Here is a 487,587-nt window from a genome sequence, read left to right on the forward strand (position 1 = left end):
TTTATCAAAGTGAGCTAGACGAGGAATTAAAAATATTTCTAGATGCTAGTTCTGGGGGAATAAGATGTATTTTTATCCACATGTTATTTCTTAAGTTAGAACCTGAAATTTTTGCCAGTGGTGGCAAGAATTTCTTTGGTTGGCAAGCAACAGTACAAAAGATAATTTTACCTATCTTCCCACATTTTTGCCCTGCTTGGCATATTACATAAATTGGAGTTGGTGCAGCTGTGAAGACAGAGAATGGGTTTTGAGCGGAGCCTTCTATTTTTTTTCCCTTTTTAAAGGGGAAGTGCTTTGTCTCCCCCTGGTGGACAACCTTATCTTTGCAACATCAGCCAAAGTTCTCAGACCAGGCTGCACTTGAGGTTACCTCCAGCGGTGCTTGTTCAGCAGGCCCAACACCCGGGCCCCTCCCCAGGCTAATTCAGTCAGAAGGTATGGAATAGGACCCAGGATCTGTGTTGTTCTTTTTTAAGATCTGTAGCTAATTTTAATGTGCAATTGGGGTTAAGAACCACTGAGTTAGAAGCAGCTCTGAATCAGTATGAACACTGGACATTTGTTCCTCCTGTAAGCTTGTTACAAGGAAAAAGAGCAATCTGCGTAGGTGAATTCTGTAGTCTTCCAGAGGCCCTTTTCCACCTGCCAGAGGGGAAACCATCAAGGAGTTGTTAAGAATATCAGAAATCTAAATCTACTTCCTGAGTGACTCTTCCTACGATGAGACAATGAGCAAACACACACACACACACACTATCAGACTGCTCCCTGGAAAAAGCTGTCAAGTACTTTCAACCCGATATTGATACCTTATGTATTTACTAAAACTTTCTCGTGTATTTTCTCATTTAATTCCCTCCAGAACTTGTTAAAATGAGTATTCTCTCTTCCCATGAGTGTAAATACTCACCTAAGAACACAGAGCCCTACAGTATCTTAGGTGCACACTCAGACTCTACTTTCCCCTGCATCTTTTTGCTCATTAAATCTTACATTGCCAGAATCAGCTTCCTCCTCAGCCTGCTATCTTTTCAAAAGCCTTCACAAATGAATTCCCACTGACCATGGCTCAGCCTTCATCGTGATGCATGTGTTATTGATATTAAATTTAGTTACTAAAAAGGTTCTGCTTCTGGCAACGGTTGACCAGATGGTTCTGCACCCTCTCACTGAAGACAACAATTAAAGTTGTACAAAGTGCATACCACTGAAAGAGTGAAAAGGCAAGCCAGAGAGTGAGAAATAATATTTGCAATGCATAAAACTGACAAAAGAGCTCACATCCAGAAGATACACAACTCCTATAAATCCCTAAGAAAAAGACTGGCAACCTCCCCCCCACAAAATGGACAAGAGACTTCACAAAAGGGAATACTGAAATAGGCAATAAACATATGGAAAGGCTCTCATCTTCACTAGTATACAAAGAAATACAAATTAAAACTACAAAGTATTCACCCACCACACCCATTAGAGTGGTCAAAATTGAAGAGACTAACAATTCCTATGATGGTAAGCAACTACTACTTTCATACTCCGCTGGTAAGAGTGGAAATTGGTAGAACCACTTCGGAAAATTGTTTGATGGCATCCCCTAAAGTTGAACATACATGGGTATCTATGACAGCAATTTCACTCCTAGATACCCCCACAGAAATGCATGTGAGTGTATACCCAAAGACAGGCTTAAGAATGTTTATAGCAAACATCAACCAAAAACTGGAAACCTAAATGTCCTTCCATAGTAGAATGGATACATTGTGATATATTCATACAATGAAATTCCATATCACAATAAAAGTGCAAAAAACTAGAGTTACACACATAATAAATGGGTAATCTGACAAATGCAATTTTTCACAAATAGGACAAACAATGTGTATTTAAAATTTTTCATTTATATAAAGTTCAAAGAAGGCAAAACTAAGCTGTTAGATGTCAAGACAGTGGTTACGTTTAGGTAACAGGGAAAGGTAATAACTGTAGGGGGAAGGGATAATGACTTATTTCTTCTTCTGGGTTGTCATTACATGGAAGTGTTCACTTTGTGGTAATTCATTGAGCTGTAAACCATTTTGTGCACTTGAGGGCAAAAAAGTTAAAAAAGCAAGACAGGATATTCAAAAATAGTTTTGTAACACTCAAGCCTTCCTTGTATTTTTAACCTTAAGTGGGAGAGTTTTAATTGATGGGATGTAATCGCCAGTGTTCCTCAAACTTTACGGTACCTATAACTCTTCTGAGAATCTTGTGAAAAGGCAGATTTGATCCAGTATTCTGGTGTGGAGCTCACAATTCTTGCATTTCCAGGGCTAACCTAAAGAAAAATGCACAACATGAGAGTTGTGAGTTCAAGTTTGGTAACTCCTGAGAATTATAGCTCAGGAGATAGCCACACTAGCTCTGTGTAGGGGAGGAGCCAGTACACATATGAATTTTTTGGTTGGGAAATACATGTAGTCAAGCATACATCCTCTCTTTAAAAAAAAAAACAACTTTAAAAAATTTTAATGGAGGTCCTGGGGATTGAACCAGGACCTCATGCATGCTAAGCAGGCACTCTACCACTGAGCTATCTCCCTTGCCCCAAGCATAAATCCTGATAAAAGATGACTGCTAATCACAAAGAACAGATATCCCAAGTTAATGATTTTAGACTTTTCCATGTGTGAGAAGATGCAAGAACCTGGGATCATTGAAATTCTTCCCAAGAGATGCATCAAATTATCTACAATGCCTCATCCGGTTTTATCATCTGAATCCCCTCAGGGTGCACTGTCCGTGGTTGACCGCAGTGGGCTGGGATTTAACCCTTGTAAAACTGGATGATGAGCAACACTCTTCTTTTTTGTTCAGAGTCTCTCCCCTTTTGGCCATAAATTCAATCAAGGTTTGGGAGACATTTCATGACCAATTTGTCCCACAGCACTAGGAAAGCTCATTCTAGGTCAAGTGAGGATTTCATTGATAGGCCATTCATGTGCTATAACCGGACTAGGTCCTGTTAATAACCTAAAAATTCTCTGGATCATCTGTCTTAGTCATCTGTTATGATCCAGGAAATGTTTCTCCCTTGTTGCTTCTTCCCGTATCTATTGCAATTAATGTTATATAGAGCTATAGATGAGATCAGTTGCCTCAAGATGCTTAGCCATCATTAATTGTGTCAGAGAGCTGGTTATACATGAGATAATGCAAGAAACAACAATCATAAAACAGGATATAAGTAATATCACCAGCAACATTAATAAGGATACGGTACAGCAGCAAGAGACACAAAGCATACATAGTTTAAAAACAACAAAGAGAGAACAAGTTAGAACAGCAGTTAGTATAGACAGTTGCAACCTGAATCACAATAAACTACCAAGTCCAGAGGGGAGCCCCCTGAAGAAGACAAATTCTGGATGGATCAGGTAGAGAGAAAAAGATAAATGTTTCATCTTTGTTTACGTAGGTATGCTTCATCAAATTTCTGTAAGTCATAATTAGCGTAAAAAGAAAGGTTTCCTCATAACTGGAAAACAAAGACTAAAAGCCAGTCATATTTAAGACCAAAAGTCATAAAAAGTATAAATCATATACATCAGTTCACTCAGTCCCATGTAATTAATTCTTGCTAATCTTGATCTTTTGTTTCAGTAGATGAAGCCATCAGGTTTCCCATTAGAGTTCTGTAATTTCTTACCCAGTTCAGTGGTATGATTTAAGTTATCAGAAATCCGTATTTGTCAAAAAGGTCATTTCTATGAATCTTCTTGAAGAGCTTCATTTTTGTAAAAGCATCAGAGCAGAACAATAACTGTCTACAAATGACAAAAGACTTAAAACGTCATGGTTAAAGACCTGATTACAATGCAATTGACAAGGAAATTTTGTTATTTCTGTGACATACAATATTTTAAGGTAATAACTAAAATTATGACTGATAACACTATATCAAGACATATCTAATTTTAGGAATTTCATATAATTTCTAGAACATTTATATTAATAACATTTACCCATATAATCTAAGAAGGCTTATCATCATTCATTTGACAATGCTGCCCATGTAATTTAACATACCAAATTAAGCCTAACTCGTTTGATATCTCTCTTTGAGATGTTTCAGGGGCCTTGTGAAGCATCCCGAAAGTTTGCTAGAGGTCCAAAGGACTCAATTAAGAATTTGATTTGAGGAAGTTTATCAAAGATATCAAAAGTTAAAAAAAAAACCAGTTGATCAGTTAGGATCATAGGTCACTGAGAAACAATACTTATTAATTTAGCCAAAGTGACAATAAAAAATTTCAAAGGCATATTACAGAAAGTTACAAGATTATTTAAGTGGTAAAGAAACTTTACAACTGTTATCAAAAGCAGATTAATATTCCAAGAAAGCTTTGTCCTCTTAACAGAGAGAACCAAGTTCTCATTTTCTACCCTCTTATTTTTAATATTGATTCATTTACCTTATTCTAATTTTAGCCAGTCCTAAACATACACAAAACTCTTTTCTCAGGGTTCTTTTTCCATAAATCTTGTATAGCATCCTTTTTTATCTTCAGATTTTATCTTGTAAATTCCTTCCCTCTTTTTCTCTCTTAACCTCTCTTTAGGACAAAATTATTTTCTTTTCTCTTAATAAGATGCATTTCTATTTCTTAAATTTCTTTTTCTTACACACAAAACATTTTTCTTATTAATTTTAGTAATTTCAATTATATATATTAATTAGAATTCTAAATTTTACAAAAAAGCTTTATTTCCTAGTGAAAGCTAAAAAGTAAGCAATTATAAACTGTCTTTTACATTAGCATTCTGTAGATTGGCAAACTTAGAAATGTTATTTATAATTTCTAAAAACGTGCTTTCTTATAGAAAATTTCTCAGTACGGCACCAGACATATTTATGAATAGTCCTAAATATCTGTAAGTATCTCTATAAAAGGAAGCCTATGTCCAGTAACTGATGTTTCAGTATCATATTTTATCTGGGAGTGATCTAGATAATAAATTTTCATCATTTAGCTTAGATGATGAAACTCTACAGTTTCAAGTTACCAAAAAGGCTTGGAGAAACTATTTTTAAGCAGACATACCATAAAACATAATTATTCTTACATAGTTTACTTAAAAACTCTGATTTGCATTCAATTTACTTATGGAAATATTATCATACCAAGTTATTTTTCTTGCTGACAAATTTTGTAACGGATAACATGAACTTCTTTGACCAGTAAACCCAGGTAGAATAAAAGTTTTATATTTAATGTTGATAATTCTAAAGACATGTCTATTTAAATCAACTTTAAATTTTCTTTTATTTACTAGAGATTAATCTTAGATCTTGTGAACATGAAAAACAACTGGGTTAGTTTGTACTGTATCTAGAAATATTTAACCCATAAGTGCTTACATTTAAGCCAATTAAACAGAGCTCTTTGTAAATTAGATTTTGGGTGAGGGATACTTGCCAGCAGCTTGTACTTTTTAAAAGGCCTCTTTTCTTCTTTTTCCTTTGGTTTTAGGTTCTACTTGATTGAGTTAACCAGACTCAGTCTCAGGTCATGGTGGGCTGCATTTGCATTTCTGATTCGTAGAGGCAAGACAAAAACAGTTACTTTTAATTCCCCAAAGAACTGAGCTTTGAAAAGACGGATCTGCTCAACTACATTTAAAGTTTTGTTTCTGTATATCAGTGAGAAACTTTCCAATTAAAATAGAAGTCAAAAGATTTCTACATTCCAGAACTTCAGGGTTCAATGTATTCAAAGGCATTGAACAAAGGCCCTCTTTCCAAACACATAAGTCAACCCTACAGCAATTGACCCTAGGGGTAAGAGTCTCCATTATTGTTTCTAGTGGCCCCTGAATATTAGCCCCAAGTTTTTAACTCACACTTTAAGGGCTCAGGTAACCTTACTGGTTTTCTTTAGCATGTTCAATGAACATTGCCTGAAGGGCAGATTTATATGCCCTGTTTTATAACACCAGGCACAGGGGAAGCATTCCCCAGTGGGACATAATGTCTATCCCCACAATGTAATCATGCAAAAGAGATGCAACCATCTTACACAAAGCCTGCTCAATAGACCAATTTTCTTACAAATTTTGTTTCAACTCCATCAACTCGTCTATCCTTAACCTTAGCCTTCATTAGGACCCCATCAACAAGTCTTGATCTTAAAAGGATTCCCAGAAACTTTTCCTTTTTATCCCACAGCCATTTAATCCATTCCTGTATAAAAGGCGTTGGGGTCCCCAGTGAGGGGTGGAGCCGAGGGATCCAGGCCCCTTTATCAATCTTAAACTTGATTAACTGGCTTAACTGTTGTTCCAAGCAATTGCTAGTGAGGTCTCTCAGTGTAATTTTTTCCTTCTAGCCCCTTAAATGTTTCCAAACTGGGGTACATAGAGTGAACTTGTTTAGGGCCCTTTAATGCTGAGTGGACCCACAGAAGGTTCCTTTGGCACATCCAACCTTAGGTAGTGCTTTATCAAAGCCTTTGTTTTAATCCCATCAATGTCAGTTTTATTTATCCCATTTCTTAATAACAATCTAAAGATTCCCATCCTGCTGGGACAAGTCCCATGACTTTCCCCTTAATAACCCTTTCTATTCCCTAGTGAACCTAATTAACATTCATTAACTTAATGTGTTTTTATTAGCATTTGAAGGACCCAGTGAGGGAAGCAAAAATTCAAACAGACTTCCTGAACAGGTGTGCTTTTTTTTTTTTTTTTAACTAAAGGAGTTCTTAAGGTTAGTTAGTCGTTATATTTCTTTGTACCCACATTTTAATTTGGTCTTTCCATAGGGACAAATAAAACAGCTGTTTACAATGAGAACACTCTAAAAATTTACCAATTTAGAAATATTTCCAATTTAAAAGATCGATCAGTCAGCCACTGAGGAATAAGATCTTAATAGGGACTCAAAGCATGAAAGGGATGTCCCCATAAGATTGTGCAAAGGATTGCAGCACTCACAAGCTTTGAGACAGATTCAGATACTGGTAAAAAGGTTAGCTAGTCACCTATAATAAATGAAGGCCTTTGAAGAATCTAGCCATTAAAATTGAAGTCTAGTGCCCAGGCTGGTCACTCTTTGGGAGTTAGCGAAAGCAGATACATCAATAGCCTCTGTGCTTTACCGAGTATGTGGAAGGGAAGGAAAATGCCCATATTGATCCAACTGTAATCATAGCAATTACATCTGCAGTGATGGTTGTAGGCAGAGATTACATAGCTGAAGTGCTTTTATCTTGCTCCAAAGCAGTGATGGGAGGAAGACCAAGATGAGGGAAATGGGGCAGCTGGGAGGGGAAGCACAATTTGACATGGTGGATTAGGATAACCAGAACATCAGGTTCCTCCTTCTGGTGGAATTTAATCTGGAGATTAAAGGAGACTCAAGTCAGAACATTCAGTGTACTGGACTGTGACTTGCAAAAACTGGTACAATTGGACCAAGTGATGAACAAACCTCCTGAAAGCTATAGAGACCAAGCATAATAAGGCTCACTTAACGTGCCCACCAATAATAATAATAGTCTCCTGAATTTCTCTGAAGTTATTCTCTTGGTCTTAACAGTCTTAATTTTTCTTAAATGCTACTGAAGATCCAGAACATTATAACCAAAAGAGCACTCAGTAGCATATCATTTCCCCACTTTTAGATGCTATACTTGGCTTTCTTCTCTTGTGCTTTGAAATAGTATTTACCTACAAGTTTTCATTAGTACTTGCTAAGTGACTTCTATCACATAATAGGTGTAGCCTTCTATAATAAAAAAAATTAAATTTAAAAACAGATGAGAAAGTGATGATTCTAAGTATTAAAACATAACGTTCCCTTTGCAAAAGTCTTCACAACTGGGTTCCTTTGGCTGATAATTTCCCCTAGGGCCTTTAGAATTAATTCAGCTACACTTACCTTACAAACTACTTTGAGCCCTATTCACAGAATTTCAAACTGTCCCCCAAAGCTGTCCATCAACTTCATCAAGTGGAATTATCAACACTTGTTTTCTAAGGTGAACTTTAATAAAATACTTCCCTTATTAACTCCATAATTCTAACTCGGCATACTTTATAGTTGTGAAAAGCTGCCTCCAAAATATGATCTTTTGCTACAAGAAAGAAGTGCATCTACTCTACAGGAGGAAAAGAAACCTTTAAAAAAAAAAGCTAGAAGCTAGAAGCTTTCACTTGGCATTGTCAGTATTTCTAACTATTCTAGTCTGCATGGAATGGTATCTCATTTTGGTTAACAATTTTATTGACATAGAACATTTCCACTTATCTAAGTTTCCTTACGTCATTTGATTCCATCTCCTGGCCTGCATCTCCAGGCAATCACTGGTCTCTCTTCTCACAGCCGTTTTGCCTCTCCTGTTGGCTTTAATTTGCATTTCCCTGATGACTCATGATGTTGAGTACCTTTTCGGGTATGTATTGACCATTACTTCCATCTCCTTTAGTGAAGCATCTTTTGAACTCTTTTCCAACAGTATTGTCTTCTTTATGAAGACAATATATATATAGTCTTATATATTCTTGTATATAAGTCCTTTGTCTGATTTATGTAAATACTTCCTCCCAGTCAGCAGCTTGCCATTTAACTTTCTTAATGGGATCTTTAGAAGAGGAGTTTTAAACTTGAAAAGCTTCAATATGTCCATTTTTTCTTTGATGGTTAGTGACTGAGTTTTGCCTACCAAACTTCAGAAAGATTTTCTCCTGTTTCCCTGTAGAACTTCTCGTTTTAGTTTTTAAATCTGTAGTCCTTTTTGAGTTAATTCTGTATATACTGTGAGATAAGGGTTAAGGTTCAATTTTTTTTTTTTCCATAAGGAGATCCAGTTGTTCTTGAAACATCAGTTGAAAAGACTGTTTTTCTCCCATCAAAGTACCATGATACTTCTGTCAAAAATCAATTGAAATAAATGTGGAGATCTATTTCTGGGCTCTTCTCTTCCGTTGATCTATGATTATTCTTAGGCTAATATCTACTAGCTTGATTATAGTTTCATATAAGCCTTTCTATCAAGGATAAATGTGTTCTTTTTTAGAATTATGTTAGCTATTCAAAATTCTTTGCATGTCTATGTAAAACTTAAAATCGGTTCGCAAATGTCTACTCAAAAAGCCTGTGGGAATTTTGACCAGCATTGCTTTAGAAATCTACAGCTAAATGGGGGAGAATGGAACTGTCTCCCAATCCATAAATATGATGCATCTTTTTATCTGGGTCTTTAAAAAAATTTCCTTCAGTAATGTTTTGAAGTTTTCAGTGTACAAGTTTTTCACATTTTTGAAAATTTGGCCCCTACTTAATTTTTTGGTGCTATTGAAAAGTATATATGAACTTTGTGCATATTATACAGATATAAAATTGATTTGTTAATGCTGATTTATCTTTTGCAACCTTGTTAATTCAGTTATTAGTAGCATTTTTCTAGTCCTTAGGGATTTTTGGGTTTTGGTGAGTTGATATTGGTACGTGCTCATGCCATCTGTGAATACAGTTTCACTTCATTCTTCCCAATCTTTATTGCACTGACCAGGACCTTGTATACAAGTCTGAAGAGAAGTAGTGAAAACATACATCTTGGTGCAGGGTCAAAGTGTTCAATATTTTATCCTTAAATATGATGTTACCGTTAAGTATTTTGTGAATTCCCTTTATTAAGTTGAGCAAGTTCCCTTCCATTCCTTGTTTGTAAAACACTTACTGTATCCAGCGAAATGATCACGTGGTTTTTCCTCAATTCCGTCACTATGGTAAATAAAACTAATTGATTTTCAAATATTATACTAATCAACTGTATAAAAGATTCCTTTTCAAACATTGCTGGATTCAAATTGCGAATATTTTGTTGAAGACTTTCGGGACTTTTTAAAAGGGTAATTGGCTTGGAGACTTCTTTACTTGAAATATCTTTGTCTCATTTTGGTATAAGGATAATACTGGCTTCACAAATAGGGTTCCCTCCTCTGTTTTCTAAAATCCTATGTAATATTGGTATAATTTCACCCTTAAGTGTTTGCTAAAATTCCCCAGCAAAGTCGTCTGGGTTTGGAATTTTCTTTGTGGAGGGGGCATTCATTCAATTTCTTAAAACAGATAAAGGAATGTTCAAATTTTCTATTTCTTTTCATGTCTGTTTTGGTAATTTGTGTCTATCATCTAAGCTGACAAATTTACTGGTATATAATGTCTAAACAAAGATAAAGGGGACGAAGGCCAGACTTTCCTTCAGGTGAGGCTCAGCTCCCGACTACACACTGACCATGTTATTAGGAGATTCTTGGTGGAGCATTTAGGGGTGAGGAGTCATACCATCTGCAACCTACTGAGAGACAGGGAGTAGGTGCAGCAAACACCATAAAACTGGTGAATCCAGGGTGAAGGGTATATGGGCATTCACTGTACTATTTTTACAACTTTTCTGTAGATTTAACATTTTTCCAAAGAGAAGTTAAATGATATATTCATATTCCATAAGCCAGTAATTTAAAGAAATAATCAGAAAACACACACATATTCTGCATAAGGAGTTTTATCATGGATCAAAGTTTGAAAAACACCCTAAACATCCCACAAAGAGGATTTGACAAACAACTACAGTATGACACAAAAAAACCCCAACAACAACAAAAAACGACAATTTTGTCAAAGCATTCATGTGGAAAATTCTCAATACAGACAGACTATTGAAGGAAAAAGCTGTAACACTGGCTATATGACCCATTCTATATGCATGGGAAGAAGACTGCAAAAAAAAAAAAAAAGTAAAAAATGTAGTTGTCTCAGAGTGGTGGGATTACAGGTGAACTTGACTCTTCTCCATACTCCTCTTCTGAATTTCTTGAAGGATGCCAGATAATCTCATCACTCTAGGGACAACAGAAAGGAGCGCCTGTAATTGATTTAAGGGGTTAGCAAGCCAGGAGGCATGTGTCTGGATTAACCCCAACAAGGGAGATCCTGCAGGCAGTGGTGATAACTGGCCACAAAGGAGCCCAGCAGAGTGGAAACATCAGTGGACTGGAGGAGAGGCACACAGACTCTGAGTTCTGGTCTCAATCCCTCTAAAATAGGCAAAGGTTGGGAGATTAAGTAAGATGGCACCCGTGAAAAGGTAAAGGTTCAGACAAATGTAACAGCAACTGCCTTTCTACTTTGTCCCACAAGTACATTAATGACCTTGGTACCTATTATTACAGGAAATCCACATGGACCAATGAGATCTAGAGAGAGGGGAAAACCACCCCAAGCCATAAAAGTTGGGATGACTCCAGGCCTCTGGATAGGGCAGCTGCATCACCCCGAGCACAATGCTGTGTGCGCTGCACGAGTGTCCTAGGCTGGAAACTGAGGAACCAGCAGAATTTCTTCTTGAAAGGCCTTTTTGAGTCAGCTAGTAACCACGAGTAGAAAGATTATGAGCAGACAGGGAGCCAGAAGCCAGAGATGAGACAAGATATCTGCTGAACCTGCTGCTGGAGATATGGCAGGAAGATGCAAAGACTAGCTGTAGAGGAAAAAAATATTTCTTTCTACCTTAAAAATTTTCCTCCCTGTAATGCCTGGGACGAGTCTTTCTGAGTTTTGGGTCAATGACGACACTCACAGCAAGGTTCAGCCTCTCACACCAAGATTCCTGTTTTATGAAAGTGATCTACTCTTAAGAGTGTGAGACTGACCCATTTATTTGATTACATCACTATTAAATCATATTCAGATTCACTTAAAAAAAACTCTGCTTTCTGCATTAAGAACAATGAAAGCAAGAAACTGTCAAATCGAGATACTGAGAGGTAGGATTGAGGACTGGACACTGAAACTGTAAAAATAATACAAATGCAAACTCCAGCAGTGAAATTCAGGCGATTTATTGTAAACAGGATCACCCTAGCACTCCACCACACACTGGCTGTGTCACATGCTCTCTCTTCCACATCAACATCAACTAGTGAAAAAGAAGACTTTAAAAAAAAAGTCGCAGGCAACTAACACCTTAGTGTGTTTCACAAATCTCATGTACTGGGCACTGAGTAAAGAGCCGTATCCGGGGTAGTCTGTTATTGCTCACGGACTGCAGCTTGCACCCATTTAGATGAATCCGTTAGTATGCCCGAGTGATCCAGTGGTAGTTCTAGATCAAATCTGGAAACCAGACAATGCTGGAGCACGCTGAACAGCAATCACAGGTTCCTGGAAGACTACATGACATGCCTTTCAGATTTCTTCATGTGACTTTCTCATAAAAATGATACTGTTGATTTCAAACCCCCCCCCCTTTTAAAAAAAGAGTTAAAAGTTATCCAATAGCACATAATTTTCCACAGAAAAGGTATAGGTGGATCCTCCAGTGGTAGATTTAAACACTCAGGACTAGGTTTCAATCCCTCTCATATTTATTTGCAGTTTGATGAAAAGCTGCATAGTCTACAAATGCATAAAACCAGAAGTTAGTGATGACTCACGCACCTTCTGATGGACAAAGACAGGCTTCGTACTAGGAAGCTCTTGAAGGTAAGGATAAAAAGACGGTTACAGCACCACATTTATCTGACGGTAGACATGGATCCCTGCTTTCAGAAGCAGCCTCCACAGTTGTGATTATCATTCTTGCCCCAGATTCAGATTATTGGGAAAAATGGCAAATGTGAAAACTTAAGATGTGAAAAGACATGACTCTACAGAAAGAAGTCCTGGCAAATCAACTCATATGGAGGTAAAATGTCCTTTGAAAATGCCACTCTTTACTTTGCCTGAGTTAGCAGACAGCAGGGCCACTTACTGTTTCTATTATCTGTATGTTTCCAATTGCTCTTGAAGTTTTATTAACAGTAAATATTTCAAAACAGCTGTTAAATCTACAGTAACAATTTCATCTAAAATATTATCTGATGAAAAAATATTCTTTAAAAGTTCACTCCAGTCACAATCTGTGTGTTCATATGTTTATATTTATATTGTCAAAAAATAACTTAATACTTAAGGCAATATTAGACTGGCAGCAAGAAGGGATTTTAGTCTCGATGGAGATCACACTATTTAAGAACCCTAAGCTTTCTTTTTTATACCTTCAAAAACGTGTCTTTACACTTGTTGCCTTTTAAATTCATAATGGGGCAAACATTTTGGTTTGTATACTGACTGCAATTTTACAGGTGTTTAGAATAGCTGATGTTGGTAAAGCATGTCACACACTCAGTGGGATCTGAAGTCGACCCTATTTGTATTTGTTAAATAAATACAGTAACATGTTGATGGGAAAAAGTGAAAATGATGGAACACTGCAAACCAACTATGAACAACAAGAATATCAATGTAAGTCAATCAGAAACAAACAAATCACAGAAATCCTGAGAAATTCAGTTTGGGACAAAATTGATGTATGGTAAGTCTGTATTTCTAGCACTGTAAATAAGTAGGATGTTCTAGAGTTTTCCAGCATTTTACTAGTTTGAATAAAAAACATGTTCAAATTTTATAAAAAGATTAAAACCATGCCTTATATAATCAGCAAGTTCACTAATAAAAGAAAATTACATTGCTCTGTTCATTATCTGCCAAATGTAATGTTCTCCATTATTTACATGAAACCATTAAGTAGAAAGCAAAATTGAGAATCAACTTTTAAAAAGGTATTTACCTTGCTGTATGTTTTGAAGTCTTTTCTGTCAACCTAGGAGGCTTTTAGAAAAAAGCTAACATATTTTTCTTCTGAGAAGTGACTATTTTACAGAATAGGGAAGGAAGATTCTATAGGAATATCATTGATCATTTTAATTATTGTTATATAAGGGACATTTCTCTTAGTAATGAAAAGAAAACTTTTAAAATATTTAAGAGGCATGTATTTTAAAAATACTCTACATCTATAAGATTTTATGATTTAATTACTTTGGATTTTTAAAAAATATTTCTACATAATGACATTTAATGACTTTTTTTTTCCTGTTTGTCTCTCTAATAGTGAACTAGAAACTATTAAAGTGGCCAAGATTGTTTTCCTAGCCCTTGGAAGACTCAGGAATGCATCCACTTGCACTTTTCCGCCTGTGGGGAATCTTCAGAGTTTTGCAGCCATGAAGTTAATATGTGGTTTCACAAGGGGAAACAGTGGCAAACCACGCTTGAACTCGGTCATGTTCTGAATCACTTCAGGCTGTAAAGGAAAAAAAGTTTTCTCTTAGCGTATTTAGCCTAGAAAGAAGAGTGAACAGGACATCAGCCTTTTTTTTTTTTTGCACACACACACTAGTTTCTACACCATATATTATATATTATGTCTGCTGATCCCTCTTCTAGGGCCAAAGGGCAGATGCTTGGCTCTCCTCTGGGCGCTCAGTGGTGGGCAAACCGAGGTTCCAGCACTGAGGCTTTGGTGGCATGGTGTGCCCATCTGGCAAGGGCCTGCTTATACTGCCAGCTCCTCTTCCTGCAAGTAAATGTCAGCCTTTCCAGATGATTAAAATGCACAAGCACCATGGAGAAGACTGGGGACAAATGTGACTGGAGACGACACTGCAGAGTAATACAACTGTTCAAACCAGAGACAAAGGCAGACAAGGGCAGAGGTTGAGTCTCTGCAGCTGAAAAGGAAAAGAACGGTGGCCTGGTCTTTAAGGGAGCCCTAAAGTAGAGGCCCGAACATTTGGTGACCTGAAACCTCTAGGTCTTACGTGCCCTGGTGAACAAGCTCCTTCTAAGTAGGGAGTCCTCTAACCTCTAACAGTGCAACCTAACATGACATGTACATTTCTTACTTGTGGCAAGGCTGGTGCTTCTGACAAATTTATATCATTTTGACATGGGAATTCTCCAACCACAGGACCTACAAAAAAACGAAAGGTTTAATGTCTTGCACTTACTGATACTAGCATACAAAAGCAACTTTCACCAAAAACGAACAAACAAAAACAAACCAGACTCAGCTCACTAAAAAACTGCACCAGGCCCATTCCATGTACTTCTTGAAGCCTCTCAGGCTGCATGCTCCCAAGGCTTTGACTGCTCGTCCTGCCTCCTATCCAGAGTCCCCAGCGATGGCTGATGGTGTTACTGCGCTTATGCAGCCTCAGCAGCAGCTGCTTTAATGCCCAAGTCTGAGCTCACTGGGCCCTGAGCCTCTGGTCACATGGAAGGGCCCAGTAAAACAACTGAGAACGCCAGCGGAGTTCACGGTCATGGGGCAAACCCTGGCTAGTCAGAGACAGAAGACGGGAAGGGCTGAACGGATAAATTGCTCACCCGTCCTCCCCATGTGCAGTGGTTCCACACAGCTTCTCTGGAGATATCCTACCAGCAACTGGCCGTGTCTTCTTATAGAGCTGTCAGCCAGCTCAGCACTGTGCCATCGGGTGTTGGCACTCCCTCACTGCCTCATTTCCCTTTTCCTCTTATTTTTGCTTTGATAGATGAGACCCTGTTTCCAATGAGTTCACCTTCTGTGCCCCTTTACCTCCTGGTGCTCTGTAAGGGATGTGGCTATGGCATGGGACAGCTATCACGTACTTAAAAATATACTTAAAAAAAAAAAAAGTCAATACTCAATACTTACAAGAATCCATTTCTCTGGCAAGAACATGGACAGACACCTTATGTCTCCTCGGGGCATCTATCGCCAACATTTCCTAGGCGGGAAGAATAGCAAGGTTACCCTTTTGTCTCACTAAGGAACCTAAAATGAGGTGATCTCTTACACCCATAAAGTATCACCTCTCAGAAAGTCAGAAACAGAAAAGCGGCCTCCCTTTCTTTGCCCTCATAGTATTTCATTTAAACAAAGATTAGGAGGGTAGGCAAGAATTATTCTTAACCCCAACTTACAGATGAAAACAGTGAGCCCAAGAAGATGAAGTGCTCAAACTCCCAGGCTAGTAAGTACCTGGGCTGGGGTTAAAAACCTGGCCTAGGACTTATGGGGGTGTGACACAGGGCTGCACCTAGTGATCGTCAGTGTCTGCAGAGACAGTGGCCTGAGCTTAGTCAAGGGACAACCACAACGCCTGTTCTCCTAAGAACCTTCTCAGCTTCTGCACTAGGGCACTGCTGTGGTTCCTCACCTACCAAAATAGAAGAAAACTAACATTCCTAAAGTCTTGCCTTGTATCAGCCTCTCTCTTATGTTAGCTCACTTGATTCTTTTTAAGCTAAGCATTACAATGGTTCCTATTTTAGAGACTTGGATGCTAAAACACAGAGGATATGATAGACTGTAAGGATGGTCTCAGACATGAGGTCTGCTTGTCCTCTCCATCCCACCACGATGCTTGGAGGGACTCCCCTTAGTTACTGCCAAGAATGCCAGGCGTGGCAGGCTGGCAGAAGGATCCCGTGGGGAAGTGTCTCCTCCTTTTCCTTTTCCTTAGTGCTGGACCTGTATCTGCCTTTTCCAAAGGGAAAATACACCTTGTAATGAAGCTTCCCCTGATGCCTCAGCCAGAAGTATTGTTTTGTATCCTCAGAGAAAGACTTTGTCAGCAAAGCTAAGCTGACTCCCGGTTATTTACAGAGCAGTTATCATATAAGTCTGGCCCTGTACAGCTACAGTGGAAGCCCTGCTTGCAGAACAAACCCGACCACGGCTCCCGCCAGCTGGCGGAGCAGCCTCTTTCAGGAGCTTAGTCCAGGTTTGCCTCCAGTAACGTGCAGTGCCTCCTCTGAGAGCACTGTACTTACTGGAGTAAAAAAGTAAAGGTTGGCTTCCAAAGATCTATTCTAGATCCCTTTTCACCCAAACTTTCATTGCTCTCTTAAGCTGTATTGGTAACAGTCGAACACCCTCTTCAGTTTGAGACTGTTCAATTTCCCGACCATCTTAGAACAATCCCCATTTTTCTAAAAACCAATGAACCAACCAACAGACTCACTGCTTTTCCTTCCAAACTGTATTCTAAGGAACACTAGAGTCTTAGGAGATATTTACAGATATTCTGTGCAAAAAAGAGGACCCATAGTGAAATCATTTTAGGAAATATTTTGTTAATCGAAACTATACGAATGCTGGGCTAAAGAAATCTTGACTATGCAGCTTCTTAGAACTTTTAAAAAGCTAACAAGCTCTGTGATTCTCCAAGCTTGGGAATAAAGAGTGAGGTCATTCCCAAACTTACATGGTCACGAAACCCTTTTTGCTAGGTACCCCTTATCTTGTAGAACACGAGTGTACCACAGAACATAGCTACGGAAATGCTGTCCTAGATTTAGCTTAAGCTTGGTAATAAATACTCTTATTTTTTATGACAAGAAAGAGTCAGTCATTTTCACAAATTTAGTAATCTGGTACCACTTGTAACTTCAAATGAATGTCAGAATTTGCAGAAGGAAAGACAAATCTTCATTTCTTCTGGAAACATTACAGTAAGTTATGTTTAAACATCATTCTTTTCGAACATATATAACTAATAATGCTTTAAAATGGATGTCTTAAGAACCCAAAAGAGCTGAACATGCCTCTTTTGCAGGCAACTGAGAACAGATAACTAACCTCACAAAGTTTAACAGTCTTAAGTAGTAAATCAACACAACTAAAACTTACTTTATAACATCAAGTAGGAAAATACACTCTGATTTGAAGCATGCTGATTAAAACATTTAAAATCGCTGGGATTAAGTATTACTAATAAAGAGATAACAACAATAAAGACTATTTATTTAATGCTACTCAGTGCCAACCACTTTACATACTTCATGTCAACGAATTCTCCAATTAATCTCTATTTTGTAAATAAGGAAGCTTAAGTAACTTGGCCAGGGTCACAGAGCTAGCTAGTTGGTGATGGAGCTGAGACCCAAGTCTGTGTTCAGAAACCACATATGCTCTGGCTGCTGCCCCACAGGTAAGAGAACCTTGGAAGAAGCTGAGGTCACTGAGTGAGGCTGGCTGGCGGAGAGCCGGGCGGCGGGCGTGCGTCCTGGAGCACAGCTCCTGCAGCTCTCTGCCCCTCACAGACCTACCGCAGAGCTCTCTTCACAGACACGCAGAGTATCTGGCCTTATACTTCAGATCAGAATCTTGTCTCGTATATTTTTTTATTAAAAAATGTGTGTTCATTACATACATACATATTTTAAAATAGATTATTTTTTAAAGCAGTTTGGGTTCACAGCAAAACTGAGTGGAAGGCTCACAGATTTCCCACATACCCACTGCCCCTTTACAGGTCTAGCCTCCCCCTTATCAAAATGTATGTATTTTTAAAAGACTATCACTGCCAGAGCAAGACTAGTTTAGATGAGACTGTCTTCCCCTACACAATGCAAGGGAGCCATGAGGTAAAGAAAATGGTAACGTGCCCAGCCAGCCACTTCCATAGCCAACATGACTCACATCCCATTGCTGAGAAAGGTACATTCAAAATGCTGCCTTTTACTGTCAGATTTTAAGGCTAAAATTGCTGTTGTCTTTCTTTTCTTATTGCTAAGGCGTTACTGGCTATATTAATATTTGTTTCCACATGCAGAGTCCAGCAGCCTTGTTCTGCAGAGGATCTGGGGGAAGAAGTCTAAGTAACTGGTAGACGGTGCAAGGTATCCTTTTCCTCTAGGAAACTATCAGCACCCGCAGGTCAGGGACTATTTCCTTTCCCTCACTCTCCCACAGAGCGGCAACAGCGGTGGATTAGATGTGATTAGCCTTTACTGTACAACTAACTTGACAAAATCATCCTAATGAGAACTGCAAGTATTGACCCTCATATGAGCACTTACGTTCCTGAAAAATGACAATGTAAGGCAGATGATATCCCTCCAAAGTGATGTTAGCACAAGGCAGGGCTGAGTTCCTGACCAAACAACTGGTGCCTGATAAATCAGATATGAACCAGGAGAAGTGGCTAAGGATGCTAAATAGGGTATAATTCTAAGGCACAGTGGTAATTACAGAGTATAATTATGCTCCTTGTCCTACAAAATAATAGACATAGAAGTATTTTACGCAAGTTAGAGGCCCCAATACATTACAAAGAATACATGTTAACACTTTAGGCACAACTCTACTGCAGTATAAGTTTTTAATTTCTGCACTTAGCATGCTTATTACATATTATATGCCCACTTAAAATTTTTGCTACTCTTAGAATTTTGTTATAGGTGGGGAAATTTTAGATGGTGTAAACCACTTAAAGCTGTACTGGGAAAACTTTAATGGTGGTGTCTCTCTTTTTTTCTTGATAAATGTTCTCAGTGAGCATAGGCATTTAAAACTTACAAGATCTTGGAAAACATTTCAAAGGTGAGTAATCACTTATTTAAAAAAAGAGCCACAGTGGCACCTAAATGGGTGAAGATGATTAACAGTTGTCAGAGACTGGAAAATAATCTGATTCTCAAGTTTTATTTGTTTTCTATGCTCTTTCTTCCCACCAGAAGCTCAGCAGTGTTCTTTGTGGGCTGGGGTGGGTAACAGAGAGAAGAAACAAAAGGGTAACCTAGGTGAGATCTGGGAAGCCAGGAAGGACTGTTATAGTCCTCAGTCCAGTGAGAGAGGAAAACAGTACTGGGTTCAATAGAAACTGTCTATTTTTCCTAACACCAATATGTGTCAACAATCCTTACATCCATAAAAGTGCCTTCACAAATCCTGCCTGAATAGGTTCAAACCAGGAACACACAGCACAGTGCATACAGGAGTTTCTTACCAATTAAAATCTCAATATGCAAATTGAACTTACCTTATAGAATTTGATAATATCTTCCTTGGTAAGTGTCTTTAAATATGCAACTTCTGTATTATCTGAAAAAGTAATCGAACAGGAATTTACCAATATTTCCATTTTAAGTAGCTCAGAATACCACACTAAATGATAATATACTTCACTCCAATACTCTTAAGTATCCATCTTTTTAAGTGATCATATGCTTCTGCAAGTAGTAAGGGAATAAATTTCAAGTAAAAAGCAAGAGGTTATCCTGGCTCTCTACCTAACAAGCTGCTGGATTTGGGGATAGTCACTTCAACTTTTCTGCACTTCAGTTTCCTCATCGGGAAATTGGAGATAACAACTATTTAACTGATAGTACCATGATGCTAGGGCAAATGGGAAGTGCTCAATAAGTGGCACTTTTTATTAATAGTGAGTGGGCCCAACTGCAGAAAATTACAGGTAAGAAAACGGAGGCCCAAAAAAGGTGACTTGGCTGAGATCTCTGTCTCGTTGGTGTCAGAATGAGAACACGACCCAACTCTCCTGACTTCTAGGGTAGCCGAGCATACTCCATCATTAATCTCAGCTCTAAGAAAGGCGAAAGGAAGCTGACAAGCAGGAGACTTTGTGGAGCACAGCTCTCCCAAATCTGTAAGCACTGACAGATTTTTGGAGATCCCGAAAGGCAAATGTTTGAACCCTGTGCCTCTAGGACAGCACTCGCCCCATGACAGTTCAGTCTGCACATTTTCCATTTAGTGTTATGAGAAATAGATACCTACACATCTGTGCTCAGAACCTCCATACTGATTGAACACAAAAAGTGAAATCGGACTTATTATTAGTGCATTATTATGAGGCACAGATAGATCCAGCTCTATTTTTAGAGAAGAAAGATAAAGTTTCTAATGGAAAAGTGCTGTTATGTTAAATAACGGTTTTAGAAGTGCTATGCCCCTACCCCCCTCCCAAACCACACTGGAACATCACCTACAAAACGAATACCATTTTGTAGAATGGCATCAATGCCCTCAAATGTTTCACTTACCCACCATGAATGCTGGGGGCCTTGATTTTGCCTTACCTCTGTCAAAATTGTACTGCTGGGAGATGATTTCCCCCCAATATTTAGCACACTCTGCAGACAGTTTCTTTGGTTTATCTAGTCGACGAATCGCCAATGCCTGAATGTGTTTTTGGAAGGCCTCTTCTGTCATGTCCTCTATGGACTTTTCCATGGCAATTAAGAAAGCTTCCACTCTGCTTTCTAGGTAGTGAGGTGGCTTTTCTGACTGGATGATGAATCTTAAGCCCTGTATACCATTGGCTCGGCGTGGCCCACTGAAGACAATGTAGCCTGAAACACAGACACCCATGGTCAGGACTTGGGCATTTCAGACATGGGTCATTTATAATCTTTCAAAAATTATTCTGTCAGAGCAAATAAAATCCACTTTAGAGGTTTATATTATTCACCTCTGAAGAAATGAACAATTAAAAATACCTTCAGTTCCTAAGAATAGAGCAGAAGAGCTCTCTCAATAATTAGAAAGTTGGAGATAACACTTTCTTCTTAAAAAAACAAAAAACAAAACCCCTATTCTTCATTCAAACTCAACAACCCCAAGCTCCTCACTGTCTGTGAGTTAATCCCCTTCTATCCATGTTAAAGTTATTCTCATCCCTATGAAATGCTGGACCCATTTTCATCCCCTAACCATTGTCCTAGCTCAGTTTCCTTTCACATCCACGTTCCTTAAGTGAACTCGCCTCTGCTGCTGCGTTTCTTGTTAGATAACCCACTCCCAGACCAGCTCCATTCAGACTGCAGATCTTTAGAGACCACGTAACTGAAGGTTGTACTTCCACTGTCATCTTGTGACCTCACACACTACCTCCCATCAACATCTTTCCTAAACTGAGCTTGCGGCTTGCCTCCTCCAGCTAATCTGCCCAGAACCACTCCTCACTACATTCAGCAAAGCCTTCAGAGTTGGAACACTCTTAGTAGCATTTACCACGCTATACTATAATTACTCCTTTACAGGTCTGCCTTCCTGATTAGACTGTGAGCAACTTGAAGGGAAGGACCATCCACAACTTATCCATTTTCACTGTCCAGCATCGAGCATGGTGGTTATTTAAAAAGAAGATTGTTACTTGGGGAGGCTCACCCAAATTCTTTTTCACTGACTCTTCAAAGTATATTACTGGGGCTTCTTTCTTTCCTTAACTGATCAAACCTGCCAGGATCTCCACAGATTTTAAAAGTGCCTACAATTCTGCCTGAAACATTTCCTCAACAGGCACTTACTGAATACCTTCTATGTGCCCCATGCTTGGGATACAAAGATGAATAAAAGAAAATACCTGCCCCTACAGGGAACCCAAAATTCAGTAAATCTAATCTTCTCTGGATGGCATGCCTCGCACCTTGCCACCCATAACAGTCTTCCCTTAGCATCCTCTCTCCCCCACCCAAAACGACCTCTTTATTGACATGTATGTAATGTGAACACACTGTCAGCTCCTTAAGAATTGCTCTAATGCCCATAAGATATTAACTGCTTATCTTCTAGAGGTTTCCCACAAACAAGGCTTTTGCAAGCCTTTCTGAGCAGAGCATGCCTGAACCACCATGCTAGGGGAGGGTACATGCAGAGAATGTTCTCGAGGACAAGGTCTGTGCTATCTTGCTGCCCACTGCTTCCCCCTCACCCAGCTGCTCCTTGGTGCGCAGGGTGTTGAAGCAGGGCTCAGAGATGATCTGACAGAAGAGCTCCAGAAACATATTCTCCGAGGTGCTCTGCATGTCTGTCTGGTAGTATATCTCGATGCCACAGTTATTGTGAACTTCATTCCTCTGTTGATAAACAAACCATCCCCCTAGAAAATTTCAAGAAGAGAGGAACACGTTCAAAAACGTACAGTTTAAAAAGTTCATGCTTTGTTTGGCTGTTTGAACTTGTTCAATTTGGTTGGTGTCTTTTGGCAGTTCCAAACAGCAATTAATCTATTAAGAATGTGAAACTTAACCCAAGGGAATCCTAACATACTGATCTATACTTGTGGCCCTCGATAAACACTCACTGACTTTAAAGGGCAAAAAACTTACAAAAAAAATTTTATGACTATGTGTGAATGCTAAATGAGAGCCATAGTTAATGAAATGTACAACATAGTTTACATACTAGATTAGAACTAGCTAATATGTATAAGAATCTCAACAGAAATACCATCTGTTTTAAGACCCATACAAAACAATTTTTTAGATTAGTAGTTGTGCCTTTATTACCTATTTAGCATTTTATTTCCCATATTGATTACCAACACCCACACTAAAGGTCAGTTCACAAATTCACACAAATGTGTACAATGCTTAGAGCTGACTTAGCCTAACATCTCACTTTAGAGATGAGGAAACTAAGACCCTGAGAAGCGGGGTGATTTGTCCAAGGACACAAAGTCAGATGGTGGAGAGAGCTAAGACTAAAACTCAGCATATCTGAGTTTTAGTATTCCATGCTTTATAATCTGATCACTATTTCATAAGCAGTAAATGTGCCTAAGCAAACACACAGTGCTTACTTAGTATTTAGTATTATGTAAGACACACAAATAAGATTTCTCAGACACAGCAGTAAATGCTATGCTTGCTCACTTTCATGAATGCTGATTTAGATAGACATCAACAGTGAAGGGAGGCAGAGAAACCTGGAGTTGTATTTTGTCTATTTACTTTTCTGACCAGGTCCAAGTCCTATCAATAGTCGAGCTTCCTGATTGCATACTGGCAGCACTAAGTTCCTTCATCAGAACAGGATGGGGAACACAGGATCTTAGTCTGTCTTCCCCACACACTTCCAGCCTTTTTCATACATATCCCAAAATGTCTCCTTCTTCACAATGCCTGAAGTTTTCCTTTTTAAACTGTAAATATTGTCCCATGGAGAGGAACAACTAATAGTGAAGAACTATTTAAGACATTCACATCTGATCAATTGGCTAAATTAGAATGATTTCCTAAAACCTAGCATTTGGAAGTAAACTGAGTCATTTTTGAGCATAGGGCAGTTTGTGAGGGCCCTTGGGGGACAAAAAGAGACAGCCATAGGAGAAGAGAGAGAAAGCAGGAAGTGTAGTAAAAAGAGTCACTGTGAAAGATAGACCTCACTTTGAAATTTTGTTTCTAGACTGTCTCCACTTTTCTTGATAACCAAATTCTATGGTTTCTGAATGGCAGCAGTTTCTGATTCTTCTCTCTGCCACATGGCAGTGACTGGGAAAAAACAGAAGTTTGAAATGAACCACACAGAACAGCAACACTGTGCTCAAGGTGACTTTGAGCATTCAACAAAGACATCCTGAGGTAGTGCTATGTCCGAGCTGCTTTAGTAGCTACTCCAAGGATCCAGACACAGATCCCTGCCTTAAGAAATGAATAGCCTAACAAGAGAGATGTAGATGCACTTCAGTTCCAATGCAGAGAAGAAATGCTGCGTAGCTTAAATAAGGAAAAGTTCAAAAAACCTATGCTGGGAGGTCAGAAGAAGTGATTACTTTTAAGAAAAGTTCAGCGGAGTAGGTAGCTTATAAAACAGGCCTTGAAGGATGAACAGGGTCCATGAGGAAGGGCGGGTGGCGTGGCAGGAGCACTATTTCGGTAAAACAGCTGGGGAAAAAAGCACAGAACATGCATGCATGGGGAACAGCCGACAATCAAGTGTGGCTTGAAAAAAAAAAATCAATGTTTCTCATTCCTGTACTTTCCACTATACAATTTTGAACAATACTGAAAATGCTTCATGAGTTTTATACTAAAAGAAATCGCTGTTACTGCAGAAGTAATCCAGCATTGCAAACTCTAGTATGTTACTGACAATTCTTTTTTATTTTTACTTTTGGTGGGGGGTGTTATTAGGTTTATTTATTTACTTACTTACTTATTTTGGTGGAGGCACTGGGGATTGAACCCAGGACCTCATGCATGCTAGGCACACATACTACCACTGAGCTATACCCTCCTCTCTGTTATTAACAATTCTTTACGTTAATTCTTTACATATATGGATATAATGAATACATGTTGCTATCTGTACCTGTGAGTCTTCTGCCAAAGATTCCTATGGGCTTCTAATTAAATATTATGATTCTCATTTCCATTTTTTATAAATAAATTTTATTTCAAGCTCCACAGCAACATTTCTTTAGCTTTATGATTTTTTGCTTTCTAACTCCTCTACGTTCAACTATCAGCCAATTCTAGTACACTCAGTCTCTTCAAAATAACTACTTCCAGTTTCACCTCTTTAGCCCTCCTACAAATAATTTTCTGACAGAATTCTCTACCTTCAACATACTTCTAAAATAGTAGAGGATCCCAGTAGATCTTTATCACAAAACTACACATTATCATCCAAGTGAATTCAACCCACCTCTAATCACACAATATTATGTCAAAGTAGTTCATTATCAGAGTTATAACATTTCCACTTACTGTCAGGGAGCTGAACTTCTCTGTACCGAACTAGCTGACTTGGAAGAAGAGGTTTCGTATGAGCATGCTCAATAAGGGTGTCTTCAACCATCTGCATAATTCCTAATGCAGCCTGTGGAAAGAAAGAGGTCACAGCACATTATAAAACCACACAAGTATCTTGTCTTAGATAGCAGCTCATGCAATATGAAAACAACACGCTTGTGAAATAAAAGTGGATTTTTAAATTTTAAATACATTTGATCCTATTCAAATGGATAAAAAATGAACTTGTCAATTTGCAACATAGTCAGTATGGTAGGGGTGAAGAGAAACAGAGACCCAGACAATCATCAGCACTGATCTTGATGCTGGAGCGGTACTGGTGATGAGAAGTTGGTCCCAAGTGACTGACCATCATCTCAGACACCTGGGGTTACAGCAAAGCAAAGGAGGTAAGCGTAAAGCTTTATTTTTAATAAAACGGACCTTGGTAAGAACCTTGTCTGGGCCACTTATTAGCACCTGACCTTGCATACTGTTTTGGAGGCAATACAGCAAAGTGGTACAGAGTGTGGGCTCTTGAGACAGATGACGACAGGAATTCTGGAATCTTTCCATGTTCTGAACTTCTGGTATGTACTATTTAACTTAATCCTTATAGGTCTAATTTTATAGGTAAGGAAACTGAGCAAGAGAGATGAACGCATTCAGAGGATTACATAACTAGTAGGTGGCAGAGTCAGGATCTGAATCTAGGCTATCTAATTCCTTACCATGTACTCCTATCCACTACACAGTTCAGCTTCCTACAGAGTAGGGATGATTATTCCCATTTCCTCCAGTGATTGCATGAGGCACGCAACAACACAGGAGATAGCCGTAAAAGTGGGTCCACAGTTACCCATGACCGTTCTGCTTTCCCATGCCCTCTCCTACCTTCCTCCATAGAGCAGAGAAGGCTGAGTCAATGCTAATGTGCTCACACAACCACACAGTGGTGGTTAGTGGTCTTAGACCGACTAGGGTAAAAATTTTCTCTTGGACTGAGCCATAAAAGATTGCTAAAACCTCAGCCACCTACCTGCTTTGTTATGTTCCCATGGAGAAGGGCTTCAATGTGCAGCCGTGACAGGAGCTGAGGTATGAAAGCCTTAAGGCGAGGAAGGGTGACATCTGTAAACAGATGTAAGAAATAGTAAGCTCTACCTATGAGGACTTTTTTTAAAAAAACAGAAAACAAAAAAACTTTGAGATAATTTGAAACTTACAAGAGTTGTAAAAATAGTGCAGAGAGTTCCTGTATTCTTTTCACTTATGTTTCTCTAACGTTAACATCTTTCACAGCCTAGTACAACGATCAAAGCTAAGAAATTAACACAGGTACAATACTATTAACTAAAATACAGACTTTATTTGGATTTCAGTTTTTCCACTAATATCCCTTTACTGTTCCAAGATCTAATCCATGAACCTGCCTTGCATTTAGTGGTCATGTGTCCTTAGCTTCCTCCAATCTATAACAGTTTCTTGTTCCTTCCTGATCTTTCATGACCTTACGATTTTCGAACAGTACTGCTCAGTTATTTTACAGAATGTCCTCTATTTGGGTTAGTCTAGTGTTTTCTCATGATTAAACTGAGCTTATGTATTCCTAGGAAGAATACCACAGAGGTAATGTGTCTTTCTCAGGGTATCACATTGGGGGCACACGATGCTGACATGCCGTACGTAGTACTAGTGATGTTAATACAGATCACGTGGCTAAGGTGCTATCTGCCAGATGTCTGTACTGAAATGACAGTGTACTGTTTTCACCTTTTGGTTATAAGTAAGTCACTCATGTGTACTCTACTAGCACTTAGGAAAAGCCACCTACCCCTCAAGGCCTACTTTTCCCATTGTAATTTTTAAATATTTATTTTGGGGGAAATACTTTGAGTCTATAAAATATCCTGTCCCTTCTTAACTTTTACCCACTAATTCTAGCATCCAATGGTGGATACTGCCTGTATCAATTATTATCATGGAATTCCAATAGTGAGTTTTCTATTCCCCTAGTTACTTTTACAGGCATTGATTTAATTCTTCAGTTAAGAAGAGTTGTCCCTTCTCTACTAGAACACCATACTAATAAATGCTATAATGGATGTTAAAATTAGTAACTGAAATTTAAAGACAGGCATGGGAAGGAAATTAACAAGTGCTTACTATGCATCAGGCATTTTATAAATGTTATAAACTATCAAGTATGTGCTATTAAACCTGTTTTAAAGATGAGAAAACTAAAGTTAAAAAAATTTAAGTTTCCTGTCCAAAGTCAGCAAGCCAGTAAGTCGCAGAGCTACAGCTGATCCTTAGTCTAATTTGAAAGTGCATACTGTTTCCACTCACTGCACTATGCAAGGAGCCCCCTTTACTAGAGACTCTCAGTACTCTCTGCAGACCTCTATCACAACACCTAGTCTCTCTGCCTCTACAAAAAGAATCTGTTTACACTTATGCACCTGAAATCTAATGCCTGGTGCATAGCAGAAAATCAGAAAATGCTGTTGGACCACACTGAACTCCAAGGTCCTTGCTACGCTGGCACTTGGATAGTTGACTGACTGAGAATCACGTGGGAGCCAGCCTCTCACACTGAGCTGTCTCCAGATTAAGCCACGTTGGCTCTACTGGATTATTGTGTGTGTGTATGTGTATCTCAAAACAGAATGATCATTTATTAGAGTAGAAAATGTCAACAAAAAAGTGCTGACTTTCTGTTTATAAAACACATTTTAGGAAGGCTTCACATACCTATGAGATACTTTAGAGCTTTTTCTGCTTAAAATTCATATACCATCTGACCCAGGATCTAATAAAAGGGGGAGAAACCCCCAAACTTCTGATTTTTGATCATGCTGCATGGAGGTTTAATTGCTCAAAAATATATTTTAGATCAATTCTTTGGTATTTTTTAAAAAGGTAAAATTTTTGCTGTTAACCAGATTTGACTCATAACCATTTTGCAAAGAAAGGTATATTAACTGTCCAGATTAAAAATGCATTTGATCTAGTTAATCAATTTTATAATATATGTGCCTACCCAATGCCTGAAGCAACCAATAAAATAATAGTTTTCAATACTGTGTTCTTGATTTGTTACTGAAGACATCAAAGGTGTAGTGATACACAATAAATAAGGACTTGTCATAAAAGATCACTAAAAATTCAATAGTATTCTTTTTCTTATTGCTGAGCATGTAGGAAGAAAGATTAATTGGTAAAGCAATGCTGAGAAATGGAAAAGATAAAACACTAATAAAGGGTGATATCAGTCTACATTCTTTCCCCCAAAACAACCCTGAATGTAATTTCATTCCATTGAATAGGCATTCACCATACTGAATACTAAATAAAGAAGATAAAGGGGAAGCATAATCACTGCCCTCAAAGAATTTAGGGCTTTCAAGCAAAACCTCTGAAAACTATATCAAGGATTTTAGGAAAAAAGCAACAAAAGATGACTCTTTAGGCTTTACATATTTTCCATTTTTTAACCAAACTGAACAGATCTAAAAATGCCTAAGCATTCTTTCTGTGTGACTTTCCAGCTCAGCTTTTTTCCTTTTCTGAAAACTTTAATATTAACAAGGTAAAGTGCTTGGTTCAAAACATTTAGTCATCTGCAAGGAACTATGAATAGTAGTAACTGATTGTTATGGGTCTAGTTTGAAAATAGCAAATGTGGTAAAACTGCCTGAACACAAAAGTCACTTCAAAGGCCACACTGTTTTTGTCAGAAAAAGTATGCACAGCTGGCTTTAACAGATTACAAGTTATCAGAAAACATAAACCCTAGATAACAGGATAAACCAAAATGATTTTGGAAAAAAAAAAAAAAGAAGAAACCATCGGGTTCTATGTAGAATCTCACCATCCAGGGCTTCCTTTAATTCATCTTTAGTCCAGGCCACTTCAGTCATCAGCAAGCGGAGGTAGTACATGGCGTGCTGGTGAGGCTGTTCAGCTCGGAAATTGTTAAGAGATCGCATATACTAGTGAAGGGAGACATGGGTTCATTAATGTTATCAATCCTTTCCAAATCATTTCAAAAGAGCAGCTATAATCAAACTTCATTTTGCATAAATCCTATGTTGCTGGAATGCAGAGATATCTGCTTCTTGCTCCTCTTTGTAAATTTTCGTATTATGTAATTTAGAATGGGACTTACTCTTGTCCCCTCTCTGATCCTTAAACTAAAGAGTCTGCTTTTACTTTGTCCAGGCTGTTGCTTTATCCCCAGTATCTGACATGTACTCTTAAGTATCTTCACTATGGGACCCCTTTTATTCCTCAGAAAGTTATCCTGAGTTTTCAGGACCTCCATCTCTTGGCATTCTTTAATTCTTCACCATAAAGTCATCCCAAAAGTCTCTCTGAACAAGCAACATGGATATGTATGTGTATGTATATATGTGTATGTATGTGTGTGTGTGTGTGTAAAATACTGAATGTTTACCTGAAAACTGATCATTTCTTTTGGTGTACAATGAAGGTCATAGTTTGGCTTTTGAAGTAGCTATCCATCCCATATTTCCATTACTGGACCAACAGTGAGTTCAGTTTAAGTGGAAGGTACATCAAGCCTAAATAGTCTGCCTTAATGTAACAAGGCTGTCATGATAGACTGAGGTCCCAACCGCAGAATTGAGCATTCTTCTTAGAAGGTTGGATGAAACTATCAGTGAGTCCCTGAAAGCCACTGGTCTACCTCAGGCTTCTCTCTGAAAAGTAAGTGCTGCAACTGTCCTAGCTCTGAGGGCCTACAAAGAAGGGGCCAGATGTTCACCAGAGTCTGCTGGGATTTCTTCCTGGGCAGAGTATAGGATTTAGCAAAGATAGGGTGAGATGACTGCCACAGGGTTGTGAACGCTTCTTTCCTCGTGACTTCCCTAAAAATGTTCATAACATGGCAATATTACCGTATAAATAAAAAAAAAAACAGCACATTATAAAAATAAGTTCAGAAAACTTACTGCCTCTTTGATGATTTCAAATCTTTTTTCATCAATCTCAAAGGTAGCCATTTTCTCAATAATCTTCTTTAGCAAAATTGGCTGCTTGTCATTGTAACCTTTCACTGAGAGCTACAGAAAGAGTTCAGGGTATTAAAAGTCTAAAAACATCATGAAACAACTTAAACTTGACTTTAAAACATTTAAAAAATCCCCAAACCAAGTGTATCAAAATAAAAATAAAACAAGAAATTCAATTAATTTAACTTCTTTTAAATATAGTTTAATACTTAGTAAGATAACGTAATCATCTTTGTTTACTAATACACAAAAGCATAATTTTGCTTCTCTTAAGCAAAATCGACAGTAGGAAAACTCACCTGATGGCAAACTATGGCAGCACACTCTACACCATGAAAATTTACGTTCTCATTAAATCAAAATTAATTACAAAATATGATTTAAGTTTAATCTTCAAAAAGAATCACTAAGGAATGGCAGGCTTAAAGTTTTTACAAGTGTGTTAAGAAGGCAAAAATCATAGGGGAGTGTTATCTAGAAAACTATTGGCTATGTCCCCAAATTGTCTATATTTAAATATTTAAAAAATCATCTTTCAAGAAATCAGATGGCCCCAGTTTTGTATTATGTGGCATTTTGCCACTTTTCTCATTCAATGTTGCCCAATAAGGATCCATATGCCTCACTACTTGCTTGTTTGATGAGTTCTGCCAATGTACCAAAAGCCAATGGCAAAACAGATGTGAAGTGAGGAAACATTGTCTGGATTTTGCCTTAGGATAATTTACTTTAATAGTTTCTGAACGCATAACAGTTTGAGAACCAGGGGAAGCCTATTATCATATTTCCTACTATTACATTGTCACATGGTGGCACCCACAGCAGTAGAGGATACATTGCAACTAAAATAGCTATGGAAGCCTCTACCTTAAGAAAAATGATAGGCAAGAATCTCAGAAGGAGTGAAGGTCACTTGCCATGAAAAACACATCACATACTGTGGGAACTATACTGACAACTAGCAGAAAACCCATCTTGTCACATATAACAAATTATTTATTTTAATGGTAATATGCTACTAAAACTCAATAGCGAAATATAAACCATAGATTATTACTTTTCTATTTGGATTTTATTTTGATCTCTCAGCTTCAAATTTCCCTGGACTCTGAAAATGATTAGGTTATACACACTGTAATACATTACAAAACAAAAACTACTAGAAAATTCACTTGTGTGAAGAAAAAAAGTCACTGCAAAATAAATAAAATTTAAAACCCTAAAACCGTTTGTATAAGAATTAGAAAGAGGAGTACACAACACATGCTCTCATTTCAGCTGCTACGAAAATATACAATACATTTTCAAGAAAAGTGAAGATGAATGTGTGCCAGAAGACGGGTGTTAATTTGGAAATGAGGTATAAATTTGGATATGTAACAGAAATGGTCTCAATACAAAGGATCTAGTTATTTCTTAGTGCATTTAATGTAATTAACAATGCTTCTTAAAACATACTTAAAGGAAGTTAATGATACATGCTTCAAAACAAATTGAATGAAAATGTCAGGTGTGTTTGAACACAGGAACTTTCTACTACTGTTAGCAGAAATACAGGAAGCTTATAAGTAAAATTCAGCACCACAATAGTAACTATGGGCATCTTTCATTTACAGATATTAATATAATCAAATATATGGAAAGAACAAGATGCTTTCAGGATTAGTATGTTAAACATTTCAAGCAGAGGAACATGCAAATAAATGTAGCACACATACATGTTCACAAGATGCACTGAACTCTACTAAATCATATGTTAGTGGAACTAATACTAACTTGAGTTCTTCAACCATTAAAAAGGTGCAAGGAAAAAACCATCAATCTTCTTGTTTTAAAATGCAGAAGTTAATAGTTTTCCCAAGCTCAACATAATGCTTAAACGGTGTGACGCCTTTTCTTTGGTTTTCATTTTACTTACAAGTATTGCATTCATTCCTGATGCAATGCCATAGCTCAAACCTGAGAGGCGTGCTGCATATGTATACTCTTTTAAATCATCCTTCAATAACCTGATAAACAGGTATGTCATGTTGCAATGGAGAGGATCAGCATAAATGTAGCGACTAACAAAAAGAAAAACAAAAGAAATGCTTTGATACCTCAAGCAGTGACATGGTAATGAAGAAACATGACCGAAGAGTATGGATATGCAGCCTCATGATCTGAATTTCTAGGGAAACAATATAGGCCAGCTTAATGTTTTACAATGGCAGGAAGACTTCATTCTCTGTTGTCAAAGACCAAGACTTCAGATACAGAATGGGTGAGAGCTAAACCTAAATCAGGGTCCAATTTTGTTTGAGGAGAAAAATATGACAATCTGATGAAAGATGTTTAAAAAAAAAGAAATCAAGGAAAATTTGCATAATATGAATGGATATTGCTGAATACTCAGAGTAAGAGCTAACTTAAAAATTAAATGATGAGAAAATATGATTAGCCACAAAGATTAAAAAAAAGAAATTAAACTCATACCCTCAATCAAAAATGCTTCCATCAAATCAATATAAAAAATGTTGATGAGTGGAAGGCTCTAAGACATGGGTACTTACATACATCCCATAGATGGTATTTTGGAGGTCATAGCTCAAGCCTGCTAGCTCTGCTGCATATGCATACTCGTTGAGTGAGTCTTTGAGGAGCTCAAGGTACAAATAGGCCATGTTACAGTGCAAGGGGTCCACATAAGCAAATGGGCTGGAAGAAAATGTTGACAGTAAAATAGCTGATTTATTACTTCCCAATGTGACGTGGCCTTTCAAGATGAATCAAGGAACTGAACACCAGTTAATATAATTTCCTGAAGATACGCTTTGAATTCTTGAATCTGTCTCTTCTCATGAGGGAAAAACAAGATATCTAAAGAAGAGGCCTGAAATATACCACGTGTGCTGGTGTTGGTAAAGAGAAAGAAGGAATTGCTTACCCCAGATGGTGTAGCAGAACTGACAAGTCAGAAACGCAGGAGGAGGTAAGGAGGGGGAATGGGACAAAATGCATGCCTACATTTAGGCTGATATGAGAAGGCATGGCTGACAGAGCTAATACAGCATCTGCATGTCCTCCTTCTCCCTCTAAGCAAGCCACACTCTTGGTGGACAGGAGCATGAGTTTGAGAAGTTTGTGTGCTAGGATTGTATGAATTTGAAAGAGAAAAACTGAGACCCATGAAAATGTTAGCTTATCTCTGAGTCCCCCACCAAACCAACAGACTAGAACACTGTCAGTAATTAATAATTTCTACCATATAACTGCAGCCAGAACTAGGAAAAAATATAAAAATAGGAAAATGTTTAAGCGAAAAAGAACAAAAGAGAGGAAACAATTATACTGAGAGAGCTAAACAGGGCAGCAGAGATCACCTAATTTAAATCTTCATTTCCCAAATAAGAAACACCATTTTCCTCATGTCACCTGGGTGGTGGCAGTTGAGTTAGGATTCAAATTTAAGTCAAATGACCTATGGATTTGGCTATGTGACACTGCTTACCTTTATGAGAAGCAAGCAAAAGATTCATTCATTCAGCAAATAAATACATTACTACAGTGCTAGGCAATTCTCTAGGTATCAGGAATAAAGAAGAAACAAATCAGGCAGAGTACCTAACTTCAGAGTTTACAGTCTAGTTGGAGAAGACAAATAATAAATTTAAATATGATACATCAGGGGGTGATACTGTTATGGACTAAAATTAAACAGGGTAAGAGGAATAGGAGTGATGGGTAGTGGTGGTGAGACAGGAAGATTTCTAATTTATAAAATTGTTATTCAAGGCCCCTCTGATAAGGTGACATCCGGGCCCAGACCTGAAGGAAGCCAAGGAGCAGGCGCTGGGGATATCTGGGTGGAGAAATTTCCAGGCTGAGGAAACAGCTAGCACAAAGGTCCTAAGGCAGGCGCCTGGCTTGGTTTGTCTGACAGCAAATTCAAAGTTTCATTCTATCTAAAGCATAGTAAATATAACCAATGTACTCAGAGCAAAGCCAACAATTCCAACAAAAACTGATAGTGAAGTAAAAATAGGGGCAAAATACTTAGCCCCAGAGAATTAAAATCAAAGAGAAAATTCTACAGCTACACAAACATTCTCCACCTAGAAAATCTAAATGAATATACTCTGTCATTTAATTTTTTAAGTATTATGCATGATGACAGACTTCCTTCTTTAGGCAAATAGCTCAGAAACTTACTGGCACAACTTGCAAAAGCAAAATCATCAAAACAAGAGTCCTTGAAAGGGTTCAGCCCCACAGGCACCTTTAGGTGGAATTGAAAAGCCAGATCAGGAAGCTCAAAGCCACAAGGCTCAAGCTCAGAGTACAATCCCAAGAGGTGTCCTAAAAAGCTGCATCCATAGCAGTTGTGCTGGTGAGTTGGCGAGGGTCCTAAACTAACTCTTAAAAGAACAATTCACGTGGAATGCTTGGTTCACTTGTTCATTTAAAACATATTATTTTGTAATCAGATGTTATATGCTCAATATGGATCACAGAGTTTTAAAACTTTAAGTATGCATAATATAATCCTATTTCTGAAAAGATTAAAAGGATATATACAAACAGAACATTTCTATAGGACTGTACAAGAAACCTAACAGTGTTTACCTCTAGGGAGACCAGAACACAGAGAGGGGGATTGGTGGGAAGCAGACATTTTTAATTCTAAGAACTATGCTAGGCAGATTAGAGAATGCAAAAATGTCAAATGGTCTCTCAAAGGGTCTTCTGAAGCCAAGCATAGGACCCAAAAGGGAAAGTGTGATAAGTTGCTTAGAGTGTTAAAAATATCACTCTGAACTATGAAAAAATAAAACCAGCTCTGTAATGCTCTCTACCAACAATAAGCCATAATCAGAAAGCTCATGTTTGATGTTTTTTTGAAAAAAAGAAATCTCAGCATAGCTCTAGATAATTTATGAATCTCATGCTATAAAACACAATGTTTACATCCCTACAATCTCAACATACTTTCTACTTAGAGGTTCTTTTTCCCTTTTCCAAAACATGTAAAACACATCTAGCTTTAATTTCATGTCAAGCAAATCAAACAAAAATCAATGAAAAAGCTGATCATACTGAACATTATTAAATGATAGGTTTATTTTATAAGCATTCTAGTAAATTTTAGAAACATAAAATTATAGAGCACAAATTCAAACTAAAATTTGAATTGGGTGACATGCTTTATCACACAAATACATAGAAGTAGACAGAGATGAACTGAAGATTAATTTGAGAAATCATTGCAACAGTAGTATTATTCATAAATTTTACTGAACATCTTCTTCTTTTTTATTAAATCCCTTTAAGCAACCAAGCCAGGAATAGGGAAAGCAGTATCTAAAGGCCCCAGACAATTAAATGGCTGGAAGGGACTCAAGATCATTTAGTAACTACTACCTCTTCTTCTGGGCAAGTTCCAGGAATACAAAATGAAAATCATAACAACAAAAAAACCACCTTGAATTATTTAATCTTTCTTCAGTGAAAATTCTGGTGAGTCTATAGTCTCCCTAGATTCCAAAAGCCTGAAGTTTAGAAAGGTCCCCCTAATAGCTAACATAAATTATTTCAGTTAAAGGGTGTATGTATCAACGGAAAGGGAAAATTAACCTTGGTTCTTACAACAGGAGCAGCCTTCCCTTGTCTAGGCTAAATAATTCCTTTTATTTCCAGACATAGATCCTTAAGGAGGCAAAGAAAACTTTAGAAATGTAATTATTACTTCTCATAGGAAGTCTTGTAGCTAGATCCATTTTACATACCTGAAAAATTCAAAGTTGAGACAGGCCTTGGGCAAGAAAAACTTATCATCTTGTTTGAACCAGAGTTTGCTCATAGCTGTATCCTGTGATGGAGAAAACAATTTGGTTAGGGAAATATGGACCCATTCGGCAAAAATGTTCAATCAAATCTTAAAGAGGAGGAGGAGAACAGAGGCAATAGTTGAGTTTTGTTCTGAGAGGCTGCTGTCCCATGGCCTTGAAGCATACTCAGAGGGTCAGCTAGTGGGAAACTAGAGAGAAGACTGGTGATTCCAGAAGTAGAGAGATATCACCCTTTTATCCCCACTCTGGGTTAAAGAGATGAGGACACAGTGGAGAAAGAGACAGGAGAAGCCAACACCAACTGTCCTGTCCCTCTCTTTTTGGACACTGGGAGGCAGATGCAGGAGTCCTTGATGGGTGGGTGAGTGGCAGCCAGCCTCCAAGGTGGGCCGCATGGATCCCTGTCTGCTGGAATTCACACACTTGTGTGGTCCTCTTTCCTGCACTGGGCCAAGGATGGTCTGTCTGACCAACAGAACATGGCAGAAGTGATGGCATAATACTTCTGAGATTAGATTACAAAAGACAATCACGGCTTCCATCTTGATCACTCACTTTCCCTCTTGGGATCACACACTTTGGGGGAAGCCAGTTCCATGTCAAACAAATCTATGAAGAGGCCCATGTAGTGAACTAAGGTCTGCCCAAAACCACACAATTAAACTCGGAAGAGAACCCTCCAGGCCTAGTTGAGCCTTCGGAGGACCAAAGCCCCAGCCAACAGCTTGACTATAACACCATGAGAAACCCTGAGCCAGAACTACCCAAAGTGAGCCACTTTCAGATTCCTGACCCTTGGAAACTGTATGAGATAAAATAAACGTTTGTGGTTTTAAGTTGCTGACTTTTGGAGTAATTTGTTACACAGCAATGGATAACTAACACAGCCAAGGAGGAACAAATAAGCCACTCCCTTGAATCTCCACATCACTCATTCACACTACATTTTTAAAAGTCCACTTGAAACTACCTTGAAACTCTGACAAGAGGTATAACTGGTTTAACGTTCTCCCTTTTACTCTGAGGCAGCCTATTTAAAACAAACAACAAAGTGGGGAGGGTGTAGCTCGGTGGGGAGGGTGTAGCTCGGTGGTAGAGTGTGTGCCTAGCATGCACGAGGTCCTGAGTTCAATCCTCAGTATTGCTATTAAAAATAAACAAACAAACTTGATTACCTACCCCCACCAAAAAAAAAAAAAAGAGAAGTAAAAAAGCTTTCTCTTTGAATAACCTAAACTGTAACTCTTTAAAATGCCATTTTTAAAGAAAAATGGTCGTCTCATTAATAATCTAGTTGCTTGAGATAAACTAAATTTCATATTCCTAACATTGATTCTTGTCTCACTGAGTTAATCTGAATGTTGTCATCTGAAGAAAAGAAAAAGAAATACGTTTGTCTATGGTGGTGAGTTTAGAAAGAGCTGGTTTTAAAGTTTAGAAAAGAAGATGTATTGTACTAATTTGATCCATTTTTCTACACAATTTACCCAAGGTGTGAAATAATGACATGAAAAGAGAATTCTGGAAAAGAAAAATGTAACTCCTCTCTCAATCATCCTTCCCACTAGCTTATAACTCTATTAACTTTATACAATCACTGTCAAAATGGAATTGTTTTTAAGGGAAGGAAATCCAACAGTTTTCCTTGGATATGCTCTCTTCCAAGCTTTAGAGATTCTCTTTTATCTCTACTTTCATGATGCAGCATAAATCTACTTTCTTACTGGGTCTTCGGTGCACTAGAAAATAGGCCACTATCTTTCAAATTTTGTGGTTCTGGTCCAGACTTGCTATCTTTTTCTTTGAAAAGAAAACAATTCTCTAGAGTTTATGTTGTTTAGTAGTTCTGTTTATTTGTTTGCTTTAACATCTTTAGCGTTTTAAATATTTCTTATATTCTCTCTACAACTTTTCTATTATCTCTAGGGTGTGAGTCCCCCAAATCAACATAGTATCAAATGCGAGAGACCATCTCTCTAGTCCCTCCCATGTAATAGGTCTGTCCTGTAAATTTAGTATCACTGATTCTAACATGTTACCTTAATGAGAGAAGGGTATGGTGTCGCATCTTTTTCTAATGATAAAATCTCAAAGTCTGTAGGAATAAATTCATTCTTCGTTGGAAGCTTAAATTTCCCATTCAGGTCAGCATTTTGCCATTTCTGGATGAATAATAAAACACACACACACAAAAGCCGTTAGAATCTGATTCAAGCATTTAAAAGGGTCATTTTGCTTAATAATTCAGGCCAATGTTAAAGGGATAAATGTCACACAGCATTCTTTTCCATCATATATAAAGAGGCTACTCCCAAGATCTACTGATGACTTTACAAGAAACTTGAGTTGGAGTCCCTGGTACCAATCCAGGTTTTTTGTTTATCTATCTTTCCTCTTTACTCATCTCTAAAATGACCAGCTGAGGCGAAGGAACAATCTGAGACTGTGGAACACTAAGAGGCTAAGTGGTCCGTGTGAAGATCATGTTTGCTCTAGTTCTTTAAATGCAGAATAATCTGCACAGATATATACTCGCACAACAGCTAGACAAGAGGTCATTTATATAAGGGTTAAACTTTTGGCTGCACTAAGTTTCTTGCATGTATGGCTTGAAAACTAGGTTAAAGGGCGCTTCTTTCACTTCAGCACTTCAAAAGGCCTGGCCCACTCTTCTCCCAGATGACCATGTGAACTTTCAAGTGAAGCCTTATGTTGACAAAAAGAGCAATGATACATTAAGGAATAAAACATAGCCCCTCCTAAAGTGGAGACAGTATACATCCCAGAAACTGCCCCCTGCCTGTGTTCAAAGCCTGACTGTGAGCTCACAGAAGCCCTTGCATCTGTCTTACATGCTCTCCACTTTCACCTCTTCCTGCCAGCCTTAGTGCCTTTGTGTCCCTGACTACTTTGGACTTCAACGATTTTTGACCGCTTCAGGCTGGGAGTCTGCTTTATAGCCCTGCTGGGCTGACAGACACATGAGAAGCTGGCTGCCATGCCATTTCTTCATGCAAAACCTAAGCCCCAGCTCTCCACCTCCCTGTCCACCCTCTCGGGATGTGATGGTACAGACAGTGCTGAGCCGTCAGTCTCCACAGTCTGGGCTGGGAGTTGGCTGATCTAGGGAGCTCATGTTCCTGTGTGCCCCTCACACGTCAGGCTTACTTGCAGATAAGGTAACCTTACCTTAATGACTTCATCTGATATAGCCTCTTGTTTGTACTGGGTTCCATACCACTCTTCTGTACGATCAGTTTTTCCTTCAAAAGATTTGGAAACTATTGCAACCCTAGAGATAGAAGGAAAAAAACAAACAGAAAAAAACCTATAAACTCATATTATATACATAAATTTGTAGAACCTGACTCATGAAAATGTGAAGAATATTAAAGAATGAGCTGAGTCTCTAAGACCCAGTAAGCCCTATGAGGCTTAGGCCGAAATGGCAATGTAAATATAGAAGTCTCTGATCATGGTCTCTGTTATCCTTTGGTAGCCCAACATTTTTGGGGTTAAAAAGTCCTCGCAGGAAAGATTCTTATATGAATGCTATTGACTAAAATGTTAAGAGTAGCTAGGAAAAAAAAGGAACAAAGTCAGTTGAAAAACAGTCTTTAAAAAAAAGCAAAACAAAGTACTCCTTTCCAGGAACAGCTCAGGCTCAGAGTTACAAGAATGGCTAAGACAACTTGTTGGCTCATTCAGAGATCAAAAAAATCCAAAACACACTTTTATTATTACTTGCTAAGTCTGTACTTCTTTTTTTCCTGCCTGAGAGAACCATCAGCTGTATGTACACATGTACAGTGGCCTTCCTGCTGCTGAGAAAGGAGACAAGACCAAGAAGAATATCTCTATCTTTCTCTGATGGAGTAACAAACAGCCCAGAGGAGAAATCAGAAGGGAAAAAAAGCTCAGGGAGGGAAGGCAGAGGTAAAATAATGTCCAAAGATCAAGTAGAGGAGTAAAAGAAGCTCTGCACCAGTGGAATGCCCGCTCCTGTGGCAGATCATCAGGGACAAGTCTGCCTCTGTTACCTTTTAATGACCAAAGTTGGAATCATTTCACTCTGACCAGCAGATTCAACCCCAGGCTGGGACTGACCCTATTTTCAATCTTGTGGATAGAGTTCTAGGCCAATAGTTTGGATGGCTGGATGTAAAGTCACTGGTTTCACTTATTCCTCATGTCCCAATTCAAGTAACTAGGTTCATGTCTATTCTTGCTTCTTTTCACCTGTCTTCCCAGAGGTTAGGTTCTAGCCTCTGAATATTGTCCTCACAGATGAAAGCTCAATACTTGCGATCAAAACTCCCCCTCTACTGAACATTGATTCATTTTCAGAATCCTAATCCCTGTGTCCAAACATCTGCCCATGATTGGAGCCCCCAATTTCAGTGCCAGACTATCTGAACTGCCATCTATTTCTTATTTATTCTAGAAAAAATACTCTACCTGGCTACCTGGACTTGGACTTCTCACTCACTTTAGGGTAGATATGATAAGCAACCTGATTGCCCTGTCTGTTTGTATGACTGACTATTCTTCTAGTTTACAATGTTCCTGATCTGGCCTAGCTGCTACTGACCACTACCAGTTCAAGAAAACATGCTATATAGGAATATGTTCCACAGAAACATACAGAGGAATCACAGAGTTTAACAGATGGAAGAGTTCTGTTACCATGTCTAGAAGAAGTGATACATGTTGGCAGTCTGAGAATCCCTTACGAGGGATATGTGTACAGTGTACATAGAACTCACATGGCCAAATAAAGGGTATGTGATGTTTCTTAAGGGAATTCATTCAATACATGACAGAGTCTGCTAAGACTCATTTATAGAAATTGCTTCCATTCCTGTTGACTTCTCAAAGAATGAATGGACTGACTCTCGAGGAGACCTCTGAAAACCGTTAGGAAGTGGAATTTCAGGGTAAAGAGGTGGTATTTCCATCTTCTCTTCCACAAGATGCTTGATTTTGGAAATGTCTATCACACAGACAGCTTTGGTTTCCCTGAATGACAGCCCATGCATCAGAATAATGAGCAAGGGATTGATTACATTTGTGAGGACTAAAGCATTCATTTTGAGGTGGCCTTGCCCGCTGGAACAAGAAAACTTTTTTAAACTCAGTTCTGAGAGAGAAAGTGAAAAAACTCAGGGAAAGCTGCCAAATGCTCTGGAGGATGACAATGTAACACAGAAAGAAGCAGACCCTGGAGGCTGTCTAGCAATGCTCAGGTTAAAGAAGGGGGGCGAGGGGAAGAAGAGAAATATGTCAGGTACAGTCCTAAGGGTTTTAGACAGATACCAAAGTAAAGTGTAGGGGTAACGTTTGAAATGTGATCTTAAGGAAGTATATATAAAGTAGATAAACATAGTTCCTTACCTGGCAAATTCCAAATACTGGCCTAACAAAAAGAGATACCTTTGCAGACCAAGAGTTTGTGTACCACTGAGGAATTCAAAACTGAAATACAATGGAAGAGTATGTATTTTGAAATAAATTATGAAGGGGGAATAACAGAAGAGACAGAGTAGACACATGTCAAACCTGTACAGAAATCTACAAACCAGAGTATGGAAGAGCAAGAGCACTTGAATTAGGAGAAAAGAACAGAGAAGTCACAATAATCGAAGTATACCACAGAGAACTGTAGTATATTTAACTGCAGACAGTTGGGAAATACTGACACAGGCACTGCAGCATCTTAGATTATCTGCTACAAACCTAATTATGCTAAAAAATAGTCCTGATGAGATTTTCTTAAGTGTGTGTGTGTGTGTGTGTGTGTGCGCGCGCGCGTGTGTGCACGCAAGCGGGCAACGTTAGTCTTCAATTCTACCCACAAAAAACCAGCTACTGATATGGTACTGATATGATCCTTAGAAATATGAGACAAAATGATCTTTTATTTTCATAATGAAACTTGTAACAGTAAGAAAAGGAAACAGTGGGCTAGAATGAATGCTGACTGTTGACCTCAAGTCAGCCATTTAGAAGTATTTAGAGGGAATGAATAGCTGTTGTTACTGATGGGACCCATCCAGAAATAACTCCAATTACAGACATTAAAAGGCAATATGGTCCCCAAGGAATAAATTCTCATGAGACCTTCGCAAATAATCCCTGAGAGAGAAATGAAGGAAGACAGCCAAGAATGAGGAGAGGCTTCATGGGTAACTGTGATGGATTCAAACAGAATTAGTAGAAAGGGCACAGACCTGGCCACCAGAAACTTGGATTCTGGTCAATACCATGACTCACTTTTTTTGAGATCCTGCCAAAAATCAAGGTTAAGGCAAGTCTCTGGGCTTCAGTTTCCCTACATTTTAAGTATGGATTCAAATTAGATGAACTCTATCCTTCTAGAGTTGTACAATACTATATCAAATCATATTTTTAAAAGACACACACAAAAGAAAGAAGGTGTAAAAAAATTTACTGATGAAACTCAAAATCAAACTTAAAGAATGGCGAAAGGAAGGTCAAAGTGATAAAGAAATTGAGGTTCATGAAGATGTGTTTAAAAAAACATTTTTAAAAAAGTGTTTCATAAAGTAAGAAGGAAATAAGAAAAGTTACGCTGACAGTTCATAGAATTCAGTCAACTTTAACTGAGCCCTTACTAGCCTGAATTCTGGGAAAGATAAAACACAGTTCCTACCTGGAAGGAACTCATAATTCAACGGGACACATGAGCTAAAGCAAAATGTGATATGCTGATCCTATGTTAGCAGTTGACAGGACTACTGATCATTTCTCTACATTGTCTTTGAAAGAAGCACAAGTTTTTAAACTGCAAAAGTGGACCAAACAACAGGAAAAAGGAGCTGAAGCCCAGGACTGGTGAGTGAGCCAGCCAGGTAACTCAAATGAACTCACAATTCCAACACAGGTAAGTCACATTCTCTAATGCTTAGGGAACTAACAAATCCCAGTAGGATTATTGCCCATCACCTTTCAGAAGTAATGGATGATGGGGGGAAGAGGCAGAAGACTGAAGATGGGCAAATGCTCTAATTTTCAGAAAGGAAAAGGAGTGTAGCCTAAAAATCATAAACCAGTGGATTAGCCATTGATCCCTGACAAAATTCTACAGTCAACTGTCAGACTGTCAAACATCTGGATAAGAAGACAGTTATCTCTAGGACCTACATGGATTCACCAAGAATAATTCATCCCAAATGAATGGATTGATGACTTAATCAAGGAATGTGACAAAGGACTTTATAGCTGTACTTGTAGGTTTAAAATGGTAAAATGGGTACCAGATGATAGGACTGAAGGAGGTGGGTGATGATGATGATAGAGTGGTAACAGAAAAGGTAAAGCAAATCTCGGTATTCAAAAGAACTCTCTAACAATTAGGACTGGCAAAAATGGACCTGGCTACCTTGGTATTTAACGAGTCCCCCATCCTTGAAGGAATTTAGGCTGAGCTGGTAACTATTTGTTAGAGATAACGTAGAAGACACATACTTGACAGAGGTTGGATTAATGAATTTTAAGATTCTTTTCATTCTGAAGGATTTTCCCGTTAACTTTCTTACTTGGCTGCAATGTTAAACTTGTCTCAGTGGGTATTAAAGAATGTAGTCTTACCCTCGAGCAACCCCAATCTGGCCTGGCAGCTGGCACTATTATCCCAGGCTGTTCTGCACTACATCACTGATTACAGTTACAATTATACCAGCCAGAGAGCAACCCTATAAAGAAAAAGTGCTTTTTCTTTAAAGGTGAGGGTACAGAGAAAAAGAGGTTCTCAACTCTAACTGTGTAAGATATTGAATTTAGAAACAGGCAATTTAAACAAAAGTAAAATGTGTGCTCCTGCAAATTCAGTCCTACAAAATGTTGCTAGGTCAAATTACTGGATCTAGGGCAGCAAAAATTATACAAACATAATTTTAATCATGATTTTCCTTGCAAAAAAAGTACATCCTTATTGTATGATATAATCTTAAATAGCATTACCTCATATTTGTACAACACTGTTCAACTTTGCTAAATCATTTTGCATCAAATAGAAAGAAAAAGTACTGTCACATTTTGCAGATGGACAAGTTTCAAGTGAATTAAATGAGAGCCAGTGACATTATATAAAGTTAACTTTTTACGTGTCCCCTTTGCAGGATAATGAACTCTGAGGTTTCATATTAGTTATTCAATAAACATTGGTCAAAGAAAAAAGTGATCTATCCAAGACAGCATGACTAGTAGGTGACAAAACCACACATAACTAGACACTGAAAGAAACCTTACAAAAGTGTTTACTGATTTTATGAGTAAGTTTAAAGTTCTTCCCCTCATTTTTAAGAGGAGGTTTTGCTTTTAGAAGGCATATAATAAAATTCAACAGAATTTAGGTTGATTTTTTTCCCAGAATATATAAACTATATTGAGGAAAATACAAATATTTAAAATGTTTTACTTACCTAAAATGATTTACTGTGTGTATTTTAATCATGTGAGCAAATGCATAAATTGTCTTATGAACAGAAGTTTTTAACCTTGATAAAGTCTAACGTATCAATGTGTTTTCTTTAATGGCTACTGCTTTTTATGTTCAAAAAATCCTTTGCTTATCTCAAGGTTTTAAAGATATTTTCAAACTACATTTTCTTCAAGAAGTTTCCTAGTTTTAGCTTTTATACTTGGGTCTATGATCTATCTTAAATTTTTGTGACTGTTGTGAGGTAAAGGTCAAGTTTAATCTTTTTCCATATGGATATGCAACAGGAAGAAGAGCACAATTTGTTGAAAAGTCTTTCCTTTCCCAACTTAATTATGTTGGTGCCTTTGTCAAAAAAAAAAAAAAATCAATTGACCAATGATGAATGGATAAAGAAAAAGTGGTTATACATACTATGGAGTGTTATTTAGCATTAAAAAGGAAGGAAATCCTGTCAATGATACAACATAGCATGACTCTATGGATGTTATGGTAAGGGAAATAAAGACATGTTGTAAGAGTCCATCTTATTAGGTATCTAAGTAGCCAAATTCCTAGAAAGAGAAAGAATGGTGGTTATCAGGAGATGGTGGGGTGTGAGGTAAGAAGAGTTGTTTAATGGGTATAGTTTCAGTTTTGCAAGATGAAAAAGTTCTAAAGAGCTATTTCAAAACAATACAAATATACTTAACACTACTGACTTGTACATTTAAAAATGGTTAAAATGATAAATTTTGTTATGTGTTTTTTTACCACAATAAAAAAATCAACTGATCATATATATATATGGGCCTATTTCTAGACTGTTCTTTTCTAATGATTTCTTTGTCTATCTTTATGCCAATGCTACAATGTCTTAAGTACTATATCTTTACAGTAAGTTCTCAAATTTGGCAGTTAAAGTCCTCCAACTTTTTCTTTTGCGTACAAGAGTGTTCTGGGTAATCTAGGTCCTTTGTAGATCCATATGAATTTTGGAATCAGCATACCAATTTCTAAAAGAAAAAAAAGCCTACTAGGATTTTGACTGTGATTACACGGAGCCTGTGAATCAGATTGGAGAGAATGGACATTTTGATAATATCAAGTCTCCTAATCTATGAACAAGGTCTTTAATATGTCTTGGCATTCATTGTTTTGTAGTTTTTTGTGTAGAGGTCTTGTTTATCTTTGGTTTAATTCATTCCTAAATATTTAATGTTTTTGTTGCTATTGTAAATAATTTTTTTAAAATTTTAAAATCTTTTATTTTGAAATAATTATACATTCATAGGAAGTTACAAAAATAGTACAAGGAGGTCCTGTGAACTCTTCACCCAGTTTCCATCAATGGTTACATCTTACATAATTATAATAAAATATCAAAACTAGGAAACTAGTGTTGGTACAACGTGTGTGTATAGTTTTATGTCATTTTATCACATTATAGATTTGTGTAACCATCAATAATATTTCCTTTAATTTAATCTTCCTACTAATATATGTCTAGTTTGTTGCTATTATAGGTCTAAAAGTTGCTAGTATGTGTCTAAAAAAGTTCAAACAATGACAACTAGGAAAATGGCTTTGCTAGAATAGTTCTGTCAGGAGGACTTTTTCTTTAAAAGGTTTTACCAGATTGTCAGATTTTATTCATAAAGTGACTGTTCCAAAAAAAATTTACTCAATCACCAAGTTCCAAGGAAAATTTTGGAAATTCATGCTCAAGAGAAGAGACAAATAAAAAATGCCAACTATGTGCCAGTCAAGTGTATCCCTTCTATATTCTTGACTATAGAAAATACAGATGAAATTCAATTTTAAGGCAGAAATATCATGTGATAGCTCATAAGTTCTTTAGGGCTGACCCTCCTCTAATGGGAATACTTCTGTTATTATAAGAGCTCCTCTAACTTTTGATCTCCTGGTTAACCACTGGTCAGTCAGAAGCATTCTGAGATTATAATGCTTACTTCCACTTAAAAAAAAAAAATAGAGGTTGTCCTCACTTACTTATACATCAGACAGGTGAACTGACACTTTGTTTTGTTTGTTTGTTTTGTTTTTTAAATATATATTTTATTGAAGTATAGTCAGTTACAATGTTGGGTCAATTTCTGGTGTACAGCAGAATACTTCAGTCATATAGGAACATACATATATTCATTTTCATATTCTTTTTCACCATAATTATTACAAGATACTGAATATAGTTCCCTGTGCTATACAGTATAAACTTGTTGTTTATCTATTTTATAGAGCTGACACTTTGGATATTTGAGTTAGGACGAAGCCAGGTTAAGATGATCTATTATTGTTTTTTTGTTTTTTTTTTTTAAAGAATCTTCATATTTCAAGATACTGACTTAAAATAATCTAGAGTGGAGGGAGGATGAGAGAAGAGGGGTGGGTAAAGATTAAAAAGACCAGCCACATTCTGACTGTTGAAGTTTGGTATTGGTTCATTATACATACTCTCTCTACTTTTGTAATGATGCTTGATAAAAAGTTTAAAAGCATTTTATTCACAATTTCAAATTTTCAGATTCTAATCATTAGTGAAAATTTAGTATGTAACAGTAAAATCTATAGAGTGACTCACCGGACATTTTCTGGTCTTAGTTTATCGAGAACCATCTCTATTAAATCGGGTCTAAATTCTTCCAGTAAATATTCAGCTGTGAGCACTTCTTCTAGGGGATAATACTTTTTAAAAGGAAAATAAATAAATAAATAAAATGTGCAAGGCTACTACAGATTCTAACTCATTAAAGCAAACAGATCTCTAACACATTAAATCCTCTATTTTATATCCCACTCTTCCCTTCAATTAAATTTTACTCCACTGGAAAAATTTCTGAATCTTTTCTCTTTCCTACCACACTTTAAGCAAATTCATACTGTGGGATGATTTTGTAGTTAATCCCCAAATACACTTAACATTATAGACAACAAAATCACATTTTTTCAAAGAAAAATGTGAGAAATACCTCCGACTAAAAACTGAGTGCTTGTTAATAAAGAAAATCTGATGATTAAATGCTGACACCTATGGTTTCTTAATATAAAGCACATACATTTTAATTTTAATAAGCAGAATTTGTACTCAAATTTCTTCGAATGAAATCAGACATTTAGAAAGTTGTTGTGGGGGAAAAATGATTTATATTTTCAGTTAGTGAAGAAAAGTAATGTAGAAGATGCTTTTTAGTAATAGCAACTTACTGAGATAGATTCATTCATTCATTCAACAAGTATGAAATGAATACCTATTCTGTGCCAGGCACTGTTTTAGGTGCTGCTGTGGATACAATGGTAGGTAAGACCGATGATGTTCCTGCTTTCTAAGGAGCTTATATTCTAAATGGGAGGGAGGCGGACAATAAACAACCAAATACTGTGAGTATAGTGATAGGTGCTAGAAGAAAATTTTAAAAGGGGCAGGGCCATGATTGGGAGGTCAGGGAAAGCCTCCCTGAGGGAGAGACCTCAGGGTAAGGCTAAGAAGAACCTAGCCATGCAAAGACCAGAAGTGTTCCAGGCAGAGAAAACAGCAAATGTAAGGGCCCTAGAGGGAGGAATAAACTTAACGCTTGAAGGCAGACAGCCGGTGTAGCTGGAGTGGAATGGGGATGAGAGAGGTGGGATGCGGAGTGGGATAGGGAGTGTATTCAGTGAGATAGGCTGGGGCCAGATGGCCTTGTAGGTCAAGGTAAAAATCTAGATCTCATTCCAACTCTGATGGGAAACCACTGAAGGACCTGACACAGAGGAGTGAAAACAGCCTGATTTTGGTTTTCAAAAGATCCCTGAGGCTGGAAAAATAAACTATAGTGAGGGATAAGAAGGAAAACAGGAAATCCAGGTAAGAGACTATGATGGCAGTCCAGGCAAGAAATGATGGTAGCTCATACTAAGGTGTAGCAATGGATATGGAGAAAAGTGGATGATGTATAGCTTTCACGTAAGTAGCACCTGACACATTGTAAAAATGAAAAATATTTAAACCCAATAAGCAAAATGCCTAAATAATGAAAACATTACAGACGACAATTTTTAGGATGATGAAAATTAAAGATTTTAAGCATATTGTCACATGAAAGTTTGGCTGGTTGCTACAAAATCTAAAGTATTAGACTGTAGCTTCAATTTTATCATTTGTGTAGCATTGAAAGTAATGTATAACAGATCACTGAAATACCATACACGCCAATGTACACAGGAAAACAACAATAAACTTACGTGCAATATTCCTGCAATCTTAGAGGTATAACCCCGTGGCCTCTCTTTATCTTTAAATCTAAAAGCAACAGCATTCAAGTCCTAAAATGGAAAGTTAATCCAATTAGACATAAGTAACCTATCATTTAGAAAAACTTTCTTAGTGTTGGTTTGCACTACAGACTTTCTACTCCATATTTAACTATCACACTTTCTGAAAAAATGACTATGCTTGATTTAGAAATATACAGAACACAAATGAAAATAACAAATATAGACTATGATTCTATAGCATACATTGTTGAAACTATTAGTCAAAGAATTAGGAAAACTGTGGAGGAATCTTGTGAGATCTAACACTTGCATAGATGACGATTTTGCTGAGCCATTCAGAGAACTGCACCCTGATTAGAAGTTACCGTCTTAAATTTCATAAGCAGAGAGTATACCTTTAAACTTTTATCTAGGTAAAGAGGATGCTTCTTATCCTAAAATACATCTGAGTTTTGACAGGCTCTAAATATAAAGTACAAATTTAAAAAAAACTCTTAAAAGAAGCCTTTAAAAATGTAAAAGGCAAATACCTTCTGTTTTACACACCAAAAAAAAAAAAAAAAAAAAGAGCCAGGCTAGTCCATACATAGAACAATAAAATCACTTTTAAGAACACAACCATATATGAAACAATTCACTCTTTTCTGAGTGTTTGCTATAAATTTTTTATCACCAGATCAGAAAATGACACATCTCATGCAGCCTCAGGCAGAGAATAGAGTCAGCCCTGATAGATTGAAGCTCAAGAAACTGCTGGCTTTCTCCTGAGGGATAGAAAACCAACCTGATTTCTTTCCTTTTCCTCCTAACAAAGGCTCTATGATGCCTTAACCCTTAATTGTGCCCCAGGTAGCCAATCAGATTAGCACAACTAAGCCTTAATTACAGCTGCTATGCATTGCAAAATTTTAAGAGTTTAGGTTAGAGGGGAAAAAAAAACTTTAGAAGTTTCATTGGGCCTTAAATTAAAATTAATTCACATATATTTGTTTCTTGAAAAACTTTCTTAAGAAAAATTTTGGTGAAACAAAAGTACCTTGCACTCTTGGAAAACCCATTCTTGAGGTCCTTCTGCACGTAACTTCTGAATGTATTGAAACATGTGCAAAATTATATCTTCAACATGTACTGGAAAAAAGGGGCACACTTAAAAACCATTCAGTCCTCGAATCCTTCAAAGCAATGAGCTCACTCCTAAGGTAAAGTCAGGTAAGTAGAAGATGGCCCCTCTTAGAAATGGAGTTCTCACCTCCCTGAGGCTGGTTTTAGGGTCCCACACACATGGCCCTCCAGACTCTGGGATATGTGACAGAAGGGGCTTTGGGGCAGTAAGTGAGCAAATAAAAAGCCAAATACACATTTCACAAATGCAACATAACAATCAGTTTTAAGGAGGGAAAATCATCCATGGAATGAAGGCTAAGTTGCACATGGAAAATACAACAGATAAAATGGTATGACTTAAAGTGTTTATAGTTTTACAACAAAAAACAGATCCACACCATAAATAAGTTAACAAAAATAAATTACAAGAAATCAATTTTCATTCAAAAACAAAAATGTTAATACTTACATAATCCTTCCTCAGTCAAGTCCACATTAATGATAAAAAACATAAAGCCTCGGGCTCCTTCCTTTTGCCCACCAACAAGAGTATTTACCCAGCCTGTAACATTCAAAGGAAATCAACATGATTGCATGTGTGTCTTCTTTTAAGACAAGGAATTTTTAAAAAATGCATTCTATATATTCCCAAGAGATTAGAATGGACCTTGTGCAGAAAAGACTCAAAAATATCAGTTCAGAAAAACAGTTTCAGACACTGCAGAAGATTCAAGGGATTTTGTGGGTTGGGAGCCTTCCTTGGGACTCCTCAAACCTTTTCCTAAATCAAGAGTAGACTACTGGGCTTAAGTGCTATACAAAAACAGAGTCTGAGTTGAGAAGGGTTTTGGAAATCATCTACTGACTGATCCTAGTACACCCTTTGATTTTATTTATGGATAAGAGGAAACAAATAATGTCTGCTGACATTTCACAGAGATGGTAAAGTATATCTATCTAATGTGAGCTTTTACTTATTTTAACCTCTATCTTATTTAAAACATGCACCACAACATCTTTTGAAATATCTACACTTCACTGCTCAATACTGCAGGGTAAAACAAATTACAGAGAAAAACAAAAACAAACACCCCAAAGCAAAAAACAAAAGCACACTAACTACCACCTCACTCTCCCATAAACCCTGAACAGTCTCATCTGAAAAATGTTCATTCACAGGAAAATATTTAGGAGAAATGAGAGCCAGAGTGAAAGATTATGGTGGAGGTTTCCTTCGAAGCTGGTGCCCAAGAGACTCACCCTTTGATTTAAGTTCTGATAACAGACTCCCAGGACCTTCATGCCCAATGAGATGACCAAGATAATGACCAGGATTTGATTTGTAGTATTTCTGAAGGTCAGGTATGGGAAATGTCACATAAAGATTCCTAATATCCTTAATGGGTACTATTTTGTAAAGTTGCTGGGGAAAACAAACAAATCACAAAAGGTTAGCTACATACAATTTCTACTGAATAAAATATTTATAACTATGAAGAATACTGATTTTCATGGAAGAATCCCAAATTCAAAAGAGAATCAACTGCCAGATCACACTGACCACAAAGAAATAATGACCTGGGCTCTTTGTTACGTGGGATCTCATTACGGTTGGTATGCAGTCCATGTTGGTCCCCTGGATGATGCAACGAAACACTTTTGGATGCTTGTCTTCTGGCACTGGATAACAGAATAGCTTCTACAGTCTGCCAATTTATAGCTACCAAAACTACTTTTAGCATGGAAAGATCAGAACATATTGATATCTTTTTGGTGATACATGCCCCTAATAAATGTGAAGCTGATTTGACTATGTGGACAAATTATAAATAACGAAACCTCAAAAAATTTTCATGTACTCTGGTAAACTAGGCATATATTATGTACATAAATTTAAAAGAGGAAAATACTAGAAATAAATGCACTTACTTTAAGATGTTCTTCTTGGAAAGGATGTTCAGGAAATTCTGGCAATGGGACATTTTTGTTCTCTACTTCAGAAAATAACTTTACCACCAGATTAGTCAAGTCGTCTAAAGATTCTACAAGAAAACAGACAATGGAAGCAGAACTTAAACTAATCATAACACATGACAGGTAGTATTTTAAAATCTTAGGATCATACATATATATATAAAATCACTGTGTGGTACACCTTAAATTTACACAACGCTATACATTAATTATATTTCAATAAAGCTGGGCAAGGGGGAAGGGGGATCTTAGGATCTCCTGAAAAATCTCAGGATTATTAAAGGGAAAACCTAGAATTTTTTAAAAACTCCACCTGAGAAGGTTGAAGCATTCAGTTAAATCTTACCAGTGCCTATACAACTTGTGAAGCTATGCAATGTTGATAATGATTATATTTCACATGTCTGCCTCTTTTATAGTTTAAAAAACTGTTTTATATATATTATATATATTAGAAACAATAATAGGATAATTAATGGCATTTGGAAACTATTTTATCTGATTCCCAACAGGCACATACTAAACCACTAGCTGATAGATTATAACACTCACTTTCTAAGTACACAGTCTAAATCCATTCTTGAAAGTCAAACATTAGAGTTTGTAAGTAATTGAGTTTGTGGGGGAATAATATAAAACAGTGAGAAGAATTGTGGGTCAGGGGATCAGATGACTTTGATTCTAATCCCAACTTCATCAACCAACTATGTCAAAAGACTACTGGACAAACCACTCTAGGTTCTATAAAACATGAAAATTGGGTAGGATGATCACAAGTCTCTCCCAAGGTCTAACACTATATGATTTTCTATTATATTATGCCAAATCCATGCAAAGATTTGTAACTGTTCATAAAATTATAAAGACACTTAAGTTCTTCTATCTTATCACCTATCGATATTTTTTATAGAGAGTTATACTCGCAAAAGTTTACAAAGCTCTATGTGTAAGATGTTCACAGCAGCACTGTTTGTAACAACAATAAAAACTGGAAATGACCTAAACATCTATCAATGTGCACATGTTATAAAACATCGGTACAATGGAATTTTATGTAGTCATTAATGAGGGAGAGATCTCTATGTGCTGATATGAAATTATCTCAAAGCTCTATTAAGTGAAAACTGCAGGCTTCAATGTCATATAGTATAATCTCATTTAATTTGTTAACAGACATACATAGATATAAGTATATTAACAAAATTCTACTTTTGGAAGTATAACAAAAAATGATTTTAAGGTGACTATCTTTGAGGAGAGGGCATAGTGATCATAAGATGGGATGAGGAAGAAGAATCTGATTTCCAATTTATACCTTTCCATGTGGGATAAATTTTTTTCTGCGTACACATACTACTGTTATTCTAAAAAGGAAAAAGTAAAACAGGTTATCTTTTTATAAACAAGATAACCACTCACCTTGATTCTGTCTTCTCAAAAATAGGTTACTTATAAATGGTATAAACATTCATCACTTGTTACTGCCAGGAAGCATTTGAATCAAAAAAGAAATTTCCCTTGATATTCTATGGCCCATTTCAAATTTTCCCATGAACTCTCTAGAAAACACTTAATCACTGTTGGAGAATTGCCTTTATAGAGTATGAAGTTGTCTTTTAGGCCTATGAATGTGGGTATGGGCACTTTCTTTATAAAACACATGTATTTTTACTTCAATTTTTTGTACATGTCTGAAGGACCCCAGAATATCCAAAGCCAAATAAAAGGCCAACCAGTGGTTGCTTGTTATATGACAAGTGAACTCAGTAATGGAGTGGGTGTATTTGGAGCGAGAGATGTCAGAGACATCTGACAAACAGACATGAAGAGACAGATGGGACCTGCGACTGGAAACAAGGTGAGCAGTCAACAATGATTTGTCGACCTGAAGTGCTGATGACCGTGAAGCCTTTTAAAGCAAGGTTCTACTAGGTTTGCCTTTCCTATTGAGGATTTCTACCCTAAAGCACAAACTCACAATGTAGTTTTTTAAAGGTAAGGCAGCTGTACAATAATGCACTGTCTGTCTTCACCACTAAGCTGCATGCTATCAGAGATCAGGGAACTGAGTCCCATTCACTTCTACATTAGCAGGGTTTGGCAATCCCCGGGTCTCTACTTGACAGTTACCTATTAGTCAAGTGTCCAGGTAACTGGTGCTGCCACAACTAGAGATGGCCCATGGGAGAACACAGAAAAACTTTTTTGTCCCTTTGTGACAGAGATCCTTTCACGTGGTTACTCTTCCTCTCCCCTCCTCCTAGAAGAAGGAGCAGATTATCTATTAATCCTCTAAGAGATCCTGTTTCCTCCTCACACCACTGTGCTATAAGGACACCTTTCCCAGACCAGTCATCAAATCCACTGAGCTGAGCACAGAAGGTCAGTCACACTGAGCGAGGGAACTGAAACAAAGAAGCTCTCTGTTTTCTTTTAGATGCTTATTCTGTCACTTCTACTAAACCAAGAACACTGAGGGCAGGGCTCATGTCTAATTCATCTGTTGTCATTATTACTTGCTCAACAAGTGCTTACTGAAAGTATGTATTTTATTTCAATACGACATGGACAAAAATACAGCTTAGGCAACTACTTCCAGGACTAGGCTCTAAATATCAAGGGATATTTTTAACACTCTACAGACCTACTATAACATATACCTTTTTTTTTAAACTCCCTGGGCCCATGTTCTATCCTCGTTCCTATTACCAACTTAAAATATATATAGTTGTTTATTTTCTACCTACAAAACATCTGTCAATAGCAGAAAACTTAGAAAAGCAAAACCAAGAAAACAAAAAACCATAAACAAAAGAAAAAAGGAAGGATACAAAAGTCACCCAAAATCTCATGACTATGGGATGCTAAGAGTAGCTACCATTTGTGGAGCATTTGCTGTGTGCCAGGCATGATGCTAAACACTTCTCCTGCATTATCTCCATTAAACTTCCCAACAGGTATGAAGCACCACATTAACTTTACAAATGCAAAAACTGAGATTCAGAGAACTGAAGTTAACTTTGTTAGCTCACAGCCACACACTAAGTAGGAGGCATATTAGGAGTTCAAACCCAAGCTCTCAGACTCAAGAGCAGGAGTTCTTAACCACTTACTATGCCACATTATTAAATTTCCAGTATGTTTCTCTACTTTGCCTTATATCTCTCTATTAGAATTTTTTAGAAAACCCCTAATGGGATCACATAGCACACAGTGTTTTTATAGGGTGCTTTTGTTTTCTATTTAATACATTAAGAATATTCTCCCATGTTATTAAAAGGTCGTCATAAAACTGTTTATTCATTCAATATTTATTTACCAAGTGCCTATGATGTACCAAGCACTAACCCAGAAACCTGGGTACAAAGCAGTGGACAAAATAGTTTCTGTCCTCAAGTAACTTACATTCTGGCACAACAGACAACAATAAGTAAAATTTTAATATTTTAGGTGGTAATAAAATTTTTAAAGAAAAATAAAGCAGGTGGGAGGATAAAAAGTGGGAGAAGGGATGCTATTTTCTACAAGATGCTTTATTATACAGTTAAAACATCACCATTAAACCAGCCTCCTGTTAATGAACATTTAAATTGCATCTAACTTTTTCTAAGAAACAATCCTGTACATCATCTGTTTGAACAACTTTGTGTCCTCAGTTGCACTTCTAGAAGAAAAAATGTACTTTTTAAGGGTGATGCCTCTTGTTAAACTGTCCTCCAGAAAGTGTGGAGCAACTGTATAAAGTTGTATACACTACCACTCATACAAAAGAGCACCTCTCCTCCATAATGGGTGTTAGTTAAAACAAAACCCAAACCAAAATTATGGTACTTTAATAGGGAAAAACAATACATTATTAGTTAATTTGCATTTTTTAAATCAAAACTTTGTTGGTTTACATTCCAAATAGATTTTTCCAGTTTATAATCATCTGCCTTTCAATGTCTTCCTAATTTTTTTGAATTTTATAAGGTCAAATCTGTCAATCTTATCCTTTATATGTCCTTTCCTTGCTTTTTAAAAATATGCTTAGAGTACCTACTATTAATTTATATTTTCTTCAGGTCTCCATTTAAAATCACCTAGGCTTCTTTTTTAGTAAGTTAAAAACAAAATTCCCCTCCACATATTCTCCTACAAGATCATTTTCAAAAGCCTCTGAGTCAATGAAAGGAAATATACATTGCTTCCAATACTTTGAAAAAACCAAAATGGAAAACTTAGATTACCCAATTCTGTAAAAAAAAAATTTAAGGATTCTTACCTCGACCTAAAACACAGATAGCCATTAAGTTGGATGAATAATAGGTAGAATGGAATTTCAGCAGCTCTTGTCTTACATCAATGCCTTCTTGGTTTGGTCTAGTCTCTAGAGTATATTTGTTACCTGAAAGGAAGGAAAAATATTTCTTGGAAAAACCAAAATATGTGAATTTTAAAGTTTTGCAATTATTCCTGATATCGTTATAAGGTAAACTTAAAAACAGAGTCCAAGTATACACATATAATGATTAGTTAAATACTTTTGAACATAAGATGGATAAACAGGACGGTATAGTACAAACTAGTAACATTTTAACCTATAGAGAGTTTTCCCTCAGGAACTTAAAGTGCTTTATAAAGATTATACTTCTTAAAATTCCTATGAGATAGTAGGTATTATGAGCACTTACAAGACAAAATGAGATACACATGGCCTCCAGTCACACTTACTTTAACTTCCAATTCCCTATGTGCCCCATAATTAATTGAACATAGTCACTAAGGGATCTTTTTTGGAATTTGCCAAGTTGCTTGCAGAAAGAAATTACTATTCTTGGCTGAAGCATTAAATTTGTGATGTGAATTCTCATGGATTTGATCTACACTGGTAAAAAATAGAATGCAATGCTATTTTTCTAAGTCTCAAGTGATGTATATAGCATACCACTATGAGAGCTCTTATGAAATTCAATAACTAATTCAATTAGGATAAAATGTGCATGTTAAAAGCAAATAGTCAAACTCTCTGAGTACTACCTTTCAAATAAAGATCATGTCATTTAAAGACTGGGAGGTGCATTTTCAATGATTGATAGTTCTCTAAAAATGGCATCTTGAACCAGAAATATCCTAAGATATTATGTAACATATAATAATTGTATAACTTTTATTACTATTATTGCTTACACTAGATGGGCTCCTATCTTTCATCTGCAGAGATCGAACTATGGCAGAACATATTCTTGATGTATTTTTTCCCCTCCTTGGGTTATCAGGTTATTGTAATGGCTGATGAACTGTCATTGGGAGAGTCCTTTTCACTAAATTGGGTATCTAAAGAGATCCACTAGGTGGTGTTCTCAGACTCGGTGGTTAGTCTTGCAGAGCTACATAGTACTCTGAGCCAAGACTCATGCCTCAGAATGCTTGAATCAACGGATCTAGTGGAGTATGCAAGAAACAGCCCAGCAAGTACTCATTAACCTTTTTCTAGTCAGAAAGCAATCAAATGTACTCATACATTTGTATGCAGCAGTAGCCTGCTAGTCAAGTTTCCAAGTCATAACTAGTCCTCTCAGTTTCACTAAAGATGGAGTTCAATTCCAGATCTATTCTACTTGGGGTCCTGGGACATTCCCTCATTCTACCTGAGGGATCCAGGTGATCTAAAAATGTATCTGGAGTCCTAACTCCTGGCGGTGGGGGCGGGGGGTGGTTTGCTAGGTTTGAAGTTCTCTCATACTAAGATGAACATTCAAGTATTTATGGTACTTTCCTTCCCTACCAAATGAAGGTTCTAAAAGCCTCAATTCCAGAGGGACTAGTCCTTAGAGCTTCCTTACTCACTTATACTGCCACACTCAGATTCCTACAACATGTAAACCAGACTGACCACTGGGACACCCATGTTTGCAGAAATTAAGTTTTATTTCAACAAACTATAAATGTGATAGTGTTAGACAGAAATCAGATTTTCGGTCTCAGTGTGATCTGATGTGCCTATTCACAATCTGGGCAGTATTCTGGTTAGGGAAAAAAAAACCCTCAAATCAAAGTTTACGAAGATCAAGATCATAGCCTCCATCTAGAACATCAAATTCTTTCTGGTTGCCTAGCTCTAGCTCATTCTGCTTTGATTTTAATGTACCTGAATAACTTACCATTCTAATTCCTACTCTTTATCTTTAGGTACATTTTAAAATACAGATATAAAGCAGGAACGTACCCCAAACACACTAGATATGTATCACTGGCAAAATACTGACAGTGTTATACAGCACAATGTGCCAGAGGACCACAAAAGAATACTATACAGCAAAAAGAATGAATAATCCACTGTTTATATGCAACAGTAGGGATGAACTTGACAAATTTAAGGCTGAATGAGAGCAGCCAGACACAAAAGAGTACACTTTATCATCTCATTTATATAAAGCAGGAAAACAGGCTAAGCTAATCTGAGTCATGAGAAGTGAGAACAGAGGTTATTCTTGGGTTGGTAGATAGTGACTACGAAGGGGCACAAAGAGGTGCTGGTTCTGCTTCTTGACTGGGTGCTGGGTCCATGATGCGCTGAGTTTTTAAAAGTTCAATGAGTCATACATAAATAAAAGCAGTATATTCATTCAATTGATCCTTCAAATAGCAAAAGTAGAAACAATTTATCAGAGCCACATACACCTTTCAGTATATTTATTACATTTCAACACAAGGTTAAAAGAAAAACAAGCCAAAGGAGCCCACTTTATCAACAGCAATCTGGCTCACCAAAGGTACAAAAATCTAATGATGCTGATCTCTGGCCAAACTGCGAAACAGAGGCACAATTGCATTTGTTCTGAAAAGTGGCTTTAAGCCACAAGTAGATACCATTCTGTGAATCTACACATTCATTTCTTTGCTGCCTAGATCTTTTCAGTCTAATATGTAATGACAGAAGGAAACTGTGGTCAATTTGGGAACACAGCCCAGATGGGCAGCCCTATATCCTTAGAAGCTCCTGAATTAGAAAGAGGAAAAGGTTCTCCACTGTGGGGTCAGGATACCCAGCTCGCACTACACTGACAGAGAAACATGAATATCAGGTACAAACAGGCCAAAGAGCCAGGCTCGTCTTTAAGTTTATTAACCCTTTTACAAAAAATCTTTTTTAAAAGTTTTCTAAACACAGGAAGGCTCGCTGGTGGAAGTTCTCAAGAAACAGATGAGGAGGGGAGAGGGTGTAGCTCAAGTGGTAGAATGTATGCTTAGCATGCATGAGGTCCTGGGTTCAATCACCAGTACCTCCATTAAAACAAACAAATAAATAAACCTAATTACCTTCGTCCACCAAAAAAAAAAAAAAAAAAAAGGAAATGAAAGGAAAAGCAGGACATAATGCACAGAATTCCACAACTTTGTCCTTAAAGTACCGAGGAGACTCTGTTACTGTCAGTGCCAAGATCCCAGGTGGGGAGGTGCCGAGGAACAGGCACTAGCTTTGGTACTGGCAGAGCTATCACCTGATCCAGGGTCAGCCATCTTCTGGCTGCCTGACCTTGAACAAGTCACTCTGCTTCTCTTAGGCTCAATCTGCTGTTCTGATACTGGTAGGCTTATACCAAATTAGAAAAAAAATACATATAAAAAGCGTAAGATTAATATTTAACATCTAATAAAATGGCATAGAAAGTCTGATGACACCAAATACTGTTTAGGTATGTGGAGAAATGAGAACTCAGACGCTGTATGAGGAGGGCAAACTGGATCAACCACTACTGGAAACCTGGTGGTATCTGCTGAATCTGCAGATGTGCATATCCCATCATACAGTAACTGCACTCTGAGATTTCCACTCGTAGAGCCCTAGAGAACTCTGTGTCCACGGAAACATGTACGAGAATGCTCAAAGCAGCACTGTTCCACTGACGGAAAATGGATAAATAGCGGCACACGCATTCAATAATTTTTCAAAAAGCAGCAAAAAAATTAAAATAAAAAACTTGTCAGAGGCAGGCTCACCAACATGGATAAGTACTACAAATAAAACACTGAATGAAGAAATACAAGGGGCAGAGATTACTCACAATAAAATATCATTTTTATAAAACTTTAAAAAGTATACAACATATTGCTTAGAAGTAAATGCATGGCTAGCAACTTTTTTTAAGCAATGTTTTTATTTTAAAAAAGCATGGGAGTGATAATCACCAACCTTTAAGACAGTGGTTATCTCTCGGGAGCAGGGAGGAAAATGCAATTGGGGAAGTATATATCAGGTGCTCAAACTATATTTACAATGTTCTGTTTCTTTAAGTATTATGTAGAGAATGATCTGGCAAATGCTTTTGTACATATCTCTTTTATGACAAATAATAAATCTGTTAAAAATGTTACAGTGTTTAACATAATACTTTATGTGCAGCAGAAAAATAAATACATAATAATAAGGAGCAGCTACTACTTCTGAGGATAGCAAAGAAACCGTGGCACTAAGGTAGGGAAGAAAGCTCAGTAAAAGGTCCAGATGACTTTCCTCTACGTTAGAATCCACACGTGGAGAAAAACGTGAATATGGCTGGAATAACAAATACCAGTTCAGCCTCTAGACATACACTGTCTTTAATTTAGCACTAATTCAGCTGGGTCATTTATATCAAATTAAAATACTGCTAACACAATCTTGAATCCTACTGTTCTGGCTCTGTCACTACTAGAGTGAATAGGAATAACAAGAGAACCAATCTCACAGGATTGCTATGAGGATTAAATGAATCTGTGTTAAGGCTCAGCATAGCATCTGTCAGACAATAGTTACTTACTAGAACTTGGAATGTTGTAAAGTTTACAAAAAGTAATAACCGATATAAAGAGGGCTTTGTAAATTGTAAAGCTCAGTAAATTTTATTTTATCTTTTCATCATAACAACTATAAATTCTACTTTTTAAAAAAGCTTACAAACTCAGTACTGATGTATGTGAATACTGATTTTCAAATAAATGGAATATTTTCCCAGGAAATTCTAAAGTCAGCCAAATATTTGTTATGCTCTGTGGGAAGGACTGAGTTTGAAGTTTTAGAAATGTGTTTTAGAAATCAGAGCTAGCTCCAACTGTATGTCTGATAAGGTTCCCAGGGAAAGGTCAATTTGATGGTTATAAATGGTCTTAAATGTTCTCTGAAAACTCAAGATTCTGAAGATTAGGTTAATTTATCTAGAGTTAGTTACACAGAATTATTTAAACTTTAAAAAATTTGTTATTTGTTTTTAAAATCTGGGGGGGTCATTAGGTCTATTTATTATTAGTTTGTTTTTCTTTTTTTAAATGGAGGTACTGGAGACTGAATCAAAACCCTCGTGCATGCTAAGCAAGTGTTCTACCACTTGAGCTATAACCTCCCTCTCTATGAACTACTTTTTTTTTTATAGCTCTCTCTTCTTGTTATAGCAATCTTCTAAAAATCCTAGGAGAGAACAAAGCCTTTTGAGATATATGAATTTTCCTAAAAATTTTAAAAGGCAATTCTCCTGCAGCTGGGTAAGTACAAGCAAGTACAAGATGTGAGTTTGAAACGAAAACCTCTTTAATGCCATAATAAAACACCTGTACACTTAGAGTTTTCAGTAAATTTCTAGTTTTCCATAGACACACTTCCTAGGAAGGAAAAAAAAAAAGGCACTAACAAAGTCCATGGAAAAACCTAGAGAATAATAAATGGGCTGAAATATAAAATACTTTTACATCTATGAGTTTATCACGACACTTAAAAAACAAATTAGTCATCATTCAAGGGTGCTAGGGAACCAACTCAACATTTTGAAAACTGGTAAATGAAGGGAATGAATCAAACATTTGTCTTGCCTTTTCCTACAGTAACCGTACCACTGGGTAGCCAAATAGCAGAAAGGGAGATTTTCTTTTTAGAGTAGTATTCAAATTAATCTAGATGAGAAAAAATAATAGAATTAGATTTAGAGAGGTGATGCATTTAGGATGGTTGCAACATCATAAATAGAGATGAAACTAGACATTATATGCCCCTGATGGAAGAACACATCACCACCTATAAGCTTTACACAAAAAAAGTCAAACATGAATCTAATCAAGCCTCTATATCCAACTGCCAATTTGGGGAAATATAGAAGACAAAGGAATATGTTAAACCTCACTGTTGGGAATGCAATCAGCAAGAGCTAGGCTATAAAAAATTCTACACAACCAACAACCTGATTCTTCAATAAATAAATTCCAGGAGGGTAAGGTCAGGGAGTGGGTGAGAGATAAAAAAATGAATCTATAGACTAAAAGCTTAAAAGACATATCAATCACTAACATGAAACTTATGTGGATCATAATTCAAATAAACTTAAAAAAATTTTGACTTTTATGAGACAACTAGAAATCTGAACACCACCTGGATATTTGATGATACTAATGACAATGGTAATTTTATTATGTTTTTTAAAAGAGTCATTATCTTTAAAGACATATACTAAAATATTTATGAGTGAAGTGATACAATGTCTGGGATCTCTTCAAAATAATACAAGAGAGTGACTGGGAATGTGGATCAAACAGGACTGGCTGGGGCAAAGTGATGCATACGTGAGGCTCATTAAAGTATTTTTATCTACTTTTGTATGTCTCAAATTCTTCATTTAAAAAGAGGGATGGAGGTTAGGGAGTTAAAAGTAAATGATTAACTTTTATCAGGATCTAATTTTATGTGTCATTATCACCATCCGAAGGTCAGGAGTCACTCAATTTCTGGTTCATATTCCACAATATTTATTGGTTCTAATCCATTTTCCTTCCCTTCCTATTTTCCTATGCTAAAACATCCTTTGTTATGGCCAAACTATTCTAACTCATGTTCTCCAGAAGACACTGAGCTCACTCCTTGGTCTGCTTCTTGTCATGGTTTTGAGGATCAAACTAAAATGCAAAGAACACAGGTTTTGAATTCAGACTGACTTGATATTGAATTCTATAACCCCCACAGACACTTCCACTACCACCCTATCTCCCACATCCCTGGATGCCCCCCAAGGCTATGGAACTTTGGTCTAATTATTCTGTCAGTATTAATTTTGGCATCTGTCAAAGGAGATGATGAAAATTTCAGTATTGTGGTAAAGGTTAAGTGAAATCATATTAGATAAAACATCTACCCAGTGTGTGGCATTTAACACTCATACAATAAATATTTGTTCCTTTTCCTCTTGAGTGTCTCTTCCTCTTCTTAACAAAATCCTACCCACCCTTCAAGAAAATTCAATTTACATCTCCTCTGAGATCCTGGAGAGATTAATCATAGGCAACCCTAAAGCAGGCAGAATAGATCAATGGTTAAAAGTACCAGACCTGGCTCTAGCATTCAAAAGCTGAGTGACTCTAAGTAATTTAATTACCTCCTCTGAAATCTTGGTTTACTCATCTATAAGATGGAAATAATAAGAGCATGTATCTACTGGGGAGACTGTGAGAATTAAGTTAAATAATCCAGGCAAAGTGCTTAGTACAACACTCAGTAAAAATTAGCAAGGAGGAGAAGGAAGAGAAGGAAGAGATAATGATCCTGGAAAATCAAATCTGAGATTATACTCCACTGAAATCCTGGGTTTGCCTTTCCTCTACTACTAAACTAGAAGCACCTTGAGGGCAAAGACATTGATTATACCTCTTTGCATTTGTAAATGCATTTTACATGAAGGGGATTTTTTTTAATTACCTGTCAATTTAGAGAGAGAATCTGAGCACATTTATAATACCCTGCTCAGATTCTTGCAATCCTGTGGTATGTGCTACAATACACAATTGTCACACAGCAATTAAGAAAGAAAAATGTCACCCATATCTAGATCCAGCTCCACCCTCTATTTCCACATGCCCTCCCACCCTGCCTTTCATTCCACCAATTTGTGAAGGAGTGCCTGTTTTGCTTCCCTCGCCCACATCCTGACTTTTTTATTTCCTTCTCAGCTGACTAAACCTAGCTCCCACAGTGTCTGTGGGGTTATGTTTAGAGAAACAGATCACTAAAAAATAACCTAAACTAAGTTTTCCCTTTTCTGTTCCAAACTGCTTTTAAAAATTCTACTGCTTCTGCTTTTATTCCCTGAAGAGGCAAAGGATGGAAAAAAAGGCAATAGGGCAGAGAAAAGGCATGCAATTTATCAGGAACTATGGAAAATATAAAGGCATACGTGAGTGATAAATGTGGGGCAAAGGGAATGTGGATGGCAACCATCGGTTCAGTTTAAAAAGAGAAGAGAACACCATTCCTCCAATAACACTGCCCTACAGTCAGTTCACCAAACCTACTGGTTCTTGAAGCAGCCCTGACTGCCTCACGACTTCGATGGCAAGGACCTTTTCAAAGTTTTGCTGTCTTTCACAGTTGCCAATCCTCTGTTATACTGTTATTATAAAGGCTACTATCATTTATTGAGCACCATATAATGGCCAGACTTCTGGCTAACCACTTCACATGCACAACCTCCTTGCATTCTCACACCAAACCAACAATGGGAGGAAACTGAGGCTTACAGAAGTTCAGAAACTGGCCCAAGTCTCTTGGCTGGTCAGTCATAGAGCAAAGAACTCAGTATAGCCCAACTTTAGAGGCAAACTTTAAATCACCCAGGAATACGCTAGTGGGAGGTGGGATTCCTGGTTGAAGTCTGAGGCTAGGAGAACCACACAGGGGAGTCAACGAAGACATGTGTGTGAAGACAGATTTAAGCAGAGTATCTATAAAAATGACTTCCAAACAAAGTAAATGACTCAAAACAGACTGCCTATTTCTTGTGTGAGCTGTTTTCTCTTTTACTTATTTATTTATACAAGTTATTATCCATTATATGCTCTGCAAATACCTTCATTGGGTATGTGCTTGTCTTGTTTTTGTATCTCTATTGAACAGAAATTTTATATTTTAATGAAGTCACATTTATCTCCAAATCTCTGGTTTATCTTTATCTCTAAAAGATATGCTTTGTGCCATGTGTGCTTGAGGACCATTTCCCTATCTTGAGATTTTAAAAATTCTGAGATTTTTTTTTCTTCCAGAAGTTGTGTAAAATTTTCTGTCTATAATTAGGTCTAATTGACCTGGAATTTATTTTTGTACATGGTGTGAGATGAGATCTAATTTTATTTCTCTCTACATGGATAACTAATTGCCCCTGCACCAGTTACTGAAAGGCCCCTCCTTTCCTTATTCATTTGTAATATACCCCTGTCTTATGTCAAGTTTCCACATATTTGTGGATATGTTTCTAGGGTCTATAGCCTGTTCTACTGTTATCTTCATGTATCCCTGCACCAATTCCACTATTGTTAACAACTAGAACCTTATAGTAAGTCTTGACATCTGGTAGAAGTAGTCCCTTCTTTGTTGCTCTTCAGAATTACCTTAGCTATTTTTGCCCTTTATTCTTTCTTATTAATTTTATAATCAGATTATTAGATTGTCAAAAAATAATAAACTTCTAGGACTTTCAAATGACACTGCACTGAATTTAGATAAAGTCAGAGTGAATTATATCTGTGTGATGAGTTTACCCATTCATGAAAATGGTTTATTTCTCCGTTTACTGAAGTGTTCTTTTATAGCCATTATATATTTCTTGCTCTTTTGTTAGATTTCTAAGTATCTATAGCTATTTATATACGGTGAGTGAAATAATTTTTCCTGTAGCATTTTTCTAATTGATTACGATTGACACAAGAATGTAATTTTAGTGTTTCTCTTCTTTTGGCAACCTTGGTGAATTATCTTATTTTTAATGATTGATCTGAAGATTTCTTCAGATAATCATGTCATATGGAAATAAGAAAAGTTTTGTTTTGCTTCCTTCCTGTCTCTTACTTATCACATTTTTCTCCCCTTGACTTCCTGCAATGACTAGCACCTATAACACAGTTGAAGGAAAAAGTGATTAGAGGGTATTCTTGTTCTGATTTTGCCTTTCAACAGAAATCCTTTTGAAACTTCAGAATTAATCATGATGTTTGACATAGGTTTTTATCAGTCCAAGAGCTTTTTGTTATTTTGTTCATGAACGAGTTTTATCAAATGCTTTTCCTAAGTCTACTGAAATGATTGCCTATCATTCTGGATTACTTAAACTGTGGGCTGCGACCCATTCGATTTGTAATGAAATAAATTCATTGTATTCGCAGACCAAGATTTTTTTTTTTAAGAAACAGAATATAACAGAGGATATCAGACTACATCCCAAGGTGTAAGATAGATATTTTTTGGTAAAACTTTTGTTTCAGTTGCTTACATGCACTCTGAGTTACTAAGTAAAATATGCTTCTTACTGCAGGATGTATACAGAAAAGTTTGAAATTCACTGATCTATACTATTTTTGAAGCATGAAAAGCCACTGTTAGGGACAAATATCTTAAGGTTTTCTTAAAAATAAATAACATAATGCTGGGTTTTTGTTCATTTTGAAATACCCAGCCTTTGTGGGGGGGAAATAAAATACCCAGCTTTCCTGATATTAAGTAATATTTAACATATTAATATTAAAATAATAAATCAATCCTTGATGGACAAAATGGCGCACATTCACAAAAACATCCGAAGTTACTATAAAATAATACAAGTAAACTAAGTATGAATTTCTGACAAACATTCAAATAACTTTTGCAGAATTCTCTATCTGTGTAATTTCTAGGGCAAGGGTATATAGCTTTCATCATCTTTTCAAACATATCTGTGATCTTAATGAACAGAACCTCTACTCCAAGAAGTTCAAAGTTAGTTTATATTTCCAGAATCAGTAGGTAACTTGGCATTTGCATTACTTATATCAGATTTTCCATACTTTCGTACTGATTCTGGCTAATTCACCTCTTAGCTGTTTCTATGACCTCATCCTTTGCTGACTAACTGCCTCGCCTTTTCAGTGGTTATAAAAACAAATACGCTCTTAAACTGCACCCATACATATAGGACCATTTGATGTTTCTCTTTGCCCATCACTCCTGAAACCTTCCTCTAGGACATTTTAAGTTTGTTCCTTGTTTGTGACCAGAAGTAATATTGCTCATCTTATTCACTGGATTTATTTCAGGAAGATTTGTGGCTGCTTCCTGATTATGCTGATTGTGATTTATCAACAGTGAGACTATTTAACAGGCGGCAACTCCCAAAGAGGAGCTCTAACACATTCTGCACAACAGCAGCAGTGTTGGTGGAAGTATCTAACCTACCAAAGGGACTGCTTAAAGGACAACAATCATTGGATGTAGTGATTTTGAAATTTGTTTTTAAACCCATATTCCCTTCTTGACATATCACATATGCTGTTATTCCCTATGAAAGCCACTTTTTAGACAATTAATCACTACATAGACATTTTAGGAACCACAGTATTCACCTTAGCGATGACGCTGATATTGCATGCCAAGTATTGTAAGTCTAAAGAATACAGTATCACTACTTCTAATTGCAATTTTTAAAAACTCCTATTTCTATAAAGCTATGCTAATTCCCTGGCTGCTGCTGGATATATTAACTTACATAATAAGCATACATGTTTTTAAAAGTTTAGAATATATTTATTTATTTCTTTCTTGAAGTACAGTTGATTTACAATGTTGTGTAAGTTTCAGGTGTACAGCAAACTGATTCAATTATACATGTATATGTATTCTTTTTGAGATTCTTTTCCATTACAGGTTATTATAAGATACTGAATATAGTTCCCTATGCTATACAGTAGGCCGTTGTTTATCTATTTTATATATAATAGTGTGTATAAAGCATAAATTTTCAAGCACACTAAACAATCTATTATTTTTATGCTATTTTATAATCCTTCAAGTGGTATTTTAAAATCATAGCAACTTTTAACAATATCTGGTGAGTGGGAATGGCAGGAGTAGATGAGGAAATGGACAATTTTTTGTTTTTGCTTTTAAAAAAAACACTTTTGTACTGTTTAAATATTTAAATTAAATGTTCTTTTTAATGAAAAATTAATAAAGAAAAAATGTACCACTATAAAATCAAGTATCTCTAACATTTATTTTATTCTACTCTCTGTTGATGAATTTATTTTATTCATCTCCACTTCTAATCTACCAGGAGCAGAGATCTCATGTGTCTTCAGTACTGTTCTATCTTCCATGGAGTCGTAGCCGGAGCAGACGCTATGCATCTACCTATAGATAGTAGACGTGGAGGTGATGGGAGCAGGAAGATTCAACAAGCCTTGAAGTATAGCATTCTACTCGGAAGACAGACTTCAGAATAAAGGGATCTATTATCAAATCCTTTTGAAATGCTGGTTAATATCTATGCACAATTCTAAGCACTTAGCTCCTTAAACAGTCAAGCCCTATTTGTATGGGATGGCCAGAGTAACCCTCTACAGGGTTAAATAACTGCATAGGTAACTGTTACTACAATTTTGAGAATATCATCCTGAGTATTGTGTATAAAGTCCAATGCCAGAAGCACTATGTTGTACACCTGAAAATTACATAATACTGTACATCTTGATAAAAAATGTTCAACAGGTCCAATGTCAAGGGCCCGACTCTTGTTTAACATTCTTCTTTTTGAACTACTAGTCAAAATATTAGTCACGTGTTTTAAAGGATCATTGCCACTTCATTCTTACTATTTCTAAAATCTGAATTCAATTCCATACCTTGTTATCCAATAAGCTTGCTTCACATTTGGTCATTCTTCTTAATAATCTATTACCTTGAAGTTCATATACCTAAGCTTTAACTTCTTTTAAGGTAATGAGTCACAAATATAGTCACAAATACACAGGGACTTGGCAGATAACTTAAGTTTAGGGGCATGGTTTAAAAAATAACAGGGAGTAACAGAGATGTAACAACCACTTATCAGCTCCAGACTGTGAGTTTATAAAGAACAGGGTAGGCAGGAATTAGGAGCTCTGCAATCTTCTACCCTGAACTAGGAAATACAATACTGGACAAAGAGGCCATGGTTCAAATGAGGTCAAGGAAAACTAATGTATTAAACCCACTGCTGACAAACCTGTCCCAAATTTGCTGAAGGGGTGTTTGGGATTTCCTGTAGCTTTTTCCAACTGAAAGAGTCTCCAGGCATCGTTCATCACATTCTTCTCATGTTCTGAATCAACTGCATTCACTTCTCTGTCTTTGCAACTCTCATCAAACAAGGGGCACAAGAAAAACTGTGCAAACCTAAGGGTATGAAACATAATTAACAATTTGAAAGCTGTTATTTGAGGAGTGGCCTTTTAAAAATATGCTTGAAACTTTGATAGGAAATATGAATTCTACAGAATCAGAAAAAACTATCACTGCTACTAATAAAGAAGGAATATAATTTGTAAGCAACAGGAAAAATATAACATTGGACACATGTAAATTCAGAGCAGTCTACCCCTCCCCGGGATGTTAAATAATTAGTGAAAATATATAACGATTAACATCTCTGATTCTGACAATTTTATGTGTTCTTACCACACCACCAAGCAATTCCCCAACACCAGTTGAGCATCCTAAAATTTAACTCAATTCTGATACCATCCACCTGGAGATAACATCGGCTCTCAAGTCCTATAAGACTCCTCCTTCCCCTCCCCCACCCCTTGCCCCCAACTGTAAACACCAACTGCAAGTCCAGGTTGTCACTTGGGCTTCTGACCAACTGGCTATAGATCAGAAGTTCCCAAAACCTCCTCCTCGGAGGTTCAATTAATTTGCTAGATCAGCTCACGGGACTCAGAGAAACATTTTCCTTACTAGATTACCAGTTTTATTATAAAAGGATATGACTGAGCAACAGCCAGATGAAAGATGCATAAGGCAAGGTATGTGGGAAGGGGTATGGAGCTTCCAACGCCCTCTATGCAGGCCATTCTTCCAGATCTCTATGTGCTCACAACCTGTAAGTTCTCCGAACCTCATCCTTTCGGGTTTTTAGAGTAGCTTCATTACACAAGCATGGCTGATTAAGTCACTGGGCCATTGGTGACTGAAATCAATCTCTAGCCCCTGGACTGAAAGTTCCAACCCTCTAATCACAGAGCTGGTTAACCCTGGCAAGCAGCCCTCACCCTCAGGTTATCAAGGGACTTCCCCAAAGTCACCTGCTTAAAATAAAAAAAAGACAACTCTATGGCTCTCATTACTTAGGAAATTCCAAAGCTTTTAGAAGCTACGGGCCAGGACTACAGACTAAGACCAAAGATATATTTCTTATCATAAATCACAATATCACAGCACCAAAAAGTCAAGGCAGACTTAATGAGACAGCAACAATCTATTTAAGATTGGCAATTTGGCATGTCTCTGAAAACCCCTGTTGTATATGGCTAATTCTCCAGGAAAGGAAAAGGCAAGTGACAATGCTTAGGCAATAAATCTTACATCTACAGTTTAAAGTACAGTATCACTAAGACTCAGGCATTTTAGGACAAACTAAGTGATTCATTTTTAAAAGGCTCTATTTGAACATGCTTCCTTCTTATGAAGAAAAGGAAACAAACTTTAATTAGTGGAAAAAGTAATGGAGTGAAAAACCTACAACATAGCAGTCTGACAAAGACATAATTATGGGCTTTTATGAAATAGTAACAGAATTTTAAAAACTGAATAAGCAGTGGTTCAACAAATACATGGCATGTAACTCTAACATAAACAATATGCTTGAGGCTATTCTTTAATAGCAATACTTTAAGGTATACTGAAGCTGAGCTAAGATCCCTTTAGTTAGTAAATTAATTCTAATATCAGGTTGCAATTTAAACCATGATTTCATATAGTAATTCTTAAGAAACTTTAGACCCCATTGTATAAAAAACAAGGTCCAGAATTCAGATGAAGCCAAGAGCAGAGGCACGATCTGAATGGAACTACTATTCAGTGGGCCTAAGAGACTTCTGGGTTTACGAACATCTCAGCAACTACACCTCACAGTCCAGCCATCAAAGAGGCTGTTATCATTATCTGATATTACTTTAAGCACACATTGAATACAATACTGTGTTAAGTACTACACACATACCAATCCACAGGGACACTCCATCTATCTGGAGTCTATAATTAAAAAGATATGAAAACAGGTATTTCTGGACATGTAACCTCTTTTACCTACCTCAATACATTCAGGCTAGGAAAAGTACCTAATAGCTACATACCATGGCTGGACAAGCCCACATAAAAGGTCATGATTATGACATAGTATAATGAATTTTTTTTAAAAGATGCTCTTCTACAAGTGGTTTTTTTTTAAACTCTGAGCCAAATAACAGATATCCTCCATCATACAGAGATCTATTATGTGAACATCTGCTGAGGCATTTGTAACACAGGAAATTAAACTCAGTGTATGATCCCAGGGAACTCATTAATGAAAGCCCTCTGGGAACACGTACAAAAGATGATTACACCTCAAAGCTGTTGCCTAAAGATTGAAACATAAGCTAGAGTAAGAAACAGGCCACTCTGACCCAGTCATGTATCCTGAATCCATGCCTTTGTTTTGTTAATGTTCTTTGCACTACAGAATAAATTCAAACTATTAGGTTTGGGGAAAAAAAGACTATTATTAATATAAGTAATTACAGCAATTAAAGCTGAAAATTACTAAAACTGTGAAATCAAGCTTCATTATAAACCCATCAAAAGGCTGAAGAATTACACTTTCTTGGTAACACAGAAAGCTATCAAAATTCATCAAGGAAAAATTATGCTTTGAATAATGAATCAAATCACTGATATCATAAAAAATTAGAAATTATTAGCTGTATAGAAAATTGACCAAGAAATTAAACTGGCCTAGTGGAGCTTGCTCCAGAAAATACTTTCACAAAATGTCTCCAGGGTTGAAACAGCATGTCAAAACATTCTGTATCCACTAAGTATCCTTGAGGATCAAGGACCTAAAGAAGAATAGAATATTTAAGTTCTAGCATTCTGGAACAGGGGTATGTTTGAAAGGAGATCCATGACACTATTACAATTTATTCTTCAACACATTTCATATGTAATACCAGTTAGAATGGGAAAGGCTGGTGAGAATTTTATAAGTCAATAAAGTATTTCATAGGCCTGAAGGCTGGTTTAAAGTCATATTATTTTTCCTCTACCACAAAGTAAATATATGATATCACTCATTATTATTTTCTTTTTCATAAAACCCAGGGGGAGGGAATAAAATGGTTAAAATACCTTTTGTTAAGCTATAAAGCTGTGAAGACATCTTTGTAAAAATAATAATTACTATTATAAACATGATAAGTGAACAAAGTTGGATAATTTATAGGGTATTCAGTATTACCTGTCTAGGGCACCTTCTAGGTGCTCATGGGAAACATCAAAATAGTAATTGGTATGTTCTCCACTAGTAAAGGCATTTGAACTTCCTGCATGCTCACTGAGAAACTGGCTGTATTCATTTTCTTTAGGGTATTTCTTTGTTCCCAAAAATAGCATATGTTCACAAAAATGACTTAAGCCAGCAATATTTGCAGGATCTGACAAGGAACCTGAAAGAGAAGAGACAAATCTATATAAAAAACATTTTTTTTAAAATGTTGAAAGATATCAAGTACTGATGAATCACAGATGATTTGGAAATTTTGTTAGTATGACAAATCTAACCATACAGTCAGAGCAAGTTAAGCATAGGCTACTCTAAAATGGTGTTGTTTAGATTCTAGTCCCAGCTTCAGTTTGTTTGTGACCGTCGGCAGACACTTAACTTCTATGGATATTAGTTTTGTCATACATCACACTGAGAGAAAGAGCTGAATTCACTGTTCTACACTTTCTAGCTCTTATATTTCATTGCAGGAAACAATATAGCATAGTGCTAAGAGCATAGGTTTGGGGGTTAGTAACTCTACTAGCTGTGAAACTTTGAGCTAAATACTTTATCTTGCTTCAGTCACTTTTTGTATATGTGCCTTACTTAGAGAGTTGTGCAAATACAAATTAGATAACCTGCAAAGAACACTGTGCTATGCTTGGCAATAATTATTCGTTCAACTTATGATGGTTATTATCTTACTTCCCTAATTCTAAAATGCCGTTGAGTGAAATAAAAAGCTTTTCATAGAGGAAAGAAGAAATACACCTCACTAAATGTATACCTGGATTAAGAAGTAACTTGTTTAAAGCAATATTAAATGTGGAAGAAATGTGCACACAAGAATTTAGGAAATGCGGTATTTCCTAGTGTACAAAAAGTATATGAAAGTGAAGGCATCAGAACTGTTACTGAAAAGGATGGGAATGAACTTCCTTGCTGCTAGGTCACCTTAGCGAGGAACCTAACAAGGTAAAGGTAAATGTAAGATGATTTAACGCAGACGACTGTAGATTACCAACAGCTGTGCAGGGCTACTGTACAAAGTAAGGCACATCAAACTGGTAACCACCAGGTCTTTATTCACACAAATATGGAGAGTTCTAATAAATTAATGTCAAAATTAGGTCAGTGAAACTGAACAAAGCTTAATTCACAATTTTAAATTGTACCTATGTGTACATCAAGTGCTGCTGATGATTTATCCGTGGTGGGATCACTGATGAGAAGTACTTTGATACCATTGGCCAGTTCTAGCCCACGGTATTCTCGCTTGTCTTCAGGAGACTTAATGATATGATTTTCTAGCCTCTTGATAGCTGGATTATTCATTTTGCTGTAAGTCTTTCTTTGGAAACTGAAAAGAAAAAAAAACTATTAATTGTTGGATTGTGCTTTCTCTTTTTTAATAAACAAAGAATAACATGTGGAGGAAACTTATTTTGTTCCTTTTTCTTATAATGAAGTACAGTTGACCCACAACATTAGTTTCAGGTGTATGACAGTGATTCATTATAAATTGATCACCACAATAAGTCTAGTAACCATCTGCCACCATAAAAAAATTATTAAAATATTATTAACTATATTCCCTACATCCACATTGGCACCTGTTTTATAACTGGAAATCTGCACCTCTTAATCACCTCCATCTATTCTGCCCAACCTCCCTCCTCTCTCCCCTCTGGCAACCAAGAACTTCCCCTCTGTATCTGTTTTGTTTGTTTGCTTGTTTAGTTTTTTTTTAGATTCCACACTTAAGGGAAATTATATGGTATTTGTCTTTCTCTGACTTATTTCACTTAACATAATACTCTCTGGATCCATTTGAGCTATTGCAAATAGCAAGATTCCATGTTTTTCATGGCCGAGTAATATTCCACTGTGTGTGTAGAAGATGTACACACATACAGGAATATTAGTCATGAAAAATAATGAACTCCTGCCATTTGCCATTCATCAATGAACACTTAGGTTGCTTCCATATCTTAGCTACTGTAAATAATGCTGGAACAAGCAGGACTGCCTATTATTTTTCAAATGAATGTTTCCATACTCTTTGGATAAATATCTAGAATTGGAATTGCTGGGTTGAATGATAGTTCTAATTCTAAATTTTTGAGGAATCTCCATACTGTTTTCCATTATGGCTGCACAGATTTACATCCCGCCAACAGTGTACACGGGTTCCCTTTCAGTCTGTGTATGTCTTTAAATCTAAACTGAGTCTCTTATAAGGCAGCATATAAACAGGTCTTATTTTTTAATCCATTCAGGCACCCTATGTCCTTATCAAAATCATGAAGCACTTAGCTCATTTACATTTAAAGTATTTATTGATAGGCATATAATTATTATCATTTTGTTCATTGTTTTCATAAATTTTCTCTTTCCTTTTTTTGATGCATTTGTAAAATGGGATTATTTTCGTCATTTCTCTTTCTTAAAGTTTGTTATTACTGTATAGAAATACACCAGATTTCTGTATACTGATTTTTTGTATCCTGCAACTTTTCATTATTAGTACTCTTTCCTTTCTTATTCTCTTGTTCCCTTTGCTTGTGATTTGATGACTTTCTTTAGTGTTATGTTTGAATTCCTTTCTCTTTATTTTTTGTATATCTGTTACAGGTTTTTGGTTAGCAGTTACAATGAGGTTCATATACAACAATGTGAAAATCTGTCTTCTAGTCCTCAGGTCATTCTCAGAGATGTTTGTTCTACATGTAGTTATAGTTTTGGTGTGTCCATGGGAGGAGGTAAGGTCAGGATCTTCCTACTCTACCATCTTCACCTAGACTCTAGAGGAAACTTTTTATAGCTTATCTACAGGGTATAATCATTTCTCTCCTCCCTCTTATCCTTCATTCTTTCAGAGAAATGCTAACAATATTGTTTTCATGGAGCCAGTTTGTATCTAGGAGAGCATATGGATGGGAATTTGAGACAGAATTGGTTGGGCCATGAGTTGGTCAGTGTGCTGACCTAGAACAGTGTTCAGTTACCAATAACTGCTTTCCCATATATTTCAGAGGTATTTACTAGAGTAAGTGAGATGAAAAGTTGTACAAGTATTATTATTGGGTCAACCAAAACACTACTCAAACTTATGATATTCAAAGATAGGGCTGATCTGGAACTCATGGGTCTGACATGCACATGCTCAGAACCTAAGGAACAACACCACTAAGGAAAAATCTTGTGAAGTCCCAGTAAAAATAAGACACTTGGGCTGTCCTATGAAGGCAGCAAAAGTAAAGACATAAAAACAAACAAAACGTTGGAAGGACTCCAGGCAATTTTTTTAATCTAGTGAAGAGTTGAATGTCAGACTAGGAACAGTCCAATGACCTTAACAGAGATGTTAGATAATTTCTCAAACAAAGGACTTCCCCTTCCCCCCATAGTCCTCTCCTTTCTTCTCTAGGAAGGCTGGAGTTACAGCGATGGGAAGGGACTATTAACACACAGAATCCAGTAGGAGTATAAGTCGATATTATTGCATTGAAGGGATTTTCCAGATCTGGGGTATGTATGTTTTTGAGACTAAAAAACATAGACTATTTTTGTCTATGTTGGGGACTGCTTAAGAGACAAAAATTGAGCCTGCTATTAACAGTAGGCCAATGAACTAATTAGGTAAAGCCAAAAACTTTTCTGAAACTCGGAGGAAAAAATGATCCTAGGCTAACACATTTGCTTCTGATCTGGAAGACAGAAGAAGCGGATCTAACTGCTCCTTAAAGATTGACAGACATTCAGATTTAAAGGTAAATCATAAATAGGCATGAAATTAATTTTGGATAAAATATTTATTTTTTGTGTTAAAATCTCTCAAGATAAAGGGAGAGAAAAATCCAGTTTGCTTTTATTAGACTATCTTTCTCTATGAAATCATCTGTAACTAGTCTTCCAGGTAACAACTGATAAACCAAAGAGGTTCACTCATTTTAAGAATGTCCACTGGAATTATACTATAGGTCATACTTAATGTGTAATACTGATTTTTTAAAAAAACAAATAATACTTTACACAGACAGTACTAATAATCTTGCCCTGTTTATAGTAAAAGTATTTTCTTTAAAAACAGAGCATATTCATACTAACATTTTAGGGATATAAGGCCACCATGGAAAATTCAAAAGCAATTTGGAAGTGAAAAGGCATTATTTATGACTCCTTTCTATTTTCTTAGCCATAAGCCACTTAAGTTCAATGTCAAAGACAAAAATATCTAAGTGAAAAGTCTTTAAAAATGGTGTTTTGTGGTTAAAACAAAAAATTCTTAAAATAACAGAAAATGGTCTATCTAAGCCTCCAAAGAGGGTCATAACAATAAGAATCCTGGTTCAGGTATTTCCCAAAGGACAGACAATCTGTTTGGACTGCAGCAAATGCCTTCAGTACACAGACGGCTTCAAAAACTTTAATTTGGGTTCAATATGCAGTACTGTTTAAAAAAATAAGTTCCAACCTAGCAGCAACATTAAGATTAAATAAGTCATGAGGCAGTCTCCATTAAGACCCCCAGCAAGAAAAACAGCATTAAAAAGCAACAGTAAAAAAAAGCTCCACGTGCACCACAAAGGATGCCTAAGCTCCTTCCTGTAAGGCTCTGCTAGAGGAAGGGAGAGGCTTGGAATTCTAGTGATGGATTCCATTAAGTGGGAGAGAAACCAAAGGCTACTTATTTTGGTTCCATTGCCATTGTTTACACCCAACTCCCTCTACAGTGCTTGCCCCAGGCTAGTTCGATTTATAGGGAAACCACGGGTTACAAATTATTAAAATGTAATAATGATGATAATGATGATGACCATGAAACAAGCTCTAAAACTTCTGTCCAATCCATAACTATATTGGGGAGATGAAATACAGCTCACTTTGGAAGGACTGTCTTATTCTGTGGGAGGTGAAAATTCATTATAATTAAGATAACCACCCTCAAGTATATGCTACATTCTGTATTTTTTTCAGGGTTCAATTTCCCTTGTCCAGCTTTTCATTTTCTTAGAGGAATAAAAATTATCAGAGTCCATCATAGGCATGTATATAACTCATTTGGACACTGAAGCTATGCCTGGCTAATATCCCTGGTATGGGTGAGAGTAAAGAAATGGATTTATTCTGTAAATCAAGCATAAAAATTAATCTGACTCCTTGACAGTATATGAGATCAAAGACAGACATATATTTCTAAGCTGGCAATGCTCCCAAATCAAATATGACTTCTTGAGGAAGTAAAAGCCAAAAGAAACAGTAGCAACATCTTCAAACAAGACCCGACCCCAGCAATCCATATACATTAGGCACAGTCTGCCTTTACCTATAGCATATCTATCAATATGTTCTACAACAGAATGATTCTCACCTTCTGGAGAACTGAAGGAAATGACTGGGAACTCCTCCTCTGATGATGAATTCCTCAACAGCTTGCCTGTCTCTGTATTTATACTCATGAGATCACATGTCTATCCAACTCAGCTCCCTCATTAGCATTTTATTTATTGCAAATGTTCTCCAATGCACCAACGAGCAAGCGACAATGTATTCGGACTTTTAGATGATAAATTAGTGCTAACTCAAATGCTTTTCCAGATATCTTTTTGATATTTTTAACCTGTCAAAGTCAAAATCTTGGGAGTAACAAAATTACTTTCAATTTTAGGGACATTATCATACAACTTCATAATAAGGCACAGAACTGTCAATGTTTAGCATTCTGATAAACTGGAGATGTTTAGTAATGATAGCGTATCTTGTAACTTTGTTCAGAATTTAAAACAATGACTAAAATCACAGAAGATAAAAGCTGGAGCAGCCTTTAGATGTTATCTACTTCTCTGCAGTTTTTGAACTGGGAGCATTAATTCTTAGAATGCAAAACATCAGAAACCACCAGAGACCTACTGAGCCAGAATCCACATTTTTACAAGATCCCCACATAGGTTAGCCCCTTCATCTTACTTGTAAGGAAACTTAAGGCTACTTGTCCAAGACCATACAGTAAAAATTTACAGTTAGGACTCAGCTCTTAACTACCAGTCCTGTGTCCACCTCAGCACCCCATATTCAAACAATTAAGGAGGCCTGTTAAGGTCCAGATGCCACACCATGCATACTGGTTACAAAGTTAAGTGCACCAGAACCTGTGCTCTAAAGGAATCCAGACTTGTGAGAGATGAAAACAAGTCATTATCTTTTAAGTGTGGTGACAAAGTTATCCCCTGGGTACTACGGCAGTAATGAAAGGGGCACCTAACACTCTCTAAGAGGGGAGACAGGGAAAAGAGAAGATGAGTAGAAGCATGTCAAATAAGAGGAAGGGAATACCTGAGCAAAAAATGGTGGTGAGGAAAAAATATGAGGCATTCAGAGGAAAAACAAGAGCCTGATGTTAATAGAACTACAAGCAAAACTTCCACTGAAAGATCATGGACTTTTATCTAGGCCTCAATTGCAGGTTTGCAAAACAAATTTCCAAACAGATCAATAAAAATTCCTGTATCAAGAGAAAAACTTTAATGCAAATAATTTTTTATTCAGATGACACTTTATAGTCTTTTTTCTCATATCTCTTTAAGTGTCTCAGCCAACTGAATAGAAGATTGAGCAATTTTACTTTGCCTTTTGGTCCTTACTAACCCCCATGGTCCCAGACATATTTAAAGTTAGACTCAATCCATTTCTAATTTCTAAATGGATGACTTATAAACCTCAACAGGTAAGTGATGGAGCTAATAGTCAAATTACAAGTTAAGACCTCCCTTCTGTGGAATCCATCCACTCACTCCCAAAACCATAGGTGGAAGTCAAGTTTACCTATGGCACTCCTGAATGTGGAGGAGGTGCCCAGAGAGAAAATGCCTGAAATTAGAATCACATCACAAACCTCTCTTCCCTGTACAACTCAGAGGTCAGGAAGAGAGAATATCAAGGCAGTGGTGGTAGAAGCCCTTGGATGCCTCACCATAAGATCACATATCATATTCCCAAATACTATTCATGTTACTTTACCGAAAAATAACATGTCTCAGGGAACCAACTATGCCATGGCTTTTCAGTTAGAGGGACCAACGTATCTCACTTCATGCACCAGCTGTATCATAAAGGTGAGTACAAACTAAAATCCTGTCAATTAAATCTTACTTTCTCATGATGAGATGAACTGCCTTTGTTCCAGGCAGAATGTCAGCTGCTCTAACTCTATGCCCTCTGAAAAGGAGTTTACAATGAAAAAAACAAACCCTTAAATGAACATGGGTTGTTGTAATTTAAAGGAATCCTACGGCAATAACGGTTTAGAGAAAAGAGCTTTTGCAAATTTTGTTACAGTTTTGGTACATCCAGATCAATGGTTGTTCATTCCAAAAGCAAAAGCTTAACATGGAATAATTTATAGAAACTTTATGAAGATTTAAGCAAATGAACAAAAACTCCATTTTACACCTCTTGCCACAGTTAACTACAGGTTTCTAACAGTTGTAGTTTGGGGACCCAGGGTGTTTCCCAAGTATCCTCCTTCCACAGGTAGCCTTCCAGCTGTTAGAAAATGTGAGACAGATGCCACTGTACAAAACTAATCCTAACAACTATTCCCAAACTGTCATATGCTTTATAAACTGCTCATTGAATCTTTCCATTCTCCATAAGTGGCAGGTCACAGCAGCTGTTCCTGACCATTCTCCTCAATCCCAGATGAGAAACAAAAGCTCAGTGATTAAGTGGCTTGCCCAAGGATATTCACACAACTGATCTGCGGCAAAGCTGGAACTACAGAGGAAGCGTGGGAAGGGGAGGAGCAGAAGGTGATGCTTAAGGAAATCATACGTGACTTTCTTCCCCAGCTCCCAGTAACCACCCCTCAGCCCTTCCCTGACCCCATTCTCCTCCCTTACAATTCCAAATAATAAAAACAAGAAAATAAAAATTAAACTAGGTCAACATAAATGCTCCAAGGAAAACTTCCAGTTTTTCACTCATTTCTCCTTATACAGAACAGAGATAGGTAGAGGAAGGAGCCTGGAAGAATGTGTCTAACCTGCCGAAGGAGTCTCTGGGCTGAGAACCATATTATCTACTTTGCTAATAAAAAATAAAAAGGAAAATGTATGGTAGGATTAAATGTATAGCAGGTTTCAAGAGAGACAAGAGCGTGTAGAGTTGTCTCATGGATGAAAGGAAATATGAAAGTAATACCATAGTAGACATGGTATGGTTATGGGTGATTTATTTTTCAGAAGCATACATTAAGACATAGAAAAAAAGGAGAAAATAACAATCATCTTGGTAGATGCAAGTGAAGTGTTTAAATTAAACAACCATTCATATCTTTAAAAATAGTCAGCAAACTAGAAATAGAAAATTTCTTCATCTAAAAAAACTACAAAAACTACAGCAATTATCATACTTAATGATGAAATAACATATTCATCCTCCATCCCTACAAACAAGATGCCACTATCATTTCTTCTATTAAATATTGTACTAGTAATTAGGACCAGTCGATAATGCAAGAAAAAAAAAGATAAGAAAGAAAGCAAAAAAAGAGCTAAGACTATTCATAGGCAAAGTAACTGTGTACACAGAAAATCCCAAGAATCTACTGACAACTTCCATCTCTGAGTGGGATATAATAGGTCATGGCAACCTGATTCAGCTTCAATAACTAAAAAGCCACAAAAAAAATTACAAATCACATTTTCAAGAATGTTGGAAAGTTGTAGAAGCAAAGAGAATTGGATAAACTGGAATTCCGGAGAAAGAGTCCTCTGAGGTTAGCTGATAATCATCACCTGTTTTCTTCCTGGGAGGTATTTGCCAATTCTGGGTTCACACTAAAGATCACGCATGGGCTAAAGATCCAGAAGGGCTCTACTCAGGGAAGAAAAATAAGCGAGGCTCTGGTGGGTCCATGAACTAGGGTGACAGAGTAAAGCCTCAAGATGCCCCAAATTCACAGGAGATTTTCTGAAGATACTACTACCTATCAATCAGAATGGCTAAAATGAAAAGAATGGAAAATACCAAGTGATGGAGAAGTCACAGTGATACCGAGCAGGACCTGTGGTTCTCCCTGGTACAAATCTTTTCGTGTTCCCCATCTCTTGTTTGTAGGAAATAGGTCATGGTCAGTCTCCTTGACCTCTGAGTTCCAAAGGGCAGATCCAAACAGCTGCTAATCAGGGAAGGAAAGGAATACAAAAACAAGGGAGGAAAAATCAAGAAACAACAGTGCAGCCTTGGGGCAGGGTCCTGGTTCCTTCTCGAGGAACGTACATAACATTATCTTTAAGTTCTTCTGTAGGAACTAAGTCTCCCCAACCTCTGCCTCTTGTTTATAGAAAAGCTGAAGTCTCTCAGGCCTTAGATATTTTTTCCTGAGGGACACATGGTCCACCAGATTGTTGGCATTCTGATTAAAAGCAACTTTCCTTTTTGTTACCAAGCCTGTTGCCCCAGGATCATACCCCTGCCCCTCCCTCAAATAGAAACCAATTACTCTTATCAAAGTCTCAGGAGGCAGCCACAAAGAGAATAGGAACTGGTTAGAACCAACAAAGCCCAAAATGGCAGAGGATTTGACTTCCAGTGGACCTCTAGCCTCATTATACGCTCATTTTCATGCATTAGCACGCTAAATGACATATTCACCAGTGCCATGACAGCTGACGACTACCAGACTACCATAACAACCGGAAAAGGACGGAAAAGAAAGGCTATTGGACCAGAAACGGATGCAACATTGTAAACTGACTATACTTCAATTAAAAAAAAATAAATAAAAGTAAATAAAGGCTACTGGTTCCAGCAAACTCAGAAGGACATAATGGGGAAAGTCTCTCGTAAAAGTCCATGTGGCCCGTCCCAGGCTAGAGGTCTCTAGACCAGCCATCTTGGCTGATGGCTCCCCAGTAAATCCCCTTTCCCCATACCCTCCACCCAGTATCTTTCTTTACTTTTCCCCACTTGAGTGCTTTCTTTCCTCTTCCTCTTCTGAGCAATAAAACAGCCATTCACTTTGTCCCTCTGCCTCTCCTGCAAATTCTTTCACAGCCGGTGGCAAGGATCCACACTTTCACAGGCCCCCTAATTTAGGGGTCTCACTAGCCACTAACAATAGAGCAATCCAAACTTCCATACACTGCTGGTGGGAATACAAATTGGTACAACCATTTTCAAAACCTGACAGTATATACTAAAGCTGACAATATGACCTAACAATTCATGTTTTATATACTCAAAATAAATACAGTTATATGTTCGTAGCAATACTATTCATAATAGCCAAAACTAGAAGAAATCAAATGTTCATTAGCAGTGAGAAGATAAATAAACTGTGATATCTTCACACAAACAACATTAAAAATGAATAATCTAGAACAAAGAATAAAGATAAGGATGAATCTCACTAACGTAAGGTGGAGTCAAAGAAGTTAGATGCTAAAGAGTATTTTTTTCCTCCTATTTAAATACAGGCCAAGAACAAGTAAAATCAAGCTATGCCTTTATGTTAGGATGGTGGTTACCCTTGACTTAGGTGTAGTGACCAGAAGGAAATATGAGGGGGGCTTCTGAGATGCTGATCATGTGCTGGTTATACAGCTATGTTCATACAGGTAGGTTCTGTTTGTGAAAATTTGTCAAGCTGAACACATGACATATTTCAATTAAACATTTTTTAAAATAGAGTTTTTGAAAATACCATAAAACACAGTAAATTAAAAGGGGAGAGAGATATATGAATTACTCAAGGTTAGAAAGATCATCCACCAAAAGTCATCCTGGAAATGGTATCACTTGGATACAGAGAAGTAGCTATTCATATAAAACAGGTGCTAAACTAAGATGGCTCATAAGAAATAATAGTCCAATTAACATGATAATTAGCTAAACCTTCACAGGTGTGTCCTGAGACAATTATTTCCATTGATGTCATCTTGGCCACAAGAACTAGGAGAGCCATGTAAGCATAGCATGAGTCGTAAGTCAATAATAAAGTATGTTAAATCTTTTAACGAGTCTTTACTCATGTATGATTTGAAAACTAGCTTTCAGCAATTACTTTAGACCTCAGTTAAGATTTAAAAATAAAACTTGACACTCCCAGCAACCAATTAAGAGTGACAAGCAATAAATGTAACCCAAATAAAGGCAAAATGATTAAACTTTGAATAAATTCTCCCCTCAACAATTTTCAACATTTACAGCAAACAACTTCTAACTCAAGATCTGAATTAGACAGGCTCTTTAATTTAAAACAAAACAAAAAGAATACTACATAAATCAGAATTTCTTCAAACTCAGAATTAATTTTACATTTTGGTCATCTTCCTCATAGGTTTTCCATGATCTCAGAACAGCAAGGACATCTCAAAGATCCCTATCATGGTCTCTAAAGATTAATTCAAAGGCTAGGAAGAGTTATCAACCTGTAACTAATTCTCTCAAGACAGCCCTGCAAGGTAAGGAAACCAGAAGCACTCATATTCTATACAGAGGGGTGTATCTTCACTTGAAGGCTCAATTCCACTCAGTTGCACATCCTGGTTCTGACAGAAAGAGAATCTGACCTCTTCAGATAATGCTGGTTCAGGAAACTTGACCTCTGCACAATTTCTCCATCTTGGTACCATTTCCAGTGACCCAAGGACCAAGTCCAGACAGTGTTCAGTAACTATACACCTACACTTCTACTAAATGACCCCTTTGCTGCTCAGATCCTGGATCCTACTGAACGCTTCTGGTCAAACTGGACTTTGGGTCCTCATCTATTACTGTCAATCAAGAGTCACATGAAGTGTTCACATGGGTGCACTAAATTAACAGAGGTACCTAAAGTTGCATCAGACTTGGGCAGACTTTACAGCATTTCTCCTGTAAAATAGGTAGAGATAAACTTCACCAAGGCAGTGTCTAGAACATAGTAGGCACCCACAAATGGTAACCTTATAATCATCAATATTATTATGTTTCTATGGTGGTGAGAAGTAAACAGACCACCTCAACAGGCACCATGTTATTACTGGCATTCTTAACACATACTCATGCAAATTCCAGTTGTATATCATCTCCAGGAATGGCTGGTAATAGGATGGTACTTCATAAGACTATCAGAAAGACGGGTAAGCGATTACCGCTTTATAATCACTACAGGCAAGCCACTGTTTATAGTCAATGGTTCTCAACAGAACCACTTGCTTCCCAAGGAGATATGTGGCAGTATGTCACAACTAAATTGTCACAACTGAAGGGTGCAACTGGCAACCAGTGAGGAGAGGCCAGGGATGCTGCTAAGCATCCTACAATGTACAGGACAGCCTTCATGACAAAGAATTATCTGGCCCAAATTATCCAGCACTGGTCAACAGTGCTAAGGATGAAAGATCTAGTTTATAGTTCTGACTTTATCATCCAAAAATAATGGATAACTACAACCAATTTAATCTACTTAAAATAAAACCAGGGGATAGCCTCAACAAAACACAGAAAAGCTGTGTATGTATTAAACCCCTCACCTATTTATTTTTAAAAATCTAAGCCAGAAAAGGCATAAATGAAGAAAGGGGGAAACTAATAATGAAGAAAGAGAGAGGTTTGCAGAAATCTTGTCCTTGAGTAAACAGCCTAGTACACAAGTAAAGGGACCTGCCTCAGAAAGGAGCACAGCCAGGATACGGCACAGATTCCTACTGAATGCTCAGTCAGTACTCAGAAACTCTTTATAGGGATCCTACCTCAATGAAGCCCTTAGGTAGATTCCATTATTCTCATTTTTCCTGGATGGGGAAGTTAAATTGCATAGTTATTTGGCTACGGCGACACAGGCATTAAATAAAAGGACTAAGATTCAAACCCAATTCTTTACGCACCAAAGCACCATGCTCTTAATCACTCCACCAAGTTAACAAGTTTATCTTATGTACAAAGACTAAATCCCTAGGATACTCACAGAAGCATTCAGTATGGTTATCTATGGACAGCAGACTATTAGGTGGTCTTAATTCTTTGTACTTTTCGTAACAGCACAGAAAGAATCTCTGAAAAGATAAAACTTAATGGACTTGAATGTACTAGTCTCTGCTTACTAAATTTATAAGCCCGAGGTGAACTTCTTGTTGTTGTTGTTAACTTGCATCAGCTACATCACAACAGGGCTAATAATAAAGAAAAAATCTAAGTTCCATTTCCATTCACTGTTGTTGCTGATAACTTGGTTCCCCTTCAGAAACCAGTTTGTTGGCTCACAACTGGTACAATTTCCAAACAAATTTTTAAAATTATTTGTGATGTAAGGGGAAAGCTTTAAGCAGACAACAAACAGAACCCCCAGCCTAATCCTGGAACCTACCTCCTCATTCAGTTGCTGACCTAATGTGGTTTGGCCCAATGCTGCTGTCAATTTTAGGATTCACTTTGTTTCTTTTACAAATAGGATAAGAACTGTAGGCAGTTTAGGAAGTAACAGCCTAGATGCTGACCTTTTATTTTTAAACCACAGATGCTATTCTATTTATTTAGATACAGACTTAAGCAAACTTACCCCTCAAGCCCCATCTAGGTGGCTGCCTACAACTTTGAAATTATAACCCTGTTGTTGTGTCCAAAAATAAAATAAATAAACATACAACACTTTCTTCTCCTCTTCATAGCAATGGTGGCATTTTTATTGTTATTAGTCTACATTATTGAACACAGCTATATGATGGAGACATACACATTACATGCCTTTCCTCATTTCATTCTTACCATAAACCTATGAGGTGGATACTATTATTGTCCCCATTTTGCTGATGAGGAAAAAAGCTTGAAGAGGGCAGTAATGAGTACCAGATTACACACACGTAAGGGGCAGAGTCCAGGCATTGTGGCTCCAGAATCCTAACAGCAATGTAAGCCAAAAGATAATGATATACATCTTCATGTATCAGAATGGACTCTTCCACAATACTATGACCAATCCATAAAAGCAATGTTTAAATATTTAAGACTATTAGGTAAAAGAGTGAACCCACTTTGTGCTGCTTTATTTTATTTTTCTTTTATTTTTATAATTACTTATATAATAAAGAAACAAAGCTATTAATGCTGATTGCAGATAGTTTTTATTAAGTATAAGAAAATACAAATTACCTTGATTGCATCATTTAAAGATAAACATTTTTAATGTATTTCCTTCTAGAAAATGTACTTACATACTTTTCCCATATAAACGGTTACAAACTTAAGTCCAACAACCCACTCTATACTTAAGACTCCCTATTCAAACAGCACCTGTTTGACAGCTACCCTAGAAAAACCCTAGGAAAAAGGCAAGGTAAGATAGAGCTGTCTTTCAAGACACCATAAACCTTCTAGAAGAGAACACAGGCAAAACATTATCTGATATAAATTGTACCAATGTTCTCCTAGGGCAGTTCTACCAAGGCAATAGAAATAAAAGCAAAAATGAATAAATGTGACCTTATTAAAATGACAAGCTTTTGCACAGCAAAGGAAATCATAAGCAAAACGACAGCTTACAGAATGGGGGAAAATATTTGCAAATGACGTGACTGACAAAAGGCTTAATTTCCAGAATATACAAACAGCTCATACAACTTATTAACAAAAAACAAACAACTCAATCAAAAAATGGGCAGAAGGCCTAAACAAACAATTCTCCAATGAAGACATACAAATGGCCAATAGGCTCATGAAAAATGCTCAGTATCACTAATTAACAGAGAAATACAAATCAAAATTACAGTGAGGTATCACCTCGCACCGGTCAGAATAGCCATCATTAAAAAGTCCACAAATGATAAATGCTGAAGAAGGTGTGAGAAAAAAGGGAATCTTCCTACACTGTTGGTGGAAATGTAGTTTGGTGCAGCCATTATAGAAAACAGTATGGAGATTCCTTAAAAAACTAAAAACAGACTTACCATATAATCCAGCAATCCCATTCTTGGGCATATATCTGGAGAAAATTATAATTCAAAAAGAAACATGCATCCCAATGTTTATAGCAGCATTATTTACAATAGCCAAGACATGGAAGCAACTTAAATGTTCATTGATAGATGACTGGAAAAGAAGTTGTGGGTGCGTGTGTGGGTGTAATGTATTATGACTCAACCATAAAAAAGAATGAAATAATGCCATTTGCTGCAACATGGATGGACCTAGAGATTGTACTAAGTGAAGTAAGCCAGAAAGAGAAAGAAAAATATCATACAATATTTTATGTGGAATTTATACGTGGAATCTTAAAAAAATGACACAAATGAACTCATTTACAAAACAGAAACAAACTCAAAGCACAGAAAACAAACTTATGGTTAGCAGAGGGAAAAAGGAGTGTAGAGGTATAAAATGGGAGCTTGGGATTTGCAGATATTAACTACTGTATATAAAATACATAAACAACAAGGTCCTACTATATAGCACAGGGAACTATATTCAGTATCTTGTAATAGTTTATAATGGAAAAGAATAGGAAAAGGAAAAAAATATATATATATATATATTACTGAATTACTATACTGTACACCAGAAACACATTGTAAATCGACTATTCTTCAATTAAAATAAATAAATAAAGACAGTGTTGTCTTTGAGTATATGGTTACCCAAACCCTTTTCCATCACTTTCTGTTCCCTGAATTTTGCAGACAACATACAAAGTTAGGCCTTGTCCCCAGCTCTATTTAGAAACTTTAGAGTATTTAAAATAAAGACTAATGCAAATTTTAAAATATCTGCATTCCTGAGTGGGATGAGAAGAGTAGAATTGCTCCTGATTGCCCAGCATGGTAGTTGAAGCCTAAGCAGGGATAAGAAGGCATGCAGTAAAAAAGAAGAGGAGGAGGAGGAGGAGGAGGGGAGGGGGAGGGGGAGGGGGAAGAAGAAGGAGAAGGAGAGGAAGAGGAAGAGGAAGAAGAAGAAGAAGAAGAAGAAGGCATGCATACTTTTGAGGAAACAGCCTTGAATGGGGTGTCAAAGCGCTAACAGAATAAAAAAGGCAACCACTCCTGGGACAGCCCAACATGGGGTGACAGTGCCCAGGAAGCACCTCAAAGGGAAGGAGGTGGCAGCAGGGATAATATATTGGTTACATTTAGAGGGATGAATAATTAAATAAGTATATTTATTAAGGATAATGATGGAATATAAAAAAAACATAAATACAAAACAGAAACAGACTCATAGACATAGAATACAAACTTGTGGTTGCCAAGGGGGCAGGGGGTGGGAAGGGACAGACTGAGGTTTCAAAATGTAGAACAGATAAACAAGATTATACTGTATAGCACAGGGAAATACATACAAGATCTTATGGTAGCTCACAGAAAAAAAAAATGTGACTATATACATATGTTCATGTATAATTGAAAAATTGTGCTCTACACTGGAATTTGACACGTTGTAAAATAACTATAAGTCAATTGAAAAAAAGTTAAAAAAAAAAAGCAAAGACAGGTATGGATTAAGGAAAAATAAAAATAAAAACTGTAGAGCAGAAAAAGAAAAAAAGGATAACAAGAATCAGAGTCCTTACTATCAGGGCAAAGAACTACAAACATGGAAAGGAAAAAAGCTAAAATGAACCTTGTAGTTTATTGGAATTGGAGGTTATCCTTGTGACTCATGGTTTTCAATATATATAAACAAATAGGAAATAAATGTAGATGCTAATGTGTATCTGTGTGTGTACAGAATATCTATCTATATCTATATCAAATACCTATTTATTTATATACGTGTATTTCTAGCTCTGATACTAAGAGTGCCTGGATGCAGTTATCCTCCTTCTCTTTCTCCCCAAACAGCAACGAGTACTCTTAGCACCTGGAACCTGGTTTCTAAATTTTATTCTCCACTGAAAGGAACCAGGGTTCCTTGGGAAATGGTTGATTCCAGGACTACGGCTGGGAAATTGCAAGATGAGCCTGGAATACCTTGTTATGTCAAAAAATAAGTACTGGATGTTAAATGGATATCAGAGCCAGCCTGAAAAGGCTCCCATTGCCCATATATGGGACAATTTGAACTTCAGATTAAATAATGACAGTAATGTATTAAAACCCTTTAAATAAAATAAGACATCAAAAGCCCATACTGATATAAATAGGGGGAGGGGATAGCTCAGTGGCAGAGCACATGTTTAACATGCACGAGGTCCTGGGTTCAATCTCCAATACCTCCATTAAAAAAATACAACAAAAAAAGACAAAACTAACTCTGAAGTAAATCAGTAAAGGATATAATTGGAAAACTGGTAATATTCAAATGGAATCTGAAGTTTAAATGGTAATAATGTATCAATGTTAATTTTCTGATTTTAATGACTATATTATGGCTATACAGAATGTCCTGTTAATAGGAAATCACACTAAAGAATTAGAAGGTGACAGTGCATCAAACTGGCAGCTTACTGTCAAACGTCTCAGGAAAATACTCTTTTTACTATAGTTGCAATTTTTCAGCATGAGACTTTTAAAAATACATCTCTTCATACCTCTTCATGATTAAAAAAAAAAAAGTCAACAAATTAGGAATAGAAGGGAACTTCTTCAACCTGATAAAGGATATCTATGAAAAAGCCAAAGCTGGCAACATAATTAATGGTGAAAGACTGAATGCTTTCACCTTAAGATCAAGAACAATACAAGGATGTCCACCCACTCCATTTCTATTCAGCACTGTACTGGAGGTTCTAGCCAGACCAATTAGGCAAGAAATTGAAATAAAGACATCCAAATTTGAAGGGTAGAAATAAAACTAGCTCTTTTCACAGAAGACATAATCTTGTATATATAGTAAAAAAAAAAAAATCAACTGTACTTCCTAAAACAGCAAAGAATAAACTAAAATTGAAATAAGAAAACAATTCCATTTACAATAGCATCAAAAAATAAAACAGAAATAAATTTAACAAGGAAATGTAAAACTTATACAGTGAAAACTGCAAAATGTTGTTCTAAGTAATTAAAGAAGATCAAACAAATGGAAAGAACTCCATATTCATGGATTAGAAGATTTAATATCTTTAAAATAACAATACTCCTCAAATAGATCAAAATCCCATCTGGTTGCTTCTCTGCAGAAATTGACAAGTCCATCCTAAAATCTGTACAAAAATGTAAGGGATGCAGGATACTGAAAACAATCTTGAAAAGTAAAAACAAAGTTAGAGGATGCACACTTCCTGATTTCAAAACTTACTATAAAGCTATAGTAATCAAAATAGTGTGGTCTGGATAAGGACAGGCTTACATATTAATGGAATAGATTGAAAGTTCAGAGTAAATCCTCATCTTTACAATTAACTGATTTCTGACAAGGATTCCGAAACATTTCAATGGGGAAAGAAAATCTTTTCAACAAATGATGCTTTTCAATTAGATATCCACATGCAAAAACATGAAGCTGTACTCCTACCTTACACCATACACAAAAATTAACTCAAAACATATCAAAGACCTAGATATAAGGTAAGAGCTAAAACAATAAAACTCTTAAAAGGAAACATAGGGTAAATCTTTATGACCTTGGACTAGGCAGTGGTTTCTTACATATGACACCAAAAGCATAAGCAATTTAAAAAATGATAAATTAAACATGACCAAAATTTAAAACTTTGTTTCAAAACACATAATCAAGAAAATAAAAAGATAACCTACAGAATGGGATAAAATACTTGCAAATCATACATCTGATAAGTAACTTATATTTAGAATATATAAGGAACACTTACAACTCAATAAAAAGACAACCCAGCTGAAAAAAATCGGCAAAGGATCTGAACCAACTTTTCTCCAGAGAAGATATACAATGGATAATAAGCATATGAAAAGATACTTAACATCATTAATCATCAGGGAAATGCAAATCAAAACTGCAATGAAATATCACCTCACACACACAAGATGGCTATCACAAAAAACACATATAATAACAGGTGTTAGCAAGGATGTAAAGAAACTGGAACTCTCATATACTGCTGGTAGGAATATAAAATGATGCAGCTACCTTATAAAATAGACTGGTAGTTCCTCCAAAAGTTAAACAGAGTTTCCACACAACATAGCATTTACATTCCTAGGTATATACCAAGAGAAATGAGAACATATAGCCATATGGAACTTGTACATAAATGTTCATAGCTGTATTATTCATAATATCCCAAGACAAGGAAATAACCTAAATGCCCATCAACTGATGAACGGATAAATAAAATACATCATATTCATATAATGAAATATTATTCAGCAATAAAAAGGAATGAAGCAGTGACACATGCTCCAACATGGATAAACTTTGAAAACATTATGCTAAGTGAAAAAAGCCAAACACAAAAGACCACATATTATATGATTAATATTCAGAATAGGCAAATCCACAGAGACAGAAAATAAATTAATGGTTGCCAGAGGCTAGAGGAAGAGGGAAATAGGAAGTCAATGTTAAAGGGTATGGAATTTCTTTTTGAGAGGATGAAGATGTTTAAAACTGATTGTGGTGATGGCTGTACAACTCTGTGAATACACTAAAAACCACTTAATGGTATACTTTAAATGAGTGAATTGTATGGAATCAATAAAGTTATAATAAATATAAATATATATATAACACTTATAATTATTACTATAACCCCTAATTTGTTCATTACTCTAATATCTGTAGAAAGATATTTTGTATTTTGCTGAGTCATGATAGAATTAGTATCAGTTTGGCTTATTGATTTATAAGTTTAAATACAAACAAATAACCATTTTACCTTAAAAAAAAAAAGGCTATTGTTTTAACCATGTATCCAACTGAACAAATAGTATTGTCTACTCACCTTCTAGGAATGCTATCTTCCCAGAGTCAGTGTTCGCATCTGCCTTATGTATGTGACCTGATCTACCAGAGATCCTAATGGAGTCATCCTGTTTCTCTCTGTCTTCCCTCCCCTGTTGCATTAAACTCAGCATCTTCTTGATATACTGTACACTAATTAGTTCTCCTTTCCTGCTCTCTCTTGTTGGGCATCTCTGAAGACACCTCAAAAGACTGGGAGAAGTGACTTGCTATTCCTTTTATGTGTGCCTACCTAGCCCAGGTTGACAGCTCTACCTATTTTCCTAGAAGCTAGCTTAACACTTCTACACTCACACACTCTCAACTCCTTCAGCCTTGCCTAGGGTCTAGACTATAAGGTAAATTTAGAAGCAGCAGAGCTGCCAATTGAAATGAACTTCTTAGGAGCTGTGGGATTTTTCATTTATTCAACCACATACAGTTGCCATAGGGATCAAATAACATGATGTGTTAATTCTTTATAAACCATAAACAAGGCAGGGAGTAGTCCTGATTACACAATCATTTCTGTAACTTCACAGCAATTTATATGCGTATTTTGTTTCATTTTAACTATTACCCAAAACCTCCAGTATGACTAAAAACTAGTAAGACTGGTTTTCTCCCATCACTTTTTAGCAAGGCTCACAAATTTAAATGTGTACAAGGCCAAAAAGGTAACGTAAATGAGCAAATTGTAGTAAGAAGGAATATATGTCCCATATGAAAGGAAAGTAGAAAGTAAATCTTAGCTCAGGCCAGGCGCTGCCAGGAAGGAATGGGGGCCCAGCATCACAGGTCTCGCGACTCTCCCTAAAGGGACTAAACTCTTGGGATTTTTAAGTGCTGATACACATTTAAAAAATATAGACTGCAAAACACATCCCAGCCTACTGGTTCACGACCACATGCTTTTATAGCTGGCTAGAATAACTCCCTAAAATAAAAACTACACAAAGTAATGAGGTAGCAACATTTTAGCACAAATAAAGAAAAGGAACGACATTATCAGCAGAAGCCAATGCTGTTTAAAAATCGAAACTTATTCAAACAGGGATTTTGAAGCTACTTAATAGTCCAATGCCTAGTAAAAAGAGGCCGTTGCAAGGGAACCCATTCAAGATAACAAAGCCAACCCATGCCAAAGAGGGCTAAACTCAGGTCTTCTGACTACTAGACAGAGTGACTTTTTCACTACATCACACTGGCTCCCAAGGGAATAGAATTATATGGAGAATGAGACATTTTGTCATGGGATGGAAGTTCGGAGTACAAACTCAGAACCAGGAGTCCAATTCACTGTTATCTTCCTGGAACAGACTCTGAGATCAAGAATATTTTACCCTAGATTAAATGGCACCCAATACCTAGCCCTTCAGATAGTGACTAATGATCTGTACATGGTGACTTGTATTAGCTATCAGAAGAGCACACAAGAACCACCGAGTACTCCCAGGGAAGAACGGGAGGTGGAAACTTTCACCAACTGAAGACAGAAGGAAAAAAATAGAGCTGATGTTTGTTTCCATTTTTCTTGTTTGAAAAGCAAAATTTCAAATGCGCTTGCTCCATAAAAGCAAATCTCTTTTTTCAGTTAAAAACAAAGGACTTCATTCTTTCTATGGATGAGTAATATTCCGTTGTGTGGAATATACATACACACACACACCCAAATCATCTTTATCCATTCATCTATTGATGGGCACTGAGGTTACTTCTACATCTTGGCTGTTATAAATAATGCTGCAGTAAACATATAGGACTGCATATATCTTTTTGAATTAGTGTTACCATTTTCTTCAGAGAAATACCCAAGAGTGGAATTGCTAGATCATATGGTAGTTCTATTTTTAATTTTTTGAGGAATCTCCATACTGTCTTCCACAACGGCTGCACCAATTTACATTCCCACCAACAGTGCACAAAGGTTCCCTTTTCTCTACATCCTCACTAACACTTGTTATTTGTTGTCTTTTTGATGATAGCCATCCTGACAGGTGTGAGGTGATATCTCATTCTGGTTTTGATTTGCATTTCCCTGATGATTAGTGATGCTGAGCATTTTTTCATGTGCCTATTGGCCATCTGTATGTCTTCTTTCAAAAAATATCTATTCAGATCCTCTGCCCATTTTTTTATTAGGCACTATTTAACTCTTAAAACTGCCTGCATTACTGTATGTTAAATTGATTCATTTAAGTTTTCCCTTAAAGGGCAGGATTTTGATTTTTAGCATATATGTAATATGTCATGTGTTCTTCAAAAAAAAAAATTACCAGTGCCTAATTCAGAATCTCGGTCCTTAAGAAAGTCAATTATGCATTAGGTTTGCCCCACAAACCATTTTATCTTGTACATAGAAGAAAACAAAAACAAAGACAAATGAGTTAATGGGGCCCATTATGCAAGTCACTGAATTGTTGGATATTTTTTATCCAGTTACTATTGCAAGAGAACTGGGATTCTTTGTGACAAAAAGCTCCATAATAAGCAGTATTATCTTCCTCATAAACTCATCCTGATTGAGGCTCTCTTGTTACAGTACAAGGAAACTAGCGCTATTTTAAAAATTAAAACTGCTAAGAGTAGCAACTGATTATAAATACTGATATGCATCAGATGAGCTAAGGATTATTATTATATATATCACTTCATAAAACAATTATATAACTCTACTGCCAGCAACTCAATTGCCCTAGCATCATAATTCCAATTGATTATGAGAAACTGCCTATTCTCAGAGCCACAGTACAGCTAGAGAGCAAGGCAAAATTCCTTTTGAGGTTCTAACAGATCAGAGTTTTTATAAACATAATGTCTCAGATTCGTGGAGGTAGCTGGAACTTTAAAGATGATCTGGTCCAGCACCCACAACCACACAGCCAAGCTAATGGCAAACCAAGACCAGAATCCAATTGAATTGAGGCTTTGTATGTAGAGCTCTCTCCCACCACACTGTCCTGTCCCTTATGTCCTACACTTTTTCAAACCAACTTAGTTCCTATGAATAACTCAGAACTGCAAGAAGTCTTAGAAATACACTCCAACCTCTAATTTCTTTATAATAAGAAACATACACACAAATGCTAGTTACTGGTTACATTGACATTTAGAGTATGGAAATGGCAAACTGAGCAAAAATTGAATCGTGTTTATGATTAGAGCTTCCTACTTCCAGGAGCCTATGTCCCTGACAAATTCATCTAACAAATACTGAACTCCTACTATGTGCCAGGCACTGTTCTGGGTACCAGGGATACCATTATAGGGGACCCTTGCTCCTTCAGAGCTCCTGGCCCCAATATAATTCTACATGTCCTAAAATATAGCAGCGTGTAACACTGGGCAAAGGATCATCATGATCTTTCCATTGAACTCTTCCCTGAGATACCAATCTACAAACTGGATCATCATGCTGGTTCTCTTTCTGGGTGTTTACAGACTGCTCAGTCTTGTCTGCTGCCCTGAGGGGCCTCAAGTCATTGAACTTCCCAATACAGCCAGCTCTTGAAGTGCCAACAAGACTGCACCACTGTGCTCCACTGCTGCACCTGACCAATCTGTTCTCTTGGTATGCCATTAGAACACCAGCCACCCACCAGGCAGCAAAGACATCTCATCTGGCTGGATTTCTTCCCACTGTGTGCAGCCGAATGTCCTCACAAGAGCCTTCCCTACCCTGGTGGTTCCTCCTAGCTAATTTCAAAGTCACTCAGGCCCAAGTTCTTAGGCCTCTTTGATGCCTCCATCTTCCCCCCATACCCAGTCAAATCTGCTGAATCTCCTTTCACACCTAACTTCTGCAGACACTCTCCTTCCCTTGTTATTTGCACTACTTCTCTATCTTTTTGTTAATCTCTGCCTGCATTTCAACTGTGCTTCCAAAAACCAGCCAGATTGTCAAAAAACACAGCTTTCACATGCCACTCTAGTACTCAAAAGGTATCTGAGGCTCTCTACTTCCTTTAGGACAAAATCTTACTGTCCCTTGATTACATTGTGAATTGTCCTACTTCTGAGCCTTTACTAATACCATTCCTTCTGTCTAAAATATTCTTTCTCTTCCCCATTTCTGTTCATCCAAATCTTCCATTTCCTTCAAAGACACTTACTCCAATACTAGGTTCTCTATGAAGCCCTAACTGATCTCACTGGTAGAAAAGCATTCTCAGCTAAGGGAAAACAGTGCAAATAATCTGAGCAAGAGTGAATCAAGTAAGGAGACCAGTAAGACTGGATGGAGTGAAAGTGATTATTTTGGAAACAAGATCAGAGAGGTAGTGAGAGGCCAGCCAGATGCCAGAGAGGCTGCACTGCCACCCTGGGCAACTTCAGTAAGACCACCTTTGATGTCATCTCCAAGTCTCTACAGCTATCTCACCCCCAATCTCTGGAAAGAGAAGTTGTTCATCAAGTCTCCCTATCAGGAAGTCACTGACCACCTCATGAAGACCCACACCAGAGTTTCCGTGCAGAGGACTCAGGCTCCAGCTGTGGCCACCACATAGTTTTATATGTGAAAAATAAAGTGAATGAAGCCTGTTTAAAAAAGAAAAAAAGAGGTTATTATAGTCATCTGGGTAAAAGGGTGTGGTTAGAACCAGGGTGGTGGCAGTGAAAAGGGTCTGAATCTGGATGTATATGTTGACTGGATGAGAAATATAAGAACAAAAAAGGAGCTAAGGATGATTCCAAGGTGTTAGCCTAAACAAGCTGAAGAAGAGATGTCATTAACTGAGATAAGGGAGACGACTGGCAGGAGCAGTTGTGAGATACAAGATTTGGAGACAGGTTTTGGACATGGTAAGCTTAAAACGTATATTAGACATCCAAAGGAAAATGTTAAGTAGGAAGTTTATTACCTAAATACAAAATTCAGGGGAGAGGTTCTGGTTAGAGATATACATTTGGGAATTGTCAAATAAAGATCAGGCCAGTTTCATAAAACTTCTGTGATGATGGATATGTTCTATATTTGCACTGCCTCATATGGCAGCTACAAGCCACATGTGACTTGAAATGTGGATAGGGTGACTAAGGAACTGAATTTTAAACTTTAGTTAATTTACATTTTTAAAAAATGTTGGGGAGGTGGAATAAGGTTTATTTATTATTTAATGGAGGTACTGGAGATTGTACTGGGGAGGTACAAGAACATCATGCATCCTAAGCATACACTCTACTACTGAGCTATACTCTTCCCCCCTTAATTTACATTTAAATAAGCACATGTGGTTTAGTGGATACATATTGGAAAAAGCACATATATGTGATTGGATGAAAATCCTCACTAGTGTAGGTAGAGAAGATGTCCAAAGACTGGGTACTAGGGGAAGACAACCACATGGATTATTTGTGATAGGAAAAATAAAATAAAATAACCCAAATCTTCATTAACAACAGAATAGAAAAATAATCAGTGGCATATTCACATAAGACTGCCATTCAACAGGGAATGCATATATCTATGTGAATGAATCTCAAAAACAACTTTAAATAAAAAAAACAGAGAAAATTTTCCACAAAAATCAAAAGCACAATATACTGTTTAGAAATACATTAAGACTGATTAAGCTATAAAGAAAATCAAGGGAATTATTATCCAAATATAGGACAATATTATCTCTCCAGGGGAGAAAGAAGGTTCCAACTGGGAAGGTGAGTACAGAGGACTTCAAAGTTAATGGAAATTTCCTCAACTAGATGATGGGTACAAAGGTGTTCATTTTGCTTTTCTTCTTCCTTCTATATACTCTGGCATGTATAATATTAGATAATTAAAAAAGTAAAAAAAATTAAGTGTCAAATGGATGTTTCAAAATCTCTTTAAATGATTAAGTTTACAAGACAGAAAGGTAAGTGTACAACCTATATAAGGTCTAAAAAGAAGGATGGATTTAATCATATAAAGAAAAGAGGGAAGGGCATTCTAGAACTGAGAATGAACACATCATGAACAACAGAGTAAATTAGTGAGTCTGACTGAAGAAGAGGAAAGTTGGGTTGAAAAGTTCGGCTAAGGCCAGCTTACAAGATGCTTAAACGCTGGGTCAAGAAGTTTGGACTTGATCTTGAAATAATGCAGAATCACTGGTGATGTCTAAGCAAGACAATGGCATGGGAAAATTGGCATATTTGTAGGATTAATTTGATAAGGATCAACTAATAAGGAAACAGGAGGTTGGAAAAGCCAGTTATAAAACTTGTAGATGTGAGACATCAGGGAAGATTATTATGGCCTGAACTAAGATTGTGACAGATGATCAAGTTTACTCCAAGAAATTTTAGGATGAAAGATTCAAGGGAGTTAGGTCTTGGGAATAGGCAGTGAAGGGAAAAGACAGATTCAAAGATTTCTCCAATTTTCAAGCTAAACTGAGAAAATGGTAACACCAACATATGCAAAACTAGGAAAATCAACAAAGAAAAACAGTTTTAAAGGAAAACCATTCATTCATGGATTCATGGGATAAATGTCAAGCACTGTAATACTTTCCCCTCAGGGAACAGCTTGTAAGGTCCCCTCCCCCCCTTTTTAAGTTACACACTTGTAATAGGCAAAGAGAAACTATACAGTACTTTGGGAAGAATATAAGCTTTTACAGTTTTTAACTTTACAAGAATTTTATAAGTACCATTTTGAAAGAAGGGTACTGTGATAGTAATACTGAGTTGTTTTTCAAAATACTGAAAAAAGCAACAGAACCCTAAAGTGGAGATGTTTAGTGAAAGGTCAGAGGTGAAGGAGTGGAACTACTGACTACCTGACTGAAAGCTCCTTGAAGACAGAATTTATCACTGACTGAGCACAGTGAGTGATCACTACAGAACAGACCTTCAAGTAAGGCTGAACAAACAGATAGAGAAAAGTGAGGGCCCACTAAAGACAAGCCATTTAGGAACACCCAACCCAAGCCTCCAGAACCCAACATTCCTTAGAGGATCTACCACTATGGAAGGAGAGTGCTTTAGCCTTATCATCCTGGCTGAAAGGTAGGCTGAGCCTCTGGGTACCTGTTTAGGAGATTTAAAATACCAACAGAAAAATGAAAAAGAAACCAATTCTCAAGGAACCATACTGAACTTCTCCCCACATTGCTCCCTAGTGAGATTGTCCCCAACCCTACCTAACCTTTTAGGCAAATAGACAGAATGTAACTTTTTATGTGTGTGGCTAATGCTAAAGTTATTCAAAGGGATCCTGTCCTTTCAAACTGTTAAAAGACAATGTTCTAGTTAAAAGTAGTTTAAAAGCATGAATCTTAATAGTTAGTCCTACCTGGCATGTCACTGTTTCTTAAGCCTGTAGAACAGAGAAATGCAAGTAGAGCTGCCTGCAAAGTGAGATGACTGACAGGCATTTCAAGTGGTTGCCAGGGACTGGGCTATTACCTCCAGGTTCTCCCAAGGTTCAGGTGATTCTGCAGAGCCCCTACTTCCCCAGTATGGCTACATAGAGAACAGTGAGGCTGCTTTTTAAATGAATTGATTTTACACAAATGCTTTAAGACCACCTCCTTCTCAAGAGATGAGAACAGGAAATAAATGTCCAAACACTGGCAGAGGCAATATAAAAAAAAACAGATAGGCTCTGGCACCAGATAGACACGGGTTAAATCCCAGCTCTTCCAGTAAATAGCTACTAATCATCTCTGTTAACACATTCTTCCTACTATACTGAGTAGGACTGATTACCTTCTGTACGATCTGAATATGTGGTAACTTCAGATGTTATTAGTTCCTTCCTGAAACTACACCCCAATCCCTTCGATTGGACTTGTATTTTCCTTAATAGCCTCAGCCACTAATTTTTAGTGTAGAGCTTTCTAGATGGTTGATCTCATATATTATGCTTTGAACCTCCTGAATTTCCCTCTCTGAGAACAACCTTATCTTGAAGCTCTGGTTGTCCAACTAAAGCCCTGGACTTCATCAATGAAAGTGAAGAAGAGTGAGAAAAAGCATGGAGAAAATCGAACTGTAAGTAGAACATATAAAACTTCTAGTTGTATAAAACTTAAAAATTGATGCTTCCTTTAAAATCACAAATTCTGTACAATGAAGACAATATGGCGCAAAACAGCCTATTAACAACTAAAAACAAGAAGTGTTCTAACCTGAAGGAGGCCCAGAGAGGTACCCCATCTGTGCTAAGCACCCCCACTTCCCTCTCTAAACTCGGGGATCTTTTTGCATGCTGTAGTGGATTTTGTGGCATAGTGGGAAATGGAAGAGGGAAGACAAGTTCCACAGATTCTTTATTTGCATTAGGCCTCCTTAGTACCACTACTGTCATCCTAGTTCAGGCAGTTACAAATTTCAACTGGTTTCTCTGCCTCAGGTCTCCCCACTCCCTCACAATCCTGCAAACAGCCACCAAACTTACTTTCTAATACTATAAGTTTCATTAGATCTCTTCCCACCTCAAAAACTCTTTTAATAGCTCCCTACCTACTATTCAACGGAAAAAGCCCGACTAAAATCCAAAACCCGCACTAGCGTTATCCTACTTTTGTAACACAGGGCTTGTTCCTCCTAATGCCTCCAAGGGAATTCTCTAAGGCTCCAACTAATCTGCTCACTGTTTCCGCCCCTCCAACACAGACAGACTACCTGCACACGTAGGCTGCATTACACCCCCTCTCCTCCACCTTCTGCCTCTCCTTCAAAGGCCAGGCCTCTATCTCTGCCCCGCACTATGCTCCTAAAACACGTACTGTCCGTCCAGCCCATCTTCTGACCCTCTCAAACACAACCTCTTCAGCTAGCATCTCAGTGCACTCCAACCGCTTTGAAGGCAGCTCACATTACTTACACAGAAGGACTATCACTGTGACCTGCGCTTAGTAGGTCCTAGGTAGTTTTTAAACCAGGAGGGGTTCAAATGATATATCTAAGTAGGGCAAGACAACACTGCCCATCTTTGCCAATTTCTCTTAATTCACAGTAAAGCGTATTCAGGGTTCGCTACAACGCTTAATATTTCTAGTACACACAGAGCAGCCAAGCGGAGAGAGCACGCCACCGGATGGCAAAAAAAAAAAACCTGCGTCCTAATCCTGGTTTTTGCCACATTCTCTGCAATTGTGGGGAAATCACACAGTCTCTCTGGGCCTCGGCTGTCTCGGTAAAACGAAGGAGCTGCCAAGATACAGGCTCCTAAATTCCCCTCAGAAAAGCCAACACTCAGCTACTCACTAAGGCGCAGGCAGGTAAAGTTTTACAGTTCCCCACGCTAGCGTTTCCAGACAGTAGTGGAAACTCAGTCCGCATAGGAAAAAGGGTTGAGAGGAAGGTGAGAAGCGGTCTCCCTGGACTCGGATGCCTTTACCCCATGGCAAGGGACAGTCAGCCTCGGGTTCCCGGCCCCTCACAGGCAGACTCCCGTGTGGTGCGGCCCGGCGCAGCTTCCGAGAGCGGGCCCGGGTGACTCCGTCTGCGCCTGTGTCCCTCGCGCTTGTGACACACGCCGGTGATCCCAGGTCACAACCCCCTCCCGCCCTCACCCGCCTGAGGGACGCCCTCCTCTCCGGGCAAGGCCCTTCGTTCGCGCCCCGCGAGCCGCCCTTCCGGGCCGCGGGGTGGCCTCAGCGCGGCCGTCCGGGCCCCAGGCCGGCGGGACCGGCGGCGTGAGAGGCGGCGGCGGCGGCTTTAAGTGCTGAATCACCACTTTGCAACCCGAGCTCCAAACCACCGTGACCCGCGGGCCCTGAGGGCCCGGGCGCTTCGCTCCGCTTACCCACAGAGGCGCTCCAGGGGCGGCAGGCGGACGCCGAGGATCGAGCGAAAGGTGCCGGGCAGCACGGGGTGCAGCAGCCACGCTAGCCGGTACCGCATACCCCAGCGCGGCCGCCGGGATCACCGCGAACGCTTCCTTCTAGCGCCGGAGCCGGCCTTGCTCACTGCGCATGCTCAGTACGCCGCGCCGCGCCGCCTCCCGGGAGCCGCCGAGCTGCCGCCGCTCCAGGTTTTGCCTGGAGCCTGACAGGGCGGAGACGACGGAGACGACGGGGACGCGGGGACGAACGGCGGCCAAGGCCGGAGCTAGCGGTTGGGACGTAGTCTCGCAGGGGAGCTGCGGGAACCCAGCCACAGGGCTTCCCCGGGCGGGAAGGGCCTGGCTAAGAAACACCGGGCGCTCGCGTGAGGGCGGCGATGTGTATCTGGCTCTGTGTAAGCCGGCGGTAGGGGACTCACGAACACCCTGAGGACGCAGGGGGCCATGTTTGCGGAGGCGCCCCCACTGGCTGTAGGCTCCGCCGTGCAGGTGTTGGAACAAAGTCCCCGGGCGAGGCGGCCTCCCAGAAAAAGGAGTCGGCTACCGGCGGCGACCCGCGGGCTCCCTCTAGAGCGCGGTGGAGAAGCGGACCGCGGGGTCGGGGACGCCGGAGTAGTTAGACCGAGGGTCCCTCAGAGAGAGGCCAGGACCCTGGGAGGAGTTTCCATCCTGGGAATCTAGCAGCCCTTCAAAGAGCAAGGTGGAGATGGGACAGGCCACAACAAAACAAGCCTTTCGGGCATTTACAAACCCAGAATAGAAACTACAACTCTGTGCTACTACTATAGTTTAAAACACACACACACACGCGCGCGCGCGCGCGCGCGCGCACACACACACACACACACAGTGTACTTCAGTCTCTATTTGTAAGACAAAACCTTTAGACCTTTTTCTCTGATGGCTTTCTGGCGTTCTGCATCGGAGAACTACTTAATAGTTGTTATGGATCTGACCTTCCGTTACACTGTTTTACAGGAGGCTTCAAAGAAGAGCGCAACTAGGGTTAGCAATTCCCTAGCTTAAGTGCTTTTAAGTTCCTGATGTGGCCGACCAAAATCTGCAAAGAAAAACAGTGCTCTGAATCCTATTATTGCTTCAAATGGGAATTAAGGCGGAGAATCTCTTAATCAGGTGGACGCTTCATCCTTCATACTTGGGGATCTTTTTTACCATTCAGTTGCAGCTAAAGGCAAACCCTAGAGATGAAAACCCTAGAGGTAGCAGAAAGGAGGAGGCACTGCTAATGCAATGTGAAGTCAAATTCCACCATGTTACATTCTAGCTCCAACCCATCTGTATATATAGTTTCCTGTGGCTGCCAAAATAAATTACCACAAACTTAGTGACTTGAAACAGCAGAAATTTATTTTCTCACAATCTGGAGGCCAGAAGTCCAAAATCAAAATGTTGGCAGGGCTGCACTCCCTACAGAAGGTCTTAGGAGAGAATGTGCTCTTTGAGCTTCTTGTAGATGCCAGCTTCCTTGGCTTGAGGTCACATCACTCCAATCTCTGCTGCCACCTTTACAGAGCCTTCTCCTCTGTATGTCTTTTTTTATTTTGTCTCTTCTAAGAACATTTGTCATTGGATTTACGGCACAATCAGGTAATCCAGGATGATCTCATCTCATCCCTAACTTAATTACACCTTCAGAGACACTTTTTCCAAATAATGTAAAACAGGCTCCTGGGATTAGGCAGTTACTGACCCTACCGTTCCAGCCTCCACCCCTGCCTTCCACCAACTCCAGTTCACACAGCTTTCACAGCTAATTGATGCTTCTAACTTGTCAGTGCTCTAGCAAATTTCCAGTCTTCTTGAGAAGGAACTTTTCAGTTCCATTCCACACATATCCCATTGGAAATGAGCACTCTCTCATCTGAGCTGCCACTCTTTAAAGGCACTTATTTGAATCTTAGCCTTCCATTTGTGTAAGAAGCAGTAGGTTAGGAATGGTGGCTTAGGCATTTTTGTATGTTACCTGGCAGCAAGCATAGTGCTTAGTTAATGCTTGTCAAATGCATGTTTGCTGAATCTTACTAAGCCTCTAGATGTAACTACCATTTATGGGAAGTACAGGAGACAAGCATGTTAAATCACACCATAAGACTACAACCAGCAAAATTTATAATTTTGGAACATTGCACAACAAATGACCCTATTTCTTTGACAAATAAGTTGCAAAATTAAAAAAGAGAGGAAGGAGAAGCCTATGGGTTAAAGGAGACTTAGAATTGACAAGCTATGACAAGCTGTTTATAAAATTTTATATGAAAATGCAAAGGTCAGGGAAGACCCAAGCCAATCTTGAAGGAGAATCTGGAACACCTACACTACCAAACATTAAGAGTTACTATTAATCTATAGTAATTGAGATAATATGTTATTGCACAAAGGCAGACAAATAGGCCATGGAAAACTAGTAGTAAGTACTAAAGTTGCACATATGCATACGTTATGACCCAGCAATTCCACTTCTAGCTATATACCCATCAGAAATGTGAAGATACATCAACGAAAATACATGCACTAGAATGTCCACAGAAGCACAATTAGTAATAGTCCCAAACTGGAAACAATCCAAATGCCATCAACAGTAAAATGCACAGAAAAAATAGCTTGGGGAATAGACACACAATGGAATACTACAGTGATTAAAATAAACATACAAAAATTATACTCAGCAATATGGATGAATCTCACAAACATGGTGAAAGAAGCCAGACCCAAAAAACTATATACTATATGAGTCTGTTTATATAAAGTTGAAAACCAGACAAAACTATAGTATTAGAAGTCAGGTTAGTGGTTACTCTGGGGTCAGCAGTCACTGAAAGAGAGAAGGAGGGACCTGTGGGGTGTGTTTTTCATGGGTGTGTTCAGTTCTTGACAATGAATTCAGCTGTACAATTATAATTTATTTACTTTTCTGTTTGCAATACTTCAATAAAATCTTCAAAAAGAGAGAATCTTCAAAAATGCAAAACAGAGAAGAGATATATTAACCAAATGAAATGTTTGGTTCTTTAAATCCTGATTTGAAGAAACTCATTGTGAGAAAGAAACATTTTATGAGACAATCAGAAAAAGTAAGAACACTGACTAGACACTTGATATTAGGTAATTACATTAATTTGTGGGGTTATATTAGTGGCTGTTCACAGCAGCTTCTTTTTTTCTATACAGCTCTTTGAGATATAGACTGAAATAATACGATGCCTGGTATTTGGTTCAGAATAATTGAGTGGAAGATGAGGGCAAAGGGAGAATACTGGTCATGAACTGATAATTATTGAAACTGGATAATGGATGCCTGGGGGATTTATAATACTATTCTCTTTGCTTTTGTACGTGTTTGAAATTTTCCATCATAAAAACTTTTATAATGTATATTAGTTTTAAGTAGTACTTTCATAGTACTATGGTAATAACAATGCCTAAAAGCAACATGAATTTCTTTAAATGTTTATAGACAACTGATATATTAATTACAAATTTGTTAAAAGTTTCCCTAAATGACTCATACTTGCTAGCCCTTAGTGGTAAGTTTGAGTTACTTTATGGGCAGTGCTTGAAATTTTAATGTTAAAATCTATAATTCATATTTTCCATAGTTAAGACTACTTTTGATTTATCCATTCAACAAATATGGGTCCAGATCTTGCTTTGGATGTTGAGGATACCTTACAGAAAAGAGCCACCAGGTTTCTGTTCATATGGGGTTTATACTATAGTGAGAGAGAGAAACAAGTAAATTACTACTTACATAAAGAATTATATAAAGTGATTAAAATAATATTAGGGTAAACAGGGTGTTTCCTGTTTGGGTCAGGTTCACCCAAATTAACAGTGCTGGGACTTTCCCTCCATCATCACTACTGCCCCTCTGGGTGGAGGGAGGTGGCAAAGATTCGCCATCTATATTAAGGGAGCTTATGCATGTCCTGGGCTGTTGACAATAGGAGGGTGCACATGGGACAATTTAGGTGGCAGTTCATCAGCAAAAGCTCAGGGTATAGGGTTCAGGGTTTGGGCTGCACAGGCTGCTACCGTTGGAGAGACAGCTTCTGTCATCCTTCTCATAGGCTAACTCTCCACCAGGTAATTATATATACTTGTTTGTTTTCTTCTTTTCTTTTTTATTTAAACAACCCCTAACCTCCATTAGCTTCTTCCTCCTTCATCCCTTTCTTTCCATCCAATGTCCCAGGCAGGAGTTTCTCAAGTAGAGTTTGAAAGTTGTGGAGGGGCAGTTATCTACTTCTCCCTGTGTCACTGCCTTGCTTAGGGTTCTTCTCAGGGCCTTCCCTTAAGAGCCTAGTTTCAAAGCTACAAATACTGAATATTGTTTTTTTTCTCTTTGCGTTCCTGCCATAAGACCCCTAATTGTCCTAGACACCCCCTATATCTAGGAAAAGGTAATGAGGTGTGGCAAATAAAGGAAAACATGGAGAGTAAAATTTCAACATCTTCTTTTGCTATGTGGAGAAAGAAATAAATGGGGTTTCGTAAGTGAGTTGTTGGTGGGGAACTAATTTAGATAGAGTGGTTGGGAAAGGACTCTGAGGAAGTGACATTTAAGTTGTGACCTGAAAGGTGACAGAGAGAGAATTATAAGAACAGGTAAGGGAAAGACTCCAAGCAGTGGAAACATCAATCCCAAAGGTTTGAGATAAGAGACAGTCTGCATGCATGTTCTGGAATTTGACAGAAAACCAGAGAACTGGAAACTCTTTCTTTTCCTTTCTTTCCCAACTAATTGGTGCTACTGAGATTCTACTTTTAGAACACTAATAATAGTAACCAAAATTTGGATTTGGGGAAACTCAGTTCTTAAGTATTTGGGGATTGTTTCCTTACAGGTTTATTAACAGTTTACGAACTGTGTTTTTTCCTTAGTTTATAAGCACAAGCAGATATACTTACTGTTTGTTTTCTTTGGCATCCATACCCACAGACTTACAGTAGTTGAACCTAACATGATTCTGGCAACCATGGAGAAAGATAGCTAAGTTGTTACCCCTCAACTATTCACTAAAGAATTGCATAGATGTTGCTCAAGTGCCTTAAAAGATCATATCCATAAAAATGTTTATGAAAATTTTTTAGAGCTTTGAAGAATGTTTAAGTTATGTTAAATGAAAATTCAAGATCTAAAACTACATATTTATGATTTCAATTATCAAAAATATAGAGACATTGGAAAGAAATACATCAAAATAATAATAGTAATCACTAGGTGGTAGAAATCTATTATATGTATATAGGAGTTTGAGAGAAAAAGAAGAGAAAAAAAAACAGTAGAAATGTTCAATGAATACTTCAAAACTATTTTCCAGAACTGACCTTGTGGTCACATTTAGTATCATTTAAATAAAATAATGTGGTATTTCTTACACCACAAGATCGTGGTTGCAAAATCATACCTGCTATGATAGTTATACTAGGGTAAAATTTAAGGACATAAAAATTATAGTAATCAGAATAAATTAATTACTATGGAAAATTAGATGTTGGTGAGCTGGTGATTTATCTAACACCCTAAGTTCTCCAGATTGCTAGTAACTTCCAACAAGTTCCACATAGAAAGTCCAAAATAGTAGCAAACACTTACCATCTTTCAGTTATTATTTAGAAAGGCCTAGCAACCTGCTTAGAAGGAAATATAGTGAGAACAAAACAGAAAATATAATTCTACACTTGGATAGCAGGATGTCTATTAAATATGCTTTTCTTTGTTGTGAAGGTAGAAATAAAGCTCTGTGAAGTGATGAGAAGCACTTTTTTTTCCAAAGGTTCTAAAGGTTCTCTTTACCACTGAACAATATTCAATTCTCTGAATGTATCACAGTTTATTTACCCATTCATTTACTGAAAGGACATCTTGGTAGCTTTCAAGTTTTGGCACTTATGAATAAGCTTCTATAAACATCCACGTGCAAGTTTTCATGTGGACATAAGTTTTCCACCTCTTTGAGTAGATCCAGTCATCCCTCAGTGCTCACGGGGATTGGTTCCAGGACAACCTCGTGGACTTCACAATCTGCAGATGTGCAAGTCCCTTACATAAAATGGTGTAGTATATAGTTGGCCCTCCATATCAGTGAGTTCCACATCCTTAGATTCAACCCACCATGGATCAAAAATCAATTTACATCCGTGATCCATTTCATTTTGTGAAGGGTGTAAGGTCTGTGTCTAGAGTCATTTTTTTTTTGCCAGAAGCAATTTTATGTTTAAAAATTAATCACTGCAGAGAGAAGATGCAGAAGTACTTCTGTCTCAAATAGCAAAAATCATACTGAAATTTTTTTTATTGAGATACAATTCATATAACATAACATTTGCCATTTAAAAGTATACATATCAGTGGTTTCTTTATACTCTCAAGGTTGTGCAACCATCACCACTAATTCCAAAATATTTTAATCACCCTAAAAAGAAACTCAATCAGCAATTAGCCCCACCCCCTGCAGGCCCTCATTCTCCAGACTCTGGTAACCACTAATCTACCTTCTGTCTGGATTTTCTTCTGAACATTTGATACAAATGGAATCATACACTATGTGGTCTTTTGTGTTAGGCTCCTTTCACTTAGCATAGTCTTTTCATGTGATAGCATGTATCAGTACTTTACTTTTTACTGTGGACTGGTAAATATTCCATTGCTTAGATGTGCTACATGTTAAAAAAAATTCATTCATCGGTTGATAGACATGTGGATGGTTTCCACTTTTTTTGCTGTTATGAATAGTATTGCAATTGAATGTTTGTGTACAATTTTTATGTGGACATTTGCTTTTATTTCTATTGAGTGTATACATAGGAATGGAATTCCTGGGTCATGTGGTAACTCTGTTTAAGCTTTTGAGGAACTGCAAGGCTGTTCTGCAAAATGGCTATACCATTTTCATTCCCACCAGCAGTACTTGAGGATTCCAGTTTCTTCACATCCTTACACTTATCATTCTCCTTTTTTTTTTTTTAACACAGCCGAACTAGTGGATGTGAGGTAGTATCTCTGCACTGAGATTTTAAAAGTATTTGTGGAAAAATTACTGATTGTAGACTAAATACTGATTGTGGAGCAACTATTGATTATTTTAATCAGTAAAAGTTTTTCAAGCCAAAAGTTCAGTTTTTTCTGAAGTGATTAATGAGAGTGTAATTAATGAATAATCACTATCTCCTACTCTAGCCATGTTTTATGACTTCCCACAAGTATCTAAGTCAAGTTATACAACCCAGACAATTATACAAATATTGGATGACTGTATTTCTGATGGATATAGAAAGGCTGTACAATAAAACCATTGACAGCTAGAGAATCCTGTATGACAGCACACAGAAAGAGAAATTTTCTACATTTAATGGAGAACAGAGTATCACTACATTTAATCTTATTTGGGATCTTTGCATTGACTTGTTTAATCCACTAACTGAAGCCCTTTAAAAAAGAAATCCATTAGAATATAAATTCAGGTTCCTCATCAGCACTAACTAAGACATTTAACATAACAGCAATAGAATGCATAAGGTATTTTTATGGTATCCTTCCTGTGGTAGGCTGAATAACATTCCCCCAAAAGATAGTCACATCCTAATCCTTTTAAATGTTACCTTATGAAACAAAAAAGGATTCTGCAGATGTTAAATTAAAGATCTTGGTGGGGGTGTTGTCCTGGATTACCAGGTGGGCCCTAAATGTAACCACACACATCCTTATAAGAGAGAGACAGGAGATGTGACACAGAAGAGAAAGCATGGGGGGTAAGTTGAAGTGATGTGCCACAAACCAAGTAATGCTAGCAGCCACCAGAAGGCCAGAAGGCACAAGAAATGGATTCTCCCCTAGAACCTCCAGAGGGAGCCTGGCCCTGCTGACACTTTGATTTTGACCTAGTGAAATTGACTTCAGACATCTGGCTTCCAGAACTGTTAAAGAATAAATTTCTGTTATTTTAAACCACCAAGCTTGCTATGATTTGTTATAGCAGTCATAGGAAACTAATATACCCCTCAAAAATAATCTGAAGTGAAAATACTTAGAATCTGGAATTCTATGTACAACCTACCTAGCAATCAAGAGTCAGTAGAATAAAAACATTTTCAGACAAGCAAGTTCTCAAGAAATTGATCTCCTCTGCACTCTTTCTCAGGAAGCTAAGGAGGATGTGCTCCACCTAAGTAAGGGAATAAACCAAGAAACATGCTCTTCAACCCGGGAACTTGGCAAAGGGAATTCCAAGGATGGAAAACCCTACGATAGTAGCTGGTATGGGCCTAGAGAGTACGCAGTTCAATTAGAAACAATTTGAAAAAGTTTCTTCTGTATAGCACAGGAAACTATGTTCAATATCTTGTAATAGCCTTTAATGAAAAAATAAATGAAAACAAGTATGTTACCGAGTTCAAACTTGTTCTGCTCGCCACACTCCGGGCCAGTAAATTGGGAGACAAGGTGTTGGGGCAAGGATTAGCGACTTCATTCGGAAGGTCGGCAGACGGAGAGGATGGCAGACTAATGTCTTGGAAAACCATCCTATTCCAGTCGGAATACAGGCTCCTTTCATACAGAAATACAGGGGAGGGGGTGTGGTTGGTTGTTGCAAACTTCTTGCCCCAGAAATTGTTTGTTCTCTGTCCGTGTGGGTCAGGCCATGGTGTCCCTGTAAACCTCCAACAAAACAAAGGTTATTCTCTTATTTTGCAACTTGCTGTCTCTACATAAGTGCAGAAGTGCTAACATCCTTAAAGGTCAGAGCCTTGAGAATAGGCTCTCTTGTATATTTCAGGCTAAAGGCAATATGGTTTTACAAAAGGTGCAGAGCTAGCAAAACTAAGCCTAGAAAACAGGGCATAGTGGTTAAAACTAAAGGAACAGATCTAATATAGAGTCAGATTTGTTCTCTATCACAAATATACATATGTATATGCATGACAGGAACATTGTGCTGTACACCAGAAAGTGACACATTATCATTGACTCTACTTCAATAATAATAAAAAAAAGAAACAACTTGAGACTGATAGATTTCTGATGTGATTGAATTGGTAGAAAATTTGACTGAGAGGCTATAGGAAAAATTAGGGAAATAAGGAAAACTAGTGAAACAAAATTGGGCAGTTATTAACTTTAGGATAGACAAAACGTAAAGGGAACATAATCTCACTAGATTGAAATACTTAGCTATGAATAGGCATATAGCCTAAATACAAGTCTTTGATTTGGCAAAAATTGTAATACTGGGTGTATGGGGAAGGGAAAGCAGAGGGGAGGGTTAAATTGGAGAACTAAATCCTCATCTTCCATCAGAGGAAATCAATAAATAAAGTCTAAAATTGGTTAATCAAAAGGTAACAGTATATACCAATTCTTTACAAAAATGTAAATGTGTAAATGCTAGAAAAAATAGCCAAAGTAAGTTGAAATACAAGTAGTTATTTCTGGAGTGAAGGTCTGGAAGGATTGGGGTGAAATAAGGCAAGGAAATACCCTTTTTTTGGTTGTTGTTATAAGCCCTTTGGAACTATTTAACTATTTAAGTGATGTCCATGTTTTACCTTAAGAAAAATAAAATTCAATTAAAAATAATTGGGGGTGGGGTTGGGTGTAGCTCAGTGATAGAGCACATGCTTATTATGCATGAGGTCCTCGGCTCAATTCCCAGTACCTCTGCCAAAAAAAAAAAATTTTTTTTTTATTTATAGAAGAAATATACACACTCTTAAGAGAGAAAATGCCAGGTCAAACACATGGCCAATGATACTGCATTGGTAGAATTTAGGTTAACTATTCTTAAAGTATTAAAAATAATTTCTAAACAGGGTAGACTTTCAAGAGAGAAGTGTTGATTAGCTTGAGTCATCTGAGCTCTATAGAGGCAGTGTTAAAGAACATGTCAGTGACAGCCGCTTGCTTACTATGACAAAACTCTTACCAATGTCCACAAGACCCTGGCCATCTCTATTAGATTTAGTCTTGAGGGCAAGAACTACAATCTAGCCTATTTCTATACTCCTTGGCCCATAATAAGCAACTCAATAAAAGTATGATGAAAATGGGGTGCAGGTACACTGAGAACAAGAAAAAATTGGGTGAGGGAGATAGCAGTTACCAACTTGGGATTTGGAATTAGAAAGAATTGAGTTCCTTCTCTGTTATTTGTTAGCTGTATGACTACAGAAAATATATTAACTTGGCCTGTTTATTCATAAAACAGTGAGAAATACTAGTTTATACTTCAAAGAGTTGTTCTGAAGATTAAATGAGATGGTGCATGTGAAGACTTTTAAAGAATCTGGCCTTTTACAGAGTTACATGGTATCCCTAGATGAATGGTAACTATAACTATTACCGAATGGATACTCTTGAATTTCTGGCATCAACCCAAATGACTGCTAATGTAAATATTGTTGAGATATTTACTCATGAGAAAGAAAAGGAAAAGAAATTAACTTTTTTTTGCCTATTATGTGTCAGGTACTTTATACATGTTATTATTTTAATCTTCATAATAATAGTAATCATTATTATCTCCATTTTACAGATAAGAAGACCAAGGTTGAAACAGGTTAAATAATTTCATTCAAGTACTCAAATATTTACTTAGTGACTACTTTGTGTAAGGCTCTGTTCAAGATACTGGGAAAACAACATTGAACAAAACAATCACAGTCCCTGATGAACTTACGTTCTAGCAAGGTAGATAGATAACACACTGACAATGCAATTGTAGGTTGTAGTAAGTGTTATGAAGGAAATAAATAGGGTCTTGAGACAGAAAATTATAGGAGGAATATGCTTTAGATAGGATGGCCAAGAAAGTCCTTTTTAAAGAGAAAGTTGAGCTGAGATCTGAAGGATGAGAATGAGTAAGCCATGCAAAGAGCCAAGCTAGAGAGTTGTAGGGAGATTGTACAGCAAACACAAAGGGCTGGCTGCAGGAAAGAGCTTAGAAGCTCTGGGGCAAGGTAGTCAGCTGTGTGGATAGTGGCTGGAGTTGTTTCTGTAGGTCAAGGCATTTACAGTGTTGGGGCCTAAAATAGGGTAACCCCCAAATGTGCCTCAAGGGCATATTAATTATTATGAGTTAAAGTTACATAAGAAATGCCCAATGCCAGAGGGACACTTTGACCCTCCTGACTCCCTGAGAGCAGGAAATAAATCACTCATGTGAAAGGTGCATGCTCTGCAACTGGAGGTAAAAGGACATTCTTATGGACAGAGATATGGAATTCAGGGAAGAAGCCTATATAAACAATCCTCGTTTCTTCTTTAATTTGCTTCCCTAAGACTAAACTCTGTTTAGATTCTTTACTAATTGAGTACCCCCAAACTAAGTTTCTTTGTCCCATCAACTTTTCACAAGTTTATTGTTTGTCTAAAAATTATAAAAGCTGCCTTCTTTGGTCACTTCCTAAGTACCATTTCTACGAGACCTCCTTGTACTTGAATTAAAATTAGCCCCCCCCCTTAATAATCTGTCTTGTGTCAATTTTATTACTGTCCAGCAACACGAACTCAACTTGGGTAAAGGGAGAAAAATCTCCCCTTACTGACAAGAGCCTTACAGGACTCTGTAAAGAGTATGGATTTTATTCTAAGTACAATGAGAAGCTAATGTAAGGTTTAAAAATTAGGGGAAGGGCATGATCTGTTTCATCTTTTAAATGAACCTTCCCTTTGCTGAGTGAATGCAGTGCAAGAAGGGAAAAGAGCAGAAGTAAGGAGACCTGTTAAGGAGGTTTGTTAATGGTAGTTATCCAGGGAAGAGATAAAAGAGACTTGGACTTAAAAGAGTGCTGGGCAGGGGTGATAAAAGTAAAAGGACTGCATTGGACACGGAGGGCAAAGGAATCAAAGGTCTGGTTAGTACCACGTGCCTAAATGCTAAAGATCAGAGTGAAGCTAAGCGGGGTACAGTTTCGTTTTGCATAGGTCCATTGTGAGATGCTGGTGAGCCATCTAAGAGGAGATATCAGTAGGCCCCTGGCTATGCAGAATGGAAATGACTATCCATCTAAGCTGTAGTTATAGGCGTTTCCTTGGAGGAGCGTAGGAGAGTAGTAAGCGGGGGAACGCTAAAGAGGCTTGAGAGCTTTCCACTCCAACTGGCCATCACTTAGGAAACTAAAACGACATCCAGGTTCCCACAGGCTAAGTGGGGTCCAGAAACACAGCTCCCAGAGCCGACTACAGCACAGGCTCAAGATCCCGTATTTTCTTTACCCAGGACCCACACCTAAGAGATCGAGTCACTCCAAGAATGTCCAAAACGCCCATCGTACCCCTACGGAAAGCCGGAGGTCACTCAGCACGAGAGAGTCCCAAGGAGCGCTGCCTGCTGGGATTTGTAGGCTGAAGGCTGCAGGCGTTGGCGCAACCTCCTCGTTGGCGCAGCCTGCTGGATGCTGTGCCACGTAGATGGGGAAGGGAAGCGCGCCCTAAGCCTGCATCAGCCATTGCGGGATGTTGTCCGAAAACACAGATCCGATCTTGCTTGCTTGTTTTGGCGATGGCGATGGCGATTCCTCATCAGTTAAAGGATAAAGTCATAGTTCTGTTGGTTCCTGTGGGAGCCTTAACGCTTCCTAATTATCCTTTATGACCATTCTGAACGCTGCCTCCGTGAAAAGGGGCTTGCTGTGGATCTCTCCCTTCCGTGCTTCCCTGGGACTCTTACAATTTCTCTAGTAATAACTACAATCACGGCTGGCCTTCCTGAGCGCTTACTGTTCTACTCCAAGCTATTTACCCGCACTAGCTCATAAATTCTCACACAAGTCTCTGAGACGGCTGCTATTTAATTTCCATTTCACAGATGAGGAAATTATAGTTTAGAGACGATATGTAATTTGAGCGAGGCCACGGAGAAATGCGATACCTTTTAATCCTGCATCCCTCCCACAGCACTACGCGTTCGAGGACCAGCTTTCTACTTTCCCGCGGGCCACGCCTCGGGGGCGGGGATCTGGTGACGACCCCGCGTCCCATGGTGCCTTGCGCGCCTGCGCTGCAATTGGCCGGGCGACTGGGCTCCCTTTTCAAATTGAGGCGCCGAGTCGTTGCTTGGCTTCCTGGGCTTCGGGCGGAGACTAGATTGGCGATTCGGAGGCTCCGGCTGGTGCGGGACAGACGCCGCGGCCAGTCAGAGTCCCTGGTGGAGGAAGATTTCCGTGGCCACGCCAGCACCCGGCAGGGGAGGTGGGCACCCAGGTCCGAGCCGGCAGCCGAGCCGCCCCACGGCGCCCGAGTCCGCGAACCGGCCTTAACTTTTCGGAGGGGACCGTCATGGCGTCTCAGCCGAATTCGTCTGCGAAGAAGAAAGATGAGAAGGGGAAGAACATCCAGGTGGTGGTGAGATGCAGGTAGGGCGAGCCTGGCAGGATTCCGAGCCCCGGGCTTTGCTACTGGGCTTCCTACTGAGCGGTCGGAGAAGAGGGGTTTTGTTTGCAGTTTCTGAAGGGACCAGACCTTCCTGTTCAGTAGTTTCCTGCGTTCTGTTCAATAAAATGACACCAGGTTGCTGTGACGAGTAAATTAGTGTTGCTGCTGCTGTTGTTTCAGAAGAAAGGATAGCTGTATCTGAGTTTGTAGTTTAAACTGCTGTTGCGGAAAATCTGATCGCCGTTCGTCAGTGAAAAGTGCGTTCTTTTTTAAAAAACTGTCGACAAAGATTTAGGTGTCACTTTTATATGCCACTTCTTGCAGTTGGTCAGTTTAGAAATAAGACTGCACACCTGCTTTGCAGATGTTTTGGCACTTATGTTGGGATTACCATCCTCTCCATCACCTCTAAAAACGTGATCAGAGAAAACCAGTTCTCTTTATTCCAGATGCAATAGTTTTTGAATTCTTGCTAAACAAGTAAACAGCATTGTATTTAAAATTAAAAAATTAAGTTGTAGAGTGAGTTTATGTTTTTAAAAGATCAAGGAGACAACTTAAGTTGTGCCACACTAGGTCTTCCCTTGACCAAAGGAGACAACTTTTTCCCAGTGGGTGGGTGAAAAAGGGAACTTTTCCCTTAATCAGAGGAGACAGTTTTCCCCGATTGCTTTTCATATCACTTACAAATTTTAAAATGAGCTAGGAGAGAAAGAACATCCTTCTATAATCTATTGCTTAATCAGAGATTGATTTATTCTGCTTTTTAGAGGCCCTGCACAGTTTACAGATGTATGTTTTGTGTCTTTTTTGTTGCTGTCGTTTCAAAAACTCTACCAACTAGCAGCAATTTTTCTGTAAAGCCAAAACGTATTGAAAAGTTAAAAGGTTATTTTAAAAGTATATCGACAAACTTTCTTCAGTTATTGCCTACATAGCTTTGGTGACTTGACTTGTAGGTATCAAAGATAATAGCTAGTTTTCTAAACTAGGTGCCAGGGAGGAAATCTGGTGGTAACTTCAAGTCTAGCCAATTACTAGCTGCATTCTGGGGCTTCTACTAATAGTTACTTGAAGACTTTAAAAAAAAAAAAACAAACCAAAAAACCAGCCCATATTACAAATGCAAATTCTTAGATGATCTTGACTGTTTAGTAAAGTCAGGCAGTGTTACCTTTTATGTGTGGCTTTATTTTCTTTAATTTCATTTTTATTGTTAGTTACAAATATGTCAGATCTATAAAAAGTTATAAAGAACAGTGTAACAGACATCCGTGTATCCATCACCCAGGTTAGAAACAGAACAGTCATTTTTGCTGGAGTTCCAGAGTATCCCTCCCAATCCCTTTCCTCTCCCCCAAGAGTTAAACATTATCCTAAACTTCATGTTTATTATTCTCATACATTTAAAGCCTTAACTTAAGAGAGATTTCTTTTATTTTATCACTAATGAAAAGTGCTTGGGTTGTGTCTGATATTTACAATAATTTCAGTTTAAAGAGATGTTTTTCTTTTCAGTTTAGCCTTTTCTTTTTCTAATAGCCTTCCTAGTGCAAATATGTCCTTAAGCTTTAGTAAATAAAAAACTTATGAGGCCCTTGCGGGTTGTCAAACCTTTTCTGTAAAGGGCCCAGATATAAATATTTTAGGCTTTGCAGGTCACATGTGGTCTTTGTCACATACTCTTGTATGATTTTTTTTTTCTTCCGGTTTTAAACTTTTAATTGGCACAGTCTATTGTAGCCTAAGAGATCAGCAAGATTTCTGGAGTGGTGACTGCATTACTTAATTACAATAAAAACAATCTTTACGATGTTCTTTCCTTGTACAATAACTATATGAATATTTATGGAATGAATGAATTTAACACTTCACTGGACAAGTTTTTTTTTTAAATTCTTAATCTTCCTTCCTTCACCATTCTGGTTGTTTGATTTTTAATGTAACTGTGGTTGGGCCAATAAATTGATGGATTTGTTAGTATCAGCAGAAATCTTGTAATTTCTGGTTAGAAAAGTCGGGATAGGAAAATAGTGCCTTGGCAGTACTCTATTGCAGTACAAACAGTCCCTAGAGTTCCTCTCTGGGAGCTTTGATAACTTGTAGGAATGGGTGATTTGTGTGAATTTCTACTCCTCTGTCCTGACAGCTTGAATAGTATTCATTTAGTTATTTAATCACACATGCAGGCAAGAGATTAGACCAATTAGAAAAGCTTTAACCACATGAGAGCATTTCATTCCACTTGATACTTTTGGCCTACCTCAGTAAGCTGGTTTTGACTTAATTTTGTTGAACTTTTAATAATACTGCATCCTGTGAGTCATGTGCACTTGGTAGGTTTCAGTACATATGACAAATGACAGCTTCTGACCAAACATGCTAGGGATGGAGCATACCAGAGGACACTGAGGTATCCGTCTTAAAATAAATAGCAACTTGGTCCCTCTGGTGATGAGAGGAAAGAATTTCCTGTAACAATATGTGATAATAAGTGGGAAAAAAGAACTCAAGTCAAGAGTACGCCTCTCCCTTTGGCCCAGATGTGTCATACATCAGTATCTTATGGATGCTACTCTGTGGACTGTGGTTCTTTTTAGCTCTCCCATCATTCCTCTTAGGATGACATTTATTAGACAGTGTAGTTTAACAGATATGTGAGTGCCTGCTGTCTGTTAAGCATAGTAATACACACAGGAAACAGTAAATTAAACAGGATTTCTTTCCCTACACTGTGAGGTTGGTACTTACCAACCTTAATTTTCAAATGAGGAGACAGGCACAAAGGGCTATGTTGCCAAACAGACTGGATCAAGAGTCCTCATTCTACTGAGATCCCAAAGGAGGCGTTTAGCTTAGATTACTTCCTCAGGGAGCCTGTCCCATCACCCATGCCTCCCCTATCCTGCCCTGTCCCAATCAAGACTACATTAAATTTTTGCTGTATGTTCTTACAGCACCTTTTATTTACCTGTTCTAAACATCATCTTTCTTACAATCACTTTTTTTTTGTCTGTTCTCCACCAGACCTCACAGTGTTGTGAGGACACACCGAGTTAACACACGTGAAGCACTGGGAACAGTGAGTACTTGGCACATAGTTAGTACTCAATGTATTAGTCATTATTTTTACCTATTTTTTATTTTGTGCCAGTTATCCATTGGCAGGTTAGTATTTTGAATGCAAATTTGGCATGTTCTTTCTGCTACATCATAACCTAACTTGACCAGATTCTAAGAACAGTGGAAATTGAATTCTGGAAAATAAGTTTGGCATTTTTTACAAGTTAATTCTGTTAGCATTCACTCCAAGAAATGGTCAGAATTTTACATATCTTTTAAAACTTTGAAAAAAAAGCCTAATTTCTGGGATTTGAAACCCTTACAGTTCTGTCTGCTAGCAGTATCATTTGGTCCCCATTTAGTCCCCATCCCAACAGTGTAGTTAAAACTTCAGATTGTTCTAGTCTGAGGTATTTACAAAAATGTCATCAGTAACCTGATAACTAAGAGTTCTTGAATAACCTTGTCTGTTTCTTTTTATAGACCATTTAATTTGGCAGAGCGGAAAGCTAACGCCCATTCTGTAGTAGAATGTGATCATGTACGGAAAGAAGTTAGCGTACGAACTGGAGGACTGGCTGACAAGAGCTCAAGGAAGACATATACTTTTGATATGGTACTTACTTCTTAAAATATTGCTACTTCGTTATTCACTAATTTTAAGTTATCCTACTGTACCTATTTTCTCTAGGTTCTAGTGTACAATTACAAACTTCAGTTGATTCTTTAAGTTGTCAAATGGTTTCTAGTGGGCTGAATAAGTTCAGACATTAGAAACAAAGTTATTAAAGTAATTCTTAAGATTTTTTTTTTGAAGAAATGCCTTTTTTTCCCCCGGTATAGGTTTTTGGAGCATCTACTAAACAAATTGATGTTTACCGAAGTGTTGTTTGTCCAATTCTGGATGAAGTTATTATGGGCTATAATTGCACCATTTTTGCGTGAGTGAAACACTATTTTTCAAATTGATGAAAAGGTTTGGATGCTTGTATTCTTTTTTTGTTTAACGCTTCTGTGAATTTTGACAGATATGGCCAAACTGGCACTGGAAAAACCTTTACAATGGAAGGTGAAAGGTCCCCTAATGAAGAATATACTTGGGAGCAGGTACTTATTGTTTATAACAGACTACTGTCTCTAAAGTGGCTGAAATATAACTGACTAAACCTTGGTAAAAGGCCTCTGTCTTGAAATGGGGAAGATCAGAGTACATATGTCAAATGTAAATTTAGGATAAACTATTAAAGTATATAGTATGGCTCCTGTTTAAGAAACACACAGTCTTACTGGGAGAGACAGGACCAATACATACGGCACAGTTAAGTGATAAGAGAAGGATCTGTTTGGGACAGAATAGTTGGAGCAGCATATTGTGGGAAAGTGGAATGTGAGTAGGGCTTGAAGGGGAAGACTTTGCAATGAGGGAACGAGTCTCATAAAGTTAGCACAGCCAGGAGGCCATATGTTACTTTGTTAATGATGACTTTGAGTGTTCAAGAAATTAAGATCACCTTATTGTTGAATATAATAGAAAGCATATAGTACATTTCACAAAAATTTCTGTCAAATGTGTTTAAATTTAAATTAGTTTAATGACTAAGTTAATTTTAAAAATTATTAACATTTAGGTAGATTTATTTTTAGTGGTTACATACTTTGGGCATTAACTTTATGTGTGAATAATAAAGTTATGGAATTATAATCATAGGGGATTTGGAATAGGCTTAAAGCACAGTATCAAAATTTAGAGAGTCGTAACAGTTTTGTTAAGGATACTTAGAAATTTGAGAAACAACTTTGTCTTATGTCAGAATTAGAGAATATACTGTTAGATGGGGGCCACTTTTCTGATTAAAATGATGGTATTATGTTCTTAAGAGAAAAGATGAAAAGAATTATCGAACGTGGCTTTATAAGTAGCTTGGTTCAATTGGTTTCTGTGTAATGCTCAGGCATGAAGTGGCTGGCAGCAATGACAGATTTGTGGAAGGTGTGAAGAAGAATAATTACTATTGAGCAGAAGGTTGTAAATGGCTTGTAACTGACTTGGCTTCTCTAACAGGTTCTGGGTTTTTTTCCTTCTTGTTCTTTTTAACTTGTTTTTATATACTTACATTTAAATATACTGTAAAGGAAGCCCTTGTTATATGTGTTTTAACTACTGCAGTAAATGGCATTCTTCCTTTATTTAAGTCCTTAGTAATATTATAATTTCAGGATCCTTTGGCTGGTATAATTCCACGTACTCTTCATCAAATTTTTGAGAAACTTACTGATAATGGTACTGAATTTTCAGTCAAAGTGTCTCTGTTGGAAATCTATAATGAAGAGCTTTTTGATCTCCTTAATCCATCTTCTGATGTTTCTGAGAGACTACAGATGTTTGATGATCCCCGTAACAAGGTAACTTCAGTCTTGGAGAATAAAATGTCTCCAAATCTTAATGTATGATGCTTTGAGAAATATTTATATATGTGTGTCTATAAATTTATAGAAGTCTATAAATACATATATATATATTTAAAACCAATCTAATGGGTGCTCTTTTGATATTTGGTCAGAGGGGAGTGATAATCAAAGGTTTAGAAGAAATTACAGTACACAACAAGGATGAAGTCTATCAAATTTTGGAGAAAGGGGCAGCAAAGAGGACAACTGCAGCAACTTTGATGAATGCCTACTCTAGGTGAGAAAGCCATGGTCTCCCCTGCTGTTGCATTTCCTTTTTAAGAAGAATTACGAACTTGGGGAATCAAATTGGGGTGAGTCAAGGTGTGTGAGTCACACATCTAGACTGTATGCTGGATTACCTGCCTTAGTAATTGGCTTGAGATTTATAGGGAGAGCACCAGTACTGAGAGAATGTTGAAAGGAGAACAAAGTTGAACTAGAACAGAAGTATGAAGTCTTTTTAAGCAGAAGATTTCTATTCCCAAGTGAAATTATACATGGGAGCTCCAATTAAAATGTGGCTGCCATAGTTGATTTGGCAGTGGGATGCTCAGAGGCTTACCTCCTCAGCTGTAGGAAGGTTTTCCCTGAGCACTTTTCTGGAGCACCTACTTAGCACACAGTAAACCCCTAATTTGAATAAGGATTAGAAGAAAATCGAACGACTTTATTTTTTAATGTAGGAAAACAAATGGTCAGTGACACTGGTTTTCACGAGGAGAAAGGGGCATAATTGATAGCATCCCCTATAGGATGAATCCCAAACTCTCCAAATGCAGTTTGCCAAGTCAGAGGTGATTTTTTTTTTTTCTGTTGGTCTTTGAAGGAAGCATCAGAGTGTAATTGAAAGAGCTATGGATTAAGAGTTAGATATTTGTGTTTAGTTCCAGTTCTGCAGTTAACTAAATATGTTACTTCAGGTAAATAGTTGAACTTATCTGAATACCATTTTCTCTGAGCTACAAAATGATTTTTAGGGCTAGATCTCATTTCTTTGCTCTTATAATTGGACACTTCTACAATATGCTATAACAATTATAATTGCAACTCTATAAAAATATGCATGTCATTAAGATCATGGAATTATGGGTGATTTTATAATTAAATTTTCCTGTAATAGCTTTCCACTTTATTAAAAATTAAGTTATAAACAAATCATAGAATGAAATTTCCATTTTATTAACTGATTGGTTTGTACCTTTACTTAGAATTCAGAAGAATGAACTTAAGACTAGACTTCTTTAAATATTTTTTTCTGAAATATATAAAATTCCTATTCTGTAAATTTGTATAACTTAGGATTCCTTTTTTTTGTAGGTAGACTGGAGTAAATATCTCTTCTTATGAATGTATGTGATAAAGAAAAGGAGAATGTAATTCAGTTTTCCAAAATCAGAGTTGACTGTTATGCTTAATTGCATTAATTCCATAATCTTGAATAAGGCATGGGCAAATAGTGGTAGGAATACATAATATGCATATTATAATTCAGATCTATAGTTTATATTCTTCCTTGTGTCCTTCCTCTTTTCTGTAATATAAAATAATTTGAATAATTTTGTAAAAACAATACTTAATGTAAAAATTTCTAAGTAATGTGGAAAGTACAAATGAGGAAATTAAAAATTACTGTATTCCCTACCAACCATCAATGACATTAACAAACATAATGATGTTCATCAAATGTCATTGATACAGAAAGGAATAATGCCCTTTTTTTTGATTGGAATGATGTCTTTTGTTGTCTGTATACTTTTTGTATCTCTTAGATGCAAGCTGAATGTCAGTATATAGCAAAAGATAGATTTTATAAAAGTTTATAGTATAGTAATGATTATCGTGTAGTGTTTCTAAAAATACCGCTGTTTACAATTTCTGCTGTTCAGAGGAAGGGACTACTTATTTCTGATGGTGTTCTGAAAGCAGAGCAGTGTGCTTTTAGAACAGCTAACATTGAGGGAGAGTAATCTGATGGCTTGCCTGGTGCTGTCTGAATTTATGGTAAAGACATATTTCAAGTGGTTCTTGTATAAATAGGAAGATCAATTGCAAGCCTTCCCCTCTGACACACTAGTAGGGCAGCTGTCCAAACCCCATCCCACATCCAGCTTTCAGAGGTGCCTGAGGATTCTAATTCCTAAGGCTTTTAGTCTGTTTTCAGGTAGCTTCTTATTGGGGTCTCCTTTGCAGGCAGCAGTTACAAGAAAGCAAAAACCTAGCATTTTTCTATCTATATGTTGTCTTCCAAAATCTTACGGCTATCCTCTGATAACTATCTTTCTCTACCCTGGTGGATTTAGATCTTTCTTTGCTGTTTTCAGTATTTTATAGAATGCAAATAATGTTTTGCATTTTAATGACTGAGCAACTTGATCTTGTTTTCTAGTCGTTCCCACTCGGTTTTCTCTGTTACGATACATATGAAAGAAACTACAATTGATGGAGAGGAGCTTGTTAAAATTGGAAAGTTGAACTTGGTGAGCACCTACCTTAATACCACTGTTTCACTCTTTCTTTTTTTTCCTCCAGCTTTATTGAGGTATAATTCACAAATAAAATTATATATTTAAAATATACAATGTGATGATTTGATATGTGTACACTTTATGAAATGATTATCACAATCAGGTAAATTAGCATATCCATCACTCCACATATGTACTTTTTTTGGTGAGAATACTTAAGATCTACTTTTTCAGCAAATTTCAGTATAATATTAATAACTATAGTCACCATTGTATATATCAGATCCCAGAATTTACTTATCTTAAAACTGAAAGCTTATAACCTTTGACCAGTGTCTTCTTATCTCCCCAGCCTCCCTGCTCCTGGTAACCATCATTCTACTTTCTGTTTCTCTGAGTTGGACTTTCTTTCTCCCTTACCATTCCTCCCACCCTTCCCCACCATTCCACATATAAGTGAGATCATACTATTTGTTTTTCTCTGTCTGGCTTATTTCACTTAGCATAATGTCCTCTAGGTCCATCCATGATGTGGCAGATGTCAGAATATCCTGTCTCATGGCCAAATAATATTTCAATGTGTATCTTCTTTATCTATTCATTCATCAACAGGCACTTAAGCTGTTTTCATATCTTGGCTATTGTGAATAATGAATGCAGTGAACATGGGAGTGTAGATAGCTTTTTGAGATCGTGATTTCATTTCCTTTGGATACATACACAGAAGTAGGATTGCTAAGTCACATGGCAGTTCTGTTCCGCTGTTTAATTCTTTATCACCTCATAGAACAGCTTGAAAATTTGCACTTCTGGACAGTATTTTTGTAGTCGCAGGGTTATTAGCTCTGTAGGGGTTGTTAATTATAGAAAAATTACCTTACTAGCTATTTAATATATTCTGTATAATATGGGAATGGAAGTCTTCTAGTCCACATCCGATAGACTGAGAACTTATTTTTATTTTTAAAATTCAAGGTTGATCTTGCAGGAAGCGAAAACATTGGCCGTTCTGGAGCAGTTGACAAGAGGGCTCGGGAAGCTGGAAATATCAATCAATCCCTGTTGACCTTGGGAAGGGTTATTACTGCTCTTGTAGAAAGAACACCTCATGTTCCTTATCGAGAATCTAAACTGACTAGAATCCTGCAGGACTCTCTTGGGGGACGTACAAGAACATCTATAATTGCAACAATCTCTCCTGCGTCTCTCAATCTTGAGGTAAGCTCTTTGAAAGGCATCTGCAAATATAGTAGCTATAATTCTTATATAACTATCATGTTTTAAAAGTTCATCGGTTGGCTTCATTCATTCTCTTCTACAGTAAAAAGGATCTGGACATTGCGTATTGACACACAGAGAAGGACACCACTATTTTTCTCCTTTCTGGCAGTTTTTGATCTTAAAAAGCTAGTTACTTAATAGCTTTTTCCACATAGTCTTCAAAGAAAATTGCTGTGGTCATTAGCAGTGGATGGTTTAATTGAAAACTTAGAAATGGGTTAAGTGAATGCTAGTGTTACAGAGGCTGCTTAGAGAGCCCTGAAGATGGGGTCGGAGGTGTGGATATAAGTAGGAAAACCCAGAGAAGCAACAAAGATGGTAAAGTCTACACTTATTTTATTGGATTATCTGCTTTAAATGGAATTAGGAAAGCTTTTATAAGGTCTGTAACTCTCCTTTCATTTTTAAAAATATCTTTACTGAGTATAATTCAGTGATTTTACTATAGCTGTACAACTGTCATCAAAATCTAAACATTTTTATCACTCCAAGAAGAAACCCTGTTAGCAATCACCCCCATCTGCCCCTACTTCCAGCCCTAGGTCACTACTAATCTACTTTTTTTTTAATCTATAGATTTGCCTATTCTGGACATTTCATATAAATGGAATGATACATTAAGTGTTCTTATGTGACTGGCTTCTTGCATTTAGCATAATGTTTTCAGTGTTCATGTTATGGCAGTTATCAAAACTTCATTCCTCTTTGTGAATAAATGATATTCCATTGTATGGGTATAGGACATTTTGTTTATTCATCAGTTGATGAAATTCGTTGAGTTTTAAGACTAAAGTAAAAATTTATGGGGGGAGGGCATAGCTCAAGCAGTAGAGTGGCATGCTTAGCATGCACAAGGTCCTGGGTTCAATCCCCATACCTCCTCTAAAAATAAATAAACCTTATGAAAAAAAATGTATTAGACCAAATTATCATACAGTTAAAGACCCTGAGTATTGAAGAGTAAGAAAAGAAGAATGTTTTGAACAATCTTCCTTTTTAAAGATTGGATATAGTAGTATTAGTGGGTAGGTTTTTAGATTAGACATAACCATAAATTTTTACTTATAAGTTATTGTAGAGTACATTTTAGGTTACAGAATTACATTATTCCTGTAATATCCTTAGTAATTAGCCTTTTCTTTTAATCACAGGAGACTCTGAGTACCTTGGAATATGCTCATAGAGCAAAGAACATACTCAATAAGCCTGAAGTTAACCAGAAACTCACCAAAAAAGCTCTGATTAAGGTAACCCGAATTTTTGTGCAGTAATGTAATCTTTTTTGACAAATGTGAAAATAAGGAACTGAAATAAAGAATTGTCAAAAAGGTTTATTAAATTGCCTATGGTAAGGCTTTTCATCTAATGATTTAGACTAAATACCCTGTATGTTAAAATATATGTTCTAATGCTAGTATGTTGATTGGAGGTTGTGTTTTTTCTTCAGAAACGCATAGTTTTATAATGAGTATATTTAAAGGGGCTTTGAAAGTTGTTGAGAGACTTTGTTCTAAACAGATAAATAGTGAATGAAAAGTGTGGTTATGACTTTTTATCACAATTTTTTATGCTTTAAAAAACATAAGGGCCAACTTTGTCTTATTTATTATACATCCTCCCCAAACTGAATGGAAAAAAAAAAGTTAAGTGCTAAATTGACATCTACAACATTCTTGTATAGGAATATACGGAAGAGATAGAGCGTCTGAAACGAGATCTTGCTGCAGCCCGTGAGAAAAATGGAGTGTACATTTCTGAAGAAAATTTTAGGTAAGCCCTTGGCTGTGGAAATTAATTTCCAAGAATAAGCATTTTCTGATAATAGGCTATTTGAAATGCCTCCTATAGATGCTTCTTTTTGTTTTGACGTTAAGTAGTTATTCAAACAGTTAAATTTTTTAATATAATTTTTTATTTTTAAATAATGATACAATCACGTGAGTTGCAAGAGGAGTACCAAGGTCCTATGTATTTTTCACCCAGTTTCCCACATTGTTCACCTTTTAAGTAACTTTTTGTACAGTATCAAATTGACATTGGTACAATGTATGTGTATAATTCTAAGGCATTTTATCTCTTTTATAGATTCTTTGTAGTTCTGCAGTTAAGATACAGAACCATCCTGTCATTACAAAGATCTTCCTCTTGCTACCCTCTCTAGTCATATTCACTCTTCTTCCCCAATGATCCCTAACTCCTGACAGCCACTAATCTGTTCACTTTTTAACCCTGGAATAGTCTGCTCCAAGGAAAGCTTCTAGTAAGGCTTTATGTAGAAGCAACAACAGTAATAACAGACGCAGAAGGCAAGTGGGATGCTAAGGATTATAACTTGACAATTCCTGATTGCATTTATCCTTCAAGGTATTAAGGAGGGTGACTTTCACAGGGCATTTTTTAAATTAATAATGTTAAAAGTTATTTACAGCTAACTGATAATAGCCAAGATCATTTTAGTATAATCTTAGATATTACACTTATATGATCATTCTAATTTTATACAAATCATTTAATAAACTCATTTTTCCCATTATTTTCAGTTATCATAATGTGCTATATCCTGATTGTTGTTCATATATTAACAAATGCTCAAATTTGTATTGTGTATCACAGGGTATTAAACAATAATTCTCCATTTATTCTTCTTATGTGACGTTAGGTTTCTGTTTTTTGAGTTTTGTTATGGGGAGGGGGAGATAATTAGGTTTATTTATTTATTTATTTATTTATTTTTAGAGGAGGTGCTGGGGATTGAACCCAGGACCTCATGCATGCTAAGCATGTCCTCTACCACTTAGCTATATCCTCCCTCTCTGTGACTTTAGTTTTGTTTGGTTCTTTCATAGCCCATACCTAGTTGGCAAAAACACTGCTACAAAAATCTTTTGTAAATTTGCACTCAATTCTTAAACTTTTTAGTTTTTAATGTTTTCCTTTTTTGTTTCTCTAGTTTTCAGATATACTTTACCATACACACTGGTGTTTCACTGCTCACCTTACAGTGTCCCTAATTCTATCATATTTATATTTTTATACTTTAATTCTTATTCAGTAAACACTTTTATATTTTAAGTTTGGTGTCAGAATGCTAGAAAACCCAACTTAAACTGTCTTAAAACAGCAAGGGGATAGAATGAGCTTTAAGGATATTTAATCCAATAACTCAAGGATCCTGTTTCTGTCTCTTCCAACTCTTGTTCTGAACGGTGGCTTTTGTCTAGGGCTTGCTGTTCATCTAGGAAGATGATCAGCAACAGGGCAGCTACCTGCTCTCATTCGTATCTCATGTGGATGAGAGGCTTCTTGTCCATTAACCATCAAAACTGGCCAGGGGAACATCACTTATTGATTACTTTAGGCCTCAGTTTTGTCCATGTATGAACCAATAACTGGTAAAGGAATTTAATTTCCTGAACTGTCTTAAGCCAGTCAGACTTAGTCTCTGGATCTGGGGATGGATTTAGGCCCTCTCCCACCTCCCCCAAACCCCACCATACAGCCATGCTGTACAGTCAGGGCATATTCATTCCCCAAAGGAAATCTGGATGCTGGAAATGGGTGCTTAGTAGGCAACCAATAAATATCTACAAGTGGTTTTGTCCCTTGATTTGCTAATATAGTATCTTCTGCTGTTTAATAGTCAAATATTGGACACTGTGGAATGATTGTCTAATTTTCTTATCTTCTGGCCATCTCTTTATAGTTTAGATTAAGAAGTAACTTTAATTTGTCTATCCCATCATTTTAAAGACTGGATGTGAGGCATGATCTGAAACAAATTTCTTCCTGAAAAATCTTGAAATTACACTGTAGGTCAGAGCAGGATCACAAAAGCTGGAGCCAACATTTAAACAGAATAATGCTTTATTTACCCCAAGTTTAACAGAACTTTTAAAACTTTATCAAAACTGCATCATTCCCTCTGGCCTGTACCCATTCCAGCTCCAGCTGGCCTGACAAAGCTACCCAGTATATGCCATCTACACAGGGAATATGCCTATACAACACCATCCAAGCCTTGAAGACTGGGAGAGGTAGCTTTTTCACACAGAAGTGAAACAAAATGAGGAGACAGAGGAATGTGTTCCAAATGAAAGAATATAAAACTCCAGGGAAAATCTCTAATGAAATGGATATAACTAGTTTACCTGACAAAGTTCAAAGTAATGCTCAGTAAAGATGCTTACCAAACTTAGGAAAAGAATGGAGGAACACAGTGAGAACTTCAACATAGAGTTAGAAAATATAAAGAACCAATCAGAGCTGAAGAATGTAATCACTGAAATGAAAAATAAACTAGAAGGAGTCAGTGACAAATGAGATAACACAGAGAAATGGATCGATGATCTGGAAGACAAGATAATGGAAATCACCCAGTCAGAACAGCTAAAAGAAGAAACTTTTAAAAATGAGATTAATCCAAACATTCACATTATAGGGGTCTCAAAAGAAGAAGGGAGAGAAAGGGGCAGAATATTTATTTGAAAAAATTATGGCTGAAAACTTTTCTAACCTGGAGATGGAAACGTATCCAGATCCAGGAACCACAGAGTCTCAAGATAAACCCAGAGAAGTCCACACCAAGACACATTATTATTAAAATGGCAAAAATTAAAGATAAAGAGAGAATTATAAAAGCAGCAAGAGAAAAGCAACTAGTCACATACAAGGGAACCCTTATAAGACTATCACCTGATTTTTCAAAAGAAAATTTACAGATCAGAAGGGAGTGGCCTGATATATTTAAAGTGATGAAAGGGAAAAATTTGTAATCAAGAATACCCTAACCTGCACAGTTATCATTCAAAATTGAAGGAAAGAGCTTCTGAGACAAGCAAAATCTAAAGGAGTTCATTACCACAAAACTGACCTTACAAGAAATGTTAAAGGGTCTTTAAATTGAAAAGAAAAGGCCATAACTAGTGATAAGAAAATACATGAAAGAAAAAAATCTCACTGGTAAAAGCAAATATATACCAAAGGCAGTGGAGCAGCCATTTAAAGAGCTAGCATGAAGGTTAAAAGACAAAGTTGTAAAGTCAACTATTACCACAGTAGGTCGTTAAGGGATACACAAAATTAAAGATGTAAAATATGACCTCAAAAACATAAAATGTGGGAGGAGAGGAGTAAAAATGTAGTGCTTTATTTGAATGCATTCAAACTTAGGTCACTATAAGCTTAAAATAGACTGTTCTATATCCAGGTTGATATATATGAGCCTTATGGTAACCACAAACCAAAAACTTGATAGATATACCAAAAAAGAAAAAGGAACCCAAACATAACACTAAAGAAAGTCATCAAACTATAAGGGAAGAGACCAAAGAGGAGAAGAAAGGAGCAGAGAAGAACTACAGAAACAATCAGAAAACAGTTAACAAAATGGCAAGAAGTACATATCTATCAATAATCACTTTAAGTGTAAATGGACTGAATACTCCAGTCAAAAGACATAGGGTGGCCAAATGGATTGAAAAACAAGGCCTGTCTATATGCTTCCTACAGAGATTCACTTGATCTAAAGACACACAGAGACTAAAAGTGCAGGAATGGAAAAGATATTCCCTGCAAGTGGAAATGAAAAAAGAGCTGGGGTAGCAGTACTCATATCAGACAATAGACTTTAAAACAAAGTCTGTAACAAGGGGCAAACAAGGGCATTATATAATGATAAAGGAGTCAATCGAAGAGGACAAAGTCATACCTTGGAGAGGTTATGTATTTTGTTCCAGACCACCTCAATAAAGCAAATATCACAATAAAGTGAATCAAATGAATTTTTTATTTCTCAGTGCATATAAAAGTTATGTACATTCTATACTGTAGTCTGTTAAGTGAGCAATAGCATTATGTCTAAAACAAATGTACACACCTTAATTAAAAAATAATGCTGTTGCAAAAATGACACTAGTAGACTTGCTCAATGCAGGGTTGCCACAAACCTTCAATTTGTAAAAGAAATATCTGCAAAGCACAATAAAACATAAATTTGAAAAGCTATATGTTCATGTATGTTCATTGTCTCACTACTTATGATAGCCAAGATATGGAATCAACCTAATTGTCCACTGACAGATGAATGGGTAAGGAAGATGTGATATAAATAATGAATTACTACACAGCCATGAAAAAGAATGAAATCTTGTCATTTGTGACAACATGGATGGATCTAGAGGGTATTATGCTAAGCGAAATTACAGAAAAACAAATACTGTATGATTTCACTCATATGTGGAATCTAAACAACGTAAGTGAACAAACATAACAAAACAGAAACACATTCATAGATACAGAGAACAGATTGGTGCTTCCCAGTGAGGAGAGTGGTGAGGGGAATGGGCGACAGGTGAAAGAGATTAAGAGATACAAACTTCCAGTTATTAGATAAGTCATGGGGATGTAATGTACAGCATAGGGAATACAGTCAATATTGTATAACTTTGTATGGTGACAGATGGTAACTAGACTTATTGTGGTGATCATTTTTTAGTGAAAATATTAAATCACTATGTTGTATACCTAAAACTAATATAATATTGTAAGTCAGTTATACTGCAATTAAAATATTTATCGAAACTATCATTTATTGAATAACAATATTACATTTCTCTTGTACAGTCAATATAGGAAAAGCATTTCAAATATCCTATTCTACTTTAAAGAGCTATTCCCAATAAAGAGCTAATATTGTTAATCAAAAGACAGAATTAACTTTCCCCTTATACCTCAGTCCTTTTATCTTTTCTTTTAATAAGTAATATCTCTAGCTAATAATTTGAGGAAATCTGCCTTCTGAAAAGGATCTTTGTCATTTAAGCACAGTGTGGAATAGGAAATGGTTAGTATGAAGGAACTAGAAGAATGCAAAGGACAGCACTTACTTCCAAAACTTGTTAATGCTCAAGAAATCAGAGACACTCATTAAAGTAGACAAGAATTCTCTGGTCCAAAATGTCAGTAGTGCTAAGGCTAAGGAACTTTTGTGGTGGTTTGATGTATGTGTGCTGCTGTCTGTCTTGAGGTATGTGTGCAGGGGGCAGGAGGTGTAATTGCTCTGTGTACATACTTCAACTCAGTTTTCCAGATTTTAGCCCCTTGTCTCACCCCCTCTTCTTTTGACACCAGATGCCTTCACATTACAAGCCTCTCCTGGATGCTGAGTGTCTTGTTTATACTTCATATTCCTGATTACAGACACCTAGTTGTATCCCTCACTTCTACTTTATGTGGGTTATAGTCGTCTGTCAGCTTTGTAGCTTCTCAAATTTTATAAACACACATTTTTTTCACCTCATAGATAGGGGTTCTCAGTTTCAAAATGGGGAAAACAAGAAAAACAGCCCATTTATAAACCAAGACAAAGAATACATTTGATTTTTTGCATTTTATCTATTGTTATTGACACTTAGCCATCATTATCATGATAGTGATAAATGGTAGAGATGATATGTAACTGCCTCAGTTGTGTTAGAATAAATTTTATAGGAATTAAGAAAAAATACTAACTGCTAAACTCCTATTAAACTTTATTTTAGAGCCATGAGTGGAAAACTAACTGTTCAAGAAGAACAAATTGTAGAATTGATGGAAAAAATCGCTGCCGTTGAGGAGGAGCTAAGTAGGGTAAGCATTCAAAACAATATTGAATGTCATGTAAAAAGCAAATATTAAAAGACAGCTTCAGAATGTGAAGGTCCTGACTTTTCTTGCTGACTTTTAAACTAAAAATAAGTTGTATCATGATTTTTTTACTGTCATCAATGATAATGAAGATGCTATTTATTTTGACATTTATATTAATGCAACATTTTAAGAAATTAACTGAATTGTACAATTTAATGTTAAAGCTAATAGTGAATGCTGAGACATGTTCACTACCGTGTTTATCAGATGAGGAAATGCAGATCTTGGGAGAAACCAGATGTTAAATAACTAAGGTTTGTAGATCTGACCCTTCCATGCCACCCTCATGCTGGCAGTGTTGGAAGGAATCTGAAGAATTAACACCACTCCACTAGATGTGTTATTTGTTTTTTAGTGAATTTACAGGAAGAAACCAGATGCCATATGAAATGTTCTAACCTACCTGGTAACTTGTTACAACTTTTATATGAAAATAATTTGTTAGTTCTTCTAATATTATCTTATGAAATAGCTGGTTGTCTCAACAGCCAGTTCAGCATTTTATAATTATTTTTAAAATGTTTAATGTATTATATTTAGGTAACAGAATTATTTATGGATAATAAAAATGAACTTGACCAGTGCAAATCTGACCTGCAAAATAAGACAGAGGAACTTGCAACCACTCAAAAACATTTACAAGAAACTAAATTACAGCTTGTTAAAGAAGAATATATCACATCAGCTTTGGAAAGTACTGAGGAGAAACTTCATGATGCTGCCAGCAGGGTTTGTCTTTTGTTTTAATTTGTACTCACATTAAAGAAATTAAAGAATGGGTAAAAGTAGCTTTCTTACCTTAAGCATTAATTGTGAAATTCTATTTATTCACCTGAAATGATATTTTCTGTCCATTTAAGAAACATTATTATACTATTATGTCTGAATTTTCCTCACTGGAGATGCTAACTTAAGAAAAAACTATTCCTTTGAGTTTTGAAAGTAGAACATGATTTTAATACACTTTGTGAGTGTTCAAAATAATGGTGGTGTAATGCTTTACCTGTGGTCATAGTTGAAACTAATCAGTAATCAAGAATTTAGCACCTTCTAATGATGTAAGATGTGAAACGTATTTAATTTTTTTTTTTACCACTTAAAAATATTGAAATATAGTTGATTTAGAATGTATTAATTTCTGGTGTATGAAAGTATTTAATTTTCTATTAGGTGTACTTTTGAGGAATTAGCAGCATATAATATAGAAAAAATTTATGAGGAAGCACAATTACTATAATAGATTGGCAAAATCAATTTTCCTTGTCTAGATGACATGGGGAGGGGAAATAAACATTCCTGTATAAATTAGCATGAACGTTAAAATTTCTTCTGATATAAAATTTACTAGTTCTTATCAGGAGAAATCCTAACAAAGCACAGATATTTTCATTAGATTGCTTTTGTCATACCTGTCTTATTAAAATCTATTTTCAAAAATCAAATATAGTTGCTTACCACAGTTGAAGAAACTACAAAAGATGTATCTGGTCTCCATTCTAAACTGGATCGTAAGAAGGCAGTTGATCAGCATAATGCAGAAGCTCAGGATATTTTTGGCAAAAACCTGAATAGTCTGTTTAATAATATGGAAGAATTAATTAAGGATGGCAGCTCAAAACAAAAGGCCATGCTCGAAGTTCACAAGACTTTGTTTGGTAAGTACAATAATTTCTAATTCTAGTCTTTGTATGTTTAGTGTGAGACTAATTTTAAAACTGATAATTAAATTTTATCATTAAAAACTCAGGTGGCAGTCACTAGTCCCCTCTAATGCATGCACCAGCTGATCAAACTAGGGATAAATGCTTCTGCTACCTTTGAATTAAAACAAATCTCAGTTTTTTTTTTCTGTAAAATGTTATGTTTATTAAACAATAACTAAATGTATAAACTTTAGAAGAAAAAGCCCCTTTTATCCCTGACGGTATATCATTTTCCATAGATACTACAGTTAACATTTCTTGGGTTTCCTTATTGAAATGTTTTGTGTATATACATTCTCCAATTTTTTTTTTCCTTTTGAGTATGGATCTTTTGAATGTTTGCTGTATTGTCAGAATATATGGGTATTATTTTTAACTATAACCATTATTGTTACCTTCATTTTGGAAAATACTTAAGTATCAATTTGTTTACTATAAAAGTATTGTCCTCACTATAGAAAATTTGGAAGATGCAGAAATGTAAGAATTTTTGAAAATCACCTAGAGTTTAGTCAGTCTAAGCTAACCACTAAAAATTTTGTTTAATGATTTCTAGTTTCTCTTTTCTTCCATAACCTCTTTTATCTACAGTTATACTGTGTGTTACTTTTAGTTAGAGACTAATTTTTAGAATATTCTAATTCTTGTTTACTGTGAGTTACAGCTTTGGGTCTGATACACCTACAGATATACCAAATGTTTACTGAACATTATGGAACATATATAATTTATATTTAAAGTTATTCCTTGCTTATGTAGTGAGCCAATTATTTTAAATTTATTTGTTATTACAAATTTACACAACAAGGATATAATTTTGCCAACTTCTTTGAAGTGGTTCTAACTGTATTTAAATATATTTATGTCCAAGTTTACATCTTTTTTCTTTTTTTTTTTCTTTTTCTTTTTTTTTGGTATAGGTAACCTGCTGTCTTCCAGTGTCTCTGCATTAGACACTATTACTACAACAGCACTCGGATCTCTCACATCCATTCCAGAAAATGTGTCTACACTTGTTTCTCAGATTTCTAATATGATATTAAAAGAACAATCATTAGCAACAGAAAGTAAAACTGCACTTCAGACATTGATTGTTAGTAAATCTCTTAAAATATTTTTGAAGGGTTACATTTGATAAGTCTTCAAAACAATGTTAACTGGTGTTCTTTCATCTTAAGCTTTACTAGTCACAATGATAAACATGCCACTTTAAGAGGAGGTTTATATTTTTAAAGACAAATCTCTTCACTGTTTTTTTCTCCCAGAATGATTGATTTCCAAATGCATATAACCAACCTTTGAAACTTTTTTCACTTACACATTGTAACATTAAGTGTAGGAGTCAGTAAGCCTTTTAATAACTAGAAAGGGTGGGTTTAGCTTCAGATGAATTTAAGGGACCTATGACTTGTTAGTTAGCTCAGAAATTTGTCTGTCATCCTTTCCTCAAGGATCCTAAAATTGTCACACTGACCCAACTAGAATGGGATGTTAGATGGTCAATTTTAAAACTACAGAAATACAGAAAAATGTGCAAGAAAAATAACTTACAAAATTTTGGAAACAATAATAGAAACTTTTGGGGTCAGATATCTGTGATCGAGCCCATCTGGCCTTTAACTGTAAGGATCTTTTTCACAGTTCTATAAAAGCCAGTCATGTAATTACATAATATTAATTACCTTCTCCACACTTGATTTGTATATACTCTTTATTTTGTAATAATTTGTATGATTTGTCTAGGAAGTTCTTGGCATCACTTTGTTTCCTTCTTTATGCAGGCTCTTTTTTAACTTTAATAATATTTACCAAATATTTTCCAAGTAAATACTACAACTAGCTGATACTTTGCCTAATTTTAGTGCTTGTGTGACATTATTTTGTATATTTCTTCAATCACACAAATTTGATAAAGTTAAAAGATACTCTGTTGGTACTAACTTTTTGGAAATGGATTTATTCACTAAATGATAGTCTGTATTCATTGATGTTTTCTTACCAAGCTGTAAGCATTGCTTAAGTCCAAAGTGATGATTGCTGCTCCCACAGAATGAGTTGAAATTAGTACGATAGCTCTTCTTTCAAAAGAATACTGGTAGCCTTTTATGCATTTACTAATTATTTCTGTTAACGTTCCTCATCCTTGCCCTAGTAAAAGGAGTTTAGATCAGAATTTTTTTTTTCCTTTTTATAAAAATTCCCAATCAACAGTATATTCTCAACTTTTCTATACACCTTGACAAGAAAAGAACCTTGACAAGAATAAGAACCTTGACAAATTTAAATACCTCCAGCCCAAAGCCTACTTTTGAAGCCTATTTGGTCTTAGCCTTTTTGACTTTATAACCTAAACTTGTTTGAAATTTATTTTGTTAGAATATACTTGTTTTTTTTTCCCTTCCTTTGTTTGCAATGCTGAAATCTTATCAAATGACTGTCATTTCCTCCTCTTCTGAATTCTTCTGACTTCTGCTGCATTAGACTGTTAAGCATCTATTGTACATGAAGTGAACATTCTCTTAATTACTATATGCAGGATTATGTGATTTATGATGAATATAAACTCTAGTACTAGGGTCTGTAAGTTATAACGAACAGAGAATGGACACTTAGGATGTTAATATACATGTGCTTAGATAACAGAGTATTTAAGATATTATCATTTAACCAGTCAGATTTATGGAAGTGAAAATATTCTTTTTAAATTCTTCTTTGTTTATTTTTAAAACCAGAATGTATTTAAGACTGACCTTCTCAGTTCACTGGAAACAGTTTTATCCCCCACTGTGGTGTCTATCCTGGAAATCAATAATCAACTAAAGCGTATTTTCAAGACTTCATTGATAGTGGCTAATAAGGTAACAAATAATCTTATTCTCTTAAATTGTCATTTAAGAAAGAAACTCTCTCTGTGGCCATACCTGGAGATATGTTTATGTGCAGAATGCATGGGTTGTAAGAAGGAATCTGGAGGAGGGAAGAGAGAAGATGCTCTCTACACTGATGTGGTCAGCAGAATCATGGCTGAGAGAAATGAGAGAGAATGACCTTCAAGATAAATATTTAAGTTTACACAGTAGCATACATAGGCTATCGTATGGTCGGTGAGGAAGATATACATATAAATGCATACCCATATATGCTTGCCTAAATATGGATAATAAAATATCTCTGGAAGTGTTTAAAAATGGTAGCCATCGTGTCTTAGAGGCAGAAGTGGGACTGGAGTTCTAGGGGCTGGAGAAAGGTACTTTTCTCCGCATACTATTTTCTATCTTTTCTATTTTGTATGTATTTAAAAAATAAAAATAATGAATAAATAAACTTAGAACTTTTTTTTTAATTTAAGAAAAAGAAATTAAGTTTTTTTCTTTAAAGATAGAAGATCAGAAAAAGGAAATGGATGACTTTCTCAGTACACTGTGTAACAATCTACATGAACTACAAGAAAATACAGTTTCTTCCTTGACCGAATCACAGAAGCAATGTGAGAACTTAACTGAAGACCTGAAGACGATAAAGAAAATCCACTCACAGGTATCTTATTTAGGTGATTTGGGGAGTGTAAAAAGTTTTAAGATCTTTAACTTGATAATCCTTGTTACCTAAACGGAATGTTGTCTAACTAATTTAGAAACCTGAAAATACCATGGCCACTTTTGCTTATAACAATAATTAATGTAAAATAATTGGAAGTACTTTTCTTGATCAGTTAATATTTGATGATTTACTACATGTAGAACCCTATGCTAAAGCACAATAAGACAAGAGTCCTTTCCTCACATGAAGATGAAACATAAAGCTGCAAAAACATACTGTTGGGAGTACGGTTAGAAGAAAATGGTCATAGCCTTTAAAATGAACATGTATCTACATTATAACCTGACAAATTGATTTTTTTTTTAGGGTAGCATGGATAGTTATTCTCTTTCATAAACTATGTCCTGCTTTCTTTTACTGTATGTCTCATTGATATCAGGCATTTAAATTGTAATATATTAATATAATTCTTAATTTTTATTGATAAATATAATTCATGACTTCTCTATATAAACTCTTCCTCAGTATATGAGGCTTTAAACCAAAATCAAACCTCTAAACCAGGGAAGTCATTATCTATAAGCCTTGGTAATGAATGTCTAAAAGTTCTATTAAATGAGACTATTGCTATACGATAGAACTCTTCGGTCAGTAAAACTGTTAACGTGATATAGTGACCAGTAAGGGATTATTTTGGAAATGAGGAAAAGGGAATTCATATCCATGTCACCTGAAATGAGAAGAGAAACACATCCAAGATTTTTAAGTAAGAATTAAAGCAACTTTAAAATAAGATTGTTTCTCTAATTGATAAGCATGAAGCTTTTCAGACAAAAGGTTAATATCAGGAATTAATACAAATAATAGTTAACATTTATTGAGCAACTCACCATATGTTTATTCCTCCCACCAATATAGATAACAGGTTCTATTACTAGCTCAGTTTTCTAATGAGGAAACTGAGGCCTCATGAACATTTTACTATTTAGGTCATCTTATAGCAGTGGTGATGATTATATTGCCTGAAAGACGTGCATTTTTGAGGGCTTTTCTGTGTTTCTAGAACATATTTTTGCAATTTGAAATTGCAGCGATTTCTCATACCTCTTCCTAGAGTGTCTACCTTAAACCTGTCTAGATGTTTTTAGGTATATATTCTAAGGTAGATCACCTTTTTATAAATCAGCTGTTTTGAAATGTTTAAAATTGGTAAGTAGCTGTTTGAAAATAAAACACTTATGATATGAAAAGTATTTTAGCATGAGTGGTTTGACTTCCCAGGCTTAATGAAGCAAGCTAACTGAGCTACTTCTTAGATTTTTCTAGAACTTGAGGTTAGCACTGACAAACCAATTATGTAAAACTCTGAACACCTGTTTACATGTAGATAAATCTGAGAATACCTGCATTTCCCTCTACTTCGAGACTAGTAAAAATACTGACACACTTGATTCATAATCTGAGTGTTACATGTGTGTTGTCATCTGATGTGTTATTCAGAGATCTTGACCAACTAATGGACTGAATAGTTAATATGACTGCTGAGTGCATTTTCAGCTCTTCCTTGGTCTTTAGTGAAGCTGCTTCCTTTTGTAAGGCCCTAGCATGTTGTGTGCTTCTGAGAGATTATTTTGGAAGATGACAAGTTTGAGAAAAGGCAAAACTATTTACATTTAATTAATATGATCCAACTGTGTTCTGTAAAATGTTTCAGCTCTAGTAACTGATAATGTTTTTGGACTGTTTGACCCATTAAGATTATCAGCATTACTTTTTCCCTTCTGGTGTTATCAGTTCAGAAGGAGCTATGTATATCTCTCAAAGTGGTTCTCAAACACAATGTGACATCTTGGTGTATCTGGTTAGTTTTGAGGTATACTGAAAGTAATTTGTTATTCATAGGTAAAACAGCAGAGTTTGCTAATTATTTACTTTTTTAAAAAAATGCTTAGAATACTATTCTTTTAATATCACTTCCACTATTTTCCTCTGTGAGAGAGAGATAAAGATCTATTGTCAGGAATTTGTATAATTCTCACCTATGGGGAAATACTTCATGTAAGTATAGAATAAAAAGTTTGTGTCATAATTGCAGTCTCTTCCACTCCCCACACCTTTCTTACAGGAACTTTGCCAGTTAATCAATCTTTGGGAGGAGAGATTTTGTGCTTTGGAGGAAAAGTGTGAGAACATCCAGAAACCACTTAGTGGTGTTCAAGAAAATACAGAGCAGTAAGCTGTTTTAAATTCTCTTTAACTTTTCTCTGCCTGAAATTATTTCTGAATAAAAAGCTTTAAATAGTACAAATACTGTCAACCCCATTTCTCATTTAAGATTTTATTATATTTGCTTTATCATTCTCATTCCTCTCTCCTCTTTTATCTCTAATATTTTATATATATATATAATCTTTTTTGAATAGTCTTTATAATGCCCATTTCCCCCCAAATACTTCATTTTATATATTTCTTAAAAATATAGGATACTCTTTTATAACCATAGGACAATTATTTTAAATCAAAAAACTTAATATTGATAATTATTATTATCTAATATACAGACCTAATTCAAATTTTACCAGTTGTCTCACTAACGTTCCTTATAGGAAAAGAAAAAGATTTTCCTCCTGGTCCAGGATTTAATTCAGGATCACACATTGCACTTAATTGTCATGTTTCTTGAGTCTCCTTTAATCTGGAGTAGTTTCCTTAGTCATTTTCATTCCTGGCCTTTTCTTTTTCCAAGAGTAGAATATTTATATAGTACTTCAATTGGGGTTGGCTTTCAGGACTAGTTGCAATTGTCAAGAATATCACAAAAATGGTGTGTCCTCAGTGCATCTTAGATATCAAGAGGTTTAACCTTGGTAATTTGGTTATAGTATTGTCATCCAGATTTCTCCACTGTAAAGTTAATCTTTTCCTTTGCAAAATAATGAAGAACTTATGGGGAGATACTTTGAAACTATGTAAGTATCCTGTTCCTCTTAGAATCTATTGATATGCATGTCTGAAACAATTATGATACTGGTTGTCAGATAATCTTTTTTCTAACTCCATGATTCCTTCTATATTTGTTATTTGGCATTCTACTGAGAGGAAGTCCTGCCACTTATTCTTGTTCATTTATTTATGTTAGCATGTACTCGTGGATTTTTTTATCCTCTGGTTTATAATCCACTTTTACTTATTTTGATACCCAAATTATCCCAGTTTTAACTAGTGAGAGCCTCTTCAAGTTGTCTCCTGTGTCCTTTTGATATGACCTGTCCTTTTTGAGCATTTTTTTATTTTCTGATATAGCAAGATATTCCAGGTATCTTGTACTTTCTCAGCCCCAGCTCTGAAATCAAATTGACAGAAACCAAGATCTGGACACTAGATGTTCTCATTGTTATTGGGGTGTCATTTTTTTCTAAGGCTCCCTAGATGGACACAGCTATAGATAGATGTGTGAATGTGTATATATACATGCACATAAATTTCTATTTCATATTTGTGCTCCCTTTTCAGACAGTGAGAAACCTGGCTCTCGTCCACAATATATTTACTTGTTCAATCTTAGAATATGCATTAAATAATTTCACAATTTCTAACCCATAATCATGATGAGACATATCCTTACTACGTAGAGCAGGGTTTGGCAAACTATGACTAGCAGGCTAGATGCCTGCTGTTGCAAATAATTTTATTGGACAGAGCCATATTTGTTTACTCAGTCTGCCTATTTGTTTAAATGTTGCCTTTGGCTGTCTTTGGCTCCCTTTGCACTGCAGAGATTACATCGAAGTCTGTATAGCCTCTAAGCCTAAAATAATCGCTCTCTGGGTTTTTAAGAAAAAATTTGCTGATCCCTGCATTGGTGTTTAATATCACTTTATAGCCTCCTTAGTTTTTATAAGTTTGATTATATTGTGTCTTCTCTGTATTTCTTTGAGTTAATTCTATTTGGGTTTGCTCAGCTTCTTGAATCTACAGACTTATGCCTTTAACCAAGCTTGGAGAGTTTCATCCATTATTTCTTTGAATGTTTTTCAGAAAAAAATTCTCTATTTCTAGGAGTTTGATGACACAGATGTTCGATCTTTTATTATGGTACCATAGGTCTCTGAGGCTACAGATGTATAGTCTGTTTTCTCTTTGTTGTTGTTAAGATTGAGTGAATTCTATAATGTCTTCATGTTCACTGACCCTTCCTTTGTCATCTCTAACCTACTCTTGAACCCATTCAGTGAGGTGTTTTATTTCAGTTACTGCTTTTTTCAGCTTTGTAATTTTTATTTGCTTCTTTTTAAAATCTCTTCTATTTCTTTGTTAAGATCTTTTTTTCTCTAGATGTGTTTTAATTGCTCATTGGAACAATTTTATGATGGCTAGCTGCTTTAAAATCCTTGCCAAATTACTCCAACATTTGAATTATCTCAGTGTTGGCACTTGTTATCTTTCCTCAATTCAAGTTGTGATTTTCCAGAGTGCTTTTCAATTGTATCTTGAACAATTTTTTTATTATGTTAGGAAACTAAGCATCCTATTTAAGTCTTTTTTTAAGTGGGCAGGTTCTGAACCATTTTGGGGGCAGTGGTTCCAGTAACAGTTTAATTTTCAGAGCCCTAGCAGTTTTATTCTGGCATGGATCATTCATATGCTACCCATATGAGAAGAATCTGTGTTCTGCTTTTGACAAATGAAGTGTTCTAAGCATGTCAACTAGGTCAAGTTGATTGATACTGCTATTTGGGTCATCTGTATCCTCACTGAGTTTCTGCCTACTTGTTCTATCAATTACTAATAGAGTGGTGTTGAAATCTCCCAACTATATTCTAGATTTGTCTATTTCTCTTCTCAGTTCTGCCAGTTTTTGCCTCATACATGTGATGCTCTGTTGTTAGATGCATACACATTTAGGGTTGATATATCTTAGAGAACTGACCCTTTTACCATTATGTAATATCCCTTTTTATCCTTGATAATCTTCCTTGTTCTGAAGTCTACTTTGTCTGAAATTAACATAAATACTTCAGTTTTCCTTTGATTACCATTTGCATCCATCCTTTCAAATTTGGCTTTTTATATTTAAAGTAGATTTCTTGTAGACAACATATAATTGGATCTTGCTTTTCAATCAAATTTAACAATGTATGGCTTTTATTTGGTGTGTTTAGACCATTCTCATTTAAAGTATTGATATAGTTAGATTAAAATCTACCATTTTGTTGTTTTCTGTTTGTTGCATTATTTGTGCTTTGTTTCCTTTTTCCTTTCCTAATTTAAGTTGAGCATTTTTGTTTTCATTTTATCTATCTCATTGACTTATACTTTAAAATGACTATTTAAAGTGGTTTTTCTAGGGTTAATAATATATATTTTTAAATAATTTTAATCCACCTTCAAATAATTTGCTGTTTCCTGTATAATGAAAGGACTTTATAAAAGTATATTCTCAATTCTTCCTATCTCTTAATGCATTGTTTTCATGTATTTTACATCTGCATATGCTATATTGACCCAGCACACTGTTACTCTGTTTTATATATATATATATATAAAAATTTTTTTTTTAATACAGCTGCTAGAAATGTTAAAATTACATCTGTGGCTCTATTATACTTCTATTAAATGATGCTGCTCTAGAATTCCGGCTATTACCTATCCTAGTACCTACCTGTCATCTGTTTTTCAGTCCTGTTGTTGGTCCTTTTTATTATATCATGTTCCATTCTGAACTCTTCTTTCTAGATTCTGAATCTAGAAAGCATTTCCCTACTTTTTATCCCTAGTGTCTAGACATAAGGATTTCTGATTTCTTCCATGTCTTTGAAAGGGAATACTAGAGTAGGACTGAAATGGGAAGGGAACTATGATATACTTTCTTTAAGACCTATGGAAGTCATTATGCAAGTCATTTTTCTTATCCTCCTGACATTTATCATGTACAGCAATGTTTCTCAAAGTATGGTCCAGGGTCCCTGTAAAAGAATCAGCCAGGAGCAAGCCCCAGTAATCTAGGTGAGGTTTATGTATACTGCAGTTTGAGTCCCACTGCCTTTGGCATTTGCCATAGATTGTAGTCTCTTATGAATAAATTTCATCTTCCTGCTAGGTTGTGATTCCTTGAGAGGATAGATTTGTGTTGATAGCCTCCAAGCTTACCATTTAAAATTCTTTTCCTTTTTCAATTATTTCCACTTAATCTGTAGTTGAACTTTGGTATTCAACACATTTGCCTCCTCACTTGATTTACTCACAAGGTGTACCATCTAGTGGTAATAGAGGGTAACCTGCATTCCCCAAAGTTTAACTCTGTGGTCTTGTGAGATGACTTTGAATGCTGTTCTAGGGAACCTTACTGAGAGAATGAAGCCGTCAATGAATTTTAAATATATGTTCTGATACTGATTTTTTATCGGGGTTGTGTTACATTGTACTACATTGCCGTATGTATAGTTTGTCATACCTCAATATAATTTTATGATTTATTTTATATCATAGACAAGGCAAAACTGCTTAAGAGTAGAATGCCTATGGACAGTTTAGGGACTTGAGTAGAAGCTGTGGGAGATGTCCTTAAGTAACATAATCTAGTGGGAGGAGTAAAACATGTAGAGAGCTCATTTTATTAAGGGTATAGTTAATATTCTATGAGGTACAAAGTGTCATATCTGAAGAAGGGCTGGAAAAAGTTTTATAAGAAAAGAAATATTTTCAAAGGTCATTTAGTGGCAGATGTGCTATCAATCTGCTGTGAAAAGACAGTTAAGAACATGGGCTCTGGAGCTAGACTGCTTAGGTTTGAATATGCTGTTTTTTGAGCTGTGTGATCTCGGGCAGGTTATATATCCTTTGAACTTTAGTTTTTCATTTTAACAGTGTTATTCTCTTCTCCTATAGGAAATCTAAAGATATAATCAGCAAAACAACTTCTCACAGTGAAAAATTTTGTGCTGATTTTGATGACTTGTCAGAGAAACTTAGATGTTTTAACCAGGAAGGTACAAAATTGGTTGAAGAGTCTGAGAAACACTGTGATAAACTTAGTAGCCGCTTTGATACAGTATCTCAAGAGACTGAACAGAGGTGTGAGGCTCTGAACACAAGCACACTTTGTTTTTCTGAACAGTGGATATCTTGCATAAATAAAAGGGAAGAGGAACTTCAGAATTTACTGAAGGTAATAACTTTGTTATGGAACCTACTTTAGGGAAAATAGTGATAATCAGAAAATTAAATATTCTTGGCTAAGAATTGGTTTCAAAACACATGATATTTTAAAATATAATGAATGACTTAAGTTTTTAAGTATAATGGTTGGTATGCTTATACACGATCTTGTTTCATGTCTCTGTTGCCTAGATGTCAAAATTATTTAACATTTGTCTTTCCTATAGCCATCTTTGATTTTTGACTTGTTAGTTCCTTCAGTTAGGGGCACCGTGACTTTTGCTATATAATATCTTTCAAATATCTTTCAGTTATATATGCTTTTTGCTTTTCTCCTGTAATTGCTGATTCAATTCAAACCTGTTACTACTTTAAGTATTTAGGATATTATTCTGGTTGCTTAGAAGATACTTAATAGGTTTGTGGGTTTGCTTGAACTTGACACTTGCATGAACCCTTTGTGGCTTGGTTTTTCTTCTGTGCAGTGAAAAGATTTTACTTGTATTCTCAGGAATTAGGTAAAAGAACTTAAGTACTTTAAGCTGTATAAGCTTTTTTCATTAGAAGGAACTAATTCTAATGGAGAAACAGCTGATTTCAAGTTTGGAGCAGAAAATGTATCGAATGAGCCTAGAGGTCTTGTCATACTAGAAAGTAAGGAAGCTGTTAAAAATTAGTGAGTTGTGTCGAAAAGACTTAGGAGCCAACCTGACGACACTCTACTGTTTACAGATGGTACAATTTGAGCATCAAAAAGAATAATTGCTACAACAGATTAAAATATATCATATATTAAAACCAATGAATTCATTAAAATTTCATAGGTCTCCTTTCGATCATGCTAGGGAAGAAATGAATTATTCTAAGAAGTGGTAAATAAGGGGAAAACAATTGAGCATCCATCTCCTTTCCTGAAAGAATTCTATCTTGGTTTAGCAGGTAATAGATGAAGAAAGGTATTTCAAAAGGAATCCCAGCTAATAAAATGCAGAAGAAATGATAGAATTAGAATATCAACATTTTGCAACCCTTAGTGAAATAATAACCCCTGCGGACACTTAAGACTGCTTACACCATTTGATCAAAAGCTGGCAGATTTTTACAACTAATAGGGTGACCTCACTCAAACATACTGATTAATCTTAACGTGAGAGACCAACTAGGCATTATGTGTTTCAGTACCACCTGAAGTCAGTGCCAAGAAGCTAAAAACTGATTTAGAGCAAACCTTTAGATCTAACTTGTAGAAACCTGTAGATCTAATTTGTGGAAAATACAGAGGACAGATGAACACGTGAAACTACAGCTTAGAGATGCACTTGACCAAGTCCAGGAATTAGAGATAGTCACTACAGCAAAGACCTAGTTTCTTCAATGAAATTTTGTTTCAAGGGGAAAAGTATGAGGAAGGATAACCTCTATCAAAAGAGAGGTAAGACTAGAGGGCCTTAAATCCTGGGTTGCCTGGGATAGGCCTTGTTTATTTCTATTGCACTGGGATAATTATTGTTAAGAATGGTCCTTTTTCACTCTGAGAAGTATCTATGTTTGGATGATAAATTATATAGTCACTTAAGAAATATCAACTAAATCTAATGATAAATTCTGTTTCAAATAAAACAAGTATAAAAACTATTTGAGACAGTTGTTGAAATCTGGACATTGACTAAGACATTTGGTATAAAGAATTCAGTGTTAAATTTTTTTTAGATGTGAGAGTGGTCTTATAAAGTTCTTAACTCTTAGAGATGTATGCTGAAGTAAATCGATGAAATGATATAGGATTTGCTTCAAAATAAACCTGGTGGAGAACAGGAGTAAGTGACCAATCTGTTTGATCTATACCCTGTGTATTAATAAATGTTGAGGCTGGGTAGTGAATATAAAGGGGTTAATTATACTATTATCTCTACTTTTGCATGTTTTTTTTAAGCTTTTATTATGGAAAATTTCAAGGTAAGGAGAAGTTAATATATTGAATAAAACACCAGCAACTTTGATTTTAATAATGAAAGCTCATTTGTATCATTTACAGGTTGTAAACCAAGGTTGTGAGACTTCATGTTCGGAGATTACTGAAAAATTAAGTAGACATAAAGCAGCTAATGAGAACCAGCATAATATTTTTCTTGGTCAGATAGCTACTGATGAAGAAGAATTAATGACACAAAGTCAAGAACTTAATAAAACCGTAAGAATTGGTTTGACTAAGCTTAATTGCTTTCTACAAGAGGATCTGAAACTGGATATCCCAACAGGTACTTTAAAAGGGAAATGGAATTGTTAAAATTTTTGAAGTTGAATTCAACCGTATACAGCGCCCAATGTTCAGAAAAACTAGGCCCTGCCATTGCCCAATAGGAATTTACCATTCTTACTGTAATCAGCTCAAATATGGAAAAATTGGAATGGTAAATAGCTTTAATCAAGCATTAGATATCATGATATAGATGACATATACTCCTAGAAACTTAAGCATCATAATTCAGTAAAATCTTACAAACATTCAGGGAGTTGGTTTTGTTAAGAGGGAACATTTTAAAAACAATAAAAGAAAACCAACCAAACATCTATCTAGCACTATTTATAAAAGGACATTTTAATACCAAAAATAGTGGAGAAAGGTGATTAAATAAATCTAGCAAAGCTCACCACATTATGCATTTTCTTGTGTGTACCTCTTGTTTTGTCATGGGCTGTTAGATTGGCATTTAGGAATCACCATTTTGGGAGGTCAGAGATAGCAAAGATCTGTGTAGGCTATGATGATTCAGGAAAGCCTTCCTGAAAGAAGGTGTAACAGACTACTTAATACAGGATGAGTAACTGAGTTATTCATTGGACTGTGGTAATGGTTGCATGCCCTGTAAATTTACTAAAAATCACTGAGTGAATTTTGTGGTATGTCGATTATACCTTAAAACTTTCTTTTTTAAAGTAATTATAAAAGGAGATGATGCTAAAGGAAGGATGTTAGTTTATTTTTTTCCCCAAGAGGCTTGATATTTATTGTCCACTTTTCAATGAAATTAGGAACATAACCGTTAAGTGGAAAGGCAAGTGCCTGTGTAATTTATGAGAGCACGAGTTATTATAAAGAAATGTAACTGGTTAATATTTAGCTGCCACCAAATTTTTAGTGAAATGATTATCCCTATCAAACTGGTCATGCTCTGACTCCAATAATGCTGTCATTTCTCATAGCACTCTGAATCCTTCTAGAGGCTATAATACATCTTATATACATGCTCAGGAATGGAAAATTTTTCAATAAAAAATGTTAAAAAAAAAAGGAATGGAAAATTTCATGTTTTGGCATAGGTCGAATTTTGAAAATAATTGGATCTATTTATGATCAGTTGTCAAGCTAGGAAATATTATAAGCAATATATGCCTGACAGATAATAAGACCGATTCTCATATATGGCAATGGTTCTGTACAACAGACTCATTTTGAACTATACATTCTACCATTAAAAAAAAATCTTATTCATATCCCACACTTCAATTTTTCCTACTTATGTTATGCCCACTAAAGGTACGACACCACAGAGGAAAAATTATTTGTACCCATCAACACTGGTGAGAACCCAGCCACGTGAACAGCTCTTTGATCAGTTGAAAAGGAAACAGCCTGAGCTGTTAACGATGCTAAACTGTTCAGAAAACAACAAAGAAGAGACCGGTCAGGTAAAATTCATTTTAAGCATCATACTTATAGAACCCTCCCATTAACTCTTGATGTCATTGACTTCATATGAAGGATTTTATTCTCTGCCCTTCAGTCCTACCCTGTCTTTCATTAAGGATACCTGTCTAACCATTAAGCCTGTTTCTTTTAATTGGGCCATTTTTTATTTTTAGACTAATAGATAATTATAATAGACAGTGTTTAGGTTGTGCTTATTATGTGCACTTTACAAAAATAGTTACTCAGTTAATTCTCTCAGTAACCCTCAATGGTGGATCCTAGTACTGTCCCCATTTTACAGGTGAGGAAACTAAGAATTACTTTGTCCCAAGTCACAGGAATGGAGCTGGAATCAGAACCCAGACAAGCACCACAAGCTGTGCCCTTAACTATAGTAATTATAGAAAAGTTGGGAAATTGGAAAGTAACAAAGAAGAAAATAGGAAAGAAACTGTAATCTCTTTATTGAGAGTACCACATTTAACATTTTATTATAGGTACTTCTCTGTATGAAAACATAATAGGAATTATTTTTATTATTTTGTACACTTTGTACTAATTTGTTGAAGTTTAACTTTTGTGTAATAGACACTGTGGTATTTTCAAAGAAGAAAACTGCCTTTACTTTTGTGAAGATTTTTAAGCCCCAGGACTTAATGACTCATCCAACTTCTTATTTTAGCACTTAGATGAAGAAAAGGTGGTTCTGGCGGACACTATTGAAGAACCTCTAAGTCAAGAGCCATCTGTAGATACTAGTATGGATTGTTCATCAAGTGGTGGGGTTCCATTTTTCCAGGTACCTGATTACATCTTATCAGATAACCCTTCCACATCTGATGTCAGTCGGCTATTTAATATTCAGTATAAAGGCATTACTCTTAGTGGCTGAGACATAAAAAATATTTTAGTCATTCCTCTGGGATGGCTTGTTAACTTTTCTGATTTTAATTATTTACACAAATATGGTAATTGATTAAGTGTTTTCTGTAGGATAAATAAAGGCAAAATTTGACTTAATCCCACACTCAGCTGGTAATCTTCAACTGTTACAGTTATCCCTTTTCTGCCTCCAACATACTCAGATGATACTGAATGCAGTCATTTCTCTCTTCCCTCCACCTTTGACATGGAAGTCCTAGAGCTTATCTCTGCCCATAATCAGACTTCGGAGGCCAAGAAGTTTGAAAGATAGAGAGACCAAAGGCCTCTCAGGTTAAATGACTGCTTTCTCCTGCCTGAGGCTTTTCTCCTATTAACTATTTCCCCATATTGCCTGAACTCCTCACCTGCCTTGATCTTGTGTGTTTAAATCCTGTGACCTTTCCTACTACTGCTGGGAGGATGGCACTATAAACTGCCTAACACTTTTCCCTCGAATTTGAAGACATGAGCCTAGACAGTCTGTGAAGTAAGGATTTCCTTACAGAGGACAATTGATATCTATATTTTATAGTTGAAGTGCTACTTCTGATATGCACATGCACAATTGTACCTGTCTTTAATAGACTAGCAGGTCTTTCCACCAAGATCTAAATATTCTCCATCCCTGATTTAAGTTGTAAAATTTCTAAGTCAGATTCTATTACATTCCTCTCTATCTGCATCAGGGCAATTTTATCCCCAAAGTCTTCCTACCTTATGCTTTATTCCTTACTATTAGAAAACTCTAAGTGTATTTCCTTCTATTTTTTGACCCTCTTCTCTGTCTTGTAAAGTTAAGAAAAGGGAGAAAGTTAGGAGAGGAGAAACGTAGTGACTACTTAATCCCTGTCTGGAAATCCTTTCATTATTACAGCATATAGCATTTTGAAGGCCAGGCTTAGTGGTTCAGCTCCAGCAAGGAAGTCCCTAGCGTACCAGGAAAGACTTGGGATGGATTTTAGACCTTTTGTTGAAGTCCAGAAAGTTTTTTCTCTGATAGCAGTCTGATATGGGGAAACTGGGTTAAAAACTCTGAAGTTGGTTTGTAATTTGTTTCAGAATTGATAAATGGGTCTACAATGAATGTCATCAGTCACTTAAAGCTCTCTAAGGGCAAGTACTAGGATTCCAATGAAATATTCCCAAATTAGAAATATGAAATAAGATTTTTTTAAAAGATAAAATATAGTTTAAACAAAAAGTATCTTGAGATACCCTATTTTTATCAGATTCTCTGCTTAAATTAGAGTTGCCATTTTTTTGTACGATGGTAAATGTTTTTTCCCTAGAGCAAGATTTCTCAACAGCAGCACTACTGACATTTTGTACTGGATAATCCTTTGTTATCCTGGACTGTCCTGTGTATTATATGATGTTTAGCAATATCCCTGGCTTCTACCTACTAGAAGTCAGTAGCACCGCCTAGTTTTAACAACCAAAAATGTCCTCAGACACTACCAAATGTCCCCTGTGGGACAGAATTGCTCCCTGTTGCAAACCATCGCTCCACAATAAAATCTGTAATGATTCCTTGAAAAATCATACAGAAAATTAATATTTCTTTTACCTCACTTGGTGGTAAAATGAAGAAGGCATTGATTTCTCCTTGCCAAACAAATCATTGGCTCAAATTTGTGCTGAGCATTTTCTGAAGTTTTCCACACCTAGTTTCTTGCCTATAACTCAGAGAACTTTGAAAATAGAATATGGTTAATATGTATCAAATGTTACTTTATATTGACTTAATTTCTCCTCTTAAATCCACAGCATAAAAAATCACATGGAAAAGACAAAGAAAACAGAGGCATTAATCCATTGGAGAAGTCTAAAGTGGAAGATACTACAGAGCAATCTGTTATGAAGAGCAGATTACCTCTACGAGCCCAGAACAATTTTTAGTTCACTCGAGGATTGGTAATTTTACTTTTTAAGAAAAATGAAAAATAAAACCTGTAACTCCAGAACTTGAACCTTGTGTATAGATTAAAAACAAGTAGAAAATATCAAGGCAGTACTGTAAATTTAGTTGCATTTAATGGCTACCCATTTTTCTGTCATTCCTGTAGTTCACTGTATATTGGGCTTCATTTGGAATTTGCATTGAGTAAATATATATTTCTAGCTTTTGATATAAAATAGCGCTTTTATAACAAATGGGAAGTACTTTTCTTGTGTATTACTAAATAGCAGATACATAGAATCTGCACTGTTCTTTTTACATTTGAACTTACAAAGGTAAATGTCACCAATGCTTGGTCTTGGGAAGGACCATATTCTTTCTTTTCTTGCTATGACTGAATTATGTTTATATTCGCTTGCCTCCTTCCCTAGACTTTTTCATTCTGCCTTCTCTCACTTTCTCCCTTTTTATTTTCACCAAACCATTTGTAGAGCTACAAAATGGTATCCATTATTATTATGAGATAGCCAGAATTTTACCTAGAAATCTTTAACACTTTTCTGTGGTTATCTCTAAAATCACTGTCAACAATAAACATAAATGTAGAAGTATCCCTTCCCTCAATATTTTTAATTTGTTTCCCCCTAGATGTAAAAGCATTTCATTCCTTTATGAGGCCTCACACATTAGTGCCCAGAGGGTTCACAAAAAGCCATCTTCTCCAGAATATAGATTGCTATTATGGGAGAACCACCTAGAGCTGTGATTAATGGCTATGTGGCCCCATTTTGAGGCCTGTATCTTGTACAGAAGGTCACAGTGATTTAAGAGCTTTCTGAAGCTGTTAATTATGACTATAATTTTTATTCTTTTGTTTACCTGATGAAACTTTTTGTTGTTCTTTGTATATAATAAAATATGTGTGTATATATTTTTCTCTATTGACATCTTAACCCTTAGAAGTGCCCTGACAATTTTGATCTGGCAGCCAGATTTCTGGAAATTGGGATGTTTCAGCATGAAGAACCAAAGCACTTAAAAGGAATATATGCAAAGAATAAGTTTTGTGCCCACATCAAGTTGAGTATACAAATTCAGAGTTTGATATCTAAGTAAAATCAAACCCTGTTGGAGAATTAGCAAATGTGCTACTTTGAGGAACTAAATTTGCCATGCAGAAGTATTCATTATCTTAATAAGAATAATCATACAATTTCTCTGCAAAATCTGATATCAACATAAGCTATGGATAATATCTAATAAAATAAACCACCATCAGTAAATTCATGATTAATAAATTTGGTTTCTTATATTAACTTGCTTGTCTCATTATTTCTTATTTGGCAGTGGATATGTTTACAGAGTTAAGCAAGCTGTATTAAAATTCCTAAAATAAACTTTTACACAGGTACCACCAAGGAAGAGGGCCTTGGTAAGGAATTCCAGGCTTTTGGGTGCACTCCAAGGGGCTAGAGCTTAGTGTGAGATAAACGAGGAACAGATTGTTCCTCACAGGGCCTGAAGTCCAGCTTTAAGGCATCTCATTCCCTGTCTTAAAGTTACCTAGGAATGCTAATGCATCTAGTCGAACTGCCTGACAGAAGCAAAAATAAATCTCTGGTGAATTTTAACATCCAGAGCCATAAATTACTTCTACAAATTTTCATACACAATGTCATGCACTCAAAAAATAACCTTCAGCAAAAATAGAGTAGGTAGCTTCAAGGACTCATTCCTCCTCAGAGGCAAAAACATTCAGAAACAATTTTGTCAGAACTTGGGCAAACAGAGGTTTACAGATTCAAGCAAATGTTGAATCAAGAACAAGGCAATGTAAAAACTAGGAAAGCTTTCTGGGCTCCATTCTCCTTGCCAACTCTGTGGTGGTCTTGAAGATGGGCAGCAGCCCATGGTTCTCAGAGTGGAGCTCTGTTCCCTGGGAGCAGAGAAGATGCTAATCTCAAAAAGTCTTTTGTTGTAACCTATCTGGGCCGACCTGAAGGACTGAAGCATGGCAGTCCTTTCCTTTATTCATCTAACCCAGATCCCAGGGTGGAAAAATGATAGGCATTTCTTTAAAATATTGTAAATGAACATCCTGCTACCAACACTGGCGAAAGATTACAGCTGAGGTAAATAAAGGAGTGCCTAAAGCGTGAGGGGAAAAAAAGAATTTCCTAGGGAAATTAGGCTATTCAAAAACAACACTGAAGGGTGGGAATAGCCCAGTGGTAGAGCGCATGCTTAGCGTGCACGAGGTTCTGAGTTCTATCCCCAGTACCTCCATTAAAAAAACAAAACAACTACTGTGTATACTGGGGAACTGAAAAAGCCACTCATGTTTAAGCCGAGTTGTCAAAGACCTGAGAAGACCTAAACTTTCACTGCTGGCTGAACTCTAGGCTCAGCACGAGCAGGAAGTTAAGGCTAAGCAGGTTTAAAATGGCCTAGTTAAGCACTGAAGGGGGGTCACAACACAGCCAGTCTACAAAGATTGGGAGGATTTTTTTCTCTTAATTCTTGTTTTATATATATTTATTTTTTGGTCACTGCCATTCAAGGAAATCTGTCAACACAGTCGCTGAACACAAGGAAAAGAAAAAGTCTACAGAGACTGTAAGTCAAAGGATTGAGACTACCAAAAATAGTTTAGAAAAGTCACTAAACAAACTGCTACAACCCACAGCAAGGAACAAAAACCTTGAGGTATGAAGAATCTGGTTTCCGGAGTTACCATATTATAATATTCAAAATGCTCAGTTTTCAAAAAAGCTAGGAATTATGCAAATAAAGTAGGACTCATTCACAGAAGAAAGTAACAAACCATCCCTGAGGAAGCACAAACTTTGGATTTGAAATCAGGTGCCTCATATATGCTCACAGAGATAAATGAAAATTAGTAGAAAAATGTCTTAACAAATAGTAAATTATCCATGAAAAAACTGTAAAAAGGAACCATACAAATCTGGAGCTTAAAAGTAAAACAACCGAAATTGGAAAAAAAAATTCATTAGAGGCATTCAATAGTAGATATGAGTAGGCAATAGAAAGCCAGTGAACTTGAAGCTAGGTCAATTCAAATTGTCCAATGGAGAAGCAAAAAGAAAAAGAATGAAGGAAAAATAGAGCTTAAGAAACCTGTGGAACACAATGAAGCATACCAACATTTGCAAAAAAGGAGCATCAGAGGTTCAGGAGAGAAAGAAAGGGACAGAAAGAATACTTAAAAAATAGTGGCTGAAAACTAATCAAATTTGTTAAAACACTTAAACCTACACATCCAAGATGCTCAACAAATCAGGACAAATTCAAAGAGATCCACAACAAGACACATTACAGTCAAACTGTCAAAGCTGAAGACAGAATCTTGAAAGCAAGAGAGTAGTCTTCAGGAAAATGCAAATCAAAACCACAGTGAGATATCACTTCACATTCACAGCACAGCTGTGATAGAAACAGAAAATAACAAGTGTTGGTAAAGATGTTCAATGGGAAATCTCACGTAATGCTGCTGGGAAAGTAAAACGGTTCAGCCACTGTTTAAAAAGAGTGGTGGTTCCTCTCCTACACTGTTGGTGCGAATGTAAATTGGTGCAGCCACTATGGAGGACAATATGGAGGTTCCTTAAAAAACTAAAAATAGATTTACCATATGATCCAGAAATCCCACTCCTGGGCATATATCCAGATGAAACTATAATTCAAAAAGAGACATGCATCCCAATGTTCATAGCACTATTCACAGTAGCCAAGACATGGAAATGACTTAAATGTCCATCAACAGATGAATAAAGAAGATGTGGTATACAATGGAATACTACTTAGCCATAAAAAAGAGTGAAATAATGCCATTTGCAGCAACATGGATGGACCTAGAGATGAACATATTAAGTGACATAAATCAGATGGAGAGACAAATATCATATGATATCACTTCTATATGATATTTAAAAAAGATACACATTTTATTTACAAACCAGAAATAGATTCTGACACAGAAAGCAAACTATGCTTACCAAAGAGGAAAGGTGGGGAGGGATAAATTAGGAGTTTGGGGTTAACAGAAACACACTATTGTATATAAAACAGATAAACAACAAGGACCTACTGTATAGCACATGAAATTATATTCAACTTCTTGTAATAAGCTATAATGGAAAAGAATCTATAATATATATGTGTATGTCTGTATATGTATAACTGAATCACTTTGCTGTACACCTGAAACTAACACTGTAAATCAACTATGTTTCAATAAAAAATAAAATTAATAAAAAAAGAAAAGATAAATTCTCAAGAACATAGGAAAAGAAAGTTTGGTGGTTCTTAAAGAAGTTAAATGTACAATTAACATATGATTCAGCAATTCCACTCCTAGGCATCTACACAAGAGAAAAGAAAACATTTATCCACAGAAAAATTGATACACAAATGTTCATGTTAGCACTATCAAAAGAGCCAAACAATATTAACAACCCAAGTACCTAGCAACATATGAATGAATAAACAAAATGTGTTATATGCATACAATGGATTATTAGCCATAAAAAAGAATGAAATACTGATATATGCCACTATGTGGGTAAGCCTTGAAAATATAACACTAAGTGAAAGAAGTCAGATGCCCAAGTTCATATATTGTATGTTTCCATTTATATGAAATATTCAGAATAAATAAATTCATACAAACAGATTGGTGGTTGCCAAAACTGTTTTTAGTCAGTGGGAAAGGGAGTGATTGCTTAATGAATGTGGGGTTTTCTTTTGGGATGTTAGAACTGGACAGATATGGTGGTTGTACAACATTGTGAATATACTAAGTGCTTTGTATATTCATGCACTTTAAAATGATTTATTTTAATTAAAAATGTTCAGGTATAAATGGCATATAACATTAATTTAAGTGTACAACATAATGATTTGGTATTCACATATATAGTGAAATGATCACCATAATAAGTTTTAAAATGATTCATTTTATATTATGTGACTTTGACTTAAAATATAAGCCATTCAAATATAAAGGGAGTCCTATCATATATTAAAGAAAAACTAATTGAATCACAAAGGCATCAATATTGTAGGTAGATTTGATCAGCAGATAGAAAAATGTTCTTAAATGAACATGACAATTTAAAAATGTATCATGCACATAGTATGCCCATAAAACACAGCTGTTTACACTCCTTTAAAAAAAAAAAAACCTAGTATACAAGGAGACAGACCAAAAACTAAGAGAAAAGAGAACAAAAATAATTACAGAAATTACAGCTAGTGGAGTTGCCAAACAAGATCTTTTAAAATTAAACATTTAAAGAATTTAAAGACAAAATGGAGTATTTTGGATGAAAATTGGAAATTATAGAATAAGAAATATAATAATTCATAATTTATTATATTTTTCAGTTCTAGAAAATGTGTTTAGGTTCTTAACAGATGTAGTTAAAAAGAGTTTTAAAAAGTGGATGATAAGTTAGAAGAAAATAGTTACACTGAAGCAAGGCAAGACAAAAGGATGAGAAACATGAAAGAAATAGAAAATTCTGAAGAATATTGTGAAGAGATCTAACATGCATGTAATTAGCACCTAACAAGGAAGAAGAGAGAATGGGACTGAAGCCCCATAAATCCTGATCGGGATAAATACAAAGTCACACCTAGGTACACCATAGTCAAACTGCTAAGAGCAAACAATAAAGAAAAAAAACCTTATAAGTAACCAAAGGAAAAAGACATTACTTTCATAGGAACAATGATTATGCTGACAGCTGACTTTGCAATAGAAAGAATGGAAACAGACAATGGAATGATAGCTTCAAAGCACTGAATGAGGTAAAGTCGGCGGGAACAGTGGAGTAAGGTCTTCCAAAAACCTATTCCTCCATAAAAGCAATGAGAATCCTGAGAAAATGGGTCAAGATCAATTTTTTCAGAATTCTGGTAATGAACCAAAAGCTTGTAACAACCCAAGGAAAACTTACTAAAGAAAAAGGATGTGTTTTGGTAAGAATGGTGAGCTTTGTGGTGTTTTAACTTGACCTGTTCTCATCACTCTCCCCAGCTCCACATTAGCCTTGAAAACCAACAGTCCCACATAGTGAAAACCAGTAGGCTAGTAGTCACTGGCTGGGGTAGAACAGGTATGGAGCTCCCTGAAAACACTGTTCTCAGAGAACTGTCATTATTTGACCTGTCTGGCTGTTCCCTTGAAACCTACAGTCATAGGACATAGGTTAAATTCAATAAATTTGAAGTCATACAAAGTATGACCTCCAAACACAATGGAATAAAATTAAAAATCAATAATAGAAGGACATTTGAGAAATTCACAAATGTGAAGAAATGAGACAATACACTCCTAAATAACCAGTGGGTCAATGGAAAAATCACAAGAGAAGTTAGAAAATACTTTTGAGGTGAATGAAAACAAATACAGAATGTACCAAAACATTTGGGATGCAGGGTGGGTAGGTATAGCTCAGTGGTAGAGTGTGTGCTTAGTATACGTGAAGTCCTGGGTTCAATCCCCAGTACCTCCATAAAATAATAATTATAATAATAATAAATTATAAATAAATAGATAAATAAATAAATAAATAAACCTAATTACCGCTCCCCCCAAGAAAGCATATGGGATGCAGAGAAGTGATGCTTAGAAGGAAATTTATATGGGCACATACCTATATGAAAAAGGAAAAAAGATCTTAACTTGCTCTTCCACCTTAAGGCAGTTGAAAGAGAAGTACAAACTAAACCCAAAGCAAATAGAAGGAAGGACATAACAGAGTGGGAATAAATAAATTAGAGAAGTAAAAAAACAATAGAGATAATTAAATAGCAGAAACAAATTAACTGATTGCCATTACAGAACTCTAGACCTAATGAAAATATTTTTTGGAAATGATGGTGCGTTAAAGGCATGTTATGCGTCTAAGAAATGAAAACTGATTTTGTCATCACCAAACTGGCACTGAAGGAAATACTAAAGGCTATTCTTTAAACAAAAAGAAAATGATACAATACATGCATCCTAGTCTTCATCGGAGCACTATATACAATAGCCAAGATATAGAAGCAAACTAAATGTCCATTGATGGATGACAGGATAAAGAAGATGTGGTTTACACATATCCATTGGAATACTACTAAGCCATAAAAATAATGAAACAATGCCATTTGTAGCAACTAAGTGAAATAAGTCAGACAGAAAGACAATATTTATGATATCACTTATGTGTGGAATATAAAATCTGATACAAAAGAATTTATTTACAAAACAGAAACAGACTCACAGATACAGAAAATAAACTTATGGTACCAAAGGGGAAAGTGGGGGTGGGGGTGAGGGATAAACTAGGAATTTGGGATTAGCACATACAAACTACTATATACAAAATAGATGAATAACAAGGTCCTACTGTATAGCACAGGGAACTATGTTCAATATCTTGTAATAATCTATAATGAAAAAGAGTATATATATATGTATAACTGAATAACAATGCTGTATACCAGAAATTAACAGAACATTATATATCAACTATACTTTTATTTTAAAAAATTTGGAAAGAAAATGATACCAAATGGCATCTCAGGGATGTAGGAAAGATAGAGAGCAACAGGAAATATAAATGCAAATATATAAAAGTAAATAAGCGCTATAAAACAATAACAATGTTTTGTATGGTCTAAAATGTATATGAAATGAAAACTCTTAAGGACAGCGTATAAGATGGAAGAAGGGTAAGAGGAGTTAAAGGGTTCAAAGATTCTTTGATTATCTGGGAGGTAGTAAGGATCTAATTAATATTAGACTTTGATAAGTAAAGTCTAAGTAAAATATTAAACTTGAAAAGAATACGTTCTATCATTGGATGCATTTTCCTATAAATGTCAATTAGGCCAAGTTGGTTGATAGGGTTTTCAGGTCTTCTATAACCTTACTGATTTTTCTGTCTAGTTTTTCTATTAATTAAAATGTTGAAGTCTAACTACAACTGTGAATTTGTTTATTTCTCCTTTCAGTTCTTTTCATTTCTAGCACCTGGGCCATGAAGTACATACATATTTAGAATTGTTACACTTCTTGATGAATTGAACCCTTTATCACTGTTGTTCCTCTTTATCCTTGGGGATATTCCTTATTCTAATGTCAACTTTTGTATTAATGTAGATATTCCAGCTTTCTCTTTTTTCTTAATTTCCTTTTTAAAATTTAATTAATTAATTGATTTTAAAATTGAGGTATAGTTGATTTTCAACTACAACTGCAGCTTTTTCTTTATTAGCGTTTGCATGGCATAAGCATACCCTGAAGAAAATGTGGATTCAGTTCCAGACACCACAACAAAGTGAGGATCATAGTAAAGCAAATCACACAGAATTTTTGGTTTCCCAGTGCATACAAAAGTTAAGCTTACACTACAGACTGTAGTCAATTAAGTATGTAATAGCATAAAAAAAAGTCCTACCTTAATTTAAAAATACTTTATTGCTAAAATCACTAACCATTACCTGAGCCTTAGGAAAGTCCTAGTCTTCTTGCTGGTGGACCTCCATGTTGATGGCTGCTGACTGATCAGGGTGGTGGTTGCTGTTTGAGAGAATTACCAAAATGTGACACAGGGACACAAAGTGAGGACATACTGTTGGAAAAATGGTGTCAGTAGATTTGTCTGATGCAAGACTTAGCACAAACCTTCAATTTGTAAAAAAATGCAGTATCTGTGAAGTGAAATAAAAACAGGTGTGCCTATATATCTTTTTCGTTCTTTTCCTTTTAACTCTCTTTTCTATTTGAACCGAGTTTTTTTTTTTAAGATTATAATCTCGGTTTATCTAATCTGACAATCTGTCTTTTAATTTGCTTATTTAGACTATTTATATTTAATATGATTATTTGTCTTAAACATAATCTTGCTAGCTGTTTTCTATTTGTTCCCTCTGCTCTTTGTTTCTTTTTTCTTTTCCTGCCTACTTTAGAATTAATTGAACGTTTTCATGAATCCATTTTATTTCCATTAAAATTTTGTTTAGTTTCTGCCTAAAGGCTTACAATATATATATTGAATTAATTTTAGTCTTCCCTCAAAAAAATTATACTGATTCATACATAATTTAAGAACCTAAGAACAGCACACTCTAATTACTCTCTCTCATCTTTTCTGTGGTTTTTCATTTTACTTTATATAAGCAATAAAACCACAATACATTGTTACTATATTTCATTTTGAAAGACAATGATCTTTTGGAAAGATTAAAAATTAGAGAAAACATATTTTTCTATTTATTTTCATTTCAACCATTTCCGGAGATCTTCATCTATTTTTGTGGATCTATTTCTTTGTGTATGATACCACATTCTCTGATACATTCCTCTTGCTTGGAGAACTTCCTTTAATATTTCTTATAATACAGGATGGCTGGTAATGAATTCTGTCACTTTTGTTTCCTAAAAAAATCTTTAGTCTTCATTTTTGAAAGATATTTCATTGGGGGTAGAATTCTGGGTTGACACTTTTTCTTTCAGTACTTTAAAAAATGTCACCCCATTGCCTCCTGGTTTACACAGTTTCTAGTAAGAAGCCTGGAATGTAATTCTTATTTCTGTTCCTCTGCATTTAATGTGTCTCTGGCTGCCTTAAAGTTTTTCTCTTTAACTTTAGTTTTCAGTACTTGGGTTAGAGTGGGGCGAGTTGCTAGAGGGCTTTTCTTAGTGGCCCTACGAAGTCTCAGCTTTCAGCCTTCCCTGTGTGCCTGAGCCCAGGGAAGGGTCTCAGAGCACACTTCGGCTCTTTCACCATGAGAAGGCTGCTGCTCCCTGATTCTTGGGGATATCTGGCCTGGAGGTGGGGATTGGAGACGGTTTTCTGCTGTCCAGATCCAGCTTTAGTCCTAAGGAGGCCCTGTGTCTTGGGTCTTGGGGTAGTTGGGCTTTCTCAGTGATCCTGTCCCTCCCTGGGGTGGCCAAAGCCCGCCTGTAACTTTGGCAGGTTCTTTACAGGAGAGCGTTTCCTGCCCCTCCCCTAGGAGTAGAGGGTTTTTGTTTATTTTTTTAACCTTCATCTCAACCACAGTTGTCTTCACCTGTTCCCTGGGAGCCATAAGTATTGCTGCCCTTCTCCCTGTGGCTTTGGTCTGTAAATAAGAAGGGTCCAGGCAGAGCTTCATGCCTTTTTTTGTAGTGGGGGCCTCTCCCTTTCCAAGCATGCATCACAAATGGAGGCTTTCTCTGGTCTCCTGCCTGGGCTTCAGTTTTTCTTGAGAACCTGGTAAAGTCTGTGGAGAAGAGCCTCCTAGTAGGAATGGAGTCCCATTGTGTCTACAGCTCCTGTAGGGTCTATACTTTCATGCTAGCTCACATTAAGCCTTTAGCAATTTGTTAAACATTTTAGCTGAAGTCTTCTTACCTGCTTGCATGGTATCTGGTGTGTCTTCCTCCCAGGCTCAGCCACAGGTCAGCTACTGCTCATCCTTGAATCTCAGTGGAAGGGTTTCTATTTCCACAGAGTACTTGGCTGTCCTGAGATGGTAGCTCTTTGCTTGGCTCAAGAAAAGTTATGATGGTGCAGTTTGTCTAGTTTTTTGCTGTTAGAGTGGAAACGATGCTCTTCGGCTTTCTACTCCCTGGTCACGAACAGAATCAGTGTAGTTCCCCATCAACATTTTCTAACTTGTTAGACACATAGCAGAATTGATTTCAAGAGAAATTTCCTTTTCAAATGTGTGCCTGTTTTGTTCCTATTTCACTCTCTTTAACAAAATTATTATATGTTTACTTATTATTTTCTTCCAACCCTTTGCCAGGCAAGTCTTTCTCAGCTTTATGGACCCCTTCCATGCCTTCAAAGATACTTCCTCAATATGTACTTGAAAAGACCTAAGTAATAAGAATTTTATCTGATATCTTGTTAGGTTTAACCTAATCTCCATATTCAAAAACTTTTGTTTTGAAGGAAATTGAAAAACCTTGCTGCTGTACCTTGGCTTGGCAAACTACCAAGGTACAGCAAGTGGTTTTTTTTTTTTCAATTTACAGGGTTTTTTTAATTGATCTATAATCATTTTACAATGTTGTGTCAAATTCCAGTGTTCAGCACAATTTTTCAGTCATACATGGACATATACACACTCATTGTCACATTTTTTTCTCTGTGAGCTACCATAACGTTTTGTGTATACTTCCCTGTGCTATACAGAATAATCTTGTTTATCTATTCTACAATTTTGAAATCCCAGTCTATCCTTTCCCACCCTCCGCCCCCCGGCAACCACAAGTCTGTATTCTCTGTCTATGAGTCTATTTCTGTCCTGTATTTATGCTTTGTTTTTGTTTGTTTGTTTGTTTGTTTGTTTTTTAGATTCCACATATGAGCGATCTCATATGGTATTTTTCTTTCTCTTTCTGGCTTCCTTCGCTTAGAATGACATTCTCCAGGAGCATCCATGTTGCTGCAAATGGCGTTATGTTGTCGGTTTTTATGGCTGAGTAGTATTGCATTGTATAAATATACCACATCTTCTTTATCCAGTCACATGTTGATGGACGTTTAGGCTGTTTCCATGTTTTGGCTATTGTAAATAGTGCTGCTATGAACATTGGGGTGCAGGTGTCATCCTGAAGTAGAACACTCCCTTACACCATATACAAAAATCAACTCAAAATGGATCAAAGGCTTAAACATAAGACAAGATACAATAAACCTCCTAGAGGAAAACATAGGCAAAACATTATCTGACAAACATTTCAAAAATTTTCTCCTAGTAGAAATAAAAGCAAGAATAAACACATGGGACCTAATGAAACTTACAAGCTTCTGCACAGCAAAGGAAACCATAAGCAAAACAAGAAGACAACCTACGGAATGGGAGAAAATTTTTGCAAATGAAACCGACAAAGGCTTGATCTACAGAATATATAAGCAGCTCATACGACTCAATAAGAAAAAAATAAACAACCCAATCCAAAAATGGACAGAAGACCTAAACAAGCAGTTCTCCAAGGAAGACATATAAATGATCAAAAGGCACATGAAAAAATGCTCAATATCACTAATTATCAGAGAAATGCAAATCAAAACTACAATGAGGTATCACCTCACACCAGTCAGAATGGCTGTCATTCAAAAATCCACAAATGACAAATGCTGGAGAGGCTGTGGAGAAAGGGGAACCCTCCTACACTGCTGGTGGGAATGCAATTTGGTGCAGCCACTATGGAAAACAGTGTAGAGATTCCTCAAAAGACTAGGAATAGACTTACTGTATGACCCAAGTGTTTTTCAAAAGACTAGGAATAGACTTACCGTATGACCCAAGTGTTTTTGTTTTAACAGAAGCATCAGTAGCAGATCTCACTTGATACTTTTTCTCCCAAAGAGGAAGAAAAGGAAGAGAAACTGGTACAAAACCTTTAGTAGATATTCTATTAAAAAGTTTATTTTAAATGGCTGTTGTTACTTTCTCACTGAATTACAGATCACTTAGTTGGCTGGGTAACTCAGAATCAGGATAGCAATAACACAGTCAAGCTACCCTTTTAGAATCACTCTGATTTTTTTTTTATCAAGGGGAATAGACCAAGAATTGATAAACCTAATGATCTTTTCTTGAAGTTTCTATAAAGACAAATAATGGGCCTATTTCCTATCCTTTGTATGAAAAAGTATCTATGACCTATCTAAAATAAAATATTAGATAATTAAAATATAATTGAAACACTTTAAATATATGGAGTTTGAAATAACCAAGTGCAATTATTATAACTTTAAAACTAAAAGGTGGTAGAAATCAAATTTATTTTAAACATGGTGCTAACTGGTTAATAACTTTGCATATACTGTATCTTTGTATGTACTTATGTGCCTGACCAAAATGGACAATATACACTTTCTTATACATTTAGATTTAAGAAAATAACTTTGCTCTCCATTTTTTTCTTTTGTGGAGACTTCCTGTTTTTCACTTTAATATCCCAGATCAGCCAGGAATGGGTGCATACCCAGGAAGTAAAGTGGTAGGTGTGGGCTTCTTATTCAAAAATAGCACTTGCACATGTTACCATTGCTTAACCAATAACAAGGCTTTCTGGAATCACAGAAAGATCTTGTTCAAGAATTATGTCTGCATAAACAAGTTTATACTGTATAGCACAGGGAAATATATTCAACATCTTGTAGTAGCTTACAGTGAAAAAGAATATGAAAATGAATATATGTATATTCATGTATGACTGAAGCTGTACACCAGAATATGACACATTATAAACTGACTATACCTCAATTAAAAGAAAAAAAAAAAAAGAAAGAATCATGTCTGAGATTAAATCCTCAAGTACATTTCTAATTGAAAAACCTCCGTGTAATCAAAGACTCCCCAAATCCAGATGATGTGCATTCATTTCAAGCAATATTTACTAGAGCAATGCTCTATTATCATAAAAGAATTAGGAGAGCCCTTTGGTCTACTTCTCTTCTATCATCATTGTTGTAGTTGTCATAATCATCATTGTCACCATCATTGTCACTGTCATCATCATCACAACTACCATTTATTGAGTGCTTACTGTATGCCAGCAATTTACATGCAATAACTCACTTAATCCTCATAATGGTATTATAGAGAGAGAGATTATTACAATCCACATGCCACTTTTGAGGAAACTGGAGCTCAAAAAGGTAAGAAACTAACCAAAGCTCACAATAAAAATGGTGGAACTAGAATTCAAAATCACATTTGTTTGACTCCATTTATTTACCCTTTTGAAAATGTCTCTTGAGCACCTACTACATGCCAGACACTGTTTCAGGAACCATGTTGAGATTCAAAAAGTACAAAAGGTATACAGCATAAAGCCACTTCCCATCTCATTCTTACTCCCACCCCTACGTCTGCACCACCATGTAGTTCTCTTCTAAGCAACCAATTTTATTAGTTTCTTGGGATCTATGACTTCAGGTAGGAAATTCCTTTTAGGTCAAACTTTGGCATGATCAGTATTTCCCACTACTCCTAATAGTCTCAGATTTCTTTGATGAGTTATCTTACATAATTCAGTATTTCAGGCCCATTTGACAGCTGGGGGAAAAATATGTCCTTGGAAAGCCAGATTATGCTTTATCTGAGATGACATCATTGCCAAGGAAGAGACTGAGATCCTATAGGCTAGCTCACCGTGTCTTTACCATGAAGCCCTCATTTTTCTAAGAGGTGATCATCCCCAGCTCTCACTGATCCTCACACTTAGGATTTCCAAAATGTTTCCCCTCCACCTCCCTGAACTGAAGCTTTCTCTATGACCCAAGCCCATCCTGCTGAACAAGACCTGTGACTTCTTTGTGGTCTGGGCACCATAACATTTGTTGCCTTTTCCTTTTCTCAGAATAGAATATTTTGAGTGCTTCTTAGAGTTAAGAATAGGGGACTTTTGTGTCCACACTATCTCAGATGATATCACAAAAATTAAAAAAATCAGGACCACTGAAGAGTCAAAACAATCTTGAGAAAGAAAAATGGAGCTAGAGGAATCATGGTCCCTAACTTCAGACCATACTACAAAGCTACAGTAATCAAAACAGTATGGTACTGGCACAAAAACAGACATGTAGATCAATGAAACAGGACAGAAAGTCCAGAAATAAACCCATGTACTTATGGTCAATTAATCTACAACAAAAGAGGCAAGAATATACAGTGGAGAAAAGACAGTCTCTTCAATAAATGGTGCTGGGAAAACTGGACAGCTACCTGTAAAAGACTGAAATTAGAACATTCTCTAACACTGTATACAAAAATAAACTCAAAATGAATTAAAGACCTACATGTAAGACTGGATACTCCTAAAAGAAAACATAGGCAGAACACTCTGACATAAATCACAGCAATATTTTTTTGGATCCGTCTCATAGAATAATGGAAATAAAAGCAAAAATAAACAAATGGGACCTAATTAAACTTAAAAGCTTTTGCACAGCCAAGGAAACCATAAACAAAACAAAAAGATAACCTACGGAATGGGAGAAAATATTTGCAAATGACAAGGCCAAGAAGAGATTAATTTCCAAAATATACAAACAGCTCATACAGCTTAATATAAAAAAAAAACTCAATCAAAAAATGGGCAGAAAAAAAAAATGGGCAGATAGACAGTTCTCCAAAGAACATATCCAGATGGCCAACAGGCACATGAAAAGATGCTCAATATCACTGAGTTGTTAAAGAAATGCAAATCAAAACTACAATGAGATATCACCTCACACCAGTCATAATGGCCATCATTAGAAAGTCTACAAATAATGCATGCTGGAGAGGGCATGGAGAAAAAGGAATTCTGTAACATTGTTGGTAGGAATGTAGTTTGGTGCAGCCACTATGGAGGACAGTATAGAGATTCCTTAAAAAAACTAAAACTAAGACTTACCATATGATCCAGCAATCCCACCCCTGGGCATATATCTGGAGAAAACTATAATTCAAAAAGACACATGCACCCGTGTGTTCATAACAGCACTATTTACAATAGCCAAGACATGAAAACAGCCTAAATGTCCATAGACAGATGATTGGATAAACAAGATGTGAGATATATCCATCTATCTATCTATATCTATATCTATATCTATCTATATTTATGTATCTGGCTCCTTTCACTTAGCAAAATGTTTAAGTTCATCTATGTTGTAGTATGTGTCAGTACCTCATTCCTTTTTATTACCAAATAATATGCTTGGATGTACATATCCATTGCTTGGATGTACATTTTATTTATTCATTTATCAATGGATGGACATTTGGGTTGTTTCCACTTTTTGGTTATCATGAATAATTCCACTATGAACATTCGTACACAAGTTTTTGTATGGATGAATGTTTTCATTTCATATATATATATATATATACCTAGGAGTGGAATTACTGGGTCATATGGTTACTCTGTGTTTAAACTCTTCAGGAACTGCTAGATTGTTTTCCAAAGCAGCTGCTTTATTTTACATTGCTACCAGCAATGTACAAGGGTTCTAAATCTACACATCCTTAGCAACATTTGTTATTTTCTGTTTTTAAAAAAATTATTATAGCTATCCTAGCAGGTACAAAGTGGTATTTAATTGTGGTTTTGATTTGCACTTCCCTGATGACTAATGATTTTGAACTTTTTTCACGTGCTTACTGACCATTTATATATCTTCTTTGGAGAAATGTCTATTCAGATCTATTCTCCAATTAAAAAATAGGGTTCTCTGTCTTTTTGTTATAGAGTACTTTATCACCTTTTTAATTGAGCAAATAAATATCATAAAGTTCCACAGCAAAGCTCCATGGTCAGTAAAACTTACCCACATTACTGTGTTATGTAAAGTACATTACAGTACATAATATGGGAGCATTACTGAAGCAACGTCATGCTGACTATTGCCCATGTATTCCAGAGCTCTGATTAGATTCATGACATGGATAAGACATTTCTATTTGATTGTCTTAGCATTTTTCTAAGATAGCAAAGCACTAACATACTAATTAATTAGATTTTTGTCAAATTTTAAATAAAATATAATACAATGATTTGACATGAGATTTTAATAAATGACTTAGTCATTCTAACAACTGAAGATAAAACTTTAAGGGTAAGTAAAACAAAATTCAATTGTTATATAGTAAAAATCCATCGATGCCCTCAAGCTATATAGGTAATTTGAAGTTTTACCTCTATGTACAATTAATTAGTGAAAATAAGTTGCAAAAATTTTACCTAAATTCCTACTGATAATTAGAGGTAAGAATCACCTTCTCTTCTTACAAAGTTTGGTGTCTTGCACAATAGCAGTGACTAAAATAAATGGTGCGAAGTTTTTAGAGAGAGTCTTGTTTAATTCAGAATATAATTAAAATCTCATGTAGCTTTATTGGTTTTAGTATCCAGCAGAGAAGAAATATTGAAACTCCAAGAGATTTTGAATTAAATAGCTACAACAGTTTTGTTTTATTAGTTCTGACTGTGTGAAAAAAAAATTATAAGGACAACTTTGGAAAAATCTAGTTCTTTTAGAGCCCCAAATGACTTTTAAAACAATAAAACAAACTATAAAACCTACACAAGTGATATTAAAAATTATGTAGTTCAATAAATGTGGACACTCACAAATGTGGTTGTAATTTTTTTTTTAACTATAGCAAAATGAACATGGATCTGACGATTGGATTTAGAAGAGGTGGTGTTATATAGCTTAACAGAATTAAGTGCTTCAATTCGCTGGTGAGGATTATGTAGCTGAGTTGGAATGTTGTACCAATGCCTTTTAAGATCTCCATCCACCTCACAGGGTCTGGGGCTAAATCAAAGAAAAGAATGAGGCTTCCTTTTCCCATATTAGTGATTATTTTCCTAGCATTTTAATATTTAGTTTGGAAAGTTTGTAGATTTAGATCTTTTTGGCTGGTAGCTGAGTCACGCATAGGATAAGCTATAAACCCATACCATTTATGAAGACGTGAGAATGATGGCTGGCTAGTGATTTATTATAAGGGCATTAAACAAATTGGCGTAATCATCTCAATTACTCTCTAGGTGGATGGGGCAGGAAAAAGGAGAAAAGCAATGATGAGGAAGAAAAAACAATTTTGTGAAAAAACAATAACCACAGTTATCTCCTTAGTTTACTGAGATCGCAATCTTTGAAGACCAAACATAACTTCTGAAGTCACCTTTGAGCTTCAGGTAATAACAACTGTCCTTTCTTTGTCTCCAAATCCCGTCTCTGTCCTCGGCACAAAGAAGAGCACATTTCACTTTCACAGTCTCCCAGCACCTGCCGTCAGGCCACCTGAGGAGAATTATGACCAGTGGAGGGGGCACAACATCAGACCAGACTCCAGAGAGACCAATCATTTGCAAATAGCCCTCCACAGATGGTTTCCAGGAGCAATACATTACCTGAACTTGTAGGCAGGCTTAAAAAATAATTCAAATAATTTTTTACTATTTAAAAAAACAGAGACAGTATTTTTATTTTTTAGCATATAAATTCATACTTATTTTTGAGTTTTTATACTAAAACTTTTCAAACCTACAGAGAAGCTGAAACCAGCTTCTGAACATCTGTGTACTCTTCACTTAAATTCACCAGTGAATAATTTTCTAATTTGGTTTATCTTGCTCTTTACATATACATATGTGTATATACATATATGTCTGTATGTATACATAACGATTTGAAAGTAAGCTGCAGATTTCATGACCCTTCACACCCAAATACCCTAGCTTGTACCTCCCAGAATAAGGAGACATCTCAACCACAATACCAATATCACACCTAAAACAATGAACATTCATTTAATGTCATCTAACATACAATTCATATTCAATTCTTCTCTACTATCTCCCCAAATGTCTTTTATAGCTTTAAAAAAAAAAACCCAGAATCCAATCAATTGGGGTGATACTATGAGACCTTATGAAAATCCTCATCCTCAACAATATTTCACTTGATGATTTTAGTTCCAATGATTCTTGAATGAATGATTGCATTTTCTGATTTTATCAATCTTTCTACATTTGTTAGCTAGCATTCTTCCATCTATCATCCCTTTCTCTGAGTTTCTCTGTGGATAATGATACTATCACCTCTTATAATCTATATGTGTTTTGATGCTTAAATACTCCAAATTTGGCCAATGGAAGACCCTTCAAGTTGGTTCCTGTTTTCTGTCTGTGGTTGCTGGCACAAGATGCCTTGAGCTCACCTTGTACTTTTCCTGTCCCAGACCAGAATCAGTCACTCCTTCAAGGACCTACTTATACTATGAATAGGTCACACATCCACACGGTTCAATTCTCCAAATAGTCACAAAGTGTACAGTACATTCTCCCTCCAACTCCACCTGTTATTAGTTCTTTGTGCATCCTTCCAGAGATAGTTTATATAATAGAGCAAAGGCACAGATAACTATTCTTACCCTCTCCCAGGGTTTTAACTCGAATGATAGCATATTACACTTGCTGGGTTTGTGCCTGTAGCTCTTTGTCTCTCAATGGATTCTGAACAATGCCTATGATCTCAACCCCAAAAGATCAGAAATTTTTAGGCTAAGTCCTAAATGTTTTAGATGAGGAAAGTTCGGGGGGGTGACTTGAAAAGTTTACAACACTCACATGTTTTTCCATGGACTTGATATGCTGGTCCCTCTCTAGGCTCAACTGACACCTACTCATTTTTCAAATATCACTTCCTTGGGGAACTTTCCCTTCCTTAACACAGCCTTCTCCCCCGACAAGGTGATGTCTGTTCCCTCGTTAATAAGGTTTCAGGTCATCACGTACTTCTCCTTCCTAGCATATACATAAGTCACCTATTAAAATTTGTTTCCTGCCACAGCGAAGACAAAGAACTACATCTGTCTTACTCACTGCTGGCACACAGTAGTTGCTGAACAAAAAAGTGCAAACTGAAACTTGAACTCAGGCCATTCGGCTTCCAGCCCACTCTTCTTCCTACTGCGGCCCTGCTGCAATTGGAGAAATAATTCCAAGATATACATAAAAACTCACAATAGAAAAAGCCGCGAAGTCTTTTCATTTCCACGATTAATGGGGGACCTTGGCAGAAACCGCTCACCGCGAGGTGTGACGACCGCAGGAGGGCGTCAATCAAGAAAATGCCCCCTTGCCCCGAAGGCGAGTGGAGCTGCACAGAGCCGAGGCCACACGGGGTAGCTTCACGGCTTCAATAGAAAACACGTGTAAAACGGGAAAGCGGGGCTGTGCGCAGCTGCGATCCCCTAGGATCTGAACCTACGGGACATGGAGCAGCCCCCAATGGGTCGGAGATGATTGCACAGCTTCTGCCTGACGCCGTAGGACCCCTGCCTTCCCTCGATTTCTACACGAAGGGACTTCTGCCAGCGTCCCCAAGGAAATGGCTGAGTCCTGGGCCTCACAAATGAAACGGGCCGGAGAGGCCAAGAGTCCGGAGCACCTTAGGTATAATCGTCCTTACCACAATGGGACGCAGGCAAGGGCCGTAGATCTCCCTCCTTGGAGCTGCCCCAAGAACCCAGGGCATTTTCTCCCGGTAGAGCTCCAGAGACGCTCGGTGCCAACAGCCAGTGCCACCGTTACTCCAGGGAGCGCACCAACCAGGGAGGGTGCTCTCAAGCCTGCGAAGGCGCGGCCCTGCCAGTGGCCTCTACTCCCGCCACCCCGGGCCCGGACTCGGGCCCGGACCAAAGCCCCCGAGTTTCGGCGGAGATGCCTCCCCTTTGGGGCTAGGGCCGCTTGAGTCCATCTTCCAAGCCGCTGCTTTCCTTGTGCTTCGCCCGACGGACGCGGCCCCGGGCTTCCTTCGAGGGCGTCCTGGGCCAGGGTACCTGGAGCACCGAGGGTCGGCGGCGGCTGGGCAGAGGGGCGCAAGGTCCTCGGAGGCTGGGAGCGCTCAAGTCCCGGGGGCGGGGAGCTCGGCCGGCGGGGGCGGGCCAAGGGCGGGGGCGGGAGGCGGCTCCCTGGGCTCCGCGCGATTGGCCGCAGGACCAGGCGGCAGGAAGGGGCCAGAGAGCGCGGCCCCACCCCGCGGTCGGCAGAGCCTATCGCCGGGAGCGCGGAGCGCGAATAAATGTAGCGCCGCGGAACGGGCCGGCAGCTCTCCGAGGGGCCGGAGCTCGGCGGAACCATGCAGTACCCTCACCCCGGGCCGCCGGCGGCGGGCGCCGTAGGGGTGCCGCTGTACGCGCCCACGCCGCTGCTGCAGCCCGCGCACCCGACGCCGTTCTACATCGAGGACATCCTGGGCCGTGGGCCCGCCGCGCCCACCCCTACGCCCACGCTGCCGTCCCCCAACTCCTCCTTCACCAGCCTCGTGTCCTCCTACCGGACCCCGGTGTACGAGCCCACGCCGATCCACCCCGCCTTCTCGCACCACTCCGCCGCCGCACTGGCCGCCGCCTACGGACCTGGCGGCTTCGGGGGCCCTCTGTACCCCTTCCCGCGGTCGGTAAACGACTACACGCACGCCCTGCTCCGCCACGACCCCCTGGGTAAGGCGGCCGGGGTAATGGAGGGGCTGGGCCGGGGCAGCGGAGAGGAGGGCGCCACCCGGCAGGTGGCAGCGCCCAGAAGGCGGCGGGGGCGGAGGGAGAGGCAATAGAAAGTTGTGGCAAAAGCGATTGAAAAGCGGCTGTCGGGCGCGCGCGGGGACAGGAGGCGCGGGCCCCGGCGGCGCGCAGCCCAGACTGACCGCACCATGACTCAGATTGGTTTTCCTGCACCTTATAGGCGTCGAGGCGCCCGAGCCGGGGCCAGACCTCGGGCGCTGCTGCCGGGGCTGGGGGCCGAAGGCAGTCCTGGGGGCGCGTGTCGCCCGGGTTCGGGCTGTCTTAGCCGGAGAGACTGGGAGGGAGTGCCAAGGCGTTCCGGGCCATTCCTGCGGGGCAGGGATAGTTGCCGGGCCCGGGTGGTTACGGGGCTGGACCTGGTTCAACAAGCTTGTGTAGTGAAAGAGGCTGACCCTTTCCGTTCATACAGGAAATCTTGAGTTCTCGATAGGAGTAAATCTGGTTTCAGAAGCTGTTAAGTGTTTTCCTGGCTGCATGAAGCAGACCCTTCCCCCGGAGTAGTGCACGCTGCTGATTATTTTATCGACATCCTCAATACAGACAAATTCAGGAAACACTCGACTTCTGATAGCCGGGATCCGTTTTTCTGATATTGTTCATTTCCTCTGTGTGGGATGTGACATTATGGCAGCTAAAATAACCAGTTGCTTCCTTTTTTTTGAGCCTGTTTTGCACCATTCTGAATCCTGACGTAAGCAAAATCTCGAGAAAAAAACAACAACAACAAAACCAATGCCAGCTTTCAAAGCGTTTAGTGCAGGCCCGCAGACCCACGGACTGACGGATGGACTGACCGACGCATCTTTGCAACAGGAAGGGTAGCGCGGACACGCTGGCCGTATAGAGTTTGAGTGCACGGCCTAAGTAACCACCCGTGATCCGCGCTCCGAGTGGCCCTTGGCGCGTCCGGCATCTGAAGCCCCGGATAAATAAAACGGGGCTCCCTGCCTTGAGCTACCAGGGTTTTAAATCTACTGTTATCGGCAGCTTCTGCTGGCACCCTGGAGACAACATTTTAATTAATTGACATTTTAATGTCATCATTATCGTGGTGCGGTCCCTCCCTCAGTTCCCCACTTCCTTTCTCATCGCTAAAGAGATTTTGAAGCTATATTTTGGGGAGATTTGGGGGTTATATTTTAGTTCTTTTTTATTTGTTATTATATTGTGTCTTTGAGTCCATCCTCGAGGGTTTGGAGTCACAGGCCCGGCGTGGCTCTCTTCTCCTACTGTGGCTGGAGGAGGACCCTCCGTTGGGCCGAGCCTGGGGGCGAACGTTTTCACGGAGCGCGCCCTGGGTTTCCTTGGGTTACTACTGGGACTGCGCAGGAGGAAGCAAAGGGTTTTTCGAGATAGACCAACAGGAAACACATTGACGGAAATGTTGCCATAGCCCACGGGGTGGCTTTAACTGGCCGCCCCCGCAGGCTGGGTGTGAAATCAGAGGAGGCCGCTGCGCCCTCCGGCTAGGATTGGAAGCTCCACGCGTGTCCTGACGCCCGCGCCCGGGCCAGAGGGCTTCCCTCCCAGCCGTGGGTTGGGCTCCAGCTGCCGGCCCCTGGTAGCAACGCCTTGACTAGTGTGACAGACCCACTCCTCCCCAACATAATGCACGCTCCAGTGTTTGGAAGGTGCAGTTCACCAAGGGAGAGGACCTAGAGGCGCAAAAAGTTGTATATAAATTCTCAGAGCCACTGGTTTAAGAGGGTCATAGTATTTTAAGCTCAACCTATAGCCGGTGTTTTTTGGGGGGTCAAAATGTTTGTATCTAGCTGTAGGTGTGACTGTTTTATGTGTCTGTGAGTGTACAAGTGCGATCTGTGTACATATGCAGTATAGGTGTGTGACTGGGTGTTCCTCGGTCTCTAGGTATGTGTCTTGGTGGGGTGAGGTGGGTCCATGTGTTGGTGGGTGTATGTGAATGTGTCTAGTTGTCTGGTTGAGTGTCCTTTAGGCTCCCTTCCTCCTCTTTGTCACCCCCCCCCCGCCGGGGAGGGGCCAGGCAGGACTAAGGTGGGCCAGGCCGCTCCAGGACCCTCAGTAACCGTCACTGTTGCCCGCAGGCAAACCCCTACTATGGAGCCCTTTCCTGCAGAGACCACTGCATAAAAGGAAAGGCGGCCAGGTGAGGTTCTCCAATGACCAGACCATAGAGCTGGAGAAGAAGTTTGAGACCCAGAAATACCTCTCCCCGCCCGAGAGAAAGCGTCTAGCCAAGATGCTGCAGCTTAGCGAGAGGCAGGTGAGCTCGCCCGCCAGCCAGGGGAGGCTCCTGGGGCGGGGTTCGCGGGACCCAAGAAAGACGTGGAGCCTCGGTGCGCTCTGGCGCCTGGAGCGCCGGGCTGCTCAGCGGCCCCTGAAGCTTTCCCCAACCCCGCTCCGCTCCCCAAGTCTCTTAGGATTCTGGGCTCCTGGCTAGTTTTTTTTTTTTCTCTTTCCTATAGGTCAAAACGTGGTTTCAGAATCGACGCGCTAAATGGAGAAGACTAAAACAGGTATTGACATGGTTCTGTTTCTATGGAAATAAATATTTTTATCATGTTATCTCAATGCGAGGCCTGTTGTAGGTTGTATGCAAAAGTCATTTGAGAGACTATTTAACCTCTTCACCTTGATTAAAAAGGCAAATAGTCCTGCTGAAATTCAGGATGAGTTGTTCAGGCGGCAGTAATGCTAAAAGCACCTAATGCAGTTCCTATATCAGTTATGCTTGGGTTTTCACACACTGGCTAGTAAAACTTCCAGCTAATTGTTTTATAAACCCCATATGTTGTTTATCTAATTAACGCAGGAAAGATAAAGTAATTGCAGTAAATGACTTAAGCAGTTATCTTTGGGAGAAAATTGTTTCTTTTATTTACACAGCCATAATAAAACCAGGCAGAGCTCAAGGGTAAATATAAGGAAATAAACACCTTTAAGTCTTGTTTACACTGTTTTTTAGAAGAATTAAATATCAAAGAGTTAAAAATTATTTCCCCATTAATTCTAGCTCTCAAAATGAATATAAAAACAGTAAGAGAAAACCCAAGCCTGTTTGGAAAATAGCTTACACTTTATAACAGTCTTTTCTTCCAATGACCTTGTTATGCAACATGTGATAAAAAGTAAAGGCTAATTCAGTTTTTAAAGAAGCTCTGTTGACTTAAAGCTAAAGATTAGTTTTCGATGTCCTAATCTGGATAGCTTCTCCAAAGTTATATGACAACTGCTGAATTTTTCATTTGCCAGTGTATATATAATTTATAATAAAATATTTTTGAAACAATCATATGAGTGGGGAAACTGTAAGCAGTGTGCATTTTAAAATTTAGCAATCATAACTTGTTCATTAAAAACAAGATGGTGTCACAAAGAACACTCTGAAACAGAAAATAAAATTCCCGTAATTTCATTATCCTAATATGATTTAAAAAATTTCAAATTCCTTCTCAATCTCTGACCTTGTATGACCTTAGGATCATAATCTCTGACAACCTTAGTTGTAAGCCTGGTAAATCTATCATTCTATAGCCTTGCTTTAGATATAAAAACCTTAGCTGTGTATCATAATATTTCTATATAGTATTTATGTGCATTTTAGATAAACATAGGATTAAAAATTTACTAACTTACTTAGTTCTTGGTCAAAGGCAGTTTACCAGCAGCTTTTAAAATAGTGGCTCCTATGTAATTTGGAATATTTTCCAGAAATTTCCTCCAGATTTTAAGTAAATTGTACTTGTCTCCCTTTTTCAGTTGGCAACATTCTTCCAGTCCTGCATTTTTTCTTTGCCATGATTATATAACTTGCTACACATATTTATATGTGTATATATTTGTAAATATACCCTAGAAAATGGATTAAAAAGGATTGATCTAATAATTTTGAAACTTTATTCTTAATTCACTATTGAGCATTTATACTTTTTAAATGTCTGGAAGACCCTGTTAATTGGAAAGATTTAAATAGTTGAAGAATAAAGATAGTTTGTATCTGTAGTGATCTAATTTATTTTTCCCCCTAAGCTTTTGAGAATCTTGAGACCATGGGTCTGGGCTGGAATTAAGTGTTCATTCGACATAGTACCTTTACAATTATATTTGTAATTGGTTGTTGTTCTTGTCCGGCAAGAGTATAATCTTTCTCTGATACAACAGGAACTTTACTTCTTCCAAAGTGAGAAAGAAGCACAAGTATATATTTTTCTAAATAAAAATTGTAGCTAAAAACAATCAATAAACTAAAAGTTAAAAAGATTGTAAAAGATGAAAAGACATTTAATTTATGTCTCTTACTTCTCCATATTTCATGATCCCACCAATCTCCATTTTCATCCTCATCTTTCAGGAGAACCCTCAAAACAATAAAAAAGAAGAACTAGAAAGTTTGGACAATTCCTGCGACCAGAGGCAAGACATAGCCAGTGAACAAAATAAAGGTGCTTTGGATAGCTCTCAGTGTTCGCCCTCCCCTGCCTCCCAGGAAGACCTTGAATCAGAGATTTCAGAGGATTCTGATCAGGAAGTGGACATTGAGGGCGATAAAGGCTATTTTAATGCTGGATGATGACCATTGACATTGGCATGTTCAGAAAACTTGACTTGGGAATAACAGTTGCTACAGAAAATCTCCGTAGATGAACTGGAAAACTATATGAGAAAGGGAATCCATTTTCTGGTATTTTGGAAACCTAAAATATTCAGTGCACTGGCTAAATAACAAACTCACATTGAAACCTTAATTTTGACTTAAATAGTTTATATACTGATTTTAGATTGTATGATAAAGGGACTCTTCACTGATTAAATTCACCATCTTTTAAAAAAATGTTTTTCTATTTATAAAAAGTAATTTTGAACTTTTTGGTTAAATTCCTAAGTTATAACTTTAAAGATTTTAATAGGGCCTTCTGGAATGACTTTTCTATAATTTCTACATCCCACTTAATAGAAAAACAAAGAGGCCCCCCAAATCCAGAGGTATGCCTCGAAATCAGGGCCCACAATTTTAAAGGAAATATTCTTTTATATTACATTCTTACACTGCTGCCTTAAATCCAAAACCATCTTAGAGATCTTGTCTCGGGAACATATGTGTTCTTTTTGTCAGGGAGGTATGGTTGATAATCTTAAATGCTTGTTTTGCGCTATGGCTTAGTACCTGTTTGACCAGGGTGTTAAGAGGATAGTACAGTCCAGTTCAAGCAGAGAAACTGACTCATCAGTGACTAAAATTAATCACAGATGAACTAGACGTAGCAGGTTAATTAAATGTAAGTAGATTGTAGATATGTGTTTTATATTAAACAGTGTTTATAATGTATGTATATATAATTGTTCACTGTAAAGAAAAATGGCCCAAATGGTTTGTTTGCTTTTTTAAATTCGTAACTTGTCTATAAAATAAATCCATCGGTGGGACGACTGACCTCAGTGGACCTCTCATTCTTCGATTAAAATAAACCCACACCTTTTCTTAACGCGCCTCGGGTGCCTGGCGCAGTGCTGGGCGCTGGGGCGGTGCGTGCCGTGCGTCTCGCTGGGGCTCTTGCAGCTCATGGTGTCCCGGGAGCGTGGTTCTGGGCTGCGGCCGGGCGGTGAGCACCTGAAAGGTGTATTTGGGCCTTTCCCCAGGAGTTTGCTGGGGGTGTGTGTGTGCGTGTGCGTGCGTGCGTGCGTGTGCGTGTGTCTGGGGTAGCGGGGAAGGCTCCCGTCCGCGAACCCCGAGCCCCAGCCGCGGGAAGAGCAGTTGAGCGGAGTCCCGCTGCGCCGCCGCGGTGGAGCGCCGAGCGCCATCGATTCACCTTGGATTGCCGGGCCGGCCCAGACCGCCGTCCTTGACCCGCGTGAGTCAACACTGCGTCATCCCTTGGCGGCCGAGCCCAGTTGGAGGGGGTGGGGGGTTCGCTTAGTGGGGTGGGAGGGCCTGGTAGGGAGGAGCGGGAAAGCAGTTTGCGCTGAGAGAGCGGTTCTCACTCTTTAGTGAGCCTCAGAATTACCCACAGAGCTTGTCTGAACTCACTGCCCACCCCATCCCCAGAGTTTCTGATTTGATAGATCTGGGGTGGGACAGCGAATTTGCACCTCTAGCAAGTGCTCAGGTAACGTCCTAGCCGCTGGTCTGGGGACCATTGTTCTAATGTGCTCCTTGTGTGAAATAAGCAGGTGGGACCCGCATGGCCCTCTTCACTCCTCCTTCACCTGCTCCCCTCTTCCCAAGACAATTCCTGCCCCAGTGGGAGCAGGAGGCCAGCAGCAGTGAGAAGGAGGAAGAGGGAAGCCGGGACTACCCAGGGCGGTAGGAGGAGGGTTTAATGGTTGAGCAGAGGGAGCAGAGCCGAGGAAGGGGTGTTGTGAGCCAGGGGAGAATGAAGTGCTGAGGTGAGGGTGGGTGTGGGGCTGAGAGGAACTGTGGGCTGAGGTTTCTGCCGGGCCCAGGTATTGCTAGCCTGCATCCAGCTGCTCGCCTAGCTGACATTCCAGGAAAATGAGGAGAGAGATCCGTGAGCTGGAGAGGCCAGGAATCTCTTCCCCTAGCCTGGGCCTCCATGGAGGCTTCTAGCTGTGGACATGAGTGCCTCTGGGCTGAGGTCCTGTGAAGGAACATCTTTGCCACTGGCCTGGCCTGGCCTAGCCTAACTAGGGCTGTGACTCGTCAGACAAAGGTACTCAGGTGAAGACAATGGGAAAAAATCAGTGCATTTAGGAGGTTGTCACACCCTGTCTCCTTAGATTCCAAGAAGGCCTTTGCAATTACCTATGAATTTGAATTTCTGAGAAAATTAGTACTGAGTCCTTAAGCACAGAGGTGTGCACAGTTTAAAGATTTGGGTTGGAGTTTTGGTTCTTGGCCTCAGTTCTCTCATAGAATGAAGATGGTCTAGATATCTACAAGGCCCAGTCCAGTCCCTGAGTTCCCAACTCAGCTCAAGCACTTTATCTTTGTTGTTCTGCCCATTCTATGTCTCCTCAATGTTGGAGTCCAAAGTAGGCATCCAGTGAGAGGGTCTCCTTTCCATTCAGCTGTGGGCTCCAGGCTCCCAGACCCTGTCTGCCAGTTTACATCAAGGTTTCAAAGGTTGTAATCAGTCTCATTCGAAAATGGGACTATCTATATCAGAGTCTGGGGTGAACAGGAGGCTTGTGGGCCTAATATTGAATTAAAGCAGTCCTGAAATCAGTGTGTGTTTCCTTCCTGGAGATAACCTCTGGTTAATGTTTATTCTTGAGAATAACTGTATCATGACTATCAAGCAGGGAAATACAGGCTTATGTATTGATTGACACTACAACAATTGAGGGGTGAAATCTTGCTTTAAAGTAGACAATCCCTGAAGCCAGGCCATTTTCCAATTTAAAGCTATTCCCAACTCTCTTCGAGTCGCTCATGTTCTGAATCTAAACATGTCCTTAAGAATCCAGAGCATGTTAACTGGAGGAAGTACAATATTCTCAGGACACAGGTTGGCACTAACTTTTCTAAAGTGCCCCATTGCAGATTGCCAATGAGTATTTACAAATTCTTCCTACAATCCAGGCATTTTTCATTTGTTTGTCTTTTGGCTATTTCATGTTGAAGCAGCATGTATGACCTTTACAGCACAACTCCTGTCTTGTTTTTAACTCTTTTTATCAGGAGATTCAACTTGAAAACGGTTATCATTTAGCAGAAAGACAAACAGAAAAGCACATTTTTGTAAGCAAAACGTTAATGATTGGAAGAATTGCCCTAATTTCACCATGACAGTGTGTGATTAATCCCCTGGGTCATGTACTTATACTTTAAGTTATTCAGTTCGTTGGTCTTTGATATTCAGAACCCCTTCTAACTTAATAGGGTATTGATTTTGTTGAATGATGTACTTTGACTCTTTAAACAACATCACTTTTAGGGATGACTAGCCTGCTGTGTATATTTTATTTAGAGAACTATTGCATAAGTTTTCTTTTTCTTACTTTTTATGGTTTTCTCAGGGTGAAAGCTGATAAGACATCTTGTGGGAAAAGAGGAAACCATATCTGATAGTGAAAGTACCTATTCTCTTTCAGCACTTCTGACAACCTTGTGTGTGTGTGTGTGGTTTCATTGCTGTGAATATTCATTTTAGTTAATGGGGGCAGGGCAGGGATTTAAGAAAATGTGTGTAGGCTTGGGGGAAAGGTATTTTGCTGGGGATAGAACACACCAAAATTCCCATTCCTGTTATCTCGACCTGTGGAAGATGACAGGAACTCAAAAGCTCACGCTTTTGATTTTTCTTTAAAATCTAATAACCAATGATCCTTTAAATCTGTGACTGGAGGTGATATTTATGTAACTATTGACAACATGGGACAGAATGTGAAAAACCAAACATTCACTCAGGATGCTTCTAAATGGTTAGGAGTTTGGCATCTTGTAGTACAAATAATCAGATGTTGTACTAACGTATACTTTTGATTCCTTTGGGTTTCATGAAATTCCAGCTGGAATCTCTGAATAATCTGAGTTTGTCCCTTGATACTTTTTTGGGGGTGGGTATTGTTGTTGAATGTAAATGAGAAGCACTTTGAAGAGTCCTCCCACCCACCAAAATGTCTGAGATCCAAGGTCTACTACCCCTTAGGATGTGCCTATGGGGAACTTTACTTAGGAATCAGCGTTGTGGGTAAGAACAGGGTGGAAGTAAGGCAGACAAGTCCCTTCCGCCTCCCTTGTTGGCTGAGGGCCTTGGGAAACGTGACTTCTCAGCCTAAGTTCCTCCAGAGGTGGGCTGCTCACCTGAGAGGTGGCATCAGCCCCTGGCACACAGTGGGCGCCAAGTATCAGCCAGAAAAGCTACAAAGCCCCCACTGAGTCCCTTCTTTTGAGGCAGCTCTTTGATTCGCAGTTGCAGGCGGGAAATCTCTTCAGTCAGATGTACACAAATCTCTCCAGACAATAGAGAGGGCTGCGGGGAGGAGACCTTGGGGCTGGCAAAGGCATTTCCTGTCTGCGAGGATCTTGACTTTGGAGCATCCGGCGGTTGGTCGCTGCGAGGTTTTCGAGACGGCCGGATATTTTCCCGTGTGGCTCCTTAAAAAACGTCACTACCAATTTAAAGCGATTTTCTAGATGAAAGCTAATGAGATAACTTCTCATTAAAAAAATTTTTTTAAGCATTAGAATTTTTTTTTCTAATTTGGAAGGGAAGTTTGTTATTCAAAAATCTTAAAAATTCAAAAATCTCATCATTAATCTCTTCACTCCATAACACGAAAGGGTTAACGGTAACCCCCATTCCCGCCCCACCCCCAATTCATAGATACTTGCCACTTGTCAGAGGAGAAATGTCTCTTCAGTTCGTCTTCATTAAACTTGTTTAGGTTTTCCCTTTATCCTTTAATTATGCCCTTTATCCCTCCTCACCTCTCCACTTTTTATTTATTCCCTTTCTACCCTCCTCGTCCTCCATCTCAAGATTGCTCTTCCTCATTCAGTTTATTTCCCCATTAAGAATAGAAAATGACTAGTTAATTCTTCAGATGTCACAATCAGGGCCAAAATTTTTCTTCAAATATGTAGAAATTTTCAGCTTTCAGGTGGAAATCCTCTTGGAGGGGGGTGTTGCTGAAGTCCTAATACACTGCTCCCATCCCACCCAGGACAGTTCTTTAGCTTTTTCTTCTTCATCTTCTTCTTTTCTTTTCTGTAGGGATTAATAATAATTGAAAAGCAATAATGCTTGGGTCTCCAAGGGTCAAGCACCTGTGCACTGGGGTCAGTGGAGCTGCCTGAGAGATGGTGCAGTAAAGGGGTAGGCACAGGATGCTGGAGGCTCCTAATGCCAAGAAAGGGAAATGGAGTGCTGTTGCGGGGAGAGATGATCATGTTCACAGACCTGGGAGTGAAGGAGGGCAGCGGGTAAGTGTGACCAGCATCTTCAGAGGTGTTTGGGTTCCAGCAGTTTGGAGAAGGGATTAAGGACCCGCATTCTCCCCTCCGGGTCACACAGACCTCTTGGCGGTTGCAGTTTCCTCCACCTGCAACTCTCCTTCCCCAGACAGCCTCACCTCCCTCAGGCTTGGTCTTCCTTAATTATGGGATTTAAAATCACAACCTCCTCTAACCTATTCCCCTCCTACATTTTACTGTTTTCTATTTCCCTTATTACAATTGGATCTTTTTATTTTTTTATTTATTATTTGTCTCTCCTTAGCATGTTAATGCCATGAGGGTAGGAATTTTTGTCTGTTTCGGCTACCACTATATATAGTTCCAGCCTGATGTATTTAAGGCACACCTTAAAGTTTGTGTTCAATGAATGAATGAATGAATGCACATATATGGAGCATTTACTGTATATGAAACATGAGTCCTTCACATAGTTTATATAATTTAGTTCTCACAAAAATCTTATCTGTGCAGTGGATACTGTTATCACCCCATTTTCCAGGTAAGGAAACTGTCATCAAGAAGTTAAGCCCAAGATCTCAATTACTATACCAGTCAATGTTGTAATGTAAACTTCCTCATTTAATCTGTTGTACCCTTGAGAAAGTAGCAAGCCAGGTCTAATTCTAGCTGTAAGAATAGAGTGGAAGGTTTTTGTCCATTTTATGTAATCTTTTTGCCATAATTCAAGCCCAGCACTAAATCGGGAAGGGTTACAACACAATATAGGGAATGTGCAGTTTCTGTGTGTATAGCACACTATTCTGTTACACAAGAAACTAATAAACTGACTGGAGCACACTTTCCAGTTTTCTGGGGAAATGAACATAATGAAATACACTTTGTAGCTTTCAAAGTGCGCCTGGTCCATACTTTTCGGTGTTCCCATTATATAAACTGTTTAGTGTCATTATATTTCTTCCTTTTAATTTTTATTTATTTATTTTTAAAATGAAGTATAGTCAGTTTACAATGTTGTGTCAATTTCTGGTGTACACCATAATGTTTGTCATCCATATGAAGTCCTTTTCATGTTCTTTTTCATTATAGGTTACTACAAGATCCAGAATATGGTTCCCTGTGCTGTACAATAGAAACTTGTTGTTTATCTATATTTCTTCTTTATCTGACCCACTGGTGTGTGTTGCACAGGGACCTCTGAGCATAGAGCAGCTCACTGGCTTTCTATGTCATCCCCAACATCTAGCACTGAGTTTGGCATGCAGTAAACTTTTAATAAATATTGTACTACAGAATGAAAGTGAAAATCATGTGCCCTCCCCAGCGGAAAGGAGAGACATTTCCCTCCCTCCCCAAGCCTTGCACTCTCATTATATTTCCTATTTCTTGGCCATCAGAAACAAAGCTTCCGTAGATGGTGCCAGGAACACAGCAGAACACATAGTAAGGGCTGTAAGTAAAGGAGAGAGTCTTTGCTGGGTTTGGTTGGTGAGGGAGGACATGTCTAGGTCTATTTAAGCCTATACTAGCACCAAAAGGAGATGTTCTCCCCCCCTCTTTCACGGACATAAATTTTAAGAGGAAGTGCTTCTGTGGGTTTATATTGGCCATCTTCCCCTTAGATTTGGCAATTTCATTCAATTTCCAGTTCGCACTTCTCAATTTCGTTTAACAGTTTTGTTGAAAAAATGACACTGTTCGGGGTAGCCTGTTATTACTACTATTTTCATCAGCATCATCCATTTAGCAAATGGAAGCAGGAAACCCAAATGTTTTTAAATAATTTCTTAAAGTAGTTCATGAACTGCAAAGAAACAAATGTAGACACACAAAATGTGTTTGCTTCACAGCCCGGTTCAAGGTTTCAGCTTTCCTTAGCTGCTTATGGAATCTGCATTACTACACACTTTCCATTAATTGTAAATTAGACCAGACTAATTCAATAAATGTTTAAAAAATGGCCCCTGAGTGCAGGCTCAGACGTCTAGAGGAAGTGGTTTCTTAGACACCTGCCTCCCATATATTGACTCGAAGGTATGTAGGTGGAAGGGAGTGAGATAGTTATGATGATGTATGGTGCTGTTGATTAGTTAATTGAAGGTAAAATTTTTAGCTTCACCAAGCAATTACCTGATCTCATTAAGATCTTTAAAATCACCCAAGTACCATTTTGCCTGAAGCAGCTGTCCCTTGTTTAGCTGTTATTTCAGGCATTAAGAAAAACAAAATGCTAATGGTAACCAAGGAATTTAAGCCTGCAATTTCTGGAACATATTGTTCTGAATCTTAGCCATTATTCAGTATTATCTGAACATGGGACAGTGAAATATATTTACATTTGTATGGTGTTTCACTTTTCAATAATTTTTAAGTATATCATGTTTATAAAATGTGTATTTCTTAACAAATGAAATTGTTTTTTAAAGTATTGATTTAATTTTTATTTTAATTTTATGGAAACTTCTTAGTGAAATATAATTTACATACAAAAAGGTTCACAAATCATAGATGTATGGCTCACAAAATGTAGACGCCATGTAACTGGAATTCTTATGATGACATAGAACTATTGGACCCCTAGTAGCACCATTGTACATTCCCATCAGCAATGTATGAGGATTCCAGTTTCTCCATATTCACCAATACTGTTGTCTCCCCTCCCTTCTTTCTGTTTAAATTATATTCATCCTTGTGGTGTGAAGTGATATCTCATTGTGATTTTGATTTACATTTTTCTAATGACTGATGATGTTGAGTATCTTTTCATGTGCTTATTTGTAATTTGTATATCTTCTTTGGAGAAATATCTATTCAAGTCCTTTGCCCATAAATTGGGTTGTTTGTCTTTTTGTTGTTGAGTTGTAAGTGTTCTTTACCCATTCTGGATAAACTAATTATACAATTTACTAGACCCTTATCAGATGTATGATTTGCAGATATTTTCTCCCACTCTGTAGATTTTCTTTTCATTTTCTGATAATATCCTTGGACACACAAAAGTTTTAAATTTTGATGAAGTCAAATCTATTTTTTTCTTTTGTTGCTCATGCTTTTGGTGTCATATCTAAGAATTCATTGCCAAATCCAAGGTTATAAAGATTTACCTTTATGTTTTCATTTAAGAGCTTTATGATTTTAGTTCTTATACCTGGGTCATTGATATGTTTTGAGTTAATTTTGAGGTGGGGGTCCAACTTTATTCTTTTGCAGGCAGATAGATATCCAGTTGTCCCAGCACCACTTGTTGAAAAGATTATTCTTTCCCCATTGAATGATCTTGGCACCCTTGTCAAAGAACGGTTGGCCATAAATGTATGAATACATTTCTGGACTCTCATTTTTATTCCATTGGTCTATATGTCTAACTTGGTGCTAGTACCACACTGTTTTGGTTACTGCAGCTTTGTAGAAATTTTTGTAATTGGGAAATGTAAGTCTTCCAACTTTGTTTTTGTTTTTCAAGATTGTTTTGGCTAAGGTCTTATTATATGCCAGATACTACTGAAACCTTAGCATACATTATGTTAATATAATTTGTGTGAGAATTCTGTAATGTAGATATTAATATCCCTATTTCACAGGTTAAATGATTTGGCCAAGGTTACAGATTTGGTGGTAGATATACGATTAAAGCTCAGATTATCCAACTCTAGAGCCTACTTTCTTAAGAATTACATATACTGTCTCTGTCAAAGATGAAAGGTCACTGGTGCTTAATAATGTTGTTTTTTGGGTGTTTTTAAGGTAAATGGCCAGAAATCTGTTTGTGTTAGTGAACATTTTTCAATTGGTAACCCACAATCAGGCTGACCTGGTTATACTGAGTAGACGACATACTGAAACCCATTTTTCCTTTTACATTTAGTACTTAATTTTAAGGTTTTTGACTGCTCAGTTTTGCATCCTCCTCTGCCTTCCTCTTTTTGTGATCTTATTTTTTCAGATGGATGTTTTGAGGTTATTTTCTATTTTGAGAAAATTACACAAATCTGATTTATTATCACAACAGCTCAAAGTGGTTCCTGTTGAAACCTTCCACATTGTCAATACTGTAAGCTTCTGTGATTCTCTTTCACTGGACAGGAAACTACTGAATATGAGTGATGCTTAATAATATGTTTTGAACTAAATTGTTGTTGAAAGAAATCTTATCCTTCTTAGATGTGTCAAAGGAAGTATACAAATGAAGATTTTGCCATCATACGTGGGCATGACATTAAAAGCAAATACATACTACATATTGTATTGGCAAGCTGTTTCTATATCTTTGATGATTATATATTTTTATTTATTTATTATTCACGTTCAGTAAAATTCACTCTTTGCTGTATACTTCCTTGAGTTTTGACAAATACACAATTGTATAACTACTACAACACTCAGGATAGAGAACAGTTCCATCACCCCAAGAAATTCTCTCCTCCTCCTGCTGTCCCTTTGTAGTCAATCCCCCTTCTTACCCCCAATCCTTTGTGTTGTTTGTTTTATGAGGTGGGGGTAATTAGGTTTATTCATTTATTTCTGCTTGGAGAAGGTACCAAGGATTGAACCCAGGACCTCTTGCATGCTCAGCATGCACTCTACCACTTGAGCTACACCCTCCCCCATACCCCCAATCCCTGGTAACCACTAATTTGCTCTCTGTTCCTATAGTTTTGCCCTTTTTAGAATGTCATGCAAGTAGGATCATACAGTGTGACGCCTTTTGAATGTGGCTTTCTTCACTTAGCATAATGCATTTTCGATTCATCCATGTTCTTACTTTTAGCAATAGTTAGTTCCTCTTACTGCTGAGTAGTATTCCATAGTATAGATGTGCCATGATTTGTTTATCCATTCACTGCTTGAAGAACATTTGGATTGTTTTCAGTTTTTGGCAATTACAAGTAAAGCTTCTATAAACAGTTGACATAAAGGTTTTTGTGTGAATGTAAATTTCCATTTCTCCTGGGTTGATACCTGACAATGGGATTACTGAGTTACATAATAAATACAGATTTAACTTAATGAGAAACTACCAAACTATTTTTCAGTTTCTTAGAGCTGCTGTAACAAATTACCACAAATTTGATGGCTTAAAACAACAGAACTCTATTTCTCTCACAGTTCTGAAGTCTTGAAGTCTGAAATCAAGGCACTGGCAGGGCCCTACTCCCTTTGAAGTCTTTAGAGGAGAATCTTTCTCTTCCTCTTCCTAGCACTGATGGCTCCTGGCAATCCTGGGCATTCCTTGGCTTGCAGTTGAGTCACTTTTATTTCTGTCTCAGCTTTCACATAGTCTTCTTCTCTCATGTGTCCCTGTGTCCTCTCCTCTTCTTTCATTGGATTTAGGGCTCACCCTAATCAATTATGACCTCCTTTTAGCTAATTATATCTGCAAACACCCTGGTTCCAAATAAGATCATATTCTAAGATTCAGAATGGATATGAATTTGGGGGGGGGGGGGACACTTATTCAATCCACTGCAGTGACTGTACAATGTTGTATTCCCATCTGCAGTATGTGAACATTCCAGTTGCTCTCAATCCTCACCAGCACTTATTATTGTCAAAAAAAAACTCAAGAGCCATTCTAATAGGTCAATGGTGGTGTCTCATTGTGGTTGGAATATGCATTTCTATAATGACTAATAATGTTGAGCATCCTTTTCATGTACTTACTTTCCATTTGTATATCTTCTTTGAGGAAGTGTCTGTTCAAATCTTTTCTCCATTTTAAATAGTTTGTTTTTTCTTTATTGAGTTCTGAAAATTCTTTATATATTCTGGATGTAAATCCTTCATCAGATATATGATTTGCCAATATTTTCTCCCAGTCTGTGGCTTCTCTTTTCATTCTCTTAACACTGTTTATCATAGAGCAGAATTTTTAAATTTTGATAAAGTCCAATTTATCCATTTTTTCTTTTATGGCTCATGCTTTGGATAATGTAGCTAAGAAACTCTGCCTAATTCAAGGTCATAGAGCTTTTCTTTTGATGTATTTTTCAAACAATAAAGATTTAATTTGGTCAAACAGCAAGTTGGCTTGAGAGAAAATGCTTGGGTTCATTTACTGTCATAAAGAGATTAATTCAGTTAAAGTAATTGATGGGTCAGCATTCAAACAATGTATTCAGGACTCCATCATTATCTTTCAACTCTTCCTTCCTCTCAACACACTCAACACAAGGCTTCTATCTCAGGCAGGGTCTCTCTTCATAGTCGGCAACTCTAGGTTTAACAACTTAAGGAGATAGAAGAGTTTTTCTTCCCCACAAGTTGCACCTAAAGCCCCAGCACTTTCTCTCATAGGACTACCTCGGTGAACATTCATTTATCTCTGAACTGATCACTATAGCCTGGAGAAGGATTACGATGGTTGGCCAGGTCTTGGTCTTTTCCCCATCCCTAAAGGTAGGGATGAAGAGGGTTCAGCCCCACCTGAACTGAGAATGGGTAAATGAATTCCTAGAAGAAAACTAGGCAGATCTTAACAGAAAAGGGAACCAAATGATTGTCAGGTAAAAATAACTACAACTGGGAAAATGCCCTTTATAATTTGCTGTGGACTGAATAGTGTCCTTTTCCCAAATTGTACATTGAAGCCCTAACCCCTAATGTGATGGTATTTGAAGATGAGGCCCTTGAGAGGTAAACAGATCTAGATGAGGTCGTGAGAGTGGGGTTCTCATGAGAGGATCACCGACCTTACAAGAAGAGACATCAGAGAGCTAGCTTTCTCTGTCTTTCCCTGCTTTGTCTGCTGTGTGAGGACACAGCAAGATGGTGGCCATCTGCAAATCAGGAAGAGGGGCTTTTGCCGGAACCTGACCACGCTGGCAGCCTGATCTCAGATTTCCAGCCTCCAGAATTGTGAGAAAATAGTATCTGTTATTTAAGCCACCCAGCTGATCGTGTTTTATCATGACAGCCCTAGCAGACTAATACTCAATGCTCTTTATCAGTTTCCAACACCTGCTGTAATCAACACAACAGCTACCCTTCATTGATGTTTCTATATGCCAGGCACTGTTCCCTGTTTAACATGACTCCAATTTTCCTAACAGTTCTCTGGAGGAAGATACTATTACTCTCATCTTTAGTTCACATAAGGAAACTGAGGTTCAGTGGCCTTGTATAATGTACCCAAGGTCACATAGCTATTAGGTGGTGGTCTGTGGATCCCCAGCTAGGTCTGTCTGACCTCAGTGCCCTAGTAACCACTATTATATCCTACTGTCTTTCCCCAGCCTCCCAGCCAGTCAGTCTGCCCTCTTCTACCTTGACCTGACCCTTTCATTAACGTGAGTAAGTTCACCAGGGTGGTGATTTTTCAGTATTTCAGCCCTTCCCCGGTGATAGACCACCTCTGCCTCCTACTAAGTTCTGGATCCAGAGCCCAGGCAGGTTTCCTGCCCTTTCCCCCATAGCAACTAAAGTCTGTTTTTGAATTGGTGGGTGTCTTGGGCCCAACAGAATTTCCTGCCCTCACCCGCAACGAAAGACCTCTGCTTTGTATCAGAGCTGAATCCTGGGAACAAGAGTGTCTCCTGCCCCTCCTCCAGAGGCAGACAACCATCTTCTTGTCCTCATACAGGCTCGGAATATGAAGGGGCTTCTCCAGGTACTCCTGCTCCACCCTCAAACCCTGGCAGATGCTGCAGGACTGTACCACCAACAGTAAGGATCTCTCAGGTCTACTGTCTGCTTCCAGTCTTTCTCTGGGTACCAAGAGGAAACCAGAGGAACTCAGCCTTTAGGAATTTTTCTTCCTACTCAATTTTATGATGATTAACTATTCTTCCCACTCTGCCATGAGAGAAACAGTTGATGAGTGTTTTCTCTCCTCAGAAGGGCTTGTCATCCTTTGGAATTCAGTCCTCTCAGTTGCTTTGCAGCTCAGTTCTCTGGTGGGCTTGAAAATGATGGTTTTGTAGATTATCCATCTTGTTCTTGTGGGAGCAGCATTCCCTTAAGGCTTTCAACATTCTACGTAGAAGTAGACTTTTCCAGTTCCAAGCTTAGAAAGATAATTTCCAACATAATTGTTAGAAAAATACCAACCTCACAGAGTGTGGAATATGGGGAAGAAGAGATTTGGGGGTCAAATAAGCTTACAAAAGTTGGCTTATCTTATTCTCTTCTGGATATTTACATGGCACATTAAGATCCTAAAGGCTCTGAGAAGTCTTGCAAAATAGAGAAATGAGTTTAACTTTGTTTAGCAAAGTATCTTTCACATTTGTTTGATCCAAGAACCCTTTGCTTGTGTAGCACCCATAATTTCCCTGTGAACACAGCCTGGTTTTTATACTTTACTCTTTGGAAACCTGGAACTATAACAGGAAGCAGAGATTCCCTCAAGATAGTACCAGAATCCCTGTGGGTATACCTGGAACCACAAGCTATTAGATTGGGTAGGGTTGGTGGGTGATACTGAGGCACTCAGAAACGGTCTCCATAGGTAGCTAGTGTCTAATCTTGTTTTACTATGACTTCAGAGAGGATACCTGAATGAATGAAACACGAGGATGAATCACAAAGTCAAAATAAAATATCTGGAACATTAAAGTTCATTCCACTGGCTCTCTCTGACACACCCCACCTCACTTTCTAAAACCAATTGTAAATCTCTTCCTGGGCACTATGTTTATACAACTTGCTCTGTTGGCTAGTGGTCACCACCCCTGCTACGCTGGGGGTACACCTTGAATACGGAGTACTATTTTGTAGAAGGGCTGGATGTGAACCTATTCTACAGGCCCTCATGCCAGTTTGAAATGAATCTTCAGCCTCAACTTTAAATGCCTTAGCTTCTGGGCTCCGGTCTGTCCTGTGAATTTAAGAGTCCCTGCCCACCACCCCTCAGTTACCTTCTCGTTCTTTCAAGTAGCCTAGACATCTGTTGTTTCCATCCTCTTGTATCCTTTTGTTTCTCCTCTTACCCTCTTTGAAGAACTAACCCCCTTCCATTTCCTATTCAGGTGGTCTGCTAATTGGTAATCGTTGGCAAGGACCAGAGCTGGGATTCAAATCTAGAGTCTAATTCCAAAATCTACTTCCATAAAATTACACTAAACTGCTTCTTAGTTCTGAATTGTATCACTTTCCATTTATATAGCGTTTACTTTTTGTTACTCTGAGTAATGAAATATATTATGGAGTTTCTCCCCAGCCATTTGGATAACCACTATAAGACAACTCTGAGTCAAGAGTTAAGATTGTATATATATATATAATATACATGTACATATATACACACATATATACATAATGTATATACATATATTATATACACACACATATATATACATGAAGTTCTCATTTCACAATGGGGAAAATTTTAAAATCTTAATAGTTTTGGTGGTGGCACAAATTAGGTTCTTTTTGGAAAATAGTGATTTTTTACTCTAAACTTTCTGGTCCTTTCAATTCCTTAGCTACTTCAGCTACACTGTGGCCGTGAGTGATAATCAGGGAAGCTAACACCTTTTTCAGAAGGCTAGTAGCCTAATTACCTTAGAAATATCAACCACAAATCAAGAATTATATCATGACTTAATTGTTCATTACATGAAAATTGTGTGATCCCCTGTTTCTTCCATGCCTGTGGTTCTCTCAGTCTAAAAGGTATTTAACTAAGCCATCAGGGATAGTGACTATTCACAGCCTAGGCAAGTGTGGGCAAACACCCCTGCAATAATCCACTGGCAACCTCAGAAATGGCTGGCTGCGAATGAGCCCATAGCACTTAGGCTGGTCCTCCTTATGTGTTTGCTGATACATTTGCAATTTCATGCAGAGTTTTAAACGTTAAGCATTAATCTGAGATGGGCACTGAAGCATCAATAAAGTCTGCATTTTGCCCTTTTAATGAAAATGCTAGATAGAGATTTAATGTAAAACTAAACATTTGGCTCAATACATTCTACTCCAGTAAATTAGCTAGTGTTTGTCGTCTTTTTAAAAAACCAGGAGTTGAATGCCTCATTTCACATGGTTTTGTTAGGGACAGATAGAAAGCTGATAAACAATCCATTTGTTCTATTACTGCAGCTCCTAGCCACACCAGTGAAGCTAAGCTTCAGTGCTCATTTGCTTTACAAATCTGGTCGTGAATTGGAGTGGCTGGCTTTTGAACATTTGACTGAAGCAGAGCCTTGACAAGAGTGCTTTCTCAGAGGAACATAGACGAGGCTGTGTGGACAGTAGCCCCAGAGGAGGGGTTCTGAAATGACTCAGTGAACCCCAAAGGGGACAGAGCATCAGTGAGCCCTTCCTGCTTGCTGTTGTAGATTTTCACATGCATTTTCCCACAGCAATCACCAGATGAGGAAACCAGGGCTCAGAGATGAAACTGCACAGCTAGTAAGTGGATTTGAGCCCAGTCACTATACCTCACTGCCTGGCAGCTAGGGACTGTACTCCTCCATCTCTGCCAGCAGTGCATTATCTATCATCCAAGGAGGTTACCTATGCCACCTCCTCCAGGAAGTCATTGCTGATTGCCTGCTTGTTGACTATCCTTCTTTAGTGTTTTTATCACACTGTATCTGGGCCTCCATTGTAGCTCTTTGTACGGTCTACCTTTGATTATATCAATTGAAAACCTATCTGACTCCCTGTAAGAGGAAGGGCTATCTCTCAAATCACCTTTGTAAACACTGTAGGACCTTCCCTCTCAAAGACATTCCACACATGTTCATTGAAATCTTTATAAAATAGATGCTTCTCCACATCTCAAATCCTGTTTCCAGAACCATGAGCAACACTGTGGTGAAGGGGCAGGTCCTCCAGTAGGTCTGCCCGGGTTTGAATCCCAGCTGGATGACCTGAGGAAGGTTGCAGAGCTTCTGTGAGTTTCAGATTTCTTACTGTACAAAGTAGGGGTAATAGTAGTACCTGCCTCCAAAGGTTGTTGCAAAATGTCAGTAAGATAAGGCGGGTACAGTGCTTGGAACCATGCCTGGTACACAGAAAATGCTCAGTAAACATTGGCTATTATTTTTCTGAAAACTGGAGACTGTCTAGCATAGCATAGAAACTATGATTTCTCTACAATTTTGAAAACTAACAGAAAGGGAGATTGGATTGAGTAATAGTGAAACTGATAAAGCTGAAGGACCATTTAATAATGACCAGTCAGATAAGATTATGGCCAGAGAAATGATTAAGAAAACTCTTGGATTCGTCATGTGCTTGGATCCAATAGTGTACTCTTCAGTTCCAGTCTAGGATGTGGACATGAGATTTATGTAAGAAAGAAGTATAAGCAACATGTCTAATGCTTTCCAGGAATGTCTTTCCAAATAATTGTGTACCCACTGGCCTAGGTGTCATATTTTCCAAACCTCCCTGATAAATATGTTATCAGAGAGGCAGACAGAGAGACGTCCACACAGTTCAGAGAGCTGACTGGTAAACCAGGGGGCCATTCTGTCCCTTGTTCTGGATAGCTAACTAATGGACTAACTAACCTACTTGCCTGTTTAACACTGTTTGACTCAGGGTGAGCCTCTCAATGTCTCTTTGAGCCTGAATCTTCTCATAGATGAATATAGGTCAAAATACAGATACCTCCCCTCTATTTTCCTCTCTAGGTCTCAGTTTCCCATTTATCACATGACCAGGCAGCTTCTCAGTCCCTCCTCTGGCTAATCTTCCATGGCTCTGCCTTTCTCGGGATGCTGTGAAGTCAGTTCAATAGTATTGACTTAGGGGGCGGGGGGTGGGAAGGGACAGACTGGGATTTCAAAATTTGTAGATACTGACAGGCATAGGCAGAATAGATAAACAAGATTATACCGTATAGCACAGGGAAATATATACAAGATCTTGTGGTAGCTCACAGAGAAAAAAAATGTGACAATGAATATATATATGTTCATGTATAACTGAAAAATTGTGCTTTACACTGGAATTTGACACAACATTGTAAAGTGACTATAACTCAATTAAAAAAAAGTTTAAATAAATAAATAAATAAATAGTCTCTTAAAAAAAAATTGACCAAGCTGTTGGGGACTTCCTGACCCCTGGCTCTGCAGGACACCAACCGACTAGAAGAGTTGATGGACACACAGGGAAAGACCGTCTCTCTCCCCCGGCAGGAGGACAGCCACCTGACCAGGGTTTCTCCTGAGTGACTCCTCAGAAAGGAGAGGGTGGGGCAGCTGGCGATGGCTATGGCTCCCCCTCTCTCCTGGCCACCTGGCCTCTGCTTGCGTCTAACAACTCTCCCTCTGGGCAGCAAGCAAGTGGCAGGAGGGGCCAGATGCCTGGAGCAGCCAGGCACCTTACAGGGCCCTTGCCCAGACGCAGCACCCTCGCTCTCATGGAGCCACAGAGGCCACCCGCCGTGAAGGGAAGAGGTGGGCAGGAGGTCTTGCAGCCTAGACTCTCTGGCTCCAGCCAGCTGGAAAGGTCAACAGCTTTCAGCGGAGGTTCCCAAGCCTGGTTTGCACCAGCAGCACCTGCGAGGTGGGCTGTAGACTAGAAATACTCTGATTCAGTAGGTGAATGTGGGCCTGAGCATCTTATTTTTAACTCCCCTGGGGCTTCTTAGGCACAGCCGGACTTGGGGAATACTGTTGGTTTAGGTCACGGGGAGACGGAAGAGGTTAGAGGAGTCTAGCTGGCAAAACACAGCAGCTCCACCCCACGCCCCAGTGGGGTCAGCAGTTTGTAGTGTTCCAGCTCCTCCCAGCTGTGCCCCTGGGCGAGTTAACATCTCCAAGCCTCGCTTATCGTGCCTCTAAAACGGGAATCATGGTGGCGACCTCAGAGTATTCAGGTGAGGGTTAAACAGACAATGCCTACAGAGCACTTGGCAGAGGGCTTGGCACAGAGTGAGCACTGAAGAAATGTTAGCTCTGTTACCGTTGTTATACTTCTAAAGAAGCTGGGAGTTTCTCCGGCTGGTATGTCAAGGACTAGTCCTCTTCCAAAGAGTCTTCCTGAGAGGCCAGTACATCTTATACTGACGAATGAATGAATGAATGAGAGCTAGTCTCTGGGTGGAGCCCCGAGCCTCTGAAAAGGCAGAGGGAGGTGCAGAGGGAGCTGGAGAACTGTGGGCTGTGGTTGGAGGGGAAGGAGTGCTGAGTGGGAGTCAGGAGGCCTGGGGTCAGGCTGGGCTCCAAGCACGTGCCAGACCTTGGGTAAGTCACTTGACCACTCCTGGCCTTTGTCCCCCTCGTTGGTACAGTGGGACCGCCCTGGATGACATCTGAAGTCTCGTTCACCAGATGATTCTGAGGAATCACACTGCCAACACTTTTTACAAAGATGGCTCATGGAATTAGGCTTAAAAAAAAGTCAATATTTGTTCAATCGCATACATGGCTGTTAGAATATTCCTTTGATTTCCTGTACTTTTGAAATACTTAACAACAACAACAGCACAACAAAGCTATCATGTACAAATGCCAGCTGCTTTGTGCATGTTAATCCCAGCTGGCCTGACCCTGATCGAAATGGGGAAGCAAGCAAAATGGCGTTCAGTGGCCCCCCCCAGCTGTGTGACTGCACCCCCTTTCTCCTTTGAGGTCCCCCATACTCCCTCTCAAGTTCTTCAGCCATCCAAAGCCTCCCTTCTTCAAGGACTTGCTTTTCCAGGGCTCCTGACCTCATCATGGGACTGATTAGACCTGAGGTAGGAACAGCTGTTGGGACTTAATTTCAGTTCCTGCTTCTACTTGTGAACCAAACAGCATGCACGTCAGACCTGTGCTGTGCCTCTGGGTGGGGAGGCTGGTCAGGACGTTTTGGAGGGTGAAGTTCACACACTGCCCCGCAAACTCAGATCTGAGCACTAAACAGATTTTTTCCATTTGATTTAAATCCAAATGATGGATCTTGAACTGAAAAGCCGATATCCTTCTCCTGCAGTGGTTTAACTCTTACAGTGATCTCATACCACAGAGGGTTACATCTCATGCTTTGGAGGTCTGGACCCTTGCAGATGGTCTTCTAATCAGACTATTGATTCTATCTTGGCCTTAACTTGCCCAAGCCACTCCCTCCCTTGCTGGCTTTAGATGTCTTGCATTTTCTCCTAGGGTTCCTGCAAGTCTCTTAGGCCTTTGCACCTTGTATCATCTGCTACTCATTTAAGTCTGTGCTGGGGCAAATTTTACCCAGGGAGCAGTCTTCATAACACCTGCCTCCAAAATATTCCCAAGGAAGGCTGACAGTGTAGCCTCTTGGAGACTCTATTTCCTCATCTGCATATTGAGGAAGTATAATAATACCGGCTGCAAGGATTGAATGATCCAGAGGAGAGAAAGTGCCTTGTACATGGCCATAAGAAGTGCTCAATAAGCAGTAGCAACTGTTGCCATCAAGACATTAAATCTGACTCCAGTGCCAGCTACTTTCAAACACTCAGCTCTTAACCCACCCTCTTAGCCCTTGTTACATGCATTCACTGACTCTTACAAATGCCAACAAGTGATCGGTTTACTTAAACTCTCGGTCAGTGATGGCTGATTTTCTGGAATGCCATTTGTGTTTGCCCGGTCCGTCTCAGATCTGAATTAGCCACCAAAGTCAAGTAGCTCAAAAAGGAGTGTGATTGGAGGGCATGTCACAGTTTCCCAACTGAGAAGCTCATGGCTTCCTGGGGAAACCTTGGTTTTTCTCTTAGTGGGCATATGTAGAGGGGCAGCTTCTAAGGAGGAATATGGCTTTTAGCTCTCAAGGAGCTTTGGAGTGGCTGTGTTCTCTTCCCTACTGGGCAGTACATTCATGGTAAGTTCAGTTTCTTTGTGTGGGCCTTTCTTTACCTTCCACACTAGACTCTTGGAAGCCAGGCTCATCCTCTTATAAAAAGATGTCAAGCAGAGTCATACAGTAAAGGGAGGCAAACATTCTTTTAAACAAATTTATCAGTTTAACACAGCATAGTGGTGTTGGGTTACCAGGGTCAACAGCCAGCAGTCACATTCCTTAGTTGTTTGATTGGTGACATGCATTAACAAACATCCAGTAAAACTCCTCCTGGTTAATCATGTTGATAAGTTTTGTTTTTGTTTTTTGTAGTGTGCTACTAGCTTTTTAATTTAATCTGCTTGGACAGCAGGCATCCTGGTGTAGTGTCTTGACTTATCTAAAGGAGCCTTCATGTGAAGGCTACCGGGTCCAGAATTTTATTGTGATATCATGTAATCATTAACGCGTGTGGCTACTGCTTTCCTGCATTTTGCTTTCTTTCTTGCAGTGAAGGAAGTGTTTTCTAGGGTGAGGGCGTAGATAAGCAAGGATAAGCCCTAGAAGCAATGAAAGGAAAGGAGGATGCTCTTATGAGCTGAACCTGAAAACATTGTCTCATTGTCAGGAATAAAAATTGTTGAAAACACTGAGCATTCATCTTTTTAAAGGCAAAGGGAGGCAAGTCTGCATTTCTTTCAAGAAGTAGAAATCCAGGTCAGGGCTTCTCCACCTCGGCACTGCTGACACTTTGGGTTGGAAATTTCTTTGTTGTAGGAAGCTGTCCTGTGCGTTGTAGGATGTTCAGCCTCTCCCTGGTATATCCCTGTATACATCCTCTCATTCCTTCGTGGCAACCAAAAAGATCTTCAGACATCAACCAGTGTCCCCTGGGGGCCAAAACTGCCCTCAGTGAGGAGCCATTGTCCTGGCTGTGCAGTTCTAAAATTTCAAATAATCTTTTATGACTCTGCTGACCCCATTTCATTATATTATTTAAGACATAACTAAACATTTAATTCTTCCAGGGGCCCTTTCTCAGCCGGACTGTTCCTTTATCTGTTCTCTCTACTTTGAGACCTTCAGTCAACTCTGCCTCTGCCTCCTGCTCCTTTTTCTCTTCTTCCTCTTCCTTCCTCCACCCACAGAGCCCCGTACTGAGCAGCTGTTCAGTAAGAACTTGCTGATTAACCAGGGAATTCTTCCTCCATTAGGTTTGTGATGCCTTGGAGGCAGTCTAGGTAAAAATCCCCAAATTATTCCAAGATAAAATGAATATTCTTTAATTAAAAATAGACGTTGAAGGGATAGCAATTTAAATGGGGTGAGAGGCAGCCGGAAGAAGTGGTAGACCGGCTGAAATTAACCATAGTTTACAAGTATTAAGTGCTTGCTAGATACCACACACAGTACCTTATTTAACTCAGATATTATCCCCATTTTACAGATGAGGAAATAGAGGTTTAGTGGAGTGAAGTAATTTGTTCAAGTTACTGGAACCGGAGCTGAAGTGGCAGCAAGAGGGTTTGAACCCAGGCAGCCTGACTCTGAGGTGGGCACTCGGCCCCTAGTCACACAGCTGCAGGCCGAATGGGGTGGAAGATCACCAACGAGGCCGGGGACCAGGAGGAGGGGTGACTTTTCAGGAGTTGTAAGAACAACTTAGCTGAATTCTAGAGGCCCCACTTTCAGTGTCTGGGCCTATGCAAATCTTCAAGTGAATGTGGTCCTATTTCTTTGTTTCCATCTGTCTTAGTGAAACTGCCTCTGCTTAGCGGTGTGGAGTATTGCTTTCCCAGTTTAGAAAGTTAATTTAAAAGTGCAGCTGAAGTGAAGAATATGGTTCAAGAGGGTGCCCAACTAGCAGGTGTTAGGGGAATGGGGTGGGGGTGGGGAATGCAGGGCTGGAGAATCGAGAAATAAGTTGAACATTTGACCCTTGACGAACGTGAGAAAAAAAGAGAAAAAAAAACAACGTATGGACACAGGTCCTGAACCTTGGCAGTACCTATCCCTGGACCTGTCTTAAAAAGCTTGATTTCATTCCTTTTGTAGTTCTGATAGAAAAGCACAAAGAGGTAGTTGTAGTTTTCAACATCTTGGTGGCAAAATTGTATGCAAACATTGAAAAAGATTTCCCCACGCCCTTCTATACTATAACAGTAAACATGTTCACTGGGGGAAAAATAGAAACAAGAAAGAACAATTTAAAAATAACCGATAATCCGATCCCGTAGCAAAATCTGCTGTTTACATATTGTGAACGATAGTCTTGCAGGTCACAGAGAAGTTCTTCATATGAGTTATAATCACATGATCAGATGAACAAGATGGGAAGGAGGGAAGAAAGGGGAGGCCATGGTAAAGGTCAGAATTACCAAATCAACTCTGTTGTATCAGTTGCTGTCAGACTGCTTTAATAAGCCTCATGCGTTTTGTAAGGAGCAGAAAGTCAGTTCTTAAAGATGGGGCATCCATGAGGCCCCTTCTCCACCACTGACCATAAGCATCATCTCTACCTTGCTCTGAACCCTCTCCCCCAGCCTGAAGCAAGGCCTCTCAAGGACCTTTGCTAACCCTTCATCTCCCAAGCAGACCCTTCAGGAGCTAGCCATCCATGCATGCATTCCTGAACACGCTCTCGTGGCTGTCTCTCCTGAGTAGTGCTCCAAGAACCACAGCCTTAAAAGACTCTTGAACGCCAAAGTTCTCTCTAGAAACTGCCCCTCCTGGGCCTTCTGAAGGGCTACACCACTAGAAGGCATGAGGAAAGATGAAATTACACCATCATTGGGAAATCTCTTGTTTGGGTTGAAATCTGCTGTCAGCCTGTCTTCCACTCCATTGCTATGTAACTCAGTGTTGTGTGTCTGTGTGCTCATGATGTGTGATTAAGATGTTATTTTCCCTTTGAGAGTAGGAGATGTTTTTCTCTTAAAATGACTGTTGGATTTGCTTTTAATAGAAAACTCATCAATAGTACCAAAGGGCACATACAGTGAAAATTGGCTCCCTCCAAACTCTCTTATCTAATCTTCCAGTTCCCTTCCCCAGAGGCAGCCACCACTGCTGCTTTCTTGTGTATTCGTCTGGAGAGAGTCCATGCATATACAAACATGGCCCCTTCGATCTGTTCCATGTGGCCAGAGTGAATATGTTTAATGGACAGCCGACTCTGTTGTTCCCTTTTGAGGCTTCCCAGGGCACAGAGGACAGAGATCCAAAGCCCCACCTAGCTCTCCAGTCTCCTCTGGAGCCTCCTTTGCCCTCGCTCTGTGCTTCAGTCACACTGGCGTTCCCTCCATTCCCACCTCAGGACCTCTGCCCGTGGTTTTGAGATCTTGGATGTGGCTGCTTCACCTGGATGCTTGCTCCCCTCGCCTTGCCCAGCCAAGCTCCTTCAGGTCTTTGTTTACATACCACTTCCTCAGAGGGGCCTCCCTGACTTCCTTCTCTAAGCCATGTCTTTCATTGTCCTCTCAGCACAGCCAGATCACTTTGGAGCGTTGTCTTAACTTATGCTTATATACTTGTTTGTGTGATTACGTGTCCAGTGTCCATCTCCAACTAGACCGTAAGCTCCCTGAGGGCAGGGGCTCCAGCATCCCGCACAACGAGAGCCCGTGATGTCCCTTGCACTGGGCTCAAGTGACTGAGGGAACAAATCAAGTCCTGACTGAATATCCGGTTGGTTTGGAGGCAACTGTATTTTTGTGTATTTTCTGCTTTTTAAGTTAAACATTATTATGGAAAGTTTCAAATGTACTTAAAAGCAGGGAAAACAATACATTGAACCCCTACATACACATCACTTAGATTCACCAGCTTTCAAGATTTTACCACATTTGCAATTTTTGCCCTCTTTTACTTTCTTTTTTTCTCTAGCCTTCTGAAGGCACAGAAACATTTATGATAGCTGCCATTTATTGAGCGTTTACTATGTGTCAGTAATTTAGATGTTACATATATTGACATTTAATCCGCTCAATAACCGTGCTATGTGGGCATTATTGTCCCCATTATTTTAGAGATGAGGAAGTGGAGACAGTTTAAGTCATTTTGTGTAGGGTCCCCTATTTAGTAGAAGGAATAGCTGGGATTCAAATCCATGTCTCTCTGACTCCGAAGCCCAGGTTCTCAACTCCCAAACTGCTTGATACGGACTTCATCAGTGCACTTCTCTCTGCCTTTCTTCTCCATACCCATTGACTTTAAAAATGTTCGAAGCATTTTTGTTGTGCTTAAGGGAAATGCTCTTATGTCTGTGAAAGGAGTGCAGCAGTTGGCTTTATTATTCCCCTATAAACGAACACCAATTCAACCAATAAATATTTATTGACCCCCCCCCCTTTATTTCAAATTTACCAAGCCCCATCTTAAAAGCTGGAGAAACAATAGTGGGAAAAAAAATACTCTGCCTGGTCTCATGGAGCAGTGTCAAGTCAGGTCCTTCAACATTAATTCAGATAGTTTGTGGTTGAATCCATCCTATGAAAATATACTCTTGGTTTTTCAGCTGAGGCTGTGGGTTTACAATGAGAGAAGTAAGATGGAGCAGCTGATGCTGAGAGTTCCGAAGAGTCAGCTCCATTATTTGGTGGTTCCTGCTCTGGGACCCTCTTCTACTTTTTGTCTTTCCCTCTGCTTCATGATGACTGGAAGCAATACTGCTTTCATTTCTGACTGGACAGAAGAAGGGAAAAGAAACAGTTCACCATTACTCTGACAGCTAAACAGGGCTGCTGTGTACTGTTATGCAGTTGGTGCACTGTGCAAAGGCGCCTGGTTGAAGAGGCCAACTGGAGCTGAAAACAGCCAGAGCCCCACTTTTGTGCTGTGGCCCTGGCCTGAGGCTGCACATCCCTACGGAAGAGGTGCTTTCTTCCCCCAGGCTTCCCACTGCAGATGCACAGAGGCATCCCAAAATCTCAAGGTGGCCCTGTTGGTAGAGCTGGAAAAGGAATGGAAAGGGAGATGGTTAAAACTGCTGTGTCACATGGATGTTTTGTGGAATTCATGTTTTGTGTTCTCCATGTCTCCCATTGGCTCAGGGGATGTAATTCATAGTGTTTTTAGTTGTTTTTTTTCTTTCAATAGACTTTATTTTTAGAGCAATTTTATGTTCATGGCAAAATTGAGCAGAAGGTACAGAGATTTCCCATATACCCTCTGTCCCCCCACCACAGCTACCTGAATTATCAACATCCTTCAGTAGAGTGATACTGTTGATGAACTTATATTGACCACATCATTGTCTCTCAAAGTTCTTAAGTTTTGATGGTAGTAAGAAGGCAAGTATTGGTTCAACACGCATGGTGGTTAAAAGCATAAGTGTAACATATTGTGACTTAAGAAACTTCCCACCAGCATGTAACTGGGAATAATGGGAAGAATTGGTAATACTTTTTAGGTGGTTAATTTCTTATACTTAATTTCTAGAGTTAAGGTGATCATCTCATCATAATGATAAATAAAGTAATAACAACTACATAGACCTCTATGAGTAAACCCAGAGGTTTCCCATTTGGAACACATTCACTGTTTTGCTTTTTTTTCAATTGAAGTATAACTGATCTGTAACATTATGTAAATTTAAGGTCTACAACATGTTCATTAGATACATTTATATATTGCAATATGATTGCCATTGTCATGTTAGCTAATACCTCTATCACATCACATAATTATCATTTCTTTTTTGTTGTGAGGATAATTAAGATCTAGTCTCTTAATAAGTTTGATGTTTGCAAACAATATTGTTGTCTATAATCACTATACAGTGCATTAGATCTCCAGACTTATTTATCTACTAGTTGTAAGTTTGAATTCTTAAACAAAATCTCTCCTATCCTCCACCCCACCCCTGTTAACCACCATTCTACCCTTCTACCCTGTTTTTATGACTTAGGCTTGTTTAGATTCCACATGTAAGTGAGGGGGGAGGGTATAGCTCAAGTGGCAGAGCGCATGCTTAGCATGCACAAGGTGCTGTGTTCAATTCCTGGTACCTCCTGTAAACATAAATAAATAAATAAACCGAATTACTTCCCTCCCAAAATAAATAAAAAAATTATATACTCTCTAGATTCCACATGTAAGTGATATCATATAACGTTTGTCTTTCTCTGACTTATCTCACAGCATAATGTCCTCAAGATCTATCCATGTTATCACAAATGGTAGGATTTCCTTCTTTCTCATGGTTGAATAATATTCCATTATATATATATATATATATATATATATATATATATATGTGCATATACATATGCACATCATCTTTATCCATTCATCTGTTGATGGACACTTGGGTTGTTTCCATATCTTGAATATCGTGATTAATGCTGCAATAATCATAGTGCATATTTCTCTTTGATACCCTATTTTCATTTCCTTTGGATACATACCCAGAAGAGGGAATGCTGGATCATATGGTAATTCCATTTTTAATTTTTTGAGGCACCTCCATACTGTTTTCCTTAGTGACTGCACCAATTTACTTTCCCACAAACAGTGCACAGGGGTTCCCTTTTCTCCACACCCTCATCAGCTTTTGTTCTTTTGTCTTCTGGATGATAGCCATTCTAACAGTATGAGGTGATGTATCATTGTGGTTTTGATTTGCATTTCCCTGATGATTAGTGATGCTGAGCATCTTTTCATGTACCTGTTGGCCATTTGGATGTCTTCTTTGGGAAAATATCTATTTCGCTCCTCTGCCCATTTTTTAATCAAATCATGGGTTTTCTTTTGATTTTGGTTGTTGTTGTTATTATTGAGTTGTATAAGTTCTTTAGATATTTTGGTTATTAACCCCCAACTGTATTTATTATTGCATATAAAAGTATTACAAACTTTAATTTAGTGAGCAAGGATATGTGCAGGGCATTGTGCTGAGAGTTTCACATATACTGCTTTATTAAATTCTCTTCATAGCTCCATAGGGTAGGTATTATTATCTCAGTTTTATACATAGGGACACTGACATTTGAGTTACCCAAGATCACATAACAAAGAAGTGGTAAAAGTGGGGCTTGAACCCTGGTCTGTTTGACTCCAGAACCTACACATACCACCGTCTTTTATACTCCTTTGTTGTGGGAGATGAGATCTGTTCAGTGACCTCTGAGGTCTCTATCCTGACCTGGGTACCCACTACACAAATTTCAGACTTCTGTAAAATATTTCCAGACTCCTCCAAGTTGGAACCTTTCTCAGCTTTCCTTTCTTAAATACTTGCTGCCCTCATAGTTCATAACTTGATAACCAGGAATTCTTCTTGGGTATGGAGCTAACTGACCATTCTTCTTAGTTGTTGTAACCACAATTCACACTTTTGTCACAAGTCCTGAACCACCTAAGGCCTTTTATCTCTGCCAACCTCATTGCCCGGAAGAACTGCTGACATAAGAATATACAAAATCTCATAAGGATTTTTCTCTTTGACAGCCTCTTCACAGTTATTCCTAAAAGACGACAGTAATTTAAAAGGAGTAAGACAAGAAAGTTGTACATAATGGGATTGGGGGGTGGGGAGGAATCAAAGAAACTTCAAACTTTAACAGGATGAAGAATGTAATTCTGTGGGAAGTTGAGGCAGAAGGTGGTGCCACTGAGAGATGGTTTTCATGGTCCTAAGATCACAAGTGTGGTCAGGAGTTGACCGTAATTGTTTTTTGTTTTGGGTTCAAGAAAGATAATTGGTTTGCAATTGGCTAGCGTGGTATTTTATTTCACTTCGTAATCTAAGGAGCCCACACTTTTCATAAAACAAGCTCACTGGTGATCATAATTCACATTTATTTTGCATTTACACTTGACTGGTATAGGCACTTAATAGATTTTCTTTCATTTAATCCTCACAACCACCCTGTGAGGGAGGTACTGTCATTGCTAGTATCTCATAGACAACAAGACAGAGGCCCACAAGGATAAATAACTTGCTCAAGATTACAGAGCTAGTAAGTGTCAGAGACTGGGTTCAAAACCAAGCAACCTGGGCTCTTAACCACTACTCATGTACCGTCTAAGTTCTTGCTGGGGAATAATGCATGTTGACGCAATCCACTTTGCATGTAGAGGTTGTTAGATAGCAGAAGCTTGGAATGCTTCTTGCCTCCTTTTTGTTTCCAAGGTGGGGGGTTTTCCCAAAACACTCTTGGCCTCTGTCCCACCTTCACTTCTCCCCTGGGGAGATGGAGTGAGTTACCTGCGTGGGAGAGAAGAGAGGCCTGCATGGCCTGTCTTCCTTCTCTCATTCCTTCCTTGGGATGCAGTCTGCCTACAGAGACTACAGATTTTGATCTCTTCCCTGTGGGGTGGTGGTGGGGAGGCCTTTGGTGGTCCAGGGCTCCAGTGTATGGAAGTCTGCCTAACTTTGGGGTTCAGTATGAGAAGGCCCCTTTTCCACATAAGTCACAGTCTCCACATCAGGTTAATATAGGGGACACTTTGAGCCCTATTTGATTACTCCATTGTCTAATTTCTCAGTTGGTCTAGAACACAGATGGATAGGAGAGGTATCATACGTCTTCACTGCAGCCTCCCCCAAGAACTACTGAAGGAAATAAAATTTAAAATATAGACAAGTAATAGCACATCATATGAATTAAAGATCTAACATCCAATGAATCCACCCTCTTCCACGGTAATCAGTTCATCAGTTAAGCTAAAGAAGGAAATACAGCAGGTACTTTGTTTCCATGATCTCATTTAAATCCTGTAACAATCTTGTGAGGTGGGATTTATTTTCCCCCTGTTATTCATAAGGAAACTGCATCTTATTCAGTCAGTAAGCAATGGGTGTGGCCCATAGGCCAGGTGCTGTTCCAGGAGGCTCAGAGAGGTAATGGGAATTGTTCAAGGTTATATAGCTGGTCGGTGGAAGAGTAGAATTTGAACCCACATCTGACCAATGACAAAGGTTAGGCATTTCTTGGAGAGAAGGGAGAGTGGGAACAAATTCTTAAAATGATAATAAACACTAATTGAGCCCTGATTTTGTACCAGTGTATAACTTTATATCACTCAGTGCTTTGTGGTGTATTATCTCATTAAATTCTTGCATCACCCTTCTAAAATAGGTGTCAATTTCCTCATTATACACACAAGGAAACTGAGGTTCAGTGATGTTAAATAGTTTCCCAAAGGCTACACAATAAATGGCAGAGCTTCGCTGGTAATCCAACTGCTTCTTGTTCCAAACTTTTAGCTCCTGAGAAGTACTGCCTTTGTTTTTCAGGAGCTTGCAAAGGTAATTGGGAGAGATAGCCCCTGAAATGCTGTCAGAGCATCTTGAAACCATTAATTAACAAGTGTATGTCAACCTGGGGTGTGCCTGGAGGTGCTGAAGAGCAGATAGGGAAGCCAGAGAAAGAGATACTTGAGAGAAAGAGAGGGCAGAGGAGAGTAATTGGCATTGGATAGGTTCAATCAGATTTCACGGAGAGGAATTTTCAGCTAGATTTCAGCTACTATGAGCCTGGTGACAGTAAAGAAAAATAATATGGTGAGTTTGAGTATCAGGGATAATTTCAGAATTGCATGCCTTTGTACATGGTAAGTCAGTTGTGAAAAAGAAACAAAACAACAGCAGCAATAACAAAACCGCATCCTCTCTGGAAGTAAGGAACTGCCCCGGCAAGGAGATGGCCTCCATCCAGGTCTTGAGGATTTTGTTGGCTAAGACTCTAAAGACCTTGGATCTTGCCACGGCTTTCTGTTAAATAACTGGTAACAATGGGCAATCATTTAATATTTCGGGACCTTAATATCTTTATCTCTAAAATGAGGAAGTAGGGAGAAGGGTATAGCTCAGTGGTAGGGTGCGTGCCTAGCATGCATGAGGTCCTGGGTTCAATCCCCAGTACCTCCTTTAAAATTAAAACAAACAAACAGACAAAAAACTTAATTACCTCCCCCCACCATAGGAAAAAAAAAAAGACTGATTGAAAAAATAAATAAAATAAAAATTAAAACAGAATAAAGTGGGGAAATAGAATATGTGCCCTCCAAAGTTCCATCTAGCAATAATATCATTTCTCCTCCCTTGCAGGACAGGACAGTCTTTCTGAGAATTTCTGGCGTATAGATGATAGTCAGTAAGTATTTGTTGAACTGAACTAACTAAAGGCAATGATACTAATTAAAAAACATATTCCCCTACATAGGCATGTCTTGTTTGCTATATTCTTATTGCCTGTGTTCTATACTTCATCTGTCCTTGCCTCCGAGTTATCAAACTTGTCATTTCCTTGTTGAGGAAACCTCTCCCCACAAATCACTCTGGTTCCCTCGTTCTGAACTCTGTCTAGAATGGGCTCAATCACTCTTTGAATCCCTTGCATTCTTAGTTCTTCTTACATAGCCTTCAGATCTCCTAGTTCTTAACTACAGCTAAATTGGAGAATACATACATATTCTCCATTTTTCATTTAATTGATGTGTGGAGAGTCTCATTTGCTCCTACTCCAGCTGCCCAAACATCTGTAGGAAGGGTGTGAACCAAACATATGATTGAAGGAGCAACACCTAGTGGCAGCAGGCTTTAATTGCCAGCTCAAATTCTGACTGAATTCACTTGAAATTTGATTTTTTAAATTAAGTGTATGCAAAGATAAGAATAATATTTTAAGGAGGAAGATTATTCCATGCTTAGGATTATATAGATAAAACAACATGTATTTGATGGAATTTTTCATTTTCATCCGTATGGCTTAGCACCGTATATGCAGAGCCTGAGTCTCTTGACTGAGAATTCTAACTTGAAGAAGATTGCTTTCATCTAGGATTCTGAGACTGAGTCAGAGTGTTGGAATCCAGGTGATCTGGTTGTTTGTGGCAGTAGTGTGGAAGACACTCTGGTTGACCTCATGATCTCTAGTCTCCAGGTGGATTCCTCACTAACAGATCTCCTGTTGTGTTTAGAGCAGCAGTGTGCTCATTTACCTGCTCAGAATCCTTTAAAGCTAGGTGGCCACAACCCAGGTCTGGCCAAAGAGATACAGGTAGAAGTTTCCCATGTGGAGCTTCCAGGAAGCCACTGTTTTCCTGGACTCAAAGAAATGAGTCCAATTGGCACATGCATTTTGCCTTTTCCTTTCTTTCTGCCTAGAGTATGGATACCATGTTGGAGGGGCAGCAGCCCAGCCTTCCATTCTGAGAAGGAAAGTCAGGCACTAAGAGTGGCATAGAAAGAAGCTAGAAGGAGCCTGGGACCTTGTTGACTTCCTTAAACAGCTGCCTGAGCTTTACCTCAAAACTTCTCTTATGAGAGAAAGAGAAAACCTCTATTTGGTTAAGCACGATGGTCAGTTATTTTCAGTTATGTAAAATCCTAACTGATGCAAATGTAAAACAGAGGAAAATATGAAATTTTTAGGCTTCAAGAAAACCTTAACATATCTTGAAGATACTGGCAGTGAAACGTACCAGGCTTGGGTCTTTTTGCCGAGCTTGGGTCTATCCAGATTTGTCAGTGATTGCTCGAATCTTTTCCTTCCTTCCTTCTTTCCTCCCTTTTTAAACAAATTTTGTTGAGCTGCTCCTCTACTGTCTGTGTGTTGAACATGTAACAGTCAGCCAAATAGGTGTGATTTCTGCCCTCAAATAATCATGCAGATACATAATTATAAAACAATCTAAAGACAATGAAAGGAAATACAGGAAACGATGAGAACATTGGTTCTGGACCACATCTGGTCTGGGGAGGCTTCTCTGAGGAGCTGAGGTCTGAGCTGAGACTAGAAGGATGAGCCACCGGAGTTTACTAGGCAAAGGCGGTGGATGAGTGAAAGAAAGAGACAGCAAGAAAGGCCCCAGGGCTGTGGAGAGCAAGGCACTTTTGAGGAACTGAAAGTCATACCCTGTGACTGAAATATTGAGAAGAAGGAAGAAAATAACACCAAATTAGGCTGGTGAGGTAAAAGGGCCAGATAACGTAGGGCCCTGTGGTCGTTTATATTAAGGGCTTGGGTTTTTAATCCTAAGAACAATGGAAAGTCTTTGAAGATCCTAAACCTGTAGGGATGACCTGGCCAGATTCAAGTTAAAAAACCCGAATTCTGTTCTATCCACATGACCTAAAGTGGATTGGAGCTATGAGGCTGGAGTTAAAGTGGGGAGCCTGGTTAGAATACGAGATGGAAGATGGTGGGTAAAGTGAGAAATGATGACAGTTTGGATTTAGGGGGTGGCAGTGGAGATGAAGGGAAATTGTGGGATTTAAATACCATTGAGGGGGTGGAGGAGTAATAGCTCAGGGGTAGAGTGCCTGCTTAGCATGCATGAAGTCCTGAGTTCAGTCCCCAGTACCTCCACCAAACAAATAAACCAACAAATTGAGGGGCATGGATGGGAAGCTCTTTAACTAACTAACTAACTAACTAACTAACTAACTAACTACCACTGAGAAAGTAAAATCAATGAGACCTGGTGATGGATTAGACACAGAGGTTGATAGGTGCGAGAGTTCAAGGAAGACTCCTAGATTCTAACTTGCAGAACCGGATGGCTGGTTGGAGGGTAGGTGGCATTTGCTGAGACGGAAAGCCTTAGGAGACCTGGGTTGGGTGGGGTGCATTATGATGAGTTTTCACTGGACACACTGAGGGTAAGGGGCCTTGAGATACCTCTGTGGATATGTCACATAAGCAGGGGTGAGGAGAGGTCCAGGCTGGAGGTATCAGTGTGTGGGTGGTGGATGAATTTATAGATCATGAGATCAATGAAGGAGAGAAGACAGAGTGAAAAGAGAAGGAGGCTTAGGATCAAGTTGATATAAAGATGAATAACCTTGTTCTCATCCTCAAGAAGCTTGTGACTTGGCAGAGGTGACGAGCTACATACATATATAATTAAAGCATAGACAGAAAAGGATTTGTTTCTTACCAGTGGCATGAGTGAGGCGTTCAGAGGAGGGAGGGAAACACTATTATCAGCTGAAGGCATCAGAGACTGTTTCAAGGAGAAGTATTTAAGAACATCTTTGCTAGATAGCTAGAGTAAAGTGAGGTTGATGAGGGCAGGAATGGGCTTCCTTCTGGGTGGAGAGAATGGCTGGACAAATAGTTTGAAGGCTGAGAAGCAAGACACATTGGGGGAACGTCAGGATTTTCAGTTTATCGAGAGATGGGGTAGAAGCAGGGGAGTCAGGAAAAGATGAGTTGGAGCCAGACTGAGGAAGGCAGTAAATGCCAGGCTGAGGTACTGTAGGAGTGGGGTACTAACTAAGGTTTGCATGTATGTGGAGAGGGTGACATGTGGAAACAGCAGTTCCATTCGGGGGTGGAAGGCACTGGGGAGGACAGATGCTGGAAAAGGGGACACCAGACAGGAGGCTGGGGTGGAGGTGGTTTGAATTCAGTGACTGACCCTACTCAGCTGGTTAGCTCAAATGAAAAGGAGATTTATTTTTTAAAATGTAGGAAAATCTCATGAAATGCAATCCAGAAGTCCAACTGGCTCCCAGGAGATGGGTGATTGTCAGGCTCTCCCCATGCCTGGAGGCACGTGGTCTCCTGCCTTTTCTCCTCTCGGAACCCTTGTAGTCTTTTCAGACCAGCTTTCTCTGTGAGGCTCTTGGCTTCCCTTCGCCATGGTCTGTAGGGGGCTTGGGCTGCCATGGCTCACTCTGACCTGAGTCCACATTGTATCTGACAGCTCTGGAGCCCTCCAGTTCTGCCATAGTGTCTATAGTGATCATGTCATGAAGATATGCCATACCTTTGGGTGACAAAGTAGGCTCCAAATTGATATCCCAGTCACAATCAATACAATAATATGAAAGAGCTTCTGCCCACATTCCTTGTTGGTGGGAAATCATAGCATCTGTACAGATTTGCTGGGCATGATTTGACTCAGAGTGTTTCCACATTTGTGTAATGATAGGTTATCATCTGCTCCCAGAATGAGAACAGGGACCATGTTTGTCTTGTCTGCCGCTGTGTCTATTGCTATATAACTGATCACTCCAAAACTTGATGGCTTACAACAACAATGAATATTTATTATTTCACAGTTTTTGTGGGTCAGGAATCTGGGAGAAGCTTGGCTGGGTGGCTCTGGCTTGGGGTCTCATGAAGCTGCAATCAAGGTGTTGCTGGGGCTGCATCATCTGAGGCCTGACTAAAGCTGGAGGACCCGCTTCCAAGATGGCTCCCTAACATGGCTGTTGGCAGGAGGCCTCAGTTCCTCAACACATGGACCTTTTCCAAAGGGCTGCTTGAGTGTCCTAACAACATGGCAGCTGGTTTTCCCCAGAGTGAGTGATCTGAGAGAACAAGGAGGAAGCCACATTATGTTTTATGACCTAGTCTCAGAAGTCATCCTGTCACTTTTGCCACATTCGATTTGTTAGAAATGAGTCACTAAGTCTGGCTCACACTCAATAGAAAAAGTAAATTCCTTCATTTGAAGGGAGAACTGTAAAAAAAAAAATTGTAGATACATTTTAAAACCACCACATCCACCATAACTTCAGCACCTGGTTCAGTGCCCAACACACAGGAGGTGCTTAATAAAGGCTTGTGAAAAGAATGATTATTTCATTTTCTAAACTCGGAGTCACTAGAGCTGAGACAGTGGCACTAAGGCAGGCAGTCATGCTGAGGAATGCCCATTTGAGGCTTCATTCAGCTTCAATATATTCTACTAGGTTATCCCATCAGCAAAAGGGCCATTTTGAGAAATTGCCTGGCCATTCAAACAACAAGTGAGCCCCTGGGATTCCTTCCAGAATTGGCACAAAACTGGAAGAAGAGCTACGAGGTCGCAGAGATACATGGGAGTTAAGTTTTCCTAGTGAATTAGAATTGTAAATGAATATTTATAACAGGGACCATTATTATTATTATTATTATTATTATTATTATTATTATTATTATTATTATTTATTATTCGAGGAGCAGCTACTTTACATTTCTTTAAGTCCTTGAGATCGCCGATGTATATCAGATCAAGTAGATTCAGGTCAGAGTGGGTGCTTGGGAGCCCAAACTCCACACAAACCACGGTGGAGGAAGAGCAGAATGATGTTATTTAATACAGTTTTTAAAATCCCTGAGAGCTTCCAAGAGGAAAGAGGGGAGTGGTAGGTGTGGCAGCCATGGATGTGTGCCCCTCAGCTCTCGCTTCAGGGAAGAGCCTGGCTTGCAGCTTTCAGTTTGTGCAGCACCTCTGGCCTTCACCACCGCAGTTTCAAGCTGAGACCGTGCTCTTCCCGGGCAGCCCCCAGCCAATGACAAAGCACCTCACTCTTTCTGCATAATGTGCACCTTCTGGAAAGAGCAATCTTTGTGCTCCAAAGCCCCGCATGGAGGTGGCTGAGACTTGGTCAGATCTGTATTGTGATCTGAAGCCCTCTCTGACCAATTCTGCAGCCTCCTCCTTTACCTTCTGTAGGCCTCTCACTGGCCCTGGTAACCTCTCGCACTCCTAACTCCATCTCAGCATCCTGGAGGACCCAAATGGACACAGTAGGAATGGTGCAGAGGGCAGTGGCCCTGGTCATTATGGAGCTTGCCTAAGTGAAGGACAGTAGAGTGCAGTGATTCAAGTGCAAATGGGCCTGGGTTTGAGCTACTAGCTTTGGGATATTGGGCAAATAACAAACTCTTTATCTCTCAGTTTCTCTGTTGAGAAGATGGAGATGATCATACAAATCTACCTCTGAGATTTGCTGGGAGGATTAAATAGGCTCATTCTTACAAAGTGCTCAGCATCGTGTGTGACTGAGTTGGGCAAAGTTCTTAGCTATAAGCAACAGAAGCTGACTCGGGTTGATTTTTTTTAAAACAACTTTATTGTGGTATAATTCCTATACAGTAAACTACACATATTTCAGATGTCCAGTTTGATGGATTTGATAGATGTATACATCTATGAAACCACTGCCACAATCAAGACAGCTAACATTTCCATCACTCCCCAAGAGATGCAAATTTTGAATTCCCAATTTATCCTTTCCCAACCCCCTTACCCGCTGGTAGCCATAAGTTTGTTTTCTATGTCTGTGTGACTCAGGTTGATTGAAACAGAAAAAGAATTTGGGCAAGCTCTTTTTCAAAAGAATCAAGAAGACAGTGGGCAACTCCCAGAATCCCCAGAGAGGCTGGGGAGGCAGCTTAGAAAAACAGAAACAAGGGCAGCAGCCAGGGCCTTAGTCAAAATCCTGCTACAAAATCCACTGCCTCCCCTATGGCCCTGCCATGGCCATTGCCAGCTGTGGACCCCAGACTCTGCCCCTGGCTTTGCTGCCACCGCTGTGTGGACATGTGGTGGCATGCCAGCCTGGCCATCAGAATGGCTTCTTTGTGATCCTCGAGATCTTTTCTCCCTTCCCCCTCTCCTTTCCTCTTCCCCTGCTATTTCTCCTTCCCCCTCCTCTTGCCCCTCCCCCTCCTCCTTTTCTCCTCCTCCTCCTACTGCTCTGTCTCTCTCTCTCATCTTTATCTCTAACTCCATCATCTCTATCTCCCCTTCTCGCTTCCTCTTCCTCTGCATCCTCCTCTTCCCCTCCCCTCCCCCTCCTCCTCCTTCTTCTCCTCCTCCTCCTCCCCTCTCTCTTTCTCTCTCTCATCTCCATCATCTCTGTCTCTATTTCTCCTTCTATTTCTTCCCTCTCCACTACCTCATTGTCCTTGTCAAAGAGCTGTACCAAATCATTAAAAAAAAAATGTGACCCAATGATCTCTCTTTAATTTCCTTTCTATCTCCTTCTTTCCTTCCCTAAACTTCTGAAAAATCTGTTATTCTTCCTCACTTCTTATTCATTCCACTACAGGCTGGCTTCCATCTCTTTTACTCCACCGAAACTGCTCTTTCCAAAGTTGCCAATGACCTCTCTGTTGCCTGGCTGGAGGTCACCTTTTCTCTCTCTGACCTGACTTCTTGGGAACATTTGATTTGGTTGACTATGACCTCCCTTTGAAATTCTTTCCTGTTTTTGGCTTGGTGATGCCATAGTTTTCTGACTTTCCTCCTTTTTGGACCTCACCATCTTTTTTACCTCTGTGTTTATTCTCTGGGGCTGTGATAATAAAGTATTATAAACTAAGTGGCTTAAACAACAGAAATTTATTGTCTCATGGGTCTAGAGGCTTGAACATAGAGATCAAGATGTGAGCAAAGTTGCTTCTTATAAAAACATCACCCTGATCTCTGCCTTTGTTGTCTTATGGCATTCTCCCTGTGTGTATGCCTCTGTGTTGGAATCTTTTTTTATAAGGACACCAGTCTTATTGGATTAGCCTTCTCTCCCCCAGTGACCTCATCTTAACTAATTACATCTATAATGATCCTAGTTCCAAGTAAGGTCACATTCTGAAGTGCTGGGGGTTAGGACTTCAACATACGAATTTGGCTGAAGGGACACAGTTCAACCTATAACACCTTCTAAGCATTGCTTTCCCCTGATCTCATCTTTAGTTCTCCCTGAGAAGCTTCATCCAAACCCATGGCTTTAACTACTGCACCACCTCTACAGTGAGGATAGATACCCAAAAACTGAACCTCTCCCATTGAGTTCTGGAGGGGATGGATCAATTACCCAGTGGACAAATTTGGAGATTCACAAGTCTCTTTAAATTCATAATGTCCCAAACTGAATTTATCTTTTCCTCAAGCTGCTCCTTTTCCTGAGTTTCCTATCCCAGAGATGGGCTCTGTCATCCACCTCACTCCTCCGGCCTACCCTGGAAATTATCCTGGAGACTTGCTCTAGCTTACAGACTTTCAGTCTCCAAGTGCTGTCAGTTCTACTTCTTCAATAGCTATTGCATGGCTCATTTCCTCTTTTTTCCCCATTATCACTTCCTTGGTTTAGTTTGCATCTCTTTTAACTTGAATTATTATGATTAATGATAACAATAACAAGCATTTATTGAGTGCTTATTGTATGCCAGGCCTTTTCATAAGATGCCTTCTAGTCTCACCCCTTTTCCATCCATCCTGACTCCAGAAAGACTGCTCTAAACACAGATGTAGCAGGTGTAAATACTTAGTCCCCAAAATGCAGATGATCAAGAAAAATATAACTTTTTTCCCTATAATTCAGCTTAATGATTATTTTAAACTTTCATTCTGTCTGATGGTAGAAAACATAATCTCAGATAATTATGAGTGAGTAAGTAATTCCTGCACTATGCTTTTTCATTTATTATTTCTTAATATTATAATTCTTACTACTACTACTAACAACATTATTTTTCTTGGCAGCATAGTATTCCACAATATGAATATACTAAAACTTTTAACCAGGTCCCTATTTATAAAGCTTTAGATCATTTACATTCTTTGCTATTACAAAATCTTTGTGATACATCTTTGCATAAATGTGCCAGTATAAGTGAAGGATAAATTCACTGAAATGGAAATCCTGGATTGAAGATTACGTACACTTAAATTTTGATAGCTATTGCTAAGTTGCCCTCCAAAGAGCTTGTACCAATTTACATTCCCACAAATAGCATATGAAAATGCCTGTTTCCACTCATAAGTGCCAACAGTGGGTATTATAAAACTTTTAAATATTTGCTATATTTTGTATTAATTGTATTTCTTTAATTATAGTGAAGGTGAGCATTTTTTCATCATATACTATTTTAAGTCTTTTTTCCTCTTCTTAATTTAACATGGATATATTTTCATCACTCCAGATATATTTTTAAACGTTTAACTTCTAGTTACAAACTGATAAGACCACACTAGACAGACTCTTTCTTGGAATAAGAATAAAATGTAAGAATTCTTAGGTGAATTCTAAGCCTTAGAATAAACAACAAGACAAGAGCTTAAGCCAGCAGTGCCCCAAAGAAATACAATGTAAATCACAAATGCATGTTCTATATATAATTTTAGATTTTTTCTAATATCACATTAAAAAGTAAAAAGAAACAGATGAAAGTAATTCAATATTTTCACCCAGTATATGCAAAATAGTATCATTTCAATATGTAATCTGTGTAAAATTATTGAGATATTTTGCATTTTTTTTTTGTTCTAAGTCTTTTCAATCCAGTGTGTATTTTGCACTTACAGTGCACCTCAGTTCGACTAGCCACATTTGAAGTGTTCTGCATCCCCATATGGCTAGTGGACTATTCTATTGAACAGTAAAGATAAGCAGTGGTAAAGAGACTTTTCAGTGTGTAGCACCCAAACAGCTTAAAATTGCGCATGACCAACTTGCCTAGCTCTGGGGGGCCAAGTTCAGTGTCTTTTATAGAGAAGGTACTCAAAGTTTATTTTTCTAATTGAGTTTTTTTTTATTTTTTCAATTGAATGTTCGTACTTGTTTCATGTAGATAATGGTCGAAATACCTCATTGTAGCAATGAATCATTTTGTTAGTCATGAAACAAAAAAAATTCATACATTTTACTTTGTTTCTCAGAAATGAGAGATGTTTTAAGAATGTGTTTTCATAATATTTGCCAAAATTTTCATCACACAATAGTTTTTTTTTTTCCTCTTCCTTTTGGACAATTGTTGAGTTGATGAAGCTTTTAAGATAGGTAAGAACAGATGTGTTAACTCAGTTTGGGAAAGCAAAAACAATTGTACTTGAAGAGCAGCCCTCAGGGAAGTGACAGTCGCCCAGGGGTGTTTGAATCCAGTTTTAGGAAGTACTGAGTCTTCAGCAAACATTGTGATTGGGTTAAGAACCGTCAGAGTTTAGGCAATCTGACAGGCCTCCAGTGTCACAGTGCAGTTTTAGAACCAGGCTTCCTAACGTGACATTCCTTAAGAGGATTTACATTTTAATTATTTGCTCAAACTTGCCCCCAAAATTGGCCTCTTAGGCAAATGTTAATCCCATCTCCTTCTCTCTAATTGTAATACTCCAAAATCTAGCAGTTTCGGAAAGGAAAGAGAAGTGTTCTGTGAAGTTGTGTAAGTGCTTTATAATATGATGTGAGAAATAGGTTCTTTCCATTAAAATGGTATCAATGCTCAATTCAGACTTGGAGGCATTAGAAATGGAGTTGGAGATTACCAGCTGAAGTAGCCTGATACACCATCAAATCCAATCCAATCCCTTTGTCTCACAAATTAGAAAACCGACTCAGGGAGGCAGAGACATTTGCTTTAAGGTCACATGCCTATGCAGAGGCCTAGATTTCAGACTTTCTGATGTCTGGACCAATAGTTCAATAGTTCTCTTTAGTATGAATTATAACCAACATTTACTGAGCACTTGCTGAGTGCTAAACTCTGGCCTAAGTGCTTTTCATAAATGTCACCAATTCACAGAATCCTTGCGGTATAAAGTACTACAAATTAAAAAAAAACCATTACTCTTCTTTAATTTTTTTCCCTGAAACTTCATTTGCTTTCTTAAACAGAAGTTGCTGACGCACAAACCATTCTCTACTTCCAGGGTCAAAGTCTGCAAAAGACTCCTAGGTGTACTCCACTGGGCTGTGTTTTGACAGCGATTCACAACTCAAGCCCAGTGTATTCCTATTAAGGATGTGGAGAGGTTTGGAAGGCACAGCTTTCCCCCTCTTTTCCTTCCTTAGTTTGTACACTAATGATTTCTTCCCTCTCTTCCTTCTTTTTTTCCTCCTTTCTCTCTCTTCTCTCCCTCCTCCTCCTCCCTTCCTTCCATCCTATTATAGAAAGTGAGGTGTTAAGGACATTTTCTGTCAAGGTTCCAAACTCATTTTGATTTATCTTGGATATGTAGAATATTGGAAATGCAAGGGCCTTAGGCGTCATCTGAAGGGAAGAGGCCCTGAGAGGTAAAGGATTTTATATGAGGTCAATTGAGTGAGATTCTACCCTGGTCAGAAAGCTACTACATAGCAGGAGTCCAGTCAACCCCAACTTGGAAATCTGTTTGAAGAGCAAAGGCAATGATTGCTTGGCTCTGGAGATGTCATCCTTTTTTAATAATTTAATTCAGTCTCAGATCAGAAAGTTCTTCAGCTTCCCTTGGAGGAGGCCAAGATCCCTTATCAGGAGCCTCAGAATGAAAAACTCTAATCATACCCAGCACTTCAAAATCCCTGGAGTTGAGGGCCAGGTAGCCAGCAGGGCTTAGCGACAGCAGAGGTTAGGGCTTGAAAATACACACAAGAAGAGGAAACAGATTTTATTAATCTGTGCCTTAAATAAGCTCTTAAAATCACTAGATTGTGCAATAAAACCAACACATTAAGAAGACTTCAAGAGGGAGAGCTTGAAACTGGTTTTACACTTTGGAAGCCTGGGTTTCCAGATCCGCCATCCTCAGTGACAGGCTGGTAAGGTTCTCAACACCGGGCCAGTCACTTTTCCATCCCAGTGACTTCAGCAAAGGAACCTCCATAGTCAGTTTCTGGGCTTTAGTTTGGTCCCTTGTGAAAGAAGAGAAATGATCCACATGACTGCCAAGGTCCTATCTATATGCAAGAACCATGTGATTCTATAATCATATTAAAATCATAAAAATTGACATGCAATTCAGTAGCTCATGAATTTTTTACCATCCTGATTTTTTCCCACCCTAGTCTTGACTTGGCTGAATAGCATGAATTTAGGGGGATACATTTGATGCCCCAAATTACTTGTAGGAGTTTTATCTCACAATTTTTTTCCCCCAAAGGATGTTAGGGCTGCTATATTTCTTTGAGATCCTTGCCTAAAAAACAGTCTAGAAGCAGACCACTTAGAGGTCAGCAGAGTTAGTAGAATGTTCCCCAGTGTGCTCAGAATAAATCCAAACTCTTTCATGTGGCCTTAAGGCCCCACCTGATCTGGCCCCTCTTTACTTTCCAACCTCGTATCACACCCTCTCTCGCCCCATTTGATTTATTCTGGACACACAGGCCTTCCTTTAGCTCTCCAAAGGCACCAATCTCTTTCCCAGCTCAGGACGTGAACACAGGCTGTTTTATCTACTGGAGCTCTCTTCTCCCACTCTTGGTCAGCTTGGATGATTCAGGACTAAATATCCCCTCCCTCAGGGAGGTCTTCACTGACTACCTCCTCTCAGCTAAAATCTGGCTGCCCTGTCCTTTTTTTCTTCAGAGCACTCAGGATAATTTGTGACTTATAGTGACATATATAGTTGTATGTTTTCTTCAATATCTGCCTCCCTAACTAGACTGGAAAGTCCTTGAAGGCAGGGGCTATCTCTCTCTCTCTCTCTTTTTTTTTGTTCACTATTGTATTTCTTAGCACCCAGTAGCCACTCAATAAATATTTGCTCAATTAGTGAACGAATGAATTCATTTACAGAAAATTCCCAGCACCGTCAGCTCTTTCTGATTGTTTATGTATGACACAACCTAGGAGAACACTTAGTGAAACTGTCACTTTGACCCTGTTTTGGCATTGTGGAACCAGCTATTGGTCCTTCTAAATTGGCAACTGTTCCAGTATGTGTTTATTCAAGCTGAATCGGACTCTTTAATAACTCAGTAGAAACACCATTGAGCCAGTTCATGGAACCTCAGTTCTCTCAGTCTGAATTCTTGCTAAATTGCAGGGAAGTTCTCCCATCCAAGCAGATACCTGAGATTTTGAGTTTGAACTGGAATATCCTGAAGAGAGAAAAGCAAGCAAATCCCGAGTGATTGATTTTGCCTGTGAATCAAAGTCACAATTAAGTCATATGTGGAATTGCCACATAGTCGCCTGACTGCAATTAGTTTTGCTTAGATGTTGCTGGGACTACATGAAAAAGGGGTTATTTATTAAGAACGGACTACTTCCTTTAAAATTCTGTAGCAATCATGCCTCTTTTTTTTTTTTTTTCCCTTCCAGTCCATGGAAAGTGTTATCTCAGGCAGCTTTGTGCAGGAAGTTGAGTTTATCACTTCCTCACAGTTGCAGTTTGTCTAGGACTTAACTACAGGCTATCAGATTACATCAAAATGTAGGCCTTTGTGTGTTTAACTCATCAAAGGAGTGGACCCTCAGGACTTGATATCACTTCACTGCATATGCAGCCATGTAGCAAAACAAAGCCTATCTAACAGGACAGAACTATTTCTGTTGTGCGGCAGCTCCGTGAGCCCGAGCTTGCAGAAATGGTCGGGTTTCAGGTGTCTGCAGGGTTTCACTTCTTGTTTTTATATTCAGCTCTTTTTAGAATTGCAGTCATTTGCCTGGTTGTGTGCAAGGAAGGAAAACCCAAAATATTACCTACTGGGGAGGACAAAACTGCTCCAAGTCACAGCGTCACTTGGAGGCAGCACTCACCTTTACCTCTCATCATCTTGATTTTCACTTGACTTGTCAGAGTCGCTGCCGTCATACATAGTCTGGGCTTTGGAGTGAGGCACGTCTGGAGTTTGAATCTTGGCTCCTCTGGTTCCTGGCTGTGCAACCTTGGGCAAGTTATTTTACCTCTCTGAGCCTTGGTTTCCCAGTCTAAAAAATGGAGATCATAATAGCACTTGCCTTGTAGCCTTCTGATGTGGGATAAATGACATGGATTAAATAACGTGTGAAAGGTGCTCGAGGAACGTGCCACCATAGGAAGGATGTGCATATTTGAAAGCCAGAGGTACGCCATGCCCTGCCGAGTGGTAGGAGCTGGCAGAGCGGTAGGAGCTGGCAGAGCCGTCCCCAGGCGGGCTGAAGTTTCTCAGGCTGCACTTCCACCTTTGGGGCCTCGTTGCTATTTTCTTCTCCGTGGAGTTCCCTCTTCTCTGCGGTGGGCTGGCTGCCAGATGCTGCCTGTATTGGCAGCCACAGGAAGCCAATGCAACTGTGAAGTAATACTTCTGCCCCAGGGCTGGCTCCGCCCTGTTGACCAGGGTTTTTTAGATTTGCTCAACCAATTCCTTTTAATGTCTTGCCTAAAAAGGACTTCTCACCCAGCTCTGCTGCACTGGAGAATGACTGACTGCCCCAGAGGCTTCCGACAAACAGCTTTCAGGGGATAGAAATGGTGAAGTGAACTTCTCTCTCCCAGCTCAACAGTTCAGATGTTTGGGGGTACCATTTTGCAGCCACTCTCCAATATGATGCTCATGTACCCAAATCAGATGTCAACGGAAGGGAGACAGGGCTTGCGTCTATAAAATCCCTCCAAGCCACTGGAATATAATGAGGCACTCTTAAAAAAATTATTTGCGTCAAGGCAGTGTGCAAATTTTCACAAGTCTATAACCGGAAAGAAATTGAGTTACACCTAAAAAACTGTATACGTTAAGAAAGTAAGTGTTTTTTCTTTTTCTTTAAACAAATCTGAAACCATTTAAAATGAGAAATTGAAACAAGCTTAATGGTTTATTGCTTCTTTACACTCTGGTTATTCACGGAAGGCTCCCTATCTTCATAGCTTCCTCCCTTCCAGCTCCTGAGGTGGCAAGATGCCCTGTGAGCCACATTTTGCCTCGGTTGTTCAGAGCATCACTTGAGAGCCACCACCCACCCTCCATTCAGGGCGGCTGGCTTTGAGTAGGTATCATAGCTTCCCATCCAGTGGATTTTGCCTCTGTGTCTGGCACCTTGGGGTGAGCTCTTTGGCCATCTTTTTAGTTCACATCCGTGGATGCGCCTGTTCCTGGATGCCATCTCTCAGAACCCCCTTAATGGCCACAGGGCCAGTTCCACTTCATCTTCAAGCCCTACACCGGAGTCAAGTTCCCAGGCTGGATCTAGCATCTTGGGCTCTCCTTTATCTGGGAAGAGAGTAGAGACATTTGGCTACAACTGTCTTAGGATAGTTGTGAATGCCAAGTGAAGACCAGCCCTTTCTGTAGATTGATGAGATTAAAATATTTTTCTAATTGCAAAAGCAATAAATGCACATATACACACCCCTAGATACAGAGATGTATAAAGTTTAAAATTGAAGTCCCTCATATCAACCTCCTAGTAATAATTCTTTGCTATATACTATTCCAGATTTATTTCAGGGCATACTGAAAGTATTTTACTTTAAAAAAAAAAAAAGGAGAGAGAATGGAATGCCTACCAATTCTTCAAAAACTTGTGTGTTTTCCTTAACAGCATATCTTGTGTAGACAGATTCAGATGCCATTATACACAGATTTACCCCTTATTTTATATGATTGTGGCTATTCCACAGTGGAATGTACAATAATTTCTTTGCTTAATTCCTTACTGATGGACTTTGGACTATTCTGGATTTTTTTGGCTTAACAAACAGGGCAGTACTGAACATCTTTGTGCAAACATCTGTGTGTTCGTCAGTGTTTCTGTATAATTGTTGAGTTAAAGGATATACACATTTTAAATTTTAATAAACATTGCTAAATTGTGTACCAGTGTACGAGTTGGCTGTCCACCCAAAAGTCTGAGAAGTCTTGTTTCCTCAAGCACTTATCAACTCTAGTATTATCAAATTTTGTAAATCGGATGGGCAAAAATATCTCGTTTTCATTTGTGTTTCTTTTATTAGTAGTAAAATTGAACATCTTTTAAGATGTTAAAAAACATCTTACCCATATTTCCTCTTCTGTGAGTTTTCTTTTTCTATCCTTTGTCCAATTTCCTGTTGAGATGTCTTTTTCTTACTGACTGTGCATCAGTTAGGATGTTTTTGGCTATAATTACAGAATGCTTACTAAAATGTGGCTTATATTTATTGTTTACTGTGTCCCATAGCACAATGTCCTGAGGCAGGGTATTCCAGGGTTGGGCAGTGGCTTAGCAATCTTGGGTACAGACTTCTGCTGCTGTGTTGCACTCAACTTGTCCTCTTGTGATTTCAAGATGTTTGCCATAGTTTCAGTCATCATATTCTAGACAACTGTCTCCAAAGCCCCCCAAAAGCCTGCTACCCCAAATCATTTATTATGGAGGAAAACTCTTCTTAGCAGCTTGCCTGCAGACATCTCCCCCAACCCAGGTCCCATTGGCCAGGATTAGGTCACATCTCCTTTTCTAGGATAAGATTCTCATGCATCTGGCATTTTTAATGAGACTTTTCCCCATTATTCACCATGCTGTCTCCTGAATTAGTTGAAGGTAAATGCAACTTGATTATAATGTAACGATTCAAATTTAGGACAAATGCTATACTTGAAATATAAGATGTCCTTGGCTTTGAAGGATGTATCATTAAAGGCACAATGTGTGACTTGAGCATGGGCAGTCTAGCTCCTTAATATCTGGCCATTCTCTGTAAGTCATAATGTCACGAGCTTGGCCCGCGGATAACTCTCTGACTTTCTCTGCTGGACAGCCAGAGGCAGTAGGACTGCACCTGGTCTAAGTGGCCACTGTTAGTCCAGCTGGAATGTGCTGGCAGAATTTCTGGACCTCCTCAGATGAGATGAAGGAGGTTGGTTTCTTCGGACGGCAATAATAACACCTACCCTTTTAAATGGATACTGATTCCTAACTGGAGTGATCAGAAGCTGTAACTCTCTTCACCCCTCTGGGTTTGGACTCTCCTCTCTTCTTCCTACCGGGCATAGACAGAATGGGAGGTGGGAGTTACAGTTTATTTTTGCTTTGCTTATTTGAATCCGTGATCTCAGATGAAAGAGAGATTTGATCTTAGTTATGCTTTTGTAACTAGAAAATTATCTTTTAATCAGACTAAGAGACCCTCCCTCAGGTTCACATTCTCTACTCCCAGAGTCTCAATGGCATCTTCTGGGTACCAAGGCTCTGGATTTTTATAAAACTAAGGCTATGAACATAGAAGGTTGAGCTGCAGAATCATTTAGCCGATCTTTAACCTTTTCCCATGATCTCTTCTAATTTTCTGTAATTCAGCAACCCCAACATGGAAGTTCAAACAAATGTCCCCTCTTCTTCCCTCCTTCCCCTATTCCTTACTTCATGACTAACACAACAGTTACACTGATACTTAAACTGACTGTTTATTAGGCTAAAGAAAGTATTCACTTTCATTTCTAACCATAGGGAATCCTAGATGACTATTATTTAAATTTATCCCTAATTATTTTGTTTTTGGATGCTATTGCGCATGGACTTAAACTTTTTCATTTCCAATTTTTTGTTGCTATCATATAGAAATACCACTGGTTTTTATATGTTGACTTTGTATCCTGAGACCTGGCTGTTAGTTTTACTAGGATTTTTTTTTTTTTGTAGATTCCTTAGGCTTTCCTACATATATGGTCCTGCAGTCTGCGAATAAAGATAGTTCTGCTTCATCCATGGAAAGGCTGCAGGAGGATGTAGCCCCACAGGCAACCAGCTTGATGAGCAGGCACATGGTTTAAATTTCGGATCTACTCACCCCTTGATTGAGCTGTATCAAGCAATGGAAAACCTGTCTAATCACATGTGGTGGTCTTTTCTGGCTCTTTGATTCTATGCATGCTGTTTGGTCTTTCTATTCCCCCAGTTTGAGCCTGTCTTTCCTTACTTGATGAATTTGATTTGAAAACTGGTTCACTTAGAGAGAGTTTTTAGTGTTTATCTTCTTTCTAAAGCATTTTTCTTCTGGCTGATGGAAAAACCTGCCATTTCTGGGGCATTAACCACCTTCCCTTTTCCATTTCTTTCTTTGGTTCCATATGACACTATTGCAATTACTCCCTCTAGACTCACCAGCCAGCTTGCCCACTGGCTCTTCCCTGATTTTTGCCAAGTGACTGTTCACCAGCAAGTAGTCTGGTGTCCTTTCCGAATGAAGGTCTGGGACATGCTCTGCTCTCACTTCTCAAAACTTTAAATTTCCTTTATCAAGCAACTTCTCATGCTGGGAAAACCACAGTTGGTCTCTACTGCTTCCCCCAGTCTCAAGTTCAAATTACTCGATAATACCTTTGATTCTTTATCTTGGTGATGTATACACTTGCTTTGTTTGAATAGTTTATCCTCCAAATCTCACTTATTCTTTCAGCTCATTCTAATGATTTTTCTTTATCTCTCCTTTGTCTATTCGGAGGTTACTTCTTTTTCTGATTAGCTCCTTTCTTTGTTAAAATAAAAGGACAAAATAATGTCCAATCAATAACTGCCACTGCAATAATTTTTTAGACTTCCTTCATGGAACCGTAGGTATAAGATTCTTTAAACGCAGTGGAACTTTATTTTTAGCAGATTATGATGACAGAATACAGTTTGTCGTAGCTATACAGAAGGCACACGAGAGGATCAGGATGGAAATTGGCCCAAGGAAGTTCCACTCTCAAGCACAGGGATAATCCTGGATTTTTATTGATTGTTCCTTTTTCACTTTTCTTTCCAGTCTGCTTCTGCATTTCCTTGCCTCCAGCATCAGGTCATGTTCCTTGAGTCCTTTTTCTTTTTGGAAAACAGCATGAGTAAGTGGAAGCAAAACAGACTTTGGAGTATAAATAGACCTGGGTTTCAACATCACGTCTGCCTGTTACTAGTTGTGGGTCTCTGGGCAAGTCGTTTACCCTTTCAGAGTTTGAATTTTTCCTTCCAAGGATTGCCTTTGAAAGCATAAATAATATTTATAAGGCATCCCGCATAGTGTCTGGCCCATAGAAGGTACTCGACACATGTTCCGTATGATTATTACCTTTTTTTTTAAACATTTTTATTGATTTATAATCATTTTACAATGTTGTGTCAAAGATTATTACCTTTATCTCTCTGTCTCTCTTCCTCCCATACTCTTTCTGTAATCGCTTGCTATCCATGAATAGGTTTGGATGATCTATACATTTATGATCTTTGAAAGTAGTGGTTTACCTCCTCTTTCCTCTTAATATTAGGTCAACAATGTGATATATCTGCCGAAGAAATACCTTGTGCAGTCTTAGCCCAAATTATAAGGAAATGCATATAAACTGAACGTGTCCAGAATCATAATGTTAGAGCCTGAATGAATTTTAGAGACCAGCTGCTTCAACTCTTCTTATTTTACAGATAACTGACTAGCATGGATAAGTTATTTGCCTAAAGCCCATGGTAGGGTATATGTGAATACCCAGATTTCCTCACTTTAGGAAAAGAATTTTTTAAAAAACTGAGGCAAAATTCACATCATAAATTAACCACTTAAAAGTTACAATTCAGTGGCAGTTAGTACATTCACAATGTGCAACCAAGACCTTTATCTAGTTCCAAAGCATTTTCATCAGCCCGTATACATTAAGCAGTCACTCCCCATCCTCCCTCAGCCAGCCCCTGGAAACCACTAATCTGCTTTCTGTCTCTATGGATTTGTCTATTCTAGGATATTACATATAAATGGAATCATACTACATGACCTTTTGTGCCTGACTTCTTTCACTTACCATAATATTTTCAGTTCATGCTCATTGTTCAAAAATTCAGACACTATAGGAAAAATAATAAAGAAAATTAAAAATATTCTGTAACCTCACCCACCATTGATAAACAGTATGGTGATAGCTGCTTTTCCCACTGTCTCCAGCATAAATAGGTTTACACTATTCACACCTTGTACTTGAATTTGATTTTCCACTTTATGCTGTACATGAAACAGGTTCCTGTGTTGACACATAGAGATCTCTTTATTCTCTTTTATGGACTGTATGGTGTTTCACTACATGGTTTTAGTCCAGGTTGTTTAACAAACCTGCTGGTGAACATCCTCCCTCGACCCCCCTCAATTCTTTGCTAAGTAAAATAGTTTGTATCCTAACCCGCTGAGTGTGAATTGCTTTGAAATCTCGGTATTGGAGAAAAATAAACAGGAAAGGCTTCTCTTTCTCTAGGGTCAGCTTGGATACACTGGAAAATGGATGCAACTGTAACAACTTGATAAACTTTGAGGTTGCTTCTGATTTCAGATTCTTTGATTCTCGGGATTAATACCAAAATCATGGTAGCTCTACGGCAGGGGCATAGAGGCAAATGTCCAGGAATGGCAGTTAGGAGGCCTGGGGTTAGCTTTCATTTTACTAAGGACTAGCTCTGGGCCTTTGGAAAGTTAACTTACCTCTTCTGACTTCAAGTTCCTCATCTGTGAAATTAGGTGAATAAACGATTTAGTAACTAGTTAGCTCTAGTTAGTCACCGGAACTGGATGCTGTGATGGACTTCAGTTGAGGTCACTGCCCAGTTAACAGTGATTCCCCTTCTGCAGGAACAGCTCTGTTTCATTAGGGTAGGTCCCCAGGAGCCATATTGTGCTATGACACCCTCCTCTCTCAGCCATGTCTGTTAGTGGAAGCCCTTTATCATAAGTCAATCCAATCAAAATCCTTCTTTAGGATTTTTGAATCTGAACCTCAGAAAGTGTGGGCAGTTCCTCTCTTGTGGTGGGAGGATGTGAGAAGTGAAACCTGGTAGCCATTGGTAACCATATATTATCAGCATATCAAGATTCTAATATGGAGAAGGAAGGGGTGGGACCCCTGTGCTATGGGTTAATGGGCGAGAGTAATCACATAAAAAAGAAGCTACCTCTAAATGCAATGTGGTATCCTGGAACAGAGAGAGGGCAGCGGAAAAGCTGGTAGTCCAAGTAAAGTCTATAGTTTTGTTAATAGTGTCAAACCAATGTTAATTTTTTAGTTTCAACAAAGATGTCCTGGTTATATTAAGGGAAGCTGGTGAACTCTCTAAACTTTGTATCTTTGTAACATCAACATCATATGCTTCCTGATATGTTGTGATGAGAAGTACACAACATCATTCCTGTGTTGTTCTTTTAAAAAATGCATACAATTATCCATCAGGATCTGCATGAGATTGGTTTCAGGATCCCCCATAGAGATAAAAATCCTTGGATGCTTATATAAAATGGTGTAATAATTGCATATAACCTACACACATTCTCCTCCACTCTTTAAATCATCTCTAGATTACTTAACAATGCTTTATTACAATGTAAATGCTATGTAAATAGTTCCGTGTGTGGCAAATTCAAGTTGCTTTTTGGAACTTTCTGGATTTTTTTTCAAAATTTTTTTCTTTATTGAAGTACAATCAGTTACAATGTGTCAATTTATGGTCTACAGCACAATGTCCCAGTCATGCATATACATACATATATTCATTTTCATATTCTTTTTCATTAAAGGTTATTACAAGATATTGAATATAGTTCCCTGTGCTATGCAGAAGAAACTTATTTTTTTAATCTTTATATATGTAGTGGCTAACATTTACAAATCTCAAACTCCCAAATTTATCCCTTCCCGTCCCCTTTCTCTGGTAACTTTAAGATTGTTTACTAAGTCTGTGAGTCTGTTTCTGTTTTGTATATGAGTTCATAGTGTCCTTTTCTTTCTTTCTTTCTTTTTTAGATTCCACATATGAGTGATATCATACGGTATTTGCCTTTCTCTTTCTGGCATACTTCACTTAGAATGATGATCTCTAGGTCCATCCATGTTGCTGCAAATGGCATTATTTTATTCTTTTTAATGGCTGAGTAGTATTCCATTGAGTAAATATACTACAACTTCTTTATCCAATCATCTGTCAATGGACATTTAGGTTGCTTCCATGTCTTGGCTATTGTATATAGTGCTGCAGTGAACACTGGGGTGCATGTATCTTTTTGCATTAAAGTTCCCTCTGTATATATACCCAGAAGTGGGATTTCTGGATCATATGGTAAGTCTATTTCTAGTTTTTTGAGGAGTGTCCATACTGTTTTCCATAATGTCTGACCAAACTATATTCCCACCAACAGTGTAGGAGGGTTCCCTTTCCTCCACACCCTCTCTAGCATTTATCGTTCATGGGCTTTTGAATGATGGCCATTCTGACTGGTGTGAGGTGATACCTCACTGTAGTTTTGATTTGCATTTCTCTGATAATCAGTGATACTGAGCATTTTTTCATGTGCCTATTGGCCATTTGTAGGTCTTCATTGATGAATTGCTTGTTTAGGTCCTCTGTCCATTTTTGGATTGGGTTGTTTGTTTGTTTTTGTTACTAAGTTGTATGAGCTGTTTGTATATTCTGGAAATTAAGCCTTTGTCAGTTGTATCATTTGCAAATATTTTTTCCTATTCTGTAGGTTGTCGTTTTGTTTTGCTTATGGTTTCCTTTGCTGTGCAAAAGCTTTTAAGTTTAATTAGGTCTCATTTGTTAATTTTTGCTCTTATTTCTATTGCCTGGGTAGACTGCCCTAGGAGAACATTGCTAAGGTTTATGTCAGAGAATGTTTTGCCTGTGTTTTCTTGTAGGAGGTTTATCGTGGTATATTTAAGTCTTTAACCCATTCTGAGTGTATTTTTGTGTGTGGTGTGAGGGAGTGTTCTAACTTCATTGATTTACATGCTGCTGTCCTGTTTTCCAGCACCACTTGCTGAAAAGACTGTCTTTTCTCCATTTTTTTCAAATATTTTTGATCCACGGTTGAATCCATGGGTGCAGAATCCGAGGATAAGGAGGGCTGACTGTACTTGCATTTACCCACGGGGAAACATCACTGAGAGATATTCTGTAAATGACTAGATGGTGTCCTTCAAAAATATCAAGGTCATGAAAGACAGAGAAAGACTGAGGAACTCTCCCAGACTGGGGATGCTTTGGAGACAAGAAAACTAAATGTAATGTATGATCCTGGAGTCCATCTTGGACTTGAAAAAGATCATCAGTGAGGTTATTGGAAACGTCGAATAAGGTCTGCAGATTTGCTAATATTGTATCAATTCTAATTTCTTGGTTTTGATAATTGTTCTGTGGTCATAAAAGATGTTAACATTTGGGCAAGCTGTGGGAACAGTATACAGGAATTCTTTGTATTATTTTTGCAGGAAAGTGGGAATTAGGTTTGTTTCTTCTCTTTTCCTCACCCCCATTAAATCTATCATTAAATCTTGCTTATTTTACCTCTAAAATATATCTCAGCTTTGTCAGCTTTTATTGCAGAAGTTGTTGACTGTCCCCCTGTGCTTGTTGTTCCTTTCGTCCTTGATCATAGAACTGTTGATTTTCAGATAGGCTATAGTCTCTAGAATAACAATTTTATTTCCAGCACTCCTTGCAGCCAGATGGGGCCACATGACTAAGTTCTATCCAATGAGGTGTAACTAAAAGTGTCATGTCTCATTTCTAGACATAGTCTTAAAGGGAGGGGACATAACTTTTTTCCCCTTTCTCATTTATGTTGGCTGGAATGAAAACAATATAGCTGGAATTAGAGCAGCCATCCTGGACTAGGAGATGAAAGTCACATGATGAGAAACAAGATAGAAAGAATCTGGTCCTTGGTAATTGTAGAAGACTCCAGTCTAATTCTAGTCTAATTATGTGTAGACTTCAATTATGTGGAGAGAAATAAAATCTATCTGTCCAAGACATTGTCATTTGGAGTTTTCTGTTGCAGTTACTCCTAATCCCACTTGATAAAATGTCTATTTCAAGCTTCAATCCCTTGGTCCAAACCCCACCTGTCCCACCTGACTGCTGCAATGCTATCCTAACTGTCCCCATCACATCCAATCTTGACCTCTCTCTCCATTCAGTTCTACATACTCCAACCAGAGTATCCTCATAATTATACCTACAAGATCAGATCATCCCTCTGTTTCTAATCTTTTAGTGAATTTCCATTAGTTTTAGAATAAGTTCAAAGTTCTCAACACAGACCATTATCTAGCCCCTGAAAATTCAGCTCATCTCTTGCTCCTCCCTAACCCCCCTCATTCTCTGGCCTTTAATCATATTGAGGCTTCAGATATCCTATGCCCTCTACTTTTGTTCCATTTATCTGAAATCTTCTTTCCCCAGTACCTACTGCCTAACTAACTCCTACTAAACTTTCAGGTCCCTGAGGAAATGTAACTTTCTCAGGAATTGTAGTCAGGGGCCATTGCTATGCTTCCTCGTGGCATTGCAGAGGTTTTAAAAAGTCTTTACTTCCACTTACGTAATTAATTGTGTAATTACTCATTTAATGTTTCACATGCTATATAGGCTTAATGTGCCTAGAGATGCATTCAGTTGACCATGAAGATTTTTTTGGTTTTTGCTTTTTTAAAAAAAAAATTAAACTTGAAGAACTTTAGTCAGTACATCCTCTTTTTGGTTTGTCACAGGTCCTACCAATTCATGCCGCTTCACAGACTCATGTCTCTTTCCTGTGTCCTCTAGGCATTTGTATCTTTGACCTATTTCCTCCAGTAAACTAGAGGCTCCATTAGAGTGAATATAGTGTTTGTCTTTCACATCACTCTGTGCTTTCTATCCTAATATGCTTGAAAATCCTTTTCCAGATGCTCTGGAAATCCTTGTCAAATGAATGAAGACAAATGAATGTACTGCCCTTGTTATAATTATTAATAGACTTTTTCTTCCTTTGGTTTTATTTTCAATATAAGATACTATATAGAGTTAAGAGTGGGGAAGTACCCACTTGGTAACTATTTCAAAACAAATTTTGAACAAACTTAGCACAAGATTCTGAACTTTAAAGTTAACTTTTACCTTTTTTTTTAAACTAATGGACTCAATAGAAAGTAAAATCATATATTCATACTTTTGTAAGCTTCAAAAAGTTTAGAAAAACATTTCATTTGGGTCATTCTATTTCATGGGGAAGCAACTATCTGTCTTTGCAAGTTTTCTTAAATCTAAAATTATCCCTGAAGAAAAAGTATGTTTTAAAAAGAGGGGAAGGGAAAGGGGAGCCTCCTTCTCTTGGATTTCCAGGTCCAAATGGTTTCAGCTCTATCTTGAATCAACTGACCCTTGCTTCCCTATTGTCTTTCCATTGTATTCTTAACAGCATTATATCAACATCTTAGCTGAAGCTTATTGAAAGGCACTACTTTTGGAGACTGTGCTCATATGGGGCCATTGTGTATGGCTGTGCAAACTGTGCACTGTACACAGGCACCCTGATAGGGGCCAATGAGGGCTGAAATCCAGCCTGTGTTCCCCACTAAGCTGCTATGCACCCTGGAGCAGGGCTTCCTCAGCCCAGAGGAGGAAGGTACCCTGTGCACCAGCAGCAGACCTGTGCTCCTGGGGAGCAAGTGCTTTTCTTTGCCACCCCTAGCCTTGATCCTTGCCACAGAAGAGAAGCTGCAAGAGAGAATGAAACTAACACCCAACGCTAGTGATGGAGAGAGAGGGATTCTGTAGAGAATCCAGTCTTATATTTCCTCTTGTCTTAACCAAGAGACTGTATCCTGGCTTACCTAAGATTTGGTAGTTCAACCTCTTTTTAAATTAAATTTCCCCCTTTTAGTTTAGTTTTAGCTAGTTTGATTGAGTTTTTCTTTCTTGCAGACTATCTTAGATCTCTTCCAGTTCTAATATACAGCACAATAACCATAGGATCAACTGGGACAGATAGCTGTAGTGGTATTCTGTTTCACAACCAGCTATGGCAGATATGGCAGGCGATGATTTATAGCATTTTATGACTTCTGTGGTGTAAATTCTGCAACCATGGCTGATTTCAACCTACTGACTTGATGTCATCATTGAACACAGAGTTGGGAAGAATGTGCACAACTGAATCTCTCTCTCTCTATATATATATATATAATTGAAGTATAGTCAGTTTACAACGTTGTGTCAATTTCTGGTGTACAGCACAATGCTTCAGTCGTATGTGAACAATTGACTTATAAGCATGCCTGTCCAGTACACTGCTGGACAATTTCCATTAGGTCCAACTGTGTCCCCTGATAATTCCCCAGGCTAAATATGGCTTCAGATGTGCTCTGTTTGGTCTCTAAGTGTTTAAAATATATTGGGTTAGTTGGCAGCATTTAAATATCATGATATTTTACCTAAAAATACATAACCCCAGCTTTTCAAGAGAAATGGGAATATATTGCAATATTGGGTATGGTTCTCAGAAAGGTTCAATGATTTATCCAAGGTGACATGGAGATTGTCCAAGGTGACATGAAGTGTAAATATCTGAACCAGAACAAGAACTCAGGTCTTGTGACTCCCAAACCAAAGCTTGTGCCACTTCTTCAAGTTGCCCTCTCATTTCCTTGTCCATTATCTCTTTACTACCATTTGCTTGCTTGGCATTTTGTCTGCAACTAGTGTTATCCATTTACAAAGCATAATGTGACCTCAGGTTGTTAAGATCATATCTATAGGGTTATAAGCAGGCGAGTCATGACAGAGATTCTGCCCATTGACCAATTCTCTTTCCTGTTCACTTTTACTTTTTAGAATACTGATTGCTGTTTTGTGAAGATAACCCAGGTTAATTTCCAAAAAGGAGAAGAAGGAGGAGGAGGAGGGGGTGGAAGAAGAAGATAGCAAAGGACAGGGGAAAAGTAAAAAATTGCCCCCAACTTACCATTAACCCTTGTTATAAAAGGACATTACTTTAGACATCCTATGTAAACGCAGAGAAAAAGACACTCTGTGTAAATGCTAGTCAGAGATGGTATCATTCCAGATGTGCTATTTAAATTTTTGTTGTTGTTGTTTTGCTTTTTGGAGGGAGTTTAATCCTATTTGAATTTTTTTAACATTTTTTATTGATTTATAATCATTTTACAATGTTGTGTCAAATTCCAGTGTTCAGCACAATTTTTCAGTCATTCATGGACATATACACACTCATTGTCACATTTTTTTCTCTGTGATTTATCATAACATTTTGTGTATATTTCCCTGTGCTATACAGTGTAATCTTGTTTATCTATTCTACAATTTTGAAATCCCAGTCTATCCCTTCCTACCCTCTACCCCCCTGGTAACCACAAGTCTGTATTCTCTGTCCATGAGTCTTTAGATTCCACATATGAGCGATCTCATATGGTATTTTTCTTTCTCTTTCTGGCTTACTTCACTTAGAATGACATTCTCTAGGAGCATCCATGTTGCTGCAAATGGCGTTATGTTGTCGGTTTTTATGGCTGAGTAGTATTCCATTGTATAAATATACCACCTCTTCTTTATCCAGTCACCTGTTGATGGACATTTAGGCTGTTTCCATGTTTTGGCTATTGTAAATAGTGCTGCTATGAACATTGGGGTGCAGGTGTCATCCTGAAGTAGATTTCCTTCTGGATACAAGCCCAGGAGTGGGATTCCTGGGTCATATGATAAGTCTATTCCTAGTCTTTTGAGGAATCTCCACACTGTTTTCCATAGTGGCTGCTCCAAACTGCATTCCCACCAGCAGTGTAGGAGGGTTCCCCTTTCTCCACAGCCTCTCCAGCATTTGTCATTTTTGGATTTTTGAATGACAGCCATTCTGACTGGTGTGAGGTGATACCTCATTGTAGTTTTGATTTGCATTTCTCTGATAATTAGTGATATTGAACATTTTTTCATGTGCTTTTTGATCATTTGTATGTCTTCCTTGGAGAACTGCTTGTTTAGGTCTTCTGCCCATTTTTGAATTGGGTTGTTTATTTCTTTCTTATTGAGTCGTATGAGCTGCTTATATATTTTGGAGATCAAGCCTTTGTCGGTTTTACTTGCAAAAATTTTCTCCCATTCTGTAGGTTTTCTTCTTGTTTTATTTCTGGTTTCCTTTGCTCTGCAGAAGCTTGTAAGTTTCATTAGGTCCCATTTGTTTATTCTTGCTTCTATTTCTTCTAGGAGAAAATTTTTGAAATGTATGTCAGATAATGTTTTGCCTATGTTTTCCTCTAGGAGGTTTATTGTATCTTGTCTTATGTTTAAGTCTTTAATCCATTTTGAGTTGATTTTTGTATATGGTGTAAGGGTGTGTTCTAGCTTCATTGTTTTACATGCTGCTGTCCAGTTTTCCCAACACCATTTGCTGAAGAGACTGTCTTTATTCCATTGTATATTCTTGCCTCCTTTGTCGAAGATGAGTTGACCAAAGGCTTGTGGGTTCATTTCTGGGCTCTCTATTCTGTTCCATTGGTCCATATGTCTGTTTTGGTACCAATACCATGCTGTCTTGATGACTGTAGCTCTATAGTATTGTCTGAAGTCTGGGAGAGTTATTCCTCCAGCCTCTTTCTTTCTCTTCAGTAATACTTTAGCAATTCTAGGTCTTTGATGGTTCCATATAAATTTTATTATGATTTGTTCTAGTTCTGTGAAATATGTCCTGGGTAATTGGATAGGGATTGCATTAAATCTGTAGATTGCCTTGGGCAGTGTGACCATTTTAACAATATTGATTCTTCCAATCCAAGAGCATGGAATATCTTTCCATTTTTTAAAGTCTTCTTTAATTTCCTTCATCAATGGTTTATAGTTTTCTGTGTATAATTCTTTCACCTCCTTGGTTAGATTTATTCCCAGATATTTTATTACTTTGGGTGCTATTAATCCTATTTGAATTTGACAAAAGAAAAATTAAAGTGAAACTGAGGGAACTGTTGAACTTCAACTAAATGTTTTTCAAGAAACATTAACTCTTTAAAGAAACTCCTAATATTAAAACAAGCATTAAGAGTTTTGAGTCATTATGGGGTTTTTTTTTTTACTCACTTCCACGTTGCACTTTTAAAGAACATCTTTGATGTATTACTAGGAGAATTGAGGACACTAGTACACCAAAAACTCCTCTGTCTCCCCTTTCCTCTGCTGAATTTAGTTGGTTCATTTTATTTTTAGTGGTTAAGGTTTTTAATATTTACATGCTGTTTTGTAACCTTAGTTTTCACAGTTGGCTCATCTTTGTTCTGTATTTAAGTGAATTCAGTGCTCTGCATTGTTTAGTTCTTTAATTCTTCTCTGATTTATGTGGATTTCATCATCAGGTAGCACCCCCCCCCGCCCCCGTCCTCCTCTGCCAAGGAAATCTTATAGTAGCTGTAAACAACAAAACAACAAAAACAAAGATCTTATAAATGATTTGCTCTTCTTGCTTGTTTTTCTGAAGCATTATTTATCCTTAAAGTTCAGTTCTCAGTGTTGCTTGTGCTATATGATTTTTTCCTTTGCAACTGGTGTGTGCCTTTAATATGCCAATTTACTTTTTTCTTCATTTCAGGGAAATTTTCTTCTTTTAGAATTTCAAACAATACTTCTGGGTGTTCTGTTAGGTTTGCTACTTCAGGGACATCTGTTATCTTTAATTTGGACAGTTTTATCTGTCTTCCATTGCTTTTATCTACTGTCTACTTTAATGTCTTTGAATTATTACTTCTATTGATTAAGAAACAAAACTGAAGAGTATTTATTGCATTACTAACTCAATTTTCATCAAATGCCTATTATTTCCCCTGTAGTTTATATTTACTTAATAGCTCTTCAGTAGTATTACTCTGGCTTTTCATTATTCCCTTAACCCCCAGCTCATTTTGATATTTTATTGTCCTGTTATTGAGCTCTTTTCCTCCTTTGTTGTAGCATATTGCATAGCTGCCACACTGCTTTTGAAAATCTTGCTCATACTTAATATGTGGAGCTATTTCCAGACCTTCCATTTGCTTGGATATAGTTGGGTGAATTCTTCTTTCTGCTTCAGCCTGTTTTTCTTTTCTAGGTTTTGTGCTTTATCTACTTTTTTTTTTTACTTATAGGTTAACTTTATTTATGTAAAGTTAAAAAAAAGCATATTATTTAAGTAAGTAATGTATTTTAATATCATTAAGTACTAATTTTTATCAATAATATAGATTTTCCCCAAGGACTCATTGTACAAGCATTGCCCAAGAACACATTTATTTCTCACTAGAATTTGCAGTTTTATGAATACTCAGAGAGTTGACAAAAACAAAGTTTCCTATGTGCTTGCAAGAGGCAATGAATAAAAACAAGAAAAAAGGGAAATTATTGGTATTTAAAAGGATCAAAAAGTGAGATTTTCTTAATTACCAAACAGAACTTATATTCAATAAATATGTAATGTTATTTGTGCTAACTTTAGTGTATTGGTGTATGCTATCTTTCCTTCAGTAATAGATTCTAAAAGGTCTTAAAATAATAATATAAATTTTTCTTTAAAGATAATATATTATATAGTGTAACAAAAAGAAAAAAATTATTATATCTCATGAATATTTTTTGTATGAAAATAACAGCGTAAGTTAAAATGGCTCTTTACTCAATACTTCTTGTGTATTTTTAGCCACTGCATATTTACTTTTAACTAGCTTAAGGGTGTGAGGGGAAGGAGATGGACTGTTCAGCTCAGCTATGCCCAGGGCAGATCCATCCCTGGGAAAGCTTCTAGGTGTAGAATCAGACAGTCTCATCGGCAGTACCAAGCATGGGTAACCAGACCAGCAAACCCATCAGATGTCACGAGAGTCCCTCACAGTTAAGGAATAATTGTATGGTTAAAAATACTTGATTGAGCATTTACTTTGTGCCAGAAAGAGTAAGAAAAAAATAGCTGCCTTTACTATGTATTTATGAGGCCATGCCTGTGCCAAGTGCATTATATATTATTTTATTTGCTCAGTACAACATTATGAAATATCTTTATCAGCCCCATTTTTTTGAATGAGGGAGCTAAGGCTTACAGAGAAGTTGTATGACTTGCCGAAAGTCACATAGCTAATATGAGAGAGTTGAATTCTGAAATCATGCCTAAATCATAAATGCTTCATATGTAAAGATTTTTTTATCAGGACATTTGATGTAATGGGGAATACTTGAGAAACTTTAGTCCACTGTGGTTTGCATATCATCTATTAAAAGATTAGCAATCTTTCTTTTAAAAAATAATTCTGGTTTATAAATGAAATATAATCTAGACTTATTTCAGAAATAATCTGGGGGAAATAGGAAACTGGATGAGGGAAGAGATGGAACAAGATTGGTCATGGGTTGATAACTGAACCTGGGTAACTTGAAGCATGGAGGCTCATTGTACAGACTGCCCAGTTAATGGCTTTTCACCATAGTGGCTCTTGAACAGTTAAACCACTTTTGGAGCAATGACTTTCTTTCTTTTGTTATAATGACTTTTCATTCTAACACTAAATAAATATATCATAAGAAGTGCTATTTCAACATCACGGTTTTGGGCAAAACACACTCACCAATTTACTCAATAACATTTTCTAGTCAAAGAATATCATATGAAACAAACTTTAATTGCCTGCCACGTTTGGATGAACCCAAACCGTTTTGCTTTGCACACGTATGTCAAGAGAGAGAGATGGAGGTCGTGCCTCTTCAGTCTGTTTTGTACATGTGCTCTTTCCACATTTCACTTTTTTTCCTCCAAAGGGAGTTTTGTATGCCATGGCCTTATTTTTAAGTGCAGCTTGAGTTTAAGATGATCCCAAGGTTTGAAAATTTAGTGAAGAAAATGGTGCAGAAAGAAGACCATACCTTCCAAAGAAGGCTGCATCTCACCTCCCTCCTCCCCATTGTCCCCATCAAGTCTTTTCTTCCTCCTTGGGTGAGTACAATAAACTTTCATTAAGTTGCATTTTGTGTATAAAAGGTGTCTATTTACTTTCCAGTGGGTTATTACTTATACAGGCTGAATTGTGTCCTTTCAAAATTCATCTGTTGTAGTTTTAGCCCTCAGTACCTTGGAATACGACTGAATTTGGAGATAAGGTCTGTAAGAGGTAATTAAGTTAAAATGAGGTCCTTGGATGGGGGCAGTAATCCAGTAAGATCTTTGTTCTTATAAGAAGAGGAAATTTGGACACGGACACATACCGAGGGAAGACCATGTGAGAATATAGCAAGAAGGCAGCCCATCTACAAACCAAGGAGAGACTCCTTAGAAAACACCTCTGCCAACACCTTGACCTCAGACTTCAGAACTGTGAGGGAATAAATTTCTATTGTTTCTCCATCCAGTCTGTGATATTTCATTATGAAAAGCTTAGCAAACTAATACTTACCTAAACCTGTTATTTTCCCCATTCATTTAGAGAAAGAAATAATTTCAGGAATGAATTAAACTAAGTTTAATTAGAGATAGGTATAATTTTCTCTCTCTTTTTGGATATGTTTGAAATTTTCTATAATAAAAACTTTAAAAAATATTAAAAATATTTCTGGCCAGCATGGTTTTAAGTAGAATGATATTTCCAATGACCTACCATGATATCATATGAATAAAAGCTATTCATAGACGTGGTATTTAAAATAAGTAACAGCTGGTCAGTGGGGAAGGTCTGTCCCTCTTCTGGGTGGGGGCCTGATACCAATGGTGTTGGATGCCTGTGAATGACAATCTGAGCTTTGAGCTTTGGCCATCTCCTACACCTGGATCGAGATGACTCCAAGATTAGAAGATCTGGTTGGTTCTACACCTCATGACCCATCTGCCCAGGTCTATTTCCTACTCAGGGGCTTTGGCTTTCAAATAAGGCAACGTGGCAAAGTGGTTCAGAGCATTTTTCTAGGAGATGGACAGAGTTTGAATGCTGGCTCTAATACTTACTATCTGGGTGATGGATCTTCGATAAAGCATTTTCTGTAAATCCCAGTTTCTTCATCTGTACAATGGGAGTAATGACACCTATTTTTTAGGGTTGTTGGAAGGAACAAATGAGATCATATCTGTAATGCATGTAGCACAATGGCTGGCTATTATTGTTATACTGTCTTAACAAGATGTGGCAATTCAAAATGACTAAATCTTTGGCTTATGTCCATTTGACATGACCTAGGCTGAACTGTCATTTCTGTCATTTTTCAGTAGGTTACCACTTCTCTTAAAGTGACTAAAGTCTGCAGGAATCTTTCCCTTTATTTCACAATTTTAAGCCTTTTGTGAACCTCAGGAAATGAACAGATTTCAGCATGCTTAGGGAAACATGAAGGTCAAATAGGAAGAATATCTACCTATCTTAAAAACCTAACAGAAGTAAAAGATTCATTCAACTATTCGACAAATACTTATTGAGTGCACAATATTATTGGGTATATACCAAGCATTAGTCTGTATGCTGGGGATAAAACAGTAGACAAGACTGACAAAAATCCCAACCTGAGAATAGAAGTTCTATCATGTCGGGAGTTGATACTATGAATCTGGTGGATGTTATTTATTGAGTCTACATAGTGGTTATGAAATACATGATAAGTTTCTTGCTGTTAACCAATGATCAAGAGTGTGGTTTCTAGGTATAAAGGTACATAAACCGTCTCTTTAACCAGTGATATGTATTATGCTTTAATAAAACTTTTTTTTTGAAAAGCAATTATGGGAATTAGAAAGCCCCCAGTCCTACGAGGTAGCCACTATCCTTATTTTCCACATGAGGAAACTGAGACTCAGTTAACTGTAATTTGTTCTAGGTCTCATAGCTGATAAGTGGCAGAGATAGATGCTGAATGGCAAAGTCTATTCTCTTTTGACTGTATTGGGTGTAAGCCGGCCAGGAAGCGTGGTGTTAACATTTTAAAAGAAGAACTTGTTTACTCATATTCATCTTTAATTGGTGGAATGGGTTATTTATCACCCTATGTGTTCTCAGAGAAGAAGGAAAGATTAAATCAGTCTGAGACCCTCCCATATACTTTTCTGCAGCCTCTTTCCACTTCTTCTCGCTCTTTCTATTATATAGGGAGTGATTTCTGGGTACCTGTTTGAAGAAGGGAAAAGTCAAGTCTTGGATTACCAGTGTCTCAGTATTTCCGGTGAAAATTCATTGTTTTTGTCTGCCCAGCATCCATCCCTTATTTTTCTGGTGACGGTATCTACAGCAGTTAGAATTGTGTTTGGCTATAAGTAACTGGAAACACAACAATAGCTTAAACAAATTAAGATTTTTTGTGTCACGTAATAAGTTTGGAAGTTGACAGCCAGGGCTAGTGCATAGGCTCATTGGAGCTATCAGGTACCCATGAAATTTCTATTTTTCTGGTTTACCAGCCTTGGAGGCTGTTCTTATGCATCCTCATAATTGTTGCCTCACAGTCACAAAATGGCTGCTGTCTCCCTGGCACCACACCCATATTCTAAGTAGAAAGAAAGGTAAAGTGCAAAGGAGCAAAAGAGTCATACCAGATGTTTTTTTCCAGGAAAGCAAATCTTTCCAAAATACTCCACCCAGCATACTTCTGCTTATTTCTCATTGGTCAGAATTGGATCACATGGCCACTTCTAGACCAATAATAGGGCTAAAGGAATGAGATTTCTAATCCTAATTCATCCTGGAAGTCAGGTTAAGAGCAAACTCTTCCTAAAATCAAAGGATCTCTGGTCTACCTGAATAATTAGAATTCTGTGTGGGCAATGGGGGAAATATGTCCTGAGTGTCAATGGATGGCACTGCTATGGAACCTCCATTTCCTAAGGGGAATCTATTCTCCAATATTCAGCCCATGTGGACCAGATAGCGCATCCCCATTCACAAGTCACATGTAGGGAGGATGGACAGGATACCCCTAATTCCTGCAAGAACTTCTTTTGGAGCTTTGTGGAAGTGAAGCCTTGGCTGAGAATGCTGACTGCAAGGAAACCTAAGCCTTGATCTGCCAGGACCCTGACATGTGTGGGGCTTGTCTGAGATGCAGTTATCAGATGGAGAGAGGGCCTGATAGTATGGCACCCTCATCCAGCTGAGTGTAAATCCAGAGATTGACTCCTGGACTTTTTTAGTTGCTTAAGCCTATGAATTCTCTCTCTGTGCCTAGTCCAGTTTAAGGTGGATGTGGCTTTTGCTGTCAAGAGTCTTAACAAATAGCATATTCAGAAAGTCACTTCTCTCAGGAGGCTTAGACTCCAGATATTGTCAACTTCTCTGAAGAATCAGCCAGACAGCCTGAGGGAGCCAGTGACAGTCCATGTGGCCATATGGCCAACATAGTAAATGACCTAACAAACTGTGTGCAGGTGTAAAAACAGTGTGTCATTTCCTGAAATTGCAACTGATGTGCATTAGTTTTTGTTAAGTTTGTAAAATTTCATTGTAATACTTTGTGCATTCTAAATCTTGCCCATAATTGTGAAGCTTTCAATTACATAGGCTCAGATTGCATAGTTTTCTTTCTTTTCTTGGATTGTATCACTCATATAACTTGGGTTTCAGCTGTACTACCAAATGATAAATAAGAGAAAATTCCACTGAAAAAAGTGGAAATTAGGCTATATAGGTAAGAAGGGATATGACAAAGCAGCACTGACTTAAGCACAGAATCAGAAAATCAAACCAAAGAGATGGTGCAGCTTTTAAGAAATATCAAGTAGGGAGATGGGGAGTATAACTCGGTGGTAGAGTGTGTGCTTAGCATGCATGAGGTCCTGGGTTCAATCCCCAGTACCTCCACTAACAATAAAAAAGAAAGACATATCAAACTGAATAAGAACTCTCTTTCAAGCTATACCAAGTAAAAAGGAGAATGAAAGAGAATGTTATCACTAATAGATAATGTTTTAAAATTAATAAGATTAAAATTAATAATGAGAGAGAGCCTTTACATATTTTTGTTCATTCTAAAAACTTCTGTTATTCTGGGGAAAAAAAAAAAAAAACCTCTGTGATCAGAAAACCAGAAAAACTTGAAATGGAAAAGCTGGCAAGCAACAAAGATGGGGAAATGGTGGTTCGGAAAGCAGCAGCTCTCAGCTGCTGGAGTCATGGTCTACTTTGAGAATGTACTGAAAGCTAAGTACACTCATCAGAAAAATGCACTTATATTTCTCAAATTTTGCACAGAGTTTCAGAGACTCACAGACACCTTAAAAACCAATCCATGAACATTCTTATCCCTGACATAGAGATCCATGGATCCTAGATTAAAACCCACCTTCCCTTTTAGGTATGTTAATCTTTGTTCTAAAATTATTTTGAGCAAGAGAATGAAACTAACCAATTTGTAACATCTGGTTAATAATAATAGCTATCATTTAAAAAAAACTTTTATAATATGAAAAGGCATTGGGCTTAATCATCTTATATATGTCATCTCCTTGAATTCTTATAACTCTTATAATAAACCAATAAAGTTGACACCTTAGTCGGTCCTTGCTTTACAGATAGGGAAACTGAGGCTGACTTAAAGAAATTAAATAACTTCATAAAGGTTGCAAGGCAGGGATTCAAACCCACGTTTATCTGATACTAAAGCTCACCATCCTCTTCTACTTGTCATTTCCTGGTCTCCCTGCCCACAATTTTTGTCTTTGGTTAGGTGCCACATTTTCACTTTTTCAGTGCAATAATATTTGAGAAAAAAAATTTTATTTGAGGATACTTACAGTATCACAAGAAACATTTCATCGCGTTCCTATTGATATCGCTGAATCTGTTTCTTAAAAAACCCCTTCAGTCAGTCTCTGCCCAAACTTTACCCCCTCAGAGAAGCCTTCCCTCATTTAAAATAGCACCTCAGTACTTCATCATTCTCTATTTCCTTACCTGCCTTATTTTCCTTCATGGAAACTCTCATATCCTGACATGTTATTCCATAACTATTTATTATATTATTGTCTGCCTCTCCCTCCATGAAAGCAAGTACTTTGTTTTATTCAGTGCTGCATCCCCAGCACCTAGCACACAGCCTAGAACTTGGGAGGCACTCGGTAAATACAAACTGATGAAGACAAGAGAGAATGAAAGAATACCCGGGAAGCAGAAGTACATATCCAGTCTTTGTTTCTGCTTCACATGACTCTTACTTCAACAAGGTCAGAACTTTCAGACTAATGTTTCTCCACCTGGGAGAGGGTCTCCCAAGAGAAGTTCTCAGGGAGCTGGGGGTGCCAAGCTGGGGGTGTTAGTACAGCCTCTTCCCTCTGACCTCTCCGCAGCCTTGGCAGTGCACTTCTTTCTTCCTTTATTAAAGACTCCTCCCCAGCGGACCCTTTAAATACAACTGGGCTCAGGACTGACCTCCCAAAGCTCTCTTCAGTTTCTTAACTTAATGAGAATCTTTGCCTTTCCAACCAAGAACAATATCACTGAACTCCTGTTTCCTGACCTTTTAGAAAACCCAAAGATGTGGGACAAAAGTCTCATTATAGTTATCAGATTGATTCTTCTTTCCTATTGCTGCTGCTCCTCTGTATAATCTGTCTTCTTAGCATGACCAGAGTTTTCTCTGTCTTGTGGGATTTGAAAATTGGTCATATTAGCTTTTTCCCCCAATATTTCTTTGGGCACTAAAGTTAAGATTGTTGGTCTTTCTTACTTTCTTTTTACAACATGGTCACCATGTGGATCTTTAAAAATCTTCAGTAGGAATTTAAAAGCATTCTAGAAGACCAAGTGCTATGTAATAATTGACATTTTGTTTATCTAATGTTATTATTTTTTTAAAAAATATATATATTTTAGAGCAGTTTGAGGTTCACAGCAACATTGAGTAAAATGTATAGAGATTTCCCACATATTCCCGCCCCACAATAGGCACAACCTTCCCAGTAGCTCATTTCTTTTTAGTGATGAATACTGTTTCATTGTCTGCATGTACCATAGTTTATCCACTCATCTAGGAAGGAATCTGGTTGCTTCCCAGTTTTGGCAATTATGAATAAAGCTGCTATAAACATTCAGGGGCAGAAATAAGTTTTTAACTTATTTGGATAAATACCAAAGAGCACAATTGCTCGATCATATGGTAAGAATATATTTAGTTTCATAAGAAACTGCCAAGCTGTCCTCCAAAATGTCTGTGCCATTTTGCATTCCCACAAGCAATAAATGAGAGTTCTTGTTGCTTCACATCCTTACCAGCTTTTGATGTTAGAGTTTTGGATTTTGACTAAATAGGTGTGTAGTGGTATCTCGTTTTAATTTGCAATTTCCAAATGACATATGGTTTTGAGCATCTCTTCATAAGCTTATTTGCCATCTGTGTATCTTCTTTAGCGAGTTGTCCAGAGCTTTTGCCCACTTTAAAATCAAGTTGTTCATTTTGTGTTGTTGCGTTTTAAGAGTTCTTTGTATATTTTGGATAACAGTTCTTTATCACATTATGTTTTTTGTTTCTTTGTTTGTTTTATAAATATCTTCTCCCTGTTTGTGGCTGTCTTCTCATTCTCTTGACTTTCTCTTTCACAGAACAGAAGTTTTTAATTTTAATGAAATCCAGCTTATAAATTCTCCCTTAATGGGTTATACCTTTAGTGTTGTATCTAAAAAATCATTGCCATACTCAAGGTCATCTAGGTTTTCTCTTATGTTATTTTCTAGGAGTTTTATAGTTTTATGTTTTACATTTAAATCCATGATCCATTTTGAGTTAATTTGAAGGATATAATTACTTGTGTCTAGATTCGTTATTTTACATGTTGATATCCAGCTGTTCAGCACCATTGAAAATACTATCTTTGCTCCATTGTATTGTCTTGGCTCCTTTGTCAAAAATCAGTTGTATATTTGTGTGGGCCACTTATAGGCTGTCTATTTCTGCTCCATTGATCTATTTGTCTATTGTTTTTCCGGTACCATACTGTCTTGCTTTATAGTAAGACTTGGAGTTGGGTATTGTCAGTCTGCCAACTTTGTTCTTCTCCTTCAATATTGTGTTGACTGTTCTGGCTCTTTTGCCTCTGCATATAAACTTCAGAACCAGTTTGTCAGAATTCACAAAATAATGTGCTGGAATTTTGATGAGGAATGCCTGGAATCTACAGATCAAGTTGAGAAGAACTGACATCTTGACAATATTGGGTCTTCCTAATCATGAATGAGCATGGACTATCCCTTCATTTATATAGTTCTTTGATTTCTTTCATCAGAGTTTTGTAGATTTCTTCATCTAGATCTTGTAAATATTTTGTTAGATTTATACCTAGATATTTCATTTTTTGTGTGATAATGTATGTAATGGTATTTAAAATTTCAAATCCCATTGTTCATTGCTGGTATATAGGAAAATGATTGACTATTATATATTAAACTTGAATCCTGCAATCTTGCTATAATCACTTATTAACTGCAGGAGTATTTTGTCTATCCTTTCAGATTTTCTATGCAGATGATCATGTCATCTATGAACAAAGACAGTTTTATTTCTTCCTTCTCAATCAGTATATCATTCATTTCCTTTTCTTGTTTTATTGCATTATCTAGGACTTCTGGTACAATGTTGAAAATGAGTGGTGAGAGGGTACATTCTTGCCTTGTTCCTGATTAGTGGGAGAGCTTCAAGTTTCTCACCATTAAATATGATTTTAACTGCAGGTTTTTTGTAGATATTCTTTATCAAGTTGAGGAAGTTATCCTCCTCCTAGTTTATCAAGAGTTTTTATTATGAATGGGTGCTGAATTTTGTCAAATGCTTTTTCTGCATCTATTGATGTAATCATGTGATTTTTCCCTTTAACATATTGATATGATAGATTACATTAATTGATTTTTAAATGGTGCCTTGCATGTCTGGGATAAATCCCACTTGGTCAGTCATGATGTCAAATTCCTTAAATTGTTGAATTCAATTTGTTAATTTTTCTTGAGGATTTTTGCATCTATATTCATGACAAATATTGGTCTGTAGTTTTCTTGTAATATCTTGGTATTAAGATAATTTTGTCCTCTTAGAATGAGTTTGGAAGCATTGCCTCTGCTTCTATTCTCTGAAACAGGATACCCTTTGAAAGTGAATAGAGAATTGGTATAATTTCTTCTTTAAATGTTTGGTAAAATCCACCAGTGGACCCATATGGGCCTGGTGCTGTCTGTTTTAGAAGGTTATTAATTATTGATTCAATTTCATTAATAGATATAGGCCTATTCAGATTGTCTATTTCCTCTTGTGTGAATTTTGGAAGATTGTATCTTTCAAAGAATTGGTTCATTTTCATCTACGTTATCAGATTTGTGGGCATACAGTTGTTCATAATATTCCTTTATCATCCTCTTAAAGTCCATGAGATCTGTAGTGATATGTGCTATTTCATTTCTAATATTAGTAATTTGTGACCTCTCTTTTATTCTTAGCCTAGCTAAAGGCTTATGGATTTTATTGATCTTTTCTAATAACCAGCTTTTGGGCTCATTGATTTTCTCTATTGATTCCCTGTTTTCAAATTCAACTGACTTCTTTTCTAATTCTTATTACTTATTTTCTTCTGGTTAATTTGGATTTAATTTGCTCTTTTTTTTTTTCCAGTTTCATTAAGTGGAAGCTTAGATTACTGGTTTTAAATATTTCTTCTCTTCTAATATGTGTATTCAATGCTATAAATTTCCCACTAAGCACAGTTTTCACTGCATCCACAAATTTTTATAAGTTGTATTTTCATTTTCATTCAGTTCAAAAATTATTTTAATTTCTCTTGAGATTTCTTCTTTGACTCATGTGTTATATAGAATTGCCTGGGTTAGTCTGCAGATATTTTGGGGTTTTCCAGTTATCTTTCTGTTATTGATTTCTAGTTTAATTCCATTGTGGTCTAAGTGGAGACATTGTATAATTTCTCTTCTTTTAAATTTGTTAAAGTATGCTTTATAGCCCAGAATGTGGCCTATCTTGGTGAATGTTCCATGTGAACTTGAGAAGAATCTGCTGTTGTTGGGTGAAGTAGTCTATAGATCTCAGTTGATTGATGGTGTTATTATCTCATTTAATTCTCTCAACAACCATACATCAAAGGTAATGTTATTATCCTCATTTTACAGATGAGGGATCTGAGGCTTAATGAGGGCATATAAGGTATCAACTGGTGCCTTGTATTCCTAATAATTCTCTAAAATAATCTCCAGTGTCCATACCTTACCTCTGACATAGTCTTCCTTTAGTGCCTAAGGCTGAACCTTGTCATCTCTTACCTATCTCATCAAATAATAATACATGTACATCCTTTCTTAACTTACTTATTCCTTCCTAGAGTGTGAAGGCTTCTATTATTCCTGTTAAATTTTTTTTTGATGTTTTGTGTGTCTATGTGAGTAGCAGTTAGAATGAAACTGAGGTATAAAATATATAAGAAGTCTCTTCCTTGATGTTGCTCTCTCTTGTCCACTTCCCCTCCCCACTACAGCAGGACCCTTTTGGTTGGTCTACAGTCTTGGTTTGGTAGTAGATGCCCAGGTAAACAACTTTCAGCTCACAAGAAAGCTTTCTCTTGCTCATCTGCTCTCATTCAATGCAGAAGTAAGCTGAGCTGTCTTTGCTGCAGAAAGCCACCCACATCTGCAGATTTGCCCCTGCAATCTGCCCTTGCTTCTCCAAGCATGGTCAGAATCCCCCAGAAGCTTGTTTAAATGCACATTCCTGGGATTTTGATTCATAGGAATAGGTGAAACAAGGAATCTGTGTTTTATTAAACTGTCCCCTTCCCCAGAGATCTTACTTTAAAGCTCAAGAACTATTCATTGGTCTAGGTCCATCTGGTGTAGGACTGTAAGGGTAAAGGATAATGAGAACACACCCTTACTGATGGTTGCCCTTGACTCCTCCTTTGGAATTCTCACCTCTCTCTACTGTAGTTCCATGAGTCTTTGCATAACTGGCTGCTACCACCATGCTTGGCTTTGGGGCTCCCCTAGCCTCTTGGCTTGACTGTGGAGAAATACATGCTTTCTTTATCCCAATGTAGCTGCGATGCTTATGGATTTTTTTTCTAGCCCGTGTTCTGCTGCTAAGAACTAGCTCACAGCAAGCTCTGATCCCACTGACTGAGAAAGAGTCCAATAAAGCACAGTGGTTATCCTCTAATCCACGTGAGCTGGAGGGACCTGAGTTTAAGTTTCACCTCCACTCAGGAACATGGCTATGGGATGTAGGTCAATCAGTGGATCTCTTTGGGCTTCCACTTTCTTATCTATGAAATAGAATGAGGATGTTTGCTCTACCTATGTCAAAGAGTTGATGAATAGGAAGACTGGGCTAACGATGTGCAAATGTATCCTAAAGGTAACACTGTGATATCACTGTTGTGCTATAAAGGAAAATATTCAGGTTAGTTGGAAAGCTCTCTTAGAACACTCTTTTATGTTGAGAAAACCTTCCAGGGATCTATAAGTAGTGGGAAACATGGAGAAGTTTGCCTTACATGAAACTTTTAAGTGTTGAAACTACAGTGCTCCAACAAAAGCTGACCACCTACCATGAAACCAAGATCAAAGCTGTTCTCTTTTAAATGGAAAAGACAAAGTAAGCTTGTCCTGTTTGTCTTTCCTCATGTGGGATGCCTCCCCAGGGCTTGCTACTTCGAGAGTGTTAGCCCAGACAGATGCTTTTAAGGTAAACCCACGGCGTCAATTGTGAAATAGAAAAGTCAGTGATAGGGTGCATCCCCAAATTAGTTGTTAGTTCACCTCCATTCACTGTCAGGGAGAAAACTGCTCTTGTGTGCCTGGACGCCTTCACACCTGCCAGCTGACACACTTGAGGCTGCTTCTGAGAAGGCTCTATTTCTCACTCTTGAGCAACTTAGCAACTGGGCTGCTGGGAAGCAGAGAACAGGACCTAGCAGCTCTGTCAGGCCCGATACCCCATCCCCCAGCCCGAACTACTGAGGGTGCCCTCTGGAGGTTTATTCACTGTTGGTGTTGAAGTATCTGGCCCCCTGCTTTTAAACAGAATCAAGAGCGGTACACAGTGGGAGTTTATTGCATGTGGTGGGTGCAAACCTGAGCCTGTAACTCCACGCTTTAATTGTACGAGCAGACTTTGAAGCAGGCCTTTCCCGAGCTGATGGTGTGCATGGGAAATGCCTTGTAGATATCGCTCACAATAGGGAAATCCTGTCCTGTATACTGTGATTGGGGCAGAAAGCCTCAATAAAGGGCCAGGCTTTGAGGTATTTTAAAAGAGAGATTAACACTTATTGTAAAAGTGCTAATCACTGATTGAATTAATCAAGGGCCAAACTACAAGGTGTTAACAAGAAAGATTAGTGACTTTGGGTGTGAATATTCAAAACCAGGGATTGTGAAACGTGGGACAAAATTTTTCCTGGGTACACAGCAGAAAAAAGAACAAATAGGAGACAAGATAATGAACGACTACTTTTACCCAGCAATTTCCTCTTGAGCAGGCTGGGGAATCATTGTTAAAAATATGAAACGTCAAGTGCATGGAAAAGTGCTTGGCTTATAATAAGGACTCAATAAATATGTTAGCTATTGTTATTCTGTTAAGGTCCCCTGTTAGAAATATTAACTGAGGACTAGGGAGAAACTTTTGTTTACTGTAGAGAAAAAAAAAATGTCTGGCTCAATTATTAAAAAAAAAAGAAGCTTAATTTGCCTGAAGGGAATTAGAGATCTTGAATGTACAGTTTAAGCTTAACTACTTTTATAATAAAGGACTGAGGAAAATACTTTAATGCTACAACATATGCTAAAATTATTTTTCCCTCCTTCCTAGAAAAAATGATCTGCATTTTGAGAACCACATAACCAAGGAAATAGAACTTGAACGTGAAATTAGAACACAGAAGGAAATAGTTGATTCAAATAAATGACTATGGCCAAATCATGAAGGCTGGATAAAATGGTTTTGGGGGAAGCCTGTATTTGTAGCAAACACAATGGGAGGGCAGAGGGGAAGAGAGAGGCCCCCGGGGGAGGTTGCTTGGAGAATGAGGAGCTTTGAGAATGAGGTGTTAATTTTGGAAGAATATAATGAAGGATGTTAAACAAATCCAGAAGGAAAAAAAAAACTGAAATAGATAATGTATTAAGTGGAGTTAACTTGAAAGAAATCCTTTAAAAAATCTGCATGGAGCAATTGATAGTTGAATGAGTGTCTTTTTAGTACTGAATTGAGGAAGAAGGAGAAGGGCACTCACATTTATTGGGCCTTACAAGGGTCATTGAATGGCTGGGAGGAGTCAAAGGATAATTTGGTGTAGGTCTCCTCCCAAAGACGACTTCACATTTAGACAGTTCCAGACTAAGGACCTTAAATAGGTGATCCCTTTTAATTCTCACTATAATCCTGCAAGAAGGGGAATCTTACAGGTGGAGAAACTAAAGCTCAGTATGAAGTCCTCGACATACCTACTCATTGTCCTTTTTGAATGTAAACCAGCCAGAATGGATCCAAAGTTGCTGGAGTGTGCATCTAAATTTTCTTAGGTAGGAAAAGAAGGGTTTAGATGGATTTAGATAAGAATTTTAGATGAAAGAATGGTTTAAATGAATTTAGAGGAAGTGTGCATCTAAATTTTCTTAGGTAGAAAAGAATGGTTTAAAAATATTTTTTAAAAATTTATTCATTTAATTGGCATGTTTGAGGGGGAGAGTATAGCTCAAGTGGTAGGCTGCATGCTTAGCATACATGAGGTCCTGGGTTCAATACCCAGTACTTCCATGAAAAGTAAATTAATTAATAAATAAGCCTAATTATCTCCCCCCACCGAAAAACAAAAAAACAAAAAACATGTAATTGGCATATTTTAAAATTTTTCATCACTTAGACCAGCACTGTCCAATAGAAATGTAACGTCAAGCCATATAATGTAATTTAAAATTTTCTAGTAGTCACATTTTTTAAAGAAAGCAAATGAAATTAACTTAAATAATATATTTATTTAATATATAATTTTAACATGTAATGAAGATACAAAATTATTAATGAGATATTTTACCTTTTTTTTTTTTTTCTGTACCAAGTCTTTGAATTCTGGTATGTGTTTTTAGACTTACAGCCTGTTTCAGTTTGGACTAGCCGCATTTCAAGGGCTCAGTAGCCACATGTAGCAACTGTATTGGACAAGAGAGACTCGGGATATGTAAAGCACAAATACGCTGGTTCTAGCCTTTGCAGATAACGACCCAGTAAGCCTAGAGGGTAAGAGGCCCACCAGAATGTAATGAGCTACTGGTGAATATTTCTCCTTTTGTTTTTCCAGGGGAAAGGCCATAATTTGATTTTTTTTTTCCCCTTTGTCCCTGGGGCCAATGCAGATAAGGCAAAAGTTACCTTTGATCCACTTGCCTCTGACTGGTCCCAGTCCTCTCTCTACGGGCAGCTACTGTTAGCAGCGTGGTGCTTCTAGATCTATTTGTGTGATTTCGCAGATTTGCATACATCCAGAAATACCATGTTGGCATGTGTGTTTTTTAAAAGGTGGTGAAATAGCACATCTCTCTTTTTTTTTCTTTCCCAATTTGCTTTTCTCATTTAACATTATGGCTTTGAGAACTCTTCATGTTGGTAGATTTATCAACCTCATTCTTTGAAATTGTTTCGTAGTAGTCTATAATTTATTTAACCATTTCCCCATCAATGGACAGTTTCTTTCTAATTTACTATTGTTAATAGTAGAACAACAATAAATATAATTGCCTCTTTTTGATGGTGAAAATAGTATTGTTTTCAGAGAGGAGAATGGCAGGTCTGTCAGAGATTGGGAAATTAAATAAATTGTTCAAATTATGTGGCTGAGAGCACTGCTGATGCCTCTCTGATTTTCCCCAGCCCACCCTTAGAGCTATGCCATTCCTCCTCAGAGATGCTCAAAATAAGTCATGGCAAGTGTTTCTTTGCTAGAGATACCTTGGGTTTTTAGGAGCTTGAAACTGGAGTGGAGGATGAATAGAAAGAAAACAAGTTCCCTAAGGCTCAAGAGAGATAAAGCCTCCAGCCAGATCAATGGTGTGATGCCAGTTTGGAAAATTCACTGGGATCCTTCACATCCTCACCCCCATCCTCCAGGTGTATAAAGTCCTCACATTGCTTTGTTGATGTCCTGAGCCAGGCCTGCCTTCTCCCCTCTTCTCTGTACAACTTCTTTGTCACTTTAATTCCTCCGAAGGAATTAAATTAATTTAATCCTTACACATTAATGACAATAAGCAACAGTCCTCTAACCTTCATAAGGAGATTTGTACTTAAAAGGTGTGTTAAATTGTCAATTCTTTATTCTCTCCATTCATCCACCCATTCGTTCAACAAATATTTAATGACTATCTACCATGTGCTAGGCACTGGGTTAGGGCCTGGAGATGCAAAGATGAAATAAGACTTTCAGGTACTGTGCAGGGGACAGTAATCTTTGGGGTGGTAAAAGAGGAGTGTGTTGTAAAAGGGAATCATTTTAGAGTTCTACCCAACACAGTATTTAAGGGTAGCCCTGCGTAAAAACTTAGCAGAAAGGAAAGAGTCCATTTAAAGGTGTTCTGAGATGGACCATATACTCTTCTACCCCACTCCTTGTCCCTGGTTTTTTCCTCCCTCTTTCATTTTATCCCCTTGTCCTGTCCTAGCTGTGGAAGCTTCCCCTGCCTCCTCTCTCTCCACAGCTGCCTCTCAGTTCAGACAAGGAACAAATCTGGGACATTAGAGACAGACAGTCCAGAGCCCATGGTGGAAAGCATCATGTGATGAAATAGTAAATCTCATTTTTGAGACAGAGTTCTGTGCAAAGCAGATGCAGTTAAGTATTCTTCCCCACCGAAGCACTTAATAAATCATTTGCATATTATGTTTAATTTTAAACTATGCATTGTAGAATTACACTAACCTAAGATATTTTTGAAAAAGATTTCTGCTTCCTCCCCTTCCCATGTTGAACAGATCAACGTGGCATCTACCCAAAAAGGATTTTAAATTAGTGAGTCATTAGGCTGTGTAAAAAGAGCTTACCTTGTGTAAAGGTACCCTCTTCCACAAAACAAAAAGGCTTCAATGACCACAACTCATTTAAAGTGAAGATTAAACATTTTAACCAGAACAGTGCCCTAATTCAGCAAATTTTATTTATGTCTAAATGCAATGCTATTGGCAATGAAGAGCAATTCGAGAAGTCATAACCCAAGACAATTATTGTGAGGGCCTTTAGAGTTCCCTATAAATTTCCCCCAGTGACCTCAGAGCCAACGCTTAACCACAGAGTCAAATATTTGTATTAGGTGTTCCTGTGTTTAACACACTAATTAAAAAGATAGAATTCTTTGATTCTGTCTCAAATCATTTTACTTCTAATCTCTTCCTGGAAAAGCCTGCTGGATAAATGGAACTAAGAGTATGCTTTCTAAAAAGAGGCTTTACCATGTTGTAATAAATCCGGGGACCGGGGACATTAATGCACCTGAAGTGCCCTTAATGAGTCAATGGTGGGGATCATCCTTCGAGTCTTGTTTCAGGGACCTTTACCTTGAAGGTTATAAATCCTCTGAGAAATGACTATAATGGGGGAAAGCTTTACCAAAGGAAACACTGAGTTCAAACACAGCTAAATGCCCTGGCCAGAAGGGCAGATTTAAGGACAGGGGAGGAAGCCATGACACTTTGAGGCATTAACTCAAAAAACTTGTTTTTGGTGAGGTCACATGACTGGCCCTGAAATCTACTCAGAGGAAACCAAAATACCATTTGGAAATCTTCCTATTGGCCCCATAATAATGTATTTCTCTTCCCTTCCTTCCTATTTACAATTTGGGGTGTGAGGGACTATAAAGAACTTGCATCCGAAGAGTAGTCTGAGGGCCACCTGCATCAGAATCACCCCCAGGGGAATTCTCAAGAATTAGCACTCCCAGGCCCAACCTCATTCCTACTGAACCAGAAATATTCAGGGTTGTGGTGATGCTGGTGGTGCTTGTGGGGTGGGGAAGGCTTGGATTCTGAATTGTCTTTGGTTTTAAAAATTAAATATTTATAGCTTTGCACAGTGGCAGTATCATAGCCAATGAGGTTTATCCAAGATGTGATTATTGCCAATTGAAAAATTAAATATTTATTTATTAATCTATTTTTAAAAACCGTAATAAAACCATTACATGTTAAGATATGTATTTCATGAAAAATAATTATATGTTTGAAAACAACAACTAATTTAGTAAGACGAGTGGTATCATTTTATCTTTGTGCAAATGTCTTTAATATCTGGCTTTAATTAAGGACAGATGGATTCTCTTTTCTGCTTCTGCATTGAATCTGTTGTGATATGTTGTATTGGTTGAAGCCTGGCATTATACAGGTATGTAGTTGGAAAAAAGAAGGGTATATTAATAGCATTCTCAGCTAATTGTGAATAGATAGATAGATATTTCACAGAAACTGGACAAGTAACAGTTTCTTAAAGGGTAATTACAATGCAGAATCTGAAGTCGTATCAGTGAAGTTTTTAAACTGTTAACATTAAAGTTTATTCATCTACTTGGATCTGCCATTTTTAACCAGCTACTTTGTATGCTGCTTATACAAACCATAGTTTAAGAACCACCGAATTCAGTTCAGCTACTTTATTACACAGAGATAAACTGGGGCCCCATAAATGCATCCTCTGGTCCCCACAACCCCTCTAAATGCTTATTTCTATATCCTGTACTGCTTCTTATTCCTTTTCCTGGTGATAATTGTGGACATCTCAAGGCTCAGACACTAAACTCATTTTTAAGATTTCTGCCTGGTTCTACCTGAATAGTTGTCACAGCTTCAACCCTCACTGCCATGCTGATAACCCCCAAATCTATATCTGTAGCCCTGACCTCTCACCTTAGCTCCTGCCCCTTATCTCTGTCTGCCTACCACTGGAGACTCCTGCCTGGATTTCTCACTACTAAATATCCAGAACCAACCTCCTCAGATTCCTCACTATGAAGGAAATGTTGTCTGGTGTGTATGTTACTTGCTTTTGGTACCACTGCAAACAGTAATGATAATAAAAGTAATAGCTGCTGTATTCTGATTATCTACTATATGTCAGGCATTTTATACTTACCAGCTCCTCTAATCCTCCCAACAACCCTACAAGGCAGGAGTTATCTGCATTTTTATAGGTGAAGAAACTGAGGCTCGGAGGAGCTAAAGTTAAATCTGCCCCAAATCACAAAGCTAGTACGTGGGATTCAAAATCATGATTGTCTAGATCCAAAGCTCGTGTTCTTTCTGCTATGTCACACAACTATCACATTTTAGAATTTATAGCTAAATTTCTTGAGAGACGGGGAACATCAGTCATCTCTGTGCATCTTTGGAATTTGGCATCTCTTATGTGCCTCCATTGACAAAGTCTGCCACATAACAGGTGGTGATGAGGCTTTGGACTCAGGCAGAATCAGGTTCTATCTCAGTGCCATTATTTACATGAAAAGGCAGAGTAGTTAACCTTTCTGAGCCTCAGTCTACTCATCTGTGAAGTGACTATTACCTCCCAGGAGTACTGGGAAGAATAAAAGGAAGAAGGTATGTAAGAATCAACCAAAATGCCTATTAACTGATGAATGGATGAGTAAAATGTCATAAATCCACACAATGGAACTATTTGTCAAGAGAAAGCAATGAAGTCCTGATACACTCTAAGACGTGGATGAACCTTGAAATCATTACGCCAAGTGAAGAGGTCAGTCATAAAAGACGACATGTAGTATGATTCATATACATGAAATGCCCAGAATAGGCAAATCTATAGAAATAGAAAGTAAGTTAATGGTTGCCTAAGGCTGAAGGTAGGGTGGGAGGGTGACGCCATGAGGGAAATGGGCAGTGACTACTGTTAGGAACAGCGTTTCTTTTTGGGGTGATGAGTATGTTGTAAAATTGATTATGCTGTTGGCTGCACAACTCTGTGGATACACTAAAAATCACTGAATTATACACTTTAAACAGGTGGATTATACACTGTGTGAATTATATCTCAGTAAAGATGTTTTATAAAAAAGAATGTATGTCAAACGCTTAGCACATAATTGATGCTCAGTAAGTTCTCACTGTTCTAGCGTTTGTCCTCCTTGCCTGGTTTGTCTCCAGTAACCAATGGCAGACATTTGTTCCTACTTGCAATGCCCTGGCTTTTCATTAGCTTAAGTGTAGGCCTTCTCCCCTGCCTTATTAAACACTTGGCAGACTTTCTTTGTCTCCTTTTCAGGTGCTTGAGGAATTCGGCGGCAGTCTGCCTGCTGCTCCTTGTGCTTGACCTCTGTCTTGGCCTGGGCTGTCCTGTATATGCACCTCCTTCATGGAGCCTCTCAAAATAACCTTCTTGGGCCACCTTTCAGACCTTCCCCCTCTCTTCCTTGTTCAACAAACACAAGGTAGGAAGCAACCCTAAGCAGACCACACCTAGGCACTGTGGGTAACCACGGAGGTTAAAGACTTGCAAAGGGCTCTTTGATTGTGGTTGGGGAAGTGACACATAGATATAAAAACACACCTAAGCTGAGGACGCAACTCTGTTAGGTGTCAATTGTGTAATTCTCACCTGCGTGCTATGGAAGTTTAAAGAAACGGGAGATCATTGGTCAGGGAACTCTTCAAAAAGCAGTTGGTTTTTGAGCGATGGGTAGGCTTCATACTGGAAGAGAGAATGGGGCGGGTGTGTAAGCAAAGGCATAGATATGTGTCTTCCTTCTTCCTGCCCTGTACACTTATTGAGCACATATTATATGCTAGACCCTGGGGTTATGAAAAAAGAGTAAGCCTGAGTCTTGCCCTCTCAGAACTTACAGATGTGGGGAAGCTGGACACAAAGAAAAGACAAGAAATCAACGAATATAGTGGAGCCAGTGAGATACGCATCTGAGGGAGTTAGTAAAGGCATCACAGAAGAGCTGACAATTGGACTTTCGGAGTGAAGAGTTGAGAACACATAGAGCAAAGAAAAGGCCAGGGGCTCGAAGTCTGGGGTCCCAGGCCAGGAGCTGAGGTTGTTAAGGTGTGTTGGGGTTTCATTGTAAGGGTTTGGTGTCCTGTGTTAAGTCATTTATGTTTCATTCTGAGGCAATCAAAGGTGATGGTGGGGGCACACTCCACTTCTCTCGGGCAAAATGGTCTAATTCTATTGTCTTTCTGCTTTCTTTTTGGACATTAGCCCCCTTGCAACTCTTCCTGCAGCTGGGCTCCTTGCTTTCATTAACCACGAGTGCTGTCAAAGTCATCTTTTTTTAAAGTCTTGCCATGCAAGTACCTGGGAGGGCCTACTTCCCTTCCCCTCTCTCATCTTTCACGCATCTTACTGGAGGCAGAAGGAAGCTTGAATAACACCCCTACCCACCACCCCAGCAGAGATCACCAATTTCAGAATCGAAATACTGTGGATCCCATGGATTTTTGCCTGTGGTCAAATGCAACATGTCTATTGCCTGACTTTTCAGTTTTTATCTTCATTAAAGCATTTGAAAATGCAGATCCAAACCATCCAACAAGTAAGTCCTTAAATGTTCCCAAACAAAATTATTACACTATCCATGGAATTCTTCTAGTACTGGAAGATTTAAAGTATCTTTTAAAGAAACATAAGTCCCTTTATAGATCATTGAAAGATTAGTAGAAATGCATATAACACATTCAAATGTACTTAGGAAGTGTTTTTAAACCGAGCACTGTACAGATAATTATTTCTATAATCTACGAGCAAAATGAGATTGTAGTTTCCAAACAAAATAAAAGGGCAAGTTTATTGACTGAATTCATACTCATTTATCATACTCTCCTGTACTGTATTAATATCTTTAACTAGCCAGTCAATCATAAAAAAAATTAAATCCTCAGTAAATCTTATCGGGACCACAAAAATAATGGGATTTCTGTTTACAAGGTGTCGATTGTGTTCAGAGTCTTTGATAATGACTGCAGACAGTCAATAAACACTGAGACATTTACATGGTCAGTAGGAGCCTAACTAAACTATCTAATCTTTCAAAAGACAGTCAACACAATGAACTCTAAGCCTAATCCCCTCAAATACTGGAGAGAGAGTTTAGTGCTTTAAATACTACTCAACTCCAAACCCCACACTAAAAAGAACCATTAAGGCTTTTCCTTAAACTCACAGAAGCAGGACAGTCTGATTTTAGTTCCATTCTCTGATGGCAAATCTTTACCTTACAATCTAAGTTCAACCTTTTATAGGATCTGGGATTTGCAAAGGGTAGCAAGTATTGTAAGTATTGTAGGACTGGCCTAAAAAGTGAAAAAGGAGTAGCATTTAATGCTTATTTCAAACTTTTTCAATGACTTTTTTTTTTTAATTTCAAGAGAGCAAGACACATTCATTGTTGATTTTGTTTGTTATAATCAGGTAAACTCACGTTTGCTCAGAACTCCTGTATAGTTGGTCCTACATTTTGTTGCTGGGAGATTTTTTTAAAAAAGAAACTGAAAGAAAAAAAACCCGAACTATTAATTGACCATTTCCTCTCTTCCAGGCCTATATTAGTCAATGAAGATAAAGGTTTAAAAATTCTAGAATCCTGATAAGAGACATATCAGGGAAGTTGAAGATGCCTGACTATGAAGCCATCAATTTAAATACTAAAAGAAACTTGGATTTCCGGTGTCCAGAAGAGAAAGAGAAAGAATTTCAGCAGGACTTGTGTAAATGCTCTCTAAAAAAATTTTTTTATTGAAGTATAGTTGATTTACAATGTGTTAGTTTCAGGTGTACAGCAAAGTCATTCAGTTATACATATATATACATATATATATATATATACACACACACATATATATACATATATATATATATTTCAGATTCTTTTCCATTATGTGAATGCTCTTTTGATTCTATGCTTTTTTTGTGATATTAGTCAATAACATGAGGATGTTTGGGAGTGCATTTGTTAGATACTGGCTGGGAAAAGTGGGCCATGGCATCCCACTGGGAAAGAAAGATTTTCTTGAGATGTCTGATTTGGGGCTATTTTTTTTTTCATGTATAGCCCAAAGTATTGGGTTCTTCGTTGCTCTCTTTGAAAGAGCCTGGCCAGAAAGATTCTGATTGATCATTCTACATCCGACGCAAGAGTGGGACTGAAGAAATTGCGGCCTTGCTGCTGTGGGACAGCTTTAATGAGACCTTTTTCCAAACACATGTCTTAGACTTGAAAACTGATGAACACAGTAGATGGCCTGAGAGCTGGTGTTCAGTTCTCTTCAGGCTACAGGAAACACTCTTTGGTTGAGCTGGCATTCTACCATGTCAGAGAGTCCACTGGAATCTCTATTTTGCCATTTGCAGGAAACAGCTGAAAGTGTGTGGAAATCTGGAATCCAGGACCAGGTTTTAATCGCGTTGCATTATGAGGTCACTCTCTGTATCAGGTGAGTGTTAGAGAGGGAAGAAGGCTGGTTGGTTTATTTTGGGCTGGGTGAATGTTAATCGCTCTATGTTGGAGTGCCCCAGGACTCCGTCCTAAAATTTATTCTGTTTTCTATCTACACTTATTACCTTGATGATCTCATCCAGTCTCAGGGTTTTAAATACCATCTATATATTTAAATACCATATATATATATACCCCATCTATACTCCTGGGTAGAACTTTCAGGAAAGTTCCTAAGAAAGAGGGACACACAGCTGGTCCACATCTTTTTTTGCCCTTCCTCCACCCTCCTTTCTGCAGCCTGGATTGAGGACTTTGGGGGCTGGAGCTCCAGCAGTGTTTCTGCATCTTGAGATGACCTTGAGTATGGAAGCCATTGGTTAAAGACAGAAAGCAGAAATACAGAGGTTTAGGTGTCTGATGACTCTGTGGAGTTGCCACACCAGCCCTGGATTGACTGAGTCCTTATCTGGACTCCTTTATACAAGAGAACAAAAGCCACTGTTATCTCTTCTCTGTGACTTGATATTCCTACAAATTCACCTTGTCATAAAAAGCAACCACCTCCTTCTCCTGGATCTTTTACAGAACCTAGCTTTGTGCTAAGCGCAAAACTGGTCCTCAGTAAATGACAGTGGTTGGTTGCTTATGATAAAGCAAGTTTTCTCTGACACAGTCATTTCTACCACTATCAGTAATGGCATGACTAAAGTTTTAGAATTGAGTTTGTAGATCTGGCACTTCTAAGGGAATTTCTTTTGTGTTGAACTATATATGATTGGTCTTAAAATGAGTAGGTAACATGATAAACTTATTCCAAACAGTATAGGACTTAAATTAATACTATAACTTGTATAAACTAGAAAGTATGTCTTATAAAGTGATGAGACTCAGTCCATAAGTTTTCCTTAACATAAGCTCTATCACTTTAAGATTCTAAATAAAGATTAAAATACTGTTACCACTCTCAGTTCCTCCCACGGAAACATTACGAGACACATTTCTATGTAACGTAAACTTTGGATCTTTACGAAGATTCTGACATTACAAAATCTACTATGAGAACAAAACGAAATTGTCCATTGAGCCAGAATATTAGTGATTGAGATCTTGATGACTTAAAAATGACTTAAAAGAAAACTATCTATGGTCTTGATCTTTCCTATTAGTGAGAGGTCTTAAACTCCAAATCATAATCCACCTCCAAGGCTATGAATTGCAGGCCTACTTAAACAGTGAAAGAAATAGTTGCAATTTACTTACTGGGGTGGAAAGTTGGTTGGGAGATGGTTTGTTCTGTGCTGAGCCCCTCTTAGGATTGAGGCCATGGGTGGGCAGCCTTCATCTCTAAATGAATTCTGATTGGTTATCTCTGAGATGAATTCTGATTGGTGGAAAGAGCATGCTTCTTCAAGTGCTGCCTCCCACTTACCTGTTAGTCTCTGAGCAAGTCATTTAACCTCTCAGTCTAAGGTTTTGTTTTGTTTTGTTTTGTTTTAATCTATACATGGAAATAATACCAAAAATAGCTATTCCACAGGGCTATTGAGATGATAAAATTAGGGAATATTGTGAAAGGTCCTAATTCATAGTAGTCACTCAATAAATACTTGTTCATTCATCTTGATAATATATTTAATAAATGCTTTAGAATTTTTGAAATGCTTTCACATACTGTACAGGTTATTGTCAAAATACCAAGCACCGATTAACACTTCCTCTAAGAGCATTTGGATGGTTGTACTCTAATTATTTTAGGATGTGACCAACTTTTGTGGAGTTAGTTGGCTTCATTATTCCCCTGCAACATTTCCTTTGCACTCGTTGATTTCCATGGCTACATGATGATTACTTCCTGAGAAACAAAGGAACACATGTGTTTGGAAGTAAAAAGGAAGCATACAGATCACCTATTGAACCACAACCCTGCAAAACCTGGTATAAATGGAAACTTTTCTTTTTATCAGAGTGTGTTTGAAGTGAAGGAATTCACATTAGTCATTTGCTGGATTTTTACTCTACAATAGATGTCCTTGTAAGGGGCCAGATTATGTCAGGCCTTATAAACCAAATAAACTCCAAAATGTTTTGTGAGATAGACTGCTTACAACATTAAGATTTCTGAGTGGTGACCAGTCCAGAAAAGTGATAGTAGGTAATGGGAAATTTGAAGACAAAGAATGAGTGGAGGAAGAAATAACTCACCACTCAAATACAATGATTCCTTTTTACTGCATTAATTAATTGATTTTCTAGCAAACATATATTGAGGATTCTAGGTATAAGGTCCTGTACTAAGTGCTCTGAGAACTACAAATGTGAATCATGTCAAGGTGAATAAGGCCAGAGGTGGTCTTCAAAGAATTTATAGTTTATATTGGAAATAAAATATTACATATGACCCTGTCCAAATTATGTTCCATGTGAAGTACAATCCAAGACCTAAGTGACTTTGAGGATGGGGCTGTCTGTGTTGAGTCTTGAAGGATACACAGAAATTTGTTCACCAGGTAGACAGATGGAAAGGCATTCCAGACAGAAGAAACAGCCTCACAGAGGCACTGAGATGACCAGCCTCACAACTGATGGGTCAGAGATGGGCAGAGATTGACTTTGGAGAGCAACAGCAGGTTGAGGATATCTATATTGGGGGTATCATTGTTGTTGGTAGATGGGTGTCTGGTATATGGACACTGGCTTACAGTGGGAGGAGAGTGCTGTGGATTAAATGATTGTGTCCCCCCCGAATTCGTATGTTGAAACCTAATCCCCAATGTGATGGTATTTGGAGGTGGAACCTTTGGAAGTTGATTCAGTCATGAAGGTGGAGCCCTCGTGAGTGGGATTAGTGTCCTTATAAAAGAAACTCCAGGGAGCTCCGCCGCCGCTTCCATCACATGAGGTCACAGGAAGTAGGCTCTCACCAGACACCAAATATGCTGGAACTGTGCTCTTGGACTTCTTGGGCTTTTAGAACATGAGAAATAGTGTTGTTTAAGCCACCCCACTCGATGGTATTCTTTTATAGCAACCCAAACAGACTCAGCTAGAGAAGAAAGTTAATGTGTTCAGTTTGGGACATGCTGAGGGTCAAGTGCCGGTGAGACAGGGTATGCTGGGGGATGTTATGTAGGTTGTCAGCAGTGAAGTTGGGGGCCTAGGAGAGCAGTGTAATTGAAGATCTGGGTTTAGGGCTCATCAACACACAAGCGGAAGATGGACTCACAGAGTCTAGAGTAAGAAGGAAAGGTAGCTGAGGACAGATTCCTGGGAAACAACGACAACACCCAAGGGACAGACTGACGGAAAAAAAACCTTAGAAGGAAGCTGAGAAGGAGAAGCCAGGGAGATGTGAAGGGAACCCACCAGAAAATGGCAGTTCTTCCCCTGTTGCACAATACAGCCCTTCTTTAGTGATGGCTGGGGAATGTCAAAGCAGGAAAGGAAACATCAAAGGTGCATTTAATCAGACCTTTTTTCTTTTGAGTTTCTTTCCTAGGAGTTGGGTTTCTTTTTCTAATCTTACTCCATTCGTTTACCCCTAAAAATCAGTTCCAGGAGCCTAGGGTAGACCAAATAAGCAGTTCACGCTGGGCTTGCACCCAGAATGGAAGGTTCTAGGATTCAGGTAAAAGGGATGGTCCTGGGTTGTGAAGCTTCAATGAGCCAGGGAGACAGTATTACATAGTGGTCACAAACTCTGGACTTAGATCTGCATTCAAAGCCTGATGCCGAGGCCCAGCGGGAGACTCTTCCCAGCAGGTGTGTGTGCCTTCCTGGGTGTGGACGGCAGGTGTCTCACTCCCAGGCCCCTACTCTCTCAATCTGTTTGGAATAAAGGAGAAATTTCTCTACTGACCTGTGGACCTCTCAAGGGCTGAGTACCTGGTAGCTTCTTAAATATGTAGTTTTCTTTTTAAAGATGAATCAGTGAATTAACAAAACATAACTAGCAGTACACAGGAAATCACGTTATGATAAGGGTATGACTATTGTAGTCTCCTAATGTTTTTATGGGTCACTGACATTTTCAAAACCCTAACCATTGAGCATCAGAGAAACATCTACGTATGTCCATTAAAAAAAAAAAGGAGAACAATACTACTTCCTATAACAAAATTATAAAGCAGTTAGTTTAAAAAAAAACCCAAATTATCCTCAATGGTTCATAATGTTTCCTTATTAACCAATGACATAATAATAACGCTTTCATAGTGTTTTTCTTTTTCACTTTTCCTCGCACTGTTCTGAAGACCTTATTTGCATTAATTAATTTAATCTCCCCAACAAATCTATGAGCTAGGAGCTTGTCTTTATGTATATGAGGACACTTCAGACACAGAAGAGTTCCCAAGGTCACATAGCTAATAACTAGCAGAGGTAGGATTTGAACCTAGGAAGCCCAACTCTGGACTCCATGAATGTTACTAGTACACGACACAGAAGCCTACTTTGATTTTGCTACTTGTCTGCATAGCTGGACCCACTCTGTTTATCACCTGGTACGGAAGGAAAGCCACACAGCGCATGTGAAGTGAAGCTTTCTCACTAGGGCTTCTGTGGGGGCAGGTGGGACAGAGGCAGGTTGTAGGAGATATATTGTGTTAAATCAGGACCACAAGCACGATAATTTTTTACACTAACAGAAATCATAATCACACAATGATCTTATTTTGCGATTTACTATCCTCCATCCCATAGGCAGGTGACCTAAGCTTCTTGTCACAAACCCTCATTCATAAGCTAAGAGAGAGGGGTGCTCGGTGCTTTTGGACAGGACCAAAAAGCTTGTCTACTTGGGAGTCTCCAGGGAACTCACTGACCCCGTCTGTCCTCTCCCATCCTGCTGGAGAGTTTTCTGAGGGGACTTTGTGTGAATGTCCTAATCTTTTAGTTGGTTTCCAGCAGCGCATATTGCTTGTCCCTTATCTGAGGTGGGGTAACTGAGAGAAGTCTCAGAAGGAGTTGGGCAGAAGAGGCTCCAAACCAAATGGAAACATTGCCACTGCCTTGAAAGGAATTTGAATACAAAATGATTATTTGGAATCACTCTAAGGACCGTATCTAGTATATACTATAGCATATATTTTTTTAAAAAAAGATTCAGAACAAAGTGTTTCCTGATATGTTCAGTGAACAAGGATGTTTTATAACTTTTACTTAAATATATTTAATATCACCTATAGGAGAAAAGAACCCAAAGCACAAAAATAAGTCAGAGTAGGCTTTGTCTTTTGATTAATATTTTTCCTCTGAACAGGAAAATATTCATTAACAAAAGTTTTGAGAACAATAAAGTAACTGGAGGTTATTAATATGAAAATATTGTCGATTGTTCCTCCTGTAGAAATCTCCCTGGACAGCCCACTTCCTGAAAAATGACTCAGCAGAAAAAAAAAGCTCCCAAGAAGAGTTGTTCATGTTTAATACAATTGTTCAGGCCAGCACCTATTTCTTATCTATGAAGTCCCCTTGTGATTGATGATTCATGTTTCTTTTCATTATGGGCTTTGAATGCAAACTATTTCTTAATGTAAACAAGTGGCTACAGTATTTAAAGCAAAACATTTCCGTTTGTTTAGTACGATTTCCTATTTTATGCCTGAAACCATATTTTTGAGGGAATTGTTTGGTTTCAAAAGAGGGAAAAGAGATGATTGTTTAGAAGAATGTGTGCAAAGGCGAGTGTATTTGCCGTGGGCAGCCTGCCAGATGTGCGTGGACTCAGATGGGGCACACAGTAACCTAACCTCTCATATCACGGCCCAAAGAAGTTAGTGTCCTGAATTCTGACCAGAAAGATTTCAGGGTATCTTTGGCAGCTTGATAATACGCCTTGCAGAATGTCTTCTCAGTTCTGCTGAAGCAGTCTGAACTAGATGAATAGAGGATAAATGACACATACAACAGTTTCCAGAAATACTAGAAAAAAGAGAGCAAGCTATTTAGTGAGTTCTAATGACACTTTACAATTGCCAATGTAAGAAAAATAAGGGAGGTGGGTAGAGCTCAGTGGTACAGCGCATGCTTAGCATGCATGAGGTTTTGGGTTCAATTTCCAGTACCTCCACTTAAAAAAAAGTTTAAAAAATAACAAATAAAAATTATTTAAAAAAATTAAATTAAATTAGAACCTAGAAGAGCACGAGCCACTTTCAATGAAATCCATACCATAAATTGACCACTAGGTAGCGCCATAATCTAGCTCTGTGACAGCAGGACTGACTGTTGATTCTGTATATCGGCCAGGTTGAAAATGTTCAAGATTTACTCTTAGGAAAAGATCAAGGGTGTCCTAAAATTTTTCAATCAGAACACCCTAGCTTAACAAATGAAAGAGGTATCTGGTTCAAGCATTTGCTTGATAAAACTATTTCTACCATAGCAATTATGTTTATTCAGAACTCAGAAAAGCAACGGGTGTTAGGAGAGATTTTACCTTCCCCTTCTCTTAATGAAACCCCAGGTTTGCATGAAGATAAGGGAAAGGAATAATCACAGTTAATTAAAACAGTCCAGAATTTCCTTGTCAAATTGGAAAAATGTCAATTTAATGACATTTAATAAACACAATTCATATTTGTTTTGTACTGTTTTCATCATTCCTACTTAAATCTTGCATTCATTAAGTACATGCCCAACATGCATGTAGCATATAAAGCACATTCCTTGCTTTTGTGTAGCTCATAGTCCAGTAAGGTAGAAATATATAACAGAAAAACAATAATACTAAAGGGTAAGAGCTGTGATAAAGACATGTTCAAAAGAGTTATGGGAGATAGTAGCAAATCATTCTATACAACGAAGTGGCATTTGAACAAGGCCTTGAAAGATAAGTAACAATATCAGCTGACACTCATATTCGACTTGTGCCAAACACTTTCCAGAGTGCTCTCCCTAATAAATGCTCAAAAATCAGGTAATCTTCACAACTGTCTGAGGCATGTGATACTGTTATTATCTTCATGCTCCTCACAAGAAAACAAGTTTGGGGAAGGCATTCTACATAAAGGAAGCAGCATATATAAAGGCTCAGAGATGTACAAAACCTCGGCAGTTCCACGGAGTAGAAGCTCAGATAACAGTAATGATATGATGATATTCATGGAAATACCATGTCCCCTATGGGTTTATAAACAGAAAAATGTGGTGAGTTATATCAGAAATTTAGAATAGATTTTTAAAATTTTTTCTTAATTGCTTAAAAGTTGTATTCTCTAAAGAACAGTAGGAATATAGGTTATTGAGAAAACACAGATTCATTGAAAGATCAAAATGCCCTTTGTAATGAATTTTACATCCTGAATTTTGAAGATGATAGGGAAAAATATATAGAATGGCCCTGTGGAACCACAATTTTGGATATCATAGATTTTTCTTAAAAAAATAACTTTGAAATAGCAAGCCGTATTGCTGAGAGTCTCTTGAAAGTAGTAATGCTATAGTTTGTAAAATTAACTGAGTGTCTTGGAAGATTTCCTAATGTTGAAATAATAATGCTAATATAACTAAAGCAACTTTTAACTATTTTATTTTAGATAGCCTTTGCAAGACAAACTCTGTGATATCATGATTAAATATTTATTGATTGCCTATTGCTTACAAAGCACTGTACAGCTGTGTCGAGATTATTTATTGAACAAATATTTATTGAGCAGCTAACTAGTGCCAGCCATCCACTTAGTTGCTGTGGGTATAGTAACAGTAGCAGCGAAACAACAAGGGAATAATCTCTGTTTATTTCTCCATCACCACACTTGTCTCCAGCAAGCAACCCTTGTTACCACCCCAGCTACACTCTCAATTCCCTGGCCATGCCCTTTCTGTACATCAGAGGTCCTTATTCCCACCAACTGCTTTGTACATGAATGGGCTAGGAGTCCCCTCACCACCAGAGAATATGCCAGTAGTACCCATTCTTCAATTTGCAGTCCCAGTGTCCCTTCTATGTAGATAATTTTGCTCTCTCATGAGCCTTTCAAGAATTTCTTTCAAGCCATCTTAACCATTTTTAAGTGTACAAGTTCAGTAGTGTTAAGTATATATTCACATTGTTGTGCATCAGATCTCCAGAAGTTTTTCATCTTGCAAAATTGAAATTCTGTACTAAACAACTCCCCATTCCCTCCTCCTCCCATCCTTTTGGCAACCACCATTCTCTTTTCTGTTTCTATGAGTTTTACTACTTTAGATAATTCATGTAAGTGGAATCATATAGTATTTGTCTTTTTGTGACTGGCTTATTTCACTTAACACAATGTCCTCCAGTTTCATCCATGGTGGAGCATGTGGCAGGATATCCTTCCTTTTGAAGGCTGAATAATATTCCATTGTATGTTTGTACTATATTTTATCCATTTATCTTTTAATGGGCACTTGGGTTGCCTTTCCTGGCATTTTTATCCCTTCTTCTTTTCTACTACTCATCTCTTGCCTTCATGTATTAAAATTATTTGAGTATTTCTTTTTTTCCTTTCTCATCTGTATGTTTCCACATTTATTCATTCATCCATCCACTCAACAAATACTACTGAGAGTCCTCTCTTTGCCTGGCACAGTTCTAGGCACTGGAGATACCTCAGTGAACGAAACAGGAAAAAGTTCCCTGTCTTCATTACTCTTACATTTTAAGAGGAGAGACAGATTATAAACAAGATAAGTAAGTGAAGTGTATAATATGTTAAAAGGTGACAAATACTGAGAGGTAAAAATAAAGTAGAGGAAGTAGTGGAGCTAGAGAGTGCTGAATCAAAGTTAAAATGTTGGATTTTGTTTCCAGTGAAGGCATTATTGAGGTGATAACTTCTGAGCGAAGTCCTGGAGGAAGTAAAGGAGCGAGCCAAGTGGATATCAGAACCAGAGCACAGAATACAATTGAGTTTTAACCGTCTTTGTCCTGAACTCCGTACTGTTATTCATGTAGCCTAAGGCTTCACTAGACTTGTAGCAGTGGGATCACACGATTGTCTTACACATTTATGAAGATAATAATAATCTGCCTCATAGGATGTTGTGTGGATTAAATGAATTAATATTTGTAAAGTGCTTAGAACAATGTTTGGCATAGACTAATTACTATGGAGGTGCTTGTTAAAAAATATGTTGAGTATTTCTGATTGAGATCCATTTCTTTGCTCACCAAAGATGCTAGTCATGGTGGGGTAGAGTTAGAGGGAAAAAAAAAAAGTCAGAATAGCAGCTCTGGCGTCTGCCCACTGGGTGTCAGTAGCAACCACCTCCAGCTGAGACAAGATCTCTCCCGTCATTGCCCTAGGGTTGGGAGGAGAGATCACCCATTGAGAACCACTAGCCTAGAGCTACTTAATTGACTCCTATCAGTGGTCAGGATCCCAGAAAGCAGTAAAGCAGTCTGAGCAGCCACTGGGGGGGAGGTTAAGGGTTGAGACTGGGAACATTCCAGTCATACTTGCCATTCTCTCTTATAGGCATCTTGGAATATAGCTGTTTAAAAATTTCCATTACCTCCTTGTCTTTTCCTTATATGGTGAGTTTGTTGTCAGCGCTATGGGATAGGGAGGTTGTTTTTCTGACTGTTACTTTTGGGAGGAGATCCTCTCCTGCTCATTCAATCTGTGCTGACTTCCGGCAGGAAATGGCACTCAAGGAAAGTTTTGAATAAAAGGAAGATGCTGGTTTAGTCAGCGGAAACAGGAAGTTGTTGCCTGTGTCTTACACAGCTTAGAAGAAAGTAAGAGGCAGAGGGAAAATTCACTTAACAGAGGTGGGAGGAGCAGAAGAGAGGGGGCAGGAGTAGAGGAGGTATGGGGAGAGCCGAGGGGTGGAGGGAGGCCACTAGGCCGACAGGTTGGAAGACCTTGAGTCTCCTGGTGGGACTGGCTGTACAGGAAGAGGATAACAGCACTGTGTGGTGGGAACAGAGCCAGGCAGTAACAATGAGTCAAAGCTATCATGGTTCATTAATTCTACTACTTTATGGTACAGCATTATACTGTTCTAAAAATATTCTGTGTAAATTAACACAATTTTACCACTATATATATTAAAAGCATATGCCTGCATTATAAAATCCCCTTGAATAAACAGAGAGAGAGGAGGAGAAAGCAAATGTGACAGAATGTCAACAAATGGTCAAATGGTGAGTCAGATGAGCGGTATGTGGTTGTTCATGGTATTCTTTTTTCCTTTCATTGAAGTATATTTGATTTACAATGTTGTGTAAATTTTGGGTGTATGGCAAAGTAATTCAGATACATAAATTCTTTTTCAATTATTTTCCACTATAGGTTATACAAGACATTGAATATAGTTCCCTGTGCTCTATAGTAGGTCCTTGTTGTTTATCTATTTTATGTATAGTAGTGTGTATCTGTTAATCCCAAACTCTTAATTTATCCCTCCCTCAACTTTCCTCTTTGGTAACCATAAATTTGTGTTCCATGTCTGTCTGTTTCTGTTTTGAAAATGAGTTCATTTGTATCTTTTTTTTACATTCCACATATAAATGATATCATATAATATTTGTCTCTTTCTGTCTAATTTTACTTCATATAGTATATAAACTCTAGGTCCATTCATGTTGCTGCAAGTGGCATTATTTTATTCTCTCTTATGGCTGTGTAATATTTTATTTATTTATTTATTTAATTAATTAAATTTATTTATTTATCCATTCATCTACTGATGGACATTTAGGTTGCTTCCAAAATTGGCTATTATAAATAGTGCTGCTGTGAACATTATTACATGTCCATGGCATTCTTTTTTTTTTTTTCTTTTTGTGGTGGTAATTTATTTATTTAGAGAAGATACTGGGGATTGAACCCAGGACCTTGTGCATGCTAAGCATGCACTCTACCACTTGACCTATACACTCTCCCCATGTCCATGGCATTCTTCTGTAAGTTAAAAAAATTTTTTTTCTGGTAAAAATTTGGGGTATGTGGGGAGAAGTATCCATTTTTTAACTATGTTATATTTAGGGCTGGGTGGCTCATCACAAATATATGTTCCCGTGTATGTGGCATTACCTATGAATTTGTTCTCTATGATGTAGTATAGTGATGACAAATGCTCTCTTATGACCAGAGTGATTTCCTATCATGTACTTATGTATTCTCATAGTCTGATAAACTCAATCTAGAAGTCTCATATTTTTGCATCAGTTGGACCAATGTTTCCTCATGAGGCAGAAGTAACTCTTACCTTGCAGCTTTTGCTGTCAATCGTTCATTCATTCAGAAAACATTTCTTGAGCACCTGCTGTACACAGGGCAATGTGTTAAGTGTTATGGGGAATACAAATACAAATCAAATAGACATTCTGCTCTTAAATAATCTGATAATTCGGTGTAAATTAAAAACCTTGAACATAAATGTCTTTAACACAAGATGAAAAAAATCACGGTCTTGTGTCATCTTAAAGGAGGGCATCATCACTTCCTCTTGGGCGAAACGGTTGTTAGGCATCTTCCTGATGCATTTCTTCCATCCGGCCATGGAGGAAAACCAGGGCTAAGAGTTGAGCCTATTGGTGGGGTTGGTGTGAAGAATGCTGCATTGGTTTTCTGTTGCTGCCTATAACTCAGTGGCTGAAAAGAACCATCATTCATTATTGCTCCAGTGTTTATGGGTCATCTGGGGCATGCCTGATCTAGCCGGGACTGGGGTGGGCAGCTCTGCCTCCAGCTGCTGCAGCTGGCTGGGAAAATATGCTTCTCCCTGCAATTTTATGGATCATGGAGATGACTCTGCTTTGTGTATCTCTCATCCTCCTTGGACCAGCAAGCTAGCCAGGGCATGATTTTCTCAGGCGACGGCAGAGGTACGTGAGGCCTTACAAAGCCCAGGCTCGGAGCTCACGTACCGCCACTTCCGCTCACGTACTGTCACTTCCGCTTATGTATCATCAGTCCCAGAGGTCACAAGGCTAAACCCATAGTCACGAGGCACAGAGGGACACTCAGAGAGGCACTGGCAAGGGTATGGAGCAGGGAGAAGTGAAAAAATGTTGCAATTTATGACATATGCCTTGTGGTTATATGTATATTACATTCTGAGAAGGAACTTCAATTTCTTTTTAGAGCAATATTAACAAATCTGATAAAAACAAACAAAAATTCCTATGAAAGAATACCACTATTCATCCCTTTAAATACCTTCCTTCTAGGACTGGGCAAGAAAGCATGAAGTTAAATTCATAATTGTGGAAGATCTAGTGCAAATGGTAATGGGAAATATGTCCCCATTTAATTTTTTAAGCCTACTTGGGCTGGCTGTTGGCCACATTTTTCCTTGCTATTTTGGGCCTCTACTTATTGCATTCTCTCTTCCTCTTAGGGGAACTAGCCCCCGTAACATCCGGGCATCTTCATGCTTTCTCCCTGCCTATCAAATTTTATCCTGCAAGAAAGATCTAGCAAACTCATTCACAGTGAGGCATAAGTGACTAATAAAACTTAAAATTTAACGACTTTCAGGAGCCTTTGTATTTGAACAGGGGCCAAAAAAATGAATGGCTCTCTAATGAAGGAACTTCACACAGCAGTGAGGAGGGTGGAGAAGTGAAAGAGATGGGGAACCAAGGGCCTTGCCCAGAGACCTCAAACTCATATCCTATAGGATTATTACCTTTTTTCTGAACAAGTTACCGGCTTGGGTTTGTGGGCAAGGTATAACTAGGAGCATAGCTTCCGTTGTGTATTTAGTATAAATAATATTATAATATGTGCCCTAGCAAGTCAATTGTATTTAATAACTTTTTATAGTATAATTTTTCTAATTCCTATTTTGCAGTTACTGTCTGTGAGAAACAAATAAATATAGCAGGCATCAGGCAGGAACTTTCTGAACTGTGTCAAGGTTAATAACAAATAAAATGTTATAAGTAGAGACAGGACAGCAACAGCTGTGCAACATTCTTGGAAGCATGGATTTTGATAGCATGAAGTCAGACAGTGAGCTCAGTTTTTGCTGCTACTTTGGATGAACAGAGAACCCTTGTCACAATTATAAGGAAAACTACATTTGTCTTATAAATTACAACTGTTTTGCACTCAAAATCTGATGTCTGCAGCTGGAAAATCAGGAGCAATGTTGGAAGAAGACCCAGATCAAACCTATGAGAATGTCCTGGCTGAGATTCAATCTTTTGAGCTGCCCATTGAAGCTACTTTAAGGTAGGGCTCCTTTATATTTTGTTCTTTCTTCTTTAGTGGCAATAAGGTAGTCTTATTCACTTCTTTGTAAAATAATTAATTAATTTAAAAATTGAAGTATAGTCAGTTACAATGTGTCAATTGTGGTGTACAACATAATGTCTCAGTCATGCATATATATACACATATATTCGTTTTCATATTCTTTTTCATTAAAGGTTGTTACAAGATATTGAATATAGTTTCCTGTGCTATACATAAAAATTTTGTTTTTTATCTGTTTTTATATATAGTGGTTATCATTTACAAGTCTCAGACAAAAAATATGGATCACTTCAAATATTTGCATGTCATCCTTGCGTACAGGCCCTGCTAATCTTCTCTGTATTGTTCCAATTTTAGTATATGTGCTGCTGAAGCGAACACCTTACTCACTTTTCTATACTTTTCTCTGTAACAGGATAAAAAATAATTTTTGAAAAATAGGCACAATTCTGTATATATGTAATCTCAAAACTTTCTTATCCTTAGAAAAATGATGATAAATAAATAATGTTCACTTTTTTTTTGAATTATGTTTGTTTTGTGATTCATCACCATGAGGTTAAAAAATAGGAATGACTTTCAAGTGATCAAAAAGGGCCTCATGCCAACTCCAAACAGTTATGCCATCTTATTTATATCAGGTTTCAATTGTTTTCTTTACAACTTTGCTTAGCGAAAAATATCGAGCAGTTAGACCTATCAGTGAAACTAATTTATATTTGAGTGGATGTGAGTTATATAAAAAAATGTAGAATGTTTATTTGTATTGTTGCTGCTCTCAGCTATATAGTGACCTCTCAGGTATGTGTTTTTAATTTCTGCATAAGACTTAAAAATAGCTTCTTTGGTAAGATGGGGATTAATTTGCATAGTTCAAGAACAGGATTTAAATGAAAGACCATGTATCTCTGTGTTAAAAGGGCAGTTTAAAATTTTAAAATCTTTTTGACTGTCTGCCTGTATCTGACACCTATCAGTGTGGGAACGAGACAGCAGTTGCTGAATGTGATTGTGATAGCCAGTAAATATTTGTTGACTAAGATTTGTAGATTAAGTGAAAGGATTTGGTGGCGGGGTGTTGTCTTATCACTCTCAGAAAGATCCAGGGCCAAATGTTTTAAAATCCTACAATTTAAATCTGAATGAATTTCTCCAGAATATTTAAATTTGATTTTGCATTAAATATATTTTGAATGTTTTTAAAGGGCTTAGGGTAGTGTTAGGGGTATGGAAAGCTATTGATATTTACTGGTTGATTCTTAAATTATCAATATGTAGATGCAATTGCAAAATAATTACCACTCCATTATCAATGACTGGTATTGATGGTTCCTTGCCATCCTTACCATTGATTGGTAAGGAACTATCCATGAAGTTTCCTTACACCTTCATTTTATCTGAGCATCATGAACTTCCATGGAGAAGGGGAGGTAATTTTTACCCTATTCAATAGATAGAAGAAACCAAAGCTTTTTCCTAATGGGAAACTCTGTAATTTTTTCCAAATGGAGCATAACTTGATACTATACCAGCATCTTGTGTGACTTGTGCATCTGCCTGGTGGCTCAGGCAGAAGTCTAAAGGGAAACAAGAGAAGAGGGGGCTTGGATGTGTGTTAGTTACCATGGCCTCTGCTGCCATTGCTGCTTTAGCGCCCTTGGCCTTCAGCCCCTGATGCTCTCCATCTCTTTCCTGGTCTCACCACCCTGGCCAGCATTTACAGACTTCAGAACTATTGGAAGTCTTGCCCTGACGTGGACCTGACTTCCTGCTTTGGTTCTTGGGTCTGTCATACCCTCTGTTCTGAGGGCAGATGTCCCCAATCTTATACTTGGCCTTTCCTAAAGAAAAAGGTCAGTTTGCATGTGGCAGTCATAGCACTGTCTCAGCATCACCCTCAAGAGTAGACACTGCACAGATATTTTCTCCAGGGGCTGCCCATCACCACCACCAGTGGCCCTGGAATGCCCACTGTTAGCTTCATGTTTGGGTTATTAAACGAGGAGTGAGAGCAGTTGTTTCCAAAGATTACTGTTAAAACACCCCAGTGTCATTTTGGAAGATACACACAGAGCTCCTAACAAGCCTTTAATTGGGACAGTATTAACCAAAATTAGTTTTCCTGAATTGTTCTAATTATTGATTAGATGAAGACTTTGGGGCTGGCATTCGATGCCTTTCTGTGTATACCTGTGTGTGTCATTGATATGCCAGTGTCAACTCTTCTGTTTCACCGTTGTGACAGAACGTATCTGCTCACATCACCAAATATGAGGACTGGAAAATAAAGACAGGACTTTCATTTTGGCCAAAGTGGAGTATGTGCTATTTGCCCTGAGATTTTCTTTTTTCTGGTGCTCATGGTTCCTTTTCTTTATTATTCTCCCCTCTTACTTCTGCCTGCCAAAATCCAGTCCATCTTGCAAGGCACAGCTCAGTTGCTCTTTCATCTATGAGGCTTCTCCTCATCCACCAACCACGTGTGAACGCTCCATCCTTTGAAGCCCTCAAGAATCCAGGGCATTGATTCTGACTCAGTTGGGTTTGTGTGTGTGTGTGTGTGTGTGTGTGTGTGTGTGTATTTTGTGTTATAACCATTCTCAGGCTAAAGATTCCTGAGGGCACGACCTGTGTCTTACTTATATCTTAGGATCTTCTGCAGGCGCTTCCACCCTGCCTGGCACACAGTAGCTAGATAAATATTTGTTGAACTAATTTGTATAAGCTTCTGAGCTAATGGTGACCTTGTGAGTCAAGAGAAAGAAAGCAGTCTGGAGAGAAAAGCTTCATTTCAGTGAAGAGGAGAAGGCAGAAGTATTTGAATAGCTACAAGGTCTGAAGGCAGAGAGGCTGGCAGAGGGGTTTGGTTGGAGGCAGACTGGCCGGCAGGCCTGCAAAGGCCCTGCCCTGAGGCCCTGGACAGGACAGCGAGGGAAGCCTTAGGACCTTGGGAGGATGGGGCTGGGAATACAGGAGAGACACATTCTCAGGGAAAGCCCTGCACCTGGGAATTGAAGTAGCAAGATATCCTGGATTTCTGTTTTTCCTTCCCTGTCACAGAAGAAAGGCATTACTTCTATAAACTTTTTCTGTTGTAAAATCCTAAACTAGCTAGGATTTTACTAGCTTCCTCTCCCTGCCCACCTTGTTTTTGAGATGCCCTGCTCAAGGTCAGAGGTCAGATCAGGGTCAGGTGGAGTTTGTCTCTCTAACAAGGTGAGGTCAGAGAGCTCAGTGACTCAAAACCCGGAGATGATTTCTGCCAGTGTCCTTTAAGGATGGAGCAATAGCCCTTCTTTCACAGGGTGTGCAAGCCTTCCTGGCACACTCAGCCTCGCCATCATCTGAGAGAGCGGGTCTCCTCCACCTGAGGAGTCGAGGGGGGTTGCTGAGCCCGGGACTCACGTTGTCCGGTGTGGTCAGTGGCCATAGTCTCTCTCACCTGCCCAGGCTGCCTACCCCCTACCTCCTGACTTCATACAAGGCTGCTCCAAGAGCAAGCTCCTCCCCGGTGGTCCATCCTGTCTCCTGCCTGACTGCCCCAGGGGGCCCTTGGGTCAGCGCCTTTGGTTTTCTTTCTGTTTCAGTAGAAAAGTGGACGGAAAGCAGATGATTCTGAGGTCCTGTGTTTGTTTCTATTCCATATATGTGTGAAACGGGACCACTGCCCAATGTATCAAGTTTAAAGGAGAGAGAGTTTTAGGGGAGAGCTGAGACGTTATATTTTTTTCCATAGTTTATTTGTGTTGCCAGTGAAATACCCAACATAGACATCTCAGACAGTTATAACAATTGAATTGGGGAATAAAATGCCAGGATGGCAAAGTGGAATTTGATGTTAGCCATGCAGACGGTGACTGAATTTCGAAGAAAAGGAAGAAATGTAAAGAAAGGCTTAGTGTTGGTGCCTTGCATGTGTTGTTCTAGCATGGCTTTGCTTTGGGCATTCAAAATCTTGTAGCTGGCAGATTCTTGGTAGCCTGAAACTCAGGAGCAGGTGCGGTCTGGAATTAGTTTTGCCGCCCTAAGGACCTTTTGCCCTGGACACCACTGTTTTCATCATGTTGCCACCATATGTTAATTTCCACTGATTTTTCTCATTCTCATAGGGTTTTCTGATTTTTCCTCCAGTCCCTCCATTTGGCTTAAATATGCCCAGCTCCTTGCCAGCTTCTCCCTCTAGGGGGCGTGCCTGTCCCTGTCTGGAGTCATGCTGAAAGAAACTAGGATACTGGTACCTTATTCAGCCTTATTCAGCATTACCAATTTCCTTGAACTATCCTTGAAGGATGGTTAATAGATCTCAATTAGTATATCAATTCCAGTGCATTGGTAGGGGTGGCCTGAATCCTCATGTTGAGGGTGGTTCCGATAAGATAGCAATGGTAGCTATGGTGTCAGGGTAACGCGGTAGCAGCATCATAACATTGATTATATCCACACTGGAACTTTCTGCTGCCAGGCTTTGCTCATTGGACCAGCCCCGCCATGGATACCTTCTCATACCTGGAAACAGCCTGGGCTTGTTATGCCTCTTGGGGTCCTGCAGGTTTTAGTATCTTAGAACAGGTCCTGAAGTCATAATATATCTGAACCCATTTGGGTTAGAAATTACAATGTGTCTTGTTGCCAGAGCTGAGGCTGAGATAAGGAAATCATGGACACATTGAAAGACAGTGCAATGTTAGTGGGAGGTAGAAAAAGAGGACACATCCAAAGAAAGCCCTGCCAAGGGCTGGGGAAAATAGGAGGAAAAGAGAATTGTACACGATGACGTACCAGAAGAATATTTTGTAATTGTTTCATGATAACATGATTGTTTTACACTTGTACTCACAGATTCTCTCAGGCTCTTTTCCAAAATCTGACCATGAAGTTTTACCAGTTCAAGAGCAAACAGGATATTGTTAATTCTTTGAGTTTAATGTTTTTAAGAATGAAAATAATACACTTTTAGGAAAGGACAGAAAACATTAAAACAACAGCAACAACAACAAAAACAACCTAAACTATAAACACAATGAAATCTTAGGATGACATGCTAAAAAATACAACTAAATTCAGCTGTAGACATTCTAGAATGTCCTTGCTGTTTTTATCTTCAGAAATGTCACGATTTCTATTAAATCTTATTCCACTAATTGTATTGATAAGATCAAAGGTCTAGGATTTATTAGTTTTTTGATTTTGGCCTTAGTTTCTCAAACTATAAAATCGAGATTATAATAAAACCTGTCTCAAATGGCTAAATGTATATAAAGTGCTTAGAACAGTGCCTGCCTAGTAATTGTAAATGCTCAATGAATACTAACTAGCAATTATTACTACATCTAATTTACATCTGCGATATGTATTTCAGCATAATATAATGTATACTTCAGTGTGTTGTAGTAAATGAGCGCTCACAACAGCTTGAAATTCTGAGCAGGTGAGAAGTATTGAGTGATGTAAATTTTATTTTGGTTGCACAATATTCCGGGGAGAGGGATGTCCCTTTTTCCAAATCCTATTTACTAACGGTTCTATTTGATGCTAATGTAATTATCGTGACCTCATTTAATCTCCAGTGAGACTGGTGTAGTGTGCTGCATGTTGTGGATATAAAATGGAGTCCTGAGAAACTCTTCAGAAATAACGGTGGGCCTGACCGTGACTGAGGCCTGCCATGTCTGCAGCACCTCAGGAGAGTCTGGGGTCCCTGAAGAGGGTGGGCTGTGTAGCTGCCAGATTTTCACTGCACATTTAAATGGTACCATTAGCTGTTTGATCTTCAATGCAACACTAGAGAAAAGTTAAAAAAAACTTTTTTTTTTTTTATGTTTGGGAACTAAATATTCCAAGCAGGGGATGGTTTTGTTTATTTAGTGGTTAAGTGAATGGGCTTTGGGGCCAGAAGGACATGTGTTCAAATTTTGCCTCAATACTTCCTAATAGAACTATTGAAAGGATTTCATGAATTAGGCTTGAGATGTATTTGATGTAGTGGCTTGTACACAGCAAATGCTCATTTATTCAGTAAGTAAATATCTATGGAGCATCTCCAGTGTGGCAGGCAGTGGTTTAGGATGGCCAATGGTCTTGTGAATAGAGCAAGATCAAGACCTAGAAATTCCCTGTTCACAGGGAGCTGGCATTTTAGTGACAAGTGCTAAAAATAAATTTTAAAATGGTAATAAGTGCTATGAAGAATAACAAATCAGGGTGAAGGATAGGGAGGTCCAGGGATGCTATTTTACAAGGTGGCCAGGGAGTAAATGTCAGCTATTAATATCATTACTATCATTTCAATGCATTTCAGTAGTTACATTTCTAAATCCTTTTTGCTGAGAGAAGGGAAAAAAATAGAACAAATGAGAAGAGAGGGAGAAAGGGCAAAAGGCAATAAAAGAAAGCTAAATGATGAAAGAGTGAGGAGTGGAGGATGCATTGAACAGGATGAAGAATTTTAAAACCCAACAATGAGAAGGGAATAAAGAGGAAAGAGAAGAGAAAATAGGTGGTGTTGTAAGCTGGTGGTGGCTGGGTGTGGGGGAGAGAAAGTAGAGAGAGAATGGAATTCACAGAAAATACCATTGCTCTTTAATTGCTCTATGGACTTTAAAATGTTTAGCTTTGGGATGAACAAGTTAATGGTACTTTCAGGACATCATTCTCAGGGCAAGACTAGCCACATAATTTACAGGACCAATGCAAAATGAAAATGCGGGTCCCCTTGTTCAAAAACTTATTAAGAGTTACAAGATGGTGAAGGCAGAGCATAAAGCCAAGAGCAATTGCTCAGGCCCCACCCGGATGAGCCACGGTGTCTGAGAACCTGGCACACAGCAAGCATTCAATAAAAACAGTTGTTGAATGAACAGAACCTGGGGCTAATTACTTTTGAACTTCTCTGAGGACTGGGCCATATTTCAGAAAAACTGATTTTATTTGGCTTTAATTTCAGACTTCCTTCTATTGTTCTGCTCCGTGGGGAATGGAACAGATTCCTGGACACAGTTTTGTCACAGGATTCCTTCCAGGTCTGCCTGGGATTTGTTCACATTCTCCTGCATTTACAGACTGTGGCCACTTGGGGTCACTGCACCAACAAGGTAGAAACTAGAGGAACGCAGCTGTCAGGACATCCCCAAAGAGTGGCTGAAAGGCACCAACTGGGAAGGGTTAGTTTATTAGAGGCAATATATAAAGACTGCTTGTACTTTACACTTTGACAAAGTTCTGTAATTATTTTAACAAGGGCTCTTAAATCCTTTAAGAAACATCTGAATGATATTAGCAAAGTCTTGAGAGGATAAAGATCAGGAAGTCGGCCATAGGGTTCCCAGGAGTGGGGAAGGGAATCTTTGTAGAGATGTACCCTCTCCCATGAAACATGCTTTTAAAACATTAAGGTTAACATTAGAAGTTCTTCATATGTATCATTCATTTAACAAACAGTAACAGGACTGATAGTAAACAACACAGATGTCGTCCCTGTGGCTAGAAATGGAGACAATGATTTGTTTAGCACCACAATGTGTGCCTCTAAGAATGAGCACTGCCTCCAAGGATAATGAACTTGCTTGACTTAGAAGCAAGATCCGGAGGGCTCATGGATCTGGAACTAAGAATCTAACCCAAATACATGGTCCCGTCTTCCCTTCCACAGCAGGAACAACTTTCAGGCAGTTTCTGCCCATCAAGCATTCAGAAAAAACGAGATTCACATTCAGAGCACTCTGATACAAAATTAGGCTATTTTGTTAATGATTGGAAAAAAGAAACAATTTTGTGTCTGGTTTTTATTTTTATTTCACCAAAGAGGAACCTAAATTCTGATCTTCCTGGTTTAATAACAAATGCCTGAGAATCCTTGTCTCCAATGCTCATGTTGAATGAGCTCTGGACTAAACATCATAAATATATTATCTCCTTTAATCCCCACACCACTTGTTGAAGTAGGGGCTATTATTGCCCCTAATTTACACTTGAAGAAACTGAGGCTTAGACAAATTAAGTCACTCTGCCGAGGCCCCATATCTAGTAAGAGATAAGTTGGCATTTGAACCCAAACATTTAAATGCCAGATCAAGGCAGCTGCATTCTGCAGCCTCTTTCTGAGGGAGAAGCTATCCCAAGATTGGTTTCTAGTCTGAAGACAAGTGGCTCAAAGTATAAGTTGTTAATAACTAAGATTTTATTTACAGGTTAAATCCTTACTTTGCTGGTTAGTTTCCTACTGGACACAGAGCACATCTCCTGCTAGGCCAGTCTTCCTGGATATTGTTTTCCTCCCAGGAGTTCTGAAGAGAGATTTTGGGTGGATGTCTGGAAGTCAATATCCACTGCCTGAAAAATAACTCAATATGCGTATGCAGTCTTCCAATGTGCCCTGTTCCTCCCCAGCCTGCTCAGACCAGACCAACTAAGTCATTTTATTCATTGGGTAAGACAACATCAGAACATACTTCTTACCTGGCTTATTAATAAGAAAAACAGGAACAGCTTACTAGCTCCATTTCCTCCAACTCACTAGCTGTGTGGCCTTGGACAGTGACTTAATCTCTCTGAGTCTCAGTGTCTTTAAATTAAATGGGAAATAGCAAAAATCAGTACTAATTCAATTGCCAAATCAGTGATTAAATTAGTAAAGATTAAATTAGATAATATAAAGGGCTTAGCAAATAGTGCTCAATAAATGGCAGTTACGGTTTTTATTTTGGTCTGTAGCTGAAATTCTTTGTTTTAGAGCCTTTTAGAAATGTAGCACTTTAGGCCTTTTTTCACATTAATGTGTTTATGGTCATAATTAAAATTTACATAGTTAGCTATTTAGGACATTTAGCTTTAAATTCTTGGCAAAAACTTCAGGTACTAACGGAACTGTCAGAAGTCACAGAGGGAACCAGCAGAGGCTGTTTCAGAAGGAGAAGTGGTTTATGGACTTGCTTGCATCGTGACTTGAATTGAGGGGACGATACTGCCACTTCGTGGTGGGGTCATCTCTATGGGCAGGTGTTGAAACAGGCCAGGAGTGTGGAGTACCTGGCTTCCCAGAGCAGGGACATTTGGACCAGGGTTGGACAGATGGCATCAGGGTTGGAGGAGAGAAGGGGAAAAAGTAAAGAACATTCTGGAAAGGAATGGTCCATCAGTAGACAGCTGCCAAATAAGAAGCTGGCCTGAGCCACACACCCTGTTCTCCTCACCTTGCTTTACTCTTCAGTACAGTGAATTCAGGGCCTGCTCATCGTGTGAGCTAAGACAGCCAGCCATTTCCTGCAGAGAGAACTGGCTTTCTCTTCTCTTCATAGAACACCATGAAATTTGTCCTCTTTTCTTATGTTTTGGTTTCAGTTTCAATTTTCAAAAGGTTTATTTTCCCCTCTCAAGAGCTGAACCTGCATTTCAGATGTGCTAACACCAGGTGGTGGTGCCTCAGCTATTGAGGACACGGTCAGCTAAGAAAAAAATTTTTTTTAACTACTCAAAAAATGATGGTAAGAAGGTCAAAACACTGGGGTTTAGGTACAGGGATCTGGCTTGGCCCAAGGATAAAATTTTAAATGACCAGAGGAAAGGATGAAGTTTATATCCTCTGACTAAAGTCCATAAATACTGTTTCTTGCACTGAAGCTCTTAATAAAGGTGAACATCAGGGAATCTGAGGCGACGTCTTGCTTCTGCTGCAGATTTCCATTAAGGCAACTGAATACACTGCATTATAAGATGTTGTATTTAATGTCAACATACATAGAGCAAGCTTGAAGAAACTTTACAATTTGATATTGTTCTATTCCTGTTACCAATAACAGATTAATTAAACTCCTGCCTTATGCTCAGACCTGTTTGGAATGCTCCTTTCTAACTCATCCTGAACTCTTTCCAGTGGCTTCAGAGCTTCAGCATTGTCTGGTTTTCAAACCCCTCCAGCTTTCCTTCAGCCATGTGCAGAATTCTATGAGGAACTATAAGAAATTGCAGAATTTAAAAAAAAGTCATCTCTGAACTTAGACCTTAAAATGATGTGAAAGTGCTGGTGGACTTGGGAAGAGATTTTTGTTTGTTTGTTTGTTTCTGCATATTTTTGCAGCATGAGGAAGTGGGATTTCCTAGAGAAGATATGGATTCTCCTGGACCATCCAGACAGTGGAGACAGGCTTGTGATGGGGTTTCTTGGTAGAATAAGCAGTTGGATGTAGCAGTTTCCTTGGTCTTCCAAGCCAGTGTGCACTGAGGTCAGCCGTGTTTCAGTTCTCTGGGGGCCAACTGTCCAAAAACAAACAAAATTCAAATGTATGAAAAAGAACTAACCAAAACATGTGCCGGCTATTAAAACAGTTGTCTGTGGAGTGGATAAATGTGCTGAACTGAATCTAGAGTCAGTGGAGAAGTTTGTGATTAGTTAGGGGAATCTTTCTGAAGGAGATAAATTTGAGTTGAAATTTCCAAGGAGGACAGAAATTTCAGGTTAATAGGAAAGAGGGCATTTAAATATGTCAGTAATGTTTATTGGGCCCTTAGTAAGTGTGGCAGGCAGAATAATCACTCCTACAAAATGTCCACATCCTAATCCCCGGAATCTGTAACCCTGTTACCTTACATGACAAAAGGGATTTTGCAAATATGGTTAATGTTAAGACTCTGAGAGAGAAGATTATTCAGCATTATATGATTGTGTCCAACCTAATCCCATGGGTCCTTAAAAGCAGAGAATCTTTCCTGGCCTAGGTCAGCCAGAGGGAGATGTGACTACAGAAGAACAGACAGAGAGAAGCAGTATTGTTGGCTGTAAAGACTGATGAAGGGGGCCACGAGCCAAGGAATGTGGGTGGCCTCTAGAAGCTGGAAAAGGCAAGGAAATGAATTCTCCCCTAGAGCCACTGGAAAGAACACAGTTGTGCTGACACCCTGATTTTAGCCCAGTGAGACCCATATCGAACTTCTAGCCTACAGAACTAAACGATAATAAATTTGAGTTGTTTTAAGCTAAGTTTCTGGTGATTTGGTACAGCAACAATAGAAAACTAACACAATGTGGGATAGCAAAATGAGGTAGACTGTACAATCATGGTCATTTACAGATGAGGACACTGAACTATAAAGGGACTAGGTTCTTGCACAATGTCACCCAGCTGTGGGGTGAAGGAGCCAGGAATTAAATTGAGAACACCAGTCTTCAGAGCTCATGCTCTTAACTATTACACAATATCAGTCTCCCAGGATTTTTGTGAGAGGAGGATGGAAGTAGTAAAGGCTTCCAGTAAAAGCTCACTGAAGGGGTGACTTACACAGCTGTATAGTACACAGCCTGGTTGACTCAAAGGGAAGCTCAGAGCCCTGGATAAATGGAGACTAGAAAATAGTTTTCCCTCCAGGCTAGGTTTGTACTCTCTTCCTGATGAAGCGTCCTCAGTCTCTGCTTTGATTATAACAAACTGGTTTATTGAGTGTCCCACCAACATGTTACTAAACAGGACACTTCTACACCAGTACATTTTCTCAAGCCACCCACCTTTCTTTCCCACTTTTTCTAACGCCCACTGCTCTCAAGAGCTTCTACGCCTCCTCATCCCAGCTAAAGCAACTTGGAGGCGCTTGGGTTTAAGGACTTCGGCATGAAATCACACATTGAACTGGCTCTTTCTTGTATTTTTGCCACAATGTGTCATAGTTTTATGCCATTTAATGTTTCTCTGCTTATAATTTATTTCCAAGTTGACTGGCCTCTGTGAACTCCCTGCAGACAGGGACTGGAATCCTCTCAGAGAGGTCATGTTCACCAGCTGCAGTCTTCTTGGTTCATTCCTAAAATAAATCTTACTCCTACACACCATTTTTCTTTCTTTTTTTAAATTGAAGTATAGTTGGTTTACAATGTTATGTTAATTTCTGGTGTACAGCATAGTGACTCAGATATATTATATATATTATATATATATAAAATTCCTTTCCATATTTCTTTTCATTATAGGCTATTATAAGACACTGTATATAGCTCCCTGTGCTATACAGTAGGACGTTGTCGTTTACCTCCATTTCGCTTTTCTTGAGTACGTTTTCCTTTCTCTGATTCTCCACCACCCAGAGGACATCAGTCCTCCTTGTTAAACGTCCCCGTAGCTTTTATTACAGATTGAGAGTGACTGCTGATCTCCCTCATTACTAAAGTGTCCCCAGCGCATAGCAGAGAGTATGACACACAGAATACAAGAATACATGTTAAAGCCGGGCCAATTACTAGACAGCAACTAGCAGCAAGCGGCGGGGGAAGGGCTGGAGGTGGCGCGTCTCCACTCCCCGGCGCCCCTTCAGCACCTTGGCTTCCCGCAGGTGTGGGCACCTGGGCGCCGGTCGCGTGTCCGCGCGTTGCCTCCCACGCCCTCCGCGCGCCCCGGCGCCGCCTGCCCCGCCCCTTTTCCCGCCTCCCCGAGCTCGCGCCACAGGCCGCTCGCCCTCGTCGTCCGCGCGGCCCAGCGCCTCGCCGGCTCCTCAGCTTCCAGCCAAGATGGCGGAGAGCGGCGAAGGTCTGGGCACCGTCCCGGAGCACGAGCGGATCTTGCAGGAGATCCAGAGCACCGACACCGCCTGCGTGGGGCCCACCCTCCGGTAAAGCTCTCATCCTCCCGGGATCTCGGGCTGCCCCCTCCAGCGGGCTGGTCAGGGGCCGGGCGGGGCGTCCGCCGCCGGCCGCGCGCGGAGCGGCCCGACAGGTGGTGCGCGCGGAGGCGGGCGGGGGCGCTTCGGGGCGGAGGGCCGGGACCGGAGCCGGGACCGGAGCGGGGCGGGGGGGAACGGGCGGCCGCACCTGTCGGCACCGCCCGCCTCAGCCGCGGGAGCTGTCAGCGCGCAGCCGGAGGGTGTGGCTGCCGCGGCGCCTCTGACCTCTGGAGCCGCCTCGCCTTCGCCGTCCAGCGCCGGCCCCAGCCTGGGGCTCGGGGACGCGCCTGGGGCCTCGCGTCTGCGGATCGCGGCGGGGCGGAGAGCGGCTGGGCGGAGGGCGTGACGGGGGCGAAGGTTAACTGCCGGCAGGCGGCGTAACTGAGGTGCCGAGGCGCGCGCAGGTGGAAGCCCTGGCGCGCCGGGCTCCAGCGGGCGTGGGAGAAGTGAAATTGAGCTGGGACGCCGGCACCATCATCCGCCCCCGCGCAGCCCGAGTGGGCGAAGAGGCAGCGTGGGCTGGAGGGGAGGAGCTGACGTTCGGGGACGCGCTGGTGTGACCATCCGCTCACCCGGCAAGCCTCTCTGGAGGCTTTTTTATGAACGTTTCATTGATTTTGCACTCATTTCCCCATTAACTTTGAAAAGAATCTCCACCCTTTAAAAATAGTACTAGGTAATGAATATTCCAGACTGGGTACCTGCTGCCCTGGTAATAGAGTGTTAGCCGGCCACTACAGTGATCCATTAGATTGTGTTAGGCACTCTCTTCAAGAATGAATGCCTTTTAAATACAAGGTTTCATTTTTCACTGTGATGATAATGAAATTATTATTCAGTTAGGGAACTTGGGATTGATTGTGTCTTTATCATTATTATTTTCTTCAGGATACACTTCCTAGAAATGGAGCGATGTATGTTTGTGGACCTGTGAATGTAGTATAAAGTGAAGCCAATTCAAATTATGATGTAAATCTACCTCGCCCTGCGAATCCAGAGCCCTGGGTTCTAGGGTTACCTAATCTTACCACTGATGAAGTGTGGCATGGGCAAGTTATTTAACTTCTCTCGACTTAGATTTTTTTGTTTTTGTTTTTGTTTTTGTTTTTGTGTACTGCGGAGGGTTAGGTGTTTAGGTGACCAGAAAGCGGAAAGCCCAGGACCTTAGGGACCTTGCATATTTGTAACACCAAGCATATGGTAGGCACTTAATACATTTTTGTCACACGAAGTTCCCTTTATAATAATAGTTAGTGCATTTAATTTTTAAATATAATTCTTTTCAGAAAACTGTGCACTTGGTAATGAAAGTAGAAATCATAGATTAAAAGGAAGCTTTGTTTTCCTCACTGCATGTGAAACCGAAAGAATACAGTATGTGGTATAGTTATTGAAACAGTCCATTGTTGAAAATGGCGTTGATTACGAAGGAGATGCTTCTTGAGAAAATGTGCTAGGCAGTATCCTTGACAGCAGATGAAACTAACTTAGAAGAAAAATTTGAAATACAGTTGGGTCTTGAACAACAAGGGTTTTGAACTCTGTGGATCCACTTATACCCGGGTATTTTTTCATTAGTGAATACTACAGTACTGCACAGTCCTCAGTTGGTTGAATCTGGGGATGCAGAAGTGCTGACATGGAGGAACCCAGTGTATGGACAGCTGACTATAAGTTATGTGGGGATTTTTCAGTACATTGAAGGGTCCACCTCTCTAACCCCCACATTGTTCAAGGGTCACCTGTATAGTGAGAGAGTTTTTTTGGTGACACAAATGTAGAATATGTGTATTCATGGTGTTATCATTCTGTTCTATTTTACTGGACATTGTGTCACCTGCTCACTTTGTTGACACCCACACTCTTTTCTTGAGTGAAATCCAGTGACTCATACTTATCCTACACATACACTTGTCATCTCTCATTTACAAGCAGACTCTGTGCACACACATAAAAGGTACTACTAGCAGTCCTTTCTCTTTAACAGAGTTTAAGCTACTACTGTTTTTTTCCCTAGGTTTCACTGAGTAAAGTACTCATACTAAATTTTAAAAAATCTTTTATTATGGGAAAATTTTAATATTTTAATTAAAAATGTTGCTGAACCACATGAATCTATCATCGAGCTTCAGTTCAGTCCCTGGCCAGTCTCGTTTTATCTTTTCCCTTTTCCACTCTCACTCACCCCGGATTATTTTGAGGCAAATCCCACACATCAGTTCCATCATAAATATTTCAGCATTAAAATTGACTTTTGTTGTTATTTCTCAATTAAATTCTGGCTGGCCTGCAGGCTTATGTTGTTTTGGTTTTAATTATTATTATTTTTCTTAGTGGCAGACTTTTTTCAGCCTGACCTTTTCCTGATCCACTTTTTATCAGATCTGGCTTCCTGGAGGTGATTAATGAGAATGATTAAATGAGAAGCATGTTACACACTTTTCACAGGGCCTGGCATGTGATGTGGTTCTTTGGCTGTAATGGAATTAAACTAGAAGTCAATAATAGAAAACTATCTGTGAATATGTGTATATATAAGTATGACTGAACTATTATGCTGTACACCAGAAATTGACACGAAGTTGTAAACTGACTATATTTCAATTTTTAAAAAAACTAAAAAAAAAAAAAAAAGAAAATGCTTATAGGGTCATTATTGTAGTGCCCAATACAAGGTAAACTTTCAGTAAACATTAGATATTATTACAAAAAAGAAAAGAAAAGAAAACTACCTGGAAAATTCCCAAATTTTTCGACACTGAGTAACACACATCTCAGTAAACCATGGATGAAAGAAGAAATGAAAATAGCAATTAGAAAGTATTTTGAATGAATAAAATGAAAATGCAACGTTAAGAATTTGTGGGATACAGCTAAATCAGTACTTAGAGAAAGATACAACACTAAACACCTCTACTGGAAAAGAACGATTTAAAATAATGGCTTCAGCTTCTAATTTAAACTAGAAAAAGAGCAAATGAAATCCAAAAGAGCCAAAGAAAGATGATAAAGATCAGAGTGGACATCAATGAAACAGAAAATAGAAAAACAATTGAGAAAATCAGTGAATCTGAAACCTGGTTCTTTGAAATCAGTAAAACTGATAAACTCCAAGAGGAAAAAGGGAGAAGAAACCAATTATTGGTAATTATCAGCATCAGGAATGAGAGCTGTAACATCACTAACAGGTTCTACAGATATTTAAAGAATTAATACCAATTCCATAAAAATTCTTCCAGAAAATTGAAGTGAGGGAATATTTCTCAACTCACTGTGAGGTCAACATTAACCTGAAAGCAAAGAAATTTCTAGAAAAGGAAACTGTGGACCAATATTGTTCATAAACACACATGAAAACACTTTAAACAAAATTTTGGCAAATTAAACCCACACTATATAAAAATAATCACAAATGGGATTTATTTCAACAAAGCATGCTGGTTAACATTGTAAAACTAACCAATGCAATTGACCATATTAAACTAAAAAAATTATATGATCATTTTAATAGATGCATTGACAAATCTGACATTCATTCCTAAGAAAAACTCTCAGAAACTAGGAATGGAAATTCAGCCTGAAAAAAGGCATCTATCAAAAACCTATAGCTAACATTGAACTTAATAGTGAAAGACTGCTTTTCTCCTAAAATCAGGAATAAAGCAAGGCTGTTCATTCTTTCAACTTCTATTCTACACCAGTTGTATTTCTATGTGCTAGCAATAAACAATCAAAAATTGAAATATAGCATAAAAGTATGAAATACTTCGGGATAAGTCTGCAAAAGATGTGAAAGACTCATGCCTGGAAACTACAAAACATTGCTAATAGAAATTAAAGAGGACCTAAATGAATGCTCACATATGCTGTATCCATGAATCAGAAGATTCAATGATAAGATGTCATTTCCCCCAAAATGGTCTTTAGATTTAAGGCAATCCCAATAAAAATCCCAGCAGAATTTTTTTCCTTTTGTGGAAATTGACAAACTGATACTGAAGTTCATATGGAAATGCAAAAGACCTAGAATAGCCAAACTAACTTAGAAAAAGGTGAACAGAGTTGGAGGACTTATGCTACCTGGTTTTAAGATTTATTATAAAGCTACAGTAATCAAGACAATGTGGTACTAGCATCAAGACATCAGTGAAACTGAATAGAGACACTGTAAATAGATTCATACATTTGGTCAGTTAATTTTTGGCAAAGATGAAAGGCAATTCATCAGAAAAGATATTTTTTAAATGACAGTGGTGGAACAGTTGGGTATCTGTATGCGAAATAATGAATTTTGATGTAATTTGCACTATATTTAAAAATGAACTCAAAATGGATCATAAACCTAAATGTAAAATGCAAAACTATAAAACTCCAAGAAACCATAGGAGAAATTTTTTGTGACTTTGAGTTAGGCAAAGTTTTCTTAGATACTATTACAAATGCATAATACATAAAAAAATTGATAAATTGGACTTCATCAAAATTGAGACCATCTATCCTTCAAAGACACTGTTGAGAAAATGAAAAGACAGGCCACAGACACGGAGGAAATTTTTGCAGGTCACATATCTGATTTAAAGAAATTGCATCCAGAATGTATAAAAGAAGTCCTTGAGACTGACTGACAAGAATGTAAACAACCCAATTAAAAAATGAGTGAATGATTTGAACAGATACTTCACAAAAGAAGGTACGTAGAGGGCAAATAAACACATGGAAAGAAGGTTAATAGCATTAGTTGTTAGAAAAATGCAAATGAAAACTACACTACCATACTATTGGCATGTCTAAAAAGACTTGACCATACCATGTACCGGTGGAGTTCTGGAATAACTGGCACTCTTATATACTGCTATTGGAATTTCATAGATGCTGTTTCTCAGATTGAGGAAGGTCCCTTTTATTCCTAGTTTTGTTGAATGTTTTTACTATAAAAGAGTGTTGAGTTTTGTCAGATGCTTTTTTTACATTTATTGAGATGATCATGTGGATTTTGTCTCGTATTGTATCAATATGGTGTTTCATATTAATTAACTTTCAGATGTAAACCAACCTTGCATTCATGGAATAAATCCCACTTGGTCATAGTGTATAATCATTTTTATATGTTGCTGCATCCCATTTGTCAGTATTTTGTGTAGGATTTTTGCGTGTATTTCACTAGAGATATTGGTCTGTTATTTTTTGATGTCTTTGTTTGGTTTTGGACGAGAATAATATCTCATAGTATGAGTTGGTTAGTGTCCCCCAGTTGAGATGAATATGTTTTTATTTCTTCCTTTGTTTTATTTATGTGGTGTATCACATTGATCTATTTTTTATGTTGAATCCCTCTTATATTCCTGGGATAAATACCATTTGGTCATGATGTATAAGCTTTCTAATATGTTGTTGGATTCAGTTTGTTAATATTTTGTTGAGTATTTTTACATACATATTCATAGGAGGTACTGGTCTATAGTTTTCTTTTTTGTGATGTCTTTATCTGGTTTTGGTATCAGAGTAATGCTAGCTTCATTGAATGAGTTAGGGAGAATCCCTTCTCTTCCACTTTTTGGAAGAATTTGTCAAGTAATACTGTTAATTCTTTAAATAGATGGTAGAATTTGTCACTGAAGCCATCTAGCTTTTCTTTCTTGGAAAGTTTTTGTTTCTTGATTCAATCTCTTGTCATAGATCTGTTCCAACTTTCTATTCTTATTGCATCAGTGTTGGTAGTTTGTGACTGTCTAGAAATTTGTCCATTTCTTTTAGGTTATCAGGTTGTTGGTATAAAATTGTTCATGGCATTCCCTTATAACCTTTTTTTTTTTTAATATCTGTAAGATTGGTAGTACTGACTTCTCTTTTATTCTTGATTTTAGTAATTTGAGTCTCTTCTTTTTCTTGGTCGATCTGGCTAAAAGTTTGTCAATTTTATTAATCTTTTCAAAGAACCAACTTTTGGTTTAATTGATATTTCTCCATTATTTTCCTATTTATTCAGTTTGTATCTAATCTTTATTTCCTTTCTTTGCTTGTTTTAGGTTAATTTGCTTTCCTTTTTATTAGTGTGTAGTGATGGAAGGCTGGGCTATTGATTTGAGATCTTTCTTATTTTTAAATATAGGTTTTTGCAGCTATAAATAATCCTTTAAGCACTGTTTTAGCACCATCTTATAAGTTTTGGTATTGTGTATTTTCATTTTTATTCATCTCGAAGTATTTTTTAAAATTTCCTTTGTGATTTCTTCTTTGAGTCATTGGTTATTTAGAAGTATGTTGTTTAATTTCTGCATATTTGTGAATTTCTCAAATGTCCTTCTGCTACTAATTTCTAATTTCATTGCATTTGGTAAGAGATCATACTATGTATGATTTTAGTCCTATTAAGTTGAGGCTTGTTTTATGGCTTAACATACGGTCTGTCCTGGAGAATATTCCATGTGTACTTGAGAACAGTGTGTACCCTGATGATGTTGGGTGGAAGATTCTATAAATGTCTGTTAGGTCTCATGAACTTATAGTTGTTCAAGTCTTCTACTTCTTTGATCTTTCACTTAGTTGTTCTATCCAATATTGGGTAATGGAGAGTTTTTGTTTCATGTATTTTGGGCTCTGTTAGATGTGTAAATGTATATACTTGTTATATATTTGTGAATGATTGACTCTTTTACCATTATAAAATATCCCTCATTGTCTGTAGACTTGTTTTAAAGTCTGTTTTGTTTGATATTAGTACAGCTACTCTAGCTTTCTTATGGTTGCTTTTTGCATGATATGGCTTTTTTTATCCTTTTACTTTGAACCTGTTTTTATCCTTGAATCTAAAGCGTATCTCCTATAGATATTGTTGGATCTTGTTTTGTTTTTAATCCAGTTTGATAGTCTCTGACTTTTTTTTTTTTGATAGTCTCTGACTTTTGAGTGGATTGTTTAATCCATTAATATATACTTATATCATTGGATTTACATATGCCATTTTACTTTTTGTTTTCTGCATGTCATTTCTTTTTGCTCCTCTGTTCCTTTTTTTTTTTTTTTTTACTATTTTTTGTTAAGTGAATATTTTCTAGTGTAACATTTAACTACTTTAATAATTTTTCCCAGTATTTAAAATTTTATTTCTTAGTGGTTGCTCTCAGAATCAACTTCAGATTAATTCTAAATTAATTCCTGTGGAATATAGAAATATTTCTCCTATATAGCTCTATTCCCTCATTCCCGTTTTTGTGCTATTATTGTTGTATCTTACATCAATATATGTTATAAACCCAATAGTACATTGTTATAATTGTTACTATGATAACTTTATTTTTCAAAGAAGCTGAGAGAAAAAAGGAGAGCAAATATATATTTATAGAGTTTGTTACATTAACCTTATTTATCATTTCTAATTTTCTTCATTGTTGCTGAGTTTTTAGTTGTGTCATTTTCTTATTCTAGTACAGCTTTGCTGTCACATACCTAATTTGTGTAGTTATTTTCAAGCATATTTCATTTCTATATGCTTTCAATACAATTATGTGCATGTTGTCTTAATGCAGTTGCTTTTTAAATCAGTTAAGAAAGATACATTTATACTGTCTTTTATAATTACATAGTTACCTTTACTGGTATACTTGTGTGTGTGTGTGTGTGTGTGTGTGTGTGTTTGTTTGTGTGTGTGTATTCATGTTGCCATCTGGGCTCACTCTTAATTATGAAGAACTTTCATTGGTATTTTTTGTAAGGCTGGTCTGCTAGTAACTAATTCTCTCAGTTTTTGCTTATCTGCAAATGTCTTAATTTCACCTTCATTTTTTGAAAGATGATTTTGTTGGTTGTAAGACTCTTGGCTGACAGTTTTTTTCTTTTAGCACTTTGAATTTATCATCCTGTTGCCTTTTGACCTCCATTTTTTTCTGGTGATAAATCAACTGTTAATTTTAATGGGATTCCCTCATATGTGTTTTTCTCTCCCCCTTACTGCTTTCCAGATTTTTCCTTTGTCTTTCATTTTTACTATGATGTGTCTGGGTATGGATTTCCCTGTGTTTATCCTTCTTGTAGTTTGCTGATCTTTTGAGATGTTTAGATTAATGTTTCTCATCAAATTTGGAAATTTTAGCTATCATTTCTTCAAATATTCTTTCTGCTCCTTTCTCTTCTTAGTTTGGTGCTCCCATCATGTGTATGTGCTTAATGGTGTCCACATTTCTCTGAAGCTGTGTTCATTTTCTTCATTCTTTTTTCTCTCTGTTCTTTGGATTGCATATTCTCTGTCAGTCAACCTTTGAGTAGTCTACCTTTCTTCTGCCAATTTTTATATACTGTTGAGATCTTCTAAGGGGTTTTTCATTTCTGTTGATGACTTTTCAACTCTGAAATTTCACCTTGGTTCCTTTTTATAATTTCTTTCTGTCAGTATTCTGTATTTTATTAGACATTGTCATTGTACGTTCCTTCATTTCTTTAAGTATGGTTTTCTTAAGTACTATGAACATAGTACTTTGAAGGCTGTTAACTCCACCATCTAGGCCCTCTCACAGGGCCTGTTTCTTTTCATATGTTCTTTTCCTGTTTTCCTATTTCTTTGTCTATCTGATAATTTGTTGTTGTGGTTGAAAACTAGAAAGTTTAGATAGTGTATTAAATTACTTCCTGATACTGGTTCCCACTACCCCACCACCTTCTGGGGGTTGTTTTTGTTCGTGTTTATTTATTTAGTGGCTTGGTTGGGCTATTTTAGTCAAGCGTATTTCCCTCACAGTGTGAAGCCTCTGCTGTCACTCCTCAGAGGGCATAATGTTGGCATGCACACAGTCACTCTGGAATAGCAGTAGTTTTAGCAGAATTCTCTTTGTCTTTTTCCCTGATCTCTCTGTTAAGCTATGTGCCTATCTTGGTGTCATACTCAGATGCTTTACTCCAGTAACTGCTGGCTGGTTGCTTTGTTGTTTTCAACAATATCCAGGTGCATAAATTGTTTCACAGTCTGATCCAGTTAAGTTTTTTCCCCTTTACATTTAGTTTTTTTTCCCCTTGTGCAAGTGATCTATTGAGGCAGTACTTTCAGATGAAACCTGTAGGAGTGAGGGAAATAGGATAGGGAAGAGATCAATAAAACTGTGGGTTCAGCTTAAGCCTAGTCTCAATCTGATATCAAGAAGAGATCTGGAGATGGAATGATGTCACAAAGTTGTTCCACTTTGAGGCAGTGGGGCTGAACATTTACTCCCACCTCCAATGATCTCTCACTGACTACAGGCTGACCCCAGAGAGTGTATATGTTTGGGGGCGGGTGTACCCTGCCAGGCATTACTGGGCAGAGTGTCTCCTGCTTGCAGGTCTCCAGAGAAGGGTGCAGCTGAGTACTTAGCAGCTGAGAGGTGAATGTACCACCAGGTAAAAGGGATCTACTACACACCCTGGCAACTAGAACACATCCAACCAGATCATGCTTTGTAAATTGGAAGGAATAAATGACAAACTTCTTCATTTATCTATTTCATATTTATTCCTGGCTTAATGATTTTTCTAGTGGATTAAATCCCCTAATCTTCCCAGTCTTGATTTTTTAATATTATTTTTAAAGATTGTGGTAAAATATATGTAACATAAAATTTACCATTTTAAATGTACAGTTTTTTGTCATTAAGCACATTCACATTGCTCTGCAGCCATCACCACCATCCATCTCCAGAACTTCTTCATCTTCCCAAACTGAAACTCTGCTCAATAAACACTAACTCCCCATTGTGCCTTCCTACCAGCCCCTGGTAACTACTATTGTACTTTGTGTTTCTATGACTATAACTACCCTAGATACCTCATATAAGTAGAATAATAGAATTGTCCTTTTGTGACTGGCTTATTTCATTTAACATTATGTTATCAAGGTTCATCCATGTTGCAGCATGTGTCAGAATTTCCTTCCTTTTTGAGGCTGCATAATATTCCATTGTACATATATACTACTTTTTAATTATCCATTATTTGATGATGGACACTCAGATTGCTTCCATGTTTTGGCTGTTGTGAATGCTGCTGCGAACATGATGTGCAAATATGTGTTTGAGTGCAGTGTTAGTTTTTCAGGCTAATTCCTGAGGTTTGTTCTTTCTTTCTTTCTTTCTTTTTTTTTTTGTTTCCTTGAAATAAGATGATTTTATTTTTTAACTTTTAAAAATTTTTATTTTTTCTGATCACAGGAGAGCTCTTCACATTTTCTTCCCCTGATTCATCTTGGTGAACTGGCTGACCAGTGATTTAACTTGTTGCTCTCATAGAGCTACCAGCCTCCTCTCAATTCTTACTACCAAAATCTCCATGGGTTTCATGAGTACCCTTATGTTTGGACTTCCTTATCTAATAAAATCAGTTTCTTTGGGGGGAGAACTTTGCAGCTTTCTGTACTTACCTCCTTCCTCTTCTGGTGGTATAATCTCTGAGCCACTGCTTCAGAGCCTGTGGAAGGAACAGTGGCCTGTTTTAAATGATACTCTTCTTTAACAGCAGGACTTTGGGTGGGGCAGTAATTCTGGTCTTCTTGGCTTGCCCCTTAGAGTGTGCAGCCTCTGTCCTGTGAGCTGAGGTGAGGCAGTTGGGTTCCCAATATTCCTGGCTGCTGCATCTGTGGTAAAACTTCTGTCCTATGGTACCCTTCATGGGGCTGGGTGGAAGGGAGCCCTCAACCTTCCAGTCACACTCCCCTGGAATTTAGCATCTGTAACACAGAACTCTAGGGGAGTGAAAATGAGAAATATGGAATGTTTGCCCTTTCTCTGACCCTTACCTGAAACCTAGGGGGAAAGGAAACCCTGCCTCTTTAGCCACACACACACCCAGGATGGAGCTTCTGTCATACTGAGCTGGAGGAAAGGTGTTGGTTTTGGCTCAAGTACCACAAACTCTTACTGTTCTAAGTAGATTTTCTTGAATAAATGTTTCTTCATTTGCTGTATGCTCTTGGGGCAATTTCCAGAGATTTCAAATGGTGTTTTTTTGTTTTTAAGTAAATTTCATTGGTCATAATTGTTTCACTAGGAAGCAGGTTTGTGAATTCTGGGAAGCTTCATCTTATTTTTCTTTTAAAGGTAAAATTTACAAAACATAAAATGTGCTATTTTAAAGGTACAATTCAGTGACATTTAGTTCACAATGTTGTACAACCATCACCTCTGTCTCATTACAAAACATTTTCGTCATTACAAAAGGAAACACTATATTCATTAAGCAATTATTCCCCATGTGCCCTCTTTTCCCAGCCCCTGGCAACTACTACTGTGCTTTCTGTCTCTCTGGATTTACCTGGTTTGGATATTTCATTAAAATAGAAGCATAATAATATGTGACTTTTTGTGTCTCACTTTTTTCACTTTGGCATAATGTTTTGGGATTCATCTATATTGTAGCATGTATCAGTATTTTTTCTTTTTTATGGCTGAATAGTATTCCATTGTGTGGATAGTCCACATTTTATTCATCCATTCATCAGTTGGTGAATATTTGAGTTATTTCTACCTTTTGGCTGTTGTGAATATGCTGCTATGAACATTCATATATAAGCTTTTGCTTGAATGCCTGTTTTCAGGCATTTTTAGGTATTTATCTAAAAATGGAATTGTTGAGTCGTACCGCTATTCTATGTTTAACTTTAAAAAGGGTCTATTTTATGAAGTGTCAATAGTTTGAAGTGCCACAAGGTTCTGAAACTGTCCTTCATTGTTGAAGACACAAACTCTGACTTACAGCTTATAGCAGAGCTTCCAGGCAAGCATGAGAGTGAAACAAAGACTATTTGTAGATGACAGAGGCTTAATGGCTATGGTTAGTTTATTACTGTAACTAATATTAGAATGGAGGAGAGTAAAATTTTCTGTCAGGTATAAACTTTACTACCTAAAAATTTTGATCAGTGAAAACATAGTTATAGCTAGCAATTTTTGTCCCATAAATTGATAGATATTCAGGGGCTTCCCATGAAAAGTAGAATTTCAAAAATGCTTGTATTGTAACATTTGTTGGTTATACAAATTTAACCCGGGAAGGATGAGCATCTCTCTAATTTGACAGCTCTTCCCATATAAATTTTATTATAGTAAAGCATCAAACAAAACTATTGCTAGAATTTCTCTTTTTATAAGCTGAAAGAATAAATAACTGTGCTCTTCCAGGGTTCCCCTGGGAAACCTCCAAGATGCTTTAAGGTGTGAAAGATACCTCAAACATTTTATTTTATTTTTTCTATAGTTAAGATCCAAATTTGGGAAGCCAAAATCAAAACAGTTGTCAGAGGTTGCCTGAGAAACAAAGCTTGGTTAATCAAGGTGAAAGTGAAGCATTTAAAGAATAAACATAGATGACTTGATTGTAAGAAACTTAGTTTTTTCATAAGTGAGGGGAAACCTTTTTTGTTTGTTTATTAAATAATCAAGAATATAATAAAGTCCACATGAAGTGTAGAATGTTATTCTAGCAAAACAGTTATCTTGGCAGAAGATAAAGAAGGTAAAGAATAACCTTTCACATTAATGGCAGGCCATTAAGCATTAAACCAAGGAAGCAAGTCCAATGAAATTGAACAAATGTTGCTCAATTTAAAACCTATTTTATAGTTTTTTTCAGACTTACATGGTAAACCAAGGCAGATACAATTCATTTTCCATGTTTCGTCCTTTGTTGTACTCTTTCATACTGTTAAACACTTTGCATTAGAGCACTGGTTCTTTTTTGGGGATCTGTGAGGTCAAAATTATTTTCAAATGATACTAAGGTTACTTACGTTAACATGCAGTATATTCATTATTGCTGTTTTCAAATGAATCAGTCATTTTTTTAAGTTATCAGTTTTAGTTTTTAATGCAATAAATATCAATAGTTAGAATCCACATAAACAAAAACTTTTTGGAGTTCTCAGTAAGTTTTTAGAGTGTGAAAGAGACCTCAAAATTTGAGAACTCCTGCTGCAGGACAAAACTGCTCTTTTTCCTTGAAAAACAAAAGCACATACATAGTTGTGCTGTGTCACTATCACAGTATTATCTTAACCACTGCTAATGATTTTAACTTTTAACCAAAGTAACTAATTTATAGTTATTTCACAGTGAAACACTGAGGTGGAACATTTAGAACTGTCTGAATGGGAGCAAAGCTTAAGTGCCCACATATACAACTTCCTACGGACACAAGCATCCCTTTTACACCTTAAAGTGCTAAAAATGAGCGCTTTCATTAACATATCCCCAAACTATAGCTTTTCTATTAAAAAACTGTAGCTTTTCTTATAAAAATAAGAAGCAAAAATACATAAACTTAATTATGTTTAGTAATCAGTCTGCTAGGATTCCACTGTATCTAAAAATTAACTAGATATCCAATGATTATCTCTTTTTTAACACCTTTATTGTGGTATGGTTCCTGTACAGTAAACTACACATATTTCAGATGTACAATTTGATGAATTTTGATAGATGACACCAATGAAACCACCACCACCACAATCAAGATAGCTAATATTTCCATCACTCCCCAAGAGGTACAAATTTCAAATTCCCAATTTATCCCTTCCCACCCCCTTTACCTACTGGTGACCATAAGTTTGTTTCTATGTCTATGAGTCTGTTTCTGTTTTGTAGATAAGTTCATCTGTGTCCTTTTTTTTTTTTTAAATTCCACATATAAATGATATCACATGGTATTTTTCTTTCTCTTTCTGGCTTACTTCACTTAGAAGTAAGTCTGTAGGTCCATCCATGTTGCTGCAAATGGCATTATTTTATTCTTTTTTATGGTTGAGTAATATTACACCACAACATACTTTCTTTATGCAATCATCTGTCAATGGACATTTGGGTTGTTTCCATGTCTTGGCTATTGTAAACAGTGCTGCTGTGAACATGGGGGTGCTTGTGTCTTTTCGAATTATATTTTCCTCCAGATATATGCCCAGGAGTTAGATTGCTGGATCATATGGTAAGTCTATTTTTAGTTTTTGACGAATCTCTATACTGTCCTTCACCAATTTACAGTCCTACCAACAGTGTAGGAGGGTTCCTTTTTATCCATACCCTCTCCAACATTTATTGTTTGTGGACTTTTTAATGATGGCCATTCTGGCTGGTGTGAGGTGACACCTCACTGTAGTTTTGATTTGCATTTCTCTAACAATTAGTGATGTTGAGCATCTTTTCATGTGCTTGTTGGCCATCTGGATGTCTTCTTTCAAGAGATACCTATTTTGGTCTTCTGCACACTTTTTGATTGGTTGCTTTTTTTTAAAATAATATTAAGCTGTATGAACTGTTTGTTTCATAATTTGGAAACTAGTCCCGTGTCAGTAACATCATTTGCAAATATTTTCTTCCATTCTGTAGGTTGTCTTTTCATTTTGTTGGTGGTATCCTTAGCTGTGCAAATGCTTTTAAGTTTAATTAGATCCCACTTGTTTATTTTTGCTCCTATTTCCATTACTTTAGGAGCTGGCTCAAAAAAGTATTGCTGTGATTTCTGTCAAAGAGTGTTCTGCTTATGTTTTCCTCTAGGAGTTTTATAGTATCTGGTCTTACATTTAGGTCTTTAATCCATTTTGAGTTTATTTTTGTATATGGTGTTAGAGAATGTTCTAATTTCAGTCTTTTACAGGTAACTGTCCAGTTTTCCCAGCACCACTTTTTGAAGAGACTCTCTTTTCTCCATTGTATACTTTTGCCTCCTTTGTTATAGATTAAGTGACTGTAAGTGGGTGGGTTTATTTCTAGATTTTCTATCCTGTTCCATTGATCCATGTGTCTGTTTTTGTGCCAGTACCATACTGTTTTAATTACTGTAGTTTTGTAGTATAGCCTAAAGTCAGGGAGCACGATTCCCCCAGCTCTGTTCTCCTTCAAGATTGTTTTGGCTATTTGGGATCTTTTGTGTTTCCGTACAAATTTTAATTTTCTTTTGTTTCAGTTCTATGAAAAATGTCATTGGTAATTTGATAGGGATTATAACCAATGAATATTTCTTAGTTAACTTAATATTATGATTTTAAGTTACCTAAAGATCTTAAAAATTAATCTTCAATATATGTTAAAATAAAATTTGTCAGGGTAATGATTCTGCTTAGTTGAGCATAGATTTACATTAAAAATTTTTTTTACTGAAGTATAGTCAGTTTACAATATTGTGTCAATTTCTGGTGTATAGCACAATACTTCAGTCATATATACATATATTCATTTTCATATTCTTTTTCATCATAGGTTACTACAAGATATTGAATTGTAGTTCCCTGTGCTATACAGTATAAACTTGTTGTTTATCTATTTTATGTATATTAGTTAGTATCTGCAACAGATTTACATTTTTAATCATCTTAAATATTTTTGTAAGGCAGTGTTAGCTTATATGATTAGTAAGCATGCATGTGCTTAGGGAAAACAAACCCAAGTGGAATAAAATGATTAATCAGAAAAAGTAAATAATTGTTTTTATAAACAAAGATGATCAAACTAGGCTTGTTTGCTGAAGTTGCATTAACCCATGAACAATAGGGATTTGAACTTCACAGGCTTATTTATACGCAGATTTTTCCAGTAGTAAATACAACAGCATTACAGGATCAGATGTTGGCTAAATCTACAGATACAGAGGGGGACCTCTGATATGGAGGACCAGCTATAAAATTATATGTGGATTTTTCACTATGTGGAGAGTGGGTGCTCCTAACTCTGAGTTGTTCAAGGATCAACCGTACTTTAATTATGTCAACTTGGACTTTTAAAATATTTGTAAGTTAATTCCTGTAAGAAGAATTTTTTAAAAACAAATCTAGCATATTTAAAGCATTAGAAATTCAATTTCTTTGTTTTCTGGGAATTTTATAAATGTTCCATTGATATAAGTACTTTTTTTTTAAATCAGTAAGCCAGTCAAAACAGAATTCTTTTAACTTAAGAGACTTTAAAATCTAAGTGTTTAATATCCTGAATTGTTTGATATATCATGCAATGAGAGGTAAAAACTTTTCTGAATTACAGATGCAGAGATTTATAGCTTTGATTCTGTAATTTCCCCTATACAGGTTGAGAGTTATGGGTTGTAGAGATTAAAAAAAACCTCACTGGTCCACTTATCAAAGAACTGAAAGTAAAATTCCTAAAGAGCATGAAATTCTTAAACAAATTGAGCTCAAAATAGACAAAAAAGATGAACAAATGAGAGTGACTTTCATCTTTTACCCAAGAGATCTCTGTCATCCACTTATAGGGATCACCAAACATCAGACAATGAAACCAAATTCTCAATCATTGCTACCACTTCGGAGTAATAACTTATTGGCCACGTAGTAGTTAGAAACCAGACTAAAATACACCATCTCTAAGGAGGAAAACAGAACAAAACAAAACTCAGAGAAACAGAGAGTCAGCAAAGTTAAATGTATGTTGTCACTTGGGTTTTCCTTCTAGGAGCCTAAAGCTAAAGCAGCCCATGAGGTGCAGTTCTCTGGCAGTGCAGTTTCCTGGTTCTGCCAGGTGAATCTACTGTGCGTCCCAGACTATTCAAAGATAATTTTCAAAAATAATAAAATTATGCTCCTCATACAGATATAAAATTAATGCATGTCATGGTTTTCATTTAACTGATTAATTAATGAGAGAACCAGTAAGATGGTATAACTGTTTCAAAGGCAGTGGCAAAAAAATTATACAGGCATTTGGGAATGCTGAAATAGATTTATCAATAGACATATAACTGATCAGCATCCGGAGGGCAATAATCAGTTGCATTCCACTGGTCAAAGTATTTTGCATTTCTGTGGGCAAGAGTAACTTGCATTACTATCAGTTTTCAGCAATTTACAGAAATGCAAACTAGCCCAAAGACAGTGAAAGCCACAGATAATCTATAAGGGTGTGTTAGATGGGACATTCAGTAATTATTTTTGTCCATTTCAAAATATTTCACAGTTTTTCTTGCCATTATTTGGAAAGATTTTTTGTTTTCATTTTGTCTTTTACTATGCTTATCTTTTTTTGTTTGCTATGCAAAAGTTTTTATGAAAATAAAATTCATTAATCTTTGCCTTTTTTGCTTGATTTTGAATCATAGGAAAGTTTTCCATGCTACTAGGTTATAGGGAAATCCATTCATGTTTTCTTTCGGTACTTGTGTGATTTTATGTTTTATTTTCACATTTCTGATCCTTTTTTTCCTTGGGGTATGGTGTGATTTTGTCTTTTTTAATATGGCAAGCCAGCTCTCAACACTTTTTATTAAAAAGTGTATCTTTTTCACATTGATTTGAGATGCTGCCATTTTCATTTACTGAATTTTCATGTGTGGTGGGTCCTGTCTCTGGTTTTTTATTCTGCTCTTTGTATGTCTATTCATGTGCTATACCATTATACAATTACAGAGGCTTTATTGCTTTAGTATCTGGTAGGGCTTCCCTCACCTTACTGCTTGTCTTTTTCAGGGGTTTCCTGGTGACTCTCCCTTGTTTATTCTTTCAGTGAACTTAATAATAAACTTATTCCAGAAAAATCCTCAAAGTATTTTGTTGAGAATGAGTTAAATTTAGAAATTAATTAGTGAGAACAGAAATCTTAATGATGTTTAATCATTGTATCTAAGAACATGTTATGTTTTACAGAGAATTTAAAAGTTTTGCACAAATTTAGAATTCCTTATAATTATGTGTAGGTATTTTTTTGGTTGTTATTTTAATTGGGTCTTTTCTTACATTGCGTCTTCTAACTCACTTTGGCTTATATATGTGAATGCTGATAATCTTTGTATGTTAATTTTTAACTTCTTACTTTATTAAGTCTTATTATTTGGAGTAGTTTTTTCTTCCCCATTGATTCCTTATGGGTTTTCCAGTAATGTAATGATATAATCTATATTTAGAGAAACTCTTACTTCTTCCATTTCACTTTCTTAAACCTTAGATTGCTGTGTAGTTTAACTTTATAGTCTAATAATTGCAACACAGTAGTTGAGACAGTGGGCATTTTTATCTTTTTCCTGACTTTAGTGGGAAAGCCTTTAATGTTTCCTCATTAAGGAGAACTCTGGCTTTTGGGTTGAGGTTTTTAGTATTTTATTATGCTAAGAAAACATGCCCATTTTATTTAGTGTTTTTAACATGAAACACTGCTGAATTTTGTCAGGTATCTTTCCTGTGTCTGTGGAGATGGTCATATGATTTTTCTCCTTTTACTCCATTAATATGATTGATTTTTATCAGTGCATTTTCTGTTTTTGAAATATTCCTGTCTTCATAGAATAAATCCCACTTGGTCATGATGAATTGCTCTTTTAGCATGCTGTTGGATTCTGTTTGTGCATACGCTTTTCAGGATTTTTTTGTATTGATTTCATAAGTGAGATGTTCTGTAGTTTTCTTTTTTTTGGTGCAGTCTTTCTCAGGTTTTCGAATCAATGTTGTGCTCATTTCATTAAATAAAACTGGAAGTTTTCTTTGTTTTCCTAGGCTTTGGAATAATATAATTACTGTTGATTATTATCTTTAAACGTTTGTTAGAATTACTCTATTTAATCAACTGGGTCTGGTGCCTTTTTTTTTTCCCTTGTAGGAGAGTCTCTTTTCTCTGTTTCTTCTGTGACAGTTGATCTGTATTAGATTTTCTGTCTCTAGAGGGTCAGTAAAGTGTATTCGTTGAAAAGTTATCCATTTCTTCAAATTTATCTGAATAGAGTTATGCAAATGTAGTCTTATGTAAAAATTCCTTCTGTTTTTATGGTTTGTTTTATCCCCCTTGTCAGTTCTCATTTAAAGTATCTGTGATTTCATTGATTTGCTTGTTAGGTTCACTGGTGGTTGATCTGTTTTGTTGATTTCTTTTTAATGTCTTGAGGTTTATTCATTCCACTAATTTTCTGTTTTCTAACTGATTCCTTTCTGTTTCTATATTTAATGATTTACTTCTTGTTTCTTTAGATTTATTTTATTCTTTTTCTAGCTTTCTGTATTTTGTACTTGATTCATTTGTTTTGTTTTATTGAGATAATTATTTAATGCTATTAATTTTTCTCCAGTGACCGATCTAGCTGTATCTCACATATTCTGATGTTTTCCTTAGTTCTATTTTAAAGAAATTCTACTGTTTTACTTTTGTATTTTCCCTTTGATCCAACAGTTTTTTAATAGTACATTTTTAAACATTTTCCAGATGTGAAGTCTTTTATTTTTAAAGATCTGCTTTGAATTTTTAGTTTTATTACACTACAGTTAGATAAATCTGTTTGCACTAACTCTATTCTTTGGAATTCATTGAGGTTTTATTTGTAGCTTAATATATGATTACTTTTCATGAGTGTTTCATGTACTTCTGAAAAGAAAGCATATTCTTTTTTATTAGGGTTCTCAGTTTTACGTACAAACTCCTTATTAATTAACTTTGTTATATCTTCTAAGGCTTCATGTTCTTCACCTGATCTTTCTTGGATTGAGAGAGGGTGTTAATGTCCCATTTTATTAATTTGTTACTGTCTCTTCTTGCATCTCTTACAGTTTCTGTTTTATGAAAGTTTGTTGCTAAAGTTTTGGGTATATAAATATTAGTGTTTTATCTGTATTTTGAATTGTAGTTTTTAGCATAAAGTGCACAAATTGTAAATGTAAAGCTCAATTAATTTTCTGTTTTATTTTTCATGATGAATGGTGTTTTTTTTGTTGTTACGTTGTTCTGTTTTTGGCTGTTTTACTGAGATGTCAATCCTTAAGTGAATTTCTCCTTAATTGTAGATTAATACTCTTGTAAAGAACTTTGGTAGTGTATATACATCATCTTTAATTAGACAAACCACATTAGATCTGCTCTAGACAGTCTGGTATTTTTGTTGAATCTTCTAAATTCTTCTGGGGAAGTGGTCTACATTCACATTCATTAATCTGCTTAATTGTTTAAGCTTTCTGAATTAAAGTTTACTTAGCAATCAATTTGTTACCCTAGAGGAGAAATTAAAATTTTATGTATAGTGTTTTCATTTCTCATCTTTAGCTTTTTACCAAGTAGCACAAAAGTCAACAGGAAGAGACATCTCCTTGGTCAGGAGTGTAAAAACAGGAAGGAGGAAGTCTATTGCAAATCTGTGTTAGCTGATTATCAATTCAGGTTTCACCATAGAGGATGTCCATTAACGATCATCACTGTGTTATGCAGTTAACCAGAATTTAAGCAAGTGTGGATGTCAGTATTACAGAATGTCAGTCCTACTTAAAGGAAGTAATGCTAACTAGCAAACTGCACTAGGCTCTATCCTATGCTTGTAAGCAGGATATTATTAGAACAAGTCAGAGAAATTGCCCATAGAGGAAAACAAGGCAAGTAAAATTCAATATTAGAAATATAGGGAAGATCATTCTTTATTTTTTGGCTTTGCTTGATTTTGATGCTTTGATAGGTTATTGTATGATCCTTTATAATAAGACCATATCCTTTTTTTTTTTAATTAAGGTATGTCAATTCTGTTATTTAAAATACTGTTTGGCAGAATGTCTTCAATTGAATTAGAGGAAACACCTGGGCATTAATTTAATAAAGCATTTTAAGAGCACATGTGGCAAACTAGATGAAGTACTTTATGGGAAAAGAGTGAATATTTTATAAACAAGAAATCTTTTTCAGCATTTTGTGATGAAAGAAATTGAATTCTGTATTTGTACATCTCTGTGTTTATACATTCCTGGAATTGCTAGAAACTCAGTTACTCTGCAGCTACAAGATACCTACTTGGTTTAGGTAACCAGCAGTGATATTTTAGCACACTTAACTTACCTTGAATTCTTTACTTAGTTGTAAATATTGTGGATGTTTTGAAAAAAATTAAAAGTGTTGTAAAAGCTAGATGGCATTGTATTATTATTATTCTAGAGACCTGTTTGACATGTTCTTTTCCTCAAGAGTCTATTTACTTAAACTATGCCTTTATTTCTGGATTTTTTTGTGGTAGCGTGACACTTTTAATATGATAGCACAAGCAACGTTAGAATGAAGGTTGAGATAATTATTATTGTGGTATGCCTGTAACCTGTTCATTTGGGAAGATGTGCTCTAATGTGTTAGTCAGATAAGGGGATTTGTTAACTCCTTATAATTGTAAGAAATTGTGTGTGTGTGTGTGTGTTAAGTGTGTGCGCGCATGAATGCCTTAGTCAAGGATTTTTTGTTTTAGTTGTAAATATCAAACCACCTTGAGTTAAGGAAAAAATGAAAAAAAATAGTGGAAGATAATTGGGTATCTCATAAAAGTCATACTTCTCAAAAGACTGGAACAAAGAAATAGAAGACCATGTTTCTTTCTGCTTCTCCATGCTTCACTCTGTCTTCATTCTGTGAGGTCTGGCTTTCTCTGCTTCTTCCTGCACTGGGGGAGTGTGACCACCTACAGCTTCGCTATGTCAGTTAGGCACATACAGCGGGCTGTTTCTGAGTCCCAATTCACAATTCCTGAAAGAGTGTGTCTAATTGAACCAGCTTGGACCAGTTGTACACCTCTGGTGCAACGTACTGTGATTGGAAGAGGCCGTACTGCTCATCCAGCGTTGTGGATGGTCAACAGTTCTTAGAGACAAAGAATATACTGCAGTTGTGTTTGTGCATGTTTTTCGGGGAGAAGATCTATAACTTTTATTAAAATCGCAGAGGAGAGTCTTGCCACTGCTCAGCCACTGCCCAAATACAGATTAACTACTCTAAGAGTTATGATAGAATTCCCACTATTTACAACAGATATCCTTCATATCAGTTTAACTGTTTAATTGTCTTTTTCACAATGCTGTGTTCTTTCCTGGCTGTGTTTACCATGATTGAATTCCCTCCTCCTTATTTCCCTAGCTATTCAAGTATTACCTATCACTGAATTCTCTTCTTAGGTCCTATTTCCTCTGTGAAATCTGGGCATCTTAGAATACTGCATTCTATGTGGAGATATGTGTGTAGAACACACACACACACATACACATACATAATGTATATTTTGTGTGTCTGAATTCTTATAGTATGGATTTTTTAAAAATGCTACACATGTTATTTAGTTGTATGTAATTGTATGTCTTAGTATATATATTTTAAATAAATGTCTTAAATGCAGGTTTAATGAAATGGTCCCTGAAGCCAATGATTGTCATGCATATCTCACTAGTCCTGACTATCTTATATGGCATAATGCCGTGGGTATTGCAGACTCTTGGTAAATACTTTTTAAACTGAGTTAATGAAAACCAAAAATCTTAATTATAGAAAACTTCAAGAATATGTAGACTAGAGAGGAGAAAAAAATCACTTTTTTTTCCTGCTGCTTAAGGATAATCAATATTCTAGTCATTTTTAATATTAGAAACAATATGATTTATTTGTTGAATATTTATTGAAGTTACGATAGTCAACATATTAAATGTTGAATTTTGTTAAATATTTGTTAAATGAAGTTAAATTGCATTATATGTAATTTTCATCCTATTTTCTCTATTTATCTGATTATTTCCTTACTGTTGCACATTTAGGTGGTTCTTATTTTGGTGAAATTCTATGAACTGTGGTATTAATTAAAAAATAATTTCTTAGGAAAAAAAAATAATTTCTTAGGATCTTTGTTCCTGGAAGTAAAAGTAATCATGTGGGCAATAGTAGATAATAGCTAACATCTGTTGATTTTTTACTATCTGCCACATGTTTTAAATACTTATATGTGGTAGTGCATTTAATCTTGATAAGAAGCAAATGAGGTACCCATTTGCAGATGAAGAAACTGAGGTAGAGATAGATTAGGTCATTTGCCCTAGGTACTCAATAAGTGGTGAGCTAGATTTGAGCACAGGCCATTTGGCTTCTGAGCATATACTCTTAGTCATTATGCTTTTCCTTTTGATTTAGAGTATCAGATAATGAAAGCTGCAATATAAAAACATTATTAAGTTCTAGTCAAAAAAAAAGGGGAGGTTTACATAAGATCGGGAACAGGAAGGAATGTGACCAGAACTGTACTCAGGAAGGGAGAGTCCTATATCTTGAACTTGTAGCTCAGAGGAGGCTAAGATATTTAAATTAACTCACAATAAAGTGATATAGGCCCTTTACTCCTCTGAGGTTCTAAGATACAGGCCTCCAGTAACTTTAGTAAGGCTAGTCTCTAGTTTATTCTATCCAGGACTGGGGGCTGCTTGATGCAAGAAAAATCACTCACCCTTGTACCCTCTCCAGGCCCTTTTCAGTTCTAAATGATGGAAAAATACAAACACCACCATCCTTCCCTACCTTCCCTTTTCATCGTTCCTATCCTCATTCATTCATTCCTGTGGTAAAAAAGAACATAAATCAGGTTTGCTTTTAGCCTTTCCTACTAGAAGGGCTAGTTCTTTTCAGTTTGGGAGGCCAGGCCTAATAGAATCCGGGCATAATGGTTTGTTGTTTTGTTTTCTGTTTTTGTCATGCCTGAATGTGAAGGCAGGCAACTATTCTTTGTGTGGTTTGTGAGAGAATGTGTGTATGTATTGTTGATGTTTGAGTATTGCCAGCTTCATTTTAAAGGAGCTTGATTTTGAGAAAATTCATTAATAGAGGCATTGCCACAGTAAGATGGAAGATACTCTGGAAATGAGCAATGAACATGTTATTGACATATTTAAGGTAAAATATTTCAGCTGCTGAATGTTTGCAGACTTTGCAGTGAGCTCCTTTTACCTTTTTTTGTGCCGTATCCTCCAACACTCCTTGCATCCAAGACTTGGAATACCTGGCTCTGGCCTTTTGTGGGCACATGGTGTTGAGCAAATCCTTTAACTTCTCTGAGCCTCATTTTCTTCATTTGTGAGGCAGAGGTAAAACCAATTGCCCTGTCCATTTCCCTAGGGTTCTTGGGATCAAATGCAGTGAATGTATGCAAAATTGCTTTGTGGATTAAATTGCAAAGCACTAGCACAAATGTAAAAGATTATTTTTATTTTTTGTTTTGATAATTATATTCTGCTTTTGACTGGATATAGAATTGCTCATCTCAACTTCTTGTTTTCTCCCCATTTTTTTTCTGCTAAGCTGTGAAATGACAACAGAAGTATACTGTGTGGTCAGGATAAATAGTGGGAATTAGATCAGCCTTGTATCTGGGGAACCATATTTCTGTTTTCTTCCACACTACTTCTGAGTTACACTTATTTGGCCAAGTGTCTTTTGAAAAACATGTTATAAAAATTAAATTAATATGTATTAATCTATATTTATTTTTTAAATGCATAATTTTATAATCCTTTCTTCCAGAGTTAGAATTAAATATATCTACATATGACTTTCATTTTTAATGTTTTTTGCAATTTGGTGGAGTTCTTCTACTTCAGGATATACTTATATGAAGATATCTTTTCCAGGACCTCCAAAAATTGTTTTTTTAAATGTTAACTTTACTTGACGTATTTTTCCCCATAAAAATGCTAATGTTATATAGTTTAAGAGTAAGTTAAAAAACTCATAAATCTGTTAAAATTTTAGATTATTTTTCATTCAGTAATTTTAGCATTATCCTCATATATAAGACACCTAACATGAAAAAATGGTAAAAATTATCTATTTATAGATTTTTCCAGTGCTGATGGAGAAGATAAGTGAAATGCAGTTTTGTTGATATTTGACTGATACTCAGTTCCTTTATATCGTACATTTACAAGCCAGTGATTATTTCCCATCAGTTTTCAATATAATATATGAAATCCTTCATATATTTATTATAAATTCAAACAGTGACTTTAAGATGTTCTTTAGAAAATTATTTTTCTGTGTTTTTTTAGTGTCTGAATGCCTGCAATATGTCAGACACCATGTAATATATAAAAGTTTATCCTATGCTACATTGTTTGTACTTCCCAGTAGGAGCCTGGTGTTGCCAGATAATTTTTATGGTGGTGTTTATGGTTGTTTTGTTATCTTTTAATTAAAAATTTTAATTTAATTATAGTTGATTTACAACATTGTGTTAGTTACAGTGAAGTGATTTAGTTTTATAAATACATGTATGTATATATGTATATTTTTTCAGATTGTTTTCCATTATAGGTTATTACAAGATGTTGAATATAGTTTCCTGTGTTAGTAGTGAATCCTTGTTGCTTATCTGTTTTATGTATAGTAGTTTGTATCTATTAATCCTATATTCCTAATTTATCCTCCACCCTTTCCTCTCTGGTAACCTAAAGTTTGTTTTCTGTGTCTGTGAGTCTGTTTTTGTTTTGTATATAGATTCATTTTTATTCTTTTTAGATTCCACATATAAATGATGTATTTGTCTTTGATTTATTTATTATGATATTCTCTGGATCCATCCATGTTGCTGCAAATGGTAATGTTTTATTCTTTTTATGGCTGAGTAATTTTCCATTGGATATATAATACCACATCTTCTTTATCCATTCATCTGCTTTTGGACACTTGGGTTGTTTCCATGTTTTGGCTGTTGTAAATAGTGCTGCTATGAACATTGGGGTGCACATATCTTTTTGAATTAGCATTTTTGTTTTTTTCTGGATATATGCCCATGAGTGGTACTGCTGGATCATGTGGTAGCTCTATTTTTAGTGTTTTAAGGAACCTCCAGACTGTTTGCCATAGTGGATGCACCAATTTGCATTCCCACCAACAGTGTAAGGAGGGTTCCCTTTTCTCCACACCCTCTCCAGCATTTATAGTTCGTGGACTGTTTGATGATACCATAGTGATTGGTGTGAGGTGATACCTCATTGTGGTTTTGATTTGTATTTCTCTATTAGCATTGTTGAACATTTTTTCATGTGCCTATTGGCCATTTGTATGTCTTCTTTGGAGAAATGTCTGTTTAGGTCTTCTGCCTATTTTTTGATTGGATTGTTTGTTTTTTTGATACTGAGTTGTATAAGCTGTTTGTAGATTTTTGGATAGTAACCCTTTATCAGCCACATCATTTGCAAATATTTTCTCCCAGTCCGTAGGTTGTCTTTTCATTTCGTTGATGGTTTCCTTTGCTGTGCAGAAACTTTTATATTTGGCTAGGTCCCATTTGTTTATTTTTGCTTTTGTTTCTTTTGCCTTGAGAGACTGATCGAAGAAAATAATTGCTATGATTTAAGTCCAAGAATGCCTGTGTTCTCTTCTAGGAGTTTTATACTTTCATGTCTTATAGTTAGGTCTTTAAACCATTATGAATTTATTTTTATATATGGTATAAGGAGTCTTCTAATTTCATGGATTACATGCAGCTGTCCAGCTTTCCCAACACCACTTGCTGAAGAGACTGTCTTTTCTCCACTGTATATTCTTGCCTCCTTTATCATAGGTTAATTGACTAAAGGTGTGTGGGTTATTTCTGGGCTGTCCATTCTGTTCCATTGATCTACATGTTTTTGTTGTTCTGCTAGTTTTAGCCATTATGTTAAAGCAATAGGTAACAGGATAAAGCAGATTCCAAAAAGGAGGAAATCTTATTTTTATTTTGATTTCATAGTACTTAGTTGTTAGGTTGAGTATGAGATTCACACTATTTTGATACAATAGTAAAAAAAAAAATATTCAGATTTCTAGAGGTTACTTTTTGGTAAAGAGTGCCCTCTAGTGAACCTTTTCTGTTTATTCAGATGTGCAGTTCTTTGCATCCTCACAGCACTCGTGAATTGAGTGTAGAAATAGAAGACACTCTCAGTTCTCAAGGAATTTAGAAGACAAAACATACACTAACCAATTGGAGAGTAAATCTGATGTGTTATATAAATAAATAAAAGATAGTGTATTATAAACTATATATGTAAAATAGCTGGGAACATTTCAGGTAATGAGGAAGTTATCATTCAATATAGCTATTCTATGAAAGTATCCCAAAGGAACTTATCTTGAGCTGATTTTGAAGGAAGTTTAAGATTGAGGCATATTGTTGGGGGAGCACCATCCTGAGGGTGGAAAAATAAGTTAAGGACTGTGCTAAAAAGGATTAGTGCCAAAAAGAAAAAAGAAATTATTCTGGAAAATATTTAAATTTAATTCTATTTTAAATATTTTATGCAAATGTCCAAACAATTTGTTGCTGTACTTGGAAACCTTTTTTAGAGATTCGGGAAGGATACCACTGGACAGTTGTGGCTTGGGGTCTTTCATGCAATTGTGGTCAGATAATGGTTGCTGCTCCGGCTAAAATCAGCTGAGGCTTAACTGGACTAGACAGCGACAGTGACTCACTCATTGCTGGCACTTGATGTGGCTGTCATTTGAGAGTGCCCACATGTGGCCTCTTCAGCATGTCATGTTTAGGACTATCAGACCTCTTACATGATGGTTGATTTTCCCCAGAGTATCTAAAGACATCGTTGTGGAAGTTGCATGGCTTTTTCTAGCTTCTGAAGTCACGTATTATTATTTGTGTTCTATTAGTTGAAGTAGTCACAAGCTTGCCCAAATTCAAAGGAAAGGAATAGAGACCCCACCTCTCAGTGGAAGGTGTGTCGAAGAATTTTGGACCTGCATTGTAAACTTCATTTACTTTTCTGCCTCCTTGAAGAGTTAGGCTCCGTGCAAATACATTTTAATGATTTAGGGACGGCTATCCTCTGTATTAAATTTGCCTGTACATATACCTGTTTTCTGTGCTTGATTTTCAGTTTCTGTTATATACATGATTGGTACTTAATGAATATTGTCGGAAAGAATTCTCCTTTCTTTCTGTCCTACTGTTAATGCTTTGGAGCCGTTTCAGTTATTATTTGCTCCTGTATTACAGAGTATCAGGGAAAGATATGGGAAAGTTGTTATTCATGTTTAATGTATTTGATGAAATGGTTGGAAAAATGTTAGGAGTACAAACATTTAACATGACACCTTATATTGACGATTTTCTTTCTTGCTGTTCTAAATTGCCAGATAACTACAGTAGAAAAATAATTTTCCCCCAAGATCGAGTGGTATTTTGAGCAATCCTTTTGTGTATTTAAGATAGAGAGATGGTGTCTTTACTATTTATTGTTTAAAAGAAAACAATTCCAAATTGTGACTTTATGTAAAAAGGGTTTTTTCTCTCAATTGATAACTCATTTGCTATCTTTGAATATTTTAGTGTATTGTTTCTCACATGGATGCTACTGGAATTTGGGGCACCTTGAATGTAAAGGCTGCTGAAGAGAGTTGCAGTATTTCAAATCCCATTTTTGACTCTAGTTGCAGGGTTTCAAGTGAGTTATAAACTGGTATTGAAGAGACTGCTCCACTGAAAAAATTGGATTAAATTTCCAATTTACATAGCCTAGGATACAAAAACCAAGTGGTCACTTAGGTAGGAACAGATAGAATATCTCAGTGTAGCTTCTCCTGATTTCTAGGAGCCACAGAGGAGGTACAGAAAACTACTAAAGACTTTATCTGGACAAAGTAGAGTCAAACTAGTGTGTAACTGCCCTTTTATCCTTAGGGCTTATATATATTCTGTTCTAAAAAGATCTTAAACTAGCAATTCATGTGCTTCTATTTAAGGACTTTTTTTCAAATCTTGGCTTTAAGTTAATTGCCACATGACCAGTTTGTTGCATGACCAATTTCCTAAATTTGCCAAATCTTATTACTATACCAAAAACCTATTTTTAAAACTATTTTTGAGATTAATAGCAAGTAATTTGTATTGGATAGGATAGTTTTAATAGCTTTTGAAAATTTCTGATCAGCTTTTCTGACTACGTTTAACATTTTCTTCATAGTAGCATTTTTAGGAATCTTTTAATTTGTCAAAATCTGATAATCATAGGGTGGTTAATAGTCAAATATAATTAATATTCAGAAAAATATATTTTTAGTTAGTAACCAAAATTTCATTACTAATCACTATGATTTGTACTTAGAACATGAAAATTATTAAATATAAATATGAAATTGCTGAAAAAGTATCATAAATAATCTTGTTAATGTGAAAGGCCAAATCTTGAATACTAATGACTAGAAATGTGAAATTAAGATTGGTATGCTAGAAATTAAGCTTGATATGCTGTTTGAAACATTGGTGAAAGAACAGTAGAAATGCTTAAAAGGATGCAAAAGCATTTTTTTTGTTACTAGGAGTACAGAATTAAGGCAAATGTGTCATTAGAGGAACTGGCCAAAAAATGTGGTTAATGTTTGAAAAAGCAAGAAATGACATGAAAAAGCATACAATGGAAGTCAGAAGCAGCTGATACAATTATTTTAGTAAAAGAAAAGTTAAAAGATCATTTTTCAGGAAACAGATTTTATTTTCTTAACAGTCACTGTGATGCAATTTTTTTTACAATGAAGATACAATGAAAGAAAAAGATGCTGAAAATAATATAAGGATATTATATGTTTTTTGACAAAAAAATCTAACGTGTTACCAGCAATAAGAGAGTTCTTTTTCACAAAATACCTTGTGAATGTTGTTTTTCATCAGAAAAATGTTTTCCTTAAAAAAACTGGAATATGATTAGCAAATTATTTTTCTTATTAACAGAATGTAGCATCTGTCCAAAAAATCGAAGTAGGGCCTGGTAAGACATTTGATTCAATGATACAAGCATTAATTTTCAAAGAACCAATTTTAACATTTAAATGACATCTTAGTTTTCTTATATTTAATTACCACTAGGTGGAGCTCTGTGCATACAATTCAAGAAGTCATTTCTGAAAGATCATTTACTTGTTTAAATTCTATAAGCCTGATATATCAGATGATCAAATACTATGTGATAACTCGTATTTCCACACTTTGCTTTCATGTGGAAGATTAGATATAATGAAGATAGAAAATGTGTACCTAAAATTTTTTAGTTATACTCTTAAAACATACGTATTACTTTTATGCATTCCTAGTCGCTGAAATTAAGATATGTAAACAAAATTATAGTGTAGCATAGTCCATCTTTGTTTTCCATTCACGAAGTTTTAAAGTCATCTTTTCTTTTAAGTTGATTTTCCATCTGCATTGTCTGATTAGCATTACATTTTTCCAGAAGTAAGATTTTATTGTGCTAAGCTTTTGGAAGTGATGACTGAACTCTTATATTGAATTCATTATCTGTATATGGAGCGTTAGGTGCAACTTTACTGGATGTGGATACTGGAAAATTTACCGACTTTCTAATGTTCACTCTTTCTGGTTTTGTCATATCTGTGTGTATTTATTTATTTATAGGAACTTGAGTAGGCTTGCAAATAGACATAAAATTCTGGGGACATTTTGAAAGAAGAAAATATTATTTTAATTAAAATTGTATGTTGCTTAAAAATCTAGAATAGTAATATATATGGCACACTAATTAGATGGATAAGACTGTTAACCAACCTAGGATTCAAAGAATGAATAGTGCTGAATGCTATTTCCTTTCTTGCCCTGCAAGTCAAAATTTCAAATGATTATCATTCAAAGACATAGAAAAAATAAAAATAGATTTTTCAAAGTTCCTTCAGCTGAGGTCAGAGAACAGGGCCCTCCCTCAGTTTTCTCTCCCTCATACTTTGTTCCTCCTTATTTCCTTGTGTTTGTAATTTAATACTGCCTAACAATTAGATATGCCTCAGTTCTCATCCCCTTTTTCTGTTCATTGGATGATTTCACCTGATGGGTGCAACAGTGCACATCGGGGATTCCCTACTGAGTCATTCTCAATTGTTGATCTTCAAAGTTGATCTGGTTAGTTGCTGTGCTGGTAACTTCTCTGCATTCTCATGCTGCTTATCACCATTTATGATTGGAGAGTCTGTTTAACATAATGGTTAAAAGCACTGGCTTTGGAGTCAGGTGGACCTGGGGTTAAATCTTGGTCCCACTACTATGTGACTTTGGACATAAAGTCTTAATCTTCCCAAACTACATTTGTAAATTGGAATGCTAACAGAATTTATATCATAAAGCTGTAGTGAATATTGATAAGATAATACGTGTAAATCACTTAATAGTAAGTACTTGGTTGTGTGTTAACTTTTTTTTTTTTGGGGTAATCTTCATTTTGCTAAGCCAGAAGCAGCAGAATATTACTCCTCTTTAGTCCACTAAGTCTCTGGGAAGTTGTTGACAGGGAAGGGTGTGTGTTCTCTGCTTCTCTCCATATCCATCTCTCCACCTTCTCTCCAAATTATCTCTATAATTAAACATAGATCCCTTCAGAGAAAAGGTTGATAATTCCTACTATGCATATAGTGTCAAAACATTTTTTGGATAAGAATTGCTTTTCCTTTCTTCCTTTTTCCAGTGTTCTTATACATGTCCACACTTTCTTCTTTCCTGCTTCTCTCTATTCACTTAGCTACTTGTTATTGGCAAATTTTTAGACTAGTTATTTTTGATACTACTTTTCATCAGAGAGGGTAGAGGGTTAAATCAACTACATGTAGTGATTAATGCCTTTTTGAGCGCTTGTGTCTGGCTTTTAGATTTGCACTGCATCTATTAAACTGAGAAAGTCAGAACTATGAATTTTCTAGGATTCTTTTCAGGACTCTAGAATATTCTATTTTTTGATGGATTTTGGATTCTGGAACTTGCCTGATCCTTCAGTACTTTCTTTAAATGTGATTTTTTCCTGTGACTTACAAAGTTTCTTTATTGCAACTTCATTTCTATGTACTTTTCTCAGAATGATCTCATTGATACGGATTGTGGTTGGCAAGTGGTTGTATCAACTTGGAGTGCAGCTTGTACTCATGTCTGGAATGGCAAATGGTTATGAAGGGTCAGGAGAGACTAAGACTTATTAATAGGCAGATCAAGACCTACTCTTCTTTCTCATTCACAGTACTAATTCTTTAACATTATTTTTATTTCCTGTTTTGGGACTTAACAGTTCTATTTCAATAGCAGAAGTCATGGAATGTAAATAGTTCACCCATTTCAGGCTTTGATTTTCTGTTAATGGAGGGTGGATATTACATACATGTTCTGATATTGTTTTTCATTGTTTTCTTTTGGTATTTTCTGTTTACTATCTGGTATTTTAAGAGCCAGCTATATATCAAACTTTTATTAAAATATGTAAAAAAAATCTTAGAAATGAATATATATATTACTTAATAAAATACAATACTTGTTCACAATAGTGAAATAAAAATGTGTTTATAGTACACCAAGGTCAGTCAGATAAACTTCCTCTTGCACATAGATTTTCCTTTGGAATAATATTTGTTTAATTAAGAGTTCATGTTAGCTCTATGTATTAATTGTAGGAAAAGCACAAGATGGAAATTCTAGTACTGCCTCAGCCTCTCACTAAGTAGACTACATTGAGCAAGTCATTTGCCATTTCTGTGCCTATTTCCTCATTTGTGGGAAGGTGGCAGTGATATTCTCTCTGGTGTGGTATAAGAAATAAATGAAACAGTAGCTGTAGAAGGCCCTATGCTATTACCAGGCATTAACGGTGGTCAGCTCCTTCAGCATGGTAATTGAGTCTTAGCCATATTTGATATTTGCAGCCAGTACTTAATTATTCAGAAGATTGTTTACTCATTTAACAAGGATTTGGTTGTCTCTTATGTGCGTAGTATGATAGCAGTCAGTATATACTGAGCACTTACTATGTGTCGGTTTTGTTCTAAGAGCTTTTCATGTTTACTAATTTAATCCTCATAACACTCTGATATAGATACTTTTTAATTTTTAAATCCCTATTTATTGTTGAGAGAATTTGGATTTAGAGAAGTCAGGTAGCTTACCTGGGGTTGAACAGCTAGTAAGTTTCCTTTCTGATTCTATCTATCTGACCATCCATCTGTCCATCCTTCAATTATCTATGGAGCATCTCCTGTATGCTAGTCTCTATTCTTGGGCTGGGTATACAACAGGGAACAAAACAGACAAAAACTTTCTGCTCTCCTGCAACTTACGTTCCAGTGGACAAAGATGGAAAATAAATAAAAGTATGAAATAGTGTATTCTACAGTGGTAAGAGTGATGCAGTAACAAAGTAAACTCCTTTATTTTAGAAAATGAAAAAAGGAGAAAAAATAAAGCAGGAAAGGGAATTGTGTATGTGTGTGTATAATGTGGATATTGTAGCCAGAAAGGGCTTCATCAGGAAGGGGATAAATGACCTGAAGGAGGTGAGGGAGGCAGCCACGTGTGAGAAATGTGATCCAGTAAAGGAAATAGCATGTGCAAAGCATAGGACAGGAATGTGCCTGGTGTGTTTCAGGAACCACAAGGAGGCCAGTGTTGCTGGCATGGAATAAGTAAAGCATTAGGGAGTGAGATCACTGAGGTAACATGGGGCATAATTATTTAGGCCTTTATGGGCTGTTGTAAGAGAAATAGGATTTTGAGCAGAAGAGAGACATGGGCTCTGATTTATATTCTAGAGGGATTGTTCTGTCTACTGTGTTGATAACAGACTAAAGGGGAGCAAGGGTGGAAGCAAGAAGACGAGTTACAAAGCATTTGGCAATAATCTAGGCAAGACACATTGATGGCTTAGTCCAGGGTGGTACCAGTGGAGGTAGTGAGATGTGGTCGGATTGTTTTGGTGGGGACGGTGAGAAAAAGTGAATAGCCAGGGATAATTTCAAGGTTGTTTGCCTGAACAACTAGAAGAATGGGGTTTACTAAGATGAGGGAAGACTGTGGGAAGAAGATAGGAATTCATTTTGGACATATTTGAGATGCTTATATAACCAGTTGGAGAGTTGCACAAGTTTGAAGCTTAAGGGAGAGGTCAGGGCTAGAGATATAAATTTGGGAGTTGTCAGATTGTTTATGGAATTTGAAGCTCCAGGTCTGGATGAGATCGAGAGACTGGCATAGGTAAAAAAGAAAAGATGTCTAAGATCACAGCTTAGTTCTAGTTTAGCTCTTAAAATTTTTAATAATACTCATTTTTGATATTAAAAAAAATTTATCCACATTATTTTATTATGAAAGAACATAATAATTTAAAATGCCTAAAATTAACTAATATTTTATAGAATTGATTCTTACACATCCATAGATTTCAAATATATTTTTAATAAAATTATTATTAACTTAAAGGCCCAAGTTCTTAATGATTACTATTTTATATTGCTTTCTCTAGTATTATAGTAAGTACTCACTAAAAACCTACCACATGAAGGCTGCCTTCAAGAAGCTTATGGTCTATGTGAGAAACACAATATATGTCATATACTTGAAACATTTAAGTTACAATGTAATGTATTGTAATTTAATTGTATAAAACGTGTCAGAGAGTGTAGAAAGGACTGTAAGTTTACTTATTCTACAGATGAAAAGATTACTTGGCAATGGGAATAATTGAAAAAGGGCTGCCAGAGGAAATGGGACTTGAACTGAACCTCAAGCAATGGGCAACAGATGGGGAGCACATTTTTGGGAGGTCCCCAAGACTGCCTTCAGATTCAGTAATTCACTAGGAGGACTCACAAAATTTAGCAAAGCTGTTATACTCTCAATTACTGTTTGCTACAGCATAAGGATACAGATTAAAATTAACAAGAGAAGGCACATAAGGCAGGGTCTAGGAGAGTTCCAGGGGGGAGCTTCCCAGTGGATACATCTGGACAGCACTTACTTCCCTGAGCAATGATGCATGGCAACGCTCATGGAGTATTACTAACCAGGGAAGCTCTCCCAAGCCATGGTGTGCAGGGTTTTCACCAGGGGTTGGTCCTATAGACACAGCTGACTGCCTGAATTGCTGACCTTAATCTTAAGCCCCTCCAGACCTGATACCATGTGGTCCGATGTCTCCATCCACTGTAAATCACAATGTAAGTCACATTGTTAGTTTAGACTATTTGGCATTGCCCAGGGCACCCAGGTAAACAAAATCCTCTATCAGGCGGGATATTCCAAAGGCTAACCTCCCAGGAGTTGGGGGAAAGGACCAAACCTTTCTTTGGGCAAGGTTAATCCTTTACTGCATGGTGGGTGACGTCCCTCAATGTGGAGACAGCATGAGCTGAGTTACAGTAGGGGTGTGAACGCCATGTTTACAGAATATTGTGGTAACTGCAATATGGCCTTGTAATTGAGAGTATGCACTCTGGAGCCAGACTACCAGGATTCATATACCAGCTGTCACTTGCTAGTTGTAGAATATGATGGTTATATAATCTGTAAGTTATCTGTAAATTAGCAAAGGTACTAACAATACCTATATTATAGACTTGTTGTGAGGATTGAAGAGTTAATATGTAGAGCACTCAGAGTATGTCCTGACACACAGTAAATGCTGTAGAAATCAGCAGTTTGTTCACTCATTCATTCATTATTCACTTATTGGTTCTATTTTGAGAACTAGCATGTTGAAGACTCATCTCCTGAGTCTCTGACCTTTATTTCCAAATACCTAGTGATATACCTAGAGGACTTGGAGCTCTTTAAATATTAGCATGTTCAAAAAGAAATTACGTATTTTCCACTCATATTTTTCTACTATTGTCAGTACTGTTAACTCTGTTCAGAGATTTTAAGATACCAGCTCTTGCGAAGATTAGGCTAATAAAGAATACATTTTGGTGAACTGGAAAGTTAATATTAGCTTTCTTTTTGTATATATACAGGTCTGTGTATGATGACCAACCAAATGCACACAAGAAGTTTATGGAAAAGTTAGATGCATGTATCCGTAATCATGACAAAGAAATTGAAAAGATGTGTAATTTTCATCATCAGGGTTTTGTAGATGCTATCACAGAACTCCTTAAAGTAAGGACTGATGCAGAAAAACTGAAGGTAAGAAATATGTTAAAATTCTATTTACTTTTGCTCCCACTGAATTACTCAGGTATCAGTTTATAGTGCATATTTACAAGTCATTATTAAATGCACTACTTTGAAGAAATGAATTAGTGTATATATTTGGGAGTGCTCTGTTAACACAGTTGTCATGCTAATGACAGGAGTAATCTTTTTTTTGTAAAGCAAGTAATGCATTGACTTAACAGGATTTCTTTCCTGCAGGGAAATGAAATAAAGAAATTCACACAATGAAAGGCCTCATTTGCAGTTTTAGAGTTCTTAAAGTGACAATTAGTACAATATTGATGAAAAGCTAGCCTCTGAAAACTTTAAAAAACTTACTCTAAGTGATTGTGTTCTCAAAATTATTTAATAATAGTGAAACCGTTTTTTGTTATTTCTTTTAATAGCAATGTGTAATTTTCTTAAAGAAAGTCGGTCTACATTTTCTGTCACACAGCAAAAACATTATTAATTAAATGAGACCTGGATTTATTCTGTCAGAATACAAAATATTTAGTTATAAGAATTGCCCTATTTATCTTTCTTTACATTTGGAGAGCTTAGCAGACAGAACAACCCTGATTCCCCAAAGGTTATGATTAGAAAACTATTATATAAAGGATATTCAGATAACAAGAGACCAAATACAGCATCAATGAGGTCACTGAGCATCTTTGTTCAGAAATTAATGAGATTTTTAATAAACCAGAATGTGCTTCCTTACAATGATGACCTAATGAGTCACTTAATATGTGGGAAAATTTGAGGTTGAGCTTTGCCTGCACCTGCAGCATTAAAATGTTGCTGTGGATTGAGATTTCCGTGTTTGATGTTAATCAACCACCCAGTGTTTGCATTCAGCAAAGTATGAATGTTTAATTACCATAAAATGCAATCACCATTTCCTACAGACAATGAATGGCACATAGACCTCATTGAAGTTATCAAAAAGGGACCAGTGGTCAATTGGGTCACTGATTTGAATTGTTTGACAGACTTAGAGAAGCAAGTAAAGTTCAAAAATCTAGATTAAATTTGAGAAGTTTGCCACAGAATCTGTTAAAAAGAACTGTCATAAGTAATTGAAGTTAACAAAAGCCCTTTTCAATCAAAAGTTCAAGTTCAAGCTGTAGAGTTAATTTGAATTTGCATTTCTTTGTTCTAAGTTTCTCATGAAGCATGATCTGATTACAAGGGTGAGCAGTTACATCAGGGCAGTTTTATGCATATTTGTCTAACTAAGGTGAAATTATTTTTAAGGTGCAAGTTACTGATACCAATCGAAGATTTCAAGATGCTGGAAAGGAGGTGAGAAAATGATACTTTTTTTGTGTGTATTCAATTTGTGGATGCAATTTAACTGTTCAGTTCAGAATATGGACATTTCTTCTTTTTAAGGTGATAGTCCAAACAGAAGATATTATTCGATGTAGAATTCAGCAGAGGAATATTACAACTGTAGTAGAAAAATTGCAGTTATGCCTCCCAGGTGAGTTAAACTTATGCATAATGTAATGTTCAACTTGGTAAAATTGTAATTTAATTATAGCGTATAGTCATTATATATTATGGGAATTAGATTACTTGGTTGTTGTGTCCCCAAAGTCCATGGTTTTCTTTCTTATCTACTTTATTCCTTGAATTTTAATGATTTTCCTTATTATAAGGCCCCTATTTGATGATCAATCACTTCAGTCTCCTAGAACCTCTACCTTCGCATTTCCTTTCTGCCTAGTTTGTCTTTTGTTCCTCCCCACCCCCCATTTTTTTCCCCTCAGAATACTCTCCCATAGGGAAAATGCCTTTTAATTACATTTTCTCTCCTTTTCCAGTTTCCCTAATTTTTTTTTTTTTTACCTTTAGTTTTCCATTGTTTTGTTTTTATCACCTAAGGTTGGTCTTGCTTTGCTTACAATTTCATTTTGCTAATAAGGTAAGAAAACATCCAAAATACTTGATCTTCTCCCTTTTCCAGTCTTGACTTTCCTTCTATATTTTGGAAAGACTGACTTTTTAGGTTTCCAAGTTTCTGGTCTCTCTGTTTGGGCTCAGATATTATTGGGACATAAAATAAATTTTGAAGAAACTAACCAGTATTTTCTTTACCTGGATATACTCTGTTCAAACATAAGGAAGACATCTTTTTCTTAATATAGTAAGCTAAATCCATCTCAGTGTCCCATCTTTTAACTAAATTTTTTTAGGAAGGAATCTGAACTTTCTTATCCAGGGGAGTAGAATAAGGTCCTTTATTTTCATGATGTAAATTTAGCTTAGACTACAAATCATATTAACTGTTAGCAGATTTTTTTTTAGCTAAAAAATTGTTTTCTGACTTGTGAGAATAAAGCTTTTTTTGTTTTGTTTTAGAGTCACTGAAATTCTGCTCTCTTAATTTCTGGTGGGCCAGGGATATTTGTACATTAACTTTGAGTAAATAAAATGTCTGCTTATTATGTTAGGTTTTAGGTTTGAGAAACCTATTTCCTTATAGTAATACTTAGGTTTGAGAAACCTATTTCCTTATAGTGATGCTTAACAATACCTTTTTGCCACCATCAGATATGTAGAAATAGCCATGAAGACAATCTCTAAGTTTGAATACTTTGTCCCTGAATGGTAATAAGCCTAAAAAATTGGGTGCTGATGAAATAAGAAGAGGAAATTCAGCTTATTCAACCCTAGTGGACTATTTAAAATAGAGAAATAAAGGGAAGTAGAGGTTAGATTTTTGTTACTGCTACTGCCTGCTCTCAAGGCTGGGCAAGAAATCTGGGTTCATGTAAACACTGGGTTCTTAACAGCCACATCCAGACATTTTCCTTTCCTCCATCTATCCTTCTATCTAATTATCCATTCAGACATATTTTTGTGTGTCAGGTATAATGGTAGATATTGGAAATATAAAGTTGAAAAATGACATAGTAGGATGTCTATGAGGGATCCTGCAATCTAATGTGAATAAAGACAAATAAACCATTCCTGCACAATTGCCTAACTCCTCAGATTAGAAGGAGTACGAGAGGATTTAAGAAGTCACAGGGTAAACAATGAATTTTCCTTGTGCATTATTAATTGATTATTTTTGAGGAAAGCATGATTTTTATATTAAAACTATGGAAATAGTATAAGGTAGATGTGAAATTATGTGGATTGTTGAGATAAAACTGGAGACTTCAAAAAAAGTTAATACTTGTAGCAGCAGTTTTAGGCTCTTTCTTAGGTTGTGTGTTCATTCTAATGCTTTGGTTGGAAAATGTGAGAAATATTACATTGCAATAAATGGACTTTGATAAAAATTACATAGAATCTGCAGAGTTAACTATGGCTCATTATAGCCACCATTGCAGTTTTTATGGTTTTCCAGACAATTAAACAGTATCTTTTGTGAACTTGAAGACCCCCGGGGAGTAGCCATAAGACTGTAAAAAATCTGGAAAAAAATGTGTCTATCTCTCTGGTCTAGGAAAATGTGAGCTGGCTTGATGAGCTAACAGTGATTTACCTACTTTATACTTTGAAATTCTACTAAGGAAGAATGGTTATCTACATAGTTGCGTTAAAACCTTTTTGGTGGCATCTTGTCTTCTTGCTGACACTTGTAGCAATTTTATTGAATAACTGCATTTTTGAGCCTTAGATGGTAATGATAAAACAAAGATACTTTGTTTATTTATGCCTTTATTACACTTTACTCTCTGCTATAAAAGCTTTTGAAAAAGATTTTTTTCTCTGTGGGTTTGGTGTAAAATTTTGTTTAGTGAGCTGTAACACAGTTGTGTTATTTTATTTGGTTGCTCAGCTTTCTCTCAAATAACTAATGTCCAGACTTCCAATTCTACTGCAGGAAGAGGTGTCAGTAAATTTTTGATTAAGGTAATTGTTACTGAGGTTGATGTCTCAGTTATAGGTGTCAGCATGTGCAAGTGTTGCCAGTTCAATATGATGTATATATATAATGTTCAATATATGTAGAAATTAAAATGTTTCCATTTACTTGAAGTATAAAATTTTATTGGAAAGTATAAGCCTAAATCAAAGGATAGAGAAAAATTCTTGATTGCTCTTCCTTGCTTTAATTTTCATCTCCTAAATTTTTTTTTAATTTTGAAAGCTAAAATAAGTTGTATTTTTTAATACAGTGCTGGAAATGTACAGTAAGCTAAAAGAACAGATGAGTGCAAAAAGGTGAGTTGTTTTCTTTCCTATTTGTTTTTAATAAGAGTTTTCCCCTATTACTGGGAACATAGATAAAATTACTGTAAATTATAGTGAATCGTCTGAAGTTCTGCTTTCTGTGTTTATCTAGTCTTTATTAATACAGTCTGCCCATCAGGATCATTCAATAAAGCAATTCTTAGCCATTGATTTGTGGAGCCTTGACCTTTGTAATTGATATCAACATACTGTCTCTTATCTGTCACAGTTGTACATCCTCATATATTAAGTAATAGTTAATAGTTCTGTTTGTTTGTTGCAAAAAAAGCAGATATTATCCTCCCTACCTGCCATTCATCGTTCCTCCTTCCTAGGGCAAAAACTTTTGCCTCTTTTAGGAAATTATTTTTGTATTTACATTTATGTCTTTAAATAACTTTTTCTATTACTTCACTATTTTCAAGTTTGGGCATTATATATTTCTTCAGTAATTTAATCTAATATTTATATCTAAATTTCCCCAGTTATCTCCAGGATGTCTTGTATTTTCTTTTCTTTCCTGAAACGTTGGTTGGTATGTATTTTTTGTCTCTGTATTCTGGAACAGTCTACCCATTTTTCTTTGTTTTTCATAAAAGAGTCCAGGTTAGTTGTGTTGTAGACCAGAGCATTTTGGATTTGTTTAATTATTTTCTCATTATTAGATTCAGATTAAATGTTTTTGACAAGAGTACATCATAAGTGCTTTTGTGTACCTTTTATTGTATGATATCAGAAGGTATATGCTATCAGATTATCTCTAGGTTATCCTAAATTTGATCATTTGGTTAAGGGGATGGCTATCAGATCTCTAATGAAAAGGTATATTTTTCTTTTTGCAATTAAGAAATCTGTAGGGGGTAATATTTTGAGTCCTATTTCTTAACAACTTTTCACCCAGTGGTTTTAGGATTCTTTAATCAGTTATTATAATTGGGGTTACAAAATGGTGATTTTTATAATTTTATCATTTCTTTAACACTTATTAGCTAGCTTTTTTATATAAATATTCCTTTTTTAGCTCATTTTTTTCTGATTATCACTGTGAACTCACGGATTTTTAAAAAATAAATGTATTATAATCCATATTCTCATTATTCTTTTTGATGCACAAATTGTCCCCAGTTTGCCTATAAGAACCCCTTAAGCCAGTTCCTGTGTCCTTGTTTGTCTTTGACTACTTTCTTGCTCATCATACAATAAATAAGATGTTCCAGGCTCATGCTGTACTTTTCTTGCCCTAGATCTAGAAATAGCCATCCTCCAAAATACAACTCCTACACACACACACACACGCACACCCACACACACACACACACACCTGACTTTCATGCCCTCCAGTTTCCAGGTTTGCCGTTGAGAAGTTTGTGTGTATTTATACTTCCCTTTAATAAATGCATAGGAGTAAAATTGCTGGGCTATAATGTAGATGTAGGCTACACTTTGTGATAAAGCATTAAATAGTTTTCTAAAATAATTGTGCCATTTTACACTCCCATTCTAATGAATGAGAATTTCAGTCATTACATCCTTGTCATTATGTTCTGAGCCATTTTGGCAAATGTAAAGTATTATCTCCTGGTTACAATTTGCATTTCTCTGATGACTGATGTTGAGTCCTGTTTCACTAGCTATTTGATCATTTGTGTATTATTTTTTGTAAAATGGTCAGATGTTTTGTCTATAATTTTAGATTTACAGATATTGAGCGGAAAGTACAGAACATTTCCATATACTGCACTCTCCTTTTGATGCATTATTTTCTTATAATATCTTGCATTCATATAGTATATTTGTTATAATTTTTGAACTAATATTAACACATTATTAAGTCCATAGTTTATAATATGGTTCACTCCTTGTGTTGTACAATTCTGTGGGTTTTGACAAGTGCATAATGTTATGTAGTCACCATTACAGTATTACACAGAATAGTTTCACTGCCTGAAGAATCCTTTGTGTTCCATCTCTTTTCCTTTCCCTTCCCCTTCAAACTACTGCCAGTCACTGAACTTTTGATGGTTTCTGTTGTTTTGTTTTTTAAGAACGTCATGTAGTTGTTAAATTTCCCTGGTTGGAAACACAGTATATAGCGTATTTAGACTGGTTTCTTTCATTTAGCAATATGCATTTAAATTTCCTCCATGTCTTTCCGTGGCTTAATAGCTCATTTCTCTATATTCATAAATAATGTTGCGTTGTATGGATGTACCACAGTTTGTTTATTCACTCACATGTTGAAGGACACCTTGATTGCTTCTAATTTCTGCTCTGAACATTTGTGTACAGCTATTTGTGTGGACATTTCAGGTAAATACCCAGGGGTACGATTATTAGATCACATGGTAAGACTATAACTAGCTTTGTGAGAAACTGCCAAACTGCCTTCCAAAGTGGCTTTACTGTTTTATATTTCCTCCAATAATGAATGAGAGTTCCTATTGCTCCACACCCTCCCCAGAATTTGATATTGTCAGTGTTTTGGATTTTAGCCACTCTAATAAGTGGATGATGATATCTCATTGTTTTAATTTGCAGTTCCCTAATAGCATATGATGTTGAGCATTGTTTCATATGCCTATTTGCCATCTGTATAATTTTCTTTTGTGAGTTATCTGTTCAGATCTTTTGCCTACTTTTAAATTTGGTTGGTTGTTTTCTTATTGTGTGTTTTAAGTGTTCTTTGTATATTTTGGAAACTAGTGCTTTATCATATATATGTTTTGGAAGTATTTTCTCCCAGTATGTGGCTTGTCTTTTCATTCTTTTAGCAGTGTTTTTTTAGAGCAGATTTTAATTTTAATGAAGTCCAATTTGCCTTTTTTCTCCCCATGGATTGTGCTTTGGTGCTGTTTCAAAAAACTCATTGCCAAAACCAAGGTCACCTATATTTTCTCTTACGTTATTTCTAGAGTTTTATAGTTTTATGTTTTATATTTGTATCTGTGATCTATTTTGAGTTAATTTTTTTGTGAAATCCATCCATGAACATGGAATATCTCTCCATTTGTGTGGATTTTCTTTGATATCTTTCAACAGAGTTTTGTGGTTTTCCTTATATAGATTTTGCACAGGTATGGTTAGATTTATACTTTTTTGGTGATAATATAATTGGTTTAATGTTTTTAATTTCAAATTCTGATTGTTCTTGCTGATTTACAGGAAGGCAGTTGACTTTTCTAAGTTAACCTTGTATCCTTCAGTCTTGCTATAAGCAGGAATTTTTCTGTTGATTCTTTGGGATTTTCTGCAGACAGTCATGTCATCTGCAGACAAAGACTTTTTTCTTTCTTGCCAATATGAACACCTCTTATTTCCTTTTCTTGTCTTACTGCATTAGCTAAGAATTCCAGTATGAAATTAAATGGGAGTGTAAGGGGGAACATCCTTGCGTATTTCTAATCTCATGGAGAAAAGTATCTTGTTTCTCACTGTTAAGTATGATGTTAGCTTTGTATGATTTCTATTCTTTTAAACTTATTAAGATGTGTTTTATGGCTCAGAATTTGATCTGTATTGGAGAATGTGCTATGTGAATTTGAGAAAAATATGTATTTTGCTAATGTTGGGTGTTATATTCTCTGTAAGTGACAGTTAAATCCCATTGCTTGATGGTGCGCTTTAGTTCAACTATATCCTTACTGAATTTCTGCTTATTGGAATTATCAATTACTGTTAGAGGAGTGCTGAAGTCTCCAGTATAATAGTGAATTTGTCTCTTTTTCCTTGCAGTTCTGTTTTTGCCTCATGTATTTTGATATTCTGTTGTTAGGCCCATACACCTTAAGAATTGTTATGTCTTTTAGGAAATTTTCCATTTTATCATTATGTAATTCTCCTTTTTATCCCTCATAATTTTCCTTACCCTGAGGTCTGCTTTATCTGAAATTAATGTATTCCAGCTTTCTTTTGATTAGTGTCAGCGTGACATGTCTTTTTCCATCTCTTTATTTTTAATCTTTCTGTGTCTTTATATTTAAAGTGGTTTCTTTTTGGCGAAATAGTTGGGTCTTACGTATTTTTTTAATCTACCTGGAATCACAGAGGTTCTAGAAGAAAAGGTCACATAATAGCTTCACAACCCTGGGGTAAGCAAGGATTTTTTTTTTTTGAAGAATCACAAAAAGGTATTATAAAAATTGATAAATTGAACTTCAAATAAAAAATTTCCATTTATAAAATGACTCTTTTAAGAAAGTTGATAGGCAAGCCACAGACTAGGAGAAAACACTTGCAGTATGTTTGCTGACAGGATTCATAATCACAATACATAAAGAGCTTCTATAAATTAATAATAAAAAGGAAAAAAAATATAAGGAACTTCTGGTTTCTGGCCTAAGATGTAAAGACCTTTGAAGGCATCACTCCTGTCCTTACAACAGGAAAAGAACTAAACAAACTGAAAATCAAGAATTTCTTTTTTTTAGATCCATCAAAGAGAACTGAGGTCACAGAGCAAACTGTTGCCCCCCCAAACTGGAGCAACAGGCAGATACAGACTGTCACAGTTTACTGAGATGAGAAGCCACTGCTTGAGGCTGGTAGGAACACTGAAAAGTAATTAAGTGTATACTAGCTTGAGAGATAAAATCTCCTGGGGGGGCCCAGCCCTAGGAAATCCCCTGCACTTTCTTGAGTTTTACCTTTAGGAGCCCTACCAGATTCTCACGGTGAAGATCACAGAAAAATACCAGCAGATGGGGAAAAAAATATATATTGATATAAGCCCAGAGTGCTCTGTTCTCGTTAACAAAGGCAGGCTGGCAAGATTTTGATATGACTTTTAAGACTTTTTATTCTTGAGTCAGTTTTTATATTTTATGTTTTGTGGAGGATTTTGACCACTTTATAGTTGTTGAATTTATTGGCATAAAGTTATTTATAATACTGTTCTATTATCTTTTTAATGTCTGTAGGATTTGTAGTAAAATTTTTTATTTTTATTCCTGTTATTAGTAATTTGTGTCTTCTATATCTGTCTTTTTTTTTCTTGATTTGTCTGAAAGAGAGGCTTATCAATTTTATGCCAATTTTTAAAGATCTAATATTTGAGTTTATTTTTTTCTATTTGATTCCTACTCTTATTTTTATTATTTCTGTTCTTTTACTTGAGGTTTAATTTTTTTCTTCTTTTTCTGTCTTGATAAAGTGGAAATTTAGAACAATGATTTTATGCCTTTCTTTTTCTATTATAAACATACGAAGTTATACATTTCCCTCTGAGCACTGCCTTAGTTGTATCCCACATTTTTGAAGTGTTATGTTTTCATTACCTTTTAGTTTAAAATGTTCTCTAATTTTTATTTATTTATTTATTTATTTATTTATTTATTTATTTATTTATTTATTTATTTATACTTTTGGGTTATTTACCAGTGTATTGTTTAATTTTCAAATATTTGGGGGATTTTTAAAGATATAATCTTTATTATTTATTTCTAGTTTAATACTTTAGGGTTAATAAACATACTCTGTGTGATTTCAAGTTTCTTTGACATCAATCACGTTATTTATCTTGGGGAATATTTCCTGTATACTTGAAGAGACTATGTATTTTGCAGTTGTAACTTTAGTGTTCTAGAAATATTAATTAGGTCATCATGGTTGTTAGAGTAATTCAGATTTTCTATATCCTTAGTGTTTCTTGTGTGTTAGTGTTTCATTGATTGTGGGTTTTTCTGTTTTTTTGTTTTTGTTTTTGATTCTTTAAATTTTGTTTCATATGTTTCAAAGCTCTGATATTAGGTACACACACAGTTACAGTTATTTTATATTCTTATTAATTAACCTTTCATCATTATGAAATGTCCTTCTTTATCTTTGGTAACATTCTGTATCTTGAATTCAACTTTGCCTGATATTACTGTAGTCATTATAGTTATTCTAGCATACTTAAACTTAGTGTTTGCATGGTCAGTCTTTGACACCTTTTACTTTTAACCTCAGTCTTTATATTTAAAGTGTGTTTCTTATCAACAGCAATTAGTTGGATCTTAACGTTTTTTCATCCAGGGGACAATCTCTACTTTGGACATGGAGTTTTAGACCATTTGCATTGAATGTAGTTATGGTTGATTTTCAGTTCATCTTGCTATTTGTTTTTTATTTATCTAATCAATTTTTAGTTCTTATTATTTTCCTTTCCTTCCGTTTTACAATTGAGTTTTTAAAAAAATACATACATATATTTCTCCTCTATTCACTTATTAGGTATACCTCTTTATCCTTTTAGTGGCTACTCTAGAGAGTATAATATGCATGTTTAACTTATTACAGTCCACCTTCAAATAGTATTACATCAATAATATAAGAAACTTGTAATACTACAATTCTGTATATCCTGCCTGCTTTGCCCTTAGTTTCATATATTTTACTTGTAACATATGTTATAAACTGTATATATGAATCATAATTAAACCAGATTCCTTTATATTTACCATTTTATCCTTTCTGTTGCTCTGGGGTGTTTTGGTTTTTTCCTTTTTTCTTTTTCTTTTTTTTGGGGGGGTGGGTGGGGTGGAGATCCAAGTTTCTATCTTTAGCATAATAAACTGTTTAGTGTTTGTTGTACTGCACATCTACTTGCTGGAAAAAAATTTTCTTGCTTTTGTCTATCTGGAAATGTGTTTATTTTACTTTCATTTTTGAACAATATTTTATTAGATGTGGAATTCTAGGTTGCCAGAGGTCTTCTTCCCCAGCATTAAAATGTTTTCTTATCCTCTGTTCTCCATCGTTTCTATTGAGAGTTTCCACTATCATTCTTATCAGTGTTACAAGATTTGTAATAGGTCTTTTTTCCTCTGGCTACTTTTAGGAATTTTTTCCCTCTATCTTTTGTTTTTTAAGTTTGACTATGATATGCTTAGATGTGATTTTCCATGATTTTCCTTGTATTTCCTTATTTTGCTTGAGGTTTGTTTAGCTTATTGGCTCTGTGGTTGACACTTTCCGTTAATTTGGACAAAATTTTGGTTATTATCTCTTCAGATATTACTTCTTCACCATTGTTCTCTCTTTCTCCTTCTTTTCTAAATTCCAGTTATATGTATGTTAGATAATTTAATGTTGTTCCATAATTTCCAGGAGCTCATTTCTCCCTTTTCACTCTTTTTTTGTGTGTGTATGTGTTTCAGTTGGACCATTTTTTGGACCTGTTTTCAAATTTACTGTGCTAATTTCAGTCTCAGACATTACTACTCTTTTTTTTTATTCTTTATGTGTATGTATTTGTGTGTGTGTTTCAGTTTGCATAATTTCTATTTAGCTGTCTTCCAATTTATGGGTCATTTCTTCTGTGTTCATTCTGCTGTTAAGTCCATTGAATAAATTCTTCGTTCTGATTTTTTTAATTGTAGCATTTTCATTTGACTCTTTGTTATAATTTCTATTTTTCCATTAAAAATTTTCATCTCTTCATGCATATTGACTGTATTTTCTACTAGATTCTCTAATACTTGTAATGGTTATTATAACATTTTTGTTAATTCCAAATAGGCCACCTGTATTTAGGCTTTCATTGACTTATTTTCTTTTAATCATAGGTCACATTTCTCTGCTTATTCATATATATTATAATTTTTTTATATGCGGGGCATTATATTTAAAAAGAATAGTAGAGAATGAGAGTAATCACTTCTATGATAGCACAAACTGGTAGATTAGAAATCCTCAAGGGAGGGCAAATAAAATAAGAACTGTCATAATGTTGTACCTTATGGTCCACAGAACCATTAGCGTACTCACACATTATCCATTTAGGGATGACACACACATTTTTTAAGTGTCTTATATTTATAAAAACAGAAAACTTGACAGAGGCTTATTAACATGGGGGAAATTTATTTTAATATTTTTATAAGAACTAAAAAATCAGAGACTTAAGAACCAATTAGGATATCATTACATATTATTATTATAATAGACTTGCAAATAGGGTAATGATCTGTTTCCAAATAATTTTAGTTAAAGTTAAATTCCATGACATATTGTTAAATAGTATATATGAACATACAGAACTGAAAATATTATAGATACATGCCTGGATATAAATGTGACCAGATGTTATATGGTAGTGTCAATTCATGGGTACCTCTGATTTTCTCTTTACAGTTTTCATATTTTTAGTGGTTATGGATTACTGTTAAAATTTTAAAAGACAGCATTATGTAACCAAAAGAGAAATGGTCAGATTTTGTTTGCATTTAGAAATAAATAAAACTTAGGAAATTTGTGGCTAACTTTTAGAAGGGATCTGGCCTTTGACTTCTGTTCCCTAAGATTATAAACTTCCTGTATGTCTTAACCTGGGTCTCCCAGAAAGCAAAGTCTGAGGTATAATCTTACTTTTTGCTACTTTTTAAAAGAGTATAATTCTAGGGAAACTGAGAAGCAGAACTGAGAGAATGGGAAATGAGATACAGAACTTAGGAGAGCAGATGTGAAGTTGATTTATTGAGTTTGCCAGTGCTTAATATTGATCAATTTCAAGGAACTTTGGGGAGTTTATGTAATTATTGTAAATCAGAACATTTTATCCAGGAGGAGAAAAAGTACAAAAGCATTATGTCTAAAAAAGTGTACATACCTTAATTTAAAAAATACTTTATTGCTAAAAATGCTAACCATTATCTGAACCTTTGGTGAGTTGTGTAGTCACATCAAAGATCGCTGATCACAGGCCACCATATCAAATATAATATTAATTTAAAAGTTTGAAATATTGCAAGATGTAAATTGAGCAAATGCTATTGGAAAAATGGCTCTGTTAGACTTGCTCAACACCCACAAATCTTCAATTTGTAAAGAACGCAGTATCTGTGAAGTGCAATGAAATGAAGAGTGCCTGTACTGTCACTTCAGTTTACTTATGTATTACTTTTTTTGTTTTTCTTTTGATAGTGCCTTTTCTCATTTTAATATCCAATTCAGTGGGGTGGTGTAGAATATCATTTGATTTATTTAAAAATTTCTCCACCTACCCTCAAGTGTATTTTGATTATGAATATTGTTGTATGATACTGACTGTTTTGGAAAATCTTAGTCCTACTACCAATTGTAGTATATTGGCGAAATCATGTACTTTTTCTGTATGTTTCAGTTTTCTCATCTATACATTGTTAATAGTAATATCTGCCATAGATATCTACCTGATAGAAGTCTAGAAAAAAATTAAAGTTTATTTATATATGAAAATGTGTGTCAGGTCCTCTTGGACACAGGCTACACTTTACTAATTACTGCATGCCCAGCATGTCACCAATGCTTTATAAGTAATAGGCGTTCAGTAAATATTTTTCGAATTGAAAAAAGAAATCACTCTATTAGTAGTTTTTTAAATAGGTTTTGTGACTCAGTATTATTTCTTTTTTTTTTAACATTTTTTATTGATTTATAATCATTTTACAATGTTGTGTCAAATTCCAGTGTTCAGCACAATTTTTCAGTCATTCATGGACATATACACACTCATTGTCACATTTTTTTCTCTGTGACTTATCATAACATTTTGTGTATATTTCCCTGTGCTATACAGTGTAATCTTGTTTATCTATTCTACAATTTTGAAATCCCAGTCTATCCCTTCCCACCCTCTACCCCCCTGGTAACCACAAGTCTGTATTCTCTGTCCATGAGTCTATTTCTGTCCTGTATTTATGCTTTGTTTTTGTTTGTTTGTTTGTTTTTGTTTTTTAGATTCCACATATGAGCGATCTCATATGGTATTTTTCTTTCTCTTTCTGGCTTACTTCACTTAGAATGACATTCTCTAGGAGCATCCATGTTGCTGCAAATGGCATTATGTTGTCGGTTTTTATGGCTGAGTAGTATTCCATTGTATAAATATACCACATCTTCTTTATCTGTTGATGGACATTTAGGCTGTTTCCATGTTTTGGCTATTGTAAATAGTGCTGCTATGAACATTGGGGTGCAGGTATCATCCTGAAGTAGATTTCCTTCTGGATACAAGCCCAGGAGTGGGATTCCTGGGTGACTCAGTATTATTTCTAATTGCCTTCAAGGGTGTGTAAAATTTTCCAAAAAAAGTTTCCTTAAAATATATTTTAACTTGATTTAAATCTGTGCTAGGTACTTTTTTTATAATAATGGTATGTGGGTGGGAGAGATTATGCAATTATGTATCAAATAACTAAATATTCTAATTAAAAATTTGGAGCTATTATACATATATACATTTAAGGTATTTTAATGACTATAATAATGCTTCTGATGTTACAGATTTAGATAAAATGAAATAAAGAAGTTGTATATTAGTGAATTTTCATGCTGCAACTTGTTCATGTGGTTTATAGTTTGTGCTTAGTAAACAGAAATAAATGTTAATTTTACTTATTTTATTTTCACTATATATCCTTTTTGATAGTAGTATTGGACTGATTATTTGGACTTACTTGTAAAATTAATGTAATAAGAACTTTTTACAGAGTTGGTTTTTTAACTTGTTATAGGTATTATTCTGCTCTAAAAACTATGGAACAATTAGAGAATGTGTATTTTCCCCGGGTTAGTCAATACCGGTTTTGTCAGCTAATGATAGAAAATCTTCCTAAACTCCGTGAAGATATTAAAGAAGTCTCCATGTCTGATCTCAAAGACTTTTTGGAAAGCATTCGAAAACATTCTGACAAAATAGGTGAAACAGCAATGAAACAGGTGAGATTAAAAAGAATTTTAATTTAATGTTATTTAGTAATCTAGGTTCTAGAATACATCCAAAGTTTACTTTTTTTTACTTACATGAAATGCTTGTTTTTGTTTAGTTTTATCCTTTTCTTCATTTTCCTTATTCTTGTTGAGAATGGATTTCATCAGCTTTTTCTTTCTTTCTTTTTTTTTTTGTTTTTTTGGTTTGCAGTTATTCCTTATTTAAGTAAAGTCAGTCTAACTTGACTCACCAACTGATGTCTTGGTAATCTTCCCCATGTATATAATACTACATTAATTGTTATCAGCAGTCATATTTGATATAAAATTAGCTGAAAAGTGGCAGCCACAGAGGCAAGTGGGAGCTGTTTTATGCTAAGGTTATAAATTGCTCTCTTTTTAAAGCAACTTGAAAGTATTGTCTTTGAATTAACTTCTATAGCTCAGTAATAAAGCAGTAAACAATGTGGCAGTTATAAAATTAATGTACCTACCTTTAGAGTCAGCAGTTCCTCTCCTAGGTATTTACCAATGTCCTCGTGATGCTCATAGCAGGTTTGTTACAACTAGCCAAAGACTGGAAATAACAAATGGACATCAAAGGGAGAATGGATACACAAATTGTGCTATAATCACACAATGGAATATTACTTAACAATAAGTAAGAAGGAATGAATTACTGATATATGTAACAACATATATGAATCTTCCAGACATTATACTGAGCTACAGAAGCTGTACACAAAAAAAGCACACAAATATCCATTTATATGTATTTCTAAAGCAGGCAAAACTAATTTAAAGTAAAAAAAAAATCAGAGTAGTGCTTGTCTCTCAGTGGGGAGATTGCGTGGGAAGGGACATAAGGGAACTTTCTGGGGAGATGGAAATGTTCTATACCATGATGAAGTATATCCACTTGTATAGTTAAGATCTGTACATTTTGCTGTATGTAAGTCTTACCTCAAAAAAATTGTAAACAATAATTGGGGTGTTTGTGGAGTGAGTGGGTAAAGGTATAGATGAAAGAAAGATGTATAAATATTGTTGAAGAAAGGTAATGAGAACTTAAAAGTTCATAATGTTAATCTTTTTACTTTGTTATTTGAAGTGTTCAGTAATAAAAAGTTTAAAAATAATTATAATTGAATTAAAATTTCTAAGAGTTAGCTGTTAAAACACCTCAATAATTACAATGTCACAGAAATGAAACAGTGCTTAACATGCTTTCTAACTCCTGAAAAGGCAGCCTATGGAGTGGGAGAAAATACTTGTAAACTATATATCTGATTAGAGGTTAATATAATATGTAGGGGATTCATACAACTTAATAGCAAAAAAGTAATCACCTGATTGAAAAATGAGCTGGGAATTTGAATGGACGTTTCTCTAAAGGAGACATAAAAATGGCCAATAGATATATGAAAAGATGTTCAACTTCACTAACCATCAGGGAAATGCAAACTAAAATCACAATGGGATATCACCTTATACCTCTCAAGACAGCTATTATCAAGAGAAAAAAAGGCAACAAGTATTGGTAAGGATGTGGAAAAATTGGAACACTTGCATAGTGTTGGTGGGAATGCAGAATGGTGTAGCTGCTATGGAAAACAGTATGGGGGTTCCTCAAAAATCTAAAATTAGATCTATCATATGTCCCATTCTGGGTATTTATCCTAAAAACTGAAATGAGGATCTTGAAGAGAGATTAGCACTCCCATACTCTTTGCAGCATTATTCACTATATCTAAGATGTGGTAACAATCTAAATGTTCATTGACAAGTGAATGGATTAAGAAAATGTGGTATGTACATACAATGGAATGCTATCCAGCCTTTAAAAAGGAAATTATGAGCTATCTGAAATAGTCAAATTCATAGAATCAAAGAGTAGGATGCTGGTTGCCAGAGGGAAATGAGGAGTTACTAATCAACAGGCATAAAGTTTCAGTTAATCAAGATGAATAAGCTCTAGAGGTCTTCGGTAAAACATTATACCTATCAATAATAATGGATTATATTATTAATATAATATTAATATATATTAATAATGTAATATGTATATACACTTAAAAATTTAAGAGGGTAGATCTCATGTAAAATGTGCTTACCACAGTAAAGTAAAATCGAAAAAGAAAAAGTGGAAGAAAATAATCAAGATAAGAGTAGAAATCAGTGTAATAGACAAAAATACAATAGGGAGGATCAACAAAGCCAAAAGTTGGTTCTTAGTCTTTTCAAATAAAGTTGATAAACCTCTGCAAGACTGTTGAAAAAGAAGAGAGCATAAATCATGAATTAAAAATGGGACATTATTCCAGATCCTACACCTACAAGACATTAAAAAGATGACAAAATATGAACAAATTCTTGAACCAGTTTTGATGACAATAACTTTTGAAATAATCTGAATTTTTCTTTTTCCAAAATAGGCACAGCAGCAGAAAATCTTCAGTGTTACTCTGCAGAAGCAAAATAATGTAAAATTTGGGAAGAATATATATATAAATAATAGAAGTCCAGATGAAAGGAATAAAACTGTATTGAAACATGCATTTGAGGAAGAGGATGAAAATGAAGAGGAGGTGATGGAAGTTTATTTCTTTCTTTCTCTTTCTTTGCATCTTTTCTTTTCTTCTTTCCTCCCTTCCTTCCTTCATTGCTTTCCTTCCTCTCCTTCCTTTCCTTCCTTTTTTCCTTCCTCCTTCATCTACTATTGGATGATTTTTTTTTTCTCTTGAGTTGTAATGTATGTCTGTGTATAACTCTCAATCTTCCCGTGTGTATTTTGAATTTATGTAGATCTGTTTGTAATGAGCTATTACAGCAAAATAGTCATCTGAAATGTCACACTGCATAATTGACAGATAAACAAGATATATTGTAGATTGCATTTGTGAGCTGCAGATAATTGAACCTAGGTGTTCTGCCATAATTAGCAGTAAAAATGTAAATTAAATGATTTTTTGGTAGTGAATACTCGTATTTTAATTACCTGTGGCAGACATTTAATTGCATGATGGCTTAACCTTGCTATTTAGACTAACTCTGGATACCCTACTTTTTTTGTTGTTGTTGTTGCTGAGGTACAACAAAATAATTTTAAAGATTAAAGTTTTTAATTTCTTTAAAAAGTTTTATTAAGTCTAGAAACTTTGAAATTATCCTTAAATATTTGCTTTTTTTTTATCCTCTATACTCAAATTTATTCCTAGTTCTAGTGCTTCCTTTATTCTCTCCACAAAGTCTTCTGTTAAGCCTACTTTTTATCTTTTCTTATGAGTTCCTTTTGAATTTAGTTAATACCATAAGAAGTCAAATATTCACAATTGTTTCTAAGTTTTGCCTTGTCAGGGAGATTTTGAATTCTTTTTCTAAGGACACTGTTGGAGCGTAGTAAGAACTTTTAATTGATTGATAAAAAGGAACCATGTGAATATGTGCCCATGGTTTCTGTGGATTGAAAGAACTACTCTGCACATTTGTTCTGTATGCCTGAGGATGAGTGAGACTGTATGTATTTATGAGTGTGTATGTGTTTATATATATGTATTATGTGTATATGTGTGTATATATACATATGTATGCATTTATAGTGGATGTCTGATATACAGACAAATGAACAGCTTTAGACATTTTAATGTCTTTCTAATGCAGAATTAATGTCACTTGATTAGTCCCTTGAAATTAAATAAATGTTTGAGTTATACTTTTTTGTCCTTTCTTAATCAATATTCAGAGATCTCTGTAAGTCCTTTCTATCTTGAAATTCAGAAAGGTGAAAATAGACCATCTAGTCTTCTTATCTCAATTTTCCCTGGTCTGTTTTGTATGTCTTTAACTGCTTGGAGCATTGCCATTGTGCCTTACCCCCAAATCCATACTCTAAGAGAAACTTGGTTGTTTCCCTGTTCTTTTAGATCTGTTTTACTATTACTACAGTTTGTTTCTATTGTTTTACCAAATAAGTAACAGTATAATAAAAATAATTTAAGTTTACTCTGAGGATTCATGAGAATAGAAGTGTGTTCCTTTAAAAAGTTTATTTCTCAAATTTGGAAAATTTTATTTCATCAATTCTAAGATGTGCTTTTAAAAATATTAAAATCTCAGAATCAGGATACATCTTAAAATTGATGATATTATAGTTTCAAGGGGTTTTTACTGTTTTTTCTTTCTTTCTTAGTGTTCCATAAAATAATAGTAATGATGTCTTCCATTTAATGAAATAATGATAAATCATGTGACTTAGCTGCATTAAAGAAGGAACTTCGTCTATAACTAAACCATATATTTATGTACCATCTTTAGCAGAAACAATAATGATGTATCTAGTTATCCATAGCAATTTTCCTGTAATCTGCCAATCATGTTGAAGATAGACAGTCTCTCCCCTTTTGATACCTTATAATCTAAAGTAGTCAACAGTGATGATAAATATATAAAGAATGAACTACTGAACAAATGCTGAAACAAAATAAAAAAGGCATTATGTTTATATTGTATTTTTTTAAATAGTTGATAAATGTTGCAACATGAAGTCTGGGAACCTCCTGGTCTAACTTTAACTTTATATTATTCAACAGTAGACTAGAGTTTAACCTATAATTTTTTAAAAATGGTTTTATTTTTCAGGTCTTAACTGTTCAAGATCTTGTTGATTTTTCCCCTGTTTACCGATGTTTGCACATTTATTCTGTTTTGGTAAGTATCTTTTGTGTATGTGTATGTGTATACACATGTGCATATATTTGCATTATTAAAAGGACATGTATGCATTTTCGGCCTGCTTATCTAAAGGCTGAGCACAAGCTCAGTGAGCTGTGAATCTTTATGCAGTATTTATTTGTGAATATCCATTGCATATAAGGCATTTACTTTTTTCTTTAACTTATCATAGTATACTTTCAAGTATACTGTACTTTCAGGTTGTTTCCACATCTTGGCTATTGTAAATAGTGCTGCTATGAATATTGGGGTGTATGTATCTTTTTGAATGAGAGTTTTTTCCCAGATGTAAGCGCAGGGGTAGGATTGCTAGGTCATATAGTAAGTATTTTTAGTTTTTTAAGGAATCTCCATACTGTTTTCTTTAGTGACTTTACCTAACTACATTCTCAATAACAGCATAAGAGGGTTCCCTTTTCTTCACACTGTCTCTAGCATTTACTGTTTGTGGACTTTATAAAGATGGCGATTCTGACCGGTGTGAGGTGGTACCTCACTGCAGTTTTGATTTGCGTTTCTCTGATGATTAGTGATATTGACACCTTTTCATGTGCGTATTGGGCATATCTGTACGTCTTCTTTGGAGAAATGTCTATTTAGGTGTTCTGCCCATTTTTTGATTGGGTTGTTTGTTTTTTTGTTAAAGAGTTGTATGAGCTGTCTGTATATTCTGGAAATAAAGCCCTTGTCAGTTGCATCGTTTGCAAATATTTTCTCCCTGTCCGTAGGTTGTCTTTTCATTTTGTTGATGGTTTCCTTCGCTGTACAAAAGCTTATTGGATTAAGTCCTATTTGTTTATTTTTGCTTTTATTTCTCTTGCCATAGGAGACTGACCTAGGAAAACATGCTGTGATTTATGTACAAGAATGTTTTGCGTACGTTCTCGTCCAGGAGATTTATTGTGTCCTGTCTTCTGTTTAAGTCTTTAAGCCATTTTGAGTTTATTTTTGTGTATGGTGTGAAGGAGTGCTCTAACTTCATTGATTTATATGCGGCTATCCAGCTTTCCCAGCACCACTTGCCAAAGGGAATGGCAGTATGACTTTTCTTTTGAAAACACTAAGAAAGTCATGTTTTTTGTAGCTACTTAAGTATCAAAATATCAGAAGTTTTTCAGTGAAAATATGAGTTTTCATATTTTTCTATTGTTAACTTTTTCTTCTTTCTTTTTGATTTTCTTTGGCACCCTGAGTAGGGAAATGAGTTACCAACCTTTCCTAATGACTCTGGATGGATTCTCCTTTAAGAAGAGAGGAAGACAGAGGAGATAGATATATAGTCATTTACTCATTCAGTCATTTATTTATTCAACGAAAATTTATTTAGTGTCTTCCATGTGCCAAGCGTTGTGCTAACTGCTAAGGATACAGTGGTGAACTAGTTGGACAAGGATCATATTCTAATGGACTTAGAGTCAGATGGAAAAGATAGATCTCTGTTGTCTGGTACAGCAGCCACTAGCTATATGTGGCTATTTAAATTAACTAAAATTAAACAAAATAAAAATTAAGTACCTTAGTCCTATTAGTCACATTTCAAATACTCAGTGGTCATAGGTGTCTAGTGGCTACCATGTTAGGCAGTGCAAATACAGAAAACTTCTGTTATCACAGAAAGTGCTATTGGACAGTAGTGAGATAAACTAATAATCAGAAAATTACAGCAGGGTGTGGTGAGGGCTATGAATGGATGTACAGATTACTATAGGATAACATAGATGATAACAAGCCTTGTTATTATCAGGTTGAGGAAGGCTTTCTAAAGGAAGTAACATCTAGGATGAGTCCTAAATATATTTCACAAAAGCCTGGAAAGGAAAAGAAAATGGTATATTGATTATACTGAGATGAGGCAGGAGATGGAGGAAGATGCCAGATAGGTAGGGTCTTACACAACGTGTTCAGAAATTGAGGCTTGACAGCTAATTTCCTTACTTAGTTTCCCTCACTGACAGCCATATTTTCTTTGATCAGTCAAAAATCCATAAAGCCCAGATGATAAGTTGTGCAGCTGTCAAATTATTTGAAGTTACCTTTGGTCTTCTTAATCTTAATGATACCAAACAATGTTACTGTCTTTGAACTATAATGCCAAAACTTGTTCTTGATATTCCATATGAAATACCATTCTGCATTTAATTTCAGTTGTTAGAAGCTTAAAAATGACTCTTAAGGGGTAAAGAAGTTATCTGTTTAAGCAGTGTGTTTGTGTGTTTTTCATTACTTTGCTGATTTTATTTTAGGGTGATGAGGAAACATTTGAAAATTATTACCGAAAACAAAGAAAGAAACAAGCAAGACTGGTATTGCAACCCCAGTCAAATATGGTAAGCATGTGAAAGTTTTGAATTGGCTTTGTTATCAGTTTTATCCCCTTTAATTTCTTTAGAGCATGCATCGCTATTCGTTCAACTACAAATATTTATTGAATACCTATCGTTTCCAATAATTGGTGTAGGTGTGAAGTTTACAGCAGTAAGAGAAAAAGGATAAGTCCCTTCTCTCATGAGCTTACATTCTATTAGGGAAGATAGACTGTAAACAAATAAATAAGACAATGAATAAATAAAAAGATAAACAAATAAATATATAAAATGTCAGGGAGTGATAATTAGTTTCTGACAATATGGTGGACTATGTATCTTGATTAATTGTCTTACTGAAAAAAAAACAACTAAAGATTCTGGATAAAACATTTTTAAAAATCTTAAATTCTTTTAAAGTGCACTGAGGAGCTGGTAGGAAAGTATAGTCCTAACAAAGACTAATTCAGTAATCTGAAGGGCTATGTGGGAGTTTTATTAGTCATTCTCAAGATATATGTATTTTTTGGTTATAAAATTGTGACATATTCACTATAAAAAGTAAGGAAAAATTGAAATAAAGTAATTTATAATGTCAAAAAAACTGTCAGTATGGAACTGTTCTGTATATCGGTTATGGTGCTAGGTATGTGACTAGATGTATTTGTGAAAACTCATAGAAATAGCACATGCAAAAGAGTGAGTTTTATTGATGTAAGTTATACCTCAGTACACCTGACTATAAGACAAACAAAGCAGGAACAGCGAAGTGAAGACAGAAATCCAGACTGGAATAATGAAATATTGAATATAGTTTTTATCCTTGGGGCATCTGCTGAACTGGGAAAGCATGATTTTTGAGGTCATAGGGATATAGAGGGCTAAGCTCAGAGCTACCCAAAGTGAGTGAAAAGAGATTGTCTCCCATGTAAATAAAGCTGAGACTCCGAAAAATTATAGCCCATCATTACGATGACCTAGAGATAAAACCATGTAGGGAAACTGCTGTGTTCCTTCTGCCAAATACAATAAATAAAATTGCCTATCTCAAATCTCGGTGCTGAGTAAACAAAGGAAAAAAATTGCTGAGAATTCGTAACAGTTCCTCACATGCGTTTGCAACTCAAATTTATTCCACTTGGATAATGAAAAAAAAAACTCAAGCTGAAAATTTAAAGTGGTTGCATTTTGATATTGCTTCCAGGTGCCTAGTAGAAGCAAATGCAGATCTTCTCTGAACCTTCATACCGACTTAAAAAATGTCTGTACTTAAAATTTCAAGGAAAATTAGCAAGTCACAGTCAAAATTATCAAACAAGTGAGAGTCATTAGCAATATTGACAACAGAGCTGGGTAGGGTAGAGCTCAGTGGTAGAGTGTGTGCTTAGCATGCATGCGGTCCTGGGTTTAATCCCTGGTGTCCCCATTAAATAAATAAATAAATAAACCTAATTACACCCCCAAAATGTTAAAAAAAAAAATTAAAGAAATATTGACAACAGGAATAAAGTCTAAAAGACTTTCAGTATTTGAGTTATTAGGCACAGAATATAAAATAACACTTATATTTAAGGAAGTAAAAGGTAAGCTTGCTGGTATAAATAAGGAACAAAAAACTGTAAAGAATTAGCAAAAAATGTAAAAAAATCAAGTACCATATCTAGTAATTAAAGATAGGTTAGCCAAAATGAAAAATTTTATGAACAGGTTTAATAGTTGATGAATTCTTTTAATTGATCTGAAGAAATTATTTGGCATATATCACAAAAGAATAAAAATATAGAAGAAAGAAGAGATACAGAGAGGTCTAATATATATCTAGTCGGAATTTCAGAAAGAGAGGATAGAACAAGTGGGACAGAGGAATATTTGAGATAATTGCTGAGAATTTACCAAGACAGATAAGAAATAGAAATCTACAGAGTCAAGCCCAAGGAATCCAAGTAGATTAAATAAAAAGAAATACACTTTTAGAGACCTTAAAATGAAAATGTGGAACACCAAAGCTAAAGAGAAAATAGATGACCTGAAAAATTATCAGCTAATTGAGCTAATTGACATTTATTGAATACCTCACCCAAAACAGCAGAACACAAATGCTTTTCAAGTACACCTGGAAGGTTCACCAAGATAGATCATATTCTGGATAATAAAATAAATCTCAATAAGTATAAAAAACTTGAAATTGTACAAAATATGTCTTCTGACCACAGGGGAATGAAATTATCCATATGCAAAAAAATGAATATTGACTCTTACCTCATTCAGCAATTCAAGAAGTAGATCATGGACCCAAATATAAGAGCTAAAAATTTAAAACTTTTAGAAAAAGCAAAAGTTAAAATCTTTGTGACCTGGGGTTAGGCTTCTACTAGGCACCTGGAAGCAATATCATACCTCCACATAATGGAATACTACTCAGCAGTAGAAAAGGAACTGATACATACAGTGGCATGGATAAATTTTAAAAGCATTATTCTAAGTGAAGAACAGATACAACAAATTATGTAAAGTATGATTTATGTTATATGACATTTTTGAAAAGGCAAAACTATGGGGCATAATGGGATCAGTGGCAAAGGCTGGATTGGGCAGAGTGACTACAGAGGGGCATAAGGGAACTTCTTAATGAGATAGAAATATTCTATATGTTAAATTTGGTGGTGGTTACACAAATGTCTGCATTTGTCAGAACTCACTGGACTCTACGAATAAAAAGGGTTAATATTACTGTATATAAATTAAATCTCAATAAATTTGACTTTGAAAACAAAGATAAAGACAAGACTTTAAAAATATGCAGAGAGAAGCATTTATTTTCAAATAAACAAGACAGTGGAATATTTTCAATGCTGGAGGAAAATAACTGTTGACCTGGGATTCTGAATTCAGTGAAACAAGGGCAAAGATAAACATTTTCAGACAAAGAAGAAAGTTTGTTACCAAGACACCCTTACTAAGGAAATTCTAAAGGATATATACTTCAGTCAAAAGGAAGATGATGCCAAATGGAAGTTATGAGATGCTAGAAGAAATAGATAGCAAAGAAAGTATAAATATGTGGGTAGGTCTATGTTAAGTGTAGAAACTAATATTAATAAAATATTATGGACTTTAAAACAAAACAGAATTAAAATGTACAATAACAACATAAACATTCGAGTGAGAGAAGTTAATGAAATGAAACTATTTTACAGTTTCTGAATTGTCTGGAAGTGTGAAATTATTTATCAGTTTTAGAGTTTGATTAAGTATGCATAATGAAATTTCTGTAACCACTAAAAGAATAGAAATAATATACACTTAAATATAGTACAAAAAAACTAGAATGATAAAAATTCATGACTTAGAGCTGATAAAAATGGTAGTTTAAACCTATAAACACTTGATAACATTGACTCAAAATATTTGAAGCAAAATTGCTATAATTAAAAGGATAAATAGAAAAATCCATCAGTATAGTGCATTTTTAAACATGTTTCAGTATCTTTTAAACCAGATAGAATATCTTTTAAACCAGTAAGAATACAGGACATGCTTAATAGGCTTATCTAATAGACTATATAGAATTCTGTTTCAACAACTGTGGACACATATTGTTTTAAGCGCACATGGAACATTATAAAATGTGCCTATATACTATGTTACAAAGCAAGTATCAAGAAATATTAAACATTTGTGTCATGTAGACTGTATTCTCCGATCGTAGTGTTTTTAAACCCAAAAGTAATGAGCCCTCCCCCTCCCTGCTCTGGAAGAAATCCAAATGTTTGAAAATTTTGATCACTTTTTTGAAATATATAAAATATAATATTTGAACTTAATTGAAATAATGTAATATTTCATTTGATAAACTTCTATGAATGAAATTCAAATGATCAAATATTTTCCTATATGCCTCTTTGTTAAAGTTATAGACAGTAGGATATTATAGACCATTTTTAAGAAATTTGCCTTTCATTACAAGTCAGATGAAAAGTCATTGAAAGGTTTTTAGCAGAAGATATAAAAGCTTAAAAGTCTAGGTAGGAGAATGATGTAATAGTCCAAGTGAGAGATGATGGTGTGGCTTGAACTAGCCCGCTGAGAGGGGAGTTTTGAAATCATACTGACTTTTTAATTGTTTATTGTCCATCTTCTTTTGAATGCAAGTTCCATGAGGGGTAAGGACTTTTTGTTATTTACCAGTGTATCCCTGGTGCATTAAAAATATGTGCAGCATCTAGTAGAGTCTCAATAAATATTTGTTAAGCTTTGTACTGATTTGGAACTTACTTTTATGTTACTGGTATTTATTGTTTTAAATTGATTTTTATTTTTCATTTAAAGCATGAAACAGTTGATGGCTATAGAAGATATTTCACTCAAATTGTAGGGTATGTATCTAATATGGAAATAAATACTATTTTTATATTGTGTTAAATGTCAGAACTAATTATTTCTATTTATGTTTTAATTTTTTTAACTCATGTTGTTTTGATAATTACTGTTCTTAGGTTCTTTGTGGTGGAAGATCACATTTTACATGTGACCCAAGGATTAGTAACCAGGGCATACACTGATGAACTTTGGAACATGGCCCTCTCAAAGATAATTGCTGTCCTTAGAGCTCATTCAGTAAGTCAGACAATTTATGTTACCAAATTTTTAATTCAGTTACTTCAAGAACTTCTGAAATGCATAATGTCAGAAGAAAACTGTACCTCCATCAGTTTTGCATTTTTTTGGTAATTGCTCAGATTTGGAAGTAGTAATGTCAGGCTTTTGTTTGTTTGGTAATATTGGACTGTGATTTTGCAACTGACTGGGGCTTCTGAAGACACTTTTAGTCCAGCATTATAGAAAATGAAGAATTAAGCTGGTCTCATTAGTCTCAACTGACCTCTTCATTAGATCACTGAAAAGCACTGTGAAGAAAGGGTTTTTAATTATCATTCCAAATTCTTTGTTTCCAAAATAAACTCCGCCATTAAAACTCAATAGAAGTTGTTCTTCAATGTTTATAATTTGTTTGCAGTAATACAATTATAAATTTCTTAAAAATAAGCAATTGTCAAAATTTGAACTCATTTGAAATAATGAACCTTAAGTAAGAGAATTTTTTTATGAGTGAAGGTAAAATGATAAAATATTTTTAAAATATGTTTTTGTGGAAATAATAAGTATGTTAGTGTTATAGAGATTACTGAAATTAATAATTGTAGACTTTTTCTTGAGACAATTTTGGTAGTTTACCTTTAGTAAAATCTCCCCAAACTTAAAATTTTATAGATTCTATTGTTTGTAATTTTATTACAGAGAATAGAAACTGAAAATATTTTGAAGGAAGATTACCAGTTTAAGTGATATTTAGATTATAAATGCATTATATTTTTATTTATCAGGGACATAGATTCTGGATACACTATTTGTTCAATGAACTACAACTTTTTCTAACGTTTTATAATAAAGAACAGTATAGCTTGGCATGGTTTATATTTAGACCAGCTGTGAATATGTCATGTTAGAGTATACCTCCTATTAATTCCATGACATCATGTATGAAGTCACAGTATATTAAATGCAGTATGTCACACTCAAAATCTTCTTAAATGCTGTTAAGGGGACAAGAGTGAATTTCACTATCCCTTTGAAATTAATTATTTTCCTTTGTTGAGTTACTAAGAAAATACTTAAACTGACATTTCTTACATTAGAGAAAGTAATACATTGATTGTATGTCTTTTGTAATAGAATAAGTAAATAATTGAAAAGTAGAAGTATGTGGTCTATGTATAACCATTTTTTTACTTTGAAATAACTAGTTCCTTAAAATCTGAAAACTTTTAGAAATATAAGCATCATTGCTTTGACCAAAGTTTAATGTGTGCAAATTGCAGGAAAATTTCTTTTCATATAGTAGAGATACTTTAGTTATGTCATGTTATCATTTCTTTTTTTTTTAATATTGTATTTATTTATTATTTTTTAGGTATTTCTCTTTTTTGTTGTTGTTTTTGGGGTGGGGGTGGGATAGTTCGGTTTAATTATTTATTTAAATGGCGGTACTGGGTATTAAACCCAGGACCTGGTGCATGCGAAGCACACCCTCTACCACTGAGCTCTATACCCTCCCCCCATCCTCTTTCCTTAGGAATTTTTTTCTTGAATAGAGTGAGCCAGCTGTGAATCTAACAATCAAGATTTTAAATTTATTGTAAGTTAAGCAAATTAAAGAGAAAAACTTCAGGTTTTCTTTCTTAGTTTTTAAACACATGACTCTGGTGTGTGTTTGTTTGTTTGTTTGTGTTTTCACCCCTACTCACCATTCACTCTCCCAGTCTTACTGCACGGACCCTGATCTTGTTCTGGAGCTGAAGAATCTCATTGTAATATTTGCAGATACTTTGCAGGTGAGTGATAATCTAATTTTCAGTTAATGGCTATTTGAGCACTTAAAACTATACAAAATATAGACCACACCTCATTTATTTTATCATGGATTAATGGTAGCAAATTAGTAGTAACCAAATGTTTACTAATATATTGGTATTCCCCTATTACATAGGACTCTTCATAACACCTCCTTCCTGATTAGGAAGCTTGAACAGAGCTCAGGGACTATTATCATCTTTTAAAATATTGGTCATTCTGTTAGAATAGATAAAATTTTTTTCAGTTAAAAAAGAATGTACATGGTATAGTAGAAAGAACCCTGAACAAAAATTGGAAGATTAGTTCTGCCTGAGGGTAATGACCATGAACTCTGGGATCACAAAGTTTATGTTCAACCTTTGCTATTGACTAATTGTATGTCTCCAAGTTTTCTTTTAGATCTTCATTTGTGAAAATGGGTTTGTTAGTTACTAGTTTTCAGAGTTTTAAATGTGATATTATATATGAAAACACACACTAGTTTGAAAGCTGTATGTACTCATGTCCTTCCTGATTTCAGGTTTGCTGTGACTGTGAGCACATCACTTCTTTGAGTTTTGTTTTCTTGTTTTTAAAATAAGATTAAAACGAAATTATCTTAAAACTCAGTGTCTTTGTGGTTTTCATTATCAAAGTTTTAAGCTTATCCCTCCTGCCTGATCACAGATAATAAACAATTGATTACATTTGGTTTTCATGCTTAGATTTATGGGATTTTTATGGTTGGAATAACTTTTCATGAAATATATTCCAGCGCTTTCCAAAGTACGATAATAGATGTTACTTACAAACATTTCTATATAGGGTCAAAAATGTTTAGGAAATGCTGAGTGAAGTAAAACAGATTTCTCCACTAGAAGCCTGTCTCAGAGCAAATTTATACCATGTGTTTCCAAAAGAAAGGTGATTATGCAGCATTTCCCCGACATATTTGACTCTTAAATCTCTTTTCCTCTTAGAACATCTTTTAGATCTAGAGCTTTATATAAAATGCTTTGGGAAATGTTTCACCATAAGAGTCCATCCTAGAATAAGAGTTGTCTATTTTATTCAGAAACCTAAGGAAAAGATTCCACAAGCTCCTTTTAGTAAATTATTTTATTGCCTTAAATCTTTATTAATTTGAATGGCTTATAGTGTAATACCAGAATAATGTGGGGGGTTTTTTGTTTTCATGAATTTTATGACTAATATACCTGTAATACTGATCTCTCTTTAAGAAAACTTTTGTAAGTTTTTTTTAAGACTGCCTTAATATTTTGGGCCTATCTAAGTAAGTTGAAATCGGTTTGCTATCCTTAATGACTCAAAGCGTTGCTGCTTGCAATATGATCTGGGGACCAATGATCTACAAATTGTTATGGATCCGTAATGAAAAGAAACTTGTCAGAATATAAATCAACTATGTCACTAAGTACAAATTTTAGCTCAGTTGCCTTTTTTTTTTCTAATAAGACTGTCTTGATATAAGTAGCAGCATTGATTTATATTCTAGTGCAATCTCCTTCTCTCTCTTTTAAAAACCGTAACAAACTCTTCTTGGGTTGGCATTTTGAATACAACTGAATCTAGAGTATTTGATGTGGTTCCAAGGAACTCTGCAGAGAGTCAAAGAAGAGTAATAGGCAATATTCAGGTAATAGAGGCGTTAGAAAAGCAACAGTGATGGATGCATAATATACCTTTCTGATCTTACTGCTTTGAAATAAAGTTGAGGAAAACAAACCAGTCCTTCTTACTTATTCAGAAATCCTAAAGTATTTTCATTTCACTGAAAATTGACAGGCAGATTATTAAGTGGATCTTATACTGAATTAATAAATGCTGGCTCTTCAAGTTACACTTATTAGTTAAAGAATTGGGGAGGGTCTTTTCTAATTAATCTTTAACTAAAGAATATTGCACAATATTTAGTTTTTAAAATTGGCACTTTGCCAACCTAGGGAAATTTTTCTTTTAAAAATGCCATTATTTCATCATTTAAAACAAAGCTGACTAAACAATAAAATAAATAAATAACCCCCTAGCATTTTCATAGTTCTGCTTTCTGCCTATTATACAAATCAAAAGTAAGCATTTATTTATTCATTCATTAATATTTTTTGAGTACCCACTATGCGCTAGCAGCTAAATATATACAGAATGATGGATATAGCAATCAGTAAGACAGTAGGGACATAAAAATTCTTGGCTTAAAGAGATTCACAGTTTAGTTGTAAACAAATAAGATATATAATAAGACATACTAGTTTAGTAATATATTAAAGAGCTTTGGCTCACAGAAGATAGAATAACTCTGATTCCAGGAGTTGGGAAAGGCTATACAGATAGTTGAAATGTGAGCTGGATTTTGAAGGATGAGTTCAGTAAGTAGATATGAAGGAAGTGGCATTAATGGCAGACAAAATAGCATGTGTCAACTATGGGTAGAGGTATGGTATGGTGAGCATGAGATTGGCTGGCCAGCTTGATGGTGTTAGAAACTGCAGTATTTGAGTGCAGGCAAAGAAGGGCAAATGGTGGGAATGAAACTGACAAGGTAGTTTGAGCCAGATTGTGTCAGGTCTTGTGGGGCTTTAAGCAAACCTTCTATAGTTTTTAACCAGGGGAATGATAGGCTCAGATTTGCACTTTTAGATGATAATTTTAGGAATATGGGCAATAGATTGAGTTGAAAGAGACAGATGGTTGGAATTTCACTTTAGGAAGCTCTTACAGTGGTCTACGCAAGAGGTGTTAAGGACCTGAAATAAAGCAGTGATACTGGGAAGGTTTCTGGAAGAAAGAAAGGTAGTAAATGATAGGGAGGAATGATAGATTTGAAAGAGATTTGCAAAGGTAGTGAAATCAAAAGAATTTGATTGATTAGATGTGTTTATTTTGGGGGCACTTAGATAATTTTCAGATTTCTTTCCTAATATATTGGATTGATGATAGAACTATTAACTATTAGCAGGAATGGGAAACAGGAAGAGCATTTGGTTTAGTTTGAAAGGAAAGAGATAAGTTAACTTTAATGTGCTTGTTGGCTAGACTGGAGATGGAGACTAGAAACTGACTGGAGATGTCTAATAGAGGTTGGAATTAAATATTTGAAATTTATAGAGGTCTAGCTAGAGAGTGATCACAAAAAGTAGTGCTTGAAGTTTTTCGACTTGAGATTGCCCTAGAGAACTAGCGGAAAAGATTAAAGGATAGAGATAGAAGGAAAAAGGAATCTGGAAGGGTTAGTCACAGATAAAAGGAGAGCAAGGAGAGAGAGTCATGTTACAGAGTTTAAAGCAGAAGAGTTTCAAGAAAGAGAAGTAAGATCAAATGAGAGCTCATGGAATTTTATATTTAGAAGATAATCTGTGACATTGTTGAGAGCAGTTTCAATAAAGGAATAGAAGTGGGAGTTAGAATGTAGTAGGTTTGGCTCTGAAAGGAGTGACAGAGGGAGGCAGCTACAGGGCACAGAAAATTGAGGGAGGGTTTTTTTTTGTTTTCTTTCTTTGAACTTTGTTTAAAGATGCAAGGCAGTTTAGCATGTTTAGCCAAGAGAAAGGAGCTAGTGGAAGTTAAAGACAAAACAGAGTGAGTAGATAACCCATGGACAGTTCCTACAGGAGGAGATAGGATTGAGACCAAAGATGAAGAGGTAAGCCTTGAGGGGAAGAGGGACAACTCTGTGAGGTGAGCAAAAATGTTTAGTCCTGATATGAGTAAGATTTCAATGGGTTTGGAGTTGTAAAGGAATGAAGTTTTGGCCTGTATGTCTGATGAAAAGATGTAACTTTATCCTATATAACAAAGTCAGTGTTAAATTAAAAGTGCAAAAGGAAGCCAGCATGTTTCAGACAGAATATATTTCCTTTTCTCCTTGTATCTTATTTAGTGACCATTTCTCAAGACACAGTTATCTAGATCACTTATCTTGAACTTTTTCTTCAATTCTAACTTCTAATATCTTTTTAAGGCTAACAGTGGAATCCAGACTGAAAAGAGAGAGAAGAAATAGAATAATGATTCCAGCTTCATAAAACTCTTTCTAGACTCTTTTTTACCTAATACAAATTAGTAGAAAGTATCTTTTTTGGAATGGCATACAGTGTGATACAGTGTTCATTTCAAACAATTCTCCAGTATTCTGAACTTTTAAAAATGAATATCTTTATTTGTTTGAGTTGTTTATCTGCTTTTTTGTGTGCGTTTTAGGGTTATGGTTTTCCAGTGAACCGACTTTTTGACCTTTTATTTGAAATAAGAGATCAATACAATGAAACATTGCTTAAGAAATGGGCTGGAGTTTTCAGGTTAGTCTAAGCCATGGTGCCTTAATGTAATGAAAAAGTTTGTCAAATGCTAAAGGAATTGTTTTTTCATTTAGTAATTAAAAATGCTTATAATAATTTTTATTGTGGTAAAATATACATAACAAAATTTACCATTTTAACCTCTTATGAATGTACAGTTCAGTGGCAATAAGTACATTCACATTGTTGGCAACCATCACTGCTGTCCTTCTCCAGAACTGTTTTTTATCTTCTCAAACTGAAACTCTGTACCAATTAAACAACAACTCTCCATTCTCTTTTTCTAGTCCTTGGCAGTCACCATTTTACTTTGTATCTGTGAATTTGACTACTCTCGGTACTTTATATAAGTAAAATCATACAGTGTTTGATTTTGTGTCTCAGTTTGTTTTTGTGTGTGTGTGTCTGGACTATTTTCACTTAGCATAATGTTTTCAAGTTTCGTCCATGTTTTAGTATGTGTCAGAATTTCATTCCTTTTTAAGGCTGAATAATATTCCACTATGTATACTAGATTTTATTTATCCATTCATCCACTTATGGATATTTGGGTTGTTTTAATCTTTTGGTAACTGAATAATGCTACTATGAACACTGATGTATAGTTATCTGTTTGGGTCCCTGTGTTCAATTCTTTTGCACATATACCCAGAGGTGGAATTGCCAGATTATGTGGTAAATATATGTTCAATATTTTATGGAACCTCCATTTTTCCACAGTTTTCCATAGTGACTGCACCATTTATAATCAGTTTTTAACTTTACTACTTTTAGTTTTAATCTCTGTAGGTTTTGCCCCAGTGAATGATTAGATACAAGGCTGTAAGTATTAAAAGGTATTTAGCACTAGAGATAGAAATTTATGGCATTTAAATTTTGTTTGGGGAAAGTGCTATTTTTACAAACAACATAACTGTTAGATTAAAAATCTTAAAGCATCTAATTAGGAGAACTACTTTTGTTTGCCTATAAGGCACCAAGTATTTTAATATCTATATAATTTTATTGCCATTAAAAGAGAAATCAGCTCCTTCCTTTTCAAATTTGAAAAACTTTTCTCCTTCCCTTCATGCCTCCTTTCATGCTTTCCTTCCTTTCTTTTTTTCTTTCTTTTAACTAAAAAAGTTAACCTTCAGAGCTTACATCTGGGTTACACAAAACATTATAGAAGTAGTGTGGCAATAACATTTGATGAGATTAAAACAGAAAATATGTTGAATGGTTTAACACCAGCTTGGCATTTACTCCATCAATTTTCAAAGCTATGGAGGGCTGACCTTCTGAATACTGTGATAAAAATCTTTTTAAAATGCCTAAATGGTTTACAAGGTGATACACTTCTATTAAGATCAACTAACTAAATCTTTATTTAAGCTTTTTGTATTAATAGTCCTTAGGAATGATCTTGTCAAGATGTTGTCCCACATGAATAATTGACAGTCTTGGATGAGTCATATATAGTATTAACAATTTCTGTTGTATCATATTTTAGAAACAGAAGTAGTGCTTATTGATAGGGGCGGTAATCTGTAATATATATGCTATCATGTAATGTGGTAATATACTATATCTTTATATATAAAATCATATATATTTGTATATAAAAATCTTTACTTATAGGATCGATGTTATTGACTTACTGTTTTCCGAAGAGTGTTTAAATTTTTATAGTTGTTGATAGATTCGTATTGAGCCACCTATTCTCTCTTACCTATTTTAAGATAGGTAAGAGATTGCTCCTCAAGATTGAGGAAACCATGAGGTATTGTTTTCTCTCTGGAAAACTAATGGGTTCATTCAAAGAGATAGAATTAACATTATTTTCCATTGTAATTGTGGAGGAGGGCAAATGATAGCATGTCAGTTGTAATTCTCAAATATATTTTGACTTCTACTTTCAGTGCCCTTCTAGGTCATGCTTTTTGCTTACATTTTTAAGAAGTAGCAGAATTTAAGCTTTTCTTATCCCTGACCTATATCTTCAAAGATTATAGAAGCAGTGAATTGATAACCTAACAAATGAAGAAAAAGTATGAGTTATCATCACTACTGAATAATTTAAACTTGACTACGTCCATGATAGAATTTATAATCTGACTACTGTCTTACTTTGTTTGTCTCTCTAGCTGTATTGCGAACATCAGTGTTTTATTTATATTCTTGATTGCCTAGCTGCAAGTATAGTATAGTAGCAACTTGGTAAATGTTTATAGAATTCAATTCAGTAAACAGATCACTTTTAAGACTACATTAACATTTGCAGAATATGAATGTACCATTCATTAAAGTATCTCTCCTTGAATCTTAACTGAGTCCCTGACATTTGTATAAAATGAGTAGGGTATGATCTTCTACTAGTTTCTTTCTCTGTAATTTGTCTTTTAACCTTTACTTTATTTTAGAATACTGTTTAGAAGGAAATAGAATTAGTGGAAGCCTCTCACGATGTTTTAGGTGAACAGAGCTGTATTTTAACCAACTTATGTACCACAATGATTTATAAGCACATGCCTTTATTTCCAGCCTCTCATTAAGATACCAGATCCATTTTTCAATTAGATGTCCATTGTCCAATGCCCAAACCATATTATCCTTCTCTTGTGTACCTTACCTCAAATCTCTGATCGTTTGTCCATTTGCCCTGCCTAGAAGCCACAGATTCATCAGGATTACACTTTGCCTCAGAATCCTCATTTTGTTTCTAAATATTACGTATTCTATATCTTAAAAACTCTTGTTCCTGCCACTTCCTTCTCTGCCTCCACTTAATACAGCTTTAATTCAAATCCTCATCACTTTTTATTTAGATTTTTCAGTCTTTCTAACTGGCCTCTCTGTGTTCATTATTGTCCTTTTCCCAGTTTTTCTTCCACTCTGTGAAAGTCTTCCTATGACATTCCTCTGCCTAAAGCCTACGATTGGTGTTCCATTGCCTGCACGATAAAATCTGGGTACTTCAGTTTGTCCATCTGCCCAACTTCATTTTACACCATGTCCCTTGCATACTTTACACTAGTAGTACTGCACTACTTGTGGTTTTGCTCAACCCCTCCCCACATTCATACTTTTTCACCCGTTATGCTTTTGCATGTTATGTTCCATCTTTCTGAAATATAGTCCTCCTATAGTCTCGTTAGAAGTGTTTTTTTCCTCTATAAAGACCCTTTAAAGCCCATAGCTTCTCTGTAAAACTTTTCATGAGATGTCCCCCACCTATTTGGATGAAGTTAATCACTTTCCTTTGTCCTATTTCTGCAACTTACACCTCTTTTATTGTATGTATAACACGTCATTATAAACATTATAATTTGTTTGCATATCTGTCTCTGTTATAAGGTTTGAGAATAAGGATCTTGATTTTATCTTCATGAGAGTGGAAAGTTTTCATCACAGGTAGCCCAAAGACTAGCACATGATAGATGATCAATAAATATTAATTAAACTGAATTATTGATTAAAAGGAAGTTAATTGAACAGCAGGTATATTAGGACATGCTCAGTTGTGCTACGGTAACAAAAACGCCCCAAATCTCACTGGATGGACATAGGCATTTTATTTCTAACTCACACAGAAGTCTGTAGTGGGTCTGTTAGTACAAGATCCAGGCTGTTGGCATTTGTGATTCTACCTTCTCAACATAGTGGTCTCCCCTATCACCATGGGAAGGAGGGTCACACAGTTAACTCATATAAATGCTTTAGGCTTGGAATGACACATATAACTTGTATTCACAGTCCAGTGGCTAAAACTAGTCATATGACTCTGCCTGTTTGTATGTAGGAGAGCATATGGATATTTGATAAGTAGTAAAAGTCTCTGCCTTGCTAAGTATGAAATGTCTTTTTCTAAGTACTACATTATGAGAGGCAAACAAATCAAGACATTATTTTCATCTTCAAGTAGCTTATGATCTAGTTGGAAAGAGAAGACAAAAGACATACAACTTGAGAGTTTTCCCTATCAAGAAATGGGACTGGTGTACTCTATCTCATGCCTTCTTTTTAGTTATAGATAATGAGTTTGTTCAGACTATATCATCTTGAGAATTATTCCAGACTAGAAAACAAAAACTAAAGTACTGAGAGGATATAAAACAAACAAGTGGAAAGAAGAGATTGCATATTAATTTTGAGATACAGACTTATTTGGTATTGATTTTTTAGAATTCTGGGTATATAAGCATTTTTTCCCTATTTAGACCTTTAACTGACAAAAAAATGATTTTGTGATAGCGCTTTTTTTCTAACTGTTGTCCTATAGCACTCTATTGATATGTTTTCTGATTTTAAATTCTCAATTCTCTCTTCTTTCTTAACAGGGACATTTTTGAAGAAGATAATTATAGCCCCATCCCTATTGTTAATGAAGAAGAATATAAAGTAATCATCAGTAAATTTCCCTTTCAAGATTCAGACCTTGAAAAGGTACAGATTAATTCTTTATAGATTTTTTTTAATTTTTAATTTTATTTATTTATTATTATTTTTTAGGGGGAGAGGTAGTTAAGTTTACGTATTTATTTATTTTTAGACGAGGTACTGGGGATTGAACCCAGGACCTTGTGTATGCTAAGCATGCGCTCTTACCACTTGAGCTATACCCTGCTCCCAGTTTAATTCTTATTTCAATAATTTTCTTAAAAATAAAGTAATCATATTTATTGCTACATAATATTAACCTGGCATTATAAATGAGAATAGCTTCTTTTAAGGCTTTTGTTATTGTTATTGTGTCACTTGAGGAAATTAATTATGTTTTGTTAACTTTAAAAAATTTTTTTTATTTTATTTATTTTTCCCCTTAATGAGGGCACTAGAGATTGAACCCAGGACCTTGTACATGCCAAGCATGCACTCTCCCACTGAGCTATACCCGCCACCCTCTTTGTTAACTTTTAAAGATTATATTACTACTGCTACTACTACTATTTTGGTGAGGTTAAAAAGGGACTTTCTTGAGGATACTAGAAGCAGTTGTCCCAAATGTTAGGTATATTCCTAAGGCAGGTGTTACTAACATTGGGTAGATTCCAAATTAGATATACTAAATGTTGAGTAGATTATAAGAATAGGAGAACATTGTAGGGAAAGAGAGGAGAATTTCTTTGAAATTTCTATCACCATAGAAGATCTTACTTTGTGGCTTTTTTCCTAGAAATGTACTTGTATGAAAAGTTTATCTTGGTTAAGTGAGAGGTGTATGAAGGCATACAGCTTCAGAATCATCCCTGTCATGAAATATGACTGGTATACTCTTCCTCACATGGCTTTAGAGCCATCTATAGATTTTTTCCAGAAGTAAGAATGTGTATTTTTGGAGACAAGATGTCTGAACAAAACACAGGCTAGGAAAAGGAAGAACAGCATTGTGTGGAATAATCTGGGAATATACATGATTGCACATGTGCATGTATGCACACAGAAATAGACACACTTGTGCCAATCCAGTGTTTCTGGGCAGAATTAGATCTCATGGGAAAAGGATATTTTATTTCCTGTTACTGTCACCTTTTTCGTTCTCTTTACTCTTATTTTTTTCTTACTCTTTTTATTCTTTCCTTTTTTTGAGGAGAGGTAATTATATTTGTTGTTATTACTCTAATAATTATTAATTTAATGTTTAAATATTTATATTAAATAATTGTTTCTATTAAATAACAATTTGATAATATTTAAATATTAAGTATAATATTAAATACAATATTGTTAACATTAAATAATATATTAAATATTAAATTGTTAACATTAAATAATTTAATAGTATTTAAATGTTAATATTAAATGTTGATATTAAATAATGTTAATAGTATATTAAATAATAATTATTTAATAGTAAATAATAATTGTTAATAAACTTTCTGTATTAATAATAATTACATAATATCTATATTATTATAATGAATAAATAAGCTCTGTCCATGGCTTATTATGGGCAAGTGACTTACCCTATTTGGGTATTACTGAGGATTGAACCCAGGGCCTCGTGCATGCTAAGCACGTGTTCTGCCACTGAGCTATACTCTCCCCGCCCTTGTTCTTTTTTATTATTTTTCCAACTCTTTGTAATTTAGTCCTTTTCTACATTTTTATCCCTTCATAATGAACAAGTGAATTCTGAGTGAGTTGTGTTAATTGTGACTATAAATTTTTATGTTATATTTTTATATACATATATTAAGCATGTTATGTGTAATAGTCACTAAATATAGGACAAAGTAATTAAATGCACAGCTTTTAAATTATAGCTAACGCTGCCATTGCGTATTACCTAATTGTATCTAATATACACAAAACATCAGAATAAGTATTTTAATTCTCTATTTTTGAAACCCCAAAGTTTCCCTGTCAAGAAATATTATCAGAATATTCTTTCTCTCATGTCCTGGTTTTGTTTTGTTTTGGTTACTAGGTAATAAGTTTGTTCAGGAAATAGCATCTGTATAAAGAGCACTGGATTTGATCTGGATTCACATGTCAGCTCTGTCTGTGGCTTATTATGGGCAAGTGACTTACTGTATTTGGGCATTTGTGCCTCATCTGTCAAATGAGTAGGCTGAACTAAAAAGTCTCTATTGTCCCTTCTAATTCCACTAAACTATTCTCGTTGGGTTTATAGTTAAAAGGATACTTGACTTTGCTTATAGAGTGCTTCCAAAATATACAGTATCTCTTAGTATTAAGCTTGTTATGAGTTGTATTCATTGGTTCATATATTACTCATCATTTAAAAGAACTATCATTAAGGCAAAAGCCAAATAGAAATTTTAAATGTGATAACTTAGAAATCCCATAAATTATTTGGTAATAATCTCTTGGTTGTCTGTGTATATATTTAACTTTTTCCTAATTTAAGTATAATTTTCAATTAAAACAACTAGAAAAGATATAAAACTGTCTCTCAAATAACTTGAGTTATTATTTTCAGTGCAAATTATGAGTAAGAAAGGAGTAAGACAACATATACACAAAAAAATCTGTTCTTTTGTAGATAGCTGAGCTAATTTAACTAGAAGCCTTTGGCTAAAAAAAGAACATGTTCATATTGTTTTTACTGTCATTAAAATAAATTCTTAAAGCTAACATATCTTTCAAGTAGTTAATATTGGGTTCATTATTCTGCAGACCATAAATTGGAGGTGAGTTATCTCTTAACATTATTATAAGGTGATTTTAAAGAATAGCAACTCTTTAGTTGCTTTTTGTAGTACCCCTAATTCAATTTCTAAATTTGGAAAGGTTGAAGCCAACCAGTTTTGGAGAGAGATTTCTCTCTGCAACTGTTTTCACTGCCAGCTAGTTGTAAGTTTACTTTTGCTCGAGGTACCTAAGAATACCTTTGTTGATTCAGATATTTATCATTCACCTGCTATAGAGTAGACATTGTGCTGTGTGCTAGTTTTTTAGTCTCTCTGTCAAGTGAGTTATATTCGACTGAGGGGTAGATAAAATAAATAGGAAGTTGCAATTCATATAAGTTGGCCCTTCTCAAAATAGAGGAAGCAGCAGGCAGAAAGGCTATAATTCTGTAATATAAAGTGCAAGGTTGATAAAGTATGAAAGATGAAGATCAAAAAATGAAGATGAAATACAAAGGGCTAGACTATAATAGGCCTTGTAGACAATGATAGGGAGTTTAGCCTTTATCCTGAGGGCTATGATACATCACCACTGGGTTTTAAGCAGTAAAAACATAATCAAATTTGTGCTTTAGAGAGATCCCTCTGGCTAATGTGTAAAGAAAATAGATTGGATAAGAGTAAGGCTGAGAGACCAGCTAGGGGTTGTTGCGATTATCTTGGTAAGAGAGATTGGTGACCTGAATGGGCGTTATGGCCATGGAATTTGAGATATTTAGGAGAAAGGAATGACAGGAGTTGATTATTATTTGCATATGAGGGATGATAAAGATGGAGGGGCAAGTATGATAGCCAAGTTTCTGTCTTAGAGGTGATGGCATTCACTAAGATAGGAAGAGGAGCAAATTTAGAAGGAAGGAAGGGATGATAATTTCAATTTTGGTTCTATTGAGAATGTCTCATATGTTACAGCCAAATGATGTGTTCAAATGGTAGTTAGATATACAGATTTGGACTTCAGGAGAAAGATCTGGCCTAGACTTGTAAATTTGGGAGATACTGGCACTTGCATGGTGATTGAAGTCCTGAGAGTAGGTGAGTTTCCCAGGACAGTATGTGAGACAAGAAAAGAAGGTGTAGGATGGAACCCTAAGGAGTAGCAGTAATTAAGGGATGGCTAGAAGAAGAGATAGAGAGAAGGTAGAGAAATAAGAGGAAATCCAGTGTGGGTCATGGATACCAAGGAAGGAGAGAGTTCATTTAAGAAGCAGTAGGGTCCTACTCTGCCAGGATTTTCAGATAAGTCAGGTAACGTGAAAAGTTCATTGGATTTAACACCTGTGAGGTCATAGGTAATCCTGGTGAGAGTACTTTCAATGATGTAACTAAATTGCAAAGACTGTAAAGTTAGAAGTATAGATTAGACTTCATAGGGTGTAAATAAGGGGCTTTTGGTAAAAATCTTGGAGAGAGTTTACCTTTTGGAGACTGAGAATTTGCTAATGAATGTTGGCTGTTAAAACGTTTTAACGAAGAGGCACACTGTAAACCATTAGTTGCATACTAGTGTTTGCTGGTATACTGGTTAGAAAGCTGCAGTAAGGTATTCTAGGAGTATTCTGTGGAATGAGATGGATACCTTCTTGAATTGGTATCAATTCAAGTGAGTAAAGGGAGTCTTAGACTTATTTGATGACACTGAGCCATGAAGCTGGACTGTAACTTTCATGGACAAGCTGATTCTTATTATTATGACTGCAAAGAAGAGACAATTAAGTGAGATACATATTGTCAGAACACACAGAGAGATACTGGTTTCTTTGCTTGTTAGAAGTCTGATCATATGATTTAAGAAACGGGTAAATTGCCACATTATTTTCTTCAGAAATATTTTTGTTCCCTTTAAAATCTCAAAAGTAATGTAGAAATACAACAGTAGACTTTGAGATGCAAGTTTTAACTATTAATTCAACTGTGAAATCAATTTAGTTTTTACATTTTAGATGATTAGAATATCTTTTCCTAAAATTTCAAAAGCAGTATCAACTTTGTTTCTTTTTTTCCAACAGCAATCTTTCCCAAAGAAATTACCCATGTCTCAGTCAGTGCCTCATATTTACATACAAGTTAAAGAATTTATTTATGCCAGCCTTAAATTTTCAGAGTCCCTACACCGGAGGTAAGTTTACTAATAAGAAATGTATCTTTATCATAGCTATTTTTGTGAAACAAACACTTGATTTTCAGGCCATGGCTCTTTAGTGGACTATTTCATTGGAAGGCTTACATATTTTAGTGATATTTGGGGTTAAGTTGCCATAAATCTGATATTATATATTTTTAAACTTTTTATTATGTAAATCTTCAAATATACATAAAAGTGGAGATAATAGGGTAAGAAATTCATATGTTCTCAGAATCTAGATTTAACCATAATAAACATTTTCTGTACTTTATTTGCTGAAGTATTTTAAATCAAATTACAGAAATAATAGCATTTTTTCCCTAACTACTTCTGTATGTGTTTCTAAAAACGGTAAGAACATTTCATCATTTACCACACTTAACAAAATTAACACATTCCATAGTATCAGTTCTCTAGCCCATATCAATATTTCCTTGATTGTCCTAAAAATGTTCTTTTATAGTTGGTATATTTGTATCAGGATCTGAGTAAAGTTCACACCTTGCATTTGTTGTTAAATCTGTTTTACCAGTATCCCTTCTCTTTTTTTCTTCTGTTATTTAGATCTCATTTATTTATTCTAGTTTTTTTCTATTGCTCAAGTTACCAGTGGCTAAATAATATTCCTTCTTTATCTATGTCATTATCTTCTCAAAAATAGTTTTAATAGTGTTTTTTCTCAAATAGACTTAAAGTGAGGATTCAGACAAAATCAGTAACAATTAATAAAGAATGCTGTAGCAAATTTAGTATCATACTCAGTAGTGGAGAGCAGCAATCAGGTTCCTATAGCCAACCTAATTATACAGGCAAGAGAATTTATCTGGTGTGATGAAAGTAATACCCAACATTTATGGAGATAGGAAGTGTGGTATTATCCCTGCTTTACAGATAAGGAGACAGAGACACAGAGAGACTATATCATTTATCGAGAATGACCCAGCTAATTAGTTCGAGAGCTGCCATAAAGGAGCTGTTATTCTGACTCTGATGTCAGTGAAAGTATCTGGCATATCAGGAATGATAAGTTAACGTTAGATGAACATTAATCTTTAAGCCACACCTTGTTCTGGCTACCTTGGTGGGCCCTGCATTATAGCCATATGGTGTATTTGTAATTGGGAATACTCTCTGGAGAAGAGAATGATGATGTTGGCTTTCATGTCTCCCTCTCTAAAATTCATTCTTCTGAATTTGTATACTAAATAGGAGGAATTATCCTTCAGTATGAATCTCTTCTGAATTTTTAAGTCATAAAAATACATGAAGGCAGTTCAGATATAAGTTATTTATTTTTCAAGCTGAAACAGTGACCAATGACAGTTATTTTTATTTTATTGTATCCGTATCTTTTATTGTAAGCTACCACTATTTTGAATTTAAACAATGTATAAATAAACAGAAAGAAATGTGTGTTCTGCCAGGGTAAAAGAGTTACCTGATTTTAGGTCTTACACTGCTTTTTTTGTGAATTGAGATTCTTTAAAAGATTTCCTGTACTTCAATTAAAATAAATAAATAGATAAATAAATATTTTAAATGTGAAAAAAAAATTTCCTAATTTTTGTTCTGAATATGAGTTAAGAGCAAAGGGAAAGAAAGGAAGACAAATACCTAATACATAGCATCAGCCGTACTGTGTGTTTCTCACGAGCCAGTGATTCCCAAAGTGTGGTACTCAGACCAGCCGCATTAGCATCACATAGGAAATTGCTAGAAATCCAACCTCTGATCTACTGAATTAAAAACTCTGAACGTGGAAGCTTTGGCTTTACCAAGTTCTCTGCGTGATTCTGATACACTCTAAGTTTAAGGACTACTACCTTAAGCTTCATCATACTCTACCAGCCTCTTATACCTAAGTTTCTAAAGATATATTTTAAAGACGTTAACTTTTAACCTCAATCGAATGACTTACTAGAGGTAGTGTATTCTGAATTACACAACACGAAACACATAGTATCATTCAGCATTTGAAAAACAGTAGATACAAATGAATATTTAATTGAAAAGGAATGACAAACTCTTGCAGCAGTAGTTTCATTAGTGGAGCTCTACTGCTCTGTAGAGCTCCACTCTCCATTGGTCTGAGAGCCACCAATACTTTATGCCTATCTTTTTTTTTTTTCACTGAACATTCTAAGGTTTCAATCTAAAACAGAGGCAGTATAATGCAGTAGTTAAGAGCATAAGCTTCAGACTTAGACCTTAGTTTGAGTCTTGATGCTGCACTTAACTAGCAGGATGTTGGACAAGTCTCTTAATCTGTTTAAATTGCAGTTTCTTCATCTGTAAAATGAGAGAAATAATTCATAGGGTGGTTGTAAGAATTAAATGAGGCAATGTGTGTGTATAAAGCACTGAAGGTAGCCTGGCACACGGTAGGCATGTGAGACATAGGAAAGGATGGGGTACTATAGTATAAGATGTGAGACTGTAGCTTGGAATGCTTATGTTTTATTTGCAGACATTGGGGAACTACTGAAGAATTTTTGACTAAGGACCAGCATGACTAGAGTTATATTTTAGGAAGTTTACTCGAGGGGAGGGAGGGTATAGCTCAGTGGTAGAGTGCATGCTTGGCACTGAGTTCAGTCCTCAGTACCTCCATTAAACAAACAAACAAACAAACAAACCTAATTACTCCCTCCAGCCCTGCCAGAACAAAAATAAACAACAAAAAAAGAAAGTTTACTCTGGCGTCAATTTGGGTGATAGATTGGAGGGGGATAAAAAAAAATGGTCATGTACAGTTGGTGAAGGCAGTGGTTCAAGACAGAGAAGAAGAAAGACTTGAAGTAATCAGGATCGGTAGTGATGAAGAGGAAGGAACATATACCAGAAGTGTTTCAGAGCCTGAAATTAGAGTACTTGTGAATAATTAGATGAATTGATTAAGGGATAGGGGAAAATTTGACTTACATTTGGGTGAACTTGAATTTGTTTATATATTCTCAAATAGATTCTGGTTATAGTTTGTCATCTCTGAAAACAACAATGCATACATTCATCTTTTACTTTGAGGTAAACATATGCAAGTGAAAGGAAGGAAAAAGAAGTCTCTCCTTAACATTCATCCTACAACTTGGCTCAAATGTTATATCTTAGAATTATTCTTGAAGCTGCAATCCTGAATCTTTAATACTAGTCCCGTTCATCTTTGCCTTTAAATGTAGATTATTTTAACATTTTCTAAGTTGGTAGCATGTGTAATATGTATGACCCTAACAAGTACTTTTTATTATCTAAATGTTGATTCTTGAAAAAACTAGGATTGTTATTTAATTTAGGTATTGTTAAACTGTAGAAAGTATAGAAAATTAGCAGTTTGGAATTAACTTTTATTTTGTTTTATTTACAGAGGAGAGGCAGTGGATCTCTAATTGTTACTCAATTTTTTACAGCATTTGTAACACCAAAGATAAAAGCCATTAGTCATAGTATTATGTGTAATTTTCCCTAAAGCTTCCCTAATCTGACTAGAACTAGAATTGCCACTTCAGTTCTCACGCTTTTTGTGTATGAACTCCTAGCATTCTAAAAAGTAAATGTTGCATACTAATGCTACAATAGAAAAGATTGTCTGTTTTTCTCTCTCTCTTTGATAAAAGCATTTATCATTTTTATTAGTTCAATATCCAGTGCAGTAATTAACTCTCTATGATTATATGTTATTCATTTTTATGCTTTCATTTTTAAAAAATTAGCTTTATTAAATACATTTACTATTTTTGTTTTGTTAATGAAAGTAATAAATAGTTCAGAATACAGAAACAGCATAATTAGTTTAAAAATAACTAAATCTAAATTTCTTCTAGATTATCAGTTTTCCTTTTTTAATAGATTATTAGCTTTCTGACATATATTTTTATTTAAAGAATTTTTATCTGTGGCCTAAAATTGAGCTGAGGTTCTTTGTTTTTTTATCTGTCATGAAGAGTTATAGAAAAGTAACTTTCTGTATTTAAATCTCTTTTATTATGGTTAAACATAGACTGCAGTTAGATTTTTAGAACCAGAAGATTCTTTGGAGTTCTTATAGTAAAAATGTTTGGGTTTCTTTTTATATGTGAATAAAAGCAGAGCCAGAGAATGAAGTGACTTCATGAAGAGACTCCAAAGTCTCAATTACTTGGTTGCAGAGGAACCATCTGGATCTAACATGATCTTTAAGAAATTTTCAGTTTTCATAAGAGGTTAAGCTGTAAACTGATTTAGGAGATTTATTGTATATTAAGATTTAATTACTATGAAGTGTTAGTTAAAAATTAGAAAGAGTAGAAGTTACAGGCTCAAAGGACAAGAATTTAAGAAAAAATAATTACTCAGGATAAAAACCTCGTGGGTGAGATCCTGGTCATTGTTGGGCAAACTTCCTGGCACGAATAGGACATAGGTGCTGATAAGTTTTCTTTCTCTGCTTTACTTATGGAAGAAAAAGACGCATTGACTCAGCATTCAAGGAAGTTGAGGGGAATTAAATAAAAGACATTATCTGTCATGGATAACTTTTCATCTGAAAAGGATGCTATACAGGGTGTCTTTAAGCATAATTTGGGTGTGTCAGAAAAGAAACCAGAGGAGTTGGCAACCGCCTCCTTTTTATCAGTGTGAGTACATTGCTTGTTCTAGGGACGCTATTGATAGATTAGAGTTTTCTGTTGCTGCTGCATAACCCTGAATTCCTAGTGGTGTTATACACATTCCCTGGAAAGTCTTGATTTTAGATATGAAGAATTAGAGAGAAATATTCTCAGGTCTACCAGAATTAGAGTTAACAGAAATTGAAGAGTACCTGCATTAAAATTTAGGAGAACGTTAGAGTAGTAGTGAGAATTAACCTATTTTATCAGATCTTACTCTATTGGTATTTATTTAAAACTAGTAAATATTTGTAATTCATAGATTTTTAAGAGTAATGTTTTAATAAAATAAAAAGTAAAAGAGTGTTAAAATTAGAATTTTAGATTGTGTTTAAGGCAGTGGTTCTCAACTGGGGCAGTTTTGTCCCCCAGGGTATATTTGACATTGTCTAAAGACATTCTGAGTTGTTACAACCAGGGAGAGGAGTGGAGACCAGGAATGCTGCTAAACATCCTTCAGTGGTACGAGACAGCCCTGCAACAAAGAATTGTCTGGCCTAAAATGTCAATCATGCTGGGACTGAGAGAACTTTGTCTAAGGACGGCTTAACTGTTTTGGCAATGAAGCTATATACAAGAAATCATTATTTACTTAAATTTAAGGCCTAGTGGTTAGGAGAAAATAACAAACTTTTTAGTTCTAGTCTAGCAATCTTTAGAATGTTAAGAAACATCAGAGTTAGTTCCTCCTTCTCCCAAATTGAAACTAGTGTAAGGCAATTTTTTTTTACCCTTTTTACTAAATCTCAGTGGAAGTGAATAGCTTAGTTATAATAAAATTAAACGTAGTAAATAAATAGAGAGCTCACATCAGTTTGCATTTTTAAAGTAATTTTAGCTATAGTTGTATACAGTGTCTTTGAAAGTGGCTATCCCATTAATGGAGTCATAATTTAAGAATGGTTATATTTCAAGTATCCCATGGTTTTACTGTAATGGTTAATTGAATACATTTGAATTATTCTATAAATGAACATTCTACTTTATGGAAAGTATCCCTTTTGTGAAACTAAATTGAATAGAAATGTGTGATTTATAAATATGAATAATTATAATTTATTTAACTATTTAAAGGGGTTAGAGTAAATTACTTCAGTAGATTGTGTTAAATTATTTAGGAAGCTAACTAACTGTACTCTTGTGGAAAGCGTAATAATATCAACCTTTGTTTTTAGCTCAACAGAAATAGATGATATGCTTAGAAAATCTACAAATCTGCTGCTGACCAGAACTTTGAGTAGCTGTTTACTCAGTCTTATTAGAAAACCTCATATAGGTTTGACAGAGGTAGGTTAAAAAGATATTTACAGCTAAATGTTTCATTATATGAAACAATTGTTATAAATTAAGTTATTGCTGAACATCATCCTATAAAACTAGCTTTCTGTTTTAAATTTATTAATAGAAGTGGATGTTTTAAAATAAAAGCATCAGTGTAAATTCAAGCAGTGTGAGGGACAAGGGTTTACATGGGGAGTAGTAGATAATTGAAGATGTTAGAACATACATGCATATTTATGTTTGCCAGACTTTACTTGAAAAGTGAAAATAAGTACTTTTTTAACTTGGTGAATGTATAAGATTCGAAAAAGTCCTTGGAAAAGTTATTTTAAATTAATTGGTAGTTAGACTTGGTCATTTTTTTTTACTAATAGAATTCATAAGTAGTATTTATAGCAGTCTTTTGAAATCAGATGATCAGTGATATCCTATTGCTATAATTATGCAGAAATGGTACAGTTGCTGAAAGTAATAATGCTATTTTTAAAAATCAGATAAGTTTGTATAAATATAATGTGCATTTTACTGGAGGTGTTTTCTGTTTTCTAGCTAGTGCAAATCATCATAAACACCACACACCTGGAACAAGCTTGTAAATACCTTGAGGACTTTATAACTAACATTACAAATATTTCTCAAGAAACTGTGCATACCACAAGACTTTATGGGCTCTCTACTTTTAAGGTATGTAAAAATCTGACCAAAATTTTTTATTTCAATCACTGTAAGCAAACTTTTAAAAATAAGAGACAATTTTTATTATATACATAATTCCAGTATATTCCTAACAGTTATACACATGATTCCATTAATTCCTAACAATTGAGAATTAGAGGTAATCGTTGTCAATGATGAGCAGATAAATGTCAGTTCCTTTTTGGCATTTTAAACATCTGGTTAAAATGAAGAAAAGTATATTGATTTTCCACAGCTATATTATATTTTATTCATGTTTTGAAGACAAGAGTAGTGCTGAATAGGTCTAACTGGATTTTCATTCATGTCTCATAGTTTAATAATTAACTGCATATGTAATATATAAAAGAGTGGGTATGTTTGGAAATTAAAAATGTAAGGAGAAATAGATAAGTAAGATTTGTTTTACATGCCTTATTTGATCTGAAGAAAAATAAATATTACCTTATTACATGTTATTCAAATCTTACTGTTTTCTGAAAGGAAAGATTTCTGTTTTTATACTACCATGGGATATACCAAAAGATTAATGAATGGTTGTTTTAAGCAGAATGGAACATTAAATAATGTCATAAATTTGTTATAAACTATTGTTTTGTTGATTTGGGGTCATGTAGATGAGACATTGGCATAGTCTAGTAAAATAAATCCCTTTGCATTGAATATTTTGTTAAACTAATATAAACCACTTACTAATCCCTTATCTATAATATAGACTTGCTAGTTTAACCTCATAGCCTTTTCTAAGTTTTCCATTAAAGAAATTCTCAGGGGAATAGATGGTATAGCTCAGTGGTAGAGCATGTGCTTGACATGCACAAGGTCCTGGGTTCAATCCCCAGTGCCTCCATTAAGGGAGGTTAAAAAAAAAAAACTAAAAAGAATTCTTATCTTCCGACTCTTGCTATATTATAAATTACCCAATTTATCTCCTAAAATTATAGTATAATCATTTACATTAAAAAAATTCAGACATGAAGTCTTCAACAACCTCAATGAGTTCTGATACAGATTCTCCCCAGAGCCTCCACATAGCACAGCTGTGGTGTTTGACACCATAAGCAGAGAAACCAGTCGAGCCTGCCTGGGCTTCTAACCTACAGAACTATGAGCCAATAAACACGTGTTGTTTTAAGCTCCTAAAAAAAAAAAATTCAGCATACTAGTGTTTATTGAAGAAGACATTTTATCATACAGAGTCTTTTTGGGTCTTTCTCTGCCATCTGTAGTTGGTTTTTGTGGTTTTTTGTTTTTTTTTTTCCTTAATTTTGGGGGGGCGAGGGAGGTTTTTTGTTGTTTTTTTTTTGTTGTTTCTGTTTTTTAGTGGAGGTGCTGGGGATTGAACCCAGGACCTTGTGCATGCTAAGCATGCACTCTACCATTTGAGCTATACTCTCCTCCCATACTTGTATTTAGATATAACTAATTTAATGTTAACAGTGACCAGACTTTGAAAGTGTAAAGTCCGGAAAAGACCCTTGTTTCCTAAAATTATCTGCCTGGCTCCCAAAATCTTAGGCTCCTTTGATGATTCTTAAGCTCATGTAGTCACCCTAATCCTTAAAACACAAATGCAGATGATATCTGAGTAAACAGATTGATAAAATTATTTATTGAAACAGGCCAAAGCTGGACAAAACAGGCATTCATTTATTCACTTAATATAATACAATAATTAAGGGTATATACTCTGGAGTTAGAGTTCTGTGTGTCTTTGGGCATATTCTTTCATTTTAATGATACTTGGTTTTATCTATAAAATTAGAATAGCAATATATTTTCCACTTGATACAATTATTATGAGGATTGAGGGGCATACTTAGCATAGTGCCATTTGTTGTGCATGATCTATGCTCTGAGCACTGTGTTAGGTGCTGAGGATATAGAAATGCATCGCTGTCCTCAAGGAGCTCACAGGAGGAAAAACTATAAAAAGGCACTAGACAGTATGGTGTGATAAGTACCATAATATAGAAAGAGACTCCACAAGTTTTTGGACATTTATTTATCCATGGACAAATTGATTCTTTGCATCGATATTAGATTTTACACAATCCTTTTTCTTTATTGCTCTCTGTCCTTAGGTCCATGTGTTACTCATATGCTGTCAAGAAGGGATTTACTAGGGACTGCAGTTGTGAGCGTATTTATGAACATTTAATATTTAATACACGTACTCTGATTAAAACATGAATTGTCTTAACCTCTGGTATATGTACGGATCGCAGGCAATTTTTCTTATCAGTTACAGGTCAAAGAACCAAAGATACTGGAGCATGATGCTTTAGATTAAGGGATCTTGGAACTACACCTCTCAAAAATCTGCCTGTTGAGAGAGAATCTTTAGAAATGTTAGCTCTAGTCCATCATTCCTGTGGTCCTTAAGTTGTAGATGTTTAGTTGAAACTACAACTGCCGTAGAACACCCCTTGGGTTTTCTTAGAAATCAGGAAGTCAAGTTCAGCCTGTACAAATAGTAGAGCGTCCTTGTTTTTTGCTGTTTGGTTTTTGTTTTATTTTTACAGAAAACTCAGGAAACCCATTCTGTTTTATGAGACCAAGAGCTATTTCAGGCTCAGTATGTGAAGGTCAAGTGTTCTTCAGTTCTATCTTTGATCTGTTTCAAGAGGAATTTGTCTTAAACTGTGATGTGAAGAAGCAATTCAACAGGGAGAATTGTTAAATCAGTATTAAATTGAATTACTGAGGGAGATTGGGGAAATTTCCATTCTTAGTGAATAGTCAGTCTGTATAGGCTTGATTGCAGACATTAGTGTGGATTTCTTAGTTAACCTCTTAGCCTAATTCTTTTCAGCCCAGTGACCTGACCAAACATATTCCTATTTAATTGCTTAATGATCATAGAAATAAGCACTTACATGACCCTTTTCCCCATACCTCCATTTGCTTCCCCTCCAAAACCCCACACGTTTACACAACGTGCTTGATTTTCATCACGTTTGCTTACTTTATGAAATATATACAGACTGTCTTGTTAGCTTGCCTTTCATTGTAGTAAATTTGTGAGTGATACAAAAGAGGTAAAGTAAGTAGTTCCTGCCCTCAAGCAGTACCACAGCTTTTTGAAATTAACCTGGACCCACACTGAGAGCTACTTAAAGCTAATTTAAGACTTCTAATGAAAAGATTTGCATCAAAATAGAGGGGGAAAATGGGAATACCATTTCCTTTTTAATCTGTGTAGTAGAGAAATGGCCTAGTTCTTTTTCTTTGGCATCAGAGCTCTTTAACTTTGCTCCATGGAGCTTTTCCAACCTGACACCCTAAAGAGTCCTTTCCTTTTAAGTCCTGGCAGCAATTGCAACTGTAAGTGCCTAGAAAGAATATGCTTGTGACTTTTTCTGAAAATTTGCCTTTTAAAATCTGTTGATGAGTATATAGCAAAGTTTTTTTTAGGATTATGGCTAAAGTGACAGTGGTAACTTATCTTTGATTAAGGGCTTGAAATTCTCTTCCTGTGGAGTAAGGACATGGTACGTGGACTTTAAAAAAATTTTTTTTCTTGAAATGTAACATAGAATACACACACAATTTATAAATGCAAAAATTATAAATAGATATAGTTCAATTAATTATTAAAAAGTGGACATAGACTTCCAATTTCCAGTCTGGCGTGTAAAGAACTGAGAAGTTGTAACTCTGTCCCAACAAGTAAAAAGCTGAGAAAAACTGAAAAATCAACAACTCTTCCTTGATCTCTTGGAGAATTAAGGTCACAGAACACACTGCTGCCCCCAAAACGGAGAGACAGACAAATACAGAGAATCACAACTTAATGGAGCAGAAGCCCACAGGAATCACTCCTGGGGTAGGAAAACCTGAAGTATGATTGATGAATACTGGAAGCTCGGTGTGGACAAATTTGAGAGTTAAAGCTCCAGGGGAACCCAGTCTTAGGTGGGGGCACCAGGTTCTCCCAGTGAGGATTTAAGGAAAATCTTCTTATGTGTCTAGCAGGGGAAAGGGAAAAGGAACCATTTTGAAATATGCCAGAGCATTCTGTTCTTAAGCATTCTATTTTTCTCAACAAGACCTAACTTTAAAATAAACGATTTACCAGTGCCTAAACTGCTGGGAGAAGGGAAATACTCAGCACTAGCTTGTTCTGGCCATCCTGTCCAACCTGAGGGGTAGAAATGAAAAGGGCTTGTAAAGTTCACAGCTGAGGGGCAAAGGCTCACTTAAAGATGGAGACCTAATCATAGAACTAAGGAACATTTCCCCTCCCCCTATGTCTTACTGCATTACTAAAGGCCTAATTTATTGCAGTTCTTTTCACCCAGTACATCATGTCCCTTTATCAGGAAAAAAATTGTAAGACAGACTAAAAGGCAAAAAATAGAGAAGCTAGAGTAAATATTAGATTTAGATATGTCAGGGATACTATCAGACCAGGAATTAAAAAAAAATTATGATTAGTATACTGAGGACTTTGATGGATAAAGGAGACAGCATGCAAGAACAGATGAATAGTGTAAGCAGAGAAATGGAGAATTTAAGAAAGAATCAAAAAGAAGTGCTAGAGATCAAAAACACTGTAACAGAAATGAAGAATACCTTTGATGGACCCATTAGTAGATTGGACATGGCCGAGAAAAGACTCTGACTTTGGGGATCTGTTGATAGAAACTTCCAAAACAGAAAAGCAAAGGAAAAAAACATTGGAAAAACTGAACAGAATATCCAAGAACTGTGGGGCAACTACAAAAGATGCAACATACGTACAGTGGGAATATTAGAAGGAGTAAAAAGAAAGGAACAGAAGCAATATTTGATCCAATAATGGTAGAATTTCCCCAAATTAATGTCACACAAGAAACCATGCATTAAAAAGCTTAGAGAACACCAAGCAGGATAAATGCCAAAATAATTACACCTAGGCTTACCATATTCAAACTGCACAAAGTTAAAGATAAAAAGTCCTTAAAGAAGCAAGAGGAAAAAACTTCTGTAGAGTAGCAAAGATAAGAGTTACATCTAACTTCTCTTCATAAACCATGCAAGCAAGAAGAGAGTGGACTAAAATATTTAGTGTTAATAGAAAAACACTCACCAAACTAGAACTTTTTTATATCCTATGAAATTATCCTTCAAAAGTGAAGGAGAAATGAAGACTTTCTCAGATAAATAAAAATTGAGGAAATTTGTTGCCAGCCTTGTAAGAAATGTTAAAATAATTTTTTCAGAGATAGAGAAAATAATATAGGTCAGAAACTTGGACCTACATAAAGAAAGGAAGAACATCAAAGGAAGTATAAGTGAAGGTAAAATTCTTAATTGATCTAATAGATGATGGTTTGTTCAAATGAATAATAGCAACCATGTATTCAGTTATATATGCTTATATCTATATATGTGTATACACATACTTATGTTTGTTTATATGAATGGCTACAGTGACACAAGGATAGGGAGGGAGGAATTAGAATTATTTTGTTATTATAAGGTACTCACACTACCCATGAAATGATACAGTGTTATTGGAGAGTGAACTTGAAATAATTGTGAATGTATATTGGAAACTCTAGGGCAACCACTAAAAAAAGCAAAAAAAAAAAAAAGTATAACCAATATGCTAAGAAAGGGGAGAAAATGGAATCATACAAATGCCCAATATCACAAAAGGCAGGAAAAGAGTGGAACACAAAAGTAGAAATAAAGAACAAATGCACCAAATAGACAACAGCAACAAATATGGTAGATATTAATCCAGCTATCAATAGTTACTTTAAACATCTCTGGTCTAAAAACACCAAAGAAGAACAGAGATTGTCAGAGTGGATCAATAAAACAAGACTCAACTATATGTTGTTTGCAAAATCTACTTTAAATATAAAGACATATATAGATTAAAAATAATGGATGGGGAATGATATACCATTTAACACTAATCAAAAAGGTGGCAGTAGCCATATTAATTTCAAACAGGGCAGACTTTAGAGCAAAGAAAGTTATCAGGGATAAAGAGGGCTATTACATAATGATAAAAGGGTCAGTTTGTCAAGATGACATAATAATTCTTAATGTACATATGCCTGACATTAGAGGGTCAAATTATATGAAGCAAAAGCTGATAAAACTTCAAGGAGAAATAGATGAGTCCACCGTTAAAGTTAGAGACTTCAACATTACTCTTATCAGAAATGGTCAGATCCAACAGACAGAAAATCAGTTAAGGACATAGCTGAACTCAACAATACCATCAATCAACTGGATATAATTGACATTTGTAGAGTACTTATCCGACAACAACAGAGTATACATTCTTCTCAAGCTACTGTGGACAATTCACCAAGGTAGACCACATCTGGGGGCATGAAACACACCGTAACAAATTTAAAAGAATAGAAATCATACAATATCTGCTATTAGACCAGCAGTATAATTAAACAAGATATCAATAACAGAAAGATAACTGGAAAATCCTGAATACTTGGAGATTAAACAGCTCACTTCTAAATCATACGTGGATCAAGAAAGAAAAGGATAAAAAGGAATATTATGAACAACTCTGTGCCCACAAATTCGACAATCTAGACTAAACGAACCAATTCTTTGAAAGACACAATCTGCCAAAACTCACACAAGAAGAAAATAGGCAACCTGAATAGGCCTGTATCAATGAAACAAATTGAATCAGTAATTAATTGCCTTCTAAAACAAAGCACCAGGCCCAGATGGGTTTACTGGTGAACTCTACCAAACTTTTAAGGAAGAAATTGTACCAGTTCTGTATGCTGTCTTTCATATGGAAGCAGAGACAGTATTTCTAAATTCATTCTATGAGGCCAGCATTACCCTAACACCAAAACCAGACAAAGACATTACAAGAAGACTATACATCAATATCTCTCATGAACATAGATGCAAAAATCCTCAACAAAATATTATCAAAATGAATCTTAACAACTTATAAAAGGAATTCTACATCATGACAAAGTGGGATTTATCAACAGTATGCAAGGCTTGTTCGTCATTCAAAAACCAGTTAATATAATCCATCACATCAATAGGCTGAAGAAGAAAAATCACATGGTTATATCAATAGATACAGAAAAAGCATTTGACAAAATTCAACACCCATTTTTGATAAAAACTCTTAGTAAACTGGTAATAGAGGATATCTTTTTTGATAAAGAATATCTGCAAAAAAACACTATAGTTAACATCATACTTAATGGTGAGAAACTTGAAGCTTTCCCACTAATCAGGAGGATAATTTAGACACTGTATGATACTGTAACAGTGGATATATGTCATTATCCATTTGTCCAAGCCCATAGAATGTACAGCACCAAGAGTGAACCTTAATGTAAACTGTGGCCTTTGAATGATAATAAATGTGCCAATGTAGGTTCATCTATGGTAACAAATGTGCATCACTGGTGGGACATTTTGATAGTGATGGAGACTGTGGGAGATGTGTGGGCAGGAGATATATGGGAAATCACTGTACCAATCCCTCAATTTTACTATGAACCAAAAACTGCTCTAAGAAAAGTTCTACTTAAATTGGAAAAAAAGTGAACTCACTCATGGAATTATGAGATCAAGAAATAAAACACTGGGTTAGTAGCATTGTAGAAGCCTCCCTCATCCAACTTCCCAGTCATTATCTCTACTTCCTCTCAGTACTGATTTTTAATAGCACTGATTAATTTTGTCTGTTTGGGGGCTCTGTTTATATGGGTCATACATAGTGCATCTTTTTGTGTATCTGACCTCTTTCACTCAACGTAATTTTTTTTAATATTTCATTTCTGTTGCATGTAGCTGTAGTTTATTTTGAGTTCAGTATAGTATTCCATTATAGAATTTACTGCAACTTATTTTCAGCTACGCAAAGACTTTTGTTTTCCTTCCTTCCTGATTACTGACTTCGAATGTGACCTCTGAATAACCAAGGTGTTATTGTATGAGTAAAATAAAATTCATATTTATTTGATTTTTAGTAGTAAAGATATAAATTCATAAACTGGTAAAATCATACTTTAAAAACTAGTAAGGTATTAGGAAGTTTTAAAATTTCTCATTTAAATTATAATTGTTATATTATTGTACATATATACAGTTGATTTATTTCTGCTTTGCCAAAACATTTGAACTATTACTTCTTGACTGATTAATCGCGTTTCAACTTCTGATTACTTGTATGCTTTGTATATAGTCTTATGTTATTGGTGGAGTGTTCCATTGTACAACTTGTTTTATTTGTGCAACTTGATTGTTATTTTTAAAAGGCATATAACATTTATTTCTTTTGTCATTCATTATCTTTGAGAGAGTGCTACATCAAGCAGTTTCACTCTTGTAGCCGATTTAATACGTTTAAATGACATAAAATCCTAAACGGTAGATCAGGGGAAAAAAGCCAAAGCTTAAATGTTTATTGAATAAATAATTCATTTTATTATATTAGAAAAGTACTAGAAAAATTACTAGAAAAATAAAGAATGGGGATGCTACTGTGCCAAAAACATAAGTTAAGCTAACAGGGAAAAAAAGCATTTTCAGTTCTATAAACAGAGGAGAAAGATCAGCAACATTTATGGACTACCTCAACCCCATTGATACATGAATGTGCTCAACTTTCTGTTTTTCCATAATATATCATCAGTTATAATTTATAAAATTATAATTATAATTTATAATCAGTTACTTATAGCAAGTACCTCTTATTAAGGTGTGGAAAGCAGAAATAGAATGGAGAAGGAAATGGTGGAGAGTACTTTAAAAAGTTGTTTGTATCAGATGATGTTCAAACCTGATTACGAACAACCTAGATTACCTAAGAAGCGGCAGATGCTACTCCAAAGCCCTAGCCACTCTTAAACACTTCCAAGATATAGAAGCCCTTGAAAACTGGAAAGGAAAAAATGTACCACCTACCTTTTTAAAAGAAAAAGGAGGTAATCTGAGGATTAGAAAATGATTTAATTTCTAATGATTTACAGTAATCCCAGATAATCTGGAGGCTGGATTCTGAATTTTTCTAGACTGATTCCAGCTCAAAGCCTGTATTGCCCATTCTGGCTTATTGTTAGAAGTGGATTAGCTTAGCAAGTGGCTCTGTGGTGGATTTCAGTTTTTCTAGGACTGGCTACTTTGGTAAGGAGCCAGAAATGAAATACTTTGTCCTGTTTGAAGTAAGGTTTTGATCGTGTCCCAGAGAACATTTCTGTGACAAATCAGCAATTGCTTGGAAGTTTCCATCTAAACTGAAAGTTTTGGACTGGGAGAATATGTTAAATGGTGTTTATTGAGCACAAATATATTTCTATTGTACTGTGCTAGTTGCTCTGGAGAGGATGTGGCATGGTTTTTAACTACTAGGGTTTTTTTTAATCTAAAAGGGCAGATAACTACAAAGAAATAACCACAGTGCATAACAAATAGGTAAATTTGGTTGTGTATATGTGTTTGATTTGGTTTTGTAGCATTTTGAATTCGAATACCTTTAGATGAGATTTGTGCTCTGTCAGCATCCTGCCTGCCACAATCACTGTGCCAGCCAAACTCATTTATATTCCCTGCCTGAACCCTAAAGGCATTTAGGTGTTGCATCAATTTGGAGCCTGGGTAGCACTGCAGTTAGCAGAGATGAGGGAAGGGAAGAACTGATATAAAGCCATTTACAGAAGGTAGAAAGCTCAAGATGAGAAAATTCAGAGATTGTTGAAATGCTGTAACCCAGTAGAAGGAATCTAAAATTTTATTTATTTATTTATTTATTTATTTATTTATTTATTTATTTATTTATTTATTTAGTGTTAATAAGTATGCATATTTTGTTTAAAAATGGTATTTGGTTTACATGTATTTTGAATGTTTCTTCTGGGGGGAAATTTAATTTGTTTTAGAAGCAGTTGGTATCAGGTTCCTTAAATTTCTGCCTTCAGCTTCCTTTTCTTTCATCTATGTGATACTTCAACTTTTATTATCTAACTCTAGTTACCTTAAGAAGTGCTTTGGATTTGCCCCCATGGAAATTATTTAGGTATAGTTAACTGAATCCTACAGTAATCTGTATCTCTTAATGGAACATTTAGTATATTATTTGTGACCTGTTGACTTTAGAACTGTGAGATTATACATCCCTAAATTATACTCCAGGTTGACTGTGTTCTTTTATGAAGAAAAATCTTTTTAGGAGTTTTCTGGAACTTTATAAAAACTTTAGGTCTTCTAATTAATATAAACTTTCCTTGACTTTTTACATTTGACTTCTTAGTTCATTGTGGAGAAGATCTTGAGCTTTGTTTAATCCAGAGTGTTATTGAGCAAGTGGTAATATACAGTTTGCATGTATGCAAGGCACCACGCATATCCTAAAACCTACAAATGTTTTTTGAACCACAGTAATATAGGGTAATTAAAAAAACCTGTTGAAAAATAGCCATTTCACTAAATTAAGTTGAAGCATAAGCAAGCAAATTATTTTTCTTTTTAATATGATTTTAGGTGCCAAATATAAGAATATAACAACTTCCCTTAATTGTCACAATGGTACCTAAAATACTTAAATAAAAAAATCATAATTTCTTAAATTGGCTCTTCTTTCTGCCTATTTGATTTTTTAAGTGGCACCACCATTTTTCTTGCCTCCTTTTTTGGAAATGTGGAGTTATCTTAGATGTATTTCTTTTTAGCTCCTGCTATATCCCTTCCCCCATCATAACTAATAATTAGGTTTCTATGTTTAGTCTTATCTACTCATTTCCTTCTGTCCGTAGTATCATTAGTGACATTGGCTAATGAGTTGGGATCTGTATGCTACTTAACATTTAGAAATTTCTCAGTCAAGATCATAGGTCACTGAAGCATTATTTCTTGAATTAGAGCAGGAAGAAATTAGCTAGGGAGGGCACTTTCACTTTGACAACTCCAACTTCATCTCCTGCTTAGGTTTTTAAAGCTCAGAAAAATATCATAGAAGTGTTCTCCTTGCTCCAGATGAGTAATATCAAATGTGACCTTTTCTTTCCCTAGAATGTTCAGTAAAATGTTTCAAGCTACTTGTATTAATCAAGGCTACTAAAAGAATATTGACAACTGATAGAAAAACCAACTAATCCTATCTTAAACAATAAAGGGAAATTATTGGCTAGTGTGGCTGGAAAGTCCTAGAATAGGGCAGATTCCATGTAAGGCAGAGCCAGCTGCTCAGGAAGTGTCTCAAGGACCCCAAGTCCCTCCATCTTTTAACTCTGCATTATGCAATTTTCGTCTCATTTTCACACATGGTGGCCCAGAAGCTGTAGTCTTTCTACTCTGGTAGCAAAATAATTACGAGTTCACAGTTCCAAACTTTATATCCTTATGCTCTGTCATCTAAAAGAAGAGAGAGTGTATCCCCCAACTAGTTGCTATGGAATTCCCTAGTGGATGATTATTGCTAGTTGACTTGAACTCATCAGGATCCATCCTTGGAGCTAGATATGGGCTCAGTCCTATCCAGACCAGATAGAGCTGTGAATTGGGGCAGAGTGATTTTCCAAAATGTATTTGGGGACTATTCCCAGAAGGGGGAATAGATGATAGACAGTAAGTCATAGATGTTTACTAGAATGTTTAGCTATATTACTACTTATCTTTTATTCAAAACATACATGCATATGGTCTGTGAGGTCTAGCATGAAGTTTGTGCATATGTCTATTTAAAAAATTTCCTCAGGTGATTCTGTTGCATCCTGTGGTTTAGAGCCACTGATAGCATGGTATCATTTAATTCCTGTACATTGAAACAGAAAATAGTTCTGAAGTTATGTGAGATACATTTCTGCCTCCAGATGGCACTGTTTCTTTAACAAGCAAAGGAAAAACTAATTGTTTTACTTATAAGTTGAATCTTTTAAAATTTAATTTAGGAGTTAGTTGATATGTTCCTGATTTTCTAGTCAGGTTATAAGGGTTGAAAGTATTTTGGTTTCAACTGTAGTATAACTCTCTAGGAAGTCCAAACTAATTTTCTTAACAGCCTTTAAATTACAATTAGTGATCTTTTTCAGAAATGTTTTACCAAATAATTTAGTGTATCCTTGTGTTTAAATAGAGGAACAGTTATAATGAATTTTTTTTTCTGCATTTCTTTCCTTGCTCCTATTTCTTTAAAAATGAAATACAGTGAGTCAGTTCGTGCACATGTTTTCTAATGATTATATTTGTCTGGATTATCAAGTAAGCAGAATCCTTAGTCCTTAGCAAAGTCCTTTCAAATGTTGACTTTAAAACACGTTCCTGCCTAGAACTGCTGCCTGAAATTTTTCCTTAATACAGCACAGCCACCGACTCCCTTAGATTCGTTTACCATTATAGCCTGTGGAAAGTATTAATAAACTTCTAAAAATATAAAATACCCCTCCCCCAAATTTAATTTAAATGTGTCTTAACCTGGATAGTTTATGGGAAAAGTGGAACCTGTTCTTGATGTCACCTCAGAAAAGTAGATCAATCAACAAATTTCTAAATAGTAACAACAAAAAATAATAAATAACTTTTTGTTTTTTCCCTTTATTTTTCCTTAGTTCTTTTTTCAAAAAATTAGTGAAAATTTGAATCACTTTATCCAGAAAGCATATAATTATAATGGCTTTATTTGCCTATAATGTGAGTGGCTTCATCATCATCATTTTTATAATTTTTCTTCCTTCAGATAAATACAGTGTTTGTTTTCTCTCATGACTTCAAAATGTTTAGATTTTTGGTACCACTCCCCTTCTCAAATTTTGAGTTTTAATTGGCCATATTGCTTTTTAAACATCCAGGAAAATGTGAAATAACATCTTTATTTTATTTTAATAAAATTCTACATAGTAAAAAGGGGAATTAAGTATAACATTGATTTTAAAGGTGGATTTACATTAGGATTTTAAAAGAATAGCCATTTCTTTTTTAAATCTAAAATTTCACACAGTAGTTTTTGCTCTGTGAGTTTTGAAGGAGAGGAGTCTCTTGCTAATGGTTTTTAAAATTTTATTAGGTATCTCGATCCCTTCCTGCCTGCATTAGAGGCATCTCCAAAAAGCAAGAGAAATCACACGGAGCAGTCTGAGCACAGCAGATAGGAAATGTAGTAGAGAACAGGAACAGTCAGACACCAAATTTTCTTTGCCTTGTGATAGAACAAGTGAGTTGAGCATTGTGGGATGCTTACACAGTTCTGAGCTGTAAGACTCCCTTATCCAACTCCTTTCTAGAATTGCAGAGATTCAGTGAAGGTAGTGAGACATGAAATTGAGGGGGCTGATGATGGACACTCAGGCAAAATGCAAAGTGGTAATAATAAACACTTTTAGATTGCTTTGGAAAATCAGTATATAAGCGGTATCGTTGATGTGTGTTATGGTCTAGTTCCACAGGCCATAACCATTTGCTGCCTTGGGTATCTACCCATAATGCTGTTAAGGAGGTTAGAGAGATTTATTACTGCCATGGCTAATTACTGCACTTTAAATAAGACCCCCTCCCTTTCCATTTCACTACTATCTCATGTTTTAAAAAATAATTCTGTGAATGTTTAATACCCAGTTGTTTTCTCCCTTACATACAAAGAACCACAGTAAATTAAGTTAACAGGCAATTTGAATAGCTTAAGATTCTATATATTAATTGTCTCCATACTGTTCACTTAGTAAATATTTATTGAGCATAACTAAATACCCAAATAGTGTACCCAGTAGGTGCAAGGAAACTATTTTTGAGTACCTACTGGGTACCAAGTACAGCTAGGTACTTTAGTGGTAGGAACTTGTGTAATGCTCAGAACAGCCCTCTGACAGGGTGATGATGATTCTGTTTTCATAGATTTCAAAACACTAGGATTTACCAAAGTTGACTAATTCACTCAGTAGGTAATGATAAATGAAATAGTGGCCATCAACCCGCTTACCATTTTCTCAAAACCCTGGCCCATATTCTTTATTGTCATTTCTCCATTATTCATTATTAGCAAGATGGTGATTTTTTTTTTTAATGACCACAAATTTCTTGACACTTCCTATCATTGAGAAGTGGGGATCTATGCCCCCTCCCGTGGAATCTGGGCAGGCTTGTGACTGCTTTAATCAATAGACTACAGTGAAAACAATGTTGTGAGACTCTGAGGCTAGGACATAAAAGGCAATGTCATTTCCACTTTAGTCCAAGCATGGAACACACATGCTTGGAGGCCTGAGCTGCCATGTAAGAAGTCCAGGTACTCTGTAGCCACCATACTGTGAGGAAGGCAAGCCACATGGAGAGGCTGCTTATCCCAGGTTCCAGACATGTGAGTGAAGAAACCTCCAGATAATTCTAATCCCCACGTGTTGAGTCATTCTCAGCCTTCAAGTTGTCCCAGCTTAGATGCCGGATATAGTGGAGCAAAATCATCCCCACTGTTCCTTGTCTGTATTCCTAACACATAGAACCTGTGAGGATAATAAAATGCTTGTTATGTTAAGCCACTAAAATTTGGGGGGTAGTTTGTTGCTCGGCAGTAGTAACTGGAACAGCAAGTGACATAAACCTTTCCAGCCCACATGATCTCTCCTGTTTTGCTACACTTTTACTCCCCATGTAATCATTACTAATTTGTTAATATTTACTTATTCTGTGATTACTTTATCTGTGTACTTTTCTATCCCAGCTAGGTTATAAACTTCTTCAAGACAGCAATGACTTTGAAAAAAATTTTTAGTAAGTACTTATCTGCTATCAACTCTGTTATAAGCACTGTTCTGGATGCCAGGGATTCATCAGTGAACAGAAACAGGAGCAAACTTCCTGTCTTAATGGAGCTTACATTTTAGTAGATGTTTTGTACCTACATTGCTCGAATGCCGAATTTATAGTCGCTGATACAATATTACTGATAAACTCCTCAATCTTAAGATTTTTCTGAGGAGATTTGCATTGCATTAGAAATTTTAACAGATACTAATAACTTAAGTTGCTATAGTTTATTTTGAGTCAGATCTCATTTTGTTACTGCCATATTTAATACTTACTAAAATTATAGTGAAAAAAAATTATAGTGAATAACATTACCTTATCTTGAATTCCTTTGTTTGAAGTAGTGTTTATTTTCTTCTGTAGTAGAGGAGAGATCCTGGTTCAAGTTTTTGTTGTCTGTATCAAATTTGTGTTAGACATCTGAATAGGGAGAGAAGAAAAATCTTTATTGGAATTCCTTCATAGTAAGGCAAGCATGCAGGTGGAAAGATGTCTACCAGTGGTTGGTTTTCTTCAGCCCAACATGGCAGTGAGTAGTAAGTGGTTAGACATTGTGAAAATTAGAGAGGGGGCCAAAAAAGCATTGAAATGTAAAAATGGTACATTTTCATTGTTCATATTTACCTTCTGTTACACTGTTCTTTCCAAAATTTCTTAAGGCACAAAACCAAAATACCAAAGTAAGTGTTCCTGATTATATTTTTTAAAGTTACAGCTCATATGACATCCCTTCTTCAAAGCTTTTTATCAAATAAGTAATAATTATTTCCTCCTTTGCTTACTCAGAATTCTTTGTTTTAAACCTCTAATATACCACTAATCATGTTTTGTAATACTGTATATCTCCCTGTATTGTGAGATCCTTGAGGGTGGGAGATATTACAGTCTTTATACTGCTCTTATTCATAGCTATGAAATGAATGATACATTAGGTTAAGTTGTATTCAAATATAGTATGTTACTCATAATGGTGAGTGATACTTAGGTCTCTTCTTAGTCAAGTTAAGAATCTAAACAAGTATTAGTTTTACCAGAAATACTGCATTGCTGTCACTACTGTCCCCAATCACCATCAAATTAAATCTACTGGCCAGGGTGGCAAGTTGTCCACCCTCCTTAAGGTGATACAAAACATTCCAGGGGCTTTTACAGTCCAAAACCTGAGAGAAAGGCAGAGATTGTTGTAGTTTTAACCTTTGAAATACTTCTGTCCAAGTCTGTGTGATCCTTTAAAGGAAAGGCACAGGCATGAAGATCTTTCCCCTCAGTTGCTGAGGACACAGTGCCTAGTTTTCAGTACCCCAGTGTCCCTCCTGCTGTTCTGTCAGAGTATTGCTGTCTGAGTGGATGAGAACCCACAACTATTATTTCTTCTTTTTCTAGTTTCTTAAGATGGAAGTTTAGGTTATTGGTGTGAGATCTTTTTTTTTTATATAGGCGTATATTGCTATAAATTTCTGCCTAAGCTCTTTTTTCATTGCATCCTATTAATGGATGCAACTTTATTTAATGAATTTAATATTGTGTTTTTATTTTTATCTCAAAGTATTTTTTGATTTTCATCATGATTTCTTCTTTGACTCATTGGTTATTTATTGGAGTTTGTTGTTTAATTTCCATATATTTGTGAATTTTCCAGTGTCTTTCTTTTATTAATTTTTAATTCCATCCCATTGTAGTCAGAGAACTTTAATTTACTTTAACTTCAGTCCTTTAAAGACTTGTTTTATGGCCCTAACATATGCTGTATTCTGGATAGTATCCTGTGTTCACTTCAGAATAATGCATGGTCTTCTGATTTGAGCTATAAGAACAATTCAGAATTTATAACTAATAGGTTATACTACTAGATAAAGACAAAAAAGATGATAGTGAGGTTGGGGGAAAAAAGTAGTATCTAGTGAAATAAATAGAGTACTTCCAGCCAAAAATCCAGCAATTTTCTTGGACTTTGAATGAATTTCTAAAATATTAAACCAAAAAAAAAAAAAGCCCAAAATTTAGAATTTTTAGAAAACTTGTTTTACCTGCTTCCATACTGTTTCTTATTTTTTGTTTTGTTGTCCCCCGTTAGGATGCCCGACATGCAGCAGAAGGGGAAATATATACCAAACTTAATCAGAAAATTGATGAATTTGTGCAGCTTGCTGATTATGACTGGACAATGTCTGAGCCAGATGGAAGAGCTAGTGGCTATTTAATGGATCTTATTAATTTTTTGAGAAGCATCTTTCAAGTGTTTACTCATTTGCCTGTAAGTATAAAAAAGTTTCAAAAAATTTTTATAATTTTGTTACTAAAGTGTAATTTAGAATTCAGTTTTAGTTGGAGGCGTATTTGTTTAAATGAACTTCCTAGCTTGAATGTTTCCTTTTCTATTTTTATAAGTCAATTTGTGAAGAATCTTAATTTAGCCATTTTTTATTGAGTTAAAATTGGTATATAACATTATATAAATTTCAGATATACAACATTATAGATCGATATTTGTACACACTACAGTGACTACCACCATAAGTCTAGTTACCATCTCTATTCACCCACTTTACCCTCCCCCCAATCCTACCCCTCTGGTAACCACCAATTTATTCTGTGTATCTATGACTTTGTTTTGTTTTGTTTTGTTTGATTTCACGTAGCGTAATAACCTCATGGTCCATCCATGTTGTCACAAAAGGCAAGATTTTCTTCTTTTTTTATGGCTCCATAGCATTCTGTTAACATATATTTGTTACATTTTCTTTATCCGTTCATTTGTTGATAGATACTTAAGTTGTTTTCATATCTTGGCAATTGTAAATAATGCTTCAGTGATCATAGGGGTGCATGTATTTTCAAATTAGTGTTTTCCTTTTTCTTTAAATAAATATCCAGAAGTGAAACAGCTGGATCATATGGCAATTCTATTCTTAATTGTTTGAGGAATATCCATACTGTCTTCCATAGGGGCTGCACTAATTTACATTCTCACCAACAGCAATGAGGGTTCCCTTTTCTCCATGTTTTCTCCAATACTTATTATTTCTGGTTGTTTTGATTATAGCCATTCTAACAGATGTGAGGTGATATCTCATTGAGGTTTTGATTTGCATTTTCCTCATAGTTAGTGATGCTGAACCTCTTTTCATGTGCCTGTTGGCCATCTGTATGTCTTCGTTGGAATAATGTCTCTTCAAATCTTCTGCCCAGTTTTTAATTGGGTTGTTTGGTTTTTTTGTTATTGAGTTGTGTGAGTTCTTTATATATCTCAGATATTAACCTCTTATTGGATATATGATTTGCAAGTATCTTCTTCCATTCAGTAAGTTCCTTTTTCATTTTGGTGGTGATTTCCTTAACTGTGCAGGAGCTTTGTATTTTAATGTAGTCCCATTTGTTTATTTTTGCTTTTGTTTCTCTTGCCTTTGGAGTCAGATCTAAAGAAACATGGCTAAGACCAATGTCAAGGAGGTTAACGCCTACATTTTCTTATAGAAATTTTATGGTTTCAGGTCTTACATTCAAGTCTTTAATGCATTTTGAGTTAATTTTTGTGTATGGTATAATATAGTGGTCTATTATCATTCTTTTGCATGTGGCCGTCTAGTTTTCTCAACACTGTCGCTTGAAGAGACTGTTCTTTCCCCGTTGTATATTCTTGGCTTTTTTGTTGTAAATTAGTTGTCCATGTATGTGTGGGTTTATTTCTGGGCTCTCTATTCTGTTCCATTGATCTGTGTATCTTTTTATACCAATACCATGTTTTGATTACTGTAGCTTTGTAGTATAGTTTGGAATCAGGGATCATGATACCCATTTAGCCAATTGTTTGAAGTTCTAACAGGTTTTACTTTTTAACCAAGATAACTACAACTCTCTTCCCAACAAAGCCAAAACAAAACCCTGAAATTGACAGAGTAGGCTTAAATAGACATAAACTCCAGTAAGAGTAGTTCTCATGAAAGTCAGATAATCAATAGCTTTTCCTGTTACTGGATAGTATTGGATATTTTTAGGCCAGAGATTAGAAGTAAAATAGGAGCATTGTTTTCTCCTAATATACAGTCATAGTACATCTACATCTTGAATAATCTGTTGATTAACATTAAAAAGAAAAGATGTAACAGGGACATTTGAGTGTGAATAGGCTGAAACACTGGATTCTTCAGATGAGGAGTGCAGAGACCAAAGAGATTATGGTGGGATGCACATTTTCTTGTTAAGGATATTCAGAAGTAATGTAACTACTGTTAAAATGTGAATGGAATAGTTTTGTACAAATAAAACGGAGAAATTTTATTGACCTTTTTAATCTTGTGATAAGATATAGCTGAACACAAAAATATTTACTCTGGAGCCTACCCAACTGCCCCCAACAATCTCCTTTGTTTAAAATGAAAAAAAAAAAGTTGTTCTCCTTATCCTTTACTCTTTCGCCATCAAAGAGCCAATTAGAATAGTTGAAGGAAGGTGTTGCTAAAAATAAATAGAAGAATATTCATTTAAAAAGAAAGAAAGAAAGAATAAAGACATGCATGTGTGCACACATGTACACAGATACACACATCATGTTTCCGTCATGTTTCTGTGTTGCAGTATCTGGTTCAGTGGTTGACATGGGATAATGGGTAGGAATTCTGTATGTAAAATTCCTGGGGTAGGATTAAGAGAAGTTGTGTGCTAGAAGTGTTTGGGGTAAATGCCTCACTTCAGGAGGCTGACTAGAGGGAAATCCTGCTTTCTCATAGGACATACTCTGCTGACCTTGAGAGTAACAGACTCTTGGGACTTGTCTGATCTATTATGAAATTTTGTATAGTTTTAGGTTAGTCTTTCTGTGCCATTTTGGATTGTATGTCATCTACCATGGGCTTTTCTGCAAAGAAAATACATAGACTTATAAATTCAACAATAAATACAGGACATGACCAAATAAGAAGAAAATTATAATTCACAACTAGGAAAAGAAAAAATGGTCCTAACAACAGTATATTCTTATTCGAGGGATGAATTAAAATGTATAATTTCCAAGCAAAAATACTAAATTATTGACCATGGTAAATTTTAGCATGAGTTGGTAATTATATTACAGCTTAGTGTATTAGTTCTCTGAAATCCTGAAATTGAATAAAATATTCAATTAGATTGTGTTCTTTCAAGCGAAGAACAGAGGTAATGTTACATTTTAAATGTATTATTTTTCTAAACAACATATGGAATTATATAAGTTACCATTTTTATTTAAATGTTTTAAGCTGAAAATGATTCCTTATTTTCAGGTTACCTTTGGACCCAAATAGAAAAAGGAGCCAGTTTTGGACTCCTTCAGACTTAAAAAAAGCTTCAGAAGATACTTATTTATCAGAGTCAGTCCCAAGTCAGTCAGCTTCAGTAGAGCTAACTATCCATTTATAGACATGAGGAATTACATAAGGGGCTAGTTTTGGCTCCATGCTCCCTTGTTAGATTTGGCAGTGTAAATAAACAATGCCATGAGTTAGAGTCAGTGGGAGCTGTGAAACTAAGGGCCTCTCTTTCAAATAGTGCAAATAGTGGCCAGTATTGCAAATGATTGGACAGAGAAGTAGATTCTGTGGGATAAAGATGACTCTCTCGACCCCGACCCTAACCTAAGACAGAACACTTGTAGTTTAAAAACTCCATTCTTAGATTCATTGCATATAAATTTTTTTGTCAGTCCCTACTATTGTTGCAAAATAATATTTTCTCCATCAAAGATAGTCATGATGTGTAGTTGCTGACCACATTGCCCAGTAAAAGTTCCACTGATTCTAGAAATGTTACAATCTACCTGATAAAATTTTGTTCTCTGCTCACAGGGTATGAGAATAGTAGAAGTTAGTGGATAATAATGGTTTTGATGGAGCCCAGAGAAAGAACTTCATTGTTTTCTCTTGTCTGCTACACTGGTAGCAGTAGAAAGCTGTAGGATTTGGAAGATCACCATTAATGTCCACTTTAAATACCTCCTGTCTCTAGAGTTGGATGAGTGATAGAATTGATTACTTCCCTCACCTGATTTTCTTAAGAGTCAGCCAGTGCAAGCCTATGCAGGGGATGGAAAAGTAAAGAGCTTCTTTGCTTCTGTGTTAAATTACCTACTCATCTGCATTTCCCTGTGCTGTAGCAGAGAAGCCAGGCTCTCCACTGGCCATAGGAATTAACAGCAAGCTAACTAGATATTTATAGTAATGACAATTATTTCCCCTTTAACCAAAATGTGAAGGTGCCCTGCTTCAAGGGAACTTGCCATTTTATGACTCAGAGCTAAACCCATTTATCTGTTACTGTTCTTGGGGGCCAGGGTGCTGAAGGTAGGAAAGCACAGGATGGGCTTTAGAGCTATGTTTGAACCTTAGATTTTTAATTTCCTGTCTCTGGGATCCTGGCAAGTTGCTTAACCTCTCTGAGCCCCTTACCTTTTGCAAAATGGGCATAATCCATTTTTGGATAGGAGTGTCAGAGGATGAATTAATTACTGTGTAAAGTAGTTGACTGGCAGGGTGCTTGGCATGAAGTAGGTACTACTAATAAATGTTAGTTCTGTCTTTTCTTCTCCCTTCTTCCTCTATTATTGTTTTAAGGACCTTTATAATATTAGTTTTATTTTAATGTCTTTTTATATTTTTCTTGTATTTATGCCTACATTTGTAGCTCGATATTATTTAGCTTTGAGTTCTATACTTTTGTATTACATAGCCGTTTAAAAAACTTCATCAATTGCGAAAGATATTCACTATAAAGCATGTTTATTTGAATAATTATTATAGCTTGACTGCAGTGCTTATAGTGGCTAATGGTCAGATGCTAGCTAATGCCAGTGAAATATGATTAGTATATGAAATAAATAATTATTTTATCCCCAAATCAGTATTCTTGGAATCAGCAATTTTTACTATTTGAAATGTGTAAGTAACCCTTTAGGTTTCAAATAAGTTTTTTCCTGGCAATTAGAAAATACTGCTAAGTATAGAAGAAAATAAAAATTACCTGCTGTTATCCTATGAAAGGATAAACATTGTTAAGATTTTTGGCATGTGTTCTACAAGTCATCTTTTTCTGTACATTTATGACACTCATTTTTAAGCCTAACTTACAACCAAGCTTTGTGGGGTTTTTTGAATAAGATTTTATATTAGCCGTAAAACTTTAAACCAGAAGAATTTTTAAAAGAATTAGGCATTCATTCACCACTTACAAGTATATAAATAGAAAAAATGTTGAGCACCTTTTGAAGATATCTAGTAAATTCTTCATGACAGCTGAACGGAACTCAGTAACTGTTCACTATGATATGAATGATGATTTTTAATTTCTTCATTTGTGTATTTGCAAAAGGAACCCAGTTTATCCAAATGTTTATACTGACAAATGGTTATCTTTTACAGAAGAAGTAAAAAGATCTTGAAGGGTCAGTTTGCTCATATTTCTTTCGTTATAGGAACTCTCTATTGTTTTAACTCTAGCCATGATGTAATCTTCTGTCCTTATATTTGCTACTATTCTAGAGATGTTAAATAAACTAATCTGGTTTCTGTTTGAATGTAAATATCAAAACTGTTTTCTTCCCAGAAAGATATGTTTTCCTTTTACTTTCAAATATGATTAACTTTTGATTTTCTGCATTAATAGAAGTGGTGTAATGAATAGGAAAAAATGATTGAATAATAAATACATGATTTTTAGGAATAATTAATTTATCTCTGCCCTGTGATTCTCTAATTACATGTTAATGTGATTGAATATTTTTCAAGAAAATCACTATCTGGTTATAGGTAATATCTCACTTTGGAGAACAGATCCCTGAAAGGCTGTTCATAAAAAGAACATCTGTTAGTAGAGTCATTTCTTCCAGTATCTTTTACTCTGAGATTAGAGATGCCTTCCTACTAAGAGAAAATGACGTCAGAATCATGTTGGGAAATGATTGTGAGAGCCTGTTGCGCATGTCTCTTCCCATCTGTGCATTCAATGATGTCACATTGCTAGTCATAGTAGGAGTAGTTAGACCATGGAAATCAGCAAATCTTACTGATCAAGTTTTTTTCCCCGGAGAATTATCGTTAAACATTCACTAGCATGGCACTAAATATAGCATAGCTTTTAAAATCACATTGTTGAAGACAAATTACTTTTTATTAAGTGAAGAAGTAAATAAGAGTATATGTTCAATAATAAAATGTAAAATACTATAGTAGAAATTTCTTTTAAACAGTGAGATGTGCTGTTATTTTATATTTAAATTTTTATCTACTTCTATCTGTTTCCCTTTTTGGGTATTTCCTTTAACAGGCTTTTCCCTTGGCTTAATTTTTTGCTTCGGGCTAGTAATGATTTACTGATGTGCCAGTTTAGTATCTTTGTAAATTCTTTATGCTTAGGGCCATAGTCTCTTTCCCTACTAAATGTATCTGGTGCCACTAAATTTTTAATTTTCATTTTTTATTCCTATAAATGGTTAAAAAACATATTATACTTTCTTTAAGTGAGAAACAAGTATGTATATCCCATAAATGAAAATGCATGATTTGGACAGAAATGGATAGTATGTAACTTTTAAAATCATTCTCTCCTTAAGAACTTTTTTCTGAAGATACAGCACTGTATTGAAAATGTTGAGATTTGGGGTCTAGGCCTGATTTTTCCAGTTAACCAGCATCATGGAGGGAGACAAATCATTCAACCTCTGGACTAACTTGCTAATGTCTGTTTTACTTCATAGAGTTTAATATAAAGCTTGTTTTGTTTTAATTTACTTTTATTTCAATTAATATGTGTACATGTTAATAAGTCAAGTAGCCCAGGAGAGTTTGGGATGAAAAATAACCTCTTTCCTCCCCCACTCCCTCAGTCCTGCTCTCCCAGACAGACTACCATTGTCACCATGTGTTTTCATTTCTTCCAATGGTTATCTTAGAAAAATTGAGAATGTCTTGTGAATTCCTACTATGAAAGATAAGGCACACATAGCAACTTCTTACTTCCCCCCTATCTCCCACTGACTGTTACATTTTGTTTTATTTCTTCTATTATCATTTCTTTATATAAAAATAGTTGTACTCCTATTTTTTGTTCCTTTAAGTCAGTATCTTAATTCTGTTCTACGTGAAATAAAAGTATTAGCCTCCCTACCATTCTATCAAGTTCTTAACCTGCTGTTTTCTGACAGCTACAGAGGCCTTTGTCTCTGATTTGTACCACTTGCTCTCTAGAATTGCTGTGTAGCTGTTAATCTAAGACTTTCCTTCTCTGTTCTCCAGGTTTGGGAATGGTTTCCTGAATTCTGTGTATTGTTTTGTTTTGTTTTGTTTTGTTTTGTTTTGTTTTGTTTTTGCTTGTCTGGTTAGCTTTGCTGAACTGCCTCAGTAACTTCCTCCTATTTAAGTCCTTGCATATCATGAAATATCTTCTGTCCTCATGTTTGATTAGTAGTTTAGTTAGTTATATAATCCTAGGTTGAATAGCTTTTTCTCTGATAATTTTTATTGCATTCCTCCATTGTCTTCTGATATCCAGGGTTTAGGATCTGTTTTTTATTTCTTAATATTCTAACATGTCATGAGAATGTGGAGATGTAAGCTTTTATTTCTAGCTCTTTACTCATGGCCTCTTTCTGTTAAAGGGGAAATTCAGCACAGGAAAATTCTCTTTTATTATTTTTTAGATAATTTTCTTCCCTCCACTTTACTGTTCTCTCTTTCTTGGACTCTCATTAATTAGATGTTAGAGTGCCCAGATTGGTCGTCTATGTCTTTTATCCTTTTCCTTTGTTTCCTGTCTCTTTATATTTTTTTTGCTTTATGTTTTGGGAGAATTTCTCAATTTTATTTGCAGTCCTTCCATAGAATATTTTATTATATTTTTAATTTCTAAGGAATCACTCCTGTTTTAAAAGTGTTCCTTCTTCATAGACTACCGTTCTCTCTTTTTTAAATGGATATATTATCTTTCAAATCACCCTGAGGTATTAGAGGGTTTTTTAAACAAGATATTTTCTGTTTCTTGAACTATCTCTTTTACTCTTGAATAGGTTTTTTGTTTCTTTGTTTTTCTCATTCTCTTTTAACAGAGAAGGTCTGGAGTGCTGATGTGGGTTTACTCTGCTGCTGTGTAAAAACTCAATTTTTTGATAGATTTTCCCCCTTAAGTAGGAATCTGACTGAAAAAAAATTTTTTTTCTTTTTTCTTTTTTTGTTTATTTTCTTTTTGTTGCTATTGTTTTCTTTTTCATACTTCAACTGGAAAATTCTTGAAATTTGAAAGGCATTTTGCTCAAAATTCTTCACCTTAGAGTGAGCAGGTGTGGAACTATTTATGAGATTGTGGTTTCCTCTCCTCAGGGCTGACGTCATGGATGTGTAACCATGGAGTCATGGTTACACAGGGTCTTAGATTCAGAAGAGTCCTGCATGTGGTTTGGGGCTCTGCTGTTGTCTTGAAATTCTTAATGATTTTTGAACAAGGGACCCTGTATTTTCATTGTGTACTGAGCTCTACAGATTGTGTAGTCTTCTCTGACTGTCTTTTCCATTGTCACGACACTGTGCCAGAATGAGGGGGTCTTCTCCCCCCTCCCTCCTTCCTTCTCTCTCTTTTTCTACCTATACCAGGAGCCTCAGCTCTCCCCTTAAAAGTTCTCTCATTGTGGAAAATGCTTGTGCTCTATAGTTGGAGGATCATTGGCACAGTTGTTCCAGAAGTCTTTAATTATTTTCCCTGTTTTCCATGCCATTTCTCATTTCTGTCCTCTCTCATACCTGCCAAGTCTAGACCTCTAATGCACAGCTGGCTCCCAGCTCTGCTGTAGTTCCCTGGTGGCATATGATGGACAGCTGCTTTCTCAGTTTAATCTGCTTTCTGTTTTCCAGAAAGTATCCTTTGGTGAATTCCCCAACACACCTTCATTTTATCTAATATTAAACATTTTATTCCTTTCTATAATTCTGTGCTTTTTGTTTCACTTGTATCTCACCATTGATGGGAAGCTAATACGTTAACTTAGTCTACATCTTGATTTTGAAAAACTTTTTTCCTTCTCTTTGAAATAAGTGATTGGATGAGTTCATCTCTAAGGTCCCCATATATAAAATTTGTTTTTAAATATCACACAGATGCTAAGTCCCAACCTAAACTTAGATTATTCTGGCACCTTATTTTCTCTTTTAGCTCTACCCTTTCATGTTCTTTATTCTTTGGCTCATGTTTTTTTCCTGAGTTAAGTATATAGATATACATGGCCTTTGACCTGACTGAAAATTGCAAAGGAAAACTTTAAAAGTCAATAGTATAATCACAGGCTTTAATCACACTTTCTTTTATGTGATACCAGAAAGCATTGTATTAAAAATACAAAGATTGTGTTTTTCAAATTATGACATAGGCAGCTTTGAATACATTTTATTGCTTTTCTTATCAAATGAAAACATAAGCATGTATTGTATGTATGTGCTCACAAATTGTTTTTTCCCATTTTTGTATTAATCTTTACATATTTAATGATAATATTGATCTGACTTATTGACCATAATATATATTAAAATTGTGTAATGTGAACAATGATGACAGCATCACAACTCTTATGCCTTACATGGTTTTCATGTATTAAATGTTATTGACTGATTTCTGTTGACTAGGTCACTAAATTTTAGCTGAAGTTCATCTTGACTTCATGGCTTTTATATCTCAAAAAATACCTTTACATACAATTTGAAAGATTTTTAGAAAAATAGTTGAGCAAAATAACTTTGGTGATGGGATAATTTTACTAATCCAAACAGAATTTATTGGAAGTTAAATCTAGAAAGGACTTAGAGATTAAGAGATTATCTAGAGTCTAGTCCAGTCTTCCAGAAGAATGAATTTTCACACAGCTGCCAACTCACTGCTTACTGGGGTTAATTACAATAATCTGCCTGGCTGGTTGAGTGTTTTTCTTCCTCCATTACTGCTTGTGGTTTCTCTTTTACTCATTGTATGCTTGGTGAAGAGGACAACTTCCCATATGGAGGGGCACCTTCAGTGTAGGCTATACTGTATGCTCAACTGCCACTAATAAATAGATTTTGAGTTTCACTGACCTAATATAATAAGGTTAAATCCATGTTTCTGGGTAAATACGTTTTTCTAAAAAAAAAAAAAGAGTAGTGCTTAAATATTATATAGCTTATTACTAGAATTTGAAAGGTAAATTAGATCATTTTAAAACAGTATTTTAAAGCTACTTAAATTTATCGTTTTTAAATTAATTTTTTGCAGGGGGCAGGTTATTAGATTTGTTTGTTTATTTTAAGTGGAGGTACATGGAATTGAACCCAGGACCTCATGAATGCTAAGCACACACTCTACCACTAAACTATACCCTCCCCCCTTAAAAGCTATTTAAATTTAATTTTATTAATCCTTATTATTTTAAAGAATTAATGTTTAATTAATTTAATTCTTAATATCTTAAAAGAATAAACTAGTACAGTATATTTAGTACAGAACTTCAGCAGGGGCTGATTTGTATTTAGATTGAGATCAATGATTTAGTTTCTACTTTGACTTGTTACTCACTTTTTAGGGGAGTAAAAACATTTAAATGATTAATTGTAAGATAATTTAGTGTGCCATCTTTCCTTGAGTATTTTAAGCCATATTAGCAGATTATGTAGAAGCAAGTGGCTTATTATAAGCATCTTCAGAATCACATATTCAGTGTAATTTTCTGTCTGTAAAGAAATAGACATTTTCTTTTTGTATTAAAATCACTTGTGGGAACAGATACTTGTTAAAAATTCAGATTCCAGTGCTTGGCTCTAGACCTAACTGAACTAAAATTTCTGGAGCTTAGAAATCTACATTTTTTTGCTTAAAATTTGAGAACAGCTGTTCTACAGGAAAGAACCCTGTCAGTGAGCTAGTGTTTTCTATACTTGCCAGCAGACATTTAGTAACTGCTAAAGTTCTCAGTATTTTAATGCTGACTAGACAACTTGATTAAGTAGACTAAAGTTTAGAGGAGGATTTATCTGATTAGTATGAATATAAAAACTGACACATAAATCTTCAAAATAAAATGATAGTCACATTTATGTGATTAATTAATGCCTTTATATTATGGCGACACACAAAGAGTCAGCTTGTTTGTTTTGTAGTATATTTTGTTTTGCTACTTTAAACATTGCTTCTGTTGTTCTTGGAATACATATTCCTTTTTTATTTGATTGCCTGTCTGACTTCCTTCTCAGACTAACAGCAGTGATCATGCAGCCATGTCGGTAAGTAGATACAAGCTGAAACTAGCATGCAAATTAGAAAATAATGAACTTCCTGCAGGCTTATTTTTCTCTGTTTAGGTATTTATAGTAAATTATCATTTTTTTTGGCAATGTCCTTGATATATTTGTAGTTTTGTGGAAACCGAAGTTTGAAGATAACATAAGTTGTTTTGGTAAAGTAGTCAAGATTTTCTAGGACTTGATTATGAAAGTTAATATTATGGTGCCTCTGTGGTGAGTGCAGCACTTTGGGAAACCTCTCTGGTCACCTCATGCACAACAGGCCACACTTTGTAGATATTTTCCTTATCTAAAAATGAGTTCAGTAAGAGTATATACCCTATATATTTTTGTGATGGTTAAATGAGGTGGTGTATACGAAATGTTTAGAAAAGTGCCTGGCACGTATTAAACACTCAAAAAATATTAGTTGTTATTATTACTTGTTTGTAAGACTGTGCTTTTCCTGAATGCTTTTTCTCTACAACACTTATCCCAATCTCTACTTGTAGAACTCTAACTCAGTGTACAACCCAGTGAAGTTCATAACGGAATGCAAATGTTTCTTCTTCACTCCAAATCCAGTACTGCTCTCCTGAATTGCCTTAGCTTTTACCGTCTTTAAAATGGCTTCACCATATTTTGGTTTTTTTTTATTTGTTTATCCTTTTCACCTCCAATTATGAGCTCTTGACAGCTGGGATAAGAACTCAAATATTGTCTGAACATATAGATATTGAAAATTCTTCTTACTAACAAAATCTCATCTAGCATTTGAAATTTAAATGTTTCTAACTTAACATTCTGTCCTTTCTGTTCTCATTTCTATTATTAAAGTTCAGTTTTTGATTATTACAATTAGTTTCTGCGAACAGTCTCTCCTTATTCAGTTCATCCTACATATCAAAGCCAGATTATACTTTCCAAAGCACAGTTTAATTTTATTTCCCTATTCAAAAACTTCAGGGTCTCTCACTTATCTACTGAATTAAGTAAAAGTTCCACAGGCTAGCAAAAAAAAAAAAAAAAAGAAAAGAAAAGAAAAGAAAAAAGAAAAGATCTCAGCCTCTTTCCATTATATTTCTGACCATTATTCAACATGGGCATCCAAAGTGGAAAATTCATTGTGTCCTGGATCTAACTTCAGTTTTCTACCCTGTCTTCATTTATAACTGTAAAAATTTTGGATCTCTTCCAAAAGCCAACTTTAATGCTACCTCTTTCATAAAGCTTTTGCTAATTCCACTTAACCATATGTTGATACTTTGTCTCACTTTTAGGGTACTATTTATATTTTGTCTTGTACTATAGTTGTAGACTTCCCTTCTTTCTGCTATTGGAATTTAATCCCTTTATGTCAGAAACTACATCTACTCATCGTTGTATCTTCTGTAGCACCTAAAGAATGTCTTATACAGAGTAATTGCTTGACAAGTATTTTTAAAGTTAATATGAGAGAAAAAGTAAAGATATGAACTATTATAAGTCTTTTTCTTGTATGTTTAAAAATTATGAAAACTATACTGCAAAAATCAGAATTTTTGAATCAAGAGGTGTTTTTTTTTTGTCAAATATAGAATGCTTTGTAGTTTTGAAGAGGAAGTCTGCAGTCTGTTATTTACAGGCAGAAATTTAGAAAATGTCTACGAAAGTTATTTAAACAATGGTATCAGTACTGATTAGAAATATTTATATGTTTACTCTTTCTTGCACACCTCCATGGAAGAATAATATAATAATTCAGACTACAGCTCTCTAGATGTATCTCTAGATAAATTGAGTGGTGATTTAAAAAAAAATAAAAGAACCAATAGCACCAAAATAACTGTTGCAAATTCCTAGCACTAAAGACAGATACTTTGTCCTGCTGAAGAGATAGACCCTCATGCTTTCACTTGACCTTTTTGCTCATTTAATGCAGTAACTTAAGTACTTAATAAACTTGCTAACAGGTTTCCTGCGGATAGATAGATAGATAGATAGATAGATAGATAGATAGATAGATATGCATATTCAAAATACAGAAGTGATAGTAGCCCTCCTATCCAGAAAACGTCGAATTGTTTCTTATCCTCTTGTTTAAGATAAATATGCATGAGAAATTTCAAAGGACTTGGCACTGGAATGTCCAGTGTTTTGAAAAAGTTACCTACATGAGATAGTTCTTTCTATGGTGATAAATGAGGTATTTTTGTGACATGTTTTGATATCCATTTCCATACTTTTATAATAAGTTATTCCAAGTACACAAAAATCAACAATAGCAAATGATCAACAGTATTATCAGTGCATTGGAGACAGAGAACTTTGGAGAAGATGTAAATGAAAAAGTCAAAAACAGTCAAAGCCCACTATTAGAAATAGGATTTATATTTTTTCTTAAGCTTTTTCATAATGTAATAAAACAGTTAAGTAATTTTCACTGCTGGAAGTTAATTGCAAAAAAAAAGTCTTGCTTTTTAGTTGAAAGTGAACATACCTGAATTTTATAACTTTAATTCTTTTAGGTATTTATTAAGTTGATGTTTCTATTAGCTAAATGCTGACTAATCTTGGTGAGAAATTTAGCTTCTTAAGTTTGTAAGTCTTATGTGTGTGTATAGCACAGCATACTTAAATATTTCCCTGCTGTCAGATGTTACAGAAAACAGTGTTTTGGATTGTTCTTAATCAGGGCATAGTTGGAAGAAGTAGTATTAAAAGAGGGCTTTTAAAAGGAAACAGCATGAGAGCTTTAGTAGGAAGCCAGTGAATTAGGAGAGAACTACAAGACCTGACGTGTAAATAGCAGATCATGGAAATGTAAGTGGAAATAATTAAAGTGGACTCTTCTCAGCCTATAGACACAAATACACAGCATTAATACATACATGCATATGTGCACTTAACAAATATCCTATAACTTTACTCTTTAAAGACTATACATGAAATAGACTGCATCATTGGTGCAGGATTTCTGAGCAAAGTATCGTTTTGAACAGGAAGATTTGGTATTAAAAACAAATGAAAATGCACCATATGGCAATTTTACTACCAGATGGCAACAGAGAATTCACGTTTAGAAAGTTACTTGAGTTTTTGTAGATAGGAGTAAGTTCTAGGAATACAAATGATATCTTCCCCTTTAACCTGTATTCCACAATAGAAGTTAAAAAAATAGAAGATTCTTATTTCTCTCCACCCCTCCTCCGAGTTAAATAGGCAAAAGTTGAAATCGGGGAAGAAAAGAGAGCAAAATTTGTGGATAAAAGGTTGTTTGAGTTGGAATTATGTTCTGTTGTGAGCAGATAAAGATAGCAAAAAGAAGGTCAGATCCCCTGAAGAGAAAAGAAGGAGACAGTAGGGAAAGATGTTGGAGTCAGAAGTTTCTTGTGCAAGCCAGGATCTGGTGATGTTAAAGAGCCTCTGTTTTTCTTTTCTTTTTTCTTTTTTTCCTCCTTGTGTGGAGGGAACAGGAATGGATAGGAGTGAGGATATAGCTGATGGGAGAGGTGGAACAGCTTTGATGCATTCATACTTACAGAGTGTTTGCAGCTCAGGTGGAGAAAACAAAATGCAGCAGGCCAAGGCGCTGATACATACTCATTAAAAAACTTATGCAAGGTACTATAATATACAAAATGAAGACCTTAGAATTTATGAAGTCCCTACAAAGGCACATGTTTAGACAAGTATTACATATAGGGGAAGAATTCAGAACAGTGAGCAGCAACATTTTAATCACTTCCTTTTCTTCCGTTCATTTCATTGTAGGGAAGCTGTCACATTTTAAATCTTTCTACCTCTTAATGGAAATCAGCATGGTAGATGGTAGCATTGAGATTTAAAGCCTCTGTCTGTTCTTTGGAAACAAGAGGGCGCAGCTGACAAAGGCCTACTGTAAATGTCTGTGAGGACTTATTTTTCACTCTCAGAGTATTGTTGAATGTCATTTGTTTGAATGTCATTGTCTTTAGAAACAAATAATAAGTAGATAACTTACCTCGCTTGCTCCCTCCTTCTTTGTATGAGTTTTGTTTTAATTCACTTCCTCCCCTCACTTCGTACCTTTCCCTTACTCTTTTAAAATCCTATCCCAGGTACTCACTCAACTGGAAATGACTCTAATGAGGTAGTATCTACCCCAACCACATTCCCACAATCTAGGATTTACCCCAGTGAAATTACCTGTTCAGAAAGCCCCTGACATTCTGGATGAGTATACCCGAAACCTTTGAGAATTTTCAAATTTGAGAATACTGCTATGCCATGTAATTTCTTTCAGAAAATGCTATAAAATATAATTGAAAACTCTACACCTTAATGAGTTACTTTATATATGTCAACTAACAGAAGACAGCAAAGCCAGATTGAGTTGAGGAGGTTGGGACTTTGCATTTAGTCTGAGTGGTTTCTGCCTCGCCAATACCCATTTCACAGAGCATGTTATTCAAATGTGTGTCTCAGCAAGTGAAGCCCTGCTTTTAGTGGACTCTCAGAGTCATTCCTAAAAGGTTGAAACCTAACTATAAATCCTTGAATGACAAGGACCTACTCTGTACTATGTTTAGGGCTCTGTTTATATCAGTCACCTACCTACATATATTAATAAGAGAGTCTGTTGACTTGGGTGACATTTGTCCATTTTACTAATGATCATGTAGAAACAACCTATGCTGTCTAACCTATTAGTGATTCTGACAACTTCTTTGCAAATTTTAAGTCATACTGGAGTTGCAAAATAGTACATTTTAATGATTATATAGCCCTAATACCCTGAGCTTATGTAAAAGAGTAAGGATATGACTCTGCTGTCACAGAGCTGGTGCTTTAATAACAGTTCCTGGGATGCTGTAGTTTTTCGATCTTAATTCCTGTGGCTTGACCATAGTACTCAGTCACCACGTGGAAAATCATAGCTCATCTTAACTTGCTTTGCATTCCTTACATTTACCAAGTGAGAAAATTATAGGGCCTTGATATTTTATTGCTTCCCTACTTAAACATATATCTATTGCCCAATTTGCTGTTATCAAGTAGACTTAAGAGTCAGAAATAATCTCTGTCAGTTCCCACGTAGCATAAACTAGCTTCCTCTTCCTACTACCCTGGACAAAAGTACATGTCACTTTCACCATTTTATCTAGATTTCTGATACAATCAGTAACTTGGAAGCAGAAGCATTTCTTCAAAACCTAAAACTTCTTCTAGACTTTCTCTGTTCTCCTTTTCCTTGCATTCTCTTTTTGCCTATTAAAGTAGGATGAATTTGAAGATACCATGGGACTGCTGTGACAGCAACAGTGATACTTGGAGAAAGCTAAAAATTACATGTCATCTTAGGCCATGTTCACAATTCAAAAGATTGTTTAGAAAAAAGAAAAAGAAAAAGACTACCAAAGTTTGATGAGACCTATGGTTGGGATAAGGAAGTTGGGATAAGGCGTGAAATAGAAACTTGCCATATGTTACACATGTCCTGAAGTGTCCTCAGTTTGGGAAATTTTTTCCCCTAATTTTAAGATATTTCTTCATTTAATCTGTATGTGTGTGTCCCAAGAGCAAACATTTATGTTATGTCTCATATCCTTATGATTGAGAATTGTTAGGAGGAGAAAAGTCAAAGAGGGGAGAAAGGGAATTCATAATAGATTATGGGAATTGTGGTTGACTGATGTGGTAACCAGTTCTTTTGGGGCTAGAGCTATTTAGATGGGACAGAAAGAGAGTATGAGAGGAATATAGAAGTGTAAAGGAGGTATTTTAGAGAATGTTAGAGGTGTTAGAGTGAGTATATTTTGATAGACATATGAATTTTTTTGGCCTAATCTCAAAAAATCTGCCTTCAAGATAGTGCTAAAGTTATTATTAAAACTCACTAAAGGAATACATCTTGATATTTAAACCTTTATAACTCATCCATTCTGTGTTATTGAGCATCTGAGACATTTCAGTATTATACAGAGTGTTAGCCAAAAAGTAGATTAAAACTTATCTTTCTAGATAGAGGAATCTTTGTGCATTTGTGAAATCATCTTGGGGAAGTTTTCATGTTTCATAGTGATGTTTTAGGTATGTTTTTTCCTGATTTAATAACATTCTTTACATTTAAGTAAATGCGGTTTTGTATAGTAAAATTTAAATTAGTGATTCTTATGTAAAATAGAAAGAAGAATAATAGATTTCTTAAATTAAAATGTTGTCTTTTCAACTAAGCATCTTTTTTTAATTAAGAATTTCTCATTTTAGTGTTTACTCCACAGATGAAAGACCTCACTCTTTTGGACTACATGTCTTTAAAGGCTCAAGTTGTGGCTCCTTAGGAGACTGACCAATTCATCAAAATACTTCCTTTCCTCTTTTGTCTTCCCTCCAAAAAGGCTATTTCAGAGTTTTATAACTGAAATTTATGTAGCAAATTGAGAGGCAACACGCTGAAATATTTTACTGTTTTTATTTAAATAACTTAAAAAATTAATAACTTAAATAACTTTAAAAGGCTATATACAGAGTCAGAATTAATAAATGTACTTACCAATGTTAGGTTTAATATTCAAGTTGACCATGATTTTATTTCAGTTTTCCAGTTTTTCCTAACAAATATTACATAAGCTTTTAAAGCAAAACCTGTTACCAATTTAAAGAATAATAAATACAGTGCACAATATTTCTAAGTCTGTATTTTTTTTTTACTTAAATAAAAAGTAGCTTATTGTGCAAAGTTGATCTTTTGTAGGGGTATAATTAAAGGAAAAAGGACTCTCCTGGGATCATTAAGGAAAGTAGACCAATACAGAAAGAGTGTTTGTGATTTCAAGAGCACATTTTTATGTTAAATGTATCTGAGAGAATGAAAGCAGTACTGAAAAATTCTTTCAAATAATTGCTATTGAAATCAAACCTTTTATTTTATTAGATCTTTGAAATAAGAGAATAGTGAGACAGAAATGAAAACTTCAAATGAAAATTTAAATGTGTCAAATTAGTTTTTAAGTATTCTACATTTCTTCTGTTATATTAAAGTAGATCTATCAAAATGTTACTTTGAAACCAGAACAGTTCTGAGCCATAATCTAATAAAATGTATTGTATTTTTGTTACCATGTCATTTTATGATGTTTCAAAGGAAACAGAGTATCTTGAGCCTAATCTATAATAGTAAATTATTTTGGAAATTTGGCTTGACATACAAACAGATGTGTTTTCCTGATTCCTTTTAAACTGAGGGTTGGTGGCTGGTGGTTTATTGTTCCTGTGATTGGCATTAAAAGCCTTATTTCACAGCTTGCAGTGGGGGACTGTTGGGTAAAGAGTGGCTGTGTTCCACAAACTAAATTCAAAAAGTGTCAATCAAGGCCTCACATAGGTTACTTAGAGAATGAGTTTTCTTACTGATTTCACTAAATGTCGCCTCATGCTGTCTTTGATTGGCACAGCCTGGCAGGGAGGATGGATGAATCTGTCACCGACTGGTTAATTGTGTTGCTGGTCTCAGTCTGACATCAGGTCTTTGACTCTTAAGTGGCTCAATACAAAACAAATTAGCAGATTGTAGTCATATTTCTCATTCTATATGCTTTGACTTTGTTGAATGCAGTCCATAAATCATATTGACTGACACACAAGTAAATGATGAAAGCTGCTTTTGAGACATGGATCTAGAAAGCAGCGCTGTGAAGGTGCCATGGAAGGATGCATATGGTTGACCCTCTGGGAATTTCCTAGGAGCCAAATGTCTCTTTACCACAATTGTTCTTAGAAGAAAAGCTTTTGGGTAATGCAAAAAGGATCTAATATGTCAGCAGATTCTCTTTTACAAGTTCCTTTGAAATATAAGAAGTTTGTCTAAGGGTTTTCTCTCTTTGCAAGTTGTTTTTCAGCAAAATGTTAGAGCAGGGTAAAAAAAAATAGTTACCTTTATAAGTTTGGCAGGTGTTTTTACTTATTTACTGAAATTTATGTTGTTAAAGAGAAAGAGAACGTTAACAGTAGTTGCAATTAATTTTTCAGATGAGGGCAGCAGAAATTTCTAGGTGCTTAAAATTTATTAAATGTGCTATGTTTTCTCAGTCACTTCACTGAATTATTTTGGCTTTGTTGTAACGTTAAAAACCAAAGCATCTCCAATGAAAAAGTTTTTAAAGATAATTGTAAAAGTACTCATTTTGGTTCTAGAAAATGAAATAGTATTAAAAATAAAAGCATCAACAATAATAGCAAAATAGTGTTCAGAAAAGAGTGTTTTGCTTATTCCAAAGTGTACCAAGGGCTGCAGGCATCAAAAATGAATTACCAAAGATATTTTTTGGGTGTGCAAATTTCTGGAACATTAAAAATTTTCTCTGTTGAAATAAGTAATAGATAAAAGTTAAGAATATTTGTTCACATTTTATAGTTAGGAAGTAGACAGTTTAAAAAAATGTGTGATCTTATAGAATATAGCTTAAAAATTAAAAGAATTTGAACATTTGATATTAACTTAATTTTGAGCTATGAAAAGGAAGAATTCATTTCATCTGAATATTTTACAAATATTTTAAACTTCTATCTTTGAGAACAATAAGCCTGTATTTAATATGCATAATCAAAAGAAATTTGATACTAGGTTTTTGTTATTACATGCGTTGTTTAAACAGAAAGCTAAACTTGTATGAGTGTGTGTGTGTGCGTGCACGTGCGTGTGTTTTCATTTCCTACATTCACCAAGTTTATGGAATAGCCTGTATTTTTGTACTAGTACCATCATTTTGGCTCCAGTACTTTGCTACAGAGTCATTTGTAGCATCTGAACCCATGTTAAAAGTTAAAGATCACCTTAAAATAATACCACTTACATAGTGTAATGTGTTTGTTTATGAAATGAATGTAATAGTAATTGTTTTGACAGTTTATTAATCTGCTTTTACAGTTAGTACATTATAGTAGCAACTTAAGCAGGACATGGAGCTAATTTGATGGAGAAAAGTACATTAAACGAAAATGCACTAGTTGTTGCATTAAGCCAAAATGACATTTCCATTATGTATTCTCATTGTAATTAAATTACATGCTTTGATTTCTTCTTTTCTTGTCTCTCCCCCTCCCCCCATTCATATTGATATTATTCTGCTTGGGGCTTGGAGCTGCATGTCTCCTAGACTAATTCCTCTTGGGTTTGGGGATCTTGAAGCATGCTGGGTTTTGCATTGTTGGTTACATTCCTTTTTGGCAGTTCATCAGTATCTGTCAAATACATTGTTTGCATCGGTTTTTATCTCTAAAGTTTTTGATCGAGAAATTGACATTCCATTTCAGATATGCAGTTTTTCATTGTGCATAGTGTCTAAATGCTTAAGATTCATAAAACACTCATAAAGACTCATAAAATTTGTTTCTAGTCTGACTTTGAATGTGCAATTTATTGAACAACTGTTCTAGTAAACATCTTGAAAACATATTTTTGTTTTTTCTTACTTTTCTAACAGATCAATCCTCTGTAAACATTCTTGTACCAATATTTTGCAGCACTGATGTTTGGAAGATTTTCATAATTTTGTAACTTTACTGACCTTTGTGATAAGTAGGAAAAAACATAATTATCAAATATCACTGGGTAAATATTTGTTAATGCAAATGAGACAAAACATTGGCACATCTTCCAAAAGTCATTGTTTTTAATCCTGTTCATAGATCTTTGAATCCTATCATGAGAGTCAGTTCATTACCAATCACATAATTGTGGATTGGAGATAGTCGTACCAGGATCAGTATTATGCTGGAAAACTTTACCAAAAAGAATTTTTGTAATAGTTTATTATAATCTTTTAATTGAAAAATTTTTTAAAAGCCTGCTTAAAAGAATAATTTATACTAAATACAATATTATATTGTGATTCAGTAATGTAATCTAGAGGCTGAACATTTAAAATTATTTTTATCATTTTTTAAGAAAATATAGCCTGAATCAAGGCTATCAGTGAAAATTTATGTTGAGTTTTAGGAGTTTATTATAGTAGAAAATATTTTATAGTGATATATATATATATATATATATATATATATATACACACACACACACATATATATAGAAATAAAATTGAATATTTTTAGCTCACTTAACTACATATTTCTATATTATCAGATGATTTTAAAATTTAATTTCTAAAACTAAATGTAGATCTGTAGATGATTGTGAAATCATTTTGATAGACAAGCTTCTTTTTTTCCCTGCTAATTGAAGCTATGCTACAAACTAATCTTCCATTTAGAAATAAGGGCTTATGACTTAAAGTATGTTTTATAAAGTATATTTTACATATTACACCATGTCAAAGTATACATTATAAAGTATAGTAGGTACAGTTTAAATGATAATAAATTACAGTTTATAAACTTCATTAATTCTTGGCTTGATTAATTATGTAAAGTGGAGCTTAAAGAGCATCATATGAATAAAATGTCTCAACATGACAGTTATTTTATGTCACAAATGTTGTTTTAATGTGCATTTTTAAAAATACTTGAGACATTTCAAGAGATCTGAATAATTAATGGATTTTAAACTTATATTTTAATTTCCCTGTGTGCAGTTAGAACTTTAATGATATTTATATCCTGAAGGACAAGTGAACAGAATATTACTTTTAATTCCTATGCTAAAAGACAGCCACTCAGAATACAAAAAGAGAAAGGCCAATAATAACTATTCTACAGAAAAAACAACAAAAAATGCCATGTGTATAATTTTTTGTTATACTTTATGATATGTTTCTATATTTGCTTGCTTATTTTTTTGTTTGAATATTTGTTTTATGCAGGGGAAAGTTGCCCAGACTGCTTGCATGTCAGCCTGCCAGCATCTGTCAACATCCTTAATGCAGATGCTACTGGACAGTGAGTTAAAACAGATAAGCATGGGAGCCGTTCAGCAGTTTAACTTAGATGTCATACAGTGTGAATGTAAGTACCTTATTGGTTAAGTCTGATGCATATCTAGGAATCTATATTTAAATTATATGAGAAAAATGGTATATTGTAGGATAGTTCATTAAGGAAGGAAGAGGCCTGATTTAGTGAAACTTTCGGAAGCGTTAGAAGCAACTTCCTTCCTCTTGAGAAACAAAAAATATCTCAGTTTCACATTTAGGGCCTCTAGAGAGGCACTGAAGGGACAATCCAGACTGGATCATTTAAAAAAATGATTTATTTTTTTCCCTTTATTCCTTCTTCTGGTCATTCTTGTCTTCTTGCCAGGATTCTCCTGAGGTTTGTAGTAAACAAATGAAATTATTCTGAGTTTGTCATTCTTACTTTCCCATAAATAACTTTTCAGATACTTACTAAAGAACAATCTTAGGACCCTGCATTCCAAGTGAAGCTTTTTTTATATTCTGAATTTTTGATTCTCTTCCTCAAAGAATTTCTTAAATCTTTACCTTTGCCATTATTTTTCACTTAATTTTCTTTAAGTGATGAGTTAGCAGATTCCATAATCGACTGTTGACATTAGCCATTCAACTTTAAAATTGAATGTACTATTTGGTTATTAGCCTTATTATATATGATTCTAAATGTTGGTTTTATTACCCTTATACAAAACATGAGTTTTTAGAATAACTTTTAAGCATTACTTTCAAATGTCTGGTACACTGATTAAATGATGAAAATCTCTGGTTGACAGTTTAGTCAGGCACTACTGTTGATAATTGAAAATCAGTGGGGCACAAGAAGGATTATAAAATATTTGTTTGAGACAAATATTCTATGTGGAAGACATTAAAAACTTGAATGTCAGTGACTTGCAACTGAATCAGGAACGACAGATTTTTTCAACAAATAAATAATTTGTCTGCCCCTCTGTATAAGGTATTCTAGGAAAAATATAATTAATAATTAAAAAGAATAATTAAAGAGGCTCTTTGATCAAGTTCAGTTGTTTATTACACACCAAAAGGTGTATAAAGTTTTTTAAAAACCTATCTAGTTCCTTCAAAAAAAGAGATATGCTTATCTACAAAGTGAAAGAAAGAAAGCTTTTCCCTAGGGAAGAGAAGGGTTCATTTTCCCAGGAAGCAGTTCTAATTTTCTCTGATTAGAAAACCTTTCTTACATTTCTTTCTCAAAATAAAACTATCATTTACAAAGTGATACTTCTTTTGTATTTACAAAAGTATTTACCAAAAAGCATTTTTTTAATCTTTCTAACTCAAAGTAGTTGTTAATACATTCTGCAAATAGTTTGAAACTGATTTCTTAAAGTTCTTTAAAAGTTGTCTCATGAGATCATTTCAGCACGATAATGCTTATATAAACATTTAATATAAATATTGCTTGAGTGATTTTGTATTATTACATTTTTAATATGGATTCAAAATGATTAGGCGGTTGAACCCTTTATTGGCATTTTGTTGTGTCTTCTCAGTTAGACTTTTTGTTCAAAAATGGAAATTACTGTTTGGTTAGACAACTTCAGGTACCTAGATCCTTTTTCTGTTCTCTTACAAGCCTAACTAAGAGAAAGGCATATAAAACACAAAACTTTGCCTCTCTGTCCCATCATAGGACAGTTTCTCTCTTTAGTTACTTTCAGTGGAATCACTGAAGGCACCTTTTAAAATGCTGATGTTTTCTTAAAGGGCTAATCTCTTGGAAGAGACCAAGAAAGATCCTAAGTATGAGATATAACTCGTTTAAGGAAGTCTGGGGTCTGGAGAAGGGTATAGCTCAAGTGGTAGAGCACATGCCTAGCATGCCTGAGGCCCTGGGTTCAATCCCCAGTACCTACAATGAAAAATCCGATAAATAAATAAATCTAATTACCTCCTCCCTGCAAAAATAAAAAAAAAGAAGGTAAAGGAAGTCTGGGGTCAAGTGTAAGAGGGACAAACCCTAGCCTGATGGGGGCCAAGGTTCTGGCACTATAGATATGGAAAGGGAAGAACCGGGACTCAAAGACAAACCATAGAAAAGAAGCTCAGTTTCTTTTAAGATTATACCTATGGTTGGCTCTGCTCCTTAATACTTATCAAGTATTACTTAATCATTAATTAACTAATACAGTATCAGGCATTCAGTACTCACTGAACAAATACAAATTGATGTTACATTTTTCATATTTACTCTCTGGTACGAAAGAATTATCTACCCCCCCAACTCATGACTTTTAGTGATTGATACATAAATCACTTTAAAATGAAGCCTATCTCCCTCTGTTAATCTGTTCAGAGAATTTTAGTTTTCAACCCTATTTTAAATAGTGTTTTTGTTTGTTATTTTAGATTTGAAAGAAAGCAATTTTTTAAAATACAAAGTTTATTTTCAGTATTAATGCTGTGTGTATGCTTCCTACTTATTAGGGAAGGGAAGGGAGAAGAAAGGGACAGGAAGAGGAATTTGGCTAGGTAAGAGGAAGGCTAAAATGTCTGGTAAATTTGTGAAGAGAAGGAATCTGGATGCTTTAGGAATCAACTGGAATATGGAGAAAATAGGCACATAGTTCAGATGTAGAATCCAAGAAGCTGAAAGATCATTGAGTTTCACCACCTACCTGTAATACACACACATTCACATACTCCTCTGCCTTGAAATCCTCTCTCAGATACCCTTGTCAAGTAGTTGTCCACCTATTGCTTGAACATTTAATTTGGGCAATTATCTACTCTTCAGAAAATGCGTTTCCACTTAATACATTAGTCTATCAATTTCTTACATGAGCTGAAATCATTTTCTCTAAACTTCTCCTAATGGACCTAGTTCTGCCTAGGACTAGAGTCACCACTAATCCATATTGCACCTTTGTGCAAATTAGAAAAGGTATTCCCACTGAAAGCAAAAAGTCCTCCTGTGTTGTCCCTTTACATGAATTAGGAAAAGTTTACCCTTTTTCTAGCTGGACTCCTCCACCAAAGCACATGGCTTATTAAGTGAAATGTGAGCTAGATTGCAGCCCTCACTCCCTCCCCACTCCCCTCTTCAGCTGGGCACCCATGTGTAGTAAGCAGTCAGACAACTGTATGTGGCAGTTCTGCCTAGGGTCGTGACAGAGAAAACCAAGTCCTCATCCACAAGCCAGTTATATGAAAACCATTTTTTATATCTTTCTGAATCTTCTGAAAGCTAGACACCAACAATTCCTCTTACTGTTCTCATTTGATATGATTTTAGATCCAAAGCTCTTCTTTGATAAACTGGATTGATACCTTCTATTTAATGTCTGGTACCCAAAGTAGAATATAGAGATCTCTAGATAAGTGGGAACGAGTATAATGTGGACCATCAAATACATTGTTCCATATTCTGTACTTTATTAGTAAAGTCCAAACTGTTATTACCGTTTTTGGTTCCCTGAGTATACCGTCAAATCATTGAAGCTGTACTGTTCTAAAATTTCTTTATATTTTTTTTTGTGTGTGTGTGTGATTGTCAAGCTTTGCTTTTCTTTACTTGTATGATTGGTTTTTGTTTTAGAATTTTAAGATTATCTGTCTTAAATTTTATTTCATGATTTGTCCCACAGCTAGTCTAATGAGATCTTGTTTTGTATCAAAATTTAATATCATCTACAGATTTGTAATCATGCTTTTTTTCTTTTTGGTGAGGGTTGGTAATTAGGTTTATTTATTTATTTGTTCTTTGAGGAAGTATTGAGGATTGAACTCAGGTCCTCATGCATGCTAAACAAGCACTCTACCACTTGAGCTGTACCCTCCCCCCTGAAATCATGCTTTTAATTAACACAGTCATAAATAGACATTTTTCCAAAGAAGACATCCAGATGGCCAACAGGCATGTGAAAAGATGCTCAACATCGCTAATTATTAGAGAAACGCAAGTCAAAACTACAATGAGGTATCACCTCACACCAGCCAGAATGGCCATCATTAAAAAGCATACAAATAATAAATGCTGGAGCAGGTGTGGAGAAAAAGGAACCCTCCTACAGTATTGGTGGGAATGTAGATTGGTGCAGCCACTATGGAGGACAGTATGGAGGTTACTTAAAAAACTAAAAAAAGACTTACTATATGATCCAGCAATCCCGTTTCTGGACATATATCTGAAGAAAACTACAGTTCAAAAAGACACACACACCCCAGTGTTCATAGCAGCACTGTTTACAATAGCCAAGACATGGAAGCAATCTAAATGTCCAGTGATAGATAACTGTATAAAGAAGAGGTGTATAAAGAAGAATGGAATATTACTCAGCCATAAAAAGAATGAAATAATGCCATTTGCAACAACATGGATGGACTTAGAGATTATCATATTAAGTGAAGTAAGTCAAAGACAAATATCATATGATATCACTTACATGTGTAATCTAAAAAAAAATGATACAAATTCTATTTACAAACCAAAAACAGACTCAAGGATATAGAAAACAAACTATGGTTAACAAAGGAAAAAGGGTAGGGGAGGGATAAATTAGGAGTTTGAAATCAACAAATACACAGATTTCTATATATAAAACAGATAAACAGTAAGGACCTGCTGTATAGTATAAGGAACTATATTCAATTTCTTGTAATAACATATAATGGAAAAGAATCTGAGAAGAAAAAATATGTATGTATGTATGCATATACCTGAGTCACTTTGCTGTACACCTGAAACTAACATTGTAAATCAACTACACTTCAGTTAAAAAAAAATTTAAAAAAAAACATTTAACAAGGTCATTAGCAAAATGTTGAACAAAATCTTATATCTGTATCTTGATATATAGGACATCATGGTTCTCAAAACGTGGTTCCCAGATGAGCAGCAATAATATCACCTGGGAACTTGTTAGAAGTGTGAATTCTTGGGCTCTACCTATTGAGCTGGGAATGCTGGGCATGGGACACAGCAGTTTCTCTTTAAATATGTTCTTCAGGTGATGTTAATGTACAGTAAAGTTTGCGAACCATGGCATTAAATGGATCTATCTGTTCATATTGAGTTAGACCCATTATTCAGAATTTTGGATATCTTAAGATTTTTTTCAGCCAGTTGCTAATTCCTAATTGAATCTAACTCATAGTTTGAATCTAAATCATAATTCAGAGTTATGAGCAACTTTGTCTGGTGCCTTACTACTGGTATATAGGGAGACTACATGACCATTGAATTTTCCTCATCTACCAGTCTAATTACTTTCAGTTTTGAAAGAAGAAGATAATACTACTCTGATTCTTCATAAATCCAGATTGACTCATAGTAGTTACTTTCCCTTCAAGAGGCTCAGAAACCATTACTTAAAGTTTGTGACTAGTTCATGGGATTAACATAAAATCCTACTAGTCTACTAGTTTCACACTAGTAAGAGATCCAGAGTCCAAGAAAGTTAGGTAGCAGAGATCAGGAACTAGATACCATGAACCACCCAAAATCCTGGGCATCTCCAAAGAGGCTTAAGTCAAAGAATTTAAGCAATAAGAGGTGAGCATGAAATATAAGCATCATGAATGGACTTTATTCTGAGTTAAGTTTTCCTTGTATTTGTGTGATTATTTTTCCATCCTCATTACTTTGTAAAAAATATTACATATATTTCCTGTGCCTTGAATGTCAGTCTGCAGGTGGAAACAAATAGCACAACCAGCTGAAGTAGGAGAGGTAGAAAGTTAGAAATAATTTCATTTCTCATATTATTCAGCTCCATGTTTTTAGTTTTTGCTTGTTTTTGTTTTTCTGGTGGTGAAAAAATTAGGTGAAAGAAAGATTAGAACTGATCCATTTATGTACTCACTTGTTTTATCAAACAATGTGTTTGTGCCCTTTTCTTTGGTATTCCTTGTGACACACATACTTACAAGTTAAACTGCCTTGATCTACAATTTCATTGTACAGGGAGGGTATAGCTCGGTGGTAGAGCATGTGCTTTGTATGCACAAGGTCCTGGATTCAATCACCAGTACCTCTGTTAAAATAAATAAATAAAACTGATTACTTCCTCCCCATCAAAAAATAAAAGTTAAAAATAAATAAAATAAAATTTCAGGGGGAGGGTGTAGCTCAGTAGTAGAGCACGTGCTCAGCATGCACGAGGTCCTGGGTTCAATCCCCAGTACCGCCATTAAAATAAATGAATAAATAAATAAACCTAATTACCTCCCCCCGAAAACAAAACAAAGAAAAAAAAATTCAGTCTATAACTGAATGTTTTTCCCATGGAGACTCAGCTGATTTTTAGGAAGATTCATTTGTTCAAATGTTTAACAGGAACCTATTACCTGTTATATACTGGGAAATCAAAGATGAATCAGGCTTCTAAGGTCTCACATTTTGGATAGGGAGGAAACAGACAAGTAAATGACTATAATAGAACATAAATTCTTTATAGACATATATATTACTTGTAAAGAAGGAGCAATTAAATCTACATGCCATAGGGTTGAGAAGATTGTCATAGAAGTGAAATTTGAGGATCTTAACAGATGAGTAAGATTTCACCAAAATCAAGGAAGGGTGTTCTTAGCAGAAGGAATGGCATAAGCAAAAAGCACTGTGATGAGAGACTGCTAAGGGAATCTTCAAACAGTCTTGGGTGGCTAGACTACAAGATGCATGATTGAAAATATTGAAAGATATGACTGAAAAAAGTTAGACCTCTGAATGCTTGGACTTTATTTAATAAGCAATAAAGATCCATTGAAGCTTTTAAATCAGGACAATGACTTGATGAAATCTGTGTTTTATTAAGTTAACTCTGTGTCATACGGAAATTGAGCTGAAGTTAGAGAGAGACTGCAAAGTAGGAAGACCTGTTAAAAGACTATTGAACTTTTTCCTGTGAAGGATAGAAAGAGCTTGACTTTGGGAATGAAAATGAAAAGAAGAGGATGGATTCCAGACATTTTGGAGGAGGGAATAAAAGTTAGTGAATGAGTGAACTGATAATGATTTAGGTGAATAGAATCAGAGAATCACACAGTAGAAGAGACCCAAGAATGCATCCCATGGTTAGAATGGATGGTTGAAGAGGGAGAAAAAGAAAGAGAAAAGAAGAGAGGAATGGGAAGAGGAGAGAGGGAAGAGGAGATTTAATCACCTAGCATAGGTAGTTAAATTCAACATAGGTTATGGGAGGATGGATATAGCTCAGTGGTAGAGTGCAGGCTTAGCATGCACGAGGTCCTAGTTTCAGTAATTTTAGGCACCCTGCAGAATGCTATGCTCATAGTGTATTTGTTGAATAAAGGAACAAATGAGCAAATCAAGAAGTTTCTGTAGTCTGCATTTGTCTTTTCTAGAGTTCTCTTACATTTGTTACCAAGAAGTGAAGGCCAGTGGATGCTGCTGTACTTTTTTTCAGTGGAGGTACTGGAGATTGAACCTAGGACCTTGTGCATGCTAAGCATGTGCCCCACCACTGAGCCATACCCACCCCTTGATGCTGCTGTACTTGAACTCAAGACCATTTGACTTAGTATAGACGTAACTTATCATTTATAAAAATTCTTCACATATTTGATGATTGTTTAACTTCATCCATTCTGAGCAAAACAGTTATAATTTTTTAATATTTTCTTGTGGAATTATTTTCACTCCCCTTCTGGTCATTTTTCGTTGAATCTTTTTCCACTGTTGTTCTTTTTAAACCCATACTAGGTCAAACTTAATAAAATGTCTGAGTTCAGGGATGTGGAATCATGTGAACTTATATAGAATTTTTTTCATAAGTGCTTTCAAATTAGTCTTAAAATGGTCTGAGCACATCAGACCATGTTCTCGTGCTGGCTCTTCCTGTATTTGGGCAAGTGGCTTTGGACAAACAGTTTAACATTTGAGAGGCCTTTATTTTTCCTGTGAAATACGAGATTTGAAATTGATAATTTCCAAGATAAATCCTAATTCTAGGATTCAGAGGTAGTAAAATTTAAGGCAAAGAAGAGTGTATGACTTTGGAGTCGTACGTTAATTCCTTCATATCTACTATGCGCTTGGCATTTAGAGGATACAGTGGTAAACAAAACAGAAAAGGTCCTAACTCGCTTGGAGTTTAGGCTCAGTGAAGAGGCATTCATTATACAACTGCACTAATAAATATGATTGTAAGTTGTTAAATTCCAAAAAGAAAAGTGTGAGAGAGGCTAAGTAGGCATAATTTACATAAAAAGTTGTGTAGATTGGCTCTATGCATAAATGAAGTGGATATTTTTGGTTCACTTGACCATAACCAATAATACTTCTGTAATTACTTGGTTGGAGAAGTCAGGAAGGCATCCATTTGGAATTGCAAATGTAGCCCCTCTGAAAGCTGCATTGAACCTTTGATCCCATTACAGATTTTGTATAAGTTCAAGAGAAAGCACTTAGTTGGAAGAGCATTTGCCAAGCTTGGCATGAAGCTGATGTTCTAAATCTGTGTATGTGCTTTTGTTTTATTAAACACCTGTTATACATTGGGTCTCAATATAAGGTATCTTTCAAATGCAACTGTACAGAGGAAAAGATAAACGTGTCCTCTTAAGTTTCTGAGGTATCTCAGAAATCGTTCTCATCTCTAACCAAATAACAACGTTTCCAAAGCATGAGGCAATCAGAAATATTTGAAGTACCCAAAATAGGTCTAGAATGTACTTTTTCATGTATTCTACACAAAATACCTAACTGAGATTATTAGTTCCTAAGAGTTTAACATCCTAAGTTCATAGGCACTAAAAAAGCTCTAGGTTGAGAAGCACTGGTACCTCTTTCAGTGGAGAGTTATTGAGGAATAGGTGAGTATCTGGGTTTGAAGGCCTTGGTCTTTTTTCATTTGGATAAAGACTTGGTCCACCTCAAAAAAAGAAGTCTCTACAGATTTTTTTTGTATGTATATGTCTGACTTCAGGGTCTCTAATTCTAGCCTTTAAAAAGGTCCAAACCCCAAAATAAAAGGATTCAAGGAAAACCATGTGGATAGTTTCAGAGGATATGTCAGTATCTTTTTTAAAATGTTATTTATTTATTTTTTAAGTGGAGGTACTGGGGATTGAACCCAGGACCTCGTACATGTTAAGCACCCACTCTACCACTGAGCTATACCTTCCCCTTTCCAATATCTTTTTTAAAAAGTAAGCTGTATACTATTATACTACCTGCCTACTTGAATTTGTTCCTGGTTTTAATGACATTTAGGGTATCAGATTGAGGCTACTTTGCCTTTTTCAAGAAAGGGAGCGGGATACTACGTTATATAAGAGTTGGTTGATGAATGTAGAGAGGCAGTTGGTCCTCGGGGCTTCCATTCCCCTGCTGCCAGTCACTTGTAACAAAGTGTAAGCATAAAGAAGTCTAACAAGACCCCTGACTCCCAGGTCTGAATTCTTCACCACCAGCAAGACCACTAGATGGTGCTCTTCGTCATCCCTTCTAATGATACATCTGGTCCACATAGAATACGTTGCCTAGCCAAAATCTGGGTTCTAACTGGCTACTTTAAATCTTCAGATCTAGGAAGAAATGGAATTATGAGAAGTATCTTCAGTATGCATACTATTGGTGTTTGTATTTAGTCATCTATTTTGTTTCAGAATTATTCCATTTTATATGTCCTTGCCTTGTTATCCACAAGTGAAGTCCTGAGACTTTATTTGGCCTAGCCTCCTCACCCTCCTCACTCTCCTTTTCAATCTTTCGTCTATCTTTTGGTCAATTACTCTTATGGCTCCATAGATACTCTTTCTTCCCCTGCCCCCTAGTCCATGGCAGTTGTTCCTACCCTGTGTAGATGTTTTCCAAATAATCCACATTCTCTACCTTACAGGAAAGTTAACTGTCTGCCTAGGACAAGATTGTTGAAGAACTTACTCCCTCTGCATTTAATTTCAGAGGTTTATATTTTCATACCAGAATAAATACTTACAGCCTAACTTCTTAGCCATCTTCATTCCCCCTATACAAGCCCTGTACATCTATGCATAGATCCCAAGGGCAGGAAGGGCCTATTTTCCTTCTTAAAGTTTTGTTATATTTACAAATAATTTGCATTTTTGCCTACAGATACTGTGTATTTATTTTCTTAAAACTTCATAGATTGCCAGTTTGGAAGATTTTTTTATCATTATAATACACAGCTTACGCAGCATGTATTATTTTTTGCTTTCAATTTCATTTAAATTAATTCAGCCATATCTTCCCAGTTAGGCTGATATTCGCTTCCGAGTAAGATGACACCTCCGTCTCTAATCTTTAAAGTATTTTAAAACTTGGAATCATTTGTTATTATTAAGTTTCATGTTCTAGCGAAAAATAAGAAATATATATATGTTATTTGTATTGTTATTCATTCATTCAAAACATTCACTGAATATTTCTTGTATACCAGGCATGGCATATATAAAGGTAAAAAAAAATCCTACTTCCCATGAGCTTCTTGTTTAGTGGAAGAAGTCACAATTTAGTTTTAGCTGAAGGAAACATCTGGAGTATTCTCACCCACCCTCAATTATTTTGAGATAAATACACTAAACATGCACAGAATGTTCTAGATTTCCACTGTCCAGTAGTAATATGTGACTGTTAAAATTAAATAAAACTAAAAATTCAGTTCAGCTCAGACATAGAACATTTGTATTATTGAAGAAAGTTCTGTTGGACAACATCATTCTAGATCTAATCAGTAAGCTAGATAATATATCACTTACCAGGACTGGATGACATCCCCGTAGAATTTATTTGTTCAGTTTTCCTTCGTTCATTTAAGAAACTTTCATTGACTACTCATTATGTATCAGGCATTGTACTAGGTGATAGGTATGTAAAAATGGAAATGTATTACCATCAGGGAGTTCATGGTCTAGTAGGAAGACCCAGACAGATAAACAATTATAAGATAGCAAAATGGGTAATGTAGTTAGGCTGTGCATAGGAGTTGCAGTGAGATCCCAGAGGAGGAACCTAACCCACCCTGTAGGGTAATGGAAGTCTTTCTTGGAAGATGGTGACTGAATGGAAGGATAAGTAAGAGTTATCCAGTAGAAAAGGAGTGGAAGGATGATCCAAGCAGAAGGATCCTCCAAGCAGAAGGATCAGAGGTACTGTGGAAAGAGTCTGTAGCATATACAGGGAAGTGCAAGTAGTTTGGAATGGAAGGAGTTTTAGGTGCCCCTAGAGATGTGGTTAAGAGATGAGGCTAGAGAGATAAACAAAGACCAGGTTATAAAGGACCTTATTTGTCTTGCTTTATTGTGAAGGTGGTGGGGAACCATTGAAAGATGTTAAACTATGAAGTGACACAAATCATATTTACATCTTATGTAAATTATACTGGAAGAAGTGAGTAGAGAGGTGGTACACAAGAAGCAGAGAGATCAGATAAGAGTGTATATTTCAGTAATCCAAGCAAGAAATGATGATAGCTTGAACTAAGGTAGAGACAGATTCAGACTCAAGATATTTTAGAAGTTAGAAAGAACAGAATTGACTGCATTTGAGTTCTAAAGAAGTAAAGGGAAAAATATGAAACCTCCTATCCCTAAAAAACATTTGAGAAAAGGACCTGAGAGCTATAAACTAGTGAGTTTCACTTCCATGTTGATTAGGTTCTTAGGAGAGATGAGATAAAAGATGAGAGGCTGAGTACTTAATCAGATTCTGGATCGATGATTTGAATGTCAGGAAATCTGAATTAGCTCTGTGATCTTGGGCAAATCACTTCACTTTTAATTTTTCTGCCCTATAAAATGAAGAACTGGGTGACTTAAACTGAGCCTTCAGGGGATTTTTGGAGCTATTTCAGAGAGGTGTCTCTTCTAGCTGCAAGATTTTGTGATCCATCATCTGCTGTTTATTCAGATAAGTTATTGTGATGATCAAAGAAGATGGTATAAGAGAAAGTGCTTTGTAAGCTATAAAGTACTGTATAAATTTATGGTACTATTATAATTTTGACACTAAGCTCTTTGGTTTAATGCCAAGCAACGAGGCTTATTAAACTATAGTATCTTAAACAGGAATTGAGAGGGGGAAGAAAAATGATAGAGTATTTTCAGTGCAGAAAAATTCTGGGAGATTAAATAGATAATAATTGAAGTATAGTTGAAATTGAGTTGATTTTTATGCCTGATGTATAAAGTAAGTCTCTCTGTGTTATAGGAAGTCTTTATTTATGTGTGTCTGTATATGTGTATGTGGTGATGGTAGAAGCTGAGCTAATATTTACAGCCTTGGTTGGAGACCACTAGACAGTCATAGTTAACTGTTACTTGGAAACAGTAGCTTGAGACTGGCCAAAAAAGCCCACAATATGCTGGATAGTCTTAAGAGAAGTATTTTTTAGGTGGAAAAAAATTTTTTTTTAAGCTATTAGAATTTTGCTTGTTATTTTTCATTTAAGATCTGATGTTACTAGAGAAAAGCAACTCAGTTATCTGGGCCATGATAGGAGGTGATAGAGTTGCCCCAATATGAAAGTATTCCACTTTTCATTGTATGAAAAGACAGTGATGTGAGTAAATTACACTAAATAATGAAAAGTATGGTTAGATTTGCTCAATGAATCTTAGTTTTCTGGAAATAGGAGGACTAAGAAAGGTGAATGCAGTCACCTATCTAATGGCCATAACTACCCAGTGCCTAGCAGAGAATCAGGAAGTAAGGGGGGGATATGGTGTAACTCTAAGTAACTGAAAGATACTCAGTCACCTTACTTGTGGGAGAGGACCTTGCTCAGGCCTATTTGCTCTTTAGACACAATTCAAGTAATTGATTAGCTGACTTACCATTCAAGGAGATTAAAGATAACATAGTAAGAGATGAGTGAGAGAGCAGAAAGTAAGACGTTACCTTAAGACTGCAAGAGAGAAGGCAGAACAGTTATAAAAGCGAGACACAAGAACTCAGCGCAGCATTCTGAGCTATGTAATATAACAGAAAACAGCTGTTAATATAGCAGCCCTGGGAATTTATTGTGCAGGATAGAAAGTCTTCTTAATGGTGATCATTGGAAAGAATTAAAAAAAATTATGTAGTATTTTGTATACTAAAAAAAAAAAGACAAGGAAAGTATTATGATGCAGTTTAAAATTTTATTAAAAATGTTACGATTTTTTAAAAAGTTTTGGAAAATGACTATAGCTCAATAAAAAAAAGTGTTTAAAAAGTTTTGATGCTTAAATCAAAAATTATCATCTTAAAAACATCAATAACAAAACTTAATTTGAACTCTTCATTCCCCAAACATGCCAAATAAATTAAGCTGTGCTAGGCTCTCATGTATTTATTGTTTTTAATTGTTGATTTTGAGCCTTGCTAAACTATATTTCACACTTAATACACTAAACTTATTTTTGTTATTCCAAGATTTGCAGCCTATAGCTGAAAATTTAAGGTTTCTAAAATACTGCCTCAGATAAATTCAAAAGTGGAAAGTCTGTAATACTCTCTAAGAAAACTCATATATTAATGAAGAGTGAGAGTGGTGGTAGGCATTCTTATTTGTATCAGAGAAACTTGTGTGTAAAATGATAGGGTCTTTTTTTATGAGCCACAAGGCTTTCATTTTCAAAATAACTAGTGTTCACATTGTCTTCAGATTGTTACTTGTGTTAAATTTTTTAAGTACAAAAAAGTTGAAAAAAATCTTTCAAAATATTTTTTATTTTAACCTATTAAGAAATCTGTCTTAAGAAATCTTAAGACATATATTTTGTCTTAAGATATTTTAGTTTTTAAAGAGGTGGGATTCTGTTATGGAAAAAAAAATTAAAAGAAATGAGAAGACATTCCTGCCTCATCCTCATTTTGCTACTTGGAACATTTTACCTGTTGTCTGCAGATAAAGCTGACTTCTTACATGACCGTCTATTATTGCTGTTAGCTATAAGTAGGATTTCTATAGAGCATATTCTGTAACAAAGCAGATGTTTTGAAGTATGTTGACAGCCATGCAATTGGTATAATTTCAAAATGCTTCTATAATCATTCACCTAAGGCTAAAAAGAGTCAGAAAACTTTTCTTGATTGAAGTATATTACTACTCTTGAACTTTTGTAGGATAACCATTTAAAATTTATTGTAATTAAGGATTACAGTAATTAAACGGCAGATTGGAAGTTTAAAATTATTAAAATATTTGTGGTAATGGGTGTGGAGAACATTTCTCAGTAGGGAAAATTGAAGGTTTAAATAGTCTTTATTTGAAATGATTACTTGTAAATATTATACTTGTAATGAGTAGAAATTAATTTAGCAGTTAAACCCTTGTATACTTTGCAATCTTGTTTTTATTCTTTTTTTTTTTTTTTCAATAGTGTTTGCCAGCTCTGAGCCTGTGCCAGGATTCCAGGGGGATACCCTGCAGCTAGCATTCATTGACCTCAGACAAGTAAGGTGTAATAATGTACTTCTCATTTGTTACCTTCTGCATCTTGCCTTTTTTTTTTAATGCTGCAGGAATGCTTGCTTGCCTTGAAACAACTTTTCTTTAGAAAACTGCTTCTTTGATAGCTATGTATTTGGTCCTCCTCTCTGAGCCTATATCCATTCAGTTTCTCAACTTCATGGGGCATTCTTATCATTGAATGTTTAACTTAATCATTACCTGCCAAACACATGACTAAATAGAAACTTAACACTTTGGCTTAATAGTACTTGAAATTTAAGTTATTTCTTAATGTTTTCATGGTCACATATGAAAATTGATAGTATAACCTTAGTGTTAGGATCCAAGTTAAATGTAAATTATTATAACCTAGAAAGGAGCGCCTTGTTTAAAATGTTGTCAGTGGTAAAGAATGCTGTTTTTATAATTTTTCTGTATGCCTCCAGAAAGAAGGATAAGGCTAATTTTAAAAAGGTAATTACACATTTACATAATTCTTTTCTGGTCACATAACTCTAAGTGTAGTAACAAGTATAATAATTTAAAAATCTCTTCTATTCTTTTTACTACTCTTTAACTTCTCTATTATCATTTTCTTTATTTTCTTCCTATTACCCTTTTCCATATCCCTCATAATTTTTCTTCTTATTCCTTTCTTCCCCCTCCCTCCTCCTCCTTTTTCTTTCTTAATCCTAGGATTAAGGAGCTTAATAAAGCTGAGAGGCACAAGAGTGTGGAGGAGGGGTGGATCCAAGTTAGAGGGCTCAGGAGTGCTAGGACTGACAGCAGGAGTGACTGATGCCCTTGGCAAGAAGAACCAAATGGAGATGGAATTAAAAGAAATCCACTGTGATATCAGTCTATTAATGGTCCCATTCCCTTTGGGGGATGGAGATGACCGAAGATGGGGCTCCACCATTGATTGGTATGAATAGACTCTTCCAAGTGATGTTTGAAACAGGACCAATTTGAGCAGTTTAAGGAGCTCTGATTTCATTAAATATTTGAACACAGAGCTGGTTTTGCTAATTCCAAGCCAATGTTCAATAAGTATTTATGAAATACTAGGGACTGATTATTTGGAGAGGGGAGATGTGGTTGAAATAGAAACAAAGATAACATAAGAGATAGTTTCATCCTTATGGAGCTTAACAATCCTTTAGAGAAGCAAAACACTCACAAATTAGTTAGGAATACTTAAAACACAGTGAATCATGTGGAAATAAATGGTATTTCAAGTCAAGTTTGGAAGGAAATTGAAAAAGCCATTCCTGTCTCCCAACTATATCTGTAAAGCACGGAGTATATAAAATGTTTTCACATTTATTTCTGCTTACAATCAGTGCTCATGTATTGTGGCAAACAAGGAACACTATTATGGATGACCTAGATCTACAGATGGTTAGCTTTACCAAGTTTGGGAAGATAGTAGAAAATGAAGAAAGTGGATTCTGAACTTCATTTCATTACCAGAAGATATTCTTACTATTGAAGAGAGATCCATTTTCTTAAGAAGGAGTTATCTCTGTTGCTGTCCTATTGCCCTGAACAAGATGATCTAATATAAAAAACTGAGTCCTTTAGCAAGTTGGAAATAGGTTTGACTGTATATTCATTTCCAAATTAGGTTATGGCCACTTACATGATTATGTTCTCCCATCCAAAAAGTATGTGATTTGAAGATAGCTCCTATTATATATACCCTTTTTTTTTCTTTCGTGGAAGGAGGAGGTAATTAGGCTGACTTATTTATTTTTAGAGAAGATTCTGGGGATTGAACCCAGGACTTTGTGCATGCTAGGCATGCACTCTACCACTTGAGTTTTACCCTTCCCCTCCATATGTAAATATGTTCACAGAAAAATTGAAATTTATTGTGTGCTATTTTCTCAGTTTTGTATGAATTTTTATGCTGTTAACTGGTTGGTAATCTCATGGGATCGTGGGGTTGTGGATAGGTTCACATAATTTATAAAGCTGTTGGTAAAGATCCTGTTCTTTGATTTGTCCAAATAAGTGGTTCATTCAAAGCAGATTAAATCTCTGAGCCCAGGTATTTTCTTCCTTCAAAGACAATCATCATTTGACAGCAAAGAAGTCCTCTTTATAAGCATATAGCTCACTAGGGAATTGTTATGAAGGCATGCTTATAAATATTAATAAACATCTCAAATCTTTTTGGTTGAATTTACTTATCAAGTGTGTGCTCTTAGAGGCATTAAGTCCTGATTGACATTTCTTCATCAAGGTAATTTCTTTAAGAGATTTTACGTGAATAAAAAAGTCTATTATGAAACATTTAAAACTCTGAAATAAATATAAAGAACTGTTAAAAGATTTACATAGAAATAGCTAGTTAATATAAAATATAATTTTAAAGTATGGTAGTTAGTATGCAGTGGAAGTGAGTAATGGATAGAAAATTTTGATGAGCTAATTTTATGTACTAATTTTTCTAGTCTTAAAGGGGGCTTAAAATTAGTTTCCCTGATTATTAATGTTAAAATTAAATCATACCATCTTGTATTTCTGTATTCTAAAACAAGAAGATGCAGCTAATTCTTGTCTTTAGCTCCTGGACTACTGGGATATAATTTGAATTTTATGATTTCAGAGGCCTGGTTTTAAGAACTTAATGACAATAGTTATTTTTCACCTATGTTTGTTTTTCAAATTAGCTTACAAACAGTTTAGTGGTGAAATACCAAGCATGGGAATTGGCCAAAAATAAAATTAGTCTTGAAACTTTAAGTCTTATATGAGGTGATACAATTTTTTTTGTATCAGTTAGCAGTGATTATTTAAATAAGGGTGCCTTAAAGTTTCAGTAGTGTTTTTATGTTCCTGACTTCATAAAGATATTTAATAGAGTATTATTTTAACACTTTTATGTGAAGTTGTATATCACCAAACATAAAGAGGGTGCTAACACTTTTATTTACATATCAGTTGGATTTCTGCACTTTTCCTTCTTTTTTTTTCTGGTCTGTGATCCATTTCTGTCTTAATAGGGCAGCTGACAGTTCTTTTCAAGTATACTTAGAAAGGCAAAAGAGCCCTTTTCATAGTGCTTATAAGGGGTCATGCTTCTGTTTTTTAGTTTGAATTTGATACTGCTTCATGAATTGCTGGGTATGAAAGATTAGGAAGTAGGTCCAGTGGTCAAATTTTACCTGCCCACCCGGACTTTGCCCTGAGGTCAAACTCCTGATATTTGCTGTTCTGAATAGAGGAGTTGATGACAAGTATGAGCTGATACAAGAGGAAAGTTAGAACCATATCAAAGCTGAAGGCAAGAGAATTGGGACTCAATGAGAGACTGTAGCTAAAAGATGGATCATCAGAATTGCCCTCTTCTAAGAAAAGGAAATAGCTGACCTGTGAGTGAAAAGACTTTATCATCCTGCCAATCACATGCTTGCTAATGGAAGCCAGTTATCTCAACAACATTTGAGGCCTACTGCCCTAATAGACAATGTGGAGGATTAGCAGTACTGGTACTGCATTATGTGAATGTACTGCCTCACTCAGTTTTAAATGTGACGTTTGAACATGATTTGTCTGTGTATACTTTCTCTTATAAGTAAAGCCTCTCATCCTTCTACCCCCAGTTCTGAAATTAGGTCGCTAAATGATGAAGGACTTTGATATACTTAAGCATATCTGTTTTCTTTTATAAACACTGTCTCTTTAGTTAAATATAATCTTTTCAAAAGGATTTCAAAATATGTGAAATTCTTTTGACGATGTATGAAAACCTTAAAAATTTTGAACTTTTTATTATGACTCTATATAATATACATTATTCAGTGATACTTTTTAAAATAACTCATTCTTAATACATAGCAAGATTTCACTAAATATCACTGGAAAATGAGGTGGTTCATATAAATGAATTTTCCAGGAAACTATGGATTAGTTTTTAATTACCAAAACTTTTTAAATGTAGCCAACTTAATGGGAAAGTTAAAAAAATATCCTCACCTTCATAGCTTCTTATTGAGCATAATTCTCACAGTAGACTGAACATCCATGGCTCACTAATAATCCTAATGCTAAATCCTCTTTACTCGGTCCTGTTTCACTTTGTGATAAGTTAGACTGGCAAGATATTATTGCTGCATTTGACAGTATCTTGATAATCTTTTAGACAATATGGAGAGGCTGAAGTCGGTTAGGTAATAATGCAGTTAGGTGGGTTTGAAGCTAATAAAACAATCTCTTGCCCAAAGAATGTTGGCTAATCTGTCATTATTACCCTAGAGCAGTATTTCCCAAAGTGTCTTTCTAGGAACACTGATTTCTCAAGATGAGAAAAGAAATTTCTTTAAAAAAGCTTCCAAGTCAGGTAAGTTTGGGAAACACTTTATACTCTAATCCCCTCTTAGAGACTTACCATGTGCGTTAGAATTGTAAGGACTAAGAAATTGTGCAGTAACCCAGCATTACCTAAACTCATCACAGAACACCTCCCTTACTAATTTTGGGTTGTATTACATGAAACATACTTTGTGAAATGCTGCTTTAAGTCAAGATTCTGGCAGCACCCTCTAGATGTCTGTCTTTGACAGTTTAGGATAAACATATTTTTAAACTAATAAATTGGATAAATACATAGAAGAAATATGAATTATATGTATAGATTACACAAAGCTAGGAGAGTTACCTAAGATGATAGAAGACAGAATCAAAGTGCTCTCAGTAGGCTTGAGTGATAAGCCAAAGCCAGCAAAGTTAAATTTAGCAAGGAGAATACTAAGCGCTGTACGTAACTTTTTTAAAGTAAAATTTTTAAAAATACAGGATGTAGGAAATCTGACTTATATTATGAAAAAGATTTGGTTGTTTTAGTTAACCTCCAAATGAACCAACAATATGCTGGGAATTCTTAGACTGTGTTCATGAAAGTGTGGTATCTGGTTAGAGCGCTGTGCTTTGGGGTTGTTAAGACCGTGCCTTGAGTATTGCGTGATGGTGTGGATGCTTACAAATTGGAGAGCACGTAAGAGAGAATTACAAGGGCAGTGAGGGACAGATCCCTTGTCATATGAAAAGCCTTTAAAAAATCTGGGAATATTTAGTCTAAAGCCTTAGAGGGGTATACCTTTGTAGAGAAAATCAAGTATGTGATTCTGATTAGCCTGTAACTGAGTTCTTTTCTTCTTCTGTTGTCTTCTGCCTATTACAGTCCTATGCCATAAAAATCATAATTTTTCTTTCTGTATCTAGGATTAGTTCCCATTTTCAAGTATTTTGCTTTGGGTAAACTAGGGAAAAGAGGAGTGCTAATTCCTCTGAACTATGTGTAGAGAATTCGAGAAAGAATTTGTATTGTGCAGAATATATTTGGATCTCATAGCATTTTTCAAATAAATGTGTTATTGAAGTATGACATACATTTAGGCAAATCATAAGGATACTGTTGCTGATTTTTGACAAAGTGAATACATCTCTGTAACACCCAAATTGAGAACAAGAACTTGACCAGTAAGTACCTCAGAAGAGAGCCTCACCCCTCACTGCACTTCTCCCTCTCAAAGGATAACAACTGTGATGACTTTTAACACCACAGATAAATTTTATCTGACTTTAAACTGTGTAAACATGGAATCATGCAATATTAACTTTTTGGTTCTGCCTTCTTTTGCTCAAGATTATGTTTGTGAAATTTATCCATGTTGCATGTGGCTATGGTTCTTACATTCCCTTTGCTGTGTAGTCTGCCATTATATAAATACGCCATAATTTATACATTCTGCTGTTGATGAACATATGAATTGATTCCAGCTTTATGTTACAGATTGTGCTAACATGATATTCTTTTGCATGTTTTTTGGTGAACATATGCACACATTTTTTTTGAAGTATTTACCTAGGAGTGTAATTGCTGAAACAGAGGGGTAGATACATGATCAGTTTTCATAGATACTGTGAAGCTGTTTTCGAAAGCAAGAGTATTTCTTCATACTTCAGGCAGCAGTGTGGAAGAATTCTTGTTGCTCTGCATCCTTGTCATCATTTGATTATTATTTGTCTCTTCCTTTTCAGCCATTCCAGTGGGTATACAGTAGTTTTACCTTGTAGTCTTAATCTACATTTCCTTGATGACTTATAAACTTGAACTTCTTTTCATTCATCTGTTGTCTATTTGAACATCCTCTTTTGTAACCTTTTCAGGTTTTCTGCCATTTGTTTCTAGTGGATTGTCTACTTCTTATTGATTTGTAGAAGTTCTCATGTATTCTGAATATGAGTTCTTTGTCAGCTGTATGTACTGCAGATATCTTCTGCTCTGTAGCATGTCTATTCACTCTTAGTGGTGACTTTTGATGAATAGAAGTTAATAATTTTAATGAAATCCATTTCATTATTTTTCCCTTCATGGTCAGTTCCCTTTAATGTCCTGTTTAAGAAGTCTTTGCCTACCACTGAAATTATATTTTCTTCTAAAAGTTTTATTGTTTTACCATTCACATTTAGGTTTACAATCCATCTGGAATTGATTTTTGTGCATGGTATGCGGTGTAAGGTTCAAGATTCATTTTGTTCCATATGGTTATCCAATTGACCCAGCACCATTTGTTGAAGAGAATTGGATCTCATGGCATTTTAATGTAAAGTAATTATAAAACACAAGACTTTGAGGCATAAATGATTCATGTTTCTAATATACAAGTAAAATGGGCTCTATTGTGCCTCAGTTAACCATGTGCTTACATTTCATGGGTCATGCTATTCCTCATTAACAAATTAGTTGTAGGGTTGAGGTTTTAAAATATCGACCTAACTATACCCTCACCACATCAAAGGTATTTTAAAAAATAAAGCAAGTCTAGAGTAAGTATTCATAATAATACAGGCAACATAAAAAAAAAGCTAAGCTACAATCCCATAAAGACAAGAATCGTGCCTTTTTTGTTCACTGCTGTACATCCATTGCTAATCCTATTCCTAGCATATAGTAAACAGTCAATAAATGTTGTATACGTGAATGCAAATTATTCAGCTATATTCAAAAACATTTTTTGGTGTACAGAAACACCTTATTAGGAATTGGGATATTCCACATAAATTAATGTTCCATATAAACAAACATTCTTTAAAAGCAGTAAACTTTTTATTTCCATTATTTTTGTTGAGAGTATTTCTAAAAATACATGACACGTTCCTCTTCCTTCTTAAGTAAAAGTGTAACCAATACAAATATTTCTTGATTTACCTTGGGATACTAAAATAATAAAAGCTATTTCTAAGAAATGTCATTGCTCCAAAACCAACTGCTTTTTCTTTTATATATAAAGAAATATTTTGGACAAAGGAATTATAAGAATTTAGACAAAGGCAGTATACATCTTAACTGAGTGATCAGCAATGACTTAATATAAAACAGAACTTAAATAAAGCAGCATTTCCTAAACTACTGTTGTTTGGAATAGTTAATCATGAAGAAAGTAAATTATGGTTAGATAATTTTAGGAAATCCTGCATATTGTGTCCCTCTCTTGTAAATTCATAATTTCATTAGCACACTAAAGACTTTGAGAAGTCCTGTAGTAAAGGTATATCCCTCCTCGCCCTCAAACCTGTCTGAGTATGGAAGACTTTTGTTGTTGTTGTTTTGGGGGGCAAGTAATTAGGTTTCTTTCTTTCTTTTTATTTAACTGGAGGTACTGAGGATCGAACCCATGACCTCACGCATGCTGAGCATGCACTCTACCATGGAGCTATACCCTCCCCCCAGGACTGAAGACTTTTCACATATGAAAATCTCTTACTGTCCTACAAAGCAGTATTCAGTGGCACACAGTTTGAAAACACTGATTTACCTGAGCCACTACAGCATTGCGTTAATCTGTGGATTCTTTAAACTATGTTAAAACAGAGGACTGTGATAGCAAATAGGTAATCCTTTCAGTAGATAGATGAAATTTAAATATTAAGATGTAAAAATACAAAAATGATGAAAAATAATAGAAAGTTTTCAAAAATAATTTGTTGAACTTCCTTTTTTAAAAACATTCAGATGATTTTATGAAGGATGATAATTACTAGAGGATTAATGCTACTTAGAATCAGTAAACCAGTCAGTCAGTCATACAGAATAACTTGTTTTTAAGAAGCATGAAACGGTAACACAGGATTGCTTGTGAAGAATGAAGAGATTTAAGTGGGAAATTAAAATACCAGCTCATAGGGAGTTCAGATCCTAACAGTTGTCAGATTCCTTAGTGAATCACCAGGGCTATTGTTATTGAGCCACAGTATGCCTACTTGGAGAGAAATAAAGAATATATTCATTACCTTTCCCCCCACCACCTGCCCCACTTACTAATACACTGTAAATGAGATGAGAAAATTTTGAAAGAGTCATGTTTTGATAAGATGATCACGGTAAGTTCTGTATTTTGTTTGTTGTAAAGTGTCTCCTAGTATCAAATGCATTTGAAGTGATTTTTTTTCAAGATAATTGTACCTTTCCTGAAGACAGAAAATCTAATACTTCCCAAAATAAGAAGCTTAAAACAAAGACAAAACTTCCACAAAGAAAATAGTGTTACTATTTAGTAGTACTAAAAGTGATGAAAAAACTTCTAAGTCCTTTAGAACTTATAACAAGTTTTTGCACAGATGGTTTACTTTACACGTTCTTAGCTATAAGCACCTTCAGATACGAAAAGAGAAGGGATAGGGAAACAAAGGCTGCTTTGTTCAGTTGGTCTCTTTTACCTGTCACCAAGTCCTCCCCAGCAGGCAAATGAGGGGTGGTACACCTAAATAAACTCTTTTACCTTCTATCACTTCTTTGATCTGACATAATTTGAAGAATATATTTTTTAAAAGTCATTTTGTGACCCTACACATGCATCTTTTTATTAATGGTACCCAGGGAAGATTCTCTGCTTCCCAGAAGAGTCCATGGATCATTCTGAATATTAAGCTAATTGTTTTTAGGTTTTTGTTGTTGTTGTTGTTGTTGTTTTACTTTTTCAGTTCTTGGAACTTGGCTTTCCATATCCTGATCCAGTCTGACCTCATATAGTTGGAGCAAGAGTATATTATATTGCCATTTTTTAGGCATATAATATATGAGGCAACCCCATAAAACCACTCCTCCCTTCACAGGTCTGTTTTCTTACTTAATGTGTCATCAACATATATGCCATTTTCTTTCATGATGAATTCCAAATCTGGGCTTCTCAATACAAAGTGCTACATGAGTGCTAGGCAGCCCTTAGCCATGACTATTACTCATTTGACTACTTTTATATTCTACCACCTTGTAGAGAAATCTGTTAGGAATGATTTGCAGCTTTTTATTAACTTTTTTATTCCCTCAACGTTGAACTCCATGGGCAGGAATTGGTTATAACATAAATTGCATTGCATAAAGGTCCTTACATGTTTTTAGATCAGGGATTCTAACCTGGGGGTCATGGATTGGTTTTAGGAAGTTTATGCAAAATTTTGTCTGCATGTACATATTTCTGAGAAGAGGGTACATACAGTGTTTTCAACAGACTCTCAAAGGCATCATATATGACCTAACAACAGTTACCTAACCACCACTGCTCTAGGGAAACTGAAAGCTTTCCAGATGAAGCCAGATCACCAAAAGCTATCCCATTTCTGGATATGTCTTTATTTATTAAATATTTGAGCACCTGCTCTGGGGACTGTTTTAAGTGTTCAGGAAACAGTTGGGAACAAGATCCTTGCTCTCATAACTTGGTTTGTTGGAGGGAGATCCACAAGAAACAATGATAATTTCAAAAGGCTTTAAACAGAATTTCAAATACATTTAAATCCTGTGAGTTAAAAAAAAAACAGGTTAACATGACTAGTAACTGTAAGTTAGGTGGACCACTTCAGATTGGGTTGTCGATGTAAACCTCTTTAAGGAATAGATACCCTAATGAAATTGGGAGATATGGGGAAGTAATAGTATTCCAGGCAGAGGGAAGAACAAGCGCAAAGTCCTAAAGTGCTGTCAAGGAAGGGAAAGTATGGCTGTAGTGCAGTGAGCAAGGGGGAGAGAGGTGCAAATGAAATTGGGAAGGTAATCAGAGCCAAGTCAGGACTGTGAGGGCCTTGTTAAGTTTGATGGGCAACCGTTTAAGGGTTTTAGGCGATTAGTATCGTCCTCTGGTTTGCATTTTTAAAAGATTACACTAGCTGTTCTGAGGAGAATAGATTGAAAAGGAGCAAAAATGGAATTAGGAAGAATAGTTAGATGGTTATTTTGGTAGCCTAGGGTACAGATGGTTGATTGCTGTTACTTAATTACTGATGCCGTGGTTCACTGTATTTCACTGTGGCTTCCTCATGGGAACTCAGAAGTTTCTGTTTTCAGTATTAGAATAGTTGAATTTATTCAGAGAAACTGGTTTGTTCTTATCTCAGAAATATCAGGAGTTATCTAACTAATTGTATTTTCTTCGTTATTATGGAGCTAGAATACTCAGCTATATAGAAAACCGTCACATGCATTTCATATAATAACCTTATCTTCTCTCTTACCTTCACTTTCTCTTGGCCCTGACTTTTCTCAGTTATTAAATTGTATTTATCTTGCATATATTTTTGTAAGTAGCCTTAAAACACCTTTGGAACAAGACAGTGTATAAATAAATTATTTGTTAGTGGAACCCTAAAGCTGTTTGTAGTAAAAGGCATTACATATGTATGGATTTTCATTTATTGCTTCATTTAGTAATTCATTTATTCATCAAATATTTATTGAGTGCCTTCTGTGGTCAGCTACTGGGGAAACAGAATTGAACAGTAGACAATTTGAGAGATGAGTTAGTTGGTATCAAAGAAGATAAAGTGGAAGATAAAGACCATTAGATTCAGAAAGATATCTTGGCTACAAGGATGGAAATTAAGCGGTGTAAAAAGAAAGCCACTGAAAAATCCAAATGGTGTATTGAGGAGGACACTGTTGTGTAGGAAATCAGGAAAAAGGATGGATTCCTGCTTCTCTTAATAGCTACTGTGTGATGTTGGGAAACTGTTTCCTGAACTATTTCAACTATATATTTTAATGATTTAATGAAATCTGTGAGGAAAGGTGGTGTATAGTTTGCTTCTGGGAGAGAACTTTTTCATGGCATGCTTAATTTGTTGGGAAAATTAGTGAATTGTGTGAAGCTTGCATTGCAGGTGTCATTAGTTGATTGAGTAAGCACTTACCATCTCTTTGTACATACCCTATTTCATCAGGGTGATGGCAAGGCTGGTGTGCCAAATCTATGTCATGGTCAACTATGAGGAGCATAGTTCCTTCCAGCAACATTGCATAATAAGGGAAGTACCCCGGGAACCCACCTCCTGATCTCATTATCCTCCATACTAATTTCTTCTACTCTTTTATACATTGTCTGACAGTCTCTCTCTAACCTATCCCCAAATGGTTATAAAATTTAGGAAAAGATACACTTCACCGTAGAAAGATACTAGAACCCTGATAAATATATACTTGTATTTAACTCAAACTGAACAACTTTGGGTTCTAACTAAAGGGACATAAACAAGCCATAGAAGTTATGAAGGAATTGTTAGGCCATAATTCTTGCCTTGGAGACTGGGCGTCTGCCAAAACTTGACTTTGAAATCTCTGTCTTCTATTACTAATCTTAAGGCATCATAACATACAATTCTTTTGCCACTAGTCCAGTTTATTCTTTTATGATGAGGAAGAAGGCACTTTTAAATAACAATTATTTCCACTATAATTAAACAAATCTTCTTTTGTTTGCATTGTATTTGTTACTATATTGCATACACACTCTGCTTGCTTAAACTTGCCCCTGTGACTACTTCACAGGAACTTTCTTTAGAAGTTTTAAAGTCTTTGACTTCTTAAAGTATTAATGGGATTTGCCAAAGTTGTAGTATCCAAATGCTTGACTAGATACAGTAGCAGGACAACAAGCTTGTTCACACAGCTCCTCCAGCAAGCATTTTTTCCTTAGACAATCCTAAATTCATTTGAAGTGCCAAAGAATTAAAGGAAGATGTTTTGAGGTTTATTCCTGAATATAACAAGATCAGACATCTCACAAAGTTTACCTTTAAGGTCCAGATATTAGGAAAGTATGCTGCCCTTTGGGAGAGCTTAGATTATAAAGGATTAGGCTGTACGTAAATGACTTTTGCCTTTTTGTCCTTTTGTGTTCCAGTGTCATAATTTTGGTGCCTTACAGCTTATGTGCTTAACTAAGTATGTAATTTATGCTCATACCTTCAGTTATTGATATAAATTTTGAACTAATAGATTTTTGTGATTATTTTAAGGGTAAAGGTTAGAGCTGTTTAGTAGTTTGGAAAATTGTCTTCTAAACAATTTATTGAAAACCAGGAGAAAAAGTCATACAGACACCATAGTAATTACAAAAATGGTACATGCTCACAGTTGTTTTTTTAAAGTAACTACAGATTCACAAGAAGTTACAAATACGATTGAGAGAAGTCCTAGGTACACTTTACCCAGCGGTAATTTTTTGTATAGTTATCTACAGTTATTACAAACAGTAAATTAACATTGCATGAACCCTCTTTAAAACACAAAAAGTCAAACATGTAGAAGTATATAAAAATAAAGCTCTCATTTTTTCCTCTTCTTCAGTCTGTCAGAATAATCAGTGTGTTTCCCTGTAGACCTTTTAAAATATACATTTAAACACACACACATGCACCCACTCATATGCACCCATGTAGAGTTCTTTGCTTTGGGGGGGAAATGGATCATACATACTATAATTTACATTTTTCATGCAGTAGTACATGATCTGATATTGGTAATTATGGATCAGCTTTATTCTTTTTCATTTTTTCATAATGTTCTATAGTATGAATATACCATAATTTATTAAAGTCCTCTTTTGTTGGACATAATGTAGTCTCCAGTTTTTCTACATATAAATAATGCTGCAGTTAATATTTCTAGGATGTATATTGAGCAGTAGTGAAAGTATTTCCACAGGCCTTTAGAAGTGAAATTACTGGATACTGCCAAAATAATGCTCAAAAGATTATACCAATCAGAATTATTTTTAAGAGAAATATTTAAGTTAGCAATTTGACAACAAACAAAATTAACAGATTTAGGGGGAAAATTATTTAATTGTGCATTTGAGGCAAATATGAAATACTCCTTATTTGTAAGTATTATACTATGATTAATTTTCAGGTAAATTTTCAGTGTGTTACACAAGGAGTGAATCTTTGTTTCCGTAGAATGGGAATTATAAGCCAGTGCATAATGTAAAGAGAGGTAGTCCCAAATTTAAATGTTTTTAATCATTAATACTCTTGCTGTTTTGTGTGTTTTTTTTTTTTTTTTTCACTGAAAGGGATAGGTTGGAATTTTTAGAATAGTCTACCATCAATAAAGGATAGTGATATTCTGGCTTTGATAAATATTATACATACATTAAACTAATTATTTGATATAAACTCAGTATTTGGCACTTTCCAAAAGGGAACTTTATCCTTCCTCTCAAAATTAATTCATATTTTTACCAAAATTCCAATTATTCATTTATAAGAAATAATATTTTTCTCTAATAAGTTTTATTGAATAAAAATGTTTCTCTTTTTATTACAGATTTCTTTGAGTTGGTAGGGTAATTTTTGAGAAGTTTAAATATTTAAATGCTTTGTCAGAAAAATAGCAATAATAGACTGTTTGTTTCACATACTAATGAGTATTATAACCAGAAACACTATATTCACTGTTACGTTCTTTTTGCTATATAAAACATAATTACCCTAAATTGCCCATACTATATTTGCTATATCCACTGTGAATCTTACAGCACTGTTCTGAAAAACTGTACCAAGCATTCTTTTTTTAAATTGAAGTATATAGTTGATTTACAATGTTGTATTAGTTTCTTGTGTACAGCATAGTGATTCAGTCACATATATATTATATAAATGTATTCTTTTTCACTATAGGTTATTACAAGATATTGAATTCAGTTCCCTGGGCTATACAGTAGGACCTTGTTGTTTATCTATTTTATATATAATAGTATTTGCATTCTTTTTAAAAGCAGATAGGTTATACATACAAATAAAAGGAAATCTTGTGTAAATTAAGCAATTATTTTGTTTTCCACTAATAGGCTGTTTTTTAAGAGCAATTTCAGGCTCACAGCAGAATTGAGCAGAAAATACAGAGTTCCCACATAGCCCTCCCCACCCACACATATATACTCCCCTACCCTCAACATCCCTCATCAGTGTGGCGTATTTGGTACAGTTGATGAATCAACATGGGCACATTATTACCAAAGCCCATAGTTTACATTAGGGTTCACTCTTGATGTTGTACATTCTGTGGGTTTTGACAAATGCATAATGACATATAGCCACCACTATAGTATCATACAGAATAACTTCATTGCCCTAAAAATCCCTTGTGCTCCATCTGTTGTTCATTCCTCCCTCCCTCCCTCTCGCCAAGCCATCTTAATTTATAAACTGAGGAAATTAGTTTCTAATCCTACTTACTTTACACATAAATTTGAACAAGGCACTTAATCTCTCTGAAACTCAGTTTCTCCTTTTATAAAACATAGAAAAGTCTCTAAGTCACTGGAATGAAATGTTCAAGTGAAAAGTTGTACACAAATATGATTAATGATCTGAAGTAGAAATGAAAAGTTAACAGGTGATTAGTGAACTCTGTGTAAAGACTATCAGGAATCACTGCAGTTAATCTATGTATGGAGGAGTCCCAGGGTCTGCACATATTTGCACATATTTGTACAAAACTTTTCCAGTGGTTTAAATTAGAAGCTTTTGTGTGTTAATCTGTCGCTTTTCCTTTGTGGCTATGTTTTGTCACAGAATGTTCTATGAAATATAATTTAGTTTAGTTCAACAAGCTTTTACTGAATACCCTAAGGGAGAAGTAAGAGATATTACACTTCCCATGAAGGACTCATAATTTGGCTAGAAAGTGGGAACAAACATACCCCCAAAAGGAGGTATATGTACATATTCCAAACTTTCAGAAGCTCTCAGCTGCCTGTAGAGCCCCCCATCCTCCAATTTAGATGACTGGTGGAACTCGACACTGCTAACATTCAGCTAGCACTTGGAAAGGATACATTCTACTCATATATTTATAAAAACATATACTAAAATAAATTTAGATTAGTCTTTTAGTCAGTAGTGACTTCTTAAGAGCCAAGTGGATATATAGTCATGATGAAAGTTTTTACTAATATATATTGAAATGATGAGATTGCTGAAGGGATTATTTGACTTGAGAATTAATCATTTATAGTATTTTTGCCTGAACTTCCTTCTTAAGTGTACATTATAACGCTTAGTACTTAATGTTAAGTGACAGTTTAGTCCCTAGAGTGTTTTACAATTTATAGTTCTTTTTTCTTTGACTCTTTTGTGTTTTCTTAAATGTCAGATCATCTTCCAATTACCTTCAGTCTGTGATTCAATGATTTTCATGGTCATGAAATCCTAAAACTTGAGAATTAGAAGGGACTTCAGAAAATCTAACCAAACCTCCTGGAAGCTCTCACCTTAACCATCTGCTGCTCCAGATCCCTTGAGATCACCCGCATTCAAACAGAGCCTCTCTGCCCTTTTGCAAACCTCATGGCAGCCTTCACCATTTCTTCCTGAGGCCTGGTCAGACATTGTCATTTCTGGCACTTCCCAGCCATGCATCCCACCTTCTAGAAGATTAAATATTTGATTACTGAATAAAGTTACATACTTTCTCCGTACTCTTTCCACCTGCTTTCTCCCTACTCTTTCCACCTGCTTTCTCCACTGCTTCCTACCTCCCAACCTTTTCCCCTCATTGTTTCATTTACTCTGTACCTTTTCACTTCTTCTAGCCCTCTTAGCCAACGTAAGTGACCCTACAACTTTTACTGTGGGGTAGACTGTTTTCTTTGCCTCCTTGTCATTGAGTTCTGAGTGTACTGCTCACCCTGCAGCCCTCTCTAGTGGTACCCATGCATTCTTTCACAGACTGCACAGTGTGAATGAGAGATTGTTCTTCTAGTCTCCCATTTCTACATATAGACCTGTTGTTTTTCCACTCTTGAGTGAAAGTTCCAGTCCCTTTAAACCTCCTTCATTGCTCTCTGTCACCATTAATCTCTAGTTGTTGCTTTTGCGGTCAATTTATCTATATTCACACTCATCCTCATTTCCCTCCCTTTGGACTCAGATGATGGGTTGCCATCTTATTCAAAGGTCTTTCATCTTCCTATGCCCTTAACGCCATCTTTTCTATGGGACTTTGTTTCATGACTCATCTACCTTTCCTCTGCTTTATCCTTTTCCTAACTATCTTAGCCTAAAAACATGTTCCATCTCTCCTATCTTAGAGAAGGAAAGAGAGAATGAGAGTGTCTTCTCTATTCTCATTCCAGCTATTTCCAATCTATTTTTTCTCTCTTTTGCATCCAGATTCCTTGAAAGAATGATTTAGAAGGAATTGTGTCCTTATTTCGTCATCTCTCGTTCATTCCTCAATCCACCATTACCTGCTTTGCTGCACTGCTAAAACAGTATTCACTTAGGTCACCAGGGAAGATCAGTAGACCTTTACAGCCCTTAACCAACTGGTTCTTCCTGCTGCGTTTGGTAATGTTGATCACATCCTCTCTAAAATTCTTTCTTCTTCAAAGGCTGTACTCTCTTAACATTTTTTTTCTGTCTCTTTTGTGGCTTTCTTTTCTTTTCGCTAAATTTGGTGTCCCTGAGGCTTCTGTTCTTAGGACACTGCTCTTTATACACCTTACCTGGGTGAACTCATCCATGTTCATCGTATCTCTGGCACAAATGCTGTATGCCTTAAATACATATCCTGTTGCAGTTGCAGGGACTTTTCCTCCTAAATATTTCTCAAACCCATCCTTTTCATCTTAACTACCTGCCTGCTACCTATCCATCGTCTTATCACTATCCCAGTTACTACTTATCTGTTCTGTTGTATTTCAAGGTTATCAAAACAATCTCCTAATTATTTTTTATGCCTTTCATTTTTACTCCTCAAATCCGTTCTTCATGAAGCTGCTGGAGTTACCTACCTAAGTGTAGAATCTGACTGTGTCAGCTCCCTCGTTTAAAGCCTTTCAGTGGCTACCCAGAGTTCCTAAACAAGGCATGTATGGCTGTTTATGACCTGACCCCTGGCCTCTTCTCCAGCCTGTATTGTACTACCTACTCCCTTACTTATATTTCAGTTCAGCAGCACTAAAGTGCATGACACTCATAAGCACAACTGTTTCTTATCTTTTCACCTTTCTCATGTTGTTCCATCTGCTTGAAAAACTACCACCTTTCACTTGATTAACTCCTTTATTAGACTCAGTTTGGGTACCATCTAAGATACCTTCTTGGGTTTACTTCTCATCCCCCCAAACAAGATGGAAGGCTCTAATGATAATAACCTATACACAGCTCTATCAGTGTGATTAGCATGTTAATTCATAATTATGTTTGTATGAATCTCTTCCATTACACTTATGAACTCCTTGAATCCAAAGACTGGGTTATCATTATCTTTTCATTGCTAATGTCAAAGAGAGTGCTTGTCAGTTGAAAACATAGTCCCTTCATTTTACAGAAGAGGAAGTTGAGACCCAGAGTTTGTAACTCTCTTACATGATTAATTCAAAATGAAAGCTTGATTTAAAAAAAAAAACTGAGTAGGGAGGGAATTTAATAAGGTATAGACATAAATACTCTATTGGTGTCAAAAGAAACAGCACTTCTTATCCAAGTGAAATATAATCAGATAAACATCGTATTATAGGGTATTGATTATGTGAGACTTTGGAGGAGCTTGATTTTTCCCAACCAAATGGTACCGATTTCTAACATTCTAAAACACTGTAACCAAATGTCAGATGTTTTAAAATTATTCTGGGGAAAAAAAAGCCAACTCATTTTAAGTTGCAGTGTTTGTTGAATCTTTCCTTAAAATCGTGTACTCTCTTAATTAACCCAGATTCTTGTTAAGAATTAAATTCCTTTTAAAAAATATTAATTTATTTGCAACGTCTCTGTAAATACTTAAAGAATGCTTCCAACTTTCTTACCTGTTTGTTATCCCTTTTTCCCCTTCTTTGTCTTCCTAATTATCAACAAACTTTACCTCCTCAACTGAGTTGAGGGCACTGGGCCAGGCGCCGTTTTATGTATTACAAAGAAGAGACGCTATGGCTTGAATTTTTTCTGATGGCCCTGTGTAAGATGTTTATGCAGAGTGTCAATGGAAACAATTATCTTAACAGGATGACACAGCCTATTTTGCTTAGAAATGTCCTAATTTCCTGTTTAGGTTATCCAGAGGTCAGGTAGGGATTTCTTTTTGCAATCCCATAGTGCAGATTCACATCACGCAAGCGTTGTAGGACTTAGATCACAATCCGTTTAATTCCACTGGCTGCATTTACCTTCCCAAGAAAGTAAGTCCTTCCCCTGCTGTTTTTATTTAGTTTTTCATTTTGTATTCTACTGCTATAACCTGTAGTAAAGGTAAGATGCCAGTAGCTATTTACCAGTAGTTGCTTCTTAACTGAGCTGCAAGTTAAAGTTTGTCTGTTGCCCATTTTGAAGTTCACGTCACAGTAGTGTCAGGGTTACTCCATCCCAGAAATCTGTAACTGAACACTCAGGCAAGCATCAGGTACCAGAGTAAAGCCATGACTACTTGCCCTGTATGTATTCCTACCTTCCTAAATCAGCTTCAGTGTAGTTTGATAACTGCTCCCCCGCCCCCCGCTTTTTTCATATTTAATTATGCCTTGAGGCTATGGAAAAGCGAAATTTATCTGTTAAAGCGGACACACTAAGCAGCAAGTGTTCTAACATGTTTATTGAGCAAATAATTATACCTGACAAAAAGTAATTACATATACAATCAGGTTTTTATAATTAGGGGTTAAGAAATTATCTGACATAAGGGAAGTAAGGGCCTTTTTGATTTAGAAAAGTAAAAAATACATACCTTTTTTAGTTGTTTGAGTAAAGATTACAAAATCTAAAATTTGGAAAAAAAAAGTATGAGGACACAAGCCCCCTTAAATACAAATACTTCCCAAGGTAATGTAGTATTCTTTGTCTTTAACAGAGACCACAAAGATCCTTTTTTCCTTATTTCCATCATGCTAAGTATGGTAGTCTAGCTAACCCTGCGTTCTTTGGGAATCCAAGGCAAAATGGTAAATGGTCAGTATTTATATTCTAGGTCATAAAACTGAGACCTTATCTCTAGAAAGCTGAACAAATGAGATATGCATCTGAAATTCATGTTCCCACTTCACCAAAAATTTCTTGCAAGCACTAGAACTGAGGTTTCTGCTTTTGTCACTGCCTGCTAGGGTATTACCATAAAAACCATCCCCCTTTTCCTCCTAAGGCCGGATTTAATGGTCATGGTACATCTCATTTATTTCAAATGGTCTGAGTTCCATTTTTTTTTTTCATTTGAAGCAATTGTCTTTTGTTTATTTTTTAATTAAGTGATTTTTTAATTGAAGTACAGTTATTTACAGTATTGTGTTAATTTCTGGTGTACAGCATAGTGATTCAGTCATACATATATATTCTTTTGTATATTCTTTCTCATTGTAGGTTATTACAAAGTATTGAACATAGTTCTCTGTGTTATATCATAGGATGTAAGGAATAGAATGATAAGATGCCTTGAGGCCTGATGTATTCAGTGTTAATTTTAGTTTAGTTTTGTTTTTTTCAAAAGCCACAAGTCAGTGTTTATTACTAATGACAAATTATAAATAATAAATATTACTCGACTTGCCAAAATTTTAGAGTAAAACATATGGGACTAATTTTATTCAATACTAAGTTAATCCAGCTATTAGAGTCTGCAGATTTTCATTTGCATTATTTTAAATCACAACCTTGGGGAGAAGAGAGGAGAGGAATATCCACTTAGACTTTAAAAGGTGGCTATACCCTTCCCCCTTGTTCTTCTTAACGACTGCACTCTAAAGGAGCGCGTAGAGAAACCCTAGTCTAGTCTAGCGTCCCTCATTTGAGCAACTATTGTATCCTGGAGTAAAGACACATTTGTATACAATTTTTCTTCTTTGACTAATCCATATTGTTTTCCTTTGTTATTTGAGTTCTTCCAAAGTCAGTTCATACAAGCAGATCTTGTTTCTTCATGGATTCAGTGAAGCAAAATGACTCATCAGAGAGAATTGAAAGTCTGGTGAACACCTCTCATCATGAGTTCCAAGGCTTAATTTCTTTAGTATTGGAAGTCTGAGCTTCATTGGTGAAAAATTCATTACATAACCACCCGTTATATAAATGTGGCAGATGATGTAATGAATCTGGACAGAAAATTAAATGTATGACCTGGGAATGTTTATTTAACATGTTTAATGGGGGCATCAGTGGTAAGTTTACAAAAGGTAACCTCAGGAGCAGAACTTTGGTTATGAAATATTTTAGTACACTCTATAGTACAATTTAAATCAGTCCATAAATAGACTAGTCTGGCTTTCAGAATAATTATAAGACATTACTAAAAATTCAGAGATACTTTGATCATAAATAGTTTACATGTAAAGTAAATGATAACATAGCTATCTGATTAGTATATATGATGTGAGTGCACTGTAGACATAAAATTCTGTGTCAAAAGGTAACATTTGCAGCTCATCTCAACATACATTTACTTGGTTCTAACCATATACCAGGTATTGGACCAAATGTGAAGATATAGATATTAAGCAAAGCAAGTCACCAGCTTTGAGGCACTTACAAAGTACATTATTAGGAAGAAAGAAGAGGCACTTCAGTTCTTGGCATGTTGGAAAGAGACAGGGCTGAGGTAGCCATGAATCATCTGGACTACAAAAGGAATCATTGAAATTTGATTCTTTAGTGGGTGGACAGACATATTAACTATGATACCAACATACTGTGAAAAATACTGCACTAGAGATTTGTGGAGGGTGCTATGAGGACACATGAAAGAGAAACAGCTAACCCAGCCAAGGTGGTCTGGGAGGCTTCCTGAGAGAGATGAATGCAGACTTAAATTTTATGGAATAAGTAAGAGTTACCTGAGTGACGAAGGAAGGGAAGGTGACTCAGAAGAGAAGAAAATGATAATGTCATGGTTAGGGGAAGTCATCATGGCTTGTTAGAGAACTGAGTAGTTCCTCCTTTAGGAGCTTAAATTCCAAGGCAGGAAAGGAAGCCAAAAGGTGACCTTAACATGACTTTGCATGTCATGTTAAAGAGCTTGAACTTTATCTTGTGGGAGCTGGGAAGCCATTGAAGATTTTAAGCAAGTGAATGGTGTGATCAGATTTGTATTTTAGCTGCATTTCTCTGGCAGCCCTGTGGAGATCTGGGGTATTAGAAGGGAGAGGCAGAGGGGATAGGCAAGACCAAAGGCCCCAGGGGGAGAGAGCATGCGATCTGATCTAGGACAGTAGCAGTAGTAGTAGCAGGGGGTGGAAAGTAGGTGGCCAGTGAATTCAGGAAGTATTCAGGAGGTTAAATTTGGCAATAAGTTAGATACAGGAATTGTGAGAGAGAGGAGTCAAAACGGACTGAATCCGAATTTCTGGTTTGGGTAATTAGATAAGTGCTGTCACTCAATGTGTGACCTGCCTTACAATATGAGGCAGTTGTACCAGGTACACTCATAACTGAGGAAAAACAAATCACATATATATGTAAAGGTATGATAAAACCCAAAATCACTCTCAGCTATTTGAGTTAAATCTACTTGAGCAAACTATCTGAAATGTTCCTTCCTGTTTGGATAATTGTAAGGGTTTTTGTTTTTCAGAAATAGAGGCTAAAAAAATTCTTGATAATAATTTACTGATATCTTCCTGCATTCATAACTTCCTGCATTCAAAAACTTTTAGGAAACTTTAGTTAAATATCTGTTTGTCATTTGGGCTTAAATACACAATGTAAATATTTTAAACCCAAATTGCCGAAAGAATTATTTAAAACTCAAGTATATAAGGTGCTAATATTACAGAGGAAATAACGCATGTCCACACAAAAACTTGTTCATATCAGTATTATTCATAATAGCCCCCAAATGGGAAGAACCCAAATGTCCGCTAACTGTTGAATGGATAAGCAAATGTGATACATCCATACAATGGAATCTTACTTGGCAATAAAGAGAAATGAAGTACCAACACCTGCTACAACATGGGTGACCCTTGAAAACATGGTGCTAAGTGAAAGAAGCCAGACACAAAAGACCACATGTTATGTGACTCCCATTTGGAGAGTGACTGCTGAGGGGTATGGGGGATTCTTTGGGGTGATACAAATGTTCTCAAGTTGATTGAGATGGTTGCAGAACTCTGTGAATATACTCAAGACCATTGATTTGTATACATAAGTAAATGAATTGGACAGTATGTGAAATACATCTCAAAACAGTTTAAAAATTTTAAGGTGATACAACAAGAAATAGAAGTTTAATTACATTAAAATTATGAAAGCAAAAATAGAGGAAAAAATGTGATAACTACCAAAATAGGAAGGTAGTGGAAGTAAGGTAAACCCTCATACAGACAGCTGCAAGATGATCAATAAAAACTAGAAAAATAAGCATATTTAGAAATATTGAGATGATCACCAGCATTAAAACAGAAGGTGACATGATTGCTTCTGAGAATGGGAAGGGTGGGGCAGTGGACTGTTCATTTTCATGATGTGCCCCATTTGATTATTAGCCATGTATTGCTTGATAAAATTAATTTTAATAAATAAGCTACATAAAATCATACATATATATCTGAATGCCATTTTAACCATGATAGTGACCAAGAAGTTCAAGACAAAGCAAATATGGATGTGTATAAATCTGATGCTGTAAATTCTTTTTGCCTCTTTTTTTCCCCCAGATTCCAAACTCACCTAGTAGTTATTTAGGACTACTACATAGCTCATCACCAACAGTTCTTTAAGAACATTTTACTTCTGCTGTGCAGTTCATCTGAATTAAGCGACTTTAAGAGACTAATGCCTTTAAGCCATAATGTGCTCAGAGCTCATTCCCAGTCCTCACGTCGGTAGGAGTGGAAAGGCTGGCTGAGAGCAGGTTTGGCAGATGGGACATTAGAAGAGGGCAGGCATGGATTAGGGGTCAGGTGTATCAGAGAGCCAAACGGCAGCCTGAGGGTAGTTAACACCTGAGGGCAAAAAGTGAGGTGGGTGGAGGCACAATACTGCTTCTTCACAGTTTTTGCCCAAGCCCTCTCTAACTGCTACTTAAAATTCTCTTCCGTGCTGCGTGTGGACTCTTCCACGTATGTTTTCAGATAGCTAGGAAGAGGGTAAAGCTAAGTGCTTTAAAAAGCATATGGAGCTCATCATTTGATTTCAGCATCTATTTTTTTAAAGAAGACCTGTATTTCCCCCACATTGTGGCTAATTTAGTAAGACCCATTTTTCTTGAATCTCCAGTGCCTAATTACTCATATTTCTTCCTTAAAGCTACATTCTAGTTGAGGATTTTTGTTGTTGTTTAAATCTCTGAAGCACTCTAGGAACCCTTGCTTTGGCTTTGTTTTTTGGAGGCAAAGGAAAAATGATCTCCTGGTTTACTTTTGGAATCTGCAAAGCAACTCTGAGGCCCCAGGTGGATTTGGTGTTTGGAAAAGGGAATTTGGGGGACTGAGGTTGACCCTGAGCCCCCAGGTCACTGTTCACGTTTACAAAAGCAAACCTGGTATCCCCAATTGCTTTTCTCTTGAGGTTGGCTTAACTTTATTTATTTTCTGTCTTGGGTCACTGCCCCTGAGGTGCTTCAAAAGCAAAACCCAAAAGACCCAAAACAATGAAAGCTAAACCAGATTCAAGGAAAAAATGACCTGGCACTGTGGGTTCACTTTTACAAAGGCAAAAAGTCACTTGAAGAGTTCCACAGAATGGTTTTAAGTCGGCCTAGATTCATTGTGTTATTTGCACAAAGTGATCTCAACAGGTCTAAGACCCCAGGTTCCTTGGGTGTAGATTTAGAGTGCGACTTAGGATGGGAAACTGTCAGCAAGCTAAATGCATTGACACAGATGAATTCTTCAGTGATTCCGAAGAGATTCAACTATTTTGAGCATATAAATGGGACCACCCATGCAACCATTTCTTGCCTTAAGCTGAATCTTTTTGTTTGCTGGACACACACAGGGAACGCTGAGGAAGTGAGAAGTACAACTCACTTTAAAAAATTGGCATCAACCCACTCTGTGTTATCAGATTAGTTATGAAGGGTATTTTTGAATCCTTGGTGAAAAAAAGTCAGGTTACTAATTTGAGGTAATCTTACAAATCGTGATGAAATAGAACTCAGGCACACTATTTGACTATTCATTTTTATGTGATCCATACTTTGCTTACTTCCCAAAAGGATTTAAAGTGGAATTACTTTCCTTGACTATTGGGATAAGCCCATTTTTAGAACTTAATACCAATTTTCATTATAATATGCCTGACTTTATCCTTTAATAGGTAATTGTAAAATTGCTTTTGGATAATCTAGGGGAGATTTTTGTTTTTGTTCATGTTTGATCTACATCTTTGAATTTCAGGTATATGTGTTAACTAATAAATTCACCTGTTGAGGCCATGTCTTACAGTTTATTTATAAGACAGAGAGATTTTGTGTGATTAATAACAAATGTATTATTTGTGTACTGCCACCTGAAAGAAGCAAAACTTGAGATGTTGAAGTGAGGCTTTTCCATACTTTAGGTTTTAATATTAAGGGCATAGTATATCCTGTGAAACCTCACCGAGTGTGAGAGACAGTCCCCAAGGCAGTGACTGTGTGAAGACGAGTGGCAGTGGCTGTACCTGGTGCCATTCCAGTTCCCTCGTCCCTTCCTGTCACACTGGCTCCAGAGCAGTCATGTTCTTTTTAAACCATCTCGAAGACCAGGGATTGTGCTTCTTGATCAAAGCAAGCATAGGTAGCAGCCTGTTAGCAATGGACTCAGTCCATAAATCTGGCCTGGCAGAGTGTTAGGTAGGACCCTGTAATAACATCCTAGTTTTGTATTACATCTTTCGCTTCAATAGAACTTTACTTTAAAAAGTGGAAAAGGAGGGGAAGAATATAGCTCAGTGGTAGAGTTCATGCTTTGCATGCGCAAGGTTCTGGGTTCAATCCCCAGTACTTCCATTAAAAATAAACAAAGAAACCAAATTACCCCCCCCAAAAAAAGTGAAAAGGGACCTTATAATTGTTATGGATGGAGGGATATGGGTAGGCCATTCAGAAATATTAGTGCTTCTTTTTCTAGGAAGATCATTTACCTTAATTAGGCCCAATGCCTTATCAAGAGGGAATCTGTCCTCTTTGTCAAGCCCCAGTGAAAGCCTGGGAAAGGTGGCAGGAAGTGGTTGACTGCATTCACTTGCCCTCGTTTGCCTGCAGGCCAACTTTGGCCTTTTTCAGAGAGCATAAACCAGAGCTGTCTGCAGGGAGCTGATCTGTTATGCTCCCAAAGCCTAAGAAAAAACTCCCCAGTAAACTTGGAATAGTGGTCTGGTGTCATCAATCAGGGAGCTGTTTCTTGAATATCTACTGAGTGGTTACACTCCGCTGGCCACACTTTCTGAGTCTGCCTGCCCAGCTCTGTGAAGTTTATTTCTATTTGCTTATTGAAATGTGGTATTATGCATTTGAAAAATCCTTACACACACGGAATTGAGAAATCTGAATATGAGATCAGAATGCTTGCTGGCCCTGTCTCCCTCTCCATCCACATCCATGTATCCTTTGGGACATAGACACTGAAATGGTGCTGAAGTTGATGCCACTTTCATGGGCTGAAAATAATGAGCAAGTGGTCACCAGCTCCTACATAAATCTGTTTTTATCTTACTTGATATTAGATTGAGAGTTACTTCCTCATGTGTTAACTGTAGTTTAACTTACTAGGATTTTGTGTGAATAGTTTTTTTCTTTACCATTTCTTCATGTTAACCTCAAAATAGTACTTGTTTCCTCATTAAGTGTCTGCCTCCCTACTTTCCCCACCTACAGTGGAAACTTTTTGAGGACAGGGACTTGTCTCATTCTGTACTATATTCTGATACCTAGCACAGTAGCTAGCATGTTGTAGGTGGGCGGTCAATATTTGAGGAACGAATAAGTACATCTTATCTAGATCCATAGCCCTTTTATCCACCTTGGCAATGCATTCCTTAACCATTAATGTGCAAATTTATGCAGATTCCCATTGGTATCTACAAGTTAACTATGCACTTTATGTATTTCTATGAAGTATTAGTATAAATTTGAAAGCATGTAGATTAGACTTGTCTATAGGTGGCCAGGTAGGTTAAATTTTGTGGTTCCTGTAATTTCTAGCTGTAAGAAATTTACATATGGATGTCTCTGACCATATGTGAAAAAAAAAAGCATAATATTTCTTTATCTAGGAAAGTCTATTTTTGTGCTGTAGAAGAACCAGTTCTGTGTTCACAGTTGAAGTTGGTGTAGGTTTTAAATTCATTAAATGGGCTCCTCCATTGCCACTTGGGGGCAGATCAGCCTTTATTTTAAGGCCTCTTCCTCTTCCAAATCCCAAAGGTCATGTTGCTAATGCCTTTGGAAAGAAAGGGAAATTGCAGCCAGTACGTTAAGGGGTTACTTTCTGCTGACTGTGCACATCCCACACACACTTGTGCAAACACATACCTATGTCTACCTGAAAGAAGACCCCTTCAGAATGAGGCTTTTATTAACAACTGTGTAAGGACTATTCATTATTGAATTTATCAGAATATGGATATATACATGTATGTAAGCCTCATTTCTAACTCTAGAATTAATACATGTCCATTGTGGGATATTAATAAAATAAAGGAAACAGTAACAGTTACCCATTATCCCACCACCCAAATTACAACCAGTTCTTAACATTTTCTCATATTTTCTTCCAGTCTCTTTTGATGGATTTTTATGTAATTTTAGTAGCAGCATTTATCATAAGCTCCTTCCCAAGCTATTTTAAATCCTGTGTGTGCATCAGTTTGAATAACCACATAACATTCACCTTCTGGGTGAACCATTCTCTTAATACTGAGATTTAGACTGTTTTCATGGTTTTTTCTTCTTCTTCAGTTTTTGATAACACAGGTAACATTTTTGAGATTGATATATTTGTTCATAAATTTGTCTACCTTTATTGTTTCCTGAAGTTGGATTCCTAGAAGTAGGATTACTGAGTCAAAGAGAATGGTCACTTTTTATAAGGTTCTTAAAGACATACTGCAAATTCACATTCCAGAGAAGTTCTACCAACTTACATTTTCACTGCAGAGTGTAGAAAGTAACTTTTCCTCCTTGTGAAAGAAGGGGAAAATGTACTTGTTGCAAGCAAGAGTCCAAAATTACACAGAACTTGAAATACGTTCCCTTTTCTTTTTCAGAGAGTATATTCTTTTAATATTGTCTCAGTGTAGTTTCTGTATCAGTGTTTTAACTTTTGGTGTGGCCAAAAATGTTGTCCAAAAGAAAATAGTGTGGCTTTTAATATTAGTAGTTAACATTTTCATTATAGAATTTTCCTCTTTTTACAAGAAAGTCTGTATTAGTAGCTGTATACTGGATGGGAAAAGAGTCGGACAAGTCTATTATCTTCCTAAGAAAGAACTAGTTTCTTGTAACTTTCCTGTAGGTTTTAACCACCCCAGAAGTTTTATCCCTCTCAGAGCCAGTGGGTTGGCTCACATATCCTATGAGTAAATACAAATGCCTCTTCCTTCATTTGAAAGCAAAACCAATACACCCCTTACTTTTAAAGTGAGCTAAAACAAAAAGAAAGAATAATATAAAAACTGAAGGAAGGTAGTAAGTAAAGCATTTAGCTTTCTGAAACAATTCAAATGGGAATAGGAAGTTGGTTTTAAATGGCTTAAAGGGGATTAGGGTTTTAAAGTTGGATAAGGAGTTTGGTGCTTTGGTTTAGGCATGGCATTGCTTTTAAAAGATTACTTCCATATTTGACAACAATTCTAACTGGAGAGTATAAAGCACATAGTTTTAAAACACCACGGAAAACAAGAGGGTTTCTTTTTTGTTGTTGTTTGTTTATACAAAATGATTGCCTAGAGTTAACAGGCTGAGTCCTGAAGGCCTCATTTCATAACACAACTGAGGATCTGTCACCGGGGAGAATCCAGCAGAGGTTGTTTAATGTACTTCATTGAGATTATCTGAGCTTTTCGGTTTAAATTACTTTGGGAAAAGTCTAGGTGCAAACAGCTTCTTTGAAAGGTAAACATACTTAACCTCTAAGAAAAAGGGTTCAATTTAAGTTCTTTAAAATTCTTCGGTTAGTATCACCAACCCTTATTAATAAAATTTGAGTATAAGCTGAATAATGTGCAAAGATTTGATCTCTGTACATCAGTACAAGTGTTAATATAATTATATTAACAATGTTTTCAGTATTTTACAATTGTTTGAAAATGCAATTAAGTAGTTAATTAAAAAAAAAGCAACCCCAGACAATTTTAGTAATTCCAAAAGTGAAAAGATACTATCTACTGTGTTGGTTATAAAATTTTGTTAATGAAGTTTTAAAAATGAATTTTCCCATCCTGTTGCATCCAAGAAGTTGGTTGCGTTAAAATAGAAAAAGGGTAGCATATACTTTATATATAAGCTGTGGAGAAACAGTCACAAGTCAGTTTAACATCTTCCCCCATCTTCCTCAGCTCCTTGACCTGTTCATGGTTTGGGATTGGTCTACTTACCTAGCTGATTATGGACAGCCAGCTTCGAAGTACCTTCGGGTAAATCCAAACACAGCCCTTACTCTTTTGGAGAAGTGAGTATATTCTGGAAACTTTTTGTCATGCTATTTTAGCATTTTGTGATTCAGTAATAATTGAAAACTAGAGATTTTTATCAAAAGAGAAATGTCTGTATGGAGCTTAAAAGCTCAGTTCATTTTTAATGACCAAAATATAAGCCTCTTTCTTTCTCACCTTCAGTATTAGTGTAGTTTTATATATGAGATTGCTGTTTATGTTGATATGAACAAAAGAATTTTCCTATTGTATCTTCAATAGCAGGCTTAATTGGCTATGGAAATATGCTTACTAAAGATAAGTGAGGGTCGGAACTATTTTTTAAAAATACTGTAACACAGGAAAGAAGGCATTTTGTAAAACATGGCTAGGGATTGGAATGTTTGCCACCAGTGCTGTCTAAATCCTACCGTGATGGACTTGGAATCTTTACAGGTAGAGAAGTATGTGTTTTGAAAAAATAATATTATAAAAACTGAAATAATAGAATATTTACTGATATGCGTTCTCCAATTTAAAATAACACCAGTGTAGGTGTTACTTTTCCCTCTCATAATGTGGCAGATTTTCTTTTCACTCTATCATATTTCAAGTATCACTATTAAATTTTTCAAGTTTTGAATTAAAAGTGTATATTATTTTCCCAGCAGTTCAAAATATGTGGTGTATTTGATTTGAGAGGACACAAGGAGCTGTTTTAAATAAATGTAAACTTGTTTTGCAATGGCATGAAACACCACTGAGGCAAAAAAAAAAAATGGCTGCTTTTGATTTTCTAATGTTATTTTTCCTTTCACCTTGTCTTGCTATGAATGTAATTTGCAGAGTCCATAGAGGGTATGTATTTTAGCATACTTTATGAAATGATGTTAGAAAATAGTATGATATAAGCAAACTTATTATGCTTTAGATTTACATACTAATGCAAAAACACCACTTCATATAGAATGCAAAATAAAGCTGCTAATTTTTTGTGTAGTTGCTATCTCTGTAATATTATTAGTAATACCTATTTTCTTTGAACTATATTTTTCAAGCATAGGATTAGTGTGAGATAATCCAGAGCATGCCAAGATATTTTATTTGTGACGGCATAGGAAATTACTTTTACTAAAGCTTCTTCTTTCACATATATTCCTAGGATGAAGGATACTAGCAAAAAGAACAATATATTTGCTCAGTTCAGAAAGAATGATCGAGACAAACAGAAGCTGATAGAGACAGTCGTGAAACAGCTGAGAAGTTTGGTGAATGGTATGTCCCAGCACACATAGACTTCACATCGCTTGTACTCAGTGACAACAAATCTGAGACTCAGCATTGATACCTAACAAACACTGGTCATAATACACAAACTTGTTTGCGTAATTCGAAAATACAATAGAGAAAAGACAATGATGAGAGCTTAAACAAGAAACAATTATAAATATGATTTGTATGGATTTTTAAATAATTGAATACTATTTTATATATGGAAAATGTGACTTTTTTCACTTTTAGGGTAATATATAATCAGGTCAAAAATTGTATATGAAACTGATTGTAAATACATTAGAAAAACTTATGCCTCTACATATAAGTATTTCTTTTCTATTTGAACTTGAATAATTTGTGTGTGTGTGTGTGTTTTCCCCCAGTATCTGGCTTTGGAATGCAATCATGTCTGATTTGGGAGCATTTCACTGTTGTTTTCCAACTTTTAACTTTAATTTTCACCTCAGTATGATTTAAGTAGACTAAATTTTCTAATTTTGCTGATTCTGAGGGAGGAAAAGGACGAATCTTTAAAGGTCCCTGAAATCAAACTTCATTTAATCCGATAAGAATGTGAATTATTTGTTTTACTTGGGTGGTTTAATTTAATCTGAATATGAAGAAAAGGTGTTTAGATTTTTTTTAAGACGCAGTGTTTCTGTTCAGCAGGGTTATTATTTCTAACTATATTATCTGTAGCTGGATCCCATTGATCTGGTTTGGCTTGGTTCAAGTTAGAAGGATAGGAAGTAAGTGGGACTAACCACTTCAGGTGCAGCTCACGCTAGGATAGATGTGTTCCTACACACACAAGTTACCACAAAGGTCAGGTTACTTTCTTCAAAGAGGAGATCTCAGTATGGTATCCTCTCTGTGGAAACAAGCCAAACCAAATGAACTCTGGAAAACCTAAAACGAATGTACATCTTATTCTGTGTAAATTACTGTGGTCCAGATGGTAATATCAGTCTGATCCTTACTTTCTCTTCATTGTATTTATACTGAATAATCCTTTTTGCATTTTCAGGATTTATGCCTGTAAGAAACTTATTATTTTACTCTGTAAAATAAGTGTAAAGAATTCTGTGTACATTTCTTGATTTTGTGATGAAATATTAAAAAGGTTGAGCAAGTTGCTGAAAATTCGTTGCTACATCTATTTAGAGCTTCCTGATTTAAAACAACTGCTTCCTTCAGAAAGGCTATTTATTATTCGCTAGCTCTTACAACTGAGAGTGTCACCAAAACAAAATGAGCATTTATTTTCTTGACTATCTCTTTTCCTTAAAGTAGTTTATAACATTAAAAAAATTACATGGAAAACATGGTAATTCCAGGCACAATACAGTCTGGAAGTTACGAGGGAAGCGGTGAACAGCTCGTTCTCTTTAAGGACTGAAATGTGGTGTCCCTGGCGTGCCTTACCCAGCCCTCCAGGGCACGCGGGACGTCTTCCCGGCTTGGGCTGAGGCGTCCTCCTAATTCGGAGAGACGCCGGCTCTGCACTGCTTGGAGCAGACCACTGCGAGTCCGCAGCGGTGATGGTCTTGTGGCGATCACTTTACTCTTCTCAGGAAAACAAGCACCCTGCACGCACGCGCGCGCGCACGCACGCAAACACACACACACGCACACGCACACCCCAGTTGCGCTGGGACGTGCAAGTCTTGAGGCATTTGGAGCCCCATAAAAAAGACCGAGAAGCAACCGTGTAGATTGATGGGGTGGGAAGGATACGAAGGGGTCTTTGAGACCCGAAAGGCACCCGGGGATATCTGCTCCTCGTGGGCATAGAGTGTCTCTTTGAAGCTTTGTGCAGCAATGACACTACCATCTTTTGAAGGATTCTGGAAGTGATAGATCAGAGACCTTGGGCGGTTGGGGGATGTCGAACCCGGCCATCCTTAGGTGCTTGCGATGTCAAGGCAGTCATCGAAAACCGCAATTTCCCTGAAAGTTCACTGGAGAACCCCCAGTGCTTTAGCCTTGGTGTGCCAGGAGTGGAAAGGGCACCTGGAAGCTCGAAGGTGAGGATCCCACAGAGAGCCCGAGTTAGCTCCGCGCACTCGGTTCGTCCACCCGCCGAGCCCCCTCTGGGAGCCGGGAGGTTCTTGGCGCGAAACTGCAGACCCCGCCCGAGGATCTGAGCGGGGCTCAGCCCCCGGCTCAGCCGTCGCGCCGCAGAGCCTGCCATTCCCGACTCCTACTCCTGGGAGAGCGCGCCGCTGCCCACCGCCTCCAATCATTACTTTGAATAGAGCGCTTTAAATACAAACAGGCGCGTCACGTTGTGTGAATCGGAATCAATCTGTAGGGAGGGAGCCAATATCTATATAAATGTGGTCTGGGTGGGCTGAGAAGGGTTAAAAGGCTGGAGGAGAGAGAGGTGGGCGGGGGTCTACAGCCCCGGTGAGCACAGCCCTGGTTGGCAACCTCGGTGAGTTGCTCCTCATTTTGCCCTCCCTCACTGCTTCTATTAAAGGAGTGCTGACCCGGGGAGGAGGTGGGAGGTGCCCGGCGCGAGCGGTCCCAAGGCAGTCGGCACCCCCGTGAGGGGCTTGCATTTTGGCACGGGAGCCTTCAGACTCCGGGAATAGTTCTGAGCGCTGAGCTCGCGGGTCTCAATGAAGGCACGTCTGCTAAGGGCGCGTGGTCACTGCCGCCCTCCACTGCCTGTCTGCTTTTAGAGTGAAGTCTCTGTCCGAGTTTGTAAATCTCGGTTTTGGTCCCCAAGCCCCAGGCCCTTTCCGGACAGAACGGGTGAGCACTGCGCTCTGCCGGCGCCCCAGCTCCTGCGCCCCCTGCGCTCTGAGCGGCCTGGCCTCCGCAGGCTGGCCATGTTCCCCTGGGGGTTGAGCTGCTTGTCGGTGCTGGGGGCGGCGGGCACCGCTCTCCTGTGCGCCGGCCTGCTACTTAGCCTGGCCCAGCACCTCTGGACCCTCCGCTGGACGTTGAGCCGGGACCGAGCTTCTGCCCTGCCCCTGCCCAAAGGCTCCATGGGCTGGCCCTTCTTCGGGGAAACGCTGCACTGGTTAGTTCAGGTGAGCAGTCTGTTGTTCCCACACCCCAGTATGGCCTCTTCTTCCCTGACCCCCACTGGCTCTCAATGTTCCCAGGGTTCGTAACCAGTCGCTTCCTGCAGCCCAGGATCCCAGGGAGCATACACAGCCCCCACCTTTGCCCAGCTGTTCCCGCGAAGGGACTGTATGCCACCAGAGTTCTCCCCATCGCAACTTAAGTCCCAACGCAATGCGGGGGTGAACAGAGAGGTTCTAGAACTGTGTGGCCTGCCACCATAGAATCAGGAGTCGGGGGCGCGTTTCATCCTTGAGACTTTTGGCCCTCACGTCCCCATTCTGAGCCTCAGTTTCCTCATCTCACCAGTGGGAACAGGAGCCTGTACATTCTCTTAAGGTAGTCGCGAGGCCCATTTGAGATTATTTTGTAAAGAGTAAGACGCCAGTCTGGAGTAGGTGGTGGTTATCAAGGGTCATTTGGAAGGCCTGGGCTAGATCCGCAGCCGAGGCCCTAGGGCCCCGGCCCTCTTTGCTCCGCCTTGTTCGCAGGGCTCGCGGTTCCACAGCTCCCGCCGGGAGCGCTACGGGACAGTGTTCAAGACGCACCTGCTGGGCAGGCCGGTGATCCGTGTGAGCGGCGCCGAGAACGTGCGCACAATCCTGTTGGGCGAGCACCGTCTTGTGCGCAGCCAGTGGCCGCAGAGCGCGCACATCCTACTGGGCTCGCACACACTGCTCGGCGCGGTTGGCGAGCCGCACCGGCAGCGGCGGAAGGTGAGCCCCAAACGGAAAGGCCGTCGGGAGATCAGATCCGCGGTTCCCGGGTACCTGCTGTGGTCTAGGCCAGGGCTAGGTATTAGGGGGTACACTGTGAACCTGGCCAGGACCCCTAGCAAGGTGGTGGCATTGGGCCAGTACCTTAACATTATCTGGCTTCGGTTTATAAGGCGAGCACTGGGACTTAAAGTTCCTTTCATCTCCGATCCTCCGTGATTCTGATACCAAAAGCGCTGGAAACTCAAACTGGGAGAGGGTTAGCGATGACTTCTTGGAGAAGGTGGCCCCTGTAACCTGGATGAATGGGAGGGGCTGTGTACCTCAGAGAAGAACTAGAGGGAATGGCAAGAGCAAAAGCCGACACATTTGGGTCCGGGTCGCGTAGAAGAAGGGACCGAAATTGGCCTTCTAGTTCCTCTGGAGTCCCGGAGCAGGCTGACTCAGCGCGCTCCCCACAGATCCTGGCACGAGTGTTTAGCCGCGCGGCTCTGGAGCGCTACGTGCCTCGCCTGCAGGGGGCGCTGCGGCAGGAAGTGCGCTGCTGGTGCGCAGCCCGCGGGCCGGTTGCTGTCTACGAGGCCGCCAAAGCGCTCACCTTTCGCATGGCCGCGCGCATCCTACTGGGGCTACGGCTAGATGAGGCCCAGTGCTCGGAGCTGGCCCGCACCTTTGAGCAGTTCGTGGAGAACCTCTTCTCGCTGCCACTAGATGTACCCTTCAGCGGTCTGCGCAAGGTATTGCCGACCCCGCCCCAGACCTTCCCTTTGGGGCTCCCTTGGCGTGCCCCAGGCATCACCTCTGCTGGGAGACGGAGGCTTGGCCCAGTGTGGGGAGGCGGCGGCGTGGAGTGGCGGTGGGCGCCGGGGCTAGCCTCTGTCCTGAATCGCTGTGTGACCCGAGGTGGGCCACACACCTCTGGATCACGCCTGACGGGATGAGCTCCAGCCCCAGCCGCCGCGGGCTTTCCGACTTTGGGTCTCGGTGGCGGGCGCCCAGCCAGTCGTCCCAGCCCCTCCTCAGAGCGGCGCCTCCCGGCCCGGCCTCCAGCGCCTCTTTGGAAGACCGACGGCTGCGGAACGGATGGGAGCTCTAGGGCCGCAGACACGCCCCCGGCCCAGCCCGGCGCCAGCTCGGGTCGGAGAGGGGTGGGTGCCGGCTGCCCGCCCGCGGCCCCAGGCCCGCTAGTTTCCGGATCAGAGAACCACGGCTTCTTCAAACTTTAGAGCGACGATCTGGCGCAGAGAGCAACTGAACCGGGGCTTCTTACTGTGCCGATGCCCTGGCTTTCAGTCACCTGAATGAAAATAATAGTTATGTACAAAAGAACATGCTGATCCATGGGCTGATCGCCTTGGTAACATTTTCTGATTTAATCCTCTCGGCCTACAAAGTATTACTATTCTCATTTTATTGATGAAGAAACTGAAGCTCAGAAAGATTAATGACTTGTCCAAGATCACACAGCTAGTAGGGGCAGAGGAAGGATTTGAACTGATCTCCCCTGACTATAAAACCCAAGTGCTCAAAATGCTTCCTCCAGCAGATGCTTTTGCTGTGCTTGCTCCCTGAGCTCTGGAGGGACACCCCAGCCCTCTCGCCAACCCCTTAGAGAGGGTAATTCCCGTAGTGTTCTTTAAGCCAGCGGGTTCCTGGGTGCATCATGGTGTCCCTTCCTCTCTGCACTGGTGCCCACTGCTCCTGCCTGAGCCTCATGCAGGGAAAGGACAATGGGCTGAATCCCTGGCTGGGCTGTGTGCCAGGAAGGAACACTGACAGCTGTGTGACTCTGGCCAATTGCTTGACCTCTCTGAGCTTCAGCATCCTCCCCTTAGGAGGACAGTAACTGTTTGCCTTGCCCTCCAAGGGGGCTTGTGATAATTAAGAAAGAATGGTGTGTGGGGAGAGTGGAGAAATTCCTGAGCATTTATCGTGTCTCTTCTATGTGCCAGGCATGGATCTCAGCTGGGAAACTGTTAACACCAGGATCTCAGCAGAGCCAGAGAAGCCCCGGGAAGATTTTGGGGGGTCAGTGCCCAGGGCTGGCCCCCTCATCCTTCCTGCCCCACCTCCCTTCTCTCCCTGCACATCAGGGCATCCGGGCACGGGACCAGCTGCATCGGCACCTGGAGGAGGCCATTGCAGAGAAGCTTCACGAAGACAAGGCTGTAGAGCCAGGCGATGCCCTGGGCATGATCATCTACAGCACTAGGGAGCTGGGCCAGGAGCTCTCCGTGCAGGAGCTGAAGGTAGGTGGTGGGAGATTTCTCCTCTGCCCCTCTTGCATTTCTAGCAGGTCTCTGCACACATGCTGCATCCCTGGAGCATGGAGCAAAGCCCAGAGGCACTCAGAGTGAGGGGGAAAAGGAGACCTGGGTTCCAGGCACAGCTCAGCTGCACCCACTACCTCTGTGGCCCTGGGCCAGTGGCTGTCCCTCGTAGTAAGAGTATTGAAAGCATGAATTCTAGGCCTTTACAGGTTCTGGCCCCAAACAGATTCCACTCCCCCTCCCCTTCCCCACCCTCCCTGCCCCCCCTTCCCTCTCCTTCCTCCTCCCTACCCTTCCTTCCCTCTCCTCCCTCCCTACTTCCCTCTCCTCCTTCCTCCCCTTCTCTGTCACTCCATACCTTTGCCTCTGCTGTCCCCCTGCCTGTGAAGCTCTCTTCACCCCTTTTCCCGACAAACCCTAAGGGCTCAGCATCATATTCCACAGCCTCCTTGAAACTTCCGTTTTCCTCCCCCAATCTACACTCCTTCCATGAGCTATCTTGGCACCTGGCACCTCTCTGTCTGTTTCGCCACTGCAGAATCTAATGGATAATTAGAACCCCTTCCCATGTAGACCAACATGCAATGGAGGTAAGGAGGGAGGCTCTGGAATGGCCCCCGGACCCACCTGCTTGAGAACCTAAAAAGGAGTGGAGAGGTTGGGGGGCAGAAGGGAGTTAGAAATGGAAACACCTCAGTCCTTCCATAAGTAACTCCCATCCTTTCTCTGGGCCTTGATTTCCCACTTTCTGCCAGCCGGCTACTGAAGGGTGGGGCTCAGCCTTAGTTTCTTCTCGGAGATTGGGACTAATAAACTCTTTCCTGACTCCCGGGTGCTTGTGAAGTCTGAAAGAGTCAAGGGGGTTAGAAGTAGATGAGCGGGGGGTGCATGAGTCCTGGGGGAGCCGGTGGATAAGAATAGTTCTGAGAAGGGAAGTGGTGTGGAAAGGAGTAGATGGTCCCTCTGCCTTGGCAGGCCTGGGGAGGGAGTGATAATACTCTCCAGGTTCTCAGGAAGGGACCCACTGACCAGAAAATTTCAGTCCTGGCTGGTCAAGGAGGACCTTGGGGCTCTAAGGTTTTCACCTGGCTCTCCATCTTCTCCAGGGCAGGCAGTTAACCTTGGGTCAGGTCATTCATTCCACAAATACTGTCTACTTATTTGGTGCCAGTTTCCATGCTGGGACTGGGGATACAGTGGTGAGCAAAACACTGCTGGTGCTGGAGAGGAGGGGGACACATTGATTCTATGATCACATCAATCAGTGTGTAAACACAAACTGGGTGCTGCCAGGAAGGAAGATACCACACAGGAGTTGGGAGAGTGGAGGCAGAGTAAGGGTTGGGGCCTGGATGGTGAAGCCACCAGGCCCCTCTGTCCTTCCGGCTGGGCAAACCAGGAAGAAGTTTAATCACTCACTGGGACCACCACTAAGCGGGAGAAGGAAACCATGCTTTGGTGAGAGGCTGGCGCTATTGCAGGTGTCTTAAACAATTCCGCTGCAGTCACTGCCCGGCTGGGGTTGCAGGCAGTACTGCATGGTTCAGACAGAGCACTGGACTCCCGAGCCCCCGACTACTGGGACTGCTGACCGTAGGGACCTTTAGACCTTCTTCTAGCCTCAGTTTCCAACCCTTAAAACGGCCAGTAATTGTGCCTCACTGAGTGAGAATCGAATGAGTTAATACACTTAAAGCGCCAAGAACAGTACACACAAAAAGTTTCTGGCATTATCTTTGGGAACCTCCCAAGGCAACTGGATAGATGCTGCTTTTGCTTATTGCTATCTGTGGCTTCCTCAAGCGGCGGACTTGGAATTCAGTCGACCCCAGGACCCGCACAGGCAGCCGCCCCGGGAGCGCATCTCTGCGCTCCGGCCTGTGAGCAGCTGTGAAAGTGGGCACCCTGAGCCTCAGCCTGGCTGTCTTGCAGGAATCAGCTGTGGAGCTGCTCTTCGCCGCCTTCTTCACAACGGCCAGTGCCAGCACGTCCCTCGTCCTGCTGCTTCTGCAGCACCCGGCGGCTATCGCCAAGATCCAGCAGGAGCTGGATGCGCAGGGGCTGGGGCAAGCGTGCGGCTGCGCGGCGGGGGCCACGGGGGGCGGCGCAGGGCCCCGGCCCGACTGCGGCTGCGAGCCAGACCTCAGCCTGGCGGCGCTGGGCCGCCTGCGCTACGTCGGCTGCGTGGTCAAGGAGGTGCTGCGCCTCCTGCCGCCCGTGTCCGGGGGCTACCGCACCGCCCTGCGCACCTTCGAGCTCAACGTAAGTGCGCCGCCGGCCCCGCCCCTGCCGCCTGCCGGAGAAGGGCGGGGAGGGGGAGGGAGGGGTTAGGACTGTGCGGTCTCCTCGGGGGCCTCCGCTTTTCCGCCTGTAAAGTGGGCTGAGCCTTGTTCCATTTCCCGGGAACCACGGTTTGAGGGTGAAAAGTCTGGTGCCTGGAGAGCCGGCAAGGTTAGAGACCCAGCACACTTAAGCTTTTGGCAGTGGTCCGGGTGGGTCAACTCAATTAGAGCCGAGTTTTAGAACAAAAACATCCTTTTCTCCACACAGCAACCCCCTCTCAGCCAGTGAGTCTAGGTAGGGCCCCCCATCATGTCCCGTACCCCATCTTTCTGACTCCTTCACAAAATCAAGGAACCGATCATTTTTACCTTTCCAGGGCCCCAGCTGAGGCCGGATTCCAGGGAAGCGGGGTCACATCTCTGGGAGATGACCTTGGACAATTCCCTTCTCAGTCTGGGCCTCAGTTTACTCCCTGGAAGGAAGCTACTTTGGTCCTTTCCAGCTCTGACACTCCAGGTTGGGCCGGGCGGTTCTGCGCATTGACAGCATCTGGGAGTGGAGCCCTAGCGCTGCCAAACCGAGGGTGTTTGCCTGAATGGCTCTCACTGCTTCCCCTCTACCCCCACTCAGGCTCTGGGCAGCACCAGGCAGAGTGGTCACCTCCTTCCCTGACCTTTAAACAGCAAACATCACTAGCGCGTTGCATACCAGGGTTTGATCGTATCGAAGGGACTGGGATTCTGCCCTTGAGACGCTGTCATAGAGACAAAGGGGGCCAGGGCCAGCAACTTCATTGCAAACTGTGGTATGAAGAGGGTGATCTCTAGTGCAGAATGACACAAAAACATTTTGGGAGCTGGCATTTGAACTGGAGCAGTGAAGGGTTAGGGGGGGACAGCACACCACTAAGAGGGGACAGCCCAGACAAAGGTAGGAGGATTAGTGAGATGTTCAGAAGTGTCTTGGATGGTGAATGTTGAAATTTAGAAGTCATTGCACAGGTGCAGGGGTGCCAGACCTTAGGGAGACTGAGGGAGTAGAGCACTGGTCCAGCAGAGTGACTAGAGGCAGGGGTCTTAACCATCCTCCAGTTTCTAGATGGGAAAACAGAGGCCTAGAGAGGAGAGGGAAAGCTCCTTGGTGATTCCAAGACCTTCTGTCTGCCTGTGTCTACCCAGACAGCATGGAGCCTGTTCAGGCGAGGGAAGAAGGATAGTCGGGGTTGGAAGACTTGTCAAAAGAGGAATAGTTGAAAAGTTAGAGGTGAGCAAAGGGAACATGAAAGCTCCTTTCCGACATTTTAAAGACTCCCCAGTTTAATTCTCATGTGTACCTTCTTAGATTGTGGCTACCCGACCTGAACATTATTGTACAGCTGATGGGTAGCGAGGACAGAGAGGCGGTTTTCAGTTCAGTGCAAAGAAGAGCTGTATAATTGAGATGACCATAGAGGAACTGTCATTTGCACTGTTCTGACCCAGGCAGCTGGTTGGTGCAGGACTAGAATTTAGTTCTCCTGCTATAATGTAAGAAGAAAAAGGAAAGAGAAAAACAAAACATGGAGACATAAAAATAACGGAACACATTTACTGACCACTAATATATATGCCAGACCCGTTATTTGAATCCTCACAACAAAATGGGCGTTTTTGTCCTCTTTATCAATTAAGAAACTGAGGCTCACAGAGATTGAGTATTTAGCCCAAGGTTTCACAGCTCACCAGAGAAGGAGCTGAGATGGGGATGCAGAGCGATCTCCTAGCTTCCGGGTTACACCTGCGTCCCTGTGGGTTTTCGGAAGCCTGTTTGATGTACCAGCGGTGCAAGATAGGTTCGGGCTGGGTTTCCGAGTGCCTCGTGGTTAAGCGGGTCTCTTCAACTCCACGCAGGGCTACCAGATCCCCAAGGGCTGGAATGTGATGTACAGCATCCGGGACACGCATGAGACGGCCGCGGTTTACCGCAGTCCGCCCGAAGGCTTCGACCCCGAGCGCTTCGGCTCTGCGGGCGAGGATGCGCGGGGCGCCGCCGGCCGCTTCCATTATATCCCGTTCGGCGGCGGTGCGCGCAGCTGTCTCGGCCAGGAGCTGGCGCAGACAGTGCTCCAGCTGCTCGCGGTGGAGCTGGTGCGCACGGCGCGCTGGGAACTGGCCACGCCTGCCTTTCCCGCCATGCAGACCGTGCCCATCGTGCACCCGGTGGACGGGCTGCGGCTCTTTTTCTACCCTCTTGAGCCTTCGGCCGCGCACGATGCGCGACGCCTCTGAGCCGCTGCGCTGCGGGACCTGACTGGTCCAGTGGCAGCGGCACGCTCGCGGCTCCGCCCATCTGCCGTTCTCCAGTGCCGGGTCGGGCGCTGTCTCTTTCAACAAACCGCCATCGAATGCGGCTCTGTGCCGGACTCTGAGGAGGAGGATGAGGAGGAGGAGCGTGAGCCACCGCCACCGCACTGGAGAAGTGCCCAGGCCGGCGGGAAGGTGCCGCCTGCACTTCGCACCCTGAGGGAGGAAAGATCGTGGGCCAAGATTCTTAGGCCCTTCCCAGGATCTCAGGAATGGAGGGAAGAGATCTCCACTAGGAGCCAAGCCCGGGAAGGTGCATGGGTTACGGGGCCCTGGGGAGGATTGCTAGGGAAGGATCGGGGAGTGCCAGAGATCTGGCGAACGAGATAGGACCTGCAACCCTTGCGAGGAAGCGGCTAGGCCGGGGGCGCATCCCTGGGCTGGCTTTGGGCCATAGGAAGACACACCGTGAAGTTGCCCAATGGAAGGCCCTTAGGCAGCTTGCCTCCGCTTGGTGCGCCCCGGCCACTCCTCCGGTCTCGGCGGAAACCCAGAACTGCCGCTTCCAGGACTCTAAACAGGCTCAACACCGCATTCTGTTGGCGATTTCTTAAAAGAAAAATTCCTAGTTCAAGAACGCATTTAATCTTTACATTGATACAAGGGAGCCTAGGCACGTGGAAAGGGCTCGAAGGTTGGATTATTTTCCTGGGAGGTTGAGACATAATCAGAGAGGCTTGGAATATTTGTACCCAAAACGGGAAGGCCAAGAAGTAAAGTTTGCTGGCAGTGGTTCAGTGAGGAGGCTACAGCTTAGCTGGGCAGCTGCTCCCTGGTGGAAAAGTGGGGTGGCAGGTGGGGGAGACTTGGGAAAGATGCTCCCAGAAGTACCCACTCTGCATATACCCAGAGAGGGGCGAGGATCCTGGGCAGCCTGGGGCCCAGACTGCTGGAACTTCTCTCTTGAGTACAGCCCCAGGGAACTGGGCTAGGAATTAGCTCCAAGATAGCTGGCTGCAGGGACATTCTGGTTTATTGCCGCAACCTCCTATTACACAGTAGAAACTGAGAGGAAAGATTGGCCTGAGGAGCCAGCAGTGAGTTCCTGGACTGCTCAGCCAGTGCTCTCCACCCCATCACTCCCCTGCTACAGCCTCTGGGCCTGTGGCCACCGCCTAGGTCTCCGCCCTTTTATCGGTTCACAGTAATCCCTAGGTTGGCTGAAGGATTCTCTCTGGACCTTTTCAACACAGAATTTCCCCACAGTGTTTAAATCTAAACCAAGAGCCTCCAGTGTCATTATTCCTAACAGCCTACTGTAACCTGCCACCCACCTTCTGACAGGCCAGGGGCAAACTGGACATGGTGGGTGAGCCAGGGAAATTGCCGCCAAGGCCTGAGCTGACCCTTTAGTGAACCAGAAGGAAGCTCGTGCCCTCCTGACCTTATGCTTAAGGTGGATCCTGGGGCCAGAAGGATAAGGGGAAGCAGCAGGCGCAGGCAGGGTGGGGAGCTCAAGAGCGCAGCGGGCCCTTCCGAGCTCGGCTGACACCGCCATAACCCCCATCCAGGGCAATTCATCACCCACTGCTGACCACAGGCCCTGGCGCCAGGCCATGGGCTCCACAGGCGCCACAGAGGAGCCAGCAAAAGTGGCGGGTCTGGGGCCTGCCCTCAGGGTGCTCTTGACAACATCTTGGCCTGAGGCGCTCCACCAGGCTGAGGTGGTGGGAGGACCAGAGCTGGGGTTGATTCTGATTTGGGGACAGATATAGGGAGGGAGCGCTCAGAAGCCCAGACTTAGCTGGTTCCAAGAGACCTGGTTTACCTGCTGTGGGGTCTGGACTAACTATAAGCTTCAGTTTTACCCTAATTTCCCATTGACGTATCATCCTCAGTAACGTCAAGGAATATCCGAGCTCTTGCTTGGTAGCTGTTGATTCTTTGAGGAAGAAGCAGATGTGGTTTTTGCCCTCCTGGATTTGGTATGTTCACAAAGGAGATAGACAGTAAATGAAGGAGCAAACAAAAGAGCAAGAATATGTCTAATGGCGATAGTGCTGTCGAGAAAATAAAACAGACCCGTGATGCAGAGTGCCTGGCGGCTCAGCTGGGCAGGTGGGGGTCTGGGAAGGCTTCCCTGAGGTCACATTTGACTTTGGAAGGAACCAGCCAGTGGTGACCTGAGAGAGAGGAGCCGCAAGCAGACAAAATGGGAGGTATAGAATCCTGAGATGGGAATGAGTGCTCAAGACGGGGAGAAGGGCTGAAGGGAGAAAAATGGAGGAGGGGTGCTTCAGCTGCCGGGGCTCCCCAGACCCCAGTCGGGTCCCCTCCGCCAGCAAGAAACTCCTCCCCACCCCCCCCAGCCCTTAGCAACAGGCTGTTTTGTAAACATCTTGGAAACATTTTGTTTTCCAGTGAACCAACCCCTCTCCCCACCCAACGCCACCCAAGAAAGCTTGGCAAAGTTTCTAGATCAAAGTTCTTATTGGGCTCGTAATTTATTGACCCCTGCTACCCTGCTTCAAGATATTCTTTAATGATTTTCGCTATCCTATTTAATCCTTTCCTGCCGGATGCCCCCGCGAGTCCCAATGGGCAGAGAGATTAAAACATACCCCACCCCCATCCCCCGTGGCAGTTTCCAGCATGCAGGCTCTGCTCATCTTGTGACCCGGCGCGGGCTGAACTTGGCGAGATGGCCCTGCAGAGTTCACTCGGATGTCACGGTCCGGCCTGCAGGGGTCACAGGCGGGTCAGGCCCGAGGATTGGGACCGGGCCCCAGGTCACGCCCCCGCACGCCAGCTTTGCTCACCGGCCAGAGGCAGTGTCTAGAAAGGGGCGGGATCGGGATTTCTGAGAATTACCTCTCTCGCGCCTTGCCCTCGTTCCTGCCGCTGCCCCGAAGACGTCTGTCACAGTTTACAGACATCAATTCATTAGAAAAAAAATGACAGTAGGAGAGTCCCTTCCCTAGAGTCTCTGAAACGCCAAGTAGGACTGAGGGGAATAGCCAACTCTCCGAAACACGCCCTGGGGCGACCCGGGTTTGGAGCGTTGCGGGAACTGTGCGGTCCCTGCCACTCTGCAGACACTTTCTGAACCGCCAGGTTTGGGGACCACCGCGGGAGCTCTCAGGATCAAAGCGTTTTCCATCTACCAGAGACGCTTTCCAAGGCGTGCGGCGTGCTCCTGTGAGAGCTGGTCTTCCGTTTTAAACGTACATCATTGTTTCGTTTTCCGAGTGCGTTCAGCGCTCAAACCAAGGGAGTGTGAGGCCCTGGACTGGTCCGAGGCGGCTCGGACCCACTCCCACTGGCTCCGCCAGGTGGGAAGCAGGGAGAGCACGTGTGCTTCCTACAGCTTCTGAGCTTCAGGCATTGGCTGCGGGAGTAGCCGATTGTATATAGTTGGACAAAGGCCAGAAGACCCACTTCCCGGTACAGATTCCCTCAACTCCCCCATTAGTGGCCAGCAGAGGCCTGTGTTTACGACCTAGCATCTCTCTCACCTGGGTAGCTTTCTGCCGGGTGGGAGTGGGAGAGCGGAGAGTGGTTTCAGTGCCGGGAGTCCAAGTCACCCTGGTAACGCAGCCTAGCGTGCCGGGAGCTGGGAAGAGTATTTTCAACGTGAAGCCTCTTTTGGAAACTCACAACTACCCTGAGGTGCACAGAGATCAAGAATGATCATCTTCATATTAAAGAAGAGGAAACAGGCGCAGAGATGTGCGGCGGCTTGCCCAAGGTCATTCAAGTAGAGAAGTGGGGCTCAGAGCCCAGATTCCCAGATTCCCGGGCTTTCCTTCCTGTGTCTCGGACTCCTTACCCTGTCAGGGCTAAGTACCCTCTTCCCCTCTGCGTGTCTGGGGCTGCCAGTCCCAGGGTCCTTGGAATCCGGCCGACTGTGGCTGGATCACTGAGGGCTGGTTGCCTCCAAGCCGCAGACGAATGGACCCTGAGGTCCCCCGCTGGGGCGTCAGAGTTGGGGTTCAGACTTGCACGGGGTTGCACCTGGAGTCCTGAGGATCTGGAGGCTCTCTTGTATCCTTAAGTGGGACCTTCCAAGACTTCATGAGTGCGGGCCTCCTTGAGGGTACTGGGGAGCTGGGAATCTATAGTCAGCCGATCTTGACTCCTCCCTCCCCCGATTCTCGCTTGGGTCCTGGTCCAGGGCTCTTCTGTGGGATCTTTGGAAATTTGGCCCTGCGTTCTGGACCCTTAGTTTCCCCATCTATGGGACTAGGCAGCTTGGTGATCCCTGAACGCACTTCCCTTTGCTTCCCCAGCAGGTGGAAGGGCGCCCACCCGGAGCCTGCAAATAGAGAGCCAGTTCAGGCAGCTCTGGGCTGGGACTGCCCGTCGGACCTGGAGGGAGGGTTTCCAAAAAGACCGCCAGGAAGCCCAGGGCTTGGAGTTCCCGCCCCTCGAAGCCCGGGTTGGACTCTGCCGCCGTCCCCACACACTTTGTATGGGGGAAGCAAGCTGCTTCTAGCCCCGCACCCCAGGAGGCGCGCTTGGAGGGAAGCCGCCACCGCGCCGCCTCTGCCTCGGCGCGGAACAAACGGTTAAAGATTTTGGGCAGCGCCGCGCGGGGGGAGGAGCCAGGGGCCCAATCCGCAATTAAAGATGAACTTTGGGTGAACTAATTGTCTAAGGTAACGTGGGCAGCAACCTGGGCCGCCTATAAAGCGGTTGCGCGGCGGGGCTCGGAGCGCTGGCGGCGGCGGCAGGTGGCGCGGGAGGTCGCGACGCGCCATGGGTCTTCCGGCACTGCTGGCCAGTGCGCTCTGCACATTCGTGCTACCGCTGCTGCTCTTCCTGGCCGCGATCAAGCTCTGGGACCTGTACTGCGTGAGCAGCCGGGACCGCAGCTGCACCCTCCCTTTGCCCCCTGGAACTATGGGCTTCCCCTTTTTTGGGGAAACACTGCAGATGGTGCTACAGGTAAGGGAGTTTGGGATGGGACAGGACGATTCTCCGTAGCCCTAGTGGCTTCCACTGAAGCCGGGGTGGGCGCCCCCGGGAGGGAGGTAACAGCGGCTAGGATCGGGCTAGCCAGAGGCGCGGCGCTCCCCGGCGCCCCCTCACGCCCGCCTCTCTCCTCCGCTTTCTTCTCGCAGCGAAGGAAGTTCCTGCAGATGAAGCGCAGGAAATACGGATTCATCTACAAGACGCATCTGTTCGGGCGGCCCACTGTGCGGGTGATGGGTGCCGATAACGTGCGGCGCATCTTGCTTGGGGAGCACAGGCTGGTGTCCGTCCATTGGCCCGCGTCGGTGCGCACCATTCTGGGCTCCGGCTGCCTCTCCAACCTGCACGACTCCTCGCACAAGCAGCGCAAGAAGGTGAGGGCGGGGTGGCGGCGCCTGGACAGGAAGGAAGGGGGACCCCATTCGCCGGAGGAGTTTAGGCAGATAGGTGCTGGGGGAGCGCCAGCTGCATAAGGCGGCGGCTGGGACCCTTTTAAATTCAGTGTAGCTTTCCCAGCTGGGAAATGCCTTGGGTCTGGCGGGGTTGGGGATGTCTGGAAGGGGACCCCAGAAGGCGACAGAGGCGGATGGAGCCCGATTTTAACACTCTCCCCTCCTCGGAGTTCAGGTGATCATGCGGGCCTTCAGCCGCGAGGCGCTCCAGTGCTATGTGCCGGTGATCACCGAGGAAGTGAGCAATTGCTTGGAGCAGTGGCTGAGCTGCGGCGAGCGTGGCCTCCTAGTCTACCCCCAAGTGAAACGCCTCATGTTCCGCATCGCCATGCGCATTCTGCTGGGCTGCGAGCCTCGGCTGGCGAGCGGCGGGGAAGCCGAGCAGCAGTTGGTGGAGGCCTTCGAGGAAATGACCCGCAATCTCTTCTCGTTGCCCATCGACGTGCCCTTCAGCGGGTTGTACCGGGTAAGAGCGGCACGTAGGGTGCAGAGCCAGGGAAGTGGGGTCCGTGCTTCTGCTCACAATCTTGCGCCTCTGGGATCAGGGCCTGAAGGCGCGGAACCTCATCCATGCGCGCATCGAGGAGAATATTCGCGCCAAGATCTGCGGGCTGCGGGCGGCCGAGGCAGGCGGGGGCTGCAAGGATGCACTGCAGCTGTTGATTGAGCACTCGTGGGAGAGGGGAGAGAGGCTGGACATGCAGGTGAGTGGCAGCTTCAGGAGAGGCACTGCGGAGTTTGATCCCCTGGCTTTCCAAGAGCAGTTTCTGTGATCCCCAAAGTGCCCCCCCTGGGGCCCAGCTTCCCAGTGTGGGAAGCCCGCCCAGACCCCAGGGATGGGACCCAGAGGTTGAGACATCGGGTCGGCAGAGCTGTGGAAGAGGCTGCGTCCCCTAACCCTTCCAGGTTTTAAAGGGAAGGTTGGAATTTGCAAAATGTAAATAATGTTGGGTGGTTTTTAATATAACCAAGGCTTTAATTCGAGAGTTCCTGGGAGAGTGGGATCTTACTGTCCTTCCTGCTCTAGTTGAACTAAAGGGTCTTAGCATTCTGTTTAAATAGATTTTCTGTCAGCAAACTTTTAATCCTTCTCATCTTCCCTCCAGAACCCTCAGTTCTATTCTGAGTAATTGCTCTGTAAAGTTGCATGCAAACTTGTCAAAATGTTCGTCTTAATTCACTCTCAGGCACTAAAGCAATCTTCAACGGAGCTCCTCTTTGGAGGACACGAAACCACGGCCAGTGCGGCCACATCTCTGATCACTTACCTAGGGCTCTACCCACATGTCCTCCAGAAAGTGCGGGAGGAGCTGAAGAGTAAGGTAGGGGACTGTGGGTGGGGTGGGGAGGGGGGCTCTCTTAGCTTAAACTTTGCTGCTCTCTAGCTAATTTCCCAGTAAGTGTGCTGCCTTCCTTGAATATATGGGAAATGCTAGGCCAAGGGGTGGGTAAAGAGAATTAGCTTTGTGAATAAAAAGGAATCTTGATCTGTGAGCCCACTCGGGCAGGGTTCAACTTGGTATTTCTGCCTCCACTTTTGGCAGAACCTTGGAGACTTTCAGATAGCTTCCACCTTCTTGGATTTGTGTGTCCAAGGGCATGAATGGGGAACTCCTGGGTGGCTGCGGTGGCAGCAAGGTTGGTGGTGATTGAGGGAGGGGGATAAACTTGGTGGTTTTAACTGGTGAGCAGCATTCTCTGGGAATTGTAAATAGTGGATTTGGGCCCAGGGGTGGAGGCAAATGGTCACTAGCTGCTCACTGTTTCCCCCTCACACTCTCCCATCATGGGGCCCTCTGGGTCTAGCCGCCACTTAAGCCCTGTTTACATCTGCTGGGCTGACTTTATTGGAGCACAAAGTAACTGTTCACCTCTGTATGACTGTTTTGATAGGGTTTACTTTGTAAGGGCAATCAAGACAACAAGTTGGACATGGAAATTTTGGAACAGCTTAAATACATTGGGTGTGTTATTAAAGAGACCCTTCGACTGAATCCCCCAGTTCCAGGAGGGTTTCGGGTTGCCCTTAAGACTTTTGAATTAAATGTAAGTGAAAAGTGCTCTTCCTAACCACCCCCGCGCCCCCCATCCCCCGCCATGTTGTGTGTTGTGGTTTTAAATCTCCCTTTGCTTCCCTGTGCTTTGACTTAAATTTCTTAGGCTTTTGATGACATTGTCTTGCCCCATGTGAAAACATGTTTCAGCATCCTGAATGTCTGTCTGTCTGTCTCTTTCTCTCTCACACCTCCAGTCTCCACCCCCAGTCTCACTTTCATTCAACTCATAACTTCTCCAAGGATATCAGTGAGAGAATTTTCTTGTTGAAAGTTGAGTTCCAGTTTGTCAGCCCTTGGGATCTCATTTTTTGCAGGGATACCAGATTCCCAAGGGCTGGAATGTTATCTACAGTATCTGCGATACTCACGATGTTGCGGATATCTTCACCAACAAGGAGGAATTTAATCCTGACCGCTTTCTGCTGCCTCACCCAGAAGATGCATCCAGGTTTAGCTTCATTCCATTTGGAGGCGGCCTCAGGAGCTGTGTAGGGAAAGAGTTTGCAAAAATTCTTCTCAAAATATTTACAGTGGAGCTGGCCAGGCATTGTGACTGGCGGCTTCTAAATGGACCTCCTACAATGAAAACGAGTCCCACCGTGTACCCTGTGGACGATCTCCCAGCAAGGTTCACCCGTTTCCAGGGGGAAATCTGATGGCAAGTGCGCCCAGACCTCGGACTTATTTGAAGTGTACATGAGTTTTTACATAGTGTTGTGTTGATTTTATTATATTTAATTTCTAAATGTATATTATAATATTTATGTGTCTCTTCTACAGTACCACAGTCTTTAAATATTAAAATAATCTGGATAGTTTCCAAATAAAGTAAAATCTGAAGGTGCTTGTCTTGCACTTAATATTCTTGTGGGGGAAAGTCACTGGTTTTATTTTTGTGTATTTAACGAGATTTCTAAATGTCTACATGTATGGCTTCATTTGTCATCTGTGCATATCTACTTTCTGTGGGGAGAAACTTTAGCTGTTTTTTTCTCTTAACAGTTGTTAGAAAATGTGTGTGTGTGTGTGTGTGTGTGTGTGTGTGTGTCAGTTAGTCCAAAGGTAATTTTGTAAATTTTTCTATGGTAATTTAGATTCTCTATTTAGAAAATGGATCAAAGTTAATTAAAAAATGTACCGTAGGGGTTTGCTTTACTTTAGGGAAAGATGAATTTGAAAAGATAACACCTTGTGGGGGGAAGGTATAGCTCTGTGGTAGAGTGCATGCCTAGCATGCACAAAGTCCTGGGTTCAATCCCCAGTACCTCCATTAAAAATAAACAAACAAACAAACAAACCTAATTAACTCCTCCTCCATTTAAAAAACATTTAAAAAACCAATTTTTAAAAAAGATAACACTTTGAGAATATCAGTGTCTAATATAACACCTTCAGCCATAAACTTAGTATGTTCAATAAACATAATAAATCCAGGTTGTCACATGGTGCCGGAACTGTTTTCTGAAGTTAAAGTTTTAAATAAGACAAAGCCAGTCCCTCAGCTTATGGACAGTTATTGACTAAAAGGAGATCCCAAGTCACTGATGTGTTTCCTTTACTCTGAAGTTGCATATAAAAACAGTATTGGAAAAGGCCAATCTCTGGTTGAGATAAGCGAATCCAGATTTTCTGTATTGAAAATAAGGCAGGAGGAGTAGATTTAGCAAACTGACAGATAAAGTTTTTATCTATGCCAGGCAATAGGGTGTGAGCCTGACATGACTGATAAAATGGCCCAGTCATGACCCTGTGAACCTTGGCTAACCTCCGCGAAAGTGCGGTTTTGTCACATTTCTGACCCTGGCATAGCCGTGTTCTGAACTGAAGGCCAGGCGCTCCATCCAGAAAGGTTAGCCCGGTGACTTGCTTATGCAAGCACATTTTCAGTTTTGAAATGGCCCAATCTGCTTACTGAACCTCTGATGGCTGGTAGGTCTTGGACTTTAAAATTTTCATTACAATTTTAGAATTTGGCAAGGGAATACTGCAGAAAAACCGGGTGGTCTCAACAGGTGTTTGAAAAGGCTTCTGACTACAATGAGAGCTACGTGTTCTACCTGACTTATGTCTTCCAGGTAGAACTTGGATTGTAACTTATGGTTGGAATCCTCTGATTTTTTAAAGGGGTGTTTACATAATAATTTATAATACCTTATAATAACCTTATGATGCCTTTTTTTTAAATGAGAAATTACAGGCTTATTTTTTTTCAGCCAAAGCTTTAGTGTGCTGTGGATTGCAAAGCCGACCCCTCCCCCAAAATTCGCCACGGATGGTTCCAGCCAGGAGCACACAAGCCGGAGGACATTATTTCAGATCATTTATACAAGGTCAGTTTTTAAGGGTTTCAATACTTTGCGTTTTGCCAGAGAACAGTCAGCGTTTCAAAACGCCATCTTCCATGACTTGGTGACCACGTGCCTTTATGAACATAACGCAGGATGAAATTTGAGCCATTTTAGCAGATAATTCAATTTTTTAAATCCATCTTTATTTTTTATCTGAAGAGCTTTGAGGAAAGTGCCTCTGGCTTGCACTTCCCAGGGCTACATTTAGCCCATTTAGACTCATCGATTACAGAGGAGTGCAGAATTTATCTCAAAAATACGTTAAAAACGCGATCTTCGATAATGCGCTTGGTGCTGAGTGAAGGCAGTTTAGATGTGTGTGCGCGTGAGGCAGAATTGACGTTTGTGGGCTGCCGTGTGGACTGAAATGGGCCTGGGTCACTTCCATCTGGGTCATGGATGCTTTACGGCACAGGCACCGCTGGGTCAGTGTCCACACCTCACCCAGTGGAGAGGTGTTTCTAGATTTAGACTTGGCCAGAATTGTGGAAGGGGAGATCACTGTGAGAAATGACTCTTTGGGGCTCCCAGGGGCTTGGCATGGTGATGGGAGAGTGCTGTGCTTGCCAAGGCCTTGGGCTGGTCTCCTTGCCAAGCTGGTCAAGTTGGTGCCCTCTGCCTCCCCATCCCTGCCTGCCTGCCGTCCCCTCTCCAGTTGGGGGGGGTGTGGTACCACCAAGGGCAGACCTTGTCAGGACTGGCATGTGAAGGCCTCCAGCTGGGTCTGTAAAGTACCAGCATTCAGAGGAATTGTAGCCTTCACCCAGCTCCGCCCCAGGAGGCCCAGAGAACACTGTGATTTGCCTGGGGCCACTCAGAGAGTGGCAGAACCAGGAAAGGCCTCCTGCTATTTTTTTTCCCTTTCATTTCCTTTCCTTTCCTTTTTTTTTTTTTTTTTTAAAAACAGCTAATAACACCTGCCTGATTTCTCTCCAACTTTCTGTTGCCAAGCAGCAAGGTCCAGGAGTCTCCACCTCCTAACTTCCCTTCATGCCTCCTGCCACCACTCCCCCGCCCAGTGACAGTCCAGATCAACTCCCTTGCAGACAACTGGGGAAACGGGGAGCAGTGACAGGAAGTGGCTGCTCCCCCTGAACCCTCATCTCCTGCAAGGCTTCAGGGTGCTTTTCCAACCTTGCCATCCCCCAGAGGTCCACAAGGGGGCGGACCTCTCCCTTCTATGCCAAGCTCAGCACCCAGTGGTTTCCCCACCAGTGTCCATGAAATCCAGTGTCCATGAAGTCCAGTGTCCATAAAATCCAGTGTCCATGGCCTCTGGCCTAGGGCCTGCTTTTACCCAAGACAGTGAGACACTGCAGTCACCCAGGGCTAAGCAAGGACTCAACCTCAGGCCTGGTCATGTCTGCCTGGCCCCTCTGGAAGGGTCACCCTTGGCTGGGTTGATCTGGACCATCTTTGAGTTTCTGAAGTAGCCACCACCTGCTGCATCTCTGAGGTTGGCTGGCTCTAGTTTCCAGCACTGCCCATGTACTGCCCATGTTGCTCTTACTATCCCTGGAAAATGGCCCACAGTTTTCAGAAAGTGGGGAGCACTATTTTCGAAGGACATGGGCATACTAGTTGGTGTTCAGATGACCTTCACCAGATCTGGAATCTATCCCACAAAAGCACTGTACAAGGAACTAAGAACGTCTAGGGAGGTGGTGGTGGCCCCACCTTCAAACAGTTAAAGGGCTGCTGTAGTAAATACGAGTTCAGACCTGTTCCGAAGGACAGAGCATGCACTTAGGAGGGCGAGCTAGACAGAAGGAAATAGTGCCATATAAGAAAAACATTTTGAGACAACTAGAGCCCTTTGGTGACAACACAGGCCGCCTTGTGAGACAGCAAGCTCCCTGTCAACGGAGGCGTCCAAACTCAAGCTGGACCACCAAGCTGCCATAAGGGTTCTGCCATGGAGGGAGAGCTTGGGTTTAATGACTCCCAGGTTCCCTTCCAAAATTCAAGACCTGTGATTTGGTGTTAATTCCATTGCTCAGATACCTACTTTACTTTGAAATGCAGATTAACTCCGATCTAGGAAGATAGGACATCCTGACACCCTCCTCCGGGGCATTCAGCAGTCTTTGGTGATCATTCTATCAAAGCTCCAAGCCAGATGTGGAGATGGGACCCAGGGGCCTGACATGTGTCCTCACAGGGACACTGAAACCCCTGTATTGATTGCTGGGAATTTCTGTCCTGCTCTGTGACCTGGTGCTTCCAGCTCCTTGTCCGGCGCCTGCTCCCACATCCTCTAGGCCTCTCTCAGCTGTGCTGAGCTGACCAGGCACTTGACCTGGCTTCTGGGGTAATACTCTGAGACCTTCCCCAGTGCTCCCTGGCCTCCACGACGCCCCGTGCTGACACTGGACTCTGCCCTGTTGTCCTTTCTCTCCGCCTCCTCAAAAGTTACTCACAGGCAGGGGCTATGTCTCATCTTTGGAATCTTGTAAATTCAGCCCATTCTCTTGTACCTCCCCAGCCTCGCCCAGAACACATTCACATGAGAGGTGTTCCTTGGGAGGGAAAATTTCTTGGGGCCAATCAACACCATTCACCTTATGTCTCTCCAGCTTCGTGGTGCCATGTTTTTCTTTGAAAAGTGAAACTTTCATCCTTGGAAAATCTCAGTGGCCGCAAGCTTACACGGCTGTGGTTTAACAGCATGTCACATTCCTGAAACCAATGCTCCACGGGTATTTGGCCAAACAAGCTTTCCTTCTTTTGAAGTAGAGTCAACTCAAGTTAGAACCCTGAGACAGGGTGGAAACTTAGCCCTGGATTACGTGGTGGGTTTTCTGGGTGAAAGTTATCATGTTGCAATATTCATAACCATGCACCACCGCACAGAAGCTGACCCACACCATCTAATTTCTCACCACTGCCAAACCCCTCCCTGGTCCATCAAGGGGTCAGAAATCTACTCACTCATTTCTGACCATAGATGTTTCAAGAATTTTATCTGAAGCCACTAACAGGTTCATTTAATTCAAATGCTTTGTGAGATGACACAGAAGTACTTTGCTTACAATAGATATTTGACTAAACACATTGATTTATTAAGTACAGCTGTACCATCCAACATAACAGTGCTTTACTGAATAAGAGAGGAGAGGATTTGGTATTTTGAAATAAGAACTTTTTTTAATATCAATCAGTCACAGATTTTCGAGCTGGAACGAAGATTATGGATGGATCATCCAACCCACTCAGTTTACAGCCGAGGCTGTAAAAAAATTTAAAGTCTCAACTGAGAATCAGGACTGGCAGTCCAGTGTCCATACTGGAGGATCAGTCCTCACTGAAAAAAAACTATATTGTTTATTTATATACATGTCATGAATAAAGGGCAGGTGAGCAGATTATTTGAGACCAAATTGCTTACAGTTTCTTGCCCTCACTGTGCCGTGGGGACCTGGAGTTGTGTGGCCACCAAGGATTTGACACGAAACCCGGCAGAAGGTGTAGACTGCTGGCATTTCTGGTGGGGCTGGGGGCTGGGTCTGCATGTTGGTAGAACTGGACCCTCAGACATTTTGAGTTTCTTCCGCTGAACAGCAGAAAATCATTTCTGTTATAGGTTAAATTTATCCTCTTCCCTGAAATAAAAGGGTTGAAGTTCTAACCTTCAATACATCAGAATGTGACTGTATTAGGCAGTGGGGTCCTTACAGAAGTAATCAAGTTAAGGTGAGTGGGCCCTCATCCAATATGACTGCAGTCCTTATGAAAAGGGGAAATTTGGACCCAGGGATAGATGCACACAGAGGGAAGATGCTGTGGAGATAAGCATAGAGAACACCATATGAAGATGGAGGACCGAAGCCATGTATCTACAATCTAAGGGATGCTTGAGATTCCTGACAAATCTCCAGAAGCCAGGAAGAGTCAAAGAGAGATTCCCCTACAGCTTTCAAAGGGAGCCCACACCATGACTTCAGACTTCTCGGTAAGAACTGTGAGACTTCATTTCCAGCTTCGAGATCAGCCTGCCTCCAGAATTGAGACAGTCCATTTTGGTTGCTCTGAACTGCCCAGGTTGTGGTACTCTTTTCAATGGCAGCCCTCGGAAACTAATGCCATTTCCAAAGGCAAGAAGCCTTATTTGTGAGAAACAGCAGTTCTCAATGTTAGCGTGCATCAGAAACCCCCGGAGGGCTTGCTGAAATACAGATTACTGGGCTCCACCCCAGAGTTTCTGGATTTGATCCAAGAATTTGCATTTCTAGCTAGTTTTCAGGAGATGTTGATACTGCTGATCCCAGGACCACACTTTGAGAACCACTGACAAAAAGTTTCTGATCTCTAAGTCAAGGATCACAGAGGGGCCAGCAGGTAATTTAACAAGTGGTATAGCCAGGGAGAGAGACAGCTGGAGGCGGTGGGTGGTGGATGTGCCCTAGAGGGGCTGGTGCTGCTCAGCCTGGTTTATTTTTGACCCATAGGAATGAAAGACCTTCTAATTTGGGGGGAAGTGCTGGAAATCCAGATTTGCATAGGGCTGTCCTGATATTTAGATGTTGGTCACTAATTCATATTAAGAAAAATTGTGCAGGCAAAATAAAATTTGCTTGTGGCCCCAATGGCTGCCAATTTGCAACATCTTGGGTCTTTGATCCTTGAGAAGTTTACAGAGTACTTGCTTGAGAATGGCTCAGCTGTGTGGTCTGTCTCAGAGTCTCTCAGAAAGTTGCAGTTAAGGTGTTGGCTGGGGCTGTGCCACCTGAAGGCTTGGCTGATGCTGGAAAAGCCCCTTCCAAGTTGGCTCCCTTACATGGCTGCTGGCAAGAGGTCTCCGTAGCTTGTCATGCGAATCTCTGTAGGACGGCTTGGGTACCCTCACAGCATGGCAGCTGGCTTCACCCGTGGGCAGGTAATCTAAAACAGCAGCAAGACAGAAGCTTTAGTATTTTTCATGACCTGGCTTTGGGAGTCACACTCCACTTCCACAATATCCTACTGTTACACAGTTTAGCCCTATCCAGGGTGGAGAGAGCCACGAAGATGTGAAGACAAGGAGGTGAGAGGTATTGGGGGCCATCTTAGACACTGGCTAACATATTCAGATTTTGAGTGGGTGGGGAGACTCTTTTCCTGCCCTCCTTAGTGGCATTTTCATCTTTCTGGGCAGTCCTTAATTTCCAGTATTTTCATTGTGACCCATCCCCTATGGGAACTTAACAGCTGTCATCAGAAAAAAATCTATTATAGGATTTCTCGGCTGGGCGGAGTCTGAGGGGTCATCTGTGCCAAGGTTGCAAGTTGGAGGCTCTTGGGTAGAGCCTATGAGTGGGCATTTAAGCGTTTCTGTTTGCCAAAATCTCCAACCAGCTCACTTTGTTCATTTATATTACTTCTAAGTTATCTGGCTGTATCAAACTGTCCTGTTTTTTGTTACTCAGGACTTCCAGTGCAAAAACTGAGACAGTCCTGGGGAAAGTCAGATGGCTGGTCACCCTAATCAACCACATTACTTGAAAAATGAAGAAAATTCAGTTCAGACAGCAGATGTGAATTGATTAGGCCCTTACAATTCAAAGTATGGCCCACGGAGCAGCGGCATCTGTGTCACCTGGTTGCTGATTATAGAGCAGCAAAGTATCAGGCCCCATCCCGACTTGCTGAGTCAATCCGCAGTTTAACAGAGTCCCGGGTCAATCTCGGGCACAGTGTGGTCTAGGACTCTGAACAGGAGAGCAACCTGAACTTGGGCCCTCTGAGGATTTGGTTTTGCTATCCACGTGGGTAAAATAGACCTAACAATGACCCACCTGTGCTGTGGTAATCCGACCTTGACATGCGCATCTTTTTTTTTGTTCCTGCCTCCCCGATTCCCCAAAATGAAAGTCGTCTAAAATTTCATTGTTGGAAGGAAACTAAAGTTCCCAATTCTTACCTGGGTTTGAGTAGTGGTTTTCATAAATCACTTTTCACAGCTGAAATTTCTCCCCTCCCCAAACAAAATGCCATGAAAACACAGATTAGGGAAAATTTCTGGACATTTCGGTTATTTCCAGTTTCTGAAACTCCAAGCAACGTGTAGTCGGTAAGTAACCTTGTATGCGCAGCCTTGTACAAACTTGTGCTTTATTTTGTAGGCTTGAGTCCTGAAAGTGAAGCTGCTGGGTCAATGAGGATGTGCATTTAAAATTGTAGTGGATATCCAACAAGATGTCTGCCCAAAGAGGAGTGTTTGAAAAAATGGCAGTGCATTTATATTGTGGGACCTCATGGAGACATAACGGAGTGAGTACGAGAGACAGCTACTGACCTTGAGGGACGGCTACGATGTACTGTTAAGCTCTGAGAACAAGTTGCAGAGGGACGTAAGTAATTGGTGGAAAGAATTGACGGATAGGATATTTTGCAAAAAGACTTAAGCACACTTTCTAATTACATTTATGGATGCTTCTTCTGGTTGTAAAGAATATGTGTTGGTTTTGTAGTTGAAGAGTTTTAGGAGACAGACAAGTGGAGGTGCTGCAGTTGAAGTGAGTAACACTCTACAGCTCAGCCCTCAGCCGCTTCCCCTGCGACCCTTCCCACCTCCAACCTTCCCGGCTCTCTGCTTTCAGAAACCACTCCCAGTTGCAGGCATCTGATTGGCTGAGCCCAGGTCATGTGCCCACTCCCTTGCTGCCAATTGTGGTAGAGGGATTATCTGACCTCCTTTTATGTAAGGGGCCTTTGCCGCCCACTTATCTGGGGATAACCCCCAAATAGGCCCTTTGGCTCCTAATCAACAACTAAAGTGGAAAACCTTCCAACACTAGCCTTTTGAAAACCTCCGCATGGTTGGGGAAGCAGTTTTGAGTTAATTAACCTTACTTTCGTAGAGTACAAGGAAAAATAACAGCCAAGCCTCACTGAACATTTACTCTACGTGTTATGTATTTCACATCATCTTATTTCATTCTCACGACATTTCCATGATGCAGGTACAATTATTAATACCCCTTTTACAAATAGGGCCACAGAGGCATAGAATGGTTATATAATTTGCCCAGAGTCACACAGCTTAGTAAGTGGAGTAAGGATTTGGACCCAGGCTGTCTGAGTAAAATGTTCTAGGCATTACATTATACTGCGTCCAGGTTTAAGGTACTTGGAATGGGCACTGATTTTCATCTGGAATGGTAATTATTCCTATTGTCACTGAACGCTTAGTACATGCCAGGCACTGTCCTGACTTCTATACATGAATTAATGAATTTAATTCATCACAAAAACCCAAATGAGAAAACTGAAACTCGGAGATGTTAGCAACTCATCCAGGGTCCCTCCCTAAGGGGCACAGTCAGAGGACCAGCACAGAGGGCCTGTCTCCAGAGCCACACACTCAACCCTCCAGAGCCATCGGTCACTTTTACTTATCAATATACCAGCATGCCTTTTCTTCTCTCTTGATCTGAAAGCGGTTCTCTTGGGAGATACAGAACTTTGGGTAATTATCAGGATGATTCAACTGAAGTTATGAGTTTTATTTCAATTTTCCATTTCATTTTGATACTGAGGATCTGGCCCTAGGCTGATGTCAGCAAAAATAATTTCAATTAAATCTGATTACTATCATTTGTGAAGATTAGCTGGGAAGAAATCTGAAAAGACAATGGAGGGGTGTGTGTGTGTGTGTGTGTGATTGTGCAGTTCTAAATTTCCATCATTAAAGAGATAATGGGAAAGAATAAGAAAGGGAAAAGAGATCAATAGCATTTTCTTATTAAATTGTTACATGTGGAAAGATATGACTCTTTTGCAGGGGATTTATTCAAAAGAGAATTTTCTTGCTAGAAGCAGTGTGTTTTTCTAAGTGAAAATACAGTGTATCCTCAATTTGAATTGCAAATCCTTCCAAAAGCAGAGTGGGAAGGAAGGATAATGCCTAATGGGAATGAGTTCTTTCTACTTTGTTTTATGAAAGTTTCCCGAGACAGTTTTTTTAAAAAAATCATAATTATTTAAAAAAATTCAGGTATCCTCCTGGTCTGAATATTTTAGATACAAATCAAAATAACCAGAGAATTTTATACAATATCAACTTGGTTTAAGATGGGGAAAAAAAAAAAGACAGTCAATACCCTTGCAACTGGATGATGGGAAGTAGAAAATTGCAGGGCGTATTTGGCAAACTACAACTCTAGACATCAGATTTGTCCCTCGAGAATAAACCACATCATGGAGGACTGGCCTGAAGAAGTAGAGGAAGGAGAGACGAGTTAGTGTTTGGCACTTGCTGAATACAGCGCTAGATGACTGATGTTTACATATGGTACCAGAGTTCATCCTTACAACTCTTTGCAGTGAGGTCATTATGCTCATTTTGCAGAGGGAATAACTGAAGCTCAAGAAAGTAAGGTGACTTGTCCCAAGTTCCCCAGCTGGTAAGTAGTTGTGAGTTTATTAGAGAAATTTGAAGGAGAGGAAGTGAGGGCACCATTGGGTGTGTCGAGTAGGAGACAGAAGCCGGAGTCCTCTTGGCGGTGGATGTGCTAAGTTTCCGTGATGCTCTAGATCTGATCTAGAGCAGGAGGAGAGCAAGCTTGAGAGTGATGGTGACTAGGCAAAGGTGAGGTCCCTAAGAGGGATGGGGACCAGGAGCAGATGCTGGTTTAGGGAAGAGACAGGTGGGTCTGTGGAGTGGACATGTCCCCAGGCAGGTGCCAGGTCTGCTTCTCAGGAGAGCTCGGCTTGTGGATGCAGGTTTGGAGGGAGAGAATGATGTCAGCTGGGCGCATGAGTCAAAAGGGAAGTGGGAGAGAAGCCAAGGAGCCAGGGTCTCAGAAGCCAAGGGAGGGGAGAGAGAGAGACGCTTTTGTGGTCTTGTTTTGCTAAGGCTCTTCAGGAGGTAACTCCAAAGGGCACAGAGCAAGATGTGGGCCTAGAGAGAGAGAGAGCTGTGAAGGGAGGCTAAGACATTTAAAAAAAAGACGGAAAAGTTGGAGTCTGAGGAACCAAGCTTTCATTATTAGAACAAACAAACAGGGCAGAAAACTTCTTTGACATACTGTCTTCCATCCTAATGAGCATTCAGGTCTTCCTGCATGAATGAAAACACAATGGAAATTAAATGAAAATGGCACTTAGCAAGAATTAGGGGAGGCCCTGGGTCAACTGAGATGAGGGAAGAGGAGAGGAAGGGGGAACATCTATGTAAATTTGGGGAGATTGCAGCCTGGGTGGAGGAGAGGCTTGGGGCCATCTAGTCCCCAACACTCTGTGGGGCCCTGGGGACCCCGTCTGACACTTACCACACATCCCAGCCCGAAAACATGGGGAACAAATCAGGAGGGGCTAGTTCTCTTCGGCCAGTCAGTTCTGGGCTGCGCCTCCGGCATTGAAGGCCGCCCATTTGCCAAGTGCGGCTTCCTCTGCCCACTGAGGAAGGAGAAGGAATGCCCCAGAGGGGGCTGGATGGACCCCCAGAGGGACGGGCAGAGTTATGTCAGCGCCTAGATCCTGGTAGTGGGGTGGCCGAGGGCGGAGGGCTGGCCGAAGAACCTTCCTGCTCGGGCCTCTTGGGAAGCCAGTGGCTGCTGTCCTTGGAGGCAGGCTGTGTGCATTCATGGGGCTCTCAGGAGGTGCTGCTGGGCAGCTACCACCCCGTGGGAGCCCCCTCTGCCCAATTTTGAGGAAGAGGTGATGCCTTAGTCAGCGCGGGCTGCCATCATACAATACCACAGACTGGGGAGTTTAAACAAAGGAAGTTTATTTTCTCACAGTTCTGGAGGCTGGGAAGTCCAAGATCAAGCTGCCGGCTGATTCAGTTCCTGGTAAGAACTCTCTTCCTGGCTTGTAGATGCTGCCTTCTTGTTGTGTTCTCACACACACGACACAGAGAGAAACAGGAAAAGACAGGGAGAGCGTGCGCTCTGATGGTTCCTCTTGTCTTGTAAGGATGCCAGTCCTATAGGATTAGGCCCCACCCTTAGTATCTCATTTAACCACATCACCTCCTCACAGGCCCTGTCTTCAAATACAGTCACGTTGGATGTTAGGGCTTCAACGTAAATTGGTGGGGGCAGGGGCGGACACAAACATTCAGTCCAAAACAGGCAGAAAACTGAAATTTGTCACCAGCTTCCAATCAGGCTGCTTTTGTCTTTAGGAACCACAGGCCCTGGAGCTGGAAGAGGCACTTCGATTGTTTTCTAGATGGGACAGTGCTTGTCTAAGTCCCCCAAGTCTGAGTGGCTCAGTCCCCCAGGGTGGCACCCAGGGTTTACTAGCATGTCGGGTCCGCAGTTGAATGGAGTCCTGGCAGCCCGAGACGGGGTATCCCATCAGATCTTCCTTAGTTCCCCAGATCCAGCCACAGAAAGGGCGGATACATGTTTGTGGACCCAATAGCATCCTCACTGCCCCAGCACACGGCAGGACACGGCTGTACGGGGGCGACTGAGTGGATGGACCTAATGCTAATTCCGTCCATGTGCTGAGACTGACAAGCTGTCTCACAGCTGAAATCCAGATTCCTGGGCCAGAGTTTCGTTCATCCAGCTGGGTTCAGCGGTCCGCCTGTGGGCCTGGTAGGACTGGGGCTTCCAGGGCCTCTAGGGAAGGGATGCGAGTATTGCGGAGTGGGAGGACGCGGCTGGCAGTACTCCAAAATTACTTGAGGCAGAATTTGATTTTTCGTTTTGGCAAAGGCCGCTTACCTATTTGTATTCTCTAGAAGAGTTCTGTCCCTTTTTTTTCTTTTTCTATTATTTTGAGAAGAGCTTTCCCTTAGTGGGATATCATAAATTTAATATACATTTTCCACATCAGCTGGAATAGAGTTGGCATATGATGTTGTTTTTGTTTTAAAAAGCTGTATGGTGAAGGCAACTTTTAGTTAGCGTTACCATGGATTTTGTTTTTCCCTTTACTATTTTAACCCCAAAATTGTGCTGAAAATGTTCATATAAATTTCCTTTGTTCTGGGGTGTTACCTAGAAGGACGATAGTACAACCAGGCACTCCCTATCTGCAGGTTTTACATTTGTGAATTCAACTATGGATGTGAAACTGACAGATACAGAGGGCCAACTGTATCACAACATTTCATATCAGGGACTTGAGCATCCTTGGATTTTGGTATCCACGGGGTCTCCTGGAACCAATCCCCTGCAGATGCCGAGGGATGACTGTCTTTTTATTCTCTCCTATTGCTGTTTTTAAACAGAGATGTGACTCTTATGGAATAAAGAACTAACAGTTAATAAGCTCCTACACCTCCCTATCACATTTTCAGGTATAAACCTATTAAAAATGCTTGGACCATTTTAACAACAGTTATTGGTGCTCTTTGAAGTTCTAAGTGAGTCCAGAAACTGCTGGTGCTGACTGCTTTCTCCTGGGGTCTGTTGGGGGAGTGAGCATCCCTGGAGCTCAGGACTCACCTGCAGCTGCTAATTCCAGCACCTGGACCACCTAAACAGGAAGTACCAAGGGCCCTTGCTTAACTTGTGAACTCGTGGGTTTTCCATTTGTTTCTCAGACCCACTGTGGATTTCCCCTTCCTCGGGGCCTTTGCACCTGCTGTCTCCTCTGCTTGGAATAGTCTTTCCCTTCACTCTTTGGGTGGTAGGATCTTTGCTCAGGTTCCAGTTATTTTATACCAACCTGGTACCATTCACAGCACTTGCCGCAACACATAATTGTTTTATTTCTTATTTATATGATCTCTTGATCATCTTCCCCACAAAGGAGCAGGCTCTTGATTGTCTTGATTGTCTTGTTGACTGCTGTGTTCAAGGCACCTGCTACACGGCAGGAGCTCAGTAAGTATTTGGTGATTGGAAAAAAGCCCAAGTGCTTGGGAGAGGATGAACTCTATCTGCCTGAAGGACCGGCTTCTGAAGTGGGCTTTGCTGGCTTGCTGGCCGCTAGTTACCCATACCACCTGCTTCCTCCTTCTACCAGCTGTTCTATTAACCCCAGTCCAAGCTTCCCAAGACCCTAGTAACCGTGTCCCCGTGTCCCCTTGTCCCCTTCCTGTCTTATTCTTTTCACAGACTCTCCGCTGGCCTTCAACCAGGCATTCCGTTCTCCCACTCATGAAATGTTTACTGCGGGCCAATACTGCAGGCCCTGACCTGATGTTGCAGGCCCAGTGAGGCAGCCCCAGCCCTATAGACCCGCACAGTTTGTTCTGCACACATTGGCTAGAATGATCCCTTAAAAATTCAAACAGGGTCATGGCACCCCTCTCCTTGAAACTCTGCAAGATCACGTTATGCAGCAACAGACAATGAATGTAGTCACAGATCTTTGCTGCCCCCTGGGGCATTGGGCTTAGAGCTGGGGACAGAGTGAGGAACAGTACAGGCACAGTTCCTCCCTCAGGGAGCTTGTTCGCTGATCACGGGAGAGTGGCCATAGCCCAGGGCTGAGAAGTGTGGGTCTTCTGGAAGCGAGTCTGACTGTCCTGAGTTCAAATTCTGTCTCTGCCATTTGCCCCACATCCAGGCTTGGGGAAAGGACTTAAGCTTCCTGTGCCTCGGTTTTCTTGTCTGTCAAACAAGGGCAAAAGCAGTCCTGCAAAGTAGACGACAAAGATTTGGGGGAATGAAATGTGATATCATGAGCCAAGTGCTTGAATGTGCCTGGTAGCTAGTAGGAACACAGTAAATGATAGTGGGTATTTGTGTCTCTTTCTGGAACACAGGGGATGGGGGCAGGTAGGAGCTGCAGGCCATTGTTTCCGCCCCTAGCACTGGCAGATGGGGAAAGGAGGCTTGTCTTGTCTTGCCTGAGCTCCTAAGCAATTCCAGGGTCGGGACGAGAACCTGTGTGTCCTGACCCCCAGGTCTCTGTCCTCTCTCTGCTCCAAGCTGCTGCCAGCTAGACTCAGCAGCCAAGGGGCTCAGTGACATTCCACACTCTGTTCACCCTTTTGATCGTGGACAGTGACTGCTCAATGCCAATGATTGAAACAAGGCATTTCTGAGAAATTTAGAATTACTGAGCAGATTTAAACAAGGAGAAGCTGGTTTTGTGTACTTGGCTCCAGGCTCCCTTCTGCCCAAAGTCTGGTCCCAGTTCTGCTCTGGGGGGATGGAATTTACACCGGAAAATTTTGCGCTACCCTGAGCCCCTTATTAATCTAAGTTTTATTATTCATGCAGCAGAATTTGAGCTGCCTCTAATCATTTGGACGTTGGGTGAAGAATGCTTTGTAGTCTGGTGTGGATGAAGATGGAGGAAGTATAATTTGGTCCATTATTTTTGGAGGACAATCTTGGCAGCATGTATCAAAAGCTTTCAAATTATACATATGTGGGGAAGGGTATAGCTCAGTGGTAGAGTGCATGCCTAGCATGCATGAGGTCCTGGGTTCAAGCCCCAGTACCGCCATTAAATAAATAGATGAATAAACCTAATTACCTCCCCCTCCCCCTAAAAAAGATAAAATAAATAAATTTAAAAAATTAAAATTATACATGTGCTTTGACCCAAGGATTCTAATATTAGTTTTTGAGCAAATATTTAACTATAAGGATTCTTGTTGGAGAATGTGTTATTGAAAACCATGTGATGTCCACTGATAAGGGATTGGGGAAATAATGGTACATCTGATCAATAGACTACTACGTAGTTTTTTTCTTTTTTTTAATTGAAGTGCAGTCAGTTATAATACGTCAATCTCTGGTGTACAGCACAACATCCCAGTCATCCATATACATACATATATTTGTTTTTATATTCTTCTTCATTAAAGGTTATTACAAGATATTGAACATAGTTCCCTGTGCTATACAAAAGAAACTTTCAAAAAAATCTACTTTTATATATAGTGGCTAACATTTGTAAATCTCAAACTCCCAAATTTATCCCTTCCCACCCCCTTTCCCTGGTAATCATAAGATTGTTTACTATGTCTGGGAGTCTGTTTCTGTTTTGCAGATGAGTTCATAGTGTCCTTTTCTTTTAGATTCCACATGTGAGTGATATCTTATGGTATCTTTCTTTCCCTTTTTGGCTTACTTCACTAAGAATGACGATCTCTAAGTCCATCCATGTTGCTGCAAATGGCACTGTTTTATTCGTTTTTATAGCTGAGTAGTATTCCATTGTATAAATACACCACAACTTTATCCAGTCACCTGTTGATGGACATTTAGGTTGCTTCCATGTCTTGGCTATTGTAAACAGTGCTACTATGAACACTGGGGTGCATGCATCTTTTTGAATTAGAGTTCCCTCTGGATACATACCCAGAAGTGGAATTGCCGGATTGCTTATCACATGGTAAGTCAATTTTTAGTTTTTTGAGGAATCTCCATAGTATTTTCCATAATGGCTGCACCAAACTTACTATGTAGTTATTTTAAATGATATTGAAGTTTAAGGACCCAGAAAGATATTCATGGGCTATTCAGTCAGTTTCAAAGTTCTAAGAGTGAGAGTTCTGGAATCAGATCTCTGGGGCTGAAATCCTAGCCCCCGTACTTCGTGCTGGATGACACCAGACAAGCTACTTAACTTCTTTAAGCCTCAGGTACTCCATGAATGGAATAATAATCACCTCATCACTCAGAGTTACTGTGAAAATTAGATGAGACAATCCACGAGAAGTACTTAGTGTAGCCTACCTCGTGCAAGGCAAGCACTCGCTCAATAAACATTACTACTAATATCA

General features: G+C 37.5%; 6 protein-coding genes, 2 long non-coding RNA genes, 2 other non-coding genes and 1 pseudogene across 20 annotated transcripts; 8 read left to right on the forward strand and 3 right to left on the reverse strand.

Annotated features, from left to right (window-relative positions):
* Positions 1-11,873: 11,873 nt before the first annotated feature.
* On the reverse strand, positions 11,874-101,880 carry IDE (insulin degrading enzyme). 5 transcript variants are annotated; one of them, XM_072971609.1, is made up of 25 exons: positions 101,710-101,880; positions 73,313-73,497; positions 72,111-72,318; positions 68,838-69,007; positions 56,099-56,221; positions 51,790-51,902; positions 51,121-51,283; positions 50,330-50,422; positions 49,793-49,884; positions 48,724-48,804; positions 47,084-47,187; positions 39,231-39,333; positions 38,081-38,203; positions 35,979-36,061; positions 32,132-32,276; positions 30,154-30,264; positions 29,052-29,172; positions 26,217-26,308; positions 25,154-25,265; positions 22,375-22,542; positions 20,741-21,013; positions 19,684-19,745; positions 15,570-15,642; positions 14,776-14,843; positions 11,874-14,174 (listed from the first exon to the last, which is right to left on the reverse strand). In XM_072971609.1, exons 1-25 carry the CDS (start codon positions 101,805-101,807, stop codon positions 14,079-14,081), a joined length of 3,060 nt encoding a protein of 1,019 aa, XP_072827710.1. In that variant the 5' UTR covers positions 101,808-101,880; the 3' UTR covers positions 11,874-14,078. The 5 variants fall into 5 exon arrangements, with proteins under 5 accessions (XP_072827710.1, XP_072827709.1, XP_072827711.1 ...); XM_072971608.1 differs by lacking the exon at positions 32,132-32,276 and adding an exon at positions 32,766-32,910; XM_072971610.1 differs by lacking the exons at positions 32,132-32,276; positions 101,710-101,880 and adding exons at positions 32,766-32,910; positions 77,512-77,655.
* Positions 69,441-96,460, forward strand: LOC140699363 (uncharacterized). Of its 2 annotated transcripts, none has more exons than XR_012077498.1 (4): positions 69,441-69,639; positions 79,794-79,948; positions 83,482-83,605; positions 95,412-96,460. It is a non-coding gene; the product is annotated as an uncharacterized lncRNA (long non-coding RNA). The 2 variants fall into 2 exon arrangements; XR_012077497.1 differs by lacking the exon at positions 95,412-96,460 and adding an exon at positions 91,979-92,112.
* Positions 101,881-114,796: 12,916 nt separating the features above from the next.
* Positions 114,797-152,319, forward strand: KIF11 (kinesin family member 11). 3 transcript variants are annotated; one of them, XM_072971613.1, is made up of 23 exons: positions 114,798-115,122; positions 118,688-118,820; positions 119,048-119,145; positions 119,233-119,311; positions 120,422-120,607; positions 120,766-120,890; positions 123,042-123,132; positions 124,096-124,338; positions 125,553-125,648; positions 126,083-126,171; positions 131,940-132,027; positions 132,628-132,816; positions 133,535-133,742; positions 134,711-134,883; positions 136,523-136,648; positions 137,169-137,327; positions 139,456-139,562; positions 144,219-144,498; positions 146,524-146,746; positions 148,027-148,178; positions 148,862-148,978; positions 150,871-151,017; positions 151,964-152,319. In XM_072971613.1, exons 1-22 carry the CDS (start codon positions 115,046-115,048, stop codon positions 151,000-151,002), a joined length of 3,171 nt encoding a protein of 1,056 aa, XP_072827714.1. In that variant the 5' UTR covers positions 114,798-115,045; the 3' UTR covers positions 151,003-151,017; positions 151,964-152,319. The 3 variants fall into 3 exon arrangements, with proteins under 3 accessions (XP_072827715.1, XP_072827714.1, XP_006211099.2); XM_006211037.4 differs by having other exon boundaries at positions 150,871-152,319; XM_072971614.1 differs by lacking the exon at positions 148,862-148,978 and having other exon boundaries at positions 114,797-115,122; positions 150,871-152,319.
* A 19,268-nt stretch (positions 152,320-171,587) lies between these two features.
* On the forward strand, positions 171,588-177,519 carry HHEX (hematopoietically expressed homeobox). The gene is made up of 4 exons (XM_006211065.3): positions 171,588-172,027; positions 174,169-174,347; positions 174,550-174,600; positions 176,436-177,519. Exons 1-4 carry the CDS (start codon positions 171,664-171,666, stop codon positions 176,652-176,654), a joined length of 813 nt encoding a protein of 270 aa, XP_006211127.2. The 5' UTR covers positions 171,588-171,663; the 3' UTR covers positions 176,655-177,519.
* A 76,308-nt stretch (positions 177,520-253,827) lies between these two features.
* On the forward strand, positions 253,828-253,942 carry LOC116282466 (U4 spliceosomal RNA; annotated as a pseudogene).
* Positions 253,943-272,171: 18,229 nt separating this feature from the next.
* Positions 272,172-453,650, forward strand: EXOC6 (exocyst complex component 6). Of its 2 annotated transcripts, none has more exons than XM_072971615.1 (22): positions 272,172-272,369; positions 320,501-320,672; positions 321,942-321,989; positions 322,080-322,170; positions 324,824-324,869; positions 335,351-335,555; positions 337,982-338,134; positions 340,185-340,253; positions 342,521-342,604; positions 346,910-346,956; positions 347,077-347,197; positions 348,901-348,972; positions 353,192-353,289; positions 357,609-357,714; positions 362,435-362,544; positions 368,369-368,480; positions 369,024-369,158; positions 385,978-386,157; positions 407,938-408,079; positions 422,341-422,414; positions 451,155-451,267; positions 452,392-453,650. In XM_072971615.1, the coding sequence occupies exons 1-22, from the start codon at positions 272,257-272,259 to the stop codon at positions 452,522-452,524; spliced, it is 2,424 nt and encodes an 807-aa protein (XP_072827716.1). In that variant the 5' UTR covers positions 272,172-272,256; the 3' UTR covers positions 452,525-453,650. The 2 variants fall into 2 exon arrangements, with proteins under 2 accessions (XP_072827716.1, XP_072827717.1); XM_072971616.1 differs by lacking the exon at positions 272,172-272,369 and adding an exon at positions 284,775-284,981.
* On the reverse strand, positions 272,668-272,774 carry LOC116282453 (U6 spliceosomal RNA). Its single transcript, XR_004191973.1, has one exon. It is a non-coding gene; the product is annotated as a U6 spliceosomal RNA (small nuclear RNA).
* On the reverse strand, positions 279,528-285,509 carry LOC140699364 (uncharacterized). Of its 2 annotated transcripts, none has more exons than XR_012077500.1 (3): positions 285,181-285,509; positions 280,848-282,641; positions 279,528-280,721 (listed from the first exon to the last, which is right to left on the reverse strand). It is a non-coding gene; the product is annotated as an uncharacterized lncRNA (long non-coding RNA). The 2 variants fall into 2 exon arrangements; XR_012077499.1 differs by having other exon boundaries at positions 279,528-280,953; positions 281,582-282,641; positions 285,181-285,493.
* Positions 369,949-370,020, forward strand: TRNAV-GAC (transfer RNA valine (anticodon GAC)). The gene has a single exon. It is a non-coding gene; the product is annotated as a tRNA-Val (tRNA).
* A 1,589-nt stretch (positions 453,651-455,239) lies between the features above and the next one.
* Positions 455,240-463,115, forward strand: CYP26C1 (cytochrome P450 family 26 subfamily C member 1). The gene is made up of 6 exons (XM_031682402.2): positions 455,240-455,545; positions 456,071-456,295; positions 456,757-457,032; positions 458,389-458,544; positions 460,498-460,827; positions 462,738-463,115. Exons 1-6 carry the CDS (start codon positions 455,342-455,344, stop codon positions 463,113-463,115), a joined length of 1,569 nt encoding a protein of 522 aa, XP_031538262.1. The 5' UTR covers positions 455,240-455,341.
* A 4,324-nt stretch (positions 463,116-467,439) lies between these two features.
* On the forward strand, positions 467,440-471,457 carry CYP26A1 (cytochrome P450 family 26 subfamily A member 1). 2 transcript variants are annotated; one of them, XM_072972339.1, is made up of 7 exons: positions 467,440-467,788; positions 468,254-468,478; positions 468,732-469,022; positions 469,102-469,260; positions 469,744-469,878; positions 470,450-470,602; positions 470,928-471,457. In XM_072972339.1, the coding sequence occupies exons 2-7, from the start codon at positions 468,272-468,274 to the stop codon at positions 471,267-471,269; spliced, it is 1,287 nt and encodes a 428-aa protein (XP_072828440.1). In that variant the 5' UTR covers positions 467,440-467,788; positions 468,254-468,271; the 3' UTR covers positions 471,270-471,457. The 2 variants fall into 2 exon arrangements, with proteins under 2 accessions (XP_072828440.1, XP_006211096.1); XM_006211034.4 differs by lacking the exon at positions 467,440-467,788 and adding an exon at positions 467,834-468,077.
* Positions 471,458-487,587: the final 16,130 nt, after the last annotated feature.

This window comes from Vicugna pacos, chromosome 11 (genome assembly GCF_048564905.1).
Source record: "Vicugna pacos chromosome 11, VicPac4, whole genome shotgun sequence".
Classification (NCBI taxonomy): domain Eukaryota; kingdom Metazoa; phylum Chordata; class Mammalia; order Artiodactyla; family Camelidae; genus Vicugna; species Vicugna pacos.

Coding starts and splice junctions, on each gene's coding strand:
- IDE (XM_072971609.1), bottom strand. CDS start 101,807: ATGCGGTACCGGCTAGCGTGGCTGCTGCACCCCGTGCTGCCCGGCACC. Junction 73,498..101,709: donor CCCCTGGAGCGCCTCTGTGG/GTAAGCGGAGCG, acceptor TTTTCTTTTCAG/TTTCCAAAGAAAGACTTACA. Junction 22,543..25,153: donor AGAAGTTCAGCTCCCTGACA/GTAAGTGGAAAT, acceptor GAAATTTTCTAG/GGGGATGGTTTGTTTATCAA.
- KIF11 (XM_006211037.4), top strand. CDS start 115,046: ATGGCGTCTCAGCCGAATTCGTCTGCGAAGAAGAAAGATGAGAAGGGG. Junction 115,123..118,687: donor CAGGTGGTGGTGAGATGCAG/GTAGGGCGAGCC, acceptor TTCTTTTTATAG/ACCATTTAATTTGGCAGAGC. Junction 132,028..132,627: donor TTGAGGAGGAGCTAAGTAGG/GTAAGCATTCAA, acceptor TATTATATTTAG/GTAACAGAATTATTTATGGA.
- HHEX (XM_006211065.3), top strand. CDS start 171,664: ATGCAGTACCCTCACCCCGGGCCGCCGGCGGCGGGCGCCGTAGGGGTG. Junction 172,028..174,168: donor GCTCCGCCACGACCCCCTGG/GTAAGGCGGCCG, acceptor TGTTGCCCGCAG/GCAAACCCCTACTATGGAGC. Junction 174,348..174,549: donor TGCAGCTTAGCGAGAGGCAG/GTGAGCTCGCCC, acceptor TCTTTCCTATAG/GTCAAAACGTGGTTTCAGAA.
- EXOC6 (XM_072971615.1), top strand. CDS start 272,257: ATGTCTGCAGCTGGAAAATCAGGAGCAATGTTGGAAGAAGACCCAGAT. Junction 342,605..346,909: donor TGCAACCCCAGTCAAATATG/GTAAGCATGTGA, acceptor TTTCATTTAAAG/CATGAAACAGTTGATGGCTA. Junction 408,080..422,340: donor AGATGTCATACAGTGTGAAT/GTAAGTACCTTA, acceptor TTTTTTCAATAG/TGTTTGCCAGCTCTGAGCCT.
- CYP26C1 (XM_031682402.2), top strand. CDS start 455,342: ATGTTCCCCTGGGGGTTGAGCTGCTTGTCGGTGCTGGGGGCGGCGGGC. Junction 456,296..456,756: donor CGCACCGGCAGCGGCGGAAG/GTGAGCCCCAAA, acceptor CGCTCCCCACAG/ATCCTGGCACGAGTGTTTAG. Junction 460,828..462,737: donor TGCGCACCTTCGAGCTCAAC/GTAAGTGCGCCG, acceptor AACTCCACGCAG/GGCTACCAGATCCCCAAGGG.
- CYP26A1 (XM_006211034.4), top strand. CDS start 467,889: ATGGGTCTTCCGGCACTGCTGGCCAGTGCGCTCTGCACATTCGTGCTA. Junction 469,023..469,101: donor CCTTCAGCGGGTTGTACCGG/GTAAGAGCGGCA, acceptor CTCTGGGATCAG/GGCCTGAAGGCGCGGAACCT. Junction 469,879..470,449: donor GGGAGGAGCTGAAGAGTAAG/GTAGGGGACTGT, acceptor CTGTTTTGATAG/GGTTTACTTTGTAAGGGCAA.